The sequence below is a fragment of the Ictidomys tridecemlineatus genome, chromosome 5 (genome assembly GCF_052094955.1).
Source record: "Ictidomys tridecemlineatus isolate mIctTri1 chromosome 5, mIctTri1.hap1, whole genome shotgun sequence".
In the NCBI taxonomy this organism is placed as follows: domain Eukaryota; kingdom Metazoa; phylum Chordata; class Mammalia; order Rodentia; family Sciuridae; genus Ictidomys; species Ictidomys tridecemlineatus.
Window position 1 is genome coordinate 37,612,789 of NC_135481.1, and position 558,485 is coordinate 38,171,273.

A 558,485-nucleotide genomic window follows, 5' to 3' on the forward strand; every position below is an offset into this window, starting at 1 on the left:
AAAAAAAAAAAAAAAAACTGCAGAAGAATGAGGTTATCAGAATGAGTAAGACATTGTTAGTGGACAACTGACCTTAGGGAAATAAGCAGCCAGGGAAGTATTTAGAGGGCAGATTAAAGTTTGATCTTGGATGGGATTTATTCTTAAGAACCAAAAATATGAGATCTTAGAACAAAACAGCTGAAGTGATTAGGCAATAGAGATATAAATAAGAGATAGCAAAGAATAAAATAAAAGGATCTTTGTTTCCAGGGAGCTCATTTTGAAAGTCTGACAGTCCCATTCTCTTTCAGTGGGGAGTTATTGAAAAAGAAAACAGATCACATCACAGAAATGACCAAAGTGGGCATGGTTCTAAAGCCTGGGGTCCAGATAATCCTCACAATTGCCACTCAATGTCCTCAGCTCTTAGGAGTGCTGGCTTCCACTTGCAAGCTGATTATGGTAGTACTCACATGGTTGAGTACTACCATAATGCACTGTCTCTCTCCACTCCTCAAAGTTCACAAAGGGAAGAACACTTCCATTACCTGCTAGTCTGATAAATAGTGGAAAGGATGGAGGAAATTAACTCTAGGAATGAGTAAGGCAGGGGAAGGAAATTTTCCATATCTGACCAATTGTGACTCAAAGTTTAGTCAGATCTGTGAAAGAAAACCTGTAACAAGACTCAGGGTTGTGAATGATTCCCTTCTGGGATCTGAAGGCTATTACTTGGGTCTCAGTATGGCAAAAGTAAATCTTGCATTATCAGGTACGTTCTAAAATCCCTAATAATGTCTCTTGATAAAATGATATCAGTTGAGAGGCTTGGGACAAAGTCTGACAGGTATGGTGGTGCACACTTGTAATCCCAGAGGCTTGGGAGGCGGAGCAGGAGGATCATGAGTTCAAAGCCAGCCTCAGCAAAAAACGAGGCGCTAAGCAACTCACTGAGACCCTGTCTTTAAATAAATAAAATACAAAATAGGGCTGGGGATATGACTCAGTGGTAGAGTGCCCCTGAGTTCAATCCCTAGTACCCACCACCCCACCCCACCCGCCAAAAACAACTCTGATGGTCAGATGAGTTAAATAGACATACAGATTGCCCTGGCATGATTTAAGGTAGTCACAGCCTCCATAACATCCTCAGTGTTTATTTTCAAAGCAGTTACCAGTTCCCAAAATAGCTGCATCAAATGTATACATATATACATATGCATACACATACATACACACACATACACACACATTTTTTTTTCCTGCCAGTACTTGGGATTGAAAGCAGGGCCTTACACATGCCAGGCAAGTGCTCCACCATGTAGCTACATCCCAGTGCTTTTTATTTATTTTTTAAGTTTTGAGACTGAGTCTTCCTAAGTTGCCCAGGCTAGCCTAGAACTTGCACTTCTCCTGTTTCAGCCTCCTGAGTAGCTAGGTTTACAAGCATGCACCACCATGCCCACCTCTATTAGCTATGTGATAGAACTTAGGCTGTAGTAGCCCACATCCCTTGGCTTTTTTCTTACAATTTTCCTTATATGATCCTCTCTCCCCCTTCTACATACATTCACGTATACATTTTCACCCCAGAAGCCCCTGTAATAATTTTAAGACCTCAGTGGAAAGAAAATGGAAAATAATGTCAGGTTTACCTTTAAATTCCTGATCTTTGCCACTTTGTCATCAACTTCCACAATGATTCTTCCCCCTTCTTTGGTCTCCCTGAAAACAAGAACCAAAACCATATGAGAATAAACATTACTTTAAAAAAAATAATAGAGAAGCTCAGATCAGCACTAGGGGGACAAAATGTTTCCCTATTGCTATAGCCTTAAGTCAAGTATCTGTCTCCATAAAAAAGCTATAAGCATCGTATCAAGCATCACAGCATGCTTCTCTAGATCATTACAGTTTAATTCTGGAACAGCTAATAGTCACAACTTATTGCACATACCTATATGTGCAAGGTACTATATTAGGTGCACGATTTATTGTACTTCATTTATTTATCCTCATATTCTTCTGATAAAACTTCTTAACATATTTTCACCTTTACAGATGAAACACTAAAACAGAGAAAATTACATTACTTGTCCAAGGTCACACAACCAGCAAGGGTAGAACTAGGATTTAAATCCAAATTTGTCTGAACACAAAGCCTGAGCTTTTAACTATAGCTTGGAAATCAGGCTTGGAAATCTTAGAAAGTATTCTTAGCCCAGCACATAACATGGTATAATCTTTTATCTTCTCTGGGATTTGAGCAGGGGTATGAAAAAGGTCTTGGAGTCTTCTCTGGTGAGATACTGAGACATTTTTCCCAAATCCTTTCCTTAAATCTTCTTACAGCAGAATGAGAGCCAAAATCCTTAAAAATCTTTCTATGTTGCAGTTACGTGGTAACACTGCTAACACTAACTCTTGTTCATTCCTTATGGTTAAAGGTTGTGAACAGGAATAAGCCATAGGCTGCCTACATCAAATTATGGGGGGGGGGGGGCTGGGGATGTGGCTCAAGCGGTAGCGCGCTTGCCTGGCATGCGTGCGGCCCGGGTTCGATCCTCAGCACCACATACCAACAAAGATGTTGTGTCCGCCGAGAACTAAAAAATAAATATTAAAAATTCATTCTCTCTCTCTCTCTCTCTCTCTCTCTCTCTCTCTCTCTCTCTCCCTCCTCTCTCACTCTCTCTTTAAAAAAAAAATTATGGGGGATTAAGAGAAGGTGGAGTTAATTCAAATTTGTGATTGGGGGGCAGGAATAACAAATTACATTATAACAAGATTGCCAGGTGGCTTTTACATACACTATAATTTGGTAACTACTGCCCTAAAAAGGAACAGAACAAAATTGTTGTCACTTGATATTTATTCCTTTGAAAAACTTAAAAAAAAAAAAACAGCTAAGTACAGGTTACAGATGAATAAAAATAGTCACTAAAACTCATAGAGCTAACGCTTTATTAGACACTTAAAATGAGCCAGGTTCTAAACATTTTTTAATGTATTCTTTTAATTTTCATAAAAAATATGAAATAGTTCTCCCTATTTTATAGTTTAAAAGAAAAAAAACAGAAAAGCTATTCACTGTATGAGAAGTAATTTTTCATAGGTCAGGATGGACTGCTGCGGAGTCTACAGAATTGGCAGAACCATTCAATACTGAATGGTTTTAGATTGAAAAATGAAAGTAACTCACAATGACAAAGAGAATTTCTGATTATGGGAAACAACTGTGTGGTAAAGGGGATGACATCAAAATCATTTCCTATGTTATTTTATTTAGGGTTCGTTATCTGGTCCTGCTAAAGAGCACTTGAGAAAGAGGTATAACTTCCCTGTAATCTCAGGAAGCAGCATTTAGTGAATCAAATCTTCGCTGTTTGCTTTTAGACCTTAAACAAGATTATTTCCTTATCTAGAAAAACAAAAAATGTAAACTTGGGTCAGATGATCTCCAGAATTTCTTCCCAAGTACAACATAAGATCCAATGACTTTGTTAACTGAATCTGTGCCAATGACTTATTTGAAGGGTGAAACAAACCATACAATCAGCATATTCCCCACATGGAGAACAGCCTTGATGAAGACAGTGGAAGTTAACACCTTGGGGCACATCTATGATCTCTGTAGGATTCTGTGGGAAGAGGAGAGTCATTTAGATTCTTAGTTGGGATTGAATTGGATTTTTCTATATCTGTGCCTGAATCTGTGGTCCTGAAACTCCAGCCTGCTACAATCTACGAACACCTCAAGGTCAACAGTCTTGGCATTCTACCACTTACTCTCAAAGCACTTCACTTGAGCTAAAAGTAAGTAAGTTTTTGTCCTCTTCTTTCCACTTTTGTTGGATGAGATAAAGTTATTCTCTATCATGGCTGTAAATAATAGCAACCCAATTTCAACATCATTTTCTTAATCTAATCCATGGTATTTAAAATTCCTAATTCCTAAAGAACTAAGAAGTTACTACTAAGAGTGGTCAATGTTGTTACCCTGAGAATCCTAAAAGAACAGTTTTGAAAAAAGAGGATTTTTACCAGAGGCTATCTCCAGGACAGCAGCTACACCTATGAATTCCTAATTTTAAATCACATCCAGTTATGCAGAAGGCAGATGTCATAAGCCATTTACCAATCAAAACACAGCAGTTTAGGTACCTGCTGCGTTTCTTTCTTCATAGTACCTCTTTTGCCTTCTTCCTATTCTCTTTTCTCTCTCTTTCCTGCTTCTCATTGCTCTTATAATTATTCTGTCAATTACAAGACTTCAAAGTCAATTACCTTTATATGAAACCAATGTAATTAACCAATTGCACCAAATTTTGTTTTGGGAGACAATGTCTTTCTTTTTGTTTTGCAGGGCTGGAGATTGAATCCAGTACCTTGTACATGCTAGCCAACCACTCTACCATTAAGCTATATGCCCAGCCTAAGACAATGCCTTTTTTGACTTTTCTATGCAATTATCAAGTCATCTTATATCCTTGAAAATTTTAAATTTCTCAAATAATTCCAATATGTGCCTCTGGTTCCCAACCACTCTCTGCCAATTTTATTGCCTATCACTTACCTCCCTCCACACCAACCCTCTCTCAACCAAAACTAATCTGTTTCCAATAGCCTAAATATTTTTCTTTTGGTGTTCTTACTCCTTCAGGGGGCCCTCTGCACTTTCTCTACCTGTCAGCAAACTAAAAGATCTTTAAAAAACAGTTTGAGGGGCTGGGATTGTGACTCAGTGGTAGAGCGCTTGCCTAGCACATGTGAGGCACTGGGTTCGATTCTCAGTACCACATAAAAATAAAATAAAGGTATTGTGTTCACCTACAACTAATTAAAATAAATAGATAAAACACAATAAAAAAAAGCAGTTCGAACACCAACTCTTCTTCAAAGTCTTACCTTACTCTCCAAATATATGAGTAAAAAAAAAAATAGTGGAAAAAAGAAGAAAATATGTGGATGGATTCAGGAAGCCTCAAGGGCTTAAAGTTGCAAGATCAGATTCATCCCTGAGGAGCTAGGGATGTGGAAGAAAGAGATTAGAGTAACTTCCTTTACTTCAGTTCTGTCTTTGATCAGGTCAGCTGTTGAGCGCAAACTAAAACCACCATCTCTCTGGGCCTCAATTTTCCTCTCAAGTCCTCGCAGAGGAAAACCATGTACCCCCTTTTGTCTCAGTCCTCTAGGGTTACATCAAGAATAGTGACAGACTGCCCAACTCTCCAAATCCTTCACAACCTGTAGAATGAGAAAGGCCCAATCCCGTGCATCAAGACTTGAGTCATGGTCCCTAGAAACTCCAAGCTGGCAGGACGCCAGGACACTGCGCACACAACGCGCCGCTCTCCTGAGGCCGCCGGGGAACTGCTATCCTCCAGGTCACAACAAGAAATTTCGACTCCAGGCCTGTTTCGCCAAGCCTTTACGGCTTCCGGACCCTGGGTCCCTGGGTCACTTTGTGTTTTATTTCCCCGCGCCAGAAAAGTGGGGCCCTTGCGCTCCTCTGAGTTCTCTTGACGCCTCAGGCACCCCCTCCTGCCCAGACTCACCGCTTGTTGAGAGGCCGGACCCTCACGGCCACCTGCACATTCGCCATCCTTCGGTTACAACTCAATCCCCGGCGGTCAGTCCAGTCTAGGCATCCCTAGCCCTGCCTAGCCAGGGCCAAGCCCAGCCCCACCCCCAGCCGACCCCGCCCGCCCCACGCGCCTCTCGGGACACCCACGCCCAAATCCGCGCCACTGCCCAAGAGAGGCGGTGCCCCTGAGCCTTAGCCAATCCGGAGCCAGGTAGGCACGCTCGGCCCCGCCCCTCCTCGTCTACCCCCTCCCTCCTCCCCCGCGCCGCGGAAGCCGGCTGGAGGTGTCCGCAAAGTTCAGGCCTGACCGTGCGGCGCGGAGGCTTTGTTCTCGGACTTGGAGATCGTGCTACACTCAAGTAAATCCATTAAATTTTGATTAATGTTCAAACGTTTATAATTATCCAAGCATTTTTATTCGTTGTGCTGGCCTGATATGTCAATGCTGCGGCAAAAAAGAAACGGGCAGAAACTGCTTTCCAGCAGAGTATTCGGAGTATGAAGAGGAATTTGAGTGCTGAGGAGCTCCATTGTACCAGAACCTCAAGGCCACCGTGGCAGTGTTTGTAGTAGTAGAGGAAATGCCGTCTTATCAGAATTAGTTTACTAATTTACTCAAGAAATACTACTGCATAGCTACAAAGTGTCGAGCACTGATTTAAAGCCCACAGTGACGAACAAAACAATGTACCTGTATTCTTGGAAATTACAATCTGCAGGGAAGAAAAAGGGGACAAACACCTAAAATATAACATAAAAATATAAATGGGGGGGTGGGGATGTGGCTCAAGCGCCCTCGCCTGGCATGCGTGCGGCTGGGTTCGATCCTCAGCACCACATACCAACAAAGATGTTGTGTACGCCAATAACTAAAAAATATTAAAAAATTCTCTTTAAAAAAAAAAATATATATATATATATAAATGGTTCTGCTTAGTGCAGTGAAAAAAAAAAAAAAAAGGCGGGCGGGGAGGGAAACCAGGCACGATGACCCATGCCAGTAATCCCAGGCACTCTGAGGGATGACACAAGAGGATCAACAGGCCAGCCTTGTACATCAACTTAGGAAAAAAAAAAATTTTTTTTTTTTTAATTTTTAAAAAGGCAGGATTGGGGGGGCTGCGCACGTATCTCCGTGGTATAGCGCCCCCACCGGGTTCAATCTCCAGTATGCAAAAATAAACAAGAAAAAGAAAACATAGTAAATAGCCTTCGTGTATATGAAGGGTGAAAAGTGCTGTTTTGCACAGCATCTCCCAGAAAGCCTTCACTGACAAGAGGACATTTGAATAAATCTGAAGAAAACAAGAAAGGAAGTCATGCAGATACTCAATTGTTTAACAAATATATCCTAAGTAAGCTCCTATCAGAGTAGGCTTGGGACAAAGAAGTGAAGAAAATAGGCAAAACTTCTAGGCTCATTGGAGCTGGGATAGAGAGACTGATGATAAGCAATTTAACTAAAATGTATATCAGATTAGCTAATAATAAAAAATAAATCAGGACAGGGAGTAGAAAAGGGCCATGAAACTTCAGATAATATGACCCGGAAAGACTTCAGTGACACCTAAGAAAAATATGAAGTATATAAAGAAGAGTTGGGCTATAGTCTGGAAGAAGGGCAGACACAGGCCTGAGCTTAGAGACAGACTAAAACGTTAAAACCAATAGGAAGTAAGCCAGGGCAGATAGAATAGAGTGAGAGGAGGAAAATCATGGAAGTATCATGAAGGCATGGTAGTCTGGATTTTTTTTCTTAATGAGCTGGGAAACCATAAGAAAGTTTTGAGGAAAAGAGCAAAACGATTTGGTTTATATATTTAAAGAATTACTCTGACTGCTGTTTTGAGACTAGCCTGAGAAGTAAGGGTAGAAGCCCAGAGAGACCAGTTAGGTGGCTATTTTAGTACTCTAGTAGTAGAAAACGAGTCAGGTAAGCCCCCCTTTTCTCATCTATCTAGAATAAGGTACTGGGATAACTGGTTTATAATTCAAGCTCACTTGGAACCCTGGTATCCTAGATGGCTTTTCTACTCACTGTGCTTTGCAATAAAAAGAACTGACACATTAATATTTCTATTTTCAGACTGGAGAACTTGATTTCAACAGTAGTCTGTATTTTAAAACATTATTTTACTCATAAATATGTACCTTCAATATAACCACAATACCATTATCATACCCAAGTACATCAGTTCCTTAATGCCATCAAATATTCCATTTAAGTTTATCTTGTAAATCTCTCTTTTGTAATAATATTTATTTTTTAGTAGTTGAAAACAATACCTTTATCTTATTTATTTATTTTTATGTGGTGCTGAGGATCAAACACAGGCTCAGCGGTAGAGCTGAGCCACAACCCCAGCCCCTAAATCTGTCTTTTTAAAACAGTCTCTTGTTTGAATAAGTTTCCAAATAAAACTTGGTTTTTGAGTCTTTTAATCAGAAAGAAGTCAGGTCCTAATGAACTTGAAATTTTGGTACTCCAATATACTGCGGGCAGTTTCAGTAGTGCTAGCAGCAAAGCCTTAAAATACTCAAGTCACAATCAACTAGAAATGGACTGTATATGACTATACATAATTAGGGAAAATAAAATTGATGATCACTTGATATTAGTTGTTTGGGCATGACCTTTAGAAGTAAAAGGTAAAGGAGAAATTATAATATCATATTTTTGAAGGTAACTTTCTTCAGCTAATATTTTGGGGATACAAGAAGAAATCTCCTTTTGTTGTTCTCGCCACTTAAGTATATTCTCTGCCAGTTCTTCTGTCTCAGTCACCAAAACATCCATCTTGGTTAAAGCCTTGCTCTGTAATATTTAAACGAAAGGGAAAATAGAAATTATGTCTGTCATTATTTCATTATCATTAGATCACAAACAGTTACACCAAAAGTTAACATCTGACCTTTTTCTAGCCCCTTACTGCAAAAGCTCCTTAAAACTATGCTCTCCTCATCTTATAATACCCACCTTCTCTTTGGGAGTTCACCTCTTCTTTGTCCTCAATAATCAACTCAACAACAATGATCCTCAATCTCTAAATAGTTAAAATCTAACCTCCTTGCTAAAATGCAGACCCATGTTTAAGGCCATTGGCAATCTTCATCTGGATTTACAATTTCTCAAACTCAATTTAACTGCAGTTCAACAATGACTGAACATTTACTACATGTGCCAAAAAAAGCCACCCTCATTAACTTCTTTAATCCATACTTGACCCTACTCAAATCAGATAGGTTTACAACTTCATTACCTTGGATGTGTCCCTTTGCAAATGTAGCAAAGATCTAGAAATGTGACCACAAAAAAAACTAAAACAAAACAAAAACTCTATACAATCCTTTGTATTCCTGTGCTTTAAATCCTTTATAAAAATACTATATTTAGTCTCCAAGTTTCTCTTGACTTTTCCTCTAATTCAGAGCAGATCAGATCTTAATATACACAGGAATCCCCTGAGGAACTTATTAAAATGCAGATTCTGACTCTGAAAGTGTAGGGTGAATGACTATCTCCGCTTCCCTTTCTCTTTCTTTCTTTCATGCTAGAGATAGAACCTAGGCTTCATACATGCTAGGCAAATACTCTACCACTGATCTAACCTCCAAACCTGTAATTCTGGAAAATTATGATGCTGTCCATAATGTGAGTAGCAAGGCTGTCTACCCTATTCAATATTTTCTATGTGAATGTGATTAAGGTACCGTTCTCTAACCAAGTGACTCTTCTGTATCCTTCACTAAAAAAACAAAACAATTCATTCAATGGTTATCAGCCCTGATACCTTAGGCATCAGTCAAAGTAAAGTGTCATTTTCTCCCCCCAACTACTTGTGCTCTCTTTCATGTGAGACATTGTTGCTTTGGTCCAACTGTTCTTCCTGAGGAGTGTCTAAATTTCATAGATTCTTTAAGATTCAGCTCTCTACTAATTCCTATATAAAACTTTTTAAAGTCTTCCTATATCCTATTCTGCTCTCAATTCCCCTACCCTGGAAGTAATCACTCCTTTTTCTGTGTACAATAGACAGTATCTCTTTATAATGTTATGCTGAACTTATGCAAACATACTCCTATAAAACAGTGTGAATCTTACTAGCTGTCTCACCAAACTGAGAATTTGAGAGCAGAGATCAGTCTAACCTATTTTTCTTGATACATGCATGTAGCATAGCCCTTGCATGATGAAGATAATATATACTCAATTAAATGTTGGAATAGCTTCTAAAGAAAAATGATGCCAAGCTTTTTGACTTTAAAAATAATTAGTTTAGGGCAGTGTAAGCCATTGTGGGTGGTGAGGTGGCCACCATGGTGGAGAAGCTGGTTTCCAGGGTGCAGCAGGTAGCCAACTTCACCAAGTTCTGCTCCTGCTCAGAGAACAAGAAGAAATGGAAGGCCTACATGGAATTCATCCTGCACTACCAGCCGAATTACCATGACCCACCTAACACTGGTGGCTGCCTAGGCTAGCTGTTGTCCCTCTCCATGGTCTGGGTCAACCATCTTTTCCTGAGTTGCAGTTAATAAATAATAAAGACCTTCTAGCCAAGGTTATGGAAATGGCTGGTAGCACTGATGTGGAAGACCTGCCACCATTCACTCCTGGAAGTGAATCAATGAAAAAGCAAGGCTAAAGCAGAAGATGTATCACATTTAAGTCATGGGTCACAGGCTTAGGAAGGAGGCTGTAATGAATGTGACAGTGCACAGCAGCTCTTAAGACTCCTGGGAGGGCTAGGGATGTGGCTCAAGTGGTAGCACGCTCGTCTGGCATGCGTGCGGCCCGGGTTCGATCCTCAGCACCACATACAAACAAAGATGTTGTGTCCACTGAAAACTGAAAAATAAATATTGAAATTTTCTTTCTCTTTAAAAAAAAAGACTCCTGGGAGAAGCAGCTGGAATAAAAAGGTATCTGTCTAGATTGGTTTTTAGAAGTCATCATTCCTTCTAGTAGCTACCATGTAAAAATACGCATGGAAATTTATGTATTTACAATACATGCACTCTAAGATGATTTCATGAACATACAAGCCTTTGTTTAAAATGTCCTTTTTTAAAGGTGGTGATGTAATAGTGGCAGGTCATGAGTTTTATAGTTTGGATTTATTTATATTTTTGGTACCAGGGATTGAACCCAGGGGCAATCAACCAGCAAAAGCAAGGTGCTAAGTAACTCAGTGAGATACTATCTCTAAATAAAATACAAAATGGGCAGGGAATGTAGCTCAGTGGTCGAGTGCTACTGATTTTAATCCCTGACACCCCTCAAAATAAAGAAAGAAAGAAAAGAAGGGAGGGAGGATAGGTTGGGGATGTAGTTCAGTGGTAGAGTACTTACCTAGCATGCACAAGTCTGGGTTCAATCCATAGTACCATGGGGTCCGGGGGCCGGGGGAGTTAAACAAGGAGATCACACATTTGATATTCAAGTATAAAAGAACTAAAGAAAGCTATATTAATACTCACCATTTTCTTTAGATTTGCATCTAAATGAGGGATATTTCTAATTGTTTCAAGATGGGTTTCCAATCTCTCAATGAAACACACAGCCAACTCTAGCAAATGTACCATATATCTGAAGGAGTGAGAAAAAAATCCAACTATTTTTAAAATTTAATGATTTTGTGTCTCCCTTCTTTTCCTTTAATTAGGACTTTAGTTTAAAATAAAGAATTACAATCAACTTAATGTGTCAATAACAAACTTTCTGAATTCCTAGAAGTATCAGTGATAAAGAAAGGTCCGTCTCTTTCACTTGAAGAAACATATAACTTGTTATCCAAATAGAAAAACAGAAAAATATGACATTAATATCATCATATCTGGAACCCAACCTAATGGTAGATAATGATAGTAATGTTCACACAGAAGGAATTTCCCTAGATAAAATCTCATTCCATTTCAATCTACTCATTTTCAGTGAAGAGAAGACAATAAGGAAAACTATATTACATTGAAGTAGTCTTCACATTAAGGTAATAAATGCTTAAAATCATTAAATGCCTAAAATCATTAGCTCTTCTTTAATGTAGTATAACATACACATTAATGGCTAGATACTGAATACAAGAATGGGGTTTTGTATGTCTGTTATTTTACTAAAAATAAAAAAATTCTGCCACTTAAGAGAAGATAATCTTCAAGGTGCAGTGGTGCATGCCTATAATCCCAGCAGCTCAGAAGGCTGAGGCAGGAGGATCTTGAGTTCAAAGCCAGCCTCAGCAACTTAGCAAGGCACTTATCAACTCAGAGAGACCCTGTATCTACATAAAAGATATAAAAAGACTGGGGATGTGGCTCAGTGGCTGAGCACCCCTGGGTTCAATCCTAAGTACAAAAAAAAAAAAGATAATCCCAGCTACTTAGGAAGTTGAGGCAAGAGGATAGCAAGTTGAAGGCCGGCATGGGCAACATGACAAGATCCCATCTTAAAGGGAGAGGTAGAGGGGTAGAGAGGAGATAATGATTTGCTCAGGGTCAGCTAGTGAGGCAATGATAGAGAAAGAAATCAGATTCCCAGATGCTTGCTTTACTATTGTATTATTATTTTAATCATAACCTAGATCTTCAAGTTTATACTTATAGTATTTCTATGAGAAAGACAGCAACAGAAATAATCCCTATTCTGCAGACTGGAAAACTGAAGCAAAACTGTTATCATTTTGCTCAGTTGAGATGAGACCAGAATCTGGTTTTTTCTTTTTTTTTAAATATTTCTAGTTGTAGATGGATAACTTTTATTTTTTTATGTGGTGTTGGGGATCAAACACAGTGTCTCACATGTGCTAAGCAAGTGCTCTACCCCTGAGCCATAACCTAAGACCCAGTTTTCCCTTTCCTTTCTTTTTTAAGGTACCAGGGATTGAACTCAGGGTCACTCAAGTACTGAGTCACATCTGCAGCCAATTTTGTATTTTATTTAGAACCAGGGTCTCACTGAGTTGCTTAGCCCCTCGCCTTTGCTGAGGCTGGCTTTGAACTCATGATCCTCATGCCTTGATGACAGGCGTGCTCCATGGCACCCAACTTGTTTTTCCTTTCTTTCTTTTCTTTTTTTGTAGTTGTAGATGGACAGCATGCCTTTATTTTATTTGTTTATTTTTATGTGGTGCTGAGGATCAAATCCAGTGCCTCGCACATGCAAGGCAAGTGCTCTGCCACTGAGCTACGGCCCCAGCCCCGTTTTTCCTTTATTAATTGACATTTTTTTCTTCTGTCCATGTTATGTACAGAATTTTTATGTATAGGTAACATTAATTCAACAATACATTTATTTCACAGAAAATAGTCTATATGTAATAAAACCAATTTTTACCCACCTTGCCAAGTGTTAAGGATCTACTTTTTCACTAAAATCATAATTTATAATTCCCAAAACACAATGGGCAAATGGAAGTTCTTTCTTTTCACCATAGTGATACTTCTTTTAAAGCAAAGATTTTTCTTTCTGGTTTAATGTATCAATATTAATAATGTTAACCAACACATCAATAACACATTGTTTAGTGAATTATGCTTTAAGGTTCACCCTCAGAAAACATGTACAAGTATTCATTTCTTCTTCTCAGTCTAACCTGTGATAAAAAGCCTCCAAAGGTAAGTTTTCCTGGCACATGGGTTTCAACAGTCTTTGCCTGAGGGACCTCTTTTCTTTCAGCACAGCTTCCAGGTGATTATTCATACTTTGTAGATCATGACACTTTTGAGCTACAAAAATCAGAAAGTTATTTACAGTTAGCAATAGGACAAGTAAGTTTTTTGAAATCACAACGACTTCTACTTTTGCTAATACCAAAAATTAATCTGAGGCTAGGTGCAGTGTTGCATACCTATAATCTCAGAACTCAGGAAGCTGGAACAGGAGGCTCACTTGAGATCAAGAGTTGAAGACAAGCCTGGGCAACATAGAGAGACCCATTCTCTAATAAAGAAAAAAAGGGGGGCTGGGGATGTGGCTCAAGCGGTAGTGCGTTCGCCTGGCATGCGTGCGGCCCAGGTTTGATCCTCAGCACCACATATAAACAAAGATGTTGTGTCCGCCAAAAAACTAAAAAATAAATATTAAAATTCTCTCTCTCTCTCTTAAAAAAAAAAAAGAAAGAAAAAAGAAAAAAAGGAAGAGGTAGACTGGATGTGGTAGTACTTGTCTCTGATTCCAGTGACTCTTGGGAGGAAGATCACAAGTTCAAGGCCAGCCTTCACAACTTAGTGAAATCCTGTCTCAAATTTTAAAAAATAAATAAAAAGGACTGGGGACGTATCTCAGTGGCAAAGTGCCCCTGGGTTCAATGTTAGTTCAGGGGGTAAGGGGGTGTCACCTTGCAAACTACTACTAATTAGCTCGGAATTTTTTCCCCTCAGAATTCAGTTAATGGCTGCCAACTGTCCCTTTTATAAAGTTTTAATTTGAAAAAATTCAGACTTACAGAAAACTTTTTTAAAAGTTCAGTAAACTCTAATGCTGGTGGGACTGCAAATTGGTGAGGCCAATTTGGAAAGCAGTATGGAGATTCCTAGGAAAGCTGGGAATGGATCCACCATTTGACCCAGCTATCACCCTTCTCGGACTATTCCCTGAGGATCTTAAAAGAGCGTACTATAGGGATACTGCCACATCAATGATCATAGCGGCACAATTCACAATAGCTAGACTGTGGAACCAACCTAGATGCCCTTCAATAGATGAATGGATAATAAAAAAAATGTGGCATCTATACACAGTGGAGTATTACGCAGCACTAAAAAATGACAAAATCATAGAATTTGCAGGGAAATGGATGGCATTAGAACAGATTATGGTAAGCGAAGCTAGCCAATCCTTAAAAAACAAATGCCAAATGTCTTCTTTGATATAAAGAAAGCAACTAAGAACAGAATAGGGAGGAAGAACATGAGGAAAAGATTAACACTAAACAGAGACTAGTGGGGGGAGAGAAAGGGAGAGAGAAGGGAAAGCATATGGAAATGGTAGGAGACCCTCAATTTTACACAAAATTACATATAAGAGGTTGTGAGGGGAAAGGGGGGGGGAAACAAGGGAGAGAATTGAACAACAGCAGATGAGGTAGAGAGGGAAGATGGGAGGGGAGGGGAGGGGGAATAGTAGGGGATAGGAAAGGTAGCAGAATACAACAGTCACTAATATGCCATTATGTAAAAACGTGAGTGTGTAACCGATATGATACTGCAATTTGTATTTGGGGTAAAAATGGGAGTTCATAACCTAATTGAGTCAAATGTAATGTTTTGAACAACCAATAAAAAAAAAAGTTCAGTAAACTCCTATATACATATCACCTAGACACTATATTTAGTTATATTTTCTTTTTTATCCTTTTTCTATCTCCACACACTCACCTCTATCTTTTGTTCTCAAAAGGCCTCAATTGAGAATAAATTGCAGACTGCATGATCTTTTACCCTTAAAAAGATGTTTCCCATGCACAATATACACCTAACTTATAGTACATTAATAAATTAAGAGATTTTTTTGAGAAGTTAACATTGATACAATGTTACCAATATTTAATACAGTCCATATTTAAACTTTACCAAGTGTTCTGATAATGTCCTTTATATCAAAAAAATTTTTCTGATCAAATATTCAATCCATTCATTCAGTGCTTCAGTTATCATGTCACTTTAAGTAATTACTGGTGGTTCCCTTGGAAGTATTAGAGCAAGACTGACCTCTGAATCACTCTCTGGCTTCCTATCTCACCATGTGATCTCTCCCTCTTGCCAAGTACTCTGCCATTGTGATGCTATTCACCATGAGGTCCTAACCAGATGCCAATGCCACCCTTGAGCCTCTGCACTATGAACTAAATAAATCTCTTTTCTTTATACATTACTCTCAGCCTCATTAACAAATTATACTAACAAAAAAACGAATAAAGCAGCCAACCTAGTTCCTTCCAATGTTATTTGCACTAGTCAAGTCTACAGGACTTGTAATTAAGCACAAAAATAGAAGACTTCGTTAGCAGTGGGGCTGGAAAAACTGGCACATCACAATTTTGCTGCCTGGTGTTTATTTACTATAATCCAAGAAAAAGTTTAAATTCCAATGATTACCCACTTAAACAAACCACTTACACAAATAGAAAGGATGAACAACATCTGCTGCATCTTTTTCTAGTTTCAGAAGTTCAATTTCCAGGCTTTTCTACATTAGGAATAAAAGTAACATTAGCTTACTCAGAAAGTATCCTGAAGTTGAGGAATCAAAAATAGCTAAGAATGAACAATCTTTAGCTCAGAAACATGCTACAAGATGTATATTCCTTAAATGAGATGGGAGGATGATGTATGTATATAAAAGTGCAGGTAATTTACTAAAGCTTTTCATTTTGGTGTTCTTGCCCTCCTGCTGTTATATTTACTTTAACTGTTACTACTACTACTTTTTTTTTACTATTGCTATAAACCTTTACCCAACTATGTGCTAGATACTTGTTCTAAGTGCAAGAGAATTGCTATTTGAATCAATTAAGGTTGTAAGGTTGTGGGTTTTTTTGTTTTTTTTTTTTTTTGGTTGGGGGGTGTGTGCTAGGGATTGAACCTAGGAACTCACACATGCTAAGCACTTGCATTATCACTGAACTACAACCCTATCTGGGATTTTTCTTTTTTTCTGAATAAGTAGAAAAGTAATAATTAAAAAAAGAAAAATAATAATTTACCTGATAGATTTCAGCTTGAATATTTGTGATCTGTTGTAGTCTGGAGAATTTCTCAAAGCAAGGAGCTGTTCTCTTAGATATATTTAACATCTCCTATTGGTAATTAAACAGGAAAACAGTAGTATGTCACAAAAAGTTTCTGTATACATGGAAGAGCATGCCCATGGGACTGAAAATTCATATTGTGTCCAACCCAGTCCCTAAACAAAAGGTAGAGAAAAAAGAGTAGTAATGTATATTTCCTGTTTTTAGAAACTTTATTGTTATAAATCTCTTGCACAAATATTTAAAAAATGAAATAGTACAATCACTTTGTATTGTACTATTTCCTAAGGTACCATATACAATAGATTTACATTACTAATAACTTATTAGAAGATAAGCTGAGGTTTTTGGAAACTCACCTCTGCCCATCCAAATGAACCAAGCCTAGTCTCTCTGACCTTCTGGATTGAAAATCAAAAACCCTGCCACATGGAATAATTTATGATTCATCTAATGACATCAACTGTATACCCGTCATGCATGTTATCTCTGTTCACATGTATTCTCTTACATAAAGGAATATTTATGTCCCAGTATAATGATTTTTCTATAAGGACTACTCTTTTTTAATCTTTTCATTCTGTAATTCCATTACACTGTCCTCTTAAGTGCAGGTTACCTCAGAGTATAGATGTTATTTTTTTCACCCCCCAACTTCCTCAATAATTTTCTATATTTTCTTCTTTTGTAGACTGTTAGCACAGAGGCAAGGCACAATGGTACATGCCTATAATTCCAGCTACTAAAGAGACTTAAACAGGAGGATCACAAGTTTGAGACCTAGCCTGGGCAACATGATAAGACTACATATCCAAAAAGAAAAAAAAAAAATGGTGGGGAAGAAGAAACAGAGGAAAGAATTTTAGAAGTTATAAATGGCCAGGGACTAGGAAACTAAATGCAATACCATTGCCTATTTTTTTTTACAGCTCTTGAACTAAGAATGGTTTTTATATTTTCAAATTGCAGAGGGTGGGCAGCAGAGAAAAAAATGATATTCTATAAACAAGAAAATTATATGACATGTAAATTTAAGGGTTTAGAAATAAAATTTTATTGGAACACAAATTCTCTCATTCACATATATATTACCTCTGGCTATTTTTATACTAAAACTGCCTAGTGAATAGCTGTAACCATATGGCCTATAAAGCCTCAAATACTCTTTGGCCCTTTATAGGAAAAATTGGATAATCAATTTAAGAAACACTTATTAAGGTACACAATGGATGATACAAAGATGAATCAAACAAGCTGTTTGCCTTCAAGAGGGTCATAATGCCAGGCTCAATGGCATATCTCTTTAATCCCAGTGACTCAGAAAGCTGAAGCAGGAAGATCCCAAGTTTGAGGACAGCTCAGCAATATAATACAACTTAGCAAGACCCTGTCTCACAATAAAAAAATAAAATAAAAAATAAAAATGACTGAGGATATAGCTCAGTGATGAAGCATCCCTGGGTTCAATCCCAGTACCACCCTCCCCCTAAAAAAGGCTCATGATGGAGGTGGAAAAAAAGGTATTTTAGATACAAAGAATGAAACATAAATGCTCAACAACTGTCATTTGGTATTAATATACATGTAAGGCAAGAATGAAACTAGAAACATAGTTTCCTTATGATCATAGAAAACATTGAGGATTATGCCAAATGATCATAATGCAGATAATGGGAACAACTGAACATTTTCTGGTGAAGCAGTAACATGGTCTTATATGAAATATATATTTTAGAAATTTAATGGTGGGTACTATGAAAAAGAAAACTAAAAGCCAAAGGTCAGAGGAAGGAAAGAATGGAAAGTAACTGTTCAATGAATATAGTTTCCCATCGAGAGTAATAAATGTTTTGAAAATAATTGCACAACATTGTGAAAGTACTTAATGCCACTGGATTATACATTTTAAGATGGTTAAAATAGTCAGGCATGGTGTCACCTACCTATAATCCCAGCTACTCAAGAGATCAAGGCAGGAGGATCAAAAATTCAAGGCCAGTCTGGGCAGTTTTTTTAAATAAAAAAAGGCTTCAGATGTATGCCCCTGGGTTCAATCCCCAGACTACACACACACACACACACACACACACACACACACACACACAAAAAAAAAAAAAAAAAAAAGGTTCAAAGGGCTGGGGGCGTAGCTCAGTGGTAGAATGCTTGGCTTGTTTAGCATGTGCGAGGATCTGGGTTCAATACCCAGTAATACCCATATGTAGAAGAATGAAACTAGATCCTGCATAAGAGTCAAATGAAAGTGGATCAGACTTAGGAATCAGATCAGAAATTTTGCAACTACTAGAAGAAAATAAAAGGTCAAAAATCCAACATAGTGGCACAGGCACCAACTTCCTTAACAAGAACCCTAAAACTCAAGAAATATAACCAAGAATCAATAAGTGGGATGGCACAAATTAAAATGCCTCTGCATAGCAAAGGAAACCATGAAAAGCATCAGATCTCATGAAAATAAAAGGAAGATCAGTGGAATAGAGGAAGGAGATTGAGGAGAGAGAGGAGGGATGGTAAAAGGGAGGAAATAAAGAATGAATTTGACTTTGTACACATACAAATATATCACAGTGAATTCTACCTTTATGTATACGTATAAAGCATCAATTAAAAAAATAAATAGAAGGAAGACCAGTCAAGTAGAGAAAGGGAAATAAAGGGAGGAAGAGAGGAGAGAAAGAAGAAGGACTGGAGACTGAAACAGAGCAAATTAAATTCCATTCATGTAAAATTATGTCAAAAGTTATATGTACACTATTATGCATAACTATAAGGAACTAATAAAAATATTTAAGAAAAAAGTTAAATTAATAAAAGTTATGTATATTTTACACAGAAAGAGAGGGAAAAAGGAAATCCCTACAGTTGGCCATCAATATAAAACAAAAATACAAGTAGAGAGATGGGCATAAGGTTGAATATTTAAACAGGTAGCTGCTATAGTATTCCAGGTAAGATCATTAGAATGTGAGCTAGGTCTGTAGCTGTTTAAAAGGAAAGGAAAGACAGAGATAAGAGTACCTGTCAAAATGAAACTGACAAGTCCTAGTTGATATGGTAAATGAGAATTAAAGTCAATGATTAAAGAGTTAATCAGTACCACATAAAAATAATGAATAAAATAAAGGTACTGTGTCCATATCCAACTAAAAAAATATTTTAAAAAATTCTCTCAATAGCAACTTACTCTCTCGGTATAGACAGTCATATCTCCTATCCCACATTTTCTAGAAGGATATTAAGTTTCAAATGTCTTATGAGTTTACCAAAGTATTTTGTGACAGAAGAACTGGACAAATCAAGTGAGAGTAGTAGGCAAATTTGGTAGGAAGAAAAGATGGAGAGAAGCAAGAAAGGGTTAAAACTGTGGAGTCCTGTGTTGGTCCCTGCAACAGCTGGTGTACTCACACTACCTAAAACCCTCAAACACAACACTGGGTCTTAACATAAGTTTTAAAATCTTTCAAGAAGCTGGGTGCAGTGGCATACACCTATAATCCCTGACACTCGGGAGGATGAGAGAAAAATATTGTAAATTGGAGGCCAGCATAGACAACTTAGCGTGATTATGTCTCAAAAGAAAAAATTTAAAAGGCTGAGGATAAAACACAGTGGTACAGCACCCCTGGGTTCAATCCCTGTACAGAAGGGGGAAAAAATTTATTCAAGAAGTATCACAATATTTTATCACAGTTTATCTTAAGAAATGATATAATGTGTCAGAAAAGGGAGAGCTCTGGGATCTAATTCTGCCTTCTTGGTTGAATGACCTCAGACAAATTTCTTGGTCTTTTAGAATTTAGTTTCTTAATTTAAAAGAATTAGATCCTGGGGATGTAGTTCAGTTATAGAATGCTTACTAGCAACAAAAAGGCCCTGTGTTTGATTCCCAGCACTTCAAAAACAACCAACCAAACAAATCACCTTAAGGTATCAGAAACCTCTAACAAATCTTTTAAATACAAAAAGTTGTATATTTTAACTGGGCATGGTGTCACAGACTGCAATCTCAGCTTCTCAGAAAGCTAAGGCAGGAGAGTAGTCAATTTGAAGCCAGTCAGGGAAACTTGATCCTGACTCAAAATAAAATTTTGAAAAAGGACTGGTGATGTAGCTGAAAGGTAGATTGCTCCTGGGTTCAAGACCCAAGTCTCTAATCAAGACCCAGTATGGAATTTAAAAAGAGAGAGATTTTCCATATATCTTCCATCATGTTTGTATTTATTGCTATTTTTCTGCAGATGTATTTATCTTTTTAGCTTTTCTCTCCCCCCACCTCTTTTGTATCAGGGATTAAATTCAGGGGCACTCGACCACTGAGCCACACCTCCAGCCCTAGTTTGTATTTTATTTGGAGACAGAGAGTCATTGAGTTGCTTAACACTTCATTTTTGCCGAGGTTCAAAGCTTCAGCCTTCCAAACCAAAAGGATTACAGGAGTGCGCCACCGCTCCTGGCTCAAAGTTCTTTTTAGTGAAATTCCTTTTCATATCAAAGTTTCCTTCCCTCAATTTCAATTCACTTGTTCCCACTTGTCTCATTCTCCTGTCACCTGTATTCTATTATTCCCTCACATGTTCAATTTCTTCCTCTACTGGCTCCTTCTCCTGGGGCTGTGAACATGCTCTTCTTGCCCAACCTAAAATCATCATTCCTTGGGCTAATCTCCCTTCTTTCCTCAAAATTAATCCCTTCCTCCACTCATGTTTCAAAATCCTTTATGTCTTTTCCACCAAATGCTTTTTTTTTTTTTTCCTTAAAAGATACCCCAAATGAACTTCCCTTGGGGCTCCTCTGTACTCAACCTCTCCTGCCCCAAATTTGCTTCAATACTTCCTGTAAATATACATATTGGGAATGTTTACTTTTAACTATCTACCATTATTTCTCAACCCCACCGCATACTACACTCTAGAGGCGGTATCACTGGATGAAAATAAACAGGACAACACTGTTATATCCGCCGTAATCTGGCTTGACATAATTTGCCGGCAAACAGTCTACTCGAAACACCACCTACTCAGATCCCTGTTTACCAAGAATCCACAGCACTAAAGCCACGGCTGCAAACTAGAAGAGGCTCTATCAATCAGCCTTTATCCTGGTATACACCCCAATCAGCACCCTCAACACTCCCGCAATAAGTACCATCAACCACCTCACAGCCAAATTCTGTCGCCACCATGGCCACCCCTGCTTTGATGACGCCATTGTTGCCCCACTCACCTGAGTGACCAACCCTGAAGCCACGAAGTGGCCCAACAGTAGCCCTGCGGAGTTCGGCGCGGAAGCCGGGTCCCAAGCGTTGGCAGCAGCCATGATTCTAACACACCTCCCCGCTTGGCGCCAGGAGTGAGCCGAAAGCGCGACGAACGCTCGGCGCGGGTCGATGACATCACAGGGCGTTCCCGCCCGGGCGGAAGCCCTGGGAACGCATCCCAGGCTAGCGTGGGTCTCTGGTCTCCACCAGCCGGGACTTCTTCCTACTGAGCTGTAGGAAGCGAGTCCCGGGGTCCCTAGTTCTCCAGAGGCTCTCAGGAGCGCCTGGCCTTAGCACAGTTGCAAAAGCAGCAGAACTTGGTGGTCTGTTTTTCTTTCTTCCTTGCCACTCGGGCTGGCTCCCAGAATCCTGGGATCGGCTGGAGGTGACAGCTGGGGCCCGAGACCCAAAAGGAGGTTAACGGGGTGACTGTGTGCCTAGGTTGGTCGCTGATAGCTGCGCTTCCTTCCCGCAGGGACCAGAGTCTTGGTGATAGGATGGGAAATAGTGCCCTCCGCGCTCACGTAGAAACGGCGCAGAAAACTGGTGTCTTTCAGCTTAAGGACCGTGGACTGACCGAGGTGAGATTGGGAGAGATAAAACCAGGCAGAGGGACGGCGGGGGCGGAGAAGCTAATCCGTGAGGGCTTCTTAACGCTATGAACCCTTTCTCCAGTTCCCCTCAGATTTGCAGAAACTGACAAGCAACCTTAGGACCATAGACTTGTCCAACAACAAGATAGAGAGCCTACCGCCTCTGCTGATAGGGAAGTTCACTTTGCTGAAGAGCCTCTCCCTGAACAACAACAAACTGAGTATGGCTTTTTACTCCTGGGAAGTTTTTATTAGTGATCAGAAGTTAAAAAGGGTGGATTTCTCTTACAAGATTATTTTTTGTCGTCATTATGAACTGTTCAGAGGGCTCACGATGCAGAATGACAAGAGTCCTTGAAACTTTCTACCTCCACTGCAAGGTTTCTTGGGTTATATGATGATTGATCTTTGGGATGTGATGTAAGCAAAATAGCTCATTTAAAAGGGAAAATGGAATGGGAAAGGGAGGCTGTTCCAAAAACTCACAAAATTGTTGTCGAATTGTGCCTCATCCCCCTTGTAAAAGGTGCCCATTGTATTCAGGAATGCTCCTGCATATTGATGGCACACTCATCTTCTGAAGACCATGTTGGTAAAATTTAATACCTAAAAGTGGTGCATGTGGGAATTCTGTGTTTTAACAAGAAGTGAAGCAGACTGATACAGAGTCTTTGTAATCTTTATCAAACGTGTTTTTTCAGTTCTATCAGATTCAGGTTTTTAATTTTTTTCTTTGCTAGATATTCTACCTGATGAATTATGCAATCTGAAAAAACTAGACACTCTAAGCCTAAACAACAATAACCTGAGAGAGCTGCCATCTACCTTTGGGCAGCTTTCTGCCCTCAAGACCTTGAGCCTTTCTGGGAACCAGCTGGGAGCACTACCACCCCAACTTTGTAGCCTACGGCACCTAGATGTGGTAGATCTCTCTAAGAACCAGATTCGGAGTATACCTGACATCGTGGGGGAGCTGCAGGTCATCGAACTCAATCTCAACCAGAACCAGGTCTAGAACTTTAGGGTTTTTTTTCTAGCATATGTTTGGATTTATGGTCTCCTAATAAATTGTTGTTCACAAAACTGTGATCATGGAGTTGACTATCAAAGGCTAGATGAGAGAGATATACTATAAACCGAACCAGTTTCAAAGCCCAAAGTGCCATGGAGTTAGTGGGGACTAACACTGGGTGTGTTTGCTGTCTAGGCTTTTTGGGGAGTGCATAGCAGGTAACAGGGTAAGGGTAATTTCAAAAGTCAAACTACTAGCCAGATGTGGTGGCATATGCCTGTAATCCCAGCAACTCAGGAGCCTGAGGCAGGAGGATCATAAGTTTGTGACCATTTTGGCAAGTTAGCAAGACCTTATCTCAAAAAAAATAAAATTTTTTTTTTTTTTTAAAGAGGGATGGTACCAGGCTCGGTGGCACACACCTGTAATCCCAGAGGCTCTGAAGGGTGAGGCAGGAGGATCTTGAGTTCAAAGCCAGCCTCAGCAAAAGTGAGGGGCTAAGCAACTCATGAATTAAGTTCTTTGAGGAGATTATCTCACCTTTTCCTTGAGATTATGGGGAAAATATCAGTTAAACTATAGGTATTAGTTGAGGACTTGCTACACATTGACCTCTGCTGATGCCTTAGACCCACTGATTTTAGTATATATAGAATAACCTGGGGAGCTTGTTTAACGATATCTCTGGGCCTTTATCCTTAGTGTTTCTGATTTATGAAGGATGGGATGAGATCTAAGGAGGTTGTTTCCTCAATGATCCAGGTGATGGCCTGAAATACCAAGTAGTCAGTAGAATTTGGTGACTTGGGCTAGATGTAGCTCAGTGGTAGAGCACTTGCCTAGAATGTGCCAGCCCTATGAAATTTGATGAATTTGAGTATTTGATGAGCTAAACAGTGAATGAGTCAAAGACAATTGTTTGGTATTGAGTTTGAGGGCCTAAAGGAATAGTGATACAATTGAATGGACATGCTGGGTTGATTATGGTGAATCATTTAACAAGAAATGCTTTCCTGAAAGTGGGAAACAAAAGTAGAATAGAGATGAGTAAATATGTATGTAGAAAAAAAATTTAGATTATTAAGTGAGGGTAATTCAAAAATGAACTTCCTGGGATGGTGACATAGCTCAGTTGGTAGAGTGCCTGCCTCACATGCACAAGTTCCTGGGTTCAATCCCCAGCAAAACACACACACACACACACACACAATGAACTTCATAGGAAAAAGTTGAAAGAGAATATGAAATATAAAGTATTAGGGACTGCTGCTTGAAAATGTCCATAAGGAAAAAGGGAAACGAATAATCAGGAATAATTCAAAAGATAGGAAGAAAAACCAAGTACTTATCTACAAGAAGTGGAACAGTCAAATGCAATAGTAAATGATGGATTCTTGGCTTTGGCAATAAAGTAGTTGGTATATTTTTACACATAAAAGGTTGGCAGATTACAGGTAACTTTTTTGTTTAAATTTGTGTTAATTCTCAAAAAGCCACTGGTAACTTCAAAAAAGCATTTTATTTTTAAAGTGGAGGACTAGTAACAGAAGGTCTGTAACTGAGGCTTCTGTAGTGAGTAGGTAGTGAGAAAATGGAGGTGGTAAAAGAACTGGGACAAATATCAAGGTTTTTGTTTTTGTAATGTAGTAAAAAGTAACCATTAGAGGGCTTGTGCTTTTTCCTATTATTGTTTTGTTATTCAATAGATATCTCAGATCTCAGTAAAGATATCTTGCTGTCCTCGCCTTAAAGTTCTTCGCCTGGAAGAGAACTGTCTTGAGCTCAGCATGCTTCCACAGAGCATCCTCAGTGATTCCCAGATCTGTCTGCTTGCTGTGGAAGGCAATCTTTTTGAAATAAAGAAACTTCGAGAACTAGAAGGCTATGATAAGGTATTTATTTGTGTGGTAGCATACTTCTGCATTTATAGTTACTAACCCAGAGAATGCTGAGGTAACCCACATGAATATTTTGTTCTTCCCAATTTTGAGGGTGGTTCTAAGAATTGGCAAAATGATATTGTGCCAAAATGGCTTTCTTTATAGACAGCTTATTGCAAATCATCTTCTGATATGTTTCATATTAGAATACAAAAAAAATTAGAACTTAAACCATGTGCTTTAAATTATTAGGTAGGTTTAATAGGAAATGGACCAAATCCAATAAAATACAAAATTGCAGGGTGGGAGGAGCATGTAGAAACCTAAGTAACAGATAAACTTATATTTACTCATGCCAAAATACCATATATATATATAATATAATTATTTCATGATTTTTAGTACATGGAGAGGTTCACAGCCACCAAGAAGAAGTTTGCATGATGTTCTCCAGGACCATGGGACCCTTACAGGACAATGATATGGAAACTCTGTTGGAATCTGGCTGAAGCTAAGACTCTTGTTGTTGTCAAGGATATCTGCAGTAAGGAGATGACACTCCAGGAGATTGTTTCGCTCAATGATCTCTTTTCCTTTTCAGGGCTATCTCAAACAAGCTAAAAAAAAAAAAGGAGTCAGGAGACAGGAAGAGTCCTCCATTTTGACTCATGGATAGGGCAATGGACAATGCTTATCTTCAAAACCATCATTAGTTTGGCTTTAAGAAACCAGTAGCTAGTTGCTATTTATATGGTGAGGAGGTGCTGCCTGGTAACAGAATAGCTCCACACCACAGCTTGAGATTATGTTTAGTTTCAAAGTGTGAACTTCCATAAAAGTCAGTTGTCATTCCACCTAGGTGTTAACACTTTATATTTTTATCAAATTCATATTTGTGAGTTGCTATGGTTACTCTAAGGATTTATTGTTTTATTTTAGTCCATCAGTTTAGTTGTCTATACTTAGAATTTAGGATGCACATAAATATGATTGTTTGTCTTGGTTCAAGTGTGCTTTGTCAGAGAAGCACCTACACAACACTAAGAGAGGTTCCCCAAGGCTGCAGTAGCAAATCCTTTACTATTGCATGTGCCTTACTGGTCGAGGGCTCTGAAGAGCTAAAAATGTATATGCAACACTTATATGATTTAAAAATGATTTCAATAATCAAGATTTTCCTGAAGCTTTGTTAAAAATTATGTCTTATTTCTGTAATCTTTCCCCTTTTTGTATTTATAACTCTACTAATCAAATTACCTTTAAGAAACCATTGCTACAATATTTTAAAACAAGTTATGTTTATCAAGTTTATTCTCTGAGACAATATACTAAATAAAGAATTTTTAATGATCTTTGACTGGAAGCAAGTTTAATTCTTTAAAGGAAGAAGACAACTTTAAAATGTAAAGGGTCATTTGTTCTCTGAAAGTAAATTAGGGAGAAATGTTTCATGTTCTTGTTCAGGTTTCTGAAGTAATGAAATGCCTTTATATGACTGATAATTAACATTTTGGGGTACTAGAACCATGCTTATTAACAGAACCTGAAAGTATAAAAGTAGCAGATTTCAGATTGTCAACGACATGAACATTTGAACAACTACTATTTTGGTCATTTTCTCAAGTTTTATCTTAGCCATGGATATATTGGCAGTTCTCAGTAATGTTAAACCTTGCTTAAAAGCAAGAAATCATAAGAGCTTACTATTTATGGGGCAATGTCTCTGACTTTAAATTTTGTCTGGGTATTCTCTATTTCCCATGTTATTTTCTCCTTCTCAGATAGGGGTTGCCAATTTATCAGTATCAATTGAGGAGCTGTTCCCCACCAACAAACCCCTAAACCTTAATGTTTATTATTCTTACCTGATCCATTGAATGATTAACTTTTCTCTAAATACTTTAAATTTTTAACAAGTTAAATGTATCCATTTAATGATTAGCATTCTCCACCCCTGTAAGAATCAGTGACTGCCACCCTTCACAATTTGGATACTTTATTTTCAGATACCCTCTCTTTACTCTCATTTGCCTATCCAATCATATCAGATCATTCTGCTCCTTAAACCCATGCTGCATTCTCTCCTCTGCCTTTATGTTGTTTGCTCTGTCAGGAATGCCCCTATTATGCTCCTTCTTCCCTATGTCTAAGCTTCTTCTCTAAATCTAATTAACTGTTCCTCCCATCTGCTACTATAGCACTTCTCATATTCTATATTTATCTTTCTTGCTAGACTAAACCACCTGAGGTCAGAGAATTTATAAAGTAATATACCCAGAGTTAATAGTGAGCAAGACTTAGACTAAAATATGAACTAAGAGTAGTCTGATTTATAGTCAGAGATCCTGATTCTATCTTGGCTACCAGCCCTAAGTCACTTATATTTTTTAGAGCTTGGCTTGGAAGTCAGTGGTTATTGAATAAGATCATGGGCCTTGGAGTCAGAATGATTTAGGTTTGAATCCATAAAAGGCTGCCATTTATTAGCTTTTTGAGCAATTTGCTCTCATCTGTAAATATGAGAGTAAATATAACATTCTCAAGTATAAGATACATAAAAGCACTTGGTATAGTCCCTATGACAAAGTAAGTAATCAATAAATCATACCATTTATCTCATCTATAAGGCATAAAACTAAAATTTAAGTTGTTTAGGAATGGGCTTAAAGCTGCCATTAAAAAGATAAAAAATAACTACGGGATAAGGCATTAGAGATTATCAGATATATGTAATATATATGCATATATCTCAAGATATATATGATATGTATGCATATCATATATATATGTGTGTATGTGTGTGTGTGTGTGTGTATCTGATATGAACTGGGATAATCTAGAATTTTAGTAAGAGTAACCTAAAGCAAACAGCTTTTTAAAAAATTTTTGTTTGTTTTTTAAAGCACTGAGGATTGAACCCAGAGATACTCTACCACTGAGTTATATCAACAGTCCTATTTTTTTTTTTTTTGAGATGGAATCTTCCTAAGTTGCTGAGGGTCTCACTAAATTGCTAAAGATGGCCCTGAACTTATAATCTTCCTGTAAGCCTTCCAAGTAGCTGGATTACAGGCATGTGCCACTGAGCCCTATGGGAAAACAGCCGTTTAAAAAGTTAAGTCTAAGTACACATCAGTATAACATGTCTGAGATACAGAGTTTAACAGGAGACTCATAATCCATATGTGACATAGAAAGAAAATATAGAGTTGAAGTATGGAAACAAAGGATAAATTAAAACTAAATAAAGAAAAAAAAATAGGCCCAGTGGTAAAGGATAAAAATCTCTGTCACTACAAGACTGGAAACTTGAAGGAGATTACTGTTAAAAAAAAAATTAAATTCAGTAGGAGATACTGTTTTTTTCTTTTTCCTATATAGTTATAAATTAATATCATGTTTAGGGTTACATAACTAGTAAATGATTTAATCAAAATTTGGACCCAGGTGATCACACTCGAGAGCTTGTGTTAACCTTTCAAAAGTAATGGAAAAGGGCTGGGGTTCTGGCTCAGTGTGTTGCCTAGCATGTGTTAGGCACTGGGTTCAAATCTCAGCACTACATATAAATAAATATATAAAATAAAGATCCATCAACAACAAATAAAAATATTTTAAAAAGTAATGGATGGGGCTGCGATTGTGGCTCAGTGGTAGAGTGCTTGCCTCGCTCGGACGGGACCCGGGTTCGATCCTCAGCACCACATAAAAATAAAGGCATTGTGTTGTGTCCATCTACACCTAAAAAATATTTTTTTAAAAAAAGTAATGGAAAAAATGTTCACAGATGGTGTTATTGGAGAAAACCAAAAAAGCCTTTAAGTTAATAGCTTCCATTTCTAGTTCATTATGGGCCTAATTTCTAGGACTCTTACTTCTCCTTTCTCAGTAGCAGAAGCTGTAGAAAAGTTTGTAACCTGGGATCTATGAGTAGGTTTTCAAGATATGCATGATTCACATTCATGTGTTTAGTTCTCTGGGGAAAGGGGTGTGTTGTCTGTCATCAAATTCACAAATGGACCCTTGACCAAAAAAGAGCTCTATTCTAGAGAAAATAGCAGCTATCATTCATTAAATTCCTACATTTACTAAGCACTATTATAAGGGCTTTAAAGGCATTAAACTCTATGCTTTGCAATTTTATGAGGTAGGAATCATTAATCCTCATAGTCAGAAAAGAAACTAAGGAACAGGCTAGAGTCACCACAGCCAGCAAGAGCTAAAGTATAAATCCAGACAATTGGTGCCTTAACATGCACTTCAAACCAATTATACTGTGGGAGCAGTACAGTGGTATCCTCCAAATTATTTCCTTCAGCCAAAACAGTGTTTAAAAAAAAAAATTAGTGCTTTTAAGAAGGACCCTTAGTATAGTACAATCTCCACTGTTTTACACCTTACTTTACACATTCACTTTCACCTGGCAAACTACTCTTTCTGACATGGAGCACTTTTATGAGGGAGGACCTAATTGAGTCTTGCTTTATTTAAATATCTCCCTCTTCACCCTTTGAAAATTCCTGTTAGTTGTATCTTTTCCAGTATTGGGTTTTTCTTTCCCAGAAACATCTGTTTAGTCACTGATAAAAGTGAGTGCAAATGAATGAGACTAATAATGATTACATTAAATGCATCACAGAAAGGAAAGTTCTGTTAATATTTCTAATAGAAATTGGAAAAGAGGGACTGGGGTTATAGTACAGTGGTAGATCTAGCACTCGCCTTGTATGTGTGGGGCCCTGGGTTCGATCCTCAGCACCACATAAAAAAATAAATAAAATAAAGGCATTGTGTCCAACTACAACTAAAAAATAAAAAATAAAAGAAATTGGAAAAGAGCTAACAGCAGCTTTCCATTGGTGTGCTTCTTGACTTATGGACCTTTGCTTTATTCAATTTGTTAAACAGCAGCTGATGAAATTACTGTCCACAAAATAACAGTCACAGAAACATGTTACCTATCTTAAAGAACAATACCATTAATTAATTACAAAGTTTAATTATGAGAATTAAGCAGTGGCTATTGGTCAAACCAATCCATATCCCTAGGTTCAAAGTGTGCAGAGGCTAGTTTTTAAATAAAGGTGACAAATCCAATTAGATTCTCACAAAACTGTTCAGGATTTACATCAACTTGATTCTAGACATAGTTCAATACACAAAGCTAAAAGAATGACAGTGTAATCATCAATAATTAAACCAAATGTAATTTTCCAAACCACTTTTAGTAGGGAAGAATAAATTCTAACTTTTAATAACTGTATAAAGCTACATAACTACATAACTATTTTTCTACCTGAGATCAAAATAAAATTCATTTTTCCTATCTAAACATAATTCTTAGCATTGAGGTAAATCTGAATTCACATGATATATTTTATCAAACTTCCACAAAAATTTTAAGCCCTGCTTTTGAGAGAAAGTCTCATATTACTTATATGTATTTACATATTCTTTTCTTCAAAGACTAATGACAAATTTATGAGATTAATAGGCCTGTAATGGGACCATGATATTATTAATAATATGAAAATAAAAAGCCACTCATTTATACAAAGTTTTCCTGAATGTGCAATATGAAATAACAAAATCTCTGTATATAAATGAATCACTAAGAGTTCAGAAACTGAGCTCACTTTAACGAAAACTAATTATACTCTTTGGAGCAGAGGTTGCAAAAAATAGTGATGTATGACAAAAATATTGTATATAAAAGCTCCAAAATTAAGCATTAGCCTTAATTGGCAAAAATTGCAACTTAAAAACTAAATCCAACTAGGTCTTTACTGTGGTTATCCAACTTGTTTGTGGCTTTTACTGAAATGATGACCTCTCATCTCTCATTCTTCACCCACCACAAAACCAAAACCAAACCAAAAAAACACCTCTATAGCTCCCTTCTTCATGGCTGTCTTTGGCAATGCTTCAGAATCTTGAAAACAAAAGAAATTGCTCAAGTAAATGAGAAGGAAGAAAACAATATGTGTGATGTATGAAAACCAATCTAAGAATATGAACTGAGAAATAAAATACTAGAAGGAAGGATGAGCAACAGTCTACCCTCAAACAGGAATTTAAAAAAAAAAATCAAAAAATCAAGCAAGCTGTCTCTGGCCCTTTTTCCACATTATCTCCAGATTAGAAGAGTATGGAACCAAAATATCAAACTCTGAAAAGGTAATGATTTAGGAGGAGGAACTGAAGTAAATAAATGATAGAGAAGTACAGCAGTAGCTTTAGCTGTCAATGAGTTTCTTTGCTCTGACATTGGCATTGTCAATACGATCTTTGTTGGTGTCAGCCTGAAAAAAAGAAAAAGATATGAGCATTACTTCACAAGGTAAGACATTCTAATAAAAGTGAAATTTAGGCTAGGTATGTTGCTTAGGAGTAGACACATGCTTTGTAAGTACAAGCCCCAAGGTTCAAACCTCTGGACCCAAAGAAAAGTTTAATCAACATACTGATGAAACTCAAGAAACACTTTAAGTCACATTACAAAACTCATTTTAAGTAAGAAGTGACAGAATATAAAATTGATTTGGAAAAATCCTAATGCACAGAACTTGCCAGTATTTCATCAATTCTATTACATATTTTTTTCATAGTTCAACCCATCTGAAACTAGGATGCATCTTACAATCAATGGCAGTTTCTTCTTTTTTTAAGACAGGGTCTCACTATGTTACCCAGGTTGGCCTTGAACTCCCAGGCTCAAGTGATCCTCCTTGCCTCAGTCTCCAGAGTAGCTGGGACTACAGGCAAACACCATTATGCCCAGATCTTCAATAGCATTTTTCCCCCAATAAGATGTAAATAAATTTTAGTAAATCATGTAGCTAGAAAGTGGAGACAGTAGATTTGAACCCAAGCATATAAATTCAATAGAAAGCATCACCAACAGGGCTGAGGATGTGGCTCAAGTGGTAGCGCACTTGCCTAGCGTGCGTGAGGCACTGGTTTCAATTCTAGGCACCATATACAAATAAAAATAAAGATATTGTGTTCATCTAAAACTGAAAAATATTTAAAAAAAAAAAAAAGAAAGCATCACCAACAGACTAGACCACTTGGAAGTCAGAACCTTAGACAATGAAGATAAAATATGTAATCTTGAAAGTAGAGTTGACCATGCATAGAAGATGGTAAGAAACCATGAATAGAACATCCAAGAATTATGAGATAACATGAAAAGACCAAATTTAAGAGTTATCGGAATAGATGAAGGAGCAGAGATACAAATAAAAGAATGCACAATCTTTTCAATGATATAATAGCAGAAAATTTCCCCAACCTAAAGAATGGAATGGAAAATCAAATACAAGACTTACAGGACCAAAATGTACAAAATTACAGCAGACTCACGCCAAGACACATCATAATGAGAATGACTAACACAGAGAATAAAGATAAAATCTTAAAGGCTGTGAGAGAAAAAAAAAATCAAATTACATATAGGGGGAAACCAATTTGGATTTCAACTTATTTCTCATCTCAGACCCTCAAAACTAGGAGGTCCTGGAATAATTTTATTTCAGGCTCTAAAAGAAAATGGATGGCAATCAAGAATTTTATATCCAGCAAAATTAAAGTTTCAGAATTGAAAATGAAATTAAAACATTCCATGATAAACAAAAATTAAAAGAATTCACAACTAGAAAGCCTACACTTCAGAGCATTCTCAAGAAAATATTCCATGAGGATGAAGTGGAAAAAAAAGTAAAAACCAGCAAAGGGAGGGTCTACACTAAACAGACATTCAACCAAACCTAAGAGAAATCAAAACCTAGAAATAAATCAAAATGACAGGGAATACAAATCATATCTCAATATTAACCTTGAATGTTAATGTCCTAAACTCATCAATCAAAAGACATAGACTGGCAGATTGGATTAAAAAGCAAGACCCAACACTATACTGTCTTCAAATGACTCACCTCATAGCAAAGACATCCACAGGCTGAAGGTAAAAGGATGGGAAAAAACCTTATCACTCATATGGATTGCATAAACCAGCAGGGTTTTCCATTTTCATTTCAGAAAAATTAGACTTCAAACCAATGTAATCAGAAGAGAGAAAGAAGGACATTTCATACTTCTTAAAGGAAGTTTATATAAGCAGGACATAACAATTATAAATATTTATGCCCCCCAAAATGGAGCACCTATGTACATCAAACAAATCCTTCTCATTTTCAAGAGTCAAATAGACCACAATACAATATTACTGGGTGACTTTAACATACCTATGTCACTACTGGACAGATCTTTTCAAACAAAAACTAAATGAGGAAACTATAGAACTAAATAATACAATCAATAATTTAGACTTAATAGACATATATAGAATATTTCATCCATCAATGAGCAAATATATTTTCTTCTCAGAGCACATGGCTCCTTCTAAACAGACCATAAGCAACTCTTAGTAAATACAAAAAAAACAAGAGATAATAAATACCCTGCATTCTATCAGACCATAATGGAATGAAATTAGAAATCAATGATAAAATAAAAAGTAGAAGTTACTGTAACAAATGGAGACTAAATAATACACAATTGAATGAATGAATGAATAGTAGAAGAAATTAAGGATGAAATAAAAAAAATTCTTAGAGGTAAATGAGAACACTGATGTAACATATCAAAATCTTTGGGACACTATGAAGTCAGTACCAAGTGGAAAGTTTATTGCATTGAGAAAAAAAAGTCAATAAATAAATGACCTAATGCTAAATCTCAAAGCCCTAGAAAAAGAAGAACAAATCAACACCAAAAGCAGTAGAAGACAGGAAATAATTAAAATTAGAGCTGAAATTAATGAAATTGAAACAAAAGAAACAATTGAAAAAATTGACAAAACAAAAAGTTGGTTCTTTGAAAAAAATAAATAAAATAGATAGATAAACCCCTGGCCATACTAATGAAAAGAAAAAGAAAGAAAACTCAAATTACTAAAATATAAGATGAAGAAGGAAATATCACAACAGACATATCTGAAATACAAAAGGTAATTAGAAACTATTTTGAAAATTTACACTCTTAATAAAATAGAAAATATGGAAGACATTGACAAATTTCTAGAGACATATGACCTACCCAAACTGAATGAAGAGGTCATACATGATTTAAACAGATCAATTTCAAGTAATGAAATAGAAAATGCCATCAAAAGCCTACAACCAAGAAAAGCCCAGGACCAGATGGATTCTCAGCCAGGTTCTACAAGACTTTCAAAGAAGAACTGATACCAAGACTCCTCAAAGTATTCCATGAAATAGAAAAGGAAGGAACTCTTCCAAACTCATTCTATAAGTCTAATATCACCCTGATACCAAAACCAGACAAAGATATATCAAGGAAAGAAAACTTCAGACCAATATTCCTGATGAACATAGATGCAAAAATTCTCAACAAAATTCTGGCAAATTGGGGGCTGGGGTTGTGGCTCAGCGGTAGAGCGCTCACCTAGTATGTGCAAGACGCTGGATTTGATCCTCAGCGCCACATAAAAATAAATAAATAAAATAAAAATATTTTTAAACAGGTAGTATCTTAAAAAAAAAATCTGGCAATGGCATACAAAAACATAGTGTGCCACAATCAAGTGGGATTAATCCCAGGGATGCAGGGTTGGTTCAACATATGAAATCAATAAACATAATTCATCATATTAACAGACTTAAAAACAAGAATCATACATCTCAATAGATGCAGAAAAAGCATTTGACAAAATACAGCACACCTTCATGTTCAAAACACTAGAAAAACTAGGGATAGTAGGAACATACCTCAACATTGTAAAAGCTATATATGCTAAACCCAAGGCCAGCATTATTCTAAGTGGTAAAAAAAAAATTGATAACATTTCTGATGAAATGAAATATGATAACAATGCTCTCTGAACCACAGAATTCCAATGGAGTTACTCTAGGTCTAAACCACAGAGAGTGAAAAAGATCTTTGGAACAGATGTATTACCACCTACACTGATATCTAAATTAAAATCATGGGTAATACATAGCCTAAAACCAAACCATAGCCTTAAAGGCATCTTATGAACCATTATTTGCTTCAAAAGAAATCCACTGGGCTGGGAATGTGGCTCAGTGTTACAGCAGTTGCCTACTATGGTGCAAGGCCCTACCTAGGTTTGATCCTCAGCACCAAAAAAGAAAAAGAAATCCAGTATAAGTGATTCAACAGAGAGCCAAGCTTTAAAAGTGACCATCTTCTAAAGTACACTGGGATTTTCATCAACTGTGGCTTTTAGATTTGACTTCCAAATTCTGAAAAACATTTTCCTTTCAGTATCTTTTATATAGCATGTAATGCAAAAAAAAAAAAAAAAAAAAAGAATCACAATTTTCGTTTGCTCACATGACTATATGCTACTAGTTAATAAAATAAAAGCAATATTTATGGGGGAAGGGAAGCATACTCAAAGGTTAGAGTAGATTCTAAGCTTTATGTGTTAAGGTTTAAGTAAAACAACTTTATCCCAAGGCTGTGGTTACAAAATAAACTAAATGCTATGAGCAACATAGGAGGATTCTACCTTTGTTTTTAATGTGTTAGAACTGCCACCTCATCAAAACTGTAAAATCCTATAAGGACAGGATCTTATTCTATTGTTTCCCCCCAAAGTGTCCATACTAGATGTCCATTACTAAACAATTATCAGATTGGATGTTTCATTTTATTACAGCCATAAAAGGCTTTTACCTTTTCTGTGATTCGGTCTATTTGTCGATTCTGAGCTTCAATTTCATTACCCATGTCCAGGGCCATGTTCTTTAGATTTCCTAGGATACTGCCCACTTGAGTCAGGTTCTCTTCCATCTCATCCTCTCTGGCATCATTAGTTATACTGTCACAAAAGGAGAGTTAATTTTAGTATTTTTTGTTGAGTTACAATAAACTAAATCTGGATTTAATTTTCATAAAAATGAGTCATTAAAAAATAATTAAAAAAATGACAAGTAATCAATATTATGCTCAGCAAGTATTAGAACCAAAGTGTGATTCCCAGAATTACCTGGATTCCTGTTAAACACAAGAATATATTAACTCTCACACCCTTGCAGAAGTACTGAATAAGAAACTCTATTTGGATCCCAGCAATATGTACTTTTGTTTTGTTTTGTTTTTCTCCCACTAGACAGGATTTTGCTATGTTCCCCAAGCTTGGCCTTGAGCTGCTAGGCTCCCTCTTGCCTTAGCCTCCTGAGTAGCTGGGACTACAGACATGCATTTACCATATCTGCATCAATCTATATTTTAACAAACTCTCAGGTGATTCTAATGTACACCTATTAAGAACCAATTTTCCGAAACTGGTTGGAAATTGTAGATAAAGAGCTAAACATGTCCTGGTACCTTATTTTTGTAAGTAAAGTTTTATTTAAACACAGCTATGCTCATTTATTGACAAATTTTCTCTGGCTACTTTCTCTGCTTTAGATGTTACATTTTGTGACATATATATCCTATTTGTAGAAGTAAATATGCCTACTTCAGTAATTTGGAAAGTCTTAAAAAATATAGAGAAATCAATCTCATTATCCATGAACAATAACCATGGTCAACATTTGTTAGAAGACAGATTTTTTTTTCTTTCTTTTTATTTGCTCTAATTAGTTATATACAACAGTAGAATGCATTTTGACATATTGTACACAAACAGAGCACAATTTCTCATTCCTCTGGCGGCTGTACCTGGTGCAGAGTCATACCAATAGTGTATATGTATGTACATAAGGTAATAATGTCTGTTTTGTTCTACTGTCCTTCCCATCCCCAGAGCGCCACCCCTCCCCTCATTCCCCTCTAAGCAATCCAAAGTTCCTTCATCCTTCCCTATTCCCCCAGAAGACAGATTTTTTAATGCATTTTTTTTTCTTCTGGGTATTAGGGATTGAACTCAGGGACACTTGACCAATGAGCCACATCCCCAGCCCTATTTTGTATTTTATTTAGAAACAGGGTCTCACTGAGTTGCTTAGCACCTCGCTTTTGCTGAAGCTGGCTTTGAACTTGTGATTTTCCTGCTTCAGCCTCCCCAGCCACTGGGATTACAGGTTAAATGCATTTTTAAAGCAGAATAAATTTTATTTCTGTTTGGAGCATTAGGCTTCATGTACAACTACACCCAACCTCTTAAGTGAGCCATTCATTAGGAAAGATGAAGAAATATTGGGAGAAGCTGGCATACCGTTTAATGTATCCACCACTGGCTGCTCCTGTAGTTGGTTGCTGAGGTTGACCATTTGTTACTCGGCCCGGTTGCTTAGATACTACATTGCTAGGTGAATTATCTCCGCCATCTCCCCATGTTGCCTTATACGCCTTTCCAGACTCAAAATTCTTCGTCCTATATAAGAATCAGGAGTACAGAAACATACCAAAAGCAGTAGAGTCGTGATTATTAGTGCTAGTTAATTTAAGGATGACACTAATACCTTTAGCAGAAAAGCTGCAAACAGCTAAATCTAGATTATCTATACTAAGCTCCATGGTAATAGAAGATATGAAAAAGATTAGTGATGTAAACCCACTACCATTAAATCATTTTTAAACAGCCCAAATGCTACTACTATTAAATCTGCACTAAGCTGTTAGCAAATAGCAAAATGCAATTATTTGATTTTTTCAGTCTCTTCAGCCTGTAGATTTTCCAGAAAAGAGATTAATGGATGCTAGGGAAAAGAAAATAAGGCATCTCTCAGGTTGAAAAGGGATGATAGAGTAAGAAGACCGAGTAGGTAATAATTTGATCCTGTTCTTTGCTCCGTCTTATTAGAACTGAAGTAGTTTTGGCAGATCAGTTTTGTGTTAGTTTTGCATGAAAATTTCAAAAAGAATTTTTTTAAAAAACAAACAAGGGGCTGGGGTTGTGGCTCAGTGGTAGAGTGCTCGCCTAGCACGTGTGAGGCACCACATAAAAATAAATAAATAAAATAAAGCTATTGTGTCCATCTACAACTAAAATAAAAATATTTAAAAAATAAAAATAATAAACAAGCAAAATGCATAAAGGAAAAACACAAGTTATTTCCAAATTGAATAATCAATTGATAAATAACCACCTTGCCACACTGGTGCCAGTTACAAATTCTCTGTTGAGGGCTTTTTTATTTAGGAGTTTACCTTTTCTTCCTCTTCTTCTTCTTCTTCTTTTTGGGGGTACTAGGGATTGAACTCAGGGGCAGTCAACCACTGAGCCACATCCTCAACCCTATTTGTATTTTATTTAGAGACAGTGTCTCACTGAGTTTGCTTATTAGCACCTTGCTTTTGCTGAATCTGGCTTTGAACTCAGGATCCTCCTGTCTTAGCCTCCCGAACTGCTGGGATTACAGGCATGCACCCGACTTTTATCTTTTGTGTACTAAAATATTCAGCCCCCTTCTGTGAAGAAATTAGCCTTCAGGATGATAAAATGCTTAAGCAACTCTGTGATTAACTCTTTGTGCATGTGGTACTGGGGACTGAATCCATGGGTACTCTACTACTGGGCCACATCCCCAGCTGTTTTTATTTTTAATTTTTTAAAAAATATATTCATATATTTATTTTTAAGTGGTGCTGAAAATCAAACCCAGTGCCTCATACATGCAAGGCAAGTGCTGTACAAAGAGCTACAGCCCCAACCCCCTTATTTTTAATTTTGAAAGAGTACTTTGCTAAATTACCCAGGCTAGTCTCACACTTGTGATCTTTCTGCCTCAGCTTCCTAAATTGATGGGATTACAGGTCTGTGCCACTCTGCCCAGCTATGTAATAAATTTTAATGAGATTGAGAATTCTGTTTGGAGCCAGGTGCCTTGGCACATACCTGTAATCACAGTACCTCAGAAAGCTGAGGCAGGAGGATTGAAAGTTCAAAGCCAGCCTCAGCAATTTAGTGAGGCCCTAAGCACATTCATCAAGACCCTGTCTCTAAATAAAATATTTTTAAAAGGCTGGGGATGTGGCTCTATGGTAAAGCTCCCTTGGGCTTAATCCCTGGTATAAAAACAAAACAAACAAAACTCTGTTTCCTTAGATTAAGATGAATATATTAATTTACATTAGATTTATACTTGATTGTCAGTTCTTTAACTATCACATTTCTTCCATTTAAATGTCTCATTTTAGAATAGCAACTTTGAAAAAAAGAATTTGAAATATCCCTTAATTCAGAAAGCTTCTATAAAAGAAAAACATACAGTAATTATCAAGATTATCAAGATATGAGCACAAAAACAACTTCTTTTTCTAGTTCTGGTTTCCATCAACATTTGCATGAGCTGAACAAAAATAGGAAAAAAAAAAGGCCAAATATATTACCTATTTTTTTCATATTGAAGAGAAAAGGATCAAATATTACCAAATGTAATATGAGTGAGTAAGTGTGAGTGTTTTGGATGATCAGACAGGAAAAAAGAAAAGGGCAAACAAAGGATAGGAATCAGATGCTTTTTTTTAAGCATTTAATCACTGTCTTCATAATTTTTATAAACATCCAGAATTAAGGAGGATTTAAGACATTAAAATGTAAATAAAACATTTGGTAAACTGACTAAAGGATTAACGCCCATGAAAAATTAAGCTCTGTATTAATTCAATATAAAATGATTGTAAGCTAATATAAGACATAATAGGAATTATGGGACAAATAATAACATGTTAAAGAAAAGTACATATGGAACATTTAAAATTTATATTCCATCTTATTCCAAATAAGATTTAAGATGACTATATTAGTGATTAATTTCTGAGAATTCCATCCAAGAATTAACTAATTCCTTGATTTGGTAGTGGCCTAAATCAGGGGGAATCCAAATTATTAGAAGCACAACTTGAATCAGGAAATCCTGATTCAGGAATACAAAGGAGTAAAGAAATTTAGTGAGACAGAATCCTGAAATCAAAGTCTTATCAAATAAGAGATGCATTTAATCTCAATTCCCTTACCTTTGATTAAGAACTAGACTACCACAGCTCTCTACAAAGATCAAGCTACTTCAAACTTAGAAAATTTCAGGAGTATTTTTATTTTGGATATATTACAGTTAGTTAGCAAAAACTTAATTTTTGGAGCCATTAATCAAAGGGAGTTATCATAAATTAAGATCTTTTTGTCAAGTCCATCTTTTATCAGATAGCACCCATCAAGAACAAATTCACTTTGCATTACACACCACAGCACGGTTTTTAAGACAGTTTCCATCATTCACAAAACCATGCACATGCACAGAAAAGCCATTTGAAGCATCACCTTTAAGTAGCAGGTTAGCAGCCCAAACTGCGCCATAAGACTGCATCTTAAAGTTCCCTTTGATCAGTTACTGAGCCCGGCTTCTGATGTTAAATCTTCATTTTTAGTAAGCAGATTAGAAAGGAAAAGATTAGGTGAGAGAATGAAATGCAGAAAATAGTAATTGCCAGTCAAACAGAACAGAAACAGGTTTAGAGATTTAAAAACATAATGCATTCAAATTCCTGCCTGGTTTCATAGAAACAACCAACATCTGAGAATCTAGATAAAAAGAAAAGAGAACTATTTAAAACATAGCACATTTCATTTTTCCTCAGAATGTTATTAGGACGGTGATATTTTTTCCTAAAATTATAAAAATTATTATGAGAGAAAGCAAACATTAAAGGGTGATATTGTGAAACTTCCTTACTCTTTCTTTAGAGATATAAATGTCTTTTAATTATTTCTATTATATATTTTATTTGCAATATAATTTTTTTAAAAATCTTTTTATGTCAAACTCTCCCATCAGCCAACAAGTTTCTCAAGGCCATTCAATACATAAGTTTTTACTGAGTATCTACAGATATCATGTAAGGCATAGCATTAAAAAAAATAGTAATGATATATACAACAGGCAGGACCATAGGTATGTCTTATTGATATTTGTTATCTCCAGTGAGTAGGACAGAGGAATCACTCAGTTGTTGAATGAAATTTAATTCTTTAATTATTTTAATCACTCCAAGCTGAATTTTTAACCTCAATATGACTTAAGATTAGAACAGAAAACCTGTTGTGCCAATTTTGAACTTCTCTAGCAATTCATTCAGAAATACCAATTTGTCTTCAAAGTAGGTGCTATTATGTTAGACTTATTTTTAAGTACCTTGTAAAATAAGCAAGAACGAAAAATACCTTGCCTAAGAATCATTAAACAGCTTACTACTCTGTGACTTCCCAGGTGTGCCTCTTTTTAAACTCTTATTAATTAAAATTATAATTTATCAGTTAGTATAAAAAATATAGGATTATTTGGGAGGCTAAGGCAGGAGGATCCAAGTTTGAGGCCAGCATCAAAACCTTAGCAGGACCCTGTCTCAAAATAAAAAAAAAAAAAAAGGGCTGAGGATATATTTCAGTGGTAGAGTGCTTCTAAGGTTCAATCCCTAGTATGAGGGGTGGAGGGGAATGTAAATATACGTATTAGGGAATGAATACAGGATTAGGAGAGAAAACAAAAAACAAAAAAAGAAAGAATAGATATAGAAAAAGAACAAAAATAAAAATATGGGTTTTTAAAAAGACTATATACTACTTTGTTTTTAGAATTCAAATGTTCATTAATGTCATTTATCTGAAATTTTTAAGTCTAATCTTCATAGTCTCTTATTAAATTCTAATAGTTCCTTAGAAAAAATCATCTGTAGTTACAATTTCCTCCTAGGGATGGGGATGTAGCTTCAGTGTTAAAGCACCTGTCAAGCCTACATGAGGCCCTGAGTTCAATCCCCAGCACTGGAAAAAAAACAAAAACAATGACAACAAAAAATTTTGCTTCTGATTCCAAGTTCTTCTAAGTAAAGCTATTTTTCCATATCTTATATAAAAGATTTGCTGACCTAGCTTCAATTATCCTTTCGAACAAAAACATCTGAAAGAACAAATCTACTCAAGACAGTTTCTATTCAGCAATACACCAGCAAACATCAATAATAAAAAGGTTCATTCTTTTCTTCTCAAAGTCAAGCAATGTAGCATAGAGTTCAATGACAGTATATCATTGTTTACTTAACTTCTGTATTTACATTTTTTTAACTGTAAAAGCTTGCAATGTTTATTAGAAATTTGATTTATTTGTTGTAATTGTTTTCATAGTAAAGAATTTTCAAAGATAATTCCACTTCCAACTTTGGTTCCAATATCCATACATTCTAACATTTAAAAGACAGAGATACATATATTCTAACTATGGGAAGACTAAAACAGACACACTTCTCTTTATGTATTTGTCCCATTGTGTAGAATAAAAATCAAATCTTTAAAAAGATATATGTACTAGCTACCAATGTAAGTGAGTCTATAAAGGTCACTGTATTATATCATCAAGTTGACTGGATTATATGGTATATAGTAACTTTGTGGATGAAGCTTATTTAGTACCCTTTCTTTGACATTAAGAATTTAGGTAAGTAAATGCAGTGTTCCAAATAGAGGAGTCAAACCTATCACAGAATATTTATCTACCCATGTGACAGCTAACCATTATTCCTTGAGGATGGAAGCCATCCAGCATCATCAAATAGCCACCTTTAGCTGTCTATACTTCATGAGAAGCAATGCCATATTTAAAAACAGCATTGGCTCTACTTTTTGATAACTTCCACACATCAGTCTAAGCAGCAGATCAGCCTTACTGAGTTAAAGAACATATTGTTGAGCTCTGTACCTTCTCCAAAATCTACAGAATCTCACTAAGGATTTTCCTAATACATTGGCCAACAAAGTATAATAGACAGGATAATTCAACAAGTCCTAAATCATGGGCTTGTTTTACCCACTGTCTCTAAATAAAATACAAATTAGGGCTGAGGATGTGGCTCATTGGTCAAGAGGCCCTGAGTTCAATCCCCAGTACCCACCCTCCCCCCCCCCAAAAAAAAAGAAGTGCCTTCTTCTCTGAATCCACTGAGAAAGGGTTCTGCTAAGGTTAGAGGCTGAAGATTGCTAGAGAACCGTACACACCTATGTTCAAGAAAAGCTTGCCTATGCTTGGCTGTGATACAAAAGAGAAATAAAATGAATACTTATATAACTCCATTTCCCACTTTCTATGAACTTTAGCCATTTTAGGATTCAGTGCCCTTTCTATTATCAACCCATGACTTAAAGCTGTTCTTGCTCTAGACTCTAGAGAGGACTTCTTCCTCTCTGTTCTTCTAACATCTAATCTGAAGGAAATTAATCTTACTCCCTCTTCACTCTTCCAAGAGGGTATAAGGAACACAGGAGAAAGACAGAAATATGCAAAACATAGTTCAGAGTTTGAGTCGCATAATCTGTGCACTTATAATTTGTTTGCTTAAAGTAATCAGCTAAACCTTGAATGATAAATCATAGTTACTAAAATATGAACTTTCAGAGAGTCAACCAAGGTTGAAACGGGTCAACAGACTTGTGTTAAAATAGGAAGCCAATGGACAAGGCTAGGAATTGAAATCTTAAATTCTCATGACCAAAACAAAAACTAAAACAGTCCAGCAAGCAATTATGAAAGATTAACATAAGGTCCTCCATTTCCAACTCTTGAGGAGTAAAAACACTGAAGTATTTTGTAAACCTTTGTATGCCATTCTTGGTTTATCATACCAATTGAGACAACGAGATGGAACTACTAATGTTTATGAAACTCCTTAAAAATAAATATTTGCAGCAATTAATCATTCAACCTGCAGACATTGCTATTTCAACTAGAGGATAGTTCAAAATTGTTTTTGTTAATTGCTTTTTTAAAAAAACAATTATTTGGGGCTGGGGCTGTAGCTCAGTGGTAAAGGGCTTGCCTCGCATGTGTCAGGCACTGGGTTTGATCCTCAGCACCACATAAAAATAAAGACACTGTGTTCATCTACAACTAAAAATTTTTTTTAAAAAACCATTTATTTATTTTTTTAAGTTGTTGTTGGACATAATACCTTTATTTATTTATTTATATGTAGTGCTGAGGATAGAACCCAGGGCCTCATACATGGTAGACAAAGGCTCTATGGCTGAGCCACTACCCCCAGCCCTTGTTAATTGCTTTTTAAGAACAAAGATGAGCTCCTTCTAACAGAAGTCCAAACTTCTTCTTAGTCTGAATACATACAATATTCATCAACAACATGAAGTATGGTTTTTCCAGGGCTAAGTAGACAATGTAACATTCACAGTAGTAACCAAAAAGAATGAATTCCTTGTATCAAGCATAATCTCATATATTGTACATAAATGAGTTGAAGACTTTCCATCTCCTGGTTTACTAGAGACTCCAAATCTTTAGTGTCTTTTTTGATTCTTCCCTCTTCATAAGTAATAGTCAATTTAAAATAAATGTGAATTTAAAATAAATTGTGAATCTTTGATTCACAATTTTTTCTCTAATTTTATGGTTAAAGTCTTACTTTACAGGCCACACTAATAAAAGGTTTTTAACTAGTCTCCTAGTGTGTTTTCATAAATGTCAATCTACCAAGTTCTTAGTTTGCAATCTACCAAGTTTTTAGTTTGGTATAAAAGTTCATCTGCTATCTACTTAAATCTTATTTCTACTTTTCATCTCTTCCTTACTGTTGTTTACTTTGTACTTTCCACAGGAAATGCCCTCCTTCTCACTTCATGTTTTGTTTGGTTTGGTGCTGGGAATTGAACCTAGGAACTCCCACTGAGCTATATTCCCAGCACCCACTATGTTCATCCAAATCCTTCTAATCACTCAAAACCCAACTCATGTCCTATCTCTTCTATAAGATGTTCCCTAACCTAACCTTTATTAGTTCTATATTCCTAGCCTTAGTAGATACCATATGATCTAACACAAGATTTATATATTTTCTGCTATGCTTTCTCATATATCCAGCCACATGATAAGTCTTTTGAAAACAGGGTCCAAATCCTTTACTCCCTTAGCCATTTCTCATGTGCCTACTATAGAATTTGTATTTTGTTAACCCTTCTTGTTTGAAAGGAAAAGGCAATAATTTCACCCTGTTCTTACCATCTGGGTATACATATTTCTCCAATCTTTTCATATACAAATTGAAACTGGACATCAGAATAAGTCAAAGTTTCCAAGAACATGCCTATTTACATGAAAAGTTTGATCTGATTGAAAGAGAAATATCTTAAGTTTGTCTATAACAAAGTTCCTCATTTAGGCCCTATTACAGTTTGAATATTAAGTGTTTCACAAAAGCTCCTGTGTAAATACAGGAAGTTCAAAGGTAAAAATGACTGGATTATGAGAGCTATGACCTAATTAGTCCATCCCAGTTTGAATGGACTAACTAGATGGTAACTGTAGGTAGGTGGGATATGACTGGAGAAAATAGGTCACTGGGGGCTAGCCCTGAAAGGGTTCATCTTCCCTGATATCCTTCCCCACTCTCTGCTTCCCAGCCACCATGAGGTGAATAGTATTCCTGCAAGAGTTGACAAAGAGCAAGAAAGAATCATTTAGAAACCCACATTCTTAAAGAGGATGAGACCTACAGACAGAACTAGCGATCTTAAACCAACACACTTAACATATTAACCCCCAAAATAATTAGGTCACAAACTCATGGTGAATTCATCTTCCCTGTCATATTCCAACATGATATTCTGCCTCACCTTGGGCCCAGAGCAATAGAAGCAGCATGATATGAACTAAACCTCTGAAACCATGAGCCAAATGTAACTTTTCCTCCTCCAAATTGTTGTGGTCAGATATTTTGGTCACAGTGACACAAAGCTGACCAACACAGATCCTGTCATACTTCTGACTTAATCTGAGGAGTGGAGGGCAGGTACACTGTCATTTATACATTTTCAAAAGGTCTTGATTTATCAACTCACCTATTACATGGGCAGACACAAAGGCCACAGCACTTGTTGAGCTCTGTTAAAGTCTTCTCTGCTTCTCTCATGTCTTTATTTATTTGGTCCATGCCTTCTTCTATTCGGTTTAGTTGTTCTAAGAATGAGTTGTGGAGATTAAGTTTTGTGTTGCATTCAGTGTTAATCAGAATTATAGAGCAGCAAATTCAACCTCAAATCTACCAATAACTCACCACAGTGAACATATTAGAGTCAGAAGTCATATTAGTATTAGAAATTATTAACATGAAAATAATCTTTTACATACTGATCCTAAGGTACTTGGCATCTCAATGTGGAAAAAATTGTACTAAAGAAAACTGTTCAAAGAAAAACTCTTAAAACCAACTTTTCTTTGCCCAGACCAGATTCCCTTCACTTAATAGGCTCAAAACCTGAGGGCTGTTATAAGACTAATAAAAATTAGACCAGATTACCTAAGGCCAGCTCAAATTAAATATTTCTAAGCTCATCAGAATTTAGGCCTGTTATAGGACTTGATTTCTGAAGATGATGCAAGAGTATCATAATATCTAAGGTATATATAACCAATGCACACAATAAGACACAGTGGCCTAACACATACTTGGTATACAGTTAGGCACTGCTGTCTCTCATTCCAAACCAGCTATGAACATGATATAATTCAAATTATAAAACAATTAAGAAAAATATCACTCTTATTTTACAAAAAGAAGGCATTTCCAAAAGCTGAAATTTATAAGTAGGTAATTTGACAGGGTTTTTTTAGCACAGTAAGTCAAAATAAAGAGTTTCTGCTAATAACTTCAACTCACCCCCTTGCTCATCCAGCATAGTGATGGTCTTGATTCCTGCATCCTGAGACTAAAAGAAGGGGGGAAGCTGATAGTAAAACAAAACAAACTCAAAATAACAGAAACAAACCCTATAAGAGTTGACAAAGAGCAAGAAAGAATCATTTAGAAACCCACGTTCTCAGAGAATTAGAGCTACAGATAGAACTAGTGATCTTAAACCAACACACTTTAACATATTAACCCCCAAAATAATTAGGTCACAAACTCATGGTGAATTCATCTTCCCTGTCATATTTCAATACTGTCAAAGGGGAAAACAGAAAAGACCCGTTTGTGCATAGTTTGACAATTTTAGGAATTGCTGGTTTAAAATAATAAAGTGTATTGACATGATACCCTTCAACACCAATTCCAGCTAGTGCTGCTAGAATCCCTCCTATAAATTTCTATACTTAATGATTAAACACTTCTTACCTCAATGGCTAAACCCAGGATTCTTCTTGTACTTTCCAGAGACTACGAAAAAATACAGATTTTTAGTATTTCAAATTATGCAAAATGAATAGAAAAAAATCTGACTGCAGGTCTATTCATGATGCTACTCTATTTTTAAAAACTGCCAGCCCAGGGCTGGGGATGTGGCTCAAGCGGTAGCACGCTCGCCTGGCATGCGTGCGGCCCAGGTTCGATTCTCAGCACCACAAACAAAGATGTTGAGTCTGCCGATAAATAATAAATATTAAAAAAAAAAAATTCTCTCTCTCTCTCCCTCTCTTACTCTCTTTAAAAAAAAAACAAAAATCAAAAAAACCCAAAAAACTGCCAGCCCATCCCTTCATAACAAAATAAAGAACTCTGGCCACCACTCTTTTAGTAATTTTCTTCCTACCAGGTACTTCTTAAGAGAAATGCGACATTGACAGGGTTCATAAAAATTTAATGTAGGGGGCTGGGGATGTGGCTCAAGCGGTAGCCTGGCATGCGTGCAGCCCAGGTTCGATCCTCAGCACCACATACCAACAAAGATGTTGTGTCTGCCGAAAACTAAAAAATAAATATTAAAAAGTTCTCTCTCTCTCTCTCTCTCTCTCTCCCTCTCTCTCTTTAAAAAAAAATTAATGTAAGTAGAAATCGAAGTATATTACATAGATACCAGGAAACTGTTAAACAAAAACCAAAGTCCCACCAGGCATGGTGGCACACATGTTTGTAATCCCAGCAGCTCAAGAGGCAGGAGGATCGCAGGTTCAAAGCCAGCCTCAGTAATTTAGGGAGACTGTAAGCAACCTAGTGAGACCTTGTCTCAAAAAAAAAAAAAAAAAAATGTTAAAAAAAAAGGGAAGAAAAAAAAAAGCTGAGGATGTGGCTCAGGGTTAAGCACATTGAGTTCAATCCTTGGTACCAAAAAAAAAAGTGTCCAGAATTCCTTCCAGAATGCAAGTAGGTAATGATTTACCTTTAAAAAAAAAAAAATTCTTTAAATTGTTTTTACCTATATAGTTTTTTGGTGAGTTGGAGGAAAAAGGAGCTAGTAATGGCACTATGGGGCAAAGGAATTCTTTGATGTAAGCAACATAGAAGAATCCAAAATGATCACTAAGAAGATCCTCTCACCCCCGCCACTGTGAAACTGAAGTGGAATCAATTACTTATTCTAAGTAAAAACATTTACCTCATCAGTAACCTGGTGAGCCCTCAGTTGAATCTCTTCGGATGACATATTATCCATGATGAATCGAAATTCTATCAGGCACAGAAATGTAAATGTAGATAATCTATAAGAATAAGGATACATGAACATTTGTTTGAGCAAAGAGCATGGATTTACAAAATTTAGGTTCATAGGCAGACAGGATAAATATCTGATCTCTTTATCTACCTGTCTATCTAAATCATAGAAATTAAGGCTAAGAGAGGAAAAGCGGATGTTTAATGGTAGTTAGCACCAAGGGTGAACCTGAAAAAAAGGTGAAGTACTCTTTCTCTCTACTTTGAAAAACAAGGCATCCGATTGGAAGGAAAGCTTCAAGAGACTATTAAAATTAATTCTTAAGTATGGTGGCACATGCCTATAATTCCAGCGATTCTAGAGGCTGAGACAGGAGAATCAATTTTAAGGCCAATCTGGGCAAATTCAAAATCTTGTCTCAAAAAGAAAAAAAAAGGCAGGAGGTAAGGGGAAGTGCAGGGGGTGTCATTCAGTGGTAGAGCACCCCTGGGTTAAATCTCTAGTACCACACACAAAATAAAGAGAGGAAGAAAAGAAGAGAGAAAGAGAGAAGGAGGAGGAGGAGGAGGAGTATTATTCTTGATTGTACAATGTTCTTCATATGTTGTCTGAATAAAGTCTAAGTAAGGAAAATAACATATTTCAAAGTGTTGTGAATGAAGAACACAGGATTCATTTCTAAAATATGCCACTTGTCCAAGATAGTCATAAGAGAAAATGAAATATTTTTCATTCTTTTTTTTTAAAGTATTTATTTTTTAGTTGTAATTGGACACAATATCTTTATTTAATTTTATGCGGTGCTGAGGACTGAATCCAGGGTGCGTACATGCTAGGCGAGTGCTCTACTGCTGAGCAGCAACCCGGCCCCACATTCTTTTTTTTAATTTGTTCTACTTAGTTGTACATGACAGCAGAATGCATTTTAATTCATCAAACACAAATGGAGTGCAACATTTCAATTTTCTGGCTGTACGTGATGTAGAGACACACCATTCATGCAATCATACATGCACCTAGTAATGAGGTCCAACTCATTCTATCATCTTTCCTACCCTCAAAACCCCTCCCAACCCTCCCCTTATTTTTCATTCTTAACAAAGAAAGGGTATAAAGCACTCAGAAAAGAGCTAAGGTTTTTATTATGAGAGATTCCTGCCACCCAATTATTTGTATTATTTGTTGTTTTATTGAAGTTTCTAAGAAAACAAACGATATTTCTCTAATACATAGTAACTCAGAAACAACAACAAAAAAAAAACTGTAGACATTCAACTTTAAAAATAAAACATTTGGTTAGGTATTATTCAGTTCCACTATTACAAGAAGTCACATAAGTAATAAGCACTGTGGGATGGCTCTAGGTTCTTTTTATCTTTACATTTACTAGCTTTATATTAAATTTTTGAAAACTAATTTATCAAAGCTCTGTCAATGACCAAGAAAAAGTCTGGTTCACATTTTAGAATCAGTCTTGGTCACAACTTGAGGGGTGGGGATGTTACTGGCTTCTATCTAATGGACAGAGGAAAGGGAAGCTACTAAACACCCTTTAACACTTTTGGTGAAAGTTCTTTAACAAAGAATGATCCCAGCCAAAATGCTAAAGGGCTGAGGTGAGAAACCCTGCTATGCACTAATCACTGATAAACAGAAAACCTAATAACCCAGGTAAGGCACAACTCTCGGAGAGTAATTGTTGTATCTTTGTATCTCTAACACCTAACAAGATCTAACAGTATCGCTACTCTGAAAATGTGCTAAATGATCAAATAAATAGAGAAACAGGGTGTACTTTCAAAGTAAAGTGACTCTTAGGAACAAAGATACATTTAACTGCAGTACAAAGACTGCAAACCACCACTAGAATCAGGAACCAAAAACTATTTTTACATGAACATCTTGCTGGTCAGATATAAACCTTTTCAGTAGAGGATGGTAGTATAGCTCAGTGACAGAGCACTTGCCTAGCATGCTCAAGGTCCTGGGTTCAACCTCCAACACAGCAAAACAAAAACAAACAAAAGTACCCAAACCTTTTCAATCACTTTTAGTAAGGAATATTACTAATCCTAGTGGTACTAGTACTAGATTTACTACCAACTTCTACTTTTAATAGAATCATCTTTGATGACCAAATACATGTCAAATGGAAGAAGGCAACACAATTTTCATAATTCTACTGTTCCAAATAAATGTTTTAAGGTACTAGGGATTGAACCAGAGGCAATTTACCACTGAGTTATATCCCCAACTCTTTTAATTTTGAGACAAGATCTTGATAACTTGCTAAGGGTCTCACTAAATTGCTGAGGCTGGTATTAAACTTGCAATCTGTCTGCCTCAGCACCTTCTCCCTACATGCCCCCCACTTTCTGGGATTACAGGTGTGTGCCACTGTGCCTGGCCATTAAGTGTGCTAAACACAGTGGCACAAGCCTGTAATCCAATGACTTGGAAGGATTAGCCAAGAGCATCACAAGTTTGAGGCCAAACTGGACAGTTTAGTGAGATTCTGTCTCAAAATAAAATTTAAAAAGGGCTGGGAATGATGCTCAGTGGTAGAATGTCCCAGTACAACAAAGGCCTGATTCCAAGAGTCAGGCCTTCTTTTTTTATTCTTTTAAATCATTATTTATTTGACAGATAACTTCTGAATTAATATAAAGAAATGACAATAACTTATATATACATTCATTCAAAACATTTTCATTAAGCACCAAGTCGAACAGTTTCTGATCATTTTACCAAAAAACACTTTTATCATTGAAAGACTGCCTCAAACTTAGTTTTGCTGGGGTGGGGGGGATGTGGGGGGAGATACCAACGATTCAACTCAGGGGCATTCAACTACTGAGCCACATCCCCAGCCCTATTTTATATTTTATTTAGAGACGCAGTCTCACTGAGTTGCTCAGCACCTGGCTTTTGCTGAGGCTGGCTTTGAACCCACAATCCTCCTGCCTCAGCCTCCGGAGCCACTGGGATTACAGGTGTGTGCCATCACGCTGGGCATTTATTTAGGCTTTTAATCAGGAAACTTAAAGCTGCCAATCAGAGCTTCTAACTAGCATGAGATGACCAGGTTAAAAACCTAAGAGTAAAAAATAACTTTTAAGTTTTGACCTATACACTCCAACCAAGGGGAGATACACTGGCCTCAGGCTAGTCATCACAGGTCATAGATCCACAAACCAACTATCATCCTCACAGCTCACAAACAAAATGAATAATGTATATACAAAGTGAGTACAAAACACATGTTTCTGTATATTCCAGGGGAGTGATGCTTATTGCCATGAGCATACAATGCAGCAAGGGGCACAAAAAAATTCACTAACCCACAAGACAGTGGAAGGAATAAAAGTCCTGTGCCCTGGAATGGAGTAAAGGCTTTGAGGACCAGGTAGCATCCAGGCCACACTAGGAACATGAGTGCATATCGAGGCACATGGGGAGGGATCTTCAGGGTTGGAAAGGACAAAATGAACCAAGACACAGCCACAGACCTACTGACTATTCAGAAGACAGAGGAGTGTTTGTACTGGCTGAGGGATATAATCTAAAAGTTGCGTAAAATGGAGAAAAGAAAACCTCTTCTGACAAGACGGCAAAATATCTTCCCCACAGAGGACTCACATGCTCTCTGTGGAGGTGAGGAGCTGGGGTTCATTCACTCTGCAGGTCACCCTCCATCCCAAAGCCCTAGGCTCTTAGAATCAAATCCACTGAGCAAGAACTGTCCTTCATGTAAACTGCCTTTTCTCCAAAAAGTAAAACAAAATCACAAGCAAACAAAACAAAACTCAAAAGAAAAAGAATCAGACCAAGCTTTGACCCCTTGTCCATCACTTGTGTGCCAGCTGTCACGCTAGGGAGACTGGGTCTGCTATGTTACTCACACTGGTTCATTACTACGAGGCCTCCAGCATGTCGTGCTCCTAATACAGCTCCCTCAAGACAGCAAACACCACACAACACATAAACTCACACAACACATAAACTCAGCCAAACAAAAGGCAGCATCAACTTAAGGATCTACTATAATATTACTATGCTAACCTAGCATAGTTTAACCTTTATTTCTGTCATATTTACAAAATGTCTGCATTCTGTACTGGTATGGAAGTATTACAAATGCTGCATTAGATTCTTCTTGAGGTAGTTCAAAGTCTTGAGACAGCAAATTTAGATATTTTTCTCTACTACCATGGATGTGTAGTAACCGTAAAAGGCCTAAAACCAAATTCTTTCTCCCCAGATTCTAGGACTACTTTAATTTTTCCCCTCAGATTATAACAAACTAACAACCGGAGGGGGGGGAGGAAACTATATATAAACTACATAAAATTTTTAAAAGGAGCAAAAGGCCAAGGGAAAAAAAAACAAACCCTGTGGCAAACTAATAGTCTAAACTTTGCTATAGACAAAGCAAACAAAATGAAACCTCACTTTGTCTACCAAGCATTTTATAAAGTACTCAAGTAATTAACAGCTCATAAAAATTGGGGAAATTTTTAGGTGGAAATAAAATTAACACCAAGTCATTCTCTGGCAAATAGTTGTTCTAAAATGCCATGTCCACACAGAGAGGTCTAGAGGAACTGTCTGCAACAGGCTACCCTGTAGGCCAGACCTCTCTCAGGTCTGCTTCAAAGGTGCAGGAATATTGGCAGATGCCTGCTCCAGGTAGGCCAAGGGGGCCGAGGGACTTCGGCCGGCTTTTTGTATTGCACACTGATATCCTCCAGCACCTGCTGTCAATGCCTCAGCTTTGTCAAGTGCTTTTGCACCAGCACAACTTTCCACTGCAACTCATTCCTTAGTTCTGAGATGTCCTCTTTGATAACTTGCTCTGGTTTCTGGACAAACAACTGCAATCTTTTTTTGTAGAAAAAAGCATTCTGTCTGTCTTGTGATATCCAGAAACTTCTGATCAACACCAGTTCGAATTTCTTCCTGATTGGTGCCATTGACATAATCCTGACAAAGAAGCAAAGCAAGCCTCGAATGACGAATCCAACTCATCCAACAAAGTGCTTCTTGAAATTTTCGGTGTGCCAGGCGCTGCCTGAAGAAGCGAAGCCTGGCCTGGGAGTCCCCGTGGAGGTTGCAGGGGATGGGGCATAGCATCCAGTGGAGGCTTCAAACTTGTGATCCTCATGCCTCAGCCTTTGAGTCCTTGGGACTCAACGGCAATGGCACGTCTGGCGTGGCAGGACATGGCCCACTCAAGAGTCAGGCCTTTTAAGTACCCAAAAAAATGCAGATGAAATTGGGAGGTAGATGTGAAGAATTACTCTTGATAAGATAGTGAGGTCAGTGAACTCAAAGTTCTGCTTAAACTACTTCTTCTTCTTCTTCTTCTTTTAATTCCCTAAAGAGATGACATACAAAGCAAAGATCCAGAATCTCTAAAGTTCTCATGTATTTCACATGCCAACATTAGGACACAGCTGCTGAAGATTTTTCTTTGGATACCTGAGAGTATTAAATACATGATTATGGTATATAAAATTAAGAAGAGGGCTGGAGTTATAGCTCAGTTGGTAGAGTGCTTGCCTTGCATGCATAAGGCTCTGGGTTATCCCCAGCACCACAAATAAATAAAATTAAGAAGAGACAAAGCAAAATTTTAAGAAGGATGAAGACTGACAAGGAAAAATACTCCCCAGATTCACTGGTCTTTGCAAATCTGCTAGAGTGCAACAAAACTAGCTAGACTTACAAGATGAGTCCCAATTCAACTTTCTTAACTTCTTTTTTAAAACTGGGTGAAGGAAAACAGCTATGAATGATGGCACATGCCTATAATCCCAGGGACTCAAAGGTTGAGGCATGAGGATCACAAATTTGAAGTCCAGTTTGGGCAACCTCTGTCTCAAAATAAAAAATAAAAAGGGCTAGGGATGTAGCTCAGTGGGTTCAATCCTAGGTTCAATCTTCAGTACTGGGAGAAAAAAAAATAGATGATCTATGCAAAGGGCTTAGCAAGTCACCCGGCATATGTTTGGTGTTCCATAAGCATTAGAATATTACTACTGAAGCAGAAACAATAGGCAAAATAAAAGTTAAGCAACAATGTTAAATTGTTGACATTATTAAAAGTACTGAGTGACACTTATGATGAAAGTAACTGAGAATAACAGTTACTAACTTATTCATTGTTCCATCTGTCCAGCTAAATTTGAATATTAAAGCTGATGATATTGTATAGACTACACATCTCTTTTCATGGCAGTCATGAGACTGTACACATCAAGACAAATATCACACAGGTTAACATTAAACCAAGTTTCCTGTTAGACACCTCTGAACAAAAAAAAAAGTGCATCTCTCTCTATATATATGTATATATGTGTATATATGTGTGTATACATGCTTATATACATATATTGCATATTGTATGTATATAGATATAGATACCTATATCTGTATATTTATATATACATAGCTTTGTATGTCTAAAAAATAAAATAAAATATGCCTTAAATGTTGTTTTTCTGGCTAAGACTGGGCAAACAAGGAACAAAATGACACAAACCACAAAAAGGACTAAAGTTATGATGACTAGAATATAAGGTAAACAAAGATGGACTAAAAAAAATAATGTACTAAAATTACAATGGAAATAAAATCTAAGTAGAAAAAAGTTTAGCAGGGAAGTAATCAAAATACTGTCAATGGCTGTGGAGGTATTCACAGAACTAGGAATGGCTTTTCTTCTTTTTCCAATTTTCCAAGTAGTTTACCATGAAGTCATATTTTAAATTTCATACATTTGTTTTTATCATAAAATTCGATAGCTAAGACAACAAAGAAAGTAGATTTATAAGACCAAAGAAAACAAAGACAAGCAATAAATTCTAGATCCTAGTTCATATAAGAGAAGGCTTCCAGTTGGCAAACACAGTAAATATAATTTGTGGGACTATGGATAATCAACAATTTCAATCCATAAAAGTCTAAAAATAATAATAGCAGAACATATTTGGTGGCAGGAATGGGTTCTAGTGGGGTCTGAACAAGTTCTTAATATTTTTATGATAAGAGTTCTAAGAAGCAGACAAGGGCTGAGGTTGTAGCTCAGTGGTACAGTGCTTGCCTCGAGGGTTTAATCCTCAGTACCACATAAAAATAAATTTAAAAAAATAGGGCTGGGGATGTGACTCAAGCGGTAGCGCACTCCCCTGGCATGCGTGCGGCCCGGGTTCGATCCTCAGCACACATACAAACAAAGATGTTGTGTCTGCCGAAAACTAAAAAATAAATATTAAAAAAATTCTCTCTCTCTCTCCCTTTCTCTCTCTCTTTAAAAAAAAAATAAGTAAATAAAGTAAAATAAAGGTATTGTGTTCCATCTACAACTAAAAATACTTAAAAACAAAAGATCAAAATAGGATCCTATGAAGAGAACAGAGAACTTAGCTTGGAATAGAGAATTTATAACAATCTTTTGTCATTACCCCTCACCACCAGTGCATCTTCTTTCTCTAACTTTCCTATCAACAATTAGCATCCTCAGATATTAAAAATAAAAGAATGAAATGAAATTACAAGCCAGGCATGGTGGCACACACCTATAATCCTAGCGGCTCAGGAGGCTGAGGCAGAAAGACCCAAGTTCAAAGCCAGCCTCAGCAACTTAGCAAGGCCCTAAGCAATTTAGTGAGACCCTGTCTTAAAATGAAAAATAAAAAGGGCTAAAGATGTGGTTCAGTAGTTAAGCGCTCCTGGGTTCAATTCCTGGTACCAAAAAAATAAGATAAAAATACCTGAAAGATCCAAGTGCAGTCTGTATTTAAAGCAATGTACAGGAATTGTGAAAACATGTCTTTCTCTATTTTTAAAGATAAAAAGAAAGCCCAAGTTTTCTATCTCGTAACAACATTAAATTATTTTAAACTGACTTTCTGGCTATTATTAACAATTGGTACAAGAGAGTAAAATCTCATTAAGATGACATTAACATCATCATCATCATCATCATCATCATCATCATCATCATCATTATTGGTGCTGGGGACGAGTTCTTTGTTTTGTTTTTTGTGTTGCTGGGAATCAAACCAAAGGCCTCATGTATGCTAAGCATACAATCTACCACTGAGCTACTCTCCCAGCTCCTAAAAGTTGTGAATTTTATGTTAGTATATCTGCAAACACTAATCTGTTTTTAGACATTTAAAATCATCATAAAAGATTAAATACTTGGGGCTGGGATTGTAGTTCAGTGGTAGAGCACTTGCTAGCATGTATGAAGCACTGGGTTTGATTCTTAGCACCACATAAAAATAAAGAAAGAAAATAAAGGTATTATGTCCATCCACAGCTAAAAAAAAATAAAATAAAAAGGATTAAATACTTATTGAAGATATACTATAAACTAAAAGAATAAATTTCAAAGTCAAGAAAATTCCACATATGGGCTGGGTATGTAGCTCAGTGGTTGACGGCTTGCCTAGTATGTGTGAGGTCATAGGTTCAATCCCCAGTGCTACAAGAAAACTTAAAAATAAGGAAAAGAAAAGAAATAAGAGTTACTTGGGTTGTATATGATTTTATTTATTATTAAATCTTCTGTTACTAAGCTTGTTATTTCTAGAGAAGATGAATAATTAAATAAACTGTGTTGAATGAGCATTATATAGTAGTTTGTAACAGATCCTGAATTCTTCCTTATTCTGATACCTAGTGTCTTAGTTCATTTTCTATTGATAACAAAATACCTGAGTCTGGGTACTTGTCATGGTTTGGATGTGATTTGCCCCCGAAAAGCTCATGTGTGAGACAATGCAAGAAGGTTCAGAAGAGAAATGATTCGGTTATAAGAGTCTTAATCCAATCAGTGATTTAATTAACTGAGTGGTAACTAGAGTGGTAGGATGTGGCTGGAGGAGGTGAGAATTGGGGCATGGCTTTGGGTATACATTTGTTTCTAGCCAGTGGACTCTCTCTGCTTTCTGATCAAGATGTGAACTGCTTCCCTCTGCCATACTCTTCCACCGTGATGTTCTGTCTCACCTTGAGCCCCGAGAAATTAAGCCGGCCTTCAATGGACTGACCTCTGAAACTGTGAGCCCTCAAATAAACTCTTCCTCTTCTGAGATCCTTTAGTCACAGCAGAGAAAATGCTGAATAAAACAAAACTTTATAAAGAGGTTTATTTAGCTCACAGTTTTGAAAGATGAAAGTCCAAGATCACATGGCCCCCAGGTGTTTGGCTTCTTGTGAGAGACCCCTGGAAAGGGAACCAGTGTTGTACAGAAGCCAAGCATGGGGGGTGCACTCTTTTCATAACAAACCCATTCTGAGAGTACTCTATGAGACCAGCAGTGCCCTCTAATGACCTAATTACCTTGCACTATACCCCACCTCTTAAAGGTTCCACTACCTTACATCCAGCACAGCAGATACCTTTTGTTCTGAATTTTTTGTTCTGAAAATTTTTTTTAGAGAAAGAGAGAGAGAATGAATCTTTTTTGTAGATGGACACATCAAAATGCCTTTATTTTTATGTGATGCTTAGAATCAAACCAGGGTCTCACCTAGGCGAGCACTCTACCACTGAGCCACAATCCCAGCCCTGTCCTGAATTTTTGAGGCCTAAATGAAAGGTTCACTTGAGCCCAAGAGTTAAAAATCATCCTGGGAACATAGCAAGACCCTGTCTCAACAAAACAAACAAGGATGCATTACCTCTATACTATACTAAACTAAAGAAGAAACATTCAGCACTTGAACTTTGCGGTCAGGGGTGGCACATCCAAACTACAGCAGCCAAGCAAGATACTTAACCTATTTAAGTCACAGTTTCCTCATTCATTGAGATAACAGATCTACTTACCAGGGTTATTTCAGAAATAAAATTAGTTAATGTACCTAAATTGATTAGTACAGTGACTGGCACAAAGTAAAGGTTTATAAAATGACAGTTATTAATGAACTGAGTGTTTATACTCATGTTATCAGTTATGTTCTCTGTCTATGGTACTAATCTGGCATCAGAGTGGGATCTAATTAGAAAGTTTCTAGCTGAACTTGGAATCAGAGCCAAAATACTTGAATGGTTTGGGTTTACATTTTATTTAGGCAAGGTGAAGTCTTGCCAATCATCTTCAACCCACATCTGATATCTCATGTCATAAATGCCTTCATTCTAAGCCCTAATGAAGTCCAAGTAAGTGTATATATAACATACTTACACATTTCCTATTTTAAGATTTAAAGATGAATAATAGAAAATAGATGCAAGGAATAGAAGAAAGGATTACAGAAAATAAATCAGAAGGCAGGTGCGGTGGCTCATGCCTGTAATCCCAGTGGCTCAGGAGGCTGAGGCAGGAGAAATGCAAGTTCAAAGCCAGCCTCAGCAACTTAGAGAGGCCCTGAGCAACTCAGCGAGACCCTTTGTCTAATAAAATATATAAAAGGGCTGGGGAGGGGGCTGGGGATGTAGCTCAAGCGGTAGAACGCTCGCCTGGTGTGCGGCCCGGGTTCGATCCTCAGCACCACATACAAACAAAGATGTTGTGTCTGCCAAGAACTAAAAAATAAATATTAAAAAATATTCTCTCTCTCTCTCTCTCTCTCTCAAAAAAAAAAAAAGGGGGGGGGGCTAGGGCTCAGTAGTTAAGCACCTGGGCTCAATGTCTGGTATCAAGAAAAAGAAAAGAGTAGAAGAAAATAAATCAGAAATTCAGAAACAGATAATCGTTTACTGGGTAAAACAATTTAATTTCTCTTTAAGACTATAATTTTTGCTCCTAGATACTATTTCTAATATGAAAAGCTAAAAAGGTTCACCCTACTTCCTCAAAAACTATAAGTACAAGGGAACTAAATCATACAAACTATGGGTTTTGATTATTCCAAAATATTCTACATATCCTGGCCCCCCAAAAGAAACTATGTTCCAATTAGGAAACACAATTCTTCCTGAAGGCATTTAGATAAGCTCATAGTTTCATTTAAATTAAAATAGTTTCCTCCTTTTACTTCCTCTCAAGTTTCCTTCTACCTTCCTCTGTATGAACAACTTTAACCGTTTTTACACAGAGGCCCCAAAACTATGCAAATACGATAGGCAGACCACAGAAGCATATCAAATATAAACATCTTGGTTTCAAAGTACACTAAAGCATATGATTCAAGACAGAAATCATATCAGGTCAGAGAGAACTACTACATATCAAGAACCAAAAAAAAAAAACCGCCAAAACTATACTTCAGTTTTATACAAGTGCCTAGTAATTTAATTGCTCTGTGTCTAACACCTGGTCTTTTTTTAATTTTGGGGGGTACTGCGAACTGAACTTAGGGGCACTCAACCACTGAGCCACACTCCAAGCCCTATTTTGTATTTTATTTAGAGTCAGGGTTTCACTCAGTGGCTTAGTGTCTTACTTTTGGCTGAGGCTGGCTTTGAACTTGGGATCCTCCTGCCTTAGCCTCCAGAGCTGGGATTACAGGTGTATGCTATGCACCCAGCAACACCTGATCTTCATGTCCCTGCCAACCTTGGTACTTTCACAATTCTGGGAAGTCAGATGAAGATGTGATTGTAATCAATTATATTAACCCTCAGCCAGTGAGGTGCACATGCCTGTAATTGTAGTGACTCAAGAGGCTGAAGCAGAAGGATCAAAAGTTTGAGGTCGGTCTGGGCAATTTAGCAGGACCCTGTATCAAAATAAAAAGGCTGGAACTGTGGCCCAGTGGTAGAGGACCCTTGGGTTCAATCTGGTACCACAAATAAATAAATAAATAAATAAAATGAAAAAAAAAAAGAAAAATCAGAACAAAAAAATCAATTATTGGGCTGGGGCTAGGGCTCAGAGGTAGGGCACTCGACTAGCATGTGTGAGGCACTGGGTTCGATTCTCAACACCACATAAAAATAAAGGTCTATCAACAATTAAATTTTTTTAATTAATTAAATATGTGAAAGATAACAAAGTGGCTAAAGAGTCAGAAGCTTGAGCCGGGGTTGTAGTTCAGTGGTAGTGTGCTTGCCTAGCATGCGTGAGGCACTGAGTTTGATCCCGGGCACCACATAAAAATAAAAATAAAAAAGGACCAGAATCGAACAATCTATCTAAGGAAGACAATCTGACAGTTATAAGTAGTTATCTGCTAGGAAATACCAAGGGTGGGGTGAAGATGAAATAGTAAGTCTTTACTCTGTCTAAACATTCTCCCCATCCATCTTAGTATGTTGGCTCTGATTCCAATTTTACTTAGATGGTCTTGTTAGCTTCTCAAATGTTCTGATGCAAGGAATCAGATGTCACATATAGCATAAATTACTCAGGCTGCTGGAAAATAATATTCCACAGAACATTAAAAGGTATTCCTATTTGGAGGCATTATGGTTTCAAATCCTGACAACTGCTTATTTGACTTCTTATGCTTCAGTTTCCTCATTAAATAATGATATGATGATGATGATAATGCTTACTTCAAGTATTATTATATGGATTGAGTTAATTTATGCAAAGCATTTAGAACAATGGCTAGCATTGGGGGGTATAGCTCAGTGGCAGAACATATGCTTAGCATGCAGGAGCCCTGGGTTCAATTCCGAGTACCAAAACCAAACAAAACAATGCCTAGCACAAAGTGCTTAATAAAGCTACTATAATCTTTCAATATAATTAGTAAACATCTCAGGGACTGTGGGTATAACTCAATGGTAGAGCAAATACTTAGTATATACAAGGTCTCTAAATTCAATCCTCAGCACTGAAAAAAATTATTTAATATCTCCCAATTTTGATTTGTGTGAATCAAAATCCAAGTATGATCAACTCTAAAAATATTGTGAGTTTGGATTATCAAATGCCACAGGGGTCTGGGGATATAGCTCAGTTGGTAGAGTGTTTGCCTCACAGCACAAGGCCCTGGGTTCAATCCCCAGCACCATAAAAAAAAAAAAAAAAAAAGAAAAAGAAATGCCACAGTGCAAGACAGGGGTGTGTGTGTGTGTGTGTGTGTGTGTGTGTGTGTGTGTGTGTGTGCGTGTGTGAGGGTGCTTGCTCCCTCACATACATGTAGCTGGCAGGATGGATTAAAAAGGAGATAGACTGTGAAGGATTTGTGTATTGTACCAATAAGTTTCTATTTTATTTTATAAGAACAAGAGATCATCTAAAGTCATCTCACTTATCAACATATTGTTAAAATAAAACTTATAAACCTAAGTTTTAGAACTCACAAATACCAACAAGATGAAGGAATTCCAGAGAAATATAGTGACCAGTGATTTCAATATTTTAATAGCAATACAACCTAAACTGAAACCAAAATGTCAGTGAATTTAAATGAGTGCAAACAGAGGCCACTTCCATTCTGACTCCTAAAAATGCATAGATAGGACTGCAGCTCTATGGCAGAGCATTTGCTAGCATAGAGGAGGGCCTGAGTTCAACCCCCAACATTGCTAAATAAATAAATAAAGGCACAGTGCATGCTATTTCCTGGCTCCATAATCCACTTCCTCCAATTGTTGAAGGCACAGGATCTATCAGTTTCAGACATCCCTCCAACATAACAAAATCCTGTCTCGGTCATTTGCCCCTCTAAATATGGTACTAGAATAAGAAGTTCAGCACCATTGGATGCAAAGAACATATTATAAATGCTAACATTAGCATATGCAGACCTTGCCAAAAAGTAGGTGTACAGAATGTGATATAAAAACAAAACAAAAGGCCTTAATTTGGGGGGAGAAGGCAGCTGATTTCACAAAAACATCCAAGGGTAAACATGTTCTTCTTCCCCTCTGCCATTCCAATTTGCTTTCATCTGATGAAACCAGATAAATGTGCTAGAATTGGGTAAGTATAATAAATATTATCATCACAGGGCTCACAGATTTTTCAAGTCCATTGACCTTAGTCCAATCTTAATGTTACTTTAAAAGTTGGTAGCTTATACACCGACTAGTTATATATTTATTATAATGTGTATTAGAAAAAAGTATAAAATACATCAAAACCATGATTTCAAGAGATTCAATTTAGAAGAGGAAAATTTTTTAAAAAATTTTTATTTGTTTTTTATTTTTTTGTACTGAGGATTGAATTCAGAGGCGTTTCATCACTGAGTTAAGTCCTCAGCCCTTTTAATTTTTTTTTTTTTCCTGACAAGGTCTGACTAAGTTGCTTAGCGCCTTGCTAAGTTGCTGAGGCTTGCCTAGACCTTGCAATCCTCCTGCCTCAGCCTCCCAAGTGATGTGCCACTGACCAGGGAGGGTAATGTTTTTTAAAAAGTCCATTTAGGGGCTGGGGATGTGGCTCAAGTGGTAGCGCGCTCGCCTGGCATGCGTGCGGCCCGGGTTCGATCCTCAGCACCACATACCAACAAAGATGTTGTGTCCGCCGAAAACTAAAAAATAAATATTAAAAAAAGTTAAAAAAAAAAAAAAAAAAAAGATTTTAAATAAAAAGTCCATTTAAAGTATTAAGTAAAATTTGGGGTGGGGGTGTGGCTCAGTATTAGAGTGCACACTTGTCATGGATTCAATCCCCAACACCAAACAATGATGACAAAATATAAATAAATAATAATAAATAAAATGGCAAAAATTATAAAGGTAATAATTTATTAGTGAAGACCCAAAAGTTGTGCCATAAACACGGGGCACAGGGTCTGTTTTTGTTTCTATGCTTTCTTCCTGGTTCTAGGGTGTGTTCCGAATGATGAGAAAAGATATGACCTTTAGTTAAGTAAACTTGTATACTATACTTTCATTCAGTTAAAGAAACAAATACCAAAATGCCTATAGAGATTCTACTGTTTTTAGGAAAGAGTGTAATACTGTTAGGAAAATAATGGCTCAATGAACCATTCCTATTCAGAAACAATGATTTTCTATGATTTTCAAAGGCATATCCACACACTTCAAAGCACCTGAAGGAAAAAAAAAAAAACCCTAGCAAAACTGGTAACTGTTTAAGCTGCAAGTTGTTATATGATCATTTAACTTATTTCCACATGATCTGTCACAAGAGCATGATAACATGAAAAGGTTTTTTTCCCATCTGTTAATATCTGCTAATAAGAATGTGTTTTCAATATCTCTGGCCAAAAGAACAAATGACAAAGTAATCATCAGATGCCTTAGGCATCAACTTAGCTGTTGGCAGAAATATTACTTTTTTATTTTATTATAAAATACATTCAGATTAGACCTCAAAGTAATTATGTCTCATGAGTTTCAAGTGTGGTATTTCCCAGGACAGGCAAGAACGGAGGGAAAAAAGAAAGTGGGAAAACCCATTTTTTATCTGGCCATTTTTTATCTGCACTTTTAGTATTTTATACCTAAGAAACAGTCTTAAAGGCAGTTGAACAGGTGGAGTAAGATCTCTCAATTCTTAAAATATTTGCTATTAAGAAGCTATGCTATTCACAAAACTGAGGGAACGCTGTTAGAAAGCTGCCAGTATCCAAACTCCCCTCTCCAGCCACGGTTTCCCATCTTGGCAGATGAAAAACAGCAAAAGGTAAAATGACACTCCTTTCTCGTCCACTTTTCCCAACTTTGATATCTTTCGGTTTCCTCAATCATCAGCTGTCTTTCCTCATATTGTAATGACTAATGATTAAAGAGGAAACAAAGGACGGGGTGAAACTGCATTTTACAGTAGTTTCTAACCCCCTACTACCTTCTTTCACTGATCCTTTTGTTTGTGTCTCTGCGGAAAAACCGCAAGATAAGGACGAACTCTACTCGACAGGCAAGGGCTATCCAAAGCCATGAACCTCGGAGTCCTTCAAACAGTTATCTTACAACTACTTGACTACAGTGGTCACCACGCAGTCTATTAATCCCGACCACATCAACACGGTGAGGGACTGAGAGTTGATCTGTGTGGTTTCGAAGACGAATACAAGGATCAGGTCATCCTTCTTCCGCCGGCCCCTCGAACTTCTTCTTGTGCCTCGCCTCGTTCCGGGCCCAATCGGCCAAGCCTGGGCCGGAGGGCCCCCTCCTCCCCTTAAGTCCGACCCCACTAACTTTCCAACCGTCACGATATTCTCTTTATCTTCAAGATATGATCCCAACCTTCCTCCCGGCTAGCTACCTCAGCTCCATTCCTGGAGACTCACCAAGCAGTTCCGGGCCACTCCTCTCCGGCCGCGGCAGCTCGGACACCACCAGACCGGACCAGGAGCAGCGCCCTTGTCGCGCCTGCGTGCCCCCAAGCCACGCGCCTGCGCACTTCTCGGGCTCCCTGACCGCAGACACACCCTACAGCTAGAGCCAATCACTGTGCGGTAGGTTTAAATCTCCGTGCCACGCAGGCTGAGAGCTGGGGAAATTCACCCGTTAACCGGATAGATTCCCGTCTCGCCCGCAGGTGGGAGGCGTTCGTGCAACATTTGCCAAAAGCATCCGTGTGCCAGAGACTGCGGGATGAACACTGAGGGGGAAAAAAAGTGACTAGAATTCCTTTGATCTGTCGAGACTGGGAGATACATAGGTTAACAAATTATAGTGGCTACAGTACGATGCATGGCATATATAAAATCTGAGGCGCCTTTGACTTACAATAAACAAAACATTTTATTCTTAGGGGGTGTCTAAAAGGGTTACCGAAGGAAGTGACCTTGCGAGTCTTAAAAGATAAATGGGAGTTCCCCCGGAAGTCCAGGAGGGAAGGAGCTAGTTTTCCAAGCTATGGAAACAGGGTATGCCAAGAACAACATAGCGCCTTCAGGAAATGCCTTGTATTTCATCCTTGTTAGAGGCTTAGAGCTCATCCTGTATCCCTGAGTGTAGGGAAAAATAAGCTACAAAAGGCTGGCAACAAGCAGGGCATGGTGGCTCAGCAACTTGGGCAGCTGAGACTGGAGGATGGCTTAAGCATAGAAGTTCCAGGTCAGCCCGGGTAACAAAGGGAGACCCTGCCTCAAAAGCAAAAACAAAGTAGAAGAAGGAAAAAGAAAAGTGGGAGCTGGAGGTGGGATGATGATGGGGTTATAACAGTCGTAAAGCGCTTGTTTAGCTTATGTGAGGCCCTGGATTCAATCCCCAGAAGGAGGGGGCAGACACAACTAACCTCCCTTCCCAAACCTGACATGGCCAGACCTTGGAAGGTCTTAGAATTTTGGACTACTGAGCCTAGCCTTCGTTTTGCGGTTACTGATAGCTATTAATGGATTTTAAGCAAGTAGATGACTGTTTTATAACCACCGCTCCAGGAACTCTTCCACACAACTCTAAGAAAAAGACAAAATGCTGGAAAAAAAGAGGGGAAAGTTTTTCAAAGAAGTAGTACTCTATTCCTAAGAGATTAAAGAAGATGAAGCCTGAAAAAAAATGTTTCTTTTCTTTTCTTTTTTTTTTTTTTGTGGAGCCAGGGATTTAACCCAGTGCCTTGTGCATGCAAGGTAAGCCACTCTACCAATTGAGCTATATCTCCAGCCCTGAAGAAATGTCTTGAATTTAGTAACAGAGATCATTGGCAATCTTAGTGACACTGTTTAGGGGAATGATGGGGCTGAAATATAGATTGCAGTAGTTCAGAGAAATGCAGAAATGAGGACAAGTTGTACAATGCTTTTGGAAACTTTCGCCTTGCCAAGAGGAGGGAGAGAGGATAATAAAGGGTCAAGGTTTTCATTTGTTTTTGCTGTTGGGTTTTATGTTAAAATTAATACAAGAGAAACTTGAGCTTGATAGAGAAGATCCATCTGAGAAAAAGTTGATTGAAAGAAAGAAAGAAGCTAAGGATTTTGAGAGGTAAGGGTAGAGGCAGTTTGCTAAGCATTGGTGGCATACATCTGTAATACCTGCTACTCTGGAGGCTGAGGCAGGAAGATCACAAGTTTGAGGCCAGACTCAGTGGCTTAACAAAAGATTCTGTCTCAAAAAAAAAAACTAACAACCAAACATGAGGGCTCATCTTATACTCCCAGTGACTTCAGAGGCTGAGGCAGGAGGATCACAAGTTTGAGATCAGTCTCAGCAATTTAGCCAGACCCTAAACAACTTAGTAAGACCCTGTCTCAAATTAAAAATAAAAAGGGCTGGGGATATGGCTCAGTGGTAAAATAACCCTGGGTTCAATCCTCAGTACCAAAAATTAAAAATAAAAGGGCTGGAGATGTAACTCAGTGGTACAGCACCACCACCATCACTACCAACAACAACAACAAAAAGAGAGAGAGGGGCCGGGGGAGGGAGGCAATTCAAAGCACTGGTGGGAGGAATAGTCTTAGAAAGGGAGAGAGAAAGGAAATAACCTCAATTATAATGAAAGGAAGTGTTTGTATTTTTAATAACAGTAATTAAATAAGTTTTCATTTGAGGACTTATTTTCTTTGTAAAGTAGGAGACAAAGTCATCTGACAAAAAGGGAAGTAGTATTGGGAGTTTCAAGGAAGTTGAGAAGCTTTGGAAAAGTAGTAAGGATTAATAAGCAGTGTAGAGGGACTTTTTGAGATGGTTAGAAATGAACTCACCAGTTTCTGTTCTCTGTAGCTTTCCAAAACAGTAATCACTTTGAGGGCAGAGGTGAAGGAAGTATATGACTGAGTTCACTGAGGATTGAGAGGGTCATGGGTATAATATCATGATTCTCAGTCAGGGACAGTTTTGTCTTCCAGTGGACATTTGTCAAAGTCTGGAGATGTTTTTTTAATTATTTTGACGATGAAGAATGGTAGAGTATTACTAGCATGTAGTGTCCAAGATGCTAAACATCTTATAATGCATATGATAGCCCTTAACAATAAAGAATTATCTGCTCCAAAATGTTAAAATTCTTTTTTTTCCTTCTTTTCTTTCTGTATATATATATATATATAAAGAAATATATATATATTTATATATATATAAAGAAATATATATATATAAAGAAATATATATATATAAAGAAATATATATATTTATATATATGTATATATTATATAATATATACATATATATTTGCAGTACTGGGATTGAAACCAGAAGCACTCTACCACTGAGCTACATTGTCAGCATTATTATTATTATTATTACTACTGTTACTATTTTGGTATTGGGAATTGAACCAAGGGGAGCTTAATCACTAGCCATATTCCCCAGACTTTTTTTATTTTTTGAGAACAGCATCTCAATAAATTGTCCAGATTGGCCTCAAACTTGTGATCCTCCTGCCCCAGTCTCACAAGTCTCTGGAATTACAAATATGCATCACCCTGACTGGCTCTAAAGTATCAATATTCTAAAGGTTGAGAAATCCTGATCTAGAATTACCTTGATGTTCACCAATATCTGACCATATTCGACTTTGACTATGGTCCTGAGCTTATAGGGTAAAGAGGTTCTTCCTTGGCATGACTTTAAAGGAGTAGAATGAGCAGCATACTACAGATCTTCAATATCTCAAAGTTTTGTGATGTCACAAATACAGAATTGGGAGTTTCCTGAACCTCTAGAAGCAAATCTGGATTTATACATAGATTAAGGTAGCTGCTTATATTGATTTGGGGCATTAAAGGTCTACTTAAGTGGAGATGTTCTTTTTTTTTTTTTTTTTGAGATGTTCTTTTAATTTCAATCATACAGGAGTAGCAACATTTCACATTATTATCAACCTTAATGTAACTTTTTTTTCTGACTAGTCTTGGCCACTAATACAGAATTCCCAGGGAATGAGTATGGGCTAAGTTTAATAATAAAAAATACTTTAGGCACAAATAAGGAGGGAATGTATGCTGATTATTTTTTTTTTTATTTTTTTTTTAGAGAGTGAGATAGAGAGAGAGAATTTTAACATTTATTTATTTTTTCTTAGTTCTCGGCGGACATAACATCTTTGTTGGTATGCGGTGCTGCTTGAACCCGGGCCGCACGCATGCTAGGCGAGCGCGCTACCGCTTGAGCCACATCCCCAGCCCCTATGTATGCTGATTAATAGGTAACGGTCATAGATAAGTACTTGACCTCTGCTATTTCATTTCATTTTAGCAACACCCTGTGAGATATTAAACCTAATTTTAACTTAGAAAATTGAAGTTCCAAGAAAATTTGCAATTTGACCAACGTCACAAATAAGCTGAGATTTGAACTTGGGTCTGTCTGTACTAAGGCTCTAGTACCTTCCTTTGAACTTCAATACGTTTTACAAATAATGAGTGATTTGGAAATTGAGCCCAAACAGTTGTCACTACCTATGGTGGGGGGACTTGGAAAGAAACTAGAGACCCAGAAAGAGCAAGGAGAATGAGAAAGGTTCAGAAAGGTTGGTGCAGCGGACTGCCTTTGTTCTTCCATTCTTTTTGAGTAAAGCCTCTTCCCCTGTGTCCGTTGTTCACTCTCTTGTGTACAAATAAAGCTCGATTGTTGAGAAAGGCGATGGGGGATGGGGGACAGGGGGAAGAGCGCGACGACTGCGAGGTGCGCCTGCGCGCTGGTGGCGGCGGCGGCGGCGGAGGCGGAGGCAGTGGCAGAGCCCGGCAGGGAGCGGGTCCGGAGCGGGCCACCGGACCCGAAGCCGAGGGGGGCGTCAGGGAGCTCCCTTGCCGGGCCTTTGGCGGCCTGATGGAGTAAGAGGGGTTGGCTGTGAATGTGAGTATCCAGGGGCCGACCTGCGTTGAGGATTTCGGAGCCCGAGGGTCGTAGTGGTCTGTCTCTTAGGGAGGTGGTGGGGCTGCATGACGCGCCAGGGTCTCTGCTCCTGCAGGTTGTGGCTCAAGGCAACCTGGCCACCCACTTTCCCGGATCCTGCGCGGGTTTACGGGCAGGCGGTGATTCTGACTTCAGGATATGTATTCTCGCGGGGGCGTTCCGACTCTGTTCTCAGCCGCAAAGGAAACGTGGCTCCAAAACCTTGACCTTTTATGGAGGCCGCCAATCTCTTTTGGTCTCTGGGGAGGGTGCCCTAGACCCTGGTGCTCAAAGATTTGCGGGTCTCAGGCCAGGGACTCCTGTGGCCTCTTGTAACTCGCTTCTTTTTCCTCCTTTGGTCGTCTCCTTGTGGGATGTGTCTTAATAATAGCAGCTAACTATGGAGCGCTTAGTATGTGTCTGTTTAATATTTAGTACGATCTCGGTGCATAATTATGGAAAGGAAATGCTTTGCACCTCCCTCCTCAATTTGTTCGATTTAGTCATCTCTGAGAGTAAGATTAAGCCATTTTGTTGGGAAGTTTACTTCCGTGGCTTCAATCAACTTGGGACTGCCATCATAAATAAGGAAGCTTTACTCTTACCCTCCTACCTTAGTCTTCCAAGTAGAGTAGCTGGAAATAAAAATTGCACCCCCACGACAGGCCACAAATAATTTTTTAGTATTAAAAGCTTAATACCATTCTAAATCCCAGGAAATCTTTTATTATTATTGTTGTTGTTGTCAATGGATCTTTATTTTATTTATTTATATGTGGTGCTGAGAATCGAACCAGTGCCTCACACATGCTAGGCAAGTTCTCTACCACTGAGCCACAACCTCAGCCCAGTCCCTGGGAAATCTTAAAATTTGTTTTAAGTTCTCTTCACAAGTTTGGCTGAGAATGAAACAGTGGAAGATAATATTCAGAATTCGACTAGGATTTAATTAGTACTTACTACAAATATGCCAAATACACTCGGGTGTGTCACAAAAAAAAATGCAATGTTGTGATGGCAGGTGTTTTATGCAGCACCTTTTGGATGTGATTCTATACATTTCTGATGGTAATTTGCTTAAACTAGCCTTTTTAGTGTAATTAGCATCACTTAATATGATGCTAAAACATCTTACTGTTACACCAAATTGGATATTCTAAGCATTTCTGCTGAGAAAGCAAACTGCTTTACAGTTTCTAGAGTTAAGTTGAATCTAGAAAATTTAGAGTATGTTTACTGGATGGTTTTTGAAGAGAACTTCAAAATGGCCTGGAAGGAGGGAAAGGTTATATAGAAATCTGACCAGGTTAGTCAGAAACAATTGCTTGTATTAAAAGGAAAATATTTTAAAAGGAGGGCTGGGGTTGTATCTCAGTGGTAGAGTGCTTGGCTAGCACTTGTGAGGCACTAGGTTCCATCCTCAGCACGACATAAAAGTAAATAAAAATGAAAAACTATGGTGATTATTGTACATCTAGATTGGAGCCTATGTAGTCTAAAAGCTACTCTATAAGAAAAGCAGGTCCTACACAATGGTAAATGCCAGATGACTTGGTTCAGGAACCAGGTATGACTGGGTGAGAAGTATACATATTGGATGTCTTGGAATCACATGTTGGGAAGTTTAGTATTATACCCAATGAATGAGTACCTAGGCAGACAGGTTACACCTGAGTACTCTAACTGCATGCCTAACATGCAGAATTGCTAATTGAAAGTTTTTAGTCCCCTGGGGATGTGGCTCAGTGGCAGAGCACTTGCCTAGCATGGCCTTGGGGTCAATCCCCAGAACTAGAAGAAAGGGAAAGGGTAGGGGGAGCAAGTTTATAGTCAGTTGAGTGTTTTGTTTTTTTAACTGAAAGAGACTATCAAATATGAGTTCCAGCTGGGCCTGGTGGTGCATGTCTATAATTCCAACTACTCAGGAGTCTGAGGCAGGAGATTCCAAGTTTGAGGCCAGACTGGGCAATTTATCAATATCCTGACTCAAAATAAAAAATTTAAAGTGCTAGGAATAAAACTCAGTGGTAGAACGCACTTGAGTTCAATTCCCAAAAAGAAAAATGGAAAGAAAAGAAATATGAGTTCCCAGGTTTTCATCAAAAGAGGATGGTTAAACAGATTTATGTATTTATGTAAATGAGCCAATATTGAAAGATTTCCAATATATAGTGAAAAAGAAAAGATGCCAAAAAGCGTGTGCATTTTGCAACCATTGTGGTTCTCTCTCTCTCTCTCTCTCTCTCTCTCTCTCTCTCTCTCTCTCTCACACACACACACACACACACACACACACACACACACACACACCATAAATGGGCATGGGCATGGAATATCTGTGGATGGTAATTAGAATCACAGAGACAGAAAGTAGAAAACTGGTTGCCAGAGGCTGGGGAGAGGGAAATGGGAATTATTGTTAGTGGGTCCAGAGTTTCACTTTCACAATGTCACTCTAAGGGGCTTTGAGGAATTTTCTCCAGGGAGAACTCTTCTCAGACCTTCCAGGCTCTTTTTCCTCCCCTTTGGTACTGAAGCTTGACTCCAGGTTCTATTACTGAGCTGTATCCCTATCCCTTTATATTTTGAGATAGAGTCTTGGTAAGTTTTTTAGGCTGGCCTCGAACTTGTGATCCTCCTGCCACAACCTCCTGACTCTCTGGGATTACAGCTGTATGTATATCCCAACAGTGTGCTGCTTTGCCAACCTCCTTTCAGGCTCTTGACATATCCCTGAAAAGAATTTAAGTATGAATTAGATTTTAGCAAAGAGGAGGAGCTTTATTAGAAAGTGAAAGGTGACAATACCATACTTAGAGGAGAATGCAGGCTACCTTGAGAGTGAGAAACACTTATGAGGTCTAAAACTTTAATGGGAATGTATGTGAGGATGGCATCATCCTAGATCCCATCATTGGTCTGGCATTCTCAGGATCTTTAGGTTGATATTGTCTTTTATGTCTGATCAACAGATGATATTTAGAATATTACCTTGTATTATACGTTTCTTAAAATACATCTTTCTTTGCTTTAATCTGAAAGTACATTGTGTAGGCTAGTTGCACTTAAGCTTTAATCAAAAAGAGGCAGTTTTTTTTTTTTTTTACAATTACTCTAATATTTGTAGATTTCTCAGAAATTTGGGAGTGACGGGCCCAGAGAAAAAAACAGGTTTTGGGAGTTAGTCCTATCAAACTTATGATTTTCCTTCCTCAGTTTCTGAAGTAGCCGGGATTATAGGCTTGTGCCACAGTGCCTGGCTCCTTATAAACATTATTATTATTATTATTATTATTATTATTATTATTATTATTTTGTACCAGAGATTGAACTCAGAGGCACTCTATCCCCAGCCCTGTTTTGTATTTTATTTAGAGACAGGGTCTCACTGACTTGCTTACCACTTCACTTTTTGCTGAATCTTTGCTTTGAACTCATGATCCTCCTGTCTCAGCCTCCCAGGCCACTATAAACCTTTTTTATTTGAAAAATTAAAAACAACCAGAAAAGTAGAGAAAGAAATACATTGAACCCATGTAAATCTATCACTCAAATTTTTTAATCTGCTAATATTTTGCTGTACTATATTTGCTTTTATTTCTTTTTTTTTTTTAAAGAGAGAGAGAGAGAAAGAGAATTTTTTAAATATTTATTTTTTAGTTTTTGGCGGACACAACATCTTTTTTTGTATGTGGTGCTGAGGAACGAACCCAGGCCACACGCATACCAGACGAGCACGCTACCACTTGAGCCACATCCCAGCCCTGCTTTTATTCCTGATATTTGATTTCTAAGTATTTTAATAGGTCTCTAATGAAAAGGAACATTTTCCTGCATAACCCAGATATGTGGGAATAATTTTTCTATATTATCCAATATCCATCCAGGGGTTAAATTTTTTCCAAATTGTCCCTCTTTTTAAACCTTGTTTTGAGAGGGTGCTTGCTCTATTGCCCAACCTAGTCTTGATCTCCTAGGCTCAAGTGATCCTTCTACCTCAGTCTTTCTAGTAGCTGGGACTACAGGTGCTTGCTCATGTTCCTGTCTAAACCAATTTTTATTCATTTTCCAATAAAGGCTACACTGTTGCACTTGGTTATAATGTGTAGCTTTAAAATTTTAAAATGACTCATTATATATTCAAAATATAAATGATTATCATTTAAAAAGATGAAAAGCTCACTATAAGAAATTGTTTTTTTAACTGAATCCATGATAACTGTTCCATTTTTTATAAAGGAGGAGTGTGAAGTTTGGGAGATTAAAATTTACTCAGGGTTGTAGACCTATGAAATATTTTTTTTCTAAATCCAAGGTCCATGCTTTTTCTATCATACTTTGTAAACTATAAACTGGTATATAAATGCAAAGTTATTATTACTTTAGTACTTCTGCTACTTGTGTACTTTATTTGTATTTTTTGGATGGGTAATCAATATCTAATAAGATTATAATGTTTGGAGTATCAGTAAATCAGGAGAGATCTAAGTAATATGATATCTGTATAGCCATTCTGAAAGTTCAAAATATATACAAGTCAAACATCTTGATTTCTGGAGTTCCAAAAAAATTCCATTTCTAGAATTTTTACAGTCTTATAGTTTTGTTCTTAGATCTAAGGTCTTCTAAGTGTTAAAAAAACAAAACAAAACAAAACTGATTTTAAAAGGTGGGTGTGGCTTTGTTTTGGTTTTAGTTTTAAAAACAATCCTATGTATTGCTCAAGTGTGTGCACGGGCATGTGTGTGCACACGTATGTGCGCATGTATGTACATGTAGTGCTGGCAGTTGAACCTAGAGACATTTTACCACTGAGCTCCATTCCCAGCCTTTTTTTGTGTGTGTGTGTGTGGTATTGAGGATTGAACCCAGTGGCACTAAACCACTGAGCCACATCCCCAGCGCCACCCCTCCTTTAAAAAAATATTTTTTAGTTGTTGATGGACCTTTATTTTACTCATTCATTTATATGTGGTGCTGAGAATTGAATCCAGTGCCTCACACAGCGCTCTACCACTGAGCCACAACCCCAGCCCCTTTTAAATTTAGGGTTATGCTAAGTTGCTTAGGGCCTCACTAAATTGCTGAGGCTGGCTTTGAACTCATAATCCTACTGCTTCAGCCTCCCAAGCCGAAGGGATTACAGGGAAGCACCACTGTGCCCATCCCATTTCCAATCCTTTTTATTTAATTTAAAGACACAGTCTTGCTAAGTTGCCAAGGCTACCCTTGAATTCACCATCCTCCTGCCTCTGCCTATAGTTGGGATTACAGGCATGTGCCACCACACCCTGCTACTTAAATCTTTAGAAAGTTCGAAAGAATCTCCAGTGTAAAGTAAACTCATATCCCCAGGCCCTCAGTTCTTTTCCCACAATGACTGTTATGGGTTTCTTGGGAATCCTTTTAGAGATATTCTGCATGTATGTATATTTTAAGGGTAAATTCCAACAGTAAACTATATAAGCATCTTAGCTATATAACTTAAAATAATGCTATTCAAGGATATATTCCTATTTTTATTGTTTGTTTCTATTCCAAACATCTTTGTTAATTTTTATTTATTTATTCAACATATATTAATTACCTGGTGTATACCAAACATGTCAGGTAGTAGGAACAAAATGATGAGCAAAAGGTATTCTGCAATTAATATTTAATTAATTAAGTATAATTAAAGAGAATATCAAATGCAGAAGAAACAGTTGGATAAATGGCATTCCAGTCAGACATGGTGGTGCACAGCTGAAATCGTAGTGGCTGAGATACCTGAGGCAGGAGAATCTCGAGTTCAAAGCCAGACTCAGCAACTTAGCAAGGCCCTAAGCAACTTAGTGAGTCCCTATCTCTAAATAAAATATAAAAAGAGCTGGGGATGTGGCTCAGTGGTTAAGCACCGCTGAGTTCAATCCTTGGTACCAAAAAAAAAAAAAAAAAAAAAAGGCAGTCCAATAAGAAAAGAATAATATTCCATCTTTAGGATTGATTGTTGTCACCATGTTTGGACCTCTTTTAGGTTTCTGACCTTGATTGCCTGGAAACTGGCGTGGCTTTTTAGACTCCTAACTCTTGTCATTTAATAATTGTTTCTGTCTTCAGTACCTTTTTTGTTATTCTTTCAGAAATAATTGCATTTCAAAAAATACACGAAAGTGAAGAGAAGGGACTGGGGCTGTAGCTCAGTTGCAGAGTGCTTGCCTAGCACATATGAGACTCTGGGTTTGATCCTTAGTACCGCGTTAAGGAAAAAATAAATAAATAAAAGCATGCTGTCCATTACAACTATAAATAAATAAATAAATAAATGTGAAGGGGAGAATATTTAATCACTGGACAGAAGTAATACTACTGTTCATATTTTGATTATAACCTCTCAAGTTTATGTATGTTTTTATTTTTTATTTATTATTTTTTAAAGAATTTAACCTTTATTTTTTATTTGTTTTTTATGTGGTGCTAAGGATCAAACCCAGTACCTTACCCATGCTAGGCAACTGCCCTACCACTGAGCTACAACCCCAGCCCTATTTTTAAATTTTTTAATCAAAAGTGAAGTCATTGTCTACCTACTAGCTGTAATCAGTTTGTTTCATGACATGTTATTTTTCTGTGTCATTAAATAATTACCAAACTTTTTAAAAAGCATTCTGCTGGCCATCTTAGAGCTTATAGTTTACTGGGAGAGGTATTCAGCAAATGATTATACTAATAACTAAATATAGCAAAAGATTTAGTTTAGGACCTGCTTTGTGTAAAATATTTCATATCAATGTACTAATTCCTCAACAGTCATATGACATTGATAGTAAAGGGAAGCAGACACTGAAAGATTATATTACTTAATTACCATAATATCAGCTAGTGAGTTTTAGGTTTTGAACACAAGCATTCTAAAGATCTTGCTTTTAGTCATTAGCCTAATCTGGTGACTTTCAGTGAGTTTAGGATCACCCCAAGGGAAATGTAGAAATTTTGGGGAGTACTTTTTTCTTTTCTCTGTCTCTGTCTCTCTTTCTGTCTCTCTCTCTCTCTTTTTTTTTTCTCCCAGCACTGGGGATGGAACCCAGGGTCTCACGCCTCATATGTGTTAGACAAGCTCTCTACCTTTTATCTGCATTCCCAGTTATTGAAGGATGTTCTTTTCAAAATAATTGGGAGAGTACACTGATATTTAATGGATTAAATATCTGGGATGTTAGACATCTTACAATGTAAGGGACATTTCTGTATGGTTTAAAAAATTGTTTTCAAAAATTGTGTTACTTCTGTTTAAAAAAAAAAAAATCTTTTTTTGTTTGTTTGTTTGTTTGTTTTGTTTTGAATCAGTCACAGCAGCACACACCTGTAATCCCAGCAGCTCGGGAGGCTGAGGCAGGAGGATGTTAAGTTCAAAGCCAGCCTCAGTAGCTGAGTGAAACACTGATTCAAAATAAAAAAATAAAAATAAAAGGGGATGGAGATTTAACTCAATGGTAAAGCACTCCTGGGTTCAATCCCGAGTAGCCCCCCAAAAGTTAATTTTTAAATTGGCAAAATTATGTATATTTATTGTGTATAAAATGATTTGAAATATATATATGTGGGGCTAGGGTTGTGGCTCAGAGGTAGTGCTCGCCTAGCACATGTGAGGCCCTGGGTTCAATCCTCAGCACCACATAAAAATAAATAAATAAAGGTATGTGTTCAACTACAACTAAAAAATATTAAAGAAAAAGAAAGAAATATATGTATGTGCCAGGCTGGTGGTACACACCTGTAATCCCAATAGCTCAGGAGACAGAGGCAGGAGGATCATGAGTTCAAAGCCAGCCTCGGCAAAAGTAAGGCCCTAAGCAACTCAGAGACACTGTCTCTAAATAAAATACAAATAGGGCTGGGGATATGGCTCAATGGTTGTGTTGCGTTCAATCCCCAGTACACAAAAGAAAAAGAAGGGCTGGGGATGTGGCTCAAGCGGTAGCACGCTTTCCTGGCATGCATGTGGCCCGGGTTCGATCCTCAGCACCACATACCAATAAAGATGTTGTGTCCGCCAACTAAAAAAAAATAAATATTTTAAAAAAAAATTCTTTCTCTCTCCTTTCTCACTCTCTCTTTAAAAAAAAAAAGAAATATATGTGTTATGGAATTAGCTCCAGCTAAATCAGCATTTGCATTGCCTTTTTTTGTGTGTGGTTGTGGTAAAAATACTTAACTCTTGTATTACTTTCTTTTTTAAAAAAATATTTTTTAAGAGAGAGAATTTTTTTAATATTTATTTTTTTAGTTCTCAGTAGACACAACATCTTTGTTGGTATGTGGTGCAGAGGATCGAACCTGGGCCGCACACATGCCAGGCGAGCGCACTACCGCTTGAGCCACATCCCCAGCCCCTCTTATATTACTAGAGAATATTCACATAGATGAATCTTTTTATAATTTTCTAAACCTAGAACCAAGTTTGTTTTCCTTATAAGCAGTATTTTTGCATGAAGCATAGTTACATAAATCAAGGAATTGTTTCTCTTTAGTTCAGAAAGATAATCAAGAGATGGTCACTAAAATCAGTCCCCTGGTGGAGTGGTTTATGCCTGTAATTTCAGTGACTCATGACACTGAGGCAGGAGAATTGCAGATTTCAGGCCAGTCTTGGCAATTTAGCAAGACCATATCTCAAAAGAGAGCTGGAGATATAGCTCAGAGGTGAAGTGCCCCTAGATTCCATCCCCAGTAACCACCCTTCACAGATTTGGTCTAGAGTGCTGGATGCAGTGGCACATATCCATAATCCCAGCAACTCAGGAAGCTAAAGCAGGAGAATTGCAAATTTGAGGCCAGCCTCAGCAATTTAGCAAGGCCCTGCAATTTAGTGAGACCCTGTTTCAAAATAAAATAGGGTTGGGGATGTAGCTCAGTGGTAAAGAGACCCTGTTTCAATCCCCAGTACCAAAAAACAAAACAAAACATAAAAAAGATCTGGTCTTTAGTATTTTGAAAAAATCGTATCACTGATAGCAATGGCATTCATGATTTATTTTTATTTTTATTTTTTTTTAGTTATTGACCTTTATGTATTTTACTTATTTGTATGTGGTGCTGAGAATCGAACCCAGTGCCTCACACATGTGCCATTGAGCCACAGCCTCTCATGATGTTTTTTTTTTTTTTTTTTTTTTTAAGAGAGAGTGAGAAGAGAGAGGGGGACAGAGAGAGAGAGAGAATTTTAACATTTATTTATTTTTTCTTAGTTCTCGGCGGACACATCTTCATTTGTATGTGGTGCTTAGGATCGAACCCGGGCCGCACGCACGCCAGGCGAGCGCGCTACCGCTTGAGCCACATTCCCAGCCCATGTATTTTTTTTTTAAATATTTTAAAGTTGTTGATGGACCTTTATTTTATTTATTTGTATATGGTGCTGAGAATCGAACCCAGTGCCTCATGCATACCAGGCAAGTGCGCTACCACTGAGCCATAACCCCAGCCCCTCATGATGTATTTTTATCAGCACTATAATATACCTGTTATTTTAGTCTGTTTTTATAGTTGTCATGTTCATAGTTTTATTTCTTAAAATACTGTCATGCTAGAGCATTTATATACTGAAATGTTTGTTTATTGTTTTATGATAAATTATGTTTTTGGTTTTTGTTTATGGTACCAGGGATTGAAACCAGGGGTGCTTAACCACTGAGCCACACCCCCATCCCTTTTTTATATTTTATTTAGTGACATATCTCACTAAGTTGCTTAAGGACCTCACCAAGTTGCTGAGTCTGCTTTGAACTTGCGATCCTCCTATCTCAGACACCCAAGCTGCTGGGATTACAGGCATGCAATGTCACACCCAGCAATATGATTCTTTCTTTAATTTTTCCCACAAAGACTTGAGCTACCCTCCCCTGTACTCCAGGCAAAATGGTATTTTTAGTACTGATCTACCATGTTCCTCCCTGAGACATTAGGGCTTCTTTATATACTTGCTCCTCTTCCTGGAATGCTGTTTGCCATTTTGATCCAGTTAACCACTCATCTTTCATATATCTCAGTCCAAATGTCAGTTGCGTGGGGAAGTACTCCCTAATTTCCCAGACTAGGTCAGAGTTCCTTGCTGTACAATGCTATCCTAAAATCCTGTCCCTTTTTTATAGCACTGTGACTATTTCTGAGGTAGGAAGGAGAGTAGCAATTCTCAACCATACAAAACTTAGCACCTTCCTTTTTTCCCTAAAACATTTTGGAAATTTTCATTCATACATACATATATATATATATATATATATATATATATATATATATATATGATTATTTAACAATCTTTAGTGTACCCATTAGCCAGCTTCCCCAATTGTTACCACACATTTTTTTTCTTTTCTTTTTTTTTTTGTAAAGAGAGAGTGAGAGAATTTTTTTTTTTTAAAGAGAGTGAGAGAGGAGAGAGAGAGAGAATTTTTAATATTTATTTTCTAGTTCTTGGCGGGCACAACATCTTTGTTGGTATGTGGTGCTGAGGATCGAACCCGGGCCACACGCATGCCAGGCGAGCGCTCTATTGCTTGAGCCACATCCCCAGCCCGAGAGAATTTTTTTAATATTTATTTTTTAGTTTTCGGCAGACACCACATCTTTGTTTGTATGTGGTGCTGAGTATCAAACCCGGGCTGCATGCATGCCAGGCGAGCACGCTACTGCTTGAGCCACATCCCCAGCCCACAATTTTTTTTCTTTGAAGATACTGATGCCAAAGAAGACAGAAAAAGTATAAACCAAAAATAGAGGAAGTAAAAAATAGTAAAATGGTAGATCTAATCCAAAAATATTAATAATTCTCTTAATTTAACAGAACATCCTGATTTAATGCATAGTGACAGATTGGCTAAAAGTAATGCATGGGAAATTATATGCCACATAAACAGTTAAGCCGAAGAGAATAGCACATAAAAATTTGTGGGATAACTCAGCCAAGAGGAGCCAGAGGAGACATAATAATTAAATGTACTATGATATTCTGAATGACAACTGGAAAAGAAAAAAAAAAAGATTAGGTAAAAAATGAAGGCATCTAGGGGCTGGGGTTGTGGCTCAGTGGTTTAGTGCTTGCCTAGCATGTGTGAGGCACTGGGTTCGATTCTCAGCACCACATATCAACGAATAAGTGAATAAAGATCCATCAATAACTAATAAAAAAAAATTTAAAAATGAAGGCATCTGGATAAAGTATGGCCTTAAGTTAATATATTAATATTGCTTTATTAATAATGACATATGTATCAGCAATATATGTAAGATGTTGATACAGGGAACTGGGTGTGAGGTATATATAATATACTACTGCCTTTGCAACTTGTCTATAACTCTGAAACTATTCTAAACCTAAAATGTTAATTAAAAACCACCCAAGAAAGATTGTAGGATACAACTTAAGTAGTACTTACCAGGGAAGTTTATAGCTTTAGTCACATTTTTTAGAGAAAAAAAAAAAGATCTAAAGATAATGACCTAAAGTTCAACATTGAGAAGCTAGTAAATGAACAGAATAAACCCAAAGTAGTTAGAAAGATGTAATAAAGCCCAAAGAAGAAGAAATCAGTAGACAAAGACAAACAGTAGACAAAAATCATAAACTTGAGGGTTTTTTTTTAAGATCAACAGTATTATTATTATTATTAGTAGTAGTAGTAGTATTTGGGACTGGTGATTGAACCCAGGGGCATTCTGAGCCACATCCCCAGCCCTTTTTGTATTTTATTTAGAGGAAGGGTCTCACTGAGTTACTTAGGGCCTTGCTAAGTTACTCAGGGCCTTGAACTTGCTATCCTCCTGCCTCAGCCTCAGGAGCTGCAGGGATTACAGGCATGTGCCACCATCCCCGGCCAAGAGTAATATTATTGATAAACCCATAAAATAAAAAAAAAAAACATAAAGACTAGTATTAGGAGTAAAAGGATTTTTTCATACCGATTCTAAAAGGCACATTAAGGCCTTACAGAATAACTGTGTCAGATTTGACTTTTTTTTTTAATGTTGTCATATTAAAACTATCACAAATTCAAACAAAGTCTGGATAAATTTATATTTATTAAAAGGTAAGGTGTTTTAGTCAGCTTTTTTGCTGCTGTGACTAAAGGATCTGACCAGAACAGTTGTAGAGGAGGAAAAGTTTATTTGAGGACTCAAGGTTTCAGAGGTCTCAGTCCATAGAAGTCTGGCTCCATTCCTCAGGGCTGATCATCATGGGGCAGAGTGTGTCAGAGGGAAACAGCTCACATCATGGTGATCCAGAAGCAGAGAGACTCCACTTTCCAGGAGTCATGTCATATATACACCAAAGTCATGTCCTGATTCCCACCTTCTTCAGCCACACCCTAACACTTCAATTATCATTCAGTTAATCCCTATCAAGGGATTAATTCACTGATTGGGTTAAGACTCTTATAACCCAATCATTTCTCCTTTGAGCCTTCTTGCATTGTCTCACACATGAACTTTTGGGTTGGGGGACACCTCATATCCAAACCATAACATAAGGTATTATTGTTTTTTAAGTTGTACACATTGATGGGATTTATTGTTAGATATTTGTAAATATACACAATATAGCAATATAATTTGACCAATATCACTCTCCAGGTGTTAATGGTTTTAAAAACCTCAATAGCTGGATGTGAGGGCACATCTGTAGTCCCAGCTACTTAGGAAACCAAAGTAGAAGGATCTCTTGAGCCCAGAGTTCAAGGCCAGCCTGGGTAACATATGCAACATTCTATCTCAAAAACAACAAACAAAGCCATGAAAAAAATTTAGGGCCACAGTAGTTTTGCTATTGAATTTTATCAAGTATTTAAAGAAGAAATGCATCAACTTAATATAAATTTGAGAAAATAGATAAAGAAGGAACATCTCTGCTCATTTCATAATGTCAGCACAAACCTAATAACTAAAAGCCTATAATGATACAAAATAAAAAGGAAATTAAAAATCTGCATACTTTATGAACACAAGCACAAAAAAATATATATGTAAAACGTTAACATATCCAACAAAATATACAAGAGCACATCATGATTAAGTGACTAAGAATATATGGATAAGTATAAAATGTAAATTATATAATCTAGGTAGTGGATATAGGGATGAGCATTATGAAATTCAATAATTCTATGATTGGAATTTTCCAAAATACCTTATAAGGAGAAAAAATTGAGGGAATGTTATGATCAGAATTGCATTTTAAAGAGACTACTTCTGTTGTAGTGTAAGGAATTTAGAAAATATGATTGTGTAAGGGTATTTTGACAGAAGGTTTATCTCTAGCCCCCTTGACAGAAAGTTTATCGATAAGACCACTTTCAATAATAGAGTTATTCTTTTTAGGATGGTGATATGAAAGTAGATTTGAGCCCTGGGAAAATTTATAAACTTCTGGACTGCTGAACTTTTGAACGAATTTTGTCTGATTATTTTGTTTGTGTGTGTGTGTGCACAGATGCACTTACAGTGCTGGAGATCAAACCTAGAGTTTTGTGCATACTGTTCAAGTGTAAGTGTTCTACACCTGATTTGCACCCAAAGCCCATGAGAATATTTTTTATTGCATGCCTGCTGATGTGTTAGGATCTATCACTGCCACAAGTACAGTATACACATAAGCTTTTAGTAAATGTTAGACTCAGTATTTATAAAGGTATTTTGGAGATTTCCAAATTTGCAAATCCCCAAATTTGCAAATACCACTATAGCAGCATATACTTTCCTTTCTAAATTTCAATAAAATACATGATGAGCTTTTTAGAGACTTAATGATTTTTTTCTTTTTAGTTGAGATGGATGCAATATATTTATTTTCAGTGCCTCACATGTGAGAGAGGCAAGCGCTTTACCACTGAGCTATATAGCCCCAGCCCCAGACTTAATGATTTTTTAAAAAATACAGAACAAAAGCATTTAGAAATCTACATGTCAATTTTTTTGAGAGTGAGAGAGGAGAGAGAGAGAGATAGAAAGAATTTTTAATATTTATTTTTTAATTCTCGGTGGACACAACATCTTTGTTGGTATGTGGTGCTAAGGATCGAACCCGGGCCGCACGCATGCCAGGCGAGCGCGCTACTACTTGAGCCACATCCCCAGCCCTACATTTATGTCAATTTAAATTATACCAATACAATGATATAGTAACCATGAACTTAAAAGATTTTTATAAAAATAGAAATAATGAAAACACCAGCTATTTTGGTTTTACATGTACAAAATGGATGAGATTATTAAATATACTTTTAGCAATGAGAGGAGAACAACAGAGCTTTTTGAGAATATTTGTAGTCATCTAGGCTTATTCATTAGCTTGCAGTGATTATGGAATTGTGAATTATGGTGTAGACTTCTGGGAGTGCTTGGGGAAATCATATATATATATATATATATATATATATATATATATATGATTCTGTTAAAGATAGGAATTGTAAACTTTCAGCTGTTAAATAAATGCAATAAGCTATCCATTTATACATTTTAAAAAGTGTATATAGATGCTATCTTGGAGTTTATGGGTTATTCTGTTTTCTGATGATAACTTGTACTAGCATTTTTATTCCATTGTTAGGGTCAGTTTTATCCCACCTTCTTTCTTTCTTTTTTCCCTGAGGGGCATAATGTTTGCCAAGTTCCAGAATTAAGTAAGAAAATAGAACCTGACGTTAGTTCTAATTCTGAGTTAAAGAATCAGACTTTTGATTTTGCCTTGACAATTTCCTTGTTTGATGGTGGCATTACAAACAGCATTATTTGCTGGAAGCTGAACTTCTACCTACTTTTTAATTTTTTTTTAATATTTTATTTTTTAGTTGTAGTTGGACACAATACCTTTATTTTATTTATTTATTTTTATGTGGTGCTGAGGACCAAACCCAGGGTCTCACACATGCTAGCCAAGCGCTCTACCACTGAGCCACAATCCTAGCCCCTGAACTTCTACCTATTAATGCCTTTTCCTAAGTCACAGCATTAAATTCCTGTCCTGTTTTACTCCTTTGCTTACTGATAAAAGAGTGGTCAATACATACACTCCTGCTAAGTGTTAGGGAGAATTGTAAAATACCTGTTAATGTTCAACCGAAGATTGATACAGGAAAACAACAATCACTTTCCTTCTGAAGGGGTGTCAGCAGGCTTAGAACTAGCAAATAGGATAGCTACCAAGAGTAAGAATTGAAATTCTGGTTTTTAGTTCATGTGCCCCAAACTACTTCTGACCCCTTAATTTTCAGCTTTCTACATTTTTAGTGAGACCCACTCAGTAAAGTGAGTATCTCCCATAAATGTCAGTCATATCTTTGTTCCATAATCTCTAGAAAATACAGGGATGGTGGCAAAAAGTTTCCCTGATGCCCTGTTTTGCTCACCAGAAATCCATTAGTTTTCTGACAGAGTTAAATGGAGGTATAGAAAGTTGCCTATAGACTTTTGAAAATGATATTCAGTGTACTACTCCTCACCCTGCCACCCTCCCCGCAAAGAAACCAAAACAATAAACTTTTTTTCTTTTTTTAGTGTTTTACTATCATGTAGATTCCAAGTTGAGTATAATTGTCAAAATTTAAATTTCTTAAGCACTACTGGGTTTAATGTATGAATGTTATACAGATATAAAAAGTTATGTCTGTTCCTCATAGTAGGTTAGCAAGATCAAACAAACCTACCATCTAATAGCCTGTTTTTAACTTATTTCTCAGGTTGTTTTAACAATAAAACCAAATGATGATGTTTTGAATGAAGTTCTTCTACACCAAAAGGTGTTTTTTGAGCCCTGAGTTATATAATAAATATTAGAAGGTATTGATGTTTGAAGTAGACTACAGTTTTATTAAATAATGGCTACTTAAAAGACTATCTTCCTGGTCAACGTAAATCATACCCTGTCCCCATACATGCCTCCAGTACTGGAGATTGAACTCAGGGTTCTTTACCACTGAGCCATGTTTCTACCCCCTTTTAAAATTTTGAGACTGGGTCTCATAAGTATGGGAGTTTGAAAGAAAAGAATCTGACATGATATACAATTTTGCCTAGGCGAATGGTAATGGTACTAATAATAGTAATTAGAACATGGAGAAACAGTGATTATAAGGTTTTTAGGGTATTGGATCCGAGAAATGTCATATATTTCTCATTTGGAGAAACAAAAGATTTCATGAGGTAAATTTAATTGATATGGGCAGGAGATATAAGGTGGTTAAAGTGAGGATGGCAGTAATTGGATTGCTTATATACTTAGTTGACTTGCATTATGGAACCTCTCAATCACCTTGGTTGAGATCACCAGGCAGGATGATTGCTTCTTTGGCTTCTAATCTTTGTTAAAGCCTTTAAAGAATAATGGTTCATATCTAGAAGGTTGTGAGCTAATATAATTATTTCAGAAAACTTAATGGAATTATGTTTAACCTAGTTTAAGGACCTACAAATTGAAGTTCCTGTCAGATCAACCCAATATATATATACTATATTTTCCTTATTAATCAAATTGCTAGCATACTTTTTCACTTTCTGAGAAAGTAAAAATGAATATAAGAAATTGATCTACAGAGTATTTTTATTATATAGCTTTTATTTATTTATTTGGTGCTACAGATTGAACCCAGGTCCTCACACATGCTAAGCATACACTTTACCATCAAGCTACATTCCCAGCCCATATATATAGCTTTGTTTTTGTTTTATTTTTTTTCTAGTTGTATATGGACTCAATGCTTTTGTTGTTTTTTAGTTTTTGCATTTTTTAATATTTATTTTTTAGTTGTAGTTGGACACAATACCTTTATTTCACTTATTTATTTTTATGTGGTGATGAGGATTGAACCCAGAGTGTCGCATGTGCGAGGCAAGGCCTCTACCTCTGAGTCACAACCCTGACCCCATTTATTTGTTTTTATGTGGTGCTAAGATTGAACCCAGTGTCTCACACTTGTGAAGCAAGTGCTCTACCACTGAGCCACAACTCCAGCCCACATAGATTTATTTCTTCATTTATTAGAGGTTGACATCGTCAGCTTTTTAAAAAGCAGTAGGTTTTCTTTTTTTTTTTTTTTTTGATTGGGAGAAGGGTACTGGGGATTGAACCCAGGAGGGCTTTACCACTGGGCTACATCCCCAGCCTTTTTTATTTTTTGAGACAAGCTTCCTCTAAGTTACTTGGGGCCTTAATAAGTTGCTGAAGTTGGCCTCAAACTTGTGATCTTCTTGTCTCAGCCTCTCAAGTCACTGGGATTATAGGTATATACCACCACTCCTAGCCACAGTCTGAATTTAGTGAAAAATATAAAAAAATTAACAGTACTGTTGCTTGTGTCAGAAAGTCAGACTTTGGAGGCTGGGTATGTAGTTCAGTGGTAGTGTACTTTCCTGGCATGCATAAGGCCCTAGGTTCAGTCATCAGCACCACCATCAAAAAAAAAAAAAAAAGTTCACGCCTCTTTGTTGACTTTATTGCTTCTGAGGTTTTTTTGTTTGTTTCTATTTTGCTTTGATGGTTAGTTTCTTGAGGCAGAATTTAAAATATTTCTGGACCTGGCTGGGGATGTGTCTCCAGCGGTAGTGCGCATGCATGCGGCCCGGGTTCGATCCTCAGCACCACATACAAACAAAGATGTTGTGTCCGCCGAAAACTAAAAAATAAATATTAAAAAAATTCTCCCCCCCCCAAATAAATAAAAATATTTCTGGGCCTATCTCTTCATCAGTTTACTGAACTCCTAGATTAGTCCTGGGTGTTCAATAAATGTTTATTGGATGAAATAATAAAATATTTCATACAAGTAGTAAACTTTAAGTAAATGTTAAGACAAGAAATTTAGAAGAATAAACATGTTACAACAATACTAGAGTGAGTTACGTTAATTTTAAGGTTTAGGAGATTTTTAGTAATCCTGAAAGTATAAATAATATTATACCTATTCATTAAGGAGTATATCTTTGTTTTGGTAGCTAATTGATATTCATCTTTCTCAAATGTCCAGATTCGTACCCTGTAATCTTGTTTTTTGATGGGAGGGCACTAGGGATGGAACTCAAGGACACTCTACCACTGAACTATATCCCCAGCCTTTTTTATTTTTTATTTTGAGACAGTGTCTCACTGAGTTGCCCAGGCTAGCCTCAAACTGGTGATCCTCCTGCCTTAGCTTCTTAAATTGGTTGGGATTACAGGAGCCATTATGCCTAGCTACTCCATAATCTTATTCAAGTGTTGAACCTTATTATTTAAAATTAAATTAGTATAGGAAAGATGGTAGGATGAATTGGGCATAACTTTCCTATGTTCATATATGAACACATGACCAGTGTAACTCCACATCATGTTCAACCCCAAGAATTGCATCCTAATTAGAATAAGTTATATTTCATGTATGTATAATATGTCAGAATTCTACTGTCACGTATTCTGAAAATAACAATAAAAAAGAAAGAACAGTGCTTTTAAATAAAAAATAATATTAGATGCTCAATGTTGAAGTAGGTTGCAACTGCAAGAAAAACGTTAAATCACCAGAGACATGGAAAACCTTAGGCATCTTTTATTGGTCTTTCTGCTATTGTCTAGCAGTTAGGTTGACATATAACCTTCTTTTGTCATGGTTTTAAGATTTTCTAAAGAATGAACTGCATGTAAGGAATGAACTGCAAGTAGATATGTCTGTTAGAGCTTGGTGTTGTTGTGTAGAGGAAAAAAAAGAATGCTTCTTGTAGAGTGGACTTAAAATCTTAGGTGGAGTGTTGAACTCAAAAGCTGAGTATGTTAGTGCTAGAGGATTGTGCAGTTGAAAACCTTTGGGTCTTACTCTAAACCCAGCTCTCTTCATCTTGTGTTTAGTAACCTAAGATAGTTCCATTTGGAACAATTCAACAAATAGTTAAACAGATTGCCTTCAGCGTGCCAGTTTCTGTCCCAAGCGTTGTAACTATACTTAGTGTTCAAAATATGTGAAGTTCAGGCTGGGCTGTAGCTCAATGGTAAAGCACCTGCCTCATATCCTCAGCACCAACATGCAAATAAATAAAGATACTGTGTTTATCTACAACTAAAAAAAAAAAAATTTAAAAATATATGAAGTTCTTATTCTCGTGGAACTTAAGTTGTAATTGGGAAAATAAGTAACAAAAGGTCCTTGTTTCAGATATTTCTTGCTGCATAATAAATTTACTGGTTTTAAACAACTTTTTCATTGTTTCTTATAATTCTGTGGGTTGAAAAGCATTCAACTATTGGTCTTCCTGATCTTGCTTGGAGTTTGACTTTGGTGGCTGTACTTGGGAACCCCAAAACAGCTTACTTATAACTGTCACTTGGTCTTGACTGTTGTTGTACTCTGTTGCATTTCGGTTCTTTTCCACGTGGCCTCTCCCTGTGGCTTGGCTTTTTAAAAGCATTGTAGGTATGTTCCAAGAGGGAGTATTTCAAGTGGACAAAGGCAGAAGCTGCAGATTTTGGAAAGCCCAACCTTAGAAGTTATATAGTATCACCTTTACTACATTTTATTAGTCATACTAGTTCACAGTGAGGAGGGAAATACTCTACTTTTTGGATGGGTGGTGACAAAATCACATTGCAAAAGAACACATTGTAAGAGATATTGTTTTGAGCATCTGTGGAAACATGGTCAACTAAGTGTTCACCGTTTCCACAGATGGTCAAAATGTGGTCAGTTAAGCAGGTTAATAGAGAAATAGGGGAGGAGGGACAGCATATGCAATATCATATAGGAGTTCAAGGAAGGCCTCCCCAATGAGGCAGCATTTTAATATCTGATGGAAATGATAGAGTAGACCCATAAGAAACATAGGTCATTTTAAGGAAGAATATTCCCAGTAAAGAGAAAAAGAAATGTAGAAGCCTTAAGTGGGGAGAATCCCTTGTATGATCAAGGAATAGCAAGGAGGGCATTGTGACTGAAATGGAATGATAAAGGAAGAGTGGTAGGGCATTTAAGCTTGAGAAGAAGTGAGAAACAGATTGGTAGCCACAGCAAAGACTTATAATTTATAATTTTCTGTAAACCATTGGAAAATTCTGAGTAGAAGAATGACATGACCTTATTTAAGTTTTAAAAAATCCTGTTCCAAGAATCTTTGTTTATGTATATGAAAATAGACTCTAAGAGGTCAGAGTGGAAGTAGGGAGTCAAGTCAGTAGGACCATCATGTGGCAAATGATAAATGTCCTAGGTAGTAAGAACTGGTAGAAATTAGGGTATATTTCAAGGTAGGGTTGACAGGATTTTCTGATAAGGGTAGATATGGGATGAGAAAGAGCAATCCAGGGTGACTCACAAAGTTGTGGCCATTGGCATCTGGAAAATTGGAATTTCTGTCTGTTGAGACAGGAAGACTGGGAGAAAAGCAAGGCGGAGGTGAGGAAGATATGACTTGTAATTTTGACTATGTTAAGATCAATTCAAGAAGGTATCTGGGGGAAAGGTTACTAAATGTTAACTTCTTTGTTGCAGGTTTGATGTTGAGTGCTTCAGATCTGGTCACTATGGTACGAGAACGAAAATGCATATTGTGCCACATTGCATACAGCTCAAAAAAGGTAATCAGAGGGAGAATTGAGGCTATATGGATAATCATTTTTTCAGAGATGTCTTATTAATAGATGGATAAAAGCTTTTAATAATGTCTTATTTAGTTTCTTTCTTAAGCCATAGTCTTAGGCCACTGGTTTCTTTCTCAGTACTACCTCATTAAGTCAGTACCTGTATTATTAAACTTCTACCAGAATTTGAATGTACTCACAGGTGAATAATATAGAGAAATTTAGTTAGGAACCACTTACAGAGAAATTCAGGTTATTTGAGGTTGTTATTTTCTGAGATCTTAAAATTGTATACTTTTAAATGCACAAATGCTTAGCAAATATGGCATTTTTCATATGTACCTGGTTTCTGTATATGCCCAGTCTTATGAAAAGTGCAATATAGCAGAAATGGTACTAACAATATCCTAGACATCCACAAGATGGGGATGTTGCACAAAGAAATATAGACCTTATCTGCCCCCTCATTCCCCACCTCAGTACTAGGGATTATACCCAGGGTCACTTTACCACTACATTCCCAGCCCTTTTTATTTTTAATTTTGGTAAGGATTTTGCAAAGTTGCTGAGGCTTGAACTTGTGGTCCTCCTGCCTCCTTGTTCTAGAAAATCTTCCGAGTTGCTGGGATTACAGGTATGTTCTTGATTGTTATTGGAAATTCAGAAAACTGTGAAGATCATGGGCTAGGTTAGCCAAGAAAGTCTGATTGCAGGTAATGCACCTTGAAAGAAATCTAAGAGTAAAGCAATTTAAGTGAAATGGAAAAAGAGATAGGTTAAGTGAAAAACAACATGAACAAAGGACACCCAGGTAGAATGGAGTTGGCAGTTCTAGGTGTCAGTAAGAAAGCTTATTTGATTGAAACAGTTTTGTTTTGGGATTAGTGGGATTGTAATTTAAGTGAAGATAATTGGAAAACAGTATCAAATGTGCTATAATGAAGGTTTTTTACCCCTGTTGAAGATTTCAGTTACTGATGGAAAAAACTAATTGATTTAAAATTATATTTAATAATATATCTGCTACCTTTTAAAAAGTAAAATAATTGGGGCTGGGGCTTAGCTCAGTTGTAGAGAGCCAGCCTTGCATGTGTGAGGCCCTGGGTTCTATCCTTAGCACCACATAAAAACAAACGAAATAGGGGTATTTTGTCCAACTACAACCAAAAAACAACAAATATTTTTTTAAAAAGTAATTGTTTTTTTAGATTTAAAACTTGATCTGGACTTATGAATAACTTCCAAGTTCCTTATGTCTACTTTCAGATTGGTGGAAGATGGGACTAGAGAGGCCAGTGTTCCAAGGTGTGGTATTAGATTTTCTTGGAGTAGCAGCCCTATCTTGTCACTTCACACTTGCCATGATCATAGTGAAGTAAAAATCAAGGACTATAGTTACTCCTCTTGTCTTAGGAAAAGCCAGTTTTATGTTGTTAGACAAGGGAATGGTATGGTTTTAGTGAGTAATATAGTGTAAAATAACTATGGATTAGTTGGAAGGGATGACTCTAATTATTATTTTTAGATAGATTAAGAACAGTTTGTGTTGAAACAGTGCTTTCCTCCAGATTCCCAAACAAATGTAATCCTGGTTTCTCCACATATACTTTAGAGGAGAAAGGGTGACTTGAGCAAGGAAAAGCTGTATAATATAATCCCTGAGCATCCTCATGCCCATTAACTTATATAAAAAACCAAGAAGCTATTAAGTTAAAAATATGTATCTATTCATTTATTTTTTGTTATTATTTATTTAATTTTTTTTGGCACTATAGATGGAATCCAGGGGCATTTTACCACTGAGCTGCATTCCAGCCAGCACCCCTTCCCCCCACCTCTCCCCTTCTTCTTCTTCTTTTTTTTTTTTTTTTAATTTTGAGATAGGGTTGTTGAGTTGCTTAGGGCCTGGCTAAGTTGCTGAGACTGGCCTGGAACTTGGGCTCCTCCTGCATCAGTCTTTCAAGTCACTGGGATTACAGGTGTGCACCACCACACCCAGCTGTATTTAGTTTTTTATTTCAGTATTTCTTGAATTTATTCAACCATGATACCCAGTCCTTTACAAAGAACACTGATTAATGTGCAAGGAACTAAACAGAAGCCTGGTATACAAAAATGTATATATTTGGAGCTCTTACCTTAAGTCTAGCCTGTGGGTCTTGTCCAGGTATTTTGAATACTCAGTTGTTTCACTATTTGTATTCATTTTTTGGAACAGAATGGGTGAGGATTTTGCATATAAATTTGGGAAAAATTAGTGAAGTGTTCTAGAAAATCAAAAGTCACATTGCAACTAGTTTTTAATTATAACACTTTTGTAATAAATACAGAATCAGTTTTTATATCAGAGAGAATAACTCATTTCAATTAATATTGTCTTGGTCAGGAATGGCTTGGTTGCTAGAAAAACCACTTAAATTTAACTGAAGGAATTTATAATACAGATAAGAATCTAAAGAAAAACAGCAAGCATAGGGACTTGAAGATTTTGTGAATTCTTGGAGTTTTTCATTCCAACACAATGTTTGGAACATTGAAATGTTGTCTTGGTGTCAGATCAGCCTGGGAGTTCCAGTTTAACTACTTGGTTATCTATAACTCTGAGAGGCCATCTTTTCATATTTATCCCTTCAATCCCTCACTCTCCACTTGGTACATAATAAGCACTTGATAAAAATCTGGTAAATGAAGAAGTTAACTTCTCTGCATCCTGTGTCCTTGGAAAGTTTGTAACTCTGCAATATTTTGCTGTTCAAATGAGAAAATGTTTAGAGCACTTATCACAGAATATAGTAAACAGTAATATTCAGAAATTTTAGTAGCCTTTTATTATTTGTATATATAAATAGCTATTCTCTAATTATGACATGCTGGCTATATAAACTTTCAAGTGACAAAAGGATAGACATTTACAGCTCTTTGTGTTTTGTGTGTGGTGTGCATGTTTTTAAATGACAACTTTTTCACAGATTTTATTTTCTTCCCTCTAAGAATGAGATAAGGGAAGTGGGAGGGGACATAGTAAATGTTCAAACTTTTCATTAGACCCCACCAAATCAGTTGGGGAAGTGGAGGAGTGTGCAGTGAAGTAAAGCAGTAACTGAATTATTGTATTCAAAGTATTTTTTTAAAAACTTCCCGATCTGCTATAGAGAAGAGACTGTTATATTTGTAATTCCCATCTATAATTGATGTAGCCATTTATATTCATTCAACAAATGTTTATCATATTCCAGGTCTGACAAACTATGTGTAAACCTGTTACTTTCTTTTTTTAATACTTATTTTCTAGTTGTAGTTGGACACAACACCTTTATTTTCTTTTTATGTGGTACTGAGAATTGAACCCAGGCCTTCGCATGTGCTAGGCAAGCACTTTGCTGCTGAGCCACAGCCCCAGTCCCATAAACCTGTTAACCTTTTACGTACTTTTTTTTTTTTTTTGAAAGGTACCTAGGATTGAACCTGGTCTCACTTAACCATGGAGCCATATCCCCAACCCTTTTTATTATTATTTTTTCCTATTTTGAGACAGGGTCTTGCTAAGCTACTTAGGGAAAGTAAGTAGCTTAAGCTACTGAGGCTGACTCTGAACTTGGGAGCCTGGCTGTAGCTTACTCTTTCGGGAATACTAGGGATTTAACCCAGGGGTACTTTATCACTGAGTTACATCCCCTAGCCCTTGTGATTTTGTATTTTGAGACAGAGTTTTGCTAAGTTGTTTAGTTGCCTCACTGAGTTGCTGAGGCTGGCCTTGAACTTGTGATGTTCCTGCTTCAGCCTCCAGAGTCACTGGGATTACAGGCATGCACCACCATATCAGGCTGTAGCTTACTCTTGAAATATTCAGTAGAGAAAGAGAGTGTGGACAAAAGTAGTTGGAATACTAAATGATTTAAGAATTAAAACAAAAATTAAAACTTTAGTAAATTCTTTGTAGCGGGATAGAATTAACCTACATATTTTATTCTTAAAAGTCTTTTGCCTCCTGGGCTGGGGTTGTGGCTCAGTAGCAGAGCGCTCTACTCGCACATGCGAGACCGTGGGTTCGATCCTCAGCACCACATAAAAAATAAATAAATGAAATAAAGGTATTGTGTCCAACTACAACTAAAAAATAAATATTAAAAAAAGTCTTGTTTTGAACGACCAACAATAAAAAAAAAATAAAAAATAATTTAAAAAAAGTCTTTTTGCCTCCTGAAGGCAATACTTTCTAATCATTTTAAAAAGCCATCTAAATATGTTTTTCTAATAATTTCTTTTACTTAAAATATATTGCTGGACACAGTGACATACACTTACAATCCCAACAAATTGGCAAGCTGAAGTAGGAGGATTCAAGTTTGAGGCCAGCCTTAGCAACTTAATGAGACTTTGTCTCTAAATGCCAAAGTAAAAGGTGCTGAGGGTGTAGCTCAATGGCAGAATGCCTTTGGGTTCAGTAATCCCCAGTGCCAAAAAAAGGAAAATATTTCAAAAAGCACAGCTGAAGAACTGTGATCTGAGAATAGTCACACACAAAAGAAACATTGACATAGGAAGCTGAATCCCCAATTGTTGATTACATAGGACATAGAATTTTGTCTTTTTTCCTCCCTCCCCCAAAACAATCCCCCTTAGTTTAATCTGCTTTTTTTGATTTTGAAGGAGATGGACGAACACATGCGGAGCATGTTGCATCACAGGGAACTTGAAAACCTGAAGGGCAGGTATGGGAATGGCTCTCTTCCATAAATTTTGCATATGGGGGAGGGGGGCTGAGTACCAATGGTGCCTGTCCATTTATTTATTTGTTTGTTTGTTTGTTTATGTTTATTTATTTTTCAGTTGTGTATGGAATGGACTCAATGCCTTTATTTGTTTTTATGTGGTACTAGGATCGAACCTAGTGCCTCACACTTTCAAGGCAAGTGCTCTACCACTGAGCCACAACTCCAGCACCCCCTGTCAGTTTATTTGATAGTAATCTTTTGTTAATGAATGCTGTCTTATGGCATAGAACAATCTGTTTGCGTTAGTAACAAGTACAGTAGATTTTTAGCATTCTAAAAGGATAAACCCTGCAGTTCTACTTCTTAGGAGCTAAGACAAGAGGATTGTAAGTTTGAGGCCAGCTTGGGTAATTTAGTGAGACCCAGTCTTGAAAATAAAATAAAAAAGAACTGAGGATGTAGCTCAGTGATTGCCTAGTATGTGTGAGTCCCTGGGTTCAATCTCTAGTACCCCACCTCCATAAACAACTGCAAAAGGATAAACTGATATCTTTGTGCATCTCAAATGTGTAAAATTCACAGCAGCTCTGGTAGAATATAACAAAGATGAGTTAGGATGAACTAGTTCTCTCTTTAATAAGCTATATCATTCCTACAAAGCAGCCTTACAGCTGGGACATTTCATATTTAGCAATGTTATAAATTATTGCATACTATAAGCCTCTAGTATTCCTAGAATAGTCTTTGAGAAATTCAAAGTCTACTAAATTGCACTGAATCTCATTAGTATAAACAAAATCAAATTACAGGCCTTAAGTGTTTTTGAGAACGCTCTTTTGTGATTTAAAACTTGAGATGTTTAAGGGAAGAAAATATAATAAGCTGCTTTTTTAAAAAAGTATGTATATATGCCTGTCCTTTTTCCATTTATGGTTTCTTTTTTATTGTTTTTGACTTCAATGTTTTGCATTTGAAGTTTGGAGACTGGATAAACAGCATCATTGGGAAACTAAGAAATATGAAATGTATTTTATTCCCTGAATAATAGTTAAGTTTTGATCAGAATACCATCCTAGCAGCCATGGTGGCACACACCTGGAGTTTCAGTGGCTTGGGAGGCTGAGGCAGAAGATTATAAATTCAAAGCCGGCCTCAGCAAAATCGAGGCACTAAACTCAGTGAGACCCTGTCTCTAAATACAAAACAAAATAGGGCTGGGGATGTGGCTCAGGTTGAGTGCCCCTGAGTTCAGTTGCTAGTACCTCACTCACCAGCCTCCCAAAAAAGAATGTCATCCTATATCATTTGACATTATTGTATTAACTTTTTTGTTAAGTCATATTGTTTTAGATTATGTGGGCAAGTTAATGTGTTATGAAACTTTCAGCATCTCTTTAGCATATTAATGGAATTTTTACATGTCCCTAGTCTCATACTATGCAAAGGTTAGGTTTAGCAGCAATATAAAGAGGATTTTACTCAAGAGTTAGTGTGTGGTGAGCCGTTGTCATAACTTGAATATATGTGATTTCTAACTTACTAGCATTCAAAATCTATGAAAAACAGTTAAATTTTTATTCTATGTGGATTATTTTAATTATTTTTGAACCCATTTCCAGTGGACTTCCTTTTAGAGCTTACCTTATTCTAGACTACTTATCTGCCACCTGCTCCACATGTACATATTATAAAATTAAATAAAACAAATAAGGTCAGTAAATCTAGTTAATAGGAAAGAAACCCATTGCATTCCAAGATTAATGTCATATTTAATTCAGAGGTCACTAATCAGCCATTTAAGACTTTTAAAAGACAGTTGATTTATTTATTTGTTCATTCATTCATTTATTTTGTGGTACTGGGGATTGAACCAGGACCTCACAAATGCTAGGCAAGCTTTCTACCTGCCTTTTTTATTTTATCTCGAGACAGGATCTCAATAAGTTGCCCAGGCTGATCTCAAACTTGGGATCCCCCTGCCTCTTTCTCCAGAATAGCTGGGATTCTAAAGGCATATCACCACATCTGGCAAAAATTTAAAACAAGTTTTGGTTATATAAGATTCATGTTCACAATGAATACAGAATCACGAAAAGCAAAACTCTTCCTGACCCATTCCCCTTTAAATTCCACTCCTGTTTTAGAGGATAGTCAAGGGTTTGGAGTATTTCCTATCCAGACCTCTTTCTATGTATTTACGTAGATTTATATTTATATACACACATTTTGTTTTGTAGCCGGACCACATTCCATCTGTGTGTTATTCTGTAACTTATTTATTTTTTCCTCCCCTCCATTCCCCTCCAAGCAGATTCACTGTGTAATGGAGATTTTATCTACCATTTTCAGTTACTCGGAACATAATTAGAATACTGAAGCATCTGAACCACCAAATAGAAATGTCATTGTTACCACCCTAATTCATTTTAATGTAGAGAAGAGCACTTTAGTACTAATTTACTCGTATGTTAGATACAATGCTCACATGTTTTAATGGTTTCCCGGCCTTTAATAAATTATAAGGAAGAAGGCAACAGGTAACAAGAAAAAAAAAGGAAAGAAAGAAAACATCTGTTAAGACTATCAAAAAAGACAAAATCTCTCCAGGCATGGTGAAGCACACCTGTAATCCCAGTGACTCAGGCAACTGAGGCAGGAGGATTACATGTTTGTGAGCACTCTCAACAACTTAGTAAGACCTTGTCTTAAAATTTTTTTAAAAAGGCATACTATCTCAAAAAGCATTTACTGACTTGGAACATTTTCTGAAAGAAAAGTTATCACTAGTCTATATGGTAAGTACAGATAATCATCCAGCATTATTCCTTTTTCCTGTTACCCTCAGTTTGTGATTATTGCCTCTGAATTTTGTGGTTTATTACTGGCTTTCTGGTATTTAGACTTTCTATTTATAATTGTATCTATAATTTCAGGGTTTGATCTGGTTAAGAATTGTGAAATATATATTTTTAAAGTTTTTAATGTAAGCTTGAATGAGAAGTAAGTAACTGATCCTCTGGTTCACAATTAGGGATCTGGAGTATTTCCCTATTTTCCCCCTCTGTTTGTTCAGATGTGTGGTCTATAAGTAACTTGTCCAGATAGATGCTGTTAAAAAGGCTCAAACCTTTATTTATCAAACAGCTGTTGTGGTGTAGTTAGAGCAAGCTTAATAAAGAAAAGCTTATGCAGAGACCATCTTAAGGCAGCCTTTCACACATGAAAGGAAATTGTGGTAACAGGATGAAGGTAATTTGAGATCTTTAAACACCCTAAGGAAAATTACTCCTTTTATTAATTAAGAAGGGAAAGTAGTTCATTTTTCCCATAATTATTTTATGTACTTATGTAAAGTATTTAAACTGATTGTTAATTAAAGAATTGAAAAATAGCATCAATAACATATAATTTAATTTGCTAGTAACTTTTTTTTTGCCTTTCACATTTTTTTTCTTTTATTGGTTGTTCACAACATTACAAAGCTCTTGACATATCATATTTCATACATTAGATTGAAGTGGGTTATGAACTCCCAATTTTACCCCAAATGCAGATTGCAAAATCACATCAGTTACACATCCACAATTTTACATAATGCCCTATTAGTAATTGTTGTATTCTGCTACCTTTCCTATCCCCTACTATCCCCCCTCCCCTTCCCTCACATTTTCTCTCTCTACCCCATCTACTGTAATTCATTTCTCTCCTTGTTTATTTTCCCATTCCCCTCACAACCTCTTATATGTAATTTTGTATAGCAATGAGGGTCTCCCTTCATTTCCATGCAATTTTCCTTTTCTCTCCCTTTCCCTCCCATCTCATGTCTCTGTTTAATGTTAATCTTTTCTTCCTGCTCTTCATCCCTGCTTTGTTCATAGTTGCTCTCATTATATCAAAGAAGACATTTGGTATTTGTTTTTTAGGGATTGGCTAGCTTCACTAAGCATAATCTGCTCTAGTGCCATCCATTTCCCTGCAAATTCCATGATTTTGTCATTTTTTTAATGCTGCGTAATATTCCATGGTGTATAAATGCCACATTTTTTTTATCCATTCATCTATTGAAGGGCATCTGGGTTGGTTCCACAGTCTAGCTATTGTGAATTGTGCTGCTATGAACATCGATGTGGCAGTATCCCTGTAGCATGCTCTTTTAAGCTCTTCAGGGAATAGTCCGAGAAGGGCAATAGCAGGGTCAAATGGTGGTTCCATTCCCAGCTTTCCCAGGAATCTCCATACTGCTTTCCAAATTGGCCGCACCAATTTGCAGTCCCAAAATTTGCAGTTTTTGGTGTACACACATCTTTATTTTATTTGCATGTGGTGCTAAGGATCAAACCCAGCGCCTCCTGCACTCAGGGCAAGCACGCCACCGCTTGGGCCACATCCTCAGCCCTAGTAACTTTTAAAATGTAGTTTCCTGGGCTGGGTTTGTAACTCAGTGGTAGAGTGCTTGCCTAGCATGGGTGAGGCACTGGGTTTGATCCTCAGTACTATATTAAAAAAAAAAAAAATCAAATAACTTAAAAATAAAGGTAAATTCTTTAAAAACAAAATCATTTGGTTTCCCAAACATGGTGTGTGGAAGCATGAATACCTGTTGAGTGTAGAACAGAGGTTATAAGGTTGCCTCTGAATATATTGGCTTTTTAGAAGATGTAGTTGTCATACCCTGTTCCTTCTCTGTATAAATTAGAATTATCTTCTTGAAGTATCTTATAAAGTTTATCTCTCTTTTTTAAGCTAGATTTTATTTATTAGAAAAAAAGATGTCTATTTTTGATAAATTATTTAGTGCTTACTTTTATGTCACACTTATTGCCTACACTGTTCTAGGTTATTGATGTATTTTTGCCTGTACTGTTCTAGGTTACTGATGTATTTTGTCTATCAAATAACTTTAGAACTGTGGTTATGTTCTTGTTCAACAAGGAAAGCAACATGTTTTCAAAAATCTGTGTTTGAATATCAAGTATCCAACATGTGCTTTGGGGTTGCACAGTGTGTGGGTTTATGATCATGTATACTTATTTTTAATGAGGTTAAATTCTGCCACTTTATAGTTCATTTCCTAATATTTTATTTTATTATTATTATTTTTTAGAGAGAGAGAATTTTAATATTTATTTTTTAGTTTTTCGGCAGACACAACATCTTTATTTGCATGTGGTGCTGAGGATCCAACCTGGGCCGCACACATGCCGGGCGAGCGCCCTATGGCTTGAGTTACATCCCCAGCCCTCCTAATATTTTAAAAACATCATTGTGGCTCTCCAGTTGTCTTTTTTTTTTTTTTAAACATTTTTTTAGTTGTAGATGGGCACAATATCTTTTTTTTTTTTTTTGGTTAAACACAATACCTTTATCTTGTTTATTTATTTTTTTAAATGTGGTGCTGAGGATCGAACCCAGGGCCTTCCTCATGCTAGGCGAGCGCTCTACTGCTGAGCCACAACCCCAGCCCAATATCTTTGTTTTATTTGTTTATTTTTTTATGTGGTTCTGAGGATCGAACCCAGTGACTCACGCATGTGAGGCAAGCGCTCAACCACTGAGCTACAATCCCAGCCCTCCAGTTATCTTTTTAAAAATCTCTCTCTCTCTCTCTCTCTCTCTCTTTTATTCCCCCAGTACTGGGGAGGTACCCACAGCCTCATACACACTAAGCAAGTACTCTACCACTGAGCTCACCCCAGCCTTGTTGTATCTTTAAAGAGGGATTTTGATGGTTCAGACATGAGAAAAATTATCTGCATCTTAGAAATAAAAGTAAAACCTGCAATTTCATTTAAATATCTTTTAAGGATTATACTAAAAGTCAAAGTATAAGCAATAGGGTGATGTTGTTGTTACTACAATATACAGTTTAGTATTCTGTAAGTTCTTTGGTAGAAAAGGGGACTAATACATTTTCCACAGTTTTAGAGAATTTAAAGGCAAAAAGCTTTTCTAGTGTAAAATTAAGTTGATTTGAATTTCTATTATAATATAAATTAAATATGCTAATTTTGTTATGGTGTTCAGATTCTTCTGATACTGTTCATTCTGATAAGATTTTTAACTCATTTTTGTTTTGCTGTGCAGAACAGCTTGTTTTGTATTACAAGTTAGTGTTCACTTAGAATGAACCTTATCAATGTAGTTTCTACAGAGAAAAGTATGCTATTCCTGGTAAGCTGGGGAAAGTTGGCGATTGCTATTCTTTAAATGTAGTAAGTACAGTTGAAGACTTTTGGTGAAAATAATGTACAAGTACCTGTGGGATTAGAAGGAATTAGAACATTGATAGAATAATTTAGAATTAGTATTTTTAGAGAGAACCTGGTCAGAGTTCATTAAAATGAATCTGTAAAACATGAGCATTTTGAGTTACGAAGTCCAAAAAAAGGTGAGAACTTGTAGATTTTCTCTCTCCCATGATGTTTAGAAAATTAGAAACAGTGTTGTGCGTTAATTTTTTTGGGGTATGTGTGCATGTGCGTGTGTGCGTCGCTGCTGGGGATCAAACCCAGGACTTCCTTGCATGCTATACAAATTGTCTAACAATGAGCTAAATCCCCACCTGCATTGCACAGTATTTTCTTTTTAAGTTTACTGGGTATTTTTTATGGGCTTATACTTTGTCACAGTTGGCAACATTGACTATAAAAAATTAGTTGTTCAATAAGTTGGTTTTTAGTTTTTTGTTCTTTAGTGAACATTCAGGTGATCTCCAACAGAAACTGTCTTTAGTAAAGATGGTTTTGAGCATCTTTTCTGGCTAATTGACATAAATTATGCCTATGTCTTGTTAAGTATATGTAAGAAAAAATGGAGCAGAGGCACACCTATGTGTGTTTCTGCCTGGCCAAAGACATTGTGTCTTTTTGTGTTGATGTATTTTTTTAATAGATTGGCATAGGAAGTGCAGAAATGCCACTAGTATAAACCCAAGTCACATGATACAGGATTATGCCAGTTCGAATTATTGAATGGATACTGCTGCCCAGTGGCTTTGGTGTTCAGAAGGTCCTTAAAAATTATTGCAGAGACAGCTGATCCAATCAAGGAATTTTGAGAAGCTAAAAAGCAGTTAAATTTTAATATTTATTTATTTTTTTTAGTTTACAGCTCTGGAAAAGATTGAAGACTTTAGCTTCTTACAACTGGCCAAGTATGAAATTTACCCTTAAGTAAAAGAAAAGAATAAATTCTGTCTGTCCTGTTAAAACTAATTTTCTCATTTTCTTCTCTAAACAGTAGCATTTTGTGTAACTTGAGAATAAAACAGCTGTTAACTGCCTACAACTGAAATTCTTTTCATTCCCTTTACAACAAAGCCCTCCTGAAGCAGAATGTAGATCACATGTATCATCAGACCAAAAAAAGTTCACTGGGACTACTCCTATCATTTTTCTCAGGGTCCGGAATCTTCACATTCCAGGCAGAGCTCCAGCTGTTCAGATTTAGTTACACAGTTGGGATTGGCTGTACCATCTACTCTTTTCTCCACCCCTTAATTTTCACTGGAAGAAGACTCTAAAGCAGGAGATTAAATGGAAGTGCTGTCACCAGCTTTCTGAGTGCAGCTGGCACCATGGGTGTGCTTCAGAGCAACTTATGTTTGCTCTGCGCCCCCTGCCCTGCCTCCCCTTTCACCATGTTTCCTCTGGCCAAGATTTTAAGTACAGCAATTCAAGAAGATTTCTCCTCCTAAAGCTCATTAATCTGAAGTGTATTGCCTCTTGATTGCTGGAAAAGAATTTAAAATTCATCTCAAAAGTAACTTATGAACAAATTTATTAAAGTGATGAAAGGAGCATTGAAATTGATTAGCACTGATTTTTTACTGTACCAAATTGTGCAGTCTCTTTCAGAGGAAACTTTAACAGGTCTGGTGAGTGTGCCATGCCAGTGGGGAGAATTGAATGTCCCTCGTCTCCCTCTTTCCCTAGGGACAGTAGTCATGAGTGCCGAGTATGCGGGGTCACAGAAGTGGGTCTTTCTGCATATGCAAAGCACATTTCTGGCCAGTTGCACAAAGATAATGTGGATGCCCAGGACAGAGAAGATGATGGGAAGGGAGAGGAAGAGGAGGAAGATTATTTTGACAAGGAACTCGTTCAGTTAATAAAACAAAGGAAAGAACAAAGTCGGTAAGTGATGATTTTTATTTTTTTTTAAAAAGCTTATCTGTAATAGAACATAGTAGAGAATATATTTTACATACTTTTTAGCCTATAGCATTTAAACTTAGTTATAAAATGTAACTTGAGGTTACTGTCTTTTGAATAAAGGAAAATGAAATGCTTTCTTGAACTACTGTGCTATCTGCTCTAAAAAATTCAAAACTCAGTTTTGTATGCTAGCTCTAGCTACATTCTGAGGTTTTTACTACATTGATAACTATGTTTAGAACTGTTTTAATGGTGTCCAAATTTTGTAGTGGAAAACTTAATTGAGTGTGAGCTTCTTTGAATATATAGCATTTTTAATTGGCAAAATAACATCTAGGAAAAATTTTTTACCTGATATGATTTAACATGGTGCTTCTGCCAAATTTGATTTCTGTCTTTGAATCCCTATTGGCTACCAAAGTGTTTGGTTTTTTTTTAATATTTATTTTTTAGTTATAGGTGGACATAACACTTTCATTTTATTTTTATGTGGTGCTTAGGATCGAACCCAATGCCCCACACGTGCCCACAACCCCAAGCCTACCAAAGTGGTTTTACAAATATTTATCAAGTTAATTTATATTTTAAATTTGAGAGTGTCAGTATCATTTGAGTATCATTTGATAAATATTTATAAAACCACTTTGGTAGTTTGTATGGTATTTTATGCTTGTATGTATGTATTGAGGTGTTAGGAGTTTGTGATTTTGCCTTATTGATTTTATTTTCTGAAGAGTTTAATTAACAGCACAGAAATTTTCAGATATGAAAGAACACCATTTATAAAGTGGAATAATTTTTCAAGTCCAAAGACATGATTAAAAACATTTGAAATTCTACAATAAAATTTTGATCTTGAATCTTGAATACTAGTCATTCACCTCCTTTTTGGTTAGATATTTGGATATAAAAAAGGAGTATGTCATTTAACTCTGTGTATAATCAGGAATTTTTTGAACCAGTCCTTAAAATAAGACTTCCTTAACCTTAAAATGTCAATAGCAACATGGTTCTTTGAGTCATTCAGTTGCTTAGTCCTTCAAATGACATTCTCATTATTATTAGTACAGTTGTAGTTTACTCTTTCTGCTGTTTAAGGGAATTGGAGCCTCTAGGAGACTAACTTCTGTTTTATTCTTATACACCAGTGCCATTGTTAGCATATCTGTATAAATGATTGTTAAGTCAAAGGGTAAGAAGTATTTCAGTAGATTAGACATTGATAACACAATTCTTCAAATTTTCTTATATGCCTTTGTGGTAACCTATTTATAAAATCATCTGTTTCTTCATGAGGCCCCCCTCCCCCCACATGAGATATTTAACTCTGTTCTTTTGGGGCTGTGGATTTAGCTGAACACTATTATTCCCTCAGTCTAGCCAGGTCATGATGATCCAGGAATTCTTCATATATGATTTATTCCCCAATTCTCCCCCCATTTCTGATCTCATTTGTATAACTGAGTCTGTGGTTCCATTGGATGTTATAAGTTGCCTACTGCCTAGAAAGATAAAAACAAATTAGTTAATAACACACACAAAAAAATCCTGCTAGTGTATTTAATATCACTTGTTACTTGGAGACTTCAGGTCTTCTGGTTAGCCATGTTGTAATTTATAATGTAAATGGTATTTGCATTTTTTTAGATATATTAACTTTCAATTCCTTGTGGGAAAAAAAAGGGATTACAATTGTGTTTAAAATGTTATAGACATTGAAAGCTCTTCAGACCAATTAAACTAAGTATTGAATTTAAGATTTAAGTCAAGTTTAGAGAAAGAAACCTAACCACAGAAACTTTGCTTTGGGATTTTCAGTCTATCAAGGCCTAGTGACTTAGGAGTGTAAACTTGGATTCAGACTGCCAAGGTTCAAATCTTTACTCTGCCACTTTTTGGCAAAACACTTAACCTGTCTCCTCCTCAGGTTGCTCATCTAAAAAATAGGAATAATAAGAATACTTGCCTTAGGATTGTGAAAATTGAATAGGTAATCTATTAAAAGAATTGAATTAAATGCCTGATACTTAGTAGATACTCAGTAAATTTTGGCTAATATTACTCAATATCTCGAGTCCTTAGCACTCCTTAGCTTGTGCTAGATGCACCATAGGCAGTTTATAGAAGAAAATGGTTTTGTAATTATTGCTATGATGTTTACTTAAACTTATTCACATTTCTGTGGCCTCCTTATTTAACATGAATAGTTCAAATAGTTGTAACTTCTTTATAAAATCCTCTACCTCATGGAGCTCCTTATAGCACCTATTGTGGTTACTGCTTATTTGTATGTGCTATTTTACTCCTGTTGTACTTTAATTCCTTGGCTAGGTTCTGAGCCCATCATAAACAGAAGCTGCATATTAAAGTTTTCTTATATCATTTCACAGTCATTGTATAAGTGCTTGATAAACTGTTTATTAATGAAGATAACCATGCAAAATATGATCGTAAAAATAGGTTAAGAAGGGGCTAGAGTTGTGGCTTAGTGGTAGAGTACTTGTGTAGCATGTGTGAAGCACTAGGTTTGATCCTCAGCACTGCATATAAATAAAGGAATAAAATAAAGGTCCATCAATAACTAAGAAAAAATATATTAAAAATGAAATTAAAACAAAACAAAAATAGGTTAAGAAAAAAATAGGTTAAGAAACTGGAATTTTTAGAAGGAACCTGTAATTGGAGAAATCATGTATTAAGGACAGATAAATTAACATAAAATTGTATCAACAATAGAATAAAAGGAACAGAGTCCTAGAATATGCCAATAAATATAGAACCAAGGAAGGATAGTGTAAATATGTCAGATTTGTAATATTTCTGGGATGATGGGGGAAATAATATATTATGTAATATTAATTAACTGAAGACTATTGAGTTTAACCATACCATTTAAAGATGCGAAAGCAAACACTATTAGAAATAAAATGGGGGCTGGGAATGTGGCTTAGTGGTAGAAAGCTGGTCGGGCACGTGTGAGAAACACTGGGTTTGATCCTCAGCACCATATAAAAATAAAATAAAGGTATTGCGTCCACCTAAAACTAAAAAAAAAAAAATTAAAAAAAAGAGGCTCTACTACTTAATCTAAATAATAGGGGAAAAGAGGCAGAAGGGAAGTTTGGTGGGTTTTGCCTATAAAGAATGCATTAAAATTCCTTTAAATTCTTAACAAAAAAACTATTTTTCTTCCAGACAAGATGAGCCTTCCAATAGCAGCCAAGATATAAACTCTGATGACAGGCAACCTCAATGGAGACGAGAAGACCGAATCCCTTACCAAGACAGAGAGAGTTACAGCCAGCCAGTGAGGCATCATCGTGGACCTCCACAGAGAGATTGGAAATGGGAGAAAGATGGCTTTAATAACAGTAGAAAAAATAGCTTTTCACATTGTTTGAGAAATAGTGGTGGACCAAGAGGATGTTCTGGGTGGCATAAAGGTGTTGCAAGAAGTTCCTCAACCTGGTTTCACAACCATAGTAATTCTGGAGGTGGTTGGCATTCAAATAGTGGGATGGTAGATTGGAATTATAACAGTACAGGAAGGAATTCCAGTTGGCATTCTGAAGGAACAGGTGGCTTTTCCAGTTGGCATATGAACAACAGTAACGGAAACTGGAAATCCAATGTACGTAGTACAAATAGTTGGAATTACAATGGCCCTGGAGACAAATTTCAACCAGGCAGAAACAGAAATTCTAACTATCAAATGGAGGACATGACTATGCTTTGGAATAAGAAATCTAATAAGTCAAGCAAATATAATCCAGAGAGATATAAATGGCAGTGGCAAGATAATGACAAAATTGGTACAGTTGCCACATATAGAAGTCCTTCTGAAGAAGGATTTACAAGTGATAAATTTCCTTCAGAAGGCTTACTTGACTTCAATTTTGAGCAGCCAGAAAGCCAAACCACTAGGCAGGCAGACAGTGCAGCTTCCAAAAGTAGTGGAAAGAATGGCAGTGTAGCAAGGGAAAAGCCTCGTCGCTGGACTCCATATCCTTCCCAGAAGACTCTGGATTTACAGTCAGGATTGAAAGAAGTCACCAGTAACAAGTCAGAAATGATAGATAAACCTCTCTTTGATTTTAGCTTGATTACCATAGGAATACAAGAACCTCAAACTGATAAAACAAATATCTCCCCAATACTAAAAACACAAAAAGAAATACATACTGGATCTCTTAATCACAAAACCACTTCTGACTGCACTGTTTCCTATGAGGTGGTAAGAGATTGCCCCATTGCAGAAAAACCTGAACAAAAGCATGATTCAAATAGGATTCCTTCATTGAAATCCCCACTCCTTCCACTTCCAGCCACTAAATCAGTTTCTCAAAAGCAAGATTCAAAGAATCCTTCAAACACCAAAGCAAATTCTTTTTCCCCTGGAGAACACTCAGATCCCTTGAACAAACCCACTTTAGAAGATAGACAAGGTTCTCCTTACATATCCAAATTGCGAAGTTCATGTCCTCATGTTTTAAAAGGGAATACAACTACATCTGGCACTCAAAAAAAACCTGATGATAATTTAAATGAAACATTACAAAAAGCCAAAGAAGTGCCAGAGTGTCATGAGACATTGCAAAATCCACTTCTTAGCACTTCTAAGAGGACCAGTAACTTTGCAAAGGCAAGTAGGAATGTAGAAGAGTCTGAAAAGGGATCTTTGAAGATTGAGTTTCAAGTGCATGCATTAGAAGATGAAAGTGATGGAGAGACATCTGATGTAGAAAAGCATGGAACAAAAATTGGAACTCTGGGTTGTGCAACTACAGAAGTTTTATCCTGCAGCACTCACACTGTTGAAGAGAAAGAACAGGATGAACAGATTTTGAAAACACCTCGGAAATTTTCCACCTCCCCTTGTAATTCCACAGTTCACCAGAATGAGTCTGAATTACAAGTGGCATCTGCAGCTAGTCCACACTCTGGCTTATTGCTAGACTTGAAAACCTCTCTAGAAGATGGACAGGATGACAACCCTATTAAATCTCATATATCTTTTGAAACAGAAGGCTTTGAGAGTACTAGTTTAGATGCTGAGCTTCAAAAAAGTGATATTAGTCAGCCCTCTGGTCCTCTCTTGCCTGAACTAAGCAAGCTTGGCTTTCCTGCCTCACTTCAGAGAGATCTAACCCGGCACATTAGTTTGAAGAGCAAAACTGGAGCACACCTTCCTGAGCCAAACCTCAATAGTGCTCGCCGTATTCGCAATATTAGTGGTCATCGAAAGAGTGAAACAGAGAAGGAGTCTGGACTCAAACCAACCCTACGACAGATTCTAAATGCATCTCGGAGAAATGTCAACTGGGAACAGGTCATTCAGCAAGTAACCAAGAAAAAACAAGAGCTAGGCAAAGGCTTACCCAGGTGTGTGCCTCTTTTCAGTATCTGTGTTCTTTCTTGCTTTCTTTTAAAGGTATCCTTTGACCTGGGTCAAGAGAATTCTGCTTGTTCCTTTTAATTAAATGTTTGCCAAAAATACTCATTGTAGATGTCTGATTCAATTTACTATCAAAGACTAAGTGGTACTCTATGACTAATGGAATACAGTTTTTCTTAGTGGAGAATGGAGGTTAAAATGGAGGCATACCTCCTTCTGAGAAAGGAGATAGGGGCATAGGAAAAAATCATCAGCCATCCATTATTTCAGTTTGTATATCCATAAATCTGTATCTATCTTTAGAATTTAATTTCTCTAGATCTAGATCTTGAATGAATGACACAACTTTTAAATATAACTGTCCTCATTGCCTCTTACTTAGAACCTGTGGATAGTTACCTTTCTGTATTTACTCTGGACATCATACTTCAGAACACAAAATGTTTATCTCGAACACTTCTGTAATATTGTGGCTGTTCATCTTATGTTGAGGTACTATTCTGAATGATAAAGTGTTCAAACAGATTTACTACCTGAAAATCATAATTCTGTAGCATTTTAACATACCCTTCAGGTTTAGGGTAGTTTCTATCCTTGTTCAAATAATAAATTTATTTTTCCCCCTTTTCCTTTACCAGATCTGGTGAGTAGTATATGAAATTATGAGTAAAAAACTCATTGTAGTGCCTGACACTTGTAAGTGATCAGCGAAAGTTTATTGTTTGTTTTGGTTTATTTACTTTTAAAAATTAGGTGTTTTTGTTGTAGATTTAGAGCTGTATTTGAAATAAAATTCTCAATTTTTACTCTCATATGTATTCTTATGCTATATGTCTATAATTTATTACTGTGACATAGCAAAATTATTTATTTTCTGTCTCAATTCCTTATCAAACTGTGAGCTCCTTGAGAACAGGAACCATCTTATATGTTTTTGTAACCTGTGCTTGACAGAGTCTGACACATTAAAAAGAGCTCTTCCCTATAACCATGTCGTTTTATGTTTTTTGTTTTTTTCTTTTTTAAGGTTTGGCATAGAAATGGTACCTCTGGTTCAAAATGAGCAAGAGGTCTTGGATTTAGATGGTGATCCTGATCTGTCTAATTTAGAAGGATTCCAGTGGGAAGGTGTTTCCATTTCCTCATCTCCTGGGTTGGCCAGAAAGCGAAGCCTTTCTGAGAGCAGCGTGATCATGGATAGGGCTCCTTCTGTGTACAATTTCTTCAGTGAGGAAGGTACTGGCAAAGAAAATGAGCCCCAGCAGATTGTTTCACCTAGTAACTCATTGAATGCTGCACAGAGTCAGAAAGCAACGATGTGCCTTAAACAGGAGTTGACACCTCTGACTGCCTCCCTCAGAACAGGTGAAAAGTCTGAAAATGTTGCTACCCGAAGGCGTCATAGTGCACAATTACCCTGTGATCATATAATACCTTTGATGCATTCAGCAAAAGACCTAAACAACCAGGAGAGGTCTACACCACCATCAGAGAATCAGAATGCCCAGGAGAATAATGGAGAAAGAAACTCTCTCTCATCAAATGCATCCTCACTCCTTGCAGCCTCCAGTTTAGCAGATGCAGCCACTGATAGCAGCTGTACCTCTGGTGCTGAACAAAATGACAGCCAGAGTATTAGAAAGAAACGAAGAGCCACCGGAGTGAGTATGATTCCCTGTGCTTTTTATAGAACATCTCATGTAGCAACTTAGTTGTTTATAAAGAAGGTTTAACTGTTTGATTTTGGAGGGATTTGGGGTTGTAGTTCTCTACACTCTGGAATAGAACTATGAGGCTCTTATTTCATCCTACTGGTTTCTTTCACCGAGTAGTTCTACAAAATTAGATGTAATGTAATATGAATGTACAGTACCAGGAAAATATGAAGTCATCGCTAAAACTAGTCTTCAACCCAGTGAGTCTTTGTATCACCTGACCAATAATAAGTCATATCTTCAGCTGTAATGCAGTCTATTTTCATAGATGTACTCTGTACTGCTTCTGAAGAGTTTTCTGTTATGTTTGTAATGCATGTATGTATGACTGTTGGATTCAGAACTTCTAGGATTAACACTAAAGTAGCTTGTTACTGTTAGAGTGCATATATAAGAACATAGCATAGAAGTATTTTGTTTTATTTTTGTGGTATTGAAAATTGAACCCAGAGGCTCTCTACCACTGAGCCATACCCCCAGCCCTTTTTATTTTATTTTGAAACAGGGTCTCACTAGATTGCCCAGGCAGACCTTGTACTTATGATCAACTTGCCTCAGCCTTCCGAGTTTCTGGGATTATAGGCTTGTGTCACCAGGCCCAGCTTTTTAGTACTTGTAACTATCTTTTGTCCTTTAGCTACCCAGCCTGGCTTCTTAAGAGTCTTGTCCTTCACCAGTACCACTTCAGCTCTTCTGGCATTCCTACTTGATATTGCTTAATCTTCTCAGAATTCCTTTCTGGAAAGAAAGAGTTGCTGGTAGTGATAGAATCTGGAATCTGGCACTGTAAGAAAATCGTCTCTTTCCTTTAAAACTAAGGCAATAAATAAAGTAGTTAGGGTCATGGGTTTAGACCTGTTTCAAATTCCTATTCTGTTCCTTGGAACTAGACTGTACATAGGGGATATTAGATGATTTGACATACAAAAGTAAAAAATTATCCTTTGGCAAAGCTAATTTTTTTTTCATCCTCTAATCCCCATTTTTTTCCTAAATATTGGCTAACAACACAATTATTGTCTTAAAGGAGTTCATGATCAAGTAGAAGAATTTCTATTTTTATTACAAAAAAGTGGTCAGAACTGAGTATGGACTCAGCTTCTTCCTCTTTTGCCCATGACAGCATTTAATTGTCCCTAGCTCTTTTTTCCATTGAGTTTAAAACAATCATAGAGTCCACGTCCACAATGACAAAGCTAGTATCTTGAGATTTGTCTTATAGGCAGTTTAGCTTCTTATTGCAAAGATTTTCTTGATGAAGTTTGAAATAGAAACTGTGCCAAAATAAAATTAGAGTTTGTGTTATTGGCTTTGTTCATATGTGTGAATTACTTCACCAAGGTGGAATGCTTTACCTAAGCCTGTGGGTTTTACCACCTTTAAGATGCTGGGAAGGCATCTGATCTTGTACTGTCCCCCTCACCCTTTTTTTTCTTTTTTAGCAGATACATTGATTCAACTAATATTTGACTTGTGTGTGAGCAATAGTGAAGGATAATGTACGACTATCTTAGAACTTTCATTCTTTATTCTTTTTCTCTTGGATAATGACCTTTACATATTGAATTATTCAGTTTTGTTTTGCTCCACAGGATGGATCTTCTCCTGAACTCCCAAGTCTTGAGAGAAAAAATAAAAGAAGGAAAATTAAAGGGAAAAAAGGTATGGTGCAGAATATTGTGGCAAAAAGAAGTTGTTCTTACAGCATTTCGGTCTTCATACAACTTGACACAGCAAACTTGTGTTCATCAAACACTGATACCCATTTTTTTTTTTTTTTTTGCATTGTCTTCTTTCTTAAGAGCAAATTGGATTTCCTACAACACTCAGTACAACTAGAGGAAGAGTATATGATGCCACATAGACCTGTAGGCTGAGGTTATATATCTCTTGTACAATATAAGCCAGAAAATCTTATTGGGCCTTTTCAGTAGGATAAAAAAGAGCATGTCATTTAGTAAAAACATTGTTGTTCTTAATCATTTATAGGCATTTCTCTCAATTTCTCATTTTTGAAGCATTTTGGTTGCTTTTCTAATAGTGAATTAAGGAAAGAGGTTATTAGCATTGTTCCTCCTCTGATAGGTTTCTGTGACTTTTGCTTTCCTTATAGGGAGTGATTTGATGAGTGGATGGGATAAATAAGGGAAGAGTCAAGGGCAACCCTGTTTTCTGGTTGGGGAAATTAGGCAGATGATGGTATTATTTATAGAGATAGACGACTCCATGGCAGGAACAGATTGAGGCTAAAGAAAGATGAGTTTCCTTTTAGATCCTTTGATTTAAGGGACCTTTGAGACACTTAGAAAGGGATATAATAATTGGATATGTGGATCTGATATTTAGAGGAGAGGTTTTAGCATATTAAATTAGAAAAAGACAAATGATGACACATACATTATTTAGAACATTTTATTTAAATTAAATACACTCCTCTCGGGGTGGGATTTTGGCTCAGCGGTAGAGCACTCGCCTAGCACGTGCAAGGCCCTGGGTTCAATCCTCAGCACCACATAAAAATAAATAAATAAGGTTATTGTGTCCAACTATAACTAAAAAATAAATATTTAAAAAAGTAAAATAAATAAACAAATAAATACACTCCTTTCTGATATTGTGAAATATATTTTTGGTCTTTGTTTGCTGGCATACAACCTAAATCCTTGGAATCTCTTAAGTGATAGAATCTTTTTTTGTGTGCTAATGGTTGACTTATGGCTGGCAGGTAGCTTCAGGATGAGGGGTTGTTCACCTGAAAGATCAAGGCAGGATTGAAGGGTTGGGACTCTTCAGCTGTAAACCCCACCCCAGCCCCTGCGCACGCATGCAGCCTTTTGTGGGGGAGGAGGAAGCCCTGAAGGTTAAATCAGTCTTTAGTGGCCCCAAATTTAATCAATTATGCCTGTGTAGTAAAGCCTCCATAAGAACCTAAAAGGAAGCTGGGGCCGAGGCTCAGTGGTAGCCCTCTTGCCTGGCATGTGTGAGGCACTGGGTTTGGTTCTCAGCACTGCATATAAATAAATAGATTAAAGGTCTGTCAACATCTAAAAAAAAAAAAAAAAGTACGTGTGTGTGTGTGTGTATAAACAACAACTACGACAAAATAACCTAAAAGGACAGGGTTCAGAGATCTTCCTGGTAGCTGAACACATGGAGGTTCTTGGAGAGTGGCTCACCCACACAGCATCACACTTCTTTCTTCCATACATCCATACATTACCCTATGCATCTCTCTATCTGTATCCTTTGCAATATCCTTTGTAATAAATGAGCAAATATAAGTATTCCCTTGAGTTCTATAAGCTGCTTAAACAAATTAATTGAACCTGAGGAAGGGGTTATAGGAACCCTAAATTATGGCCTGTTGGTAGTCTTGGAGACTAAATGCTCAGTCTCTAGGATATTATGTTATCCCCAGGTAAATAGTGTTGGAATTGAATTGGAGAATACCTGTCTGATGATGTTCCCTGCAGAATCAATTTTTGCTGTGTATGGGGAAAGCCCCACACATCTGGCATCAAAGTGATCTGTGTTGTTGAATGTGTGTAAGAGAAATAGTCTGAGTTTGACTCCTTATGTTTCTACTGACACAATGTATTTTTTTCACAAGGCATTTTCTAATAAGGAGAGCTATTCTAACTATGAAAATATCAGAAGAAAATGAGAAATGTGTCAGGGCATTAGAATGAGCAAGGATTTTTTGGATAAGACCCCCAAAACACAGTGAGCAAAAGCAAAGATGACAAATTAGTTAAAATAGCACCCAGATCAAATTCCCTGTAGCCTTACTTGAGAACAAAGGAACAGTAGATCTCATACATCTGCTAATACCACACTGCTGCCTAATCCTTTCTTCCCAGTTTTTCTGGAGCCGCCTCACCTCCTTCCTATGTATCCCCATCATCAGCAAACTAAAAAATATTCTGCACATCAAAGGAAATAACAGTAAAGAAACAATCTCAAGAATGGGAGAAAATATATGTTTTTAGTGCTATAAATATTCTGGATATTAAACCCTTGTTAAATATATATAACTATCTTAGTGGTAAATAATAATAATAATAATATGACTGAAGAGAACCATTTGACATTAACAGACTAGAAAAATATAAGATTTGGGAGGAAAGTTCCAAGCAGGCTAGGTCTGAGGCCCAGTCTAAGCAAAAGCCCTAAATGAAGTGGATGGTAGCTAAAAAATGGAAAATAAAACCTCGATCCATGAATGTGCTTCAACAGAGATTTCACCTGGGAAGTTAGTGGAGAAAGAAAGTGATTAGTTAGGATAGTACAATGTGGTATACTTGAACTATGAGACAACTCTTTCGATTCTTACTTCATTTCTATCTTTGATATCAGACTTGGCCACATATTTTCTAAGACTTGTCGAGTCTCCTAACCTCTGGAGGAGAAAACAAAAGTTTTTTCCTAAATCATGGGCATAGTTGAGTCTTTTGAGAAACTGTTACTGAAGAGGAGTCTCCAGTATTAAGCTGGGCCTTATGATTTCTTTCAGCAGAACGTTCTCAGGTTGACCAGCTACTGAATATTTCCTTAAGAGAGGAAGAACTAAGCAAATCACTGCAGTGCATGGATAATAACCTTCTGCAGGCCCGGGCAGCTCTGCAGACAGCATATGTTGAAGTTCAGAGGTTGCTCATGCTCAAGCAGCAGGTAACAACGTATGTATGGTCTAATGAAAACAGATCATCTCAGAAGTAGATTTTGAAATGCTTAACAAGATACTTTATTTTCAGATAACTATGGAAATGAGTGCACTGAGGACTCATAGAATACAGATTCTACAGGGATTACAAGGTATTCATAGGGTGTCCATAGCTTATTACTTTTTGTTCTATATAGAAGGGAGGGAAAAGTAGTTATGGAAAGATCATATGGTTTCTCCCATGTTTTTTTGGTTTCATCATTCTGTAAAAAGCCTGAAACCAGCTAGGCACCATGGTGCTCACCTGTAATTCCAGCTACTCGGGAGGTCAAGTCAGGAGGATTGCAAGTTTGAGGCCAGCCTCAGCAATTTAGTGAGACCTTCTCAAAATAAAAAATAAAAAGGGCAGGGGAAAAAGCTCACTGATAGAACGACCCTATGTTCAATCCCTAGTGCTGCAAAAAAACAAAAAGGGAAAAAAAAAACCCTTAAACTGTATATCCCAGAAATGTTTAGCAATGGATATAGTAACTCTGGATTAAGAATAAAAAGACCAGTGTTCAAATCTGGCACTTCCACTGGTGTTTATATAATTTTAGATAAGTCATTTAAAGTTTAGAAAATTGATATGTTGATGCCAATTTTATACCTGTATCTTTAGTAGTTATATAGATTAGATGATATTCTATTTTGAAGAATTATGAGGGAGTATACTAATATATTTATTTAAAATTCCTTTCTAATGTTTATAAATACAAATTGTTTTAGAAACAAGTGACTCTTCAGATAACATTTTTGTATTTGTATATGTGTTTCCTGTTCTAGAAACATATGAACCTTCTGAGCACCCAGATCAGCTTCCCTGTAGCCTCACTCGAGAACAAAGGAACAGTAGATCTCAGACATCTGCTGATACCACGCTGCTGCCTAATCCTTTTTTCCCAGTTTTTCTGGAGCCGCCTCCTTCCCATGTATCCCCATCATCCTCTGGAGCCCTTCTCAAAGTAACTACATCTCCTGCTTTCCAAGCCCCTGGGAGTGTCCCTGCTCCAGACTCATCAGTTCAGATTAAACAAGAGCCCATGTCTCCTGAACAAGATGAGAATGTGAATGCTGTATCACAAGTCTCTGCTTGCAGTGTATCCAAGGAATTACCCCAAGTTAATAGTAAGTAAGCTTTTCTCTGGCTTAAAGGGCATCCCTGCAGTGGGACTAGGGCAGTTATACAACAGTGTGTAAAACCATACTTGTCCATTAAACTAAAGTTATTACAATTAAATTTTTATTTAAATGCCCTTCCTAGAGGAGAGTTTTTTTAAATGTTTTAGAGAATGTAATTTAAATATCAGTAACTTAATTTTCTCTAATTTAAGGTTACTGAGTTGACTTTGTATTAATACTTAAAAGTTTCTATTTATTAGGTTAGGTGCAGAATTTATTTGGTGTTTTTGATAAATGGGTTAAAGTTGTTCATCCAGTTTTTTAGATAAGGTATATGCTCTGAGTTTTTTATCATCAAATGTCCTTATCTCAAATACAAGTCAGAACTTTTATAAGCCCGAGAGGCTGGTAGCCAAGATAAGATGACGTGGGGTTCTGGGGTTTGTAATCCTCTAATGGGAACTTGGACTTACGTGGTTTTGAGAAGTAGCCAGGATTTTTACTCTTTTCATAAAATAACATCTAGTTAACATTTGAGAATAACTTGTTAGTATTTAAAATCTGTTAGAAGTTTTTATGAACACAGTGTTGCCATATTGAAAATTAGGACCAACAAAGAAACAAACTGGCATTGTGTGATTTCTTGAGCAAAAACAGTCTGAAAAATTACCCTAGCTTTTAGTACCAGTATAAATAATATTGATATCAAATGGAAATTGTCCTTCATGTTGAATTTTAAGTTGCTTTTTTTGTGGATAGTATTTAAAATTTTAAAAAAATAGTAATAAAGATTCTTTTATAGATTTCTTTTTCTGATTACAAAAATAATTCACTTTCATTATTAAAAAGTTGGGAGATTACAAAAATGTAGATGTTATTTTGTTATATTATTTCAGTGTTTACTCTTTATTTTTGGTACTGGGAATTAAACCCAAGGTGCTTTACCATGAACTATTTACTTCCTACCTCTTTTTATTTTTTATTTTGAGAAAGGGTCTCGCTAAGTTGCCGAGGCTAGCCTTGAATTTGCAGTCCTCCTGCTTCAGCCTTGTGAATTGCCTGGGTAACAAGTATGCACCACCATTCCTGGCTATATTTCAAGCCATTTTTTTTTTTCCTTTTTTACTTTTTTCTTTTTGTGACACTGGTAATTGAACCTGCCAGGGCCTCAAACATGCTAGGCAAGCACTTTACCATTGAGCCTTATCTAGCCCTTAGTCTTTCTTACATCACAGGTGTTCGTGTATTTATATGTAGACTTTGATTTTTTTTTTTTTGAATAAAAGAGAGGGATAGTGATTTTTTTTTAAAGGGGGGGCGGGGAGAGAATTTTAACATTTTATTTTTTAGTTATTGGCGGACACAAAATCTTTGTTTGTATGTGGTGCTGAGGATCGAACCTGGGCCGAACGCATGCCAGGCGAGCGCGCTACCGCTTGAGCCACATCCCCAGCCCTATATGTAGACTTTGTACAAAGGAGAAATCATAGCCTATTACAACCTGACCTTTTGCATTTAATATTTCATTTTCCTTTGTCTTGAAAATAATTCATCTAGAGCTGGGTCTGGTAGCACAGGCCTGTAATCCCAGCTACTCAGGAGGCTAAGGCAGCCAAGTTCAAGGCCATCAGGGCAATTTAGCAAGATCCTATTTCCAAAAAAATAGATTTTTTTATCTAAAATATTTTAAACATTTTACTAGTTGTGTAATATTTGAAAAGTTGCACAATCAAGATATACAATAATTTATGTAATAAATCTCTTTTGAATATTTAATTTTTTCTCATCAGTTTAAAAATTCCTAAAACAGGAAATAATTAAGTTAATGAAAATAAGCATTCTTAAGTCAATTGAATTTTTTAATCACCCGTGTATAGTGAAATAGGATGGTGTATGGGTAAAAGGAAAACATCTAAGAAATAAAACTGGAAATACTTTAGCTAAATAGATATTTAAATATCTAGAAAGAATAAAACACCATATTAAATATGTGGACTTTTAAAATAAGATTAAGAGTAATATAAGCAATCCCTGCCCCACATGGAGTTTTTTTGTTTTTTGGCAGAGCTGGGGCTCAAACCCAAGGCCTCACAAATACTAGTCAAACACTATTATTGAGCTATTCCCAGAGCCACATAAGGAGCTTTTGAAAGGACTAAGACATGCCTATTATTTTTTATATTGACGTAAGGCAAAGGATAAGAGCCATAATAGGGATGAGTGTAGGTTATGGGTAACTTCATAGAGGATGAGTTAACAGCTGTAACAATCATGGTTTTATGAACATATCACTGATACATTACTTGGTAGAGATTCAATTAGTGATAAATAATTTGCAGTTTGCAAACACACAAAAAAAGATGTAAAAGTCTTTTCCTTCTCAACTTAGGAGAAATCAGTTGTCCAGTTTATCCAGTCATCACTGCAGCATTGTCCTTATCAGAGGTAACAGAAAATTGCCATGAACCTATCCAAGATCTGAAGTTTCCTGTGGAGCAAGCAAATACAAGAAACAGGGAAAACTCTCCCTCTTCCCAATCAACAGATCTTCTTAGCATAAATAAAGACAGTGAAGAGCCAACCAAAGGCAACAGTGGGTCTGAAGCATGTAGCAGTTCGTTTCTAAGATTATCTTTTGCTTCAGAAACCCCTTTGGAGAAAGAGGCTCATTCTCCAGCTGACCAGCCTGAGCAACAGGCAGAATCCACTTTGACATCAGCTGAAACTAGGGGAAACAAGAAAAAGAAGAAACTTCGGAAGAAGAAAACTCTACGAGCTGCCCATGTTCCTGAGAATAGTGACACTGAACAGGATGTATTTACTGCTAAACCTGTAAGGAAAATAAAAACTGGAAAATTAACTAAAGGGAGTAAAGTAACCACCTCTACCTGGGAAGATAGAACTGGTCAGGAGCAAGAGAGTGTCAGAGAGGAGGCAGACAGTGACTCATCCCTAGAAGTTCTAGAAATCCCTAATCCTCAGTTAGAAGTAGTAGCTATTGATTCTTCTGAATCTGGAGAAGAGAAACCTGATAGCCCATCTAAAAAAGATATTTGGAACTCTGCAGAACAAAACCCACTAGAAGCTTCTCGTTCTGGTTGTGATGAAGTTAGCTCTACCAGTGAGCTTGGTACCCGCTACAAGGATGGCATCCCTGTGAGGTAAGGATGTTATTGGTCCAATCAAAACAGCTTTCATCAGTCTTTTTTTTTTTTTTAATGTTTATTTTTTATTTTCAGGGGTACCAAGGATTGAACTCAGGGGCACTTAATCACTGAACCACATCTCCAGCCCTATTTTGTATTTTTATTTAGAGACAGGGTTGCATTGAGTTGCTTTGTGCCTCACTGTTGCTGAGGCTGGCTTTGAACTTGTGATCCTTCTGCTTCAGCCTCCCAAGCCACTAGGATTACAGGCATGCATCACCACAACCAACCACTGGTCATTTTTTTTTTTTTTTTAAAGAACTTTTCATGGTGCTAGGGTTATAGCTCAGTGGTAAAGTGCCCCTGAGTTCAATCCCCAGTACAAAAATAAATAAAACTTTTAGTTACGAATCAGAATTTGTTTAAAAATCAAAATTTGTTTGAGAATAGTAGGTTATGGAAATGGAGGAATTAGATTTTAATAGTGGAGATTTTTCTGCTTTCTCTTTTGATTAGGTTGTAAATATTCATTCTGTTTTTATTTTTCTTCATATAGAAATTTGATATAGAAAAATTGATCTCTTATTATATCATTTACTACTTTGCCTATTGTTTAGAGAAATTCCCTAAGTTGGGAAATTTTTAGATTTTCTATCTGTCCTATTCTCACAGATGCTAAGAAGGCTTGCTTTTATTTTGCAGTGTGGCAGAAACTCAAACTGTGATCTCCTCCTTAAAAGGATCAAAAAACTCTTCAGGTATTTGTCATTTTATTTTATGTAAATCAACCACAGGAAAAAGATTTGTAAATTTAGATCCAAGGTTTATATTTACAGAATGGCGGGCAGGAACATCAACAGAATTTTCTTGATCAGCGCTAAATCTTCAAATCCTGGCTTTTTCAAGTCTTTCACTTCCATCTCTCTTATCTGAGTCCCTTATCTACTAATTAGTATTAAGATTTCATTGGCTCCAGAGATTTTTGCTTTGAGAAGGAACTGCTTAAAGAATAATCCCTTACTTAAAGAAATAACTGTTCAGAAGCAAGAGATGCAGCAAGAAGAGAGACTGGGTACCTTTCAAATATCACTGAGAAGTTCAATCTGTAAGGATTTTCTTCCTAAATTAAAGGTCCCCCACCTTCTCTTATTTTATAAGCTTCATAATAAAGATTTTCAGTGAGAATTGTTATATTCTGCTAGAGAAAATAGACTTTTTAGGAAATCATCTTTAGGTTTAATTCAGGGACAACTATATGGTATAATGTTTTTGAGTTTTGAGTATCTTTCTAGACTGTAGCAGACATGTCTCTGAAACCTATTCTTGTTTTCTAGAAATATCTTCAGAGCCAGGAGATGATGATGAGCCCACAGAAGGAAGCTTTGAGGGGCACCAAGCTGCAGTGAATGCTATTCAGATATTTGGAAACTTACTGTATACCTGTTCAGCAGATAAAACTGTCCGAGTTTATAATCTGGTGGTAAGTGAATGTGACATTTTGAATGTTTTTGGTTATATAGGTTTTGGAAAATCTTGTTCATACATGTTCTCTTCAACATGGAGGGGAATTTATTGAGGGGTTTTACTGACTTTAGTTGTAGTTGATCCACATCTCAGTGGGGTCACTGGGGACTTTATTATTTCTCTCTTATCTTTGTCTTCTCTGATATCATCTTTTCCTAAAAGGTGCCTTGTAAAGTGCCTCTGGAGTTTGTTTTTCTTTTCACCACCAGAAAGGGGGGTGGAATTATATAAACAAGCTTAGGCCAGTCAGGTACTACACTGGAGTTGATGATGGCGTCAGTTGCATAGCTGCTGTATTAGTGATAATATGAATATTAGGGAGTATTAGAGGAAACATTTTTCCCTAATAATTAATTAATTACAGAATCCAAGTTATTGAGGAGAGCAGCAATTTTTCACTCTCTTATACTTTTATGATTTAAGTTTTGGATTTCAGGTATGTCAAAACTAATTCTGTTTATCAATAGTGATAGCCAGGAAACTTTAGGGACAGTATGTTATCTTCACAAACACTGTGAAAAAGTATGTAAAGTTACTAAATTCAGTAAAAACTAAAAAGTTAGCTGATGAACCAGAAAGATTTGTTTACTATAGGCAGTAGGTATATAGGTTCCTTTAATCTAGTGATATGAGTAGCAGCAGCAATGACTGAAGAAAGGAGACGGTGGTACAAGAAGTATGAGTGTAAGATCCAGGGGGATCAAGTCCATCTCTAAATTACAAGGGGTATGTGTGTGTGTGTGTGTGTGTGTGTGTGTGTGTGTGTATGTGTATACGTACATATAGCTTGTACACACATACACTTTTTTAATATTTATTTTTTACTTGTACTTGGACACAATACCTTTATTTTACTTATTTATTTATTTTTATGTGGTGCTGAGGATCAAACCCAGGGCCTTGCACATGCTAGGCGAGCACTCTGCCATTGAACCACAAACCCAGTCCCTACACACACATATATTCTAAATAGATTTTGGTGTATACATAGAAATGACATTTAGAAATTCCCTTAGGAAATCATACCTAGACCCTGAAGACTTGTAGTAGCACCTGACACATTTTTTTTTAGTATTGTGGAGTATTCTCAAGCTGATGGTCAAACATGCAACTTTATGGGTAATTAGCTTCATTTTGAATTTGCTAGGTGCTTGGTCTATGTGTTAGAGAACCTTGCCCTAGGCATGAAAATTTGGACCTTTTTTTGTTTCTAGTGCTATGGATTGAACCTAGGTCCTTGCACATACTATGTATATGCTGTTCACTGAGCTACCCTCCCAGTACTGGCCTTCATTATAGTGAATTACCTTAAGTATTTTTTTGTATGTCTCAGTTAACATAATTCTATGTAGCTCAGTATATGTGACTGTTTTGATAGGCATTCAGTGAACAAATATTTATTGAATATCTTTTGTGTACCAGGCATTATTCCAGGCATTGAGTGAATTGAAAGTTTTAGCATTTTTGTTGTTGATGATGAAATGTATTGTTTAATCCTACATCCTAAAAGTAATCATTTAATCTTTGCTTGATTTTAGAGTCGGAAATGTATTGGTGTGTTTGAGGGCCATACTTCCAAAGTTAACTGCCTTCTGGTTACTCAGACTTCTGGAAAGAATGCTGCCCTTTACACAGGTTCCAGTGACCACACCATTCACTGCTATAATGTTAAGGTAAGTGGGTCTAGAGAAATCAAAAGTATTGTAATTTTGCCAGGCACCATGTTGCATGCCTGTAATCCCAGCATTTTGGGAGGCTGAAGCAGGAGGCTTGAAAAGTTAAAAGCCAGCCTCAGCAAGTTAGCAAGGCACTAAGCACCTTAGGGAGAGCTCATCTCAAAATAAAAAGATCTGGGGATGTGACTCAGTGGTTAAGTGTCCCTGGGTTCAATCCTTGGTCATCCTGATACCCCGCCTCCGCTCCCCAAAAAAGTGATAATTGTGAGCCTTTGACTATTTACTGTATTGAATGGAGATACTGTGGCAGATACTTCATTCCACCCATTTGACTTTCTTTGTGTCTGAACCTGTTTTAGCATACTGAATTACCTTGGGTAGACATGAGATTTAGATATAAACCACATTTTGTGTCTCTTTCCAGTATTATTTATATCCTACTATTAATAATATATATCCCCCTTGGTCTTTCTTTCAAATATTCTTAATTTTTGCTTTTACATCCTATGCCAAAATTTTGCCTAGATAGAATTAATTACAAAATGTTTAAAATTTTTAAACCTAAATACTTTGAACTAAGTGAGAAAATCTCATTAAAATTACAAATAATATATGGTTTCATAATTATGTACATGTATAGCTCAGTGGGAGTCATGAGGCCCTGGGTTTAAGCTGTAGCACTGCTCCTACACCAAAATCTTACATAATATGTTCTTAATTTCTTTAAAAGACAAAACTATATGATACAAAATTTATGACTCTATATCGTTAGGTTTATCACATTTATAGATGGAATATGTATGATAATAGGAAAAAGGAAGGGAGGGAATATAGTCAGTGCTAGTTCAAGGTTCTTGTATTTTACTGGGAAGAAGTCAGTATTTAATTGAATTGTTAATAATTAAGATTTGATTTCTGTGGCACTGTTCACAACTTTAGTGTGCATCAGATTCATCTGGAGAGCTTAAAACACTGGATATGTTTTAAAATCTATACTTTGGCCTTTAATCACTTGGGTACCATTTAGTAATTATTTTCTTTTTTTTTTAAATTCTTGTCTGCTACTATCAAATCCAGGGCCTTGCATGTCAGGCAAGCACCCTACCACTGAGCCACACCTCCAACCCTCAACAATAGTTCTTGCATATATACTATATATGGCCCTATACTTGGTTCTAGGTAATTAGATTTTCTAGAATAATCCAGTCCTGGGAAATACATGGAAATAATTTCTTTTTTTTCTTTATTTTTAATATATATATTTATTTATTTATTTATTTAGTTTTAGGTAGACACAACATCTTTATTTTTTTATTACTATTATTTTTTTTTAATATGGTGCTGAGAATTGAACCCAGTGCCTCATGCTTGCTATGCGAGCGCGATACCTCTTGAGCCATATCCCCAGTCCCTCATGGAAAAAATTCTTGAAAGTTATATCAAGTAGATACTTCTTAAACTTGTATGTGCATTTGAATTACTAAGGAAATTGTTTGTTTGTAGTGCTGAGGATCAAATCCAGGGCCTTGCTTATGCTAGACAAGTACCCTGCCACTGAGCTAACTACATATCCAGCCCCTTAAGGAAAATTTTTAGAAGTACAGGTTCCTAAGCCTACTGAATTACAATCTCAGGAACTTGCGGTTCTGTATTTTTAAAAAGCTTCCTGCGTAGTAATGGCTAGTTAAACCAGTACCATATTGAAGAAGGCATTTGAAAGTTATTGAAATAGAGAACCAATTATAGGAATACACATTTGATTAATGCATTTATTGAATATACAACATTTTCCTTTTTTAATATTTATTTTTTAGCTGTAGATGGACACAATACCTTTATTTTACTTATTTATTTTTATCTTTGTCCATTTTATTTCAGAGACTTAAGACTCATAGTGTCCTTTGAAGATTTTCTACATTTGTAATTAGAAACATAGATACCATTATTAGAATGTATATATTTTTTCCATTTTTACCTATAGCCTGGAGATCTTTGGCCTCGTATTTCAAAGAGGAAAAAGATCTTTAAAAAATCCTGTACAAAATAGAAAATGCCATGATTTTCTTCCTCATTAGAGTCATTTGAAACTCTACTTTCAGGAGGAATTGTTTTCATATCTTATTTGCTGATTAGATAATTGTGTACTTTTGTCAGACCCGAGAGTGTGTGGAGCAGTTACATCTGGAAGACCGGGTTCTCTGCCTCCATAGTAGATGGCGAATTCTTTATGCTGGACTAGCAAATGGTACTGTGGTGACCTTCAACATAAAGGTTAGTAGTTGGGGGAAGAAAATGGTGTTTTCTCTTGCCATTTGAAAATAGAATGAGTGTGTACAGGAAGAAGTAATGGGCAGGCATTTCCATTTTCTGTTGGGGAAATAGCAGAACTAGCCATTACTTAAAAACTGTTGTCTTCTGATGTAAATGAAATAAGATCCTCTCTTCTGTCTGTTTAGACTCAAAGGTGCCAGGACCAAAATATAACTGCTAAGTTAAACCATGTCTGAAGATTTGGGGCCAAATAATGAGTCACAGGTTAAACCAGTCTATTTCATTTTAAGAATGATACCATAAGAAATGAATCTGAACTCCTTCACATATGACATTGGTGTGATTTGGAACTGATGTAGGGTTTCATGAGGATGACCTTTTCATTAAAGTGAACTCATCAGAGTTTTGCCTTAATGCCCATGCGGCCTTATTATTTACTAACCCAGAGATAAACTCATTTGTTGAGCAAGCCTTTATTGAATATCTGGTATTTGCTAGGCTCTCAGTAAGGTTTATGGAATTCTTAAGGGCATCTGTGTTTTGCTAAGGTTGTTGGACTTCATTTTGTTGGCTTTAAAATGTGAGAAACAAGATCCAATTTATATTTAAAAAAGTCACTGGGGAGTTGATGAGATTGGGAAGGACTGGTATTAGTAGAAGCAAGGAGATCATTTAGGAGACTTTATAATGGAAGTTGACTTGAAAGGTTAGACTAAGGGTTAAGAGAAGGAAGTGGATGAAAGATGTAGTCTATAAGATGGAATTTGTTAGTCTTACAACTAAGGTTGCTTTTATTTTATATAATGGTGACTTATTTTTCAGAATAATAAACAGCTTGAAATCTTTGAATGCCATGGCCCTCGGGCAGTCAGCTGTCTTGCCACAGCTCAAGAAGGCGCCCGAAAGTTGCTGGTTGTGGGATCTTATGACTGTACAATCAGTGTACGTGATGCACGGAATGGACTGCTCCTCAGAACTCTGGAGGGCCATAGCAAGACCATTCTTTGCATGAAGGCAAGTATAGTATAAAAGACAAGATTTGTCTGGCACAAATAGTTTCAAATTTTCTCTGTTATCTAATACATTTAGAATACAGCTACTTTGAAAAGAGCAAGGAAGTAACCCTTTTCTTTATGCCTGGTTCACCAAATGAAATGCTCATTTTTAATATATTAACTGAGAGACAATAAGAGTATTTGGGCTGGGGTTATAGCTCAGTGGCAGAGCACTTGCCTTGCACATAGAGGCACTGGGTTCAATCTTCAACACTAAGAAAAATAAGTAAACAAAATAAAGATATTGTGTCCATGTATAACTAAAAACTATTTAAAAAGAAATTAAGAGTATTTTGCCAGGCACAGTGGTGCATGCCTGTAATTCCAGCAGCTCGGGAGGCTGAGACAGGAGGATTGCAGGTTCAAAGCCAACCTCAGCAACTTAGCAATTCAGTGAGACCCTGTCCCTAAATAAAATACAAAATAGAACTGGGGATGTGGCTCAGTGGTTCAGTGCCCCTGAGTTCAATCCCGAGTACTGTCCCCCACAAAAAAATAAAAGTATTTTATTGTAGAAGGTGGCTATACTATAAGAGCTTCTTAATCAGTCCAGAGAGCTAATAAACTTGGCAGTTCTTGTCAGTTCGTCAGTTCATAGTGATTTATAGTGATGGAGCAAAAGTTTCAGTTGAGAAAATTTGTCTTGGAATCATTATTTTTTATTTTTTTATTCTTAAGCTTTAGGTGGACACAGTATCTTTATTTTACATTTATGTGGCACTGAGGATCGAATCTAGTGTCTTGTGCATGCTAGGCGAGCACTCTACTACTGAGCCACAACCCCAATCATTGGAATCATTATTTTATACCTGGTTCGTGCTCAGCTCAAAGTAGAATAGAAATTAGATCTACCAGTGTAATAAATTAACAGAGGAAACTGAGAACTTTGTACAGAATCTAACTCATTGAGGTTTTTTCTCTTTAAGGTGGTGAATGATCTTGTGTTCAGTGGCTCCAGTGATCAGTCAGTTCATGCTCACAACATTCATGTAAGCCAAGTTGATGTAGTCTAAGGAAATCTTTCATAAAATGGTGGTTAAAGCTTGAAGTTTCCTCAGCCCTCTTGCAATTTAAATTAAGTCCTTTATTCAGTGAAAAAATTAATAGTAATTCTTATGTATATGCTCTTGGATAATATTGAGCAATCCAGAAATCCTGACTTTGTCAAAATTTTTAGTAGGAGACAGACTCAAGGTTTTGTTTGAATGCCTCATTTAAGCAAATTAAATGGAGCACCTGAGGCTCTTAGAAAGTGGATGTGTTATATAGTTTAAAATAGAACAAATTAAAACCGCTGAAAGACTGTACTTACGGCGTAAAGGCAGCTCTGAAGCTGCCTTTAATTTTTAAAAAATTGATTTTACTATTTCTTATTATCAATTCCTCTTTTGAGGAGTGGGACTTAATAAGAAGACTGTCATGAGGTTGTGTTAGAATACTACTGGTTCTTCTAGTTAGTACTTTAGATGCAATTTTAAGCCTCCCAAAGGCCTACAGGGACTGTTTATTAAGCACAAGGTAAGTTCTTGGTCTATAAACTGGGGCATAATCCTACTTGATGGATTTGTCCAGATTCAGTGAAATTATGAAAGTAAAAGTACAGGCAGAATATCCCTTATCTGAAATGCTTGGGTCCAGAAGTATTGCAAATTTTTTTTCAGATTTTGGAATATTTCCATAAGATATTTTGGGACTGGACCCAAGTCTATACATGGAATTTATTTATATTTCATATGTGAATAGCCTGAAGGTAATTTTATTGTTTTGTTTTTGACTGATCTGTCACAGGAGGTCAGATATGGAATTTTTCACTTGCAGTGTCATGTCTGCACTCAGAAATTTTGGGATTTCATATTTTTGGATTAGAGATGTTCAACTTGTACTTCAAAAGCTGTAGATAGAATTGTGGCCCTTCCCTTTCTATAACATTAGGTTCTATCAGGATACATTGCATGTATTTTATATAGGTAACAAATGCCTGTGGAAGCACTTCAGCTTTTAAAATTAGAACAGATGCATGGGTTTACAGATAACCTCAGAATTATGCCTCTTAGAATTATAGAATCATTAATCTCAAAAGTAGAAAGGAATCTTAAAAATCAGTCTAGTGACTGTTATTTTTCTTCTGATGTAGACTGGTGAACTTGTACGGATCTATAAAGGTCACAATCATGCAGTGACTGTGGTGAATATCCTAGGAAAAGTGATGGTGACTGCTTGCTTGGATAAATTTGTTCGTGTCTATGAATTACAGGTAAAATTTAGATTCAGTATTTTGGCTTGAATGGTTTGGGGAGGTTGTCTTTTGGGATTAGTGTTGATTTTTGATACTGCATTTTTTTTCTTTTACAAACACTCTAAATAATTATGAAACTGGACCACACTCTGACAGACACTACTCTGAGATACTTGGTGAGAGGTGCATGGGTGTCAAAATGTAAATGGTTTCTAGAGGGCAACCTCAGTCTCTTTTTTAAGAGTTCTCTTTTAATAGTTCTCCTTGTGTGCAATTATGAGACTTTGATTTTAAAGAAATTGGTTTTACTACTTATCATCAACTCCTCTTATTAAGTAGGACTTAATAAGGAGACTGCCATTAGGTTCTGTTAGAATACTACTGGTTCTTCTAGTTAGTGCCTGAGATACAATTTTAAGCCTCCCAAGGCCTGCAGGGACTGTTTATTAAGCACAAGGTAAAAATAACCTTATTACCATGTTTTTCTTTCTAAGTCCCATGATCGACTGCAAGTTTATGGAGGACACAAAGACATGATTATGTGTATGACCATCCATAAAAGCATGGTGAGTATTATTTGCCTCATTAGAGGTTTGCCTTTGAATGTGTTTATGTGACATTCTACATACTGATAATATGTTACTACTTGTCACTTCCCAAAGTGACATCTGTTTCTGTATGCCTCATTATTGAATGTATGTTTATCTCTTGGCATAATAATAGTGAGAAATAACACAGCAACATTGTTGAATATTCATTTTTGTTTATAGTGAAAATAATTACAGTAAAAATCTAAGACCATCCTTCACTAGAAGATATATTTAAGATGCTTTTAAAAATTGAGTGGTGCTTTTTCCAAAGACATTATGATCTGAACAGAACTCTGAAGTGGAGTCAGGAGATTTGGCCAGTGTGACATAGTTATAGCAGACCTAAAAGTAGAAGCTAATAGGGCTGGGGTTGTGGCTTAGCGGTAGAATGCTCACCTAGCACGTGCGAGGCCCTGGGTTCTAGCCTCAGCACCACACAAAAATAAATAAATAGAATAAAGATATTATATCCAACCACAAATATATATATATATATATATATTTTTTTTTTTTTTTTAAGTGGAAGCTAATTCTCTTAACCCTGCTAAACCTTCATATATTTTATTTTGGTCTAAATTGTGGGGTTGAGCCAGTATGGATATTTTTCAAACTCAAAGAGTTTTGAAAGAGTATTGAACCCTTTCCTGCAATGAATTGAAAGAGTATTTTTCAAAGAGTATTGAACCCTTTCCTGCAATGAAATGCAGATGCCTAATAAGCAACACCAGTTAGAAACCAGAGATACCTGGGTTGAAGAATAAGTAGGTGTTGCCAGGTGTGGTACTGCATGCCTGTAATCCCAGCAGCTCAGAAGGCTAAGGCAGGAGGATTGTGAGTTCACAGCCAGCCTCAGCAATTTAGTGAACCCTAAGCAACTCAGCAAGACCCTGTCTCTAAATAAAATATTAAAAAGGACTGGGAATGTGGCTCAGTGGTTAACCACCCCTGGGTTCAAAAAAAAAAAGGTAAATGCCCCCTGAGTCTTGCCAGGCTTGCTCTCAGCCACAGTCCCAAGAGTGGCTCCCATTCTAGTACTCTGGAACTTATTTTGCTTTAGGTTTGTATTTTCTTTTAACTCTTTTTTTTTTTTTTTTTAAGAGAGAGAGAAAGAAATTTTTTTAATATTTATTTTTTAGTTTTCGGTGGACACAACATCTTTGTATGTGGTGCTGAGGATTGAACCCGGGCTGCACGCATGCCAGGCGAGCGCGCTACCACTTGAGCCACATCCCTAGCCCCAATTTTTTTTTTTTTTTTAATTAGGTGTAGATGGACACAACACAATGTCTTTATTTTTATGTGGTGCTGAGGATCAAACCCAGGTCCTGCCCATGCTAGGCGAGCACTCTACCGCTGAGCCACAATCCCAACCCCATCTTTTAAACTCTTATTTTAAAGGTGTTTTGTAGTTGTTTCTTTGTGTATATTTTCATCCAGTGTTATAAATCTCTTTCTCTAGATTTATACTGGCTGTTATGATGGCAGTATTCAGGCTGTGAGACTAAATCTGATGCAGAATTACCGCTGTTGGGTAAGCATTGAAATTGTTCCTGTCGGGGCTGGGGATGTGGCTCAAGCGGTAGCGCGCTCGCCTGGCATGCGTGCGGCCCGGGTTCGATCCTCAGCACCACATACCAACAAAGATGTTGTGTCCGCCGAGAACTAAAAAATAAATATAAAAAATTCTCTCTCTCTCCTCTCTCGCTCTTTCTTAAAAAATAAATAAATATTTAAAAAAAAAAAAAAGAAATTGTTCCTGTCACCGGACCTAGGAATTGCTTAACCCTAGGCTAGTTTATAGATTTTTATTATCATTAGTATAGCATTTTTGTATTTGAGCATCTACTTTTTGCCTTTTACTGTAGGACAAGGAAGCTCTTTTAAGAATCATACATAAAATGCTTATACTTCTTTAATGAAAAGTCTTTCAAGATTAGATAATATCAACTATATCAAAAGTATATGAAGTAAAAGCAGAAGTGGTTTTTTGTGGGGTTTTTTTTTTTTTTTTTCCTTTTTGTGACCTGTCCCTCTACTACACATACTTCTTAGGGATTTTAAATGTTTAATGGCTTGGTTTATATCCTCATTGGTTTCTGAGGAATAAGTAAAAATTTGTAGTCTTAAAGTTATAAACCTCAGTTCACCAACCTAAATTTTATTTTGGTAAAGGGGCCAATCGATTAGCCCTTAAAACTTATTTTACATTTGACTTTAGACTTATCCATAGCCTAATTATTTTTCAGCTTTTTTCTGTATTGCTGTCTTTTTCTATTTTGCCAGTGAAGGTAAGCAAAATCTAGTACAATAAGATCCAGAGGTGGTGGTGCACACATGTAATTCCAGCAGATCGGGTGGCTAAGGCAGAAGGACACAAGTTAAATGCCGGCTTTAGCAACTTAGTTAATCTCAGAATAAAAAATAAATAAGACCTGGGGATGTACTTCAGTGGTTAAGCATCCTAGGTTTAATTCCTTGTATAAAAAAATATATTTAGGGGCTGGGATTGTAGCTCAGTGGTAGAGTGCTCGCCTAGCACATGTGAGGCCCTGGGTTTGATCCTCAGCACCACATAAAAATAAATAAATAAAATAAAGGCATTGTGTCCAACTACACCTAAAAAATAAATACTTTAAAAAACATATATATGTGTGTGTGTCTATGTATATATATGTGTGTGTCTATGTATATATATATATGTATATGTACGTGTGTGTGTGTGTGTGTATGTGTATATATATATATATATATATGGTGGGATGGAATAGTCTAACAATGGGAAATCTAAAAATTTGCATTACTTTTTAGAAATAAATTGTTAGATTAGAGCTATAAGGTTTATTACAAGCAAATTACAGGGAAAATGCTAAGCCAGTTTTTATGCTTTTCTGACTAATAATGAAAATGAGCCACATTTACAAGTAAAGTTACACTTTTTAAAAAAAAAAGTAGGTAATAAGGGGCTGGGGATGTGGCTCAGTGGTAGAGTGCTCACCTAGCATGCATGAGGCACTGGGTTTGATCCTTGGCACCATATAAAAACAAAACGTGTTCACCTAAAACTAAAAATACATAAATAATTTTTTAAGTAGGTAAAGATTATGATTCAAATGATAAAACGTTGTGAGAAAAGTCAGGCTTCCATGACAACAAATATTTCCACAAATGTAGTTTTCTTTATAAGACATTTTTATTTCCAAGTTTACAAGTCATCAGTTCTTAGGATTATTAAACATATCCCTTTTAGTATTACAGGAAAATTATTTACCTTTTGTAATAAATAGTCTAAGATCGAAATTCTGTTTTATGATGGCAAGGTCAAGACTATGATTTGAACTGAATTTATGCTTGTTCATTTATATATATTTGCTAATTTTTCCCCTAACAAGATGTAATGGCTACCTTAGTGTTTTATCTTCTCAAAATACCAAAGTATCAAAAGATTTCTCAGTCCTTCGGGGTCCTCATTATATTGATAATTTGGTTGCCTCTGGCCCTGCTATGTTTATAGCCAAAAATAAAAAAATAAGGGGTGTACTTTTTGCTTCCGTAGTATTTATGGAATAAAACAAGGGATGTTGTGATCATATGTTTACTGTGTTCTTTCTGTTTTTTGTTGTTTTGGGGTGTTTTGTTTTGTTTTTTACTGTGCTTTTCTTTACCTAGTCTCCTCATTCTCTTCCTTTGCAGTGGCATGGTTGCTCTCTGATATTTGGTGTTATAGATCACTTAAAACAACATTTGCTGACTGATCACACTAATCCAAACTTTCAGACTCTGAAATGTCGCTGGAAGAACTGTGATGCTTTTTTCACTGCTAGGAAAGGATCCAAGCAGGTACATGAGTGGGATTCAAGGTTAACTGGGGTTTAGACTGCTCAGAGCAGAGGCTGGCAAATCTTTACTTTATTGAAATTATGGACACTCTTAATAAATAGGAGGAGGGCTGAGGAATTTCTTTTTATTCAGAGACTTGGGGAATAATTCAATGAGATTTTCAAAGTAATTATGTAGGTTTTGAGAAAGAGCTTAGGGGAATGTTTTCAGATGTTTCAAATCAATAACAGAACTTCCTGTGTTAGGACAAGAACTCCTTTTTTTTTTTTTTTTTTTTTAAGAGAGAGAATTTTTTAATATTTATTTTTAGTTTTTGGTGGACACAGCATCTTTATTTTTATGTGGTGCTGAGGATCGAACCCATTGCCCCATGCATGCCAGGCAAGCACATTACCGCTTGAGCCACATCCCCAGCCCCCAGGACAAGAACTCTTTAACACAAGAGTTTTTTTAAGTCCATAAGTGCATACTTTCATATAAATTAGCAAAGTGCCAGCTCCTAACTGTCTTCAGGTATGAATCCCATATAAAACTTATTTTATATAATGGCTTAACTTGGCTTTGGCTTTCTTCTGTTCTATCACCAACTTGTCTCTCATAGCCCTTCTCCCTTTTCCTCAGGATGCTGCAGGACACATTGAACGACATGCTGAAGATGACAGCAAAATTGATTCATGAAGTTTTTTGCCTCCCATGTTGGGAAGTCATTACATTAGTAGTTGAACTGTTTTCACATAGGCCCCTCACACTAGCCACTGTCTTCCTTTCTCCGGTGAAATGGGGAAGGAGAAAGGGGGTTAGCAGTCAGGCTAACAACTAGCATAAGTCTGGGCAGCTCTGTGGGTTGATAGAGTACACTTCAAGTTCATGCTGGAGGGTTTAAACAGTCAAACAGATTTTAAGGAACCATCCTCTGTGACTGCATGACATTTAGTGATTTATGCTGCTACCATTCTTCAGATGTTCATTAAATATCCAGATCTTAGTTGGTTACCTAGTTTGATCCTAATCATACAAACATATTTTGTTGATTTCAGTTTGTGATTTCAAGTGTATGTTCTTATGATGGTTTAGACCTGTAGTCAGGCTTTTAAATACATTTTGTTCAAATGGTAGGTTTTCAGGATTAGTTTTAATTTCTCCAGTTAAAACAACTGGATATTTAAATTGTAAGCAAATCATTTCCTTTCTTAAAAATTATGTGCAGTGTGTTTCACTAATCACCTGCTTTGTAGATGGACAGAACTGACTTTAAATGCTAACGGACACACAGATTTTTTATAAATAGCTAGAATAGCTGCTCTGTTCACTATTTTAGAAATTCAAATGTTTAAGTCCCATTATGTAACTCCTTTCAAGTTGCTTTCCCTAGTGAACTTCAGTGCAAATTTTGATAAAGTGCTCAGTGTGAAGAAACGTGCCAACCTAATGTCTGTCTACTTTTCTGTTTTGCTGTTAGACCTGGGTGCTGCTCACTGCTACAGATATTTTCAGGCTGTTTGAACTGGAAATGTATATTTGTCTCCCCAAATTTCTGACTCTCCAAACTTCTTGTGGGTTTGAAACCTTTTGGTTTACTTTATTGCCTACCCCCATCTCTTACTGTTGAACCCATACTGATGGCAAATCAAGTATTCCTTTGGACTCACAGAGTGATTTCAACCCAACTGCAGCACCCAAGAAGGGAGAGTTAGAATAAAGCATCTGGATATAATTTTTAGGGCCTCAGGCAGGCTTATTAGAGACTTATTTCTGAAGCCAGTGTCTTTACTTTCACTTCCCTGCTAGCTGGGAGAGGAGAGGATTATGGTGAAAGGAAAGGCTGTGTCCATTGGAAACATCCAAATCACCAAAGACTTAGTGGAACTGCTTTGTTTCTAGATTTTCTCTAGACTCTTACCAGTAAAGCTATACATATATTACTTTCTAACCTTTTGTTTCTGAATTCTCAAAACTCAGATTCTTCAAAGAGGCCAAGAAAAGGAGAGGGAGGAGCCCTGTTCACTTACTGAGCTACAGGGTGTGTGACACCTACAGTTTCTTAGGATTGCCAGCATCCAAGTTTATCCCCTGTTAGTGCACATGTCTTTGAGTATCCTTCCCTCAAGTTCCAGAGCAGGGGCTTCCCCAGGGGCTCATAGACAGGTGCAAGAGGGACTGAAACTCCCCTGAAATTGTATACAAGACTAAGAATGTGGTTTTTTTTCCAGGAAAGGTTCTAGTGGTTGTTACTGGATCTAGAAAATGTTAAGAACTAATGTAGGAGCTACTACCAGATAATGGATGGCTCCACAAGCTATTTCTGTGCTTGTGAGTGGAAAACTCTTGTTAACCACATATTTAGGTTTGCATGATGCTGTATAGAGAACAGAGAAGATCCTCTTGATAAAGTATATTTGCACTGTTTCTGTGTGGGATTAAAAGCTTTTCCTGCCTCTCACCTCCATTTCCTGTAAGGGTAACAAGAGAAACCACACTGTTCAGAGCTTGGAAATAGTAATTTCCAGGAAAGTCATTTTGGATTTGTTGCTAAACCTGGTCTTTTTCTGAACTGCAGTGACTGCATTTCCACATTGGCAGGGCAGTGTGCTAAGAAAGCCTGGTGCATAGGTGCTCTGTTCTGCCCAAGGATGTGTCTGAAACAACCATGGTGGAACTTTTGTATAGCAGGAAAGGGGAATGTAAAGTGTTGGGCAGTCAAGGGGAACCTTTGAGGGTATTGCAGACTGGTAGGATAGGTAAGAAGTGTGATTTGGATTTAACTTGGTAGACTCATGTGCATGTATCTACCTCTGGATATGTATGTGTGAAAGTTCCTTTGTATGCATATATATGGGTGGGCACCTGTGCTTGTGGTATTTTTTATTTCACAAAAGATTTCTTTGAAAAAGTGGTAGTAATGTGTTCATTTTAAGAACATGTGATATTCTAACATCAGGTTCAAGTGTTATCTAGAATGAACTGTCTAGCCCTCTGTTGAGAAATAAAGGGACCATAAGCATTTCAGTTGTTTATGGTTGTGTTATCACCTTTAAGCGCCTTAAGTTATGCAAAACTTTCGCTGTTTTTTAGGTTCTCCACGATATTGTTACAGCTGTCGCTTCTTTCCCCTTACAGAAGAGCTGTGGCTCAGGGTCTGTGCTGATTCTGCTGTTTAGAGGCTTCAAGAGGAAGGACATAGTTTAACAACCTGACAGAACAGGCACGTTTCTTATAAGTAATTGGAGGCCATTTGTAGAATGTGATTTTTAATTGTTTGTGCCTATTCTAACAGCTCAGAGCCAAGAAAACCATAAATTATTTTAGAAAGGCTGTTGAAGATCTTTCTTCTATTAAAGATGTATATGCCCTTGAGCTGCTCCAGCACCATTGGTTTCAGACTTTTTAAATATTGACTATGGATAAGAATGAAACACTTGACTGCTAAAATGTGTACTAGCATATGCTAATGTTTTAATGGCAGTTCTGATAAAATATCAGTCACTTCAAATTTTATGCAAAAATTTAATTAAATTCAAAAAATATTTTGGCATATTCCTCAGTTACAAAACAAACAGTGGAAACAAAAAGAGCGAAGAGTTATCTTGACCTGATGTTATTCAAATTTGAGAGCAAGTCATTACTTTTACACTCCTTCTTTGGTGGGGAAAAAATTCTAAGAATTAGAAGTTGAGTGTTTAGCTCATTACCTACATACAGTTTATAGACAAAACTGTTTCTGTGATTATTTGCTTAATAAAAGTTTCATTTTGTTCTTTTTTCTGAACAACTTTAGTGACTTAGGCATGTGGCCAGTTTGGTGGGAGTAGAGGAATGGCATGGAATTTTCATTGGAAAAGACTGAAGTATATTGTAAAGTGGGATTTGGACAGCCTGTACACTCTGGTTTGCTCAAATAATTGCAGTTTACGTAGGCTTTCTTCTAAATTTTGATTCTGTTACCTAAAGGAGAGCTCCTAGCATTATTATGAAGGCCGCACCTGCCACTTTTATAAAACAGTGGTTTTATCCCTGCCACAAGTCAGTAGGACCCTCAGGGTTTAAGAGAAGAGATCTTATGGATAGGAAAGAGGCTGTGATGGAGGCAATTTGGGCTGTGAGTTCCATACAAGTGGATGAGGAATCCTCATTTAAATCAGACTTACTGTTATAGACACCAGCTTCTAACTTCACCTTCAACCCAACTATGACCTGCTGGGTCATATAGTGACTGAAGTTTCCCAGAGTTACTCTAAATTTAACTTCAGTCATATAGTGACTGAAGTTTCCCAGAGTTACTCTAAATTTAAGATAGTACACCAGTGAATTGGGTACAGAGGGGGTCAAGAAAGGCTGTTGAAGATCTTTCTCCTGTTAAAGATAAATATATGCCCTAGAGCTGCTCCAGCACCCTTGATTTCAGATTTTTAAAATATTGAATATGGATAAGAATGAAATACTTGACCGCAGAAATGTTTATAAGCAAATAGCCTAGTCTTCTTACGTTTTGGTATAAAGCTGTGAACTTCATAACTTTGTAAAGCAAGATATAAAGCAAATACGAGAGGAAAATAAAGTAATTTTTACTAATCAGCTGTTTACTTTTGTTACCTTGTCTGCATATTCATAGTCAACCCTTTCCTGTTGGCTAGAGAAAAGGGAAATTAGGTGGAAAACCACAAGATGCTTATATCATACTACCACTAATATATATCCCCCCTTGGTCTTTCCCACAAATATTATTTTTAATTTTTACTTTTACATCTTATGTCAAAATTTATCCTAGATAGAATTATAAAATGCTTAAAATTTTTACACCTAAATACATTGAAATAAGTGAGGAAAAAAATCACATTAAAATTATATTTAATATATGGTTTCATAATTATGTACAACATACAGTTCAGTGGTAGGGCATGAGGCCCTGAGTTCAAGCTGTAGCACTGTTCCCACCCCAAAATTTTACATAATATGTTCTTAATTTTTTATGTCCAATACTCCAGCAGTTATTCCCCTTCTTCATTATATGTATTAGAACTATCTGAGTGATTCCTATGCTCAAGAAATTTTAATAGCCAGGCATAAGGGCTCATGCCTGTAATCCTAGTGGCTTGGGAGGCTGAGGCAGGAAGATCAAGAGTTCAAAGCCAGTCTCAGCATCTTAGTGAGGCACTAAGCAACTCAGTGAGATCCTGTCTCTAAAATATTTTTTTTTTAAAGGCCAGGGATGTAGCTCAGTGGTAAAGTGCCCCTAAGTTCAAATCCTAGTAACAAAACAAAAAAAGCAATATATGTGACTTTTTTTTCCCCCGCTGGGGATGAAAAAAAGTGCAAGGGGCACTTTACTACTAGGCTTTTTATTTTTTGAGATAGGGCCTAAGTTGCTGAGGCTGGCTTTGAACTTTCAGTCTTGCCTCAGCCTCCCAAATCACTGGGATTACATTGTGCCTAGCAATGACTTAAGTAGGGCTTGAGGTTTTGTGTTTCTGTTTTCCATTTTCTATTCTGAGACTAGGGCTTTCTGTAGGTGATTGAGGGCATAATTAGAATGCATTCAGCCCTGCTGATCTACACACAACAAAACAAAACAGTGGAACCAGCTGTACACGTGCCTTTATTTAGATCAGTTGTTTTTTTTTTTTCCCCAGAATGCAGCCAAACATGTGTCTGAAAACCCAAAGTATCCAACCCTATTCCACTGGATCAGTTTACCCCAGAGAGGCCCATTCTAAACAGGCAGACCCAAGTGCAAGTTTGGTTACTGTCCCATGCATGGGAGAGTATAAGGTGAGAGGGCTCCAGCACGACTGAGTGACAAGTGCAATTGGCAGATGCTTCTGAAAAAGCCTTAGTGCAAGCTAAGGGGGTAGCATTTGCCTCAGAGCTGAGACAGCTCAGAATCAGCCAACCTTGGATAGGTAGGCTACACAGCTGAGGCAGACACTTGCCTTCATGTGGCAAAGGAACAAAGTTGTTTTCCCAAGGGTCAGGCTAGACATGACAGATCAAGACAGTATAGAGCAAAGTGGAGGCAGAACACGATCAAAGAGGTGCCTGGAAGCATGCTGATGCAGCTACTGGATCCTTTGAGGTAAATGACTCTAGCTATATTGGGTGAAATTGAAATCCTGAGTGATCTTGCATGGCCTTGGATGAGGCCAGCCTGGTTCAAGCATACATAGTGAGCTGTAGCCACTGAAAGAAGAAGTTCCAAGATCAGAATGTAGACAAGAAAAGGAAACCCCAGCCCTAGGAATCTTATGGGATGGGGGAAAAGGAACAGACCAGAGAGGTAACATGTTTTCCAACATAAAATTATTTGGGAAGCTGAGGTCCCTTGTGAGCCTCTGCTAAGTATATGTGTCCTGTGGACTACCTTTCCCACCAGGCTTCCTTCCTGTCCCATCCCTCCACTACCATTTGGAAGTGAGGAGCAGAGTGGGTCCATTTCTGCCTCATTTACTGCCCACCTTGAATTTTTTTAAACATTTAAAGAATATTTTTAGTTGTAGATGGACACAATACCTTTATTTTTATGGGGTGCTGGGGATTAAACCCAGGGCCTCACAAGTGCTAAGCAGGCACTCTACCACTGAGCTACCACCCCAGTCCCATCCAATTGAATTTTATGGTGCAGGGTCAGTGTGCTGCATCTGTTATGCTTTACCTCTAGAACATTGAGTTTGATGATACCGTCTCCATCCTTGTCAAATGCATTAAAAGCTCCTGTGTAAAAGAAAACACAGGCCAGAGGCCTGTTACAGGCTCACTCCAACTTCACTACTCAATTTTCTTAAGAGGACCACATGTTTTTAAGAGGATTATCTGCAGGCAGAGCATCACCAGTAACCCTTCCTTTGCCATCCTTTTCTAGGTCTAAAGAGGCTTTGGCCTTTGTTCAGCCTGGACAGAGTAGACTGGAAGATTATCTGGCTTCCTATTGCCAGAGCTATCCCATGGGAGGGGGCTGGAAGTACTCTAGAGAGCAGAAGGGCAGTCCCCACTTACTGAACATGCCCTCCAGCCTGACGAAGCAGCATATGAAACTGTCAAAGTCAATGTTCATGTGTTTGTCTGCGTACCGCATGGTAATGATGTCATAGAGCTGGCTGTTGAGGTGGAATCCTGTGAAGGGGCAGGATAGAGGACAAAAGTGAAACTGGAATTCTTAGACCCCATTCTATTTCCTCTAACCCTTTAGGCATACTGTCCTCAAAAATGGAAATGAGAAACTTTCCTTTCTTTAGTAGGGTCCTAGTAGCTTAGTCCCCTCTCCCATTCTCACACCCACCAGTTATAGTCCACATGCCTGCCACCCCCTTTCTTCCCAGCACCTGCATCATTGACAGCATTTCTCATCTCATAGCTATTGATGGTGCCAGACTGGTCTGTGTCATAGTGTTTGAAGATTTTCTGGTAATAGAAAATTTGAGGAAGGTCACATTCACAATCCCTAAATCAACCCTCTTTTTCATTCCCACACTTTACGCTCTCATCACACCTGCCAGGTCTTGATCTTCTTCCATAGATGATGGAACTCTTGCAGGTTCAACCTCCCAGATCCATCTGTCTGGAGGAGGAAGGTCAGGGCTACTGGCACATAGCAAAATCCCCCTGGACTGGGAGGGTGTGGCTAGGGGACTCTGCAGGGAAGGTAGCCCCATAGGAAGCCTCTACCTGAACTCCCCTACCCCCTGCCCTATCCTGCTATTAAACACCCTACCACCACCACCAATAAAGTTCCTGCAGGCTTCATAACAAGCCTGCCCTCTAAGGATCCTTCATGTTTAGATAGAATTTCAAGCAGGATCTCAGGCTTGAATTAAGAGCTGGGGATGTGGCCAGCCACAACCCAGTGTTCATCCTTCTGATTCTTTTTAAACCAGTATATAGGATGTCTGAGTCCCAAAAAAACCAAAACAACACTTTCAGATGTTGAGTCAGGATCTCCTTCCCTGGGCCCAAATTTGGGCCCTCTGCCTGACTAGGCATCCCTGGTTTTCCTGGCTCCTGTGGGCAGACACCAAAGGGTTGGGAAGGGTTGACAGGAAGGATACATCCATGAGAGCAATCATGCTACGGCAAGACTCCAGCGTGAACCCTTGTGTCTTCAGATCCTTGTCTGGGGGCATGGAGAAGAATGAGGAACCACTTTCAGACAACTGGACCCCAGCCCCTCCCCCACACCTAGTTTGAGTAGCTCACGCTTGTTCACAACTGTGTTAAGGACATTCTTGAGTTCATCTGCACAGATCTCCATGTCCTGAGGAGAAAAGGAGAAGAGTCCTGGTTCAAGAGTAAAGCAGCTGATAGAGCAGAGACTTTGCAAAATAAATCCCAGCTATTCGCTTTTGTGAAATCCCTGTTTTGATTCTGTTAGGGGAAGCTAAGGCTCTTCTGAGGAAGATGGGGACAGACAATGCACCTTTAGCTGTATAGACAGTGGGCAGCTAACACATAGGACAAAGGCCTCTGAGCTCCCCAGTGGATGTGTCAGTCCAAAACTCAAGGACTTGTAGGTTTCTGTCTGCATACATTCATGCCCAAAATCCAAAATGATGTCTGTTTAACAATAATGAAAGAATGGTAATTTGAACAGTTAATCAAGTAGAAAAGCAAGCTCCTGTGGGAGTCTTAGGGTTGGAAGTACTTACATCACCTGCTATCTGCTTGAAAATGCTACGAAATTGCTGCTGTTCCTCACTTTCATAGTCTGTATTGCCAGGCCATGGCTGTAGAAAACAAAGGAAAACTGGTTCACAGGAATCAGGGATGGATGGATGAATTTTGAGGAAAGCTGCTTTTGGGCCAAAGGAGCTGGAGTGCCCAAAACAGCCATAGGTGGCAGCTGGAGCTGGGCACAGGGCTAATGCTCTTCTTAGTTGAACATAGTAAGCTGGAGTGAGAATTATCTAGGCCTTAGCGGCTCTTCACTCCATACCTTGCTAGCCCTGACACCTCCAGCCAAAAGACACACTAGTAATGCTGACATGTAGACAGCCCCACTGATCTCACCTGACCCCCAAGCTAAAGCCTTCTCTACTGTTTTGAGCCCGTATATTTCAATCAAATAGGCCCCAAGCAGGTCAAAATTCTTCCAGCTGCCTCAGTCTCAAAGGATCCCCTCCTCCCCATTCCACTGTGTTGCTGCTCCAGGATAAGAGAACTCGGCTGTGGATTTTTCTGGGGACTTCTGCCCTTTAGCCTCACCTCCACTAAGGCTTATATGGCCACCTCTCCCTACTCCAGTAGAACCCTCCCCTGAGTTGTAGAGGACTCCATTTCTGATATCAGTTCCCCTACCTTTCTACTACTATATCCCCCTCTTGTCAGGAGTTCAAGGACTAAAGACAGAAGTTGTTCGGTCTCAACTCTCAATCTGATTCTGTCTTATTTGGTCTTTTCCTCTACCGTCTGTCATTGTCCTGGCTGGATAATCTCCAGTGGGGAGGCTCAGACTGTAATTCCAGTCCTAGGACTAGTTTCATGTGGCAATAAACCCCAAGACATTCACCCAAATATCATCCCAAATTTTAGGGGAACTTGCTGAGAGAAAAGGTCAGTGGGACAAATCCAAACATTAGATGTTAAAAAGACACCCCCCTGGAAACCCTTCCAGCCCCCATGTCCCCCCAAAGCATAGGAGGACCCCTGTTGTGTTCTGGCGACCCCATTCATGCCACATGCTCAGAAACCTGTGGGGATTTCTCTTGCTTATCAGGGCTTGTTTTGTCTTTGCCCTCCTCTGACTCCTGGTCCACACCCAGCTCCTTGTTGCTGTTTGCTCTGTCTGAAACGAAGATGATGGGCTGGAGAGAGGAGGGAAGTGGGGAGGGGCAGGAAGGAAGCAAGGATTACAGGCTGAGCAGGCACATTTAGGCAACCTCCCCCCGGAGTAGCTTTGTTCAGTGAGAAGAAAAGATCAGGGTCAGGAGCTCCTGAACCTCAGTTCAAGCTCCATCTCTGCCGCCAATAAGCTGTGCGACTAGGGAAAAGTTGCCAGGCCTCTGTGGACCTCAGATCTTCATTTTTTAATACCCACCCCATCTCTCATGGTAGTACAAAGGTGCAACAAGGTAAGTACATGTGAAAATGCTACCAATGTTATAACAGCATGATCTAGAGGAGTGATTTTCAAATATTTTAGACTTTTTTCCCCAAATGGAAATAACTTCAAATTCAATTTCCCCCAGAAGTCCTGTATAAATAAAGTCTTAATAAAAGAATGGAGTTCCAGCTGGCCACAGTAGTGCATGCCTATAATCCCAGCTACTGGAGAGGCTGAGGCAGAAGGATGGTAAGTTTGAAGCCAGCCTCAACAACTTAAAGAAACCCTGTCTCAAAAAGAGCAGGGGGTGTAGCTCAGTGGTACAGCACCCTGAGTTCAATCCCCAGTAAAACACACACACACACACACACACACACACACACACACACACACACACAGAGCTTCTCTGGTTAACGAGGACAGCTCCTTTTCCTCCGTACCCACATCACCATGGTGGCTACTGAGGAACCTCCCATCAACCTCTGGGACTTTGTAGAGTGTAGACTGAAAGAATGATTAACGGTGTGGTCAAGTCATGATCAAAACGCCAACTAGCCCTGTCCCTCACATAAGAAATACTTTCACTGGCCTGTTTACTCATCTATTAATGGGGATAGTAAAACCTGGGCTTTTCTCCTGACAGGGCTTTTGTGGAGATCAAAAGAGAATGTAAGTTATACTGCATGTAAAATTATACTGCAAAAATATTAAAAATGCTACAAATGGGGCTGGGGATGTGGCTCAAGCCACATGGCATGTGCGCGGTGCTGGGTTTGATCCTCAGCACCACATACAAATAAAAAATAAAGATGTTGTGTCCACTGAAAACTAAAAAATAAATATTAAAAAATTCTCTCTCTCTCTCTCTCTCTCTCTCTCTCTCTCTCTCTCTCTCTAAAACGCTACAAAAATATAAGGGATATTTTTAAGATATGCTCATGCAAAAGAATATGCGAAGGGTTGGAGAGCAGCTGCCATGTCATGCCAACATAGGTGGAAGATATTGCACCCATAGGCAAAGTCTGGGAAAGACTTAACTATAGGGTTTGGGGGCTGAGTGCAGAAAACAATAAAGTAAGCAGATTCTCAGAGCAGAAAAGCAACCTGACCCACCTCTGCCCCATTGTCTTTTCATGCTGCTTGTCAAGTGGGCAGGCCTACGACTACAGTTCCCCCAGCTTCAGCACCCAGCAGGCTCTGAAGGCCCTGGCTTGTTCTTTTAAGAAAGGGGCCTTGTCCAAGCAATTGAAGTTTGCAGGGATCCAAAGACAAGTGGAAGTTACAATCTGAAAAGGGATAAACGCCAGGAGACATAGTGCAGCCATGGAATATCCCTGCCAGAAACATGAATCCAGGCCCAAATAATTTGTGTTTAGACAACACAGACGTTGAGTATAAGAGGCTGGCACCACAGAAGCGAGGGCAAGAAACAGGCCTTAGATGTAGTTTCCAGTTCTAGTTCCCCCACTTATTATGTGTTTATTTGGGGACAAGTCACCTTGTCTGAACCTGTACCCTCACCTGTAAAAGGGGAATAAAAACAGCACCCACTATTTAAATACTGTTATAAATAAAAAATCAAAAACCTAATTTTAGGGGCTGGGGCTGTAGCTCAGTGGTAGAGCGCTTGCCTTGCATGCATGAGGCCCTGGGTTCGATCCCCAGCACCACATAAAAATGAATAAATAAATAAAAATAAAGATATAAAAGAAACTAATTTTACCACCAGCACAGTGCTTGGTAACTGTTGGTTCTAGTCTGGGCCAGTCACTATATTTGGAGAAACCCTGTGATGGACCCACTAGCATCCCCATAAATACCAGCACCAAACCTTGTCTGATGGCCTGTGGTGGGTGGTTCAGAGCACAGGTGGAGCCAAACCACTGGACTCCAAAGCTAGCTCTGCCTCTTCTTGGCTGTGTGACCCTGGGCAAATTAGTTTGTCTGTACTTTTTCTTCCCCTCTAAAAATTGGGATAATAATGGTGCCAATCTCATAGGGTGGTTGTAAGGATTGAGTTAATCCATGGAATGCACCCAGCACAGTGTCTCCTCAGCAAGTATCAGCTGTCACTATTACACACTCAAGATCCCAGTAGGGGCACAGGGAAGGAGGGAGAAGAAGAAGCTAGTCTGGCGCATGCATCATAAGAGCATGCACACACATGCACATACACAACTCTCTACCCACTCACCCCGTTACACCCACCTTGGTTTTTTTCTTTTTCTGCATAAGAAAAGGAAACAGTAAATGCAGAATAAGTGAAAAGCAAGTTGCCAGAATGGCTGGTGGCATTGGGCTTCCCTGCATCCTGATCCATACTTGGGGTAAGGCTCTGGGGTCCAGATATCTGGATTACTTTGTATCAAAAAGGAAAAATAGGTGAAGGGAGGAGAGAATTCTTTTTCCACATCTATGTCTAGAGATGTGGCTGCTCTAGCTTTGTTTTAATAATCCACTGTTGTTGAATATGGTCAGGGGAAGGGACCTTCTGGCTTTTTTTTTTTTAGTGAATTTGGTAGCTGATCATGGTAGCACACACCTATAATCCCAGTGACTCAGGAGGCTGAGGCAGGAGGATTCTGAGTTCAAGGTCAGCCTGTGCAATTTAGTGAAACCCTTTTTCAAAATAAAAAATAAAAAGGACTGGGGATGCAGCTCAGTGATGGAGTGCCCCTGGGTTCAATCTTGGGGTCAGGGGATAAGATTGGTTACTAAAACACTAAAAATGTGACTCACTCAAACTGACTTGGAAATAATTTGAATGACAGAAAAAAATCTTTTTAACTTTGGAGAAAACATTTAATGTAGGGAGATTTGAAATCCAAGTTTGGGGCTTCTTTTGTAAAATTAGAAGGTCTAGTGGGCTATACTGGGCCTGGAATTCCCTGTGGTAATAATTAGCTGAGTTAAGAGTGGCTGTTTTCTGCAGCCTCCAGATTGCCATAGTTGCTGCCACTCCAGTTGTCCCTCCAAAACTGAAGCCAAGTGATATGTGAGAACTGCAGACAAATATGCCAGTATTAGAGACAACCAAACCCCTACACCTGCTTGTTCTATTTCAGTTAGGTGACATGCCAACTCCCATAAGAATTTGAATGTACAACTTCTAATAAATCCTGTACATTGATTATCAGTGTCTGAAGAATAATAATAGTACCAAATGCATATTTATTCTAAAACCAAATATCTGTGATGATTCTGAAAATCTGAGCACTAGCATAGAGTCAGAATCCTGACCCTGTATGTCCCAACCAGGAAGACAGTTCAGTGGTCATTTGTCCTCCTATTGGCTCATGTCACACCCACTGAGCACAAGACGACTTTCTAACCAGAGCCCAAAGCCCCAAGGCAGCCAGGATTTTCCTCAGTATGGAGATTCTAAGGCACAACAACTCTGTGCTTCTGGTGTAGGGTTCTCAGCCCTGGGGGCCTGCTTCAGCAAGGAGGTGGGGGGACCTAAATCTGGAGTCAGATTCTGGATTTGAGTTCTAGTCCTGCCTGTCAATTATGAGCTCCATGAATGCAAGGAAGTCATTTAACCCTACTGAGCTTCTGCTTCCTTGATTCAAAGGCAGAGATAAGAACCTCATCTACTTCTCAGAAAATTTGCAAGGATTAAGTGAGATACCATATAGAAAAGTACCTTACAAGTCATAAAACGTGAATAATAACCTCCATTTGAGTGTCCATGTTGTACCAGACATTTCACACATGATCTTATTGATTTAAACCCCACAAAAGCATTGCCAGGCAATCATTATCATTATCCCCAATTTTCAGAGTAGGAAACTGAGTCATAGGGGTTCTATAATTGTCCAGGTCAGGTCACCCAGGCAATAGATCTGAAAGATCCAGGTTTTGAAACTGGGTCCAGAGGTGGTGCATTTCCTTTTCTCTATGCGAGAAATCCATTGTTTTCCAACTTCATAATCCAACATTGGCTGCAGTTCATGTTGTCATCCTTTCCTATGGCCTTTTTTCCTTCCTCTTTTGTTCAAACTACTCCCGTTTTCCACATTTCCCAGTCCCTGAACTAACTAAATGGCCTTAGGACTATGAGACCCATTACTTCTGGCCATGCCTACTAGAAGTTGCTGTAACAATCCCCTCTGCCAATACCCACTCACCCTTCTATCCCAACCTGTTCCCTGCCTGAACTGGGGAAGCTGACCTTCTGACCCTTGTCACACATGAGAGCTAATCCACTCACCACTGGCCGATCCACGGAGATTGTATTTTCAACTTCCCTGTAAGAAACACAAACATGGTTTTCAGTGTCACCAGGAGCAAGCAGGAAGCAGATGGAGGATTTGCTCAGTTCATAAGGCTTCTTGGTGCCAAACTGGGACTAAACTTAAGAGAACTCCTGGAGCTAAACCTCTACCCCAGGAACCAGCCCCATGTAGGCACCATCCCCAATAGCCAAGCCCAACCACATGGCTTCTTGTTGGTATTGTCCAGAGCTCCCTAAAGGCATGACACAGCTACCTCCCCATGGACCTTGCACTTCCAGGGATATAGATCAGAGTATGGCAGGGACTATCAACATATCTGTGGTGGGCAAGGATAGGATTGGCCTTACTAGCTTCCCTTGCCACACTAACCTAAAATTTCAATCATCTCCAACATTTCCTATACCTTTTCTTTATTTTGTTTTTATTCCTTTATCAACTCCCAAATCTAGCATACTACAGTGTGTGTATATTTTATATATATTAAAATATATATATATACATTTGTTATTGTTGTTATTGTTATTTCCTATCTATTGTTTTTTCACACCAGCTGTTAAATTTCATGAAAGTGGGGATTTCTTTCTGTTTGATTCACTTCTCTATCTCTAATGCCTAGAAGACCAGAGACACAGTAGGTACTCAGTAAATATCTGCAAGATGAATGAACCAACAAATGAGGGAGAAGTGACATAGGAGTGGGAAAGAGATGCAGACTGGCCAATATGTCCCAGGGAACCTTGAATAAAACAATTCAATTGCTTCCTGCCTCCATTATGTGGAATGAGCCATGTAAGCTTTTAGGGATAGGAGGGGAAAGTCAGGTTGTTACTCACTCAGATAGATTCCGCTTTTCAGAGAAGACCCGGAGGATGAATTCCCCCTCCTGATGGGGCTCATAGGTGGAGGGCACAATGACATACTCGCTGGGAGGCAGGCGGAAGCGCTGGGACACCTCCCGCATGTTAATGTAGGTTTTGCTCCTGGCCTTGGAGGCGTTATAGAGGAAGAAGTCCTTCTGCAGGTGCTGCTTGTTCCCATGCATCTGGGGGACAGAAGAGCCTGTGGAACCTGAGCCTCTTGGGAGGGCAGTCTTATCTGGTTCACAGTTCACTCCAGAGGTCCCTTCCCAACTCTGTGGTCACCCATTCACAGTCTCCCACTACCTACTTCCAATTCCCAAGGCCTCAAATAGCTCAACATCACTGGAGCTCCCTACCTCACTTCCTCTTCCTTTTTTGTGGCGATTCAGAAGTGAAGGTCAAGTCTATTGTTCCCACACACAGGGACACTTACCAGAACTGCTGCTTGTCTGCTCCGAATCCCCTCAGGCTGGGAAGGACCCCAAAGAAGCAGAGGGGCCTTGGCTGGGTTCTGAGGGAGGTGATTCCTCCATCCAACCCCTCAGAACATGTCTGTGTGACTCTGCTTGTGGGTGTGTAGTTGCGTGGGTATGAGTATGTGAAGGTGTATGGTAAGAGGGAGAAAGTGCACATCTTGGGGGTGCAGTATCCTGAAGCACTTTCTCTGCAGATGAAATAATGTAGGCAGGGCCCTCTCCTATCATAGTTCTGCCCACAAACCCCACCAGGAAGCGTCTCGGTGAGCCACAGACAGACTCAGGACCCCCAGGGAATGCTGCACACAACTGCTGGCGCTGCCACTGCTATACCTCTTTGGGAACCTTGAGGAGAAACAGGAAAAAAAGACATATCAGATCTGAATGAGAATAAATAGTTGGCAGAAGGGAAGGCAGGCAATGACAGAAATGCAGAATATGACTCCTCGTGAAGCAGGCCAGCCTGTCAGACCCAGCTCCTCTCTACGGCACCCCCTGGAATTTCCTGCTCATTAACAAACACAAGTGAGCTTGATAACAGGAGTTCTGGGGTTCACTCCGTATTAAGGAAGCTAGAGGACCCTTTTGTCCCCCAAATTCTTCTTGTTACAAAGGTGTTTCCTGGACTGGAGCTGGTCAGGGATTGCATACCTCGTAGATGGCGAAGCCAATGGTGAAGAGATTGGCCCCCAGTTTCCGGTCCTTCCGCCTGTTCTTCTGCATCAGGGCCACCAGGAAGCTGCAGATCACTTCAGAGTCATCAGGGTCATCGTCCTCCTCCAGGAGCTTCAGGCGGTACTGTGGGTTGGTCCAGAAAGTGTCTATGTCCCCCAGAAAAGAAATGTATATTCAGATCTGCCTCTTAGAGAAAGGGCAGGAGGAAAAATGAGACAGACACCTTATTCATCTGTATCCACCATGTGATGATAAATTTAAGGTGCCAACTGGATTAAAGAACATCTAGAGAATTGGTAAAACATTATTTCTGAGTGTGAATGTGAGTGTTAACAGAAGGAATTGGCTGTGTGTTGGTAGACTAAGTGGGGGTGGGCACCCTCTGATCAGCTGGGGGCCCAGATAGGTCAAGAATATGGCAAGAAAAGAATTCTCTCTCCCTCTCTCTAGTTAGGATACTCTCCTGTCCTTAGATATCATAATTCTAGGCTCTCTGACCTTTGGGCTCCAAGACTTATATACCAGTATCATCACCACTCCCCCTGCCAGTTCCCTTCTTTGACCTTGGACAGAAAATTATACCACCAACTTCCCTGCTTCTCGGGCCTTCCAACTTGGACTGGACCACACTTACTGGCATCCAAGGGTCTCCAGCTTGCATATGGCATGTTGTGGGACTTCTCAGCTTTTATTATCATGTAAGCCAATTCCCCTAATAAATCCTCTGTCTATCCATCCATCCATCTGTCTATCACCTATTCTATTGGTTCTTTTTCTCCAGAGGACCCTAATATGCCCTGCATCTAGGTGCTTAATAAATATTTGTTGAAAACATGATTTAAGTATTTGTCTAAATATTTGATGGGTGGAATCTCTACTTTTATCAGATGGAACTACACTGATTGGATGTGTAGTTTATCTTTTTCTCTGAACTCTGATTTTCAGCCTTTGATGATGGCTTTGCTTTCCTTACCTGCACCACTAATGTTGTTGAGCCCTGGGATCTAGTTCTAGACCTCTCCTCTCATCTCCTGTCTCCCTAGGCAATCTCCCCCAGTTCCACTTTTTAATTGTTTCCTCTATACTGATGGCCCCTGAGCCAGTCTCTCTTCTGACTCTCTTCTTTCCTTCTTTTTCTCTCTCCCTTCCTTCCTTAAACATTTAAGAGTTCTTATCATATAATTCTCTAATAAAATTTAATTAATTATTTATTTTTGTGGCACTGGGGATTGAACCCAGGCAGGGCCTTGGGCATGTAAGGCAAGCACTCTACCAACTGAACTATGTCCCTAGCCCAATAGAAATCTTCATCTGAATATTGGATAGGGACCTCAAACTTGCCATGTCCCAAACTAAAGTCCTCTTCTCATAACCTCACAACCAATCCATCTAAAACAAACAACATGCTGATATTTTTCCCCCTCAGTGTGTCTTCTATTGTCTTATGTTGCAATGTTGACGTCATCTGCTCAGGTCCCTACACTGGGAATCAACCAACCAATCTACCTTCCTTTCTTTCTCTTTCTTTTTCCCCCCTTTTTACTGGGGATTGAACTTGGGGTCTCTTAACCACTGAGCCACATCCCCAACCTCTTTTCTATATTTTATTTAGAGACAGGGTCTCACTGAATTGCTTAGGGCTTCACTAAGTTATCAAGGCTGGCTTTGAATTTGTGATCCTTCTGCCTCAGCCTCTTGAGTTTCTGGGATTACAGGTGAGTGCACCATGCCCAGCACCCTTTTTCTTTACAGTACTGGGGAATCAAACCCAGGGCCTCACATGCTAGGTAAGGGCTCTATCACTGAGCTATACTCCCAAACCTGCTCTGAACATCTTGACATCATTTTTCATTCTTCCCTCCCTAAATTACCTAATATACATTCCCCTAAATCTGCCTTCTCCCCTCCATCTCTGCAGCTACTGACTTGGTTCCAGGCCTTAAGTTAGTAGCTACTGTGGTTGTTCTGACTTTGAACAACCACAGAAGCTACTAACTTTGTTCTCCACTAGTATCCTCAACATGACCAACACAGTATTGTTCTGACAGTTTCCTGCTTAAATGTTATTACCAGCTCCCTTGCAAACTCCACAGCATGGCAGTTTCCTTCTCAGTAATATAAACAGGATTTCATAAGATAATAGACGTCTGGAGCTTTGCAGAGACTCAGAAAATAATCACTGATATGATTCTACCTGGAACTTGTTCTGCTTGGACCCTTCCCCCATCAAGAGTATCTCCCACCTGGAAAGTTGCGGCAGCCTCCAGCAGAGCAGCCCCTCACCCAACGGCCCTCATTCACGGACACTGTCCAGGTCTGAAGCTTGTCAGACTCCAGGGCATCAGCTGTGAGGTTGCAAATCTCCAGCTTTGTAAAATGGTAGATGAAATCCTCATATGACATCCTGATGGGTTGAAAGAAGAGATATCCATATAAGAATAGGTCAGAAGAGGCTGGGAATGGGAAGACTCCAGGATGACACAGGACAATAAATTAGTTCAGAGGAACTTGATCAATGTCCCAGAGAAGCCTGCCTTTTCTTTTTAGGGTACAATGTCAGTTTTAATGCGTCTACCCCAAACTATCATCAAGTCTTCTAGTAATGACTCAAACTCATGTATGCTTGATGGAGGAGTTAGATGAAATATTAGTTATCTAAAAGCTTGTCATGTCCCATGTGTCCCTCTACAGCATACCAGGCAGAGTACCAGGCCCAGGGGAAAGAGAACCTTTGGAAAAGGATGAAAAATTAAGCAAACAATTTTAAGAGTGACAAGCCTTACAAATAAATGAATATCAATCCTGGAGGAACTAAGAGAACACTGAAGAAAGTTCCCTTTACGCTGAGACATGAAGGATGAGTAGAGATGATCTGCGTGAGGGTGAGGGTAGCATTAGGGATCAGGGCAAGTAGAGCTTCCCAGGCTCAGAGGAGAGTGATGTTAAAGCCAAGGAACAAGTGTGGCTGGAACAAGATCTGCATTATGCTGCCCTGGTCCTGGACTCAGTCATCACTGTGACCTGACTATGGTTACTGTGACCAGAACCTCATTGTTGCTGGCCCTCTAGCTGAAGGAAGAGAACAGAGCCCCAATCACCCAAGAACTGAAATCCGACAGCATCCGACTGCCTAGGGACTGAGGTCTGATATTTGACCTTCCTTCCCTGTCCCTTACCCCTTCTGGGTCCTCTGGGTCCTGGACTCACCAGAACTCTCCATCCTCAGTGACCTGGTGCTGCAGACGGGCCTTCTCATCTTTGTCCACAAAGCTCCAATCCTTCCAACTGGTGGAGAAATGGAGGGATTGTGGAAGGAGAAAGAAGGGAAAGGCCTGAGGTGTGTTGGGATAGGAGATATCAGAGAAATAGAAAGTTGAAGTAGCGCCTATCTCCAAATTGTAGCCAATGTGAGCCATGAAAATGCTGGTCTGACCTGTCACCCCCAGTGAAAAACTATAATTTCTTCCTGCTATCTTCAAGATGAAGACCAAACTCTTTAAAGAGTATATGAACTGTAGCCTTCTCTAGCGGAATATTTTTTCACACTTTAAAGATAAGAGCTAAACTCTTGGGGGGTGGGGGGCTAGGGCTATAGCTCAGTGGAAAAGCACTTGCCTAGCATATGTGAAACAGTGGATTTGATCCTTAGTATCACATAAAAATAAAATAATTAATCTGTCAAAAAAAAAAAAGAGCCAGACTCTGCAAATAGACAAACTGAGATTCTCCTTTTTTTTTTAATTTTAATATTTATTCTTTAGTTTTATTTGGCGGACACAACATCTTTGTTTGTATGTGGTGCTGACGATCGAACCCAGGCCGCATGCATGCCAAGCAAGTGCGCTACCACTTGAGCCACATCCCCAGTCCTGAGATTCTCCTTTAATAACAGACCTAGCTGTGTAACCTTGGGCAAGTCATTTAACTCTCATCAGGTTCTGTTTCCTCAACTGCCAAAGGGAAATGATTACATTATCATCTCACAGGCTGAGTAGATGAAATCATGCAATGCTATATAAGAAACCGAGCTACTAAGACAAAGACCAAGCATGGAAATATCTTTTTTTTTTTTCCCCTCTCCTGTCAGGAAAACATCCTAGTATCGTGTTTCTGAGGCTGGGAAGTTTTTTACAGACTCTCACTGCAAGTGGGAGGAAAAAAATAAAAAAGCACATTTGTGTTTTAGGCTTACTGAGAAGAATTAAGCTAAATTGGGTTCTGGAAATGCTTAGAGTCCAAAATTACTGAAGGAGAAATGGAGATTCCTGAGGCCAGAAGAAGGGACATGGGCTGGAGGAGTCTCCTTGAGTGACCAAGGGCTGGGCCCCACTTGCCAGCAATGGAGAGATCAGCAGGAAGTGGATGAAGTCTGGACATCAAACTGAGGCTGAAAAGCACAGGCCAGTGGAGTAGACAATGATGGGGTATCAAGGGCCTTTCCAGAGTAGAGAGCCCCATTCATAATCACTCTCTCCAAGCATGTCTACATTTCCCATCCAACCCAAACTAGCCAAGGGCTCCCTCTTTGTGATCCTTACCATAGCAATGGTCTCAATTTATTAGTGCATGTCTGTTTGTTTTTTGGATGGGCAAGGCCTGTGTCTCTGTGTTCATTTCTACATCCTCAGACAGTATCACGGCGCCTGGCAGATATTACCAAGGAGTGAGGATTTGTCACATGGACAAATAAAGCAATGCATGTGAATGTGTATAGGAGAAAGGAAGAACATCAAGTCAACAACTTATTACAGACTATCAAGAGAGGCTGCCTGCTCACAGAATATCTCCAGTGCCTACATCTGTGCCTCCTATTTATAGTTGGTGTTCAACAAACATTTGCTAAAGGAATGAATAACTGAAATAAACAGTTAATTGCAGTGCAATGGGATAAAAGGTGTTAGGTACATAAGCACAGGGCCCCACAGGACCTGGGTTTGGTTGTTAGCTACTGAGTCCTGCTATCACCTCCTAGGAATAAAAAGAGAACTCAAGAGGCCACCTGCCATTCAGCAGAGACAACCCTGAACCAGTGATTGAGTGGGACTGTAGAGGTGTTGTAAATGTTCTGTATCCTTCACATAATAACTTTTCAATATTTTCTATTTTTGATGCCCCTAGTTTATTCCTTTAAGAGATAAAAAGTAAAATTCTTTCAGAGGGGATTGTGCACCTTTGTATGGTGACAAAAAGGGAGGGGGAAAAAAAGTTTCAGCACTAGGTAAGCATGTTCCAGAAACTGTCACATTTACTTCTTATAACTTTATATCCACAAGTGTTTATTGTTTCCATTTTACAGATAGGACAAAGAGACAAAAAGGGAAATCACTTATCCAGTCCATATCCCTGACTTAAGACTCCGTTCCTGCCTGAGCCTGGCCCAAGCTTTCTGGAAGCCTTCCTTTCCAGTCTACTGACCATCAGCAACTTCTCTGTGTCCCTGGCATCCCTGCTTTACTCCCAGTCCTTCCCTGAAGCCCACATCTGCACCTTCTTCTCTGAATGATGGTCATTGGTTTTGAGGGTGATATTACACCCAGCAATCATAGTACTCTCATGGCTCAGTTCCCAGTCCAGCTTTTCCCAGACCCTGTTGCCGTCTTCCATGGGTCCCCTCACTTACCCATCACTCCAAGAGCCATTCCACTCTACCTGGCCCCAGGGGTTCCGCAGCCGCACCAGCTTCACTTTCTCACCTTTGAACAGGGCCTTGAGCAAAGTGAAAAAGTTCTCATGCTGTGGAGCCTATCTAGAAAGGGGAGCATCTGTCCTTCCCTGAGGGCTGGGATAGGGATGGAGAGATAATCTGTTCTGGGACTGTCCTGCCTGTGAAATGTTAGGGTGAGGGGTCAAAACCTTAGGACTGAGTGAGAAGGAGTTAGGGCCTGACTGTTGTCTAACCATCTTCTAAGAAGTGACTTTCCTAGAGAACATCCTAGGCCATTATGAGCTTCAGAGGAGGAACAAACATTAGGGTTCTACACTAGCTTATACACATTAGGTATCTGTGTGACTTTTAAAAAAGCCACCTACTGCCTGAGGAACTACAGACAAATGCCCCCTCCAGTTGGACCATTTAGAAAAAGGTGCCTGTCCTCCAGTGGCTCCCATGGGCTGAAACAAACAAGAGCCCCTCTCTATCCATCCCTCTGTCTGAGCACAATCTGTCCATCTGCGTGCAATGGGCCTGACAAGGTTTCTATCTGTGACATACCAGGAAAATCCAGAATTCCCAGAAGGAACAAAACATTCTAACTGTTTGAACATTAGAGAACAAAAAACACAACAGGAGACTACCTTTGTAGAACCAAAGCATTAGTTCTATTTGTTCCTTGGAAATTTTGGGAAAATTATCATCTTTAACATTAAAAGAAAAGATAAACTGAGCACCATCTGAGGCAAGGTCCCCCTCTACCAGTTCTCAAAACCCTCCCCACTCCCAGGTGCTTTGCTTGTACCTTGAGTGGAATTCCCTGATTTGGGGCAAGCTCTGTGGATAGGGAAGAGACATATAAAGCTAAATTCCAACTTTAGGAGGTCAATTCAAGTAGGTCCCCATACCCCACCGAGCCCCAGCTGTCTCACCTCCTCCAGCCCAGTGACGGAATAGGCATGACCCTTGACCAGCCCGCAGGCCATTCTTGTCTCATACTGAACAGGAACAATTGTCTGTGGAGCAATAACCAGGCAGCCTGTTAGGAGTTAGGGGAGCAGAAGTTCTGCTGCCTGGAGAGTAAGTTCATATAAGTCCATTTTCTGGTTTCTGTGAGGACAAGAACTACTTTGCTCCCTGAAAGTATCCCTCATGACCAGGAGCAGGGGCCCCACTTGCCCTTTAAGAGCATCAAGAAGGCAGCCCCAGAGCAGCTGGTCACTCTGAGAAGGTTCTGCCTGGACTATCAAATAACAAGGTAGACATTGGGATGCAAGGTGGATGACAGCATTTCTGTTCCTCCTTTATGGCCCCCTTAGGATTCTTCAAAGGAAGAAGGTGGAAATCTGGGGTTGTCCTGGATTTGGGGTTCCTCCTTCCCCTGAGCCCATCCAGGATTGACTATTCCTAGAAAAGGGGCTCAATGAAACATATGGGTCTAAGCTTTTCTCTTTACATCCCCTCATCTCCTTCACACCCACCTAGAAGATGATATTCAAGAAATCAAAAGTCACGGCATCCAGGGATAGATTTCTTAGGAGATCCCTGTTCAGAAATGAATGTGCTTAAGAGTGCAGGGATAGCTGTTCCATGTGCAGAAATATTTGAGTTGTAGCCACAAAGAACCTTGGCAGAAAGGTCGGACTGCCAAGGCCCAATAAATGCTAGATAGACTGCCTAGGTGTCAGCAGGCTTGGAAGCACAGCAGATTCAAGGGGAGATTCCTGGACCCATATTGGGCTTAGTAAATATAATAGCTGCATATTGGGATATTGTGCTTGAGTAAAAAAGTTATAGGAGAATACTTATTGGCATATTAAGAATATAAAAACTAATGAAAAAGCAGGCTACAAAGAAGTATAAAGATATGACAAGATTTTTAAAACAAAAATGTAGATTATATGCATAGAAGAATTCCAGAAGGACATTTATCAAATGTTAAGAATGATTATTTTTAAATGGGGAAAATATAGGTTGAATTTTCCTCTATACTTTTCTGTATGACTCAGTCTTCTTTCATGAACATGTAGACCTTCTGAAAGTATTAGAATGTAAGGCCTATGAGGAGGGAGACTTTGATTTCTTCACTAGATTATTAAACAAAGGGGAGATAATTTGCTTCATTTGCAGTGGTTGCGAAGGAGAGTCTGACAGCAGCAGGGGAGGGTCATGCAGCTTGCGGGTTGGTCTATTTTGACAGTGGGAGTCATACACACCCGTGTAGGTCTGTCATCTGAGCCTCTGGGGTCGAGGTCTGAGTCCCTGAGCAGCGAATTATCCATATTCCTCACCATCCGTGCAATCAACTCCCCCATGTTCAGACCAGAAGGAGAGGTTCCATAGGTCATGTTTGTGCCATCCTGAGGCCCGCCAAGAGTGTGGGGGACAACCCAGGAGAGGGGAGAGAACAAACAAAGGAGGGTGGAAAGGGAAGGATATAGAAATAAGGGAGGGGACAGACAAAGGAAAAGAGGAGAGATCAACAGAGCATGAATAGAGAAAAGATGGAGAAAAGTGATACAGAAAGCAAATGTTCATCTAATTTAGCCAACTTGCCTTCTAAGCCTTTCTATCTATTGGGAATGTTAGGCAAGAAGGGAGCAGGAATTAATTTGGGCCCCTTCCTCTGAAATGGAAACTACCAAGACTACATTGAATAGCCCTCAGGGAAGGTGTCTCTCCTGAAACTCAGGAGCCCTGGGCATGATCTGCCATCTCCTTACCGTTGGTTCCTATATCTATCCATTCATACCACCTTCTTGCACTGAGAGGCCGATCTTGCAGATGAAAACACAAAGCCCATGTTGCAAGCAGGCATTGTGGTCAAGGCCAAATGACTAGGAGGCTTTCTTAAGGAAATGACTGGTGGGCCCAGGCCCATAGTCAAGGATGAGGCCAACTTATGGGGCAAGCTTGCACTGAGCAAATCAGACAAGAGAGGCCTCCATGACATAGGCCTCTAGACCTATTTCCACCTAAATTTCAGGGTTTAAAATGTTCTTGCCCAATTTCTTTATTGAAAATTTTCAGGAATAACACTCTTTAAAAATTCCTCACTTTCAAAGTCAACAATCTGCTTCTGATTCTAAAAACTTTCATTATGTCTCAGCTGGAAGCTTGATATTGCCATTAACTGAGTGAAAAGCTTCCCTGCCCTGCAACCCACACCACAGACTTACATCAATGGAGCAGCCCATGAGGGAACCTCTCTCAATGGCTTTCCTCATAATCTTGTACATGTCTCTGGGAGCATCCTTGATCTCAAAAAACTCTGTCACCCCTCCTGTGAAGTCCTCCATGGCTTCTGTGGTGTTCCCACCTTTCAGGGCTTCATAGGAACCATGCAGCCTTGAAGAAAGGACAAAGACCAACCTGGAGTCACAGAGTTCCAAGAAATATGACCAGGTCCCCTTGCCCCCAGAACTTTACTCTTAAAATCCTGTAATATTCTCTCATTTCCCAATAGTTCTATGAACTAATGAAACAATATGACTGTCTTTCTTCACAACAAAGCTGAACTCAAGAGGACACAAAGAGCTAGAAGCACTGGCAGTGGAACCAGCTATTCTATATGCTGAACCTTGAGGTAGGGCTGGGTTAAAGCCAATAGCAGTGGGAGTGGAGCTTCTAAGTTGAGAGACAGTATGGTGTAATTATGAATATGCTACAAGCCCATCTATGAGTTCATAAGATGGAGAGAAGTAAAATTGTAGGGTCTGAGCTCTAGAGATACAATGCTCTGACCAATGACTTTCAACACCATCAGGAAAGTAGAATTAAAAGAGTTCACTATGGAAAGCTAAAGCTAAAGGTTTCTTACACAAATCTTCATTTCACCCTTTTTTTTTTCTTGGTGATGCTGGGGATCAAACCCAGGGCCTTGTGCATATGAGGCAAGCACTCTACCAACTAGGCATATCCCTAGCCCACTCATCTCTTCTCTTAAACTTAGTATTCTTGGAGATGTCACAGCTGAATTCCCACAATACATATGAACATAAACACATGCATCCTGCTGTGACACTTGGGCTCCCTCGCCTCTCATCTGTCTTACATTCTATAGTATTGCCTTACTTAGCATATGCCTTCTCCAGCAGAGCACTCCAGAACTCATTGCGGTGGTTGGATTTGGTGAAAACCAGTTGATTGTTGTACGTTGGGAGACAGTCATCAACAACCACATCCACCCAGTCTCCATAGCGCCAGAACTGCACAGAAGCATGAAGCACAGGGTCATATATCAGATTACCATTAGGACATATGGTTGTTCATCCCATTTTGAGTTTGTGATGTGTATATCTATTTCTAGTTGTACTGTGACCTTCTTGAGGGCAGGAAGTGAGTTATAGACCACTTAATCTCTTCCACAGAGTACAGCCCAATACTGGGTAGAGTAGGTACTCAATGTCATGTTAGGATTTGAGATTTTCATTCCCCAGCCTAAGAGGTCTGGATCTGCAGCTGAATATGCATATTTTTAGGTGTCCCAGATGATTCTCAATATGTAGCTAAGATTGAGAACTCCTGTGATCAGGGAAGGCGTACTGATACTGATTTATGCATTCCTGGCACACACCCCACCATGCTTTTGGTGGTATTGAGGATTGAATCCAGTGTCATTAAGCTATGTCCCCAGCCCTTTTTATTTTTTGTCTTGAGTTTGAGACAGTTCTAGCTAAATTGACTGAGTTGATCTCAAATTTGCAATCTTCCTGCCTTAGCTTCTGGAGTTGCTGAGATAACAGGAGTACACCACCATGCCTGGCTGATTTATGTATTTCTTGATAACAAACTGAAGAAGAATCAAAATGGAAAAGGAAAGTGACTGAAAATAGACTCTGGCTATAGTAGAAATATTATTCGATCATTTTATTTCTGGATATCCTTTTTTGAATAAATGAATTTAAACTGAAAAAGGCCAAATGTGTAGTTTAATTTCCCTTCCAATGGTACTTTCTTCCTCATTGAAAAGAAGACAAAAATCTGTCTGGTCTTTGTGTTTATGGCCCTTTAGATATGAGATCCTTTAAATGTCAGAGGGAAACTGGTAGTTTGATGGCACAGGGAAGACATAATTCAGGGCCTGGTTTCCATTCCCATTCAGAAGCCAGCAGGATGCAGAACCTGAAGACAGACCCTATCTGAGGCCTTCAGTGCTGAGGTACAAGACAGCAGGCATATCAACTGATATCAGGATACTGAGGAGCCATCAGAACTGGAGACAGACTCCTCAGAACTCCAGAAAGTACCAGATCCCCACATGCAGAATTCACTTCAGTTCTGGTTCAACACCAGGATTTGGCTCTTGTTACTAAGATGATTTGGACTCAGAATATTTCCAATGGCTGAATGGTTCTAGAATTAAGAGACTTAGTTCTGGACCAAACCAGAATCATGACCCCCAGATTAACTACAAGTTTCTTCCAGGCTCTGGAAGGGGCAAGTGAAACATTTAAAGGGCAGAAAGTAAAAAGAGCTGTAGTTCATGAACCAGGAATTCTGACAGAGCCCAAAGGGGCCTATGGCTTCCCAGAGCTAATATCTCACGGGCCTACTTGAGAAGGCCTGCTGGCAATAACACGGTAGCCAGCCAGCTGAAGGGCAAAAATAGACCCGTTAACAGCAATGTCTTCCTGGCATTCTGGGGTGCAGTGGAAGGTATGTGGGGCCCAGGAGTCAGAGATAAACACCTGCTTTCTCACAGGCTTGAAGCATTTAGGGGTTGCTGCCCACTGCTATGGCTGGGTGGGTGGAAAGAACCTTTTATGAACTGGAAATGGTGGGGGCTACAGCTGGCCCTCTTACCATATTCTCATAACCTCACCTGGAAGTGGAAGATTCCCGCATAGTTTTCCGTGAAACTTTGATCGTGGGGTATAACTCGGAAAAGAAGCCGCTCATTTAGGGTCAGGCAGGCAATGGCTGCAAGAAACCAGCAGTCCCCTGCAGGCAAAAACATGACATAGGTTTCATGTGGGACCTATCTGTCCCTCCATGGAAAAGAAGACCCCATCCCAGCCAGATGCTCTGTTTTGCTGAAGAATGGAGAGTCACATGGTGCCTCCTTTCCTGCTTCCAGATTAGACCTTATGGAAGTGTCAAATTAGGCAAGGAGCATTTGACAAGAACTCCTTGACAATATGATCAACAGAGCAACTTACTCTGGGTGTTTTTCTAAAGGCTGTAAGCAATTCCTCCTTTTGAAAAACAAACTGACTTCTATTTTGGACCTCAATAGAGGCAGAGCAATAGATGATCATAACTAGATTGGTTTTGTTTGGGTTTTTTTTTTTTTTTTTGTACCAGGGATTGAACCCAGGGGCACTCTTAACAACTGAGCCAAATCCCCAGCCCTTTTTATGTTTTATTTTGAGACAGGGTCTTGTAAGTTGCATAGGGCCTCACAAAGTTGCTGAGGCTGGCTTTGAACTTGTGAGCCTCCTGTCTCAGCCTCCTGGCTGTTGGGATTATAGATGTGCACCACTGCACCTGGCTGGGTTGTTTTTCTTAGTAGGAAATTTTCCCTGCTTTGTACCTTTACATCAGAGCCCATTTTCCTTTTCTGACCTCAGTGAAGTCTAAGTGCCAGTATGTTGAGAGCCACAGACAAGTCAAGATGGCGCCTGGCACTTTGCCAAGAGGAGTGGTTTGAGAAGTAACACCAGCGAGCCATTAAGATGATAGAGATTCCTTAATGACTGACTGCTGTGTCTAGATTATGTCAATGAAGTTAAGCTATGTGTAATCATTAAGATGATGAGGATTCCTTATTGGTTGACTGCTGTATCTAGTTTATGTTAATTAAGTTAAACTTTGTGTAATTAGTTGGGTATATATACTTCTCTGTAATAAAGTGGCTCCCGCTGTATCAACCTTCACAAGTTGCTTGTTACCTCCCTCCCCCTTACTTTGCCCAGCCAGACTGCGGCACCAGTAAACCATCAGCTAAGCAGATTTGTATCATAAGAAAGGCCAGCTAGGCAGCTGGCCTGGAGTCAGTATACAGGCACACTAAGACATTGCTGGCAGTGAAATGAGTTGGTGACATTTTCTTATTCTCCAAATCTCCTTTCTGGAAAGGTACTATACGTAGTGAGATGACCCTGTGTGTGTGTGTATGTGTGTGTGTGTGTGTATGTGTGTGTGCGCGCGCGCACACGCCCACAAGGACACCCGGGTGACACACCTGTTGTTCTGACAGTCCTAAAACTGCCTTCTAAGGAGGACAGGCTAAGTTAACTGCAACACTGAGAGTATAGGGGAGGCTGAGAGTTGCCCACAGCCAGTTTTATTCTCCCTTCCCCCTGGAGCAGCCACTCTGTCCTTTGAAACAGGGCATAGGTGTCTTGAAGGGCTGAGATTGTTGGCCTGCTGGGTGCTCTGCAGGCAGCAAATCAGGTGCAGGAGAGCGGACATCTCATTCCTCCTCAGCTTCTCCCTCAGGAGCCAAATAAGCCAAATTATTTTCATTTGGTCTCGGATGCCCTTTTCTCTCAAGTTTTAAATTGTACCTGTTGATGTCCTCTCTAATCTTACTTAACAGAGCTTGTCTGTAGTACACGTCAAAGGTAATACTTCCTGAACAAAAGGCTGAGAGAGGAGGGTCTGATGGAATAGCCAAGCTAGCAAAGAGAAAACTAAATATTCCTTCATATTACAAATGTCATTTTTGTTAAAAGATTCCTTTAATATGGATCTGTTCTGGGGCAACTTAAAACAAGAGTTCCAGTTACAAGCACTATTTTTGGTAATATAGTTTTTGGGGTGTGTGTGTAAGAATTCTTCATGCTCCAGAGGCATGCTTGGTACACAGATAGCCACAGAGTTATTTTCTAAAGAAGGGGGTGCAGCTAGAAGCAGAGCTCTGGTTCTTGCTGAGTGGGGTGTGTTGATGTCTTTGCGACTCTAAAAAGGGAAGCTGTAGCATGCAGCACACCTCCTGTGACACAAGGCAAAGCACTAATGAGAAATGGGGCAGGATACACAATAATCACCATGAGTCAATGAGCAAAAATTAATTGCTATAAAATTCTTCCAAAAATGCATTAAAAGCAAAAACACATTTTTGTCCCTTTACCTCCCAGAAAGGGACCACACCTTTTAGTAACCTCTGGATCATCTGGCAAGATATGGCTGGAGGGCCTACCTAGATCTCCTTGACAGATATCGGTCCTATTGGCTCCACCAATGATAAATCTGGGATTCTCACAAATTTCCTGTGAAACAAAAGAGAAACGACCAGGTAAAACTAATAGTAGTAGCTATTATTTGTTGAGTCCTGGCATTTAGTGTTGATTGGCACCCTGTATCAGGAGCTTTATACCCATCTCTCATTTAAGTCTCCAAAAAAGAGTCTTGTGAATTGGATACCATCTTGTTATTTTTCAGATAAGAAAACCGAGGCTCTGAGAGGTTAAGAAACTTGTCCAAGGATACACAGATAGTAAGTGCTAAAAGCCAGCTGCATGCCTCCTTTTCATTATCCTATAGTGCTCCTCAAACTGTCATACTATTTGAGTAAGGATGCACCTTGAGAAGGCTGTGTCATTTCTGCTTTAACAAAGTGACAACAGAAAGCACAGTTCTTGCTCTTCCTAAACAAGAAGGAATGCCAGAAGGAAAATAAACTTCTTTCTCTCAAAGATAATGGTAACATAGATATTTAAAGTTAGTGTATGTCCCTACTTCCATGGACTCGAATGCTGGGGAAGCAGAGAGTAGACTTGGTATAAGCCTCACCAGCCTCCCGGTCTGTTGGAGGGGGCAAGTCTTTATTTAAAGTCCATCCAATAAAGCACCAGTGGCTCCAGCAGTTTTAAGTTCAGGTAATAGGTTAGTGTTTAGCCCAACAGAGGTCAACAGAGGGCGCTCTTGGTTTGTATGAAGACTTCAAGTTTGTTTTTTTGTTTTTTGTTTTTTGCCAGTGGGTGAGAATTTTGTTTACTTTAAAAAATAATTATAGATACAGTGTTTTGGTTTTAACACTTTTCTTCACAGCTTTGAGAATCCTTGCTATTCCTGTGACACCCTCTCTGCCTCCTCTCTTTTCCCAACAACCCAATATATCCCAAGTGAGCTAAAGCTCCTGGCACTCAGGGATGGAAAGTCTTGCTTACAGCACATTACAGCCCTCTTCCTATCGCATTTAAACTCTGAATGCAGTGGAAGGATAAACCACTACCAATAATTTTTTAAACAATTACCTATATTTGGAGAGAGGGAATAGGTGCAAGGAATTGGGACAAATAAAACTTTAAACATAACCATTTGAAAATAGGTTTGAGAGCTGGGGTTGAGGCTCAGAGGTAGGGTGCTCGCCTAGCATGTGTGAGGCACTGGGTTCGATCCTCAGCACCACATAGAAATAAAGATATTGTATCCACCTATAATTAAAAAATAAATACTAAAAAGAAAATAATTTTGACAAAAAGCATGTAAGGTTTTATATAATTAAAAGCTAAAATTAAAGAGAAATCATATAAAGCAATCTGTAAAAGCTGAAAGCAAACTGAAGCAAAGCAAGCTAACTGTACATCAAGTCAGGGACATAAAATGAGTTATTTCAAGTGACTTAAAATATAGCTTTTTTACTATCTATCCCTTTGGGAATATTGCCTAAGAACAAACCCAAAACCATAAGAAATAAGAACAAATAATAATATCCTTATTTTAAAACTGATATGTGACATGTATACAATAAGATAAAGCAGATAAGAACTTATGCTAATGTAATTAGCATAAAAAATGTAAAATTATAAAATAACTAAAAAAACTGCAGTGTTCAAATTGAGTTGCATATTTAACTCATGAATTACAAAGAAGGAAAGCAAAGCAAAGGTGAATACTGAAACTATAATTCAAAAATCTTCCTCTAAATAAAAGAATATATTTGATACTGCATATTTGAAATAACAAATGGAATACTAAGAATATCAACACAGAATGACATGAAGGTATATTCTAACACATTACTGGACTTCAAAGAAAAGGAGGGGAAATACTTTGGGCATGTAGGAAAAAATAAGTGACTTATAAGGGGAAAATCTTCTATTATCAGACTTTTCAGTAACAATTTTTTTTTTTTTTTTGTGGTGCTGGGGATTAAACCCAGGGCCTTGAAGCACTCTACCAACTGAGCTATAGCCCCAGCCCTCAGTAATAATTCTTTCTGTCAGAAAAAAGTGAAGCAATATATTTAGGATCATCAAAGAAGGGAAATGTGAACCAAGAATTTATTTATAGTATAACTTTGTTTCAAGTGTAAAGGGTATGGACAAACAATCCCAATATGTACGAATTCAGGGAATATTGTTCTCATTAGTTCTTCCTAAGGAATATACTAGAGAGAAGCCACAGACAATAAGAAGAACTTGAAAAACATCAACATGGGTAGGGTGAGCACTTAATATAATACAGCTATTTACAGAATTAAAACTAAATGATGCTTAGCCAGGTATTGTGATTGCTTGGAGGCCGAAGCAAGAGGATTGTAAATTTGGCTTTAACACTTGTTAAAGACCCAGTCTCAAAAATATAATTTTAAAGAAAGAGCTGAGGAGAACGGGCTTCCACAATCACTCCTTCTCTCCCGAACTGCCATTTCTGACATTCAGCTCTGGACTTTGCTCTCAATTTGCTCTGGAGTCCCAGGTTGCTCTGCAGTAAGGGGCTGAAGATCCCTAGTAAGGTAGACTGGCTCCTGAGCACCAGGAAATGAACACTACTCCCTCACCTTGGCATTGCATCACCTCAATTTTAAGTCATGATATTTCACTTGACTGGCCAGGAGTTGAAGAAGGACAGAGAACTCAAGAGACTTAATGTGGAAATATATGCAGAATCTGAAATGTTACTTAGAACTTTGAGAACCAGAGTGGCGCCAATCAGATGAACCAGCAGCTCAAGATTCCATGTCCAGAGCCAGGAGGTCACAAGAAAAAACTCAGCCCAGGAAACACTGGGTTCAACATATATATGCTATAATCCTGATTCATCACCTCCAAAATGCAACTTTATTAAGCCCCACTACATGATGCTTTGCCATACAGGATCACATAGTCATAAACAATTTTTTAAATGACTCCAAGGAAAATTAATCCAATGTTGGAATTCCTTTTCTCTCTAAATATTAACGAAGATAAAATTGTAAACAGATATAAATCTTAAAAAACAACAACAACAAAAACTAAAAGAATCAATGAACACAACTTTCTTTTTCCTTTCCAATGTGAAAAGGAGTCTCCAGGTTTTTTTTTTTTTTTTTTTTTTTTATCTTTCAACTGGCTCCTTCCCAGCCTTTTCTGAACACTTGGTCATTGACCTTACCTCCATCAGCAATGGCTGCTGGCAATTGTGAAAGTCTGCGCTGCTCTAGGAAGATTGGAGAACTGACTTCATGCTTTGTGCTCCTCCCTTTTGGGATCCCTGGGACAAGTTCTCTGTCACTCAACCACCTTACCCTTCCCATCCTGACTCTTTGAAATCTTAATGGGAAAAGTCTGGTAAATAAAATTCTTTATCTTGATATAGTTGAAAGAAAGCAAGCAAGAAAGCAAGCAAGAAAGAAAGAGCTGAGGTGGAGTTCAATGATACAGCACTTGCCTAGAATGTGCAAGGGCCTGGGTTCCATTCCCAATGCCAGGGTGCAGGTAGCGGGTTGGGACCTAAGTGGTGGTTAAAAGAGAAAATATATAGTATGTAATGTATTACCTGTAATGTTCAGGCAATGCACAAGTACTTAAAACTATTTCACATAGGAGAAGAAAGAATGAAAAAAATCTGTTTTCAGGAAATCATTTGTGGGGATATTATTAAATATTGTTATTTAGACAAACAAAAGTTGAGGGAATTCATTGCCAGCAGACTTGCCTTGCAAGAAACAATAAAAGAAATTCATCAAGGAAACAAAAAAGTGATATAAAAAACTTGAACCCAATAAAAGAAGAAAGCATGTAGGAGAAGGTATAAAAATAAACCTTTCATTTTTCTTATTGTATGTTAATTTCAGTCAAAGCAGAATCCAAAATGGAAAATTATCAGAGAGAAAGAGGGCCTTATGTAATGATAAAAACATTGTGGTGGAGGGGGTGGCACATGCCTATAATTCCAGAGACTCAGGAGGCTGAGGCAGAGGCCAGTCTTAGCAACTTAGTGCAATCTTGACTTGAAATAAAAAATTTTAAAAAGGCTGGGGATATAGTTCAGTGGTTGAGCTCTAATAATATAGACAGACAGACAGACAGACAGACAGACACACACACACACACACACACACACAATTTTCCAAAAAGACATAATTCTATTTGTGTGTGCACCCAACAACAGGGTATCAAAGTACATGAGATAAAAAGTGACAGAACTAAAGGAGAAATAGATAAATCCAATATTATAGTTGGAGAGTTCACCATCTCTTTTTTAATAATTAAAGGCCAAGTGGGCAGAAAATCAGTAAGGATACAGTTGGCCTGAACAACATGATCAATCAACTTGATTGAATTGACTTTAATAGAATATTCTACCCCCAAATGGAGGAATAAGCAGTCTTCTCAAATTTCTCTGTCACAAGTCATTTAGGCAGATCACACTGTGGGTCATCAAATATACCTTAACAGATGTAAAAGAACAGAAATCATACAAACTATGTTCTCAGACCATAGTGGAATGAAACAAAATAAATAACAAAAAGACAGCTGAAATTATTTGGAAATGAAACAAACATTTCTAAATAACACATAGGTCAAAGAAGAAATTTCAAAGGAAGATTTTTAGAACTAAATGACAATGACAATTAGGGGCTGGGGTTGTGGCTCATTGGTAGAGTGCTTGACTGGCACATGTGAGGTACTGGGTTCGATCCTAAGTATCACATAGAAATAAATAAGTAAATGTACTGTGTCCATCTACAACTAAAAACACCTATTTTTTAATTAAAAAAAGAACTATATGACAACTAAATATAGCATCATAATTTGTGGGATGAAGCAAAAGCAATGCTTGAAGGGAACTTTATGGCATTTAATGCATATATAAGAAAGTAGGATATAAAATCAATAACATTCAACCCAAGAAAAGGAGAAATTTAAGCCTAAAGTGAGAAGAAGAAAATAAATTAAAAACTAGAGCAGAAATCAGTGAAATAAAAAAAGTTAATGAAAACAACTATTTTTTTTGGAAGGAGCAAGAAAACTGATGAAACTCTACCATATTTAACAAGAAAAAAGAGAAAACATAAATTACTAATAGAAAAAATGGAGACATCACAACTGATTCTATGGACATTATAGGACTCCTTCAGGCATTTGATAATTTAGATGATATGGATACATGTTTTGAAAGATACAAACTACCAAAACTCACATAAGGAGAAATAGATCATATGAATAGAGGTATACCTCTCAAAGAGTCAATAACTAGTAACTCCCCCAAATGAAAAGACCTAGATGACTTCACTGGTGAATTCTACTAAATATTTAAGGAAGAAATGGTACCAATTCTCCACAAATTTTCCATAAAATAGAAGCAGAAGGATCACTTTTTATGACTCATTTGATGAAGCCAGCATTATCCCAACATGAAACCATAAAAAGATATTATGAAAAAAGAAAAACTACAGACCAATATGTGGTATGAACATAAAAAATACCCTGATCAAAATAATAGCATCTTGGGGTTGGGTTTGTGGCTCAACAGCAGAGTGCTTGCCTACCATGTGTGAGACACTGAGTTCAATTCTCAGTACCACATATAAATGAATAAAAAAAAGGGTCCATCAACAACTAAAAAAATTTAAAAGAAATAAAAAATATTAGCATCTCAAATATAATAATGTATAAATAGAGTTAGATACCTTAAGTAGGATTTATTCTAGTTATGCATGGCTGATTTAATATTCAAGACTCAATGTAATATACCACATCAACAGGCTAAGAAGAAAAAGTCCTATGATCATATTGATTGTTGCAGAAAAAATATTTGACAAACCTCAACACTTGTTTAAACCAAAACCCCACAACTCTTACCCAAGTAGGAATAGAGGAGAACTTCCGTGATTTGTCAAAGAACATCCACTTTGCAAAGAACAACTAAAACTTCATACCTAAAAGTGAGACACTGGATGTTTTTTCCCCAAGATCAGGAACAAAGCAAGATGTTCCCTAAAACTCCTATTCAACATCATACTGGATGTTCTAAGTAGAATAAGGAAATGAAAGATGCAAAGATTAAAATAAAAAAAATAAACAAACTGCCTTTATTCAGATTACATTGTCTATATAAAAAATCCCAAATGAGTGACAAAAACAACAACAACAAAAGAAAACCCACTGAGAACTAATAAGCAAAGTGTAGCAATTCCATTTACATGACCACACATTAGGTGTAAGTCGATATGAACTCATGTTTAGCTTTATATAGGCACAGGTGGTTATACAGAAAAATATTTATGGATAAGTGTATATGCATGCATTAGTACACACACACTTATCTTTATCAGCTGAGAGTCAGACAGTAGCAATGAACAAAACTAGCAATCAGATTCTGGTTTCTAATACCATTTACAATAAAAGAAACCAGTGCTCAAGAATAAAACCTCACAACAAAAGGGTATATGAAATAGACACAGGGGCCAACTGACAACTCCCAGTGATCACAGCTGAACAATGAGCAACAAAATAAGGCAGTATTAGATCATAACCCAAAAAGAATAAAATGAGTCTAAACTGATATAAATAAGTGATTGAACAAGTTAATGAAGAGAAAAGACAAAGCTCTCAGGCAGAATTATTTCCAATTATTTACATAGGGTCCTCTGCACTCAAGCAGGCAGAGCATAACTCCCATTTGTTATGGATTTATGCTTTGGTCTTGCTTCTGAAGAGTATGATAAGGAAAGGGAGAGGGGAATAGGAGCTTTGCAGTAGAGAAAGCTGACAAACTTTACTTCAGTCATGTTAAAGCTCAACATCAACAATGATGAAGTGTGTTTACAGTCTTGCCCTTGATAGATACCTAATGAAATGAGGTATCTCTTTACTTCTGCGTGCCTCCTCCCCCAAACCCATAAATCCAATCAGGAGAAAAACAGCAGAGAAATGCCATTTGACGGGTATTTTACACAATACCTGACCAGTACTCTTTAAAACTGTAAAGATACAGAAACAAAGAAAGCTTGAGAGATTGAGATAAACAATAGGAGCTAAGGAGACAGCACAACCAAGTATAAAGTGTCTTGGACAGAATTTCCAAATAGAAAAAGATAAAAAAAAAAAAAGATAGCATGTAAAAACGAAGGAAATCTGAACAAAGCATGGCCTTCAGTTCTAAAAATAGGTACATTCATTACAATTAATAGACCAATAATGACCTTACTACTCTAAGATGTTAATAGAGAAAACTGGGTGCAAGGTACAGTGGCCCCTGCTTATCCACAGGAAATATTTTCTAAGACCCCTAGTATATGCCCAAAACTTTGGATAGTACCAAACCCTAAATATACTGTTTTTCCCTATACATACACACCTATGATAAACTTTAATTTATAAAGTAGGCAATTAAGAGAATAATAGTAACTAACAATAAAACAGAATAATTATAATAATATACTGAAATGAAAGTTATTTAACTTAAGAATTGTTTATTTCTGGAATTTTCCATTTAATAATTTCAGACCACAGTTGACTACAGGTAACTGAAATCTTAGAAAGCAAAATTGACGATAAGGGGAAATACCGTATATGGAAACTGTACTTTCTCCACAATTTTTCTGCAAGTCTAAAATTGTTCTAAATTTAAAGTTTATTTTAATAAGACATTAAAACACATCAAATATTTTTTCATACATTCAAATGAATTCATTTGCTGGGTTGCACACATACACTGCCTCAGAGCCCCCTGCTTTAGAGTTTTTTGTCTGCTCTAAATGCAGGGAACCCTTCTGGGGTTTTAGGCACCTCTTTTCAGGCAGAACAGCTTTGCCCAATATGCCCCTAAAGCACTTTGATCTACTCCCACTGACACAAATGGTCTCTTCAGTTGCCCCACAATTGGGTAGTCAGGAGCAAACTGCTTCACCCTGGAAGGAGTCTGGCTGGTCAACATGGATCTTGCCATTTAAAGAGAAGTGACACCTCACTAACAAGCCAGGCTTAGATGAAAAGTTAAAGGCGGCCAGTCTCTAGCCTCCAGTTTTTTTTTTTTTTACTGTTCAAAACCTTGCATAGAATTCTCCCTGAAACTGTGAGCCTCAAACTCTTAACCAGTCCACTCTCCCAGCCCTGAATTCCTGCTCTCCAGAAGAGCCAGGATGGTCAATTATAGCTTAAAATCTTACTGTGAGTTTAAGACAATGTATTAGGTATTAGCTCTCTTAAAAAAATTGTAATCTCAAAAGAAAGAAAAAAAATTTTTAATTAAAAAATATACAGTCTCAGGAACCTATAAAGTATTATAATACTCTCTAGTTCTAGAATAGAAAAATAACACCTCCAGGTTTAGGAGAAAGCAGGACGGTATTTGGGGACACACAGGTAAAGAAAGCCTTCATAAGCCACTTGCTCAGAGGGGCTTTGGGGTCCATGGCCCTGGGTTCTGGACCACTTGACCTCCTGTTCCCTAAGAGTTATCTCCTGAACCCATGTTCCTTTCATCCCTACCTTTGGTCTTTTCCACATGATGGCCTTCATCTTGGTTTTCTGGCTCAGCTCATGAGAGCCCAGAGCCTGTACACCTGCTGGGAAGACACGATCTTCAAAGAGGCACTTCTGAGCCAGACACCGTTGTTTGAGAACGACAAAATCCTGCCCCTCAAATTTGAGGGGCTGTGCTACAGTGCCCTCACCATTTCTCCTGTCCCTTTCTCGGATCACACGATCACAGAAGAATCCTGGCAGCAGGTAAGGCATGGTGACCACTCAGGGAGTGGAACTGGGCCTTAACTGCGGCCTCTCTCCCACTGCGCCCTCAGCCCAGGCCTAATCCTCTCCTGAATAGCCCAGAGCCTATATAGCTCCTCCACCCTCAGCAGCGCGATGCAAATGAACACAGCCCAGAGAAAGGCTGTGATCAGAGTCAGCAGCTTTGGCTGGAGGCCCCTGAGCCCACGGTCTAGGGGCAACACCATGCGAGTCACAGAGGGAGCCAGGGATGGGAAACAGCTAGCCAGAGATGGCCCCAGGACAGACCACAGTGGCTTGTAGATCTTATGGGTATCACCAACAGCCTTGCTGAGACTCTTTCTTTAAAAAAAGAAAATATAGTTACAAAGAGGCTCACCCTACCTCAGCAAAAGGCATTCATGCCTTTGACGCTGGCGGTCAATGGGATATAGCATGGGGCCTTCTAAACATGCTGTATACACTAATCCTATACAGGCTGCTGAATGCATAGGAGGAATCTGCTTCAAGCCATTGTCTGAGGGTAATGAAGCCTCCATTCTCCTGATGTCCCTGCCCCACCCCACTCCCAAAGAACTTGACTAGCCATGTAGGGACTCTAATCTGTGAGAAGGATCCAGAGAGGAGGTAAATGGACCTCAGATGAAAGTCTGTTAGAGAACAGACATCCACTGATGCAAATTCAAATTCAGGACCCATGGGGCAAGAACATGGTGGATGGGGAAGGCAAATAAACATGTGTTGGAATTATATTCCTAAGAAAGCTTGGCTTTTTCTAAGTATCCCCATGCTTAAATGGACAATGCTAATGTGAGCACAGGAAGTTGAAGTAGGCGGAAACTGAGGTCTGGCAGGATGCCCACTTGGGTGCCCAGTCTGCTTGTCTGCTCATTAATCCCCATTGGTCTTCTTCTGCTCTGTGCTTCTCAATGGTAGTCTTTGAACAACCAGCATCAGAATTACCTGTGATACCAATTTGAGATGCAGATTCTCAGGGCTCATCTTCAGAATTTGAATCCCTCAGGTAATCAGATAGGGGTCTGAGACTTTGCATTTTAAATAGGCTCATTAGGAGATTCTATGTCCACTAAAGTTTGAAACCATGATTTTAGCATTACAGGGTACTAGAATAGCTCAAAATAATTTGTGAGGTCAGTTCTTTTAAGAAACAATTTAATTTTTAGGGCTGGGGATATTAGCTCAGCAGTAGGGAGCTTACCTGACATGCACAAAGACCTAGATTTGATCCCAAGTGCTGCAAAAACAAAACTAAATAAAAAATAATTTTTATTCAATTCATACATGAACAGAGACTTAAATTACCAAGTAATAAAAAAGAACACAGAACTAGCAGTCTTTTGCCCTTCTTTTTCCATTGCTAAATCCTTCTCCACAAAGGAAATCATATTTAATTCTAATTTTAGATTTCAGCTATTGCAATTTCTAAGCTCAATAGTTAACATTTTGCCACCTTGGTTTACCTACCTGTGTATTTGTATTTATTGATTTTGTTTCTTTTGCCGAACCATATGAAAGAATAATTGCAGTTATCATGACACTTTTCATCTATGAATATTTAGGATTATACTTAGAATATAGCAGGCATCTTCTAAGGACAAGAACATCCTCCTACTAACCACAATACCATTACCATGAAATTCAAAATTATTCTGTGATATTTTCCAAGATAAATCCAAATCCATTTGTTAATTTTTTCAGTTGTTCCTGCAATGCCTTTTATTGCTCCCCGCCCCACCTACTGAGGGATGAACCCCCAGGGCCACTCTACCACTGAGCTACACCCCTAGTCCTTTTTATTTTTTGAGACAGGTTCTCTTTAAGTTGCTGAGGCTGGCTTGAAACTTGTGATACTCCTGTCTTAGTCTCCTAAATCACTGGGATTATATGTATGTGCCACTGTGACCAGTTTGTCCAGTTTTAAAATTGCTTTTTTAGGAATTATTTTTGTGTGTGTTATTGGGGATTGAACCCATTGTCTCTTTATCATTGAGCTAAAAAATTATTTTTGAGACAGGGTCTCACTAAATTGCTTAGGTTGGCCTTGAATTTGCAGTCTTCCAGTTTTAGCTTCTTGAGTCTCTGGGATTATAGGTGTGTGCTACTATGCCTGGCCTGCTTTTGTTTTTTTTGTTTGTTTGTTTTTTGTTTTTTGTTTGGTATCAGGGATTGAACCCAGGAGCACTTACCCATGAGCCACATCCCCAGCTCATTTTATTTTTTATTTTGAGACAGGGCCTTGCTAAATTGCTTAGTGCCTTGCTAAATTGCTGAGGCTGGCTTTGAACCTGCAGTCCTCCCATCTCAGCCTCCCGAGTCTCTGGGATTACAGAGGGCATGGCCAGCATTTTTTGGGGGGTGGGTACCAGGGATTGAACTCAGAGGTTCTTGAACAGTAAGCCACATCCCCAGCCCTACTTTGTATTTTATTTAGAGACAGGTCTCACTGAGATGCTTAGTGCCTCAATGTTGCTGAAGTTGGCTTTGAACTTGCTATCCTCCTGCCTCAGCCTTCGAAGTCCTATGCCACCACACCCAGCTCTGGCCAGCTTTTGTATTTTGAACCAGAATCTAAATAAGGCTCAGATGTTAAACTTTAATAATTGAATAGTTGGATCAGGTGCTGTTGAAGTAAGAATTAATGAACCAGAAGATAAGTCAAAAGGAATCACCTAGAATACCACATAAAGAATGGAAGAAATAGGAAACTGAAAAAAAGGAGAAGGAAGAGAACATGATGTCATTAAGATATCTGCAGGATAGAGCAAGGCAAATTCAGCTTTGCATCTAATTTGAGTTCCAGAAAAAGATAATAGGAAGTATGCAGAGGATAACATTCTAGGAGCTTTTTACAATTGGTCAATAATTCCAATCTTCAGATTCAGGTATTATAATGAATCTTAAGTAAGAAAGATATAAAGAAATGCCACAACATAGTGGCATTGTAGTATACTATAGAAAGAAGATCTTGGCCTCATGTGTGGAATCTAGGAAGGCATGAAAGCAAACAGGGAGGCTACTAGAGAAGAGGAAGGGGATCAAAAGGAAGGGAGAGGGAAGGGCAAAGGAAGACAATGGGGCTGGATATGATCAAAGCATGTTATTTGCATGTAAAATATACCACAATGAAACTCATTCTGTGTAATTAAAATGCACTAATTTAAAAAAGGAACTTGTAAACAATACACTCCAGGAAAAAGGAAAATTATTTTGGAAAGAAAATTTTAAGACATAAGAAAGAATGGTAAGCAAAGAAATTGGCAAACATTAAACCTAAGCAAATTTGACTGGATTAAAATTTATAATTTCTCATGTTTGGCATGTTGCTCAGGAAAATAGCAATTAAAGTGCTCTGTGGTCATCATTGGTTTCAGACTTTGTTAAAGTATGCATGTTAACATTTTTAGGGACACCATTGTTTTGGAGGATTCCTGGTGCACAGACTAGGTTTGGTTTCTCTGAAGTTCAGCTCCCTCTCTCTCATCATTCATTGGCATGGAATAATTGTTATTTAGTGCCAATGTAGGATTTTTTCTTTTCAGCGTTGAGTATCCCAGGCCGAGTCACCCCTCTGACTGGGAATCTACACAGGATGTGTTCATTTTAGAGGCAATGGGACACAGCAGAGAGCTCACAACAGCAGTAGACCTTCCCATGTTGGCAGAAAGCTTCCATCTTAACCGTGCTGATGTGATGCCAAGTGTGACTAGTTTTCCATAATTCTGAGCAAGACCACAGATTATCATAAAAGTACCTTCAGTACCGATTTGGGGGTTACAAATGAATTTTATTGAGCATGCAAATTGTAAATACGGAATCGGCAAATAATGAGCATTAACTGTATGGATCATATCAATAATATCCCCAGTGCATGCCTCTGGGAAAAAGTTAGAGGAATTTTGTGACTATTTGATCTGAAGCAACTAAAGGAGGGATGACATAATTACAAACAGGGAGGACTGCTGTATAGAGGAATCAGCTGATTCTTTTTTCACTGTCTTCTGGGTCTGAGCCAGATGTGCTACATTTGCCATCTGAAGAGTTCTGGCTAGAAATAAAGATGACCTTTCCCTAAGAGTTCAAGTTATTTTAAGAAGAGGGGGGCATCCTTTTGCTTTCAAACCCTTCACATCATGAAAGAAAGCCATTTTTTCTAAAATTGTGGAAGGGTGTAGCTCCTAGACAGTTTGTCCTTATGATATAAAAAATAATAGCAGTTTTTATACTATATGGTTGATGCTGTGGAGTATAGAATACCCTGATAAACATTATGAAAGTGTTTATTTAAACTTGAAGGTCAGATGAAAACAGTAAAACAAGTGTCAGCTTCCTTAAACAGAATCCTTCCCATGTGTTAGGAGGGGCCTTGGGCTTCCTTGGGAATTTAAACATGCCCTGAACCCCTACTTCATAAGTGTCCAAGAGAGCACAGCTTCCTCCCTTCTTCCCTCCATATTTCAGGGAGCTCCTGGAAGTGTCCTTTTTGCTTCTTTCTCTTTCCACACTCCTGAGCTTTCTACACCCCGACTTCCAGGCTCCTTCACTCGGTCCTGCCTGTGTAAATCAAGATACAGAATAGATCTCTGCTCTTCAACGAAAAGTTACCTGCCTCAGGCACTTCACATTAGTCAGTGAGATTTTGTGAAGGGCAGGCAGGAGAGGGCCGGCACCGGGTGAGTGGCCGTCAGCCCTTTTGCTTTCCCCACCCCACTTCCATTTCAGTTCTAGCTCTCCTCCTTGTAAGTAAAGCAGCGAATTTTCTTTTCTTTCCCTAGAAAACATTCATGTCTCTCTTCACATCCTGGGAGAAAGTACTCTTTATATAATTTATATAATTATAAAAATCCTTCTAATTTTCCCTTTTGCTATTTTTATTTTTTGGTGTGTTTAGTCAGGTTTTTTTTTTTTTTTTTTTTTTTTTTTTTGCCACTATGACTAAAAGATCTCACCAGAACAATTGTAGAGGAGGAAAAGTTTGTTTTGGAGGCTTACGGTTTCAGAAGTCTCAGTCCACAGACAGCCAGGTCTGTTCCTCAGGGCTCAAGGTGAGGCGGAATATCATGGTAGAAGATGCAGCTCACATCGTAATCAGAAAGCAGAGAGAGAGAAAGACTCCACTCTCCAGATACAAAATATATACCCCAGAGCCATGCTCCCCAATGAACCACTCCCTCCAGCCACACCTTACCTGCCCCCAGTTACCACTCAGTTAAATTCATTAGAGTATAACCCATTCATTTCTCCTCCAAACCTTCTTGCATTGCCTCACGCATGAGCTTTTGGGGGACATGTCATTTCCAAACTATTACACCGGGAGGTTGAATCCATGGGTGCTTAACCACTGAGCCACATCCACAGCCACCTCCCTTTTGCTCTTGAAGAAAGAAATTGAATGTTTCTGCCATGTTAAGAACCTAAAGAGTAGGGCTGGAATTGTGGCTCAGCAGTAGAGTGCTTGCCTAGCTCATGTGAGGCCCTGGGTTCATCCTCAGCACCACATAAAAGATAAATAAATAAAATAAAGGTATTCTGTCCAACTAAGACTAAAAAATAAGTATTTTTTTAAAAGAATTTGGAGAGTAGGTAAATTTGACTAGAACATGTCTAAAGAATCAAAGGAAATTCTGTAGGAGTAAGGAAACAGTTACAAGGCCTGACATCAAAAGTATAATATATCAACTCCTCTCTGTCCCCAGGGTAACAGCCTGGAAGAGAAGTTGGATCTGCCTGAAGATGGGAGGGGGCAGCACCTGGTCATATAGAAGGCAGCAAAAGCCAGCAGGTATGGATGGGTCCATGCTGATAGGCAGCATGGAAGAATAAATTGAATGGGAAAAGTAAGATGAGGAGGGAAGAACTGTGAGAAAAGGGGTCTTCTTTGTCTTAGTTTTTCCATTCTGGGTGTTATTTCCCCTCACATTTCACATTTTTCCTCACATCTCTGAAATCATGAAGCATCTTATATTAGAAAGCCTCCTTCCATTGCATTCAGCTGTGACTCTGTGGACATTCTTAGAAACTATATTTTTTAGAGAGAGAGAGAATTTTAATATTTATTTTTTAGTTTTCGGCGGACACAACATCTTTGTTTGTATGTGGTGTTGAGGATCAAACCTGGGCCGCACGAGTGCCAGGCGAGCGCGCTACCGCTTGAGCCACATCCTCAGCCCTCTGTGGACATTCTAAGATCAAGAAAGTGTAAGTGCTAGCATTGAATCTGGGCATAGTGGCACATGCCTATAATCCCAGTGACTCAGGAGGCTGTGGCAGAAGAATTGCAAGTTTGAGGCCAGCCTCAGCAACTTAGCAAGACCCTCAGCAACTTAGTGAAACTCTGTCTCAAAAATAAAAAATAAAATGAACTGGGGATGTAGCTCAGCAGTAAAACATCCCTGGGTTCAATATTCAGTAAAACACACACACACACACACACACACACACACACACACACACACACACAGGTGTTTAGCATGAAAGGCTTCACAATCGGGCGAAATGTGGCTTATGGTGAGTTGCAGCTTAGGAAACTTACCTAAATTCTATCCTTAAAGGAGCCTAATTTAAGAGATCTGGGGGATGGAAAAAGCAATAAGGTCAGCTGTTGGAGTACTATGGAGCTACTGATTGGCAAAGAGTTTTCTTCAGGTTCAGGTGTTGGCAGAGGGAACTAGCTGGCTGAAGGAGTGAGGAAGAACAGGTGTAAGAATGAGGTTTGGATATGGGGTTATAGTTTAGTGGCAGGTAGAAGGGAAGGAAAACACCAGAGAGCTGTGGGTAATGTTGAGGTCTTAATTCACTTTCCTGGTGCTTTTCCCCCATAGGACACAGTCTCCTTTTCAGACTGCTCATGTCTGACAGAGGTCACTACATCCAAAAAAGTATGTGGAACACTGGTTTCCAAAAAGAGAATTGCATTTCAGAAAGTTCTGGGTCATTTCAGTTTTTCAATTTCAATTTCAACCCATATTGAAAATTTTCATTTCTATTTGAATTCAATGACTGTAAATAATTCATTTGCCCCTTTCTGGACCTTTTTTTTTTAAAAAACACAATGCCTTTATTTTATTTATTTATGTGGTGCTGATGATCGAATCCAGTGCCTCACATATGTAGGCAAGCTCTCTACCACTTAGCTACAGCCCCAGGCCTCCTTTCTGGACCTTAATCATTTTACCCATAAAGTGAACAAGGACTACACCTGGACAACATCTCTAAGATCCATTTCAACTGATTGTCTCTAATGCAATTTTCTAATTTATGCTAATGAACCCAAGATGATGTTCCCATGATCTTCTTTTTTGTTGTTGTTCTCTGATCTTAACCCCAGGAGGACATGTGGGCATTTTAATCAACACTAGTCTTTGCTATCTGGTCCTGTAGCAACACAAACAGTAGAAAATTCAGGATCTTGTTGATGATGGTGATAGTTGGGAGCACACCCTGAAACAGCCAGGTCTCTTAGTGCACATCATTTCACACACTGACCCCAACAGGGGAAGTTTCAGGACCAATGTAGTGCCTAGAATATAAGAGACCCTTTAAACATTTTTATTAATTTGCGATTCTTTTAAGGCTCAAGTCTACCAGGGACCAGTAAAAATCTATTTGTAGGTTTTGGTCCCCTGTCTTTTGCAATGGTATCAGAAAAGGCTTTTAGGAGCTCCAGGCCTTGGAAATCAGGGCTGTCCTATGTCTTGGTAACCTATACCTTCAGTTGTGGGTTTTCATTCACCAGTTTCAGCTGTGTACCGCTGTGGGCCTGGGCTGTGCTGATTAAGGGGTCTAAAGATGAACAGGAAAGGCTTCTGCTCTTAGCAAGAAGGGAAGAAAGGAGAAAGTTCACCCCTGAAGTTTTGGAGAGAAAGGGAGGAGAAACTATCCAGATAAAGACAAGAATGGAATTCTAGGCAGAGAACAGCATGAATGAAGGCCTCTTGGGTGAGAAGACCTGAGGCAATGGAGCAGCAGGACATTTAGCTCTGCTGGTGTGTCAGGGTCCTGGGGGCGAAAAGTGTGGCAGTGGGCAGGGCCATCTTGAGAAGGGCTGACATCTCAGTTAAGAAGTTTGGACTTATCCTGAAGGCAGTGGGGGGCATGTCAGTGAAGATATTTCAGCAGGGATGTGACATGATCAAGCACTGGCAGCAGGGACGGGTGTGTGTGTGTGGGGGGGATGAAGATCTTTTCTAAAGCAAGGGCCCTCAGGACAGTCAAGGGCCTTAGGGAAGGACTGTTAGGAGAGGAAAGGAGCCCTGTGGCATACACAGGGTTGTTGGGTAATTCAGCTCAGGTTCATAAAGAAAACCATGGTAAAAGAATGGCATTGGGGTTCAGCCAATGGCATTGGTGTTACCATTTCCTCATGGAGGGTTTCTCTTCCTAGACTGAGTTAGCTCCTTGCTACCTGATCCCTTACTACCCTGAACACTGATTCCTGACAGTCAATGAGACAGTCACTATCATTCAATGTCCATCTTCCCCTGAGGACTTTAGGCTCTAGAAAAGAATAAATTTTTGTCTTTCTTATTCACTGATGTCTCCCTAGTTTGCCCAGTGGCCAGCACTAGTAGATGCTCAATAAATATTTCTCCTTTTTGTTGGCGGGGATTACTTCTTGATCAAGATGTTTCTTGAATTAAGAACAAGAGTCACGGGCTGGGGATGTGGCTCAAGCGGTAGCGCGCTAGCCTGGCATGCGTGCGGCCTGGGTTCGATCCTCAGCACCACATACCAACAAGGATGTTGTGTCCGCCGAGAACTAAAAAATAAATATTAAAAATTCTCTCTCTTTCTCTCCTCTCTCACTCTCTCTTTAAAAAAAAAAAAAAAGAACAAGAGTCACACTGAGGAATGATCAGAGAAGGGAGCCAGGGGAACATAATTTTCCTCCTGGTAGATCACTGTAAATGAAACCCAGAGGCTGGAAGCATGCCCTAAGGGAATAGGTGTTTTTATCCAGGTTCTGTCATGTGCTCATTGGGTAGACTTCCCTCTGTATGCCTTGATATCCTCATTTGTGAGGTGAAATATAACGACAAAAATGATGGCTAGAATCTTCTAATGCTAACATTTCATACTTGAAAAGTTGTCTGCCACTCTCCTCTTTTTAAGGCTTCTGTGTTTCAGAAGTTCATGGCTACTGGCAAAAATGAAGAACAACAATATCATGATTTTTAGCCCAAGAAGAGGAAGGAATCTTACAAAGTTATTTAAACAGAGAAAGTAGATCTGGGTTGTGTGGAATTTATCCTGGATAAGGGAGATTTATTTATTTATTTTTATTTTTATTTTTTTTTTATTCAGTACTTTTTAACGTCATGCAATGAAACATGCACATTCCTCATACTTGTACGCATATACAACTATCTCTTCTAATAGCCCCTGAATTTCTTTTTTTTTCTTTTTTTTATTGGCTGTTCAAAACATTACAAAGCTCATGACATATCATCTTCCATACATTTGATTCAAGTGGGTTATGAACTCCCATTTTTATAGGATGAATTAAACCGAGTTCCAATCACTTTCATAAAAAGCAAGATTTTTTTTTCAGAGTGAGAGAAAATGAGAGAGAGAGAGAGAGAGAGAGAGAGAGAGAGAGAACAAGCAGCAGCTCTGCCTCCCACTCTCAGTTTGGCAAATTATCTAAGACTTGTCCCTCTCCTCCCTGCTTCACACATGAGGGCAGAGCCCAGCAGAGCTGCTGCCAGGATCCTTCCCCCAGTGCCCATGTGCATAGCTGAGCTGCAGGAGGTGCAGAGTGGGAGGACTTCACTGAGGGAAAAACCCAGACAAGCAACCAGTTAGCTACTCACCGGAGGTCTCTTCCAGACGAACTGGATGGGGAACTTCTGGCTATAAAAGAGAGAGGTCTCATCTGGTGGGAACTCAGGATCCAGAAAAAGAACTTTCTTCTCTAGACATTTCTTGTGAAGCTGCTCAAATGTCTTCTCTTTCACTCCAATAATAGGAAAATTGCGGCTGATGATAGCTGAATAGATACCACTTGGGTGTCCACCACCGGCCTCTGTGGTCTTGCCCTGGGCCGGGTGGGGAACAGGCCCTGGGGACCTGGGCTCGGCCCCTGTTCGTTGGGCTACAGTTGGATTAATGACAGTCGGCATGGCAGGCAACTTTGAAAGGTAGAGCTTTTTAAAGAAAACAAGAGATAGCTACCTTCAGAGAAAGGAAGCAACCGAAAAGGGGAAGATGGAGTGATCCTGTCATCTGAGAGAAAAATGTCCACATCCAATTTGAAGTTTAAGATCCATCAGAAGTTCACCTGGCTTAGGTCCAGCTTAAAAAAAAAACTGAGCTGTGATCCTGAAACCATAAATTTTCCTGAGGAAGAAATATTAAAGGAGTTCTGAGCAATTTTTACCTGGGGGCTCCTACCAGCAGCATGCATGCCAGAGGGAGAGAAAGAGAATGAGGGTTGTATTTCAGTGGCCTGAAGAAGCTTGAGCCAGGAAAACTAAAAATAGATGTGAAGAAAGATGGTGAGTATGAAACAGGCTAGTGCTGGACTGCATTGTAAAGGGAGAAGATCCTGGTTAGAGAGATTTTGAGTTGCATTAAGTGCTGGTGTTGTCAGGAAATGAAAGGAGAATATCTGAGTGAGATGAACATTGAAAATCAGCAAAGAGCTGCTTATGCATTGTTATTGAACAGTTATCAGACTATCAAACAATTGGCCACAAATCAATGGAAAACAGTAAAAAAACTAGCTATAATGTGAGATACTGAATTCTAGGGGAATATTCTGTGCACGTTAGAGAACATGATTTTTAGTTCCTAAAACTCTAGGATATCAGAACATTATTCAGTATTGGATTTGGCATCTCTTCTAGAATGTTCTGGTGTCAGCGCTGAGTGGAACTGTCTAGATAGAAAATGCCACTCAGCAGAGTCCTCAGTTGAGGAAATCCCTGTCTCTTCTTGCCCACTTTACTCAGGCGTCTCTTGTCTACCCATCCCCAAAGTAAACAGTGGGATCAAATCTGCTACAAAAAAGTGCTTCTGAGTAGATTATAGTGACTATTCAGCCATGCCACATTAGGCTTTTCAGACAAAAATAGATACTAAGCCAGGTTGGCCATCAAGTCCTGGGATGTCATATCCAAGGAGCTGGTTTCAGGGCTCCTAGATGAGAGTGTAAGTGCACGAGAAGGGAATTGCCTGCCTTGTCTTTACTCTGTCTTCTACCCATGATAGTTGCTCTCTAGGCTGAAAGGAGATGGCTACATCCCAAGTCTGGCCCAGTGGGGACTTGTCCCAGACTGCAGCTATGCCTGTTCCTCTGTGACCAGTCTCAATATTGCAAAAGTAGAAGCTTTGGAAGGTGGGAAGTGAAAGTTGGCTCATTATCCCTGAGCCTGGGTTATAACTTTGAGAAGCCCTGTGTCAAGCACTATAGGGGCTATTAGCCTACCCTTCTGTCCCTCCATAAAATGCCCATGGATCTTTACTACTCTTTGAGAGGCAGAATAGAATTAGAACAGTCTCTGGAGGCTGACTGTCCAGATTCAAAGTCCGAGTTGGCCACTTAGTGGCTGTGCCTGTATAACTTTGAGTTACCCCTTCCTTTATCTTACATGTCAATCTTCTCACCTAAAAAATGGGTATGATAGAAGTGGGGTTGTAGTTCAGCGGTAAAGCACTTGCCTAGCACATTGAGGCACTAAGTTTGATCCTCAGTACCACATAAAAATAAATAAAGGTACTGTGTTCATCTAACTAAAAAATATTATAAAAAATGGGTATGATAGTCATTCCTTTAAGTATTAAACAGGTTAATTCATGTCATGCATTTAAAATAATATCAAGGGGCTGGGGTATGGCTCAGCAGTAGAGCACTCGCCTCACACATGCAAGACCCTGGGTTTGATCCTCAGCTCCACATAAAAATAAATAAATAAAATAAAGTTTAAAAAAATGAAAAAATAATACCAGGATTGTTTTAAGCACTCAATAATCAGTTGTTGTGACACCTTCACTCATTGTATTAGTCAGTTTTCTGTCACTATAATAAAATACGTGAGATAATTAAGAGAAAAAGTTTATTTTGGTTCACAGTTTTGGAGATTCCAGCTCATGATCAATTGGTCCCATTTTGGGGGGCCTGTGGCGAGGCAGCACATCCTAGCAGGAATCTGTGGCAGAGCAAAATTGCTCACCTCCTGGCTAGGAGGCAAAAGAGGAAAAGGAATGGGCCAATGTCCCACAATCCCCTTCAAGGATTCATACCCAATAACCTAAGGACCTCCCACTAGGCCCTACCTCCTAAAGATTCTACCACCTCTCAGTAGGGCCACCCTGGGGAACAAGATTTTAATACACGGACCTTTGGTGAACATGTATTTGAACCATATCTTTTATTGATGCAAATCCGCATTCACTCCATGAGCATTTACTTACTGAACATCTTTCCTGTACACAGCACAGGAATCTAGGTGCAATCTGCCCAGGTTTGTGTGGTGGTGTCTCCAATCAGAGGCTTGCCTATCCACATGTGCTAAAACTACCCCTAAAAATATTGATGTTCACCCTCAAATTTACCAAGGCCCAGAAAGCAAGGGTGGAGTTTCCTTTCCCCACCATCGTTACTTTAGCCCCACCCCAGTGCTGAAATTCACAGCACTGACCCACGTTTTATTGTTTTAGCTATTTAACTTCCTGCTTGCCCACAAGACTATGAAGATGGGACTAGGTTCCCATTCCACCCTCAGGATTAAATATACAGAAGGCCCTTAATAAATGTATGTTATATATCTGCTGCATGAATTTCTCTGTGAGTGCAGAAATTTCTTGTACATAAGGTCTGCCAATGCAATCACAGTCTCTTGGCTGATTTGAGAGGAGCTTTTCTGGGCCACACACTTGCTGAACTTTCTTTCCTCAGCTGTTTAAGCCAGCTGCATCTGTTAGTAACAAGAATGAGTATGTGACAGGGTAAGCCTTTTGTCAGAGCAGGGTGGGAATATCCAGCACATAGAGGGCAAGGTGCTATTCATTTTTATCAGTTGTTGTGGGTAAAATGTTCTTTCAGATGTGTAGGCCAAACTTTATTCAGCTGCACAACTGTGGAAACTCATGCTATTATGGAAGAATCCAATCTGAGCCCAGGAACAAAAGGCAGATAATGAGCATATAAACAGCTGTATATTTCAACTCCCAGAAACCTCTTTAAGGATAAAAAACTATTTCCCTCTTTTTGCACTGGGGATTGAACACAGGAGTACTTTGCCATTAAGCTACATCGCAAGTATTTTTATTATTTTGAAACAAGGTCTAAGTTGCTTAGAGCCTTGCTAACTTGATGAGGCTGAACTCAAAACTTGTGATCTTTCTGCTTCAGCCCTCCAAATCACTGGGATTACAGGTATGTGCCCCCTTGCCTGGCAATGAACTAGTTTTAATAATGTATCTCATTCAAGGTTTCATGATAACTGTGGCAGGAATGATTTCCCCTGCACAATAGTGATGGCTAATGGCTCCTATCCCTGTCTTTTCTGCCAAAAAACCGCCCAAGCATTTCTTTGATTCAACACTATTATAAGCAACATATTTGTTTATAATACTTATCATTCATATATATATATCTTACATAAGGGTTGCAAAGATAGAACTCCTTAGTGATCACCAATCTGACAATTGGAGTTTTGGTCTCTCATGACCTTGATACATTTGAACAGTATTTGTCAGGTATTTTGTAAAATGTCCTCAACTTGGGTTTGTATGATGTTTTTCACATGATTTAGATTGAGGTTGTGGATTTGAAGAAAGACTATCACAAATGTGACGTACACTTCTCAAATCATATTTTAGTGTACTTGATATTGTTTTATTAGAGGTGATTCAAACTTTGATCACTTGGCTAAGTGGGGGCTACCAGGTTTCTCCACCTTTCCTTTTTTATATCCATGGAGTATTTTTATTTTATTTATTTTCTATTTTTAAAATATTTTTTAGATGTTGATGAACCTTTATTTTATTCATTTATTTATATGTGGTGCTGAGAATTGAACCCAGTGCTTTACACATGCTAGGCAAGCACTCCGCCACTGAGCCACAGCTACAGCCCCATAGAGTATTTTTAACCTGTAGAATAACTCTATAGGTTTGATTAACCCCACTTAAGACAAATTTGTTGTATTTTTAGTTAAATCACTGAAAACTCACAGAATGTAAATAGATTATCTATTTTATTTAACAAATAAGGAAATCAAAGCCCAGAGAGGCTTGATGGCATGGTCAGGATCAGTGAAACCCCACCACTAAATAAAATATAAAATAGTGCTGGGGATGTGACTCAGTGATTGAGTGCCCCTGCTTATTGTAGAACCAAGCCCCAGGTCCCCTGACTTACAATGAAGAAGCAAATGCATGACGGAGACTTCATTAATGGAATTAGGTATAAGATCTCCAGATCCTCACTTAGTCATGGCTTCCTTCCTTAATTAGGGAGGAATCAATACCATCAGCACTGCTAGAAACAACTGTCAAGAAACAATTGCCCAACTCTGTGTGACTTGCCACAGCACTGCAACCTTTAGCAAGGAAGGTTATAAAACGAGCAGATCAGATATCAGGTGCCAATGTCTCCTTATCTGTATTTCTCCTAGAACGCTGCTGTATTCCATTGTTTGTGGCTAATTTGGCAGTTTGTTTCCAGTGTTGCTACTGATAGCTTCCTACCCCACATCCACCAGGCTGAGAAGTTATTTTAGTTAAAGTGCCTTCTGGAATTTTGCTAACCATTTGAAGGTTTTAGTAAGTGAAAATCTAAAAATCAGAGTGGAATGCTTGATATTGTCATAGGAATCTCATTACCCATAAAGTTTTTACGTGTGGTTAACTATGAACTAAAAACCATATAGCTCTAGCTGGGCATAGTGGTGTGTGCCTGTAATCCCAGTGGCTTAGGAGGCTGAGGCAGGAGGATCACAAGTTCAAAGCCAGCCTCAGCAACTGTGAGGTGCTAAGCAACTCAGTGAGACCCCATCTCTAGATAAAATATAAAATAGGGCTGGGGATGTGGCTCAGTGATTGAGTGCCCCTGAGTTTGATCTCGGTACAATGTACCCCTCCCTCCCCCCCAAAAACAAAAAACCATATAGCTCTAGGGGAAGGGATGTAGCTCAGTTGCTTAGCATGTGTAAGGCCCTGGTTTTGATCCCCAGAACCATATAAATAAAATAAATAAATACCCTCCAGATATTTGTGTTTTGATTGCTTCTGCTGCCTATCATTATGATTTACTGATATTTAAGGAGATGTGAAAGTGAAAGTGAAGGAATCCTGCAGACTGAATTCTGTTGTTTTCCCTAAACCCAAGGGAATTCTTCTATGTAATCATAGCACAACCAGGACAATTACCATGCAATCAAAAGATTCCATTCAAAATGTTGCCAAACTGTCCCAATAATGTTCTTTATAGGTCCAGAATCCAATCCAGGATCACAACTAGGGTCATGTCTCTTTAGTCTCCTTCAATCTGGAACCATTCCCACCTGTGTTTTTGTGTGGCCTTCATGTTTTGGAGAGTATATGTTCTTTGAATTTGAGTTTGTTTTGTTATAACTTTTCTTAGATGAAATTACTCAGTAAATATTTTATCAAAACATTTCCGTTGATACATGTAGATTAATCTTTAATGGTTGCATAATATTCCACTACATGGAGGTACGATATTTGGCAAATCATCTATTAAAGGAGGGATGTTACATTTATTTCCAATTTTCTATAGTATAGACCATATTACAGTTAGTAGCTCTGACCATTTATCTGAAATGGAACTTCTAGGCTATAGTATGCAAATTTACAATTTTGATACTGCTGCAATCCTGAAAGATGATACTTATTTATAATTTTGTCAATGATGCACAAGAGTGCCTATTTCCCACACTCCCATTAGAACTGGACATTTTCATTCTTTTTTTGGTACTGGGGATTGAACCCAGGGGCACTTAACCATTGAGCCACATCTACAGGCCTTTTTATTTTGCGACAGGATCTCAGTAGGTTGCTTCCGGCCTTGCTAAATTGCTGAGACTAGCTTTGAGCTTGAGATTTTCCTGACTTAACCTCTCAAGCCACTGGGATTACAGGTGGGTGCCACGGCACCCAGCTTTCATTCTTTTTAATCTTGGCCAATCAGGCAAAAAATAATTTATTTGATTATTAATAAGGCTGAGCATCTTACATATGCTTATTTTGTCTGTTTAGTTTCTTTTGTGTTTATCTTTGCCTACTTTCCTGTTGGATACTTTCTGTTTTTAAGTGAATTTGTCAATTTATTGCTTGGCTTTTAAGTCTTGAAGGACAGATAAATTATGGATTCATTTGAGCTTTGCTACAATATTTGTTGAAACAATTTAACTTTCTCACATAAAATCCTGTTTCCTGTGAAAACATATCAAGAATTAGCCACAAGATAACTGAATATTGGTAGGTCAACTCAGCTGCACATGGATCTCTGGTATATAGCTTTCCACATAGAAGGCAGGTAAAGTATGAGAAGCAATAAGAGCAGAAAACAAAAACACCAGACAATGTTTCTCTGTTGTAAAGTGTTTCAGTATAGATTTGGGTCAAGGCAGAGCATTTCCTCACTAACTTTAATAGTTCCTGTTTTCTTTCTTCTTCCAAAGATATTTTAATGGAATAACAGACATGAAATAAATATTTGTCTAAAGATAGGTCTTAATTATTAAACTTTAATTGCTATTAAAAACCATTATTTAGGCCTGGGGATATAGCTTGATAATAAAACACTTGCCAAGTATGTTTAAGAATATGGGTTCAATATCTAGCACTACAAATAGCAACAACAAAACCCCCATCATTAATAAAAACAACAATAACAACAATAAAACCCCATATATTTATATTAGGAAAGAGCATTGGTTTTCAGGCTATGTTTTATTTTAGGTTGGCAAGGGAAAACTGAAGCTAGTATTCATGACTTCAGTTAATTTAGGAGTCTTCTTTTTTCCTTAATTGCAAAACATACACAAATAGGAGCAAAGGATACACATGTAGCTATGTCAGCTTTCATTTGGTGCAAAATTCAAACCTCAACTAATACAGTTAAATGTGACCATCAGAAATGTACAATGTTTACTGCATTTGGGCAGATTCCTATGTCAGAAAATAAAATTAGAAATAAATACATGCTATCCTCACTTAAAAAATGTTTTTAGTTCTAGATGGATACAATATCTTTATTTTTATTTGTTTATTTTTTATGTGGTGCTGAGGATTGAACCCAGGGCCTCATGTGTATGAGGCAAGCACTCTACCACTGAGCTACAACCCCAGTCTCCTATATTCACTTTTTAATCAATATAATCTATCAGTTAACCAATCACAGCCAACAGTTACTGAAAGTCAAGTGTAAAGGTGCTCTAGCAGATATAAGAGAAATATAACATGCTTTTAAGGAACAGAGAATCTATCAAGAAAAGACAGACATACTTGAGACATTATGGTACAATCCCTGAGAATGCATAATACACCACAATTATATGTGGGACAGCATTTCAGAGAATGGCAAAATCACTATTAATGGGCACTGAAGAGTTGGGGTGCTAGGGTGGTTACAGTGTGTGGAAAAGTGAGATGTGAATTGGGTCTGAAAGGGTGGTAAGATTTGTCTGGGTGGCGGGAGGATGCTGCAGCTCAGGGAGGGGAAGGCACAGAGGTGACATTTTAAGTAACTAAGTGGAGGAAGACTGATAAGAAAGTGTGCATGCTGAAAGTACTGAGGAGTTGAGGCTGTTCCAACAGATGCTGTGGTAGGCAACGGAAAATTATTGGGGTCTCCAGAACAGAGATCATTGTGATCCAACTGGTATGTTGTAATGTTCTACTCCATGCCAAGCTATATTGGAGCCTGAAGCAAAAGGAAAACTCAATAATCCTGAGGCTATCTTTATAAAAGATTTTGATGTTTTGTTCAGCATGACTTTTACAATAATTACAATTTTTAAAAATAGTACATTAAAATACTTCTTATCATGCCTGAAGCAAGTGCCTTACTTGCCTTCTCCTATTCCCAGCCTTGTTCTCTATTTTTGAAGTTCAGTGGTGAGGACATGGGTATTTATTGCATTATTATTAATTAGAGCTTACTCATTTTTTTTTAGAGCTTACTCATATTATCAATATCCTTAGGCAATGGGGCTGGGGATGTGGCTCAGGTGGTGGTGCGCTCGCCTGGCATGCGTGCGGCCTGGGTTCGATCCTCAGCACCACATACCAACAAGGATGTTGTGTCTGCCGAGAACTAAAAAATAAATATTAAAAATTCTCTCTCTCTCTCTCTTTCTCTCTCTCCTCTCTCACTCTCTCTTTAAAAAAAATATCCTTAGGCAAGTAGACAGTATTTAATAAAAACAATCAAATAATTTAAATTTTAAGAAGATTAATTTAGAACTTTTGAGCCTGAGAAGCAGGAAAGGGAAAATAATCCTTTGTGCTCCTGAGTAAATCTCTAGGGCAGAACAGGTCCCCACTGTTGTAGGGTATGCAGTACACACAGACAGGGTTATCTTAACCATGTCAATGTAGGCAAACGATAAATGTGGCACCAGACACTATTGTCCATTTGGAGACTGGGCAACTTCCCTGCTGTAGCCAGAGTGAATCTGCCACATTGGCCTGAGGCAAGCCCAATAAATGGGCCACTTGGGTAGGCTTGGAACACCTAAAAATCCATCCAGTCCTGCTCAAAAAGAGGCCACTCACTGGCCCACAGAGCTTACCACAGGGCCATAGTCCAAGAGGCAAGGAAAATTCACCAACTCTATTAATGTCTCAGGGCTTTGTGGGTACGTAGGAAGAGTTGTATTTGTAAAAAGAGTCTCAATCATTAATCATCTTAAAATATGAAATCTATTGTCCATTAGTATATAAGATTATTGACTAATGCAAGATTATTTTTAGCTAAGGAAACCAATTAGATTGCAGCACAAATCTTAAAAGAGGCCAAGGGAAGAACTGAAAAGATGCAGGCAGCTCCTTCTGAGCAACAACAGGGGAGCTTCTTTGTCATTTGATGTGGACCTCCCAGTCACAGCCAATATTCAGTGAAAGCTTCTCCAGGTTCAGGGTGGACGTTTTGTCACAATACATAAAAGCCACAGGCTGATCTTTACCATCTACATAGCAAGACAAAAAAAAAAAAAAAAAAAAAAAAAGAGGAAAAGTTTGACATATACTTAGGAGGGAAAAATATATTCTTCAAATCTGACATATTTTCTGACTCTATCATAAAAACTTACTTAGAAGAATCTAATTTTGGGGCTGGGGATGTGGCTTAAGCGGTAGCCTGGCATGCGTGCGGCCGGGGTTCGATCCTCAGCACCACATACAAACAAAGATGTTGTGTCCGCCAATAACTAATAAATAAATAAATATTTTTTTTTTAAAAAAAAGAATCTAATTTTTGTGTGTGCGTATGTGTGGTGCTGGGGACAGTACCTAGGGCCTTGCAGGCAACCTTGCCAGGCAAGCTCTCTACCCTGAGTTACATATCTCGCCTGAGAATCTAATTTAATAGCACTTAATTTTTTTTTAGTTATAAGTAGATATAATACCTTTATTTAATTTATTTATATGTGGTGCTGAGGATCGAACCCCATGCCTCACATGTGCTAGGTGAGCACTCTACCACTGAGCCACAACCCCAGCCCTAATAGCACTTTTTTTTTTAAGAGAGAGAGAGAAGAGAGAGAGAGAGAAAGAGAATTTTTTAAATACTTATTTTTCAGTTTTCAGTGGACATAACATCTTTATTTTATTTTTATGTGGTGCTGAGGATTGAGCCCAGCGCCCCACGCATGCCAGGCGAGTGCGTTACCGCTTGAGCCACATCCCCAGGCCCCTAATAGCACTTTTACTCATGAATTTCTATGATTTTTTTAAACCATGAAAAACCTTCATTGTTTTGAATACAGCCCTGGTTGAAAAGACAGTTTGACAAAGTGATGTGCCCAAGAAATTCAGTAGGTAAGGAAGGATATAATTCCCATCCTATGCCCCTCCATAAACTCCATCAACATGGGCAGAATTCACCAAGGCTTCAGATATCTAGATTTTTTAAAATTTGTTTTTTAGTTGTAGATGAACCATAATATCTTTATTTTATTTATTTTTATGTGGTGCTGTAGATCAAACCCAGTGCCTCACATTTGCTAGGCAAGTGCTCTACCACTGTGCTCCAGCTCCAGCACCCAGATATCTACAGATTAAAAAAGCATTCAGAAATACCTAAACTACTAAGCCAAGCCCCAAACAATTTCCCTTAGAAAAAATAAGGCAGGAAGCAAGAAGAAAGACCAGAATGGTCTTACTCACTATAGAGATTAGAATACTTGACCTCCACCAGTAAGTGCAGAGTCCATTTGAGCTAGACTCATGTTAGTTTAGAAACTAAGCATTTCCTCATGGCAGATACTTTCATGTTTACAAAAACAAATGCTGAGGTAAGAACGAACTGTTTCCTCACCAGATGAGTGGGTAGTCACAGAAGATGGCTTCTTCTTGAGGCCTAAGAACAAGATCTGCTCCACCACACATTTGCTGAGATAACGACCCCTCTCATCTGCACAACTGGAATAGATATAAATGGATTTAGGAGAAGAAGGATGGGGATTTGAATTAGTCACAGGTCAAAATCTCTTATGAGTTCCCTTCCATCTGTCCCTATGGAGTCATGATTCTTTCAGGGTCATATTGACTATGATGAAGAGATGAAAAAAGATGACTCTATGCCAAGGACTAACAAATCAATCTCCCTTTAACACCATTTGAGAAAATCACAGAAGTACACAAAAATCACAAATGTAACTGGGATATTGTAACAAATTATAAGAAATCAGGCACTTAATGAGTTGGTGGAAGGAATTATAAAAGCCCAAATTGCACTTTTTTTTTAGTTTTTAGGTAGTGGGGAATGAAATGAACATTAAAAAAGGAACACTCATGGAAGAGTAACTGAAAAATGTCCCAATTCATTTCTTTATTTTTTTTATTTTTTTTCCAATTCATTTCTTTAAATAATAACCAAAAACAGCAATGCATTTATTTGAGGATGCCTAAATATAGTATAAGTTATTTAAAAAACACACACAGCATCTTTAGCTGCTATTACCTGTTGATCAAAACACTGGAACAGAATGAAAATTTTCTGTGCAAGAATTGGTTCTGGTGGAGATACTGAAATGAATGGCCATCGTCGAGATATAACTCCCCCACTGCAGAACCCTGTTAAGTGAATCAGGGAACATGTTTTATGTAATAGAAAAAGAATGTCATCTCCCAAAGGGACATAATTTTGAAAATGTGAAAACTTATGTCTGTCAAACAAAAACTTAGATTTGCTACAGTTATGGAATGTCCCCAAAGTCCCATGTGTTGGTCCTCAGCCCATGGTGTTATTGAAAGGCACAGGGATATAGTGGTGGTCTTCAGGTCATTGGGATTGTGCCTTTTGAAGGAGACTGTGGGGACCCCTGGGTGGCTCTGCTCTGCCATGTACTCCCTATCATGATATGCTACCTCACCTAGGCCCAAAAGCAATGAGGCCAACTGAAATATTTTCCAAAAGTGAGCTAAAATAACCCTTTTATTTTTATAAGTTAATTATCTCAGGTATTTGTTTTAGCGTAGAAAGTTAACTAGCAATATTTAAGCTGCACAAAGTAGTCATACAAATATCTAATATATTCAATACCCAATCACTCTCAAATAGATAATGAAACAATATGAATAGAGAAGTCACATAAGAGGTGCACGAAGAATTAAACCTTGTTGGAAGAAATTTAAACTATGAATGAAGTATGGTCAGGGGCATCCCTGAAAACACTATCCCAGAATGTGACAACAAGGTCAAGAAGGTTCACAGAATGAAACTGATGTTAAAAAAAAAATCAGAATATAATGGATGAGGATCAACTATCTCTAGATCTTCCATTTCGAGAAAGGTATCTGGTGCCTACTCTTTTCGGCAGAAGGGCCCCTTTGCATATCATACAATGTCATAGCACTCCATATGGCAGATTAAGATTATTGGCAATACTTGATGTGCAATGGATTTCTAGTATTTTGCATTTATTCTGGGATTTCACATGGGTCCCAAATCCCTAGTTTGGCCCACAAAGACATGCCTAAATGAAACAGAAAAGAAAGCTATAACTTAATTGTTTTACAATGCTAATATAAATAAGGATAAGTATTATTATAATACGAGTAAAAATTTATATTTGGCCCTATATTTTGGCACATGGCCAGGAGAGAAGTCTGATACAGGTTTCATATGGCTTAAAAGATCTTCTTAAAAGGACAAATCAGATCTCGATCCTACCAGGCTTTACTTGGGGAGATTTCAGTTGTTTGAGTTACCTGATGAGAAGTCATTTAGTGGGGTTGGGGTCCCTGAAGTGGTCCATAGTCACAGGTACCCTTCTGTGAGAGAATGAGTTTCAGAGCTAATACACAGCCTATGATCTAATGAGCTTTTAGCCCAGCAGTAATCACTGCTCAGCTAAAAAGAACCAACAGTCAACTGTTCAAGAAAGACTCTTTCCCCAAGTTCTTTTAAGACAATTCCAAGAAGGGCAGACTAGCTAGGCAATAATTCAGAAATTATTTAAAACTTTGATTTCTAGATAAACACTAGAAGTACCTATCTCCATAGGTGGGGCTCACCACTTTTATATGCTATCAGACTTTTTGAAAGACTATAAAGAGACACAGAAGTAATAAAAAGTATAACCTATTTTCCCAAATACCTCAGTGCTGACAGCAACCCGGAGTCCAAATGAGGAATTAGTCATCCAGCCTGTGGATTTTCCTATAGTTGTCTTTATTGGTACCACACTTCCACCGCGTTGAAATACTGGTATCTACAGCAGAGCAACAATATCAGGAAAGGTATTTGTATAAGGAAATTTCAAAGTAGAATTTAAAAATATTTCATTATATAAGATTCCACTCTTTATAAGTACAGACTCTAGGGCAAGATAAATTTGTGGGCATAGAGGTAGTATATGTGGGGATCCTGGCATTAAAAAGAAAGAGCACAGCAACAAAAAAATGGTTCATTTTCCAATTACTAGGGAAGCTGACTACCCTTCACTAATTTATCACATATACTTGTTTTTGCTGCTTTTTCTTTTTCTTTTCTTGTTTTCTTTGCAGACTGGGAACTGAATCCACGGTCCTGCACATGAAGGCAAGTGCTCTACCACTGAGCTTCATCCTTAGCCCTTTGTGGGACGGAGTCTTGCTAAGTTGTCCAGGCTGGCCTGGAACCTGTGATTCAGCCTCCTATGTAGCTGGGATTACAGGTGTGCACTAACATGTCCAGCTACTGTTTTTTCTTTTAAATGATTAATTTTATTTTGCACACTCTATAACTGGCCTTTCCTATGTTGTAGTTTAACATTCTCATAAATTATAATAAACATGTTTACTTCTAGAGCCTTGCTAAAGACTTAATTTTTCTAAGTGGTATATGTATGTATATGTAAAGTATTTCTTGGTTTGGGGAGATGTCTTTTGTTCTTTATCACTGTACCAGAATACTTTTTGCTCTCTGTTTCTCTGGATCACCAGAATGACTGACTCAATTCTGAGGGTGGATTTGTGAAACTGCTTCTGTTATAGCTGGGCATGGTGATGCATACCTGTAATCCCAGAGGCCCAGGAGGCTGAGGCAGGAGGATTACAAGCCCAAGGCCTGTCTCAGCATCTGAGCAAGGCTCTCACCAATTTAGGGAGACCCTATTCAAAAAAATAAAAAGGGCTGAACATGTGGCTCAGTGATAAAGCACCTCTGGGTTCAATCCCCAGTACCCCCCACCCCCAAAAAAGAAAAGAAACCTCAACCACCACCAAAAAAGCAAACACCCCTCCACAAACTGCTTTTCTTATTCATATCATCAAGGGTAATTTAAGTGACTCTAACAACATCATGTGGGCATGGCCCTCATCTCTCAATCTTCCGGAATGCCACTTGGCAGGGAAAGCCTGGTAAGAATCACATGAGGACTTGTACTTTGCTGTGGTAAAGTGTTAGCAATGAGAAGAGTAGAAGAACATATATGAAGTTGATAGTGAGGATGAAGTAGTTAAAATGTCCCCCATACCTAATTCGCAGTAGGCAACAAGAAGTAAAGAACATCTTATTCCTCCCCACATATCCCTCTCTAATTGGCCAATTTCTCTGTTCTGTTTTTCTTCTTTTTTTTTTTTTTTGGCTTGTTTGTTTGTTTTTAAGAGCACAGTGTTAAGTTAAAATGGAATGGGCTCTAGATGAGGAATCAACAGACTTGGGAGCTTGTCTCATTTCTCCCAAGATTTTTCCTACAATCCAGCTGTCATCCTGGACAGATAAGTTACCTGTAAGTGTAAGGTATTTAAGTAGATGATTATTAAGGTTTTTCTCTAGATCTGAAAGTTAATATCCAAAATAACTTTCTTTGTTTTTAATATCTTTATTTTATTTATTTATTTTTATATGGTGCTGAGGATCAAACCCAGTGCTTCACATGTACAAGGCAAGTATTCCATCACTAAGCCACCACTCAGCCCCTGAAATTATTTTCTTTATAAAAAAATCACTGTTGATAATTAAAAAAAAATCACATCACTGTCTATTTATTAATCTTCACTATACTCAGGGACTATGACAGTGCTGTGATTTAGCTATAGGAAAGAACTTCCCTTTGGAAACTCAAAACAGCCTGGATAGGCAGGCCCCTTTGATGCTAACATCATACTGATATTACTCCCTTGGGCTGAGAGGCCCAGGATCATGCCTGAAAATTCATGTTTTTAACTTAGTCTTGTAGAAGGACATTCTATATGGCATGTGTTATAATCACTGCATTTTCTGTTTTTAGTATTACTTTTCTTAGACACACAAATGTAAACATATGGGTAAGAGTTGTTTTTATCCCTGATATTTCATACCATGAAATCTGAGTATATATATTTTAAGACATTTTTCTTCACATTTTAACAGCATTATTGATATAATCATATATATTTCACATTTAGAGTATACAGTTAAACAGGCTTCAGTATATTGGTCTTGCAACCCTCACCACTATTGATTTTAGAATATTCTGATACCCAAAAAAGAAATCTGTACCAAGTAGCAGTCACTCTTCATCATACCCCAATTCCTTGCCCTGCCCCAGCCCTAAGCAATACTTACTAATCTACTTTCTGTTTCTATATGTATATGTTATTATGCAGAACACTAACATTCTTGGTTTTATGATACAGGCACACAATATAGACTGAAGGTCAGTATCCCCCTAAAATTCATTTGTTGAAGTCCAGTCCACAAGGTGATTATATTTGGAGATAGGACCTCTTTGGAGATGATTATGTAAAATGAGATCACAGTGGTGAGGCCCTGATATGATAGGAATAGTGTCTTTATAAGAAGAGACAGGAAAGGGTTAGGGCTGGGCCTCAGTGGTAGAGTACTTGCCTAGCACATGTGAAGCACTGGCTCGGATCCTCAGTACCACACAAAAATAAAGGTATTGGGTCCATCTATAACTAGAAATATATTTTTTAAAAAAAGGAGAGACAGAAAGAAGTGCCTCATTAGGAACTGCATCAACTGGCATTCTCATCTGATCTGGAAATAGAAATTTCACAATTGTGAGGAAATTAATTTCTGCTGTTTAAACCACCAAGTTGGTGGTATTTTGTCACAGCAATCAGAGCAGACAAATACAACACAGGTAGAAATAATATTCTGAAAATAACTTACAGTATCCAAGGCAACTGGAATTTTCATGGTACATCCTCCTTTCCAATGAGCAAATGTCTTAGAGTGATACCAGATCTAAAACAGACCCCAGTGAGAAAGAGTTTATGAGTAACTCTACTCACAACTTACTCATTAAAATATTCACTTAACTGCATTTCAAATAACCAGAAACTAAAATAAAAGGAGATAAGTGGGGTTTTTTGTTTGTTTTTGTTTCATTGTGGTATGGGGAAGTATTTTTTTAAATTATTTATTTATTTGGGAGGGAACTGGGGATTGAACCCAGAAGCGCTTTACCCCTGAGCTACATCTCCAGCCCCCCCCCCCTTTTTTTTTAAATCTTGGGTAGAAGTTAGGAAGAATATGTATTTTTAAGAAGATCTGAAAGAGTGGGACTTGATGGCTCATGGTTATGATCATAGCTATTCAGGCAGCTGAGGCAGAACAAGTTCAAGTTTGAGGCCAAGCCGAGCTACTCAGTATAACTCTGACTCAAAATAAAAAGGACTGAGGATATAGCTCAGAGGCAGATGCTTGCCAAGCACATCCATGGACCTGGATTTGATCTCTAACATGAAAGGGAGGGAGGGAGGGAGGGAATGAAGGAAGGAAAGAAGGAAGGAAGGAGCAAATCTCAAGGGACTATGACTAATTAATTTAATAAAGGTCATTTGTTTGCCCATCTGTACATTCAAAAGTAATTACACCTGTAATTCCAGCAGCTCAGGAGGCTGAGACACAAGGATCATAGTTCAAAGCCAGCCTCAGCAACAGCGAGGTACTAAGTAACTCAGTGAGACCCTGTCTCTAAGTAAAATTCAAAATAGGGCTGGGGATGAGGCTCAGTGGTTGAGTTTCCCTGAGTTCAATCTCTGGAACCAAAAGAAAAGTTATTTGCTAAACAACATAACCACTATGCCAGGTGCTCCACATACATGATAATTAAGATGTCTAATGAGTGAAAAGGCAGTCCTTGACCTCCTGGGTTTTATAGCTCACTTGGCTTATAAAAACTTAGTGCTTCTAGCAGTAAATGAGATGACAAAATAGAAAAAATAACCAAAATAAAGAAAAGCACGTTGCAGGTAAAGAGATTGCAAATGAGGCAGCAGAAAAGGAAAATACCAGAGAAAGAATAGATCTGGGACAAAAACAAATTGAAACATGGATTACTAATATGGTATCACTTTTTTACACAGTATAATTCAGAGCTAAGGTTCTAATTCTTATGTGAGATCTCTATCAAGAGGGAGCCAGTTGCTGAAGTATCAAAAAGAGCCTATAAAGTAATTTGATGGAATAAATCCTTAAGATATCATTAGAAGGAGAATGAAAACAAAAACCTTATTTTCTCTCTTTTAGCCAGTATACTTTCTGGCAGCCAGTGTTGCAAGTTCACCTTGTGGGATTACCACATCCTTTATATAGCAGAGTTGTTTAGTCTGTTACCATCCTGTTGTGAAGGTGACAGAACTGTGATTTGACCATCATTAGCCATAGTGAACGCTTTTATTTTGGGGGGTTGGGGGGATTACTGGGGACTAAATCCAGGGATGCTTAACCACAGAGTCACATCCCCAGTCCCTTTTATTTTTTTTTAAATTTTGACACAGGATCTTAATAAGTTGCTTAGGATCTCGCTAAGTTGCTGAGGCTAGCTTTGAACTTGCAGTCCTCCTACCTCAGCTCCTGAGCTGCTGAAATTATAGGCATGTGCCACTGTGCCCAGCTGCCACAGTGAACTCTTAATTCAATAGGGTCAAACCTACTGCAGTCATGATATATTATTCTTGATTGGATTCAATTTATTAATATTTTGTCAAGGATTTTTGAGTCTGTGTTTGTAAGAACATTAGCTTGTTTTCTTTATGTTTCTTTTATATGTCATTCTCTGGCTTTCTCTCTCTCCTCTCTAGCTAATCTCAGTAGCTTCAGATAAAGCATTGGTGGGGATAAAAGGTAAACTGATTCAAACAAGATTTGAGCATTGTCTTGTCTACCACCATAACTGATTAAAATGAGAGATACAAGGTTTGTGCTTTGGTGCCATATCCAAAGATCTCCAATTTAGGAAGGGTATAACTAGTATAAAATTCCACAAAGGACCAAACCCAGAACTCAGTCCCAGGTTCCTAAGCAAGTTCTTGCTGAGTGCCAACTATATACCAGGTATCCACTTAGTTCACTAGTGAACCTAACAGATGAAAATCACTGCCTTCGAGGAGCTCACATTCCAATAGGAGAGGTACATAATAAGAAAATAAGTAAATATACAGAATGTTAGATGGTGGCAAGTCCTGTGAAGAAAGAGAAAGGCTGGAGAGGCCTAGGGAGCACCAGGAGCAAAGAGAGAAGTCTATAAACTTAAACAGGTGGTCAGAGACAGCTTTGCTGATGAGATATTTGAGCCCAGACTTGGAGGAGAGGAGATGGGCCCCATATAAATATGGGTAAGAGTGACAGTGTGAATTTCAGACATCCAGCTCATTTAGTGTGAAGTATACTGGCCAGCTAGTCAAGATAAAGAAGCAGGTATGGCAAGAATTTTTTTTGGCTTTTTTACCCAAAATTTGTGAAGATGTTGCAAGAGAAACAATCACAGAACACTCTGATAAAAAATGAAGGAATATAGTTCAAAGTCACAACAATGTGTTTGCAATGATGAATCATTAGTAAAAATTCTTGGCTAAGTTAGAAAGGGAGCCAGTTTCTCTTAATAGATACCTACTGCTTTGTTAGAATAAACTTGAAAAATTCTCATCAGACATGCTCAGAAGGACCATTTATTTAGCTGTTGCTGTATTTAATGTTTTCCTCAGGTTTCTACTTGGCAAGGGAATCTTTGTAAAGATCCCTCAACTTCAGAACTTCAAATTACTGGAGAAACCAAGAGGAAAGACTATAGTTCATAAACACTCTGGAGAAAAACCTGGTTAGTCATATCAATAATAAAAAGTGTAGGTAGCTGAATGGTGGCCACTGAAAAAGAGTTTCTTGACATGGTAGTCTCAGTCCAGCCCAGCACCCTGCATGGCTCTTTCCTTTGTGTGCTGAAGCCTGGGGTGAAGCTCTAGTTCCTGAGGACTCTCCCTAGTCTGTCTCCTTTCTGCTCTTCATTCCACACCCTCTTTCCCTAGTCTGGGGCACCAAGTCTCCGTGGTCTCTGCTCTGCAGAAAAAGGGTTGTCCCTGCCTCACCTTTGTGCTCTGCCTAAGTTCACTGCCCTGGGCTCTGGTAGGCCGGGACAGTTCATATAGTAATAATAATAAATGACAATAACTAATAAGATAGCTAAGGAAGGTAGAGATGATAGAGGGAAGTCATTGTTGATCTTGATCAATTTGGTGAGTACTGGAGACAATTTTTGGTACCAAAATTTAGGATTCAAAGGGAGCCAGAATCAAAGAGCAAAGTTTCTTTTCTTTTTTTTCTTTTTTGGTACTGGGGATTGAACTCAGGGGCACTCGACCACTGAGCCATATTCCAAGTTCTATTTTGTATTTTATTTAGAGACAGGGTTTCACTGAGTTGCTTAGCACCTCGCCATTGCTGAGGCTCGCTTTGAACTTGCAATCCTCCTGTCTCAGCCTCCCGAGCCACTGGGATTACAGGCGTGCGCCACCGTGACTGGCATAAAGAGCAAAGTTTCTTTACTTAAGTTTCCCACCAGAGTCTGATACCTCATAGTAGACAAAAGATTTTTTTCTTACCCTACCCTCAGTGTGTTTAAGAACTCACTTAAGCAAGTCAGGGTGAAGATGAATTCTGATCCTTCTTGGGGCCATCACCTATTCATTTTTCTATCACCTGGCCTCCATTAATTTCTTAGCCTAAGTGGACAGTGTCATGATTTTTAAAAATCATCAGTTATGGCTGGGGTTGTGGCTCAGTGGTAGTGTGCTCGCCTAGCATGTGTGAGGCACTGGGTTCGATTCTCAGCACCACATAAAAATAAAGACAATAAAGTCCATCAACAACTAAAAAAAAAAAATCTAAAAAAAATTATCAGTTATTACAGTCATTTGGTGTGTGTTCACCAAAGCATTATGGAGAAATTTAGTTGCTTAAAGAAACAAAGGGATGAGAGAGATGAGACTTGAGATATGTGACTAATTGTTATTAGTCTTACCTCATTTGATCTTGGCAGAAATACATCAACCATGGTGGTTTTTGGTTCTGTGACTGGATGAACCAATAAAGCACTTCCTTAAGAATGGAGAAGAAATAAAAGTTAGTGTCATTACGAGAATTCTTTTCCTTTAATTGAACAGTATTGTGGTTTTTATTTTGTTTTGTTTTGGTATGGGGCTTGAAAACAGGGGTTCTTCACCACTGACCTACATCTCCAGCCCTTTTCATTTTTTTTTTTCCTTTTGAGACAGGTCTTGCAAAATTGCTTAGGGCTTGGCTAAATTTCTGAGGCTGGCCTACAACTTGCAAATCTCCTGTCTCAGCCTCCTGAGTAGCTGGGATTACAGGTTATGGGCCAAAATGCCTGGCAAAAAACTACTAGACTGTAAACTTCTGTAAGGCAGACTGTGGTGAGTTAAACCAATGATTCATCAGAGAGATGCATTGTTGGAAAGAGGACAGGGGCTCAAATAGGTGACTGTTATTACCCATCATTAATCCATATATGGAATATCAGGATTATAGGAAGGAACCCTGACACAATTTACTACAGTATCATTTTGTGCTTAACTTCTGGTGCACCAATAATCTGAAAGCACCACTGTATCTCTCCATGGCTTTACTGTTTTCTTTGAGTGATGCTGATGATAGTGAGTCCACAACTGTTATCCAGAATTGTGTCACTGTGGCTACTCAGGTTCTTTTGCTTGGGCAGTTATCATTGGGAAGGCTGTAGATGCAAGTATTATTAAATTTTCTTTGATCTTGCCACCATGCGGGTAAAAATTCATCATTTGTAAATCCTTTTATTCAATAAATACTGATTGCCAGGCATGTTGATAGGCTCTGGAGATAGAGTGGCAGATAAAACAAGCATGATCCCTGCTTTCATGGAGCTTATAGTAAATGAAGACAGATATTAAAAAGTAATTGAAAGATAGAGTTAAGACAAATACCAAAAAAAGCAAAAGTACAAAGCAGAAGTTTTTTTTAATTCGACAGACTGACTTTGATGGAGGAGAACAGTCTAAGGTATAAGAAGGCAAGGAGTGGTCAGGGAGGTTTCTCCAAGGCAGTGATTATTGAGACCTAATGTGTAAGGGATTGAATCTAGGAATTTGAACATGCCATCTGAGTGCTCTGCCACTGAGCTACATTCCCAGACCAAGGACTCTATTTTTTTAAATATTTTTTTTAGTTATTAATGGACCTTTATTTTGTTTATATGTGGTGCTGAGAATCGAACCCAGTGCCTCACACATGCCAGGTAAGCCCTCTACCATTGAGCCCCAGCCCCAGCCCAATGACTCTATTATTTAACACTGGAGGTTTCCATTGTTTGGCATGTGGTTACCTTTTGGGCAACTCAATGTTTAGTCTGGCTTTTTGAGCTTTGTCTCTAAGATAATAAACTTCCATTGTTGAGAGCCACAGCCAAAGGGGCCCCAGCAAACTTCCAGCTGCCGGCTGATGATTGGCTCACAGCGGCCCCAGCAACATCTAGCTGATTGGCTCCTCTGCGGTGATGCTCATTGGGCTGTTTCCCTGCCCTTTCAGACCACGGAGCTGCTCATTGGGGGACTTCTTTGGCTCCACCCACGCGACTCAGCCAATCGGCCTCAAGAGCAGGAGGATTGTGGGAGGTGGAGAGGCTGGTGTTGGGGTGAGAGGCTTGTGGGAAGCTGGTGGTGGCAGTTGGGCTCTGAGGGTTTTTCTTGAGGAGCTGTTTTGTTTGGCGTGTGTGGTTCTAAAAATAAAGTTAGTTTCTTTTGACAAGTGGCTCCTGAATTGTACCCAACCATATTTGGCATTCCATGTTCTGTAATTGATGGTTAATCCTTGTTAAAGAGGCCTAATACTGTATATGAAATAAACTCTTCTGGTTCTTTACTGTATCTATATGATTTACTTTTTGCCTACTTCCTTCCTTGTAGTGGTCTCAATAGGCTTAGAAGAGTGAACACAAAACAAAAGTTTAAACTATACCTACAAATAGAATAGATTTATTTGATGTTGGTAAGAATAATACTGTGAGTGCTATAATTACAACAGAATAGATCTGCAATCCTACTAATGCATTACAAATCTTGATGAAGGAATTTATTTTAATTTTTTTAGTTTCATTGGGATTAGGATTTTAAAAAGTGCTCTCATAGTAGAAAATTTAATAGAAACATAATTATAGTGTTTGTAATTAATAAATGCTCACCCAGCATGTATTCATCTTCCACACCAAAAGTCTCTAATTCATCTGGGAATTCTATCCACAGAGGCCTGGGAAAGTGAAAAGAACGTTTGTTACATTTTAATGTAATTATATGTTTTTTAAGATTTTTTATATTTTTAGTTTAAAAACTATACAAAGGAGGACTGGGATGTGGCTCAAGCAGTAGCGCGCTTGCCTGGCATGCGTGCGGCCCGGGTTCGATCCTTAGCACCACATACAAAGATGTTGTGTCCCCCGATAACCAAAAAATCAATATTAAAATTCTTTCTCTCTCTCTCTCCCTCTCTCGTGCTCTCTCTTTAAAAAAAAATGTTCTAAAGAAATATTAAGAATTCTAGTACCTGCCACTTTTCCTTCTGATTGTTGAGCACTAAACATTACTCTAATGTGCAGAGTCAGAGCTTTATGCAAGTCCAAAAGTCTAACATCTTTGGATATGATTTTATAATGATGATAATTCTGTGCTTTTAAAAAAACATTTTTTTTAGTTGCAGATGAACACAATACATTTGTTTATTTATTTTATTTGGTGCTGACGATGGAACTCAGTGCCTCACACATGCAAGACAAGTGCTTTACCGCTGAGCTACAACCCAGCCCCTCTGTGCTGTTTTATTTTTGTGTTTGCTGCTTTCATGCATCACTTAATCACTATATCTTTGAGAAGAACTGATGTTTCTTGTTTTCAAGCTGGCATTATTTTTGGGGGTGTGGGGTTAATAAATTTTGAGTATTCTTTTTTGATTGTTATTGTTTTGTGTAATTAGGATGTATTTGGGTTCATAAACAATAAAACTGTCAGTATATATCTACCTGGATATCAACTTAATGGTTCTAGTCATTTTTCAATTACATGAGGAAAGAATATCTTCTAATAAGCAAAATTTATTTTTAGTTTATTCACCAGCCTTTATAATAACATATTTCTTTCCTACAGAACAAAACAACAGTATACCTGGGTGATGTCTAGAACCTAAAAGGGAAACTTCAAACAAATATAGATTCTTGAAACCTACCCAAAGAGATTCCTAGAAAGTTTTGGAGGTATAGCTTTTAAAATCTATAGTGGAAAGCTCCCCAGGTGATACTGATTTCATCTAAATTTAGGAACTTCTGATCCTGAAGTCTTGGTGAATTGTGTATGCTGGTATGTATCATTCCCTAATCTAGAAAGTTTTTTTTTTTATATTTTGCCTTCAAAATAGAGTTAAAATTTATAAACAAATGCTCACCTCAAGCTTGGAACAGTTTAGTCCTAAGAGTAAGATAAAGAAAAGCCTAAGACTGGCAGGTAAGTTATTCTTTCTGAAAAGATGCTACTGTCAAATAATGGATTCCTTCAGTCACTTCTTTATTCTTTGAGATAGCTCTATTTTTGCCTTTCACCTAGCATGTACATTTAATCACAGTAGTAGGGGGTCTAGTTTTTTTTAATCTGTCTTCGACAGCCAGAATCACGTGCATAATTGGTAGTCAAGAAGCTCACTGGAACTTGATTAAACGTGAGGCTTTTCTTCAGTTTTTCTTTTAAAATCACTGCACAATTAGTCTAGTCCATAATCACTGTGAGAGAATTAGGCTGCTGCAGTCCCTGAATGGATGATGCATTTTTACCTCATGACTGGTTCAGAAGCCACATGTGCATGGTAGAACAGAGAATACAAATAGGGTAGGAGGGTGTAGCGTTCTCTGATGGCTTCTCGGATAAGTTTGGTGTATTCCTCCCCAAAAAGCCAGGGTTCCCGCCGCTTGGTGTTCATGTTAGCATGGCCACGGAAGAAGGGTTGGTAGGCTCCTGCCTGGTACCAACGCACCAGCAGTTCTGCATCTGGATTCCCAATGAAGCCACCCACATCAGCTGGTTAGGAAAGAAAGGCCAAGTAAGGCAACCAGACTTCAAATAAATGATGTACAGGGTAAGATAAGGTCTTGATGACTGTCCAGAAAAAGGAAACATAAGTGCATTCAAAACTATGACCTCAAAAAGGGGAGCACATTATATAAAACGGCCTCTCTGGAGATCTGACAAAACACTTTTGAACACTGTCTTCTTGTTAAAAGACCAGAAGATTATTCCAAAATCAATACTCGTATATATTCCTGAACTCATATTACCTAAAAATCATAAAATGTTGACTTGATTTATTGTTATGTGTGTGTATTGAAAGGAAGGAGCTGGTAACCAACTTCCTTTGGAAGCAACAGGAAAACCAAGATAAAAAATAAAAAACTAAAAAGAAGTAAATAATCAGAATTAGAAGTTTAAAGCTGGGTGTGATGGCATACGCCTGAAATCCCAGTGGCTTAGGAGGCTGAGGCAGGAGGACTGCGAGTTCAAAGCCAGCCTCAGCAAAAGCTAGGCGCTGAGCAACTCAGTGAGACCCTGCCTCTAAATAAAATACAAAATAGAGCTGGGGATGTGGCTCAGTGGTTGAGTACCCCCGAGTTCAATCCCCAGTATTAAAAAAAAAAGTTTAGGTAGAATTTCATGCTGAGTCCTAGAGTAGGATATGTATTTCTTGTACTATATGTGGACCAATACCAAAAACAATCAATATAAAAATATAATATTAACTTGTTTCTATTTCTGCAGAAAACAAGGAAAAAAACTGGAACTGCAGTCACATTGAGCAACTTTTAACCTTTATCCACAGAGAATTCTCAGGATGCAAGGAAGGTACACTATCAGACACACTTATTTTAATTAAATTTATCTTTCTCAAGAGCATATCTTTTTTAAAAACACAGTTAAAATATGTCACGGAATTTACAATCTGCTAAGAATTTATTTCTGTTTCCTCCTTCTTATTATTGTTATTTTTTAGCAGTACTAAAAAATTGTACCTAGAGTCTTGCACATGTTAGGTGAGAGCTGTACCACTGATATATCTCTGCCCCACACTAATTTTTTTAAAAAATATTTTTAGTTGTAGATGGACACAATACCTTTATTTTGTTTATTTAGTTTTTTTTTTTTTTATGTGGTGCTGGGGATTGAACCCAGTGCCTCACATGTGCTAGGCAAGTGCTCTACCACTGAGCTATAACCCCAGCCCCCACACTAACTTCTGATTCACTAAATTCTTTGTAATTCTCTCTATTTTTTTCACTTAATTTTTTTTTTGGTAATTGTAGATGGGCAAAATACCTTTATTTTATTTATTTTTATGTGATGCTAAGGATCGAACCCAGTGCCTCACACATGCTAGGCAAGAATTCTGCTACTGAGCTATGGCCCCACCCCATACTTTTTTCACATGCTGCATCTAAAAAGGAAGTGATGAAAGAATGAGGAAAAGAAGTACTCTTTGGTGCTTCCCTTTTCTCCTTCTGAGAAATTGATTCTCTGTCTTAAATTTGGGCAATATACAAGAAGTTCTGAAGCATCCTGCTTTCACTTTTCTCTCTAATCTGCTCCCCTTCACTTTCTCCTGTTTTCTCTTTCCCATATTTATCCCAGCTCAAAATAGCTAAGGAGAAGAGTTTTATGACCAGCTTTTAAGAAACATTTCATTTTTCATTATCTCTCACTTTAAGCTCCAAGACAGAACTCATCTTACCTCCACAAAAAGAGATCCCAGTAATGCTGAGAGTTAGTAACATGGGGATAGAAATTTTCAGGTAACTCCATTCTGCTGTGTTGTCACCAGTCCACACTGCACCTTTGATCACCAGTAAGAAAGTATTAAAAAAAATCACAAGTTAGTTCATGTTCTTAATTTCATATTTAGAGTCCTGATTATTTACTTATGTATTTATTTGGTACCAGGGATTGAACCCATATGTTAATGCTTAATCACTGAGTCACATCCCCAGCCCTTTTTAGTTTTATTTTGAGACAGGGTTTCACTAAATTGCTTTAGCCTCACTAAATTGTTGAGGCTAACCTTGAACTTGTGACCCTCCTGCCTTAGCTTCCCAAGTCTCGGGAATAATAGGTGTGTGACACCATACCTGGCCTAGAGCCTTGATTTTTAAGACAAGCTACTAAAAAGGAAAATAGATTTCTTACCTAAAAGTAAATAATTGATTTATACAGGAAAATGTATTAATTTTCTAATATAAAAATTTATTAAAATCCACAAATCATTCTATGAAAATATTCTGAAATTATGCATAGTTTTGATTTTTTTTTTTTTTTTGTGGTACTGGGAATTAGAACCCAGGGCTTTGTGCATGCAAGGCAAGCACTCTACCAACTGAGCTATATCCCCAGTCTTTTTTTTTTTTTTTTTTAAAGAGCGAGTGAGAGGAGGGAGGGAGGGAGGGAGGGAGGGAGGGGGAGAGAGAGAGAGAGAGAGAGAGAGAGAGAGAGAGAGAGAGAGAGAATTTTTAATATTTATTTATTTCTCTATTTTTTTAGTTCTCGGTGGACACAACATCTTTGTTGGTATGTGGTGCTGAGGATCGAACCTGGGCCGCACACATGCCAGATGAGCGCGCTACCACTTGAGCCACATCCCCAGCCCTATATCCCCAGTCTTATAATTCTTTTTATGAGAGCATTACAGTTATACATAATAGTTGGTTCATTTTGACAAAATCATACATGCATAGATTTTGATTTACTCTAAGTCCTGGAAGCTCCCCTTTCTCAAACTCCCTCCCCCAGATTCCTTCCTCTACTCTACTGATTTCCCTTTTGCTTATTTGTTTATTTTTCATTGGTGCTTTATACATAGTATATAAAGAAAGATAGAATGCACTGTGGTATATTTACACATGCACATAGTGTGATTTTGTTAAAATTCATTCCTATTTCCTTCCCTTTCTCATCCTTCACCCCCCACCTCCTTTTATTCCATTGATCTTTCCTTTATCTTTATGATATCCAATCCCCCTTTCCCCATATTTTGCACTAGTTCCCGTGAAGTATAATTCAAATATGATTATAGGAGGAATATTTTAAAAAATAAATTTTATTGAGATGTCATTTACATACAATAAATGTATCTGTTTTAAGTGAAGAGTTTAATGCTTGTAACCACCACCATAAGCAAGGCATAGAACATTTCCATAATTAGTGAAGTTCCCATGGGTTTCTTAGCAGTCAACAAATGCCCACTTTAGGCAACTTACTCATGTGATTTCTATGGTTATAGATTAGTCTTTTCTGGAATTTTCATACAATGGAAACATAATATAAACCATATTATATTTTAACATTTTTTTACTCAGCATAACGTAGTTTACTATTTTTTTATTTTCTGGGTAGCATTCCATGATATGGAACATATGACAAGTTATTTATCTATTTATCTATTGATGAATATATAGATTATTTCCAGATTTGAGCTATTATAAATAAAGATACCATAAATATCTTTGTGTAAATCTCTGTGTGATATGTTTTTATTTATCTCTGGATAAATACCTGGGGATAAAATTGTTGGGTCTTATGTTCAGCATATGTTAAACACTTCAAGATAATTCCAAACCTTTTAGGAAGGGTTGTACCACTTTAGATTCTCATAGCAATATATGAGAGTACCAGTATTTTTAATTCTAGGCACTCTAAGGAACATATAGTGGTATCTTTCTTTTGTTCTATTTTATTTAATTTTTTTTTATATTTTCCATTTTTATTGGCACATTATAGTTGTACATAATTATGGGATGTTGTTATATATTCTTACATGCACACAGTAAAAAAATATAATTGGCTAATCATTCCCCAGTATTTCTCTATTTCTCCTTTCTCTCACCTACCCATTCTCTGGTCCATTTCCTCTACTTTACTAATCTCCCTCTTTTGTTTTAATTTATATGTCCCTAATAACTGATTATTTCTTCATAATCATGATCATTACTGATCATTCTATGTCTTCTTTTGTGAAGTATCTATTCCCCACATCTTTTGTTCTACTGTTTTGTTTTTGTCATTGAGATGGGGTCTTACTATATTGCCCAGGCTGGCCTTGAACTCCTGAGCTCGAGAGATCCTCCTGTCCCAGGCTCCCAAATAGCTGATACAACAGGTGTGCATGAGTGTACCTGGTTTCGTTCCTAATTTTAAAATATGTTGTCGTCTTATTATTGAGTTGTAAAAATTATTTACAACTGTAAGAGTTGTGGTTACAGTTGTAACCCATATATATCTAGTTGTTTTAGAAACATTAATTGAAAAATACGGCAACTTTATACTTTGCATGGATTATCATCCCACTTAATCATTCCCAAAACCATATCAGGGAAATAATATTATTAATTCCATTTTACAAATGAAGGTACTATGACAAACAGTGGATTCCTAATCTACCCATATCACATAGTCATTAATTAGATTAAAGGCAGGATTTGAGTCCAGGCAGTCCAATTTCAAAGCCAGTGTTCTTTATCATTGCACAGTTGTAAGAGTTTCTGAAGACAGATTTCATACTACTAAAGAGATTCATAAAAGAAAGAAAATCTTATTTTACTACATCTACATTACTACTGAAGCATTTTTGTCTATCTTCTACCAAAAATAGTTCAAACAGATATTTTTGATTTTATTTCTCATACAAATTTTGAATTTTCCTTTGATCAACAATGAAAACTATTTTCAAGGGATTGCCCTTTGTAAATAGTATTTAATAAGTTTTCCTTAATTTCAAGTAAAATATGTATACATTTACATAATGATTTTGAAATTTTGTCAAAAAAGCTCATCATAATAAACATACAAATATTCTCATGGCTCATATGGTTGTTTAGACAGAAGTTCTTTCTGGCTATTGATTTCAGCATTTGACTGAACAAAATATATTTCCTGTAAAGCCCTGCTACATACTGGGGCAAAGTTGATTAAGTTGGGGTCTTGCTATGTTGCCCAGGCTGGTCTTGAACTCCGGGCTCAAGAGATCCTCCTGCCTCAGACTAGAAAAGTGGGTCAACATTTACAAGATCAAAGAAAATTTAGGGGCTGGGATTGTGGCTCAGTGGTAGAATGCTCGCCTACCATGTTTGAGTTACTGGGTTCGATCCTTAGCACCACATAAAATGTAAAATAAAGATATATGTCCACCTAAAACTAAAAAATAAATATTTAAAAAAAGAAAATTTAGTATTTATGTTTCCTCTTATTTTTTTAAACTGGTGTTTATAAATTTTTTCATTAAATACACATTTTTAGTGATGAAAAGTGATACTTGTAGAGAATTTGGAAAATAAGGATAAAGAAGAAAATTAAAATCACTCCAATCACCCAAGGTACTAAATTTTCTTGTATCTTATCTGACTATCTACCATCTTATAGATTAAATTACTATCTTATATTTTATAAAATTGGGATAATATGGAAATATTTAGGCATTCTTTTCTATTTTTCCTTTAACTTGATGTCACAAACATTTTCTCATGCAGTTAAAGCTACCATTTTAAATAGCCTCATGAAAGTCTGCCACATGGACACAACTTACTTTTATAACTATTCTTGAAACAAACAAAAAAATCTATGTAACAATAGAGAATAGTGCTATGGTGATCATCTCTATACGTGAATCTCTGCCTGAGATGATAATATCTTGGTCTTTGGTTGAGTACCACTGAGGTTGGTTTTCAGGGGTTTAGTGGGAGAACTAATAGTGTATGCAATACAGTAAGAGTTGGGTTTTTGAAATTAGGACCTAAGTTTTCAGTTGTTTATGCAAGAAAAAGGGTCTTAAAATAGCCTTCCTATGCCAGGGTGGTTAAGTTAAATTAGATCTGCATTAACTAGTAAACCAGATCCAGTTATAGATGACCTTGACCACAAGCAACAGCCAGGTCTATTTTAAGTCATATTGCTAAATGGAACAGAACAGGTGATTGAATGAATATGTTAGAAGCATATTTCCTGGTTTCAATAAATCAAAGAGGATTGAGGATCACCATGTCAACAAACTAAATATGGTAAAGTCAGTCTCCTATCAATAAGTGGCCATTTTTTTCAGTTGGAAACAAGTGTTAAACTTGATTAAAATTGGCTTACTCTATTTTATAGTATAAAATGCATACTTCAGAGTAGATCACTCTGTACAATCAAAGGTCTGAGCAACAGCTATTGAAAAGGAACACAGAGGCAGCAGATGCCAGAAACAGTCAAAAAGGTCAGGTGGTTAATTTGTATTTTTCAGTCTAACACAAGCCATTCCTTACCATACTTTTGTGACCCAGCGAAGAAAGAACGTGAAAGAACAAAGGGTCTCTCCTTCCCTTTAGATCGCTGTATCAGTCCCTCTGCAGTAGCCATTTGCTATCAAAGTCAACAGAAAAATTTCAGAGAAGATAGGATTAGGGCATTGTGTTAATTTCCTTAATAAACTAATGTGAAAAAGGTAAATAGTAAGTGGAAATGTGAAATGTTAAATATTAAAATAAATCCAACCAAATTGTTTTCGTGATATATCTTCCTTTATTCAAAGAATGGAAAACTTGGGGCTGGGATTGTGGCTCAGCGTAGAGCTCGTCTAGCACATGTGAGGCCTTGGGTTCGATCCTCAGCACCACATAAAAATAAATAAACAAAATAAAGGTGTTGTGTCCAACTACTTCTAAAAAATAAATATTAAAAAAAGAACTTTCTTCGAATAATAATAATAACAATGAATAAATAACATTTATTTGATGCTTACTATTAATTGGTATTTTGTAATATTTTCTCACATAATCTACCAAACAATTTCTGAGATAGTTTCTAGTGGTGGGGGAAAAAAAAAAACAGATTCAGCAAAGTTAAGTGACTGGTCCTGGCCTACATAAGAAAATTCTCTAAGGTAGTTGGCAGTAATAGCAACAGGCTGTTAGAGAAGTAAACAGATACTACCTGAAATCTGTGCTATTTCTAGCCAGCAGCTCCCATTGGAAAATACCAATAGGCAATGGGAACATAGTCACATTCTGAAAATAACAAAGAACCACAGATATAAATTAGAGCACATGATTGTCAAGCCTTTGGATGTGACTGGCAAATAAAAGACAATTTTACCTTTTTAAAATTTTTTTTTTTTTGTCCCAGGGATTGAATTCAGGGGTGTTTAACCAACAAGCCATATCCCCAGCCCTTTTTATTTTTTATTTTGAGATAGGGTCTTACTAAGCTGCTTAGGGCCTAAGTTACTGAGACTGGCTTTGAACTTTAGATCCTTCTACCTTAGGCTATCTAGCTGCTAGGAATACGAGCATGTGCCACAATACCTGGCCAATTTTACCACCTGGAATGAGAAGGCACTGGGTTTGAGTCTCAGCACCACATATAAACAAATAAATAAAGGTCCATCAATAACTAATAAAAAAATTTTTAAAAATACTTAAGGAAAGGCTTCTAAATTTAAAAAAAAGCATACTTATTGAAATTATGTGTCTGTGTCTAAATTATGCTCCCCTGATATTCAATGTCAGGGTTGCTGTATTTAGATATTTGTGAGATTTTCAAAATTTAAAAAAATTTAAAAAAATTTTAATTAGTTATATTTGACAATTAAAACTTTAATTTTAATTTTAACTTTAGCCTTTGTTAAGAGATTTATACGATGCTTGTATCAATAAAAGTGCTATATACTAATGGCTCATTTCAAAGCAGATGTTTCCATCTTATCATAATATTTTAAAATTCATTAAGTTGATTTGGAAGGAAAAGAAGCTAAAGGAGAAATAATAAAAAGTCCTGTATTGGCTGTAACCTAAGACTCACTGCACTTGTCAGAAAAGACACACTAAGAGATACGAACAGCATAGTATGGCTATTAAAAAACAAATGAATTTCAGGTAGGGCACATAAATCTAGTTGACTTAATTTTGGATATCTTTCTTACCTGATAAAAACCATAGATGTTGTGAAGTTCTCTGTGCTCCCAGTTGCCATGATGAATGGCATTCTTTTGCAGTGTTAGCTCAGGCCCTCTAAAGACTGAGGGTTCATTCATGTCATTCCATATGAAAAGGATATCTGTAGATCCCTAGGAAGCAAATCCTGGTCATAAAACACTACCACAGTGATGATGTTACTATAATAGCGTCCCTATTTTTCTTTTCTACCCCCATTTAACTTACTTATTTATTATGTTTTTTGGAAAGGGAATTGTGTCTATTTTGTTCATTGATAAATCTCAAACTCCAAAAATAGTACCTGGCCTACAGAAAGTTCTCAATAAATATTGATTAACAAATAAATGTTGTCCTGTGTTGTCTACAAAATATACATTGCCCAGCAAGTTCACTCCAAGATCTCCCTAGAGACCCCTACTGGAAAGGTTATGAATTTTCACAATTAGGCTCTACAGCATCCACCATAGGCTACAACTCTTAACTAAAGGCAATTATAGCTATATATAGAAGATTCTATCTTCTCTCTAAAACTCTGAAAGATTTGGCAGCTCAGATATCTGTGTTTGTTACCATGATCTACATTTAGTGTTGTATGTAGAATTGTTCAGAGTAGGAAGGGACAGGTGATTCATCTAGTTAACATCTTGTTGTAATTCGTTTTATAGAAATCTCTGGTCTCTCAGCATTTGGCTAAATAGCTACAATTATAAGAACTCCCTTGGGCAGCTCATTCCATTATTTTCCAAATGTCTTGTTCCTTGCAATATCACCTCACAAGACCTAGCTTCCCTTCTCAGACACCATAATATCTCTTCAATTACTCAACTCTGCCATACTAGTGTGAAAACAGCCTTAGAAAACAGTGAAGTGAATGAGCATAGCCATATTTGGTCCAAGGGTGGTTGTCTATCCCTACTTTAAGTTATTTACTAGTATCCTAATATATGATGCTCAGAAACTAATGTCTGATGGTTAAGAGCTGGGCTTGGCAGACAAACAGTCCTGAGTTCAAATTCTGGGTCTATCACTTGCTAGATGGGTGACATTGGCAGGCTTACAAACTCTCCATTACTTAATTTTCTTATCTGTGGAATTATATTTAGTTAGAGCTCCAATTTCAGAAAATTACTGTGAAGAAGAAATGGTATAATGCATATAAAGTGCTTGACATATATTCATTTTGGTTTAGGTTATCACCATCAGCATCACCACCACCACCATTATCAGTATCAAAGTAAATGGTTGAGAACAGTTCTTCAGATGTGGCTGCTCCAGTTTTCTCTGTGGTTCTTATAATATTTTAAAATAATTATTATTCTTTGCTTTTAATGATACACTACATTTCACATTTACCATATCTTTAAATATATTTATAGATTGCTTATTTTATATAAAATGTATATGGTAATTTTGAAACATAATAAATACCTGTTATAATGTACATTGATATATCACAGAGTATGTTATAATAGTGGTTAAAAATCACAGCCTTTGTGCCTTTAGTAATGCACATGGCACCTCTCCCAGCACCACCAAAGTCTGTAATGTATTGATCATCCTTGCCTTTTCACACAAGCATTATATAACAAGAGCTATTCAAAGAAGCAAAACAGTTCTATTCACTTTCTTTCTTTCATCCTTTAAAATCAACTAGAAAAGAACAAAAGAATAAAGACCTACCTGATAAACTGGGAAAGCAAAAAGACCCGAATACCATTCTCTGACCTTGGAATTGGTGAAATCCAGGTAAGAAGAGAGACCTGGAGAGACATAATAGTAGATAGTCTGTTAGGAATAGGGGTCATCACAGTAAAATGTGTCATAAAGAAGGTATCAGATGTGAGAACCAGATAATCAATGGGCACTTTACAACATTCCTAAAAGATAGGTGAGAGAGGCATGGTCTCCAAGAAGTGAATGAAGGTTCTACTGCACTCCAGTGAAAATCACTAGACCTTTCAGCACCAGAGGCCCTGGGAAATGCCAGTGGACAAGATCAAGACACAGCATGTCCCTCTCTGATGGCCTAAGATAGCCCAGGTATTCTTCTCCTCCTCCTCCCCCTCCCCCTCCCCTCCCCCGCCTCCTCCTCCTCCCCCTCCCCCTCCCCTCCCCCGCCTCCTCCTCCTTCTTCTTCTTTTTTAAGACTGAGGATTAAACCCAGGGGTGCTTAACTACCAAGCCACATCCCTAGCTGGGTTAGAAGAGCAAAGAACAATCACAGGATAGAACCTGCAGGATGCTTTTTTTCTTTTCCTCTTCCCTTCCCTTTTCTCATTCATTCTCTCTTTCTCTTTCCCTCCCTCCCTCTCTCCCTCTTTTTTGTTACTGGGGATTGAATCCAAAACCTCACACATGCTAGGCAACACTCTACCATGGAGCTATACTCCCAGTCCTTTAAAACATTTATTTTGATTCAGGGTCTTGCTAAGTTGCTGAGATTGGCCTCAAACTTGCAATCCTCCTGCCTCAATCTCCCAAGTTGGATTATAGGCATGTGCTATGATTCCTCTACTTCTTATCTCTATTTGTTTAAAGAAATATGCATGCCACTGAGGTTTGCTTATTTGTTTATGTTACATTCATTCAATTACTGATTAATAAATATATCTGAACATATTTTTCCAACGGTACCAGGTTGTTATAGTTTAGATCTTATATGTCACCAAAAGCTCATGTGTTGAAGGCTTAGTCCCCAGCTAAGAGATGGTTGAAACTTTAGGAGGTAGGACCTGGTTGGAGGAATTAGGTCATTGGAGCTGTGTCCTAGAAAAGTATAATGGGACTCTGTCTTCTTTTTCTCTCTTGCTTTCTGGTCTCTGTGAAGTGTGCAGCTCTCCTCTGCCATATGCTTCCATTATGATATACCATTATGATATACTGCCTTGGCACAGGCCCAAAAGCCATGGGGCCAAATGATTCTGGACAAAACATCTGAAACTGTGAGCTAATATAAATATTTTTTCCCTTCAAATTAATTTCTTCAGGTATTTTGTCACATAGGGAGAAAGCTGACTAACACACAGATGTTATGAAAGATACAAAGAAGGCAATACTTTCTTTCCTTGAAGGTGCCTAAGATGTAAGTAGAAGAGTAGATACTTACTAGAAATGAGAACAACAGCCATGTAACCTTCATTAATTGGTACTAAATAATTGGAAATAGTAAGTATATAAAGCAATATCATACCAGGCCAGCATACTCCTTCAAAGTCACTCCCTTCACGATTTCTCACAAAAAAGCCCTGTTCTTTGGCCTTAGCGTAAACTGAGTAGTCAGGATCAATCTTGATGTGGGGGTCACTGATGACCACAAGCTGTCAGGACATAAAGGTTTGAAGATATCATCAAGTTTTATGGTTAGACTTAATATTCATTTATATGTCTTCACCATAGTTTTAGAGTAAAATTTTATTTTGAAACAATTACAACTCATCCTGAAATATTTCATACATCAGTAAAACTCTATAGTCTTCTGTGTACTCAGAAAAATTAAAACTGATATCAAAACCAGGCCAATCAAAACCAATACCAATGCTGCTATGAATATAGGTGTACAAATATCTGTTTGAGTTACTGCTTTAAGTAAGTTCTTTTGGGCATATATCCAGAAATGGGGATTGCTGGATTATATGTTGATTCTATTTTTAATTTTTTTTAAGAACTGCCATATTGTTTTCCAAAGCAAATGTACCATTTTACATTCCTGTCAACAGTACACAAGTGTTGCAATTTCTCTACATCTTCACCAATACTTACTTACTATTTCTTAAATAGTACCCCTCCTAATGATGTTAAATGGTATTTCACAAATAAATGTTTTGATTTGCACTTTCTAATGATTAGTGATGTCGAGCATCTTTTTGTATGCTTGTTGGCAATTTGTCTGTTTTCTTTGGAGAAACGTATGAAGTTTACCCATTTAAAAATTTTTGCTGTTGTTGTTAAGATGTAGGAGTTTCTTATAAATTCTGGCTATTAACCCCCTTTTAAGAAGCTTTTAATATCTCCAAATGTATCCAAAGAAGCCTATAATAAGGCCCAATCTTTCTGGATAGATTCCCTACTATTCAAAGCTTCACATGCTTTGCTCTTTCAAAACAGCCTCTGTTTAGCTTTCAAACATCCATCAATGCTCCATCCTCTGATTACACTGCCTTCTTCCTTCCCTCTTTTCCACTAATTAGAGACTCATCCTTCAGGGGTACCCTACAATATACCTGTGACACAAACTCCTGACTTGAGTTCTCCAGTAGGCTAAAATCTTCCCTTTCTTGGCCCATTCCCACTCCAAACTTTCTTTGGCTCTCATGTTACTGCCCTGTATTGTGGTTACTGCATACTTGCCTTTCTCCCACTTGCTGGAAGACCCTGAGGAGCTCATCTCTGCATTCCCTTCAGTACTAGCATAACCTCTTGAATGTTCAGAAGCCTCAAAAAACAACCACAGAAATTTCCACAAGGACAGAAATTTCTAGAGCCAAGCAGACCAGTGTTGATTCTTGCTATGCTACTTATTCACCATGTGAAAATTACCAAATCACTCTAAGTCTCAGCTTCTTTATCCAAATAATGTGGTAATAAGACTATTATAATATATTTTATTACACCATCTACCTTATAGTAACTACTTAACAAATGATAGCTGTTTTAGAGTTAACAAGATTGATTCTAGAGACCAGTTTGAAGTTTGAAGATCCAAGGAATGGGTTGAAAGGCAACTTTAATACTAAGGAAACCGCCCACACAAGCCCTTGTAGGACCTACACTCTCAGTAGGCCCGGTTTATACTCCCTGGTGGGGCAGACATCTGCCAATGCATTCTGCTGTCATATATAAATAAAAAAATTAACCAAGTAAACATAGATGTTATACTACATGTTATACTACTACATGTGCACATATTGATGGAAATAAAATTATTTTTATGAAAAAAAACAAGGAGAGGGATTGTATCTATTTATATAATGTATATGGGGTTCACCCCCTTCTCTCTCCATTTTCTTTTCTCCCTCACTCTCTTTATTAGAATAATCACTGCCACGTCCATACAGGAAAGAAGCACTCTACACTTTCTGATGATTCCTCCTCTTCTCCATTTTCTATCATTTCTTTTCTTGGCCAGACTTACTAAAGAGTCCACCAGGGAAGCCTGAGAAAAAAAGAATAATAAAGAATCTGACTCCACTTTTTATATTTGGCTGTTCAGGATTTTCAAGCCCCACCATTCCCTCTTACCTTTCTGCCCACATCTGGGTAAGCTGACAGGAAGTCCTGGTGCTCCCTCATTTGGTGCCAATAGAAGGTTCAAAACATGCAATGCAAGCCCTAGCCCATAGGTAACAATCCTTACCCTGGAGAGTGAGTGCACTCTAGCGCCACCCTCTAGCCACCTAAGAGTCAGTCTCCTTTCTCAGCAATCTATGGTCATTTTCAAATCATCTTGGGAGCTGACCCTATTCTCCCCAGAAGGCCTCATTTTGTGATGAACTTTCTCATACATTCTTGGTGCATGTGTACAGTATTATCAAATTTCATACTAGAACAAAAGTTTGGTATGGTTGGGAATCCATCATGTTACTATAGGGTAGCCAAAAAAAGAAAACTGAAAATGCTAGGCCCCTTCATCATTCTGTAGACATAAACAACTAAGGAAGGGATGAATGGAGTTAATACCTTTTCACCATTCGATTTCTGTTATCACAATTATAATTACATTTGAAAGTACCATTTTCATGGACTATTTTTTTTTATTAAATGGTCTTCTTCCACTAATGTACCAACACAAACTTCAAATAATTTTAAAAGCTTTGTAATGCAAAGTTTAAAAATGTTGGCTTCTTCTACCTTACGTTTTTTGCTCCTGAGCAGCTCTTGCATCCTTTTGGGGTTTGCAAATCTTTTTTTATCCCAGGTGAAGTACCTCTTGCCCTCAGTGTGCTCTATGTCCAGCCATATGACATCATAAGGAATATCATGTTCATCAAATCCTGCATCCACTGCCTTTACATCTTGCTCATCTTCATAGTTCCAGCGGCACTGGTGATACCCCAAGGAGAACAGAGGGGGCATGGCTTGTGTGCCTAAAGACAAAAATGAGAACTGAGTCAACTACCATAACAATGATCATCATTTGGTGAGCATTTTCCCAATGGGTACTAGTAAGCACTGAGCTTGTACATACATAGAATATCAAGGAGAAGAAAGCATAGCTCTTGCTTTCAAGGAAGTAACAATTAGGGTGATAAGCAAGCATATAAATAAACTGCTTTGAATTGAGGTATAACTGCTATGTTAAAGGTATCAGCCTAGTGCTTTGGGACCAATTATTGGGAAACCAATGAATTTCTTCCTTGAGTTAAGTGTGGGATCTTGAGAGGCTTCAGAGAACAGGTAATACTGGTTTGGATTCTTATGAATAAACATAAGTATACCCTATAGGGAAAAACAGAGCATATGGGCATAGGGAACAGAAGAAACTCAGAGGCAGATATGCACATGACAGGCTTAGGAAAAAAATAAATATTTCAGAGTGTTACAGTGTGAGGGAGATAAGTAAAGGATGAAACTGGAGAGGATCAGTTTGTATAGGGTCCCTTTAGTTCAGGTTAGCAATTCTGAATCTTCTTTTATAGGAGTCATAAAAATTTGGCAAAATGTAACCTTCCTGATCTTTATTTTAAAAACTGATGTCAGGGAGCACTGTTGAATCTGACTTAAAGGGAAACAGAAGTAAGGAAGAACTGTCAAGACATTATTGTCAAAACATTTACTTATAGTATGGAGGACATTTGGTCAACCACTTGGATATACCTTGTTCCTCTCCCAAAGTCTTACTAAAATCAAGGTAAAGAAAATAAAAAATGAATAAAGCCATAAAAACAGAATGGTGAAAGAGTAACTTCAACAAAACAAAACAAAACAAAACAAAACGGAAAGAAGAGGGCAGGAGAAGGATGGTAACTGCTGAGCACAGCCAGGGAAGCTCTCACCTGAGTGCTTGAGGGAAGCATACTGATGAAGAAGAAAGCTCGACCCTGTCCCTAGTATACAAGAAGACAGAAGAATATTCCAACTCCCACCCCTATACTGGACTATAAGATCATTCAGGCACACAGAACTTCTAGGCTGAACCACATTTAAAAAAAAAATTTTATGCCTTTATTTGTTCATTTATTTTTATGTGGTGCTGAGGATCGAACCCAGGGCCTTGCATGTGCTAGGCAAGCACTCTACCACTGAGCTACAATCCCAGCCCCAGGCTGAACCACATTTGAGGAAAATCTCTAAAATTAGATTCAGAGGCCCAAGTAAAGAAATAGAATAAAAGTACCTCTGAGAAAACAGTAACAGTGTAAGCAACCAAAGTAACAATCATCAAAACATTATCATTAGTATTTCTGGAGATGAAAAAGAATTTGCACCCATAATACACAAATATAATAGCATAAACCAAGCATGAGGTGTTATTAACAAGTAAAAAATTAGAGAATAAGAAAGTACTCTTTGACATTAGAAATAGGAAAGAATAAATGGAAGGTCTGAAAGACAAAATTGTGAAAATTGCTCAGAAATAGGCAAAAAAAGGGAAAGGAGATCAAAAAAATCTGTAAAGGAGAAAGGGAAAAAGGAGAGGAAGAAATTATGAAAGGAATAACCTAGGTTGTATTCCTGAACTAAACAACAAAATTCTCAAGATTGAAAAGGTCCACATCTAAAACCCAGCATAATAATAACAATAATTATTATTATTTTCCAGTACTGGGATTGAACCCAGGGTTGCTCTACCAGTGAACAATATACTCAGCGCAGCTTATTTTCTTTTGATACAGGGTCTCACTAAATTGTTCAGGTTTATCTTGAACTTATGATTTTCTTGCCTCAGCTTCCCAAAGAGGAGTAGTAAAAGTGGGAAGCCTATCTTGTTTCTGATATCAGAGGAAGCTGATAGGTTTTCCTTTCTTTTTGTGGTACTGGGGAATGAACTCAGGGTGTTGTGCATGCTGTATCACTAAATTATATTCCCAGCCCAAGTTTGTAGTCTTTTAAAGATAAAATGCTTTATTGCTAAAACTAGTGGGTGTTTTTTTTTTTTTTTTTTTGGCACTGGGAATCAAATCCAGGGGAGCTTTACTACTGAGCAACATTCTGGCCATTTTCATTTTTCTTTTGAGTTGCTTAAGGCCTTGCTGAATTGCTGAGATTGACCTTGAACTTTCTTTTTTGTACCAGTGAGTGATTCCAGGAGTGCCTAACCACTAGTGCTACATCCCCAGGCCTTTTTTGTATTTTATTTTGAGACAGAGTCTCACTTTGTTTTGAACTCCTGATCCTCCTGCTTCAGCCTCCTGCACTTGGGATTACCAAGTGTGAGCCACCATGCCTGGTTTGACCTTGAACTTTCAATCCTGCCTCAGGCCTATTAAGTTTCTGTGATTATAAGTGTTAGCAACCATGCCCAGCATTTTAGTGGTATATTTAAATGGAAAAAAAAAAGCATGGAAAAGTTCAGGTTGGAATATTGGTTATGTAAATTATATAAATTAGATAATACCCAGGGACTAAATGTGCCAAGGAAAGTAGATGGTGAGTATTAGGGATTAGAGTGTACAGTTCTAGATTCAGTATAATTTTTAACTGTGCTAAGTGGTATGAGGGTGGGAAGGGGAATACTTGCTACTTAAATTGCTTAGGTAAGTTGTTTATAAGTCCTACATAATGTACAATAAATATTAACCTTCAGTGATGATACATGAGATAGAGGAAACATAATGGAACTATAAAATGGCACCTCTACATGCAAACCTGTAAGGTAGGAGTACTGCTTGAAGACATCAGAAGGTGTAGGTCCTGTCAGCAGAAAAACATCAATGATTCCACTCTCTGATATCCAGCACACATCAGTTTGAGATATGACCTTTTGTTTAGCAGCAGCTGGGCCCACCTGTGTCCATGTGTACTGGAAAAGGAATGGAATAAAAGTTTGAGAAATTTCCTCTAAACTATGATACCAATTGTATGTAAATCCACTCCTTTAGATAGTACTGACCTTCACTGATTACACTCAAAGCTTTTGGTGGCAAAAAACTGCCACCAAAAAGAAAAAAAGAAAAGCTAGCAGTGGTTTTATTTTTTCTCTAAGTATGACATACAATCATGATCCACAGCTTACCTCTACTGAAGGTTGTGTATTGATCTCCACTAGTGTTTCTGAGGCATTCAGCCAGAAAATGCCTATAGTCCTGCCCAGTTTATGGGCCAAGAGATAAGGCACTGAGCCATAAATGCCCATTTTGTCATGTATTTTATATCCATAGACATCCAGGTTATAAAGACGGTAGGCATCTCCATCCCTAAAACATAAATGAGGATTATCATCAAATACCATTACAAATGTGTAAATAACGAATAGGACAGCTCCACTCTCCACTCTCCTAAGTGCAAACACTTAGGTCCTATGCCTCTTCTAAGACTTAACACTACTTCCCTAAAATGTTTCCTGACACAACCTGGACAAATGTTGTCTCCCTCCTTTGATTCCTTTGGCACCCCCTACCGTGACAACTGGCATAACTAAGCCCATATTTCTGATCTCTTTTCTAAATATCTCTTGTGAAAGAAGGATAATCACTTGTGAATCTTCCATAATAGGAAGCACACAATACACATCCACTCACAGATTTTGTGAGTTAAGTTTCTATAGCTAAAACAAAAGGATAGTGTTCTTAATAGACTTCCACAGAGCTGGTAGGGAAAGATCAAGAGATGACAGGGGTGAGGGCACAGAATTAGGTTAGTATGAGAGTAGCACAATTTTTTTATGTTATTTGTTCTTTTTAATTACACATGATAGCAGAGTTTTATTCTGACATGTTTATTCACACCTGGAGTATGTCTTATTCTAATTAGGATCTCAGTCTTGTGGATGACATGATGTTGAGATGTGATGTATTCATATTTGTATATAGGAAGGTCATGTTAGATTCATTCCATTGTCATTCCTATTCCTATTCCCCCTCTCTTCCTTTCCTTCCCCTTTGTATAATCCTCTGAACTTCTATTCCACCCCCTCCTGCCCATTGTATATTAGCATCCACATATCAGAGAGAACATGCACCCTTTGATTTTTTAAGACTGGCTTATTTCACCAAGTCCATCCATTCACTAGCAAATGTCATAAAGCCATTCTTTTTATGGCCAAGTAATATTCCATTGTGTATTTATACCACATTTTCTTTACCCATTCATCTATTGAAAGGCACCTACGTTGACTTCATAGCTTAGCTATTGCAAATTAAGTTGCTGTAAGCATTGATATGGTTCTGTCACTGTAGTACCCTGATTTTAACTCCTTTGGATATATATCTAAGAATGGCATAACCAGGTCAAATGGTGGTTCCATTTCTAGTTTTTTGAGGAATCTCCATACTGCTTTCCAGAGTGGTTGCACCAATTTGCAGTCCCATCAGCAATGTATGAATGTACCTTTTCCCCCCCACATCCTCAAACATTTGTTGTTGCTTGTATTCTTGCTAATTGCCATTCTGACTGGAGTGAGATAGAATATCAGTGTAGTTTTAATTTTCATTTTTCTAATTGCTAGAGATGTTGAACATATTTTTTGACCATTTGTATTTCTTCTATGAAGTGTCTGCTCAGTTCCTTTGCCCATTTTTGATTGGGTTATTTGCTTTTTGAATTATTTACATATCCTGGAGATTAAGAGAGCAGCACAGGTTCTAATGGACTCAATGTGCCTGTTAAATAAACAAAATCTGATCCTTGAAATCTGGATTAGACTCTGTTTCTCTTTGGTTTTGTCCTAGTCTGATGCCTCTGGTTATTGTCTATTAGTGTTAACCTGAAATGACCTTCCCCAGGGAATCAGAGGTTATTTGAAATGCCATTTTCTGTCTCACTATCCCCTTCAGAAGTAAGTGTGTTTTATAGATCAGTGATTTTTCACAGTATATTCTCTCAGGGCTTTACAAAAAGGCCTTGTGAGGTAAACATAAAGCCTAGGGATAAAAATCTCTCCCCAACTTAGACTGCAGCAGTTTCTAATTTTTACTTCTTCTATATTGTTAGGTTCAATGTTATAGTTTGTATACTTATCTGATGCCAAGAATTGAACCCAGTGCCTCACACATACTAGGCAAGTGCTCTACCACTGAGCCACACAACCCTAGCCCTCAAAGAAGGTTCTTAAAACTCTACAAATAATATTAAATCAGAAACTCCTGTAAGGATTCTTATTTTCACATACCCAGTATTTTTAAGTTGGTGTGATTCTGCATGTTGTGGGATTCCATAGAGATGTTCAAATCCATGTAAGGAGAAATCCAAACCAATGGAGGTAGGACCTGTAGAGCCCAGGATACCAACTGAGTTTTGCTTCTCAAGAGGACAATCAATTAAGGAGATTCAGTTAACAACAGTGTAGCAAGACAACTAGACCAGGTGTAGAAAGACCTGAACTTGCTCTGATAAATCAGTAAATGCTCTGTAAGGACTCTCTGTAAGATGTTATATTCAGGTATTTTTGGGATACAAAAAATGTATATATAAGACAAAGCTCTGGTCTCTTATTATATTGCCTTAGCTGTGTGCTAAAGCTCTCTGTGTCTTCATTTATAAACAAATTCCTTTATTACCTGTAAAAAACAAGGTTATAAAGTTTTAGATTTTTCTTAAAATTTTGCTAAAATATATTGCATATAAATTTATATACCTATAATATATAAATTTCCTTTAACCAAACACTCCTTTATTTAACAATTAATTTAACTCCTTTATCTAACAATTAATTTAGAGATAAAAGTGTAAATTAAATTAGTAGGAGACAAAATATTTACTTAAATTCATACCTAAGTTAAAACTATTTTACATATCACTTATAGGATTTTTTTGGGGGAAAAGAATGCTAAAGAGAAAGTAAAAAAGATTATGATGTCACAGAAAGGAGAGACAGAACTGTATCCTTCATATAAATTTTGAGCATTCTGTTAGCCCTGATCATTATACCATGCTGTAAATATGTAGAGCTAGAACAAGGATTCTCAGAGAATTAGGGAAGGTCTGTATTCTACAGGCAGGGAGAAGGGAGAAAAATGAGTATTTTTCTAACCACATATGCCCATATGAAAGGGAACTCCTGAGAGATAGACTCTATGTCCTCCTCTAACCCCATCACTAAGCCTGGTGATAAATGTCACAGATGGGCACATGACACCTATGTGAATGATGGGGAGACCTTGAAAAGGTTAAAAACTGCCTTGGAATGTTGATGCTGATACATTCTATAATTTGGTTTCTCATTACTTGAATCTCATAAAAATAGAATGCAATTGGACAGTACAGCAGCATGATAAGCTAGACCCCTCTGCAGGGCCTGTACTTTTCTTACACCCCCCACACTAAAAGCATATAATTACCATTTCTTTGTTGCAATGCAATACTGAAGGATAGAGGGCACAAATTTGAGATTTCTGTTCACTTTCAGAAATCACTTGTTTAGGTGCCAAAACTCACGGAACTTTTAGGTAGATACTTAGCCATTTTGAAGTTAGGCCAGTTTCAATTTACCATTAGCTTTGACATCCACAAAACTTCCAAATTTCTCTTCCCAAAGGCCTAGATCCTCTTGATTTTCCTGTTAATAAAAAAGGGGAACTAATTGAACTTATAAATTGTAACAAATGTGGTCGCCACTCTTATAGGCTTATGCCCCTAATTATCAGGAAGTAGTTAATGATTTGAGTTCATTGCCCCTAATCCCCTATATGTCTTAAGTTCCCCAATCTTTGAGAGGAAAATGTTAGGTAGCAGCTAGTAATGAGTAGTGAAATATAAACCAATAGCATAGCAGGATTGGAAATTGCCTTTAATGAACAATTAAGTATCTTATAGAAGAACAACAGGTGTACTAACCCAGAGAATAAGCAGGTAGAAACAAAGGGAGTCAATTAAGAAATATATCAAGAATGAAAGATCAGTGGGGATAACTCCAGGCAGGTATATTGAGGTCATTGTGAAATTAGGTTTTATGGACATATGTTTCTCAATCTATTTCAGAAGGGAAATTTCATTAATAGCATGGTGCACTAAAATGAAGTCTGCTTGATTATTGACCCCCAGAACCCACATTAACAGAGAACTGACTGGTATTGAATAGGATGGTCACTAGGACAGATCTGGAAAGAACAATCCAGGGTCAAAAACTCCCCAGCCTGAGGTGAAGGAGGAGATAAAACATCTGATTGGTAAAGACTGCAGAAGGTGGTATCCAGTTCTTCTGACAAACATCAAACAGTAATAAACTTGGAACCTACATTGTTTCCTTTATTATTCACTTCCTTTTTTTTTTTTTGGTGTACATAGACACAATATCTTTATTTTTATGTGGTGCTGAGGATTGAACCCAGTGCCTCACACTTTTGAGGCAAGCTCTCTACCACTGAGCTATAACTCCAGCCCTTTATTGTTCTCTCTTTGGAGATGAACTCCCACTCCTCCACCCCTATCCCCAGCTGTGCACACTGCTTGAGCCTTATTATACTTTCACTCATAGTAGAATAATAAAATTCTATTGGTTGGCTCTTCAAGTCTGACTTTACATTTTCTTTTGTAAGGACACAAGAACTTAAGTTTGGAGCTTCATCTCCCAATTCTCCTGTGATGCAACATCTGCACATTTTATTTGGATTATTAAGAAATAATAATAAAAGGAATTCATCTTTTAGAATGAATTTGTGATGTCAGTATATTTAATAAATCAAACCTGTATTTTATATGTCATTAATCATCCTTCTTTTTTCTTGTGGTAAAATAACCTAAAATTTACCATTTTCACCATTTTCTTTTTTTTTTTTAGAGTGAGAGAAGGAGAGAGAATTTTTTTTTAATATTTCATTTTTTAGTTATTGGTGGACACAACATCTTTGTTTGTATGTGGTGCTGAGAATCAAACCTGGGCCGCACGCATGCCAGGCAAGCGCGCTACCGCTTGAGACACATCCCCAGCCCATTTTCACCATTTTCAAGTATGCAGTTCACAGCATTAAGTAAATTAACTCTGTTGTGTGATGATGTTCATTATCATCATCTCTCTCTAGAATGTTTTTCATCTTCCCAAACTGAACTTCTCTATCCATTAAATAATAACTCCCCATTTCCTCCCTCTCCACCCATGGTAACTCCTTTCTCTTTCTGTCTCTAAGAATTTGACTGCAGTAGGTACCTCATAAAGTGGAATTATATATAGCATTTGTTCTTTTGTGATTGGCTTATTTCACTTAGTATAATGTTTTCAAGTTACATTCATTTTGCAGCATTACTCAGAATTTCCTTTCTTTTAAAGGCTGAATAATATTCCATTGTAAGTATAATAGTACACTTTGTTTATGTACTCATCACCATCAAGAGACTTGAGTTGCTTCCTCCTTTTGTCTACTTTGAATAAGCTGCTGTAACTTCACTTTTGAGTATAAACCCAGAAGAACTATTGGATCGTACTATAATTCCATTTTTAATTTTTTGAGGAATAGTTATACCTTATGACATGAATATTTGCATATGAACTAAAGTGATATGAACACTTTGAAAAATGGTAGTGTTTATATATGCAAAAATTTTTAAAAATTGGGCTGGGCATGTAGTTTAGAGGCAGAGTATTGGCTTAGCAAATATTGAGGCCCTGAGTTCCATCTCCAGCACTGGGGTGAGGGGGAGAAAAACATTTTTCATGTAAACATATGAGGTAAAACATTGAGCTCAAATAATTCCAGTCTGTTTTGAGAGACCCTAAATAGAGATTTGTTTTTGCTGAGATGGGCACTTTTCCCTTTGTCTTCCAATTAGCTAAACTACAGCTATATCTTTTTTTTTTTTTAACACAATGCCTTATTTATTTATTTATTTTTTATGTAGTGCTGAGGATGGAACCTAGGTCCCGCCTGTGCTAGGTGAGTGCTCTACTGCTGAGCCACAATCCCAGCCCTACAACTATATTCTTATGTTGACTGGGATGGCAATGACTACTTGGGTCCACAATCTTTTTAATCTTTTAAAATTTTTTTAGTTGTTGATGGACCTTTATTTTTTATTTATTCATTTATATGCAGTGTTGAGAATTGAATTCAGTGCCTTACACATGCTAGACAAATGCTTTACCTACACAGCTACAACCCCAGCCCTAAGGTCCATAATCTTTTGATTTAGAGCTATGAACTTTGCCAGATTTTCCTTTTCCTTAGGAGAATGAAAATGTTTTTTAAAAAATTGCATGTATATGAAATGCATATTTCTTTAAAAGGAACTCTTTGTCCATTTCTGGGTTATTTGTTCATAATTAAAAGTTCTGTAAGGTAGACCTCTACATTTTTTTAAAACAAGAGCTCTGGTCTTTTTATATCTATATTTTATTTTATTTATTTTTACGTGGTACTGAGGATTGAATCCAGTGCCTTGCACATGCCAGGCGAGTGCTCTACCACTGAGCCCCAGCACCAGCCCCATGATCTGTGTATTTTTAAAAGGCATGCCTGAATCCTTAATGAAGGCAATAGTATCCATATGGATGGGGTTTAGAGTCCATGAATTCTATCAAAAAATACGAAATTCAAAAACTTTTCTATAGGGTTGGTTCAGTTTTTGTCAAATTCTTGCAAAGGGTCTGTGACTCAGGCTTTAACATTATGTTCTTCAAAAGGTCTTTTGCAGATTCCTTGGACAGATTCCTTCTTGTATTCTCCCAATCATTTAGTCAATGCCTGCCTTTCCCAAAAGATTCTAAGTTCCTAACACATGTTTGGGATTTTTTTTTTTTTATTCAAGGTTTATTCTTTTTATCCAACATAATGCCTGGAAAACAAGCAGGTACTTAAGATGTATCTGTTTTTACAAATAAATGAATATATGAATGAATAAATGAAGGAAAGAATAAGATGATAAGGCAAGCAAAGAGATGTAATGTCATTTATATGTAGTAGAGTATTAACAAGTACTCTTCTGGATAAGGGAGGAACAGAATTCATTATGTGCCACAAAATCATGATTGTGGTGAAGAACATAAAAAAGATAAATTGTTCCATCTAAATTACCTGAGAGGTATTGATTGATGCACTCTCCTCATTTTCTTTGGTAGTTCTGTTTTAACATAAAGAAAATTATTTCACTCAATGATGGAAAGAGGGAATTTTGTTCAATAATAAAGATTTTCATTTTCAACTTTTAAGATGCCATAAATTATATCCTTTAACTTACTAAATATAACACCATTATAAACTCAAGCTTAGAAAATTGAATATTAATGAACAAACCAATAGCTTGATTGTTTACACAAATGTACATGTACTTGAAAATTTGTTAACACTTTAAAATAACTTTATTTTTATTATAAGTGTAATATATACTCATAATATTTCAACAAAAAATATGTAAACAAGGTAGAATATAGCTTTCCCCACTCATTGTACTCTGGTACACAGCAACACAATGTAGTCTCTCAGAATAATTGTGACAATTTATTCTAAAATTTTCTTTTACCCAAAGTTGTATTTGAGTGTTTATCGCCCAACATTTTTTTGTTTTGGTATTATACCACTGAGCTATATCACCATCCCTTTTTATTTTTATTTTTTATTTTGAGGCAGGGTCTCACTAAATTGCCCAGGCTTGCCTCAAACTTGAAATTCTCCTGCCTTAGATTTCCAAGTTGCTGGTTTTACAGGTATGCTCCACTGTGTATGGCTCTCCTCACATTCTTTTTGTGCGTATGTGTGTGGTATTAGGGATTGGACCCAAGGTTGCTTAACCACTGAGCCACATTCCCAGCCCTTAAAAAATTTTTATTTTGAGATAGGGTCTCACTAAGTTGCTCAGCCTCGCTTTGAACTTACAATCCTCCTGCCTTAGCCTCTTGAGCAGCTGTGATTACAGGCATGCACCACAGCTCTCCTCACATTCTTAACAATAAGGGCTTTACCAATCTTTTGGGTCTTTGCCATTGTAAAATTTTAGAAAAGATAAAGCATTTCAGTTTGTATCTCTATGGTCATTAATAATGTAAATTGCTTTTTTATACATTTTATGGTACTTCTATTTCTTCCTCTATGAATTATTTATTCACATTAATTTGTGTCTTTAATGTAAAACACAGAACAGAGACAAAAGAACATAGAGTTTAAAGGATAATACTAAGTGAATAGCTATAAATATACCACTGTGCTTAAGCAACTGAAATAACTTGTTCCTTTGGAGTATCTATACACCTCTTTTCAAATCTATCTGCTTTCATCTCATACCTTCAGAGAAAGCACTATGAAAGTTTGTGTTAATCATTCTCTTGGTGTTTTAAAAAGTATTCTCTCTCTCTCACAGACAGACAGACAGACAGACACACACACACACATAAATCCCCAAAAATACATTATTAGGTTTTATACATTATTAGGTTTTACCTTTTAAAATTTATATTTTATATACACACACAGTTTATATTCTTTTGTGATATGCTTTTTTTCACTCAAAATTAATTTTTTGACATTCATTATGTTAACACAACTTGCTATAGTTTATATCCCCCATTTTTAAATTTGTTTATTGTTATTTTGCTTATGGATTTAGATGATCTTTCCTATATTGTACATATATATATATATATTTTGGTATTAGGGATACTTAACCACTAAGCTACATCCCCAACCTGGAAAAAAAATCTATTTATTGATTTATTTTTCTTATTTTATTATTTTTTTTACTTTTAAGGTACAATATAGAATCCAAGTGTACAGTAACAATAATCACAGGTCTGCATGGGTGAACAAAAATCAAAGGATAGCTTTAAATATCTTATACATTTAGGAAACAGTGCTAATAATCAGAAATAGACTTAGTCAAAGCATACATATATACGACAGGTCTTCAAATGATAGTGTGGCCTTTCTGTGTCGGATACAATGTATAAATGAGAACACTTATTGGTTGTCTTGTCAGTAAAATTATATAAACTTTCATTTTATAAGCTTTTACATAAGACTTAGACAAAGCTTAGATAGATAGTTCTCAGATGCATACATATACCTAGTTACATATATTTTGGATATCAACAATATTGTTATGATCTAAATAACAGTTGTTTGTTTAACCAATTACAAAATAATCATTTGACTTTAAAACAGCTACAAACCTAATTCCTTTAAGACTTAGTTTCCCCAAGTAATAAAACCTAACAAAAAAACAAGAAAATCATTGATAGATAAGAGCAGATTAACAATTCTGACTTTTCTTCATATCAGTACATTAAAGTTTAAATAACTTTGTGCTAATTATAGCCAATTTAATCATAAACACAAACTTTTTGAAATTTACCTTCCACAAACCTTCTGTGACTTACTTTGACATGTACAAATTTACATCCTTAGTTTTAGTCCCCTTTCATCTTGAACTTTAGTCCAAGAATATTACTTCGCCAGCAAAATACTTTCTCATCAAGATACATTTCTTTCACCTCCTAACTTTCCATATTAAAATATTTCCATACCTATAACTTTCTTTTATCATTTTAGTTTCAGACCCTTTTTAAATTTTTTTTAGTTTAAATATCCATATATATTTTCACATATTCATGTTTATATATATTCATGTATATATATATGAATATACCATAACAGCAACCAAATTCCTGCTCATACATTTTCATATATATATTCAGTTACATAATTATAAACTATAACTAAAACAAAACATTAACCTCAAAAGAAAAATAACTATATACAAATTTACATCCATTTAAGTATTTTCATGTATATTTTTACATATATATTCATTTTTGTATTCCTACATTTGAATAAAAATTTCAATCCCTAAACTAACCCTATTTATTTTTCTATATTAGTCCTATACCCACCATATACCTTGGAGAACCTCTATACATATAAACTATAACATTTTACATGATTGTACCTGTGTATTTGGGGATATAAATTCATAAATTCACAAATTCACATAAAAACCCATGGATATTTTATATGTATATGCTCATTTCCATAGGTATAACCTAGATTTCACACATAACAATATTGCTTACCTTAAAAATATCCATAGATAAAAGTATATATATATAAATTTTGATATGTGATATTACCTCTATATTCATATTTATATTCATATATATTGACATATATGTTCCAAAGGTAACCCATCCCCTAAACCAAAGCCATAATTCAGAACTAAATCTAGTCTTACCCATAATCATGAGCCTTTTTAACAAAAATTATAAATATTACTTTGAATATCCATATATATTTTCACATATATATTCTGTATATATTTATATACATTCATATACATATATATATACCCTAATGGCAACCAAAATCCTACCTGTAGGTTTTTATATATATTCTGTTACATAATCATATCTAGAATCTTAAGAAAATTATAAACATTCATCTCAAAAGAAAAATAATTATATACAAATCCATACCCATTTAAATATTTTCATGTATATTTTTACATATATATTCATATTTGTTTTTATATATGGAAAAAAGTGTTCAAACCCAATATTACTGTGTTGTGGTTTATTTGATTCTTGAAGTTGAGAAGGGTTTGCTTGATGTACATAGATGCTCTGTTGTTTGGGTCATAAGTATGATTGTTGTCTTGTTGATATATAATTCCCTTAAGCAATATGAAATATCCTTCTTTGTTCCTTGTGATTAACTTTGGCTTGAAGTCCACGTTATCTGATATGAGAACAGAAACCTCTGCTGTTTATGTCATCCATATGAGTGGTATGTTTTTTCCTATCCTTTCACCATCAGTTTGTGGATGTCTTTGCCTATGAAGTGAGTTTCTTGGAGATAGCACATTGTTGGGTCTTGTTTTTAATCCAATCTGCCAGTCTATGTCTTTTTTAAGAATTTTTTTTAGTTATACATGGACAAAAGATCTTTATTTTGTTTATTTATTTTCATGTGATGCTGAGGATTGAAACCAGTGCCTCACACGTGCAAGGCAAGCGTTCTGCCACTGAGCCACAACCCCAGCCCCAGTCTATGTCTTTTGATTAATGAATTTAGGCCATTAATGTTCAAGATTATTATTGAAATATGATTTGTGCTCCCAGTTATTTTGGTTTATTTCTACTTTGTAATTTGAATTAGTTTATCCTTTGATTAACTATTCCTTTAATATAGTTCTTCCCTTTGCTGGTTTTCACTTTTTTTTTTCATTTCTTCTTCATGGAATATTTTGTTGAGAATATTCTGAAGTGTAGGCTTTCTGGTTTCGAATACTTTTAATTTTTGTTTATCATGGAAGGTTCTTATTTCATCTTCAAATATGAAGTTTAATTTTGCTGAATATAGGATTCTTTGTTAGAGCTCAGTATATGTTATTCCAGCACCTCCTAGCTTTGAGGATCTGGGTTAGGAAATCAGCTACGATCTGTGTTGGTTACCCCCTCCATGTAATCTGATATTTTTCTCCTATAGCCTTTAAAATTCTATCCTTATTCTGTATGCTAGGCATTTTCATTATAATGTGACATGATGTGGGCCTGTTGTAATTTGTACACTGAGATCCTGTAAACCTCTTATATTTGACTTTCCATTTCATTCTTTAGATTTGGAAAATTTTCTGATATTATTTCATTGAAAAGATTGTGCATTCCTTTAGCTTATATCTTCATGCCTTCATTTATCCTGATAAATCTTAAATTTGTGTTTTTCATGTTATTCCATAATTCTTGGAAGTTCTGTTCATGGTTTCTTAACATTTTCTCTCTGGGTCAACTCTATTTTCAAGAGTATATATTCATTGTCTGAGGTTCTGTCTTCCAAATGGTCTAGTCTGTTGGTGATGCTTTCTATTGAATTTTAAATTTGGTTTGTTGTTTCCTTAATTTCAAGGATTTCTTTTTTTTTTATTTTTTATTGGTTGTTCACAACATTACAAAGCTCTTGACATATCATATTTCATACATTAGATTGAAGTGGGTTATGAACTCCCAATTTTACCCCAAATGCAGTTTGCAGAATCACGTCGGTTACACATCCACAATTTTACATAATGCCCAATTAGTAATTGTTGTATTCTGCTACCTTTCCTATCCCCTACTATCCCCCCTCCCCTCCCCTCCCATCTTCTCTCTCTACCCCATCTACTGTAATTCATTTCTCTCCTTGTTTATTTTCCCATTCCCCTCACAACCTCTTATATGTAATTTTGTATAGCAATGAGGGTCTCCCATCATTTCCATGCAATTTCCCTTTACTCTTCCTTTCCCTCCCATCTCATGACTCTGTTTAATGTTAGTCTTTTCTTCCTGCTCTTCCTCCTTGCTCTGTTCATAGTTGCTCTCATTATATCAAAGAAGACATTTGGTATTTGTTTTTTAGGGATTGACTAGCTTCACTAAGCATAATCTGCTCTAGTGCCATCCATTTCCCTGCAAATTCTATGATTTTGTCATTTTTTATTGCTGCATAGTACTCCATTGTGTATAGATGCCACATTTTTTTTATCCATTCATCTATTGAAGGGCATCTGGGTTGGTTCCACAGTCTAGCTATTGTGAATTGTGCTGCTATGAACATTGATGTGGCAGCATCCCTGTAGCATGCTCTTTTAAGGTCTTCAGGGAATAGCCCGAGAAGGGCAATAGCAGGGTCAAATGGTGGTTCCATTCCCAGCTTTCCCAGGAATCTCCAAACTGCTTTCCAAATTGGCTGCACCAATTTGCAGTCCCACCAGCAATGTACAAGTGTACCCTTTTCTCCACATCCTCGCCAGCACTTGTTGTTGTTTGACTTCATAGTGGCTGCCAATCTTACTGGAGTGAGATGGTATCTTAGGGTGGTTTTGATTTGCATTTCTCTGACTGCTAGAGATAGTGAGCATTTTTTCATGTACTTGTTGATTGATTGTATGTCCTCCTCTGAGAAGTGTCTGTTCAGATCCTTGGCCCACTTGTTGATTGGGTTATTTGTTATCTTATTGTCTAATTTTTTGAGTTCTTTGTATACTCTGGATATTAGGGCTCTGTCTGAAGTGTGAGGAGTAAAAATTTGTTCCCAGGATGTAGGCTCCCTATTTACCTCTCTTATTGTTTCTCTTGCTGAGAAAAAACTTTTTAGTTTAAGTAAGTCCCATTTGTTGATTCTTGTTATTAACTCTTGTGCTATGGGTGTCCTATTAAGGAATTTGGAGCCCGATCCCACAATATGTAGATCAGAGCCAACTTTTTCTTCTATCAGACGCAGAGTCTCTGATTTGATATCAAGCTCCTTGATCCATTTAGAGTTAACTTTTGTGCATGGCGAGAGGAAGGGATTCAGTTTCATTTTTTTGCATATGGATTTCCAGTTTTCCCAACACCATTTGTTGAAGATGCTATCTTTCCTCCATTGCATGCTTTTAGCCCCTTTATCAAATATAAGATAGTTGTAACTTTGTGGATTAGTCTCTGTGTCCTCTATTCTATACCATTTGTCCACTCGCCTGTTTTGGTACCAGTACCATGCTGTTTTTGTCACTATTGCTCTGTAATATAGTTTGAAATCTGGTATCGCTATACCGCCTGATTCACACTTCCTGCTTAAAATTGCTTTTGCTATTCTGGGTCTTTTATTTTTCCATATGAATTTCATGATTGCTTTCTCTATTTCTACAAGAAATGCCATTGGGATTTTGATTGGCATTGCATTAAACCTATAGAGAACTTTTGGTAATATCGCCATTTTGATAATGTTAGTTCTGCCTATCCATGAACAGGGTATATTTTTCCATCTTCTAAGATCTTCTTCTACTTCTCTTTTTAGGGTTCTGTAGTTTTCATTGTATAAATCTTTCACCTCTTTTGTTAGGTTGATTCCCAAGTATTTTATTTTTTTGGAGGATATTGTGAATGGAGTGTTTTTCCTCATTTCCGTTTCAGAAGTTTTGTCGCTGATATACAGAAATGCCTTTGATTTATGCGTGTTGATTTTATATCCTGCCACTTTGCTGAATTCATTAATTAGTTCTAGTAGTTTCTTTGTAGACCCTTTTGGGTCTTCTAAGTATAGAATCATGTCATCTGCAAATAGTGATAATTTAAGTTCTTCTTTTCCTATTTTTATGCCTTTAATTTCTTTCGTCTGTCTAATTGCTTTGGCCAGTGTTTCGAGAACTATATTGAATAGAAGTGGTGATAGAGGGCATCCCTGTCTTGTTCCAGATTTTAGAGGGAATGCCATCAACTTTTGTCCATTCAGAATGATGCTAGCCTGAGGCTTAGCATAGATAGCTTTTACAATGTCAAGGTACGTTCCTGTTATCCCTAGTTTTTCAAGTGTTTTGAACATAAAGGGATGCTGTACTTTGTCGAATGCTTTCTCTGCGTCTATTGAGATGATCATATGGTTCTTATCTTTAAGTCTATTGATGTGGTGAATAACATTTATTGATTTCCGTATATTGAACCAGCCTTGCATACCAGGGATGAATCCTACTTGATCATGGTGCACAATTTTTTTGATGTGTTTTTGTATTCGATTCGCCAGAATTTTATTGAGGATTTTTGCATCCAGGTTCATTAGAGATATTGGTCTGTAGTTTTCTTTCTTTGAGGTGTCTTTGTCTGGTTTCGGAATCAGGGTGATGTTGGCCTCATAGAATGAATTTGGAAGAGCTCCCTCTTTTTCTATTTCCTCAAATAACTTGAAAAGTATTGGTATTAATTCTTCTTTAAAGGTTTTGTAAAACTCCGCTGTATACCCATCCGGTCCTGGGCTTTTCTTGGTTGGTAGTCTTTTGATGGCTTCTTCAATTTCATCCATTGATATTGGTCTGTTCAAATTGTGTGTATCCTCCTGACTCAGTCTGGGCAAATCATATGACTTAAGAAATTTATCGATGTCTTCACTATCTTCTATTTTATTGGAATATAGGTTTTCAAAATAATTTCTAATTGTCTTCTGTATTTCTGTAGCATCTGTTGTGATGTTGCCTTTTTCATCCCGTATGTTAGTAATTTGAGTTCTCTCTCTTCTTCTCTTTGTTAGCATGGCTAAAGGTCTGTCGATCTTATTTATTTTTTCAAAGAACCAACTTTTAGTTTTGTTAATTTTTTCAATAGTTTCTTTTGTTTCAATTTCATTAATTTCCGCTCTGATTTTAATTATTTCTTGCCTTCTGCTACATTTGCTGTTGTTTTGCTCTTCCTTTTCTAGGGCTTTGAGATGAAGTGTGAGCTCATTTATTTGTTGGTTTTTTCTTTTTTTGAGGAATGACCACCAGGCGATGAATTTTCCTCTTAAAACTGCTTTCATTGTGTCCCATAGATTCCGATATGTTGTGTCTGTATTCTCATTTATCTCTAAGAATTTTTTGATTTCCTCCTTTATGTCTTCTGTAACCCATTGATCATTCAGTAACATATTGTTCATTTTCCATGTGATGTAGGATTTTTCCTTCCTTCTTTTATCATTGATTTCCAGTTTCATTCCATTATGATCAGATAAAATGCATGGTATTATCTCCACCCCTTTATATTTACTGAGGGTTGCCCTGTGGCATAATATATGGTCTATTTTTGAGAAGGATCCATGTGCTGCTGAGAAAAAAGTATATCCATTTGATGATGGTTGATATATTCTATATATGTCAGTTAAGTCTAGGTTATTGATTGTGGTATTGAGTTCTATAGTTTCCTTATTCAACTTTTGTTTGGAGGATCTGTCCAATGGTGAGAGAGGTGTGTTGAAGTCACCCATAATTATTGTGTTGTGGTCTATTTGATTCTTGAACTTGAGGAGAATTTGTTTTATGAATGTCGCAGCGCCATTATTTGGTGCATAAATATTGATAATTGTTATGTCTTGTTGGTGAATGGTTCCTTTCAACAGTATATAATGTCCTTCTTTATCCCTTTTGATTAACTTAGTCTTGAAGTCGATTTTATTCGATATGAGGATGGCCACCCCTGCTTGCTTACGAGGACCGTGTGCGTGGTATATTTTTTCCCATCCTTTCACCTTCAGCCTGTGTATGTCTTTTCCAATCAGATGTGTCTCCTGGATGCAGCATATTGTTGGATTTGTTTTTTTAATCCATGATATCAGCCTATGTCGCTTTATTGGAGAGTTTAAGCCATTAACATTCAGAGTTACTATTGATATATGGTTTGTACTTCCATCCATGTTTGATTATTTATCCTTTTTTTAAAAAAAAAATTTAGTTTGTTTCTCCATGATTATTTTTCCCCTCGCCCTCTGTCTTTACCGAGGCACTTCCCTCTGATGGTTTTGGTTACTGTTTTTCATTTCTTCCTCGTGTAGTGTTTTGCTCAAAATGCTTTGCAATGCTGGTTTCCTGGCTGCAAATTCTTTTAACTTTTGTTTATCATGAAAGATTTTTATTTCGTTGTCATACCTGAAGCTTAATTTTGCTGGATACAGAATTCTTGGTTGGCATCCATTGTCTTTCAGTGTTTGAAATACATTGTTCCATGACCTTCTTGCTTTCAGTGTCTGTGATGAAAAATCCGTTGTTAACCTTATTGGTTTACCCCTGAATGTAATCTGTCTCCTTTCTCTTGTAGCTTTTAATATTTTCTCTTTGTTCTGTATATTGGATATCTTCATAACAATGTGTCTTGGCGTTGGTCTACTGTGATTTTGTGTGCTCGGTGTCCTGTATGCATCTTCAATTTGTATATCTGTTTCCTTTTTTATTTCTGGAAAGTTTTCTGTAATTATTTCATTCAGCAGGTTACTCATTCCCTTGGTTTGAATCTCTGTACCTTCTTCTATCCCGATGACTCGTAAGTTTGGTTTTTTTATGTTATCCCATAACTCTTGGATGTTTTTCTCATGATTTTTTACCAGCCTTTCTGAGTTGGCTAGACTCTTTTCAAGATGAAATATTTTGTCTTCATTATCTGACGTTCTGGCTTCTACTTGCTCCACTCTGTTAGTGATACTCTCAATTGAGTTTTTAATTTGGTTTATAGTTTCCTTCATTTCTAAGACTATGGTTTGATTCTTTTTTATAATCTCTATCTCCTGATAAAGGTGCTTAACTTCTTCTTTTATCTGTTTGTGTAATACATTCTCAATGTGTTCTTTCGCTGCTTGAATTTGCTGTCTCGTATCCTCTTTAAGGTTCCATTCCATCTGTCTAAGGTGTTCCTTGAGTTCTTTATATGACCATTTTTCTGATGACTCTAGGTCCTCCTGAATATTTAGGCTGTCCTGCATTGTTTGTACTCCTTTTCTTCCTTGCTTTTTGAAGCTGCTCATGTTACTTCTTCTTCTGTTTGACTGCTGAGTTACTGTTTACTCCTATAAATTTATTTGATGCTTGGGAGGAAAGGTATTAGAAGGGAAGGGAAAAAGTCACTAAAGAGAATGAGAGTAAGCAGGTAGAATTCAAGGAAGGGGGGGTAAGATAATTGAAAAGAAATGAAAAGACAAAAGAAGAAAAAAATAGGAAATAAAAAAAAATTTTAAATAATAAGAAAAAAATTAAAATTAACATTGGAAGAAAAAAATGTAAAAAAAATTAATAAAACAAGAAAGAAAAATGAAAATGAAAAAAAAACCCGAAATCAAAATTAAAAAAAAAAAAAGGAAAAAAGAAAAAAAAAAAAACTAATAAATGCAGTCTTAGAGTTTGATTAACTTCTCTTCCAGTAGGTGGCGCTGTGACCACCAGGCCAAGTTTCTCCTATCAATACGCGGAAACCAATCACTGTGCAGCAGCTCCTTCTCCCAGACTGGGCGAGTCTCCAATCCTGGGTGCCTAGGGCGTCCTCTTGTGTCTAGTCACTTCCCCACTTTTCCTCTAGCCAGGCCCCTCTCACGGGTGCCGCTCACCACAATACTGGGTACACGCCAGGTCTGTTGCTCCTGGGAGCCCTGTTGTCATGAATGACTGGGCACACTCTTCCAGTTTGCCAATCCCTCAGACCCTAAGTTTGTAGAGCTTGGGGCTGAGAATCCTCAGCGAATTTTACTGCCCCTCCGGTAGCCACACCCCCGGTAGCTGGTGCAAGAGACCTCAGCTGTCAGCACTGGTTGGAGTGGTAGTCCCGCGCTGTGGTCCCGCGCCACCTCTAATTCCCTCGGTCAGGCTACCGTGCTCACGGGAGAGCTGGGAGGGGCCCTTACAGGAGAGCTGAGATTGGCCCTTAAGGTTTCCCCGATGTGTGGAGAGGGAAGGCTAGGGGATTACACACCTGTAGCCGCAGGTTTCAATGAAGTAATCTCCTCCGCCGCAGTCTGATGACGTCAGTTCTCTGCCATGGTGGTATCTCTTGCAAATGGCGACAGTTCGTTTCCCTTTGCCGGGTGACCAGTGCAACGGGTGGGTCCTTACTGTCTCTCCCAAGCCCCGTTTCAAACCTGTGGCCACTACCTATGAAGGCTCGGTTGGCATTTACCTCCGTAGGATCAGAAGGGCTGACCAGTTGTTTCAGCCGGATGGATTAGTGCTGAGTCACAGCTGTTTGTCTGCGGGAAGCAGGCGAACGGGAGCTTGAATTCAGCCGATCCGGGTTCAGTGTGTGTTCTGAGAGGCCCAGACTGCTCGTCCCAGATCCACGTCAGCTCAGCATTGCCTAGTGATCCTGAGCAAACAGAATTAGGCTGTTTACGACTCCCTATGCCTGCACAGCTGAAGAGGTCAGAGACTTGATCTCTCCGCGCCCGCCGCCATGTTGGAATCTTCCTCAAGGATTTCTGTTAGTGTTTTTTTTTCAGAATCTCTCTTTATTAAAGTGATCTTTTGCTACCTCTATTTGCACTCTTACATCATCTTTTACTTTGCAGATTAATTTAACCATGTACATTCTAAACTCCTTCTCTGACATTTCTTCCACTGTGTTGTTAATGTTTTTTGTTATTGGAGTATCTTGGTTTGCTTGGGGTGATTTGTTCTGTTGCCTTTTCATGTTGTTTGTGTGTCTCCCCATTTAACAGTATGGCTCCGAGGCAGTAAAATTTCTGCCCTGTGAACTTAAAGTGTCCCTGAAGGTTTCCATTACCTCACTGTTTAGATGGAAACAAATAACAACAATCACCAATGCAAACAATATATAGCATTAATCCAAATAGTTCCTACTATGATATCTATAATGTTAATTATCACAGTAAACAGAAATGATATGATCAGTTATTGCCTAACATAAAAATAGCAAGTTTATAAAAGGGTTTACATTTTCAGATGATGGACAGGAAGAGAACAAAAGTGATATAGGATGTGATAATTATAAGGAGGAGAGAAGACAGAAGAAAAAGATTAAAAGAAGAGCAAAAGAGAGAAAAATAGAAATTGGCTGTTAGCAGAAGAAAAGAGAGAATCAAAGGAAACAGGATAAAAATATAAAGCAAAAATTTTTAAATAAAAATAAAAGAATACAAAGCAGAACTGAACTATACTAGTCAAACATCATACTTCATAAGAAACTAATCCATGTTAAATAACTGTATTCAGAAATGCCAGAGGAAAAAAAAATAAAGGAAACTGTATAAATGTCCATTAAAGTCACAATGAAACAGTGAAAAAGAATTTATAAAAACAAAGAAAGGAAAAAAAAGTCTTCATGAAAATTTAAAGAATTCTTTCCATTGGAATTCAAAATAGTCTCAACTTCTCAGCATTTTTTGGTGGGGTCTTCTGGAGTGTGATGTTACACCCTCTAGATTGCTGGAGTGAGAGAGGTAGAGTCCCACAGGTGGAGTTCCTGGAGGCAGGGTTTTAGGCTTAGGCAGGCTCCAGGCTCTTTGATGAATGCTAATTGGTCTAAAGATTTAAATCAGCACACCTCCAATGCCCAGTTTTGCTCCACACTGGAACACTATACCCCAGGGATCTCACCTGGGTTCCACTTGTGTGGTGGGGGAGCCAATTTTTAGTCCCCTATGTCACCTACAGACCCCAAATTTCCTGGTCTTGGGTTAACTTCAAAAATTTCTCATGCCCCCTACCCTTCTGAATTCCTGGCCAAATGTGACTCTCCCAGCTGGATTGGAGGGTGAGGGGAAAAGCTGGGTGGGTTTCCTCCATCAGTTGTCCCCTGTATAAACCTTTCTCCATGTTTGATTTTCTTCTGGTTACTTAAGCACACTCTATGTCACACATAGTGTGTATTACTGAGCCTGTATTTTGGGCCAAACTTGGGTTTGCTAGGAATTGGCTTCCTCAGTTGCTAGACCTCTTGAAGAAGCTGCAAAATGGTTCTTTCCTTTGTCCTCTGAATGCTACCTGGAGAGATGGCAGCTTCTTTCCCCACACAAATATCTTGCAGAGAGTTCTTCGGGTTTGTTGAGCAATCTCTTTGGTCTCTAAATGTTCCAAACCCAGACATACCTCAGGCCTCCCCAAAATGCCAGTTTCTTTACTTCCATTTTCTCTCTACTATGCTCATGGATGGACCTCTCTATCTGGAGCTTCTGACTGGGCTGTGGCAGCACCTATGCCAGTGGGGATTTTTTTCCTTATTTTATTATATCCAACATCCCGTGTCCCATGTCTGCTTTGAATATTCAGTTTTAGATTTGAATAAAGTCCCTCCCTTCCTTTTTTTTTTTTTTTTTGTTCACCCACCTTGCTTTCTTGGTTTCATGCCACAGAACAGCCAGGAACACGACCTCCTCTATTCTGCCATCTTGGAACTCTTCCCAACCCCCTTTTTTTAAAATGTTTTATTTTCTCTTGCTAAGTCTTTAGGGCCTCATTAAATTGCTGACATTGCAATTGAATTTGCAATCCTCCTGCCTCAGTCTCCTGAACTGCTGGGATTACAGGCATGAGCTATTGTGCCCAATTTGTACATATTAATGCTTTAAATTTTTTTTTAAATTTTTTAGTTGTAGTTGGATGCAATACCTTTACTTTATTTATTTATTTATTTTTATGTGGTGCTGAGGATCAAACCCAGGGCCTTGCATGTGCTAGGTGAGCATTCTACCGCTGAGCCACAACCCCAACCCTGTACATATTAATTTTTTAATTCTTATAGATGTTAAAAAATTTCCCTGGTATTTTACTATTTATTTATTTTTGTGGTAGTAGGGATGGAACCTAGGATGTTATACATGCTAGGCAAGTGCTCTACTGCTGAGCTGAGCTGAGCTATATCCATAGTTCTTTTTCTTCTTCTTCTTCTTTTTTTTTGAGAGTCTTGCTAAATTTCTAGATTTGTCTTGAGCTTGTAATCCTCCTGCCTCAGCCTCCTGAGTAGCAGGGATTACAATGCATGCCTACCTTTTAATTTTAAAATATTAATAAACTTTATTTTTTAAAGCAATTGAGGCATAGATAAATGTATGACATGAATCCTCCATTGTAGTATCACATAGAGTAGTTCTGCTACTATAAAGTCCTCTGTGCTCTGTTCCTACAACCTCTGGCCACTACTAATCTTTTTACTATCTCCACAGTTTTATCTTTTCTAGAATGTCCTATAGTTGGAATTACACAGTATGTAATCAGATGCCCAGATTTACGATTAGCTTCTGTCATTTAGTAATAGGCATATGAATTTCTTCCATGATATTTGTTTTTAAACATTTAAAAAATGTTCATAATTATTATACTTGAGTGGGATTCAGCATGCCATGTTCACATATGCACATAATTTGATCAATTTTATTCCCTGGTCCTCCATGATATTTTCATGGCTTGACAGCTCATTTCTTCTTAGTGCTGAATAGTATATTCCATTATCTGGGTGTTCCACAGTTAGTCAATTAACCTACCTAATAGATATTTTGGTTGCTTCCATGTTTTTCTTTGTGGACATAAGTGTTCAATACATTTGAGAAAATACCAAGGAATGTGATTGCTAGATAATATGGGAAGAATAAGTTCAGTTCTGAAAGAAATAGCCTAATTTCTTCCAAAAGTGGCTGTAACATTTTTTTTTAAGAAAATCCTTTTTTTTAAAGAGAGAGAGAAAGAGAGAGAGAGAGAGAGAAAGAGAGAGAGAGAGAGGAGAGAAAGAATTTTAATATTTATTTTTTAGTTTTCGGTGGACACAACATCTCTATTTGTATGTGGTGCTGAGGATTGAACCCGGGCCGCACGCATGCCAGGCGAACGCACTACCGCTTGAGCCACATCCCCAGCTCCTGGCTGTAACATTTTGCATTCCTACTAGCAATGAATTAATTTCTGTTGTTCCACATCCTCTACAATAGTTGATGTTATCAGGGTTTTAGATTTTGGTCATTCTAATAGATATGTGTTAGAATCTCCTTATTTCAACTTGCAATTCCCTAATGAAGTTTACATGCCCACTTGTCATTTGTGTATCTTCTTTTGTGAGTTGTTAATAATTTTTTTGCCTACTATTTAACTGGGATTTGTTTTCTTACTATCAAGTTTAGCTCTTTATATACTTTGGATAATAATCTTTTATCAGATGGGTCTTTTGCAAATATTTTCTCCTAGTCTACAGCTTGTTTTTATGTTCTCTTGACATTATCTTTCATAGGGCAGAGTTTTTAATTTTTTTTTAGTTGTAGTTGGACACAATACCTTTATTTTATTTATTATTTTTATGTGCATAGAACCCAGCACCTCACACATGCTAGGCAAGCGCTCTACTGCTGAGCCACAACCCCAGCTGTGTTACACACCTGTAATCCCTGCTACTCAGGAGGCTGAGGCAGGAGGATCAGAAGCTTAAGACAAACCTAGAAATTTAGCAAGACTCTCAAAAAAAAAAGAAGTTTTTAATTTTAATGAAGTTAAGTTTTGTCAATTGTTTCTTTGATATTATATCTAAAGAAGATATTATCATATTCAAGGTCATTTAGGTATTATTCTTTGTTATCTTCTAGGAGTTTAACATTTTTGTTGTTTACATTCAGGTATCCTTCTTTCTTTCTTTCTTTTTTTTAGTTGTGGATGGACACTATGCCTTTATTTTTTAAATTTTTTAATATTTTTAGTTGTAGATGGACACAATACCTTTATTTTATTTAGTTTTTTTATTTGGTGCTGGGAATCAAACTAAGTGCCTCACACATGAGGGCAAGTACTCCACCACTAAGCTACAACCCCAGCCTCTACATTTAGGTTTCGGATCCACCTTGAGATCATGTTTTGTGAAGTCAATAGGGTCTGTGCCTAGATTTACTCTTTGCATGTAGGCATCTAATGGTTCCAGTATCATTTGTTGAAGACTATTGGCTCTGTACTACATTTGCTCTTTGCTAAAGATCATTTGACCACTGTGTGAGTCTATTTCTGGGCTTTCTATTCTGTTCCACTGATTTATATGTCTGCCCTTTCACTAATACCACACTATCTCTATTACTGTAGCCTTGTAGTAAGTCTTGAGTTAGGCTATCAGTTCTCCAACTTTGTTAGTCTCCTCAGTGATGAGTTGGCTATTCTGGATCTTTTGCCTTTCCATACAACTTTGGTTTGTCAATATTCACAAAATAACTTGCTGGGATTTTAATTTAGATTGCTTTGACTATACAGATAAGGTTGGGAGAACTGGCATCTTGACAATATCAAGGTGTTCTATCCATGAAAACAAAACAACTTACTATTTATACGGTTCTTTGAAATATTTCATCAGAGTATTGTAGTCTTCCTCACATAGATCTTTCACTTATTTTTAAATTTAAAGATAAGTATTTTGTTTTGAGGGTGCTAATATAAGTGGTAAATGTGTTTTTTATTTCAAATTGCACTTTTCATTGCTGGTATACAGGAAAGTAACTGACTCTTGCATATTTAATCTTGTATCCTGCATCCTAACTCACTCATTCTCTAGGAGGATTTTATTTTATTTATTTATTTTTATTTGTGACACTGGTGGTTTAACTCAGGGCTTCACATACACTAGGCAAGTATTGTACCACAGAGCTATAGCTCCAGGCCCAAGATATTTTTAATATTTAAAATTTATAATTTAAGATAGAAATAAAATGAAACCCAGGAAAAAACCTCTCACTATTTGGGAATAATGACTGCTAAATGCTCTCTGAAGACCATGTAATATGTTTACTATTATGATAAAAATGCAAAGAACTACTGACTGGAAGACTTAAAATAATTTTTTTTAAAGGAAGAATCTCTTCCTTATCATTACTTCTTAATTATGTGACTGGGAACAAGTAGCTTTGATGGAGTGGATAGTCCAAGAACATTCCTGTAGAACTATTCATACTTACAGTTACTCAAGTTATTCTAGGGGAGAAAGTGACATTTTGAAGACATAATAGTTTACATTAATACTTTTTTAGAAGGCTATGGAGGGAGAGAATGCCATCAGTCACACCCAGGGTGTAGTAAGAATGTGACATTCTCAAAAGTTTGGGAATCATTTTTGTCACAAAGCATGTATTTACCTGCACATATGGAAACATGAAATTTCTCAGAATATCACAGCAAAAACGTTAAACCAATTTTCTGTGATGAATTTATTATCCTGATAAGCAGCTGATACTCATAACCAGGTTTTTGTTAGGTCTTTATGCATTAAGTAATATGTAAAAATACCTTTGTTTGGGAGGAATCTGTAGGTGCTCAAAGAATAATTTGCCCTGGGAATTTATGCTCATCACAACCTCTTTTTCAGATACCAAATCTATCTTGAATGGGTTTTCTGTGATATGACACTTCAGATCTCCTTTTCCATCTTCCAATATCAGACTGCCTTTATCCCCTGAGCATGAAATCAGCCTAGAAAACAGAGCAGGAAAGGAAAATAAATTGCTATAGGTCTACGTGGTTCTATGTGACTTGTAATTCAAAGTAATTAATTAGTAAATCAATCTTAATGAATATAGCATAGATAGGACAGTGGAAAACCATTGTTGAGAGCATGGGCTTTGGTGTCAAGAGAGCTTATATCGAACATAACTTTACCATATTACTTTATAACATTAGATAATGAAGTTATTCAACATTTCTATATCTCAGTTTTCTTATCTGTAAAGTACAGATAGAAGTTGTAACCAAAATAGTTTTTTGGACAGAATTAAGTAAGACCATGCATAGTACCTGACACAGAAACATTCAAGTGTTAACTGTCATCATCAGTATTACTTTTGTGTGTAAAGTCTAGTAACACTTCAGAATTTAAACATTATTTTCCTTTCTCATTTCCACCATATATTCAGAAATTAAGGAGTCTACAGGAAATGGACCAGGTCAATTTTTATTTATCTACTTATTACTACTTATTACTTTTATTTATTTACTTATTATTATACCTCATCAGCCTCCAATTCGATAGGCAGACTCTTAAGATGTTTTGGAGCCTAAGGATGTAAGCTCAGAGCCAGCACTTAAAATCCCTCTCAGTCCTAGATTTCTCCATTTTTGTAGTGCACATTCACTCTGGTAAACAATCATAGGATCTTTTAGGGATGATGATATGGGACAGTTTATGTTCTTACTATGTCCTTTCAGTCATTTTCCATGGATTCTAGGACTCCCTTTCACGTAGATGCTTGGGACCTGGAAACCAATTGTCTGGAGTGGTTGAGAGGCTGTCTCACTGCTCATTAAGCAGGACTCTAGTCCATCTGTCTTAGACTAATGGACCCCAGGATAAATTGTTAACTACCCTGAGGGTTAAAATGTTTTGTGTACTATGTGAGCCTTACTGCATATTATGAAATTATGTCCACTTTGTCTCTCACAATTAAATGCTGCTACCTCTATCACCTTGAATCTTTTATCATTGTCACTGCAGAGAGGCCATTTTAATGGCATCAATTCCCACCATTATCTCCAGTCTGCAAAAGAAAAAAATTCATTGCAATGCTTTCCAACTGTTCCTTTGCTAATGTATTTCTCAATGAAGGGGTATCTTCTGGATTCTCTTGCAGAAAGAATGAGGGGCTAGGTGAGCTGGTTTTATGTGACAAATCCACTTGAACATCTTTATTTCCCTAAGTCTATGAATCATTTCTTCTTTGATGTGCTTTGGAATTTTTGGATCTCAGTTTAATCAGCAGAATCCATAGTTCAAAGTTAATCAACCAAGCAAACTACCTGAACCACTCTCAGCTGTCCCATTTAGATATCAAATCTATATTCTCTGGTACATGTACCTGTGTCAATAAATTTAACCTGATCTAAAATAAGTTTCTTTCTTCTTGTCTAAAAATCCCCCAGAAATAATTTCCACACATTTCCCAGGTTTTTGTCATCATAAATTCTTATAATTCTGTAAGCATGCAAGCCTTCTCCTCCTAAGGTTGAATGTAATATGCTCAAATAAATTGGGATCTGGCTGTGACAATGAGTCTGGAGGGAATCAAGGATGGTAAGGGTAAAACAAAGAACATTGAAATCCCTTTTCAAGGTTTCTCTTAGATGAGGTCAGGGTCAAGCAAGTCAGGATCAATCTTATTGGATATAGCAAGAAGAGCCATTTCTTCAAGAATGGGAAGCTCAGTGGAGTTCTGAAGTTCAGGTATTTAGGTTTATGAAACTCTTGCAAATGTTGCCATTAAATTTTAACAGGTCCTTCCTCTTCCCAGTTAACTCCCTAAGTTCACAGATGTGAGGAAGTTGTGAATTCAACTTCGGTTCTCATTCAATAGCTTTAGTATCAAACTCTGTATGTGATTTTCAGCTACAAGGACCCTGCAGCTACAAGAGATGATAGAATTTCAGGATAGTTCTCTGAAAAAATCATGAGTTAAGAATTTAAAGTCCTAAGACTGTTTTCTTTCATTAAGCTCTTCAGGGAAGCTAATAGCAGCTAGGCTACCACAGAGTTTAGTGCTATGGTTCTACCACCTGGTCTGCTTTCAATAGGTGTTTTATTTCAGTTGACCACCAGTAGTAATTTAAGTAACTTTGACACAGAATACCATGGTTTATTACTACTTATATTAGTTTGCTATGCATCCAAAACAAAATATCACAGGGTGGGTACATGCTTAAACAATAGAAATTTATTTTCTCATAGTTCTGGAAGCTGGAATTCCAAGACCAAGGTGTTGGAAGGTTTGGTTTCTATACCCCCTACCACTGTGTACTGGGAATTAAATCTAGGGAAACTCTACCCCTGAACTAGATTTATAGCCCTTTTTATTTTGAGATAGGGTCTCACTAAGTTGTCCAGGCTGGCATTAAACTTCTTATCTTTCTGACTCAGCCTTCCGAGTCATTGGGATTACAGGTATGTGCTATTGCACTTGGCCAGGTGTGGTTTCTTGTAAGGCCTATTCCCTAAGCTTGCCGAACCTTATTTCTGAGTCCTCATATGAGTGTTCCTGTGTGTGTGTGTGTGTGTGTGTGTGTGCCCTAATCTCCTTTTCTTATAAGGACACCAGTCATAATTGGTGAGGCCCAACCTAATGTCCTCATTTTAACTTAATCACCTCTTTAAAGGCCCATCGCAAATACAGTTACATTTTGAGGTATTAGGAGTTAGGGGTTCAAAAAATCAATTTTTGGGGAAGACACAATTCAGTTCATATTAGTATTCCATCACATAATGGTAACCAGGTCCTCATTGCCTTCAAATCTAACTAGATCAAAAGCCAATCGCATATTCCCATTCTTGAGGTTCTGTTGCCTATACCCACTTCGGATAGCAACTACTTTATTAACAAGGGATCAACTGGTAATAATAGGAAGAACTCTGGCAGAAAATAAATGACTTAATAGTGGAAACTCTTTGCTTACATCATGGGAAGGTTTCAGACTATACATCTAGTAATGACCCCTAGAAACAATACTGTATTACTGTATGGCCAATGGAACTTATATCTCAGTTTCATATTTTGAAGCCCTAACTCCTAGTACTTCAGTGTGTGACTGTATTTAGAGATAGGACCTTTAAAGAAGTAATTAAGTGAAAATCAAAATCCTATCGCATGAAGTCATTATAAAGTCTATTATGACTAGTGTCCTTATGAGAAGAGATTAGAGGACACAGAAGCATGCATGCATGTGCACGCAGAGATACGCGCAGACACACACAGACACATAAACACACACACACGGACAGTTATGTGAGGACACAGCAAGAAAGTAGACACGCTTCTTGTAAGGCCTAGGAGATAGGCCTTTTAAGAAACCAAGCCTGCTAACACCTTGATCTTGGCTTTCTAAACATCAGAACTATGATAAAATAAATGGAACTTCTATCTTAGGAAGTTGGATAATCAGAAATCACTGTGGCAATTGTTGGGTTCTAGGATCATGCCATATTAGCGCTACTATGGAGATTAGGAACCTGTGATCCTAACTAATGGCCTTAGAGCCAGTCTACAGCTGCCAGATCTACACAAACAAAATGGAGAATTTAGTACTAAAATCAACATTTATGCACATGCATATGATTGGTAGAAACTAAATTATATCAGAAACTCTAGGTACAAGGGAATCTGAGAAATGCAGTTTTTAGGTTTTTAGTTGCAATAGTGACAGGCCCTCTAGAAAGAGGTGGGAACAGAAGCAGAACTAATAGTCATATTTACCGCTCAAAATTAATATCATCCAGAATCTAAAACATGGCAAAGATAGTAGAGAAAAACTATTATATTAATTTTACTTGTGAATGCAGAATTCAAAATGTTAAAGGATCTCTAAGCAAAGTGAAACCTCCATCATTAAAAAATAACTTACTGTGACCAATTGGTTATATATATGCATAAACTCAATTGTCAAACTGTAAAGGCTTGAAAACAGTCTCCTTTAATCCTGTTTTCTTGGCATACAATAGCAGTTCAGTGAATAGATGACTTTAATTTATCATAATAAAATTGGTTTTTCCATATTTCTACTGACCTTTAAAAAATATTTTTTATAAATTTTTTTAGTTGTAGATAGGTACAACACCTTCATTTTATCTATCTATCTATTTATTTATTTAATGTGCTGAGGATTGAACCCAGTGCCTCACACATGCTAGGCAAACACTCTACCACTGAGCTACAACCACAGTCCTCTACTGACCTTTAATAATATTTTTGTGGAAAAAATAATCTACCTAAAACCATGGGAGTGATAGCGAAAATTAAAATATCTGGCATAGTTTTATTTTTCCTTAGTGAAAAAATATGAAAAAACAAAAACCAGAAATCAACTGGGAGAAACAGACTTGAAATCTCACTGTGGGGAAAACTGATTAAGATTTTGCACACATTCGAAAAATGCTTTAGTCCCTAAAGATTTTTTCACCTAGGTACCAATAATTAATTTCTCTCTAAGTAAAATTACATTTTAGACTTCTAAGAATACCCTTAATTAAGAGTGAGTTAGTCTAAATTATAAATTACTATTGGTATGGGAATTTGGCTGGTAAATTAGGTCTCTAGAGCCTTGCTGTTAATCTGAATAAATAGTTTTCTTTCTACTTGCTCCCAAAGTCTAGCTAATAAACTGTTTTGTTGTGAGAAGGAAAGTGGGGATCAAAGTTCTGTTCCCCTATTAATAGGTGCTGGTAAGTAAAGTGGTAAAGAATAAATAGAATGGATAACATAGAAAACTGATAAACTTATCCCCGAATAATTGAATACTAACCCTAAAAATGATTATAGTTTTGAAAAGACAAAATAGGAGGCATATAAAAAAACTCAGGTATTCAAGGTATGGTAAAAGAACATGTAGAGGGTGTATCTAAGATATCTTGTTCCTTGGCTTACCTTACAGTCTTTGGCTTGCTGATGAGGACGTCAGGCACTTCATACCTGGGTTTCAGTGGAGTTTCTTCATTGATTTTAAGTCTGAAAATGTTTCTCTCTATACCATTAATTTCAGCCAAAAGAGGAACCTGGGAACAAATATATGAGATTAGCTTCAACAGGTTTCCCAATGATATTCTAACAAATTACAATAATTAGAAAGAAAATAATTTGTTTAAATTATTAAAGGGCATATATAGCTATAAAAATTAGGCTATGAAAATTAGAGAAAAATGAAAATAATAGAAAGAACAAGCTCCCAATTTATGTACTTGCTTGGTTACACCTGTGGTAGCACAAGAAGTACCCCTATATGGTTAGGTAAACATGTAATTGTCCAAACCAGGACCTTTAGAATAAAGAGTGACTATTAATAATTACATGGATAACAGGGATAAACTAAAAACAGCCTTGGGAAATTGAGATACATAGCCACTATTATCTATGATAAATTACAGATGTGCTAAGAATAACAGTTTGTTAAAAGCATAATAATTTGATTCCAACTGAATGAAAGATGAAGGCTAGCAGGCCACAGAATAGAATATAGAGTAAAATGATGATCTCTGTGGTTCTCTAGTATTAGATGAAATGAGGCTTGCTATACTAAAATCAAGTCAGCTCTATGAGACAGAAATGGCCAGATTTAGGTTACAAAATGAGGCATCTAGATCAGAGGACTATTTTAAGACGGTGGCTTTCAATGGGTGTGTCATGCCACACTCGTCTATGGCAAATTCTTCATGAAGTATGATGCTAAGTTTTGGTTACAAATGGATACTTATATTATTATTATTACATCTAAAAAGAGTAACCTGGGTTGGCTGTGTGATGTAGTGTGGAAGAGATGATATATGGTGATATAAGCATGGAAAATATCAAGTAGCACCAAAAAAATATGCTTTTCAAGGATCATTGCCTCTTGAGAATGAATATAGAAGACTAGATAAGGACTGTAAGCAGTGACATGATACTGAAGAGCGACAAACTGGTGCTACGGCTATGGATGATTTCATAGAGAATTTAAGACAGAACTATGTTGAGTACATTTCCATTGCTCTCTTAAATTCAACTAACATTTATTTAACATTGTGATGATTAAAGTCTTAGGGAGACGGTAATTTAAAAGGGATGAAACAGGTACAAAGTTCACATAAGGCATTTTATAAGCGCAGATAGAAAGACAAGTATAGTGCTAGGGGAAATAAGGAAGGGAACTATTTTTTATTTTATTTTTGGTGCTGAACTCAGGGTCATTTTACCATTGGACCACATCCCCAGCACTTTTTATTTTTTATTTTGAGACAGGGTCTCACTAAGTTGTTTAGAGATTGGCTAATTTGCTAAGACTGGTTTTGAAGTTCAAGTCCTCCAGTAAGGGGTCTATCAATTATGAATGTGAGGTGAGAGGTTCTGGGATTGCTGGAAGAGGAGGTATTTCGGCAGGGTTTTTGGAGATTACTACAATTTCAAATAGGCAAAAATGGGCAAAACATGTTACCAAGGGCATATATAGGTTGTCTGCCTATATATGATTAACAAATTGTATCTAGTTGTGTACTCAGAATCCTATTTTTAGTAAAATATATTTCTTAAAAAAAATAACTAACCAAATAAGCAATTTTTAAATCAGCGTTAAAGCTCCATTTTAAAATTTTAAAAACTTAACTGAGCAATATTCCCCAATAGGGTGGCTCTCTTCAAAGTCAATATTCAGATCCATTCTTTTTATTTTGTTTTTGGTATTGGGGATTGATTGGATGCTAAGCAGGTGTTCTACCACTGAGTTATCCCCCTAGCTCCAAGATTCATTATATCTCTTTCACCAATACAGGTTTCATGTTCTAGCACATTATATTCTTAGATGTTAGTATGTACTTAACTGCTATGATCTGGTTAATGCTCTATTACCTGTTGGTTTAGTTTTTTGTTTCCCTAATATCAGTATACTCCAAGAAATCAAATAAATAAAGCTACTTGGGTTAAAGACAGTGGAAGTAGTCCAGAATTCCTAGCTTAGAGCCCTCTCTCCTTTCTGCGTTGAGCTCTTAGATACTTCCAGGGAAACCCCAGGACTCTTTAGATGACAGTTTTAAAGCCACAGCCTTCTTAACTGCACTACTGCTCAATCTTTTCCTCAAAACTTTGCTCTTTCAAAAAGTCTAGATGTGAATGTTACATTATTTAATTTGTTTTAAGAATTTCTAGATATTCCTGTTCTTACTTGTTAGGGACCTATTTAGATATTTATGAACAATATATATATATATATATAAATGAATTACAAATACTTACTTCCTAGTAGTGATGGTTGGGAATATCAATGAAAATTATATTAAAATAAGTTCTAGAAGTTGGGTTGCTTAAATTGAGAAGTTAATATTAATCCTAAGATAATAAAAGCAGTTACTCTCAAATTGCATGCAGATAAAACCTAAAAATTTTAATGGGGTTTTGCTTCCTTAAAAATATTTAAGATGTATAACATCCACATATGCAGAGAAGCTGAGATAAACCCTCAGAGAAGGACATTTTTTGGAGGCTCTTTCTGATATTACAAGTCTCTGGTTGGTTTTTCATATACCCTTACTCAGAGGCCCATTTTTCAGTCAGGGTAAAAGAGTACACATGGCTTATCTTATTTCTCCTACACTAAATAAAACAAAACCTATTAGCCTATCATCCATAAGTCTAATTGTTTTTAATGTCCACACGAGCAAAAAATATGAGACATTTTATAAAAAACATAGTGGTAGAAATAGCTTTGTCTATGTATTCATGCAGAGAATTGACCATAGTTATACTAGAACAACTTTTTTTCACCCATGACTGGGAATCACAACTATTAGAAACTATCATGAAGTTAACAATCCTTGAATACACATTTAAATGGGGAAATTTAATAATTTAAATTTAATTTGTAGTAATCTCCAAATCTAAGATTTTCCTTCATAATATCCACTATCAACACCTCCTTGATGGACTGATCTTACTTTTCCTCTGACACCAGGTCTCTATGATATGAAGAACAGATACCCTGGAAGTCTCAAGATGGCGGGCCAGAGGGAGGCAGCATTCTGTGTTGCTCTGTGATCCAGATCTCACCTAGTCAGAATATTTCATCTCTAAGAGTGTTAGAGGACCCCTATACAGCTGCTTTCCGCAGAAATCACCAGTGACTCCGTGCAGGGCTTGGGACCTCAGCATTCGAGTAGGACGCTGAATATTCGTCCAAAGTTCTAGCCCAAGCAAGGCTCAGCAAGCGCCTTAGCAGAACCACCTATCAACACATCTGTAGATTGCCAAGACTTCACTCTGCTCCCATGCAGGTCACTCAGCTGCTACCTACCCATAGCACACTGCCATCACCCGGCTTCCCCCACCTCTCCAGGCTCCTCCTACCTCACTAGACACTCAGGTGCTGAAAGCAGAACACTGCCATCTTGGCTCAACATTCTTGCCATATCCATATTAGCTGGGGGCAGTTCCCAGATCTCCAGCAGCCAGGTACCAGGTTTCCAACCTTCCCTGCTTCCCTGCGGTAGTAAACCAACACAGTAGATGCCCAACACAGGAGTGCAGTGTGACCAGGGAGCCGCCCAAGGGAGAGTTTCCTCAATTGGGAACATCTAGAGAAGAGGGAGACGGGGCTAAAGTTTGGAGCCTAACAGACCAGGAACTGGGAAATCTCTAGGCAAGAGAAGAAGATAGTTCTGGGAGCTCAAGTCACACGAGCGGTCCCAAAAAGAGACCCGTGAGGTGCAGTCTCCCTGCAGGGACTGGCGGGTGGCACTCCCTGTATCCAGGCACCCTTTTCCAGGACTAGTCTTCCTATCCTGGTTACCTTCACCATCTGGAGGGCAGAGACACCAGCTTACAACTGACGACCCCACCTATTGGATGAGAAGAGAAGCAGGAAAGATACGGATCTCTAAAGCTAGCTACAACCCTGATTTCTTCCTTTGAGTTTTTTTTTTTTCCCCTACCCCTCTATCCTCTGGCCCTCACATCCCCAACATATGTGAAACCAAGAACTCTGCATGAAATAGAACTTTGAGGACTGATTCATCTGAACAACATCATATAGAGGAGAGGTCTTGGAATCCCTACAAGAGTACTACAAACCTATAGGGTAAAAACAATAACAATATAGACCCACAGAGCTAGAAAGGAAAACACACAAGCAACATGAAGAAAGTGCCCCAAACAGATGAAGACACCACATCATTAGAATCATTGGCAGCCATAGCAGAAGAAATGTCAGAGGAGGAGTTTAGGATGTACATGGTTAAAATGTTCTGTGAACTCAAGGAAAGTATCAGAGAACAAATATAGGCAGTGAAAGATCAATTTGACAAGAAGCTACATAAACAAATACAGGAAGCAAAAGTTCACCTCAACAGGGAGATAGAAGTTCTAAAAACAACAACAACAAAAACAAAAACAAAAAACAGAAATCTCTGAAATGAAAGAAACAATTAACCAAATTAAAATTTCAAATGAAAGCATCACCAACAGAGTAGACCACTTGGAACATAGGAAATCAGACAATGAAGATAAAATATATAATCTTGAAAAGGAGATAGACCATACATTGTTAAAGGTAAAAAACCATGAGCAGAACATTCAAGAAATATGGGATAGCATAAAAAGTCCAAATTTAAGAGTTATGGGGATAAAGGAAGGCATAGAAGTCCAAACCAAAGAAATGAACAATCTATTCAATGAAACAATATCAGAAAACTTTCCAAACATGAAGAATGAATTGGAAATCCAAATTCAAGAGGCCTCTAGGATGCCAAATGTAGAAAATCACAACAGATCCACACCAAGCCATATTATAATGAAAATGCAGATATAAGATATATATACATATATATAGAATAAGGAGAGAATTTTAAAAGCCATAAGAGAAAGGAATAAAATTACATATGGGGAAAACCAATTAGGATAACGGCAGATTTTTCAACACAGACCCTGAAAAGCTAGAAGATCCTGGAACAACATATATCAAGCTCTGAAAGAAAATGGGTGCCAACCAAGAATCTTATATCCAGCAAAATTAAGCTATAGATCTGAAGATGAAACATAAACTTTCCATGATAAACAAAAGTTAAAAGAATTTATGACTAGAAAACCAACACTACAAAACATCCTTGGAAATATATTCCATGAAGAGGAAACAAAAAACAACAGTGAAAATCAGCAGAGGGAGGTAATACCCTAAAATAAAAACTAGTCAAAGAAGAAAATTAAGTCAAGTTAAATAACAAAAATAAACAAATATGACAAACCATGTCTCAATACTAACCTTTAATATTAATGGCTTAAACTCACCAATCAAAAGACATAGGCTAGCAGATTGGATTAGAAAAAAAAAAGACCCAACAATATGGTGCCTCCTATCAGACTCATCTGATAGAAAAAGACATACACAGACTGAAGGTGAAAAGTTGGGACAAATCATACAACTCACATGGACTGCAGAAGCAAGCACAGGTTTCCATCCTCCTATCAAATAAAGTAGACTTCAAGCCAAAGTTAATCAAAAGGGATAAAGATGGACATTATATACTCCTCAAGGGAATCATACACCAACAAGACATAACAATCATAAATATATATGCCCTAAACAGTGGTGCAGCTGTGTTCATCAGACAAATTCTTCTTAAGTTCAAGAGTCAAACTAATCACAACACAATAATTTTGGGTGACTTTAACATATCTCTCTCACAACTGGATAGATCTTTGAAACAAAAGTTGAATAAACAAACTATAGACATAAATAGACTCAAGGATAAGAATCATATGATCTCTCAATAGATGCAGAAAAAGCATTTAAAAAATACAGCATCCCTTTATGTTCAAAACACTAGAAAAACCAGGGATAACAGGTACATATCTCAACATCGTAAAGGCTATCTACAGTAAGTCCCAGGCCAACATCATTATAAATGGAGAAAAATTGAAGGTATTCCCTCTAAAAACTGGAACAAGACAGTGATTCCCTCTTTAAACACTTCTATTTAACATAATTCTTGAAACACTGGCCAGGACAATTAGACAGTCGAAAGAAATTAAGGGACATGTATAGGAAAAGAAGAATGTAAATTAGCACTATTTACTGACAATATGATTCTACAGCTACAAGACCCAAAAAGCTCCCCCACAAAACTTCTAGAACCAGTAAATGAATTCAGCAAAGTAGCAGGTTATAAAATCAACACCCATATATCAAAAGCATTTTTGAATATCAGTGACAAATCCTCAGAAAGGGAAACAAAGAAGACTACCCCATTTTCAACAGCCTCAAAAAAAGAGGTTAAATATCTATACAATGAAAACTACAGAACCCTAAAGAAAGAAATCAAAGAAGACATTAGAACACGGAAAGATCTACCTTGCTCTTGGATAGGCAGAATTAATATTATCAAAATGACCATACTTCCAAAAGCACTATACAGATTTAATGCAATTCTTTTAACAACTCACACATCAAAATCCCAATGGCATTCTACATAGAAATAGAAAAAGCAATCATGAAATTCATCTGGAAAAATAAGAGACTCAGAATAGCTAAAGCAATCCTTAGCAAGAAGAGTAAAGCAAATGGCATCACTATACCAGACCTTAAACTATACTACAGAGGAATAGTAACAAAAACAGCATGGTATTGGCACCAAAAACAGACTGTTAAATCAACGGTACAGAATAGAGGACACAGAGAATAAGCCACAAAATTACCATTATCTTATATTAGACAAAGGTGCCAAAAACATGCATTGGAGAAAAGATAGCCTCTTCAGCAAATGGTACTGGAAAAACTGAAAATACATATGCAAAAAAATGAAATTAAACCCCTATCTCTCACCATTCACAAAACTCAAAGTGGATCAAGGACCTAAGAATTAAACCAGAGGCTCTCTGCCTAATAGAAGAAAAAGTAGGCCCTAATCTTCATCATGTGGGATTAGGCCCCAACTTCCTTAATAAGATACTTAGAGCACAAGAATTAAAACCAAGAATCAACAAATGGGATGAACTCAAACTAAAAAGTTTCTTCTCAGCAAAAGAAACAATCTGTGAGGTGAATAGAGAGCCTACATCTTGGGAGCAAATCTTTAACAACTCACACATCAGATAGAGCACTAATCTCTAAGGTATTTAAAGGATTTAAAAAGGTAAACACCAAGAAAACAAATAACCCAGTCAATAAATGGGCCAAGGACACGAACAGACACTTCTCAGAAGAGGATAATCAATCAACAAATATATGAAAAAATGTTCATAATCTCTAGCAATTAGAAAAATGCAAATCAAAACTACTCTAAGATAGCATTTCACTCCAGTGGATGGCAGCTATTATGAAGACAAACAATAATAAGCATTGGCGAGGATGTGGGGAAAAAGGCACACGCATACATTGCTGGTGGAACTGCAAATTGGTGCAGCCAATATGGAAAGCAGTATGGAGATTCCTGGGAAAACATGGAATGGAACCACCATTTGACCCAGCTATCCTTCTCCTCAGTCTATACCCAAAGGACTTAAAAGTAGCATACTACAGGGACACAGCCACATCAATGTTTACAGCAGCACAATTCACAATAGCTAAACTGTGGAGCCAACCTAGATGCCCTTCAGTAGATGAATGGGTTAAAAAAATGTGGCATATATATACACAATGGAATATTACTCAGCAATAAAAGATAATAAAATCATGGCATTTGCAGGTAAATGGATGCAGTTGGAGAAGATAATTCTAAGTGAAGTTAGCCAATCCCCCCCAAAACAAATGACGAATGTTTTCTCTGATATAAAGTGACTGACTCATAGTAGGGTAGGGAGCGGGGGAGCATGGGAAGAATAGACAAACTCTAGATAGGGCAAAGGGGTGGGAGGGGAAGGGAGGGGCCAGGGGGTTAGCAAAGTTGGTGGAATATGATGGACATTATTATCCAAAGTACATGTATGAAGACATGAATTGGTGTGAACATACTTTATATACAGAGATATGAAAAATTGTGTTCTATATGTGTAATAAGAATTGTGATGCATTCCATTGTCATGTTTAAAAAATAAAAGCAATAAAAAAAGAACAACAGTTATCCTAAAAGGCCTGTAAGAGTGAATGACCTCTCCCAGCTGTTAAAGACCTTCCAGGATTCAGAGAATGGTCAAGACCTCATTAAATCATTAAATGGGCACTAACTTCCCCATCCAGTTTCAGTTGTTTTACTGTAAGCTGTTTTACTGATTCTCTAGGGAAAACACTAGAAACTTCACACTGGGCATCAGCCTGTTCCTCAAGGACAATTAGCCTGTCCAGGTGTACTTCTGATTGTCCAGTTACCAAATTTGCTGCCTATTCCTGGCCATTTCAACAGAAACAGCACTTGCTAAAAAGTGATAACCATGCTTCATCTGTTGTGGATATGACTAGTTAGGCTAATTCTCATTTTTGTTCTGCTTAGAAGAAGTAAGGAATAACTTCATGGAGGTGCTCAGAAATATCATGGCATCCTTAGAGAAAGAGAAGTGCTCTCTCGTGAAATCTTGCAAAAAGGTTGCAAAAGTAAATTATGTTGTCAAATGATCACCCATATTAAAAGAAAACATTAAAATTAGCAATATAAAGTAGGCTAAAGACAAAGATCTGCTCCTGACAGCCTTGCTAGTTGTACTCACAATACAAGTACATTTTTCCTTGTATCAATGTCACAAGATTAGAACTCTGCTTCTCAATCTAGGACACTGAAGGTACAAAATTCACTGAAGGTAAAAGAAAAAAAATGATAATAGTAGGGGGGAAAACAGCAGTCAACACTTTTTTTTTTTTTTTTTTTTTTTTTTTTGTGGTGCTGGGGATTGAACCCAGGGCCTTGTGCATGCAAGGCGCATACTCTACCAACTGAGCTATATCCCCAGCCCAGCAGTCAACACTTTTATGATCATTATCCTTCCAGACTTTCTTCTGGATGTTTCTTTATCAAATAGGTACTTGATTATTCTGTCTTTAGGAATAAGAACAATACTATATTGGGACCCTATGTGAGGAAAATTCAGTATCTGATCTTGCTACCAGCTTCTCTTCAAAGTCTGGATGTCCTGACCTGATGATAATATATAGATCAACACTTCAGTTTGTTTTGTAACATTACTGTATCCTAGGAACATCATATATGCTATGAACTGAACTGTGAACACCCAAATTTGCATGCAAAAGTTCTAACACTCAATGTTATGTTATTTGGAGACAGAGCCTTTGGGAGGGATTAGGCTTAGATGAGGTCATGAGAGTGGAGTTCTTAAAATGGGATTAGTGTCTTTATAAAACCAGAATTTATTCTGTCTTTATCCACCATGTGAGGAAGAAGCAGCCTTCTACAAGCCAGGAATAGGGCCATCACAGTGAATGTTGTCTTGTCTTGGAATTTCCAGCCTTCAAAACTGTGAGAAAGAAATGTCTGTTTAAGTCACCTAGTCTGTGATATTTTGTTATGATGGCCCAAGCAATAAAAAAAGACAGTGTTGAATGAAGCTTGATTCTGTTTCTTAATTGTTTATTAAGGGACAGATTGGGGAAAGAGAGTTGGGAAGAAGGAATAAACAAAAACAAATCCTGACGAATCTGAAGTTACTGCTTTAAGGGTTTTAAAGGAGAGAGGGCAATCCGGCACTGAGAGTGCTGTGTTTTTCAGAATCTGCCTCATCAGTACAATTTGAGAACTGTAGCTGTGAGCTGAATATGATCCTCTTAGACTTTGGGATCTGTCTTTCTGAATCTGAATTTTTTTAAAAAACTAATATTCTTATTAAGTGAATGTGCATTCAAACATCCAGACAACATTGGTTCCATATCTTGATATGCAATCCCCTTACAACAATCATCTCATCCCAGAAACAACCTTTGATGGAGATTCTATTTCTATGCAATGAGATGAACACAAGGAGCTGATAACTTTTAAAGATTATTGTCTGGATCTACTGCTGAGGGCCATTACCAAGTAGGAATGACGCATCGAAATTTCCTTGCCAAGCGTACCCCATGCTGCTTAGAGGACATTTGATGGGACATTGCATGCATGCTTTAATGAGGTGACCTTGCTCAAGGACCTAGGCAGATCCGGGTTTAGAGCTGATCAGGTTTGAGGAAGTAACCGGCTCCTTGAGTTTAAGGCGTTGCCAGTTTAAGATAATGGGTTTTAGGGAAGTTGGCGGTTGAAGATTATTGCTGGGATTAGGGTGTTCCTGCTGCTTGTTCCCCCTGCTGCTTGTTCCCGTTGAGTTCTCGTGAGATTAAAATGGGATTTGGAGATAGCCTCGTGGAGTAGGTGGTTTGTGCGGGAGACAGCAGAACGCGTTTGCCCCTGGACCTGTGTGGAGGTGGTGTGAGAGCTGGAATAAAGAATTGCTGTTTGAACCTACAAAGCTGTGTGGTGGCTCGTGATTCTGGTGCCAAGCCGAGACATTGACTTTGGCATTTTGGTGGCCCGTACGCGGAACGTCTGAAATTTGGAGGTGAGTAAAATCGCTCCCCCCTGAGGGAAGGCGAGAGAATGGGTGACCATTTCAAAAAACAATGTGTTCTTGTTTTGATTTATTTTGTCTTTATTTCAAGTTGCCTGTTCCTAGAACTTTCTCAGGCAAACTGGGGAAAATGGTTGACTCAAGGTTTGAATTTGTTCGCCTCTGAGGAAGAGAAATTGTTAGAGGAAGGAGGCACCCCAGTGAGACCAAGAACAGCTAGGGCATATGTTGATACAATACAAAAATGTAGCCCATGGCTTTTTAAAGACGGGTTATTAAGTATATCAATGGGACCATCATGGTATCCTGTAGAAGGATTTATCTTCAACAAGAAAGAGATGGCTAGTTCTGTTTACTATACTTGTCTAAGATCTTGGTTTTTAGAGACATCTGATTAATTTGAAAAGCTACAGTGTTAAAATATCAACCACTAAATATGAAATCAAGTACTCTTTACTTATTAAGTTCCATAAGGTAATATATTTAAACATTATGTGTGTTTTCATAAATTGGTGAATGGAAAAAGGTTTAATATTGCTTTGGTCTGTGTCTTTGCTGAAACAAGGTTACTAAGTGTTAAGATTCTATCATGTGTAATTTATATACAAAGAGTATAAGAAGTTTCAGTTGGGTTTCAATTACAGTATAATAGTACCTTAGAAAACATAAAAGTATTTCATCTTATTAAAGTGGAGTAATTTTATAAGGGTTGTTTCAGAATGTGATTTTATAAAAAGCGTTAACGGTTAAAAAAGGGATATAAAAAGGTTCAAGATGTGGAAATATATTTTAATATAAAAGGTTAAAGGTTAAATAAATGTTTCTAGATGAGATAATCTCTGTATGGTAAAGTAAAAAGTTGTAAATGCCATTTAAAAAGATTTTGAGGAAACTAGACTTACTTTATAAGCTTGAGAAAGGAAGAAAGAAGAAAAAGGTATTTGTACATGGCAGATTGAGACAAAGCTTCTCAATGGAGTAAAAAAGAGCCTTTGGTTGAAGGGCAGCCATGTAAACTAACATTAAAGCAATTTATACAGAATCTAAGCCTCGTTTAAAAGAGTAAAGCGGTAGGTGGTGAAAAAGTACATTTAAAAGTACAGTATAGATGATAATTAATAGGCTTTAAAAGGTTAAATTGAAGGGGGTTGAGATACCTTCATGGCGCAAAAAAGATTGCTTTACTCATCAAACTATTTTAAACCAAAAAGAGGGAGATGAGATAATCTTTGTGTGGTAAAGTAAAAAGTTGTAAAATGTCTAAATAAGTTGCAAAAGGGTTTAAAAGGTCAAATTGAAGGTGGTTAAGATGCCTTCATGACGGAGAAAAAAAAAATATAACCCATGAAAATGGGAAGATAATAAGATAAAAGATTTAGATAAAGAAGATTAAAAATTTGAAGTGGAAAACTTCAAAAACAGAAGTACAGGAAGGTAAAAAAAGAGAGAAGATGTAGAAAGATAAAAAAGATATAGGAAGATAAAAAAGATGTAGAAAGACAAGAATTTTAAACCCACAAAATAGGAAACAAAAGAAAACTAGGAGACAAGAAAGCAACTAAGGGTAAATATAAAAACCTTAGAAGAAAAGTAGAAGATAGAAATAAGATAGAAAATGGTTAAAAATGTCAAGTAAAGGTATTTCAGATAGAAAATACAAAAGGCTAAGACAACTATGGTTTAAAACCACATCTAAAAATTAAAAGGACTAAAGTAATTTTAAAAACTAAGGAAAAATGCTTTTGAAAGACTTAAATTTAAAAGGATCTTAAAGGGGTATATATCCCCCAAAGATAAACTTAAAATAACCCTTTTTTTACTCTAAACTTTCTAAATTTGGATTCATCATGACTTAGTGCTGCGGAAAGACATATGTATCCGAAAAATGTACATAAGCCTAAGGTACTTTAGAAAGATATTCTAACAGGACAATGGAAAGCTCCTGACCCAGTGTTTGTCTGGAGTCGGGGTTCTGTTTTTGTGTTCCCACAGGGAGAACAGCAGCCGATTTGGATTCCAGAGAGGTTAACCAAAACAATTTCTACAGAAAAAAAAGATGATTTGACTGAAATCCATAACAGCTGAAATCCAGAGCTCCAGTTTGGCTATTCTTACATCTGTGACAGTGATTTACCACGGTGCTTTTTTCAATATCTATTTTATTATTGCATTTTTCCCACATCATAAAGTTCTATTTTATTTTTGAGCTCATACAAACCTAGGTTAATATTTTTCTGATCAGTTTTGTTTTTTGACTGTGGAGTTTTTAAACATTGCAATGGAGATTTTACCTAGGTAAAGCTACAAGGCCGTTATTATTGTCTTATATGTTGTATGTTATGTGTGCCCTGTTTTGTGTTGCATGTCAGTATGTGTGTATGTCCATATTTTTATATGAGGAGCGCTCATGAAAAAATGGATCCGAATTTTTTTTTATTCACGTGATTTAAGTGGTTTAATCTAATTAGGTAAACAGCTGTTAATGATTGTTTTCAAGGGTGGTTAATAGATCTGTTTGCTTACTATTGTTTTTAAAGGTGATTAACAGATCTGTTTGTTTACTTTCACTTTTCCTTTTCATCATATTTAATAATTCTGTTCAGGATAATGTCTCTTTAACATCATTGCCAGAATTCCCATCTCCATCCCAGTGCCGGTGAAGACAAAGAAAACCAAACTACAGCTTCTATGATAGCTACCACAGTAAACTGTATAAACTGATGCATCAATGAATATAACTCAACAAGTAATGCTCAATCAAAGACTTGATTTACTTTGGGAGGAAATGGACATATTGATAGACTCCTCCGATTTGAACCGCCTGCAGAACTTGCCTGGACTATATATCAGTTGCATACATTTTTAACTATCGTCTGGTGCAGCGAATTGTGGTACTGCTGGCATATTTTTGCTGATGGTGTCACCAGTGATGCAATTTCCTTGCCAGCGCACCCCATGTTAATTGTGGTAATGCTGGCGGCATCTTTGCTGATGGTGTCACCAGTGATGCAATTTTTCCAAAGGAGCCGTCAATTGGCTTGGTGTCGTGGCATTTCTGTATCTTCCTCCCTTCTACTAGTGATGGTCTAAAATTTGGGGGCCAACAGAGGTGAGGCAAGAACCTCACCCCCCCACTGGCACCAAGGTTAAATTTGGGGGCCAACAGAGGTGAGGCAAGAACCTCACCCCCCCACTGGTGCTTAGGCCTATCCACAAGCATGGCTGAATGCTGGACCGGTAGTCAGCGACGGGTTGATCTGATTGCAGTGGATTCAACCTAAGACAGGGGACTGACGCCTAGAGGTCAGTTCATCCGATGACGGGTAAGAACCATATGTTGAATTGGACAACCTACCAGGCACGGTCCTAAGCCGCATTGCTTGTTGTTTAATTAATCAGAAGGGGGGAGATGCTGAGGGCCATTACCAAGTAGGAATGACGCATCGAAATTTCCTTGCCAAGCGTACCCCATGCTGCTTAGAGGACATTTGATGGGACATTGCATGCATGCTTTAATGAGGTGACCTTGCTCAAGGACCTAGGCAGATCCGGGTTTAGAGCTGATCAGGTTTGAGGAAGTAACCGGCTCCTTGAGTTTAAGGCGTTGCCAGTTTAAGATAATGGGTTTTAGGGAAGTTGGCGGTTGAAGATTATTGCTGGGATTAGGGTGTTCCTGCTGCTTGTTCCCCCTGCTGCTTGTTCCCGTTGAGTTCTCGTGAGATTAAAATGGGATTTGGAGATAGCCTCGTGGAGTAGGTGGTTTGTGCGGGAGACAGCAGAACGCGTTTGCCCCTGGACCTGTGTGGAGGTGGTGTGAGAGCTGGAATAAAGAATTGCTGTTTGAACCTACAAAGCTGTGTGGTGGCTCGTGATTCTGGTGCCAAGCCGAGACATTGACTTTGGCAATCTACATCATTCCTATGAGACAAACATAAGGCATAAAACTTTTAAGTTTCTATTAGTGTTCTCAACTTTACAGGATAAGGAGGACATAATAAGAATTCAGCCCATATTTCAGAGTGACTTCTCAGAATATAAATTTGATTGAACTCAGAATGCTCAGATTCCTTATGCAGTTCTGATATTTCCAAACACCTGAACATAGAGTCTGTTCCAAGGGGTCCACTAATCTGTCCTTGCTTTCAGGCTCCTCAGCTCCATTGTGAGCCAAATGCTGTCTGTGTTGAGATCCGGAGGGTCCTCCTGTACTATAAATTCTTTTCCTCTAAAGGCATCTAGATCTGTTGCACTTTGGTGCTGGCAACTGACTTGAACAGCAGTCTCTCACATGTTCAGGATCCAAAGACAGAAAATGATCTACAGTAATATACAGGGCATATGTAGGGGGTCTATCACTAACTACTGGTTTCTAGATGTGTTGAGAATTTTCATTTTGGTAGCTGGGCATGGTGGTTCATGCCTGTGATTCCAGCAACTTAGGAAGCTGAGACAGAAGGATTGAAAGTTTGAGGCCAGCCTCAGCAACTTGGGGTTGGGAGGCAAGACCTTCAGCAACTTAGTGAGACCCTGTCTCAAAATAAAAAAAATAAAAGTAAAAAAGGTCTGGGGATGAAGCTCTGTAGTAAAGTGCTCTAGGTTCAACCCCCAGATATCAGAAAAAAAGAATTTTCATTTTGGTTCACCAATGATACTCTGAGTAATTTTGCATTATTGATTTTGCTTCAATGTGTGTCTTCATGATAGTGGATTGTTCAGTACTCTCAATATAGTAAGCCTACCCAAGGATGATAAAGATTCTTGTCCTGATCATGGACACTATAACTCTTTGAGGTTGATGACAGGAAGGAAAATGAGAAAATGATCAGAAAAAAAGAGACAGGAGAGTTCCTGATATCTGGTGACAGACTTTAAGACTCCTGGAAAGTCTGCGATAGGCTTCGCATTTTCTGTAGCCACGAGCTTCTACTGATCCCAACAAAAGTTTCTAAATTAAAGGTCTTATGTTACGAATGTTATAGAGACCTCTGATGTGGGTAGTTTTTGTTCTGCCTCCTCTGATTTTCTTCAGTAGAGATTTTAGTAGAGATTTTCTGAGTTTCTTTAGTAGAGTTCTATTGGGCAGGAACTATTGTAGTTATAAGGAGATCTTACACAGCTTTCAGGTAAAAGTCAGTGTCCTAGAATTTGTAGTGAGTTGATGGAGTCACTGTTCAAGCTGTTTAGGGAACCCAGGCCATATAGTCTTAACTGTATGTTTCAGTTATAGAATTACCATTTAGTTCATACTGATCTAGAGGACTTGGAAACTTAGGATGCTTTTATAAGATGGAGAAGAATGTGGAAGTAGGGGTCAGGTTGAGAGCATCAGATAATTGTGCATGGTCACAATTCCTAGCACAGATCATGGTACTTCTTCTATGACTAGCCCATCTTTTTTTTTTTTTTATGTGTGTGTGTAAAAAAAATTTTTTATCATGTTTCACTGCAGTTATTGACAGATTTGAGGTAAAACTATTGAGTCTCTTAACAGTCTTGCTTTCATATGGACCTAGCACAATATGAAAAATGGTATGATTTCAAGAGATAGATATTAGTTGCAGAGATATAAAGATTCTTATGTACACTACTTTCTTTTTTTGGGGGTTAATTGCTTTTATTTTTAAATACATAACAGCAGAATGCATCACAATTCTTATTGCATATATAAAACACAATTTTTCATATCTCTGTTTGTATATAAAGTATGTTCACACCAATTCATGTCTTCATACATGTACTTTGGATAATGATGTCCATCATATTCCACTATCTGCTGAGGCTGGCCTTTCAATCCTCCTGTCTCACCATCTTTGCTAACCCCCCCCCCCGCCCCCTCCCTTCCCCTCCCACCCCTCTGCCCTATCTAGAGTTTGTCTATTCCTCCCATGCTCCCTCTCCCTACCCAACTATGAGTCAGTCACTTTATATCAGAGAAAACATTCGCCATTTGTTTTGGGGGGATTGGCTAACTTCACTTAGAATTATCTTAACTGCATCCATTTACTTGCAAATGCCATGATTTTATTATCTTTTATTGCTGAGTAATATTCCATTGTGTATATATATGCCACATTTTTTTAACCCATTCATCTACTGAAGGACATCTAGGTTGGCTCCACAGTTTAGCTATTGTGAATTGTGCTGCTATAAACACTGATGTGGCTGTGTCCCTGTAGTATGCTACTTTTAAGTCCTTTGGGTATAGACTGAGGAGAGGGATAGCTGGGTCAAATGGTGGTTCCATTCCATGTTTTCCCAGGAATCTCCATACTGCTTTCCATATTGGCTGCACCAATTTGCAGTATGACTGGCCCATCTTTGTGGCACGTGGGAAGTAGTACGATGACCTGACAGGTAAGAAAAACTACTTATTTTAAGACATTCTTTTATATGTAGTGAACATAGTGATCTGTTAGTGAAGCAGCTCAGGAGATGGGATACTTGTGACTTAGATTTTCTACTGAATGGTCCTTTTACTATTCCCTGGTCATCTGCATTTTCAAGTCTGAAAATTCACTAAATCTTCTCAGGCTACAGGAACAACTGTATGTTTTATAACTTTGGGCAAGTGACTTTCTAGATCCAATTTTTATTATCTGATAACTGGGAATAATAAAATGTACCTCTTAGGTGCATTAAGAAGACTAATTAAAAAGAAACTATATTTGTAAACACCTATAAAACATATGATACATAGATAATCTATGTTGACATTCATATTACTATTTTAAATTTCTTTTTTTAGTTGTGGATGGACAGAATACCTTTATTTATTTATTTTTATGTGGTGCTGAGGATTGAACCCAGTGCCTCATACATGCAAGGCAAGTGCTCTGCCACTGACCCACAATCCCAGCCCTCATACTACTATTAAAATATTATTAGTATAGCCAGGCGTGGTGGCACAAGCCTGTAATCCTAGTGGCTTGAGAGGTTGAGGCAGGAGGATTTTATGTTTAAAGCCAGTTTCAGCAATGGCGAGGCACTAAGCAACTCAGTGAGACCCTGTCTCTAAATAAAATACAAAATAGGGCTGGGGAGGTGGCTCAGTGGTTGATTGTCACTGAGTTCAATCCCTAGTACCCTCCAATATTATCAGTATAGACACAAAAAGACACATTGTTTCTCTAATGAAATATATTATGGAGACATACAATTTTAATTAGCTATTGTGGAAATTTAAATTATTCAACCCAAATGAACACAGAAACAAAATTATTCTCTGTAGAAGATACTTTTAACTCACCTTAGTTGCTTCATTGATGATTTGGAACCTGGTGCTGTCTTTTACTGTTGTGACTGAGTCTAATAATGCCCGATAGGTAGAATTCTTGGAGAGCTGTTTTTGACGCCTATCAATATGAAATATAAAGTTGTGTGAGGACTATTTGTGATTGGCAGCATCCAATAGAGTATATTAACATGTAAAAGTCATTAAAATGCATTATGAAGCTGAGAGTAGTAGCAGACACCTGTAGTCCCAGCAACTCAGGAGGTGGAAGGATCATGAATTCAAGGTCAGCCTGGGCAATTTAGTGAGATTCTCGGCAGATTAGTGAAACCCTGCCTCAAAAGGAAAAACAGAAAGAACTTGGGATGTAGTGCAATGGGGTAAAGCGACCATGGGTTCAATCCTTAGTACAAAAAAAAAAAAATTCACTGTGTTATTAAGTGAACAGGGCATAGGTAGTACTAGTACTCTCATAAAGTATTAAAGGTACTACATATTATTTGAGTACTAATAAAATTATTACTAATAAGAATATTAATGTAATTTTTCAATATAACATCCTTAATTTGCTTAAGGATTGCAATTTGTCTCCTTTATTGAGCAAGTGGGGTAATTTTCAAAGATGTCATTTATGAGTTTGTTCATGTCCTACTCTCTTTTCATGAAATAAATCCTTTAGTAGCAACTGAATAGATTCTAGTAGAAATTCATATAATGGTTTAACAAGATGACCAGGCATATCCTATGAATTACTGTGAAGTGGATTTTTGCACACGTAGAATCTAGAGTGTATCCTGAGACTAGAGAGTATCAGTAGACAAACCTTCCTATAATTGAATTCCTATAATTGTCAACACTGCTCATGCGAAGAATACATAGTGGAAGTAAGCTACAATGTAATATGAATCCTATAAAACAACACCTAGTGATGAGCTGGCTACAACAATTCCTATAAGATGTTCAATGGTAAAAAGGAAAATAAATACAAGGGTTTATAGTATTATAGGATATCATTTAATGTTTCTGTTGTGTGTGTTGCTAGTCAGCTAAAGACTTTAACCCCTGTTGGAATGGAGATAATTACAGAAGCTGATGTAAAATATGCTCAGGTATCAATATGTATTCCTATGGTAATTATGTGGTAGGTTCAGAAAATAAATCCTAAGTAATCAATAGATATATAACTCACACAATTCGTATATAACCAAAGGCTTCTTTTTTTCCCCCTGAATAATAAGTAATAATATGTGAAATAATTCCAAATCCAGGTAAAAAAGAGTATATACTTCTGGGTGTCCAAAGAATTGGAATAAATGTTCATAGAGGATTGGGTCTCCTCCTCCAGCTGGGTCAGAGAAAGTCATATTGAGGTTTTAGTTAGTGAGAAGCTCAGGAATTTCTGCTTCTAGTACTGGGAGGGAACTAAATAATAGTACTGCTGTAATTAGCAGTAATCCGACAAATAATGGTGTTTGCTATCAATGTAGACTTCCCTCTAAGATACCTGTTCTGAATTAAAATTGTATACTTAGCAGCATAATTCACAATAGCTAAATTATGGAATTAACCTAGATGATCTTCAGTAGATGAATGGATAGGGAAACTTTGGTATATATACACAATGGAACATTACTCAGCTTTAAAGAAGAGTGAAATTATGGCATTTGAAATATGACAACTCCAACTCCAACCATTTGCCAGTAAATGGTTGGAGTTGGAGTTGTCATGCTAAGCAAAATAAGCCAATCCCACAAAACCAAAGGCTGAATGTTTTCTTTGATATGAGGATGCAGATACATAATGGCAATTAGGGGCATGGGAGCATGGGAGGAATGGAGGAACTTTAGATGGGGCAAAGGGGAGGGAGGGGAAGAAAGGGTGCAAAGGGGTAAAAATGTAAGACACGAATGGTATGAAAATACTTTGTGTAAAACCAGTGTAAATTGAAAAATTGTGCTCTATATTTATAATATGAAATAAATTGCATTCTGCCATCATGTATAACAAATCAAATAAATTTTTTAAAAAAATGGTATACTTTTCTGGGTTGGGAATGTAGCTCAGACCTTGCCATTAAAAGTCCTTGTGTAGCATGCATGAGGCCCTATATTTATCCCTATAAAGACAGACAGACAGACAGACAGACACACACACACACACAAATTTTCCTTTCTCTATAGAGTGAATAAATTAGAAAGTTAAATTATATAAAACACTTTTTTATTACTTGTTTCAGGATCACATAAAAGTAGATAGCAAAAAACAAAGATTTTAAAGACATCTTTTTGAGGCTCTGGGGAAACAAATGATCTCATATAGAATAGTGATTGGAGTATAAAATAGTACAATCTTGGTAGAGAAAATCTGGTAGTAGTTACCACATTTCAAATGCATTTACACTTTAAACCAATAATCCCATTCCTAAAAATCCATCTTTCAGATATCTAAAGGATGGATTTTCGGATATCTATTATAGCAAAACACTGAAAACACCCAAGGATCTAGCAAGAGGAGATAAATGAAATAGTGCATCTAACCATGGAATACTATGCAACTACAAAAATGGAGGAGATTCTCCAAGTACTCAAGTCAAGGTTCTTTAGAATAAACTATAAAGCAGAAAAAAAAAGATATATAGAACAGTATATGCAGAGATTAATTTGGTATAAGAAAATGGGTGAGGGGCTGGAGTGATGGCTTAGTGGTAGAGCGCTTGCCTAGCATGTATGAGGCACTGGGTTTGATTCTCAGCACTGCATATAAGTAAATAAAAATAAAGGATCATTGACAACTAGAAAAAAAAGAGGGTGATGTAAGAATATGTACCTTTACAAAAAGAACTACTGGAATAAATAAGAAATTAATAAAACTAGTCACGGACAGAGACAAGGTGAGGCATAGGGTGGAAGTGGATAGCAGTGGGAATAGCACTTTTCAATGTGTATCTTTTTATATAACTTTTGAACTACATGAAAGTGTTATCTATTCAGGCATGAAATTTTAAAATTAGTTTAAAAATTTAAATAGTGGTAAGTATATAGAGGTAAAAGTCTGAAGAATTATTTTTTTAAATTTATTTTCTAGTTGTAGTTGGACACAATACCCTCATTTTACTTTTATTTATTTATTTATATGTGGTGCTGAGGATCAAACCCAGGGCCTTGCACATGCTAGGCAAGTGCTCTACCGCTGAGCCACAACCCCAGCCCTTGAAGAATTCTTTAATCATTACATTTCCTAATTGATCCTTTCCTTAGAAAGCCTATCGATTCTCAAAAGTTAATAGCATTAATTTTAAAATATTGTCAGAATTTTTAATTAAAAATTTTTTTTGTGGTACTGGGGATAGAACCCAGGCCCCTCTGCATATTATGCAAGTATTTTACCACTGAGCTGCACCTCCAGTCCTTTAATTAATTAATTAATTAATTATTTTGAGACAGGGTCTCACAAAGTTGCCCAGGCTGGCCTAGAACCTCTTGCTTCAGCCTCCCAGGTAGCTAGGATTATAGGTGTGTGCCTCTGCATCTGGCCAGAAATGTTTTGATCAAGGTAATATATTTACTTTCCTTACCTGTAGAAAGCAATCTTGCTGTAGTCTCTGAAAACATTTTTATCCACAGCTTCTTCTTCAACACTAAATGAAAAGACATTTTAAGAAATGTATTTTACATAGTGTTTGTGAATCCAATTTTTGTACCTTCTCTAACTATAGTATGAAGATGCAAAATAAACCTTTGGAGTCTATTGTGCAATGCAAAATTGTTTCACAACTACTTCATGTAATACAATTGCATAAGTGTTGCAGAACTAATATCCTTCTGTAAAATATCCAAATTGAACAACAAAATATCAAGTTCTGGGATTATTCTGAAAGCAAAGGAAAAATGGCACTGTCATTTATGAGGAAGGGTTCTTTTAAAATTATGACTACAACAGTAAAATCTGAGAGAGCAAAGAACAAAACAAAACCCTCCAAGACAAATGAAAATTAAACAAAACAAAACAAAAACAAAAAGAACCCAAAAACACACAAAAATAAATCGGCCGGGCACAGTGGTGCATGCCTATAATCTCAGAGGCTGGGGAGGCTAAGGCAGGAGGATCATGAGCTCAAAGCCAGCCTCAGCAATTTAGTGAGGTGCTAAGCAATTCAGTGAAACCTTCTCTCTAATAAAATACAAAATAGGGCTAGGGATGTGGCTCCACTTAACCACTGTTAAGTGGCCTGGAGTTCAATCCCTGGTACCCAAAAACAAAAATTAAAAAAAAAAAATCAACAACAACAACAAAAACACCTACTCACCTATTTAATCAACAAAATATTTTCAGAATATATTTAAATTTTTTTTGTTTTAGTTGTTGATAGACCTTTATTTATTTATATGTGGTGCTGAGAATCGAACCCAGTGCCTCACAAATGCCAGGCAAGTGTGCTACTGCTGAGCCCCAGCCCCAGTCCACCAAAATATATTCTTACTGGGTGTTGGGCTCTGGACAAGATAGGAAGGACAATGTCCATACTTTCTGTAAAAGCCTGACTGGGAATCACAATATAACCTGACAAATGCTCTGAGAGGTATTGCAAAGTGCTAGAATTAGAAACAATCACAGAAAGAAAATCTTTTGCTTTTTAAGATGATGATGATGATGACAATCCAGAAGTAAATGTTCTTTTTCTAAAATATCTTTATTTGTTTATTTTTTTATATGATGCTGAGGATGGCATCAAGTGCCTCATGTATGTGAGGCAGCGCTCAACCACTGTTACAACCCCAGCCCCAGAAGTAAATGTTCTTTAAAACTAAATTTCCAGAAGAGACGTTTCTGGAATAAAACATGAACAAGATGTACACTGCTATTTGGTTATGGGTATTTAATTTAGCCTTCATCTGATTAAAACAACTATAAAAACAAAACATTAGTTTTCATGCAGAGTGTGGCTGTATACTCTGTAGTCAGTTTGTCCATGATTTTTTTTGGACACCAACTTCAAAAAATGAAAACATATATTCCCTTAGTCCTTAAATATACACTTAGTTCTACTAAAAAATTCTCTTTATCACGAAGTAATGAAATCTTTCATTAAACTCAGCTTTTGTCACTGCTTCACATTTGAAGTAACAGCTCTGGAATGACATAGAAGGAGGGTATAAACTTAACTTGAAAAGCATCATGCTTAAAATTTATATGTTAAGAGTTATGTTGGCAACTTTTCCAGTATTAACCATCCTGTATTCAACCATCCTGAAAATATATTGAGGCTATTTACATTAGCCAATTCCCTCAAAATTGAGTAAAAATGATAAAGCACACAACCTAATATTCAAATAAGAAATGCATATATATATATATATATATATATATATTTTTTTTTTTTTTTCCAGTAAAAACTTCAAAACCAGAAGGCTGTTTTCAAGGTACTTTCAGTCCTCTCTGGGGTCAGTGCCTGCAAGAGCACTTGGTCTTTACCTGATTTCCTCTTCCCCAGCTGCTTCCATAACTTCTCTGTCAATCCAACTGGCTCTCAGCTCTCAGGCCACGGCCTAGGGCGATCTTTATAAAAAGCCAAGGAGTCGTCTTTCTAAAATTATGACCAGCACTTCACCATCGTCAAGTTTCTGGTAAATGGAGTCTCCCCCAGATTCTCAAGGAATGACAAATATTGGCTCTTGCTCCTTGGATTTTTCAAACGCAACTAGCGTTTCTACAGGTATTATCGTGGCAAAATTTTCCTGATTATGGGTGAATGATGAGGACCGTGCTTTCATTAGAAACCGAAACTGTTTGCAGTGGAGAAGGCGTGTATACAATGACTCCTAGAGGGTAAAAAACAAGATCATGAGAACCAGGAAGCACCGAGACGGCCTCCAGATTGGAGCAAAGCTGTGCAGTTTTCTCTCAGTGGCAGTCATGCTAAAATACTGAAAACTGATGCACTCTTTTCCCGATTTTCGTTTGAAAGAGAAGTACCGGCGAGGTCTTTATTGGAAGCTGATTGTCCGGCCAAACTCCTGTAGCTGAAAAAGGCTCTTTTAAAGATTTTTTTATTATACCATCCAGCTAGGAATCGCTTCTACTACACGAGTGCCAAATTCCAGCCTTTGCTTAAACAGGTCCCAAACGGGACAACAAACGGGACAACTCGCTAAAGGACGCCCATCAGGCAACCAGAATTACCGCTTCTCCAGACTTCGGACCCCGTTCGACTTAGAAAGAAAGAGGGGTTAGGGCAAGAGGGAGGAGGGGAGAGCCGAACGCTGCAGAGCAGAAACCGGACGCCTTAGTGGCTTTGGGAGATCTTAATCAAACCGACCAGGTTGCCCCAGGACGACGCCTGCGCAATAGGTCCAAAGTCCCACACTAGCTCTAGTACGACTGTCAGAGCAGTGGCCGCTAGGTTGCAAAACAAACAAGCCCCACGAGGTTTCGAGGACCCGGATGATCCCGCCCTCAGAGCAGAGCCGGAAGAGGGCGGGACAAACCGGAAGGAGGTGAAATGCTTTCAGTAGACACTCCATGGCTGAGAAGATGGCGGCAGCTGCGTGGCTTCAGGTGTTACCTGTCATTCTTTTTCTTCTGGGGCCTCAATTGTACCCATTGTCGCTTTTCGGCGTAGGGCTGGCACCCGTTTCTGCTGCCGACCGATCCAAGTGGCACGTTCCGATACCGTCGGTGAGTGTTAAAGAGTAGCGAGCGACTGAGCCTGGAGGAGCAAGAGGTGGGGCTACGGCGGCCCAAGGGGTTCATGAAGGTTCGGAAGAAGATTGCTTCCGAAGGGGTGGGATTCTGGGAGAGTCTGTGTAGCCGGCCCCCTGGGACCCACCTCCCTGGAGCGGAAAGCTGTTCATAGTGGAATGGCTAGGTAGAAAGTCAGGGATACTTAAGCTGCGCAAAGGAGTAGTAGAACGGGTTCTCATTAGAAAGTAACAACTTTCAGTGCCTGACTTGAGAGAGATTTAAACTTGATATCAGATAGTGGTTTATTTTTCAGCTGAAGTTTTACAGAGTACAGTGAGCCCAAGTTAGGAGGGATGTGTAAAAAGACGTCTTCGTTTCTTTTTTCCTCTGCACTCTTTTTTTTTTTTTTTTTCTGGGTAATTCTGCTTTCAAAATGGTTCGATTTTATTTTCACTTTAAATTGGTTAATCTAAGTTTTTCTAAGGTTAAGAATCCTTGGTATTTAAAAATCTATTTTCAACACCGGAATGACTAAAAAATGAAAGAAAGAATTCTAAAATTTAATTTGGTAAGGCTAATTTTTAAAATTTGGTCAATTAACTAGATAAATGGACTTTATCTGTTCCACCCACTTTTTAAAACTTCATTTTGTCCTTCATAGGACATAAACTAGATGCAGGCACGAAGTGCTAAAAAAAAAAAAAAAAAGCATTAACTGTGTGAAAACCACGTTGGCTTTTTTGTTTCATTTTGCTCCGCTCGCCCACTGTAAATTTATACAGCATACATTATAGTTTATATTCATTTGGTGAAGAACTTGTTCTCAATTTTAGGGTTTTCCTGGATCTTTAATGATGAATAGTTGAGTGATTATTTGAGGCGGGACAATGACACCTAACCTCTATTGGTTCTTCTCTGCATTGATCAGTGAGTGAAGGAAATGAGTTGATTATTGAGGGCTAAGACAAATGAAGATTTAGGTTGAGCTTCCTAGTAGCCTCCCTTCTAAATTCCTTGCTTTGTGGCCTGTGGGGAAAAATTGTGCACTTTGTGATCAAATTTCACTAAAAGGAGAGACACGTTACTATTTTTTAGTTAAGAAAACTAACTTGGGGGGAAAAGCTAATTTTAATAGTTTATACTTTTAAGTAGCTATATTCTGTTGTGGGAATTGAAGTGATCTGATGCTAAATTTTCTTTTTTTTTAAACTTTGCAGGGGAAAAATTATTTTAGTTTTGGAAAGATCCTTTTCAGAAATACCACTATCTTCCTAAAATGTGAGTTTTTGAATTTCATGAATTTTCATGAGTTTTTGAAGTTATAAGTGAAATTTCTAAGTTACCTATTTTCCACTTCTGATCATCTATTTGCAATATATTTTTAAGTTCAAAACTTTGGTAGTCCAACACTATATAGGTATAAACATTTGGTATAACTAAGGTCCTTTCATTAAATACTATTCAGAATACTTTTGTGAACTTTATTTTCTTCCCCTTTTTTTCAGTTTATTATACATGAATATACACTCTATGTTATGTACAGTAATACTTATTATATGTCATATACTCATTTATACTACATTAAATTTGTGTTGAATAAATAGTCTGCATATGTATAAATAGTTATGCATTACATATATAACAGTCATCTCAGTTGAATAATATGTAATTATGTCGGTTGATTGCATAGGTTTTTAATCTGTTCTGAGTCATAGAGATATCAGTAATTTTACACTTGTATGCTGGTTAGATGTTTACTGAAAACATGACCTAGGTTGGTCAGACCATTGCTCAGAACAAATGTGTTCAATAGATCTTTTATTTACCAAAGGAGTATTTTACCACCTTGAGGAAGATGAAGTTTAGATATATTACCAGGAAATAGGGATTATGTAGAACAAAACCAGTTTGTCTAGTGGGACAACTACTGTATCTGAATCTAAACTATTCCATTGTGTATTAAAGAAAAGCTTCCTTTTAGTTCTGAAACGGGCTTTATTTAAGAGAGTAAATGGACATGGGAAGCTCAGTTTCAAGATGAGGGATGAAATCCAGATGATTGCTGTACAATTCTTCTTTCTTTTTTTTAAACTGGGAATTAAACCCAGGAGTGCTTTAGCACTGAACTACAATCCCAGGCATTTTTATTTTTTAATATTGATTCAGGGGCTCACTATGTGGCTGAGGTTCGCCTCAAACTTGAAATCCTGTCTCAGCCTCCTGAGTTGCTGGGATTACTGGTTAATAGGTTCACTACATATTTTTAACAGACTAATGTGTACTTCTAAACATACCTTCCTCTAGAAAGTGCAAAGTTTTAAGGTGTAATTAGATGATTTTATTCTTTTAATTGTTTAGTAAATAGTTGTTAAATACTTATTATGTACTGGGTACTCTTTTTATTTTTTTGTGGTAATATGGATTGAACCTAAGGGCGCTCTATTACTGAGTTTCACCTGTAGTCCTGTTTATTTATTTCGGTACTGGGGATTAAACTCAGGGGCACTCAACCACTGAGCCACATCCCCAGTCCTATTTTGTATTTTATTTAGACACAGGGTCTCGCTGAGTTACTTAGCACCTTGCTATTGCTAAGACTGACTGCGAACTTGCAATCCTTCTGCCTCAGCCTCCTGAGCTATTGGGATTACAGGAGTATGCCACCACGTATTTTTTGAGATAGGGTCTTATTTGGTTGCCGAAGCTGGCCTCGAACTTGCAGTCCACCTGAGTAGCTGGAATTATAGCTGCCCACTCTCCTGGATACTCTTTTAAACAGTAGTATTTTTCTCACCTGCATTTTGATCTGTATTTTAAAGTTTTTTGGAGGATTTGAGGCTCCTTAAAAATTTTCTGTTACTTCTGTGTACCAATTGGCTGTGATTTTATATTTTTGTGCATATGGTTTATGGTCTTTTTTTTTCTTTTTGTTGTAGATGGACACAATACTTTTATTTTTTTTAAATTTGTTTTTATGTCGTACTGAGGATCAAACCAATGCCTCATATGTGCGAGGCAAGCGCTCTAACACTGAGCCACAACCCCAGCCTGGTGTATGGTCTTTGATGGCATAGATGCAACCATTTTCATCATCTCTATTCAGGTCTTCCATTCAGAGTTTTAAACTTTGTCTTATTTATTTATTTTTTTTTAACATAAACAGCAATATTTTTGCAGCTCAGTTCCCTTGCATTCTTTTTTAGGGGATGTTTTCTTACTGACTTAATTTATTAATCCTAGCTCTAGAGGTGTTCTTCTGAATAGTTCATAGCTAGATTATAGTGTCCTTTATATCATTTCCATAAATTATACTGAACAAATTGAAGTTTTACATATTCTAGCACTGCCCTATGAAAATGTGTGGTTGTTTAAAAATTAGTCTGAGAAAACAATTTAAAATAAACAAACAAAAAGAAGGAGCTTATAATTAGGTTGCTTCTTTTGTTATGAACCAGAGGTAGATTCCTGAATGCAGTCATGATTGTCACCTTTGTATAAAGCAGGGAATCTTTAGTGTATTGTCCTTTTCCAGTGCTTTTCCAGATAAAGGGGAATGCTGACTTCTCCCAGGTGAGACAGCTAATCAGTCATATAGTTAGATTTACATTCCCAAATTTTCAGAATAGTGCCTTGATCTGTTAAAATAGTGTGTTCCAAACTTCGAATTATATGAAGTTTCCATGATTTCATGAGGCCTAGGGTGAGCTTTGAAAAAAAAATTTAATACTGTCTTTTCAACCTTTCCCAGCCATGCTTGCTTTTTGTTTATTGCTCTTTGTGTCCATTATTGATGTTTTTCAAGGTCCAAGCTAGGAATTTTTCCTTCAGTGGAACTATTATTTAAACCACAATTAACAATTGTGAATGTGACATTTTTCATGTTATTCTGTATCTCTTCAACTAGAGTATAGCCTCTTTAAGTATCTTTAGTAATTCTTTCCTGTCTGTTTTTTTCTTTGACCTAATGCTGTGCTATGCTGTGCTGTTGTACCTTTGTAAACTCTGTTCAATAAATATTTGATTACTAGAAGACTGGTTTTAACTTGGAACTGTTTTTATCACTCCCAAATTTTCCCAGTAGAGACCTAGAAATTGAGGTTTTTAAGGTGTAGAAATAGATCCACAGTCAAAAGAATAAAAAATTACTTAATTATTATCCCTTTCTGAAAATAACTATATTTTATCTAAAGAATATTCAGTTCTTTTTGCATATGTTAACCCATTTCCTTATGTTAGGAGAAGGGATGATCTCTGAGTATTTAAGTAGAGGGTAGATAATAATTAGAATATGATAAGGAAATGCTTTTTGGAAAAATGCTTCACTTGAGAATCATCTTTTGTTTATAATTATTTCTTTATAGTTGATGGAGAACCTTGTGATTTGTCTTTGAACATTACCTGGTTTCTGAAAAGTGCTGATTGTTACAATGAAATTTACAATTTCAAGGTAAGGAACATAAAATTATAGATTTTTCTTGGACTCTAGAAGGGTCATCTGGTCCCAAACTCTTAATTTTATAGAGGAGAGAATATCATGTAGTTGTGGAGGAGTAGAGCTGTAACTAAAATCCATTGTTCTCAATTTACAGATCTGCTATATTAGCAGTTCTCAGACTTTTTTTTTTTTTTTTTTTTTTTGTGGTGCTGGGGATTAAAATCCAGGGCCTTGTGCATGTAAGACAAGTACTCTGCCAACTGAGTTATATCCCCAGCCTTAAGTTCTCAGACTTTTTGATCTTAGAGCTCTTTTTATTTTTTTCTTTAAATATTTTTTTAGTTGTTGATGGACTTTATTGTTTTTATTTTTATGTGGTGCTGAGGATTTAACCCAGTGCCTCACACATGCTAGGCGAGCACGCTACCACTGAGCCACAACCTCAGCTCCTTGATCTTGGAACTCTTAACATTCTTTTGTCACTTTTTTTTTTTTTAATTTTTTGGTAGTGGGAATTGAATTCAGGGACACTTTACCACTGAGCTACATTCTTAGTCCTTTTTTATGTTTTTAATTTTTGAGATAGAATCTTGCTAAGTTGCTGAGACTGACCTTCAATTTGTGGTCCTCCTGTCTCAGCCTCCTTAAGTCTCTGGGATTACAGGCCTGTGCCACCATGCCTGACAGAACTCTTAGCATTCTTAAAATTGTGGATACCAAAAGCCTTTGTTCACATTGATTTCTCTTTTGGAAATTAAAACGGAGGAAATATATTTAGTAAGTTATTATTAAACATGTAACTTTTTACGTGTTAGTATAAATAACATTTTTAATGAAAACAACTATTTTTCAAAAAGCATAGAAGGTTAACATTATTTTGCGTTCTTATAGATCTCTTTCTGCCCATTCTCCATCTTTTCCCCCACCCCACTACGGATTGAACCCTCACCCTACCACTGAGCTACATCCCCAGCTACATCCTTTTAATTTTGAGACAGTGTTATGATAAGTTGCTAAGGCTAGCTTCAAACTTATGATTCTCTTGGGTCAGTCTCCCGTACTGCTGGTACATGTGTGTCACCATGTCTGACTTGTAGATCTTTTTAATTAAAATCTGTCAGAACAGAAGACTGCTATATTCCTAAATCTCATTTTTTAACCTATTTGATATATTATTTTAGGTTGAAGTATATGTTGAAAATCTAACCTCATACATATACATAGTTGGAAAAAGAACTGGTATATGAGTAATCTTTTAAATAATTAGGAATATTTCTGTTTCTGTACCAAAACTATAAAAGGGTTTAAGATTTTTATTTATTTTTTATCAGTGGAGTTTTTTAAAGATCGGTTGAAATGTGGAATTTGAAATCATATTAGTGAATTTTTTTGTGTCCTGTAGTATGAAATGCTTGAATGTATCTTTTTTTCTTTTTACTATTTATTTTTTTAGGTATAGATGAACACAACACAGTGGCTTTATTTTTATGTGGTGCTGAGGATCGAACCCAAGTCCCACCTGTGCTTGGCAAGCGCTCTGCCGCTGAGCCAGAATCCCAATTGAATGGATCTTTTACCTATGCATGATTTTAATATCATTCATTGATCATTTAGAAAATATTGTTGATGGAATTATATAAATCTTTAAAATATTAACTCATTGTATATTTAACTCTAAATTTCACTGTTAATAACTCTCATTTCTATTTTCATACCCATTTTAATCAGTAGTTCTATAATATTATCAATTTCTTCCTTGAAGTTATAGTCCTTAGCATTCTTAAAATTATTGTGGATACCGAAAGCCTTTGTGCACACTGGTTTCTCTTTTAGAAATTAAAACTGAGGAAGTAAATGTAGTAAGTTATTTTAAAGTGGCACCTTGTAACATGTTACTATAAATAATATTTTTAATGAAAATAACTATTTTTCAAGAAGCATAGAGGGTTAACTTTATTTTGCATTCTTGTAGATCTCTCTTTTCTTTCCGTCCATTCTCTGTCCGTTCCCCTACCCCACTAGGGATTGTACCCTTACCCTACCACTGAGGTACATCCCTAGTCCTTTTAATTTTTGATTTTTTATCTTAAGACAGGTTTGAGACAGATATCTAGGAGAATATTTCCCAAATCACCAAGTGTGAATAACCATAGTTTGTCAGTCATTTTTTCAAGTTAAAAAAAAGTTATGTTTTGCTCACATGACAAAACAATTACACAATGCTTTTTTCAAGATATTCATTTATCATATTTTGCATACTTTCCATTTTGTTACTTAGGTGATTAAAAAAGGCATGTACTCACAGACCCAGACTTGTTTTTATTAATAATCCTTTGTTGTGATGGTAGTGGTAGTGGGGATTGAACCTAGGGCCTCAGGCATGCTCAGCAAATGCTCTGCAACTGTGCTACATCCCTAGCCTTTTAAAATTTTATTTTGACATAGGGTCTTGCTAAGTTGTTCAGGCTGGCCTCCCAACAGATGTGCCCTATCATGTCTAGCATAAAATTAATAATTTTAAAAGTTTTACTGTGTGTCAAGGACATTCTTACATCTTAGATTTTTTTTTTTTTTTTCTAACTTGAGTTTGTGACTGTGAAAAATGGAACTGCTAGTACAGTTTCATGCCACTGTTTTGGTTCTTGATAAGTGGCAACAATTTATTCACCATTATTTTTGTACCAGGAGTGCATAGCAAAAAGAATTTGATTTCTTAGACCTTCTGAAAGGGGTTATAGACCATTCTTTTTAGAATTGCCATGGTACTGCCCTGCCAGTGGAGGGGCAGGGCCCTGGGCCGAATGTTTTCTCTGATATAAGAAGGCTGATTCATAGTGGGGTAGGGAGGGGAAGCATGGGGGAATACATGAACTCTAGATAGGGGTGGGAAGGGAAGGGAGGGGGCATGGGGTTAGAATTGGTGGTAAAATGTGGTGGTGGAATGTGATGGATATTATTATCCAAAGTACATTTATGAAGACACGAATTGGTGTGAATATACTTTGTATACAACCAGAGATATGAAAAATGGTGCTCTGTATTTGTAATAAGAATTGTAATGCATTCTGCTGCATATATAAATTTAAAAAATTAATTAAAAAATAAAATTTATGTTATAAAAAAGAATTGCCAGGGTACATGATATTTGAGCATTAAAGACACCTTTCTCTAAGATGGATTTTTCAGGCCTTTTCCATTCTGTTTCTAGCCCACGATTTGCAATTTGCATCTTATTTCTTTTTTTCCCCCCCTAAAATTTTCCTATTCTTGAAGTTTCTTTACAAAGATAACATGGTCTTTAAAAAGTGCCCACCATCCAGGTAGTTTTTCAAAACATAAGCATTTTAAATCTCTGCTTGATATTGAAGTTTTATATGATCTTTTATGCAGCAGTGGTACTTGTGTTTTGTTTTTGTTATATAACATTGGGTGAGATTGACTATGACAGAAAGGAATGAAAGGTGTGAAGAATTTAAGAGAGAATTTGTAACATTTCAGAATATAGTTTGAATTATCAGTGATACTTTTCTCTTGCTTGATTACTAATTGAATTTTCAGTAAAAGGCTCAGACATTTGAAACTTGTATAAAGTGGTTAAGAGCTTAGTGGATTGTCTTCATAGGAAATGCAAGTATCAAGTATTTTGGATTGCTATAAGATGAAAATATGAAGATGATAAAACAAAAAAAGGTTGGAGATTTGGTATTGGAGCTTTTTCTAATGAAGGCAACATCAGAGATGTGGATATTGGAGAAAAATCACAGAACTAATAGGTCACAAAGATAGAAGTTGGAGAGTATCAGCAATAGCTGTGAGGAAGTGTATATCTTTTTATTAATGTTAAGTTGGTCAGTGACTCTTTCAAATGTATTTTCATGTGACAGAAACTCTGAACTCTGACAGTTTCCCTCAAATTTCCTAGAGAACTATCTTTTGTGAGCCAAAGACAAGAATTCAGCCCTTCAGAATTTCTTAACATTAGATTCCTGGATACTGTTTTATGGTTTTTGCTTGATGCTATTAATTTTTAAAATAGCAAACTAAAAACTTGTACCACAAATTTGATCTATTTGTTATCCTCTGAATATCTTATATGTGACAGGTAAATTAAATACTTTGTATCAAATTCTTTTTGCTGTGCACTCCTGGTACAAAAACAATGGTGAATAAATTGTTGCCACTTATCAAGAACCAAAACAGTGGCATGAAACTGTATCTTTGTATTTATTTGTGTAAATACTTTGTATCTCCCCTTTTCCAGGCAGAAGAAGTAGAAACATATTTGGAAAAACTTAAGGAAAAAAGAGGCTTGTCTGGGAAATACCAGACATCATCAAAATTATTCCAGAACTGCAGTGAACTCTTTAAAACACAGGTAATCTTAAAAAGGGATATAGAAGAGGTGGATAATGTAATTCTATATGTATTTAACATAATCAGTTCCCCCTACAGTTATTTCTTTTTTTTTTTAATTTTTTTTTAGTTGTAGATGGACACAATATCTTTATCTTTATTTGCTTATTTTTATATGGTGCTAGGGATAGAACCCAGGGCCTCATGCATGCAAGGTAAGAGCTCTACCACTGAGCTACAACCCCAGCCCTACAGTTATTTCTTGTAGGTGAAATAATTTGGAAGCTTGTTTTGATAGGTGCATAGTCAACCACTTATATATTCATCTCATTAAAGAGAGGATATACTTTGTATGTAAAAAGCAGACTTTTTTTTTTATTGTGGAAGATATATATTGTCATTTTAACCTTGTAAGTACAATTCAGTGACTTTATCACCACTGTCTATCTCCAGAACTTTCATCATCCCAAATGAAACTCATACCCATTAAACAGTCACTGCCATCCACTCCTAGTCCCTAGTAACTTTCTGTCTCTATGATTTGACTCTAGATGCCTCTTAAGTAATATCATATACTTTTTGTTCTGGATTCTTTTATTTCACATGTTTCCAAGGTTCATCTGTGTTGTATCATGTATCAGAATTTTATTCCCTTTTAAGACTGATTTATATTCCCTTGTTAGTATATTTCACATTTGTTCATTCATCTGTTGATGGGCATTTAATGCCTCAAAAAGAAATTATTATTATTTTTACAATCCTTCTGATCAAACCTAGCATCTTGTGCATGCTAGACAAGCATTCTACCACTGAGCTACATCTTCAACCCTTAACACCTCAAATTTTTAATTCTCTTGCCTCATTTAATTACTAGGTTCCCAGAAAAATCAGTTTTTTTTTTTTTATGTTTTACTACTATAGATCTGAAGTCAAAAGGATGTCACTGCCTTAAAGTGGAGTTTTATACCTTATTTTAGAGAAAGAAGAGATGATTAGTATATATAAGTTTTGATGCTATAAATATTTATATTATATAAGTGTGGTTTCTAAAATGAAATTCTATTTACTTAGAAATAGAATCATAGATATTGAAAATATTTATTTTGATAGTCTTTGCTTTACTGATTTAAAAATTGCTTTGGAGGGGTTGAGGATGTATCTCAGTGGTAGATCACTTGCCTATCATGTGTAAGGACTTTGATTCAATCCCCACCAAACCCCTGAAAAAATATTGAAAAAGTTGTTTGGGAATATTTTCCAAATTGCCATGAAATGGCAGGGAGTTCCCTGAAAGTTAGGTATTCTATCCAGTCTCTAGAGGTAAAGTTTATTTATAATATTTGTTTTTGTTTGGTAGTGGGGATTGAACCCAGGGGCTCTCTGCCACTGAGCTATACTCCCAGACCTTCTTATGTTTTATTTGGAGATAGAGTCTTATTAAATTGTCAAGGCTGACCTCAAATATGCAGTCATCCCACCTTAGCCTTTGTATCTGGGATTACAGGTGTGAGTCACTACACTGGCCTATTTATAAGATTTTAATTAAGAATTGCTAATTGATAAGCAAATGAAGTAATTGATTATTGAATTATTAGAGTTCAGTTCTTGTCATAGTTTAGATTTTTGGCAGGGGGGTGTATTGGGGATTGAACTTGAGCTCTGAGCCACATCCCCAGCCCAGTTTTGTATTTTATTTAGAAACAGGGTATCACTGAGTTGCTTAGATCCTTGCCTTGCTGAGGCTGGCTTTGAACTCGCTATCCTCTTGTCTCAGCCTTCCCAGCTGCTCGGATTACAGGCGTGTGCCACTGCGCCCAGCCATAGTTTAGATTTTATGGACTTGAAAGGAAAAGGAAATAGCTTTTAAATGGAAGAGAAATGGTTAAAAAAAAAAGAAGCCAGAAATGATGTTGAGTCATTTGTGACCAAATTTAATCTCCAAATTTATCTCCAAGCTAAGAGGATTGGTTGGTCTTTCTTAGATTTGATTATGGAAAGCTATGAGTTGAGTCCTAGTGCTTGAGGTTCCCTACTTTTAAATCTGATATACTCTTTCCAGATTCATGTACACATTTTGGTAAGATTTTCTCTTCTCCAGTCTAATGTAAGAATTGAATTACATAATCTTAACTACTCAGGAAGGAAAATGCCTCATCTACCAATAACTGGTAAGATGGGCAATTAGTGTAGTCTTTTGTACAACCATTGAGTGTTCTGTGGTAGAAGAAATAGTGGACTTGAGAGTCAGGAATTTAGGTTGAAATCCTATTTATTTATAGATTTTATACTTATTAAATCTTATTTTCCTCATCTGTACAACAAGAGAGAATTTTGTGAGATCTGCCATCCTCTGCAGATACCCTGTTTCTTAAGGTTTTGTCATTCTTAAACATTTGTTATCCTTACAGAGAAATTGACAGTTTGGTTTGTTATTATTTTTCAGTTTTCGGCAGGGTTTTTTTTAAGAAATTTTTGACTGTGGATGCTCTATTATAGTTTTTATTATGTTTCCTTTAACTGTTTCTGAGTATTTTAAAGTACACTTTCCTTTTACTATTTATATATCTTTAATTTGTGTTTCTTTTGATAGAGTTTTTCTGGGGAGTTTTTGCATCGGCTACCTCTTTTAGGAGAAAAACAGGAGGTAATTGTTTTCCTTATGTATTTTTATTTCTTTATGTCTTTTATATATCTGAGAGTAAAGTAAAAATTCTGAATTAATTTTCTTTTCTTTTTTGTGATATTTATAGGCTAAGGATAATGGAACAAATCTTACCTTTACTGGAGACAGAACTGTAAGTCTATTTGGGTATTTGGGGCATTTGACCATATTTTAATTTATGTTCATACATATTTTAATTGTTCTCTCAGTATGCTAACATTTAAAAGAAACTTAATACTGGAAGCTAAACACCAGTAATGGTTGCCTCTGGGTAATATTACCAGCTTTTTATTTTATCTTTTGCGTTTTCTGTATTTTCCATATAGATCTGTACTGCTTTCTTAATTATTCCTCCCTTCAATAAGTATTTGTTAACAGGAAACAACTTTTTCAAAAGGACTTTAAATTCCATCTAAAATTATCAATGCTAGAATATAATTGGAATAATTATAAGTTTGGAAAATTAAAAGGCTAAAAGTTATATATGTGCTTTAAATTTTCATAAATACACCTTGTATTGAGGCTTATTTTGCTTTCTAATTTATAATAACTAATTCTTCACAAAATTTTCAGTTAAAAATATAGAGGAAGTAAAATAGTTATCCATGTTTGATCATGCTTTTTTTTTACAAAGCTGATTAATTTTATAACAACTTAAGATACAATAGCACAAAACTTTTAAAGTTTTTAATGGTTTTTAGTATATTCACAAGTTGTATAACTACCAACCACTAATTTTAAAATTCTTTATCATGCTGAAAAATAACCTGGTAGCCATTATCAGTTATTTTCCATTTTTCATTCTCCAGTCTCTTGCAATCACTAATCCACATTCTGTCTCTGTAGGTTTGTCTCTTCTTGATATTTTATATAATGGAATCATACAATACATGACCTGTGTCTGGCTTCCTTTACAGTTTACAACTCTGTCTTAACCTTTACTTGATTCCTGTGCAGACCTGTATGATCTGCCAGAGATGAATGATTAGAACCTTCTCAGGTTTCCCCTGACCTGTGCATAGCTATGGGCATGTATGCACTGCCCTACATATTTGCTGGAATTTTTCAAAGTTCCTATGGGGCATCTCATTCTTGACTTTTTCCTCTTCAGTTTTTGTTCTGCTTCTTGATAGCTCCATCTCCTAATGTTGCATAGGCAGCTATGATCTTTAATTATTGTTGCTAAGTGTTTTTGACAAATGCTCTGAGTATGGGATTTTCTTTTTTTTTCTTTGTCTTTTTTTTTTATTGTTGGTTGTTCAAAACATTACATAGTTCTTGATATATCATATTTCACACTTTGATTCAAGTGGGTTATGAACTCCCATTTTTACCCCGTATACAGATATTGCCATACTAGTGTCTGTTGTATTCTGCTGCCTTTCCTATCCTCTACTATTCCCCCTCCCCTCCTCTCCCCTCCCCTCTTCTCTCTCTACCCCCTCTACTGTAATTCATTTCTCCCCCTTGTATTATTTTTCCCTTTCCCCTCATTTTCTCTTGTATGTAATTTTGTATAACCCTGAGGGTCTCCTTCCATTTCCATGCAATTTCCCTTCTCTCTCCCTTTCCCTCCCACCTCTCATCCCTGTTTAATGTTAATCTTCTTCTCATGCTCTTCGTCCCTACTCTGTTCTTAGTTACTCTCCTTATATCAAAGAAGACATTTGGCATTTGTTTTTTAGGGATTGGCTGGCTTCACTTAGCATAATCTGCTCTAATGCCATCCATTTCCCTCCAAATTCTATGGTTTTGTCATTTTTTAATGCAGAGTAATGCTGCATTGTGTATAAATGCCACATTTTTTTTTATCCATTCGTCTATTGAAAGGCATCTAGGTTGGTTCCACAGTCTTGCTATTGTGAATTGTGCTGCTATGAACATCGATGTAGCAGTGTCCCTGTAGCATGCTCTTTTTAGGTCTTTAGGGAATAGACCCAGAAGGGGAATAGCTGGGTCAAATGGTGGTTCCATTCCCAGCTTTCCAAGAAATCTCCATACTGCTTTCCAAATTGGCTGCACCAATTTGCAGTCCCACCAACAATGAACAAGTGTACCCTTTTCCCCATATCCTCACCAGCACTTATTGTTGTTTGACTTCATGATGGCTGCCAATCTTACTAGAGTGAGATGGTATTTTAGGGTGGTTTTGATTTGCATTTCTCTGACTGCTAGTGATGGTGAGCATTTTTTCATGTACTTGTTGATTGATTGTATGTCCTCCTCTGAGAAGTGTCTGTTCAGGTCCTTGGCCCATTTGTTGATTGGGTTATTTGTTATCTTGTTGTCTAATTTTTTGAGTTCTTTGTTTGTTCCCAGGAGGTAGGCTCCCTATTTACCTCTCTTATTGTTTCTTTTGCTGAGAAAAAACTTTTTAGTTGAATAAGTCCCATTTGTTGATTCTAGTTATTAACTCTTGTGCTATGGGTGTCCTATTGAGAAATTTGGAGCCCAACCCCACAGTATGTAGATCATAGCCAACTTTTTCTTCTGTCAAACGCTGTGTCTCTGATTTGATATCAAGCTCCTTGATCCATTTTGAGTTAACTTTTATGCATGGCGAGAGAAAGGGATTCAGTTTCATTTTGATGCATATGGATTTCCAGTTTTCCCAACACCATTTGTTGACGATGCTATCCTTCCTCCATTGCATGCTTTTAGCCCCTTTATCAAATATAAGATAGTTGTAGTTTTGTGGATTGGTTTCTGTGTCCTCTATTCTGTACCATTGGTCCACCCGCCTGTTTTGGTACCAGTACCATTCTGTTTTTGTTACTATTGCTCTGTAGTATAGTTTGAAGTCTGGTATTGCTATACCGCCTGATTCACACTTCCTGCTTAGCATTGTTTTTGCTATTCTGGGTCTTTTATTTTTCCATATGAATTTCATGATTGCTTTCTCTATTTCTACAAGAAATGCCAATCAAAATCCCAATGCCATTGGGATTTTGATTGGCATTGCATTAAACCTATAGAGAAGTTTTGGTAATATTGCCATTTTGATTATGTTAGTTCTGCCTATCCATGAATAGGGTATATTTTTCCATCTTCTAAGATCTTCTATTTTTCTCTTTAGGGTTCTGTAGTTTTCATTGTATAAGTCTTTCACCTCTTTTGTTAGGTTGATTCCCAAGTATTTTATTTTTTTTGAGGATATTGTGAATGGAGTGGTTGTCCTCATTTCCATTTCAGAGGATTTGTCGCTGATATACATGAATGCCTTTGATTTATGCGTGTTGATCTTATATCCTGTCACTTTGCTGAATTCATTTATTAGCTCTAATAGTTTCTTTGTAGACCCTTTTGGGTCTTCTAGGTATAGAATCATGTCATCCGCAAATAGTGATAATTTAAGTTCTTCTTTTCCTATTTTTATGCCTTTAATTTCTTTTGTCTGTCTAATTGCTCTGGCCAGTGTTTCGAGAACTATGTTGAACAGAAGTCGTGAGAGAGGGCATCCCTGTCTTGTTCCAGATTTTAGAGGGAATGCCTTCAATTTTTCTCCATTCAGAATGATGCTAGCCTGAGGCTTAGCATAGATTGCTTTTACAATGTTGAGGTATGTTCCAGTTATCCCTAGTTTTTCTAGAGTTTTGAACATAAAGGGATGCTGTACTTTGTCGAATGCTTTTTCTGCATCTATCGAGATGATCATATGGTTCTTATTTTTAAGTCTATTGATGTGGTGAATAACATTTATTGATTTCCGTATATTGAACCAGCCTTGCATCCCAGGGATGAATCCTACTTGATCATGGTACACAATTTTTTTGATATGTTTTTGAATCCGATTCGCCAGAATTTTATTGAGGATTTTTGCATCTAGGTTCATTAGTGATATTGGTCTGTAGTTTTCTTTCTTTGAAGTGTCTTTGTCTGGTTTAGGAATCAGGGTGATGTTGGCCTCGTAGAATGAATCTGGAAGTTCTCCCTCTTTTTCTATTTCCTGAAATAGCTTGAAAAGTATTGGTGTCAGTTCCTCTTTAAAGGTTTTGTAAAACTCTGCTGTATACCCATCCGGTACTGGGCTTTTCTTAGTTGGTAGTCTTTTGATGGTTTCTTCTATTTCCTCAATTGATATTGGTCTGTTTAGGTTGTCTATATCCTCCTGACTCAATCTGGGCAGATCACATGACTTAAGAAATTTATCGATGCCTTCACTATCTTCTATTTTATTGGAGTATAAGGATTCAAAATAATTTCTGATTATCTTCTGTATTTCTGAAGTGTCTGTTGTGATATTGCCTTTTTCATCCCGTATGCTAGTAATTTGAGTTCTCTCTCTTCTCTTCGTTACCATGGCTAAGGTTCTGTCGATTTTATTTATTTTTTCAAAGAACCAACTTTTAGTTTTGTCAATTTTTTCAGTTGTTTCTTTTGTTTCAATTTCATTAATTTCAGCTCTGATTTATACCTCAATATATGAGTAAGGGATTTTCATGTTGAGTAATCCCTGAGGTCAAATATAAAGAAGCCCTAAGATTGGAGGTTTTCAGCAACCTGCTAGTCAGCTCAGGTGATTGGTCTTTAGGGATCTCCAAATCTGTTTTCCTTTTTCCTGTGGCATCAAACTGCTGTTTTTCAAAAACCATCACCAGTTTCAAGGACATTGGTTTCTCGAGCTTGGAAGAAAAGAATGAAATTAGGGTAAACAAAAACTTTATGAGCTTGTTTATCTTACTGAGGTTTCAGCTATTTTTCTTGAAACAGTTCTTGAATTATTGTGAGTCTTTAATTTCTGAAGTTCCAAAAAAGTTAATTTTGATAGTTTTTGTCAGTGTTATCATTACTTTTGTGGATGACTGTATTTTCAGAAGTTCTTATTTGGCCATTCTGCAAGTGTCCTTGCAACCTCCATTCCAATTTTATTGTATAAAAGTTTAAAGTGAAAATGGGGTAGCCATGACAGTGTTCATTACTTTTTTTTAATATTTATTTTTTAGAAGTAGTTGGACACATACCTTTGTTTTATTTAATTTTTTTTATGTGGTGCTGAGGATGGAACCCAGGGCCTTGTACATGCTAGATGAGCACTCTACCACTGAGCCACAACCCTAGCCCTCATTAATTTTTTTAAACAGAAGTTGACTATTGTCTTTTTTTATTATTATTACTAATATGGATGAATTCACTGTCCAATTTTAGAAAATGTACATAAGCAAAAAGAAGAAAATAATCACCTGTAATGTTACCACACAGATATATATATATAAATATATTTATCTTCTATGTGCATTTTTTATTTATTTTAGAAAGGGAATCTTACAGTGTGTGTTATGGCAACTTTTTTTAAAAAAGATTAATTTTTACATTTTTAAAGATTTTATGTATTTATTTTTATGTGGTGCTGAGAATTGAACCAAGTGCCTCACACATGCTAGGCAAGTACTCTGCCACTGAGCCATAATCCCAGCCCGGCAACCTGTTTTTTAACTTAGCATACTTAACTTTAACGTGTATAATGTGGACATCTTTCCAGTTCAATAAATATTGTATTGTGTCATTACTTAAATGCCTGCATAGTATCTTACTTATATCTTACTGTACCCATTTGTTTTTATTATTTTGTAGTTTTAAATAGTGTTGTGAATTTTGTCACAACATTTGTCTCTAGATCTCTATTTTCTGACTTCAGAGGAATTCTATATTAATTAAAGATTTTGATTTGATTTAAAAGATAAAATTCATTATTATGAATACAAACAATAATAATGTTGGTGAGGATGTGGGGAAAAAGGTACACTCATACACTGCTGGTGAGACTGCAAATTGGTGCAGCCAATATGGAAAGCAGTATGGAGATTTCTTGGAAAATTGGGAATGGAACCACCATTTGACCCAGCTATTCCTCTCCTCTGTTTACCTATACCCAAAGGACTTAAAAACAGCATACTGTAGGGACATAGGCACATCGATGTTTATAGCAGCACAATTCACATAGCTAAACTGTGAAACCAACCTAGATGCCCTTCAATAGATGAATGGATAAAGAAAATGTGGCATATATACACAATGGAATATTACTCAGGAATAAAAGAGAATAAAATCATGGATGAAATTAGAGAAGACAATGCTAAATGAAGTTAGCCAATCCCAAAAAACCAAGTGCCGAATGTTTTCTCTGGTGTAAGGAGGCTGATTCATAGTGGAGTAGGGAGCGACAGCATAGGAGAAATAGAGGAATTCTAAATATTTATTTTTATGTGGTGCAGAGGTGTGTGAAGGAAGGGAGGGGGTGTGAGATTAGAAATGATGGTGGAATGTGATGGACATTATTATCCAAAATACATGTATGAAGACTGAATTGGTATGAGTATACTTTGTATACAACCAGAGATGAAAAATTGTGCTCTATAAGTGTAATAAGAATTCTAATACATTCCGTTGTCATATATAAATAAAAAAGTTAATTAAAAAATTAAAATTAAACTAAAAATTTAAAAAAAGTTAAAATTCTTTCAAAAAGAATGTCTTTACCTAGCAGCTAATTTTATTTTCTAGCAGTTTTAGCCATTTGGTGTGATTGCACAGAGTACATGTATATTAACCAAAATAAGATCATTTTACATATACCTTGTTTTTTTTCTTTTTTGCAAAAAGGAGGTTGAACCCAGGGCAAGTGCTCTACCACTGAGCTATTTCCCCAGCCCCATAGATGCTCCTGTTTAATGTTTTTTTTTTTTCCCCTCACTGCTAAATTGGTACATTTAATACTGTCTCACCTTTTCATGACTGCATAGTATTCCATTCACCACAGTTTTAACAGTTAACTTAATCCATATATATTGGGTTGTTTTCCAGATTTTTACTGTTTTAATAGGGTCGTATCCATAATGTCTAGGTATGTCTTTGTGCATATTTGTATTACTTTCTTTCATCTTAATTCCTAGAAGTGGAATTGCTGAGTCTAAGAATTCTTTTTCTATGCTTTTTCAAAGTACTCTGTAGAGAAATTTTAGCAGTTTATCATCCTAAGAATGTAATTTTGTTTTCCCTGCTTGTTCACAAGCAATGGCTGTTATTATTCAACACAGATTTTAGGTAGTTTGTGTAGATACAGTGACAATTATTTACTATAAATTGTTTTTTAAAAATATTTTTAGTTGTAGGTGGACACAATACCCTTTGTTTACTTAGTTTTTTTAAGTGATGCTGGGGATCGAACCCATTGTCTAACATGTTCTAGACAAGCATTCTACCATTGAGCCACAACCCCAGCCCTATTACTATAAATTGTATTGAAAAAAATTATTCTTGAAGATGAACACTTATGTGCATGTTGGCTGTTTGTAATTGTGTTTTATTTAGTTTCTTCTGTGAGTATCACACTTTGAATTCTCTTCAAGGCTTGAACCCTGTTCCTAGTGAAAAAAAACCTGGCTGAAAGATGACCCTATTGAATATTACAAGTAATCTTATGAAATACTTAGATTATAATTAAAAGAAGTAAAAAAAAAATCTGTGCTTTTATCTTCCTGAAAATTTGGATCTAAAGTGAATACTTTTAATCCTATTTAAAGGGTACTCAGAAATTCAGTACCTCCACTCTGTTTTATTAAAGTTCTCATGAAGCATGCATGTTTGTAGAGGAAATGTCCTTTCCATGTCTCTTCTGTTAAGAAAGGATTGATAAAAGGAATGTTTTCAATATTTTGATTGGTTTTTAAATTTAAGCAATAATGTGATGTTTGTTATTGTGATTTTTAACAAATTAATAGACTTTATTAGTTTTAGGTTTACTAAAATATCCAGCAAAAGATACAAGTAGTTTCCATGCCCCACTCTGTGCCTGCATATTCAGCCTCCTTCACCATCAATGTACTGTAGCATTGTAGTACAGTTGGTATAATTGATAATCCAGCATCCACACATCAGCAGCCAGTGTCCATAGTTTTCATTATGGTTCACTCTTAGTGTTTTATATTTTGGGTTCTGACAAATGTATAATGACATTTCCACCATAATACTATCATACAGAATAGCTTCAGCCTTCTGAAAAGCCTCTGTCCTCCTCCTATTCATCTCTCCCTCTTTCCTAACTCATGGCAATTACTGATCTATTTCCCTAGTTTAACCTTTTCCAGAACATCATATGGTTGGAATCATACAAATATGTAGCCTTTTCAGATTTGCTTCTTGCTTTTAGTAATATTTATCTAAGATTCCCCTGGATGGTCTGTTTAGTCCTAAATAGTATTCTGTTGTCTGGATGTATCACAGGTTTCTTCATTTGGCTGTTGAAGGACATCTGATTGCTTCCAAATTTTAGCAGTTATGAATAAGCTTCTGTAAATGCTTGTGTACATGTTTTTGTATGGACATAAAGTTTTAATTGTATTTAGGTGAATGCCAATGGGTGCACTTGCTAATTTTATGATAAAACTATATTTTGTTTGAAATCATTATAATTCCACCAGTGCTTTATTAAAAACAGAATGTATTGGAAATAAAACCACCCTTGTAGTGTGCCTTTCTCCCAGCAATGATAACTGGAATCCCACATGCAGCTTTAATTATCTTACCTTACTGATGGTTGTAGAAAAGTTCTGCTGAAGCCAGATGCAGTGGTGCAAACCTGTAATCCCAGCAATTTATTTGGTAGAAGGAGGCTAATAGATTACAAGTTTGAAGTCAGCCTCAGCAATTTAACAAGACTCTGCTTCAGAATTAAAAGTAAAAAGGACTGGGGATGTAGCTCAGCAGCACTCTTGGGTTCAATCCCCAGTACCAGAAAAAGAAAAAGAACCTATTGTTGAAAGGTTGGTATAGTGTTGAGGCACTATCATGAAGGCACTGTTTTTTAAGACCGATCTTTTAAGGTGGAGGAGATAATTGTTAATTGAGTTGGTATGATAAAAGACAAACTCTGGGGTCAGATGTCCTGGATTTCAAAATTCTCCTTCATGATTAATACTTTGACTTAGGATGGATAGTTATTCTCTTGTGTGCCTCTGTTTTGTGCACAGTAAAATGGAGCTCATAAGAATGATGTCATTGAGGTTACCAAGTAGGGGTGTTTAGGTTTCCACTCTTCCACCAAAACAACTATTACGCTGGTGAAAAATTTCATACACCAACTTTCACAGAACTTTTTTTAAGTTCAAAATTAAAAATAACTAAGAGAAGCTTAATAGGGGAAAGAAGCTGCCACTTTGTCCAGTAGACAAAAGACTTTAAATGAACTGTCTCACATATTTTCAGACAACAAAGAAACCAGGAGGACATAGAGATAAAACAAAAAATATATTAAAAAATAAGAAATGTAAAGTTGAAAAGTACATTAAAGGAAATGAAAAATTGTCTAGAGGGGTATTTTTGAGCAGGCAGAAGAGAGAATGAACTTGAAGATAGGACAATTGAAATTGTCCATCAGAGGATCAGGAAGAAAAGAATGAAAACAAGTGAACAGAGCTTAGAAGACCTGTGGAACACCATCAAGTATACCAACATACACATAATGAGAGTATGAGAAGGAGAAAAGAGAAAGATATGAGAAGACTAGTTGAAGAAATAATAGCCAAATTTGATGAAGGCTTGAATTTCAAAAAGATTGAGAACCATCTCAAACTTGAACTCCAAGCAGGAATGAAAAACAATTTTTTATGTCCATGAAATATCATTCATCCATAAAAATGAATGAAATACTTAAATATGTTTCAACAGAGATGGACCTTAAACAAGTGTGTTAAATGAAAGAAGTCAGCTCAAAAGGACAAATAATGTGATTCATTCCATATATGAAATGTCCATAACAGAGGAATCTGTAGAGACGGGAAATAGACCAGTAGTGGTAGGGAGAAGAAGAGATGGAGTGTTATTGATTAATGAATAAAGATTTCCTCTTGGGATGTTGAATATGTTGTAGAACTCGGTGGGGGTGATGTTTGTGCAATATCATGCATGTACCACATTACATGTGAATTATACATAATAAAATTGTTAAAATCATGACGTGGAATTTACCTCAATTAAAAAATGTAAAAAGAAGATAATAGTACCTATCTGATAGGATTATTTTGGGGATTTAGTTTGTAGTAAGGTTTACATGCCTAACAGTGCTTGGCATATAAATGTTTTTTAAAACAATTTTTTGTTGTTGTTTTTTTGGTGGTGGTGGTGGTGGTGGTGCTAGGGATGGAACCCAGGACCTTGTGTAATTGAGGCAAGCATTCTACCAACTGAGCTATATCCCAGCCATAAATTTTATTTTTACAAGGTCAAAATATGTACATTCCAGAGTTAAATGCATACTTTTGTTAAATCCTGGACTCTGAGATAATTAATCAGTACCTTTTGAAATTTGTAAGAGTAGTTTTAAAATATATAAAATTAAGAACAAAGCAGTTTATTACACAAAATAAATTTTATTGGCTAATAAACAAGTTCAGGAAAGGGTCAGTAATTCTGGGTAATAGAACATACTCTAACCATGGTGTTGAAGCTGTGAATTTTCCTCACAAACTCTGCAAAATCTTGTCAGAGGACTTGAAGGCTATTAACTTCTCTTACTTCAGCAGGCAATGATTCTTGCCTCCCATATAGACTAGCCCAAAATAAAATTTTTTACTGAAGTATAAGACTATGTCAGAAATTCTGGTAGTTTTGGAAAAGTCTTTGAGCAAAGGCAATTAGATTCAGGAATTGATGTATATTATTCATGTTCATTGACATCAAATTCCTTAATTTTGTGATAACTGTGTAAAACTTAACTTAGTATCCTAGCATGCTATGCTTAATGGTTAAGTGATTTTTAGTTGAGATTTTCTATGGTAAAAAGTAAATATATTAAATGTGACTTTTGTGTATAATAAGATACAAGGTGTCCTGTCTTTTAGTAATTTATAATCCAGCAACTTTATTGTTTGTACTGTAGACTTATTTTATTTGTTGTACCTACTGTTTTAATGAATGAAAATTAAGAACTCTGCCATGTTTCTGAGGTATATTCTGTAGCAAAAACCTCATATTATATTGCTAACTTGTGCTCTTAATTCTTAAGGCCTAAATTTGATGCCTTTTTCCCTCTCTAGGTAATGCACGAACCATTGCAAACCTGGCAAGATGCACCTTACATTTTTATTGTACATATTGGCATTTCATCCTCAAAGGAATTATCGAAAGAAAATTCACTAAGTAATCTTTTCACCAGTAAGTTCAATTCATTTCTGTTTTAAAAGTTTGTGTTAATTTTTACTTGTGTCATTTATGGCAGTAGGGTAACATTGTTTAAGCAAGGGAATAATTTAGTAAGAAAGTTCTTGTGAAGTGAAAAAAGTGGAAGAGAAAAATTAACATGTTTTTGCACTCAGTATTACCATTCAATCACAGGCACTTAACATATCCTTTCTTCTTAGATATTATAGATACTGGATTTCATTTTCCTTGGATTCTCTTTTAATTTTTTTTTTTTTTGTAATTGTAGGTGGACAACATGTCTTTATTTTGTTTGTTTACTTTTATGTGGTGCTGAGGATAGAACCCAGTGCCTCACATGTGTAAGGCAGGTGCTCTGCCACTGAGCTACAACTAATTTTTAATTAGTATCAATGTTCTCAGGGTTCTGAACCAGAATTGTCAAAACTTGGTTACCAAGTCAAAATTTAAAATTTTAATTAACCTTGGTTATTTTTCAGTGCCTGAAGAATTATTTTTTAAATATTCTTTCATACATGTACTTAAAAATTTTTTTTTTAGTTGTAGTTGGATACAATATCTTTATTTTATTTATTTATTTATTTATTTTTATGTGGTGCTGAGAGTCGAACCCAGCAACTTGTATGTGCTAGGTGACCACACTACCACTGAACCACAACCCCAGCTCCACCTCAAGAATTTTTCTTAAGTGTTCTTTTTGTTGTTTTTTTGTCAGTACAGTTGTTGCTTCTTGCCCGGAGTTTGTCAATACCTTCCTAACTGATTGTACTTTCTTGGTGTCTGTTTTATACTTTCTTTTATTTTGTAGTTTTCTTTCTTAGCTTGATTTTTTTTGTTTTGTAGTTGGACACAATCTTTATTTATTTATTTATTTATTTTAATGTGGTGCTGAGGATCGAACCCAGGTCCTTGCACATGCTAAGCAAGCGCTGAGCCACAATCCCAGCCCTTACCTTGCGTTTTTAAAAATTTGTTTTAATTAGTTGTACATGACAGTAGAATGCTTTTTTGCACTTTAATATATCATACATAGATGGGATATAATTTCTCATTTTTGAAGTGTACATGTTGCAGAATCATGTTGGTCATGTAGTCATATATATATATTTGTAATGATGTCTGTTTTAGTCTGTCTTTCCTATCCCCACATCTCCTCCTCTTCCCTCTTATCACTTCCCTCTACCTAATCTAAAGTAATGCTGTTCTTACCTATTGCCACCCCCCCCTCTTATTGTGAATTAGCAGCTGCATATTAGAGAAAACCTTCAGCCTTTGGTTTTATGAGATTGACTTATTTTGCTTAGCATGATATTATCCAACTCCAACCATTTATTAGCATATGCCATAATTTCACTCTTCTCTAAAGCTGAATAATACTCCATTGAGTATATATACCAATTTTATTTTTCCATTCATCTATTGAGGGAAACCTAGGTTGGTTCCATAGTCTAGTTATTGTGGATTGAGCTCTATAAACTTTGTATGGCGCTTCACTTTAGTATGCTGATTTTAAGTCCTTTGGGTGTAAACCAAGGAGTGAGATAGCTGGGTCAAATGGTGGTTCCATTCCCAGTTTTCTGAGGAATCTCCATACTGCTTTGCATAGTGATTGCACCAATTTGCAGTCCCCCCAGCAATGTTTAAGTGTACCTTTTTCACCATATCCTCGCCAACATTTATTGTTGCCTGTACTCTTTTTTTTTTTTTTTAAGGAGAGAGAGAGAGAGAGAGAGAGAATTTTTAATATTTATTTTTAGTTCTCGGCGGACACAACATCTTTGTTGGTATGTGGTGCTGAGGATCGAACCCAGGCCGCACGCATGCCAGGCGAGTGCGCTACCGCTTGAGCCACATCCCCAGCCCCTTGCCTGTACTCTTGATAATTGCCATTCTGACAGGAGTGAGATGAAATCTTAGAGTAATTTTGATTTTCATTTATCTAATTGCTAGAGATGTTGAACACTTATATTCTTCTGTGAAGTGTCTCCTTAGTTCCTTTGCCCATTTATTGATTGGGTTTTTGTGTGTGTGTGTGTGTGTGTTAAGTTTTTTTGAGTTCTTTATGTATCCTAGAGATTAATGCTTTATTGAAGGGGCATGTGGTAAAGATTTTTCTCCCAATCTGTAGACTCTCTCCTCATGTTATTGTTTCCTTTGCTAAAAGGAAGTTTTTTAATTTGAATCCATCCCATTTATTGATTCTTGATCTTTTTGCGCTTTAGGAGTCTTATTAAGGAAGTCAGATCCTAGGCTGACATGATGAAGATTTGGGCCTGCTTTTTCTAATTCTATGAAGAATGTCATTGGGATTTTAATAGGATTTGCATTAAATCTGTATAACGCTTTTGGTAGTATGGCCATTTTGACTGTATTATTTCTGCCTATTCAGGAACATGAGACATCTTTCCATCTTCTGAGGTTTTCTTCAGTTTCTTTCTCTAATGTTCTATAGTTTTCATTGTAGAGGTCTTTCACCTCTTTTGTTACATTGATTCCCATTATTTTATTTATTTATTTATTTACTTGAGGCTATTGTGATTGTGAATGGAGTAGTTTTCCTAATTTCTCTCCAGTGGATTCATCACTGATGTATAGGAATGCATTTGCTTTACGGGTGTTGATTTTATATCCTGCTACTTTGCTGAATTCATTTATTAGTTCTAGAAGTTTTCTAGTGGAATTTTTGGATCTTCTAAATATAGAATCATATCATCAGCAAATAGTGATAGTTTGACTTCTTCTTTACTTATTTGTATCCCTTTAATTTCTTTCTTTTGTGTAATTGCTCTGGTTAGAGTTTCAAGGATAATGTTGAATAGAAGTGGTGAAAGAGGACATTCTTATCTTGTTCCAGTTTTTAGCAGGAATGCTTTCAATTTTTCTCCATTTAGAATGGCCTTGGGTTTAGCATATAAATAGACCACAATACAATAATACTGGATTGCTTTAACACACCTCTCTCACTACTGGACAGATCTTCCAAACAAAAACTAAATAAGGAAACTGTAGAACTAAATAATACAATCAATAATTCAGATTTAACAGACATATATAGAATATTTCATCCATCAATGAACATATTATGCTTTGTGGCATAAGATATGGTCTATTTTTGAGAAGGCGCCATGTGCTTCTGAGAAGAAAGGATATTTGTTCATTGATGTAACATCAAAATCTCTGGAACACTATGAAGGCAGTACTAAGTGGAAAGTTTATTGCATTGAGTACATTCATTAAAAGAATAAAAAGTCAACAAATAAATGACCTAACACTACATCTCAAAGCCTTAGAAAAAGAACAACAAATCAACACCAAAAGCAGAAGACAGAAAATAATTAAAATGAGAGCTGAAATGAATGAAATTGAAACAAGAGAAACAATTGAAAAAATTGACAAAACAAAAAAGTTGGTTCTTTGAAAAAATAAATAAAATAGATAAACCCCTGGCCATGCTAATGAAGAGAAAATCAGAGATAATTTAAATTACTGAAATACAAGATGAAGAAGGAAATATCACAACATACACTTCTGAAATACAGAAGATAATTAGAAACTACTTTGAAAATTTATACTCTAATAAAATAGAAAATATCAAAGACATTGACAAATTTCTAGAGACATATGACCTACCCAAACTGAATGAGGAGGTCATACATGATTTAAACAGATCAATTTCAAGTAACGAAACAGAAAACAACATCAAACCCCTACAAACCAAGAAAAGTCCAGGATCAGATGTATTCTCAGCCGAGTTCTACAAGACTTTCAAAGAAAAATTAACACCAATACCCCTCAAAGTATTCCATGAAATAGAAAAGGAGAGAACACATCTAAACTCATTCTATGAGGCTAATATCACCCTGATACCAAAACCAGACAAAGAAATATCAAGGAAAGAAAACTTCAGACCAATATCCCTGATGAACATAAATGAAAAATCCTCAATAAAATTCTGGCAAGTGTCATACAAAAACATTAAAAAGATAGTGTACCACAATCAGGTGGGATTCATCCCAGGAATGCAGGGTTGGTTCAACATACGGAAATCAGTAAACATAATTTATCATATTAATAGACTTAGAAACAAGAATCATATGATCATCTCAATAGATGCAAAAAAGGCATCTGACAAAATACAGCACATTTTCATGTTCAAAACACTAGAAAAACTAGAGATAGTAGGAACTTACCTTGCTTTCTTAAGTAGAATATGGAATAGAATCAGTAATGGCAGTCTTCTTTATCTTGCTTCTAACTTTACTGGCAATATTGGCAGATTTCACCCTTAAGTACAATGCTGACTATAGATTTTTCAAAATACTCTTTTATTTGGTTAAGGATTTTTTTCCCCCCAAGTTTAGTAAGTATTTTTCTCTCTCCTCTTTTTTTTTTTTCTTTCAGTGCTGGGGATTGAACCCAGGGCCTTGCACATGCTCGACAAGTACTCTACCACTGAATGAAATTCCAAGACCTACTAAGAAGGAATACTCAATTTTATCAAATAGTATGATGATATAAATAGGCTTTCTCTTTAATATTTTAGTTTAGTTTTTGATACCAGTATGATTGAACTCAAGGGTATTCGACCACTGAGCCACATTCTCATCCTATTTGTATTTTGTTTAGAGACAGAGTCTCACTGAGTTTTGCTCAGTGTCTTACTATTGCTGAGGCTGACTTTGAACTCAAGATCCTCCTGCCTCAGCCTCCTGAGCTGCTGGGATTATAAGCATGTGCAACCACCCTGGCTTTCATTTAATATTTTAATGTGATATATTAACTGGTTTCTAATTTTAGATCATTTTAAAATTTCTGGGATGCCACTCCTTGGTCTTGGTACACATGCCTTTGTGCCCTCTCATACACATACAAAAACATTATTTGGTTCTGTTTGCTAGTATTTTTATTAAGTTTGTTGTTTGTGTTCAAAGTAAGATTGGCCTATACTTTAAAGTACTCATAAATTTTCTATAATAATAATAATAAATGTTTTACTTTATTTTTTCTATTTTTCTTTGAACTTTTTTTTGAGGAATTGTACTTCATGGTATTTACAAAAATCTATATTTAGCTTTAAAAAAATCCTTAATATTGCTTTTGTTTTCTTGTTTTGTTTTTATCATAAATCAGCTTTTGATTTTGTCAATTTTTCCAACCATTTTTTTGTTTATTTAATTAACTGCTTTTATCTTTTATTTACTTTTAAGCTTTTATGATTTTTGTGTTTAATGCTTAATTCCCAATTCAGAAATGAGTGATAATGTGCCTTATAGTGATAAGGGATTTAGCAAATTTAGGCAAACCAGCAGGTGGTGGGGTATGATTTCTGGACCTAAAATTTTGTGTGTATCCTTCAGGCTTCCTAGGCCCATGACTTTCTAATGGATAATAGTCTCAAGGAGAAGTTGCTGGCATTTATTTTCAACCTTCTTTCTTTGAAAAGGATGGAAAAGAGGCCCTCTTTCATTCCCACTTGAGTTGCCTTCATGCATCAAACCTGACTCTCGTTTCTCTTCTTTTTCTTTGAATCCTACTAGTTTCAGTGATTTATAGGAAATGCTGCCATAGCTTGGTTTTGGGCCCAGGATCCCACATGGTCGGGGATTCAGCCTTCTGCACTGTTCTGTGTTTCTGTTCAGTTTTCATTCTTGGAAATGTTTATTTTATTTTAAGCAAACTTTTAAAAAAATACATATGTATATATTTTAATTGTCAGTGGACCTTTATTTTACTTATTTATATGTGGTGCTGAGAATCGAATCCAGGGCCTCACATATGCTAAGCAAGCACTCTACCACCCAGCCACAACCCAGTCCCTGTTTATTTTTGAACTTGTGCCCTTTTTTAAAAAAATACTTTTTTAATTATAGTTGACACAATACCTTTATTTCATTTATTCATTTCTATGTGGTTCTGAAGATCGAACCCAGCGCCCTGCACGTACTAGGTGAGCGTCCCCCGCTGAGCCACAACCCCAGTCCCTGAACTTATACCCTTTTTGTTTTCTCCTTTATGTTTTATCCATTGGTTGTTAGGAGCTCAGAAGGTAAATGAATACAGGACTTACCATCTGAAAGTCCTAGAATTCTCTCTCTAAAACAGTTTCATTATCTCTTCTTTCTTTTAAAACTTTTGATGGGGCTGAGGGTTTTAGCTTGGTGGTAGATAACTTGACTAATGTGTTTGAGGTACTGGGTTCGATCGTTACTACCACATAAGAATAAATAAATAAGTAAAATAAAGGTATTGTGTTCACCCACAGCTAAAAAATATATATTTAAAAGAAGTTAAAAACCACCTTTGATTACTCCCCATTGCTTGTAAAGTGTCCACATTTTCCAGTAACGTTTGAAAAATTATAATTTCCCCAAGTTTACTTTTTGTTAATTTATATTAATGCTATTGTATTGTACTATGTATATTTAAGGCTGTATGCCCTTTAAATATACAGCCCACATTTTCACAACAGTTTTTCTGTTTCTCTCTCTCTCTCTTTTTTTTTTTTGTGGAAGTGAGTATTGGGGATTAAGGCCAGGAGTGCTTAACCACTGAGCAACATCATCAGTCCTTTTTATTTGGAGACAGGATCACACTGAGTTGCTGAGGGTCTTGCTAAGTTGCTGAGGCTGACTTCGAACTAGTGATCTTCCTACTTTAGCCTCCCAAGTCATTGTGATTGCAGGCTTGTGCTACTGTGCATGGCTTATTTCCTCTATCTGGAAGGCTTTTTACTTTATCATGGAAAATACTCATCCTTCTGGGTCTGGCTCAGAGGTATGGTTCTCTGTGTTGCTTTCTAAATCTCTTTTCCTTGCTAGATGATAATCCATTAGATGACAGAAAATATCTTATCTTTGTATCTGCTATTTCTCATAAGCCTATAGCACATAGTTAGTAGTCCATAAGCATATATTTTAACATAGACCAGTGGTTAGCAATATTTTCTGTTCTTTTTATTTTGTTTTCTTTATTTTACCTAAGTTTTTCTTAAAGGGTCAGATAATAAGTGTTTTCTCTGTTGCAACTATGCCAGCTGTGGTGGTGCAGAGGCAGCTGTAGATGATACATAAATGAGTGGATGTGACTATGTTACAATTAAATTGTATTTACAGAAGAAGTAGATGGCTAAAATTGATCTCTGTGCTGTATTTTGTTGACCTCTGGCATAGAATAAACAAAGAATATGACACAAATATTCACTAATTATTTTGTTTGTTCTTTTATTAAATTAGGAAAAGGTATAGAGTTAATAACAATTCTGGTTTGAAAGTTTTATAATTGATCTTATGGTATACCCCCACCCCCCAAGTATTGGATCTGGTTTACTTTCAATAATGGTATATCCTTTTAGTCTGATAAAAGCTAATAGGAAATTTTGATCAGATGGGCAGGTATTGCTTGTCTAGAGGTAATAATATTTTAGAAAAATCAGATTTTTATTTATCAGTCATACCTAGATTTTACCCTTTTTAAAATCAATTATAGTTAATCTTAAAAAAATAGTACATCTTAAAAAATTAGTTTTATCAGTTATAGGCAGGCAGTCTTATAATACTCAGTAAGTTTGCTTCAGTAAGACTGTCTTTCAGATTCATGTTGTTGCACTTTAATTATTGGCAAAAGTTTTTAAAAATGTTAACTACCAAGTTTTAAGAAAGTCCAATTCTTTTTTTTTTTTTTTTTGGTGTCAGGATTCTAGATACATGATTAGGAAACGGGATTGTTTTCACTTTATTTTGTCAGCAGGTACATTATTTGTAAGAGTTAATTTGAATTTGTAGGTTTTAAAAAATACTTTCATTCTCTAAACAATACACTAAAACAACAAGATTATATAAAATTGAAGTCAGTTAAAAAAAGTAGTAGGAAAGTATAAATAAGCAGATATAGAAGATAAAGGTGATAGAATAAAAAAAGGAAGCCTTGTGAAAAATTTTAGTGATATATTGTGAGAAATATACATATGAAGTGTATCTGGAATTTAGAGGAGATGAGGAATAGTTCTAGATAGCCCACTCGAAGAAGACTTTCTGGAGGAAATATAATTCAGTCTAGTCTTTATGGGATATGAGTCCATTCTCATCCCACATCAGACTGGAGCATGGATTTTGGAAACCTGTGTAGAATATAGGATGAATGATGAGAATATTTAATGAATTTCAAAATGCTGTACAAATGTAATGCAATATTTGTAAGAATTGAAGTGGTTAAAAGTAAATGACCTGGTAAAATTGTCATTCATTTTGTCTAATATTAGTCAATATTAGACAAAAGTCTAATTTCTGAATCCATTAAATTAATTTTGAGGACTGTGTTTTGGCAGTGACTGTTGAAGTGAAGGGTCCCTATGAATATCTCACGCTTGAAGATTATCCATTGATGATTGTAAGTGAATTTATATTTTTAAGTTCAGTATTAGATGAGTTTAGCTTGAAAAATTGTCCACATTTTGTGGTAGTATTTTTTTTTTTTTTAATTTTTCCTGTGCAGCTTAGAAAATGTTTTTTGATGTTCTGTACTTAACTGTACTTGACTGTTACTTTGGGAGAGTTATTATACCCTGAGGGCCTCATTTTTTTAACCTGTAAAATGAAGAGGTTAATGACTTTCAGATTTGAGACTTAAAAAGTATTTCATAGATTGTGTTACACTTCATAGTCTTTCTAGGATCTAAAGTAGGGCAACAACCCTACAACCCTATAGTTGACAATGATACAACCCTATAGTTTCTGAGTCCACTCAAAATAACTAAGTAATGAAGGTTTCTCCTATTCATTTTGTATGTGTTTATAGGAACATGGCTATCTGATTACTCTCTTCTTCTTTCCCTTTAATAGTTTTCCCATTTTGTGTTTTGTGATCTCTTCAGTGTTCTTCTCATTTATATAAATTTGGATTGTGAGCTAAAAGAGAGCAGTCACCCTTAAGGATGAGTCCTTGTATACTCTGTCTCTGATCAAGAGGAGATAATTCTTCAACTTTTTTAGTATTACACTCCAAAAAAAAAAAATCATTTTCTTTCAAATGGAATGTAGGATATGTATATTTTTGTAGTTCGTTAAGACTTATAAAATGCGTAGCTCTTAGCCCTAATTCTCTTTTTCATCTCTTACCCAATTGGATGACAGTTCTTCATGGTGATGTGTATTGTCTATGTCCTGTTTGGTGTTCTGTGGCTGGCATGGTCTGCCTGCTACTGGAGAGATCTCCTGAGAATTCAGTTTTGGATTGGTGCTGTCATCTTTTTGGGAATGCTTGAGAAAGCTGTCTTCTATGCAGAATTTCAGAATATTCGATACAAAGGAGAGTCTGGTAAGTAATAAAAAAATTTACCAGTTTGAGTGATTGGTGAAATGTATAAAAATTTTCCTAAGGTCAGGAATAATTAAATAGGTTTACTTTTAAAATTAGCTAATTATTAGAATAATTTAAGCAGAATCACTATGATTGTGACTTTTCTTTTTGATCTTGTAATTTAAGGGATTAGTGATATAAGGATACCTTTACTGAAATATATTCACAAAATAGTTGCCATTTTTGGGAATGATTATTAACACCATTAAGTCTTAATTGCAATTGATATATAAGGCACCATTGTTGTTCTTTGTGATGCTGGTGATCAAACCTGGGGCCTCATACACACTAGCAAGTGCCCTACCACTGAGCTATATCCCAACCCTAAGGCACCATTATTATATACATCAAGAAAGAAAGTAGGGCTGGGGTTGTAGCTCAGTGGGAGAGCACTTGTCTAGCATGTGTAGGCACTGGATCTGATTCTCAGCACCACATAAAAATAAAACAAAAAATAAACAAAATAAAGATATTGTTCATTTACAACTAAAAAAAATTAAAAAGAAAGAAACAGTACCAATTTAAGAATGCCAGTAAGCTGCCATTGATAGTAGGGTACATTTGATTTCAAATATCTTAAAAAATATGGAGGAAAATTGCATCCAAGAATTGATAAAATGTAGGGATACCAAGAAAATAGGAAGTTGCTTTTATTTTATTAAGGTGAACTGGTTATATCAAGAGATTGCTTCTGTAGCTTTCAGTTCTTCCATCAGGACATTTGATTGTTAATAATTATTATTGCAAGATATTCTAATTAGATCTTTGAAAGGGCTTAAAGTAGTGGGTACAAAGTTGAAAATCAGACAGATGCATGTGTGTGCGTGTATGTTTTGTACTTTTCTATGTATAGCTATATTTTACTATTTTAAAAAATGGAGAAGAACTATCCTTGATACTACAAACATGTACAAATTGCCCATGTAGGGTGAGCTATTCTGTTAAGATTTTAGTGAAGTTGGGTAGGAGATGAGTTGAGCACATGTGAGTAAGATTTAAGAGATACAGCTTGTATGCTTTTAAAAATTGTGGAAGAGGTTTTCTTTTTTATTAGGACTTTATATCAGTGCTTATTCTGAAGAGCGTTAGTGATTTATATTCTGATATTGGAATTATGTCTTTTGTATAGTGCCATTTCTTGCTTTCTTTTTTATCGTAGTCCAAGGTGCCTTGATCCTTGCAGAGTTGCTCTCAGCAGTGAAACGCTCCCTGGCTCGAACCCTTGTCATCATAGTTAGTCTGGGATATGGCATAGTCAAGTAAGTAGTAATTTCCTGTATGAAAGAGCAAATTAAAATGATGACTAAAATAGTGTTGCAGGTTCCCCATATAGTAGTTCTGAAAGAAATGATTCTGAAATAAGAAAAGATATCTGGAATTTTGGAACATTGTAATTATTGGGAAAATATTACTATTTCATTTCACTGCTTCAAGTGCACCTGCAGAAAAAACCTGCTTTGTAACAAATAATTCTGAAATACCAAACTTGGAAAAAACTTAACAGTGACTTTACTCTTCCAAAAATTTTTTGCAAGTCAGACTTTTTGTTGTTGTTGAGAAGAACATTCTTACTGTAACTGTCTAAAATTTACTTTTATTTAAAAAATTTTTTATCGAGCACCTTCTATATTACTAGGCATTGTTCTAGGTCCTGAAAACAGAAGATTTGTTGAGAAAGGAGGCACATACAAAATTGAAATAAATGAGTTAAATAATTTTAGTCAGTGAAAAGTGCTATGGAGCAGAGAAAGGGGACAGGACATGCTAGGCAGGAGTTCAAGCTTAGGGTTGTAAATAGAATTCAAGGAATGCTTCACCTCCTGACATGTAAGCAGAGATATCTAGGAGGTAAGGGAGCTAGATGTGGACCCAAGGGAAGAGATGCTGAGATGGGATTAGATTGTGTATATTTTGAAGGTAGAGCCAATGGAATTTCCTAGTGAATCAGATTTGTTGTGATGTAAAAGAGAAGAGGAACCAAGGATGATGCCAACTGTTTTGGTCCAGTCAAGTGGCAGGAAGGAATTGACATTGGGAAGCAAACTGAAGACTGTTCTGAGGAGGGTTATTAATTGTATCAAATGCCCTCAGGTCAAGTAAGAGGATTGAGAATTAAACTTTGTCTTTAATTCCATGGAAGTGCTAATGACCTTGACAAGAACAGTGTTGGTGAAGTAGTAGGGACAAAAGCCCAATTGGAGGGAGTTCTAGAAAGAACTGGAGTTAGCTACATGTAGTAATTATTTGAAAGAGTTCAGCCTTAAGCAGGATTAGAGGAATGGGGATTTAATAACTTCTGCTATATGCCAGGAAATATTCAAGGTTTCTGAGATATACCAGTAGGAAAATTTCCCTCCCCTTAATGTTTTTCTAGTGTGTAACAAAAAATATACAAGGCTTTGACAGATGTGATTTAAGCAAGTGTGTTTAAGCAAGTGCATCTTAAACATTAGTGATTACCTGGTAATCTTGTTAAAATGCTAGATTCTGATTCAGTAGGATTTTTATTAAGTATTTAAGGCTTTCTATTTTTATACAGAATTTGTTCAAAAGACTTTTTGTATTTTGTTGGGAGTTTTTTTGTTTTGCTGTGCTAGGCATCTCATCCAGGGCCTGAAGCATGCTGAGGCAAGTGCTGTATCCTCCAGCTTTTGTTGGATTTTGAGCTTGCAAATACATTATTTGTTTAATTAAAGGTAGATAATAGGGTATTTGATGATACTAAGAAATTGTTGAAAAACATTTTTAGATTTGCTAATAGTACTGTAGTTATGTTTTTTAAAAAATGTTAACATACTGAAATGCACAAAAAGATATGGTATCCAGGATTTGCTTCAAGATAATAGGAAGAATGGGAAATGAGATGCTAGGTAAGTGCTCTACTACTGAGCTGCAACCACAGTTCTATAGGGATTTATTTTACTGCTTTTGAATATTTTTCAAAATTCTCTATAATAAAATTTTTTCTCAAATATAGTAACTAGAGACAGGATCTTAAGTTCTACTTTTCCCTATCTTGCTTTAAGGTCAGTTTGTTCTTATGAATTTTTCTCTCAGGTGAATCAGATGTGTGTTGCTCATCACTAGATTGTTAGCCTGTGCTAATTAACATAAGTTCCTCTGACTTTGCTTGTGTTAAGGTGTGTCCTGTGTGTACTCAACTTTTCCTTTGCTTCCTTTGTAGGCCTCGCCTTGGAGTCACTCTTCACAAGGTTGTGGTAGCAGGAGCCCTCTATCTTTTGTTTTCTGGCATGGAAGGGGTCCTCAGAGTTACAGGGGTCAGTATTGCTTACTCTGAATTTTTGTGGTCAGTTCACTTACGTCATTTTGGTCTTGAGAGGGGGAATTGGAAGTGTCTGTGGGTTTCTTTGCTTCTCTTACTTATGGGCTCTGATTTTTAAAATGTATGTATTTCTGATTTTCAAAATGTATATAGGTTTAATATCTTCTATCTGAAATATTTGAGACCAGAAGTTTTTGGACTTTAGAGTTCTTCGTATTTTAGAATATTTGCCTAAACTTTACTGGTTGAGCAACTCTCAAAATATTGCAAAAATCAGAATTCCAAAATATTCTAAAATCTGAAACTTTTTGAGGGTTACAGGTTTGGGAATTTTGGATGAGTGATGCTCAACCTGTATTTTTTTAAAAATCTATCTATTAGAGCTTTATAAATTTAATGTATGACCCAGAATGAATGCTTTCCCCCTGTCCCCACATTGGCAATTCTTCATTTCCTTTTCCTGGACATTCGTCTCCCATTCTTGAATAAGTAGCAACCATTGGAATCATGTACTTACTGGTTTAAATAGCAGTACTCTTTGCTTACCCAGCAATTTTAAAGATTTCCTTAAAATGGAACTAATTAAGTTTCACACCATCTTTATGAATTATTAAGTATTCCTTTTGCCAAGAAAGAAAACCAAAGCTCTGAGATCTGAGTGATAAAGAAATTTGTTACAAATTAAAAAAGAAAAGAAAAATAAATTTGTGTTAGAGGATTGAGGATGTAGTTCAGTGTTAGAACACTTGTTTGCATGTACGAAGTGCCCTGTATTCAATCCCCAGTGGCAAAAATAAAGAAAGTTATATTAGAGATGGAGCAATGTGGAAAAAAAAATTTGCCTCCCAGTGATTTTCCAATTATCTTCTTTTTTTTAATATTTATTTTTTAGTTGTAGTTGGACACAAAACCTTCATTTTTATTTATTTATTTTCATGTGGTATTGAGGATCGAATCCAGGGCCTCTCACATGCTAAGCGAGCACTCTACTGCTGAGCTGCAACCCCAGCCCTAATTATCTTCTTACTTGTTTAAAAATCAGATTCTATAAAAACTTACGAAATTTAAGGTGGTAAATTCTATAAACTTGGCTTTGTCCTCAATAAAACTGGGCTCATTAGGTTTTGCAATAAGTTTCTCCTTAAACATAACACTTTGTGATTGCAAATTTGTTTTTCAAACCTCACTGTCCTCTACACAATTTCCTTAGACTTTTAGCAACTTTAACCCTCTGTCAATTTCGTTTTCTTTCTTCTGCTGCTGCTATAGTATTTTTCTTATTCCTTGGCTCTGATAGTAAGCCTGGCCCTCTCAGCAATTGATGCCTGTATTATTTTATGGATATCCTTTCAATAATGTCCTGGTGACTGGGTTGTTAGGATTATATAAAAAGGATTTTGGATATCAACTGGTGAAAACTAGTAGCATCCTTTTGGGGACAGATAATTTGTTTGTAACACTTCATTAAAACAATTTTGGAAATCAATAATTTTTTTTGTATATTTCACACTAATTTGAAATATGAGAAGGCTTTTTAAGATGTTAGTAGAAATCACAATTATAGGAAATCAGATGTGATGGAGGTTATAAGTACTAGAAGTTTTTTGGTGTTGACACCTCTTACATGGATATTAATGTGTTGGGAACTCTGTGGTAGTTCCTTCTATGGTAGTTAGCAACAATTTCATTGTATTGAAATTGTAATTGACAGTTTGTGTGAAACACAGATATGGTTGTATGTTCTATGTGAAGGTTTGAAAGAAGGAAAGAATGGTTAGATGCCATGTGTTAGTCCTTTTTACTTTCTTTTAGCTGAAAAGCAAAGTCATTCCAGATTATATTAATGCAGAATCATATGCTGGTTTCTTCTCTGTGCCTCTTTAGCCATCTGTTTTTCACTACCTCTTGTTCTTTGTCTGCAGGCCCAGACTGATCTTGCTTCCTTGGCCTTTATCCCCTTGGCTTTCCTAGACACTGCCCTGTGCTGGTGGATATCCTTCTCATTGGCTTGTTTGATGGAGGTCCATTTTCTCCCTTTGGAGATGGGTTTCTGTTAATCTTTCTGCAAAGAGTTTACCAGTTTTATTAATTTCTCCTTAACCTGGGATATAGTGTATTTTAAGTCCTAACAACCTGAAGGTTCAGGTAAGCAGTTTGTTTGTTTGTTTAATTTTTTAAAATCATAAAAGTGGGCAACTGTGGACTGCACACAAAATAATAGCTTCTGGCTTTTCTTTTTTAAACAAGCATTTCACCTTGATTTTGGATTTGTTATTTGCTCACCTCACTTTGGTGTTAGAATCATGGCTACTCTGGTGCTGTTCCTTCTTTTAACCTCTACCAATTATTAAATGCTTTGAAACAAAAAGAGTTTGATCCATAAAATGTGGTTTCAGGAACTAATCAGGTGGTTTCATTCTTCTGAAACTTAAAGCAGGTTTAGCAAGTTTCTATTTGTACAGGATGACTGTTTTTTTCCTCATTCAAAAGTTGACTTGGGATTGTCTGAAGACTTTCACCCTTCAGAATAAATATTGATATTATTTACATGTAAAGTCAGCAGCAGTAAACAAGTTTCTGTTTTAATTTTTTTTTTTCCTGCTCCTTAAAGTTAAATATTTGTTCATTAGGGTATTGGCCTTCAATAGAGTTAAGGACTCAGGTTTTTGGACTTTTCTGGATTATTTTGAATTTATTTGGCTTCTATAGATTTGGACCTATGTGTGATTGCCAATATCATTGTCTTGATTGTGACTATTATGCAAAGTAGAATGTGAACAAAATTGTAATTTTGTGAATTTGAGTGGATTTTGATACAGCAAAATGTTTGCAATTGAAGTGTTCTGGGTGCAGATGACCAAAACTTTTCTAGATCAGTATCTTTCCTTTTGTGATTTGTGAACCCCTGTGAGTATTGAGAGGAGTAGAGAGGTAGGTGGGATTGGACCATGCAATAAGATAACACAGTGGCTAATTAACAGCCTTGGCTCTGATAAAGGGTAGAGCAAACTCCAGCTCCCTTATTTTTAGATCTGCTTCTCATTCTGAAAGTTGACATGGGAGTGGATATCCATCATCCATAGTTGTCATATCTCCTGTCTTTCTCTAGCAGTTCCACTTGGGAATGAAGATTGATCATTTTGGGAGCCTAATTGCCTGGGATTCTCAGACAGTTGTGGGGTCCTCTTAATTTATGGTAGCGTTGGCAAATGATTGCAGGTTCCAGTAGATGGCAGAAAGGGACCAAGTGTAGAACTATGGAAGGTTGTAGGCAGGAGTGTAAATTATGATCCTAGAGTGGGTTAGTCAGGCCAGTTGAGAATGGTTTCCAGTCTTAAAGAGTGAAGATGGTGTTAACTCCTTGTCCCTTGCTTCTTTCTCTTATCACTCTTTGTTTATTTCTTTTTTCATCTTTTAAAATTTGTTTTCCTAAAAAACTTGTTCCCATCTCTTTTTCTTTCTTTTTTAAATATATTTTCTCTTTTTCTTTATATTTTGCATTCTTATTTTATCTTGATTCTTATTTTATCTTTTCTTCTATGAAAATGATGACTTATTATCTTGGTAAGGTTTAGTATGCTTGTGAGATTAAGTGAAAATAAGACAGTTTAGGCTTCTGAGACTCATAACTATTGCTATAACCCCAGATTGTCCAAGAAACCTAAGGGTTATTTTGCAAGATTACTGTTTTTTTTTTTTTTTTCCTGAATGTTTTAATTCCTTGACCTGCAAACACATATTTATTAGCCTGACTCAAACAATGAAGTTATTAAAACTTCGGAGGAATATTGTAAAGCTCTCTCTGTATCGACATTTCACCAACACGCTTATCTTGGCAGTGGCAGGTAAGTCTGGGACTTTCTTCCTGTTGGTTAAATGTGATCTTGTGATCCTTTCACAGCAGAGATTCTTAATCTGAGAGGTCATAGGTAGGCATAGAAGTTTTGTGCATTTAATTTGAGGAAAAAGTTCTTGGCCCTTGTCAAATTCTCAAAAGCATCTATTGGTTTAAAAAAACAAACAAGATTACTAGCTGAAAATCAACTTAATATAATTTTACTTCTTACCATGTCCCTTTCCTACTTCCATTCTCTCTCTCTCAGGCATTTTTTTCCTTGAAAAAAGTTAACGTCAAACAGCATTTGGATTGTTTTTAAAAGATATTACCATCTGTTTATTTGATTTTAGTAAATGGTATAGAATTTTAGATTAGGGTACATTGCTCTTTTGGTACTTTACATATTTTGCTAAGTGTACATAAAATGCAGACATTAGGTAGACTGTAAACAAACTAGGCTAATTTGCAGACTTACTTTTTAGCCCTTTTACCAGGAATAGTGTGAGGTTTGTCCTTGATTGGAACTAATTCTTCTGTTTGTATTGCAGCCATTTTATCAACTGTTTTTTACTCATGTAACCAGCCTATGAAAAGTTAGCTCATTTTACTAAAAGTGAAAAAAAGAAAATAAAATATTGATATGGAAAAAGCCATATTTCCAATGCTTTTGTGCTAATTCTGAGAGTTACTGAAGTAGTCAGATAGTAAACAAAATTATCACAAAACTTTCTTTAAATGCAGAAAGTGTTGACAAGAGTATGTATCATGGACCTTGCTTATGGCAGATGTTCAGTAAATTAATATTGAATATATTTATGAAAATAACTGATAGAAAGTGATTGCATTGTATTGGAGATTAGTGGATGTGTGGAATTTTAATTGGGGGTGAAAATCATCATTGACCTGCTCTTATCAGGTTTTTTTATTTTATGTTAGCATCTATTGTGTTTATCATCTGGACAACCATGAAGTTCAGGATAGTGACTTGTCAATCGGTAAGTACACATTTGTAAATAGGGTACTGTTTTACGCATGATGATGATGTTGATGACCATGACAAAGTTCTTGTAAGGTAAGCACCATATAAGAAATTAGGGTGAGGTCTTCACTTTTCTCTTCCCAAAATTCTGTGCTCTCATGGTGCCATTGTATGATAGTTGTTTTTATTTGGTTTATTTGACTATCCCTGTGGTGGGAGAGAATGTTTTAAGTGATCACCACAGCCTGTCATAATCCAGGCTTACTTTAATTAAAAATTTCAAACCAGAGGTCCAATGTGCTGAATTTTAAGTATGTGTGAATAGTACTGATTTGAGTAGAAGCCCTGTCTTTAAGATCTGAGCACAAAGTCTGTAGCCAATAGGATTTTTTCCCCACATTTTTGAAATTGGTGAATTATAGTTGGCCAATAGGATTTATTTGGAGGCAGCTAAGACTCTGTTTTGGCAAAAAATGAAAATGAATATTATAAAGTATAAAACCTTATATTACTTTTTCTTACCCGAAATAAAACCCTTCTCCAAAGATTCTAAGAGCTGGTGAATTTGATGTTTCTGTTCAGATGGTGCCTTTTCTTTAAGCACAGTAAGCACTGCAAAGGAAGAAACTACATTTATTCACTTTGTATTCCTAGCACTTAGCGCATATCAAGCTCTTAGTAAATATAACATAAGTGATAAATAAGTTATCCTTGTTCTATGCCAAGGGCTTTGTGAACAAAGTATAAAGATAATAAATATAGACATTGTACTTTTCTCTACCTTCACTGTAGGACTGGCGGGAACTGTGGGTGGACGATGCCATCTGGCGGTTGCTGTTCTCCATGATCCTCTTCGTCATCATGGTTCTCTGGCGGCCATCAGCAAATAATCAGAGGTTCTTGGACTCTCTTACTTATTCTGCTAATGGTTAAATAGCTATTTCATGAAATAGGAGTGGTGCTTTAGAGTAGTTTGTCAGGGCTGTGTCATATAGTGGAAGAAATGTAGGGACTGGTATCAATTGAATTGGGTTCCTCTCTTGGCTTTCCTTAATTTGCTTTGTGATTTTGGCATACTGTCTCTTTTCATTTCTCTGGGTCTCAGTTTCCTTTTCATATAATGATGACGAATTATATCAAATGATATGAGGTCCCTTTCAAATCTGACATCTTCTGATAATTATATAGGTAAATGACAGTCTCTTCTGTCAGCTGTCCAGAAGAAAAGACAAATTTCTGTAGGCCCTACCCAACTCACTTTATAACAGTAGGGTAAAATGAAGACTTAAGCGATTGACTTAGGAATTAAAAATCCACATGTGAATTCACTTTGTTCAACTACATACAAATCTCTGTTATTAAAGATTTGCCTGTTATTATTTTGTGAATATCCATGCCTTTGTTTCTCTTTTGTTTGTTTTTTTAAAAACCCTTCTGTCCTCTTTTTTAGTTAGACAGTTAAGAGCTTATATTAAACAGTCACACCAAAGAAGGAAAGGTAAATAACTGAACAGCTCTTTTTTATGAAATGGGGTCTTGTGGTATTGCTCATTCTGTCCTCAAACTCAAAATCCTCCTGCTTCACACTCCTGAGTAGCTGGAATTATGGGGGACACCTCTGTGTCCAGTTTGAACAACGAATTTTTTAAAAAAAATACTTTTTAGTTGTAGATGGACACAATACTTTTATTTTATTTGTTTATTTTTATGTTGTGCTGGGGATTGAACCCAGTGCTTCATGCATGCTAGGCTCTACCATTGAGCCACAACCCGGTCCCTTTTAACAGCTAATTTTATAATTAAATATTGCAATGAAAGAAAGTCAAGGGGCTGGGGTTATGGCTCAGCAGTAGAGCACTTGCCTCGCACATGCAAGGCCCTGGGTTTGATCCTCAGCACCACATATAAACAAATAAAATAAAGTATAAAAAAAGTTAAAAAAAAAAAAAGAAAGTCAAGTAACAGAAAAGCCATGCAAGAAAATAGAGGAGATCTGAAATCTCACTATTCAAAAAGAATATATAGATGTTTTGGGGACTCTCCTTTTAAATCTGTCTATTTTTAGATAATACTGGTGACTTGCTAGCAATGTCTGTATTTAAAATGCTTTGCTTCCTTGTTCTTTTAAAAAAGTTTTGTATTATCTCCCCTTTCCCTTTTCTTTTAAACATTGCCTCCATTCCCCATGACTTCAGTGTTATTTGTAGCTTAATGTGGTATATCCTTTCCCATTTTATTCCCTATTCAAGTTAGAATCTTCTTTTACTCACCTTTCTCCTTTCTTTTCCTTCTCTTTCTCCGTTTCCCCCTTTCCTCCTTTCTTTTTCCTCTCTTCCTCCCTTTCTGCCTGTTTTTCCTTCCTGGATTTTTCTTTTTGTCTTTTTTCCTTCTCTCCTTTTCTCCTGCTTTTCTTCCTTTTCTGGTTGTCAGTCTTACTATATTGCTAGGCAAACCTAGAACTCGTGGGCTCAAGCAGTCCTCCTGCTTCCATCCCTGGAATAGCTGGGACTACAGGCCCCACTACCATACCTGGATCATCCCATTTTCTAATAACTATTTAAAGACTTCCACTCTGCTAGAGCAAGTCCCCTAACTCTCCCCTCTTGATTTCCCCCTTCTTTTATCCATTCTCTTTTTACAAATCATTCTAATCTTTGCTCTTTATGGTTTCAGTATAGTTTTTCCCTTTTGAAGTGATTTAGAGGTGGCTGTAACTACTCAGCAAGAGCCCAAACTTGACACAGTGTCAGATAGGCCTACATCCAAGTTGGCCCATCATAAGGATCTACTCCAACATTCTTCCTTATTTTCATTTTAGTTATTACAAAAACAATAACTAAGGTGTTATACATTTTTCTTCTTTCTTGTTACTTTTCATTTTTTTATACATCCATCAAGCCAACTCCCCAGGAGTTGAGCCATTCTTTCTAAATTTTGTTGGTAATTTTTAATTCCAATAATGATAATAGCACAGCTGCAATTCCATATCATGGCTGACCCTATGCCAGTATGGGATTCAAAGGTTCACTATCTCCCAACCTCCTATTCCTTATTTTATTTTAATTTTTTTAATGTTTTTTTCCTAGTTGTCAATGGACCTTTATTTTATTTATTTATATGGGGTGCTGAGAATCGAACCCAGTAACTCACACATGCTAGGCAAGTGTTCTACCACTGAGCTACAGCCCTAGCACTTATCCTTTATTTTATTAAACAGCATGTTTCGGTGAGTCAGGATCTGACTTCTGACTCCAACTATCCATAGTTAGCTGAACTACAAAGTCCATTGGGACAGTCCCCATAAGACAGCTTTCCCTTCTGACCTCAATTGCAAGCCTGGAGGTTCCCAAAACCGGTTTTAGCTTTGATCATTTGCTAGGACTCACAAAACTTAGTGAAAGCTGGTAATGCTCATAGCTACCTATGATTTATTACACAGGAAAGGTACAAATACAAGAGAAGAAACACATGGGGCAGAGTTCAGGAAGAGCCTAAACAGAAACTTGTCATAATTGTGTCCTCATAGAGTGATGGATGATATTACTTATTCCCAGCTGTAGTATGTAACAGTACATATAGAGTATTGCCATCCAGGGTACTCACCTGAACCTTTGGTGTCCAGAGTTTTTAGTGAGATTTATTCAGGTAGTGTCCTCCTGAAAGCTGGGCTAATACCTTTAGTCTCCAGTTCTACAGAGGTTGGAACAGATGTGGTGGAGCCAAAGCCTCTATCATAAATCACACTATTGAACTGTCTTTATCCAGATCTCCCAGGCAAACAAAAACATTCCCATCAGGCCTGATATTTCAGTGCTACAGAGATTACTTCATAGTAGTCAAGGGGAATGGTCAGACCACTGTTGGTTATATAAGGTTAATTTTTCATGATACACTGGCACATAATTCAATATTTAATTAGTGTGCTTCAAATCACTGAGTTAAAGGGTATGTATATTTTTAACTTTGAAAGTATTTTTTGGATTGCATTCTCATAAAGAACCTGAAACAAATTGTGTATATAATAGTAATAGGAGAGAAGCTTTTCTCTCTGCCCTTCTACATCTCCCTATTACATTAATTTTTGAACGTATAGTGGATAAGAGTTAATATTTAGTGTGATTTTTATTTGCACTTATATTTGAGCTTTTGAAAATATTTTATATATTAACAGTCATTTAGTTTTGTGAATTAGCCTGTTATTGCTGGCTTATTTTTTATTGGCTTACTGATCATTGTTTTGGTCCATTTTAATAAAATGCCACCGACTGGGTAATTTATAATGAAGAGAAATTCCTTGACTCACTGATCAGGAGGCTGAGAAGTCCCAAGATCAAGGTTGCCAGCATCTGGTGAGGGCCTTCTTACTGTGTCATCACGTGGTGAAGACATAAAGGAAGAGGGAGAGCCCACTTGCAAAAGCATTTCTTATAACAGGATCAGTCCATTAACCAGGGTATAACCCTCACAATCTAAACATCTCCCATTAAACCCCATCTCAAATACTGTTGCTCTGAGAATGAAATGAAATTCTCACAAGTTTTAGAGGGGACAGACATTTCAAATCATAGCAGTCATTTATGTATTGATTTGTAGTAATTCCTAATATGTTTTAAGAGCCAATATTTTCTTTGTTGTACTGAAGATATTCATTACCTTTTAATTTTTCTGTGCTGTTTTTGTCATATAAAAATGCAGAAATAGGAAGTCACATTTGTCATTTTTTCCTTTATGGATTTTACATTTTGTATCTTGTTTTAAAAAAATTCTTTCCTAACCTAAGGTGAGGTCAGAAGGTTATTTTAAATTCACCATCAAAGTTTTCATTCACCAAGAATTGTTTGTGTTCTCTTTTTTTTTTTTTATAATATTTATTTTTTAGTTTTCGGCGGACACAACATCTTTATTTGTATGTGGTGCTGAGGATCAAACCCAGGCCGTGCGCATGCCAGGCGAGCACGCTACCGCTTGAGCCACATCCCCAGCCCATGTTTGTGTTCTCTTTTTCCATTATTTTGCTTCTTCAGCAGTATCCTGGTTTAATTACATAACTTCCTGACAACTCTTGGTATCTGGAGTACCTAAACCTCTATCCCTAATCTTTTTTAAAAATGTTAATTTTAAAAATTAATATGCTTGTTTAATTCAAGGAAAACTTTAAAAAGATTTTGATTAGAATTTAGTTGAATTATTGAATTAATGAGGGGATATTATATCCTTTTTTATAATTCCATCTTTGGATATGTTATTTCCATTCTTTTAGTGCTTCATTTATGTTTTTTAATTTTTTATATGAATGAAAGCTTCAAAAATATTACATATGGTTTTTCCAAATATGTAGGAATGCTGTTGACTTCCCCCTCCCCCCATCCCAACTCCACTTGCTCCCTGTACGGGGGATTGAAAACAGGGGTGCTCTATCATTAAGCTACATCCTCAGCCTTTTTAAATTTTGAGACAGGATCTCGTTAAACTACCAAGCTTGGCCTTGACTTGGAATCCCCTTGCCTCATCCTCCTGAGTAGCTGGGATTTCAGGCAGGTGCCACTGCACCCAGCTAAATGCTGTTGATACGTTATCTTGTTACTTCTGACAATTTCTAAATTTTACCTCAGATGGGTTTTTGTCTAAAGTAATCATAATGTTTATTCCTTAACAAATCATCTTCCTACCTTTTTCTGATTCTTATTATATTGGTTAGGTCTTCCTATGTAACATTGAATAGAGGTGGTGAGATGAGTCTCCTTATTCTGATTTTAGATGCAGTCAGGTATTATCATTAACTATGATATTTACCATGACATTTGTTAACCTTTAACAAGTGACAGGCATTCTGAATTTCTAGCTTATTAAAGAGTTTTCATGATGAAAGGAAGATTTAAAGACAAAGCAGAATGAAAATATTAGGGTAACAAAATTGAACGTACATAATGAGGTCAAAGCTAAAGCTGAGGCAGCTACTTTACTGAGTCACTTAAAGAGGTGTGAGGGAGCGGCATCAGAGGTGTACCAAACCAGACCTTCATCTTATGAGCTTCCCACTTGGAAACAAGTTTTATATTACCTGCAAAACACAAGATTAGGCTTTCCTTAATTCTCAGTTTGAAGGCTGAGATTGTAAATTAAATGAAAATTTACTTTGTATGATATGTAGCCTTACAGAGTGCTTTGCTAAAAGTTTCAGGTATTAGGCTGGTGTCCTGGCTCAGTGGTAGAGCACTTCCCTGCATGTGTGAAGCACTGGTTTGATTCTCAGCACCACATATAAATAAATGAATTAAACAAAGGTCTATCAACAACTAAAAATACATATAAAAATAAGAGTTAAAAAAGAAGTTTCATGTATTGTTTTAAGCACAAAAACCTCTGTGAGTGTTTTAAGGAATACTCTATTATCCCCACGTACAAATGAGGAAACCTAGGAGTACAAAGAGATTAAGTAACTTGTCTGAAGGTTCCTGGTAGCCTGCACTCATAAGTATGGTACTCTTCTGCTTCTCTTTTGCTAATATAGATATTTAAGAGCTTTCTGAAGGGAAAAATTAGTATTCCCTAAACTGATTTTTGTGAATTTTACTGCAATTGCAATTATTTAAGTCCTGTAAAATTCAGATAATAGCTGGGAATGCTGGCACAATCCCACCTACTAGGGAGACTGAGGTAGGAAGAGCACAAGTTCAAGACTAACCTCGGCAACTTAGTGAGGTCCTGTCTCCGAATAAAAAGCTAAAAAGGACTAGGGATGTAGCTCAGTGGTAAAGTGCCCCTGGGTTTAATTGCCAGTACTGGGGGGTGGGGGTAATCCAGATAGTAGAACAGTTTTTGTAGTTTTCTAATTTTTCTTTCTATTCTGACATTGTTCCATCAGGTTTGCCTTCTCACCATTGTCTGAAGAAGAGGAGGAAGATGAACAAAAAGAACCTATGCTGAAAGAAAGCTTTGGTAGTGATAAAATTTACCTTTTGTGTTTTAAATATTTTTTCATATAGTCTATTATTATTTTATAACAGTTTTGTTCCTGAATTTGGTATGTGGTAAAGTTAGGTAAAGAGCAAATAAGAGTATAAGTTTTAAGGGTTTTTGTGTGTGTGTGTGTGTGTGTGTGTGTGTGTGTGTGTGTGTGTGTGTGGTGTATGGTCGTGCTGGGGATTGAGCCCAGGACCTTATGCATATTAGGCAAGTGCTCTACCACCTAGCTATTCCCCAGTCAGTATATAAGTTTTAAGATGAAGCCATGATAAATTGATTAAATATTTCCACATTAAATGTCCAGTTTACTTTCTAGAAACAAGCTAGAAATTTAGCTTTGAACTCCTCAGTATAAATGTAAAGATGGAGAGATATCTGTTATATAATTCACAGAGATAGCTTAAAATAAAGCTCTGAATTCAATTTTATATTCATTGCTGGTCTATTGACAAAGTTGACATATCTTTGGTTGTTTTTTTTTTTCTCTTTCTCTTTCTTTTCTTGTACAGAGGGGATGAAAATGAGAGGTACCAAACAAGAACCTAATGGAAATAGTAAGGTAAATAAAGCAGTAAGTATCACTTTTTTCCCCCCCTTTCCTCTTTGATTTTTGCATGGCCTTTTAGCCTTGGGTAAAGCCCAGCAGTTATGGTTACATCTTAATGATTTTTGTATCTATCCTATAATTAGGCTTACTTTACAATCTTATTTATCACATTTACATTTCTAAAAACAGGCAGCAAGAGAGACTAGGGTCTAGGTATCTTTAACTAGATGATATGCTACTATATTTTGAAAAAATACTAGACCAATCTGATTGTTCTGTTTAGTGGTTTTCATCAGTGAAGTGATAGTTCCTTTAATAACCTGATGTCTTTTTTTGTGGTAAAGACCTAATGTTTTGTTCTAAAAATTGAGTATTCATTTTTTATAGGAGGGCTTTAGAATTTAGTCCAACCTTAAGGGGCAAAGCCTGCATGAAACAAACTATTAGGCTGAGCTAGAGTTGTAGTTCAGTGCTAGAGCACTTGCCTAGCACATGTGAGGCAATGGGTTCCATCTTCAGCACTACATTAATAAATAAATGAATAAATAAATAAAATAGTGTGTCTATCCATCTGCAACTAAAAATATTATTTTAAAAAACACTATTAGGCCACTGAGAAGAGAACATTTAAGGCTGTAGACATTATTTTATATTTCTGTTACATGATTTTTAAAGACAAAATTATTTTATTCTACCCAGAGTAAGTAGGCAAGAAAAAGAAGAAAAAGGTATCTAAGTTGGAAAGGAAGTTAATTTGTTTCTGTTCACAGGTGACATTATCTTACGTATAGAAACTGTTAAAGACTCCACCAAAAAACTATTAAAACTAACAAATTTCAGTAAAGTTTCAGGATTCAAAATCAGCATACCAAAATCAGTTTCATTTCTGTATACTGGCATTGAACTATGTGAGAGATAAATCAAGAAAGAAATACTTTTTACAATAGCTGCAGAAAAATAAATTACTCAAAAATAAGCTTAACCAAGGAAGTAAAAAAACTGCATACTGAACACCATAAACTATTGATGAAAGAAATTTCAGAAGACACAAATAAATGGAAAGATAATTTGTATTCATTGAATTAGAAGACTTAATATTGTTACAATGCTCATACCACCCAAAGCAGTCAGTGCAGTCCATATCAAAATTCCAATGACATTTTTTATAGAAATAGAAAAAATAATCCTAGAATTTATAAAAGAACCACAAAAGATCCCTAATAACTAGAGTACACTTGAGCAAAAAGAACAAAGCTGGAGACATTATACAGTCTGACTTTAAAATGTACTATACAGATCTGGGAATGTAACTCAGTAGACCTTATGTTTAGCATATATAGGCCCTGGATTTGAGCCCCAGCTTACCACCCTGCTGCCTGGCTGGGAAGAGGGGGAAAAAAAAAAACAAAAACCTGCTGTGCGGTAATATCAAAACAGCATGGGGGCTGGGTTGTGGCTCAGTGGTAGAATGCTTGTCTGGCATGTGCAAGGCACTGGGTTCAATTCTCCACACCACATATAAATAAGTAAATAAAATAAAGGTCCATGAAAAACTAATAAAAAATAAAATAAAAAAACAGCATGGTACTGGCATAAAAATAGACACATAGACCAGTGGAACATAATTGAAAGCCTAGAAGTAAATTCATGCCTTATGGTCACTTGGTTCTCTACAAAGATACCACGGACCCCAGATAGGGAAAGGATAGTTTTTTAAAATAAATGGTGTTGGGAAAACTGGAAAGACATATGCAGAAGAATGAAATTTGACCCTTGTGTCATACCATATATATAAGTCTTCAGAATGGATTAAGGACTTAAACACACACCTGAAACTGTAAAACTACTGGGAGAGAAGTACTCTATAATATTAATCTGGGTAATGATTTTTTTTTAATATGACTTGAAAAGTGCAGGTCACAAAAGCAAAAATAAAGAAAGGGAATTATCTTAAACTAAAAATAGTTTCTAAGGTAAATAGCAGGTGAAAAGACACCTTATAGGCTGAGAGTAAATATTTGTGAACCATACATCTGAGGGGGTTAATATGCAGTTTATAGGGTGGGATTATGGCTCAGTGGTAGAGCGCTTGACTAGCATGTGTGAGGCCCTGGGTTCGATTCTCAGCACCACATATGAATAAATAAAATAAACGTCCATTGCCAACTAAGCAAAGTATTTTTTTAAAAATATGCAATTTATATAAGGATCTCAGACAACTCAATAGCAAGAAAACAACCCCATAAAAAAACAAGATTAGACATTTCTCAAAATAATTCAAATACAAATAAGTATGTGAAAAAAAATGCTCATCATCATAATCAAGAATTGAGAATTAAAACCATAATGAAATATCTCCTCACACCCTTTAGAGTGGCTATTGTCAAAAGGACAAAAGATGGGTTGGGGATGGTGGTTGGGAATTTGGCTCAGTGGTCGAATGCCCGTGAGTTCAATCCCCAGTACCAATTTAAAAAAAAAAAAAAAAAGGACAAAAGATGAGCATGTGGCTTGTGGAGTAAAGGGAATCCTTGCACACTGTTGGTAAGAATGTAAGTTAGTATCACCGTTATGAAAACCAATAGAGAAGTTTCTCAAAAATTGAACTATATGATCCAGCTTGGTATGATCCTACTAGGTATATTTTCAAAGGAAATCACTATCGAATTCCCATGTTCATTGCAGCATTCATAATAGCAATTATATAGAATCAACCAAAGTGTTACTGGACGAGTGGATTATGAAAATGTGTATATATGCAGTTTAATACTGATCAGTCTTAAAATAAGAAACTTTGTCATTCTCAATAACATTGATGAACCTGGAAGACAATTTGTTAAGTGAAATAAGCCAGGCACAGGAAAACAATACTTCATGATCTCTCTTCTATAAGGAATCCAAAAATGTTGAATTCATAGAAGTAAGGGTAGAGCAATGGTTACCAGGAAAAACAATGGGTAGTGGGGACATTTGGGAGAAATTAGTTGAAGATAATTAAAAATTTTTTTTAATAATTTGACTTTCCTATTAGAAGTCTCATTTGTTATATGAATGTACTACTTAGAATTAAAAAAGATTAAAGATCTTAAAACATATTTTTACTTGATGTATTACGCAGTGTGTTTTAATAACAATTGGTGTTATATTCCCAGCAGGAAGATGATTTGAAGTGGGTAGAAGAGAATGTTCCTTCTTCTGTGACAGATGTGTAAGTGTTTGAATCATTACTATTACTGTAAGGATCCTATTTCAAAGTTAGTACTACTTATTTGTTTTAAATGAAAGAGCTGAGGAGTATAATAATGAGAATTTAAAATGTTGAAGAATGATTTTAGTAGATAAGAAATAATGTACAAAAGAAATAATTGGGATTAATCATTCAGATGACATTTCAGCTTAGAAAGATTTAGCTATAGATCTTCCCAAAATCAATGAGTTAGTACTTTTGAAATTTTTGAGTTTCTTTCCAGAGCTGTAATATTAATGAAATATTGATTCTATCATATTGTAGAACATGTTTATTGTTTTCTATACAATTCTAGTAAACTCTGATTCTTGTTTATTTTATTTGCTTTTTTTCTCCCCTTAGAGGGTGTGTTAATAAGATACAAATCTTAGTTAAATCACAAGAAAGCTTAAGTTAGGTATATTTTCAAAGGAAATCACTATGTTGAAGAGATACCCGCATTCCCATGTTCATACTGGGCATGGTATGGCCTGTAATCCAAGCAGCTTGGGAGGCAGGAGGATTGCAAGTTCAAAGTCAGCATTAGCAATTTAGCAAGGCCCAAAGCAACTTAGTGAGACCCTGTCTCAAAATAAAATATAAAAAGGGTTGGGGATGTGCCCCAAGGTTTAATACCTGTTAACAACAACAACAACAAAAAAAAATCATTATTCCACTTTTTTGAACCATTTACGGCTTTATTTTACATTGTTCAATTTAGTGTTTTTCTCTCTGCAGAGCACTTCCGGCCCTTCTGGATTCAGATGAGGTTAGTAATCATATGTGTATTAAGTCTTTGGATCTTGTGATTTACTAGCAAGTCATGAATCCTTTGTTTAGGGAGATTCTATTTATTTTTACTCAGTGTGGACTAAAGAACTATAATTGGTAGAGACGAAAGGAATAAGAATGGAAATACAAGGTTTCATTTTTTATTTTCACCTTTGTTTATTTTTACGTGGTGCTGAGGATCGAACCTAGTGCTTCATACATGTGAGGTGAACACTCTACCATTGAGCCACAGCCCCATCCCCAAGAAGGTTTCATTTCTTTATGTCTGTCTAGCATGTCCCCTTTTTTTCTTTTCCAGAATAATATGTTCAGACTTGAAGATGTTTTTGCTTAAATTGAGTAAAAAATACTGTCTCTAGGAAATAAAAATTTTATCTGAATGTAGCTAAATTTGGCAAAATAATAAAAAGTTTGAGAAAGGAATACAGTAGACAAAATGTAAATTATTTTGTTATCTCTTATATTTCATGTTCCTATGTCACTACCATTTTAGACGATGAAGATCATAATTAGTACTGCTAATGTTCATGTTGATTTTTAAGATTTAATATGACTCCATATAGTTCAATTAAGAGGCTTCACATGAAGTCTTATTTAAGAATTGTGGCCTGGGTTCATAGGAATTAGTTTTAAAACCTATTTTGAATGTTAGATTACTCTACAATGTCTTGATTTCAGAAAGCCTTCTAGAAATATCTTTTCTGATTCTGACTCATTTTATTGAACTGGATACTAAAAATGATTTGTTCATTTTCCACTGACCTGCTGTGTAACACTGCATACAGTGTCAAATTCTTTAGCTATTCTATTAGTTGAAATAATTGAGACTGTTAACATTGAGATTTGAACCTATCCACATAGCACTTTGCTTTCTGTGGTGTATTTTGCAGTTCTGAGGTCTCTATCATGGGGTCTTTCTCTTCTAATTATTTTCTATCAGCGTTTTCCTTTGGTTTTAATTCTCTAGCCATGCTGTATTCCAACCAGAGGTCTGACTGCATGAAACCTGATTGTGCCATTCATGGAAATAAAGGGTTTACCACTATATTTTTGGTGGCCTGATAACAATCATCTGTTAATGTTTTTTTTTTAATATTTATTTTTTAGTTGTACACAATACCTTTATTTTGTTTATTTTTATGTGGTGCTGAGGATCTAACCCAGGACCCATGTACTCTACCGCTGAGCCACAACCCCAGCCCATGTTTTTTTTAATTTAAATTTTTTCATTTGTTGTTTTTAGATACACATGACAGTAGGGCATGTTTTGACATGTTGTACATACATGGGGTGCAGCCCATTACAATTTTGATCCCATTCTTGTGGTTGAACATGATGTGGAGTTAACTGGTCATGTATTCATATGTGAGCATAGAAAAGTTATGTGTGAATCATTCTGCTATCTTTCTCATTCCCATTCCCCTCCCTTCCCTCCCTTGTTATGGATGAGCATCCACATATCAGAGAGAACATTTGGTCTTTGGTTTTTTGGGGATTGGCTTATCTTACTTAGAATGATAGTCTCAAGTTTCGTCCACTTACTGGCAAATGCCATTTCTTCTTTATGGGTGAGTAATATTCCATTGTGTATACATACCACATTTCCTTTATTCATTCATCTATTGAAGGGCACCTAGGTTGGTTCCATAGCTTAGCTATTGTGAATTGAGCTGCTATAAATATTGATGTGACTGCATCACTGTAGTGTGCTGATTTTAAATCCTTTGGGTATAAACTGGGGAGTGGGATAGCTAGGTTCCATTCCAAGTTTTCTGAGGAATCTCCATACTCCTTTCCAGAATGGTTGCACCAATTTGCAGTCCCACCAGCATTCTAGAACTTAGTCCCAAACTTTAATGTTTATTCAGAACCTTTTAAAAAGTGAGATTTTTGTGTGTATGTGTGTATCTGTATTTCTGACTAAAACAATGGAAGGCTAAACCAAAAATTACTAAACAATATCTACAGCAGAGGGAGAAGAGAAGGTGGAATGTAGCGAAGCTAGATTTTTTTATAATTTTAGCTTTGGAGCTACATAACTGTTTTGTGTAATTAAAAAACAAAATTAAGGGTTGGGGTGTGAGTCAGTGGTAGAGCACTTTCCTGGCCTATGTGAGGCCCTGCATTTGATTCCTAGCACTGAAAAGAAAAATCATATTTAAAACTACAGATTTCAGGGTACCACCCCAGAATCACCGAATCAGAATCTCTGCATGGGAACCTTTTTCCTCATGTTTTTGTCAACATTTACTGTCACTTGTATTCTTGATAATTGCTTTTCTGGCTGGAGTGAGATGGAATCTCGGTTTAGTTTTAATTTGCATTTCTCTAATTGCTAGAGATGTTGAACATTTTTTCGTATATATTTTTGACCATTTGTATTTCTTCTTTTGTGAAGTGCCTTTTCAGTTCCTTTGCTCATTTATTGACTGGGTTATTTGTGGTTTTTTGGTGTTAAGTGTTTTGAGTTCTTTTTATATTCTGGAGATGAATGCTGTATCTGAGGTATAGGTGTTCATGTTTTCTTTCTTTTTTTAATATTTATTTTTTAGTTGTAGTTGGACACAATACCTTTATTTGTTTTTATGTGGTGCTGAGGATCAAACCCAGGGCCTCGAGTTTGCTAAGCAAGTGCGCTACCACTGAGCCACAACGCCAGCCCTCATGTTTTCTTTTATGAATAAATTATGTGGGACTTTGCAAGTGTATGTGACAGTGAGGCTTTGTGTGTGGAGGGGGGTAAGAAAATATAACAATAAGATCTACCCTCCTTAAAACATTTTTTAGTCTACATTACAGTATTGCTAAGTATAAGCACATTGTTACGCATTAAATTTATAGAAATTCTTGTTTAACTGAAATTTACACCTGTTAAATAGCAGCCTCTCCTTTCGCCTCCTCTAGCTCATGGCATCTGTCATTCTACTTTTCATGCATTTGACTATTTTAGATACCTCATACTAAGTGGATTCATGAAGTACTTGTCTTCTATGATGTGCTTATTTCACTTAACATAAGCTCCTGAAAGTTCACCCATGGCAGGATTTCTTTCTCTTTTTAAAACTGAATTAATTGTATTCTATGGGGTGTGTGTGTGTGTACACACACGCGCTATATCTGACATTTTTCTTATTAATTCCATTGTGAATAGTGCTGCAGTGAACACAGATATACAGATATCTCTTTGAGATGCTGCTTTTAGTTCTTTTCAGAAGTGGGATTCTGGATCATAAAAGTAGTTCTGTTTTTAATTTTATGAGGAACCTGCTATTTTCTGTAGTTACAATACCATTTTACATTCTTACCAACAGAACTCAAGGATCCATTTTCTCCACAGTCTTGCCACTACATGTTATTTTTTGCTTTTTGATAATGGCTACCTTAATAGTTATAAGGTGATAGCTCATTGTGGTTTTGATTTGCATTTCCCTGATGATTTGTGATGCTGATCATTTCACACACACACACACACACACACACACACACACACACACACACACACGCCTCTATCTGTTGGTCATTTTTCCATTTTTAAACTTAATTGATTTTTTTGCTGTTGAGTTTTAAGAATTTCTGGTATTAACCCCATATCAGATGCATAATTTGCAACTATATTCCCCTATCCCGTATATTGCTTCTCATGCTCTCATTTCCTGTGCAGTGCAGAGGCTTTTCAGTTTGAGTTCTTTGGGTCTATTTTTATTCTTCTTGCCTGCGCTTTTGGTGTATATCCAAGAAATTGTTGCCAATATTAGTGTCAAGAATCTTATTTTTTTTTTCTCCTAGGAGTTTTATAGTTTCAGATATTAGTTTTAAGTCTTTAATCTGTTTTGTACATAAGATTATGTACATAAGATTCAAGCTTATTAAAATCAAAGAGATTTTGCATGTGGATATCAAGTTTTTCCAGTACCATTTATTGAAGAACCTATCCTTTCCTCATTGTATAGACTTTATAGCCTTTTCAGAGATCATATACTGTGTGTGTGCAGGTTTTATTTCTGGTCATTCTATTTTGTTTCATTGGTCTGTGTCAGTCTTGATGCCAGTACCATATTGTTTTAATTAAGTATTTTTTTTATTACTATTGTAAATGAGTTTGTGTTCTTAATATCTTTTTTGGATAGTTCTTTGTTAGTAAGTGATTGGGTTGGGTAGTTGGATAGCTCAGTGATAGAGTGCTTGCCTAGCATATATGCAAGGCAATCCTCAGCACTGTTAAAAAATAAAAAAACAAAGGAGAATGAAAGAAGAGGGGCTGAGGTTGTGGTTCAGTGGGAGAGTGCTTGCCTAGCTTGTGTGAGGCACTGGGTTCAATCCTCAGTACCACATGTAAATAAATTAATAAATGTCCATTGACAACTAAAAAGTGAGATTAATTGTCATATTTTGGTTTTGTATCATGCAATATTAATGAACTCATTTATTCTAACAGGTTTGTTTTACTTTTTTTTTTGGTTTAATTATTCTCGATAGGACTTCTGTACTGTGTTGATTGACTAGAAATGGTGAGATTGGCATTCTTGAATTCTTTATGATCATAACAAAGCCTTTAGTTTTTCATTGTTGTATATGAAGTTAGTTTTATTCACTTATGTGCTTTATTATGTTGAGGCAATTTCTTAGTATTCCTAGTTTGTTGAATTTATGTCATGAAAGGGTGGTCAATTTTGTCAAATGTTTTTCTGTATCACAGTTGATCTGATCATGTGGTTTTTGTTCTTCATTATGTTAATATATTGTATCACCATTGATTTTTGTATGTTGAACCTTTCTTGCATCTCAGGAATAAATCTCTCTTGATCATGGTGTGTGATCCTTTTAATGTACTTTCAAATTCATTTTTTGTTATGTTGAAGATTTTTGCATGGGTATTCATCAGTTTTATTAGTTTTCTTGAAGTGTCTTTGGCTTTGGATATCAGGGTAATGTTGACCTCATAGAGTCCATGTGGAAGTTCCTTTGAAATGAGCTTGTCTTCACTTTTTGGGAAGAGTTTATATTTGTCTTTAACTATGTTTAGTTGAATTCACTAATAAAGCCATCTGTTCCTGGGCGCTTTTTTTTTTTTTTTTTTTTTTTTGAGGTTTTGAGTTAAATCTAGTTGTAAGTCTTATTTTCTATTTCTTCATCATTCAGTCTTGGCGGGTTGTGTGTTTCTAGGGGTTTATTCACTTCTTCTAGGTTACAGTTTGTTGGCATATTTTAAAATTTTCTATCTTGTTGAAATTCTTACTTTATTCATGCATTATTATCTTGATCTAGTTATTTAGAATTCTCTTAGGTAATTCATGAACCTCTGTTTAATTGTTAGGGTCAGTATCTGCAGATTTTTCTCGCTCCTTTGTTTGGTCCCTGTTTCCTTGTTTCTCCATTTTGCTTAATTTTCTGTATTGGTGTCTGTTCCTTAAAAAAGAAAGAAAGTAAATCATCACTTTCAGTGTGACATGCCTTGTACAGAAGATTCTCATAAGTCAGATTGGCCAGAGACTTTGGAAAATTCCATCCTACTCTGCATATGTATCTTCTCTGTACATATGAATTCACAGTCAGAGGGATCTGCTGTCTTTCCCCAAGAATTTATAATCTCTTGTTCCCCTGTTGTCTGCTGCACTGTGGGTCTTGGAGCAGCAGTGAGCCTCAAGCTCTTTATTTTTTTGTTCACACTGGGCTCCAGGCACCTAAAGTATAGGAGTTCCACTTTTGTTCTCAAACTGAAGCCAGTCCTTCAGGCAACTTCCTGAAGCTTTGGAATGTTAATCACAGTCCAAGTCTTTCTTCCCCAGGGAGAGGCTGGGATTTAGGGGTTTTTGACTCACTCTACACTGAACTTGAGAGGTTCTGGCAGTTGTGCTGGCAAGAGTGTTATTGCTAATCCAAACCAAACCTTGGTTATCCATGACTTTTAACCTGGGATCCCTTTGTTTTTTAAGACAAAAGTCAAGACAAAAACCAGCTTTGTTCTGGCAGCTTCTAGAAAGGTGAAGATGTTGGATATAGGTTCTAATCCTTCCCTTCCCTTCCTTCCCCAGGGAGAAGCTAGGAGATAAAGGTTTCCTACAGTTCATGTGGCATTGTGCAGGGTTTAAGGAGTACATTATGGCAAAAGGGGGACCTCAGATTTTCTTCTTGGCTTTGATACAGTTGATTTAGTTTTACTCCGTGGTACAAGAGCCCCTAGACTGTTTCCTGAATTTTTCACCAGGAATTGTTCTGTGTATTGTTGAATCAGGGCATTTGTGGAGGTAAGAGTATCCAGCACTTTTTGTTTTGCCAGTATGTTGATGTCACTTTCCCCAAGGCCTTTCTTTTTATAAAACTTGAAAGAATTTAAATGAATTACAGAAGAAACAAATTACATAACAATAACTTCCAATAAAAGCTAGAAGATGTTAGAACAATGCCTTTGAATTCTGAAAAAAATTGTGGTTTTTAAAATTTTTTTTTTCAGTTATAGATGGACACAATACCTTTATTTTACTTATTTATTTTTATGTGGTACTGAGGATTGAACCAAGTGCCTCATGTGTTCTGTGCTTTACCACTGAGCTACAACACCAGCCCAAGAAAAATAGTTTTTAACCTATAATTCTATACCTAAATAAACCATCAATATTAGATTAAAGTAAAGAAATTTCAAGTCACATAAGAATTAATTTCCTATGTGTGCTTCTTAGGAACGTACTGGAAAATGTTCTCCATGAAAATAAGAAAACTAACAGAAAGATTTGGGATCCAGGAAATAAAGGATCCAACACAAGAGAGGCAAGGCAAATTCTTAGGATGACAATGTGAAATTTTTTTTTTTTTAAAGAGAGAGAGGAGAGAGAGAGAGAATTTTTTTTTTTAATATTTATTTTTTAGTTCTTGGCGGACACAACATCTTTGTTGGTATGTGGTGCTGAGGATCGAACCCGGGCCGCACGCATGCCAGACGGGCGCGCTACCGCTTGAGCCACATCCCCAGCCCCGAGAGAGAATTTTTAATATTTATTTTTTAGTTCTCGGAGGACACAACATCTTTGTTGGTATGTGGTGCTGGGGATCAAACCCGGGCTGCACGCATGCCAGGCCAGCGTGCTCACACTGCTTGAGCCACATCCCCAGCCCCCATGTGAAATATTCTTACAGAGACAACTGGGCAGCAGACTTGGAGAGCTGCTAGAATGAAAAAGAAAAACAGAATTTTTAGGAAAAGTATTTCTAATAAAAACAGAAGAATAGATTATCTCATTTGATTAATTGTATTCAAAAAGGATTTACAATCCTGTCAGTTTGGGAAATGTTTGTGATGGGTACTTAACAATTGAAGCAAAGAAAAAATGAAAAAAAACATAAAAATTTGTATGACAAATGGAAATTTAATGGTAATTTTTTTACTTGAAATATGATAGTATAATTACTATTTTATATAAACAACATAAGATCTACTCTCTTAGCTATTCTTAAGTAGGGGGTTAAATATATGCACATGGTTGTGCAGCAGGTTTCTAGAGCTTTCTCATCCAGTGTAATTTTAAAAAGTCTGTAATATTTTTTTGTAAAGATAGTTTTTTCAACATAAATGTTAATTTTTGGACTCTTGGTTCTTTCTAATATTTTGTTGTAATGCTGAGTATTGTACTAAATTTTTGTCCACATCTAGATTGGTTCTTCAAGTTAAATTCCTGAATTAATTGAGATACAAATTCTTATTAATCCTTAATAATATTTGTTCAGTCATTTAATTGACCCTGAATACACATTGTGGTTTGTTGTCCCAAAACTAGCCATTTTGATTCAGTTGATTGTGGGTGGGGCCTGGACATTTGTATGTTTCAGAATCTTCACAGATATTTAGGAACCTTTGCTCTAAGTAATTAAGATAAGTATTGTGGAAAATGTATATTTGGATAGTTTACATAAGATATTTAGAATGTATACCATTTTGAATTAATATACTTAAAATAAACCTTTTTTTTTTAACTCCCTAGGAACGAATGATTACACACTTTGAAAGGTCCAAAATGGAGTAAAGGATGGGAAGATCTGAAGTTGAAGATGGCTAGTATCAGGGAAGAGATCAGCTTCTTTGTCAGTCTTCTCCATTGTTCCATGGGATTAAAGGAGGCAGTGACATCCTGATCTGTTCCTTGGTCTGTGTGCATTGGAGCTGGCAAGAGGTGTCAGAACAAGGAGAATATCTTATTGAAAACACGTTCATAGGATGAGAAAAATCTACAAGCTTATTTACAACATTGATGCCCTTTCCCTCCCAAATCCTGACGTGGATGTTTATGCAACTTATGTGTTGTTCCTGAACTTTATATGTTTCAGTTGTTTAATATGTCAAACTAAAAGGTTTAATGTCTTCTAAAGGACTTTGCCATCAACACCATAATATGTAATCTCCAGGAGCAACTGCCTGTAAATTTTATTTATTTAGGGAGTTGCATAGGTCATAGGGGAGATTGTTAATTGTCTTTCAGTTTTCTGGGAAGTTTAGGTCACATCTTGCAGAGGTAGTTTTGAATAAAAAGAGCCCTTCTGAGTAAAGGAGCTATGGTTCTATCAAAGATCAAAAGGGGAAAAAAGGAGAAAAAGAGAGAAACAGTTACAGTGAGATTCAGATCATTTACAAAAAAGGAAAATCAAGTGCAATTTTGTTTACAAATGGTGTATATTAAAGATTTTTCTATTTCAGATGTACTTTAAAGAGAAATATTAGCATAACTCTTTTGACATCTGCTATTGTGACACATCCCATTGCTGGCAATGTGGTGCACACTCTAAGACTTTTAACTACTGTTTTGTAAGCCTCCAAGGGCAGCATTGTGGAGTCTAGGCAATGCTTTGTTTGCCTTCATGCCATTCTTTGGGGTTGCACTAGATGCCCAGAGGCACTGCATCTAAATGCTATGATTGAACACCCTGCTAGAGGGACTATAATGCCTCAGGGGAGCTTATAGAAAGGAAACAGATACTGCTGGCTTAAACAGTTATTCTTGCATGAAATAGTGGGGAGGCCCTGGACTGCTGCTTGCTCTTAGGATTGACTGTTCTAGTGTCTGGTGTTAATTTGAAGACTGTTTATAAGGGATATCACAAGGTGATGGGATTCACTTGAAGCACTATATTTCTGTTTTAATGGTTTTTTCCAATTTTGCCTTCCCAAGATTTTTGTTCTACATAAGAAGTCATGCCACTTTTTAATATAAAAAATTTTAACAAAATTAATGTATTTTTTCTCATTTATTTCAGTTTTTCTCTGAACACCCTTCTTCTAAACTTCCTCTTGTGGAAATTTTCTTTTCATTGCTTTTACTCTAGATTGTTTTATTTTTTTTATAAAAACCACTGACTACATGACCACAGTTTTCACTAACTCATACTATATAGTCAGAGTGTTTATGTTTATGTAGTATTTCTCTCGCTTTTTAACAATTTTTTATTTACTTAACAATGTAGGAACTTTGCAGCCATCAGTAGTTCTGGTGCAATTGGAAATTTGGGAAACTTGGTGGAGCTGTTAATGCAGTGAATCTTGTAGGTAAAATATATGCATACTTTTTTTTCTTAATATTTTTTAGTTGAAGATGGACACAGTACCTTTATTTTATTTATGTGTTTTTTAACGTGGTGCTGAGAATTGAACTCGGTGCTTCACATGTGCCAGGCAAGCACTCTACCACTGAGCCACAACCCCAGCCCATGTGCATACTTTTGATAGCACATATGCCTCCATATGTGCTATCAAAAGGCATATGTGCTCTTAAAAGTTGACTTTATTGGTTTTATTTTCAGCAAACTGATGTTAGGCCATTCAACATGAATTTTATTGTCCTGATATTAGTTCATGTTCTCTTTTTATAACAAATTAATGATCAACAGAAGATACCAATTTAATATAAAAAGTATCAGGGCCTTCACAGCCACCATAGGCTTTCTACTTTCCATTATGTTATATTCTTGCAAAAGTCTGCTTTGGTTCCACAGGAGCTTTAGTTTCCTGGTGAGATAGTGATACAGAATGTGTCATCCATTCTGTCTGGATGAGGCTTATGTAGCATTTCTCTACAACTCTTTGCTGTAGTAATTTTTTAAAAAGCAACCTACACAAAATCTCTTAAAAAGAGTGACAGTATGGGGCTGGGGATGTGGCTCAAGCAGTAGCGCGCTCGCCTGGCATGTGTGCGGCCCAGGTTCCATCCAACACCACATACAAACAAAGATGTTGTGTCCGCCGAAAACTAAAAAAATAAATATTAAAATTCTCTCTCTTTAAAAAAAAAAAAAAAAAAAGAGTGACAGTATGGAGAACTGAGATGTACTCTTGTTTATCCATTAGCAAAAGGTTGGTGGTATTGTGCTGCATTTGCACACTATGATGGAATAATAGTTATGATGCAACAAAACAGTTGGTCATATTTTTTCAGGCTGGTTTGATGTTGACTTGAAACTACAAAAAATACCCTATTGGGTTATCCTGTTTTGTGTTTTGCAAATTTTATGTCTTAGGATCTCATAATTCTATTTATGGCTTCTTATGGTATTGGAATTGGATATATTTTATCATTTCTTAGGATAGGCTCAGAAGGAATTTATAGTTTAATATTTCCCTAGTGTAACCTTAGAGTTATATTTATTTTTGTCTTGATCCTTTAGCCTACTAGACCTTTTTCCAAGGTGATGTTCAGCTTTTACAGTGAAACTTGACCATAACACAAGATTTTTAAAGCAACTGTGTTTTAGCTACTTGCAAATATACTTAATTTTATTATCAAACAACATTTGATAAAGATGGGATATGTATCCATAAATTACATATTAAGAAATGAATACTATGAAAGTAAAATGACCAGGACCTTTTTTTTTTTAAATTTCATATCATAAGCTCATCCTTTTTAGATTTTTGCTTTAAACCCAAATGCCTGTTTATGACATAGCTCATGATTTTTAGTGGGAATTGCCAGATATAGATAATTCTTGCAATTCAAATTCAGCCTTTTTATTTTTTTAAGTCTCTACAAGGGGAATGCTAACAGTAATCCAAGCCAGTAAGGACCCATGGATGAAAAGAGCCACTTCACTTGCTTTTATTTTTATTTTTTTTTTCTTCTTTTTTTTTTTCCTTTTCTTTTTTTTTGTTTTTTCCTTTTTTCACTTGCTTTTAAAAGGAGTGTTAGGCTCAGCATGGTGGTGCACACCTGTAATCCCTGCTACTGGGGAGGCTGAGTCAGGAGGATCATGAGTTCAAAGCCAGCCTTAGCAATTTAGCAAGGCCCTGTCTCTAATAAAATACAAAAAGGGCTAGGGATGTGACTCAGTTGTTAAATGCCCCTGAGTTCAATCCCCTAGTAACACCCTTGCCCCCCCCCCAAAAAAAAGGAGTATTAGGATATGAGACACAGCTTGTTTCTAAACACCTGCTCATAAATGTTCAATTGAGGACCCCAACTCACATTCTATTAAATCACAATAACATTTTATCAGTGTATCCATTTGATTTGTATGCACATTAAATTTGAAAATTATTCTCCTAGAACCAGGGATATTACCAACCAATGATATCTGGCAAGTGCCGGGGTCCTGCCCTAGTGGTGTCCAGGGAGTCCTGAAGGATGAGTGGTGGCTGCAAAAAGATAAGACAGTCGTGTTGGAGCAATCTCCAGAGAGCGAGCTCTAATGGAGCTTTCTCTGGATCATCTTTTATTACAATTTTTCTCATCATTATAGATTCAAAATACATCATTGATTATACAATTTCAAAACTTTGCCAAGACATAACGTTTTCTTAACCATAATTAGAGTATAGAAAAATGTAATATCAATTTACATTTTTCCAGGATGTGACTTTTAGTTATCAATCATTAATAAGATAAGTCACTAATTTACATTTTTTCAGATTTTCCTAAGATGTACTATTTTCTTATTAACTAATGCCAAACTACGTAACCAAACTCTAAGTCTCCTAACCTATCATTAACCTGTAAGTTTTAAAGTACACCTGCACTTTTATTTCTAATCTAAGATTCCCATCTAAAAAAGTCCCCTTAAGGGGCTGGGGATGTGGCCCAAGCGGAAGCATGCTCGTCTGGCATGCTTGCGGTCCAGGTTCGATCCTCAGCACCACATACAAACAAAAATGTTGTGTCCGCCGAAAACTAAATAAATAAAAAGTCCCCTTAAATCTTAAAGTATCCTAAAGTTTATTAACCATTCTTAAAACATATTAGAAACCCATACAATAAAAACTTAAGAATTCTAAACCCAAGAATCTAAATAGAATAATACTTCTAACATTATTCTAAAAAATATATCTTTTAAAGCTACTTTAATTTATTCCTAAATTTATTCTCATAAAACTGATTGAGCTGCTTTCTCAAAGTGTTTCTTTGTTTCTCAGTCAAGGTGCACTGGTTCTTATATCTTTATAATCTTTCTCAATAAAAAGTAAGTTCTAAACATCAGTCTACTTTCCACCAATATTAAGTATGCTCATCATAAATCCCTATGTGAAGTAAAAGAGGGTTTATAGAAATGAAAAGAATGTATCCTTATATGTCTTAACTTTCTTAAGTGTATAACATAACTTTCCTTAATCAAAAATTAAACTACGTATGGTGGGTTTTGTACAATGAGCATAATGAATTTTTCTAAAAGGCTGGAAATACGGGCTTGGGTTCTAGTTGATATGATCAATGTGGTGCCTAAATTTCTCGTGACCTTTCAGAGAATGATTGTTGTCCATTATCAGTTTTGTCTTCAATGTGCTGAGATAGTAGAGCAGCTTTCTACTTTGTCCTTGATATGCTAAGGGGTAGTAGAACAGCCTTCAAGGTAAGAACTACCTGTTATATTCTAGCCATCTGAAATTTAATTTGGTTTGGCATTTAACATACTCATGCCTCCTGTCAGGAACATGAAAATGAAAAGTCCCAATTACATATAAAAGGTCTGATGGTTTTGGTTTCTCACCAACCCAGCATTCATCCTCACTGTGACCTTGACAAGACAGTGGGAAAGTGGCTTTGCCAGCACTTATTTTCACTGTGACCTTGTCAAGACAGTGAGAGATGGATCCCCTTCACCAGGCAAGGAGAATTTTTTGGTTCTTCAATCTCTGGGAGGGTGCTCCTGGCATCTATATCTGATGGATAGAGGATAGGGATGCTGCCAAACATCCCTCAGTACACAGAAAAGAGCCCCCACCCCAAGAATTATCTTGCTATAAATGGCAATAGTGCTGCAGTTGAGAAAACCTACCCTAAAACAGTGGTTCTCAAGCTTTTAAGTGCATGGACTCAGGACTCACCCTGGAAATTCATTAAAACAGACTGCTGTTCCCCTCCAGAGTTTGGTTCAGTAGAGTTAGAGTGAGGCCTAAGACTGCATTTCTAACAAGTACACAGGAGATGCTGATGCTGCTGGTCTTTTGAACACAGTAACCACTGATCTACAATTTTAAAAAGATAAGGTTAAAGTACTTGAATGAGTTGGTATATAATGGTAATATTGAAGCTGTTATTGTTTTCAGTATTACCATTAAGAATATGCCAGAGGATGGGGCTGTATCTTGGTGGCAGAGTGCTCGCCTAACGTGTGAGGCACTAGGTTCGATCCTCAGCATATAAAAAGAAACAAATGTATGCTGTCCATCTACAGCTACTAAAAAAAAAAAAAAAAGAATGTCAGGTGGTGCTAAACGCTCACGAGAGTAGTTTATAGGTATTTAGACTAAAACCATTTCGCGGATCAGGAAAGTTAAGGCCTAGAAATAGTTTCCTAAATACTGCTAATTTCCTAAATGGCAAACCTCCATTCCAACGAAGCACTAGTTCTTAACCACCATAAGCCATTGCCCACGACGTGTTTGATATTTGAGACATTTCCCTCTCCATTCAGGCCTGTGTCTACTCCCTATTAAAGAGATCTCACTATGCAAGAGAAGATGAGAAAACAGACAACAGACGTACTTGGCATTTTGAGAGCAAAGACGGAAGAGGAGGGGCTTCTGTGGCGGAAGGGGCGGGACTACCTTGGCAGGAAGTCCGGTGTTGACCATGGCTGTGTTACGGAGGGGTCTATAACCGGGGTCCTTGCCGAATCTCGATCTGCTTTTTCGCCCCCCCTGGTTCTGTTCAAAGCACAGATCCGCATACTTGGGGCGAGGCAAGGGTGGTGACTCTCTCCCTGCCGCCATGCACGACGCTTTCGAGCCGGTACCGATCCTAGAAAAGCTGCCTCTGCAGATCGACTGCCTGGCTGCCTGGGGTGAGCCGAGAGGCCGCGGGGCCGAGACTGGGTCAGCGCGGGAGCGGTCCCGAATTTTCGCTAGGCAGCAGAAGTGGAAAGGCGTCTGACTGTATGTGGACTGCGGTCGGATGCTGTCCGAGAGCGGTCTAGGATGAGGGAGAGCAGAGAGATGACCACCCGCTGTAGACAGCGATGTTGGTGGGGGCTGACTGGCGATCCCTTAAGAATCAGTCTTTAGCACCCATTCTTGTGTTCTGTGCAATTAGAGGGTCAGCTTTCTTTATTGTGCTGAGCGTTGGCTCATTTCTATCCCCAAGAAATCCTCAGGGTAGAGGGTCAAAGTAGTGGAAAGTTCTGTCTCCCAGATGCTTGAACTTGTCCAGATGATTGTGTTGTTTTCTAGATGAAAGATGATAGTTTATTAAGTATTGTGAACAAGTTAAAATCATGTGCCTTTTCCCCTTAGTGTTTACCCATAGTTCACTTTTCCTTGCTGTAGGCAGTACTTGTTATTGTAACACTTCATCTAGCTAAGTGGTTGATTGCATTGTGTTCCAAGTGCCCACATTACATTTCTAGGTGAAAGAGCATCATACCCAACTGTCATGAAACCTAACCCATGTAACCTCGTATAATCCTTTGGGATTGACTAGTGCGGAAAGTTGGCTCAGGCATCTCTTATGTGTCCTGTCATATCACAAAAGAATGAAGACTTCAACAGTCTAAACATTGTCTTTCAAATGCCAACATGTGTGCTTATCCATGAGTGGTTGTGTCTGATAAGTGTCCCCAAAGACCAAGCAGAAATAATTTCAATCTTTGTTGTTAATGTTTAGGTCCTAGAAATTAACAAAATAAAAAATCTGAGACAGTGCACAGAGGAATTCATTCCTTTATTGGTTTATCAGATTCACATTATGGGCCATTTTCTCTGCCAGTGAAGGGAATACAGGATGAATAAGAAACAGTGCCTAGACTCCTAGAATACAGTGGGGAACAAAGATAAATAAACAGATTATGATACAAGGTAGATGATATTATAAATATATGGTGCCTATTATTGCAACATGCAGGAAGGATACCCAACTCAGCCTAAGGTATGCTTCTGATTAGAATGGATGCAGCTGCTTACTATACTTAACTTAGCTTGTCAGTGATCCCCTATGAAAACATTACTACATATATCTCTTAGACTCTCATAATCCACTTTGTCACAGGAGGCCACAAGAGGACATTTTACTTCCTTCTGCCTCAAAACTACTTTATTTTCCGACTTAAGCAGCAGTGATTATTGCTATTTCTAGTTATTATCTCTTTTATCTATGTTGTGCCCCTAGATGGAAAGTTCAATCAAGAACCTCCAGGAGTCAGATCATGTGGGACCAGATATATGATGAGGTCATAACCCATCTCCTAGGAAATGGAAATACGGATGACACTGATGGTTTCTCCCTAAACTGAAGCTTTATAATCCAGCTGCTTTTTCAGTATTTTCCTTTGGATGTCTAGTAGTATAGCCAAACCTACTCTTGATTCTTCTCCAAAAATGCCTGTCCTCCTATATCCCACATCTCAGCAAATGACATTTCTACTTATCTCTTTGGCTAAGGCCAAAAACCTTGGAATCATTCTTGACTTTGCTCATTCTTTTTTATATTGCATCCAGTCCATCAGCGAATCTTGTTTGCTCTACTTCTAGAACAAATCTAGAATCTAGGCATTTCTCTCCATTTCCACTGTACTTTTCTTCATGAAGACACCATCATCTCTCATCTGAATTACTGTAGTAGTCTTGAATATTGCCATGTGTTTGCCTGTGTCATTTTCAGTTTTTACCTACATAGTAAAGAGTGAACCTTTGAAAACTTAAATGTGATCACATCTTTTCTCTGCTCAAAATCCTCCAGGGACATCATAACACAACTAAAATTTCAAAGTCCTCACAATGGCTGGTAACACCTGATGTAATCTGGCCATGTTTACTTTCCTGGCTTATCTCCTGTGTACTTCCCCTTTCCCCCTTACTCCTTTCTAGTACCAGTCACATAGCCTTCCTTGTTCCATGAACTCATAAGGCACATTCCTACTTCAGGGACCTTGCACTTACTGGTTCCTCTGTCAGGCACTCTTGTTGCCCTAGATTTTATATGATTTATTCTTCATTTCACTCAGATCTCTACTGACCTGTCACTTAAATAAGCAAGACTTATCCTAAGTATCCTATAAATGAGAGTGCCATATCCAACAAGATGCTGTTCTCTTACTCAACCTTATCTTTCTATATATCATGGATCACCACCCTATTTTGTTTTATACATTTAGTTTTTGTCTCTTTCTCTCCACACTAGAAAATAAGTTCCTTCAGAGCAGAAACTTGGATTTGCACTTTGTTGTATCTTCAGTGCGTAGAACAGTTCCTGATTCAACGGATATTCATTAAATATTTAATTAATGAGCAATGATAATAGTAGTGATAACTTCCATTTCTACTGAGTACTAATCTATGTTGGGCTTTTATGAAATAATCCATTTTATAGAGGAAGTACTTGAGACTTAGAGAATTTAAAGAATTTTTCCAAGGTCTCATATCCTGCAGGACTCAGGAATTTGCATTTTTATTAAGTCTGGATGATTCTAATGCAGCTAACCAGGAGCTTATGCTTTGTGAGACCCTATTCTTTGTTAATGACTCAAAAAAGGAAGGCAGTCACTACCTTTTCTATATCTATGGAAGCCATCTTTGGTCCAGGAATGGAATTGTTTATTGCAGAGGTTGGACTCCATTGCATTGTTGTATGGAGCTTCATTAGGGTAATTATGAGTAAGAGGGCCCAGTCTAACTTCTCAGGACAGATTAAGTCCGACCTTGATACACAGGAATAGGTCTTCAGGAGCTTTCTAGGCTGTATTTTACCTGTTTGTTATGTGTATGATAACTATTTGTATATTATGTTCTACTTTCTGATGTGCAATATTGAGTTTCAGAAGACTCCATATTCAGCTTAACAAGCTCTTGTTAAGCTGAATGTTTGGTAACAAGGCTTGTTCTCTGCATTGTGTGTGCATAGCTGTGTTATATGGTGACATGTCCTAGAGAGTGGAGGACTCAACATGATTCAGGTCCTCTACCTGAGTTCCATAGCCACATCAGATCCCTTCAAGGTTTCTTATCATTAGCATATCTGGAAGACACATCATTTGTCCTTATGAGTTTGAGGTCTAGAAATAGTGTTTCCTCAGCACTTCCAAATGAAAGCTTGCAAAGGGACAAATAACAATTCAATTTTTTAAAAATCTCAGTGAATTTATTCTGATTCCCTTTTATGGCCAGTTGAGTAGCCATTTGATAGGAAGTATCTTGGCAAATAAGCATTTCAATAAGAATGGGAAATAACTTGAATGTCATGCCTAGGAGTTTGATTTCATATTTTGGTTGTGCATTTTCATGAGATTTTTAACCTCAGTGTGAAAGCATTGTGGATCAACTCTAAGAGAGCTGGCAGCAAATGTGAAAGAATGTGCAGAATGAGACCAGTGAGGCTGGAAACTAGACAAGGCTATTTTCAGGGATCCCTTGGGAGAGGGAGTACCTTGTGGAATTTAAAATGAAGGACCTTGGCTGACCTGGGGAAAAGACCATTGATAGAAAGAAAGGAAAACAGGATTTGATAGGGGTCTTGGGGACAGAGTATAGTGATAAGGATGGGGAAGATGGTGAGCCATGTTTGTCCTTTGTTTTGACTATAGAATTTTATGTGATATAAGTGAACTAAAGGTTTTTTCTATTCCATTTTATTTATATTTGAAGTATCAGTGGGTGTCCCCAAAATTGACTTTATTATTGCTAAATTGCTTGATACAATGCTACATAAATGAATTCTAAACATAGTATCGTTTACAAAGTAGACACTGTGAACTCAATTGCTTTTTCACCATGTTCACTCTAGCATAAATTTCCAGCATTTCATCATGGTTAGTACTATTTCTGGGTTTCTGTATATGTCACTTAAAGCAACAGTGTCTTACTTTCTGTGTCCTTCCTATTCTTTAAAACATAATATAAATGAACAGAAAATCACTATCTTTTTCTGGACAACTAAGGACATCAGGCTGGAGAAATATTCCTAATATGGAACCTGGTCTGATTTTATAAATATATAACTACTGCCTTTCAGACAGCCTCTGGCCAACAACACCCATCCTTTGACATGGGATGCTTTAGTAAGTGCTTCACAGGATGTGGTTAGGACAGACAGGTTGGGGTTGGAATCCTGACTCTTTGTCACCTATTATGTATGACTAGGCAAGTGCTATATCCCCTAAGCCTCAGCTTCTTCATCTATAAAATGGAGACTTTTTTTTTTTTTAATAAAGGGACCTACTTTAAAGAATATTTGTGAGGATTAGTGGAAAATGAGATATGTGTTTAGCATTTCCTCAAACACAACATATGCACAATAAAGGTTATCTATGCTATTATCCAATATAGCCATATACATCCCACATAACAATGTTTTGGTTAATGAGAAATGATCTATACAGTATTGTATACCATGTAGATTGTGTGTAGTAGGCTATGTCATTTAAGTTTGCATAAGTACACCTGTGTTGTTTGCACAACAGTGAAATCATCTGATGACATGTTTCTGTTGTTAAACACTCATGACAGTATTTTATTTTGTAGATCAAGAGAGTTTATGAAAGGAATGAGTGATCTTAATGTTACAACTTCAAAAAGCTGAGGAGGGCCTGGTGTGGTAATGCATGCCTATAATCCTAGTGACTCTGGAGACTGAGGCAAGAGGTTTGCAACTTTGAGGCCTCAGCAACTTAGTGAGACCTTGTCTCAAAAAATAAAAAGGGCTGGAGATTTAGCTCAGTGCCCCTGTGTTTAATCCCCAGTGCCACACACACACACACACACACAAAAAAAAAAAAAAAAAAAAAAAGCTAAGGAGGTATCTTTACATTATTAACTTCCTTACATGATGTAATATGGATCTTCCTGAAATGCCTCCCAGAATGTGGTCCTTGAACCAGCAGCATCAGCATTACCTGGGAACTTGTAGGAAATGAAAATTCCTGAGCTTGCTTCTTAATCTACTGAATCAGAAACTTAACAAGGCCTGAAAATCTGTTTTAACATAACCTCAAATAATTATGATATAACTTAAGGTTTAGAAACCCCACTCAGTGTCCAAGGCCTTTTTTTATATATATAATAAGAGCTTTATTAAGATGTAATTCACATACCATACAGTTTATCCATTTGAAGTATACAGTTCACTGGTTTTCGGAACATTTGCCGAGTTGTGGAACTGTGATCACAATAATTTTAGAACATTTTATCACTCCCAAAAGAAACCCAAAATCCACTAAAATTCATTCCTCCTTGCTCCCTGAGCCCACCAGCCCTTAACAACCTCTAATTTTTCTGTCTCTGTGGATTTACCTATTCTGGGCATTTCATATAAATGGAATCATCGCCTTTTGTGTGTGGATTCTTCCACTTAGCATAATGATTCCAGGTTCATTCATTTTGTAGCATGCATCAGTACTCTCTTCCTTTAATTGTTGGCTAATATTCCACTGTTTGGATATACCACATTTTGTTTCACCAGTTGGTGGACATTTTGGTTATTTCCATTTTTGGGCTATTACAAATAATGCTGCTCTGAACTTTTGTGTCCAGTTTTTATGTAGATGTATGTTTTCAGTTCTCTTGGGTATAAACCTTGGAATGGAATTGCTGAGTCACAGAGTTACTCTATATTAAATCTCTTGTAGAATTGCCAGACTGTTTTCCAAAGTGGATATACCATTTTACATTCCTGCTAGCAATGTGTAAGGGTTCTAACTTCTTCACATTCTTTATTATCTGTGGACCATCTTTTGAGATAACAAATTCTATAAGTTTATTACACTAAAACATTTATTTTTCCTAAAATAAAATCATTAAACCTCCATAGGATGCCTCTTAGCTGTTATTTCTGAGGTTAGATACCCTAGTTTCATGTTTCTGCTTTCCATTTTATTATGTTATAAACTTCCATACTTTCATCATATTCTTTTCTTTTGATACTGCAAATTGAACCCAGGAGCACTTAACTATGGAACCACATCCCCAGTTCTTTTTCATATATATATAATTTTTTTTTTTAAGAGACAGGATCTCACTGAGTTGCTTAGGGCTTCACTAAATTGCTGAGGCTGGCTATGAACTCACAATCATCCTCTCTCAGCCTCCCAAGCCATTGGGATTACAGGATGTGCCACTGTGCCTGGTCCATCATATTCTTTTTATTTGAACTAAAAGTTATATATCTCAGAAAAAATATGTATCTTAATAAGAAATTAAATAATAAAAATGAAAATCTTCATCTGTTTATATTAATAAAAGTGAAAAAAACATCTTTTTGGTCTGTTTCATTTTGAAACAGTGAAGTCAGGGACTTTTTTATCCATAGACTAATAAAATAATATCTTGAGCCTAGTAATTGTTAAATAAATTTTTTTCATTAGTTTATTCTCAAACCTTTCTTTTATTTTTCCAGTATTAGCGCTCAAACCCAGAACTTTCTACATTTAGGCAGGCCCTCCACTACTAAGCTACGCCCTCAACCTTTTCAGATAATTCTTGAATATGAATATTCATTACCAGAACACCTGCTATCAAAACTCATTTTCTTGACCCTTTTGATGGTTTTATTGTAAGTCCAGCTAAAGAAATAGCATCACACCACAATGAATTGACATTTCTCGTGGCCTTTATCTTTTCTAGAGGAATGGCTTCTTGTTGGAACCAAGCAAGGACATCTTCTTCTCTATAGGATTCGGAAAGATGTTGGTAAGTGACAAACTTTTCAGAACAAAGAAAGAAATGACTTATGCATTTTTAAAAAATTGGTAATTGACTAGTATACAACTGTGAAATCATTGATTCCTGGACCATTAAAAGAACGATGATAGGGGGTTGGAATGAGCACAGTGGAAAAATGGGGAGAGACATGAAAACTGAAAATCTCCAGGATTTTTTCTATACCCCCATCTTGGAGATGGGGGCTGAATATTGCTCCCCTCTTCACTCACTGTCAGTAATAGGAATATTACTTTGGGAATAAGATTTCTGTATAAATGATGTGTAGTGGTAGGGGGAAAATTAGGTTCCACTGATGTAGAAGATCTTATTAACTTTTGAAGGGTAGACTAGAAAGAGAAGATGGGTTTGTGTTCAGTTTTACTTCTCCTTCCCTGGCCACATGACTGTAAGAAGCCCTTGGTAATGCCAGTTTCTCTCTGTAAACTGTTTCACAAAGTTGTTGGGGGCAGATAAAATAATAGGCTTAAAAGGACTGTGAAAATTACAGCTCTGGTTAAATTAAAACTCTAGTTAAATGTGACTTTTTCTTTAGTAATGTAGAATGATAGCTAAAGAATCTGAAATTTATTCTGTTAAAGAGTGTCCTTTCCTAATCCTTTTTCTTAATCTTATTTCTTTGCTCTCTTTATGGAAAATTGTTTTTTAACTATTAAGTCCTGAAACCATAATCTTAGAGGCCTGCTGTTAATATCAGAGTAGGTTGAACTGAATTGTCATTATCAATATATTTGCCCTACAAAATCAGTGATTTCCTAGTTTTCAATCTAGTATATGTTTCCATAGTAAATAGCTAAAGATAAGAGTAGGTGTAGAGGCCTGAAGCAAGACTTATATAACTATGGGAAAAAGGAGCATTTAACCTAGGCAGTATGGAATGAGGAAGGCACACTGGTCAAGCCATGTGTGGAGTAAAAAGAGGAACCAGGGGAAAAAATACAGAGTTTATTTCATTTCTAAGTTTGTCAATTTTCCTTTGAATTAGTGGTAAGTAAACTCATACCTAAAAGGTCCAAGTAGTAAATATTTTAGGCTTTGCATAAGATCTATCAAGACTATTCTGCTCTACCATTGTAACATGAAAGTAACCATAGGTGATGTGTAAATGAGTGTGTGTGGCCATGTTCCTGTAAAACTTTATTTACAAAAACACATAGATTTTTGTAAATTTGACCCACAGACAGTACTTTGCTGGTCCTTGCTTTGAATTTTTAGTTTTCAGAGCCAGAATATTTGTATTCTGTGACATGTCAATAATTGACATGTAATAATTAATTGACATGTAATAATTTAAAAACTAAGCTTGTCTTGGATATTATTCAGCATTTAATAGCTATTTTTTTCTTATATACTGTGGGCTCCGATATAAGTGATAAGGCGCTGAGAACTAAATTAAAATTTCTTCTTGATTTTTTTTTGCTAAGATCAAGTAGGAAACTAGAGTATAAAAATGAATCTTCCAACATAGCATAGACTCAAACTGGTAATGTTAGTGTTACCCTTACTTGGAACCCTGGTCCAAAGGAAGGACTGTTTCTTGTCCTGTGATCATGTGGCCTTTGACAAGTTAGTTAAATTCTTGGGCCTCAATTTCCCCATAAGTGTCTTAAAAGTGGTATTAACCTACTTAAATAATTAGGAAATCAAACTCTAATTTGAAACTTTACTTCAGTAAGCTTCCCTTCTCCCTGTATACACAGAGAATAGTTTAGTTCTGGCCTGATAAGGGATAGAAATAGACTTGGGCCTCTTTGAATCAGTCTAGTTTCTAGGTTTGAGATATTCAAATCAAGGCTGGCTTTCCAAGGAATGGGAAGGGATATTAAAGTGTTGGGGAAAGCTTGGATTCTGATCTAATTTACACCATCTCCCTGGAGATAAAAAATGTCTCCAGGTTTCATTCTACTCTTATCTTTAATCCAGGGATTAGATTAGTTCACATCTAAGACTTTCAACTCTAGGTTTGTTTCAGTGGTACTGTTGCCTTAGAGCATTGGTTTTCTGAGTGTAATCTATAGACCCCAATGTCCTGAAAATCTTTCAGAGGGCCCACAAAGTTAAAACTAAGTTCACAGCAGCACTAAAATATTAGTGTTTTGTTGTTGTTGTTGTTGTTGTTTTTACTGTATTGAGATCTTCAGTAATGGTGAAAAAAGTAATGATGATAATTAAAATTGGCCCCTAAGCTGAACTCGGGACAGTGGTTCCAAACTGTATTCATGGTCATTGTGTTATTTTCTACCAGGTACTCAAAATGAGTTTCTGGAGTTTTGTTTTTTGTTTATTTTGGTACTGGAGATTAAACCCAGGGGTGCTTTACTACTGAGCTACATTCCTAGCCCTTTTTATTTTTTATTTTTGAGACAGGGTCTCACTAAGTTACTTAGGGCCTTGCTAAGTTGTTGAGGCTGGCCTCAAACTTGCATTTCCTTCAGCCTCCAGAGTCACTGGTGTTACAGACATACTCCCAGTGAGTTTTGTTTTTAAGCTAGTTTCACTTAAGAATGTTCTTGTTGAAACTGAAAAAATAATTAAATTTATTAGATTTTGATCTTTTTTTTTTTTTAGTTGTTGATGGACCTTTATTTATTTATTAACTTATATGTGGTGCTGAGAATCGAACCCAGTGCCTCACACATGCGAGGCAAGCGCTTTACTACTGAGCCACAACCCAGCCCAGATTTTGATCTTTGATAACACATTTTAAAAATTGTGATATAATGGGAAATGTACAACTTCATATGGGTGCCAAGGTGCACAGCTGATAGCTTTTTTTGATAAAAAGTAATTATTATGTGGTTGAGTTGCAAGCTAAATTGGCCCCCTTTTTAATGGAGTGAAAAGAATGACTGACAGACTGGTTTTTGAGACATTTGGGTATTTGGTTGGTGTATTTTCAAAATGAAGTGTTGTTATCTCAAAGAAAACAACTGGCAGGCTTATTGGAAATGACAGAGCTTTCAAGAGAAAGTTAGGATTGTGGAAAACTTATATCTACCTTTAAGAGTTTCTCCTTGATAGCTTCCCAGTGAAATTGGGGATGATAATTATGAGTGTGATTTAAAAAACAAATCTTATGGGGCTGGGGATGTGGTTCAAGCGGTAACGCGCTCGCCTCGCATGCACGCGGCCCGGGTTCGATCCTCAGCACCACATACCAACAAAGATGTTGTGTCCGCCCGAGAACTAAAAAATAAATATTAAAATTCTCTCTCTCTCTCTCTCTCTCTCTCTCTCTCTCTCTCTCTCTCTCTCTCTCTCACTCTCTCTTTAAAAAAAAAAAAAAAAAAAAAAAAAAAAAAAACAAATCTTATAATGAAATGTGCTAGCGTTTGGAAAATCTGCCTGACTTAATGAACCAGTATTTTCCAGGTAATCAATGCATGAAGTTTCTAAATCATGCATGTGTAAAAGATTCAATGAAAGTGTAAGATAGACTTATGGATTTTAATGTATCCAAGTGTGAAAAGTTCATTGATAGGCTTGAGATTGATTCCACATTGCAAGAAATTCCATTTATCAAGTTTCATATAGTATTTTAAAAGATCCATAATTCTCTGAAAAAGCTATCAAAACAGATTAAATATAAGGCTGTGATGTAGCTCAGTTGTAGAGCACTTGTCTACCATGCAGGAGGCCCTGAATTTGATCCCTAGCACTGCAAAAACAAAAACAAAAATAATAGTTAAATGCAGAAGCAAATGTGAGAAACCAGCTGTTTTCTATTAAGGTGGACATTAAAGAGGTTTACAAGAGGGCAGGGGTGTGCTCAGTGGTAGAGTACTTGCAAAGTATGCACAAGGCCCTGGGTTTGATCCCTAGTGCCGAGGGGGAAAAAGGTTTATAAAAATGTTGTGGCTCAGCGGTAGAGCGCTCACCTAGCGCAGGAGAGGCCCTGGGTTCAATCCTCAGCACCACATAAAAAATAATTAATTAATGATATTGTATCCAACTATAACTAAAAAGTAAATATCTTTAAAAAAAATGTAAAACAATGCTTTTTTGTTTTAGAAAAAAATAGTTGTCTGTCATTAAAATTGTTTTACATTTTGAGTTAAATATAAGAATGAGTAAATAGGTACATATTTTAAATATTTCTCAATTTTAATTTCTAACATAATGAGCATTCATAAGGTATAACCTACATAAAAGTTCTTTGTGGTGCTCTTTAAGATTATACGAAGAAGGCTGGGGATGTGGCTCAAGCGGTAGTGTGCTCACCTGGCATGTGTGCGGCTGGGTTCGATCCTCAGCCCCACCTACAAACAAAGATATTGTGTCCGCTGAAAACTAAAAAATAAATATTAAAAATTCTCTCTCTCTCTCTAAAAAAAAAAAGATTATTATGAAGAGGTCATGAGACCAAGAAGTTTGTTAGTTGGGGCTGGGGATATGGCTCAAGTAGTAGCGCGCTCACCTGGCATGCGTGAGGCACTGGGTTCGATCCTCAGCACCAAATAAAAATAAAATAAAGATATTGTGTCCACCTAAAGCTAAAAAAAAATAATATTTTAAAAAAGAAGAAGTTATTTGGGAGTCTCTGCCCTAGAGAATTCTGCTTATAAAGAGAATTTTTGAATATAATAATAAGGCCCTTTTCAAATATATAATTTTTTTATCAAGTAAGAAGTGACTGAATTGTTTGTTTCTTTTGAAATGTGATGGCAGAATACCATGTTCCAGAAACTGTCTTCAAGTTTAGGACCCCATCTTTATCTCTTCTGCTGAGGTGCACAAAGGGAAGAAGACTTGTTCTGTTGACATGAGTCCCTGTGGCTGTTTCAAAGAGTCTCCACCAACTTCCCAGGGTTAAAGACACAGCAAGCTGTGGGAAAGAGCTCAGATCAGCAGTGTGAGCATTCCTTCCATGATGTAAAAGGCAGGAAACAGGATGTGGCTTCAAGCTCAGGCTCAGAGCGATCCCTGAATTTTTTCTAAGTTCTGTCCATGACTGGCTGCTCCCTAACTGCTTGACCCATCAGACTTTTGAAATATGAATTTGAAATACCTACTTCTTGGGGTTGGTTGTCAAATTACAGAAAATATATATAAAACTTTTAACCCAGAATCTGGTACCTGTTTATTACTGAAAGATAGCTGCTGTTATTGTTATGGTAATTATTCTCTATTTGGTGACTTCTGAGGCTGAATATTTTTGTCATCCCCAACAAGGCTGAGTTCATATGTTTTTATAGTATATAACTTTCTTCCCCTTTTTTGTAACAGTGCCAGCAGATATAGCATCGCCTGAAAGTGGCAGTAAGTGTAGATATTAAATTTCTCTGGCTCTGGAGATGGTGTTTGTGTTTGCTCTGTCCTCATGATATAGGACATAGGGAGCTACTGGGAATTAGTTGTTCTAGAGGTAAGAATGCTTTGGGCTGGGTTTCATTGCTTGGGCTCTTATATTTGACTATTACTTTTTAAAAACTGTTCCTTGTGAAACACTTTGCTAAGGTACTTATTTTGTAGGGTAAGATCTTCAGACCCATAGGTACCTTGCAGCTTTAGTAAACTTTGTATGATCCTTTCTGCTGATGCCAAAAGTGCATAAAACCCCTTGTTCTAAAATTGGAGTTTAAAGCAATTCACTATGCTTAGTTAATACTGCTGGCTATTTTAAATCTCTGACTTATGAATTTTTGAAGATTTATAGGAGATTAGTATGAGTGGCATTTTGTTGTTGTAGTTGTTTTTGTGTGTATCCCTGTTTTGGAGCTACAAATGTTTTTCTTTTTCATAGGTTGCAACAGGTTTGAAGTGACACTAGAGAAATCCAATAAGAATTTCTCCAAAAAGATTCAGCAGGTAGGTAATGATGATGGTCACTAACTTATATAAGGCCCTGCTGCATTAGTCTATGTTTCTTTAATGAAATACCTGAAGCAGGCTGTTTTGTAAAGAAGAGATTCATGTAGTTCACAATGCTGGAGGTTCAAGGACATGATGCCAGCGACAGCACAGCTCTGGTGAAGGCCTCTTGGCAGGACTACATGTGAGAAGGAGAGATTGTATTGACAAATAGGAAGAAGCCAGAGAGTGATTCAGGAAGGAACTTAATTCTTTTATAAGAACCATCTACTGATCACTAATGCAAGAATTGCATGAGAACTACCTTAAGCACTTCTAATGGCACATCCCTAATGACTTAAGGACCTCCCACCAGGCCTCTTCTCTTAATATCATCACACTGGGGACCAGGCTTCTAATACATGAACCCTTGAGGGACACCATCAAACCATATCCAAAGCATAGCACTCACCAAAGTTAAAACTTTGATAATGTTACTTATTAACTCTGAATCCTCTTCTCTCTCCTCTCCATTTTTACAGGGATCTTTGCCCGTGTATTATGTGCTTGAGAGTCCCTTTCATAAGCAGAAATTGTGGTTGCACATAAAAATGAGTCAGATCCTTATAGGATGTAGACAGGCTCTTTAGTTCCTTTTTAATATTGTTGTTAATGAACATTTGTTAAATGTTGTCAGAAATGTTCAATTGAGTCTAATGATTTGCTATTTTCTAGATCCATGTTGTTTCCCAGTTTAAGATTCTGGTCAGTCTTTTAGGTAAGAAAAGTTTGCATTTGTATTTCATATGTTAAAAAACTAAAGCTATGACCTAACTAACACTTTCATGGTTGTTTTGATAATAGTTATATAACAATAAATTGCCATGTTCTGTGCCACATATAGTACTAGGGCCTATGGGTAACAAAGGCAGCATCACTTCATTTATTTAATTATCAATCAAGTTTTTATTGAGCCCTACTCTGCAAAGCTTGAACTAGATATTGGGAATACCAAGTTCAGTAAGACATTGTTTCTATCCTTCATCTTTATATTCTAATCGTGTAGGCTGAGTAATAGAAAAATCATGATATAAGTGACAGTGAAAATTTATAAAAAATGTTGTGGGATCATAGTAATGGGAGGGATTATGCTATGTAGTTGGATGATTAGAATTTCCACAGGAACAAAGAGGTGGCCCCATGACTTGATAGTACATAGCAAGTAGTTCATTATGGCCAGACTTGAGATATGTGGTGGAGAGTGGCAAGCTATTGGTTGAGAGACAGATGGAGGCCAGACTGTTAGGGCCTTGTTTGAAAAACTGTGGTTTCATGGAAGGTAGCCAGCTAGACCCTTTTTAGGACTAGAAATTTGCCTAACCCTCTTTAGCCCAGGGCCCAAATAGCAGAATTATTGTAATCTTAAGTTCCTAGGTCCACTGATGAACATTTAAGGCAATTAAATCTTCATGACAACAACTATATATGAGGCCAGGATCAAATTACATTTGTCCCTCTTATATATATTTTCACTTTCTGTAGTTTAGTTACTGCTGGGTTTCTGTTCTCATGACTAAAAGGCTCAGGGTTTACTCCAGTTGAACTGGGCTGACTGGGCTGCGCAAAATAACCACACAAGAGATACAAATACCTTTTTCTTTGGGTTCAGAGTGATAGTTCCTCTGACCTTAAGGGTCCGCAGAAAGAGAGAGAGTGAGAGCACGCACTGACCCCTTTTATTGTGGAGAAGCTATTCAAATGAGGCAAGGGGTCAGGTTTCATCTTCATGATGTCCACTGTCAGCAGGTTGACTGACACCTGGGTAGGCCACACCCAAGGACACAGTAAGAGAAGGGGACCCACAGACAAGGCACTTCATGGAAGATTCTATCCTAAACAGGGCAAGGGGTTATATTACTAAGGAACAGGTGTGCATAGCTTCAGCCATAGGGCTGTAGCAAGACACACCCATGCATGAGACATCGACCCAGGAACCCAAGAAGGGTGGGGAAAACTCTGCCACATTTCTGTGACTGAGCGCCTCAGCACACAGCCAGGGAGTGTGACTCAGTCACATGTAAGGTTGGTCTCCTACAAGTTACCTGTAGTCAGCTGTGGGTTTGAAAGAACAGTAGTGGATACGTGGGTACAGTATAATAAGTTTTTTATTTTTGAGAGAGACCATATTTATATAATTTTTTGTTAACAGTATATTATTATAATTGTTCTTTTATTTAAAAAAATTTTTTTACTGTGCCTAATTTATAAATTAAATTTTATCATGAGTATGTTTGTATAGGAAAAACATAGTAAATATTCGGTTTGGTACTATATTGATTCAGACATTCACTAAGGATCGTGGAACTAGGTAGCCTAACAGAGACTATTGAATTATTTTGCTACCTTTGCTGCATTAGAAATCCTTTCCATGGGTTTGTACAAAATCCACTGAGGATTTCTTTTTTTCTCATTAGAGCCTCCTATATTATAGCTTTGAAAGACATTTCTTGTACAAATACTATATCACAAATTTCCAGACTTGAGGACAGGTTATAAGGGTGCTATGGAGTGAAAGAGCTTTTGCTCATATCAGTCCAAATTTTTAAGGAATGAAATATCCAAGTTCAAAAGACCAGGTGACTACTTACATATTTTGTACTGGTGATAGCCCAGAAGGAAAACAAATAAAACTGAAGGTACATCCTAGCAACATCTTCTGCATGTCAGACAGTTACATTTTTGTCCTAGAGAATGGTGATCATTGACAGTGACATTTTACCTCTTCCTAAACAGAAAACAACATTTATGTCCATGACCTATTGACATTTCAACAAATCACTACAGTTTCAAAGGCAAAAGGAGCATCGCTATTCACATGTGACCTTCAGGTAAGTGTATGCAGGATGTACTTTGACTTTGTGCTTTAATCCGTATAGTCTTTCCGACATTCCTACCATTTCATGGTAAGAATGATATTGACAGTCTCAATCCAACAGCTGTCAAAGAGACTTTGATTTATTTACTTTGGATTATAGTATATGGTGCCAGGTTGAAATATTTGCATTCTCTGTGTGTGTAATTAGAATACCAGACATCTGTGCTGGAGTTCTTAGCTGGCAGGCCTTGAGGACGAAGTGTTCCTTAGCCAGTTGTTTCTAAATACATCTTAGAGAACTTTTCTGGTTGCAAGACTTTATATTACAAGGGATTTTCAGATCAATAGATATTTCAAGGTAGAAAATGCATATTTTCGTTGTCAGTTATAGAGTCACTATATATGCATCCTCATTTGCCATGTCTCTTCATAGCACACAGATACTGGTGAGGAGGTATTGCGGATGTGTGTGGCAGTGAAAAAGAAACTACAGCTTTACTTCTGGAAAGACAGGGAATTTCATGAATTGCAGGTATAGTCCATTGGTGCCTTGTTTTATGGGTTGGGTAGAAACTGCTGCCAAAGTTGGCCTATAGCTTGAGAGACTTTCTGTGGATTCTAATGAAGTTTAGCATCCCCAGCTTGTAGTTCCTCTCAACCCAATACTCTAGTATGAAGAACCTGAAAGCTTATCCATGCCCACTTGTGATATAATTCTATAGCGTTTCTGCAGATTGGTTTTTTTCAGAATGTGTTTTCTTTCACCTTTTTTCAACTGGATAAGATGCGCTTTGTCCTGTTCCTGGGTGACTTCTATTTTTATTAAGAGTAGTTTCCTGGCCTTGTGCTTAGAGAATTGTGCTAAGATGAGGGTGAGGGTTATTTTACAGAAATGAAGCATACTAACAGAAAGGTCATGGTTTTGTTTGTTTTTGAACTTTTACTCTCTCTCTTCAGGGGGACTTCAGTGTACCAGATGTGCCCAAGTCCATGGCATGGTGTGAAAATTCTATCTGTGTGGGTTTCAAGAGAGACTACTATCTGATAAGGGTAAAAATCTTATGATTTTACAAATGTCATCAGTGTGTCTTGGGAAAGATGATTATGAGTTTACCTTGGAAAGATGATTGCATGCTTCTGAACTATAGGTCAGAAGACCACCTTAAGTTGGGCTTTTGGGTTTGTGTTTGTTTCTCTATTTGTTTGTTGTTTATACTCAGCATTCTCCACAAATAAGATGTTTGTGTAGGTTAGATCAAGCAGAGTTGACTCTTAGTTCTCTACATAATGATTATCCACAGCATGTATCTAATTATTAGGACAGAGAGTTAGAGCTGCTTGGGTAGGTCCAACAGCATTATCATGGACTGCTATCCTAAGGCTTCAGTGCTCAAGAATTATATGTCAGTTTTAGTGTTAACTAAAGTATTTTTGAGACTTTGGTCTCCTGCCCCCTTAAATTTCTTAGTATATTTGTTTTCAGGTTTTTGTTGTTGTTTATTTCTAAAGCTACATGTGTGTATTATAGAAAATAAGAAAACAGAGATAAGGGAATAAAGTAAATGCAAATCATTCAGAATCCTCCTGGCCATTCAGAAATAATTCATGGAGGTAAGAGGTATAGCTCAGCATAGAGCACTTGCCTGGAATGCACAACGCTCTGGATTCAATCCCTAGTATTGCACAAAGAAAAGAAAGAATCACTGTTAACCATTTGGTGTATGGGTTTCTGCCTTGTTTACAAAAATATCATGTTTTACACATTGTTTCAATCTGCTTTTTCTCTTAAGTAGTAAATAAATACAACATTGCTTTTTTTTTTTCTTCTAATATATATACTCTAGAAAAGATTGATATACCATTCCTATCATAAAGCAATCTAAATTCCTTAGCTTTACACAACTTTAATAATCCTTGGCAATTCTAGGAGGCTTTCTCCCTACTTCCCACTGTGTATCTTTTTGATATATTTGTTCTGTATGTTTATTTTTGGAATATTTTGATTTTACCAGCATTGGGTTTGCAAACTCCTGAAGGAATCACTGTTGTGCAGCTGACTAAGTAACAACTGAGCATATAGGTACTGAGAGAAGTCTACAAGGAGTGGAGGACTAAGCCAAAAGTGGGATTAGGGATCTCAATCCTCTGAATTCTGTGGATTCTTCCATCACCTCCACTATGGTAGGCAAATTTTCTACCACTGAGCTAGACCCTGTCTCCTTTACCTTCTTGGGGATAGTTTTCTTCTTACATTTTTTATTACATATGTATTTTTCATTGGCATATTATCATTATTATATATAGTAGTGGAATTCATTTTTAAGTACTTGTACATGCACACAACATAACAATATAATTTGGGCAATTTTGTTCCCAAGAAATGAAGTTTTCTTTCTTTTTTTGGTGGTACATGGAATTCAATCCAGGGCCATTCCACCACTGAGCTACATCCTCAGCCTGGTTTTCTTTCTTTCTTTCTTTTTTTATTTTTTGGTAATTTTTTTAGTTGTGGATGGACACAATCAGTCAATCTCAATCTCTCTCTCTCTCTTTCTCTCTCCTCTCTCCTCTCCTCTCCTCTCCTCTCCTCTCCTCTCCTCTCCTCTCCTCTTCTCTCTCTCTCTCTCTCTCTCTCTCTCTCTCTCCCCCCCCCTTTCTCTCTCACTTGACCCAGTGCCTCACATGTACAAGCAAGATTTCTACCACTGAGCTAAAGCCCCGTTCCTATCCCAAACCCCTTTATATTTTTTATTTTGAGATAGGATCTTATCAAGTTGCCCTAGTCTTCAACTTGCGATCCTTCTGCCTCATCCTCTTGATTGGGATTATGGGCATGTGCCACTGCAATTGGCAGGGATACAGTTTGCTGAAGGTAGGAAATCTTGCTTTGGACCCCAAGCTATTTAGAAGTTATTTATTTATTGACATACAACAAACTTCATTCCTTTTGTTATGCAATTGTGGTTTTTGAAAAATGCCCAGAGTTATGTAACTAATGTCATAGTCAAAATTCAGAGCAATTCTGGCCCTTGCTTCTCCTCTCTCGGCAAGGCCTGGGGGATCAGAGCAAGAAATGGGGACCATGTTCTACTCAAGCTGACGACTCTCAACTACCACAATCTTTCTAGCTTCAACTGTAAAGATGAAACAGAATTTAGAAATCTTATTGTTTGTCTTGAAGACCAGAAAATCAGAACTACAAGATTGAAGACAGGTAATTTAAGAAACATCCACAGCAGTGACTGGCCCAAGTTCTTTGAAAAGTATCTCAGAGATGTTAACTGTCCTTTCAAGATTCAGGATGGACAAGAAGCAGTTGACTGGCTTCTTGGCTTAGCTGTTAGACTTGAGTATGGAGATAACGCTGAAAAATACAAAGACTTGGTACCTGATAATGCAAAAAATACTGACAGTGCAACTAAAAATGCAGAGCCCTTGATCAGTTTGGATGTAAATAATCCTAACTATAAAGCTGGTGTGATGGCTTTGGCTCACCTTCTTCAGATTTGGCCCATGGTGATTACTTGGTAATGTTTAAGGCAATTCACATTTTGGTTCAAGAGTGCTAAAACAAATTTAAAAAAAGAGGGCTTGCCTGTTGCTTTAGACAAACATATTCTTGGCTTTGACACAGGAGATGCAGTTTTTAATGAAGCTGCCCATATTCTGCAATTGCTGCATATAGAAGAACTCAGAGAACTACAGACAAAAATTAATGAAACCATAGTAGCTGTTCAGATAATTCAGCTATTTGAATTATTGCTGATCCAAAGACAGACCACCGACCAGGGAAACTTGGAAGATGAATACTTCAAGATTTTAGCTTCTTATCTACTTAGTACAATTGGGAACCAGTATGCTTCTGGCATGTGTTTGGAAATCAAATGTCATATTTTCAAGGGATCCTCCCAGAAAATTGACTATGTTCTAGAGATTTACCACCATTGCTTTTTTCCTTAATAAAGTTTGGGAAAGTGAAGGGGAAAAAAAATTCAGAGCAGTTTTATCACCCTAAAAATTCCCTCAAAGTGCCCCTTTGAAATTAGCCCCTCACCTAACTCCCAAATCTCTGGTAACCACAAATCAGTTGTCTCTTTAACATTTATCTTTTTCAGAATTTTATGTAGTACAGTCATACAATAGGTAGCCTTTTGAATCTGGCTTCTTTCACTGAACATAATATATTTGAAATGGATACATTTATGTTGTTTGTGACCATGGTTTATTTTTTTCATAACTGAGTAACGTTCTCTGGTGTAGATGTATTATGGTTTATCCATTCAACAGTTGAAGGATAGTTATTCTCAGTTTTTAGCAAATATGAATAAAACTGCTATAAATATATGCATTCAGATTTTGCATAAACATAACTTTTCATTTCCCTTGGGCAAATGTCTTGGAATGGGGTTGATGGGTCATATGGTAAGTTTATATTTAACTTGTAAGAAACTGGCAAACAAAATGACTGTAGCATTTTGATTCCCACCAGCAGTATGTGAGAGCTGCAGTGGCTCTGCAACTTGGAGCACCTGACATCTTTAGTTACTTTCTGTATATTAAAGAACTGGTTTTATACTGTGATAAAAGTTGTTATAAGGAACACTATGATACTTAATGTCAAACAAGGAATATCATGGGCTTTTCTTTTCAGGCTTTTTTCATGCCTCTGGCTAGGGAATCTTGATTGATTCACTTTGTCTTTTTCTAGGTGGATGGAAAAGGGTCCATCAAAGAACTCTTTCCAACAGGAAAACAGCTGGAGCCCTTAGTCGCACCTCTGGCAGATGGAAAAGTGGCTGTGGGTCAGGATGATCTTACTGTGGTCCTCAATGAGGAGGGAATCTGCACACAGAAATGTGCCCTGAATTGGACAGACATACCTGTGGCCATGGGTGAGACCAGCAATAGCTATTGTTTGCCATTTGTGCTGGTGTTGCATGTCATTCCTGTAGCATGGAGTCCCACTCATACATAGCTTTAGTAGACTGCTTCACATTCCACTCAGTTCCCTTCTCTTAAGTAGACAGTGTTTTTAGAGTCCTTAAAAATGTGATAACCTAGTTTTTATAAGAAGCTGAGTTTTGCTCCTCAGTGGGAGGAAATGTAAACAGAAATGTACATTTTAGAAAGAGATTGTCTACTGCTAGTTTTACTTCTTGGTTTATTTTCTTCCACCTTCTTAATGTTTTTGTACATGCGTCTTCTTCCTAATAGACTACATTTGGAAGTTTGTGGAAATTCCTTATTTATTACTTTAATATGTATAACTTCATATGAAGAACTTTTGATGGTTGCCATTATTTTTGTAGGTTAGAGGCACAGATTGCATTTAGGTGTCAGCTTCTGTCCTACATATTAGATGTTTCTGTTGCTATGTCTGCCTCAAGTTCCCAATTCTCTGCAGTAGCATTGCTTGGAAGCATGATGCCACTTTTGCAATAATTTCTTTGTGGTTAGAAGCATGAACATTTTTATATAGTCACTACTGTGGAGTGGGGCACAGACATGCTTTCTGTCTCTAAGGACTATAGCTCGAGAGACAAGCACTACATCTTGGATAAAGACAAAAAAACAAGTCACCACTTAAGGTGTTAATTGAAGTGCATTAAAATCCAGCAGTTCGCAGAGAGGGAAATTCATTGTTTAGTCTGGAAGACATTTCACTGTATAGGTAAGTTTGGACCAGACCAGTTAGGGAGTTTGGGATCTTGCTAAGAAAAATTTCCTTTCATTCTAGGCAGAAAGAGTAATGTGGAAATACAAAGACATGCTGATATGTGGGAGGTCATTACAGATACTGACCTAGCTGAAATAGGTGATCCGAATTATGTAGGAATAAAATAGGCCAGTTGTTCCAGGTCAATGAAAAAATCTAAGAGGCCAGCAGAATCCTCAGTGGTAGAATGTCTTAATAAAAGCATCACTTTCTGGTGGTATTTAGAGGAAGGTAAATAAAAAGGAAGGGAAATCAAAGGACAGTGTTTTAAAAGACCCAAGATTATGTATGTTGATAAGTTTGGGAGTCCTAAGAGCTTCATAGGCTGCTTCCTGATGTTCTAAAGAACCTTATTTTCCTTTTTGGAGAGAAAAAAAAGTGGCAGTTGAGCTCAAGATACACATAATTTGTTTGAAGGGTATTTCTGATTCCCTGGCGTGATAGTTCCTGTTTTAAAACCCTTGCTTGTTCCCAGTACCTTCCATGGTGCTTCTCAAAAACATTTCTGTGCCTTAACCTACTGAGCCACATTTTGAGGCACTTCCTCTGTGAAGCCTTCTTTGGACCAAAGATAGGATTAGTCACTCTTTCCAGCCTTCCACAACCCTCTGAGATATTGCTGTCATGGTACCGTATCACTCAGAATACAGTGAGTGATCTATGTCCTTTGCTCATATAGGAGCTCTATAAGGTCTGGGCTTATGTCTTGATCCTCTTTAAATCCTTACTATGTAGTACAGTGCCTGAAACATCAGATCCTTTTAGAAAATACTTATTGAATAAATAAGTCATTATCTTTATCAGCCATCTGTTCATTGTATGTCTGCTATATGCTAGCCACCCTGACAAGTTTTAAAGTCATAATGAGATCCAGAAAGTCTCTATTATCAAAGAGTTGGGGAGACTGAATGAATAAGATGATAAGCAAATGAGTTTCTATTACAGATTACCTTTTTAAAAAAAAATAAAATTAAATTAAACCTTATACAAACGGGCCAGATTTTGAAAGGAGAAAGAAATTTTTACATATTTATACTGTTAGCACTAAAGAAAATTGTACTAACTTTTCAAAATGAGGCCAGCATAAAAAGAAAAAAAATTCAATACAAAACAACATACTTTTGATTTTATTATTATTTTTGATAAAATGAAAAATATTAGAACTGCCTGGCATGGTGGCACATGCTTTTGATCCCAGCAACTTGAGAGGCTAACTAGGAGATTACAAAATTAAGGCCAGCCTCAGCAACTTAGCAAGGCCCTTAGCAACTTAGTGAGACCCTGTTTCAAAATAAAAAATAAAAAGCGCTGTAGATGTAACTCAGTGATAAAAGCACCTCTAGATTCAATCCCAAGACCCCCCCACCCCACAAAATCAGCATAATAATTGCAATAGCATTCAAACTGCGGTAAATTTGACTTGAAACTTCAAGTTATTTATTTTTTAGTTGCCTTCTAATCATGAGATCTTATGATAGTGTTCAGAGTGTAAATTCAAATATAATAGAAAAAGTTTTTTTAATCAGAAAATGGCTAATTAAGAACATAAATTCAGCTGGGTGGGGTGGCACACACCTGTAATCCCAGAAGCTATGGAGGCTTAGGCAGGAGGATTGTGAGTTCAAAGCAGCAACAATGAGGCACTAAGCAACTCAGTGAGACCCCGTCTCTAAATACAGTACAAAATAGGTCTGGGGATGTGGCTTAGTGGTCAAGTGCCCATGAGCTCAATCCCTAGTACTTCCCCTAAAAAAGAGAATATAAATTCATAGCAAGTTAACCATACCAAGAAACTATTCTTAGGAATATATTCGTTGAGGTTAAATTTCTGTGTAATTATGCCAAATAGTGGTTTGCTTTTTTACTAACTCTTTTGTTACATTTAAAAATTTTTTATTTTTAAGCATGGCAAAAAACACAACAGCAGTTTCCAACATGTGAGTGTTAAGAGGGGACAAGCCACACAAGGTGGCACACACCTATAATCCCAGAGACTTTGGAGGCTGAGAGAGGAGTATTTGAAGTTTGAGGCCAGCTTTAGCAATTTAACGAGTTTCTCAGCAACTTAATGAGACCCTGTCTCAAAAAAATAAAAAGAACTGGTGGTAAAACATGCCTGGTTTTTTTGGAGGGGGGGCGGGGGGAGTCTGGAGGTGGTGGGAGGGTGTTGGCTGCACTGGGGATTGAAACCCCAGCCTCACACATGCTAAATAAGAGTTCTACCACTGATTTACACCCTCAGTCCCTATTGCGATTATATTTAATGTAGTATCCAAGTAACAAATTTATTTCATAGTTCATTATAAACTAAAGCAGATTTTTATTCAGTCTTATTCAGAATTTTTGTATTTTTTTTCCTTTTTTTTCTTTAAATTTTTTTATTTATTCTTTTTTTTTAATTTGTTGTTCAAAACATTACAAAGCTCATGACATATCATCTTTCATACTTTTGACTCAAGTGGGTTATGAACTCCCATTTTTACCCCAAATACAAATTGCAGAATCACATCAGTTACACATTCACATTTTTCCATAATGACATGTTAGTGACTGTTGTATTCTGCTACCTTTCCTATCCCCTACTATCCCCCCTCCCCTCCCCTCCCATCTTCCCTCTCTACCTCATCTGCTGTTGTTCAGTTCTCTCCCTTGTTTCCCCCCCCTCTTTCCCCTTACAACCTCTTCTATGTAATTTTGTGTAACATTGAGGGTCTTCTACCATTTCCATCTGCTTTCCCTTCTCTCTCCCTTTCTCTCCCCTCACTCGTCTCTGTTTAATGTTAATCTTTTCCTCATGCTTTTCCTTCCTGTTCTGTTCTTAGATGCTCTCTTTATATCAAGGAAGACATTTGGCATTTGTTTTTTAAGGATTGGCTAGCTTCGCTTAGCATAATCTGCTCTAATGCCATCCATTTCCCTGCAAATTCCATGATTTTGTCATTTTTTAGTGCTGCGTAATACTCCGTTGTGTATAAATGCCACATTTTTTTTATTCATTCATCTATTGAAGGGCATCTAGGTTGGTTCCACAGTCTTGCTATTGTGAAATGTGCTGCTATGATCATTGATGTGGCAGTATCCCTATAGTACGCTCTTTTAAGATCCTCAGGGAATAGTCCCAGAAGGGCGATAGCTGGGTCAAATGGTGGATCCATTCCCAGCTTTCCCAGGAATCTCCATACTGCTTTTCAAATTGGCTGCACCAATTTGCAGTCCCACCAGTAATGTACAAGTGTACCCTTTTCCCCACATCCTCGCCAGCACTTTATTGTTGTTTGACTTCATAATGGCTGCCAATCTTACTGGAGTAAGATGATTTCTTAGGGTGACCTTGATTTGCATTTCTCTGACTGCTAGAGATGGTGAGCATTTTTTCATGTACTTGTTGATTGATTGTATGTCCTCCTTTGAGAAGTTTCTGTTCAGGTCCTTGGCCCATTTGTTGATTGGGTTATTTGTTATCTTATTGTTTAATTTTTTGAGTTCTTTGTATATTCTGGATATTAGGGTTCTATCTGAAGTGTGAGGGGTAAAGATTTGTTCCTAGGATGTAGGCTCTCTATTTACCTCTCTTATTGTTTCTCTTGCTGAGAAAAAACTTTTTAGTTTAAGTAAGTCCCATTTGTTTATTCTTGTTATTAACTCTTGGGCTATGGGTGTCCTATTAAGAAATTTGGAGCCCGACCCTACAATATGTAGATCGGAGCCAACTTTTTCTTCTATCAGATGCAGTGTCTCTGATTTGATATCTAGCTCCTTGATCCATTTTGAGTTAACTTTTGTGCATGGTGAGAGAAAGGGATTCAGTTTCATTTTGTTGCATATGGATTTCCAGTTTTCCCAGCACCATTTATTGAAGATGCTATCCTTCCTCCATTGCATGCTTTTAGCCCCTTTATCAAATATAAGATAGTTGTAACTTTGTGGATTAGTCTCTGTGTCCTCTATTCTGTACCATTGGTCCACCTGCCTGTTTTGGTACCAGCACCATGCTGTTTTTGTTACTATTGCTCTGTAGTACAGTTTGAACTCTGGTATCGCTATACCTCCAGATTCATGCTTCCTACTTAGAATTGCTTTTGCTATTCTGGGTCTTTTGTTTTTCCATATGAATTTCATGATTGCTTTATATATCTACAAGAAATGCCATTGGGATTTTGATTGGCATCACATTAAACCTATAGAGAACTTTGGGTAATATCGCCATTTTGATGATGTTAGTTCTGCCTATCCATGAACAGGGTACATTTTTCCATCTTCTAAGATCTTCTTCTATCTCCCTCTTTATGGTTCTGTAGTTTTCATTGTATAAATCTTTCACCTCGTTTGTTAGGTTGATTCCCAGGTATCTTATTTTCTTTGAGGATGTTGTGAATGGAGTGGTTTTCCTCATTTCCATTTCAGAAGTTTTGTTGCTGATATACAGGAATGCCTTTGATTTATGCGTGTTGATTTTATATCCTGCCACTTTGCTGAATTCATTTATTAACTCTAGCAGTTTCTTTGTAGACCCTTTTGGGTCTGTTAAATATATTATCATGTCATCCGCAAATAGTGATAATTTAAGTTCTTCTTTTCCTATTTTTATGCCTTTAATTTCTTTTGTCTAATTACTCTGGCTAGTATTTCAAGAATTAAATTGAATAGAAGTGGTGAGAGAGGGCATCCCTGTCTTGTTCCAGATTTTAGAGGGAATGCCTTCAGTTTTTCTCCATTTAGGATGATGCTAGCCTGAGGTTTAGCATAGATAGCTTTTACAATGTTGAGGTAAGTTCCTGTTATCCCTAGTTTTTCTAGTGTTTTGAACATAAAGGGATGCTGTACTTTGTCGAATGCTTTTTCTGCATCTATCGAGATGATCATATGGTTCTTATCTTTAAGTCTATTGATGTGGTGAATAGCATCCATTGATTTCCGTATATTGAACCAGCTTTGCATCCCAGGGATGAATCCTACTTGATCATGGTGTACAATTTTTTTGATATGCTTTTGTATTCGATTTGCCAGGATTTTATTGAATTTTTTGCATCCAAGTTCATTAGAGATATTGGTCTGTAGTTTTCTTTCTCTGAAATGTCTTTGTCTGATTTCGGGATCAGGGTGATGTTGGCCTCATAGAATGAATTTGGAAGAGCTCCTTCTTTTTCTATTTCTTGAAATAGCTTGAAAAGTATTGGTATTAATTCTTCTTTGAAGGTTTTGTAAAACTCCACTGTATATCCATCCGGTCCAGGGCTTTTTTTGGTTGGTAGTCTTTTGATGGCTTCTTCTATTTCTTCCTTTGTTATTGGTCTATTTAAATTGTGTGTGTCTTCCTGACTCAATCTGAGCAGATCGTATGACTTAAGAAATTTATTGATATCTTCACTATCTTCTATTTTATTGGAATATAGGGTTTCAAAATACTTTCTAATTATCTTCTCTATTTCTGTAGTGTCTGTTGTGATGTTGCCTTTTTCATCCAGTATGTTAGTAATTTGAGTTCTTTCTCTTCTTCTCTTCATTAGCATGGCTAAGGGCCTGCGATCTTATTCATCTTTTCAAAGAACCAACTTTTAGTTTTATCAATTTTTTCAATGGTTTTTTTTTTTGTTTCAATTTCGTTGATTTCTGCTCTGATTTTAATTATTTCTTGTCTTCTACTACATTTGCTGTTGTTATGCTCTTCCTTTTCTAGGGTTTTGAGGTGTAGTGTGAGTTCATTTATTTGTTAGTTTTTTCTTTTTTTGAGGAAAGAACTCCAGGAAATGAATTTCCCTCTTAAAACTGCTTTCATTGTGTCCCATAGATTCCGGTATGTTGTGTCTGTATTGTCATTTATATCTAAGAATTTTTTTATCTCCTCCTTTATGTCTTCTGTAACCCATTGATCATTCAGTAACATATTGTTCATTTTCCATGTGATGTAGGATTTTTCCTTCCTTCTTTTATCATTGATTTCCAGTTTCATTCCATTATGATAGGATATGGTGCATGGTATTATATCCACACCTTTATATTTACTAAGAGTTGCCCTATGGCATAGTATATGGTCTATCTTTGAGTAGGATCCATGTGCTGCTGAGAAGAAGTGTATCCACTTGATGATGGTTGATATATTCTATATATGTCGGTTAAGTCTAGGTTATTGATTGTGCTATTGAGTTCTATAGTTTCTTTATTCAGCTTTTGTCTAGAGGATCTGTCTAATGGCAAGAGCGGTGTGTTGAAGTCACCCATAATTATTGTGTTGTGGTCTATTTGACTCTTGAACTTGAGGAGAATTTGTTTTATGAACATTGTAGCACCATTGTTTGGTGCATACAGATTGATAATTGTTATGTCTTGTTGGTGGATGGTTCCTTTTAACAGTATATAGTGTCCTTCTTTATCCCTTTTGATTAACTTAGGTTTGAAGTTGATTTTATTCAATATGAGTATGGCCACTCTTGCTTGCTTTCAAGTGCCATGTGAGTGGTATGATTTTTCCCAACCTTTCACCTTCAGCCTATGTATGTCTTTTCCTATCATATGAGTCTTCTGGATTTGTTTTTTTGATCCAGATTACTAGCCTATGTCTCTTGATATTAGGCCATTAACATTTAAGGTTACAATTGAAAAATGGTTTGTATTTCCAGTCTTGTTTATTTATTTATTTATTTTAGTTTGGCTAATTTTTACTCTTTGGTTATTTTCCTCCCCCTTTACTGAGATACCTCCCGCTGTTAGTTTTGGGCGCTGTTTTTTATTCCTCTTCTTGTAGTATTTTGCTCAAAATGCATTGCAATGCTGGTTTTCTGGCTGCGAATTCTTTTAATTTTTGTTTATTGTGAAGTATTTTAATTTCATTGTCAAATCTGAAGCTTAATTTTGCTGGATACAGTATTCTTGGTTGGAATCCATTATTTTTCAGCGTTTGAAATACATTGTTCCAGGATCTTCTCGCTTTCAAAGTCTGTGATGAAAAATCAGTCGTTAACCTAATTGGTTCACCCCTGAATATAATCTGCCTCCTTTCTATCATAGCTTTTAATATTCTCTCCTTGTTCTGTATGTTGGCTATCTTCATAATTATATGTCTTGGAGTTGGTCTATTACGGTTTTGAATGTTTGGGGTCCTGTAGGCTTCCAGGATTTGGCAATCCATTCCATCTTTTATCTCTGGGAAGTTTTCTAGAATTATTTCATTTAATAGGTTGTCCATTCCTTTAGTTTGAACCTCTATGTCTTCTTCTATCCCGATGACTCTCAAATTTGGTTTTTTTATGACATCCCATATCTCTTGAATTGATTGCTCGTGGGATTTAAGCATCTTTTCTGTGTTGACTCTATTCTTTTCAAGTTGATAAACTTTGTCTTCATTATCTGATGTTCTGACTTCTATTTGATCTAGTCTATTTGTAATATTCTCGTTTGAGTTTTTTATTTGGTTTATAGTTTCCTGCATTTCTAGGATTACTGTTTGATTTTTTAAGATCTCTATCTCCTGGTAAAGCTGGTTCTTTGCCATTTGAATTTGTTTGTTTAATTCATTTTCAAAATATACTTTCATTGCTTGGACTTGCTCTCTGGTGTCTTCTCTAATATTCCGTTCCATCTGAGTTAGGTATGCCTTGAGTTCTTTCCCTATCCATGTTTCTGATGCTTCTAGGTCCTCCTGTAGATTTAAGTTGTCCAGCATTGTTTGTAATCCTTTTTTCCCTTGTTTTTTCATGTTGTTCATGTTACTTTCCAGCTCTGTTTGATTGCTGTGTTTCTGTTCTCTCCTATAAATTTGTTTTGGTTTTGTATATCTCTGTTGTCTTTCCTTTGTGGTGGTAGACTATGCCTGCTAAAGTGGATTCCGCTGGTTAGGAGTTCCGACGGCCGAACTCCGGTGATGTCACCTCTCTGCTATGGCGGGCCCGGGCTCCTTGCTGGGGTGTCTGAAGGGAGGGGTGGGACTGGTCTGTCTCTGGTTGGTTTCAGCTCCCGGTTAGCTACTTCATGAAGGCCTGGCTATAGACGTCTTCCTAGAGTCACTGAGCCGTACCTCGGGGTCTAGCCACGCGGTTGCCGGCGTGCGGGCGGTCTCCAGCCGCCCAGTCATGGGGGCCGCGGGCGGTCTCTAACCGCCCAGTCATGCGGGTAGGGGACGGGCAGTCGCTGGCAGGCGGTCTCTAGCCGCCCAGTTGCGGGGGCAGCGGGCGTGTGGTCGCCGGTGGGCGGGCGATCTCCAGCCACCCAGTCCTGCGGGCGGTCGCCAGCTGGCGGGTAGTCTCCAGCTGCCCAGTTGCGCGGGCAGCGGGCTGGTGGTTGCTGGCCGGCGGGCGGTCTCCAGCTGCCCAGTCGCGCGGGCAGCGGGCATGCTGTCGCAGGCGGGCGGGCGATCTCTAGCCGCCCAGTCGCGAGGGCCTGACCTCATCCCCTGGCTTCTCCTGCTAACCCTGGTTTCTCCTGCTAGCCCGGCCTTCCCCTGTGTGATGCCTCTCAGCAGTTCAAAGTGTCCTCTGGGCCTGCAGTTTGCTGGGTGTGGAGGGTGGCTATTGGGAACCACAGCACCCTATTGTTTTGATTTTTTCCGCTTGCCCCTCCCCCAGCACTGGCTAGACAGGTTTTGTTTTCGCCGCTGATGGGAGGGGGAGTTGAAGGTCAGGTGTCTCTACCTTTCCCCATGTCTCTATGCAGACTCGTTCTGATAATCCCTCCCCCGGAAAGCCTGGGAGAGATTTTATGTGAATTCCCCACTGTATGGGAGGTGGGCTGAGTAACACACACCTGTTTTATTGTTGCAATCTGTCGGAGAGTGGTGGTGATGACGTCAGCTCTCCAAGATGGTGGCCGCTGGCTTCCTTGGTGGACTTTCCATTGTGGGAGATAGAACTGGACCGCTTCCTTCCCTGTCTCAAATCCTGAACTCAGCCCGAAGCTCAGTGAGGGCACAGCCGGCAGGATTCCACAGGATCCATAGCAGTGTTTCTCTCTGCTTGCTGGTCGATTCTTGGGGGCGCCCCGCCATCTGTAGCCACGGGGTGGGCCGCGCGACAGGCGTCAGATCAGTCAGCCTGGAACTCCAGTCGCACAGTTGGCTCACGTTAGAGATTCAATAACCAGTCCTCGGTGCTGGAAATCCTTCCTCTAGGTTTCGGTGGACCCCTATTTTGCTGTAAATTCCTAACAAGATAGCTTTTTGTTGCTCTAACTCGTTATTCACCTGCACAGTGACGCGGTACACGGGGTGTGATGTACTCTATTCACGGCCATCTTAGAGTCTTGAATTTTTGTATTTTAAAAGATGAGTTCTGTGTTGCTTATTTACTAAATCCCTCCATTTATGTTCAATCTCTGTTACCATGTAATCTGTTAAAGAAAGGGAGATTTTATACTTTTTTACATACTGATTCTTTTTTAGCACTTTTGAGGGATTATTCTGCTTCATTTGGCACTTTAAGGTTCGGATGTGGTAACTGGTATTCTTAAAAAATTAGGAAGAATGGAGAAAAAGAGTGTAATCCAAGAATTTACATGAATCAACAAGGGTAAATTTTGGGTCATGGATAGTAAAATGAAAGTGTTTTGGGCACATGCCTATATTCACAGCTATTCTTGAGGTGAGTCAGGAGAATCACAAGCATAAGGTCAGCCTTGTCTAACAGGCAACCTAGAGAGGCTCCCCCTCCCTTTTCTTTATTTTTATTTGGTACTGGGGATTGAATCCAGGGCCACTTAAAACTGAACCACATCCCCAGCCTTTTTTATATTTTTATTTTTTATTTTGAGACAGTGTCTCACTAAGTTGCCTAAGGCCTCACCAAGTTGCTGAGCCTGGCTTTGAACTTGAGATTCTTCTGCCTCAGCATCCCAAATTGCTGGGATTATAGGCATGTGCCACCATGCCCAGCGAGATCTTGTCTTTAAAAAACAAAAAAGTGGTTTTTTTGGATAATACACTCATAAGTCACAGCAAATATTAAATAAAAAATAACCACACTTTGGGATCAGCCAACTATATATAACCATAAATATATACTAAAAAAAAGAAAGTAAATAACCATACTGAGAATTATGTCCAGCTCTTTCTCTGTCTACCCAGTTAGACATTGTCTAAGTCCATTTGTGATGATATAACAGAATACCACAGACTGGGGAATTTTTAAAGAACAGAAATTTATTTCCTCATAGTTTTGAAGGCTTGGAAGTCCCAGATCAAGGGACCAATGACTGGTATCTGGTGAGGGTCTTCTTGCTTCATGGAAGGAAGGTAAAAGACAAGAGAGGGATGAACTCTGTGTCTGCACATGACAGAAGAGCAGAGAGAACCTATTCCCATGAGGCCTTTTTATAGCTGCATTAATCTATTTATGAGAGCTGAGCCCTCATGACCTAAACACCTCTCATTAGACTGTACCTCCCAATGCTATTGGCATCAGGGATTAAGTTTCCAACACACGTAGTGTTAGAGGGGACAAAAGCATTCAAACTGTAATTGCAAAAGTGGATTTTTGCATCAGATCCCTGTGAAAATTTTGTGGAAAAAACAACATTGACTAGAAATATAGACAGAGCAAAAAAGAAATTGCCTTCCTCTTGTCCTTTTCAAGACAGTGTACAACTTGTTTTTAATCACCAGATTCTCCCACTGATGCACTGTTAGGAGCAGCTGCATCCCACTTTTGTCAGTCTGACTCTGATTGATGAGAAAGATGCCAGTGATGCATCTTTAGGGGAAACAGTGTGAGTGGAATCTGGTCACTGTCAGCGAAGGTGGATGCATTTTTTTGTGAAAATTTCTCTTGACATCACTTAGGCAAAGCAATATTTTTTTCCTTCCTATATTACAGTGTAGGATCCTGGCTTGGTATTTGACTAATGGACTCTTTCAAAGATAATTTAAATGCAGCTTAGAGGGCTAGGGATGTAGCGCAATCAATAGAGTGCTTGCCTGGCCCTGTGTTTGTTTCCCACTATTACAAAATGAATGAATGAAGCTTGCTATGGACAATTGAAACACTCCATAAGCTTAAAGCCTTTGACCAGTACATGTTCTTTCTTGCGCAGAGCACCAGCCTCCTTATATCATCGCAGTGTTGCCTCGATATGTGGAGATCCGAACTTTTGAACCAAGGCTTCTCGTCCAGAGCATTGAATTGCAGAGGCCCCGTTTCATTACCTCAGGAGGGTAAGGAATTTCTTTACTGTTGTTGCCATATTATGCCAAAGCTTTAAAGTCACCTGTGTCATCATAAAGCCTATGCTCTGTTACCATATTCTTAAACTCCTGCTTCCAGATCAAACATTATCTATGTGGCCAGCAATCATTTTGTTTGGAGACTCATTCCTGTCCCTATGGCAACTCAAATCCAACAGCTTCTCCAGGACAAGCAGTTTGAATTGGCTCTGCAGCTCGCAGTAAGTCTTGCTCTTAATATTGGGGTATGAGTCTGCCTTCCTCGTTGTTCTTAAAATTAGGTGAATTTGATGTTCATATTTAGTTTGGACTACTACAATAAGTACAGAGGTGAAAGTCAGAGACCTTCAATCCAGGGTTTGACTTGTGCTTAAAATAACTATGTAATTCTTAAGTGATTTTACTTTTTCAATAATAATAATAGGATCAATGTGAATAATAATAATAGTATCTTATAGAATTAAAGACCGCTGAGGTGCACAAAAAATGCATCCACCTTTGCTGACAGTGGTAGAGTGATTGCCTGGCAAATGCAAGGCCCTGGTTTAGATTCTCAACACTGAGGGGGGAAAAAAAGGAAGAAAGGAAGCATGGAAAGAAAAATTTTTAAAAATACAAACATTGCAGTGTAGTAACAGTCGTTAATTTGATATGACAGTCTCAATGAATACAGCAACTAAAGTTGCTGAGGCTGGCTTCGAACTTGAGATTCTCCCCTCACCTCAAAATTCCTTTCAACAGTGAACTCCTGTGTTTATATAAGTAGGCCTTCTTTAAGTATTCTGAAACTACTTCAAGTTATTGTCAACCAGGCTATATCTTTTATTTACAATTATTACTTGATTAATATCATTACGGTAATATAATCATTATCACTGTAGCAAAATAATAAACATAGGATACTTATGAAGAAAAAAAGTTTATTTAACTCACAGTCTGGGAAATTCAAAGTCTAAATGGCATAGTGAAGGTTCTAGTGAGTGTTTTCCATTGATTGTACCTCCTTCTGGTGTGGATAACGATGAAAGGAGTCCATGCAAGAGCAAGCAATTATACCTCAAGCCAAGAGGGTCCAGGCTTGCTCCTTTTATAACAACCCTGTCTTAAGAGCTACCAAGAGATTGCATGAGAAATATCTCATACCCCTAGTGACCCACAGAACCTCCTAGCAGTCCCCACCTCTTAAAGGGACACACCATTTCCCAGTGCTACTATCCTAGGGACCAGGTTTCCAAAATTCAAACTTCTGATGAGATACATAATTCAAACCAAAGCAGCTACTCTCCTGTATGTTGTGAGAGGTTGTTGACAGCAAGGCAGTGACCGTACCAGTGATACTTCTATTGCCAAAAACCATTTTGGAAATAATTTCAGAGTCTGTATCTTATTCTTTTAAACATCCTCATAATTGTCTTATGTAGATAATGGTGATTGTCATCTATAGCGGGTAGACTTGATTTCAAGAAACAACTAAAAGTCATTCTGAGCCAAATCTAGTTATTAAATTGGACAGTACTAATTTAAAGAAATTTTGATGAAAATATAGTAATAGAATGTAATCTCTAGAATATCTTATAAACTGTTGCTAAATGGAAAGCAGTGGCCACTTTTTAAAAATTAGATTTTTTTAAACTTTATTTTCATGTTTTTAGTTGTAGTTGGACACAATATCTTTATTTTATTTATTAATTTTTTATGTGGTGCTGAGGATCGAACCCAGCGCCTCACATATGTTAGGTGAGCATTCTACCACTGAGCCACAACCCCAGCCCCCCAAAATTACATATGTTTTAATCACTTATGGTGGCTACTTTTTTTTAATATTTATTTTTTAGTTGTAGGTGGACACACAATATTTTTAATTTATTTTTATGTGGTGCTGAGGCACTTTCTAGGCAAGCACTCTACCACTGAGCCACAATCCTAGCCCAATGGTGGCTACTTTTAAAGAGCAACAGTTATTTTGTATGTGTAAATTCTGGATTTAAAATAGAAACTCAGTCTTAAGACTGGTACAGGCATGTACCACCCTGTCTGGTTGCCAGACAGGATGGTACATGCCTGTAATCTTAGCAACTCAGGAAGCTAAGGCAGAAGGATCACAAATTCAGAGCCCACTTCAATGATTTAGAGACACTTTCAGCGACTTAGCAAGACCCTATCTCAAAATTAAAAATTTCAAAATGTCTGGGGATTTAGCATTTAGCTCAGTGCTAAAGCATCTCTTGGATTTTTTTTTTTTAAATGACTGAAGATTCTTTTTTTTTTTTTTTAAGAGAGAGTGAGAGAGGAGAGAGAGAGAGAGAGAATTTTTAATATTTATTTTTTAATTCTCGGCGGACACAACGTCTTTGTTGGTATGTGGTGCTGAGGATCAAACCCGGCCGCACGCATGCCTGGCGAGCGCGCTACCGCTTGAGCCACTCCCCAGCCCGCATCTCTTGGATTTAATCCCTAATACCAAACCTTAAAACTTTGTTGAATCTTTTACTTGTGATTCAACATAAATGAATAACATACTTAGACTATAAACTTTACAAAAGGATATGCAGTACATAACTCTTTTTAGTGTCTTTTTTTTTTTTTTTTTGACAGAAAGAGCTTAGAATTTTTCAGTATTCTGCCTTATGCCTTGTGCAGTAGACAATCTAGAAGTTGGAGCTGGGGGTATAGTTCAGTAGTAGAGCACTTACCCAGCATGGACAGGGCCCTGGGTTAGAGTCCTAGCACTATAAAAAGTAAAATGAAGTTGGACACAAGAAGATGAAAGTAGGTTCCCATGTTTCTCCTCTTTTCTAGCCTCAAATTACTATGTACTGCTTGTATGACAAAAGAAGATTGGTTGGCATCATTTTAGTCTTGAGAGAACCTATCTTTATATAAATAGAGAATATGCATGAAACTCCCAGAGGGCAATTTTATACTAAACTTTGGTATTGACAAAATGAAGTGAAATTTTAGGGGTAGTTCACTGTGGGCTGGGAAAGGCATCTGAAGACAGATGCTTGAGTTGGTCTTTTAAGTATAGGTAAGATTAGGATCAGAAGCAGGAAACAGCATTGAAAATCAGAGAAAGTTTAAAAAAGTGAAAGCAAGTTTCATGCATTTCTAGAACATTCATAGTCTGTATTAAATGGAGCAGATGATTGAAAATAAGCTCAATAAAGGGGCCAGTGCCAGGTTTTGGAAGTCTTTGAAGCACGAAGCAGGAGAACTTGAACCAGGTTCAGCAACATGCTGACAGTGGTTGAACTGAGATGGTGCTGCAGTCTGGCTGGGCACAATTCAGGAGCCACTTGTCAAAAGAAACTAACTTTATTTTTAAAACTACAAACGCCAAACAATACAGCTCCTCAGGGAAAAAACCCTCAGAGCCCAACTGCCACCACCGGCTTCCACAAGCCTCTCACCCCCACACCAGCCTCTCAACCTCCCACAATCCTCCTGCTCTTGAGGCCAATTGGCTGGGTTGCGTGGGCAGAGCCAAAGAAGTCCCCCAATGAGCAGCTCCGTGGAGGAGCCAATCAGCTAGATGTTGCTGGGGCCGCTGTGAGCCAATCATCAGCTGGCAGTCTGAAGGGCAGGGAAACAGCCCAGTGAACATCACCGCAGAGGAGCCAATCAGCTAGATGTTGCTGGGGCCACTGTGAGCCAATCATCAGCTGGCAGTCTGAAGGGCAGGGAAACAGCCCAATGAACATCACTGCAGAGGAGCCAATCAGCTAGATGTTGCTGGGGCCGCTGTGAGCCAATCATCAGCCGGCAGCTGGAAGTTTGCTGGCAGCTGGAAGTTTGCTGGGGCCCCTTTGGCTGTGGCTCTCAACAGGTGGCAATAGGGAGGGAATGAAAAGGGGAGGGGAAAAGAAGAGGCAGAGAAGGGAAGGAGGAAATTGAGAGACATTTTTAAGAAAAAAAATTAATTTAGTAAGATTGGTTTAAAAATAAGATCGACAGACCTTTAGCCATGCTAACGAAGAGAAGAAGAGAGAGAACTCAAATTACTAACATACGGGATGAAAAAGACAATATCACAACAGATGCTACAGAAATACAGAAGACAATTAGAAATTATTTTGAAAACCTATATTCCAATAAAATAGAAGATAGTGAAGACATCCACAAATTTCTTAAGTCATATGATTTGCCCAGACTGAGTCAGGAGGATACACACAATTTGAACAGACCAATATCAATGGATGAAATTGAAGAAGCCATCAAAAGACTACCAACCAAGAAAAGCCCAGGACCGGATGGGTATACAGCGGAGTTTTACAAAACCTTTAAAGAAGAATTAATACCAATACTTTTCAAATTATTTCAGGAAATAGAAAAAGAGGGAGCTCTTCCAAATTCATTCTATGAGGCCAACATCACCCTGATTCCGAAACCAGACAAAGACACCTCAAAGAAAGAAAACTACAGACCAATATCTCTAATGAACCTGGATGCAAAAATCCTCAATAAAATTCTGGCGAATCAAATACAAAAACACATCAAAAAACTTGTGCACCATGATCAAGTAGGATTCATCCCTGGGATGCAAGGATGGTTCAATATACGGAAATCAATAAATGTTATTCACCACATCAATAGACTTAAAGATAAGAACCATATGATCATCTCGATAGACGCCGAAAAAGCATTCGACAAAGTACAGCATCCCTTTATTTTCAAAACATTAGAAAAACTAGGGATAACAGGAACTTAACCTTGACATTGTAAAAGCTATCTATGCTAAGCCTTAGGCTAGCATCATTCTGAATGGACAAAAGTTGAAGGCATTCCCTCTAAAATCTGGAACAAGACAGGGATGCCCTCTCTCACCACTTCTATTTAATTTAGTCCTTGAAATACTAGCCAGAGCAATTAGACAGACAAAAGAAATTAAAGGCATAAAAATAGGAAAAGAAGAATTTAAATTATCACTATTTGCGGATGACATGATTCTATACCTAGAAGACCCAAAAGGGTCTACAAAGAAACTACTAGAACTAATAAATGAATTCAGCAAAGTGGCAGGATATAAAATCAACACGCATAAATCAAAGGCATTTCTGTATATCAGCGACAAAACTTCTGAAACGGAAATGAGGAAAATCACTCCATTCACAATATCCTCCAAAAAAATAAAATACTTGGGAATCAGCCTAACAAAAGAGGTGAAAGATTTATACAATGAAAACTACAGAACCCTAAAGAGAGAAGTAGAAGAATATCTTAGAAGATGGAAAAATATACCCTGTTCATGAATAGGCAGAACTAACATTATCAAAATGGCAATATTACCAAAAGTTCTCTATAGGTTTAATGCAATGCCAATCAAAATCCCAATGGCATTTCTTGTAGAAATAGATAAAGCAATCATGAAATTCATATGGAAAAATAAAAGACCCAGAATAGCAAAAGCAATTCTAAGCAGGAAGTGTGAATCAGGCGGTATAGCGATACCAGATTTTAAATTATATTACAGAGCAATAGTGACAAAAACAGCATGGTACTGGTACCCAAACAGGCAGGTAGACCAATGGTATAGAATAGAGGACACAGAGACTAATCCACAAAGTTACAACTATCTTATATTTGATAAAGGGGCTAAAAGCATGCAATGGAGGAAGGATAGCATCTTCAATAAATGGTGCTGGGAAAACTGGAAATCCATATGCAACAAAATGAAACTGAATCCCTTTCTCTCGCCATGCACAAAAGTTAACTCAAAATGGATCAAGGAGCTTGATATCAAATCAGAGACTCTGTGTCTGATAGAAGAAAAAGTTGGCTCCGATCTACATATTGTAGGGTCGGGCTCCAAATTTCTTAATAGGACACCCATAGCCCAAGAGTTAATAACAAGAATCAACAAATGGGACTTACTTAAACTAAAAAGTTTTTTCTCAGCAAGAGAAACAATAAGAGAGGTAAATGTGGAGCCTACATCCTGGGAACAAATTTTTACTCCTCACACTTCAGATAGAACCCTAATATCCAGAGTATACAAAGAACTCAAAAAATTAGACAATAAGATAACAAATAACCCAATCAACAAATGGGCCAAGGACCTGAACAGAAACTTCTCAAAGGAGGACATACAATCAATCAACAAGTACATGAAAAAATGCTCACCATCTCTAGCAGTCAGAGAGATGCAAATCAAAACCCTAAGATACCATCTCACTCCAGTAAGATTGGCAGCCACTATGAAGTCAAACAACAACAAGTGCTGGCGAGGATGTGGAGAAAAGGGTACACTTGTACATTGCTGGTGGGACTGCAAATTGGTGCGGTCAATTTGGAAAGCAGATGGAGATTCCTGGGAAAGCTGGGAATGGAACCACCATTTGACCCTGCTATTGCCCTTCTCGGACTATTCCCTGAAGACCTTAAAAGAGCATGCTACAGAGATACTGCCACATCGATGTTCATAGCAGCACAATTCACAATAGCTAGACTGTGGAACCAACCCAGATGCCCTTCAATAGATGAATGGATAAAAAAAATGTGGCATTTACACACCATGGAATATTACGCAGCACTAAAAAATGACAAAATCATGGAATTTGCAGGGAAATGGATGGCACTAGAGCAGATGATGCTTAGTGAAGCTAGCCAATCCCTAAAAAACAAATACCAAATGTCTTCTTTGATATAATGAGAGCAACTATGAACAGAGCATGGAGGAAGAGCAGGAAGAAAAGATTAACATTAAACAGAGATATGTGATGGGAGGGAAAGGGAGAGAAAAGGGAAATTGCATGGAAATGAAGGGAGACCCTCATTGCTATACAAAATTACATATAAGAGGTTGTGAGGGGAATGGAAAAATAAACAAGGAGAGAAATGAATTACAGTAGATGGGGTAGAGAGAGAAGATGTGAGGGCAAGGGAGGGGGGATAGTAGGGGATAGGAAAGGTAGCAGAGTACAACAGTTACTAATAGGGCATTATGTAAAATTGTAGATGTGTAACCAACGTGATTCTGCAATCTGCATTTGGGGTAAAATTGGGAGTTCATAACCCACTTCAATCTAATGTATGAAATATGGCATGTCAAGAGCTTTGTAATGTTGTGAACAACCAATAAAAATAAATAAATAAATAAAACAAAAACAAAAAAAAGATTGGTTTAAAAAGATATAAGGAGGGAAAGGTTATCAGGAGAAAACAAAGTTGATAATAGCCCTATTAAGATTTTGCTGTGATTAGGACCTTTGCCAAATGCATTGGCCATGCCAGATGTCTCTCATTTCTTGAGCACCCTGTGCTCTTACTGTCACTTTAAGCCCTTGCACAGTGCTCTCTGTTATTTTAGGGCCTCATGCATGCTACTTTGCCAGGAGCACACATTTGTCTTTCATTTCCTTGTATCACCTTCCCAGCTGCACTTGGCTAACTAACTACAACTCATCCTTCATATCTCAGTTACAAATCAGACTTCATTAGGTACCTCTCCCACATGTTTCTGTCATCATTCTTACCCTATTTTTTTGTTTTTAAATTAAACACTAGAATTTATTCAGATTTGACTAGTTTTTTTTTAATTTAATGTTCTCTTTTCTGTTCCAGAATCAAATCTGTAAATCACTTTGCATTTAATTTTCCCTAGTGTCCTCTGGCCTTTGACAGTTTCTTCAACTTTCCTTGTCTCTCATGACCTTGACAGTTTTCAGAAATAATGATTTGGCATTTTGTAGAAACCCTGATGTGTTTTATTTGCATAGGTACTTATAGTTTGACTATCAGGGCAGTCAGGAAGGGCAGATGCCAGGTTTTTTTCTTGTACACTTTGGCATTTGTGGTTTCTATGATATTGTCTCACTTAGATTGTACTGAAAAATATTTGTTAAGGGGCTGGGGTTGTGGCTCAGTGGTAGAGCACTCACCTAGCATGTATAAGGCCCTGGATTCAATCCTCAGCACCACGTAAAAATAAATAAATAAAAGGTATTGTGTCCAACTACAACTAAAAAATAAATATTTAAAAAAAATACTTGTTGAATAAGTTAGCTCTCACCTTTTCTATGCTTTTATTAGGAAATGAAAGATGATTCTGACAGTGAAAAGCAGCAACAAATCCATCACATCAAGAACTTGTATGCCTTCAACCTCTTCTGCCAGAAACGCTTTGATGAGTCCATGCAGGTCTTTGCTAAACTTGGCACAGGTAACAAGTGGGTGTGGCATTGAGATAGGAACTACAGAGAGAATGGAAACTGGAAAGAATAGGGGTACCAGACTTTTGATCTGCATGTATAACAAGATCCTGTGGGTGGCGTGTCGGTTACATTTTCACAGTCCTAATCTTATGAAAATGGTCTCATCCATAAATACAGACTTCTAATGTTCCAGAATGATTTGCCCTCACCTTTATAGAAAGGTAAGAGAGTCATTCAATTCATCAAATGTGTATGTGATCATCTGGTGTTTATTGAATGTTCTTCTAGACAAAAGTCCCTGGGTTAAATAGTAGTTCATTTTTAAGAGCCAACATAGGAAGGTGCTGTGAAGTCCTCCCTTTTCTTAGTGTCCTAAGATCTCTCCAAGAGCTTAGGCAGAACTACTGGACCTTTCTGTGCTTTAATTTCTCCTCTACAAAAGGTGTATAATGGCCTGGCCATGGTGGCACACACCTATAATCCCAGCAACTGGCAGTGGTGATGCTAAGGCAGGAGTACAAGTTCAAGGCCAGCCTCAGCAACTTGGTGAGACCCTGCCTTAAAATTAAAAAACAAAACAAAACAAAAAAGCCCTGGAGAAGTAGCTCAGTAGTAAAGCACCCCTAGGATTCAATTACCAGTATCCCTCCCCACCTCAAAAAAAAAAACAACCCAAATCTTTTCATTTCTGTATGTTCCATTTTTGCTTAATTTGGATCAATTCATATATAATCCATATATACTTAGTTTTCTTCTCTATCGTATTATTATCTTCTCCTTCCTCATCTTTGCTTTGACTTTTCTTCACTATCTTCCAAGACTGGTTAATAATGCCCTGTGATAACTCCTTGTATGAGTTCAGGTTCTTGGTTGTAATTAATAATGACTCAAGTCTGAATAATGTTAGCATAATCTGACAAAGTAAGAGGGTTTATTGGAATATTAGGGGGGGTGACAATTAGAGGGAACCATAAAGGTGATAGGACACAAGGCTTAAGAATAGGTAGGTCCCAGTGCCTTGGGGGACTGAGACAGGAGGATCGAAAGTTCAAAGCCAGCCTCAGCAATGGTGAGGCACTAAGCAACTCAATGAGACCCTGTCTCTAAAGGAAATACAAAATAGGGCTGGGGTTGTGGCTCAGTGGCCAAGTGCCCTTGAGTTCAATCCTTTGTACCCTACTCAAAAAAAAAAAAAAAATAGGCAGGGCTAGGTGCATAGGTGCAGTGGTAAACTCCTATAATCCCAGTGACTTGGTAGGCTAAGATAAGAGAATCACAGGTTCAAGCCAGCTGCAGCAACTTAACAAGTTTTTATTTCTCAAAATAAAAAAGGACTGGGAATGGGTCTCAATGGTTAAACACTCCAGGGTTAAATCCCTGGTACCAAAAAAAAAAAAAAAAAAGGATGGCATTGAAATAGGAAGCAGAAACAGAACAGTAATCACTTTGTAGCCAGAACAGGTTAGGCAGTCTTGCTCTGGCATAGCCACTTCCTATACTATTATTATTACTACATCCTCCTTTGTGTTATCCTCAATGAAAATTGCCCCCTACCAGTGCATCAGCTATCTAATGTTGTACAAGTCACCTTAAAACTTAATAGCTCAAAACAACAAACATCTGTTCTCTCTCTTTCTCCCCCAACAGCCCCTCTCTCGCTCTCTATCTCTCCTCCTCTATCTCCACCCCACTTCCCCGCCCCTCTCTCTCTCTATCTCTTGGTCAGGAATTTGGGAAGGGTTCAGCCAAATAGTTCTTGCTGCAGGTCTCTTGTGGTTACAGTTGGATGTTGGCTGGGCTTCTATCATCTGACTGGTCTAAGCTGGCTCACTCTCATGGCTAACAAGTTGGTACTGGCTGGGGCTTGGGCCTCAGTTCTTGTTCACATGGTTCTTTCCACAGAGCTGCCTGAATATCTTCATGCATAGCAGCTGGCTTTTCCCACAGGGAGTGGTTTCAGAGACCCAGGCAAAAGCTTCAGTGCCATTTATGACTGTTGCTTCTGCTATCTTTTGATTTACACGGGTCCATCCAGTTTCAAGGTGACACAGACACCACCTTTGATGGAGGAGTATCTTGTTGCACAAGAGGAGCATGTGGGATGGGATATGTGTTGGTGTGTGCCATATTGCTTGTCATTTTGCTTTTCTTTCTCAAAATTGGGGATCTCATTGGCTAGGAATAGGTCCTGGTCCCACTTCCAGGATGTACTAGGGCTGTCGATGGTGTTTTGGCCCTTCTCTTTTGAAGGCTAAGACTCCTCTCCAACTGAGATGAAACACAGTGTGGAAGAGGGAGCGCTCCAAAAGGATATAAAGTGCTGTTAAGAAAGGTGTTGGGCAAACTGAAATTGATGTCTGTCATCCTTCCTTCAAATGAGCCAATGGGGAGTGATTGTTTATTGGGTACAGAGTTTAAGTTTGTGATGATGGAAAAGTTCTGGAAGTGGATAGCAGTGAAGGTTGCCCAAAATATGAATATATTTAGTATCATTGAACTGTATAATTATAAATGATTAAAATAATAAAAATTATATATATTTCAATACACACATACACAGATTGTTGGATGAATCCAAAAAAAAGCAAAGAACCAGTATGCACTACTGGACATTAATTTCCTGGGCACATCCCGTAATCCAGAGCTCAACCAGTTGCTGCTGCTTCCACTGCTGAAGCCACACAACGGCTTCTGTTACCACACAGCAAACTAAAGACAGCTGCATCTGGGCAGGTGCCTCTAGATGATGACACAGTTCATGACAGTGAACTGTGCTGAGTCTGGCTGCCAAACACTAATGAACCAGCAGCTTGATCCAAAGAAGGACTTCATCTCACTTCCAGTTGCAACACTCACACATAATGCATCTCATTGGTAGAACCAGATTTTCATTCATTACACCGACTGCAAGGGAGCTTTAGGAAAGTCATTTTCAGCTTTATAGCATTCATTGGCAGGAAGGAACATAGAAAAGGAAAAATAGATGCTAAGTGCCAATTATCCATAAACAACATAGTGTTCCACAGTATTAATTACTTTATGTTTGCATTATTATGCAGTGTCATTACTATATGCAAGTACTATAAATTATTATGCAGTGTTATTACTATATACAAGTACTGTAAATCACCCAGTAGTAGATGAGGGGATATGTGGCTGCTTGCAGCATTTTGCTGTTATAGATACCCATAAAGCATTTGTGAGATTACAATAAATTGTAAGGAGCAAAAAAGAGAAAGTCACCTCTTTAATAATTAGATTCTTGGGCTGGGAATGTGGCTCAAGCAGTAGCTCGCTCACCTGGCATGCGTGTAGCCCGGGTTCGATCCTCAGCACCACATACAAACAAAGATGTTGTGTCCGCCGAAAACTAAAAAATAAATATTAAAAAATCCTTTCTCTCTCTCTCTCTCTCTCTCTCTCTAAAAATAAAGTAAAATAATTAGATTCTTAATGTAGCAGAACGTTTCCCCACTTATTTTTCCCTTCTCAGTTCTTTGGCCCATTTATCAAATGAAACCTTGCATTTTTATTACCAAATTATGCAAATTTGTTTATATAATAAACATACTAACCTCTTGCCATATATAACACAAATATATTTCCTGACCTTTTATCTGGGTATTTCTTTTTTTATACATAAATATACTTTTTAGTTGTAGGTAGACACAGTATCTTTATTTTCTTTTTATGTGGTGCTGAGGATTGAATCCAGTGTGTCACACATGCTAGGCAAGCACTTTACCACTGAGTTACCACCCTATCTGGGTATTTTTTTTTTAACTAATATTCATTTTTTTGACATATAAAATTTTTATTATTAAGTCTTGATCTTTTTAAAATATCACTGGTTTTTCCTTGGAAGCTTTTTATCCTCTACTTTTAAGGAATTGATAAATATTTATTTCTAATTCTGTATACATATCTGATATTTAAAAGATAGAGTCATGCCATTTTTGTAGCATTTAGTGAAATACACATAAAGTCCACAGATCATAAATTCATTGAGTTTTTCTGAACTTAGAGTCATTCTCCATTTAAAAATCAGTATGGAAGCCGGGTGCGGTGGCGCACACCTGTAATCCCAGTGGCTCAGTAGGCTGAGACAAGAGGATCACCAGTTCAAAGCCAGCCTCAGCAATGGCTAGGTGCTAAGCAACTCAGGGAGAACCTGTCTCTAAATTAAAAATACAAAATAGGGTTGGAGATATGGCTCAGTGGTTGAGTGTTCCTGAGTTCAATCCCCAGTACCACCCCCCCAAAAAAAAAATCAGTCTGCAATTTATTTTGTTATAGTAATGGTTTTGTTTTATCCTTAAATTGTTGGTCTCCTTCCCAAAAGAATCACATTTACCTTCCTTGTAGATCCCACCCACGTCATGGGCCTGTACCCGGATCTGCTGCCCACAGACTACAGGAAGCAATTGCAGTATCCTAACCCATTGCCTGTGTTGTCTGGCGCTGAATTAGAGAAAGCTCACTTAGCCCTGATCGACTACCTGACACAGGTAAGTATAACACAGAGGTATATGGAAGCATTCACCTGGAATTTTTAATTCCTATTTCTCAATGATGGGGATTTGAGAGTCTTTGATAATGCTACAGGTGTTCTGTAAATGGGTGCTTTTGAGGTCTATGTGAGGCACTGTTTCTTCTGCTATTTCTCCCAACTTAATAGTACCATTGGGCTCTTTTTTGCCAAGTCATGATACCAGGGAATACACACAATTTCTAGTGAATTCAAACTAAACCATTATAGGGACTAAAAAGGATAAATTTTAATTGTTGGAAGAAAATTAAGTTTTTAAAATGAACTTTGATACCATACATAATTATGGGTAAAATGCTTTCTCTGTGCAGAAAACTTAAGAACACACACAGAAAAGTACAAAACAGAAATACAAATCACCTATATCTCCACTCCCTGAGATAAGTAACTAACATTTTAATGTTGCCCTTTGGGTTTTATACATATATATGAATTAGCTTTTGCTTATTTATTACAAATGGATATCAAACTATATATTCTGTTTTGTAGCTTACTTTTTTAAATTTAGCCATATATTGGGGTAGTCCTTTCTTATTAATAAATAGTCTTCTGTAACATGTGTTTTGGGAGATGTTTAGATTAATTTTTATTTCAGTTTACTATTACAGACAGGTAAGTGAAATTTTGAAGTCGATACTAAAATGAACATCTCCCTTAAAGCCTCCTAACCCACAATTTGTCACAAAAAGTTATTATTTATTTCCTGTGCATCCATTCAGTGTTGAAGACCTTATATTTTTTCCTGTTAAATGTCCTGCACACCTTTGTAAGGGGTCTTCCAGTGTACATGGAGAAGAGTTAGAAAAATTGCAGTGTTGCCTTCTATTCTCTGCTTCTTGATCAATGAGTATCTTCAGGTCTAATTAGGCATGCTTAAGCCTTTGCACTTCCTTGACACTGGGCTCTCAGGGAACCCAGCTATGACTGCAAGCCTATAGGGAGCACACCAACTTGCCTCAGTGTGCATATTATACCACTCTGTGCCAAGTGGAAAAGAGTTCCTGGGACATAGTGTTTCCCAAAGTCTAAGGTGCTACAGAAGGCCCTCTACTGCCAATGATTTAGCTTTAGAAATCTGAGCACACATTCTTTCCTGGCCTTTTTCACTGACATTGGAAATACATGAAGTAAACTGACACCAGTAATATGCCAGAGAGATACCAAAGCATACAAGACCATCAGCTTAGCCAGATACAAAAGAATGCAAGCTGGATGATTCCACTTATAGAAGTTTTATACTAGGCAAACACTAATAGATAATTGTTGCTATTGTTATTATAACTGTGGGGATTTGGCAATCATCATATGACCCTTGATAATTGAGATCAGAGTCATAATGTAAGATCAGGGTTAATAGACATGAGCTGATTTGGAGATATTCAGAGTTATTTAATAACTTAGGTTTTGAAGCAAAGTATAAAGCTGGCCTTGACCCCACATTTTTGACCTTTGTAGAAACGAAGTCAGTTGGTAAAGAAGCTGAATGACTCTGATCATCAGTCTAGCACCTCCCCACTCATGGAAGGCACTCCCACCATCAAATCCAAGAAGAAGCTGCTGCAAATCATTGACACCACCCTGCTCAAGTGCTACCTCCACGTGAGTTGCCCAAACACTTGGGTACCCTTGCTCTGAAATTTGGGTTGTGGAAAGGAGCTCTATACCTTAGGTGACTTACCACTAATAAGAACAAAGTCTTTGATGATGCTTATGAGTGTCCTGGAATTAAGAGGATAAGGCAAGATTTTGTTTCAGAATCTTAAAATGGCCTTTTTTTTTCCCCCCTAGTAAGATTGAGATTATGACTACAGTAATTCCTCAATAGTGACCTCTTTTGGGCTGGGGTTGCAGCTTAGTGGTAAAGTGCTTGCCTAGCACACCTAAGGCACTGGGTTCAGTCCTCAGAACCACATAAAGATAAATAGATAAAACAAAGGTATATTTTTAAAAAGTGTCCTTTTTTCCCAAACCCAGAATATTGTGGTGTTGTGCAGAAGGACATAAATGTTCTAAAAGCTACTATCTGTCATCCTATAAAAGGATTGTTTGCTTTCTTGTGCTCGTGTTACATCCCTGGCCTTTCAGCCTGAAATAGACCTCGGCTAGGGAAGGGCCTTCCTGAAGGCTCTCCAGGAAGCAGTTTCCACTGAAGTCCTGCTCCCCCTACAGACAAACGTGGCCCTGGTGGCCCCCTTGCTACGCCTGGAGAACAATCACTGCCACATTGAGGAGAGTGAGCATGTGCTGAAGAAGGCTCACAAGTACAGTGAACTGATAATCCTGTATGAGAAGAAGGGGCTCCATGAGAAAGGTGATGGGAGGACTGGCTTCTTCCCTGCTGGAGGGTGTCTTGTATGCTGGTGGGAAACCTGAGGTATGATGAATCTCCCCTGGGGAAGAAGCTTATGATCTTGTTTTTGGGCTTTGTGACTAGCTCTGCAGGTGCTGGTGGACCAGTCCAAGAAAGCAAACTCCCCTCTAAAAGGCCATGAGAGGACAGTGCAGTATCTGCAGCACCTGGGTGAGTAGACCTTTTGAAGATAGTGGGAAATGGCTCTTGTTTACGGGGCCTGGTCTCCCTCCATTTCTGAATCTGGCTGGTTGGTCTCTTCCCTCCCTTATGTTCACTCAGCTTCATTCCTCCACTTGGCATAAATCCCTCTGTGGTCCAATTGTGACAGCCCCCTTGGCGTTTGGCTAGCATAGGATGTCCAAACAGCCTTGAGTGGTATTTGAAAAGAATTATCTTTGTAAGATAAATTTTGGGCTACCTGCACACCTGCCTCCCATTCCCATTGGATGAATCAGTCTTACTGTTGTCAACTACTAATAAATCTTACTTTGCCCTCCAGGCACAGAAAACCTGCATTTGATTTTTTCCTACTCAGTGTGGGTGCTGAGAGACTTCCCGGAAGATGGCCTGAAGGTAGGTCACAGAGCCCCTGGAATTTATCTGATGCCATGTTTGATCCTGATTATTCCTGGGACAGCAGTGGATGCAATGGGGAGGATGGGTTCATGCCATTTCTTTGGGGCTTGACAGTGCAGGTTGGGATGCAGGAGACCACAGTGCACAGTAATAGAAGGAGCTTTGTCTCCAAATCAGGAAACCTACAACCTAGTCTTGCCACACAATAACCAGCTACAGGTGTCTTCTTGTACACCCTTCCCCTCCAAAAGTCTTTTTCATTTCTATACTTGTACACAGTTTGGTGGAACTGCAGTGAAATGATTCTGCTGCTACAACTCAGGTTTATTCTGACAGATTTTTACTGAAGATCTCCCAGAGGTGGAGTCTCTGCCACGAGATCGAGTGCTTGGCTTCTTAATAGAGAATTTTAAGGGTCTGGCTATTCCATATCTGGTAAGATACTTTTCAGTCTACACTAAAGAGTTTTTAAGCCTAGGATCCAAGATTACATGCGTCATTTACCAGGCAGTTCAGATTTGGGTTTTTTGTCACTTGGGGCTTGGTGGAAATGTAAGGAAATGGGTTATGTTAATTTCCTTTGAAGAGACATCTCATGAGACCAAGCTGAAAATGCTACTTAGGGTGGTACCTTCTAAATCAAAGTAAAGTACAGAGTGGTGAAAGATTGATGTTTTAGAAAAACAGCTAAAATCACATTTATACAACCAAACACAGCTGTGGCCATAAGACAGTCAAGTACTGAAATGCAAATATTTAGCTTTAATTATGTAGGCTGATACAAGATTTTGAAGGATTGTGGGGCAAAACTAATTAAAGTAGTTTAAATTGGAAATTGAAAAACAACAATTCCTGGGTTTATTTTGCTGGATTGCATTGTGAGGGTTCCTGGTGGTTTTAGAAGAGCTATCACTTGGTAATCTTGGCAGTTTAATTAAGGGATAATATGCACCTGTTGACCTTCAAAAGTGAGAGGGAGCCTGGGAGAACAATTGCAGTATAGAGAGTACCAACCAAACAGACCTATCTCTCGTCTCAGGAACACATCATCCATGTTTGGGAGGAGACAGGCTCTCGATTCCACAACTGCCTAATCCAGCTGTACTGTGAGAAGGTGCAAGGTCTGATGAAGGAGTACCTCCTGTCCTTCCCTGAAGGTATCAGTAACTTTTGAAAGCTGGTTGGTCCCAGGCCTTTAAGCAAAAACAGACCTGGGCACCATGTGTGGTGAGGGGAAGCAGATTTCACTTCACTGTTCTCTGCCCAATCTGCAGGAAGTCCCTTAGAGGAGCCATGGGTGCTAAGTGACCCAGACCCAGCACGTGAGACCTCAAACCCTTGTCTGGGTCTGGGCATCTCTGGGAGTCATACGTGGGGGAGGGCAGAAGGAACAGATCTGTCTGCAAGATGACAGCTATGCTGAGAAGAAACAGGTTGGCCTACCCATGTTTCTCTCCTCAGCCTGCTTTTTTTTTTTTTTTTTTTTTTTTTTTTTAATAACCTAAAACCAATGTTTTGGGATACCAGAGACCATAAAGTAAAAGAACTCCACACGGAAATTACCAGAGTCCTTTCTGATCATGTGGTGGCGTCATTGAGCCCCATCCCCCTCATTTTTCTTGATGATCCTACATTGGTACCTGACAGCAATACCCTTTCACATTGAACCTGGTTTCCTTTAAAGGCAAAACCCCAGTCCCTGCTGGAGAGGAACTGGGTGAGCTGGGAGAATACCGGCAAAAGCTGCTCATGTTCTTAGAGATTTCCAGCTACTATGATCCAGGCCGGCTCATCTGTGATTTTCCTTTTGATGGTGAGTGTCTGCTGAAGGTAATAAAAAAGCCATCCTTTTCCGTTTTATTGTTCTCCTGTCCTTTCTTGGGGAAAATAGGGTGTTTGGGGCCAGTGCTCCTGCTTTGTCCTCTCAGAAGACTGACTTTTGTACTGTGACTGAGAGAAGTCTCTTTTCTGGGTGTGAACCACATTTTAATTAATACCCAAGTTATAACCTGTTTAGTGTTCCAGAATATGTTCTTGGCCAAATTCCTTGTTTAGCAGCTTTTGTAATCTGGCATAATTCAAAAAGATTTTTGTCTGATGTATAAACTCTGTGAGCACTGAGAACAAATGTTTGCTTTTCTTCCCTGAGTGCCTAGCTTGTTGAAGGTATTATTATATACTTGGCTATTAAGTGGGTCTTCTTAACATTTATAAGTGATCATAAGGAAGGTCGGATGGGCTGGGGATGTGGCTCAATGTTATAGTGCTTGCCTAGATGTACAATTTTCTGGGTTTAATCCCTAGTACTTAAAAAGTGTATGTGTGGGTTGGGGGCATACAGTACCTCCTAAAATAGCTCCTTCACCCTTTAAAAAATTTAGTAATTTTCTCTTTAGGTGGGGAGAACCCCCAAGTAACAAAAATAATATTTTCTTCTAATTTATTATTTTGGTAATGAGGATTGAACCCAGGGTTCTGCACTTGCTAATCATGTGCTATACCATTAAGCTAGATGTTTTTTCTACTTTACATTGCCCCGGTATTCGTTCCCCTGATAACTTAGTCCCCAACCTTGGGCTTATATAATGATGGTGATGGTGACTTCTTTTTTGCAGAGGTGGTGCTTTTCTACACATATTGATAAACCAATGTGTATTCTAGACATAGGATTGGACCCACCAGATGTTCATTCTCAATAGGCTGATCTTTTGCAGAGGGGGATTGAACTCAAGGCTTTGGGCATGCTAGGCAAGTGCTGTACCACTGAGCTACCAGCCCAGTGGCAGTTACTTACTTTTATTCCTTTTTCCTCTTAGGCCTCTTAGAAGAACGAGCCCTCTTGTTGGGGCGCATGGGAAAACATGAGCAAGCACTCTTCATTTATGTCCACGTCTTGAAGGATACAAGGATGGCTGAGGAGTAAGTCAGCCCAGTTATCCCACCTCTCAAGGAATTAATAAGCAGGCCCCAGATAGATGAGTGGTACAAGAGACTAACAAAACCATCTCCCTACATTGCACTTCAGGAGCACAAGTCACCTGCCATAGTCACCCTTGGTTTTGGCTACTGTTAGGCTGCAGAGCAGGCCACGTGGATAGCCTTTCATCTAGATGTATTTCCCTCTCACCTTCCCTTACCACTTTTTACCTTCCAGGTACTGCCACACACACTACGACCAAAACAAAGATGGCAACAAAGATGTAAGTAATAGCCCTGATACAGGAGAGCATGTATGCATCTCCTCCCCTTTAGTAGAACTCCCCTCATCTGGTGTGACCACAGATGGCACTAGTATGAATTTCTAAATGAGATAAGACATGAGTCTGCATGGAATGATATTTGCATATGTATTGAAGGAGATGCAAGGTGATTGTATGTCCTGGTTTGCTTGGGATAGTTCTGGCTTACGTCTGCTGTCATCCATGTGATTATTAGTAGCATCCCTGTCCCTTTACTCTCAAGAGTCCTGATTAGTTAATTAATTATGTGGTCAGCCTATTGAGAATGAACATCTGGTGGGTCCAATCCTATGTCTAGAATACACATTGGTTTATCAATATGTGTAGATATGTGTAATTGTCATCACTAGAGATTGGAGTGCTGCTAGAATCTAGGAGTTAGAAGCCAGATATCCTGCTAAGCAAAACACAGGATAGTCCCAACCACAAGAAATTATCTGGCCCCAAATGTTGAGAGTGCTGAGGTATATAAATCCTGTGGCTCCTCTTCAGGCAAAAAACAGTCTTTAATTAACTTCCTCATTGTTGGTTTGACTTTTCTGACATTTAAAAGGTGAAAATGACATCTGTAATCCTAGCAATTCAGGAGGCTGAGACAGGAGGATTGCTTCAGCAACTTAGCAAGGCACTAAGCAACTTAGTGAAGCCCTGTCTCAAATTAAAAAGGGCTGGGGATATGGCTCAGTGGTTAAGTGCCTCTGTGTTCCATCCCCAGTACCAAAAAAAAGAATAGGAAAGGAAAGGTGAAAATGGTATATTTTAAATGTTCCTCATCAGCTGTTACTATAGACCAACCCTTCTAATCTTTAGGCCTACTATCCCAGGGGGTTGGAATTAGGGGAGTTCTGAGAGTGTTACTGCCAGCCTGATGTGTGCAACTTGTCTATTTGAGACAGGTGTATCTGTCCCTGCTTCGGATGTACCTGTCACCCCCCAGCATTCACTGCCTAGGGCCTATAAAGCTGGAGCTGCTGGAGCCACAAGCCAACCTCCAGGCTGCCCTGCAGGTCCTTGAGCTACACCATAGCAAACTGGATACCACCAAGGTACAAGATTCTTCTCCAAGAGATGGAGCACCAAATGACAAAGAGGTTGGGGAAAGAGACTAGGGTCTGAGAGCTCTTAGCTTCATGTTCTCTCTATTTCACCCACGTTCCCATCTCTGTTCCTGTTCTAGGCTCTCAACCTTCTGCCAGCAAACACTCAGATCAATGACATACGTATATTTCTGGAAAAGGTCTTAGAAGAAAATGCACAAAAGAAACGGTTCAATCAAGTACTCAAGAACCTTCTCCATGCTGAGTTCCTGAGGGTATGGGCCTTCCAAACTCTAGTGGGCTTTTATATTTTAGTATGAGACAGTTTCCACTCTCTTTCCTCAGTTCCACCAAGGCAGAGTCTCATATATGAAAATAGTGTAGCTCAAGCTGTTCCAAGCTTTATAATTAGTTGCAAGTGTTCCATCAGGGAGAATCTGTGAACATTGAAGGATGAATCCGTGGCAACCTCTACTTTCTGTTTCTATGTGCTTGATGCAGAACTTCTCTTGCAGGTCCAGGAAGAACGGATTTTACATCAGCAGGTGAAGTGCATCATCACAGAGGAGAAAGTGTGCATGGTATGTAAGAAGAAGATTGGGAACAGGTGAGTGCCACCCTACCAGCATCTGAACTCAGATGGGAGCTACCCAGAGGTGGAAAATGCACATGATGGATTTCTGACCTTATCCAGGGAGGAAAGCACAACTACTGGCAGTCCTATCTGTGTTTAGTTCTTGTATTTTGAAAGAGCTATCTCTGTTCTCTATTGGAGGTGGACTTTGATAATTTAAAGACCTGAAATGTATGGCATGGAACTGTTGAATTCTTGCTTAAAAACTTCTTTTCCTCTGGCAACTAGAAGTAATGATGTAGCCAGTGTGTGAGAGAGATGGGCAGAAAGTCCTTATATCTTAAGGAAAAAAAAAATTTCAACCTGCTACCCTCCGAAAAGCAAATCCTCTAAGCCCATGTTCTGTAGTCAGTCTTTTTTCCTTCAAGGGAGAGTGATTTGTTCTTTCTCTTAAATGGCTGGAAGAATTCTTTGCTTTAGAAAGACTTAAATCACTGTTCTTTTTTAGAGTAGCCTGAAACTTGTTCTGATGAGCATCGTCAGCCTTCAATAAGCCAGTACTGAGCTATGACCATGTGTTTTACATTGTTTTTTTGTTTTAGTTTTGTGGGGCCAGTGATGGAACCCAGGCCCCTGTGCATGTTAGGCAAAGTGCTCTACCACTGAGATATACTCTCAGCCATGGACTGATTATTTAATAAGAAATGTCCCCATGTACTTGAACTTTATGCAGTTCATTCTCTGTTCAGTTATTACACAAAGATAGTGGCTACAGAAATCCAGAGGCCCTCAGTACAGGCTGTTCTTTGGGATTTGGGTGTGCATATACCAGGGTGACTCCCAGGTATATGGTACCTCTTTGCAAGTACTAGAGAAATAGTCTATTGGAGAACATCCTGACTTCTGAGCCATTTTCCTTCCCTGCAGTGCATTTGCAAGATACCCCAATGGAGTGGTTGTGCACTACTTCTGTTCCAAAGAAGTAAACCCAGCTGACACCTGAGCCCAGCATCCCAGGGATTCAGCATGGACAGCTCAGCTATCTCAGAGAGGTGAAGGAGCAGCTGGCCTTAGGAATCGGGGGCTGCCACCATTCAGTGTCTCCCCATTTGGACACTACTGGTTACCTTGCACCCTGGAACATCTTTGAATTAGCTAGACTTCTGGTCTGGCATTACCAGCTTTTTTATAGAAAAGAGATTAGTTACACTTGATACCATTATGTTGCGGGCAATTCCAGAGAATTAACACCTGCATGGACAGGAAGAGATGCACCATCTTGCCTTGGCATATCAATCACCTGAATAAGGAGACTTATTCCAAATGTTTATTGTACCCATGGGGTTATTTATTGAGAGTTTTTCTATTAAGATAAGTGCACGGCTTCACAAGCACCCCTCAACAAGGCTCCCTGGAGAGTCCTGTGGAAGAATGAATACAAGAGCCCCTCCAGCCACAGAGACCAAGCAATTCATCTGTGTAATGCCAGCAATTTCACCACAGAAGCTGAGCTCTGTATCCCCTCAGCAGTCTCCTTGCTTGTCTCTTTAATATTCAGTTTTCTTTTATTTTTGCACTATTTATTTTCTCCCTTTATCTCTTCCCTTACTGTGTCACCCAGGCTGGTTCCCACTCTGTGGACACTAGGAATAGCTAATATTTAAATGTGGTAAAATGAGAAGCAAGAAGAAGTCTCAGTTTCTAGGAACACACTGATAATCAATTGTCAGTACATTGTAAATAGGCCCTCTTTGGCCATACTATTAGGCAAACGTTCCCATAGAGGCTCCTGCCTCACTTACCTCCTGCCTGCACAGGTTGGTTTAGCCTTTGAGAACAGAGATCTTTATGCTTTGGACACCTTTCTCCTTTCCAACCAGTTTCTGTCCTCTTACCTTCCACATGGGCCTGGCCATTGTTCCTTGGCTTTGTTTTGCAGGGGTTGGAGGATTGTGTTCTGATGGAAAGTTGGATCTCTCCCACACACTAGAATTAGTCATATCAGGAACTGACACTGCTTTGGTGCTGAGTGTTAGTGAGGATTCAGGAACAGCAGAATGATACAGGAGGGTAGGGGCAGGAGCATATGGTTTTGTAAGATAACACCACCAGTTCTATTGAGTGCTGTGGGGGATCCTGCCAGAGAGGCCCAAGATGGAGTTTCTCACATTGTAGGCTGTGTGGGGCAAGTGGTCTTGCATCCTATCCTCACTAGGGTTTTTGTAGATTTGTAATCTTGTTGCCCTTGTGTCTTCAAGGATAGTGAGGATGGCTGATGGTACCCAATGCTGACACTTTCAGTGGCTCATCCTTGACATATATTGGTCCTTTGCAAACTACAGTACTGTTCTGGGTTGGTCTCTGTGCTATAGGCCAACTTGTTGAAGATAAGTAAGCAGACTGGGTTCCTCCCAGATACTTTCTATGTGTAGGTGGGAAGGTCTAAGGATACTGAGCAAGTCCACCCGCACCATTCACAGACATGGGGGGCTCTGTTCAGATCTGAGAACCTGGGCAATGTTTCAGAAGAGCCTTCTGGAGCAGCATGTGGAGAAAGAAAAGTCCCTGGCCATTGCCACTCATAAGAACCAGTGCTGTGCATGACCCTGTCTGCACTTCTGGCTGTCCTTCCTCCAGAAGCAGCAGAAAAGAGCAGGCCAGCCTCCACTGCATGGCAGGAACTTTCCCTGCCAGGCAAACCCTGCCTTCTTGGCCTGCTGTGCTTGTACCTTCCATTCTCATGAACTGTGTTGGAAGCAATAGAATAAAGAGTGTGCATTTTCTTCCCATCTGGTATCCCTATATGACCCCATTTTCCCAAACTCCAGTCTTCCTTCACTGGACTCTCTCTGCCCTCTGCATAGGTATGGAGAAGGCTGGAGATGAAGGTCCTGTAGTGAAGACTGATGGACATCTCATAACTTCTAATAAACATAATCAAGCAAGAAGCCAAGCTTGTCTGAATCTTTTATACCCTTTCATGTGGACTTTGGTTAAAAAGAAAGACAGTGAAAGGAATCTAATTTAGCTAAAAATGGAGAATAAGCCAGTAGTTGTTGCAGTAATTCACTTGCAGGTCAGCATGGGAAAAGAAAGAAGAAGCAGAGCAAGCGAAGCAGCAGCAGAAAAAAAAGTCCTTTATTGTATACAAGCAATCTTTTTATAGTATTGTGTACAAAGAAGGCAGCCTTCCAACATCAATAAATCAAGTCTTTCAGGTAATTAAACATAGCATACAGAAGTTTTACTTTCTAATCAGAAGTGACCCGCTTCTCATGGATAATCTATTCTCGGCCCGGAGTATGTTGAGCTCTGCTCTTTGTTAAGAACAGATAATAAAATTTTTCTCAGCGCCCTCTTAGCCCACTTGGCAGAACATCCCGTTTGCAGGCAAGTCCTCCCAAGGACAGCAGACACCTCGTTTTCAAGCATGTCTGCTGTTACCTTATCTAAACCTTGAAGGTGCCTCTCGTTTGCAAGTAGGCCCTCCCAAGGACAGCAGACACCTCATTTTCAAGCATGTCCGCTGTTACCTATCTATACCTTGACAGAATATCCCATTTGCAGGCAGACTCCATCAAGGACAGTAGTAGTAACGCAGTCACATCTGATTCTCTACAAGTAGTGACTATGAAAAAATTAGAATTAACACTTCTCTTGTGAATATGTCTGTGCTGTCTAGTACAGCGAGTGTGACTGTAGGCTGATAGGTTGACAGCACATACAGAACATTTTCCTCATCTCAGTGTCCTATAGACTCACAGGCACTCTAGATAATCCACATTATCTTTCCCTTCACTTCACATTGCAGGGTTTCTTGCCTCTTCCTACAGGTCATGGTAAATGGAAAGGTGATGCAAGGAAGGATTTGGGATGGGTAGGAGTGAGAACCTAAGGATGTTTGAGAAATGGCCCACTTTGGCCCACTCCAAAAATACAATTTGGTCCTTCTATATAATCCTCTTGAGCTGTCTGTGACCATCCTGAGTTTCCTTTGGTAATATCTGAAACTATTGAGTCATCATTTTGAGGCATAAGGCAGATGACTTCAGAAAAAGTGGTACATCCCAGAAAGTATGCAAGTCAGACAGGACCATAGCCTTTCTCTGCCACCAGCTGCCTTGTGCCCTTCCCACTTTGGCCTCTGGCTCCTCTGGTTCCAGGAGTGAGAGTGCCTTACATGTTCACAGAGATCACCAAGGAGGCTGGACTGAGTCATTTCTGAGAGCCCTGTTCCCCCACCCCACCCCCACAGAGCTTAGCTTCATAGTCCAAATCAAGCAGAGACAGGCTCTCCCTTGAATATTGACTTCCTCTGGCAGTCCCACACCCTTTGGTTCTGGGAGTTTCTGGTCTGAACTATTCTAATTGGTTCATTTTGGAATTGAATCCCCTTTTTTGTGAGGGGGTTTGTCTTAGGATTGAACCCAGGGCCTGCGACTGAGCTATATTCCCAGCCCTTTTTAGTTCGTGAGATAGGGTCTCACTAAGTTCCCAGGCTGGTCTCAAACTTGCCATCCTCCGGGTGTGTGCTACCAAGTCCAACTTGAATCGCCGTTTTTGGATGTTGTTTGAGCCTCTAACTCTAGGTCTTAGGGAAGAGTGGAGATGACTGGATCTTGATTGAAGAAAAGAAATGCATCTTCCAGTAGTTCACTGCCCCAGAAGTCCTTTCTTTTCCTCTCAGCCACCTAGAAGATTGTGTTCACAGAGGAGACATATATCTGCAGCCTGAGTCTACATGGCTGGGAGGACTCTAAAGCCTTTATCCCTAGCACCTGAAGGACAGAAATGTCACAGAGTGTGTGAGAACTACAGACCACCATGCTTATTGAGCTATAATAAGGGGAAAAGTCCTTTAATGAGCATGCCAGGCAAGTGACTGAGAGTAGGCCAGCACCCCAAAGAACCCCTACTACTTCCATTTTGGAATTATAGAGTTTATAAAGGCAAAAACCTCAAGAATGTAGGTAAGAAAAGATCTTATTGAGACAGATATTTTGATTACATGAGATTACATTGTTTTGATTACACATTTCAGACTCATTTTTGTTATATATCTGGGCTGCCAGAAGGTCCTTCAGTACTGTCAACATCAATATAGCTGTCTGGAGGCTGGAAAGAAGACATTTTAGCAAGCATAAAATGGAGTCAGGTCAAAACAAAATGGTGTTACCTTCATTCGTTTATATTTCAGAAAGACCTTCTTTATACCTGTCCATATTTATACCACTTGACCATATACCTACCTCTGAGCCATATGGGTATTCCCATTGTCCCGGGAAGGGGACCTGGGCAAAAGCCACAGAGAGTCATAAGGCCTGCAGGTTTCTACAGGATATGGATGAACCTCCTACCTGTGTAACATGCAGCAGGCTCTTTAGTGTTTGGAGAATAAATAAGGGAGGCCAAGAGAGATGGGAAACATCTTTGAGTCCAGATGAAAACACTGATGAGGAGATTGCCATGTTTCTGCTTCAGAACCCTGAGGAAGGTAGAACTTTTTTTTAAGTTTTACCAGCAGCTGGAAGAGGCTAGTTGCTGATACTTCATTTCCCTGCTGTTAATGGGAGGGCCATGTTGGCTGTCTAGAGGGCTGGTCAGAAATAGGAATACCTGGGCTCACCCCCACTCATTAAGTGGGACATCAAGAGTGAGTCTTGGGTATCTATTTTTCACAACCAGCCTAATGATAACAAGAGGAACTGAGTTGGTGAACCAGAATGCTAACCAGAGACTCCCAAGACTCTCTTGGATGAAACTGCCTCCTGCCTGAGGTAATCAGGCTCTAGTCACTTCCTGGAGCATGACAAACTCCACCTCTACCAGGAGAGGGCCACTCAGTCCTGAGTCCTCAGCACAGCGGCTGCTCCGCCCTCCCCACTCCAGGTATACCTGTCAGACTTGAGAACAGAGTGTAGCCAGGACAGGGAGAGAACAGGTGGGGCTTTCGGCTGGGAACTGGGTTGCCCAGCCATGCTGTGGGCCCTCTGGCCAAGGTGGCTGGCAGGCAAGGGGCTGCCCCTCCTGGAAGCTGTGCTGCTGCGGAAGAAAGAAAAGGGACCTCAGTGGAGGAACTTGCAGGTACGTACTTATCTCACCTGGAAGTTATGGACTGGAAAGTCCTGGAGCTACTGTGTCCTCTGTGAGGACAGAGGCCAGCCCCACACTTGGTTTTGACTTAGGATAGGACCTACCACCAAACAACCTGGCAAACCTTAAGCAAGAGAAATTGGCTAAGTGTTTGGCTCTCAAAAATAATCCCCTCCAAGTAGGAAATGGAGGGCTTTGATTGACTTTCACTTGTCTTTGATTGACTTTGCCAAGAATACTCTTGTCTGGCTGTAGAATTCACTGCTGTAGAAGGAATAAGGAATTGAAGGGATTAGAAAGGGACAGTCTCACTGCCTAGAAACTGCAATCTGATGTTCTCTCTCCTGGGCCCAAGCTACAATCTCCTTAATGACTTGTCAGACCAGTACAAGCCAGTGACTCTTAACTTCCCTTTACCTGCCTGCTGCCTACTAGGGTGTCTTCCAACCTGTGTCAGGGAGTTAATGGGTGCAGTGAATCAAGATTTCTCTTAATATTCAATCTCCTTAAACACATTACTCCATCCTCAGTCTACAGAAGAAGCACCATAGTCCAAGGGTGCTGTAGGCTTGTGGTCATGACAACCATAATTGGTTCAGCTAGTTCATCTCATGATGGAGCTGAGATTTGAAACTAGGACTGAAGGATGCCAGGATTCAGGTTCATTACCAATGCTGAATTCTCAACACCTAGGCCCTGTAAAGTCCTCCCAGGTATAGACCTCCTGGCATAGTGACATCAGCAACCCTGGACCAGACTGTTGCTTCTTGATGAGACAAAGGGAAACCTGAGCTAAGGATCACTGGAGGGAGACCAAATCCCCACCCTGAGAATCCTATAGCTGAGTCCTTGGAGTTCTATTGTTTCAGCGGGAAACCCACCCATACTATGACCTCCAGGTGAAGGTGCTAAGGGCCAGAAATATCCAGAATGCAGACCCATGTGAGTGACCCCATCTCTACCTTCTCTCCTTCCTTTCCTTAAGGCCTCCCCAAGTTCATCTTAAGTTGTGTGTGTATGTGTGTTCATGAGTATATGTGCACTTACTTGGAGTGGGGTGGAAGGCTGATGCTAACCATCAAACAAGGTTGCCTAGATGAGGGGCATACAGGAAGGGGCCACTGGAGAGGAGAGTTCTACAGACTCCAGACCCCTCCCTGAATCTAGAAGATGCCAGCCTATAAGGGTGGCTGTCACCACAAGTCAATACCTGCTTTCCATGCTGGTGCTCACATGGTTGTGGGGGTGGGAGGGTTATTACCTGAACCAGACAGTTTCTGGGCATTACTCAATGGTCTTCATGTGATCTCTTCAATAGGTCACTGTAGGCTTTATGTTCAGTTGAATAGGAGATGCAACCAGTCAAGTTGGAGTCAATGATACCAAAGCTCCCTGCCCCCAACTTCTATCTCACCACACTACATGGGCACTACATCTCCATCCTGCTTCTTTCCTCTGGCCCAGCCACCTCCAGGAAACTTTTTTAGCAATAGGAGTTTGAGGCTGAGGACCTTTTTCTGCAGTGTCCAAAGCTGACTGCTATGTGCAACTGCGGCTGCCCACAGCATCCCCTATCCCTGCGCAGACAAAGATGGTGGCTAACTGCAGTGACCCTGAGTGGAATGAGACTTTTCACTACCAGATCCATGGTGCTGTGAAGGTGAGAACCAGCAAGAGGCCAATCTACAGAATGAAAAGAGCTCCTCCAAGCTCCTTACCTTCTGCCTGCTCCCTTTCCAGAATATCCTAGAGCTCATTCTCTATGACAAGGATGTCCTGGGCAGCGACCAGCTCTCCCTGCTCCTGTTTGACCTGAGGCATCTCAAGCCTGGCCAACCCCACAGACACATCTTTCCACTCAACCAGCAGGTGAGCCCCACCTAGGATAGCAGCAAGCCAAGCTGGAAGAGATGATACCAGTCTAGGGCCACCAATGGGAGAGGGGGCTCCTGTCATCACAGACCAAGTCTCCAAGATAGATCCTTCTCTATTCTGCAACATCAACCCTATAAGTTTTCTCACATATACTGATTCCTGTGTGAAAACAAATGTGGGCTCCTAGAGGACAGTGTGCTTAGTCTGTGTCTCTGTTAAATCCTCAGTGTCTAGAACAGCATCTGGCACAAACTTCTGAAAGAACAAAGTTCTCATAGAGATGCCATTACTTTCCTGTGCCCATGAGAGACCATGACAGTTCTCTTCTAGTCCTTGGAACCAAGCAGGGCTAAGGGTCAGGGATGTCCCTGAGGCTTTCAGAGCCTTTTAAAAACAGGTTCCCCTTGTTCCCTCCATATAGGATACACAAGAGCTGCAGGTGGAATTTTTTCTGGAGAAAAGGTGAGTCCAGGCAGAGTCAATACCTTCACATTTAGTCTCGGACTTACAGAGACATTTAAGTTGTATTATCTCCTAGCTGCTGGTTACCATGTCCTATGCTGGTCTTGCAGACCTGGCCTCAGAAGGGAAAGCTTGCTTTGGATACCCATTTACTTGTTGTCAGATAGGTCCCCACCCCCAACTCTAATGCTCCCCAGGCTCTTCCAACTGCTTTGGTAAGATTATTGTTGTAATAGCCATAGCAATGGGGCAAAATGGCTCATAAGCTCCTCCTCCTTTGCAGCCAAGTGCCTGCATCTGAAGTCATCACCAATGGAGTCCTGGTGGTGAGTAGGGAAGATAGGCTTGGGGCTGTCTGGGTCCAGGGAGCAGGGAGAAATCCATGACTGAGTCCATGATGCTCACTTGTCTCTGAAGGATACTCAGCCCCTCCTTAGAGTGGAGATGTGCTAGGAAGATGAAGAATAAGAAGCTGTCCTGACCCTGGGGTATAGCCCAGGACCCAGGCTTCCTACCTTGTGCACAGCCATTACTCTCCTGAGACCTTGACTGTTGAGACTACCAAAGGAGCCACTATCAGGATCCTATACTTTCCTTGTCCACCAGGGCCAACTTCCTTTGTGTCCTGGGAGGGGAACATAATAGGGCCTGCTATAGAAGATCCCTGCCCATAAGTCATTGGTCCTGGGAGAGCTGTTTCTTGGACCTTGCCCTGGATACTCTTCCCTTGCTCCAACGTGGTCCAGACCTGTGGAGAGCCCTATGGGCTCTGGCTCCCAAGGCTTCTGCTTTTCTCAGGCTCATCCCTGTTTGAGAATCCAGGGCACCCTCAAGGGAGATGGGACAGCCCCATATCCAGAGTATGGTAAGTCTGGTCAGGGCCTTGGGTCTTGCTTTTACTGCTTGAGGGAGGGTGGATGTGATGTTGAGGGATGCTAATATCAAGAAGAAGGGTCTAGAGCAGGAAATTACTAATTTTTTTACTGCTTAAAAGTGACCAAGGATGGAATGGGTGGTCCCGGAAGTAATGAATTTATTGTCCCTGGAAGTGTTCAAGCATAGAGGTTATATTGATCCAGTTATTGCTCTAAAAAAAAAAAACACCCACAAAATCTCAGTAGCATTCAATAAGAAGCACTTATTTAGCTCACACATCTGGCAGTCAGCTGGGGCTTGGTTGATCAAGATTGGGCTTGGTAGGGATAGCTCCATGAGCCTGGGCTATAGGTTTGGCACTATTCCATGTGTCTGTTCTCTACCTCTGTGTCCAGCAGACTAGCCTGGGAATGTTCTTAGTGGACTGGGGCCATCAATACAGTCTGCCACAGACTAGAAGGAGGAATCCAGATGTGGGAGTAAAGTTGAGGCAGTGTGACAGCTAAGGGCCCTTCCCATATGGAGAGTCAAGAGCCTTTGGGATGAATGCTGCTCAGGTAGCATGGGGCACTTACTAATCAGACACTGTGCTAAGCACTTCACATTTGTTTGATCTTGTAATCCTCGAAGCAGCCCTGTGAGGCAGGAATAATCACTAACTTCTTTTAATTCATGAGACCAAAGTCTATTATTTCTGTCTATGACTAGCATATCCACATCTCAGTCCATAAACTTTTGTGTGAATGAAATAGCAAATTCCCAGTTTTCTCTAATTCTCTCCCTCCCTGACCAAGTCTCTAGTCTTATCTAATGCAAGGAGGTACTATAAGGGGTATGACCCCCATCTTATGGGTCCACCCTTAGGTATTTGTTGTTTTCATGTTGTGTTTGGGATCTGGGACTCTTCTTTGAGGCTGTCTGCAGGCCCCTCTGCCTGGATGTCATATGCAGAATGTCATATGTTATATGCATCTTCATCTGGCCTGCATACCACCCCTGCTGGGAAGCAGGGAAGGAAGCCGCCTCACTGCTCCTTTCCCACAGGTCTGTCTCTGCTTCTTCACAGCCTGAGCTTCACCTTCTATCCTGTACTGCCCCTCCCCTGCTTCTCCAAAGCATATTCTCTCTGCAGTCATGAATCACATTCTTCCTTTGTAACGTCCTCTGCCTACTCCCTACATTCTCCACTTTAGAAACGAAGGCCAGAGCAACTTGTAACCTATTTCCATTTTATCTCTGTTCATAAATCTCCCCCAAGGCAATGAGCTCAGAGCTTGAATTGGAGAGGGAAAGAGATGGGGGAAACTACCAGTTGAAAACTGGTTATTAATGTAATAAATAATCAATTTTATATAATTACATATTGTTATGGTGAGATTGCAATAAATCACTGAGTCAATTTTAAAGCAGAAGACGGAACACTTATTCACCAGCTGGTGGTCCAGGTTCACCAGATGGCTGGCCAAAGGCAGGCTGCAAGTCTATATTCTTTGACCTCCCTCCAGGGGTTAGAGCACACCTTTTAAAACATGTTAGTACATTAATCATAGTGTTTGTTGCTTTGATTCAAAACTACAAGCAAACATCATGAAATCTAAAATCATAAGCAGAAGGGGAAATGAGTAAAAACAATCCTAGTTGAGTACAAGTTAAAGAATGATCACTAATGTCTAGACAATCATTCTCTGACAGGAAACATTGTCCAAGAAAAATAGGAACCAAAAAGAGAAAAATTTTTTCGTTGTATAAGAACAACAGAAACATTTGCATTTTTAAGCAGGGTGTGCTAAGCAGGATCAGAATGGCAGAGGCAGAGTTTTCTCATGGGAGAAACATTTCTTACATGATATGGAATTTCAGGGTAAAATGGAGTCTGTCTGGCCATTGCCCATATAGCCTGGCCCAAAACAATATCATATAATTAATGTAATAATTTCAAAATCACCAGGTCCACAGGCTATGGCCAGGGGCCCTCTGCCTCCCCACTTCCCTAGGCATTTGTGTGTTCCCTCACTCCCCAGGGTCCCCAGTTATAAATAAGGCAAATTTTAAGACCCCAAGAGCTTTTCCAATGGTCAGGTGCTTGAGAGCCAAAAGGGTGAGGGGTAGGGGGAAGTTCCTAGGGAAGAGGAGAAAAGAGTTACAGCTGTTCAGGGTGCTGCTATCAGGAGGCACACTTACTTTCATCCACTTTCACCCCTCACCTGGATTCTCTGCCCTCAGCCTCTAGGCAAATCAAGCTGGCAGTGCCTGGGGCCTATGAGAAGCCACAGCTCTTGCCCCTACAGCTTCCCATGGAACCAGGCCTCCCACCCACTTTTATCTTCCACATAAATCCAGTGCTGAGCTCCAGGCTGAATGTGGAGCTAGAGGAGAAGCTCACAGTTGCACAGGTGAGTGAGCTCAGTGAAGGGTAGGATAATGGACTCATCCAGACTGAAAGAGGCTCCAGAGCCACTTTTTCCTTCACTCTAGATTGATCATTGTGAGTCTTCTCCACAGAGTGGGCCAATTGCTGAGCTGGAGGTACAAACCATACAACAGGACAAGGGGGGCATCCTGCTCTCCACTCTGCCCCTAGGCCAGGAGGAACAGCGCCTTGTGGTCCTGGAGGAGGTCAGGTTCTGTCTGGGTGCCAGGACCCCTGATTGCTATGTGACCATCAAGAGAAGTCTGGGGATGGGGGAAAGATAAGTCTATCCCTGAGCTCAGCCATACTGTCCACATCTGACCAGAGTTAACAGAGAAACGGGGGCCACAGGTGGGAGGTAATTTCCCTGGGAGAATCCTGCTCCGCATGCTCAGGGATAAGGCTGCTGTCTTTTTCAGGGCCAGGAGATGACTCTGAGTGTGAAGGCAGAAATGAGGTGAGGTGGGACTTCCAGCAGAAGACCTTTTGGGGCTGGGCTAAAAGTGTGGGGAATTACCCTAATGTGTTGTGCTCTCTGGCCCACAAAGCTCAGTTCATGAAAACCACTTTCCCTCCCCCAGTTTTGGTTCTGGTGGGAAGTGTCTGGGAATTTTTTTTCAGGGGTGCTACTAGGAATCGGACTCAGGGCCTCTTGCATGCTAAGTACACACTCTACCACTGAGGTACATCTTCAGAACCCCACACATACGTGTCAAGATCTTTCTGAGGGGTTCCACAGAGTATGGGTTGCTCCTGAGAAAAATAGGCTGAGCTTGAGGTTCTCCTCCACTGAACAACCACCCAGTACCCTTCCCCATTCCCTCTGAGGCAGCTCTGGGGACTTGGACCTGCGCCTTGGCTTTGACCTCTGTGATGGGGAGCAGGAGTTTCTGGACAAGAGGAAGCAGGTTGTATCCCAGGCCCTACAGCAAGTGCTGGGACTGAGCCAGGCTCCACCTTGTGACCAGGTATGGAATTGAGGTAGAGCTGGATCACAGGGTTGCTGGACCAAATCTAGCCTCTTTCTTTAAGGGAACTTTGTGGCTAAGAGGTAACAGAAAGCCTAGAGGAAGCATGGGGTTTATAAAGGCCTATTTGCCTGAGCTGGTGGGCACAATCAAGAGAGTCAGGACACCCTATGTTGAGCAAGAGCTAAACAATCTTGGCCAAGGGTAGATCTCATAGTCAGTTTGGGCTCCTGTAACAAAATACCACACAGTAGGTGGCTTAAACAACAGAAATCTATTTTTTCACAGTTCTAGAGGTTGAAGTACAAAAATCAAAGTGCCATCACCCAGGCCTGACCCTGCTTAGCTTCCAAAAGCAGAAAAGATCCAGGATGTTCAGGGGTCAGTGTTGGGTTCTGATGAGGTCTTCCTTCCTGGCTTGTTGATGTTCTTCTTGCTATGATCTCAAATGCCTTTCCTCTCTGTGTGTGTGCGTGAGTGTGTGTGTGCGTGAGTGTGTGTGTGTGTGTGTGTGTGTGTGTGTGTGTGTGTGTGTGTGAGAGAGAGAGAGAGAGAGAGAGAGAGAGAGAGAGAGAGAAGGGGAGTTCTCTGGTGTCTTTTTTTATTTTTGAGATAGAGTCTCACTAAGTTACGCAGGCTGAACTCAAACTTGCACTCCTCCTACTCCTACCTCAAACTCCTAAACTAGGATTTCAGGCATGCGCTACTGTGCCCAGCTTTCTTCTTCTTCTTATAAGAACATCAGTCCTATCAGATTGAGGCCCTACCCTATAACTCCACTTTATTATTATCTCCTTATAGGCTGTATCTCTAAAAATATTTACATTGGATTTGGGGTCTTTAGCAAGTTTTGAAAGGACACAATTAAGTCCATAATTGTAGTCGAAGAGATTTGGAAGTAGAAGGTCTCTGGGATCCCTGTGGCTGGGAAGGAGGAGAGGGGTTCTGAGAGGCAGGCCTGTGGTACACCAGGAAGAGGCTGATGGCCTCCTCCTAGCTACCTGTTTGCTCAGGAGATGGAGCCTATGCCCAGCACCAACAAGCTGAAAAGCCTGGTTTGCTCATTTGGGTTACATCTGTGCCCATTCAGTGCCAGATACATGCTTTGTCTCATCCATCATTCTGAACAACAGGGCCCTTCATGAGCAGAGACCAGGGAATATTTTTTCAAGATGGGAGAAGAGGACAGGGAAAGGAATCACAAGACTGGGCAAAGGCCAGGCGTAGTGTTATATGCCTATAATCCTAGCAGTTCAGGAGTCTGAGTCAAGAGGATCACAAGTTCAAAGCCAGCCTCAGCAACTTAGTAGACCCTCAGCAACTTAGCAAGACCCTGTCTCAAAATAAAAAGGGCTGGGGATGTGGTTCAGTGGTTAAGCACCCCTGGGTTCAACTCCAGATACCAGGGGTGGTGGGTGGGGAGGGAGTCTGGGCAGAATGAACCAACCCTTTGTGTGAAAGTTAAGCAGCCAAAACATTTTGAATTTTATCTTATCATGCACCTGAGGCAGACCTCAGCATTTGGTACCATTCACATCTGAGGGCAGGTATAGGCTGCTTGCTGATCTTTGTTACTTTTAGCTCAGTGTTCCCAATTGAGGGCAATCTTGTCCTCCATTCTCCAGAGAACATTTTTTCGATGTCTAGAGGTATGTTTTATTGTCACAACTAGGGTGGGGGAGGTAGAGGGTTGCTACTGGAATCTATTGAGTAAAGGCCAGGAGTGCTGCTAACCATCCCCCACACATGGGGCAGCACCTCACAACAAAGAATTATCTAGCACGAAGTATCTGCATTGCCAAGATTGAGAAACCCTGATTTAACTTTTTGGTGAGTCAAATTAACTTCCAACTAATCTACCTTCCTGGAATACTGGTCAAGCATCATCTCTAGAGTATCATCAGTATCATCATACTGCAGTATCATCATACTGCTTGGGTTTGATAGCTCATTACTTACTAAATGTATGATCTTGGACACATTGTTTGACCTTCCTGCACTCCAGTTTCCTCATTTGCAAAATAGAGGTTTCACTGGGCTGCTGTGAGGATTCAATGAGATAAAACTTATAAAGCTCTTATAATATCTGACATGGATAAGCAATAATGTTTAAAGCACAGTGGTAGTCATGGTTGTTGTTACTATCATCATTATTATTGTGCCCAGGTGCCTGTGGTAGCTGTATTGGGTTCTGGGGGTGGAACCCGAGCCATGACTTCCCTATATGGCAGCCTGGCGGGGCTGCAGGAGCTCGGTCTCCTGGATGCTGTGACCTACCTGTGTGGGGTATCTGGGTCCACCTGGTAAGTGAGGCAGGGCAGGGTATAGGATAAAAATGAGCTCTGAAAGGGGAGGGATGTGGCCTGGTGATCTGATAGTCATCAGAAGGAGCTGGGAGCTTGTCTTCAAGGGGGTTAGGAAGGGCAAGAAGAGGTTGAATTTCAAGGGCTTCTCTGAATGAGGGGCATCAGGTGCACATGATGGGAGGAAGGTCACTCATAGACTCCTCTATCTCCCTTCCCCTCATTGTCCTTCCTTATCCCTAACTCAATACGTACCCTCTCTCTATCCCCAGGTGCATCTCCACACTCTACAAGGACCCAGACTGGTCCCATGTGGCCTTGCAGGACTGCCTTGAGCATGTCCAAGCACGGGTCTGCAGCAGTAAAATAGGGGCGATATCCACAGAGCAGCTACAGTACTACACTCAGGAAGTGGAGGTCCGGGAGAGCCTCGGCCATAGTATGTCGCTTGTTGACCTCTGGGGCCTCCTCATTGAATATTTTCTGAACCAGGAGGTAAGAGAAGAGCAAGAAGTAAATACACTCTCTCCATAAACTTCCTGACCCCTGCTCTTATCCCCCAGTCTAAGATATGAGACTTGCAAAACTGTCCCTGAGAGCTGAGCTCCCCTTAGAGGAAGGAATGAGAGAGCAGGTGGCTGACACTATTTCACTTTTCTACCTCCTAACCCCGCTGGGGAGGGAGAGCCAGCATGCTGTTCTCAACTCTTTCTGCATATTGGAATCTCCTGCAGTTTTTCAGAATAACCATGCCTGGGCCCCACTTTCAGAGAGACTGATTTTAGTTGGTCTAGGGTAAGGCCCTAGCACAGGTATGTTTTGAAATTGGCTCTGCCTTTCATTGAGTCACAATGCTCCATCCTGACTCAAACTCATTGGTCAATGCAACCCTGACTCAAACCACCTATGGCTACTCCCAGAATTGCAGGCCCAGCCTGTCCAGGGCAATGAGGTTCAGAGGTACTGACTCACTGTGTGTGGATCTCAGTTGAGTTTGTTTGTCACCAATGATTTCTCATTTCTAAGCCAAGAAGCAACATTTTCTAATAATTTTATTTTAATTAAATTATACTACTTTCAGTGTTAAACCCCCTTGTGTTCTAATATGCTTCCTTGAATGGGAAAGAAGAGGGAAAGATATTCCTATAGTCCCTGGAATTGTACAAAACCCATTGTGGCCTGACCTCTGCTGCAGCTTACACTTTTCCCTTAGAGAGTTGTCTCTATAGCCCTGGAATTAGCAACTCAGTCTCTCTTGGGGGCACACCACATTCCATGGAAGGCTGATCTCAGGCCATAGGGGGTGAAGCTCTCAAATGACCAAGCTGTCTCCCTTCTATTCTGCCCAGAAAAACCCTGCCAAGCTGTCTGACCAGCAAGAGGCCATCAACCAGGGTCAGAACCCTTACCCCATTTATGCCAGTATCAATGTTCACACCAACATCAGTGGAGAAGACTTTGCAGGTACCTGGGAGTGGAGACCAAGGAAGGAGACAGAGGAGATGGTTGGTAGAAGGGCCAGTGATTCAGGGCTATCAGGTACAAGTGGGAGGTGGCTACAAACTAGGTCCTTAGAGCACAGTAGGTTTGCTGCTTCCTGTTCTTGGCAAGTCAAGATTCCTCCTCAGGTTTGAGGGCCCTGATGGAAAGCCCCGGTGACTTTCCCTTCCCTTGGGTCCCCAGAGTGGTGTGAGTTCACCCCCCATGAGGTTGGCTTCCCCAAATATGGGGCTTATATTCCTACTGAGCTCTTTGGCTCGGAATTCTTCATGGGACGATTGCTGCACCTCCTGCCTGAGCCACGCATCTGCTACCTGCAGGGTGAGTCTAGGATGGAGGGCTTGGGACAGGCAGGTGCCTGGACCAGGCCCTGATGAGGGAGCCCTGCCTGTCTCCTTAGGTATGTGGGGCAGTGCCTTTGCAGCCAGCCTGGATGAGATCTTCCTGAAGATTGCAGGCTTGGGCCTGGGATTCCTGGACTGGCACAGAGACCGTGTAAACATCACAGGTGAGGGCAGAGACTCTCAAACCCCCACTACCCTTGCCAGCAATGGGTCCTTGGCAGAAGGATGAAGAATGAAGGAAGGGATAGAGTAGAAGTTGGTTGTCCCATTGGATTCAGGGAAGTCCTGAGGAAATTACCCTCTAGCTTAGGGTCTTTGGATTCCTGGGGTGTGATAGGGCCACACCTTTGAGTTCTCTGCTTTGGACTCCAATTAGGTCAACTTGGCCCAAGATCATCAGGTATTTTTCCACACTCCATTCATGTCTCCTCTTTGACCTGTCCTTAGAGGGCCTAGGAGAATCCTGTGATACAGTATCTTTTCCACCTTTCTTTCCTGTATAACTTTTGCTCAGCTCTTAAAGTTCAGCTCAGGTGTCACTTTCTCAGAAGTCTTCTCTTTTCCACTCTAACCCTCTAGGCTGATTGAGGGTCTTACCCCCCTGATCTCTTAGGGTTGTATGCACAACTAGGGAAGTATTATGTTTCATTATCTCTTTATATGACCACACTCCCCCTACCAGAGTAGGCCTGAGACCTGCAGGGTCAGAGACAGGTTCTATTCACCTTTTTATCCTTCATACCTAGCAGAAGTACAACACTCAGTGTTTAAAGGATGGAATTCCAATTAGAAATTATATATACAGCTATTTCAAAAGGGTAGGAGGTCAATTATTTAATAAAGGCACAGTCCTTGGTAACTTTCAAAACATGAGATTACAAAAGAAAAAGTCTTTAAAAAGGATTCTGGTTACTGGGTGTGGTGGCACACCTATAATTCCCAGCTACTTGGGAAACTAAAGCAGAAGGATGGCAAGTTTGAGGCCAACCTGGGCAACTTAGCAAGATCCTGTCTCAAAGGAAGAAAAGTGGAGCAGGGATGGGGGTGGGGGACTGGAAGTGCTTGCTAGTAGTATGAATGAAGCCCTGGGTTAAACCCCCAGTACCCCAAAAGGGTTCTGTGAATCAGTAGTCAGAGGCCCGTGGGGGCCTGGAAGAAGAGGAGGGGGTGTGAAGGAGGGGGTCTTCTCTGAGCTGTAAGGGTCACTGGACAAAGAAGATGCCACTTCTCACTGTATTTCACACACACCTAGATGACTGTCAGGAGTTCCAGCTGCATGACCCTATGTGTCTACGTACCAGGCTCTTCACCCCACAGGGACCCCTTTCCCAGGCCCTGCTGGACATATTCACTTCCCGCTTTACTTCTGCCCAGAACTTTAACTTCACCCGGGGCCTCTGCATGCACAAGGACTATGTGGCCTGCAGAGAGTTCATGGCTTGGAAAGGTGGGTTCTGCCCTGGGCAGGGAGGGGGTAGCCCACTTTGTGCTCATGCCTGTGACTCACTGGGGCCAGCACTGGCTTTTGTCATGGGATATGTGAGGGAGTATTGAATTGTGGTCTCCTGCTGCCTGGTGGCTGAAGAAGGGCTATCTGACAACTGTGTCAAGAGGTCGAAACACGGTCGGAGGGCTGGGATGGGAGAGCCTCTGGCTGTCAGAGGAGAAGAGAGAACTCTGCAGAGAGGTTGAGACTACAAGTGCAAAGAGGGTCACTAACAAGAGCAACTGTGCTTGTTCCTATGTACTTTGCAGACACACACCGGGATGCTTTCCCCAACCAACTTACACCCATGCAAGACTGCCTATCCCTGGTGGATGGAGGTTTTGCTATCAACTCTCCATTCCCACTGATTCTGCAGCCCCAGCGGGCAGTGGACCTCATTCTGTCCTTTGACTACTCCTTGGAGGCCCCTTTTGAGGTAAAGCAGGGAGGCAGCAGGGGCTTGAGGTGAATGGGGAGGAGGGAGGGCAAAGAGGGCTCTGCTGAGGGGCAGGCTACATGTTTAGAGCTCATTCTGCATGGCCAGGCTGGCTTCTGATCTATGGCAAGAGCCTTTAGATCACTGTTGGCAGTCCAAATCCATCTGGGAGAGGAGAATGGCTGGGATTGTGGGAGGAATTGGGAAGAGGAAGTTGAAGATGGTTCTTCAGGCATCAGCTAGACTCTGCTCTACACCTTGTCCATTCATGATAGGATTTCCCACTCCAGTCTGGGCCAGGGCCTGGGCCTGCTGTCCCTTGCTACTGTGGTAACAATAGGGCCTTTGGGGTGACTTTAGCAGTGATTCCTTCAAACTCTGCAGAGTAGTGGACAGGTACTATCTCCAAAGGTGGGTTCTGGTCATGCCACAGGACCAGTCCTTCACTCCTTGTTCTTTTCTTTGTCCTCCTGGGTCCAAAGAGAACCTAGATTTGATAATCCATATAACCTTACCCAGCACTGATCCTGGGATCATTGTGTCAACCTTGTGAAATTGAAATTAGCCCCAAACAGGGAGCAGAGAGGGGCCAGAGAAGGGAGGCCATGTCATGGGGAGGAATGATGGTGAGAATGATGATGGGGGCCCTAGATCATTGATTATTGATTATTATTGGTTATTGCTAGTCTCTTACATTCACACTGGATAGTTATTTGACAAGTGAAAAGTGTAGCTCAGAAAGGTGATATTATCTTAAGAAGGACACTCAGCTGTTCAAAAGCAGAGCTGGCCTGAAGCCTGGGTCTATTTGAGTCCCAAGTGGAGGGAGGGCAGGGTGGAAGACAGGTAGGGCCAGGAACTCACCCTCTTCCTAGGTCTTACAGATGACAGAGAAATACTGCCTGGACCGAGGGATTCCTTTCCCCAGGATTGAGGTGGGCCCTGAGGACTTGGAAAGGCCCCGTGAGTGCTATCTGTTTGCCAAGGCCAAGGACCCGAGTTCACCCATCGTGCTACATTTCCCCCTGGTCAACCATACTTTTCGTACACATCTGGCCCCAGGTAAGAGACAGAAACCCAGACCTGCATCTGATCTACAGAGCTCTGGGGAAGTGATGCTATTCCAATAGTGGACCTTCTGGACTGCCATTGCATATCTCCTCGAAGGCCTGAGCTGGCCACTGCTGCCCTCTGCTTACTGGTTCTCAGCATTTACACTGGAATATCCCCTCCTGATGGGCCTGAGAGCTGAGATGGGGGCCCAGGCAGTTCCCACAGGGAACCAGCCAGGTGTCTTAGGGCAAGGAAGGTGTTTGGGATATCAGCTCCCAGGTAGTCCCAGAGTGTTCCAGTCTGGCCTCACCTCTACTTTTCTACCCACAGGTGTTGAGCAGCAAACCTCTGGGGAGAAAGCCTTTGGGGACTTTGACATCAATGGGCCAGATACCCCCTATGGCATGATGAACTTCACCTATGAACCCAGGGAATTTGATCGCCTGGTGGCCCTGAGTCGATACAATGTTTTGAACAATGTGGACATTGTGAAGCATGCTCTCAAGCTGGCCCTGGATCGGTGGCAGGCTGGGGAGAGGGGTGGGGGCTGACCAGGCTAGAGTCAGAAGATTACAGCACAGAGGAGAGATGTGGGACTCTAGTCCAGGGCTTGATGAGGAGTCGAGGCTTTAGAGGGTTCTGCTTCCAACTTCTGTAAGACCTGCCCTGAGATCCCTCAGGCCTGAAAAGTCTTGCAGACTCACAGCTTGGACTTAGATGGGGTACATCCTTCCAGGGAATCAAGGGATATAGAGCAGAAGAAAGCAGTGCTTGTTTCTCAGAATGGCGTGGAAAGAACCAGGCCAGTCTTGCCACAAGGCCTACCCACACCCAGGACTCAAGAGGGTCCAGGCACTCACTTCTACTTTCTAGGGTGGGAGTTGTGAGCACTTATGTGCAGGCTCTGCTTCTTACACTGGGACTTAAAGCAGAGATAAAGCCACCCACACTTCCTGCAAAGTGGCTCTGGTCCCCAACCTACTCCAAGCTTCTGGATACAGTGCTGTCAAGAATAAAGAGGAGCCCATGAGTCACCAGCTTGTGTCACTGACTCCAAGTCCACCTGCTAACTCTCCTTTGCCTCTTGGCCTCCCTTGTACCTCCTCACAGATCACCATCTTTCTCTGTTCAGACTGCTGAAGCTGTGGTATGATGGCCCAAACTGGCCAGGCTCCAGCAGGTTGGTGTGTACAATGTTCCACTTTTCAACTTGGGCCACATTTCCTGGTCATGTGTACAGCTGCCACCTCAAGCAAACACAGTCTACCCTTCCTTTCCTAGGAACTAAATGGGTGAATCTAGAGGGGGCATCTGTTTACCAAAGGTGGGGTAAATATGTGCCTGCATGTGTTGCAGGGTGTGTGCTTACTCCTGGTATAGGTGGGGCAAGTGAGCACCTGTCCTTTGGCAAGGGTTGAGTGGAAGGAGCCCTTCCTGCCTCTCTTATAGATTCATCTGATGACCTGGACAAATCTGTTTCTCTTTCTCCCTCTTTCTCATTTCCTCCAAATTTGAAAGCCTCTCTGGTGTATGCAAATTTCAGACCCTGAAGGTCCTGACCAGGGCTTGGCAGCCTTATCTTCTCACCCTGCCCTGCCCAGGTGCTGAACCACTTGGGCCCCTGAAGTGGGCCCCTTTATACTCACTTGAATACTTCCTCCTTCTGTCCCCTGCATATGCACACACACAAATATGCTCTCTGAGACCTGAGATGTCCTCTTTGAATAAGGACATCTATGCTGGGCAGGCTCACCTGTCCTAAGTTTGGGACGAATACCCTAGTTCTGGCTTCCAGCTGGGAGGAGAGTGATTAGAGACCTGACTGTGTCCCTTGCCTTGACTGGCCTGGGACCAAGAGACCTCCAGCTGATGTGAATGGTAAGGGGAAGCTATATAAAGCTAGACTTTCTTTTTTCTTTTTCTTTTTCTTTTTTTTTTTTTTTGCGATAGGGTCTCTCATTAAATTGCTGAGGGTCTCAAACTTAGATCCTTCTGCCTCAGCCTCCTATGTCACTAGAATAATAGGCATGTACCATTGTACCTGGCCCAACACATGAAGTTTTAGGGATACCCTCAAACTATATCCAAACTGTAGCACTGCTTCAGTTGTCTTTTTCCCACTATCTTCCCTTGAAGGTTATATGTTCTATTTCTAATTCTGATGATTTCTCTTGTCAGTTTCATTGACACATAATTTATATAGAATAGCCTACATCTTTTCTAAGTTAGTAGTTAGTGAATTTTGACAAATTTATATAGACATGTACCTACCTGCTACAGTCAAGATATGGAACATTTCCATTGTCCCAGAAGTATCTTGTGTTATGTTGTAGTCAATCTCCAATCCCTGGTCTCAGGTGACCAAAATTCTTAGATTATATATATATATATATATATATCAGGGATTGAACCCAGAGGCACTAACTACTGAGCTGCATCCCCAGCCCTTTTTATTTAATATTTTATTTTGAGACAGGGTTTCACTAAGTTGTTTAGGCCCTCACTAAATTGCTGAGGCTGGCTTTGAACTCACGATCGTCCTGCCTCAGCCTCCCATATCGCTGGGATTTGGGGCATGCACCACAGCACCTGGCCCTCAGCCATAACTCTTGATATACATGCAGGGACCCACACCAGTGAGGCTATGGTCTTCACGTGAACTCCCGCCTTCCCTCACCCCACTGGCTAGAGGTTCCTCTGATGCTTCTGCAGGGTTTTATGTTCAGTAGGAGTAGAAGCCCTGTGCACCAGGCTGGGATTGTAGCTCAGTGGTAGAGTGCTTGCTTAGCACGTGTGAAGTTCAAGTCTCAGCACCATAAAATAAAGGAATGCTGTCCATCTATAAGTACAAAAAAAAAAAAAAGAAGCCCTGTGCACCCAGGCCTAGATACCTACTTCCACCACCCCTCTCTGGATCTGTTTTCCTTTGAGCAAGAACTGCTGTAGGCATGTTGCCTAAAATTCTCAAAGAGTTCATTTTTGTTCAGACAGGTAAAAGGCTGTCAGGGTAAGAGTAAGGTAGGTAAAATGTACAGGCCTTGAAGGCGCATGAGGAGGAGGTTGTCCATGGTTGTGGAAGTGGCAGGATGCTCTTGGCTGTGCCTAGCACATTAGACAATGGAAACACTGCGTCTGGTGGGAGAGTTTGGGCTCAATATGATGGGCAGGTTGGAACTCGTGTGTATTCTTTATTGTGAGTGTGCATGTGTTAGAAGAAGATGGGTAATAAAGGAGGAGCTGGAGTTGTGAATGAAGACACAGAAAGCCCCTGGAGAGGAAATCCTAGAGAGGGATCAGGAGAGACAGCAAAGTGGGAATGGAGAAGAGAATGCAAATAGAAACATTAATCTGTGATATATCAGATGGGAAAACCAAAAGCTAGCCTAAGGCTAAGTGCGTGATAGTGGCAAGGATAGGGCTGTGGTTCCAGAAATTTCGAATGCTCTCAAATCTCAGTGTGTTGCCTCTTGGCTCCAGATGCTCCTTCTTACAGGTGCCTTGTGAACAGTGGGTTGCTCCAAGTAACCCTCCTTTACGTTGAGGGTGGTGGAGATTGCTGCTAGAGGGAGAGACTCTCCTGCCATTTGAGAGGGCTGGGAACTAGGTTCAGGGAGAGAACATCTAGGGGAAGCCATCCAGATTGCAAGCCCATGTGTGGTCTTTGCAGCCTAAGCCTGGTAATCATTTTTCTACAAGCCTCTTCAGGGGTATATCAGAGTCCTCACCCGGCACTCTATGGGCCTGCCCCACTAGAGCTCAGATTTCCACTGCACATGCATGCCACCTGTGCCACTAGCTTCTGATCACCTGCTCCCTTGTCTAAGCTCCAGAGCACGGCCTATTGCTTTCCCAGAAACTCCAGATCAGCTGTGGCCTGAACAGTGGGTTAAACCTACTTGCTCCATCTGAATCCTATCCAATAGTCTTTCCTTGAGTATAATTTCACAGCCCAGGTTTCCATATGAAGTTTCTTTTTTTAAATTTTTTTTTTAAAAAAATAAATGACAGTAGAATGCATTACAATTCTTATTGCACATATACAGCACATTTTTTCAAATCTCTGGTTGTATATAAAGTATGTTGACACCAATTTGTGTCTTCATACATGTACTTTGGATATGATGTCTCACACATTCCACCATCCTTGCTAATCCCCTGCCCCTACCTTTTCCCTTCCACCCCTCTGCCCTATCTAGAATTCATCTATTCCTTCCATGCTCCCCCTCCCTAACCAACTATGAATCAGCCTCCTTATATCAGAGAAAACATTCGGCATTTGTTTTTTTGGGACTGGCTAGATTCACACAGCATTATCTTCTACAACGCCATCCATTTACCTGCAAATGCCATGATTTTATTTCCATATGAAGTTTCTTTTTTTAATTGTTTATCTTTATATCTTATGGTTATTCTTATGATACAGTCCATAATTCTTTACATTGAATTTCCCTTATATATTAAATTCCCTCTGGGATTGGAGCCAGACTGGCTTCTATTATTGTGTTTGAGAAGCCTGCTCCTGCCTAATTACTAATCTGTTGTAGGCAACTTATCTCTCCTTCCTGAGGGCTTTTAATATTTTTCTTTATTTTCTGTGTTCTGCAGTTACACTGCAATTTTTACAGCATGAATTGGTTTTGTCCTCCAGATTTGTTGCAATTCCTGAATAATAGCTTATAATAATGATAGCTAAGACTTTTGGGTATTAGCTTCAGATCAGGCACTGCCACAGTCTGGCTGGGCACAATTCAGAAGCCACTTGTCAAAAGAAACAAACTTTATTTTTAGAACCACACAGGCCAAACAAAACAGCTCCTCAGGAAAAACCCTCAGAGCTCAACTGCCACCACCGACTTCCCACAAGCCTCTCACACAAACACAAGCCTCACTACCTCCCACAATCCTCCTGCTCTTGAGCCCGATTGGCTGGGTCGTGTGGGTGGAGCCAAAGAAGTCCCCCAATGAGTATCACCGCAGAGGAGCCAATCAGCTAGATGTTGCTGGGGCCGCTGTGAGCCAATCATCAGCTGGCAATCTGAAAGTTTGCTGGCAGCTGGAAGTTTGCTAGGGCCCCTTCAGCTGTGGCTCTCAACAAGGCACTATTATAAATACTTGACAATGTTAATTCATTTCATATTCACAATACTATCATCATCTTCATTCTTTTTTAAAAAATTTTTATAGCTGTGGATGGAGAGAATTCCTTTATTTTATTTGTTTATTTTTATGTGGTGCTGAGGATTGAACCCAGTGCCTCACACATGCTAGGAAAGCAGTCTGCCACTGAGCTACAGCCCCAGTTCTCATTATCTTCATTCTTTAGGCAATTTAAGTGACTCATTCATGCCACACAATGGTACATGTTGAAGGCAGGATTTGAACCTAGGCTTTCCCCAGGCTGTGTTAGTCAACTTTATATCACTGTGACAAAATATCTGAGATAGCCAGGCACAGTGGTGTACTCCTGTAATCCAGAGGCTTGGGAGGCTGAGTTCAAAGCCAGCCTCAGAAAAAGTGAGGCACTAAGCAATTCAGTGAGACCCTGAATAAAATACAAAATAAGGCTGGGGATGGGGCTCAGTGATCAAATGCCCTGGAGTTCAGTCCCTGGTACCTACCCCACCCCATACCACCCTCCAAAACTCTGAGATAAACAACTTAAAAGGAGGAAAGATTTATTTTGGCTTACAGTTTCAGAGCTTCCCGTTCATGATCACTTGGTTCTATTGTTTGGGCCTGTGAGGCAGAACATTGTAGCAAAAGACATGATGCAAGAAAGCTGCTTACCCTGTGGTGGCCAGGAAGAAGTGGGGGGGCAGGGCACTTTTATATAAAGTCCCTCTCCCAAACCCATTATGATGTGAATCCATCAATGAATCAATCCATTGATGAGGTCAGAGCCCTTGTGATCTAATTGCCCCAAAGCCTTACTATGAACACTGCTACACTGGGAACCAAGACTTTTGGGAGGACATTTAAGCTTCAAACCACACCTGGCTCCCCATGTATTTCTTTTCTGCTTAAGCCAGTTTGAGTTTGGTTTTTGCTACTTGCAAAAGTCCTGACTAATCCATTGGGTAATGGGATAAATATTGCTGCTACTTATGAAATAAATCTAGGAAGGACAAAGTATGAGAAATAATAGGCACAACATGGTATTACCTCATTCAGGAACCTGCTGAATGTCTTGATTGATGTCAGGAAGTTTCAAAACCATCTCTAGCACTTGTTATTAGTGTATTCCAAATATTTCCTGTTCCTGTGGCCTCTCCTGGAACTGAATGTCTTCCGGAAATGAACTGCCTCTGAGCTGTGTTTTGTAGCAGTGGGTCCTGAAACTCTAGGGTGGCAATGAGTTGTGATGTGTGTTATGATTTATTATTAATGACAAAAGCATCCATATTTTCAAATAATGTTCTTTGAAATTTTAATTTTATTCTGATCAAGGCACCTTTTCTGTGTCTATATATGATACCAGGGATTGAATCCATTAGTGCTCTACCACTGAGCAATATCTCCAGCCTTTTTTGTTTTTAATTTTGAGACAAGGTCTCACTGAGTTGCCCATACTGTCCTCAAACTTGCGATCCTCCTGCCTCAGCCTCCAGAGTCTCTAGGATTACAGGCATGTGCCAAAATGTCCAGCTGTTCTTATTTTTGAAAAAATCAAATAGTTTTATAATTCTTAAAATGATAAAACATTTGTTCCCTACCCACACCTATTCACTTAGCAGTAATTGCATTGAACTCTTTTAGTTATTTCTTTAGGTATTTATTTCCATATTTATAAATAACATGCTTATAGTATTATTTCTTAATTATTTCAAAGTTCTTGTACCCTATCCTTTCTCTACTACCCAATATTGTTATAATTTTGGTCAATATTTGTTGTTTGTTATTGTGATTATGTAATTGTATTTAATTTATCTATCTATCTATGTATCTATCTATCTATTTTTGTGGTTCTTGGAATTGAACCCAGAGCATCATGCTTCCTAGGCAAAAGGTCTACCACAGATTTATATCCCCAGCCCTTTTATTCTTTATTTTATTTATTCAGTAGTTTTTAGTTATATATGACAGCAGAATGTATTTTCACATATCATACATACATGGAGTATAACTTCCCATTTTTGTGATTGTACATGATATGGAGTTACACTGGTTGTATAGTCATATATGAAAATTATGTCTGATTCATTCTACTGTCTTTCCCATTCTCGTCCCCCTTTCCCCCACTCCCTTCCACCCCCTCCCATCTGTATCAGAGAGAACATTTGGCCTTTGTTTTTTGAGGATTGTATTATTTCACTTAGCATGATTGTTTTCGGTTCCATCCATTTACCTGCAATTGCCATAATGTCATGCTTCTTTATGGCTGAGTAATATTCCATAGTATATGTATACCATATTGTCTTTATCCATTCATCTGTTGAAGGTACCGGTACCTAGGTTGGCTGCATAGCTTAGCTGTTGTGAATTGGTTGATGAGGCTGCATCAATGTAGTATGCTGATTATAAGTCCTCTGTGTATACACTGAAAAGTGGGATAGCTGGGTCAAACGGTGGTTCCATTCCAAATTTTCTGAGGAATTTCTATACTGCTTTCCAGAGTCATTGCACCAATTTGCAGTTCCACCAGCAATGTACAAGTGTACCTTTTCCTCCATATCCTCACAACATTATTGTTACTTGTATTCTTGATAACTGTCATTCTGACTGGAGTGAGATGAAATCTCAGTGTAGTTTCAATTTGTATTTTTCTAATTGCTAGTGATGTTGAACATTTTTTCATTTATTTGTTGACCAATCGTATTTCTTCTTCTTGGAAGTGTCTGTTCAGTTCCTTTGCCCATTTTATTTTAGTTGTTGATTGACTTTTATTTTATTTATTTATATGCAGTGCTGAGAATTGAACCCAGTGCCTCATACTTGCCAGGCAAGTATGCTACCACTGAGCCCCAGCCCCAGCCCCATCCTTTCCCATTTATTGATTGGGTTATTTGCTTTTTCGCTGTTAAGTTTTTTGAGTTCTTTATATACCCTGGGGATCCTTTTACTCTTTAGATTTCCTTGAGCTTAATGGTTACTCACTTTCATTTGCTTAGTTTTCTATGTTACTATCACTAATTTGCCCTCAAACTCTCCACCAGCAGTGTAAATTTTCTCTTGACATATCAGGTAATCAGCTTAATTCGTTTTTTCTTCTTCTTTTAAAATTTTTTTTTAGTTGTAGATGGACACAATATCTTTATTTTGTTTATTTATGTTTTTATGTGGTGCTGAGGACAGAACCCACTGCCTCACACATGTTAGACGAGCACTCTACCACTGAGCCACAACCACAGCCCCAGTTTTTTCTTCTTCAACTTCCTTCTCTTTGTTTTTTTTGAACCCAGGGTCGCTTTACCACTTAGCTACATCCACAGCCCTTTTTACTTTTTATTTTGAGACAGAATCTCACTAAGTTGCTTAGGGCCTTACTAAGTTGCTGAAGCTAGCCTCAAACTTGGAATCCTCCTGCCTCCACTTCCCAAGTTGCTGGAATTACAGACCTGTGCCACTGTGCCCTGCCTTCCTTCTTCTTTTGGTATTCCTTTATGTCCCATGTTAGATTGCTTTCCATTTAGGTAGTATCCTAGAATTTCCTTCATCATCATCCCGGCTATTGCCTTCACCTTGCTTTCATGTTGCATCCTGTTTCCCACATCCTATTCCTTCCTCTTCCTTGGCTCATTGTCTTGTTTTGGGGGAATACGTCCTTTAATACTTCACTTTTAAAAATGTACTCTAGGGAGCAGCAACAATGACATCACCTGAGAGCTTGTCAGAAATGCCACTCCGGACCCACTGAATCACAATTAACAAGTTCCCTGGGTGATTATAGCACTTTAAAGTTTAGATATAATGCTCTGGTAACATTTCTGCAATATGCATTCTACTCTCTTTTTTTTGGTGGTTCTGGGTATTGAACCTACGGGTGTTCTACTTTTGAGCTACATCCCTAGTCCTTTTTATTATTTTGCAATTCTCCTGCCTCAGCCTCCTGAGTTGCTAGGATTATAGGGTGTGCCACCATGCCTGGCTCTACTCTCATTTTTTTTTTTTTTTTGTACCAGGGATTGAAACCAGAGGCACTTAACCACTGAGCCACATCCCCAGCCCTTTTAAATATTTTATTTAGAGACAGGGTTTCAGTGAGTTGCTTAAGACTTCACTAAGTTGCTGAGGCTGGCTTTGAACTCGAGATCCTGCTGCCTCAGCCTCTTGAGCCACTGGGATTATGGGCATGCGCCACCATGCCCAGCCTCTATTCTCATTTTTGACTGGGAATAAAACTGGAAATAATTTTCCATCAGAACATTTCTATGTGGTCTTCTAAGCTCCATTATTGCTGCCTATAAGTTCAGTCTCATTATGATATTCTAGCCCTTTTTATGTAACCTTTGTCTTTCTGTTATTTTTATTTCCTGGTCTCTGAAATTTCATAATGTGCTTTGGTTTGGGTCTTTTTTTGTTTGTTTGTTTAGTGTTCTGTGTACTCAGCAAACCCTTTTAACCTGGAGGTTCTTGTGGCTCTGCAATATTTTCTTATATTATTTCTTCAATTATTTTCTCTAATTGTTTCCTCTATTATCCAGCCCTGTTTTTCCTAACAGAAATTCATTGGACTTCCTGACGTGCTCCTCTGAGACTTCTTATCTTAAACCTCCCATTTCCATGGGACGTTTTCATTTTGCTTTTCTGGGGATATTTTATCACCTTTATCCCCTAATTCTTCTATCAATTTTATTTTCTTCTGCCATCATATCTTTACTATACAAGGACTCTTTATATTCTTAGAACATTCCATTTCATAGCATTTCCCCTTTTTTGCATAAATACATCATCTTTTTACCCCTGTAAAGACATCAATTATACAGTTTTTTTTTTTTAAAGTTTTCTCCTGGCTTCTGCACCTTTCAAGGTGCCAGAGTTTTTCTCAGGTTTGGACCACGGCTTGGATTGCTTTTTAGCTCTCTGCCTCCACCCTGCCCTTGACTGCAGTTTTAACTTTTTTCTATTGAGCATAAATATTAGATAAAATACAAGATCATATATGTATGACTGGATGACTGTTTACATATATTTTTATCTGAGTAACCACCATCCCTAATCAAGATTTAGAACATTTTCATCATGAATGAAGTTTCTCTTGTGCCTCCTTCCAGAAAATACCCCCACCCAAAGGTAGCCACAATTTTAACTTTTATTACCATAGATTGATATAGTCCATTCTACTACTTACAAACATGGAAACAGGCAGTATGTGCTCTTCTGAGTCTGGCCTCTTTCACACTGCATTCCATCTGTAAGGTATGTTTCTCTGACCAGTTTCCTGATGGCCATATGGTGATGGACCCATCCTGGCTCAGCTCCAGCTGGTGATTCTGTGTAGGTTCCTCCCTAATAATTTACAGTCATCTCTTTGAACTGCCACCCTATGCAAATATGGCTCATTGCTCCTGGCAGCTAACTGGTGTATGAGTGAATGTGAGTGAGTGTGTGGGGTGTGTGTGTGTGTGTGTGTGTGTGTGTGTGTGTGTGTGTGTATGGGTGTGTAAGCCTGGTCTGAATTCTTGGCTCTTTCACAGATGCATCTTTTCACTTGAGCAAGTCTCTTTTGCTAATCCCACTGTTTCTCATTCCCCAGTCCCTTGGATCCACCAATCATTTTGAGCCTCTCCAAGGTCAGCAGATTTTATATTGGTGAAGAGAAAGCTCATTCTGCTCATTCATTATATTGCTCATTCTGACAAAGGGGGGTTGTCTCACTCCTCTACCCCACTTTATGAAGACCAGGAGAAGCTGGGGTATAGGCCATACAGCACCCTAACTGCAGGTGCCTCACCACTGACAGGTGTCAAGGTGAATGCTATGAGACTGCTGGGTTCAATTGATATTAATTAATATTCAGAAAAGTATCATCTTAAGACATCAAGTGTTTCAAAGATATTACTTTGAAGCCAAGAGACAATAATTCCAGCTAGAAAAGATACCTCTGAATCTATTTGAGCAAGGAAAATGGTAAAGGGCTAGTTGAAGCTGACTTAAAATTTTCAAACTTCAAACTTTCAAGCTTCTAACTTTTCTCTGGGTCCTTCATATCCTAATAATAGTACTCCTTATTTAATTATTGATGGCATCTTTTTTTTAAAGGTGATAGCATGCTGTACTTTAATGTATAATACTCAAGGTACAGGACATTGCATCTAACATTGTTATAAATAAAAGGGAGATCAGATCAGTCATCAAGGGCCCCAGAGTGAAAAGCATCTTCAAAATCTCCTTGTTTATCATCTTTACTTTCTGGGTGTAATTTAATAAGGTCATCAATCCAAAGAATGGTAATTGTAGCTTCTGTTGCAAATTTCAAGCTCTTCACCTTAACTATGGTTGGGTCAATCATTCCAGCTTGCTTGTTGTCTTGAGGTTTACCATTGATCAAATCAAGACCAATCCATTTTAGATTTTTATGTTCTGGATTAACTTGAGCCTCATTATGAAAAACTCTTAACTTTGCAACCAGATCTGTGTAGTCTTGGGTAGCATTAACTGCCAGTGTATTAGGAATAACAAGAAGAGATCTTGCAAACTCTTCAATAGCAAGCTGTTCCCAAGAGCCCATGCTGGTCGCATAGTTTTCAAGGTATATGGAAAGGGCTGCTTCTACAGAACTCCTACTAGAACCACAGATTTCAACTCCAAAACTCCTGTCTTGTGATCCATGTCTAATGTTGATGGCATCTTCATAAAATGTATTTAATATATTTTTGTAGTGGTTGTAATCTTTTAAGATCTAGCTAGGGTTTTACTTTTTTTGTTTTTAAAGAAAACATATACTGTCTTGATCTTTAGATTCATCATATACAGAGAACATATTCTCTTCAGGCAACATATTCAAAACTGCCATGTTTATAGTTCAGGTTTTCAGAAAGTATTTAACTAGAGTCTACATGATTATTATAATAGAAGAGGATCTTTACATCTTGATAGTGGCCTCAAGATATAAAGATTGTGGGGCTGGGGTTGTAGCTCAGCAGTACAGCACGTGTGAGGCCCTGGGTTTGATTCTCAGCAACACATACAAATGAAATAAATAAACAAAGATATTGTGTCCATCTACAAGTAAGAAAAAAATTTTAAAAAGACGTGAAGATTCTTATTCCATATATATATATTTTATTGTGATACTGGAGATTGAACTCAGGGCCTTGCACATGCTAGTCAGGCTTGCTACCACTGAGCTACATTCCCAATCTTGATTTCATATTTTAAATGCTAAAAGAAAGGTTTCTAGGGCCTTATGTTGCAGCAGGATGGCTGTAACACCTCTGATTTCAGTGCCTTCTTCTCCTAGTGTCCTCTGAAGGGCACCCTCTGGTGGAGCTGGTCCCCTCCATGCTATTCAAAGCTTCCAGGAGTGGGCCTTTGTGGTCTATTCATCTATGTTGCTCCTCTGTGCTGTAGTGGGCTTCTGAGAGGTGCCCAACTTTTCCCATGCTTTGTGGGAGCCTCTACCTGCCTTGGAGGGCTATGGGGCTCAACTTTTTGTGAGTATTAGCTGGCAGTAGGATATGGGAGGAGATAGGGGAGTTGTGTCAGCAAACCAGGCCTGTTATACCTGCTCTATCACAGTAAGCTCATCACTGAATCAACACATTTTTCAGAAAAGAATTTATGCCCAGGGTGCCAAACTCAAGGAGATAGGAATCTACCTCTCAGAAGGACAGGGTTGAATAAATAAGCAGGGTGGTCTGAGGCTGGGGAAAGGTGATTGGAGGTAAGGGAGTGAAATAGTTGGTGGTCCATGCATGGGTAATCGAACTTGATTGCTCTTCATAGGACACATGTTCAGAAAATGAACATGTTAGAATTTTGGCCCTCCAAGGTCAAAGGTCACCATCAGACACTTGGGCAGGCCCAGATAAAAGATTGTTAATTTCAACTGGCTTACAATAGACAAAAGTGGCTTCAAATTCTGAAAAAAACAACTTAGTCAACTGTTACCATCATAACCTACATGTCAGAGGTACTGTCTATAGCAAAACTAATGGGAGTATGCCGCTTAGCCATAAGACCTCAAAAACTGGAGTGACAGAAAGCAACTGAAGCTAGAAGGTTCACTCAGGTTTTCCCCTTGGTTTCAGTTGTAGGAGCTGAGAGATGAAGAGAGTATTGGACAGATGGTGGTGAGAGATCTGGGGAGGGGGAAGGAAGGCAAATGGGAAGAGGTTAAAGACAGCTCAAAAGGCAGAATGCAGCTGCCAGATGACCTCTGGAGTAGCATTTTACAACAGTACAAATGATGGTACTCTACCTTTAAACAGCTCAGAATACTGCAAAATGGTGTTAGTGATAATCAGTAAAACACCAACGCATCTTCCAAGTCTAAAAGAATGCTTCCTCTGTGAATTTTTTTCTGGATATCTCATTTAGATTCTCTTCTCTTTCTCCCACCCTTCCTTCCTCTGTCTTCTTTTTAATAACTTGTGGTAATTGTGTAAGGAGATTCTAATAGGCTCAGAAAATGAAAATTTGCTACCTCACCCAAACAAATTTCAGTTTTGGCTTTGGGTAAACTCAGCTTCTTTTAGGAAATACTTATTTCAGAGTTCTTCCCACCCACATCCTTGTAGCCAAAATGGCAGCTAAGCATAGGGCAGAGCCCCAGTGGCCTTGGATGTGTCAAGGAAAAAACTCAAGAGGAGTAGCATTGGTTCAGGGCACTTAAAATGGAGTCAAGAGGCCATTGTTAATCAGATCTCAGGCAGGTCCACAGATGAGCCTTTGCACTGAGCTGTGGACATTCCCTACCCTGTCCTTTCCTGTGAGATGACTTTTGGAATGAGTTTCCTGAAACACTGTTAACCTCTACTGACCTTAGGTTCAACAGACAGAGACTGAGACTATACCCAACTCCTTTCTTATAAAACAGCTTAACTTTTGCCAATACTGTTAAGGTCGGGCAAACGTCAGAGGAAGAGACCACCAAGAGACATGTCTCATGCAAAAGCAAAGGGTTTATTGGGGGTGAGGGGGCGGAAACCAGCATGCTGGGGCCCAGAGTTCTCCTGAGAGAAACTGGAGCCCTGAGTACAGCTTAAGCAGAGTTTTTATACAGTGTTTAAACAGGGAAGTTCAAATGGCAGTTAGGGTGCGAGAGTGGAATTGTTACAAAACAACCATTACAGAATAATCATGTGTTTTGTCAGGGGGTGTTGGATCAGGGTACATTTTAACATAAGTAACCATTTTTAACATAAGTTTCGCGTTCCAGGAAAACAGAACTTAAACTTACAGAAAAGCAAAACTTAAACTTAACAGGAGAGAAAAACTTAAATTTAACCTTTACAATACTAATTGTAATTCCTGACTAATAAGTGATGTAATTTCCAACCCCCTTGTAGTCAAAAGCTATAAATTCATTTTGTAAAACCTTAAAGTACTTTTTGTTTGTTTGTTTTTCTTCTTGTGTTTTGTGGTACTGTGGATTGAACCTAGGGATAATTTACCACTGAGCCACATCCCTGGTCCTTTCAATTTTTTTTTTTTTTAAATTTTAAGACAGAATTGCTAAATTACCCAGGCTGGGCTTGAACTTGCAAACCTCCTGCCTCAGTCTCTTGAGTCCCTGGAATTATAGGTGTGTAGTGTGTACCACAGTGCCCAGCTTAGAGATTTTTTTTGGAAGTGGGGATTGAACCCAGGGGCACTTAACCACTGAGCCACATCCCCCAGCCCTTTTAAAATATTTTATTTAGCAACAGGTTCTCCCTGAGTTGCATAGGGCCTTACTAAGTTGCTGAAGCTGGCTTTGAACTCGTGGTCCTCCTGCCTCAGCCTCTGGAGCTGCTGAGATTTTGCTACTGCACCATGCTTGGAGCACATTTTTTGTTTGTTTTTTGCTCTAGTTCTTACTGGAGTAAGTAAACTTGCTCCCTTCCTATACCAAGAAGGCAGGACCCAATGCCTGACCAGTGCTGAAGAGACTTTCCTCTTTCTGGGCACTATAAGCAAGTTTTTTTTTTTTTAACACTTTTATTTGTTTTAACTAGTATACATGACAGTAGAATGCACATGGAGCACATTTTTAAGATTGTCTGTTTTCCCAGATTGAAATTCTAATTAGCCCTAAGTAAATGTCATTTTCTTTGTTCTGAATTATTTTGATTTTATTTTCAGTCAACAAGTGATTGAGTGGGATTGTAGTTAACATCTACTTGGATTTTTTGGGGGTTTCCTTGGCCTGACCTTTGGGCTCCTGTTTATACCAAAGCTGAAGCCACAGCTGGTGGGATCATTGTTCAACACCCATGCTGTCCAGGTCAGGGCAGGACCCTGACTCAGGCTGACCACCTCATCCCTCTCCATGGCAGCCCCAGGCAGAACCCAGTGTCTCAGCTCAGCTATTTCTATACTACCAGAAGGAATTTAGACTCTGTTTCTTCCATACCCTGAGGAAGATTAGGGAGCCAGACCACTGCCCCTGCCCCTACCTAAGTCTTAACAACCGCTGGAGACACTGACACTGGAACATGGTGCTTCTCTCCCTGAGGACATGACTTTTCCCAGGATGTATGCGTGAAGAGAGGGCCAAGCCTACGTTTTTGGGATTTTACCCAAATTATTAATTTATGCATAATACCCCTTCAGGGTTTGGGGTCGAGGCAGGAAGCTAAAACACTTGGATTTTTGACCAGTTGCCTTCTTCCTGCTCTTGTCTGGCAGTGTGGGGGCTTTATTTTGGGTGGGCACCTTCCCTAAGGACTCTCTCTTCACAGGGCTCACAATTCAAAGCATTTCTTATAATAAGTAAAAGGAACATTTTGGAATTTAGAAAACCCTTCCTTCTCTTCACAACATTCAACCTTCAAGTCTGCTTCTGGAGAGCTGGCTCTGAGACTTGACGCAGAAGGAAAGCACCTTTCTCTCATCTTCAGGTCTAACAATGGGCGTCACTGGCCAAAGAGGGAAGATGTGCATAGGAGAAAGGGCCAGAACATTGGAAGCACGTTTCTATATGTATTTGAAATCCTGTTACAGGAGAAAAGATAGCAAACACAGCTATTGAGGAGGAGTGTGACAAAGAAGGGAAGGCTGGGCTCCTCCATCCCCCCTCCTCTGCACTCTCATTGCCACCCTGTGTAGTGCCCAGAAAGAGGGAAGTCTCCTCAGCCCTGGTCAGGCCTTGGGTCCTGCCTTCTTGGTATAGGAAGGGAGCAAGCTGGCTGGGGCTAAGTCTTGCAGGTGGCACAGTTGTTATCCCTACCTAAACTCCTAATCTCAAGCAGGTTATTGCCTTTGGGGGCTGTTGATGTTGGGTGTTTACAGAAAAGCAATTACATTTCAAATGACTCAATGCTGGATGGGGAAAGGAGGGCAAATTTTCATGTGAACTCCGGGCAACAAAGCAGTTAGTCTGAAACTCTAGAAAGGGGTGGGTAGGCTGAAGTGGGGTTTCTCTTGCCAAATCCATGGTTGGGGGAGTTCACCACTGGAGTTTAGGGAAAGACTTTTTCTAATGAGATTAACTACCTTCCAGAAATAAAAATCATTAGAGCATTTTATTTATACTTTAAAAGTTTAGTTTGAATGCATGTTTTGAAAGTATAAAAGGCTCAATATTTTTAATTAAATTAAATTAAATTATTTATTTAATTACTGGGAATTGAACCCAGAGGTGCTTTACCACTGAGCTACATTCCCAGCTCTTTAAAAAATTTTTTAAATTTTTTTTTTTTTAATTTTGAGACAGATTCTTGGTAAGTTGCTTAGGGCCTCACTAAATTGCTGAGGCTGGCTTTAAACTTTTAATTCTCCTGTCTTGGCCTCCCAAGTCTTTGGAATTATAGGCATGCGCCACTGTACCTGGCTCAATCTATTTTTTAAAATTATGAGCTAGAATAGGTAAGTTACAAATGCAATAAATTTGAATCACACACACAAATTTCCAATGTATGGAAGGTTTATAAAAAGAAAAATCAGAGAAGAAAAAAGAGGGCAAAGTGGGGGGTGAGGAAAGACCCCTGAGATGGGGAAGGCCAGGTGGGGAGAGGCAAAGGAATTCTGAGGGAGGTTAGTTCAGGGACATCAAGAACTCTTGAGACATGCTCTAGCTTCATAACTTAACCTAAAGTACACATACCTGCCACACTGCCTCCAAACAAAGGTAATTAACTGAGTAATGTTTGTTTACAGCTCTTCCATGTCTCTTTTCCTTGAAATTCCAGAAGTTTGTTCTGGAGGAAATTTTTGTTCCGGCACTCCTGCTGTGTACCACTACATGTTCTAAAGCACCAAGAAGCTCTACTGGCTGAGAAACCTGGGGTGGAAGGTGAATTATGGGTGGAAGCTTCTTAAAGTGGGGATCAGGCCTGTTTTAACCTCCTAGCTCTCTTTCTGGGACATGATAGATAATGAATAAATATTTGTCAAGTGAATGGATGGTTTGATGATTGGGTGGTATCCTGTCCCTTGTTGAGAGAGAGGATCATTTCCAACAGCCCTAGAATGAGGGAAGGAGCCATGTGATCTTTCCTGTAAGGTCTTGGTCAGTCCTGGACAGGAAATGGTCCTTTCTCACTTGTCAACAGAGTGAATAACCATGTCCTCATGAGGCAAGCACACAGATGTTCTTGTGCCTTGATCTTGACATGATAAATTAGGGCTGAACCCTGAAGTGCATGTCATTCCGGCCTCACATCATATATCTTGTTACCTGTTCCACTTTCTGATTCAGGACTTTTGCCTGGAATGGAGACTCAGCAGGGCATGTTGCTCTGTCTCTGCCATCTTCGTACTTTCCGACTGCCAGCCAGTGCTATTCTGGGAGAAAAGTACAGGGAGGGGAGTGACTGAGCCTTTCTTTCCTAGAGTTTAAGTAGGAAGGGCCTGACATCCAAACGAAAGACTCAGAATTAGATTTCCTCCTTTAGGTGAGACTTGATCCAAGGACTCTCTGGTGCTCCCTTTTGCCTGTTCTGCTTCTGGAGAGAGTTCATATTGCAGGTGAGGTAAGAACACTGCCTCTGAGATAGATTTTTCAGGTGACATGGGGGCAGTTCTTCAACCAATTCCTGCTTCAGTTTTCTAATTTGCAAAATGAGAATAATAGAGGTAACAGCCTCCTAGAGCTTGGAGGATAAATAAAGATGTTCTATTTATAAAGTGCTTTGATTAGTGTACCACAGGGTTATGTTTTATGGAGCTTCAAGTTTATGCAAGTTGATTTAAAATAAGGCACTTAAGTTAATATTTATTTAGAACAATAAAAGGAATCACACAAAAATACAACTTGTAAAAAGCAAAAAAAATCACACAAAAAGTTGAATACCATAGTATTTGTATTAATCAACTTCCAGGTATACTCTAAATCTCTCCCTTCATTTTGTGGTTAAATGGCATACTCTTTGACTATCTCTCTCTCTCTTCTTTTTTTTTTGGTACCAGGGATTGAACACAGGGTGCTTTACCACTGAGCCATATCCCCAGCCCTTTTTTTATTTTTAGAGCGGCTCTCACTAAGTTGCTTAGGGCCTAAGTTGCTTAGGCTGGCTTTGAACCTGTGACCCTCTTGCCTCAGCTTCCTGAGTTTCTGGGATTATGGCCTAACTACCTCTTTTTATTTCAACACCAATTTTTAAATATTTTCTTGAGTGCAAATAGATGGCAATCTTTAGTCGTTTGAAATTTTTAAAAAATTATGGATAGTTAATAAAAGTTATTGAGAACTTGTTTTCACTTCAAAAATCTTCATTGATGATATATGCAATTTAAAAATCATTAGCAAATTTGGAAAAACTTCTGATTTACTTATTATGGCTATGTAACAAATCACCTCAAACCTAAATGGCCTAAAACAGTAATCACTCTAATAGGCTCACAGATTCTGTGGGTCACAAATTCAAAATGGGCACAGGTTAGAAGTGAACATTGCTGGGGCTGGATTCATCGTTCATCTGTGTCTGAAACTTCTAGGACAGCTGACTCCAGAGCTGACTCTATGGCCTGGCTTCCTCACCCTGTCTTCAGTAACCAGGGTCCCTTTCATGTCATGGATCCACTTCATGCTTTGAATATAAACCTTGCTGCTTGACCACTGGCAGCTTATTTTAAATCTGAAATGTTTTCTTTTTTCTTCCTCTTTTCTCTCTTCCCCTCCCCATTTGTGGGGGAAACAAATTTTCTTCCTGTCCTAAGACAAGTTATCTCCCCTTCCACTCACTGTCCACAAGAATAGAGAAACTCTGGACCTGGAAACTGGAAACACAGTTCTTTCAAGGATATAAGTTAAATATTAACTGGATTCACTATAATGATACTTGGAAAACAGTTCTGGTATCCCCCCTTTTAAGGCCCTCTGTTTCTCCTGGCAGTTGGAACAACAGCCTCAGTGACATGAGTCTGTTGCCTTTTTCCTTTTTTAGCAAAGCAATAAAACTTTATTTCTCTTTTTTCTCAAAACTTTGTTCTTGTTGTTGGATTGGCACTGGGGATAAGAACCAAGCTTTTAATTTCACTATAGAAATCTTAGAGTTGGAGGCTCAGAGCTCCAAGTGGGAGTGCTCTAGGTACAGAGGAGAAAGCTGCATCTCCTTATGACCTGACTTCAGGATCTAACAGTATCACTTTCCTCTCATCCTGTAAGTTATGAGACAATCACAAGCCCACCAAATTCAAGAAAATTGGCTTCTATCTCTTGACTGGGGAGTGGTTCTAGAAGAGCACAAAAAGTCATTGCTGCAATTGTATTTTTTTAAAAAACTGCCATAACCTCTACGAAGTTTCTCTCATCCATGAACTACTGTAGTGTTGTTATTGGAGTCTTAGGCCAGAGGACTGACTCTGGAGATCCAACAAACCAGTAACGGCCACTTGCCTCAAAAACCAAACAGAAAAGGTAATGGTGAGAAGCATGAAAGGAACATTCATCAGTGTAGCTACAGTGAGAAGACATGTCCTTAGCCCAGTCTTTGAGGGGCTGATAAGTTTCAGTTTTTCTTTTTGGCACTGGGAATTGAACCCAGGGGTGCTCTATCACTGAGTTACATCCTTACCCTTTTTGTTTTTATTTTGAGACAGGGTCTCTCTTAAGTTGCTCAGGCTGTCCTTGCATTTGCAATCCTTCTGCCTCAGCCTCCCAAATATCTGGAATTACAGATGTGTGCCACTGCACAGCAACTTTTGAGGTTTTATAGAATGGCAAATGAGGGCAAGGGCTGGGGGTTTGTATAGCTGGAGGCTTTGCACAGCTGTCAAAGCAGGTGATCTTGATCAGGTGAGGCCTGGTCCATTATTATCCCTGAATTGGTCAGGCTGGTCTTGACAGTGATAAGAGTTGTTGCCTGGAGGAAGGCTTTGATTTATCACAAGATCTTTATCTATCAGAGCTTGTTCCTAGAATCCAAGAGATGCCAAGTTTTTAAGTCACCCATTGAACATTTGCATGCAAAAGTGAAGAGTCTTATTACAGTGTGTTAGCTACTTGCTAACACAGGAATTACGATACATTCTATTTCTTAAAAATTCTCATCAAATAAAGGGAAAGAGTGCAATCGAGGTATGATTGAAAATATTCTTTTCAGTAGAGAATGTCTCTGTGTGTTTTTGTTTGTTTTAGGGAACTAAAAATTGAACGCAGGACCTTGGGTGTGTTAGATAAGCACTCTACTACTGAACTACACCCCTACGACTCCAATAACAATACTACAGTAGTTCATGGATGAGAGAAACTTAATAGAGGTTATGGCAGTTTTTTGAAAAAATACAGTTGCAGCAATGACTTTTCATGCTCTTCTAGAACCTTCTAGAACCACTCCCCCATCAAGAGGTAGAAGCCAATTTTCTTGAATCTGGTGGGCTTGTGATTGTCTCATAACTTACAGGATGAGAGGAAAGGGTTTTTTTGAGAACTTCTGTTTTGATCAGGTGTCAATAAAAGCTAAATAGTCCAATCATAATTTTTTTTTTGTACTGGGTATTGAATTCAGGGGCACTCATCCACTGAGCCACATCCCCAGTATTTTATTTAGAGATAGGGTTTCACTGAGTTGCTTAGCACCTTGATTTTGCTGAGGCTGGCTTTTAACTCATGATCCTACTGTTTCAATCTCCCGAGCCACTGGGATTACAGGCCTGCGCCACCACGCCCAGCTCCAATCATAATTTTGTGTCTGATTGAATCAATTACCTACAGACTGGTTTCTACCTCTGTATATTTCAGACTTTGTTTCTCTTTCTCTACACAATTCTTCTGGCACCAAAAGACATGTCCTCACTAAAGCAGAATCGACTAGGGACTCTGGTCCCCGGCCCCACCTCACCTCAGTCAGCAGATCTGATATGAGTTTAAGAGCCTCCTTTCATCCTGCCCCATTGCTGTTTTCAGAGGAGCTAATTTCCCCTAAGTGTAAACAAGATTCTGTTTTCCAAAAGATTATTTCTCCATCCAAGGATGTGCAGAGACCTTCAGAGTAACCTAAGGAGGGAAAAACCCCTTGTTTAAGACCCCATCCATATTACTTGTTTCTCATGCACCTGATTTAAAACCTGGGAAGGAGCATTTGATGCACACATAATAACTGTCCCAAATCAGTTAAACACCAGAAAAAGGGTAAGGCACAGGAATCTGCCAATCACTCCTCATTGAGTATAAATCATTCCTAGCATGAAGCCTTCCAAAAATGAAAAAAGAACTCAGAAGTGCATATAAGCCCAGACTCCATCTGAGTTCAAGGCTCACATCTTTGTAGTGAAAGCTCCCGCAGCACCTTTGCAGTGTATCTCCTCCCAATAAACTCTTTTTTTTCCCCCCAGGGAAAAAAGAAATTTCTTTCTTTAAAGCTGGATTGTTTTTCTTTTTTTCTGTGAAACTACAAGTTTACAAGTGAGTGCCAAGGGCAATGTCTCGGCTTGGCACCAGAATCACGAGGCACTCACAGCTTTGTAGGTTCAAACAGCAATTCTTTATTCCAGCTCTCACACCGCCTCCACACAGGTCCAGGGGCAAAACGCGTTCTGCCGTCTGCCCGCACAATTCACCTACTCCAGGAGGCTATCTCCAAATCCCATTTCAATCTCACGAGAACACAATGGGAACAAGCAGCAGGAACACCCTAATCCCAGCAATAATCTTCAATCTCTAATTTCCCTAAAACCCATTATCTTAAACTGGCAACGCCTTAAACTCAAGGAGCCGGTTACTTCCTCAAACCTGATCAGCTCTAAACCCGGATCCGCCTTGGTCCTTGAGCAAGGTCACCTTATTAAAGCATGCATGCAATGTCCCATCGAATGTCCTCTAAGCAGCATGGGGTACGCTTGGCAAGGAAATTTCGATGCGTCATTCCTACTTGGTAATGGCCCTCAGCAAGTGAGGAGAGAACTGCCTCTGGCCCGGTGCCTCCCACCCCCCACCCATCACACTCCCAACCTGTTCCCCAATCCTGCCAGGATCTTTAATGGGAGGGGTTTTCCACTCTTGACAGTCTTGTAAAATCCTGAGGATGTTTGAGGGGATTAGATAGTAGGGTTCAGGGCCAAGGATGGGACAGTGTTTTTTCTTCCCCCATACCTGGATTTTTGCAACCTCCCACCTCTCCCCACCCCCTTGATTTTGGTGAGGAAAAAAAGACCTATTTTTTGGGGAAACTGAGGGAAATACATATATAAGCACCCAACCCATATTTAACATATTTGGCAAGAATCCCCTCTCTGTTCTTTATCCTCCAATCTGCAAACACAATTAAAGAAAAAAAAGATTTAATTAAAAGATGTGTCACATGGGGAAGGTGGCAACTTCAATTTCTTCAATTGTTGAGTTTAGCCCTGCCCAAGGGTTGTGGGAAGGGGGTTGGATATAGGGGGGCATCCAGGCAAACCCCTTACTGCCTCTGCTCCAAATACAACAGAAACTGCCTGCATAAGCAAAGAACACCTAAGTAAACTCTTAACTGTGCTTCTCGTTGTCTTGGTGAATTCTTCTCACCACCCATGCACTGGAAATCATCCAGGTCCCACAGCATTTTGGTGTCCCATTAAGGGAACTTTCACGCTCTGGTCTTTCTATTGCTCTTCTTCCTCCCTCTACCTTTTTATTTTTGGGGTTTCAGTTCCCAGAAGACCTCCCCCAGTCCCTGCCCTACTTTTCTCAGGTACAAAGACCATATGAGAACACTGAAAATCCAGGATCCCTGACACCATCTCTGAACTCCAGGTCCAACCAGCCTGTGAGGGATTCTTGCTCCATTGGGCAAGTACATTGTGACTCCTGGCTGATGGGTTCAGGGGTGAGGTTTCTCCCTCTACAAGACACTGAAGGTAGTAGATATCTCCTTCCTTGTTTGATCCCTCTGAACATGGGGACATTCTAGAGACAAAGGTACATCAGAATGTTCTCTCTTGGTGAGAAGTTATTCAGTCTATCCTAAAATTCTAAAAGTGGTTCAAAATTTTGGGTGGTATGGTCAGTTGGTACCAGCTGACTCTCCTCTAGGATGTATTCTTAAACATTGGTTTGATCTCCAGAATTTCAAACAAAAACACTTAGTCTTCCTGTTAATACCTGTCAGGCCACAATATCAACTTGCTGATCAAGAAAGATGGCTCATAAATGATATCCTTAATTATAATACTATCTTCCAAATAGATCTTTTCTCAAATCTCAAATCTCTTATTAATTTCAAAGGTAAAATTTTACCTTCTATTTCTTTGGGTCAGTTTGCCCTATTTAATGCCCTTTGCTTCTCATTCTTAAAATGGCAGCTTTCCTTGCTCCTTAACTGCCTATCTGATATCTGTCCCTCTGAGGCTTGTATCTGGCATGTAAGCTGTGTAAGCAACTGCCCCCAAACCGTTAAAGACTAGAAAAAGAGGGGCTGGGGTTGTGGCTCTGTGGTAGAGTGTTTGCCTAGCACATGTGAAACACTGGGTTTGATCCTCAAAATAAATAAGTAAAATTTTGAAAAAAGACCAGAAAAAATATCACTTATAAATCAAAGTCACTGTGGGACATAATGGCTATTTTCTCTTTTCTTTGGACTCTAGGATTCAGCTCTAAGTTCCTCCCTAAATGCTCACAGGGAAGGAAAATGGAAAGATCTGATATATATACAGGATTTCTGTTCTTGAGAATCCTTTCCTGAGATCCACCTCTCCCTGGACCTCATGGGCTCCCACATTCTTTAAAATATCTGGACTGACTCTAATCTCATCCAAAAGTTCACTCTGGTCTGATGTAGACATTCCATGTGCTTCTTTACTAGAATAATTATGGCTGTGTCTTTTTTTTTTTTTTAACCTCTGTCTTTTTTGAGCTCATGAGTTTTCTGATAAGTTTACCTTTGTTCCTGTGCACCTAAATTACTAAATTATTGTATTTTTGTTCTGGTTTGTTTTGTTTTGTCTAACTGAAGAGGTTTTTTTTTTTTTTTTTTTTTTTGTTTGTTTTTTGTGTTTGTGTGTGTATCCTTTGTTTTTATTGCCTGCTGTCTTTATTTAGAGACCAATTATTAAAAGGTTAATTCTCATATATACTGGAATTTGAAAGCAGTCATCTCTTCTAGAAGGTCCTAAAAAAGAAAATAAGCAGTGGTGATGGTTGAGATAGATCTACCTCATGAATGGACAATTGGCCACCTGAAACAGTGTCCAGACATGATAGATAGACTTGTTATGCTCAAATTCGGGACCCCCAAAAGACCACCAGAGATCAAGATCGATGTAAGCAACAAAGAGGTGTTTATTGCGAGCTACCTCGGTCCTCCATGCACACACAGCAACAGGTGACGCTAAGAGGCCCCGAGCCCAGAATTTTCAGTAGTTTTATAATTCTTTGGAGAAGGCAGGGACCCCCACATACATCATAACATCTCTTAGCAAATCATCACACACCTCGGGAAAATCAAATAACAACTCTAAAACATGATTAGTGTATCAAGTGGCGGGAAAGAATCTGGAAAGAATTATTGGTTAGTTCAAGGGATTGACGCACTTAAAATTTATTGGTTTAAATCCTGAGGATGTCGCAAGGGGGGGTACGTGCCAAACTGCAGGGCTTCTAGTTTAGATACTGGTCACCACACCTAAGTGGGGGCCATCTGGAATTTCAGATATGTGGATATCTTGGCCTATCTTAGGTGATCACCATCTGCGGCTTTTCCACAGAGCTTTTCTGTAGTATTTTCCTGACTTTAGGACTACAGTAGGTCAGAGGTTAAGTTTCAGAGCAAAATGAGGTCCCAAGTAGAATGAGATTGCTTAGGTCTTTCAGACTCTTTCCCAGCCATCCCTAACTCTACAGGCTTCCTCTGGATCTGTGTCTTCTGTTCTATAATCTTTTGCTCACTGTCCCACAAAGGACATCTGAGACAGGCTCTGTTTTTAACTCCTTAAGGGTTAAATCTGGGGACTGGGGATGTGGCTCAAGCGGTAGCGTCCTCGCCTGGCATGCGTGTGGCCCGGGTTCGATCCTCAGCACCACATACCAACAAAGATGTTGTGTCCACCGAGAACTAAAAAATAAGTATTAAAAAAAAATTTAAAAAAAGGGTTAAATCTGATAGTCTGTATAATAAGCATCTGTAGCTATTTTGTCTCCCATCTGGGGGATATAATAGTTGGTGAGAAGTTATAAAATCTTTGTTTCCTGTCTGTTTTTATGTGTATGTGTGCTCACCTGTGTATTCTATGTTGTGTCTATATACATGCTTGTGTCCATATATAATGTGTATGGCAAAAAAATGGCTTATAGATAAATGAGCACTTATAAATACTTATAAATAAATTTAAAAAAGAAATGGATCTAAATGTCTTTTATTTCATGTGACTCAAACTGTTTTTTTTAAAAAAATGAAGATGTCTTTAAAATTATCAACCCACATGTTTTTCTAGGTGGTCAATCACTCAAGAGAGCACTGCACCTTGAGCTTCTCTCTCTCTTGGTCTGCTCACTTCACTCTACCTATCAGAATGCTGCCTCCATCTTCACCTTCAATAAATCTGCACTTTGCCTGTTTAAAAACAAAAACAAAAACAGAGAGAGAGAGAGAGAGAGAGAGAGAGAGAGAGAGAGAGAGAGAGAGAGAGAGAGAGAACGCACTGGTTTCTATGAAATGTTTAAAGTGTAATATACATTGCTTTTAGGATTTTTCTTCAGCAGGAAAATGATGACTTAAAACATTAATTAGGTTTGTCTAATATCTTGGTTTTCATAGCTAACCTAAAGTTGACAGTTAAAATGGGTAAATAAGATTTAACATAAATGGGATTAATCTTCATAAATGTTTATTAGAAGACACATCTGATTAATTTGCAATTAAAATACTAAATATCAACTGCTAAGTAAATTCAAGAAATCTTGACTTCTTAAATTCTATAACATATGTTTATAAAGTCTTTTAAATGATTGCTTTATAACTGTTTTTATTTATATAATTTAACATTCTGTAACTGGATAAGGGTAACTTGTCACCCATAAGTAATATAAAAATTTTATGTGACTTTTTATGTTGGGATGAGAATTTATATGTATTTTTGGAAAGGTAATAAGGAGAACCTGACTTGTTTAAATGTTTCCTAATCTGCTCCTGGGATGGGGACAAAGGGTATTTTCGTGAATTTTCCCTTTCCTTCTCCCTTGCTCTTCATATTCCTCCTACTACTATGTTTTAGCCCTTGCTTTCTTAAAACCTGCTTGTTCATTTTGTTTCTTCCTTCCTGCAGACTCCCTGCCTCCAGAGGATGACTCGACAGTGATTTACTCCCATTCCCACTGTTGACTGTACACTGCTAGACCGGTCGGGCAGCCACTTTTGGGGCTTGGGACAACCCCAAACATAGGGAAGAGACAAGGCCCCAAGTTAGGCAGGGACAACACCCAAATCCAGCAGGAAATAGATTCAGAAGATGAGGCTTCCTCCCTCATCATCCTCTCAAGAAATTTTGGGGCAATGCCTCTTAGGGGGAAATGAGGCAAGACAGATTGGGGACCCTTGTCCCAGGGCCCACTTCACCTCAATCAGCAGAGTTGATATGATCTTTAGGACCTCCTTTCATCCTGCTCCATTGCTGTTATCAGAGGAGCTAACTTTCCCTAAGTGTAAACAGCAAGATCCTGTTTTCCAAAACTATCCCCAGGAGCATATGCCAACTCCCAAGTTTGACGGAGAGTAACCTAAGGAAAGGAAACCCCTGTTTAAGACCCCATGCATGTTACGTGCATCTCATGTACCTGATTTAAGACTTGAGAAGGAGCATTTGGTGATACACAATAAGCATTATGTGCAGGGTCCAGGAATCTGTCAATCACCCTTATTTAGCATAAATCACTCCTAGCAAAAAAACTTGCCAAAGGTGAACAAAGAACTCAGAAGTGGATAAAAGCCCAGATGCCCTCTGAATCTGTGGGCAGACACCTTTGTCTTATCTATGCTGCATCTTTGCATCACAGGTCCCTCCAATAAACTTAATTACTTTGCTTTGTCTTGGTGAATTCTTCTCACTGCCTGTGCATCAGCCATTATCCAGGTCCCATGACCCATGCCACTATACAATCTCTGGCCTCGTCCCTTTGCTAGCTGAATTGGCACAGTGGGTGGTAGAATATTTCTGGAAACTATTCTGAAAACATGTACAGTAATGACTTTATTGTACATGAAACTGACTGTAAACCACATATATATATTCCACCAAACTCAAATTAAATGTATTTCTAAGTCTACTTTTTCCTTAACCAGATCCTAAAAGTATCTACAGCCTCATCAACAGTAACAGAGATGGAGGAGTGGGAAGATAGTGGTCTTAACCAGTCCTGGATAAAATAATTTATTTTTGCAAATTTTATTAAAACATATAATCAAAAGAGCCGATTGTTAGGTTCCTCTCAGAGCCTGGGGAGGAATGTGCATGAGGCTGACCCAGCTGAAGCTTCATCAGCTTCACAATAAACCCACCTCCACCTGGCACACAGTCAGCATTATAGAAATGTTAACTATTATCATTGGCTCCATTTTCTGACAAGTTTTCCTCCTGTGGTTGCTCCCACATTCAGAAGCTCCAGCTTTATCTCCTTCCAGGTTCTGGTTCAGCAGGAAGGACAAAGTGTCTCTTCTAGAACTTCATGTACCAGAATTTACTTTGATTGCACCAGTCTGGGTCATGAGTCCCACGAACCAAACACTATGGTCATAGTAATTCCTTGAGTTCATTAACTAGCTTTGGGGCACGTGCTATATTCTTTCAGCTGGAAGTGAGTCAACACCACCAAACCATGGAGACAGGGAGTGGGGGAAGGATTGTTTCCCTATAAGAAATCTGGGGAAATTAAAAGAGCCATGAATGTTGAATAAAAAAAAAATAGATGTTCATTTACTGTGAATGTAGAGTTCAAGAAGAAAGAGTGAAGAAAAGAAGTTCAGCTAGGGCAAAGACAAGACAGAATGGAAAAGGTTGCCACAACCTCTAGCTTGACACCTTGGGTCAGGTCCACTCAGATGGGCTCTAGAGGCATGGCCCTCCCTTGAGGATCTCATTGGCCTAGGTGAGCAACATGTGACCTTAGCCCAGCTCAGCCATGCCTGCCAGTTCTGATCTAGAATGACCACCTCCAGATCTCTTCTGCCTGTCATATGTGTTTTTTATTCCTCCCCAGTACTGTGAATCGTTGCTTACCTGAGCCACATCCCCAGCCCTTTATTCATTTATTTAAAGTAGGGTCTTGCTAAATTGCCCATGCTGACCTTGAACTTGTGATTCTCTTGCTTTCGCCTCCTGAGTCACTGTCATTTGCCTTCTTGTCCTGATCTGGTCCTTCTGGACATAGGACCTATTTGCAAACCCCTATTCATAGCCCTTGGATGGCCTCTGTGGACAGATCTTAAGGATTTAAGCCCAAGGTCAACAACTTGAGTCTCAACCAAGTCAACTCCTAAGACTTAGCATATAATTAATAGGAAATTGCTATCGGCAGATCCTAAATATTTCCTCTCATCCATCAGAATCCTGTGACTCTTTTGGGAGTAGCCAAGGTTGATTCATTGGGTGGTGGTTTTCAATATTCTTGTAGTCATAAAACTTTTTTTGAGAGTCTGACAAAAGCTACAGACTAATCTCTGGTCAGGTGGCCACATGTGCCTACTGAACACTTTTTAAAAAAATTTTTTTTGTAGTTGTAGATGGACACAATACCTTTATTTTATTTTGTTTTATTTTTATGTGGTTCCCGGGATCAAACCCAGTGTCTCACACATGCTAGGCAAGCGCTCTACCCCTGAGCCACAACTCTGGCCCTACTGAACACTTTTTGTTTTCTTCTACAGTACTGGAGATTGAATCCAGGAGTGCTCTACCACTGAGCTACATCCTTAGCCCTTTTAAAAATATTTTTATTTGAGACAGCGTCTCTCTAAATTGCTGAGGCTGGCACAGAACTTGCAACCCTCCTGCCTCTGCCTCCTGAATTGCTGGGATTACAGGCATGTGCCACCATGCCTGGTTCTACTGGACACTTGGAGAGAAGCCAGGAACCCCCATGGAATAAGCTATTTTTTGTGGTTTTCTCCATTTTACATTTTATGTTTTCATTCAATTTTATATCTGGTTTATGTGAATAGAAATATTTCCCATTTTTTTAGTTTTCACTTGTTCATAACCATTATCAATTTCCTGTTTTGACTGAGTTTGTAAGAATACATTTTAGGTTCATTTGTAATAATTCAGCATTATTTCAGTTTTGTTTGCCTTGAAAATGATTATTGTTCAATTCTATGATGAATTGGCAATAAAATAACTGAACTTCTGTCATTTCACAAAAACATTTAGTGCAATATACATACTAAATAAACAGCTAAGAGGCGGGTGTGGTAGTGTACCCCTATAATCCCAGTGGCTTGGGAGGGGGAGGCAGGAGAATCACAGGTCAAAGCCAGCCTCAGCAATTTAGCAAGGGTTTAAGTAATCTAGTGAGATCTTGTCTCTAGATAAAACATAAAAAAGGCTGGGGATGTGGCTTAGTGGTTTAGCACCCTTGGATTCAATCCCTGGTACCAAATAAATAAATTGCTAAGTGACTTCAGACAGTTTTCCTGTACAATATTCATAACATGACAGTTTTCTGATTGGTCCCTTTTATTTTTCTTTATTATAAAGTCTGCTGCTGAATTCTAGTAGAAATCCCCTAACCTCCTAGAATGTGCTGAATTGGAAGGCAGAGGATAGAGTATGGGATGAAGGGCCTGTGATCAGAGGTGTCCAGATCCCTCTGCCACTCTCTGGAGTCTACTCATGGGCAGGTGAAGAGTACATCCTCACACAGGGCTGACCACTGCGACTGGTCTCATTATTGCAGCTTGGACTCCTGACTTCACAGAGCTGCCAATGGGTTCTGTCCTCTTATCTGGTTTCAGACACTCACCCCATCACCCCTGGTGGCTTGTCTGACTCAGATGGGAGGACAGTTTCCTTGGCTTTTCCCCCTGCCCCATCCTCTGCCCTTGGCCTCAGGGGAACCAATCTCCCATCACTTCTCCTGGGACTTGTCTGCCTGCCCCTGGCTGCATCTGTTACACCTATAGGTCCTGGTGCCCTGCCAGAGGTTTCTGGAGATGCTGGTTGGCCCAGCCTCTTGGGGAAGAAAAGAAGGGCTGACAGAGTGACCTAGGGTGGAGTCCCATCCTGTTTATAGAATTGTGACACTCCTGGGGTTGGCAGATTCACAGTTGGAACTATTTTACTGGGACAGTTCCTGGCACTCAGCTAAGGAGCCCGCATCTTGGCAGGGGCTAGGCCTGGAGTGGAGTTGAAAGGATTGGCATGGAGAGTCTGTCACCTGAGGGACGACCTGACCATCCTCACCAGGTAGTGGTATTTGCTGAGCCCATGGGCACCAGTCAGAATAGGGCCAGGGGCCATTGTGCATTCTGAAAGCAGGGTGGCTCTGGCTTCTGTGTAGACTGAGATAGAAGGTGCGAGTGTCTGTGCTTGGGGATGTGGAGTGTGTGAGTTGGTGAGCAGCACCATAGAAGCAGAGGCTTGGCCAGCAGAACCTCCCTTCTCTACCATGAGTGACCAGGCAGGCAGTAGCACCATTGGTCCCTTCTCTTTCTCCTCCCAGATGCATATGCTCCACATCAGAGAACAGTGGCTACATGTTACAAGGGTGAGCTACCAGGCTCAGAGTCTACTGTCTTAGGCCAATGGACTTCCCAGAACTGGCTGATGCCCTTGGATCACCCTGTGTGTCTTAGATTTTCAGAGAGCCCAAATCCCCATCCACTGCTGATTATTTATTGGGTCCAAGAACTGGGAGGTGGCAGGAGGCCAAAGTGGCCTAGAGACTGCTTGCTCGGCCCCACCATGTGCTTCCCCTCAGTCTAGATCACTCATCTTTTTCCAGGGACCAAGGCCAATAGGATTGGTTCCTCAGGTTTCCCCTTGTAACAGTGATTATAAGGCAGGCTAAATGTGCCAAGGTCATTGTCCAAAATCCTTTGCCTAATTCCCAGACCTTGATGGGCTGCTTCTCACTTTGGTCCTGAGACCCAGGACTGAGTTGTATCTAGACAAATAGCTCCTGACTGGGGCTCCTGGGAAAGACTTGGTCAGGGCAGCCTGGACCCATGGAATCTTGAGTGAGATAGTGAGAGTACCCTATCACTGAACAACAATATCCATTGCTCCATCCTGAGGTCTGGAGGATCTTTCCCCAAGACATGTATCAGTGGAAACATTCTTATGGGGCCTCGGGAACCAAAGTCTTCAGGGTGGAGGTGGGCCCAGTAAGCCCCAACTCCATCACTATTTCCCATCAGGATCCCCATGTCTCAGAACAGCCAGCTATGGAAGTTTCTGAAATGCCATCCTTCCAGCTCATCTCCCCACCCCCCCACCTCATCCCCCCTCCCCACTCACCACCCCATCCCCCAACCTGCTCTGGGTCTAGCCCTAGAGATAAAAGCAAAAGCCCCAGACTAGAGAATCTGGGAGTCTGCCTTATTCCTGGGAAGCACCTTACTTCTTGTTGGTGTTCTTAGGACTGGGTCCGTAAGACCAGGTCCTCAACACACAGGTTGTAAACCCCCTTGGCAAGTGAGACCCAGGCATAGTTTCACTGACCTTTTTCCTGGAATGGGGGGCCTGGAGCCCACACTGGTGGCAGCAGTTTGGCTGGCAGAGAAGGCTGGGAACCAGGAACTTGTTCTGGGACATGCCTCTGTGTGGTCTGGGAGAGTCAACTCAGCATGACTCCGAAAGATATAGGGCCCAGGGCTCTGCCCACAGTGTCCATCATCTGCTCTCCAGCCTCCTTCATATTTCCCCCAGTCACTGAGGTCCAGCAGTTGAAAAGGACAGGACTGCTCATTCTCTATTCTTGCCAAACACTTAGGATTATGGTCACAGATACTAGGCACCCTATTCTGCAAGGGCTCAACCCATTCAAGCTCCCTTGAGCCACACCATCACCATGGGCAGGGGTCAGTGCTGAGCCTCTCACAAAACTTCCTGGCAAACATGGCTCCTGGGCCTTTCTAGGGAGGACCAGTCATTGTAATTATTGTCACAATCTTAGCAATGGTCACAGAGGTGAAGAAAGTTGGGGCTTCACCCAAGGAGAATAACCCCCTGGGGTGTGGGGCTTTCTGAGGTTAAGAAACTTAGTGATTGGAGGAAGAAATGGACAATAATACTAAAATTGGGGATGGTGACTTATTGGCTGGAAATCAAGCAAAGAGGACACTTCTCAGTAGCTCCAAATAGCTTTAGAGCAGCCCACAGGCTGTGGACTTGTGGAGTCTTGGCCTCGCGGAAGGAGCTGGGAAGTGAGGTCTGGCTACCTGTGTCCTTCCTCTGTGTTGGAGTTTCAGCAGGGCCCTAGGATCATCTCAGTCATGACCTTCTCTGTGGCAGGCAAATGGGGAATGGAACCGAGTGTCTAAAATGTCATAAATCCCTTCCAGTTACACCTCTGCCTTAAAGCCCATGGGGTTGAAATGTTGCTGGTGTCACTGGAGTTAAACCCCAAGAAGAGAGAAATGAGTCTACCTTGCTGGGGGATCACATGTGCTCTGCTGAAATGACAGGGACATTCAGCATGGAGTGGGAGAGGGAAGATTCGAGGGCAGGGCCAGAGTCAGGAGATGCTCTGCTGCAGCCCATTGTCCTTTATGGTTCTCTGTGGGAAACAGAGAGTGGGGTCCTCATGGCACAGAGCTAATTCCTAGATGGCAGCATCCATGCAAGGATTAGTTCCTGTGGGCATGGAGACCAGCTTTAGGCAGGAAGTGGGGCCAGTTGTGGAACACAGTCAGGATCCAGCTTTGGTTTCTCCATACCACTGTTTCCCTGCCACCCAATGCCACCTGTTCACATAGAGGTACCATGCTGCATCTGCCTCCCTTGGGTAGGAATAGAAGGGGTGGGAGTGAGGAGATAAGGGTCCTCCTTACTTAGTATAGGTCTACCCTGGTGGCAGAGCCCACTGAGTGGCAGGAGTCTCAGCCTGGGATTTTCTTGACATAGGGAACTTCAGTGGGTTCTCTTTCAGGGCTACCACATTGTACATCTCCAGGGCTTACCATTTCATATGCCTCCATGCGAGTGGTACCCATTGAGGTCCTATCACCTGTGGCCCTGCAGAGTCCCTTCCTGGCTGGGGGCAGACCTGTAGATTCCCCTGGGCAGGTGATGCCCATTCTAAGGGCCTTTCCTGGGTAGACTCTTCCTGCTGAGGTCAAACAGTGAAGAGTTGATCCTCTTGGTCAGACTCCTTATTAGGATGATGCAAGGCCAATGACCTTCCTTGGGGTCAGCCCACAGTCCTGCCAGGCCTGTTTGAATTACCTCAACTTGTGAGGCCTAACAATCAGAGGTCAGTGCAGGGTGCCCAGACATAGGCCGCTGAACACCAGGATAAAGAAACTCGAGATCCCCTAAACCTAGCAGTGCCAGCCTCAGCCGTGCCCTTCTGCCCTCTGCTTTTCTTCTTGCCACCCATTTGCTGCTCATCTTTTTTGCCCCTCCATGTTCTGCCCACTCATTTTCTTTTCCCTCATCACTTGGGCATTTCTTAGGCCCTATGTGGCCTCCTGAGCATCTTCATACACAATGACCCTTCACCCACAACACCTACTTCTCACTGTGCCTGATGCTCTTGGAGTTGCCTAATTCACACCCAAGAAAGCACAGATAGGCTGAGCTCCCTGTTAGTCCCAGTAGATATCACAAGCCACTGGGCTCCAGGTCTCAGCCTCCTTTGAGACACTGGCCTAATTCCTGTCCAGAGGGCTGAGGGCAGGATGCTGGGAGGCAGGTCATGTTCTTCACCAAAGGGCTGTCTTCCCTGGGAGCTCTGGGTGTGGCTAACCCCAAACTGATCAGTGAGGTGGCTGCTCCTTGGCCCTTGCTTTGTCCTCTACACTTGAAATCCTATTCCTAAAGGGAAGAAACGATCCCACAAACTGCCACCAAGGTGGTCTGCTGTTCCCTGTAAGCTGCAATCCAGAACCATTAGCTCCAGGACAATGGTAGACAAAGGTTATCTGGTCCCAAGAGGATGTTTCCAGAAGGTCTGGCAGTCTGGCAGCATCACCAAGTATGGGAAGATTGGTGGGAATGTGTCTGAAGCCAGGGACTTGGGCAGCACAGCAGCTCCTGATTTGAGTAACAGAATGAGCAGGAGAGACTCAGTAGTTTGATATTTCTCTCCAGGGGGAGGCCTCAGCCTGCTGGCAGCTCACTGTGACTGTCCTGGAGGCTCGGCGGCTGCGTGGACATGACCTGTGTGAGTCTCTCCTGGGCTCCCAAGGGTGCAGGGAGGATGGGTCGCCTTGAGAAAGGACCAGACAAGTACCTAAGGGTTGGGCTGAGCAGCCCACAGCAGCCACTGGGGTCTTAGTAGGAATCTGGCAAGGCCCCCTGGAAAAGGATGTGAGGACTTCTCTCTCTTCTGATGGTTCTCTTGACATTGGCAGTGAGTGAGGCAGACCCATATGTGATCCTGCAGCTGCCAACCGTTCCTGGAACAAAGTTCAAGACCAAAACAGTCACCAACTCCAGTCATCCTGTATGGAATGAGACCTTCAGTTTCCTTATCCAGAGTCAGGTCAAGGTAAAGGCGATGGTACTCTTTTTGCCAGTCACTTGCAGACAGGCTAGACCCCTCCTTCTGCAGGGAGGGTTCTTGGGGTAAAGCATATCTCCTCCAGAGCTCATGCAGGGAAACTCTGGGAAGGATAGTGTCTTTGTGCCCCCGTCTGTTTGTGCTGTAGGTGAGAGAATGTATGAAAAAATGAACAGTCCTTCTACCCCCGGCTACAGGATAAACCAGCAAACTGCTGATCCTCTCTAAGCCCATCTATGTTGTGAGACAGTCAGTGCCCCTCCTAAAGGGGTTGCTGTTGGGTTAAAGGAGGCACTGCATTGTGGACTATAGGCACATTGCCTGCAGGAACTTGCCTTAGGTACACAGGGAACCAGAGTGGGGAGAGAGTTTCTTGATAGAATTTGATTTTTTAAAATAAAAATAAAGATTAAGAGGGGGAAATCAGGAACTTTGCTTGAATTCCTTATACTTCTTTTAAGTTTTACAGCTCTATGTGAGCTCTTGGTGCTATGAGTAGATAATACGCTAAGTTGTTCTTTTGGGCCCCTAGAATGTTCTAGAGCTGAGTATCTGTGATGAAGACTTAATCACGAAGGATGACGTCTGCTTTAAGGTTTTCTATGATGTCTCAGAAGTCCTCCCTGGCAAGCTGCTCAGGAAAACCTTCTCCCTGGATCCCCAGGTGGGTGGGGAGTTCAGGATGAGATCCACTTCTTCTAGCTCCAAACTGAGGAAGTTGTTCAATTCCTCCCACCTAAGGAATGTTGCTAGGTTGAACTCATCTATAAAAAAATGTAAACAATCTCCCAGAAATATTTGCATTTTAGTAGAAAAGGAACCACTTTAGCTGTGCAGTTGCAGATTGAATTACCCAATTCAGGAGCTTTAGTCATCTGGGAGGAAGGTTTGGGAGGTGAATTTGCTACATCTCTCAAAACACAGCTCAGTGCAACCACCTCAGGGCACTTCCATCACTCCTGCTCATGGAGCCCAGGGCCTGCTCTGTGAAGGTCTTGAGGCTCTTCCTGCAGCAGGCTTGGGATAGGGAAGTGCAAAGTTCCGGGGTCTCCTCAAGAGGAAGAAGAATTAGGCCTGGACATCTTCAATCCTCCTTTGGCCATGTTCCTTGTCTTCCTCTTCAGCCTGGCCTAAAGCTTGGGGACCCAGAAGAGAGGGAGACCTGTTCTACAGACTTACTATTGTAGATTACGTGAGCAAGGAGCCCTTCTTGCCCTATCCTCAGTTTCCTCCCTTGTAAGTTGGAAATAATTGTAAAAGCATGCTCCCCTTAGAGGCTGCTCGAGATGGTTGTCAACTATAATATGTTCCTGACTTGCTCATCCTCTTTGATTTCAGAGACAGGAAGAGTTGGATGTGGAGTTCCTGATAGAAAAAATGTGAGCAATATTTCCAGAGAGTGGCTGAGGACCCCTCTATTCAGGGAAATGGCCCTGACTCAGACCCTCTTGATCTGTCCAGCCCAGTCGCCCCTCATCTCCTCATCCCTTCCAAAGTGGTCCTAGAGAATTGAGGACAGAAAGCCCAAATTTCCCTTGGCCTGCTCTTTCCTCTCACCTTCCATTCTGCAGAGGGCTCTCTCCATCACCCTAAATCTTAGCCAGGATTTAAGAGCCTGCAGCATCACCCTGGGAGAACTCACATGGGGAGGGGGGATTCTCGGCAACCAGGGAGAACCAACTCAGGATGCTTTTGCCTTTGCGAGGCCAGACTCTAAATGGTTTGACTTTTCTAGGTCCAGCTATCCAGAAAACCTCATCACCAACAATGTCCTTGTGGTAACCACCTTCCCCGGGCTTAGGAAAGGGGCCCGATAGCAGGGGGCAGGGTGTGGCTGAGAAGGAACAAGGCAGGGGCAGGGCTTGTAGTAGACCATCCCCAGCCTCTCAGCTAGATGGTCACCTGGGGCCATGTGGCTTGGAGACAGTGGTCACCTGGAGCTAAAGGTCACATGGAGAGCGGGGAGGTGGGCTCTGCTGAGAGGAGGTTTTGGTCCAAGATTTAATGGTTGAGGGATTGTAGGGGAAATTTTAGGTACTTTCTGAAGGCGTTTAGTCATGTAATGAACTCCAAGTTCTTAAGACAGAGTCAGAGTTCTTCCCTGGAAGTCCTGGTGAAATCCTGCAAGCCAGGCCCACCTTCAGGTTGTCAATTTTGAGGTCACTGAGATTCAGAGGGAGTTTCCAGTATAGTGTGCTTCCAACCTAGGCAATCAGGTCAGTCAACTCCTTCTGGAGACCTGGGAGGGTCCTGGTTCCCTCTTTCCCAGCAGCAAGCTCACCAGAGTGCAGTGGACAGGAAGGACCACAAGGTGGCGAGTTCCTCATGAGAAGTTCTCTACTCTGTGACCTCAGCCTGGCAGCCCTGGAAAGGAACTGGAAGCTAGAGTCCTAGGATCAGAGATGGTGCCTTGGCACAAAATCTAAGGAGGCTCTCACCCTCAAATGTGTGCAAGTGTCAGTTTGATGAACTAGATGACTTTTTTAAAGAGTACACACTAACATGAAGTCATACCTATGGTAACTTCCCATTCTCTGGGTGCCAGAACCCAACAGTGGGTTGGTAAATTCAGCAATTCTAGGGAGAGGGCCAATCACAAGGATGGGCAGGGCCATTGCCAGGGTGCTTAACGACAAAATGCCAGGGCAAGTCCCTTCAGTGATGACAGGAGGCATTCTAGTCACTCCTGGGTTCAGTGTTTCTTCATCACCCCACTGGTCATCCCGTGGCCTGTGTCTACATGCGCTACTTGGGAGTTGTTGTAGTGGAAGACAGCCGCCAGGTCAAGGCTGCAGAGAAACAGAGAAGAAGGACCTGTGCCTGGGAGCTGGGGGCTTTCAGGGGTTCCATAATTTCCATAAAGTCAGGAGAGCTGAGGTGGGGTGGAGGTCTCCTGGCTGCTGTGGAACTTCAGGCTGAGCAGTTGCAACAGATCTGAGAGGGAGTGAAAGGCTCCTGTTTCCAGGCTCATGCCAACCCCTCTTCTTGTTAGTGTGTATTGGATTTAAGACAGTGGGGCTTAGAGGGTTGAGGTTGAGGAGGCCTCAGTTTACCCTGCAGAGCTCCTGCCCATGATGTGGTCTGCCCCAGGCCCGAGAGCTGTCATGCTTGAATATCTGCCTGGACAGAGCGGGGAGTACAGCACTGACTGCAGGTAAGATCTGCTTGGAACCAGGTCTGGACTCTGCCGGGAACATGGTACCGAGGAGGGCTGGAGAGGGAGTGTCAGAGAGACAGACACACAGGGAGAACTGCAGAGGGCAGGATTGAGCAAGAATAGAGCGTGCCTCTGCCTTCTTGACCACAGGAGGGCAGCGTGTCTCCTCTGGGGGGGAGATGAGCCACTGAACTGAATGAGAACATGTCACAGGATGTGGGAATCCCATGGGGGTTGTGAGGTCCAGCAGGCCCAAGAGGACCCTTTTCAGAATCCTGCTTACCACGTTCCAGCCTCCTGGACTCTGCCATACCCAACCAGTGTTGCTGGTTTCCCAGGTCCTAGCTGGTTCCAGGCTCTTGTTCCCCATATGCTAACCGCTCACTCTCTCCCTAGGACAGGACAAACTGGAATTGGAGCTGGTGCTGAAGGGGTCATATGAGGACACACAGACATCCACCCTGGGCACAGCCCCTGCCTTCCGCTTCCACTACCTGGCAGCCCAAGATGCAGAGCTGAGTGGGCACCTGAGGGTGGGTCTCCACTCTCCAATTCTCCTGACAACTCCAGCCTTTAGCCAGCTCCAGTTATTCCTGGCCTTCCTCCTGCCAAAGCCAGGCCCCCTGTGACCTTGTCGGCCTTTCCCAGTTAGGCACCCGATCCTTGGAAGACAGTGAGGATTCGCAGGGACTGGAGACTACTACAGCATGTCAGTCTTTGAACCCTCCGGTGACTTTTCTATTTTCTTAGAATAAAATTTGATGTGTAGGTCCACAAGGCCCTGCGCAGCCTGGCCCCTGCCCACCTCTGCTGTCTTATTTTGTTCCATGTTCCCTTTGTTCATGATCCTCCAGCCATACTTGTTTCCTCTTCCTTTCCCAACATGCCACATGCTTTCCCTGTCTTCCTCTGGTTCCATCCAAGGGGGTGGCCTCCACCCTCTCCTCCTCCTTCATATCTCAGTTCAAATTGCACCTCTTCAGAGGATCCCTCCTTGACTCCCCACCTCAAACAGACCCCACGTTTGGTTACATCATATCACACTGCTTATGTCCTTCACAACACTCATTAACATTAGTTCATTGCCTGTTTCTTTATAAAATTCTAAATGTGATTCAGTGAGACCAATGCCTTTGCACTAAATATTATCTATGATGACAATGATGATGATAATGATGATGATTTGGTACCAGGGATTGATTCCAGAGTGCTTAACCAATGAGCCACATCCATAGGCCTTTTTATTGTTTATTTTGAGTCAGGGTCTTGCTAAGTTGCCGAGACTGATCTCAAACTTGTGATCCTCCTTCCTCGGTCTCCCAAGTCACTGGGATTACAGGCATGCACCACCAAACCCAACTAGCCATGATTATTTTATAAATATTAGTAATTATAATTGTTACTAGTTTTATATTATCAGAGAGGGGCTTAGGCTATCTTGTTTGCAGTTAGATACTCAGAATTATCAAATGAGTGAATGAATGAATGAACAAATGAATGAATGTTTCCCTCCAGAGTTCCAGAAGTAGTGGATCGAATTCGGACAACTCATCTGGGCACCTCACTGTGCCCTTGAAGTCCTTGGCCATAGGGAAAGAGGTGACCATCAATGTTCCTACAACAAATGTAAGTTGCCTCAACTGGATTGGAAGTGCCAGTTGAATGAAGTTGAAAGAGCCCAAGACCCCAGGGGATACCATGTCTGGCTCAAGATCTGGGATATTCTAAGCAGGGTCTCTTGCTTTGATTTCAGGCTCCAGGAGTGAGGTTGCAGCTCAAGGCAGACAGCTGGTGAGGGGCATTCAAATCTGTGGGGGCAGTGAGGGAAGGGGAATGCTGTGGATCTTGGGGTTGGAGCAGAGAGATTATTTGGCAGCTCATTGTGGAGATAGTCAAGCAGTAATTGAGCCATGGATGGTTCCTCTGACCCCCGGATCCTGCACTGCTCTAGCCCTAAGGAACTGCCTGTTCGCCTGGGCTTCGATCTGTGTGCTGAGGAAGAGGCCTTCCTGAGCAGGAGGAAGCAAGTGGTGGCCAAGGCCCTGAAGCAGGCCCTGCAGTTGGACAGAGACCTGCAGGAGGATGAGGTTTGGGGGTATAGGAGAGATGTGGATGCACATACTCTGGACTGGCCTTAAAGTAGTACCTGATTCCTATGCCCCCTACAGATAATCCAGTACTAGAGAATGGATAGTGCGGGTGTGGGGGGAGATGTGGGCCATGCCTAAGTGCCAGGGTTCTTGCTCCATAGGACTCTGACCTGGGCTGAAAGCTGTCCCTTCTTGGGTAAGGGTTTGCCCTAGCTCTAACCCTGACTCCAGTGGTCCATGAACACAAGGCCCCCTCCCTGAAGACAGGGAGCAGGGTGGATTCCTGGGTAAGGAAGGAGGCACATCATCCTTGTTGTTGTTAAACTAATCTATATCTCTGTTCCAGGTCCCTGTTGTGGGCATCATGGCTGAAGGAGGAGGGACCCGTGCCATGACCTCCCTCTACGGCCACCTATTGGCTCTGCAGAAGCTGGGTCTCCTGGACTGTGTGACCTACCTCAGTGGCATATCAGGTGCTACATGGTAAGGGCAATGGGGGCTGGAACAGCAGAGGTGGCCAGGTCCCAGAGGGAGGCTGAGTGGATGCTAGAGGAGTCTTTTTGTTGTTGTTGTTGTTTTGTAGTTGTAGATGGATACAATACCTTTATTTTATTTATTTATTTTTATGTGGTGCTGAGGATCCAACCCAGTGCCTTACACGTGCCGGGAAAATGCCCTGCTACTGAGCTACTATCCCAGCCCCCAGAAGTAGCCTATATATGGGAATGCCAAGTGGGTATGAGTAGTATGATCATCAGTAGTAAGATGTGACAGGGATCCCTCAGCTTTTTTAAAAGGTAGAGACAGATGTATATGGAAGTGCTGTCATGTAGCGGAGGGAGATGCAGGAGGCCCCTCCTAGATGCTACCAAGGCACTGGAAGGTTGCTGATCCAGTAGGAGCTGGGTTTGATCTTGGCAATCCCACATACAGGCTTGGGCACTCTTGAACAACTTCTTTCTTCTTATTCTTAGTTGGCTTAGTCCAAAATGGGTGTGCATATGCCATAGAATTGGAATAGACAGCCATGTAAAACATTTAACCTAATGCTTGACACATGCCAGGAGCTCCAAGTTGGTGGATCTTTTTTAGGTTTCATAGTTATTACCTGGGTTAGTACACATAACACTTTTTGAGGTAGTTTCTCTTCTTGCTCATATGTGATAGAGATGAGAAAACTGAGGTTAAGAGATGCTGTTTGACCTGAAGATAGCATTGTCTCCCTGACCCCTCATCCTTCCTATGATGTTAGAAGTTCACCTCCTTGAGTCTCATTAAAATATGACTTTGAGGGCCTGGGGTTGTGGCTCTGAGGTAGAGCACTTGCCTAGCATGCATGAGGCACTGGGTTCGATCCTCAGCACCACTTAAAAATAAAATAAAGGTATTGTGTCCATCTACAACTAAAAAAGAAAAAGAAATGTGACTTTGAGGAGGAAAATAGGAATAAACTTCCGGGGAGTTTAGATGACAGCTGTTGACAAGCAAATTCTCAAAGGGCTTGAGGATAGGTCTGAAGATGGGAGGGGTGTCTAGTGCTGACCAACATGGTAGTCACTAGCCATATATGGTTATTGACTTCTTGAAATAAGGCTGGTTCAAATTAGGATGGGGCTGTGGATGTAGCTCAGTAGTAGAAACCTTGCCTCACATGTGAGTAGGCCCCTGGTTCAATCCCTAGTTCCACAGAAACAGAAAACATTTCATATTTGTAACACATCCAAAATTTGGATGTTACAAATACAAAATATATACTGCATTTGAAGATTTGTCTTGAAAAAACATAAATTATATAAATAACTTATCCATAATCAACTTACACTTTGAAATAATACTTTTTGCATATATTGAATTATTAAAATTAATTTTTACTGGTTTATTTATACTTTTTTAAGAAATTTAAAACTACCTATGGGGTTGGGGTGTGGCTCAGTGGTAAAGTGCTTACTTAGCATGTGCGAAACTCTGGGTTCCATCATCAGCCAGCACTATACAAGAAAAAAGATAAAGAAAGAAAGAAGAAATGTTAATTAATTACATATGTATCGTTCACGTCATATTAATATTCATCATCATTGATCTAGAAGAAGAGAAATCCCTGATAAAACATTTCCAAATTTGCAGATCCTTGGCAGTAGGAGCAAGGTGCTGGGAGTATATAGAGGGTGGGAAGGAAGAGCTGTAGTGCCCCATTCTGGGTCCCAGCATTGTCTTGCCCCTTGTTCTCCTAGGGCAATGGCCCACCTGTACTGGGATCCTGAGTGGTCGCAAAAGGACCTTGAGGGACCCATCAGCCATGTCCGGGAACATCTGACCAAGAGCAAGCTGTCAGCCTTCTCCCCAGAGCGCCTGGAGATCTATCGCAGAGAGCTGCAGCTGCGGGCTGAGCAGGGCCACTCCACCACAATTGTGGACCTGTGGGCCCTGGTGCTGGAGTCCATGCTGCATGGCCAGGTAGATCACATGCCCAGATGGGCAGAGTGGGTGCAGGCATTTCTTTTTTTTTTTTAATATTTATTTTTTAGTTGTGGTTAGACACAATACCTTTATTTTATTTATTTATTTTTATGTGGTGCTGAGGATCGAACCCAGGGCCTTGCATATGCTAGGCGAGTACTGTACCACTGAGTCACAACCCCAACCCGGGATGTGGGCATTTCTTAAAGAATCTGGGAATCACATCCTGTGTCAGTATCTTTTCAACTTTGGAATGCTACCTTTCTGAGTTAGACTTTTCTTCAATTAACTGCCATGTAGCAGAAATTTCTGGACCTCCTAAGGTCTGGGGATAAGTCAGGGTCAGTTAAGCAAACAAAACTTTTGCATTGTTTTGAGACAATAAGATTTCTAGAACCACTTTTTAAAAATTTATACTGCAATATGAAATGTTATCATTTTTCCTTATCTTCAGATAGAGTTAAAAGCACAGACTTTTGAACCAGATTCCCTGGGTTCTAATTTAAGTGTATTTTACTTTCTGTGTATCATTAGGCAAATCACTTAACCTCTGTCTGTTTTCTCTGTACAGTGGAAATGAGAACAGTATTTTTTCTCTTGGGTGTGTTGTGAGCACTCAATGGCATCTTGGCATAAAGTAAGCACTAAAGGGTTAGCTCTTATATGTCTTTACTAGTATCCTAACAACATCAAGACAAAACTGAACATATAAATTTTGGACCACAATGTTTCTTCCAGAAGAATTTAATAAGTTAACTGCTGGATCTCCCATTAACTGATACAATTATTAAAATTTAATTATTCTTTTACATTTCTGTTTTATCACATATAATTATCTGAAAAAAGTTTCAAATGGACTAGAAACAACTAAAAGACAAAAGTGTCTTTTAATATGCAAAACAAAAAGTAAACTGACTGGGGACAGGCGCCTGTAGAGCCTGGGCTTAGCATGCACAAGGCCCTCGGGATCAATTGCCAGCACCACAGAAGAAAAGGGAACTGTCAAGGATATTAATAGCAGAAAGAAGGAAATGAAGTCACTTCAATTTTTTTCTTTAAATTTTATTCTCAGCGGCAAGCACAATGTTGCTTAGAAACTACAAACCATTCTTTTGTTATTTTAAAAAATATTTAGTATGCAAATATCAATATTTATATAAATATTTATTATTTAAGTCTTCACACCTAAGAAAATGAAGGAAGCACAGAACAATATAATGAATATGCAGGATCTCACCAACCAACCTAAGAAATGAAATGTTACAGATAGAGTTGAAACCCCATGTCCCCTCCCCCATCCCATTTCCCTCCCACACCATCACGTCATCACATGCATATCTATAGTTCATATACTTTAGTCTATTATATAATCACATATATTTAATATACTTTTATTATACATTCTTTTATTACATATGACTTTAATACATGTACCCTTAAGAAAGCACAATATTATTTGAGTGAACAACTGTGTACAAGAATCCTTATACAGATATGTTAGAGATTCTCTAAGACTCTAAGATATATATCCAGCAGTTGAACTATAGAAACATTGAGTCTGTATACCTTCATCTCTCCTAGCTGTGCTAGATTGTTCTACAAAAGAGTGGTTTTAATTCATAGCCCCACTATCTGTGTATATTAGTTCCGTTTTCTCTACCTCTTCTTCAGACTTAGATTTTTTTTTTTTCATCTATGGGTGTAAAAGCAAACTTCAGTGTACTTTTGCATTTGCTTGACTTTTAGTGACACATCATATTTTCAAGTCTATTTATCATTTGGGTTCCTCTTCCATAAATTGTCTCCTAAAATCCTTTTCCAATTTTCTATTTTTAATATCATCTTTAGAATTTTTTCAGTATTCTGGATATTCATATTCTTCCATATTTTTTGGGGGGTACTGGATTTGAACCCAGGAGACTTTACTACTGAGCCACATCCCTAACCCTTTTAATTTTATTTGGAGACAGGGTCTCACTAAGTTGTCCAGGGTTGACCTAAACTTATGATCCTCCTGCCTCAGGCTCCCAAGTGGCTAGGATTACAGGCATGTGCTGCCACACCTGGCCTAATATAAGTTTTGAAGATCTGTTTCTTACAAATAGGACTTGAATTCAACCAAAATTTAAGTGTTATAGGGACAGGGCCCACTTTATTTCAGATGGATCCAAACACCCCCAGTTTTGTGTACTGATTTTTCCCCTCCCATCATTGGCATTAAGACTTCTGTCACATCGGGTTCCTATAATCATAGGACTCGTCCTGAGCTCTCTATTCCATTCTCATAGGACTTATTATCTATCCCTATGCCAATAGCACCCTGACTCAACTATTGTAACTTTCTGATAAATCTTGGTATTTACTAGGGAAAATTTACCCCTGGCACCTTGGTTTTTCTTTAGAATTATCTTGGCTACCCTTGGCCCTTTGCTCTTATTACTACATAAAATAAATAGTTAATCAAGTTTCATGATAAATGTTGCTGGGATTTTGGTTGACACAGCATTGGATTTATAACACCAAAATAATTACTTGAAATATTTTTTATTTTATTAATATTCTATGTCTTCTTTGGATCTATTGTTTAAGATTCATATTCAGATTTTTGTTTTGTTTTGTTTTTATTGTGTGTGCTGGGGATTAAGCCCAAGGCCTCATGTATGCCAGGCAAGCATTCTACCACTGAGCCAAATCCCCAGCCCTTATTTATTTATTTTAAATTTTGAGATAGGGTATCGTTGAGTTGCTTAGGGTCTCGCTAAGTTGCTGAGGCTGGATTTGAACTTGTGATCCCCCTGCCTCAGTCTCCCCAGCTGCTGGGATTATAGGAGTGTACCAATGCACTCAGCTTCCCAGTTCTATTTATTTATTAATTAATTTATTTTGGGATGGAGTCTCGTTAAGTTGCCCAGGCTGGCCTTAAACTTGTGATCCTCCTACCTTAACTTCCCAAGTAGCTGAGATTTCAGGTGTGCACCCCTGCTCCCGCTCATATTCAGCTTTGAAGGTTTTTTTTTGTTTTGTTTTAACTTTTTTTTTTTAGTTGTAGGTGGACATAATACCTTATTTTATTTATTTGTACATGGTGCTGAGGATCGAATCCAGTGCCTCACACATGTTAAGCAACTGCTCTACCACTGAGCTATAACCCAGCCCTGAAGGTGTTTTATTGACTGAATTTTCTGCCTGCCGGCAACAACTAATTACTATAATGAGGAGAAGCTTGTTTTAACAGCTCACTTCACAAGGGGCTAGGAAATTTAGTATGATCCCAGGCTATAAAGAGGATTTCTACTTAATCACCACTTGATCCTCTAGCAATGTCTTAATGTGTGGTTTTATGTAAAAGGTTTATAGTCATTTTCAAAAAGACAAAATTTATTTCATTCTTTATTGTTCACAAGAATAAAAACCCCTGTGACATTATTGACCATGTATGTATTTTTTGAAATGAGCACCTATGCTGCTTAAAATTTTGTCCCCATATAAAAGTTTTTCAATTTATTGTTTCCTTTATTTTCTTAGCTATCATGTTTTACCTCTTAATGATAATTTATTATAATATATTCTTGTTTGTTTGTTTTGGTACTGGGGATTGAACCCAGGGGTGTTTTACCACTGAGTCACATCCCAGCCCTTTTTACTTTTTATTTTCAGACAGAGTTTCACTAAGTTGCTTAGGGCCTCACTAAATTACTGAGGCTAGCCTCAAATTTGTGATCCCCCTGCCTCAGATTCCTGAGTTGCTGGGATTATAGATATGTACCACCATGTCCAGCCATTTATGATTCTTAAAATAATGTTTTATTCAGACAATTTTAGCATTGATTTCTAATTTTTATAAGTCTTTAGAGAAAGGCAGTTATTTATTACCTCTATAATATACTAATCTAAGTATGAGAAGTCATTGTGAAATATCAGAAAAACTTCTTTCAAGACAAATCCCAATTTCATTAATATCAAGTATTATTAGGGAAGTATCATATCTTGAAACATTACTCAGAATGAACTTGTCATTCTACTTATGTCTAAAATATTGGTTCAGTTCTTATAACAATCTACTACAAAAATGTACCAGTTATGCTGGGGGTGTAGCTCAGAGGTAGAGTGCTCGCCTAGTATGTGCAAAGCCAGACTTTGATACCTAGTCCACCCCCGACACACACATACCAGTTATAATCAGTGCATTTCAAACTAGTTATATGTGTGTGTGTAGGGGGGTACTGGGGATTGAATCCAGGGGTTCTATACCACTAAGCTGCATCCCCAGCCCCTTTTATCTTTTATTTTAAGACAGGATTTTGCTAAGTTACTTAGGACCTTGCCAAATTGCTGAGGTTTTCCTTGGACTTGCAATCCTCCTGTCTCAGCCTCCCGAGTTGCCGGATTACAGGTGTGTGCCCTCATTCAAACTACCTCTTTAGATTTTTTTCCTTTATTTTTTGCTGGCAAGTCTTGAACTGCTTAGAAGCTTCTTACCATTCTAAAGGAGAAACTCCTAGTTTTTCTCCTATCTTCTCCTGAGTGAAGAGGTTTTTACATATTTTTCTGCAATCCTCAACAAAAAATTTTACACACCCTTTAGTTTACTATGTACACTGCCTAAACCAGATCAACATATTACCAAGCACCACCATTTCCAGTGGGTACCTTGAGTTGTCAGAATGATGTTCTGCAGCATTGGGGATACTTACTTGGAAACTATGGGGCTAGAGACCAAAAATCCTATGCAGCTTAGTTGTAACTATCACAGGGTATCCTTGGTGCTGTTTTAGTAGGTGTAAGGGTTGCTTACCCTTTCCCAAAACTTTCTCTAGGGCAGAAATTGTGAAACTGTAGTAAAAAGCCATTTCCCCCCTCATTATACATATAAAAAGAGCAATAAACAGTATTGCTAAATAAAAAGACATTAAGCTGGCAAGAATGTGCATGCCTGAAATCTCAGCCTCAGGAGGCTAAGGTAGGAGTATCTAAAGTTTAAGCCTCAGCAACTTAGAAAGACCCTTCCTCAAAATAAAAAATAGAAAGAGTTGGGGATATAGTTTAGTAGTAAAGCACCTCTGGGTTCAAAACTCAATACCATAAATAAATAGATAGACATTGAAGCTGATGCTGCTACACAGCTAGACCCCAGCTACTCAGGAGGCTAAGGCAAGAGGATTGAAATTTGGAGGTCATCCTGGGAAACTTGGTAAGACCCTGTCTCAAAATCAAATTTGAAAAAAGATTGGGGATGTAGCTCAGTGGTGGTAGTAGAACACTTGCCTTGCATGTACAAGGCCTTGAGTTCAATTCCCAGTATTGCAAAACAAAAAAGACATTGAGAAGGGAAATTGCTGATGTTAGTCAACTCTTACCCTCCCAATCACCTGGACACATTCACTCTGCAGCACTGACTTATTGATGTTGTTGAGATAGCATCACCTACAGCAGGAGCTCAGGCCCTGTTTGGGGATTGTTCTGTGGATTCCCTCTATAACTCAAGTTATATTGGGTACCACTGAAGAACTGGGGGAAAGATGCATGAGTTGACACATGAGTGCTTTTGTCAAGTGACAGAGGACTATCAGGAAGGAGGAAAGACACTACTTGTGCTAGATTTTTGCCACACTTATGGGAAGGAGACTTCTTATTGGGTAGGCTGGGCTAGACTCTTGGGACTCAATCTCACTGATCATCAGAATCCCTTGGGGAGGTTTTTTAAAAAGATAAATTCTGAAGTGACTTCTGATAGACTGATTCTCATACAGGCCCGTCAAGCTATGTGTTTAACCTGCTTTATAAGTAAATTTGGATATAAGGGCTGGTATGGTAGGTTGGGAGCTTCTTAGGTCTCAACACCCTTCTACACTAAAAAGCCTAAGGCAGGGATGACATGTGCCATCCTGTCCAAAACAGCCCAGGGCCAACAGCCCCGGCCTCATCTGTGGCAGTACCATTCTTGTCAAGGCAGGGTTCTGGGCAGCTGCCACCATTCACCTTTCACCTTGAGGGAGTTTGAGAGGAGCCCCATGTACATCTCTGAATAGAATGTGAACTTTCTGTATCCCTAGAACTCAAGGAGGCTCTGTGGGGGCTCCCCCCAAAAGCAAGCCATGGTCTTTGCCATCAGTGACAGAGCTTGGCATTTTATTAAAGAGAGGGTTAGAAACAGAAGGCAGGAATAAACCACAGGGTACAACCTCATGCTGTGCAAACAAAGCAGGAGAGGAGGAGGAGGAGGAAGAGGAGGAGGAGGAGGAGGCAGGAATGCCAGGAAAATATCTGGGAAGGGCTGAAACTTGAACCCTAAAAGGGCAGCAAGTCCCCTGGCATAGCTCAGTGTGTACTAAAAGGGGATTGTGGTGTGCTTTCTGGAAAGCAATGTGTGCATGCATACATGTGTGTGTCTTTGTGTCAGTATTCACTTCTGCTCCATTCATAAATCCATAAAGACCAGGAGGCACAGGGTGTGGGGAGAAGGACGGTTGTCATTATAGTCTTCCGGGAACGGCCCTCCTGGGAGATAGGCAGTACACAACCTGCAGAGCCCTACATGGCCACCTTGCATATGGGCCTGATGAGGACATGGGGACAGGAATGGGAACTGGGTGCACATACCCACCATTCCTCCCAAATCCCAGTGAAGCAGCCACCTCCTCACCCCCAGCCTGTGTTCCTGTCCTGCCCTTGTCCTGGTAGAGTTGCTGCTTTCAGGGTGCTCCCACCCTCACTTGGGTCCTCATGTCCTCCAATCCCAGGTTGTGGATCAGAAGCTGTCAGGACAGAGAACAGCACTGGAGCGGGGTCAGAACCCTCTACCTCTTTACTTGAGCCTCAATGTCAAAGAGAACAATCTGGATACCTTCGAATTCAAGGGTACAGTCCTATTCACTCCATCCTCCAACACTCACACTCCCCAAATCCTCTGCACCCTGAGAATCCCCAGAGAATTCAATCTAGAAACTTCTGTGCAGATTGTACCAGCCTCTGGAAGGGTGGTGGTGCTAGTAGGCCCAAGAGTCTGCCTGGGGTGCTCCCTGGCCTTGGGTGGGTCTGGTGTTTGAACATGCAGATGGGGTAGGATGGGGCCGGTTAACCTAGGAGTCTGCATTCCTCATGTTTCCTGAGTTGGTGCCAGTCAGGAGGAAGGCTGAGGCATGCCAAGGGGCAATATCTTTGACCCCTGCCAGAACTCGGCCTCCCTCAACCCACACAACTCATATTTCTGCCTCTCCTTCCTGCCACATTAGAGTGGGTTGAGTTCTCCCCCTATGAGGTCGGATTCCTGAAGTATGGAGGTTTTATCCCTCCTGAGCTCTTTGGTTCCAAGTTCTTCATGGGGCAACTGATGAAGAGGCTCCCTGAGTCCCAGATCTGCTTTCTAGAAGGTAAGGAATGGTCACTCTGCAGGTTTCTTCCTGGACATAAATCCTGCAGCTCAGGTCTGGGCAGAGCCCCAGGGTGAGGGGCAGGGGTTGGGCAGTGGGGAAGAAAAGCCATTGGAAGAAAAGCCTTTTTCCAGATCCCATTTTCCATCTACACTCAAGAGTGCGGACCGCTGGCTTCCAGGTGGAAAAGACAGGGAGCAGGTGCCTAAAAGCTAACCTCTCTGTGGGTTTGGTCTTCAGGTATCTGGAGCAATATTTTTTCCCTAAACTTGCTGGACACCTGGTATGGCCTCACCTGCTCTGAGGGGGACTGGAAGCAGCACATTAAGGACAAGATCCAGAACGTAGGTAGGAGAGGGGACACTGAGGGAAGCCCAGGATGAGGCTGCTTCCCTTTAGATATGGTTGAGGGGATGGAGTGCCTTGGGGGAAGAAGAGCTGGACATTTCCAGGCCTCTCAGCGGAGTAATGTTTGTTCCTCTGGCTGCAGAGAAGGCACCTGTAGCCTCCTCTGCAACCTCCTCATGGATGGAGTCCTCCTGGCTGAAGTCTGGATCAGCACTGGCCCAGGCATTTAAGGGCTTCCTGACTAACAGGCCACTCCACCAGTGTGAGGCCAACTTCCTCCATGGCCTCCAGCTGCACCGGGACTACTGCAACCAGAAAGGCTTCTCCACCTGGTCAGGTAAGGAACATAACAAAGTTGGACTCCTGGGTGAGGATGGGCCATGGTTGTTGACTGAAAGATGCTTGGGGGTCACAGCATCCACTTCTGGTCTGTAGTCTGGAGAAGATCCCATTGAGAGGTCTTGGGAAAGGCTGGGGTGGCATGTGCATTCAGGGAGTGACACCAGATATAAGGAAGGGACATGGAGGTGAATGTTGTTGGTGGGCTACTGTAGCAGGGTGGCTGCCTCTGACTGTCACTGCCTTTCTCACCAGACTTCCAGCTAGACCCCATCCCCAGTCGACTGACCCCCCAGGAACCCCAGCTCTGCCTGGTGGACCCGGCCTACTTCATCAACACCAGCTTTCCTTCCTTACTCCGGCCCGGTCGCAAGATGAACCTCATACTCTCCTTCAACTGCTCCCTAAACTCACCCTTCGAGGTGCTTCTGGTTGCCCCCTGGGGACCCAAGACCCTTTGTCCAACCAAGCCAAGATCCAGGGGCAAGCAGCAAGGCCATTGAGCTACTGCCCTACACCAAGGAAGGGAGAGGTAGCAAGCTGTAACCCACAAGTCCTTCCAGGGTCCTGAGTGGGGAAGGACTGCAGTGGTGATGGGGTCCTGGGCTCCCAGGACGCCTGCATGGGTCAAATATCACCACACCAAAGAAAAATAACTGGACAGAGCTAGGAGGAGAAACTGGGCATCTCCACATGCAACCCCACCTCCCCTGGGGACTTGGTAATGCTGGTATGCATATGTAGGTCACCTACTGAAGTCCTCTAGGCTCTGGGACTTGAATAATCCAACAGTAGCAATCCAAATGGAGGTAGAAGATGCTGGGTCTACATCCCACCCAAAGATTTGAACCCCTAGAATCCTCAGACTCTCTCTGAGGCACATGCAGCTTAGCTGGGCCATGAGCAGGACAGAACCAGCTGGATGACTGGTGATGTGGGTTGATGGGTTCTCTGAGCTGCCCTCTGTTCCTCCAGGCGCTGCAGCAGTCGGAGCTGTACTGCAAGGCCCGGGGGCTGCCCTTCCCCCATGTGGAGCTCAGCCCTGAGGACCAACTCCAACCCAAAGAGTGTTACCTCTTCTCAGACCCCACCTGCCCCGAGGCCCCTGTCTTGCTGCATTTCCCACTGGTCAATGTTTCCTTCAAGGACTACTCAGCTCCTGGTGAGATGGCCTTTCCTCTACCAGCCAAGCAGCCTGGCCCCTTGAGGCCCTGCCCCAGTCACCAGGGGAGAGGGAAGAAAGTCTGCCCTGAAAAGGCTCAAGGCCTTGGATAGATACCTCTGGCCTTGGTGGCTGACACTCACATCCCCGCAGCATCCTCATGTCACTGTGCAGATTTCCTTAGAGTCATGACCCCAGGCTCCTTTAGCCTCCTCTTCCCCCAGTACCTATAGATACCCCTGAACTCCTCTAGTCCTGCTCCGGGCAGTAGCTGGGAGCATAGGTCACTTGTCCTCTTTTTTATGCTGGGCAGCCCAGGCTGAGGCCCTTTCTCAGGAAACTGGGCTTCTTCTCCTCAATGGCCTCCAAATCTAAACACTTATCACACTTTTATTTCCTCCTCCCATCAACTTGTCAGAGTTTATTTCCTTTGGGTGGGAAAATCAAATTTCTGTCTCAGTGGGTTATACCCAAATTTTTAGTTCCCACCATAATTCTAAATCTCCCAGCTTTATTCTTAACATGTTCAGCCCACATCTTGGAATTCTAGAGAAATTTTCTCTCTCAACAAAGGCTGGTTCTTACAAAGCCAAAGCTCTATTAGTTTCCACCATTTTTTAACCTAATTGACTTTCTCGTTCTGGCTGTTTCCACCTTACCCAGAAGCAACACAGAGCTGTACTGTGGAGCTGCCTGAATAGTGGAAGAAGTGTCATGCTACAGAGAATTTGGGAGCAGGAAACTCCTCATACTTAAAAATAGCATTCTACCATTTACATTGATATTTTTGGGCAAAAGGCACAGAGAACTGGGGAAAAAGCAGCCCTCCACTATATCCTATTCAAGGCTTAGTTCTGGCCAGCTGTAAAGGCCTCTGGTCCTTCTCCTGATGCCCCTTCTACCCCTGGGCAGGTGTCAAGCGCAGCCCTGCAGAGATCCCTGCTGGCCAAGTGGATGTCACCAAGGACACCTCCCCCTATGCCCTGTGCAACATGACCTACAAGAAGGAAGACTTCGATGGTCTGCTGAGGCTCAGTGACTACAATGTGCAGAACAGCCAGGCTGCCATCCTGCAGGCCTTGAGGACTGTTCTGAAGCGCAGGGCCCCTGAGGCCAGGCCTTCAAACGCACAGATGTAAGACTGCTCAGGAACTCCAAGACTCCGAGGGCTACATTCTGACCCTCTGAAGGCTGGGAGCTTAACCCAGTCTGCAAGCTGGCCGTAGCCACAGCTCTCTGGCTGAAGTTCTCAGCTCTCCTAGGCCGGGGCTACCTCACTCAGGTCCTGTTCAGGGCAGGCTGCATCCCACCCACCATTCTCCCTCATGTTCACAGCTAGCTCAAGAGGAAGTAGAAAGAAACTCTACTAGGCCAGTGTGTAGAGGAGCTGGTCATACCAGACAAGCTTTCACAAGTAGTTACTTTAATTCCTGAGCAGGATGGATTTGGGATGGCTTTAGGCACTAGGAATCAATCTCTCTCTCTCTCCCTCCCTCCCCACCCGCCCCTCTCTCTCACACACACACACACACACCTGCCCCCTCCCATTCAGTATAAAGTCTTGCACTCATTCAAGTTTATTCTTAAGTATTTTATTATTGATGGATTACAAATAGAACTGTCTACTTCATTTCTTTTTCAGATTGTTCATTGCTATGCTCTAGAAGCACATTTCATTTTTGTATATTGATTTTGTATTTTGTAATCCTGCTGAACTTGCTTCCTAGCTCTCATACTTTCTTATATTCCTTAGAACTTTCCATGTCATCTGCAAATGGAGAAGGTTTCACTTCTTCTTTTTTTCTGATCTGAATGCCTTTTATTATTATTTTTCTTTCCTAAATGACTGGAACCTCCAGCAGTATTGAATGAATGTGGCAGGAACAGACATTCTTGTTTTGTTCCTGATATGGGATGAAGGCATTAAGTCTTTCACCATTTAGCTGTGGGTTTTTCTTACAAGTTCTTTATCAGATGGAGAATTTTCCCTTATATTTCTAATTTGTTGAGTGAGGTTTTTTTTTAATCATGAAAGGTATGAAATTTTGTCAAGTGATTTTTTTGTGTGTCTATTGAGATAACCATGTGAGTTTTGTCTTATATTCTATTCTTTTTCCACTCTTTTTTTTTTTTTTTTTGTGGTGCAGGGGATTGAACCCAGGGCCTTGTGCATGTGAGGCAAGCACTCTACCAACTGAGCTATATCCCCAATCCTCACAAATTCATTTTTAACAACACTGATAGAATTTATTGGCATTTGTGTTTTATTTTATGCAAGACATTTTATGTTATTTCTCTTCATTCTTCCAGCTGCCTAATATGTTAGGCAGTGTTATTATCTCCATGTTATCAGTGATGAAATTCAGGAGTGAAAAAGGAAGAGAAGCTTCTTCTTACTTGGTCTGCTGGGAGCTGAACTGGCCCTGGCTGCTGGCCATGGTACCCTCCTGATGAACAAAAGTACTTTCTAAGAGCACCAATGTCTTACAGGGTCACCATACAATAATGACAGAGCAAGAAAGAGGCAAGATCACTCCATAAATATGTCTGAACATGGACAAAACCAAGCTCACCATGAAACCATAAAAATGGCTCAACATTTCTGAGCATTTGCATTTTTCCCATTTAATTTTCACAACAGCCCAGTGAAGCTAAGTACTCTTCCGAGGAATTAGGTTCTGAGGTTGGAGGTGGCAAAATCACTTGCTCAAGGGCACAAAGCCAGCAGGAGTGGAGCCAGGATCCAAACCCAGGCCACCTGCCTGCAGAAGTCACAAGCTAGGCTCCACATGTGCTAACAAAGCCCACTTTTATAGGTAGGACAAGTCCTTGATAAACCTCAACGCCAATGCAGAGCGCTGGTAGTCACTGGACGGGCCAATGTGTCATAAGTCAGGAGGCCTAAAGAATTTCTTGTCTTCTTATGGAATCTAGGACAACTGGATCTATGGTGAATTGGGTCCAACTTACTAAATTTTAGAGTAAAAATCAACTTACTTTGGACTGAGGTGATACTTAAGATGGGGAAATTTCAATATAAAAATGGAGAAGGTCCTGGGCACACTGGGACAAGTTAGTCATCTCACTTAACATCTGGCATTGAGCAGGGAAGCAGAGACAGAGAACTGTCTGTCCTGACTCTGCCCAGGCAGAGGAAGATGGAGAAAACACCAGATGGCTCTTGGCCTTAGGTGTGTTATCCCACCCACCAGGACTATTGACCCAGTCAAGGTTTTGTGTTTCTACTAGTCAGAAAAACAACTTATCCCCTTGCATGGGGGAAAGGGGGTCATAAGTATTTGCATTCCAGCAAAGAGCCCCAGGTGAGAGTGTGAGCTTTCCCCTGACTACAGCCTTCCTTGGGGAGGGGGCTGGTCTGTGGGGGATGAACTGGAGGGAGCACTGAACAGCTAGGAATAACCACTCAGAAAAGACAGAAGACATCATTGTGGGAGAAGGCTGGAGTTCAACCTGGCTCTGTCTGTGATCATTGAACTTCTTTTACCCTCTTTCCCATCTGTAAAAGGAGATGCTGAGATGGCTCTGTGCCCTTGAGCAAGTGATTTTGCCATCTCCAACCTCAGAACCTTTTAGAGATGCTGGAAGGATTACACAGGCTACTAATGGTGAAGAATTTGACATAATACCCTGTACATAGTAGGTGCTGATAAATGGTAGTTGTTATTTTAAAATTTATATAATTATTTTAGAAATGAGCCTGTATCCTGATTGGATACATCCCCATGGAGATGGAGCACTTCTTTTTAAATATATATTTTTATTTGTCCTAATTAGCTATACATGACACTAGAATGAATTTTGACACATCATGGATAAATGGAGTATAACTTCTCGTTCATCTGGCTGTACATGATGTAGTTACACAGATAATCTAATCATATATGCACATAGACTAATAATGTCTGATTCATTCTACCCCCGTACCCCCTCTTCTCCCTTCACTCTCCTCTGTCTAGTCCAAAATACTTCTATTCTTGATATGTAACATTTTATGCACATAAAAAATCCCAGTTTAAACTGCCCCTGGGAAGGGAGGGGGTATAGGAATAGGAAAGACAGCAGAATGAATTTAACTTGCCTTTCCTATGTACATATATGAATACACCACAGTGAATCTCCATATCATGTACATTCCCAAGACTGGTATCAAAATTAGAGTAAGACATAATTAATTTTTGTAAAAATATGTCAAAATATACTCTACTGTCATGTATCACTGATAACAAGTTAAAAAGGGGGAATAAAAAAAACCCCTGCAATTAATTAAATTAAAGTGCAAGTCAGATGTCTACCACCAGGGGGCATGTTATAATGCCACGGCTGCCAAGACAGTTTGCCTGGCTGGGCCACAGTGGCCCAGTGGGGTACAATGGGCCCTACCAGCACAAAGCATGTTTGTTATTCTGTAAACCTTTTCATAAAATATGCTTTGAAACTCATGTGGTGATCTTATACATTAATTAGCAACTAGCATTTATAGGTATATTCAATGAAGGACATAATTTAGAGCAAAATTCAAAGTCCTAAGCACCTAAGTGAAGTCTCTCTCAGCACTTTCACACTCCAGTGGCACTTGGGATTTCCCTCTCCATGGCTAGGATGTCCATCAACAGCAAAATGGATAAATAAATTTTGGTGTATTCATGTAATGGAATACTAAGTAGATATGGAAACAAACACTGCATCACACACAACAGATTTTGTAAACATAAAACTGACTGTATGGAGGCCAGATATAAAAGAATAATACTGAGCCAGTGCAGTGACACAGGCCTGTAATCCCAGTGACTTGGGAAGCTGAGGCAAGAGGATTACAAACAAATTAGAGACCAGCCTTGGCAACTTAGTGAGACTCTGTCTCAAGGTAAAAAATAAAAAGAGATGGGAACATAGCTCAGTGGTAGAATGCCACTGGGTTCAATTCCCCGTACTGAAAAAAGAAGGAGGAGGACTGATAATACCAAATGACTGCATTTACATAAAGTTCCAAAACTGACCAGAATAATTATGTTAGAAATCAGGATGGTGTTTGCCCTGAGGAGAGCCATGATTGGAGGAAAGTACAGAAGGGTTCTCAGGTACTGGAATGTTCTATTTCATGATCAGGGTGTTGGTTACACAGGTGTGTGTAACAGTGTCTTGGTCTGTTTCCTATTGCTCCAATGGAATACGTGATACTGAATAATTTATAAAGAAACAAACATTTCTTTTCATTCTGGGAACTGGGAAATCCAAGGTTGAGGTATTGCATCTAGGGAGACCTTCATGTTGGTGGGGACTCTGGAGAGAGAACCAAGGCGGTGTGGGGACTCACACGATGAGGGGGCCCCATACAAGAAAGGCTCAAACCAGCCAAACTTTATAATAGACCCACTGTAGAGACAACTCATTAACCCATTTACACATTAATCTAAGAACGGATTAATGTATTCACAAGGGCAAAACTCGTATTACCTAATCACCTCCCAAGATTCCACGCCTTTAAGTATTATTAACCTATGACTTTGGGGATTAAGTTTCCAGCACATGACAAACATTCAAACCACAGCAAATAATGAAAAGTCACCTAGCCTCAGGCTGAGGACTCATGCACTTTTCTTCATATATGTCAAGTTTGAATTAAACATTTACTAAAATAAATCTGGGGGTACCAGCATGTGCATAATGGACAAAAGGAACCTTGGATTTGTGGCTACCAAGTAAGTGACACTTCCTTCCCAGTGGCATCACAAAGGGTGTGATCACGACTTAGTATGTCATCTCCTAGGCACTGGGGATTAGCCCAGGAGCAGACACCTAACTCAAGTGAGCTGATCAGAGCCCTTCCCTAAAGTAAGGATGCCTGTTGAACAAACTTCCCCCTGATGCTGGGGTTGCAAATGACAGCAGGAGAGTCCCAGATGCTTCTAATCCCAGTTTCGGTCCTTCCTCAATTTGCCAGAATCTTCATTCTTTTTATTCTGTGAGTCAATCCTATATCCCTCCCAATTAGGTGAAACAATGAATTGCTTTTTATGCTTAAGTTTGTTTAGTTTAGTTCCTGACACTTAAAACCAAAGAGTCTTGACTAATCCATTGAGCAACTGGGTGGATGGCAGGGCCACTGTATTAGGCACACAGGAGGAAGAGTAAGAGCAAGCGGCCTGAGACCATCTCATCTGGGAAGGGGCAGATCTCTTCCTACTCAGGAGCTTTTCACAGCCTGACAATGGTGTTCTGTGTCATCGGTTTCTATGCCTGTGGTCTCGACTAGCCCCCAAGGTAACCACACTAATGTGTAATCACTTCCTAACTTGGAGTTCAAATTAAGTTTATATTTGCTTAAACTATCAAACTCATTGACTTTGAGACTCCAACCAGCCTAGCTTAGAAATATTTCTTTCCTCCTGGGTTTCTCCCGTCATTAAGAACCATGAAGCCCACAGGGGTGCTTACCTGGTTCAAGGGCCTGAGTTCTGGCCATGAAAGTCCTCAGGAGAGGCTGACTCCTCTGTTTTTGCTCTCAGTACCACATGGTGTCACTGTTGAAATAGACAGTTGTATCCCTCTGTCATTGTCCTGCCCTTGTCTCCTAGCACTGGTGAAATACATCTGCTCCAGCTGTTCCCATTGTCCTTCACCCACTGCTGGACAGTCTAGGTGGTTCCCCTCTACCTGATTCCCCTCTACCCCCTCTCCTGGAGTGAGGCTTAGAGGGCATCACAGGGCATACCACAGGCTCCACACCCCTGGGGACAGGGAGTTTGGCTGACCCCCATTTTCCCAGCTTAGACCCACCTCTAGTTCCTCAGCTCAGGACATGGACACCAGTGTCATAGACATTTCCCCATGGCCTGCTCTACCAGGGTAACAGGCTCTATAAGGGTCTCTACCTGCAACTTCAGCTGCTCCGTGCCCTGGGCTACCTACCCCCCCCACACCCCCTGACTTCTTCATTCTTCCCCTAGAATGAGGGAAATCCTAACTAAGGCCCCTGTCTCCATTTCCTACTTCATGATGAATTCCTAAGAGTTGTGGATGCAGAGGGCACCAAGTGACACACTCTCCTGTGTGGGAGACAAAGACAATATATCTTATTTTTAAAAAATAATAGTTGTTACCTTGAGACCATTTTAGGAATTGCACCATATGTATAATAGTCATAGGAATCAAGCCTGGTATTTTGCTGGATTATTGAAACTATGCTTTCTTTTTTTCATTGATATATATATATATATATATATAGTTATATAGTTATATAGTTATATATAGTTATAATTTGCATTCCAGTTATTTAAACAAATATTCCTGAGCAGGTTGGACAGACTATGAGTGGATCTCTTTCCCCAAGAAATGAGGTAGAGGGTTTTTGGAGAATGTCCTTGCTGAATCGGTAGCTAAGCTTTCTCTGGAATTTGGTGGTTTCCCCAATCCTATATTTCCTCAGGGCTCTTGTTATTTTCTGATAAGTCATGCTCTTCCAATTGCTTTTTCTTTCCCCACAAAGTTCAGCAAGATTCCTCTGACCACCACCACTACTTTTTTTTTTTTTAATACAAACTGAAAGATGCCTTTGATTTTACTAACACACTGGATACAAGATGCCATCTGGGGATTGCACAGGGACTCCCAAAGGGGTTTCAGCTGCCCGAGCTTCCTCCTCCATTTTCCTCCCCTTTGCTGGAAAACAGCAGTTTACACAACTGATTTTCGGTTATGTTCTGCAGAGGTTAAGGAATATTTCCTTCAAAATAGAAGCCCACACTTATTATGGTTCTCCAGTTCTAGACAGTGTCCTCTGTAGGCAACCCTCCATAGCAGCTGGAATTTCCTCCAATGTGAGGATAATGGTTAATGAAAGCCAGATAATTTTTGTAATCTGGGGAGTACTGAAGATTCTCAGATGAATGTTGCATCAGTACCTCAAAAGCATCTTCAAATGCTTAACCCAGCTTATCTTGTTCAACAGAATTCTTGCTTCAGTGAAAAAATTGAGGATTCTGTTCATAGAGTCCAATGTGGCATTCACTTGTATGAGATGGGAATAGCCTTCCCCTCTTCTAAAACACACCCTTCCTCCTCACGTAACTTGCAACCTACCATTGAAATAGCTGTGACATTCAGGGGAATGTCACATGTGGGGGAAACCACCAAAGAATTTTTGGTAAACCTTGTGGGTCTGAAACTGCACTTTCTATAATAGGGGTTGGGCAGAAAAGAAACTAATAGGATTGTAGTCTATGACTGGCCAGTGTTAGTTCTCACACTTCTAAGTTATTCCTGCTTTCTGAATGAAGAAACCAAGCTCAGGAAAGTTGAGAAACTTGGCTAATAATATTCCCAAGAGCTGGGGTGGGGGTGACACCCATCATCTCCTGCATGGGTGGGCACATCCTCTGTGGAATCAGGGGCCAACTGAGAAAGCTGAGGCTAGCCTTTCTGTCTCCTGATACCACCTAGGATGCTTTCCATGGAACTCTGAGGAGAAATTACAATTAATTATTATCTTCTTGAATGCATGACTGCAGAATGTTTGCTCCTTTTGATAAAGTCCCATGCCCCCATTTTGGAGCAAAAATAAATGGGCTTTTGTTCCCCCAAATTTTTAGAGCACCTGAGGCAGAGCCTGCTTGGACCCAATAATAATAGTAGCATCTGTTGTTCAAACCTGTTTATCAGACAGAATCTCAATTCATTCTTGGGAAAACATAAAACAATTTAATTTTTTTTCAAGTAACGGTTGCCAACTGTGTCGATTTCCCCCTTCCTGCTACATATAAATATTTGAGACATGAGAGTCCTCCTATATGGGACCCTAGCCATTGTTTATATAAATGATATATAATATTATTATGTGTGTTTTTAAAAACATTTCTGATTTTTTTTCTTATTCATGTCCCCAAAATTGAAGGGGTACAGATGAAAGGAATACTCGTGAAGTCTTCAGCCTCCAAACCCTGAAGATAGACTATTACCCTATACAATTAAGTAGTTAAATGTGCCCAGAGCTATTCCAGAAATTTTTACTTAAGCACTGCTATAATTTGGATTTGAATGTCCTGCAAAGGCCCAGTGTGCTAAAGGCTTGGTCACCAGGCTATGGCAGTATTGGTAGGTGATGGAACCTTTAGGATGTGAAGCCTAGTGGGAGGAAGCTAGGAATTGTGGGTGTGCCCTTGAAGAGATTGGGACCTTCCCCTCTCTGTTTGCTTCCTGACCATCATGAGGTAATCGGGCCTCTTCCAGAATGCTCTCCCCCATGATATACTGTATCCCTACAGGCCCAAGGCAACAGGGCCAAACCACCATGGATAGTAACAGTGAAACTTCTGAAACTCTGAGTCAAAATAAACCTTTCCTCCCAATAAATTTATCATTTGTTTTGTCACAGTGTAGGAAAGGTAGCTAACACAAGCATTTATGAAGAATTGTTCAGAACTGCATGATACTGTTAGTCTGTGTGGCAAACCCTTTCTCTCTCTCTCTCTGTCTCTCTCTCAATATCTGGGATTGAACCCACAGGCACTTAACCACTGAGCCACATCCCCAGCCCTTTTCTTATTTTGAGACAGGGCTTCGCTAAATTGCTGAGGCTGGCTTTGAACTCTGGTCCTCCTACCTCAGCCTCCCAAGCCACTGGAATCACAGGTGTGTGCCACTGCACCTGGCTGCAACCCCTCCCTTTTTAAAATTTCTTTTTATTCTAATTTATTAATATATAACAGCAGAATGCCTTACAATTTATATTCCACATATAGAGCACAATTTTTCCTATCTCTGATTGTATATAAAGTATATTCACACCATTCATGTCTGCATATATGTACTTAGGGTAATGATATCCATCTCATTCCACCACCTTTTTTACCCCCACACCCCCTCTCTTCCCCTCCCACTCCCTTGCCCTATCTAGAGTTCATCTAATCCCCCCATGCTCCCCCTTCCATCCCCACTATGAATCAGCCTCCTAAATCAGAGAAAACATTCGGCATTTGGTTTTTTGGGATCAGCGTACTTCACTTAGCATTATATTCTCTAACTCCATCTATCTACCTGCAGATGCCATGATTTTATTCTCTTTTGTTGCTGAGTAATATTTCATTGTGCATATATACCACATTTTCTTTATCCATTCATCTACTGAAGGACATCTAGGTTGGTGCAACCCCTTTCTCTACATGATCTTCTTTCTCTGTTTCTCACTAAAAGGCTTTCTTATTAAACAACAGTCTTCCTTTCCAGAGCCTGCTCCAATAAACTGAGGGCACCTTTTATTCTATCTGTAGGATTTTACACATCATAAATAATTATTTTATTTTATGTATTTATTTATTAACTTTTAAATTTTATTTTTTCTAATTAGTTATACATGACAGAAGAATGTATCTCATTTCATTGTACATAAATGGAGCACAACTTTTCTTTTCTCTGGTTGTATGTGATGTAGAGTTGCACCATTTGTGCAATTATACATGTACCTAGGGTAATGATGTTCGTCTCATTCCACCATCTTACCTCTTCCCATGCCCCTCGCCTTTGCCCAATCCAAAGTTCCTTCATTCTTCCCATGGATCAGCATCTACTTATCAGAGAGAACTTCCAGCCTTTGGTTTCTTGGGATTGGCTTATTTCACTTAGCAGGATATTCTCCAATTCCATCCTTTTACCTGCAAATGCCATAATTTTATGCTTTTAATGTTGAGTAATACTTTATTGTGTGTGTGCATGTGTGTGTGTGTGTGTGTGTGTGTGTGTGTGTGTATATCTCACAGTTTCTTATTCCATTTATCTATTGAAGGGCATTTAAGTTGGTTCTACAGCTAAACAATCATTTTAATGTAACAAAGCATCCTGTCATTTTAAGCAGGCCTTGAAAATTTTGGTTTTTTTTTATCAATGCATTTTTTAAAATTTATTTTTTAGTTGTAGTTGGACACAATACCTTTATTTTATTTACTTATTTTTATGTGGTGCTGAGGATCAAACCCATGGTCTCGCATGTGCAAGGCAAGAGCTCTACACTAAGCCACAACTCCAGCTCTATCAATGCTTTTTTGCAACTAAAAAATAGGTGAACTACCAGTTCTTTATCCAATTTGCAGTGAGATTTACTTTTAGGAATAACCAATGCAAAATAAGACCAATAAGAGCAAAAATTCCACATACAAAACTTTCTGAGAATTACATCTGGGGGAAAAAATGAGTTGGAAAAAGTTAGAATTGTTAAGAAATATGGCTATGAAAGAAAATTTATCAAGGTAAGTCTATAATAGGAAAATGTCATGTGGAAAGGTCTTGATCTCAACAAAAATAAGTGAAAACATTGAAAATAGCTAAATATTCTGTTGAAAACTGAACAAGAAATTAAATTGGCTTAATTATATTTGCTCTGGAAAATGCTTTTTCCCTCTTTCATTTATTTAGAATTATGTAAACTGGGCTGGGGATGTGGCTCAAGCGGTAGCGCGCTGGCCTGGCATGCGTGCGGCCCGGGTTCGATCCTCAGCACCACATACTAACAAAGATGTTGTGTCCACCGAGAACTGAAAAATAAATGTTAAAAATTCTCTCTCTCTCTCTCACTCTCTCCTCTCTCACTCTCTCTTAAAAAAAATAGAATTATGTAAACTTAAAATACTTTTCTGTTATAAACAATCGGAATATAACAGGAATATACTGCCCCCTTCCACCCTCTCCCCCTACCATTGTCAATTTAGGTATTTTTCATAAAATGTCATACATAGAAACCATTAGATTATTATACTTCTCCTGAAAATGTTTGTTTACAGAGTAAATTTAAAACTTCCCCCATGGTTGTAAAAAAAAGAAAGAATTTTTTTAATTGGTTGTTCAAAACATTACAAAGCTCTTGACATATCATATTTCATACATTTGGTTCAAGTGGGTTATGAACTCCCATTTTTACCCCGTATACAGATTGCATAATCACATCGGTTACACATCCACGTTTTTACATATTGTCATACTAGTGTCTGTTGTATTCTGCTATCTTTCCTATCCTCTACTATCCCCCCTCCCCTCCCCTCCCATCTTCTCTCTCTACCCTATCTACTGTAATTCATTTCTCTCCCTTGATTTTTTTTCCCTTTCCCCTCACATCCTCTTATATGTAATTTTGTATAACAATGAGGGTCTCCTTCCATTTCCATGCAATTTCCCTTCTTCCTTTCCCTTCCACCTCTCGTCCCTGTTTAATGTTAATCTTTTTCTCATGCTCTTCCTCCCTGCTCTGTTTTTAGTTGCTCTCCTTATATCAAAGAAGACATTTGGCATTTGTTTTTTAGGGATTGGCTAGCTTCACTTAGCATAATCTGCTCTAATGCCATCCATTTCCCTGCAAATTCCATGATTTTGTCATTTTTTAGTGCTGAGTAATACTCCATTGTGTATAAATGCCACATTTTTTAATCCATTCATCTATTGAAGGGCATCTAAGTTGGTTCCACAGTCTAGCTATTGTGAATTATGCTGCTTTGAACATCGATGTAGCAGTATCCCTATAGTAAGCTCAAAAAAGAAAGAATTTAAAATATTAACTTCAAAGTCACAGATCAGGACCAAATGCACTATCCTTCAATGTGACCATCTCACTTTTTTCTCTGTGGCTTGTTACCATGAAGTGCTGCTGTATCTTCTCCTCTTTACTCCTCCTCCTTTTCCTCTTCCTCTTCCTTTTCTTCCTATAGATTTTTAATGTTTTTTAAAAATTATTTTTAAAATTTTATTTAGTTTTTTTTCCACATTTAACGTAATGATGGGATGGATTTGTTGTTACATATTCATACATGCACACAATATTAAAATATAATTTGGCCAATATCACTCTATAGCATTTCCCCCCTCCCCTCCATCTCCCACCCTTTTGTCCTCTCCTCATGTCATTCATCCCCATCTTTCTTTCCCTTTTTCCTCTTTAGCTTCTGCTTGTGAGAGAAAACATAAAATCCTTGGCCTTCTGAGTTGGACTTATTTTGCTTAACATAATCATCTTTAGTTTCATTCATTTTCCTGCAAATCACATTCTTTTATTCTTCTTTATGCTGAATAAAACTCCACTGTGTATATAGACCACATTTTCTGTATCTATTCATTCATTGATGGACACCTAGGCTGGTTCCATAGTTTGGCTACTGTGAATTCTGCACTATAAACATGGGTATGCATACACACTTTTGTAAGATGAATTAATTCTTTAGGATAAATACCAAGAAATGGTACAGCTGGATATGGTGGTTCCATGCCTAGTCTTTTGAGGAACCTCCATACTGATTTCCACAGTGGCTGTACTAATGTACAGTCCCACCAACAGTGTTAAAGTCTTCCTTTTTCTTCACATCCTCTCCTGCTGCTGTCACTTCTGCCAGTCACCTCGTGACTTGCCTTGCTTTTCTCTTTCCCGTCCTTTTTCTTCCCTTCCTCATTTTCTCCCGTCCATTTCTCCTTTTCCCAATCCCTTATCACGTATCAGGCACTTAGCTCAAACATAGTGTGTGCACTTAAGTGCACAACACACTTTCCATTAGTAACAATGTTGATTCAACCCATCTGGGGCCAGTATTACCAAGAATCCCAGGAGTGACAACTGTGCTGCCTCCCAGTTCCTGGTTGTACCCAGGCAGGCTGGAATGGAGACCAGGGACCAGGTGCCCTGAGAGAGATGGGAATGGTTCTGGTCATGTGATGCTCAGTGCCAGAATATTCATTGGTGTTGTTCATTCATTGGTGAAATTCTTTTGATTAGTTTTATTTTTATTATGTAGGAGGTGAGTTTTACAGGGGAGTGAGCTAGATGAAGCCTGGAGATGCCCCTTATTGACATTCTTAAAGGATAATCACATTCAAAGTCTCTGGGACTCCATCTGGAAATGGCACGAGGGCTCACCTCCACTTCCCCGTGGGAGTCCCTAACTCTAAGCCCCTGAGGGTATGCAGGAGGGAGTGTTAGTAGCTAGTCAGCCATGAATGGGTGTGCAGGGGAAGGACCTTGAAGGTCCACTAAAGCCACAGGAAGCCTTATCTGATAGACAAGCACCTGGAAGATGGGGGCGTGGATTATTAAAACCTCCCCCAGCCATTGTTACATCCCCTTAGAAAAAACTAGTGTTTCAAAATCATGCCACACCCTACCAGGTGGCCTAGACTTTCCTTGGTCACCCAAACTATCACATCCCCCAATCTCTCAGGCAACCAAAACATCAAGACCCCCACAAAGAAAGCTTGTGGAGGCCTATTCACAGAGTAAAGGGGAAGGAAACTGAGGCAAAAATAGGAGGATTCAGTTTCCTTAAAAAATCCAACACTCTGTGAGCACCACACTGTCCTTTCTTCAAGGTTGTCTGTGCATTTCCTATGCTGTCAGTCAAAAGGTGGGCTTGGGCAGGACTCTCTGGAAACGTCCCTGGGACCCCCTGTTGTGGCACATCTGAAATAAATCACTGGGTCTGTTCTTGGAGCAAGACTCGGACGCCTTAATTTGTCGGTGGGATGGAAGGGCAGCAGGCAAGTCACCTCTGCATCCTTTGACAACTTGCAGAAGGTAGGGTACACTCTTCATAGCCCCAAACCACAAGCTACCAGTAAGTCAAAACCGTAGCAATGTCGGGAGTGGGTCAGAATGACCCAGTACAGTCAGACAGTCAGGGTATGTTCCCCAAGAAAAACGGGAACCAAAAAGAGAACACAATAATATATTGTATAAGAATAACAGAAACATTTTCCAACTGTCATGCCTTTCTAAGCAGGGTGTGCTAAGCAGGATGGATATCATAGGCAGAGTTTTCTCACAGAAGTATTTCTGATTCGAAATGGAGTCTCAGCATAAAATGGAGTTTGTCTGGTCAAGGCACATATAGTTTGTCCCATAACACCTCAAGAAAGCTAGAGGGCAGGAGGGGCCCCCTGTCCTCTCCTCTCTGAGAAGACCTGCACTCTCTCCCTCAAGAGTGTCCTCCTTTCCCTTTTCCTATTCCTTACAGTAAACTCATGCTTGCTGCTCTGAGCTACACACCTGAAATCTTTCTGGGGTAACTACATGGATGGTGGAGAGGGGGCCTCCATGGCTGCCTCAGCTTTGTGGCAGACTTGTGTTCTGTTTCAGGAAGGGGTTCTTCTCTTACCTCCTTCTGTCTCCTCACTGCAGTTCTTGCCTTGCAGCAGCCCCAGGGTATGGACCACAGTGAGGAGATGTGGAGGGCAGGAAGGAAGGAGTCCCAGGATGGGACAGGGGAAGGATGTCTTGGCCCCTCCCTTCCTGGCCCCACATCCAGGCACAGTTGGCTTCTCTCTGTAATTCCCTGCCCCCTACCCTTACCCCTGCTTCTACTCTTCATCCTGGGCCCTCAGCTATACCCACTACCCACTGGCAACAGGTGAACTGCCCAGAACCAGTGCCATTCTGGGTCTCTCCTGCACGGGTGGGGTGGGCAGAACCAGGAGGAACAGAGCCCTGCTTCCAGATACCCTGCAGGATGCTCTGAGTAGCTATAGAGCTCTGGATGGTGGTGTCTGGGTTTCCTTTTGCCTTAAACCTTCAAAATATGTACCAAAAGAAGTCTTGGGCTGGGGTTGTGGCTCAGTGTTAGAGCGCTTGATTGCATGTTCGAGGTCCTGGGTTCGATCCTCAGCACCACATAAAAATAAAAGTATTGTGTACAACTATTTTAAAAAAAAAGAAGTTTTAACTTGCCCCCATTCTAATCTCTATATTTATTTTATTTATTTATTTTTATCATTTTATTAATTAATTAATCTTGTGTGGTACTACAGATCGAACCCAAGGGTGCTCAACCACTGAGCTGCATCCCCAGCCTTTTTAGTTTTTATTTTGAGACAGTCTTGCTAAGTTGCTGAGGCTGACCTTAAACTTTTGAATCCTCCTGCTTCAGCCTCCAGAGTAGCTAGGATCACAGGCATGCACACCACATCTGGCTCTGTGTTTATTTTTAAATTATAATCAGGATAGTATTTACAGACATGAGAACACCTGGGTTCAATTAGGTATTTAAGTCATTCATCTTGAGCTCATGCCTATCTATACTTAGTCTCATCCAGGTCTCTCCTTAGCAGTCCCAAAGAATTAGGTTTTCTGGATCTTACATATGTCTTTCTCTTTGACTTCAAGGAAGCCTGATTTCAAATGCCCTGTAGATTAGAGACCTTCATCCACAGAGCTTTGGTTTTTTTTTTTTTCTTCCAATTTCAATTGTTTTCTCTCCCTTGTGTCAAAATAAAAAGCAAAGTATTATAGCCACATCTGGCATTTGCACACTGACTCCCTGAGCAGTTTCCTTACTGGCCCACACTGGCTTCTAATGAAGATGTCCAGAAATGAGGCCCTAAGAAATAGAAAACATACATGAGCATGTTTTGTGAATTGCTAAAGCCATACTGGTAAGAGACCTGGCAACTATTCAGGTCACTGCTTTTGATTTGTAAGGAGACCAAGTATGTGCTTTAAAAAGCATCTACTCCATTTATCATTATTAGTGCTGTCATTCAAGCTACTTCCCATCAAAAATAAAATGCAAACCACAAACAAACAAACAAACAAACAAAAAACACTTTACACACATCTCCTATCCAAACACATAACTCTGGTCAGTCAGGCCATTTTCGCTTGGTTTCTGATAGGCTGTTTAAGCCAGGGACAGTCCACTGGGCAGCTACAGCCTCAGAAAAGAGAGACTTTGGGCTGGAATTATGGCTCAGCGGTAGAGCACTCGCCTAGCATAGGCGGGACTCAGGTTCGATCCTTAGCACCATATATATAAATAAAAATAAAGGCATTGTGTTGTGTCCATCTACACCCCCCCCCTTGCAAAAAAAAAAAAAAAGAGAGAGAGAGAGAGAGAGAGGCTTGGAACAGGGCATCCAGGATGAAGGAGAGGTTCCCAGCCAGAGAAGATGCCAGATAACTCAGAGTCAGAAAAGCGCTCATTTTGAATGTAGTTTTAAAAACAGTTTCAAATAGAACACAAAGAGAGGTCTCTTTTTTTTGGAGGTGGGGTTGTTTGTTTGTTTTTATATTTAACATAGTGTATGATGTTCTCTTTAAGATGCCAAACACGGCATCTGTCTAACCAAAGAAAGGCCTAAAATGAGAGGCTGAGTAAATTATCAAAATCTAATCTGGCCTGGGGCCTCCATCATTAGCTCTGAACACAGGCCAGGTATTCAGGGCTCAACATAGAGGTCTGAGGTGTCCAGCAAGAGACAAGCGAGGGATCTCACTTCCCAGGAAAGTGAGTCTCCTTCAGGGGACAGTCTGCAGGCCTCTGCCCCTCGCCTCCGGCTCTCTCTTCCTTCCCTCCCCACTGACACATTGAGTTTCACACATTTAAAAATAGCCCATGAGCAGTCAGCACCTGTGACTGAGCCTGGATCCCAGCCCTAAAATGTGTGCCTCCCTTGACCCCGAGCTGCCTCTGTGAGCCCAATTCTGTCTCCCCATTACCTTCCGTGCAGTATGAGAATTTTTTCTCTACCTAAGTAGGCCCATGTCACTTGGAAATGTTCCCAGAGATGTGGGACTCCTTATCCAAGTCTGGCTTTCTTCACCTCCTTAATAATTCATCTGGCTTGTCTTCAGGAGGCTCCTGTTGGCATCGCTTTCGCTTTCTTACAAAACTCCCCTCAAATTCCCGGTGAATGCCCCCAACACGAGGACACGTTGCTGTTAAGGAGCAGTCCCTGCTCTACACAGCCCGTCCAAGCCCCAGAGAGGTGCACATGGCTGGGACGACTCTCCAGGCCCTGGCAGACCATCCTGGCCTGGGAACCGATGCGTTTGTCCCACAGAGCCCCCAAGGAGACGAAGAAGACAGCAGGTCTGGAGGATGTTTCCGTGAGGGTGAAGATCCACGGCACCTGAGAACTCCCCACCTCCCACCGTTACTGCCTGTGTCCCCTGGCTGCTCCCAGGTAAGCCTGTGTTCCTAAGGGAGGGTTCCTGGCCCCTTAAATTTGACCCCCACTTTCCTGACTCTAAATATTTTGCATTGCTGCAGTTAAGAGGTTGTGTGTTTTGAACATTCTTTCCTTTTCCAGAGGAGTCCCTTCACCTCCTCCCCATCACCTACCTGTCTGTACCTCCCTCTGTGCTCGGAAGAGCTTCACAACAGTGGTGACTTTTTATTGAATGCATCTGTAAGTGCCTGATACTCTGCTAGGTAGAGATTAATATCTGTATTTGGTAAAGAAACTGAAGCTCAGAGAGGTTAAGGAACTTTCCCAAGCTCACACAGTCTTTTTTTGTTTAATATTTATTTTTTAGTTTTAGTTAGACACAATATGTTTATTTTTTTTTTTTATGTGGTGCTGAGGATCGAACCCAGGGCCTCACACGTGCTAGGCGAGCACTCTACTGCTGAGCCACAACCCCAGCCCCACACACAGTCTTAATGAGCAATCTGAGATGGCAGATTTTTCTCTTACTATGATACAGAGAAGAGTGAAAAATACCATGCATATGAAGAATCCGGCACAGTGCCTGGCACATAACAGGTGTGCAGTAAGGTCATACATGTAGTCACATGCAACTCAGAGGAGTAACACACTGATTTGGCTTTCCTCACAAACCCCACCTACTGGGTAGTGAAGAGAACACCTTTAAGAAGTCCCATCTGATAAATTTAGTAGGCTACAAAACCCAAAGAGAGTCTTTAGATAACCATCAGTTGCCCCAGATCTGCCTCTCCCAGCTCCTCCTCCTGTAGGCTCCCAGAGATCTGGGGAGGGGCCAGCATTCCTGTGTCTCTCTGACTGAGCTCTGCAGGGATGAGCCTCACTTCCTTCTGCAGGGCTAGGCCTCACTCACAGGGAAAAATGACCACGGCCCCCTCACCTCCTAGGGCCCCTCTGGCGTGTGCCTCTCTCTATTTGGCCTGGATTGGCAGATCCATCCTGAGCTTTGGCCATGGGGTTCTATTTCCGGGCCCCAGAAGGTCCAAATCACACCTGCATCCCAGCACCCACCATGCTACCTCACAGAGGGTCACATGGGGGATGACTGGCCCTCCTGGGAACACCAGTCCACCCCTTAACCAGCTGACTGCTCCATGGAGGAGTGGGACCTCTTCCAGTGACCCTTCTCAGAGACAATTAAGTAGTCTAGGGCCCCCAGTGTTTCCCTCAATTTCTCAGGCCCACCATTCCCAAAGAACACATCTCCCTGCAAAGCCCCAGACATTAGGCAGGCCTTTCTTCTTCCCCATGCTCCCTTCTTCCCAGAAGACTCTGAGTCAGCTAGACCTGCTCCTGATATGCTGAAAGGGGAGGTGGGAATTGGGACAGCCTCCCTCCCTGTCGCCTTGCTAAAGAGGTCAAGGTTCTGTCCTCGCCTGCACAGGCCTCCAAGCTTCCTGACACACACTTAAAGGTGGCAGCTGAGAGCTTACAGCAGCAATTGGAATGCAATGGTTTAATATTTGAAAAAGTGGTATCCTCGTTAGAATAGGTTAAGAGCGTGGGGCTTTGGAAACAGAGAGGTTGGGTCTGTCTGTCAGCCCTGTTTCCTCAGACCACTTCCTTAAGCCTCTTCAATCGTCAGTTTCTTCATCTATGGGGAAACAATGATGTGAGGCGATGATAACATGCTTTACATAGTACTGGAGCACACGAAGTTGGAGCAGTATGGACCATTGTCATTAATGTTTTCCTTCTACCCTGTCATCTCCCTGCCTATTGGGGTGTAGGAATGAGGTGGTGCCGGGGGGCCCTCTTGTCTTTTTCAGCAACTAGAGAGCAGAAAGGCCTCAGAGCTGGAATGCAGGCAACCACAGAAAGACTTATAATGTTTCATATTTGATTTTGACATTTAATTGTAGGAACACTAATTATCTAATATTAATGAAATAAAATTATATTTAACATTAATTTAACTTTCTATTCAAGTTTAATTTTAAGTTTCTTTTTAAAACTACATTTTCATTTTTAGTTAACATGTGATAGTTGTATGTACTTATGGGGTACAGTATGACATTTCAAAACATGTTAATTAGTATATCTGTCATCACAGACATTTGTCATTTGTTCATGTGAACAAAATCCTCTACTAGGCATTTTTGAAATAGTCCATTTTTGAAATAGTCCAATATTATGTAGCACTAAGATAACTATGGTGTTGTCAACCATAGTTATCTTAGTGCTACATAATATTAGAAGTTATTTTATTCTTCTTGTCGGACTGTACCCTGGTACCCATTAACCATCCTCTCTCCATCTCCTCTCTCTCACACCCTTCCAATGTTCTGGTCTCTAATAGTTTCGTTTTATTATCTATAAAAGTAATTTATAAAAATTTTTTTAAAAAGAGCAAATCCACCTTAATCCTGTTATCCCAATATAACTACTCCCTTTCAACCTTTTTCTCCTTAGACAGTATCTATATAGCTCTCCGTATAATATTTATACATATCTATGCCATGGAGGTTTTTTAGCAAAAAATTTTCTAGTTTGCAGCCTAAACATCATAACTGTCATTTCAGTGACTGGATAATATTCCAGACAGTGCGTGTATGTGTCATAATTTATTAGGCATTCTGGTGAGTTGTCAAGTTTTTATAGGTGCTTTATTTTTGTAAATTTCCATGGAATTTCTCAGAGACTGGTCAGTTGTTATTTCTTAAGACCATTGTAAAATGTCTAAGTAAAGTTACAAGAGTCACAGCTCCGTGGGAAGGAGTGTATTCGTGTATGGGTGGCATGGAGGACAGGGGTGTGTGTGACCTTCAGTGACAGTGGTGTCCTCTATTACTTACATGGCAGCTTTTGAGGGAAGAATCCCCTGATTTTCAAATAGTTTCTCCTCAGCCCTTCGTTTTGGCCCTTGAAGTTTCCCTCCAGGATCATCTGTGGATCTGGCCTTTCTATTTCGGGGATCATTACTCCATTACTGGGCAGCCATCTGGTAGCCCTGCAGCAAGCAGCTCCTCAGATATGCTGGCCTCACTCCTCAGAGTTACCACTTCCTGCCCTGTACTCTTAGGTAGCTCTTCCTGCATGTTGCCACACTCTCTGGAGAAGACCAGGAAGCACATCTGAAGCATTTTTTCATTCATTGAACAAATATTTATTGAGCTCCCACTATGCACCTAGTATTATTCTGAGTGTGTGATAGCACTGAGCAGGTCAGACTAGATCCCACCTCATGCAACCTACGTGCTAATGGGGGAGGCAGACAATAAGTAAATAATAGGACTCTTTCTGATATCAAAAACAAAATATGTGATAGTGAGTGGCTGACACAGGGAGGAAACATCAGACAGGTGGTAACTTTGAACTCAGATTTAAGGATGAGAAGATTGATGGAAAATTGCTGAGAGAGAGTAAATTCCAAATGCAAAGTCTCTAAGGTGGGTGCAAGGTCGATTGATTCTAGAAATAGAGAAAACCAGGTGTCTGGTGAGCAGAGGGCAGGGTAAGAGAGGAAGAAGTCAATAGTCAAATATGAGGTCCAGGCCTTACACTGGGCCAGATGCCACAGAAAGAAGGTTTTTTGTTTGTTTGTTTTGGTGCTGGGGATTGAACCGAGGGACTTGTGCATGCAAGACAAGCACTCTATCAACTGAGCTATATCCCCAGCCCCAGAAAGCACATAGGAGCCAGTAGAGGGTTTCAATCTGAGGAGCCACTTCATCTATTTGTGTTCTACATAGATCACTGGCCTGTCTGTGGAGAATGGAGCCTGGGGAAACAGAGGGGAAACCGCAGACACTGAGGAAATTTTTTGTTGTAGCCCAAGAGAAATGGTGGTGGTTTGACCAGGGGTAGTAGCAATGGATGTTAGAAATAGTCTGGATTTTTGTGGAAGAATTTATGGGACTTGTAAACAGATTAAAAATGGAATGAGAAATCACAGATGACTCCTAGGTTTCTGCCTTCATAAGTGAGAGGTACCCCCTGACTCCAGCGGGGAATAGTAGGGTAGAAATGGGTTATGGTGAAAGGGGCTGGAGAGTTTGGGATATTTTATTTTAATCATTTATTTCTGTGGTACTGGGGATCAAACTCAGGGTCTCACATGTGCTAGGCAAGGAAGTGCTCTACCACTATCTTCCCTATCTTAGACACTTTAAATATCCAAGTGGAGATGTCAAGTGGGCAGTTATTCAAGTCTGAAAATGAAGAGACAGTTGGTGAAATAACCTCTGTGAATACCTAAGGCAGAACACAGAGGGCTTTTAAAGCCATGGAGCTGGATGAGGTCTCCAGAGGACAGGGTAAATGGACGAGAAGAAGGTTCAGAGGTCTGTGCTCTCCAAAGAAGGGGCATCAGAGGGGACCAGGAAGGAAGAGCCAATGAGGTTGGAAGCAAATAATGAGAAAGGGATGACCTGTCAGCCAAGATACTCCTTCTATCCACATTCCACACTATTATCTGTCTGAGATCAGTGTAGGTGGTCAGGAAATATTTTCAGGAAGCACAGGCTCTGGGGCTGCTTGCTTGTGACTTTCTATCCCCTGACGTAGACCTGGTTGCATGATGGGTGGACCCTTGACTGGCTGACTGCTGGCCTAAGAAGCTAACAGCTCCCCACTATCTCTGACATCAAGGTTGACACCTCCAACTGGCTCCAGAGGCCTCACCCCAGCCCCCACCCTCCGGTTCACACCCTGTGGCCCACTGTGCACACCCTTCCCTCCTGGCAGGGCTTGCCCTACTCTGTGCCGCCTACGTGGCATGAGGCAAGCCTATTCCTGCCTCCTCTGGATTCTGCTGCTTCCCCTCCTGGAGTGCTCTTCCTTCTGTCCCTCTGCTGTCTCTCAGAACCTCATCCCCATTTCAAGGCTCAGTTCAGGGCTCAGCTCTCCCATTGCTCCATCTGCCTCCATTTTGGTACCTGATGGACGAGCCCTCAGGACCACCCTTCTGTGTTATCCTCTGTGTTTCTGCTCTTTTCACCCAGGCCATCACTGAACCATGGAGGGGTTTTCCTGGAAACACCTCTCCCATCGATGGCTTCTCTCACCCTGGCCAAAGTGACCATTTATTTCCCACCCCAGCCACTACCTCTCCTCTTCCACCTCTGGTCCTGCACAGTCCTGTCCCTCCCAGCTGCCACAGTGATCTTATCCACATCATTTCTCTGCTTAATATCTTTATCATGGTTTTCAAGGCCACCTGTGACCCACCTTCCCAGACAATTTTCACCTGGCCACTTCTTACTGACTGCGTCTCAGTTGCTAAACCTGGTAGCTGAAGCAACTCATCTCTGTTATTGCTACTCTGCTGTTCTTCCTTGGTAGGATTGTACAGCTGAGAATGATACACTGTTTGTATTTATTTGTTCATCATCTATCAAATCTACTTTAATAAACCAGGTGCAGTGACACATAGACTGTAATCCCAGCAACTTGGAAGGCTGAGAGAGGATTGTAGGTTCAAGCCAGCTTCAGCGATTTAGCAAGGCCCTAAGCAGTTTAGCAAGAATCTGTCTCAAAATAAAAAGTAAATAAAAAAAGGCTGGGGCTGCGTGGTGTAGTACCTCTGCGTTCAATCCCCAGTACAGAGGAGGAGGAGGAGGAGGAAGAGGAGGAGGAGGAGGAGGAGCAGGAGGAGGAGGAGGAGGAGGAGGAGGAGATTACTGGGAGTTATACATGAGCAGGTAGCATGTTGATTTTGATACTCAGAACCGATAGCATAGTTTCTAGCATTTAGGAGGCATTCAAATGTCTTCATAATCAATGAACAGAGCTTTCCTTGACCTCCCCAGCCCACACTGACCTTTAGGTTCTTTGGCTCCTATATTCACCTACAGTTAGTTTTTCCCATTTATCCTATAGCAAAACAAAACAAAACGGAATAGCTACAATTTATTAAGGGTTATTATAAGGCCAAACTCTGCAAGCCAGTCATATAATTAAATGTATGTGTGTGTGTGTGTGTGTATCTTTACAAAAATCATTTGAAATAGATACCTTTAATCTCATTTTGCAGATGGGAAAATTAAGTCTCAGAGAAATAAAATAATTGTTTGATGCTACCCAGCTAGAAAATACCAGAGCCAAGAAACAAATTGAAGTCTCTTTGTCTTCAAATCTGTTCTTTCCTCTGCCTTCATTGGCGTGGGTTTTGTCTCTTCGAGTTTGTGAATTTTGTTGTAAGTTTTTTCAGTGTCCACTTTGATTTGTATTTATTAGAGTCCTCCACCTCCACACTGCAGATGCTCCGTAATATCACTTGTGTCATTCGGGAGGGTGTGTCAGCCACCTGGTGAGAGTCCTGCGGGTCAAAGGGTTTCATGTTTCCATCAAAGTTGCCCCAAGAAATGAGTGTCATGGCTGATTCTAAGAAAGGCAGAGGACTAGCCACCTACTGATCTTGACTTTTTGGGGCCCAAAGACCTGTTTTCTCCTCCAGGGAAGACTGGCCCTCTCCTGTCCTCTGTTTACTGCCCAGTGATATCTCTGTCATGTTACGCAACAAGCCAGGTTGACCTGGCTTCCAGAAGGCCTCTCACAGGTGCTTCAGGCATCTGAAGGGATTAGCAAGTTGTGCCCTAGATTCAGGGCATGGCAAGATAGAAACAGAATCTAAAAGCTGAATCAGATTATCTGGATTCTAGGGCAACTCCTTGCTCAGCATAGGATTCTCTTCTCTATCCCTCAGACTGGTATCCTTACATAATCCTAAGAACGGAAGCTTATTGCTTCCCAAGTGACTAAAGTCTTTCTTACAGTGAAGTCAATCTACCCACCCACAAAGGCCCTATTTCCACTACATCGGTCCAATCCCTTTCTGGGCTTGACGGCCCTTTTCATACCCAAAGTTGGCTTCCATATTAGATAGTTTCAAGACCCCACTTTCCTGGGCTCGATCACTGGCTTTGCCTGTGCCTCTTCCACTAGGTAAATATTTTTAGTTGGGGAAAGAGCAGGACAAAGATGGAGGACAGTGGGCCAGCTGCTTGGTAGGAGAAGAGCATTTGAGGGAGAATTCCTTCCCTGGGAGGACCTGCCTGTCCCCATCCTAGGAATAATGGCTCCTGCTACTCTCAGAGAATGGGCATGAGGGAATATGACTATGTAGGTGTGTGTGTCTATTCATGTGTGTGTGTGTGTGTGTGTGTATGTGTGTGTATGTGTGTGTGTGTTATTGAGGATGGAACTCAGGACCTCACACATGCTAGACAAGCTCTAAGCTATATCTCCAGTCCCTTATATTTTTGTTTTGAGATAGGGTCTCCCTAAATTGCCAAGGTTGGCCTCAAACAGGCATTCCTGTCTCAGCTGCCCAAGTATCTGAGATTACAGAACTTCACCACCACACTCAGCTGCTTATGTACTTTTTATAGTTAACATATATAAATAGTAACAATGAAAAAAAATGTAAGTTTATTTTTTGTTTTATTTACTTAACATTAAATAATTTTTCTTTTTTTAAATTTTTGTTTTATTGTTTGTAAATAATATGCAATATATTTTCAGAGTAGACATCAGAAAAAATATAAGTTTAATAAAGAAAACAAACATTCCCAGCCTAGTGTGATGGTGCACACTTGTAATCCCAGTGGCTCAGGAGGCTGAGGCAGGAGGATTGAGAGTTCAAAGTCAGCCTCAGTAAAAAGTAAGGCAACTCAGTGAGACCCTGTCTCTAAATAAAAAATGCAAAATAGGGCTGAGGATGTGGCTCACCCAGTAATCTCATCATTTAGAGACAACCACTTGAACCCTTGATTTTATTTCCTTTTAGTCTTTTTTCTAGGCATATATATTCATAGAAATCAATTTTGGTTTTACTATATATATATTTTTATATGTGCAAAATTAAGTTTGTAAAATATTCTTTCTATTAACAGTAAATAGCTACTGTTTTCCTCTACCATTAAAAATTTTTTAAAAAAATAAATGGCTACATACTATATCATATTATCACATAGACTTTCAAATTCTGATACTATGAATATTATTCAAAAGCCCAGAAAACATGTCAATAATCTCCACATTTCAGACATTTCTCTTTTCTCCTGGTCAAGTGGGCAGACAGTTCAAAATTTCCCTCCAAATAGCACAGAGAACTCCCAGGGCTATTGTCCCTGTCTGTGAGACAGACCCCTATCCTTGTCTGCAGATTCTAAACTTTTCCAATGAAGCATCTCTGCTGATTTGTCCAGCCTAAGGAATGCATTTGCCCTGAGACCTCAGTGAGGACTCAAGCCAAGTGACTTGCTTACCACATGCTGTGATTTGTGTATGCTTTCTCTCCACCAAAACTCATGTTAAGATTTGATCATTCATGTGATGATGTTGAGAAGTATTGGGGCCTTTAGGAGGTGATTAGGTCATTGGGAGCTCTATTATTGCAGTTTTCCAGGGAGGTGGGTGGTTTTCACTCTGCTAGAATTGGACTGGTCACCAAGAGGCCTCACCAAGTTGCAACTGTGGGATCTTAAATTTCACAGCCTTTAGAACTGTGAGCCAATATAAACATCTTTTCTTTACAAATCACCTAGTCTCAGTTGTTAACAGAAAATAGACTAAGGCGCCAAGAAACTTGATAATGATGCAGCTTTCTCAATCCATACATGCAGGGTCCCAGTTCTCCCTGAATAGATAGTCAGTAGCAAGATGAATAAGTATAAAGGAGTTTTGACATTAACCTTGTGCTGTAGCTTCATAAACTAAGCCCTAATATTAAGTCCAGAATACTGGTCCAACTTTCCCTCACCCTTATGGCACTTTTCTTTCTGGGACTCCCATTGTCCTTGTCATCTGACCTCAATGAGTCTGTTGGGGGGAGAGTCTCTTTAGTTTATCATATACATTGTAATAGCTCGAATCCCCAAAGGGCAGGGGTTGAGTCTCAAAACTTTTTTCCCCAGAAGGCCTCTCTGCTCCTTTGTAACTTAATGGATGCCATTAGATTCCTAAGGGAGAGTGCTGTCCTGCTTTCTTCAGAGATGCCTAAGACCAATGGATATATTAGGGAGTGGGGATGATTACCACCTCCTTTGATCAGCAACTTCTAAATCATAGCTAAGCCAAATTGACAAACAAAAATAAACATCAAAAGTTACAAGAATAGGGGCTGGGGTTGTGGCTGAGAATGCTTGCTTAGCAGGTGTAAGGCATGTGTAAAGTACCACATAAAAATAAATAAATAAAGTAAATTCATTGTGCCCATCTACAACCATATATATATATATATGTGTGTGTGTGTGTGTGTGTGTGTGTGTGTGTGTGTGTGTGTGTATTATGTTACAAGAATACAGGGATGGGGGTATAGCTCAATGGTAGAGAGCATGCCTAGCATGTATGAAGCCCTAGGTTTGAATCCCAGTACCATGCAAAACCAAAAAAAAAAAAAAATTACAAGAAGGAGGAAGGATAGCATCTTCAACAAATGGTGCTGGAAAAATTGGAAATCCATATGCAACAAAATGAAATTGAATCCCTTTCTCTCGCCAGCCACAAAAGTTAACTCAAAATGGATCAAGGAGCTAGATATCAAAGCAGAGACACTGCGTCTGATAGAAGAAAAAGTTGGCTACGATCTACATATTGTGGGGTCGGGCTCCAAATTCCTTAATAGGACGCCCATAGCCCAAGAGTTAATAACAAGAATCAACAAATGGGACTTACTTAAACTAAAAAGTTTTTTCTCAGCAAGAGAAACAATAAAAGAGGTAAATAGAGAGCCTACATCCTGGGAACAAATTTTTACCCCTCACACTTCAGATAGAGCCCTAATATCCAGAATGTACAAAGAACTCAAAAAATTAAACAATAAGATAACAAATAATCCAATCAACAAATGGGCCAAGGACCTGAACAGACACTTCTCAGAGGAGAACATACAATCAATCAACAAGTACATGAAAAAATGCTCACCATCTCTAGCAGTCAGAGAAATGCAAATCAAAACCACCCTAAGATACCATCTCACTCCAGAAAGATTGGCAGCCATTATGAAGTCAAACAACAATAAGTGTTGTCGAGGATGTGGGGAAAAGGGTACACTTGTACACTACTGGTGGGACTGCAAAATGATGAGGCCAATTTGGAAAGCAGTATGGAGATTCCTGGGAAAGCTGGGAATGGATCCACCATTTGACCCAGCTATCGCCCTTCTCGGACTATTCCCTGAGGACCTTCAAAGAGCACACTATAGGGATACGGCCACATCAATGATTATAGCAGCACAATTCACAATAGCTAGACTGTGGAACCAACCTAGATGCCCTTCAATAGATGAATGGATAAAAAAAATGTGGCATCTATATACAATGGAGTATTATGCAGCACTAAGAAATGACAAAATCATAGAATTTGCAGGGAAATGGATGGCATTAGAGCAGATTATGCTAAGTGAAGCTAGCCAAGCCCTAAAAAACAAATGCCAAATGTCTTCTTTGATATAAAGAGAGCAACTAAGAACAGAACAGGAAGGAAGAGCATGAGGAAAAGACTAACAGTAAACAAAGACGAATGGGGGGAGAGAAAAGGAGAGAGAAGGGAAAGGATATGGAAATGGTAGGAGACCTTCATGATACACAAAAGTATAAGAGGTTATGATGGGCAAAGGAGAGGGGGAAAAAAAGGGAGAGAATTGAACAACAGCAGAGGAGGCAGAGAGGGAAGATGGGAGGGGAGGGGAGGGGGGAGAGAAGGGGATAGGAAAGGTAGCAGAATACAACAGTCACTAATATGCCATTATGTAAAAATGTGAGTATGTAACAGATGTAATTCTGCAATCTGTATTTGGGGTAAAAATGGGAGTTCAAAACCCAATTGAGTCAAATGTATGAAAGATGATTTATCAAGAGCTGGTCATGTTTTGAACAATCAATAAAAAAAAAAGAATAATGCTAAATTGAACGTCTTGGAAGATTTGTGCTAAAGTTTATGTATAATTGATTCCTGGAAATATAATTCCTAGAAATAGGAAGACAATGTAAGTTTTATATATTAATAAGATTGCCAAATTGTCCTCCCCAAAATTTTGCTTCATTTATATCCTAGCACTGTTCTGCTGACTCTTTCTCACACCCTCCTCATCACTGAGTCTTACCAACCTTTTATCTTTGCCAATCTGATAATTTTTTAAAATGATATCTTTTTAAACTCAGGGGAACTTTACCACTGAGATAAATCCCTAGTCATTTTTAGTTTTTATTTTCAGACTTGGTCTTGATAAGTTGTTGAGGGATTCACAATGTTGCTTAGAACCTTGCTAAAATTGCTGAGGCTGGCTTTGAACTTGTGATTCTTTTGCCTCAGCCTCCCAAGTGTCTGGAATAATAGGTATGTGTCACCATTCTTGGTGGAAAATGACATCTTTGATATTTTTATTTAGACTCTTTTAATTATTTGTAATAATTGCATTTATTCCTAAACTTAGTTGAACATCAGGATCATCAGCAGAGCTTTTAAAAAATCCCAATGTCTCAAAAGATAGCCTCTTCAACAGATGGTTCTGGGAAAACTGGAAATCAATATGCAACAAAATGAAATTAAACACCTATCTCTCACCATGCACAAAACTCAACTCAAAGTGGATCAAGGACTTAGGAATTAAACCAGAGACACTGCGCCTATTAGAAGAAAAAGTAGGCCCAAACCTCCATCATGTCGGATTAGGCCCCAATTTCCTTAATAAGACTCTTATAGCACAAGAATTAAAATCAAGGATCAATAAATGGGATGGATTCAAACTAAAAAGCTTCTTCTCAGCAAAAGAAACAATCAGTGAGGTAAATAGAGAGCCTACATCTTGGGAGCAAATTTTCACCCCTCACACATAAGATAGAGCACTAATTTCTAATGTATATAAAGAACTCAAAAAGCTAAACACCAAAAAAAACAAATAACCCAATCAACAAATGGACCAAGGAACTGAACAGACACCTCTCAGAAGATGGTATACAATCAATCAACAAATATATGAAAAAATGTTCAACATCTCTAGCAATTAGAAAAATGAAATCAGAACTACTCTAAGATTTCATCTTACTCTAGTCAGAATGGCAGCTATTAAGAACCCAAACAGGGGCTGGGGTTGTGGCTCAGCAGTAAAGTGCTTGTCTGGCATGTGTGGGGCCCTGGGTTCAATCCTCAGCACCACATATAAATCAATAAACTAAAGGTGTCATGTCCAACTACAACTAAAAAAAACAAAAAAACAAAAAAACCCAAACAACAATAAGTGTTGGCGAAGATGTGGGGGAAAAGGTACACTCATACATTGCTGGTGGGACTGCACATTGGTGCAGCCATTATGGAAAGCAGTATGGAGATTCCTTGGAAAGCTGGAAATGGAACCACCATTTGATGCAGCTGTCCCACTCCTCGATCTGTACCCAAAGGACTTAAAAACAGCATACTACACGGACACAGCCACATCGGTGTTTATAGCAGCACAATGCATATTAACTAAACTGTAGAACAAAACTAGATGCCTCAGTAGATGAATGGATAAAGAAAATGTGGTATATATACACAATGGAATATTACTAAGCAATAAAAGAGAATAAAATCATGACATTTGTAGGTGAATGGATGGAGTTGGAAAAGATAATGCTAAGTGAAGTTAGTCAATCCCCCAAAACCAAATGCCAAATGTTTTCTCTGATATAAGAAGGCTTATTCATAGTAGGGTTGGGAGGGCGAGCATGGGAGGATTAGACGAGCTCTAGATAGGGCAAAGGGGTGGGGAAGGGAAGGGAAGGGGCATGGTGGAATGAGATGGATATCCTTACCCTAAGTACATGTATGAAGACATGAATGGTATGAATATATGTTATACATAACCAGAGTGCTCTATACGTCTAATATAAATTGTAATGCATTCTGCTGTCTTATATAACAAATTAGAATAAAAAAAATTTTAAATCCCAATGTCTCAGACATACTTTCTACCAGTTACATCAGAGTTTCTGGGAGCCAGGCATCAATACGTTTTTAAAGATTTCCAGGTGATTCCAATTGTAAGCAAAGTTTGAGAACTGCTGACAGAATACAAGTACTATTAATGAACTCCATCTTTGTTCAGTTGTTTGCTTTTTGGTATTTTATTTTGATTTTTATTTATTTATTTTTAGTATTTATTTGATTCGTTTTGATTTTTGAGACAGGATCTCTCTAAGTTGCTTAGGGCCTCACTAAGTTGCTGAGGTTTTGGCCCTGAACTTAGGATCCTCCTGTCTTGGCATCCTCTCAAATTATTGGGAATACAGGTGTGAGCCATCTGTGCCCAGCATTAGTATTTATTTGAAAGAGATTTTTATTCATTGGGAAAATTAACCCTTCATCAAAGTAAGTTTGACATGTACTTTTGTAAAAAATTGCTTTCTAATAGTCCCCCTTTTTTTTTTTTACTGTGCATGTTGTTGTCTTTTGGTATGAGGGATTGAACAACTCAGGAGCACTTAACCACTGAGCCACATCCCCATCCCTTTTCATTTTTTATTTAGAGACAGGATCTCACTAAGTTTCTTAGGACCTTACTAAATTGCTGAGGCTGGCTTTGAACTTGTGGTCCTCTTGCTTCAGCCTCCTGAGCTGCTGGGATTACAGGTGTGTGTGCCACCACAACTTGCCCTTGCATGTTGCTTTGACGCTGAAACCTAACATACATGTAGTTGGAATTACTCATTTATTTATTTTATTGCATTTCATTTTTGTATCTTCTTCACTGATAAAGATAAAACAATAACCAGTTAGATTATATTTACATCTGGAATTTATTTTAATATAAGTAATGAGATATGGATCCAACTTATTTTTTCCCCAAATGACAAAATGGTTATTTTTTTTCATAAAGTGGTTATGGTTATTTTTCTAGCACAATTTATATAATACATTTTTATTTATTTGAAATTCCATCATTTTTATGTGTAAATTTCCTGTACGCACATGGATTTCTTTCTGGACTCTCCGGGCTTCACATGTTATATCTTTAAAATACATTTACTAGACAGAATTAGTTTTTTCTCCTTAATTGTATCCATTTTACAAATTCACTGAATGTTTCATTTTCATTTTTCTGCATAAATTTTAGAAACTTTTGATTAAGTTTTCCAAAAACTTCTAGTTGGAAATTTGATGGGTTTTTGTATTGAATTCATGGTTTAATTTAGAAAGACTTGATAGTTTTATTTTCCCATTCAAGTATAAGATATATCTCTCCATTTGTCAAGTTGTTTTATATCTCCTAGAAGTTTTATAACTTTCTACATAATCTCTGTAAGTTTCCTTATTTTTCCTCAGGTTTACTTATATTATTTTTAATTGCTATTGTGTATGGGATCTTGTTTTCTCTTGTGATTCTGAGCTTTGTAATAAAATTAATGATTTTTGTTTACTTTATAATCAGCATCTTCATTATATTCTAAATTCTAGTGTGTATGTATATCACATATATATTACCATATATATTTGGTTCTGTTTAGAGATATTCATTCTATTCCATGACCAGTCTGCTAATTTTTACACCAGTATCACACAGCAAATAAAAGTATTTTTCTTTTTTATTTTTATTTTTATTGGTTGTTCAAAACATTACAGAGCTCTTGACATATCATATTTCATACATTAGAATCAAATTGGTTATAAACTCCCAATTTTACCCCAAATACAGAATGCAGAATCAGTATTTTTCTGAACTGGGCATGGTAAAGCATTCCTGTAATCCCAGTGGCTCAGGAGATTGAGGTAGAAAAATTGCAAGTTCGAGGTCAGACTTGCAATTTAGCAAGACTCTGTCTCAAAATAAAAAATAAAAAAGGCTGGGAATGTAGCTTAATAGTAGAGTACCCCTAGGTTCAGTACCACAAAGAACAAAAAAAGTATGTTTCTGTATTGATACATTTTCTTTATAGTCCTCTTCAACACTGCATAGAATTTAATCACAGCAATGTCATAATTTGTTAATATTTCTATACCAATATTTAGCATTTAGGTGATTTCCGGTTCTTCACTATGAAAAATTGAGATACAATTAACATTTTAACCATGTAGCATTTTTTTCCTGGATGCGATTCCAAAAAATGGAATAACTTGGGCATAAATAATTGTGTAGCTATTGATGACCATTGCTGTTTATTTATAAATATTGAGAATCATTAGATTTGATTATGGTAAAGGAAGATAAGAGACTTGGAGCGGGGTGGGGGGGGGGTCAAAGAAGAGTTCCACAAATACAGGTTAGAGAAAGTAAAAGCTCTTGAAGACAAGTCCAAGATCATTAATAATTAGGAAAATATATGTTAAAGGTATCATGAAATACCACCTGAAACTCACTGAATTGGCAAAAGTCATATGATACCCTTGGAATACCCCAAGGGAACCCTCTTACATAGTGGTGGGAGTGAAATCGGGAAAAACTACTTTGGGCAATAGTTTGACAGTATGTAGTAAAATTGGTGATAACATGTCTCATAACCCATTCCGAGAGTATACACACTAAATAAACATACATGTATAAGAAAGTTCCCAGTAGCATTGTTTGTACCGTTTGTCATTTAATCTAAGGGACATCACTGACTAAAGGAAAACACTAACAATTAAAATATACATCATTATTTTTTAAAGTATTTTTTATTTCAGAGATTTTAAAATAGGAAAAAAATATGTCTTTGAATTGATGAAATATAGTAATAACAAAAATTTAGAAATTAGTTAATTGTCCATCACAGAAAACTAGATAAATACTTGTGATATAGTTCACTGCTATGAAAATGAATAAACTAGATTTATATTTATCAACATAGGTGAATCTTACAAATATACTGTTGAATGGAGAAAAACATATTCATAGCTGAGTAGTTTTAAAAGATGCACAATAATACCAAATATAGCTTAGGAACACATACATATGTAGAGAAACAATAAAGAAAATCACAGGTAGGCTAGGGAGGCAACTCAGTGGTAGAGCACTTACTTTGCATGAGTAAACCTTCAAGTTCAATCCCAGCACTGCAAAAATAAATAAATAAAACAAAAAATAAATAAACCAAACAAACAAAAAAGTGGTACAAAATACATGCAATGATAGATAAGAATCCAGGTTAGGGCCTAGCCCTAGGAAAAGATGAAGGAGTGATTGAGAGAGAGTCACTCTCACACAGGGCTTTGACTGTTATCAATATGTTTAAAGCTGGGTAATGAATTCATGGTGTTTGCTTGATTATTCTGATTGCCTTTTGTATATCATAAATACTGATTAATATTTTTTTAAAAGTAGGAATTCAGATTAGAAGATAAGCAGGGAAGATATGTTTTTCTAGGAAGATATATATATATATATATATATATATATATATATATATATATATATATATAACTTGGGCATAAATAATTGTGCAGCTATTGATGACCACAGAGGGGAGATATATATATATATATATATATATATATATATATATATATATATATATATATATATATCCTCTGCCCTCAGTACTGAGAATCGAACCCAGGGCCTCATGCATGTTAGGTAAGTATTCTACCACTGATCTACATCCCCAAGCCTTTTTTATTTTATTTTGATACAGAGTCTTTTTAGATTTCCCAGGCTAGCCTTAAACTTTAGTCTCCCAAGTAGGTGAAATTACAGGAATGTGCCACCACACCTGGCTTTGTTTTATATTTTATGAATATATTTTTTAAATTGACACATGGTGCTTGTACGTATTTATGAGGTCTTTGTGAATTCTTGTCCCAACTCACACAGGTTGTGACTTGCCTCTCCTGTGACTGGTCTGATACCTGCCTCTTCCTAAGCTTTATCCCCTAGGTCTGCCTCATCCTGTCTGCTTTTCCTTCCCTCAACTCAGCCTTTGTCATTAGGAGAGGATGGCTGCCTGTCCCACCCCCCACCCCACACCCCAACTCTGGACTGGGAGAGCAGGCAACGCTCCTTCTCTATCCCAGTTAACCAGATGTTGTAATGGATGATTCAGTTGCAGATTGGTCCTTCCACAACTGGGAGAGGTTTTCCCTATGTTGGGGATGTCACAAACAGTCAGGTATGAGTGGTGGGTGGACTAGGAGTGTATTGACTCCCAGAGTGAGGGGTAAGTGAGAGACTGGAGCAGATTCTTGAAATGGGGAGGGGGAGAAGTGGGGCAGATGAGAGAAGAGACTTGGGAGAATTCTTGCCCATTATTTCCAAAGAGAACTCTTAAAGGTGAAAGCACAGCCAGGTGTCCCCACCCAGAGGAGAGTATTCCCTAATCTAAAAAATATGAGGGACTCAGTTCAGGGCACAAGAGAGGGCACCACTCCTGCCATCCTTCCCGGCTCTGCTCCCCACCACAAAACCTGCAGTGAAGACCTGCCACACATGTGGTTGTCAGGTTTCTCTGTGAGAACAAGTAGTGGAGTAAAACAAGCCAAATTTAAATAAACTGAAGTAAATCAAATGTGCCCTTATTATCTCATGTATCCGGGAAGTCCAAGAGTTGGGTAGGCTTCAGGCAAAGTTTCTCAGAACTTTCTCTTTTTCTCTCCATCTCTCAACTTCTTAATCCTGAGATGATGACTTGATGACAGAGATGACCACCAGAAACTCAAAGCTTACCTCTTCCTTAGAGTTCATCATCTAGAGAAAAGGAAGTGATCTTTCTCTCTGAACTCTCATATAATCCTTAAGAGAAGAAGAAGGAGGAGAAAGAGAAAGAAGTGGAGAAGGAGGAGGAGAGTTAGTTGTCTGGAACCCATCCCTGATCCTAAAGGTGTGGAAATTCTGACTATGAGGGGCCCTAAGATTCCCTATGATGGACAACTTCTTTCCCCAGAGAAAAGGGTATCCTCTTATCAGAGAAAGGGAAACAGATACTGGAGGTTATATTTCCCTATACTTGGATCCAACACATGGAGTCAATCACCCTTTAATCTCAGATTTGACCTACATATTGGTCCCATTTTTCAAAATAAAATAAGGAAAATAATTGTATTGTTTTCCTTCAAATAATCAGGAGTATCCCAAATATGGCACACCAGGAATGTCTCTGCTTAAAAAATGTACTTCCATGAAAAGTTAGAACTAGGATATCCAATCTTCCCTGTTTGCCTGGGACTCTGGTTTTAGCACCCAAAGTCCACAGTCCTGGGGAACCCTTCAGTCCCAGGCAAATTGGACTGTTAGTCACTCTCCAGAGTTTGGTTATTGTTTGCCCAAACAATTGCCAAGGGTATAACAAGGGATCTGGTCTGCCCTCTCGGAGCCCAGAGCCCTTCCCTCCAAATTTTAACATCAGCAGAAGAGGACTCCAACTCCCCTCTCCCACCTCATCCCTACAAACAGATTGCACAGAGGCATGAAGTGTCCCTCGTCCTTTGTCAGGGTATTCTTGCAGTGCTGCCAGTTCCCCTGCATGAGAAGTGAGGGGAACTGCTAGCAGCAAGAGGTTGCTATACAGACTGCCTGGAGGCAAGAGGAAGCCTCCAGGTGATGGCTCTTCTTCCTGTCCTGCTCCTCGAAGACCAGAGGCTCTCCTAGTACCCCCACCTCATCTTTGGCCCCACCTAGGATTACAGCAATCTGGATCACAGTTAGCTGGAAGGACCAGCCCCAACCACCCACCCACCTCCTCCAAGATGCCCTTTGTCCCACTGCCTTTTGCCACCAGTGCATCTTGGCATCTCTGCCTTTCAAGCTCAGTCACTTAGCTCACTGCACCCAGGCCCTGAAGTCAGCAGCCAGATGGATAAGAGGCTGGGCAGGGCAGGATGGAGGCTGGCAGCCAGGTGGGATGAGTCCCTTTTTGAAGGACTTTATGTGTCATAAGAGCCAACTCAGCCACTCCTACAGTTCCTCAGTAGAAATTAACTGGAAAATTAAAATCAACTACATATCACTAAAAATTCCTCAGGGTTTTTGCCTGGACCAGTTGTAAGAATTACACTCATTCCTTTCATCCTGAGACTTGCAGGGCAAGCTGGACTGAGGCTTGTGGAGACAGAAATGGGCCTACAAGGCCACATTCCTAGTTCCACAAGCTGACGGCTGTGACTTTTTGGTGGAACAGGAGTTTATTCCTCAGTGATAGCACAGGTGCTTATTTCTCCCAGAGGTCTCACCTCAGGAAAGAACACAAGGACCCTTTTCCAGTTAAACACACACTCACACAATATATTCACACGACAAACATAACACACTGACATGACTCCCCAACTGCTCAGCTGCACACCTAGCCCACTAATCCCCACTGAGAAGCAGCAGTGGAGTAGAAGAATGGCAGCCCAGGTGGACTGGGGCATTGTCAGCAAATGTGCCAGCCCACCATGCCCGTGAGGGCCTGTGGCATGGGGGACCAGGGCCAAGGCAAGCCAGGGTTTGTCAACCTGACCCACCAACAGCAGCCTGGCCCTGGCCTGGTGCAGAAGCCTTCTCCACATAGCACCAAGGCTAAGAACCCTGAGTATCCACAATCCAATGACCTCACCACTCCGCTTGTGATGAGCCTGCAGGAAAACAGAAGTGGGGCAGACCTCAATAGGATGGCAGGGCTAACCGATACCCATAGTACTTTTCCAAATGCTGAGTAGCATAAATAGGGACCAATAGCATTAACCCAAGTGCTGGATAAACCCTTGGACTAGCACACTCAAGAAGCTGCCCCTGTTGGGTTCCTTCTCCATCTGCCCCCCGCCCCGACTTTCTATTTTTTTTTTTTAGAACTTTGTAGTTATACATAGTAAGTGGCTTCATCCTGACAAATTCATACATAGAATTTGATTTCAGTTCATGTTCCCTCCATTTGCCTCATGTCCTCCCTCCTCTCACTCGTTCTCCTTCTTCTATTCTACTAGACTTCCTTTCACTCATCTATTTACTTATATTTGATTGGTTCTTTTTACTTATACATAAAGGTGAAATTCCCTGTGGTATTTTTATATATGCACATAACACGATTTTTAAAAATTTTTTAGTATCTTTATTTTATTTATTTATTTTTATGTGGTGCTGAGGATTAAACCCAGGGCCTCCAACGTGCTAGGCAGGCGCTCTGCCGCTGAGTCACAACCCCAGCCCATAACATGATTTTTTAAATAACTCATTTTTTAAAGAACTCTCCATTTCCATCCACTTACTGGCAAATACCATAATTTCATTCTTCTTTATGTCTGAGTAGAACTCCATTGTGTGTGTGTATATATATATATATATATATCACAATTTCTTAATACATTCATCTACTGACAAGCACCTGGTTGGTCTCATAATTTAGCTATCATGAATTGTGCTGCTATCAACATTGAGGTGACCGTATTGCTGTAGTATGCCAGTTTTAGACATTTGGGGGAAATACCAATGAGTGGGATAGCTGGGTCATATAGTGGTTCCATCCCTAATTGTTTGAGGAATCTTGATACTGCTTTCCAGAGTGGTTGTACTAGTCTGCAGTCCCACCAACAATGTACAAGTGTACCTTCACACACCCGCAAACCCGTCAGCATTTATTGTTGTTTGTATTCTTGATCGTTGCCATTCTGAATGGAGTAAGATAAAATCTTAGTGTAGTTTTGATTTGCATTTCCCTCATGGCTAGAGATGTTGAACATTTTTTTTTCATATATTTATTGGCCATTTTTTTGTGTTTCTTCCTTTGAAAAATTTTTGTTTAGTTCTTTCACCCATTTATTGAGTTATTTGGTATTTTGGTGTGAAGTTTTTTGAGTTCTTTGTGTGTTCTGGATATTAATCTCCTATCAGAGGAGTAGCTGGCCAAGATTTTCTCCCATTCTGTAAGTTTCTGCTTCATACTCTTAATTGTTTCCTTTGCAGTGCAGAAGCTTTTTAGTTTAATGGCATCCCACTTTTTGATTCTTGGTTTTATTTCTTGCACTTTGGAGATCTTGTTAAGTAAGTTGGTGCCAGCACCTTTATGATGGAGTGTTGACCCTATGTTTTCTTCTAGGAGTTGTAAAGTTTCTGGTCTAGTTCCAGCAGTTATCTTCATTTTAATGATGAGGAATTCAACATGTTGTTGTAAAATAACATTCCTAAAGACATTCAGTGACTCAATTGCCTTTTCAATCCAGACTGGTTGACTCAAAGGTGTAACCCAAAGCTCATACTGGCTATCACTCTTACTATAGCCAGATGAGGTAGATATTATTGCTATTTTATGGAGGAGGAGAACGAAGTTTAAAGTAACTGGGTTACAAAATCAGCTTGTATGTAAATTTGAGACTTGAGCTTAGATGTTATCTCCCTAGGGAAGTCCAGTCCACATATGGTTTCAAGTACTATTTATTTCTTCCTCCATGTACTTTTTTTAAAAATTAAAGCTTTATAGTTCTACATAGCAGTTGGGTTCATCCTGACAAATTCATACATGCATGGAAATCAATTTCAGTTCACGATCCCCTAATTTCCTCCCCCCCCATTTTTTCCCTCCCACCCTCCCTCATCTGCTTCTTATCACTGAAATTAGATGTGTATTTTAAGAAAGTCAGTGCCAGCATCAATATGATGTAGTATTGACTAGCAGTTATTTAGTTTCTGGTCTAATTCCTAATAATTGATCCATTTTAATTTGAGTTTTATGCAGGTGAGAGATAAGAATCTAGATTCACTTTTCTGCATGTTGCTATTCAATTTTCCCAGCACCATTTGTTAAAAGAACTGTCTTTTCTCTAAAATATTTTTTTGGCACCTTTGTCAAGTGCCAGATGGCTGTAGGAATGTGGATTTGTCTCTGTGTTTTTTATTCTGTTCCATTGGTCTTCATGTCTATTTTGATGTCAATATCATGCTGTTTTTGTTCTACAGCTCTGTAGTATAATTTCAGATCAGGTATTGTGATGCCTCCTGCTTTGTTTTTCTTGCTTGGTATTGCTTTAGTTATTCTTAGGTTCTTATTCTTCCAAATGAATTTAAGAATTTGTTTTTCAAATTCTATAAAGAATGTCATTGGTATTTTGATGGGGATTGCATTGAATCTGTATATTGCTTTTGGTAGTATAACAATTTTTAAAAATTTTTTATTTATTTTATTCATTTTAGTTGTTGATAGACCTTTAATTTTTATTTATATGTGGTGTTGAGAATCAAACCCAGTGCCTCACACATTCAAGGCAAGCACTCTACTACTGAGCCACAACCCCAGCCCTTGTAGTATGACCATTTGGCAAAATTAATTCTGCCTATTCAAGAACATGGAATGTCTTTCCTTCTTCTAAGGTTTTCTTCAATTTCTTTCTCCAGTATTCTCTAACTTTCATTGTAGAGCTCTTTTATCACCTTGGTTAGATTAATTCTTCAATTTTTTTGAGGTTATTGTGAATGGAATAATTTTCCTGATTTCTTTCTTGGCTGAATTACTGTTGGAGTACAGGAGAGCGGTTGATTTACAGGTGTTGATTTTGTATCCTGTTACTTTTCAGAACTCATTTAAAAGCTCTAGAAGTCATCTGGTGGAGTTTTTGGGTCTTCTAGATGTAGGATCATGTCATTGGCAAACAGATAGTTTGACTTCTTCTTTTCCTATTTCTATCCTGTTGGGTGCCTTCTTACCCTGTGAGAGCTCTCTTTTCTTCCCACATGAATAAATCCTACTCGTTTGCACTCATTCTTCTACATCTGTGAATTTTAAGAAATAAGAACCTGGAAAGAAGTTGTCGGTGAGCTTCTGGGGTCTGTCTGCTACAACACTGGAGGGCACAGCCTGCCATTAAGAGCTGCAACACGCCACTCAATGGTAGTGAAAAAGAACTGGGCTTTGCTGGCTGCGACCCTCAGTGGGCTCTCCAGCAGGCATCCTCTGCCTTGATTAGCTGCTAACAGACAACATGCTTTCTCAGCTGTAGAGGCCTGGAGCTGACACAGACCCTACCTACCAGCAGAAGAGGAGAAACTCCGATTTCAACCCAAAAACCTCCCACAATTCCCACTGCCAACATAAGACAGATCATGGTTCTTTCACTCAAGTGTCCAAGAGTCTCTTAATCTCTTTTCCAAATTTTCTTTTCTTTGTTGATGCTGCCCGGCCTGACAAAAGTGCTCTTTTCCCTTCATTTCATTCTATTCTTCCTATTCTCAAATATATACTCACGACATGCAAAGCTCACACTCATATGCAGACACAATATGTAACAATACCCACATTGTGACATACACAACAAATGTACACACACACACACACACACACACATATTGTGGGTGGGGGTTGAAGGAGTTGCTAGCCCTGGGCCCTGCTGAGGACAGATCATAGGTTTCGTTGTTGTTGTTTGTTTGTTTGTTTGTTTGGAAGGGGTACCCGGGCTAAGGACACTCAACCACTGAGCCACATCCCCAACCCTATTTTGTATTTTATTTAGACACAGGGTCTCGCTGAGTTGCTTAACTCCTCGCTGTTGCTGAGGTTGGCTTTGAACGCACGACCCTCCTGTCTCAGCCTCCGAACCCATGGGATTACAGGCAGGCTTCAGCGCACCTGGCCAGACCACAAGTTTTTTTGTTTTTCATGTGCCCATAAGATCTTAGTGCACATTATTAAATATTAGCCATTTTTAGTGACTTTAAGTTCTTTCTTGATTATATCCTTGGCTGTTCCTCCTTTCATGATTCAAACAGTTTTTATAGTTTGATGTCTTTATCAACCTTATTTAGAAGTATCCCTTCAATTCCCGTCTTACTCCCATTCTATGCTGATGCCCAAGCATGGTGAAGCTTCAATGGACAGCAAGGGACAAGTCCAGTTCTAGAAGTCATCAGCAATAAAGGGCTCTGAGGCCTTCTGGATTGAGGGTCTGGATTGAGGGTCTGAATCACGGCCATGTCTTGGTCTCACCTAAAATGATGAAAATACACAGAGGCCAGGTCCCTGGTGCTCTGGACTGACCCGGTCCAAGAAAGGCCCAAAGACAGGGAGCCATTTGTTTCATATCACAAGGCAAAGCTGCAACTGCAGACCATGATTTCTGCTCCCAGACCAGGGCTCTGCCCAGCCCACCAGATGGCCTTCCTAAACACAAGTGGACACTGGCCTCAAAACCAGCAGAGAGCATGGTTTGCCTCTGCCCTCCTCCACCTGTCAGACTCTGCACTTGATATGAAGGCACATCATGCCCCCGGGTCCTCTCAGGACTATTGCCCTGTTCCCATTGCCCTTCCATGCAAGATGGTGGGGAATGGCTCTCAGGAAGTGACCACAGAACCTTGGCTCAGGGACTTGGACCAAATGTACAAGTGGGGAATTATTTTCCTCTGCTGGAACTTGGTTAGAACCAAATTCAGTCAAAAGACAGAGCACACTGGGCTGGGGCTATAGCTCAGTGGCAGAGCACTTGCTTAGCTTGTGTGAGGCACTGGGTTCCATCCTCAACACCACATAAAAATAAACAAATAAAATAAAGGCATTCTGTCCATCTGTAACTGAAAAAAAAAATCACCAGTGAATGGGGTAGATAGCAACCATCTGACACAGTCCTTAATATAGTGGAGCCAAGACAAACCCAGCCCTGCCAAATTACCCCAGAGCAGAATTTGGTAGAAGGTCTGCCCAGCCTTCTCCCTGGGGGATCTGGGAGGAATCCTGACTGAGGAGCTGAGGTTAGGAGACTGGCTAGAGTCTTGGTGGTGGGAGGTGCTTGATGGGATCTCTTTGGGAAAAACCAGGACTTGTCAGGAGAGGTGTATGGGATAGAGAAGGAAAAGGGAATCCAACAGGAGAAAGAGGGGGATGCAGAAAAGGAAGAATGGAAAATGAGAGAACAGAGGGAGAATGGAAAGGAGAGAGGGCTAGAATTGTCAGATGAGTCCAGACAAGGCATAACTGTAAAAAATCAGTCAGACCTAGCCATTTCACTCATAGGAACTTGGTCCAAAGAACTGAAAACGTATGTTACATAAAAACCTGTATATAAATGTTTATAGTAACTTAATTCATAACTGCTAAACATTGGAAATGACTTTGCCCTCAACTAATGCACAAATTGCAAATTGTAATTTTACAATGAAATATTACATAGAAATAAATGTGAAAAAGTGAACTCTTGATACACACAACCATCTGGATGAATCTCAAAAGCCTTATGTTTAAAAAAAAAAAGCCAACCACAAGAGCAAACATTGCATGACTCTATTTATGTGAAACTAGAAGATTCACACACATCTAATCTGCAGTGATAGGTTAGATGAGTGGTTACCTGAGGCCCACAGGAGAAGGGGAAGGATTGACTCCAAGGGACTTTGCAGCAACCTAAGCACAGATGAAGCCAACTCTGTTAGGCTGGCAGGAGATGCCAGAGGCAAAGTAAGTGAATGATGCCTACAAACCCAGCCTCCCACTGTATCCCTTGGACATAGGCCCTGCTCTAGATTCCTATCCTCCACCAGGGACATGCAGATATCCTTCCTGAACCTTATCCCCTCTGGCCCAGAGACACGGCTAAGAATCCAAGGCAAAGTCTGCCCTGCTCTGGAAGCCAGCTGTATTTAGAGAGCACTAGACTCAGAGGCCTTTTTCCATAAGTAAAGAGGGAGAGGTGTTTGTCTAGGGGCCTATTGCAGGCCACAGCTTGCCCCGTGGGGCCACCCTGGCTGGTGCAGAAGGCACGCCTACCTTCCAGCTTACTCAGACCACACAGTGCTGAAGGTCACCTGTCCTCCTGGAGGAGTAGGGCTTGCTCTTTTTAAAAGGCTCAAATACCTTCCTTGAGCATTTTAGAAAGAGCAAATCCTACTCCTTTCTTGCCAACATAAGAAAGTTCATGATTCTTTCGTTCAGTGTCCAAGATTCTCTTCAGTCACCTTTCCAAACCTTCATTCCTTTGTTGATACTGCCCTGCATGACAAAAGTGCCCTTTCCTCTCCTATTCTTTAACCAGGTCCCTACTGTTCCTTCAAGGGCAAGTTCAAGGTCTTCCTCCTGCATGCACCCTCTTCCCATCTTTCCAGCTCTGAGTGGTCACACTCTTTGAGCAGCCTATTTTAATCTCTTTCCTTATATGTGACACAATTATCCTGAGAACATTTGTACAGATTTCCCATCTTATCCAGGTTGGGCTGAGATCCTTAGGGCAGGGATGATGTCTCAATTCATCACTGAGGATCAGCCACGTGCTCAGTACTTTATCTCAGTTAGTCTTCAGAATCACTTTATGAGGCAGGAAATATTTGATGGAGACACTCAGGCTTCGAGGGATAAACTTACCCAAGTTCACACAGCCAATATATAACAGAACCTAGACTCTACCACTAAACCATGCTGGGTCAATGTTGACACAAGGAATATGTTTTCCTCACTATGGAAAAAAGTAAACTTGATGTATAAAAGGCTCTTGGCAGTCTAGCTATGTGAGCAAGAGAGTCAGGAGCAGAAAAACACAGCCTATAATCTAGTTGAAATCAGAGGCCACAGGTTTTAATAACAGAGACTTCATGAGATTGAGAAATGGTAAGCTGTGGACACAGGTGCTTTGAGAATGCAGGGCACTGAGCTGGCCTTTAACACTTTGTTATAAAAATAAAGGACAACACACATTCATGAGCCAGGTGCATGGATGACATTAAGAATGTCAACCTTACCCTCAATGGGGTGAGGGTTCTTTCTTACCATATTTGTACTTATTTTGTATCTTATCAACATGAGATAGAGTCACATCTCATTTATTAGCTAGAAGTTCTGAGACAACTCAACATGTTAACATTAATGGTTAATATATTTAAATCTCCCACTACTCCAGAGGGATTATTTCAGTCGTTATATGTTTATCTTTAAAAATTAAAACATAGGAGCCTTTAAAAACCACAACACAGAATGTCAGTTGTCCAGGATAGGAGCTTTCCACAGGGTATCTGGGCATCTCCTGAGAGATGGTTAAAGCCAGAAGTTCTGGGGCCAGACTGACTTGTGTCACAGCTCTGTCATTGCCACTGTGACCTTGAGCAAATTACTTATCCTCTCTGTGTCTCAATTCTTCTTCTTTAAAGTGAGATGATAATATTACTTCACAGGTAATATAAAATCCTCAGGATGATCCCAGTCACTTTGTAAACATTGAATAAATGTGAGCCACTGTGCTCTTGTTGACATCTGGATGAAACCCCAGTGAGGGAATGTGCCACAATGAGTTTTATCACCCCTATACTCACGAGCATTAGGTGTTTCCCACTGATGAAAAAGATAAGCAATGTCCATGTCCTGGAGAGGGTTATGGTCTGGTGGAGGGAGGCAAAAAAGATAAATAAACAAGACCATTCAAGCTGTGGCACACTAAATTAAACTAATAACCAGAGTGACTTGAAAGCAAGTAGGTGAGCAGAGGTCCACATGTCATATAGTGTATGTGGCCAAGAAGGCTGCTAGAGAAAATGACATTTGAGTAGAGCCATAACGGATGAGAAAGGGCTGGCTATGCAGGGAGTTGGGGGCAAGGGCTTCCAGCCAGGGAACTGTGAGCACAGAATCCCTGACATGGAAAAGAACATGGCACAATTAGAGAGTGGAGGGTCTCTGGAGCTGGGAATCTGGGAGTAATGGAATGAATCTGAGCAGGCAGACCACACAAGACTAGGCAGGGCCATGGCAAGACATCGGAGTGTCCAGAAGCTATGGCCAGGTGTTTATCAGGGCAGGTACATAATCTGGTTTATATGTGTAGATTAGCTCTTACAAAGAGAATGGCTTATAGGAAGACAGATGGGGGGGAATCAGGCAGACTCATTAGGCTAATGGAGGAGTTGAGATGAGTGAAGATAGTGGCTTGGACCAGAGAAGTGGCAGTAACAACTGGGAAAAAATGGCAGAAGCAAAATTTCACCAGAGGTCATGGGCCTGAGTCAATCTATGCTTCAGGACATGGCTGGTTAGCAACATGAGCCCACTCTAGATTCCTTGATTGAATGCTCTTTCCCTATATCACACAGCCTTCACCATTCATTCCCTGAGGAAAGGCTACTGCTTGGGTGTATTCAATTTGTATTTTATATGGATGTGTTCTATAACCACATTTTAGTTTTTGTCATGCATTTGATTGTTTCCACAGTCTCCTTTTTCCTCTCAACACTGAGTTGTCCAGATCCATTTGTGCCACTGTTATACATCTAATTTGTTGCTTTGAACCACTGTGTCATACTCCAGCCTGTGTTCCCTTCACCTCTTCCTCTGAGGGACACACAATTTACTTTCAAATTTCTGAAATCACAGGTGATGTGGAGTAAATACTCTCATGCACACCTTTCTATGAACTTTAAGAGACTTCCCCTGGGATATATATACCTGAACCAGAATTACCGTATGAGTATTCTTACTTTAACTAAGTGATGACAAATTGACTGTGATGTCAGCTCTTCCACAGAGGAGCATGATGGTGCCTCTGTCCCCACACCCCACCAACATTTGTCATTATCCAACTTTCTCATTGTTTTCCAATTAACAGCTATAGTGAAATCTCAGTGTTTTAATGATTTTCCTTGGGTTTTGCCCGTGTTGGTCCTTTTTATAGCTTTTGAGGGGCACTATAAATGGAACCCAGGGGCACTTTTACCACTGAGCTACATCCTCAGCCCTTATTTTTCTTTTATTTTGAGATAGGGTCTTGCTAAGTTACTGAGACTGGCCTTGAACTTATGATCCTCCTGTTTCAGCTTCCCTAGTCACAGGAATTAAATGTGTGTGCCACTGCAACCTACAAACTGATCTTTTTATATATCATTAAATGAAGATACTGACTTATTTTACTCCACAGAGACCCTTTTGCCCATGCCGGCAGTTAAGCAATCTATTCTTTTCCTCTTGATTTGTAGTGCAGAGCCCCGTGATTCTGAGCATTTCCTGCAATGCCCATTAGCTTTTTAAAACTTTTTAATTGGTTTTAATTAGTTATAGATGGCAGTAGAGTATATTTATGCACTTTTATATATCATACATAGATGGGATGTAATTTCTCATTTTTTTGAGTGTACATGTTACAGAATAATATTGGTCATGTAGTCACAAATATGCATACAGTAACAATGTCTGTTTCATTCTACTATCTTTCCTATCCCCACATCTCCTCCTCTCCCCTCCTATCACTTCCCTTTACCTAATCTAAGGTAACACTATTCTTCCCTAATGCCCCCCACCTTATTGTGAATTAGCATCCACATATTAGAGAAAACATTCAGCCTTTGGTTTTGTGAGATTGCCTTATTTTGCTTAGCAAGATGTTCTCCAACTCCAACCATATACTGGCAAATGCCATAATTTTACTTTTCTTTAAAGCTGAGTAATATTCCATTGAGTATATATACCACATTTTCTTCATCCTTTCATCTATTGAGGGACACTGAGATTGGTTCCATGGTCTAGCTATTATGAATTGAGCTGCTATAAACATTGATGTGGCTGCATCACTATAATATGCTGATTTTAAGTCCTTAGGGTATAAAATAAGGAGTGGGATAGCTGGGTCAAATGGTGGTTCCATCCCCAGTTTTCCAAGGAATCTCCATACTGCTTTCCGTAGTGATTGCACCAATTTGCAATCCCATGGCAATGTATGAGTGTGCCTTTTTCACCGCATCCTCGCCAATCTTTATTGTTGCCTATATTCTTGATGATTGCCATTCTGACAGGAGTGAGATGAAATCTAGAGTAGTTTTGATTTGCATTTCTCTAATTGCTAGAGATGTTGAACACTTTTTATATATTTGTTGATCAATTGTATTTCTTCTTCTATGAAGTGTCTTAGCCTTTCAGTTTCTTAGCCCTTCCCTCCTGTAAGTGGCAGAAACAAATCTGTAGTCCATCATTTCTTGTGAATTCTCTAAGAATTCTTTGTATGCACTGGATTTTAATCCTTTCATGGTTTGCAAATGCATTGCAAATATATTCTGTCAGTTATCTATTAACTTTACAGTGTTTCAATGGACAGAAATTCTTAATTCTTATGTAATCAAATTTAGAAAATTTTTGCCTTAAAATTCATGATTTCAAAATGTTATTTAGGAAATTCTCTCAAAAAGCTGGAAATGTAGCTCAGTGGCTGAATGTGTTTAGTACACATGAGGCCCTGTGTTCAATTCCCAGCACCAAACCAAACAAAACCACATCCACCTCTATTCCCAGATCATAAACATAACCTCTTACATTATTATTATCTTCTACCAACTTTTTAGTTCTAATTTTCATGTGTAAATGCCACTGATAGGCCATCTTTTTAGATGACATTAAGTGGGGATACATCATCTGTTAAACAGTTTGTTCTTTTCCCATTGATTTGTGCCAACTTTATCACATATTAAGTTTCTTTAAATGGCAGGGTCTTTCCCAGATCCCTGAGGCCTCTTGAGGAAGAAAGGTGAGGATCATCCTCACTGGCACAGAGGGGAGTGGTGTCAGCTGTACTTTCCAGTGTGGGGTCACCAGAGGCCTAGAAGCTGCTGAAGAAAGACAACTCCCTGGTGACCCCAAGAGTGGGGGCTGGGTAACAGTCCCTGGGGACACAGTTGGAGACCATGGCCTCAGTTTAGCCCCTGCTCATGGGGAGGAGGGGTATGGGATGGAAAAGAGTTCAAACCCTTCATCTGTTTGCAGAGTGGCATCAGAATTTCCACATAGAAGTCACTCTGGGGAAGGGGCAGCTGGGGGACCTGACTTGGAACAGCCATTGCATACTCAGGGTGCTAGGTCAGCCTCCACCTTTTGCTCATCTGGAGACATGCTGGATAGGAGCAGTTGTACAGCCCTCACTGTCACTCTGTTGTGGTGACATTCCCTCTTTGCCTGGTGCTCCTTACGCACCTCCCCAAGCCACTTCTACCTTCCCCAGAGTCCTCAGCTTCCCCCTGTGCCACTGGAGTCCACGCTGGACAATCGATCATTTAATTCAGCCCCTGCCTCTCTCCTCCCTAAAGGATAACCTCCTCATGGCCTTCCAGAGCCTGCCTGAGCAGTCAGCACAGAGGTAGGCAGGCAGCGAATGCTAACTGGTAGATGGGTCCATTCAGTGAGAGGTTGCATGGGCTCCACCTCAGTTGGAGGCACCAGGAAGGGTGTGGAGGAAGAACTTTCCACCCCATCTCCCCTTAGCCTTCTATTCAATTTGATTTAATCCCCATAAAATGAGTAAATGAAACCATGCTGTTGAGATGGACAGTGAGAACATACAGGGTTGGAGACCTAGGTTTCTATGCAGTGACTAGACTGGATGGGGTGGGATTGATGGCTTTGCCTGGGCTCCTTCCACAAGAAGAGGAAAGTTTTAGAGTTTAGGGCTTGGCCTGGACCTGACTAGAGGGAAGGTTGGAGGAGTGGAGGGAATGGGGGGCCAGTGGGACCCCATCATTTGCAGGACAGTGTAGTGCTGTGGGTCAGGCGGCCAAACAATTCCAGGGTTCATCTCCTATTGTTCTGGCCTCCATCTCCCCCTTCATTTCCTAGCCTCCCACCCTATTTCCCCTACATGGTTGCCACCTCACCTCCTAACTGAGCCCCTGTCTCAACATCAGTCAGCCTTTTCTTCTTAAAATTGAGCTTTGATCATAACACTCTCCTGCTCAGAAACCATCAATGACTCTCCACGGCCTAGAGAATAGGTCCAAATTTAAAGCATGGCCTTGGAGAGGTGTGACTAGATAGATTATTCTATCTTTCCAGATTTTTTCCTTCACAAACCCTGCTTTCTCTCTGTCCAACTTCCACTACTCCATGTCTCACTCTCTACCCCACATATCTCCTCCCACACAACTCACTACTCAAACACTGGGTCATTTGCATATCCTGCTTTCTGGCCTCCTTGCCCTTGCTCATGCTATTCCTTCCTCCTGGGATGCCTTTCCCCCCTATCATTAGTTGAAATCATACCCATCCTTTAGGGCCCAGTTCAGATGTCACCTCCTCTAGGAAAGCTTCTTGGATTCACTCTTTCCCTCCCCAACTGGAATCCATTTTCTATCTTCTGTGGTCTCCAGACAGTGAGAGAATTCTGTAAACTACAAATCTTTACAGATTCTGTAAACTACAATGAAGAAATTATATTGATCCTCCTATGATACCTCCTAATTATCACAGGGAGCCCAAGACCTCAGACCCTCTGAGGGATTGGATGCATCTCACTCCCCAGCTGACTTCAGCAACTTGAAGGCTGAGTTTTCCTCTCTTAGTAGCACATATGCAGTAAGTGCTCATTATGTGCACAAATGAGAGTGAATTTGTGGAATCTGCTGAGGAATGTGGGTGCTATACTTGTGTCCCTGGCAGTGAGTAAACGGCAGGACAGGAGGGAAGCTTCCAGGTCAGCAGGCTCAAGGCCCCATCCTCTCTCTGGAGGGCCAGGCACATGAAAAGTCTTCCAGATACCACTGACTGGGTCCCATCCTGGCATTTGGACCCATTCTTCCCTGTGTTCAGATCTCACCCTGAGTTCCTTAAAATCATTCCTATCTATGGGCCAGAAAAGCCGGTTGTGGGACCTCAGGCAAGAGTTCGGACAGAAACTCCCATTTACACAGCCAGCAGTTGAGCAGGTGAAGCCGCCCTTGTCGGGCCAGAGTGAGCCAATCACCAGGCCAGAGATAAGATCATCCGGGTGGGGCAGGTGCATCCTCCAAGTTGCCTGAGACCAACAGGGGCTGGGCACACCCTTTGCACCTAACCCCCCCCAGGAGGTTGGGAAGGGGCACCACCTCTGACCCTCTATTTAACAAGTCTTCAGGCAACTATCTTCTTTCTTTACCCTCTAATCTAGGGACCCTGATCTGGTCCTTGCCTTTCATGAGGTCCCTGCCCACAGTTCCTGGGGCACCAAGCCCTGGCACTGAAGTGGAGTTAGAAGGGAGGATGCCATCCCCAAGAGGGGTATCTTTGAAACAAGACCACCATGATCTGGAGAGATAAGGATTGCCCAAGTCATGGCTGGACCAATCCTAAAGTCAAGAAGGTCCAGCCGCCTCCTTTTTGCATTGCCTTTACCTTAGACAGACTGGTCATTCTAAGTAGCTTTGGCTGCCAACAGCTGAGCCCAACATCCAAAGCCCCTGATGGTCCTTGAATTTCTAAGAACTGTGGTTTCTTTAGCACTGAGGGACCCAGGACCAGGCAGGCACCCTATCTGTCTAACACCACCCCCCCCACCCCCCCCCACCCCCGTTAACCACTCCTCAGCCAATCCCAGCCACTGCCAAGAGGCATCTGGTGGGGTGGAGCTCTGAGTCAGAATATAAGTTCCTGATCTTGCCACCCAGCTGGAGAGCCATCGAGATGCCACAGAGGCAGGTACCTGCCTGGGTCTCCCACTCTCTGCCAGACCCGTGCCAAGCAGAAGATGACAGGCACTTGGCCCCCTGTGCCTTAAAGGTGAGGGTGCAGTGCTGGGGGGGTGGGGCTGGAGGCTGAGGGCCAGGGAGGCATGGCCATGGAATGAGGGGCTGGGGCTGGGGGCTGAGAAGACAGGCCCCAGGGAGGAGTAGAGGCCATTATACTCTTTAGAGACCTTGACTTATAGCCTCTCTCTAGCCCCTGAGGGAAAAGGTTTGGCCCAGCTGGGCTTCTGGATGGATGGCCCAGGCAAGAGTATCCACAAGCCCTACAAGGCTATATGCAGTGGCTCGGGGCCATCCTCAGGGGCCAGGTCAGCACCAGGGTAGACAGTATTGCCAGGTAGAATCCACATTTGGCCTGTCCTGGTATCGAGTGGATATTAACCCAGTGGACATCCTAAACTTTGCAGTGTGAGTGTGTGGTGTGGTGTCATTGTGGTGAGAGTTTGTGCCATCACCAGTCTGTTGCCATCAGTCATAAAGTTGCCCGCCTGGTTTACAGTCAGGGCTTCTGAGTCCAGCCAAATCCACAGTCTCCCAGAAAGACCTCTGGGCAAATGGATCAGGTTGCTAGCACCTGAGACCAACTCTGTACTGGATTTCCTGTCTAGGCAACAAGGAGATGACTTCAGTTTCCAAGTTTACCACAGACACCACATGGGCAGGATTATTAGCTAACTCCTCAAAGCAGCAGCTTCTTCTTCACTCTCCCAAAGCCCCTTGCCCTGCCCACGCTGAATCATTGAATGATGCTCTGAAAGAGTTTTTGTTCCTTTCGAGTGGGGGATGGAGACTCTGTTCAGTCTCCAAGGAGCCCAAGGAGGGGAGCTCCATGCTGCATGGTGACTGGAGCTACTGCCCTGACCAGGATGGACATTCCCTCCAGGGGTGTGCCCAGAGTTCCCCAGAGGAGACATTTTCCCCAGAGGGGGAAAAACAGCCATCTGGCTTCTCTAGGGTGACCTCTAGTCTAAAATGTTGCTCAGACTGTCTACAATCTGTTCTGAGGTCCCAAAGGTACCCATCCTATTGGGGAGGGCCCATGTATCCTAGAAATTATCCCCAGGTTGGGCTGAGCTCTGGCCCAGTGTTACAGGGAAACAATGGCTACACCCAGCTCTCCAGGGAGGAGGAGGTGGCATCACCTGCCAAGCCTGCCCTGAGACGTCCTGGGGAGGGTAGCTGTCTTCCCTTCTCCAGGCACCCAGACCGTATAGGATGGTCTGTGAGGAGATGCCTTGCCTGATGGGCCTCACACCCACCACATCTGAAACCTGGTGGTCAGACCCTCCCTCATCCTCATCTCTACCTAGAAGACCATCTGTAACTAAATATTCTTTTGACTGATTTGTGGTAACAGCTGGACCCTTGGGTATAGAGAGAGCTCCAATTTAAGGCTGAGGTTTTATTCCAGCCTCTGCCAATCACTAGCCCAATATTTGACCTGGCACAGGTTCTTGGCCAGTGTTGCTCATGCATCGTGAGACCCAACCTCCAGGTAAATGGAAAGTGTACCAGAAAGGCAGATAGACGTGCACTTGGGTTCTGGGTCCTGGCTCTACCACCTGTAGACAGTGTGAGTCTGTGTGAGATATAATCTCTCTAACCTCAGGCTTTTCCTCCATGAAACAGGGATAATAACACCATCTTAGGAGGCTAGCTAGAGGGTTGGGCCTCCAGGGGAGGGTAATACATTTTGTTCTCCACCCCCACCAAAAGTCATATCTATAAAATTAGGGCAGGAAGGGGCCATGTTGGAATGTAATAACCAATCCTGAGATTCATCTCCTTTCTGTATGAGCTAGCAAGGTCCCCCGTCCTGACTAGGTCTCAAGGGGAAGTAGAGTCCTGGCAAGATCAACCCTAGAGGTCAAGACCAGGAAGAAGGCTGGGATTGGATGTATCTATAGTCTGGGAAGTGGGGTTCTCTCTCCCATGTGGCTTCCAGAAACTGAAGTCTGTCTTTCCTGGCACATTGTACCGTTTTGTTCAAGTGGCTGAAGACAACCTCTCTGCTGCTTGCTAAATAGTCCCTGCCTTGACCTCCAAGCCCCTGGTGTTCCCTGCTCCTCATCCCAGAGTCTTCCCCATGCCCTGTGTACTGAGGATTTTGTCCGTCTCTAACCCAAAGCTGCAACTCAGTAGCCTGGTGCCTGACCATGCTTATTATTAAAAAAGTTTTACTTTCACCTTGATACCCAATTCTCTTTCTGGGATGGACTTATCCAAATCCCTAAAGTTTTACTACACTACAAATAACTCCATAACCTCGTTTCCACTGGTTTCTGGTTTCCATCTGCATATTCATAGACACCAGGCTGTATGTTTTTGCGTCTTACTACTATAGATCAATTACCTCTGGGGCCATGAATTTTTGGTCACCTCAAACACCAATCCTGTTGAGTTGTTTCATCAGGAACAAACTATGTACATTCTTTTCATCCAAGGTCATTTTACATAGGCCCAGTTCCTGGAATTCACTTGGACCCAGACTCAAGTCCCATAGTCCTTGCATACTACCATGGTCCCTCTGCAGTGTCTCTCAAACTCTTTGTAGGCTCTATCTGTAGCTGGCGAAAAGTAAGGGCACTTTTTGGAGTATTTTGAAACTGGGTCTCTCCTGAAAATTCCTAAACTAGAAGGTGTGATCCGAGGGGCAAGGAGACCACTGAGGAGTCCTCTGTGCCTACTAAAAAATGGTAACTTCTCTAAGGACTCTGATAGTTGTGATGTGCTCTAGATGTTCACCAAAAGGGAATGTTCATGGAACACATCAATAGAAATGTTAGTTAAAACACAGCCAGTAGATGGACTTGCAAGTTTGGGGGTTATTTGGGGGCTTTGGGGAGGATTCATGGTAAATAGTAGTCTGTTAGAAAAACTGGTTCTGAGAGAAGAAGACCAAGGAGAGGAGATGAACACAAGCAGCATCTGCTTTGTGATCACCAAGGACCACTTTCAGTAAAGTGAGAGTATAGCAGTGGTCCTGAACACAGCCTTGAGGGTTAGAGTTGTATTCGAAGTCGAAGTTCCTCTGATTCTAGCTCTGTGTCAAAGGACTTAGACCCAGATTCTCCATCTGTAATGAGGCTAGTCAGAACTGCTCTACAGGGTGATTGTAAGGATCAGGCAAGATTATCTATACAGAATAAGTGCACAGCATGTGGCATGTGGTAGACCCTCACCAGATGGCCACTTACATCACTATTATTGTTGCAGAGTTGGAGTAGGATGAAATGGTTGACTTCATTGGCAGATAATAGGCAAGAATGTTTCCTGGAAGGCAGGAGACTTTGGGTGAGGTCCCTAGAGAAGTGGTGGATTCTCTTTCTCCCCTAGAACAGACAAGGAGCCAGGTTGGGCCACCAGCAGCCCCTCCTGGTGGCAGGAGAAGGGCTGTGATGGTTGAAAGGACGGGGGGCCTTGTGTTCAGAGACCTGCCATGTCAAGGACTGACCCTGCTGGGGTGAGACCTTTGCAGCTTCCCACCGGGACTCCAGGTGCCCTCTGAAAAAGCAGCCGATGGGACCAGACTTGCCAGGATCACACTCCTGCTGCAAGTCAACTCCTGCCTCCTCACCAAGCCAGACCAGGACCCACTCTGCCCAGGAGGGAGTGAGAAATGAGGAGCCCACAGTACTCAGAGAGCTCGTGTGTTTCCAGAACAAGAAGAGAGGCAGTGTGAGTGAGCTTTGGCTCAAGTCAGGATGCTCATAACAGAAAGCTGATAGAGCAGGTTATTCTTCATGAATAGTCAATATTTCAGAGTTAATTCACAAGAGGAATCCTTGGACTTAAGTGTGACTGTCAATTTGACTTTTTGTTTTGAAGCAGCTGTTGGGGAGAGGTGAGGAGAGGAAGAGACCCTGAAATTACATGTCTACGTCAGGATCTAAATAACTTGGCTTTCCCAGAATCATCATTCTCTTGTTGCTGGTTAGAATTAAGCACCAGAGGGCTGGGGAGGTAGCGCAGAGCAGAGCACTTGCTTAGCATGTGTAAGGCCCTGGGTTCAATCTCCAGCACTGAAACCTAAGAATTAAGCTCCAGAAAAGTTTGGAAGGACAGACAGCAAAGTAATACTGCTGATGGAAGGACAGACAGCAAAGTAATACTGCTGATTGTCTCTGAGTGGTATGAATATAGGAACTCTGCATGTGTGCGTATCGAGGAGTACTGGGGACTGAACCATGGGCACTTTACCACTGATCTACATCCCTAGCCCCTTTTATTTTTTTATTTAAGTCAGGGTCTCAGTAATTTGCCTAGGTTGGACTTGAATTTGCAATCCTCCTGCAAGTGGCCTCCTGAGTAGCTGGGATTATAGGTGTGCACTACCATACCTGGTTGGGAACACTTGTTTTCTTCGAACTTTGTTTTTCCCACAAACCACAGTACTATTTAAGGAGAGAGAATTGCATCCTCTAAAACAGGCACAATGTGGTTCCAGCTGCACAGAAGAGTATATGCTGGGCGATAAGCCATGGGTTCTAGTACAGGGCCCTCTACAAGCAGACATTGGTAGGCTGGAAGAGTCAGGTTTCAGGGGTGTTTGCTGTGGGCTCTGAAGTGGAGAGTAGGAGACACTGGTCTTAGCCTGGATAAAACTCTAGGGAAATTCAAGTCTGAGGTTCAAGCAGGAAATGCATGAACTGCAAAGATCTGGGACCTGAGGGAACAAGCAGGAAACTTCCTTGGTATGCTGGTTCAGAGCCCGGTGAGGAAGAAAACACCTCGCCTTAGCAGCCTCAGGCCTTGGGAGACCAAAAGAGTCTTCCCAAGTCCAGAAACACGATGGACTGTGGGGAGGATTCTGGAACCAAGAAGATCACAAGCCCTGGCAGCAGGAGCCTATGGCCAGCTTGACCTGCTCAAGCACTTGCTGTCCTTGCCCTTCCCTCTCAGCCTCTCAGCCTCTAACGCAGGGCCTGACCCACAGTGGGTACTCAAAAATAATACCTGGAAGTCAAGGACTGAGAAAATGATTCGTTCTTCAGAGAAACAATTGGAGGGGACACCCCAAGTGCAACAGAAGCCAGGAATTGTGTCAGTGAGAGCATGTGGCCCTGAGCTCTGGAAGCTCCCCACTACAGAAGCTTAATAAACACGGCCTTGAAACCTGGGGCAGGGAGTCACAGGCAGAGGAGGACTGAAGGGAGAGGACAACTGTGGTTTTGTAGGCAGAAAAAATTATTCAAGGACACTTTGCAGTTACAGGATAAAGAGAAACTAGTGAAGCTGGCAGAGGTGGTTTCAGGGCATCTAAGAAGCAGAAAGTAACAGAGCCTGAGGACAAAAGTGGACCAGAGGCTGTTGTGTCATTCCCAGAGGGCAAAGACAGCTGGGGATGGAGGTGGGCAGGACTAGGGAGCCTCACCCTTTGCCACCATTACTGGCTTATGGCTTGAGATGATGGCAGAACTCCCTGAAAATGATCAGGAAAAGAGGAGTGAAATAGGAGACACATCAACTCCAAATGAGCAGGGCTCAGGGTGTGTCTACACCCCCATCATTGGTCTGAAGCAGGCCCCTGGGGTTAGTGATACCTACAGAGGCATCTGGCAGACATCTGTCATCAAATCAAGGATTACTTGAACTTTTGCCACATCCAAGACAGTTTTGCCATAACAAAACACAAGTGTTAATGGTAAGACACGGCAAAGAAGAAAGAGACAGTTATTTACTGGGAGGAAGAGATACAATGACCAGAAAGATTTGTGGGAAGATGCTCTGAGTGGTGGTGGGGGGCTGAGGGGAAAGGGAGATGCAAATACTCTGGACTAGAGCGAAGCATCAGGATGGTGGTGGGCACCTAGCCTGGGGATTCCCAGGAGGTGTCTGGAATTGTCAGTCTATCATCCCTCCCAGTTACACCGTGCATCCTCCTAAGTTTTGTCCTAAGCAAGGGAAATTTTTCTCTGTGTGGGGTGGGAATAAGAAGTTATTCAATGAAGGAGCATGGAAACACATCAGGACTTCCTTGCTATACTGCTCCTTGTGTGTTTGGGGCCAGAATATTTGTTTATTCATTCACCCATCTAACAAACATTTATTGAGCACCTTCTATATATCAACATATTGCAAGTGCTAGAGCCACAAAGATGAAAACCCAGACAGGGTTCTAAGATCTAGGAGCTTTCAGAACCTGAGAAAAGACAGATACTAATTAAACAACGACAAAACAGCATGGAGGCTATTGTAATGCAAGTGGGCTGGGGGACAGGAAGGCATGGTGGGGGAAGTCACCCAGGGGCACTGGACATGGGGTGATGCTTGAATAATGAGGCCACTGTCCTCTCAATCTGTAGGATGGGCTGTCTCCATGCCACCTGTTGACAGTGAGGGTCATCCGGATGAAAAATGTCCGGCGGGCTGATTTGGGTGAGTATCCTTCTCTCCCCCACTACTTCTCTGCTTGTGGGACTGTTCTGGATATGATCTAACTTACCAGGGATGGTAGTGTTTCCTGGCATCCTGGTTCTTACTGCATCCCAGGCCATGAGCTCCCAGGGAGTCCTCTGTCTCAGGAAGATACAAAGGCATCTGAGGGGGCAGGATACTTCCTGCACCCATTTTTTTGGGGGGCTTTCCAGGAGACCAGCCCCTTCCCATGTTGCTCTCACCTTGTCTCATCCAGAGAGGAAGCTTGCCCCGCCCACCCTAGGAGAGAAAGCTCTGAGAACTGGAAGCGTCATGAAAGGGCCCAGATGTAAGCATCCAGAGATGTAGGAGCCTGGCAGGTGGAGAGGCTGCCCTGAGGGAGGGTCCTGTTTCCTGAGCATCTGCCAGGATGCCCATACACCATTTGATCCTCCCAACAACCTGAGTAGTAGTCCTGGGACGCCATTTTGCCAGTGAGAATTAATGATAGCTTAAGATAGAAATGGCATTTGATCCTAGGACTGGAGAGCTGGGGAAGAAACGAGAGGGAGGCTGGAGGCCCAGAAGCCAGGCAGAAGAAGTGATGAGGTGCCTGAGTTTTGCAGAAGAGATTGCATGACTCCCTGAGAGATCATATGCAGATGATGCTGGAGTACAGGTGGGAGAGGTTGAGAACCTGAAATGCAGGGATGTGGGTGGAGGAGGGAGGAGGGAGACAGCTGCAGCCCCAGAGATAGCAAAGAGGATTCAGACTAAGCCTCTGGAGGGTGCAGTGTCAGCAGGAGCAGTTCCAGCTAGGCTCAAGTGTAGGCCTGAGTCTGCCAAGTGGCCTGCCAGAAGGCCAGGGACCTCTCCTAGGGCTTCTTGGGGCTTTCCCAGCCCAGCAGTGGGTAATCTGAGGAGTCAGAAAGTGTCCCCTGGCCCAGGCAATGGTCACGTCTTTTCCTTTCTTGCCCATGCCATGAAAATGGATCGTTCACTTACTTTACTCCTTCTTGGGCAGAGGTCACCCTCCCTCAGGGATAGCCCCATTTCCCACATACCCACAGCAGTGACTTGCCTTCCTGTGGCTTCTCCTGAGGTGAGTCTGTCCCAGCCCCTCCAGTCACCCTGGCTGCACAGTCTCATTCTGCATGCCTGCACCTGTGTGCTAGACCTTCCCATTCCCAGGGCCCTATTTTCTGTCTTATCCCAGTGGGGCAGGCTGTGATTTGGCTCTGCCAGCCTCCCCTTCCCCTTTTTCACACACTCCTCTGGCACACAGGCTTCCTTTGGGGGTCTTCTTTGGGATCCCCTTTGTTGTTTATATTATCCTAAGGAACTGGAGGGCATATGTGGCATCTGAGAACCCAGCCTAGGCCTGTCAGGTCTGTATTCTATGGTTGTTATGACTGAACCATGTCACTACTTTGCTCTGGTTAGGTTGGAGACTATCCCAGTGACTTTCAAGTCCTAAGTCACTCTTGCTTGAAATTGTTCCCTTCTCGCTTTCATCGAAAATGAACAGCTCTCTGATCTAGGCCTCTAACCATGTTTGCCATGTTTCCCAAGATTCCAGAAAGGGTAATGGCTGGGAATACACACAGCTTCAGAGATGACCCTCTCACCAAGAACTGGGACTGGGAGACAGCCAGGCCTAGAAACTTCCCCGCCATCGGGAGTTTTTATTCCTCTTGGGAAAGCAAATTAAAACCCAAATCAGCACTCCAAGGGCCATTGGGTAGATGTCTCCAAAGGTCCTGGGAAGACAATATTCTGAACGTCTGTGAAGATAACTGAGTCATCTCTGCCACCCAAAAGCCAGGAAAGGAATCAAGTCATTCATATGACCAAGCCCTCTATCACCCCACCTGAAGCAAGAATTGGAATCTGCCTTTGCCTGGGAAGTCCCCTGAAGTCCCTGAAATTCTCAGATTGCATCACCACTGCTTTACCATTCCTCTTGGCCAACACAATTGCCACTGTCCTTAGAGTCAGCTAATGATGCCTGCCCAATTGTCACCCACGCCCAGCTGATCTTCCCCTCTATCACCTCTCTCCAGGATTACTTTATCCTCACACTGTACTCTCTTTATTTTTAACCATTGGTATATTTGACAGGAGAAAAAACTTTCTGCAAAAGAACCAAAAAACAAATTAATGTTTAAAGGGTGGGTATCTGATCAATCTATTCTCTTCAAGGAATATTTTTGTCTTAACTAGAGATTTAAGCCTTAGGCCAAAATACTGAGGTTTTATTTAATGGATTTAAGGGGATAATTTTAGGCATGGACTCAACTGTAGGCATAAGAAGGAAGCAACTGTAGAGGGAGGAAGGCCCTCAAGTCATGAATGCTCAGCAGACCTTTGTAGGTACAGCACTGATCAGTCACTGCCTGCTGGCTCCCACCATACAGGAAGCAGACCTGAAGAGAATTTCCAGGCCCAAGAGGAAGGGCCAATGTCTAGGAAAAGCCAGAGGGGCCCTGGTGAGTCTCCCTATGGGCAGAGCAATTAGACATGCTAATCTGCTTACCTGGATCTGCAGTGACTCAGCACAGAATTTCTCGGATACTGATACAACAGGAAGTTGAGCTGTTTCATTCATTCATTTATTCTAGCCTTATTCCAAAGGGTGGAGACACACAACCTCCCAGCCCTCATGGTACTCACAATGCGATGGAGACAAATGCGTGGATCTGCTGTCACAGCACCATGTCGCGATGCTCTGCCAAGAGAGGAACAGACTTGGGTGCTCAGGGAAGGTTTCCAGAGGAGGTTCCTTCTGAAACCTGAAGCAGCTAGCAAGGAGAAGGCTGGGTGAAAGTAGAAGAGAAGGGTGTTCCAGGAAGAAGCAAAGTCATTTGCAAAGGCTGGAGGATGAGACAGAACCATACATTTAGATACTTAAAAGTGATTGAGTTTGGCTGAAGCCTAGAGTATGAAAGTGCGTGTGTGCACAGACAGGTCTGGGGTGTTAGGGTGGAAACATGAGGCTGAGGCTGGGGAAATGAACAAGGAAGTGGAGCTTCTTCCTGAGGACAAATAGGAGCCATTAAAAAAACTTAACTGGGGAGTGGCTTGGTCATATTTAAAAAGCTTCTTCTGACTTCTCTTGGAAGAAAATATTAGCATAGGATATGTCTGGAAATAGGGAGCCCAGTTGGAAAGTGGCCCCAGAAACAATGGTGGCCTGCACCAAGACAGTGGCAGTGCAGATGAGGGGAAGAGTTAAATGGATTAGCATGAGAGTTGAGGAGCACACTTGGTTTCTGGCTGGGATACCTGAGTTGATGATGAGAGGAGCAGTTGGCCATGGGGTGACTGAAATGATGAGGTCACCATTTTCTTCTGATTCTGTTGGGGTTTTGGTCATTCTTTCTGCCTGAATTAAATGATTATGATGACATCTAGAGGAGAGTGTCATCTCGCCTTTATTCAATTGAAGGACGGCTGTGAATTCCTATTCACTGACCAGTGAGCTCTCAAGATGAACCAGATATCAGGAGTAAATCAGAAGCCAGGAATGCTTGTGATACAAAATGTGGCTACTGACACTGATAAAGCTTTCAAATATAGTGATAATGTGGGACCAAATCAGCCCCGAGAGACAGCACCGATCCTGCTCTCATTAGCAATTAATAACAATATCATGAACTAGTTTGGATTAGTTCTACCACATAGGACTCCCATATTAACCAACTTTACCATCCAGAGGCTCCTGACACTGGAAACTGATTGGCTTTCACCATTTTCTATGTATCTGGTGTGTTCGCTGAGACTTACTTGTCAGATGAATGATAAAAGCAATCACAACACTCTTCCTGCCTTCTCCCAGACAAAATGGAGCATGGGAAGCAGGCTGGGCTGCTATTCTTTTTTCTTTTTTTTTTTTTAAAGAGAGAGTGAGAGAGGGGAGAGAGAGAGAGAGAATTTTTAATATTTAGTTTTTAGTTCTCGGCAGACACAACATCTTTGTTGGTATGTGGTGCTGAGGATCGAACCTGGGCCGCACGCATGCCAGGCCAGCGCGCTACCGCTTGAGCCACATCCCCAGCCCTGGGCTGCTATTCTTTGATCTATCCCTTCTACTACTCCAACCAGAAGATATAGAAGGCCTTCTTCCATTTTGAAGGCCTATTGGAGCAAGTCAAAGCCTTTTTCTCTTCTCCAGGGCTATCTAGAGAATTTTAAAAAAATAGAGACTGAGAAGAAAAAAAAATTACTTGTCCACAAATAAGAAGGCTTCTTGGGTCATAAACCTTATGGTGGGAGACTAGGTTAAGTATGAAGAGCCTGACTAGGTGCAGTTGAGGTATTAAGCCATATGGTGATGGTGGTCCTGGCTCCAAAATCCTGCCGAATAGCTCATTCTGACCAAGCCCACCAGGGCCCCTATTGGCCAACTTCTCATCCTACTTTTTCTCCCCAGGTCAGAGAAAAGCTCAACTCTACTTTGGTTTTCCTTGTGCTAAGGCAAAAAGGAAACCAGACTTTGAGGGATTGATCTTCCAGATCTTTCCCTGACAGAGAGAAAATTGTGCAGCCATAACTTGTCTCAAACCAACAAACATTTGCTCAGAGACTAGGTGCTTCTGCCTCAGACCATCTGTGTCCATGTGAATGGTCAATGGGACCTGGCCTCCTCTGTAAGACCTATATCCTGCAGTCTATGACCTTCTTTGGGTTCTAGGACAACTATCTCTAGAGAGTTAGACCCTGAGTCAGGAGAGAACCTGAAGCTGAGAGGAGACCTTGCTCCAAAAGAGACTCGACTCCACACTCTCACCTCTCTGAACTGGGGATGGTTTCTCTCCCTTCTCTCCTACCCTTGTTTTTGTTGGACAGTGAGCCAGACAGACTGCTTTGTAAGCCTCTGGCTGCCTACCGCCTCTCAGGAAAAGCTGAGGACGAGGACCATATCCAACTGCCCAAACCCAGAGTGGAATGAAACCTTCAACTTCCAGATCCAGACCCAAGTGAAGGTGAGATATGGAGGACTAACTGTACCTTCTGCCCTGCCTGCATTTTTGTCCTATCTGTCCTCCTCTTTTCTTACATGTCCTTCTTAAGCATTTTTATTTCTACCTATTCTTGTCCTTCTCTATTCACCCACTAACTACTTCCTTCTGCCTACCTCACATTTCCCTCTCTCTTAGATATTTATCCTTCTACCTTTTTCTGGTCTCTCTTGTCCTTCTATCTAAATATTGCTGATGCTAAGTGTCTGTCGATCCAAAACAGATTGCCTTTCCAGGACCTTCCAGAATGTGCTTGAAGCAGGAGAATTCACAGAAGGAAAGAGCCGTTCTATTAAATAGGTCAAGGTTAATCCAGTCAAAGCATTTTTCTCTCTCTTAAATCCTTTTCTGATTGCTTTACTATTTCTATTTCCTTTGGTAGGTATTCCTTTATTTGTTGAGTTTTTGTTTCATAGTGGTGGTCTTCAGATATGTGGTAACTATAAGTCAAGATCACATCTCCTGTAGAATCCTCCCTTGAGCTCTCCAAGTTGTGACAGCCCTAACAGAGAGTTCTAAAGACAAATTTGACCTCATCATAGAGGCATCAGCCCCAGACTTGAGGTAGCTCCAGATTATTACTTGCATTTTTCAAAGATGCTTCTCCATTTCTAGTTCACAAGGAGTTCTTTTGGTTTTCAGGAAGATCTTTTTTTTAATTTTTTTTTTTTTAGTTGTAGGTGGACACAATATCTTTATTTATTTCTATGTGGTGCTGAGGATCGAACTCAGTGCCTCACACATGCGAGGCAAGTACTCTATCACTGAGCTACAACCCCAGCCCTTCAGGAAGTTCTTTATAGTTAAATATTTTTCTATCGTATATATTATTATGGTGAGGGAAGAGGATTTCCACATGGGATTAGTTTGCATCTTAAAATCAGAAGTTGGGCTTCCTTTGATTTAAGGAGTATGGGGCTGAGGTTGGTTCTGAACATGCTTATTTTTCTAATAATTGCAAGGTCAGCATATCTCATCTAGTTGAGAATCCCCAGAATCAACTTATGTCTACCAGATAGGAACATAACCTCAGTCCATATCTCACAGGATGCTTCAACAAGGTCCTAGTCACTCAGAGACTAGTTAGGTCATTCTGAGACCATTAAGTTCAGTTGCTTGACAGGGTAGCTGCTTGACTCTTAACCTGCTGCTTTGGGACCATCCATGGGCTGATGTGCCAAAGAATGGAGTTCATGAACCTCATTCCAACTCTGCCAATCATCAGAACCCCTATAATCCTTGTTCCGCCACTCCCCTAAGTGTTAAAATGTTACTTCCCTAGTATGACTTTTCTAGCACAGAAGGGGCTATCTTTGCTCCCAGGGCTCAATGCTTGGGAGCATTCTCTATCTTGGCAGAGATCTTGCTTGCTCTGTTCCTTCCATCTTCCCCAAGAGAGCTGAAAGCCCTCCACCCTTCCCAGCTTTCTGCTAAGCTTGTACAAGGGCAAAATTATCAAGGAGTCAGAGCAGAAAAGTAGCAAGGCTTCAGAGTTGGAAAGCAGTTAATAGATATTTTCCTTCCTTAATTCATTTTCTTCCAATGTCTCTCACACCTGAAAAGGGACCTGTGTGTGTCCTCCTTCCCTCAGACCTACTTCCATGCTAGGAATGAGGTCAGGCTTCTTGTCCTGGGAGTGAGTCAATGCAACCAGAGTGACCAGACTTGCACCCTCTCTTTTCTAGAATGTGCTAGAGCTGAGCGTCTGTGATGAAGATACAGTGACACCAGATGATCATCTCTTGACAGTTCTCTATGACCTTGCCAAGCTCTGCTTCCGCAAGAAAACCCATGTGAAGTTCCCACTCAACCCGGAGGTGGGTACATGGGCCCAGGCCCTCAGCTCCTGCCTGGGGAAGCCATTTATTCCCATGATGCCATTGCATTGGCTCCACAGCCAAGTCAGGAGAAGAGGGCACTTTGGTTCAAATCTCAGAACTATCACTTACTAGTCATGGGGTTGTGTGAAAATCAGTTAACTCCTCTGTGTTTCTATTTCCTCATGTATAAAATTATTGTGCAGGGTTGTTGTAAGACTTCAACAAAAAAACATAATCAAGTCATCCAGCAGTCAGTGTTTATGTTACAAAATGAAGATATAAGTGTTTGTGTCCCTCTACCTTTTTCTTGCATTAGAAACCTCTTTCTGGGATGCCAAAGGGAAAAGAGTACAGGTGAGGGAGAGTAAAGGAGGACAAATCTGCAAATCAGAGGAGGTCAGAGCTGGAGAGGACCAGGTTGTTCTAGATTCAGTTACTCAGCAAATGCCTCAGTGCCTACTGAGGGCCAAGCTCTGTGCCAGTCCCTGGGTACGCATCAGGGAGCATGCATCCATGTCCTCAGCCTGTGTGCATTCCAGTGGGGGAAACTGAGGTCCAATGAGGTCATGGCTTGCCTCAGGTTACACAAGAAGCATGAAGGAATAGGTGAGGGAAGGGCCTCCCTGTCAGAGTTGGGCTTTCCAGAGGTGCTATTTCAGGGTTCCCTCACCCCAGCCCCAAGCCTCCCTGTGAAGGCTGGAGAGCAGTGGGAGCTGGGGGTAGAGATGAAAAGGAGATATTCTGGGGCATGGGGGTCCACTCCATACCCTGAGCCTCTCATGGGTTGTCATTCAAAGACTTGGTATCAGAGAAAGTTAGAAGGGTTAACAAGAGCTAGGAACAGCTGCCCTCCCTCCATGGTGGCAGGGCAGTGTGTGGGGAGAACAGAGCAGGTCTGCAGGGGCCAGCAGAGGGTCCTGGCCAGCAGAGATGTGCAGACACAGTTCACAGCTGCCTTCCTCCCTCCCCCACCAGGGCATGGAAGAGCTGGAGGTGGAGTTCCTGTTGGCAGAGAGGTGAGTAGGCCCCTGTCCCCCATCCCAACCCACAGAATCAACCAAGGTCCTGACCTTCAAGTGTTTTTCAGAGCTGGATCTGCCTTTTTGCCTCCTTCCCCCTTCCAATCTCACTCCTGGCCCTCACCTGGGACTCCTCGGTGAGCTTCAGGTCCCTTGGTGCAGGTGCCTGGGCCCCACCCCTTCTCCAGTGTCACTGATGTCCTCATTGCTTGAAAGAGTCTCTGCCTCAATCCCCCACATTCCTGAGGGTGGCTTCTAGGAAGAATTTCTGGATTCTTCCAGGACTTCAGGGACCATATACGAGATCCTGAGAAAGGGGTCAGGACCAAGGGGTCTCCTCCTTGACCCAGACTATTAGAACAAACACCCCCAAACCCTGGCCTAAAGTTAAGGCTGTCCCCCTAGGAGCCAACCTTGGAACCAAGTCAGGCAGGAGGCTCAGGTCTGACATGTAGGATTGTGTCTAGTCATTTTCAATTAGGGAAATGACCCAGGACCCTGGAGGTATGTCCATGCTGAGGACATACAGGGCTGGAGTTTAGGAAGGAGAAGAGGACAAAGGAAAAGAGGAAGGTAGAGAGCAGGGGCCATAGTCCAGAGAGGACAAAGCCCCAACCCAGGAGAACAGTGTTCCTTGTGATGGTATACTCCTGCCCTCTCCTGACCCTGGATGCCCCGATGCTTTATTCTTGTGATCAGCCTGAGGACAAAAAGAGGATGAGAGAGATGAGATGGGACAAGAGGGCTTGTCAAGTCCCCCTCTCAAAGAATCCTCTGCCTAGGGGACCTTGGAACTGAGGGACTGTATTTCCCATCGACAGATGACTGCCAAATTAAAATTAGCTTTATTTCACACTGAAGAAAATCTAATCTTTCTCCTCCAGTTCTTGATGTGACAGGACTTTTTGGGGTAGGAATCTTTGGCTGAACTGAAAGGTGACTTTCAAAATGAAATATGTCATGACTGGTGATATGAGTTGGTCCGATGACACAGTCATCTGGTTCTGCCCACATCTTGCTTGGAGAGTGAGTGGGTAACTGTTGGAAGTGTGGGCTGGCTGCAAAATAAAAGCTAGAAAACTAATATATTAAAAAATAAAGACAGGGGCTGGGGTTGTGGCTCAGCGGTAGAGTGCTTGCCCAGCATGGGTGAGGCACTAGGTTCAGTCCCCATCACCATATAAACAAATTAGCAAAATAAAGATATTGTGTCCATCTACAACTAAAAAATTTTTTTAAAAAAATAAAGACAAAAGGCAAGAATATATATATATATATATATTTCCCCCGCCCCAAAGCAGAGGTGTAATGGATTGAGCAGACTAGATAAGTCTGACTCTAACAAAGAAAAAAATCATGCTTGCTTTATTTATAGTGGTACAGACCAAAAGGGATGAAGAGAGTTCCTTCATGGGTGACAGGATAAGAGTGGGGATAAACAGGTTGTTTGTGCTTGGCAGGTTACACCCTCTGGACAGCATGCATGATCTGGGCTTTCTCAAACCAGGGATTTCACCCAGGAGTTCCCAGAAAAGCAGCTTCTCTGCCTTAATGGCTCAAACAATTTGTTGGCTTCATATATATGGCTTCCAAAAATTGGGGGCTTAGTTTTGCCAAGGAAGGTTGTGGACTCCAATAGGCTAATTGCAGCCTTGGAGGCTTATATTATCAATTTCATAAAACAAGGACATTTTATATTCACTAAGCTTCTGGCTGGCTGGGTCAGCCCCTGTCTGTTAAATGCCTACATTAAAGCACAAAATGGAGAATAATTTTTCGTTTTTCGTGAAAAATTGTTTCCATCTGCTCTAGTTGGTAGCTGCAACCATATCTTGCAAACTATAAATCCTATAGCTCCACGCAGTCACATCTGGTTAGACATAAAGAACAGTTCTTTCTAACCTATAAATCTGTTATTTTTTCCTGGACAGTCTATGTAAAATATCTGCCAGTTTCCTCCCTGACATCCCATAGATCTAAGGTTTCTTAAATCAATATTTTGAATGAGAACAAGGAGGCTCTGCTATTGATCCTACTTATATTCTTGTCAGCTTCATGAGAAATCAGTCAGTCAGGAAGGAAATGACCAGGTGTTCTCATTTTGTTTTTCAGCCTTTCTCCACCTGAGACCCTCATCACCAATGGCGTGCTGGTGGTAATTGTCCTTCAGAGTTCCTATAGCTCTAGAGGCCATATCTGACTCCTGCTCTTGGGATAGAGGACTGAGGCCAGCTTTGGTTTTTGTCCCATCCTGAGCCCTGGAGGAGTCAGACTAAATGAGCCAGCCAAATGGGGTACAGGGAGGAGTGAGATTTGTTTGGGCTCTTGCATACAGAGAGGAGTAACTAGGGTACTGACCCTTCATCTTACATAACAAAGAGATAACCCTAATTGGGATCTCCCCCAAAAAGAGCCCAGTAAAGGCAGCCTCCTCCCAGATTCATTCCTGTCCTTTCCCCCACCATCCCCAAACCTCTGCAAGTATATTCTCAATATCAATTTTTTTTCATAATTTGGCTGCTTGTACAAATATTTTAATTAAATGTATCCAATACCCCCAGGGTTCAAGGAGACTTCTCCCTCAAAAAGGAGAGTCTTTGGGAATTTTTGATAAAAAGAACTCAACCTGTCTCTACCTCTTATAAAAGCTGATTCATTTGAAGTTCTCACTTTCAAAGCCCAGAGCTAAACGTCGCCTCCGATGAGACACTGACCTGCCCCTCAGAACATGGCCCTAGTAAACTGTGACCAAGCATCCTTGAGTTTATAGGACAACTTCATTTCAAATATCCTCAGTGAGAAGGCTGGACTTGACTGGGTTCAAAAATGTGGGTAGCCATCTAGTTGCAGTGGCACATGCCTGTGATTGTAGCAACTCAGGAGTCTGAGACAGGAGGATGGCAAGTTCCAGGCCAGCCTCAGCAACTAAGCAAGATTCTATTTCAAAATAAAAAATGAAAATTGATGGGGATATGGCTCAGGACTTCCAAAAAAAAATGTGGTCAGTACACCCAGCATTCCCAGTGTCAGCCTGAGGTCAACCAATACAACTTTTATCCTCTTGGTCTTTATCTCCTTCTTTCTACCTGAGAGAGCCAGGAGGTGGCTTATTCTCAGAGTCCCAGTGACTTTCTTTGCTTTGTTTCAGTCTCGACAAGTCTCCTGCCTGGAGGTTCATGCAGAATCTAGGAGGAGGAGGAAGAATAAGAAAAGTGAGTGCTTCAGTGCCCTTTGTGCTGGGGGGAGGAGAAGGGCAGCTTTTAAGCCTGGTCAACGACAACTGGCCTGGTCTAGGGTTCTCCTGAGTTTGAGCCAGTTTGGCCAACACTCCTCAAAATCATTGCAACCTCACCCTCAAAGCCATGAACCTCTACCTTCCGCTGCCTGCTTTTAAAGGGTACCCCCATCATCCTGGGAGTCCCAGACCTGCCAAATATCCTGGGCCTGAGTCACAGCGCTGCCCTCTGTGTCTAGGTCTGGCACAGTGACCAGCCATTGACAACTCTCAGGACTCTTCTAGCTGTACCGCCTCCTTTAGCCAATTCACAGTTCACAGCATCTTATAGCTGCAAGGGATCTGAGGGATCCATCAGTATAGTTCTCCATCCCACCCCCAACCTGCCCTTGCAAGTCTTCCATCCTGCCTCAGAAGGCAGCAGCCCACAGATGGAGAGAGAGAGAGAGAGAGAGAGAGAGAGAGAGAGAGAGAGAGAGAGATGCATGGGGTGAGTAGTGGTAGTGAGCCTCCACACCCAAACTGACAGTGTGGTAAGGGCCTGCATTCTCAGCAGTGGGCCGGTAATACTAGGAGATCTTCTGGCAAAGCAGAAACAAAGTGAACTAGTCCTGAGGATTCTCTCCGCACTTCGAAGGGTTTTCTGGAGGCCACATTAGACATCATCACTCGTGAGCCTTGTTAAAATGCAATTCCAGCTCCTGCCCCACCAACAGAATGGAGCATTCCAGATAATGCCCCACAGGCATTATAACCAGTTTCCTGGGCATCTCTATAGGCTTTTGGATGGGTCAAGAGGAGGGTGATAGGAAGCTTCCCACATAAGGGTCTCACCTCTGTCCTCTCTCCTGGTGAAAGGCCTCCTGGTGAAGGTGACGGAATCCTTCGAGAACACCCAGCGCATTTCGTCCTGCCAGGAGCCCACCTGCCCAAACTCTGCCTGCTTTCACTACCCCAAGTATTTCCAGCCCCAGCTGCACGTGGAGGTGCCCAAGAGTCACTGGAATTGTGGGGTATAAGGCAGCCCCAATGGGGGTGAGGGAGGAGCCTGGGGCAGGTGGGGGCTGACAGAGGAGCCCCTGCCCGCCTCACAGAGCCTGTCCATGCTTCCAGCTTTGCTGCTGCTGCACACACAAGAATGGTCCTGTCTGCCAGCCCCTTGATTGCTTTTCTGACGGCCAGGCGGTGACCCTGCCTTTGGTGAGGGCTTAGGTCTGGGAAGGAGCCCCTGGATGGCTCAGCCTGGAGCTCCTGGGGCAGGGAAATGGAGAGAACCTAGGGCACAGTGAGGGAAGGTGGCGTGTGGGGTCTCAGGCAGGACAGAGGGGTCTTATGGAGTGTTGATAAGCTACAGTGGAAGCCAGAGAACGTGTGAAGTTGGTGGGGAGGATCATGTCCAAAAGAGGGGAGTGGGGACAGAGCATGCACCTGTGTGTACCTGTGTGTATGTGCATTCATGTCACATGCATGAGGGCTGAGTCAAATCAAGGGATGGGCAATGTGAGGCTCCACCTCTTTGGCTGGGATCACTGGGCTCTGCATCATCATCCCTGACAAGCTTTTCATCTTTTGCTCCTCAGGGCGAGAACTGTGAATTACACATGAAGTCCACACCTTGGTAGAGTACCCTCTTTCTGTTCTTCCCTCTAACTTATTCACAATAGTAGGTATAGGATGCTATTTCATTTGCATTTCCCTGAAAGCTAATGATATTGAACATCTTTTATGGGTTTATTGTCTCTTCTTTGGAGACCCATCTATTCTAACCTTTTATCTACTTTTTAGGGGGACTATTTGTCTTGTTATTGTTAAGTTATGAAAGTTCTTTGTATATTCTGTGAGTTATCTTTTCATATTCTTTTTTCTTTTGTGGTAATGAAGATTGAACCCAGGGCTTTGTATATGTTAGGTAAGCACTCTACTACTATATCCCTATATAGTATATGAGCTACATCCCTAGCCACCACCCACCCCCGATACCTTTTAATTTTTATTTTGAGAAAGAGTCTCACTGAGTTGCCAAGGATAACCTTGAACTTGTAATCCTCCTGTCTCAGCCTCCTGAGTAGCTGGGATTACAGGCATACACCATCATGCATAACTCTTTTCACAATCTTGATGATGTCTTTGAAAAACAATGTTGTTAATTTTTTTAAGCATAGATTTTTTAAAAACCTTTATTTTATTTATTATTTTTTATGTGGTACTGAGGATCGAACCCAGTGCCTCATGCATGCTAAGCAAGCACCTCTGAGCCACAACCCCAGCCCAATGTTGTGAATTTTGATGAAGTCATTTATTTTCTCTTTTGTTTCTTGTGTCTTTGATGTCATATATAAGAATTGTTACCTAATCAAGGTCACAAGGATTTACTTCTGTTTTCTTTTAAGAATTTTAAGACTTTCATAGTTTTAGTTCTCATATCTAGGTCTATGCTCTATTTTTAGTTAATTTTTGAATATAGAGTGAGGGAATCCAATTCCATTCTTTTGTATGCAAGTATCCAGTTGTCCCAGAACCATTTGTTGAAAATATTATGTTTCCCCCACTGAATTGCCTTGTCAACCTTGTTGAAAATCAAGTGGCCAGCTGGTCACAGTAGTACATGCCTATAATCCCAGCTACTCAGGAGGCTGAAACAAAAGCGTCACAAATTCAAGGCCAGGCTAGGCAACTTAGCAAAATAAAAATAAAAGGGGGCTAGGGGTATAGCTCAGCAGTAGAGCACTTACCTAGTGTATGCAAAGCCCTGATTTTAAACCCTAGCACTGCAAGAAATAAAAATTTAAAAAGCAACTGACCGTAATTTTTATCTATAGTTTGATTAGCTATTTGTTCTTGCACAAGTTATTTGACCTCCCTAAGTTTTCTTCACCTGTAAATCTGATCACATGTGAAGTATTCTGTAATCTATCTGCTGAGTGGGATGCTAGAAAATATCAACCAATGTTATTGTTGCTATTATCATCATTAGATTATCAGTATTCCTTGTGAGCCCAGTGAAAGAGTTATTTTCTTGAAGCTGTGTCTGCAGGCTATGCTAGGAGATGTGATCAGAGAGGTCTCAAGCCCTGGCTTCAAGGAAATGTGGCTTTGTTAGAGAAAGAACTTTATTTGTTTTGGATTGTAAACTGCCAAAGTCCATTCACCTTGAGTCCCTGGGACATTAGTCCTCAGGGTGTGGAGGTGGGCAAAGGGAGGATGCTTCTGGTGAGGGTGAAGGCCTAGAAGTTAGACTGTTTGAGCCTCTGAGAGCCTGATGGGCCCTTTCCAGCAGGTAGCTTAAGTTGAGCTTGGACAGGTCAGGTTGGGTCTTGGATGCCAGAACAAGGGCCTGGACTTGTTCTGGGCAGGGATGTCACTGACACAGAGGGCAAGCGTTGAGCATGTCATGGCAGCTCCTGCCCCACCTGCCTGGGGGACCTGCAGGAAAGACCTGCTGAGGTCAGGGATGTGAAGAGTTTTTGTCAGCTACACAAAGGCACAGGAAAATTACACGTCAGTGAGCAGGAAAGGCTTAGTGAAGAATGTGAGCTCTGTAGGAAGAGGGAGCTTGTTTATGGAGCTCAGACTCCACACTAGAGAGCCTTGTCCAGGGGTATTTGCCAAAAGGATCTCAGGGCCCCCAGTCACCCATGTATGCTCTTAGACTGTAGAAGGCACCTGAAAGAAGCCTTTCTGAACTTTCCAGACCTTGCTGATGAGGCAGAGCGTTCAGAGTTCCTAATACAAGTACCAACATTTATCTTTTGCCAAGTATCAGCTCAAAGCATGCCAGCTAAGGCGTTACATTTGTTAGCTCATTAAATGCTAAAGGCAGTGCTGGGAGTTAAGCCCCCATATAGGTTGTGGGGGCAAGCACAAAGTGGTAGATGACAGGCTGGGCTTCTTCAAGCCTGTGTCCACTGACCCTAAAGTCCCTTGAAGATAAGACTACAGGCCCACTCAGCCAGGATCCTTTCTCCCTCAGCCCTGACACACTGGATGTGCGGCTGGGCTTCAGCCTGTGCCAGGAAGAGTTGGAGTTTCTGCAAAAGCGGAAGGTGGTTGTGGCCGAGGCACTGAAGCAGGTGCTGCAGCTAGAGGAGGACCTGCTGGAGGACGAGGTGGGTAAGCAGAGGCTGCTGGCCTGGGCTCAGGGCCACTCCAGGCTAAGCCGGTCCTTCCAGCCTCATATCCCACCAGCCATCCCAGCTCTTCCCTGTTCCAGGATGGCTAAGACACTGCTTTCCCTTCACCATTGTCCTCATGGCTGAGGTCTGGTGCCCAGAGAGTGCATGCTGGATGTATGTTCACTTGGGGAGGGGAGGGCAGACTAGAGAGAGAAGGAAGGGGCTCCAGCGGCTCTGCTCCTCCCACGCACTGGATCCTGAAGTGGCAGAACTAACTCAACCACAAAATGACTTCCTTGCCCCAGCCAGGAAACATTTAAAGCTCCACCACCTTATGTATGCCATATCCCCCACCCAAAAGGCCGTGGGTGCTTGTCCTTCAGTTCTCTCTCCTCTCAAATGTGCACATGTAAACACCTCCCAGAAATAATAGCTGTAGCAAGCTGGAAACAAGCAACGTTACTCCCAGGCCAGTCGCTTCCTTCCATGGAGGCGGACAGTAGTGCCTTTTTGTCAGAGTCCTCTGTCACCTCCCCTGTGTGGACTGGGGCTCACACTGTCCTGGGCAGCTGGTTAGTACTCCAAAATGCCTGACTTCTGAGTCTGACCATGATGTACATGGAGACCACATGGGGCCCAGGGAGGGCTTGTGATTGGGCTTCAGGTGACTGAAGGGTTTTTTAGTCCCCACCCAAATGAAAACAGAGATTGGGTTCAGAGCCCCTTCTTCATCCCACCCTTAGGGAAAACACACCAAAGGCATCTCAAAGCCAGGTCAAAGCACAAGTGGCCACCCTGCTGTTTCTGACATTAGAAATGTATTCCTCTTGCTCTTATAAACCATGTATAGACTGAACATGTGCCATGTACCAAGCCAGGGCCTGCTGCCCTAAGGTCATATCCAAAAGATCTCAATTTGTCACCATTAAGGAATCATACTCACTACCCTTGACCCCAGTTTTATCATCTGTTAACTGAAGGCTGGATTAAGAGTGCTAAGGCCTCTTCCAGACGCAGCTTTCTATGATTTAGGTTTCAGAGCCTGTACTGGCATCACTGAGTTTGGAACTAAGTTCTAATTCTAGACCTACTGTGTGGCCCACCTGGGAAAGGCAGTTTTCAGGCCTCTCGTGGCTATCCCAGCCCTGCTTTGGCTTTCTGCCCCCAGACCCCTCCTCCACCATTCTTTCAAGCTGCCATCTGTCATTCCAACTCCTCTCCCACCAGCTTTGTCCCTGGAGCCCTCCCCAGCTGTCTGCCTCTATGCCCACAGGTACCGGTGATAGCCATCATGGCCACTGGGGGTGGAGCCAGATCCATGACCTCCATGTATGGCCACCTGCTGGGACTGCAGAAGTTGAACCTCCTGAACTGTGCCACTTACATCACCGGCCTGTCTGGGGCCACCTGGTAAGGTGCTGGGAGCCACTGTCTAGTGGACCCCAGAGCAAGCAGCAAACAGGCTGGCCTGGGATTTCTGGTGAAGTTCTACCCGGTCCCACCCCAAGTAAAAGTGACTCAAGACACCAGGGACTCTCTGCCTCCTGCAGTTGTGTGACTTCGGGAATGCAGATTAACTCCTCAGAGGCTCAATTTCTGTATCTGTAAAGTGGGGATAACAATAGCACTGACCTCATGGCTGTGGTGAGAGGCTCTCCCAGTACTAAGTACACAGAGCCACTGTACGTGTTGGCCATTACTGGCAGTTCTGTTTTCTGGGGGCTGTGGCAGGAGCCCAGGAACATAGGAACCAAGGATGAGTGAATCCCTGGTACCACTCTTTTCCTGAAGGGAGACTGTGCCAAGTCTTCTAGGATGAGTGGAGATGGCCCCGCTGCTATGGCTTCCTACCCTCCAGGCCCTCTCAGCCCACCCCAGTCCATTCCTCTGCTCTGTTCAGAGGGCAGGGCAGGGCCCTGCCACAGACTCCCACCTCCCCATCTCTGCTGGAGAGTAAGATGACTGAGCACTGGGCTCCCCAGTAGGAGACAGATCAGGCTGACTAACTTAGATACACTGTGCCTGGGGCACACAGAACTGTCAGGAACCCACAACAATATGTTGTTATTATTATTATTTTTAATAAGAAGGAAAATATGAGCTTCTAGGTTAAATAAAATGTTTTAGTAAATAACATTAATATATTTGTCTTTAAACAACAAAGTCATAACATTTGCTTTTTAAATATTTTTTTTATAGTGGGCCCACCAAAGTCATTGTGTGGCCCTGGTTCAGGATGGCCCTGGTTCAGGGGACTGTGACTACCCAAGGCTTCTCTGCCAGGGCTGCATCTTATTTTGTGGGTGACCGGGGAACTTGGGAACCCACGAGATCCCATTCTGTGCCTTTTATCCTGGAGGAGCTCCAGGTAACTCTCATGTGAGCAAGTGGATGTGAACTGGCCCTGAAAATAATCAAGGACTCTCCTGGCATTGGATCCTCTCATCAGGGGCTCAAGGCTTCAACCCAGTTGGAATAAGAAGCATAGCTAATGGTTATAGATATTGGCTTATGTGCCAAGCACAGTGGTCCCTCAGTATCCCAGAAGGATTGGTTCCAGGACCCATCTCTCTAGAATTCCTCTACAGATTCCAGGAGGAACTGATGTTCAAGTCCCTTATATAAAATGGCATAGTATTTGCATATAAACTACACAATCCTTTCTGTATTTTAAAAATAATCTCTAGATTGTTTATAAAGTACCTAATACAGTATAAATAGTTGTTATCTTATTTAGGGAATAATGACAATGGGGGAAAGTCCATATAGGTTCAGTACAGAGGCATTTTCCCCCAAATATTTTTGATCCACAGTTTGTTAAGTCTGCAGATGAGGAACCTATGGATAAGGAGGACCAACCGTAATTTTTCCAGCATTATTTTACAGCATGAGAAACAAAGCAATTTGCCTGAGGTCACTTGGCTAATAAATTGTAGACCTAGAATTTGAACCCCATCCAGGGCCCACATTCTTAACCCCCATGTTAAACAGCTGCTCCTAGCTAGTGAGCTAAAAAGATAACTTGCTTCCAGTAGGGTTAAGGGACACCTGTATGACCCTAGACTATTGTGGGACAGGCTGGTAATGGGGAAAACCTCAGGCCCAGCCAGGGTGAGGGTGGGAGGGTGGAAGATGTCCCGATGTAGGGAAACATGAGAAATACTCTTTTAAAAATGACCATTGGCAATGGCTTTCAGAAGCTTTTTGAAAGTATAAAAGTAACAAAGCAAACTTTACAGAGAGCAGAGTGATTTTTATCATTCTGGCCAACGTGGCCAACTTTCACCCCTGAAACAAGTTCTGTGAGGGAAGAGGACACCATTCACATATCCATGCAGCTACAGACAAGGTCCACCTCAAGCAGGAAAGTTCTCAGGTGCAGAATAAGCAGGGGCCCTTTCCTGTCCTGACATAGAAACACTGGATCAAGGCCAAGAGGGGCAGACAGGGCCAGACCCAGACTACCTTAGGTTTGTTGCCCTCTAGGACCCACATATAGATTAAGAAGAAGGGGAACTACTTTAGCCAGAATCATCATTGTGGAAATGAATGCAGCAGGGCAGAAAGAACCTGGGATCTGGAATCAGCCAAACCTGCGTTCAAATGTTATTCCCAGCGCTTGCTTTGTGCCAGCCACTGTTCAAGTTTATGCTCTGTTAGCTCATACAATCTTCCCAAGAGAATTGTGGAATGGGGAGAATTCTCCCCATTCCACAGCTAGGGGAACTGAGGTGGAAAGTAGTTAAGTAGCTTGTCTGAGATCACACAGCAGAATGGCAGGGCCTGGTTTTGAACCCAGAAAGGTTTGGGTCCAAATCCTCATCTCAACCAATATGCTATACCCAGCACACAGTAGGCATGGGGAGATAGGAGTAACGGTGATTATGAGTATTGATTGTTGCCCTCCCTCCCTCGCGCCCTCCCTCCACCAGGCCCCGACTCACCCCTTTCCTCCAGGCTCCTCTCCTGGCAGGTTTGGGATTTTCAGTGGCCTGCCCATTTCCCCTCCTGCCTACATCCAGGGTTGATCAGACCAGGGCCAGCTCTCTCAGCCATTCCTGTCTCTCTCCAGGACAATGGCTACTTTGTACCGTGATCCTGAGTGGTCCTCCAAAAACCTGGAGCCTGCTGTCTTCGAAGCCCGGAGACATGCAGTCAAAGACAAGATGCCTTCCCTGTTCCCAGACCAGCTCTGCAGATTCCAGGAGGAACTCCGGCAGCGCAGCCAGGAAGGCTACAGGGTCACTTTTACAGACTTCTGGGGCCTGCTGATTGAGGCCTGTCTTGGGGACGAGGTAGGCATTCAGCTTCCACTGCGCCCCACCGTGCCCTGGCTAATGTGCAGTTCTCTTTCTTCATCAGGGGGTCTGGACTTCCACCTCTGCTCTGGTTAGGTCAGACCTGCAGGTTTGTTCCTAGAATATAAGAACCACGAAGTGCTGAAAAGCATGATGGAAGGTAGTGGGATCCTCATCTCACATCCCCTTTAGAGAATGATTGAGACCCTTGTGTTGGGAACAGGTCAGGTGCACCCTACATGGAAGCAACATGAACTTTTAAAGCCACACCAAGATACCTGAGGCAGAAAATGGGGAGGGAGCTGGGCAGGACTAGAGAGATGCCAACCATGATGGAAGTTTGACTCTAAGTGGAGGAGAGAGGGGGAAAGGTCAAATGGAAACATCCCAGACTTCCAGGTGGTCTAGAAATGTTCAACAAATCCCGTAGAAGACCTTTTAGTCAAAGTTGGCTGTGTGTGGTATCCTGTGTTTCTGAGAATGGGCCTGCCTCAATATCCCTACTGCATTTGGTCAGAGGAAGCACGGTCAGTACAGACTCTGCCTTGGATTTCCAAGCGCAGCAACTGGAGCCCTTCACCAATAACACTGTCAGCAGTTGGAAGTTTGCAGGTCTCATTTTCATGGCCACCACATAGGGAAGACCTATCCAGGTTGCTTTCTGCTCTGGGATACAATGATCTGAGCAATACATGCTCAACAATAGAACCAGCTTGGGACGCAACTGCTGCAAGAATCATGTGAGAAATGGTAGAGCAGGCAGGGGATGTTGTGATCCTGGCCTTCAGAGTGAGCTCCACTCATACTTGGACGCTTCATGCTGCACTGACCACAGGGAGGAACCACCTTTGGTCTGTTGATTGGACCTAAGGCAGAGCTTCCCACTTAATCTCTGTCCAGGACCTCAGCTCCTAATTCCACCTTAATTAAGAATTCAATTATTAATAAATCTGAATTTTCCAGAGGGAGGAGAAGCAGCAAATAATTTTCTAATAGGTCCCCTCTGCTAGAAAATCAACTGAGGATGACTTGATTTAACCAACTGAGGATGACTTGACATTCATCCTCAATATTTATTCATTCCTTCATTCATTCTTTCAACTAAATCATTACCTCTTGCATGCCAGGAACTGGGTTGGCCCCTAGGGATTCAGAAAGGAATCAGACATGGCTTTCAACTCATGGCTTTTGATGGATCCCACCCTGGCTCCTTTGAAAAAACTCCTCATTTAACCTGACCTCCTGATGGAACAGAGCAGGCAGAAACTAAGGGCATTGACTTTCAGATTCTGGCAAGTTGGGGTTGCATGTGACCCTACTCTGCACTATTCCTTACAGAGGATTACATCACTAACTGGTTAATATTTTAACACAATATTTTAAGTTAATAACCTGTGAGATGAGGAGGAGAGCACCAAAGTTTTCAAGGCCAGAAATCTAAGCATTTTGAGGGATCAGTGTAGAGAAAAGGCGTGGTCCTCTAGAAAGCAAGGCTAGAATCGCTGTTAGGGAGCCTCTGTTCTTCTACTCTGGCCATGGCAAGAGCCCCTTTCCCTCCAGCCCTTTTGACAATGAGAGTGGACTAGGATCTTCCAGGAGTCTGCAGGACAGTCAGCTCTGTGACACCCAGATCTATGTACCCAGTTGTGTCAGGTACTCAGTTTTCCTTCAAAGGAGGCCCAAGAGTCATTGGGCCTCCCATGCATTTGCTATCCTAGGGATGGTCATGAAGCAGGCTGCTGCTTGGCTTGGGGTCAGAACCTGGCCTCTAGGACCTCAGCTCTGCCTCGTCTGCATTGATTGATTCATTCTGGGAGATGGTCGATGACCAGGGCTGATCTGCAGGACTTGCCACTCTGATTAACACAGCATAACACTCTGCGGACTTTAACACGCTTTGGCCACCATGTATTGCCCAGATTTCCAAGATTTCGGTTTAGGGGCAAAAATCAAAGAAAAGAAACTTTTTTTTATCCCAAAGTTTATGAGGGAGCCCAACATGCCAAGCTGACTAAACAAAGACCCTGGAGGTTTTCATGTTCTAGGGAGGCAGAAGATAGTAGGAATGAAAAGGGACTGTGGTGGCCTCTCTCACCCTTACTTCATCATCCTCTGAGCCCTGAGACTACAGGAGGACCCTGGGGCTCTCCTAAGCTGCAGATTTGGCTCCTCCCCTGTCTGCAGTCTGGGCTGGTGGATAGCCCAAGGAGGTGAGATACGTTCCCAGGTAGATTTGAGCCAAGTTTGAGCCAGTGATGTGTTGCAGGCCTGTAATCCCAGCAATTTGGGAGGCTGAGGCAGGAGGATCACAAGTTTGAGACCAGCCTCACAACTTAGAGAGACCCTAACTCAAAATAAAAAATAAAAAGATCAAGGTGTAGCTCAGCGGTAAAGCATGCCTGAATCCAGTCCCCAGGACAAAAAAACACACAAAACAAAACAAACAGGTTTGATTGGTGTCAGTTGCAGCTTACACAGCAGCCTGATGGACTTGGGATCCAGGAAAGGACTGCTGAGTGATTTCTAATCCAGGGGCAAGTGGGGTGGGGGTTGCATGTCTGCTGCTTCTCCTTAACTATTTCATTTCCCCATAGAGAAATGAATGCAAACTGTCAGAGCAGCGTGCTGCTTTGTGCCGGGGCCAGAATCCCCTGCCTATCTACCTCACCATCAATGTCAAGGATGATGTAAGCAACCAGGATTTCAGAGGTAACACTGGTGGCTAGTGATCTAGGAGAGGGTAACTTCTTGATTGGCAAAGGCACCCAGAACCCCCAAGGTCCACCCCCTAACCCCACACATACTTTGCCAACCCACATCAAAAAATTGTGCCCACAGTTGAAGAAATCAACTTAGTTCCCCCATTCTGCCCTGCCCCTTGAGTGGGACTGGTGGGCAGAGTCCCTTAGCTTACTGGGTGCATTTGATGGGACAGAGGGAAATATAAGTAAGGAGAAGGGAAGGAGTCCTAGACATTTCTTAAGCTTCCTAGAGGGAAGGGCCATGGAGACCTACTCTGCAGTAGGGTCACTTTGGGTCCTCTTTTATCTGTCCTTGAGCAACAATAGAGAGCCAAGTGTGGTGGTATCTGCCTTTAATCCCAGCTACTCTGGAGGCTGAAGCAGGAGGATCATAAAGTAAAGTCCAGTCTGGACAACTTAATGAGACTGTCTCAAAACAAAATTTTAAAAAGGGCTAGGGATGTGGCTGAGTGGTAGAATGCTCCTGGGTTCAATCCCCATTGCGGGAGTTGGGGGTGGGGGAAGCAAAAGGACCAGGCGAGCAGTTTGCAAAGCTTTGACTAGTCTGCATAGGCCGGTCGCGGGCGCCCCCGTGTGCTCCATAGGAGAACTGCAACCTCCTAGTTGGAGGAACCTAAGGGCCCAGAAGCCAAGGCTGGTTGGCAGGTGGGAGGGCTGGGCTGAGTGGGCGTGGCTCCGTGATCTGAAACTGACTCTTTCCCATGCCGCTTCCTGTGCAGAATGGTTCGAGTTCTCCCCCTACGAGGTGGGCCTGCAGAAGTACGGGGCCTTCATCCCCACGGAGCTCTTTGGCTCAGAGTTCTTTATGGGGCGGCTGATGAAGAGGATCCCTGAGTCGCGGATGTGCTACATGCTAGGTGACTCCTGGCTGGGGGACTCCCCTGAGCATGCACTCCTAGCTGGGCAGGCCCTGGTTTTGAACAGAGGAATGACAGAAAGGATCTTGCCCCAGATCTGGCCTGGGTAGTCCTTGGTTAGCCCTTGAGCACGTGGCCTTCCTGGCATTTGCTGACATTGCCTTATCCCAGGAGGGGTTTCTGAACCTACCCCCACACCAACCTCTCAGACTGCCTGATCTGCCCGCAGCCCTTTAAGCCCAGAAAGGCTGACAGTGGTCCAACTCAAGTCCCATCTCTTTTGTGAAGCCCATCCCAAAGCCCCCAGCCCACAGTTGCCTCTTCTTCCCCTAAATATCTATGTTATTGGTTATGTGGTTCAAAAACCTGAAGTTAAAACCCTTAGAACTGAACTCTGGTTCTTCATTTATTGACTGTGTGAAGTGGGCTAAATTATCTAACCTCTCTGAACCTCAGTTTTCTTATCTGTGAATTGGTTTAAGAGTAAAACCTATCTAGCCAGGCATGGTGGCTGATGCCTAGAATCTTAGCTACTTGGGAGGCTGAGGCAGGAAGCTTTCAAGGTAGAGGCCAGTCTCGGCAGCTTTTTGAAACCCAATTTCAAAATGAAATAAAAAAGGTCAGGATATAGCTTAGTGGTAGAGTGCTTGCCTAGCATTTGCAAGGCCCTGGGTTCAATCTTCAGTACTTGAAAAATTAAAAAAAAAATCAAAGTAAAAACCTACTTTGTAGAAGATCCCAATGGATCAATACATATGAGAAATTTAAAACAAGTTTTATTAATATTACATCTGTTAAATAATAAGAAATAGCATTATATATGTCAAGTGCTCATCATATCCTAAATGCTTTAGCTGTGTGAACTGATCCAAGGGGTAGACCTGGACTTGAAGCTGCACTTGTCAGTGTCTAGCCCCTGCTGCGGGTGTGCCCTGTACACCTTCCCAGATGCTACCTATACTGAGGGGAGGGAAAAGAGCTGAGGGCTGGCACCAACAGTCACCAGGGCAGAAGGAAATCAAAGTCTGTACCACCCACTGAGCAGTCTGGCCCGAGGAGGAATCAAGGCCAAGGCAGAACCATCAGGTCTATGAGGGCTCCTGGAGAGAACTGTTCACGGCTGCTCTGCTTCCCTAGGTTTGTGGAGCAGCATCTTCTCCCTGAACCTGCTCGATGCCTGGAATCTGTCCCACACCTCGGAGGAGTTTTTCCACAGGTGGACGAGGAAGAAGGTGCATGACATTGGTGGGTGACCCACTGGCTTCCCCTCATGATTAGGTGTGTGTGGGTGGGATATGAACCATGAACGGAGGACCCTGTGCCTGCCACATGTTCCCACATTGTATCTATGGCCCAGAGAAGGTAGCTGGGTTGGAATGTCACCCTCCAGGCAGGGTGATTATAGGTGGAACCTCTACCAAGGCCCAGGAGGACACCTCCAGTGCCCAGGAGAGCTGATGAGAGCAGGGATCTGTGCACAGTTAAAGGTCGCTCTTGTGGACTCTGTCCTCTCTGGTACCTCCTTATTGAAGGCCCACCCTCCCCTCTCCACTACCTGTCCCTGTTCCATGCCACTCAGCTGGGTCCTTCTGGTTGTGGGGCCAGAGTCTTGAGAGCTGGGCAAGGAAGGTCACTTATAGTGACTCACCCCAGGCCCAGGTGGTGCTTCACCTGGGCAATCCGGGGACCCAAACTCTTGTGACCTGCCTTCCATCCCTCTCCCCTGCAGAAGATGAGCCGCTCCTGCCTGAAATCCCCAAATGTGATGCTGACATCCTGGAGACCACAGTAGCGATTCCTGGGTCTTGGCTATCCAATACTTTCCGAGACATCCTTACCCATCGGCCCTTCGTGTCTGAGTTCCACAACTTCATGTTTGGGCTGCAGCTACATACTGACTACCTCCAGAACAGTCAGTTCTCCATGTGGAAAGGTACTGCTGCCAGGGTGCTTCTCCAGGGCTGGGTTTGTTGGGAGGAGGGAGAAGAGGATATAGAGGCTGCCATGGAGAAAGAATAAGAAGACTCCTCTGGCCACCATCATCAGATAGAATCCAGGTCCACCTTTGGCAGTATCACCCAGCATGGAGTATTTGTGTGCCAGCAGGGGGTGGTGTGGTATTTAATTAATTGACTATATAACTGTACAGAATCTGCTCAACAATCCCAGCAGCAGAAACTGGACCCATTCCCCATATTGGGGAAATATGGACCCTTACTTTCTGCAGTTGTGCTCTGGGGTGAGTGGTGTCCCATTGGAGTTGGGCAAGAATGGCCCAACTCATAAACCCCAAGGGGTGAGCAAGACCTTAACCTATGCTCTGGTGCCTTTGACTCAGCACCTCCTTCCCCAAGAAGGTTCCAAGGTTGACTTTCTACTTTCTTTGGTATTTTATTTGACCAGAGTGCAATGACTGCTTGAGTCTGGCCTATTAGTCCTTGTTCTCACAGTCTAGGGCAGAAGAGACAGCAGGCCTGGGCCCAAGGTTAGCCTTAACTTATAGGATGTTCTTAAGCCCCTGCGACCCTTAAGACCCGCTGTGACTGGATCACAGTGGGTTTTCTATGCATAACCAAGATTTGCTAAACCCCTATTTTATTAGCCTAAACAGAGGAGCCATGGGACTCAATGGCAACCTGGTCAGAGGGCGAAGGCTGGAGGCCCAGGCTGAGGGGAAGGAGGCTCTAGGCAGGGTACTCTGTCCACACCAGAAGCCCCACCCTTGGCTGACACTAGGGCACTAATCATATTGGTAACCAGAAGGCTTGGCTTTCAGACACGGTGCTGGACCACTTCCCAAACCAGCTGACAGAGTTTGCAAAACACTTGTGCCTGCTAGACACCGCTTTCTTTGTCAACTCCAGCTACCCGCCTCTCCTCAGGCCAGAGAGGAAAGCCGACCTCATCATCCACCTCAACTACTGTGCAGGGTCCCAGACGAAGGCAAGTACAGCCAGCTGGGCTCCACCTGAGCCCTGGGGCCTGGGAAGCAGTGCCACACCTCAGAGGCCTCCATACTTTGTAAATAAATGACAGTGTCCTTACACAGCTCTTTGAGGTAGACAGCACAGCTGCTATTATCCCAGTGTTACAGATGAGAAAACTGAGCTGTAGGGAGGGTAAGTGACTTGCTCAATGTCACACAGAAAATGAGCTATTTAACAGGTGTGGAACTAAGTCCAGTACTCTTTCTGTTGCATCACATTTCTTTAAAAATATTTTTAGTTGTAGATGGACACAATATTTTATTGATTTATTTTCATGTGATGCTAAGGATGGAACCCCATGCCTCACACGTGCTAGGCAAGTGCTCTTCCACTGAGTTACAGCCCCAGCCCACATCACATTTTTAAAGGCACATTTCAGAGTCCAGCCCTGTGACACTTGTCAGTTCCAAAATCCATGCATATCCACAGGAGCCTGGCCTGCCACACCTGTACATGGCCAGCTCCAGTCACTGTCACACCCACAGCGTGCCCGGGTCTGTGTTGGGTGAAACATCATCAACATCCTTCCTGGGGAAGGAGCTCAAAGCTGCAGGCGTACCAACCTACTGCCTCAGGTTTTTTTGTCCTGACCTGCTTTTTTCTAAATGTATCCAAACTGGGCAATCAGTTGGGAACTGGAATTGTTAGCTAGAGAAGTCAGGAAGCTGGATCCATGGACTCTGTGTGTCTTGTCCATCCCCAGCCCTCCAATCTCAAACATGTCCTCTGGTGATATTCTAGCCCCTGAAACAAACCTGCGAATACTGCACCACGCAGAACATCCCCTTCCCCGGCTATGAGCTCCAGGATGAGGACGGCAGTCTCAAGGAGTGCTACCTGCTGGAACATCCCCAGGACCCCGATGCCCCCATTGTGGCTTTCTTCCCACTCATCAATGACACCTTCCAGAAGTACAAGGCACCAGGTGAGCCGCCTCTGTCTGACTCTGTCCCCAGCACCTGCTGGCTCTTGTCTTTAGACTGTGGAAGTGTCCTGATAGCACTAACCCGTCAGGCTGGCTGAGCCAACCTTTGGACGGTTGGAAATGTCATCTCCAACTCTTTTAGTCCTTCAACACTCATTGACATCCAACTGTGTGTCTGGCACTGTTTGGTGCCAGGAGAGTCCTAAGATGGACCCCAAGGAGCTTAGAGGGTGCGGGTAAGCATGTGAGTGTGCATGCTGTCCATGTTTTCATGCAGATATGTCTGTTAGTGCATGCAGGGTGGGCGGGGGGAAAGAGGTGGAAACAAATTCTTACAACCTGACATAGTAAGAGTCTCCAGTGAGTCCCTCTGCTGCCCCCAGGTGTGGAGAGGAGCCCTGAGGAGATGGAGCTGGGCCAGGTGGATATTTATGGCCCCCACTCCCCCTACGCCACCAAGGAACTGACCTATACGGAGGCTGCCTTTGACAAACTGGTGAAACTCTCTGAGTACAACATCCTGAATAACAAAGACAAGCTCCTTCAGTCTCTGAGGCTGGCGGTGGAAAGGAAGAAACGTTTCAAGAACCAGTGTCCTTCCTAAGCCCCTGGCAGCCCGTCCATCCTGTATCTGCTTCTCCTGTCAGTGGCCCGGACTCTGTGGCCCGTGCAGGTAGCCCAGCTCTCTAGCCAGCGGTGCAGGCAGGCTTGCCTGGGCTTCCTATAAAAAGTAACATTTTAAAAAGGGGAGAGAAACAAAGGAACATAACCAGGAGCCATATTGGGGTTTTATACTCCTAGGAATTTATTTTACCACTTTCCCGCAGGGAAGGCCACAAGCTCCCACGCATACCTCGAGTGTGAAGAGCAGAAACTGGCTGGTTTCCAAGAAATTTCAGACTCAGAACAGGAAGTGGAAGCTGTCCAACAGTCCTACCCTCTCTAACTCCTCTTCCTCCTCCCATGGCAGGCCTAGGGGAATGCACAGGAAGACTGAAAAGTACTCTGGGTTTCTCTGGAAAAATACTTTTTAAATTTTAAGATAATAATTGCATTCTTATTATTTTTATAATCAATAACATTTTGTGATTTTTTTTTTACTTTTATGAATCAAGGTATTAATAGGAAGCCTAAAGCTAGAAGCTAGGCCAGGTGTCTCTAGATGGAGAGCTAGAGACATACTGGTCTCTACCACCATAAAGCCAAAGAGGTGATCCACGTTGGTGTAACCTGTCCAGCCACCCTGGGCTGGTGATACACATGATCCACACCAGGCAAAGTATCCACCTCCATGAAATGCCAAGCAAAGCCAATTCTGCGGCTCAGGCTCACAGACAAGGATCTGGGATGCAATTCAGGGAGGTCTGGGCAGGCCACAGGTAAATCGCTCCAGGTGGGCCATGCTGGCCAGCATGGCTGATGCTCACTGTTGAACTTGCCCCAGCATCACTCAGCTCTTACCACCATATCACTCTGGCTTCCAGAAGAGATTATTTCTTTCTAAGTGTGATTCCTCTTATTTATCATGTAAACACCCCAATCAGGACATCCTATCTTTTGGCGATTGACTCAGAACCAAACTATCAAGGATGAGCTCAGAAAGGTGAGGAGAGAGAACTCATCCTGAGAGATGGCTTCTCACCAAGTTGCTGGAAAAGCCCTAGGACACAGAGAAGCTCAATCAACATAATCAACATAACCTCTGCAGGCTGGGGACTTCACTGAAGAAAGGTGCAAGCTGAGCCATGAGGATGCCTTCACCAGATAGAAGGTGAAGCCAAAAGGGCAGAAGGACATGTGGTCCAAGTGAAGCCCAGCAAGCTTGGAAGGCACCACTCTCTTTCTGGACATCCATGCTCCTTGAATAGTCCTCTGGTTGTTGGGAAAGTGGTGATAAGGTATCCAAAATTTAGAAAAAAATGGGCTCCCATTTACTTCCTCATACTCAGTGTGATGTGGTGTTGGTTAGAAATGCAGACTCACAGGTCCCACCCAACCATGAGGAATGGAAACTGCATTGCAAGGAGACTCAGCCCCATCCCCACCCTGCCCAGATGATTCTTTGTGTGTTAAAATTTGGAGCATGGATTTATGCCACTTTCTCCCATAACCTTGGAAAGCATGAATCCATTGACTCTCTTGAGCCCCTGATAAACAGGGCTTCTAGACCTGCAAAACTGGTCCCTACCCAGGTGAGGCTAACCTGAAATGTTGCCCTTTCCTCCACCAGAGCAAGCAGCTATAGGGAACAGGCTCCCCAGCAATCAGAACATACCAAGCTACGGACTTGGTTGTTGTAAGGTGAAGTTAGCCATGCATTGAATTCATCAGAACATGCAAATGAAGTTAATAAAATCGTTGTATTATTTGAACACAGAATAAATGGCCATGTCGCTAAAGGTTGTCAGTTCATCTGCGTTCATTATCTGAGGATGCAAAACAGGAGTAGCTCCTGCCCTCATCCTGGGTCTGGCTCCCATAATGTTTTTCTCCCTCCAGGACCCCTCCTCACCACTGCTGGAGGCAGGAACAGGCCGTCTCCACCCCATGCCAACTCAGATGCCTTTATTTCCTACCCCTGGGTCCCACTTCTTGTGGTGAGGTCTCCTCTGTTTACATGAAGTCAGCTGCTTCAAGCCCAGATGTTTTTCAGGAAATTGATTGAGGGGAAGAAAAGGCAGTTGGCAACAACAGAGCACCTACTCTGTGCCAGCAGCCTATAAACAATCTCTGTTCTGGAACTTGGGTTTTAGTTGGGCAGAGGGGAGACATGGAGAGATTTTAATACATGAGAAATTAAACAATGACTTAGATAATAAAATGACGCATTTGTCATCAACTCTGATAGGAGAAAGCATAATGACCTGCAGAGGTCCAGGAGGCTTTCTCTCAGGTCCCCAGCACTCTGCCTAGAAGCACGATTAACTAGAAAATATAAAAACAATCCCTCCAACTCATCCTGTTTCCCCATCTCCTTCCTGGCTGAGGCCCATTCAGTATGTTTTTTGCCTCTACATCCCCAGGAAAACACTTCTCTCCAAGGTCACCAATGTCCTCCATGGAGCAAATGCCACCGGCCCTTCAAGTTCTTATCTTACTCAATTGTTTTCAGCACTTGGCACTGCAGACCACTCCCTCCTCCCTGAGACCCTCCCTTCCCATGACTTCCTTGCCAATGGCAATGGTTGTTCCATTCCATTTAGCTTGCAGACAAGTATTGCCTGCCAGTTACTGTTGCAGGTACTGGGACAATAAAAAGGAGTTAAAAGTGACTTGAAACTTCAAGGAGTGTCCTTCTGGTCCTGTGTGGGAGGCCTGCATGTGAGTTATGTACAAAAGGGCACACAGCAGGGCTCTCACCCCAACCACCTCCACAGGGAAGGGCCAGGTTACTTGGACACCTGCCAACTTGAGTCCTGGATTTCTGCCCACTGCAAGGTAGGAGCCCTTCCTCCTGCTGCTCCTCCCCTACTTCTCTTTAACTGCTGATATTCCACAGGTTCCTTAGCTCTCCCAACTTCTCACTCTATATTCTCACTCTATATTCTCCTTCTCACACACACACATTTTAGTCTTCCTATGCATTCCCCTGTGTGTGTGTGTGTGTGTGTGTGTGTATTCTGTACCCATTAACATTAGTTTCACTATATAACCTAAAGATCTAAAATTCCAGTGGCTTAAGCAAAATAAACATTTATTTCTCTATTTCATATCAGAGACCCAGGCTTCATTAAGTTCTCTTTTGCCATCCTCAAGATTGCCAAGATTGTCAAACATCACAGCTGGAGCTCCACCCATTAGGTTTGCATTCCAGGCAACAGAGAGGATAAAGAGGTCTTGGTTTTTGCAGATATGACATCACCAAATCAGACATGCACTGCTTATTTCTGGATTTCTTTTATGTGAAAGAGAACTAAACTTTTATCTGAAGATGATTAGAATTACCAGTGGTTCCTGCTATCTATTCCTAAGCAACAAACCCCCTCAAATCAAAAGGGCATAAAATAATTGCTTTTTTATTATGCTCACAGATTTCTGTGGTTTAGGAATCTGGAAAGGTTACTTTCTGGTCTCCGCTCCATGTTTGGGGCCTCTTCTGGAATGACTCGGTGGCTGGGTGTGGAGAAACTGGGGCTAACAGATTCACTTCCAGGATGACTCCCTTGCTCGTATGCTGGGGCTTGGGCTGGGAAATTCAGGATGGATGAAGGATGGGCTCAGCTAGGACTGTCAATGAGAGCACCTTCATGTGACATCCCCAGCACGGTCAGCCTTCTCAAATGGCACTCAGGGTTAAAAAAAAAAAAAAAAAAAACACAAAATTTATGATTGCAACCATTTTTAAGCGCACAGTTCAGTAATGCAGCAGACCTCCATAACTTTTACGATTTGCAAAACTGAAACTCTATACCCATTAAATAACTCCCCATTTCTCCTTCTTCCAACCCCTAATAGCCGTTACTCTACTGTTTCTATGAATTTGACAACTTTAGAAATCTCATGTGAATGGAATCACACAATATTCATCTTTTGTATTTCTTTTCCATTTGATGCTGGGGATTACCCAGGTCTTTGAACACACTAAGTACATGCTCAGTCACTGAGCTACATTCTCAACTCCATATTTGTCTTTTAAAACCTAGTTTATTTCACTTACTGTAAGGTCCTAAATTTAAACCCATGTTGTGGCATGAGTAAAACTTTCCTCCCTTTTCAAAGCTTTTACATATATATCAGTTATTTCTACAACTGATACATATATCAGTCATATAGAGATATAGATAAACCTCAGCTGATAAATGTATACTTTTTATAAACATAACATATATGTAACATTTTGTTTAGCCATTCATCCTTTGATGGACATTTGGGTTGTTTCTGACTTTTGGCTATCGTGAATAATGCTGCTGTAAATTGGAGGGCACAAACACCTCCTTGAGACCCTGCTTTCCACTCTTTGGGATATACATCTAGAAGTGGAATTGCTTGATCATATGATAATTTTATTTGAATTTTTTGAGGCACCACCATACTGTTTTCCATTGCATTTGCATATACATTGTAATCTAGCCTTTCTTTACTTCAAAATATACTCCAAACATTTTTGCAGATCATTAGTAGTCTTCTCATATGACACAATTTTCAATGACTGAATAGGATTTCTTTATTTGCTTAACTAATCCTTCATGGAAGACAACTAGTTACAGCTTTTTGTTATTATAAATGTTATGCTGATAAACAGCCTCTTGGATGAAGCTTTTTTTCTTCTTTTTTTTTAAAGAGAGAGTGAGAGAGGAGAGAGAGAATTTTTTTTTTAATATTTATTTTTAGTTCTCGGCGGACACAACATCTTTGTTGGTATGTGGTGCTGAGGATCGAACCCGGGCCGCACGCACGCCAGGCGAGCGCGCTACCGCTTGAGCCACATCTCCAGCCCTTGGATGAAGCTTTACATTTCCTATTTCTCAAGATAAATTTCTTCAGGGTAAATTTCCAAGTCAAAATTATAAGCACTTTTAACAACTAATAAAGGTCTAATTGACATATAATCAACTTCATATACCTAAAGTATATAATCTGTGAATTTTGACATATGTATACAACTGTGAAATCATCATCATAATCAAGGTAATGAATAAAACCTTCACCAGAAAAGCTTTCTCATGTCCTTTGAGATCCTTCTTTAGCTCTGTCCTGCTGGATCAAGTGGTATGTGTGTGTTTAACTTTTTAAGAAACTGCCAAACTATTGTACCATTTCCTTCCTTTTCAAAACACACACACACACACACACACACACACACACACACACACACTTTGCATTTTCCCAATGACTAGTGATGTTAAACATTTTTTCATGAGCTTCTTTGCCCACTATATATCTTCTTTTGTGAAGTATCTCTTGATCTTTTTCCCATTTAAAAAAATGGATTGTTTGCTTTCTTATTAAATTTCAAAATGTCTTTATATATTCTGGGTACAAATCATTAATCAGATATGTGATTTATAAATATATTCTATAAGTCTTCACCTTGTCTTTCCATTCTCTTAATAGTCCTTTCAAAGGTCAGAATTAATTTTGATGAAGTACAATTTATCAAATTTTTTCTTTGTATGAATTATGCTTTCAGTGTTATCTAGAAATTTATGTGTGTGCATGCATGCATGTGTGTTGCTGGGGACTGAATCCAAGGTTTTGAGCATATGAGGCAAGTGCTGTACCAACTGAACTACATCCCCAGTCCCCTAAAAAGTCCTTCCTTAACTCAAAGTCACACAATTTTTCTCCTATGTCTTCTTCAAAAATTTTTTATGATTTTAAACTTTACATTTAAGCCTAGTGTTCATTTTGAGTTAATTTTTGCACATAGTGTGAGGTATGGATAAAAACTTGAATTTTTGTATACAGATATTCTATTGTTCTAGTGATATTTTTGTTTTGTTTTGGTGTTGGGAATGGAATACAGGCTCTTAAATGCTAAGCATATGCTCTACCACTGAGATATACCCTGAGTTCTTCAATTCAAATTAAGATGGCTATGCTGTCACTGGATGATATAATCTTATGAGAGCACTGTTGTGATATGTGGCCTGTTGTTGACCAAAACATCATTAGTGATGCATGACATATTAGATTATCTTTCTATCAGTTACTGCATTATCTTGATTTCTGTATCTTGATTAGTCTTGAAATGAGATAGTATAAGCCCTTCAATTATGTTACTTTTTTATTTTCAAAATTGTTTTGGATGTTGTAAGTCCTTAGCATCTACATATGAAATTTAAAATCATTTTGTCAATTTCTACTAAATTAAAAATTGCTAGGATTTTTATTGCACTGAATCTATACATCAATTTGGTTAAAACTAACATCTTAACAATATTGAATCTTCAATACAATGTATTTAGGCCTTTTTATTTCTCTTAGAATGTTTTGTGGCTCTCTATACATAGGTATACCTGTTTTTATTAGGCTTATTATTAAGTATTTCACAGTTTTGTTGTTTTGGCAAGTGATATTAATTTTTCATTTTAATGTCCAATTGTTTCTAATATATAGAAATATAGATGGTTTTGTACTTTTTTTTTTATACTGGGACTTGAACCCAGGGACACTTAACCACTGAGCCAGATCTTCAGCTCTTTTCTATATTTTATTTAGAGACAGGGTCGTGTTGAGTTACTTAGGGCCCTGCTAAGTTGTTGAGGCTGGCTTGGAATTCGAGATCCTCCTGCCTCAGCCTCCCAAACCATTGGGATTACAGACATGCAGCATTGCGCCCCGCTGTATGTGTATCTTGAATCCAGAAATCTTGCTAAATTTTCTTAATATCCCTAATAGTTTTCTGTCTAGATATATAACAATTTATTTATCCATACTCCTATTGAAGTATATCTTGTTGCTTCCAAATTTTGGCAAATATTAATAAAGCTATTATAAATGTTTATGTGCAGCACTGGCAAAAGCTGGGAGCTTGTTAGAGATGCAGTCTTAGGCCCTACCCCACACCTACTGAATCTGCATTTCTATCAAGTTCAAGAAGTAATGTAGGGGGCTGGGGTTATGGCTCAGAGGTAGAGTGCTCGCCTAGCATGTGTGAGGCACTGGGTTTGATCCTCAGCACCACATAAAGCAAAAAATAAAGACATTGTGTC

General features: G+C 39.3%; 13 protein-coding genes, 1 long non-coding RNA gene, 1 other non-coding gene and 5 pseudogenes across 58 annotated transcripts in view; 11 read left to right on the forward strand and 9 right to left on the reverse strand.

Moving 5' to 3' along the window:
• Stard9 (StAR related lipid transfer domain containing 9) overlaps window positions 1-5,683 on the reverse strand; it is a 156,569-nt gene extending 150,886 nt beyond the window's left edge. For 3 of the 6 annotated variants that reach the window (XM_013359357.4, XM_021726132.3, XM_040275264.2), the window contains exons 1-2: window positions 5,541-5,683; window positions 1,638-1,707 (exon numbers count right to left, since the gene is read on the reverse strand). In XM_013359357.4, coding sequence (XP_013214811.2) covers window positions 1,638-1,707; window positions 5,541-5,587 — 117 coding nt within the window. In that variant the 5' untranslated portion in view covers window positions 5,588-5,683. The other 3 variants (XM_078048922.1, XM_078048920.1, XM_078048921.1) reach the window with 2 other exon arrangements.
• A 2,308-nt stretch (window positions 5,684-7,991) lies between these two features.
• Window positions 7,992-21,709, reverse strand: Haus2 (HAUS augmin like complex subunit 2). 4 transcript variants are annotated; one of them, XM_005316468.5, is made up of 6 exons: window positions 21,553-21,709; window positions 16,267-16,359; window positions 15,680-15,749; window positions 13,156-13,288; window positions 11,048-11,156; window positions 7,992-8,384 (listed from the first exon to the last, which is right to left on the reverse strand). In XM_005316468.5, exons 1-6 carry the CDS (start codon window positions 21,643-21,645, stop codon window positions 8,175-8,177), a joined length of 708 nt encoding a protein of 235 aa, XP_005316525.1. In that variant the 5' UTR covers window positions 21,646-21,709; the 3' UTR covers window positions 7,992-8,174. The 4 variants fall into 4 exon arrangements, with proteins under 4 accessions (XP_005316525.1, XP_013214134.1, XP_013214139.1 ...); XM_013358680.4 differs by having other exon boundaries at window positions 16,267-16,466; window positions 21,553-21,707; XM_013358685.4 differs by lacking the exons at window positions 15,680-15,749; window positions 16,267-16,359 and having other exon boundaries at window positions 21,553-21,701.
• LOC101972245 (CDKN2AIP N-terminal-like protein pseudogene) lies at window positions 9,341-10,300 on the forward strand (annotated as a pseudogene).
• Lrrc57 (leucine rich repeat containing 57) lies at window positions 21,701-26,421 on the forward strand. 3 transcript variants are annotated; one of them, XM_078048941.1, is made up of 6 exons: window positions 21,701-21,819; window positions 22,062-22,167; window positions 22,262-22,400; window positions 22,920-23,188; window positions 24,898-25,083; window positions 25,474-26,421. In XM_078048941.1, exons 1-6 carry the CDS (start codon window positions 21,716-21,718, stop codon window positions 25,513-25,515), a joined length of 846 nt encoding a protein of 281 aa, XP_077905067.1. In that variant the 5' UTR covers window positions 21,701-21,715; the 3' UTR covers window positions 25,516-26,421. The 3 variants fall into 3 exon arrangements, with proteins under 3 accessions (XP_077905067.1, XP_013214695.1, XP_013214691.1); XM_013359241.4 differs by having other exon boundaries at window positions 21,772-21,909; XM_013359237.4 differs by lacking the exon at window positions 21,701-21,819 and adding an exon at window positions 21,824-21,971.
• A 3,500-nt stretch (window positions 26,422-29,921) lies between these two features.
• Window positions 29,922-64,678, reverse strand: Snap23 (synaptosome associated protein 23). 2 transcript variants are annotated; one of them, XM_078048942.1, is made up of 8 exons: window positions 64,553-64,678; window positions 48,383-48,485; window positions 47,185-47,226; window positions 46,729-46,777; window positions 45,911-46,028; window positions 37,286-37,444; window positions 35,797-35,941; window positions 29,922-31,373 (listed from the first exon to the last, which is right to left on the reverse strand). In XM_078048942.1, the coding sequence occupies exons 2-8, from the start codon at window positions 48,437-48,439 to the stop codon at window positions 31,308-31,310; spliced, it is 636 nt and encodes a 211-aa protein (XP_077905068.1). In that variant the 5' UTR covers window positions 48,440-48,485; window positions 64,553-64,678; the 3' UTR covers window positions 29,922-31,307. The 2 variants fall into 2 exon arrangements, with proteins under 2 accessions (XP_077905068.1, XP_077905069.1); XM_078048943.1 differs by lacking the exon at window positions 48,383-48,485 and having other exon boundaries at window positions 64,553-64,639.
• On the reverse strand, window positions 52,479-64,639 carry LOC110598116 (mediator of RNA polymerase II transcription subunit 28 pseudogene; annotated as a pseudogene). The gene is made up of 2 exons (XR_013438508.1): window positions 64,553-64,639; window positions 52,479-53,816 (listed from the first exon to the last, which is right to left on the reverse strand). The product of XR_013438508.1 is annotated as a mediator of RNA polymerase II transcription subunit 28 pseudogene (transcript).
• LOC144377506 (uncharacterized) lies at window positions 64,630-68,722 on the forward strand. The gene is made up of 3 exons (XR_013438512.1): window positions 64,630-64,803; window positions 65,807-65,836; window positions 68,230-68,722. It is a non-coding gene; the product is annotated as an uncharacterized LOC144377506 (long non-coding RNA).
• A 102-nt stretch (window positions 68,723-68,824) lies between these two features.
• Znf106 (zinc finger protein 106) lies at window positions 68,825-136,322 on the forward strand. Of its 5 annotated transcripts, none has more exons than XM_013359068.4 (22): window positions 68,825-69,002; window positions 89,525-89,610; window positions 94,264-94,325; window positions 102,263-102,463; window positions 105,680-107,866; window positions 108,907-109,540; window positions 111,187-111,256; window positions 114,108-114,265; window positions 114,349-114,409; window positions 115,083-115,424; window positions 117,808-118,579; window positions 119,267-119,322; window positions 119,899-120,044; window positions 121,627-121,761; window positions 123,919-124,035; window positions 124,858-125,049; window positions 126,017-126,079; window positions 127,225-127,344; window positions 127,821-127,892; window positions 129,376-129,447; window positions 131,607-131,753; window positions 132,375-136,322. In XM_013359068.4, the coding sequence occupies exons 2-22, from the start codon at window positions 89,530-89,532 to the stop codon at window positions 132,429-132,431; spliced, it is 5,745 nt and encodes a 1,914-aa protein (XP_013214522.2). In that variant the 5' UTR covers window positions 68,825-69,002; window positions 89,525-89,529; the 3' UTR covers window positions 132,432-136,322. The 5 variants fall into 5 exon arrangements, with proteins under 5 accessions (XP_013214522.2, XP_077905050.1, XP_077905051.1 ...); XM_078048924.1 differs by having other exon boundaries at window positions 114,111-114,265; XM_078048925.1 differs by lacking the exon at window positions 131,607-131,753.
• A 1,035-nt stretch (window positions 136,323-137,357) lies between these two features.
• On the reverse strand, window positions 137,358-182,227 carry Capn3 (calpain 3). Of its 5 annotated transcripts, XM_005316456.5 has the most exons (24): window positions 180,399-182,224; window positions 161,826-161,895; window positions 159,504-159,622; window positions 157,754-157,887; window positions 156,859-157,027; window positions 155,896-156,039; window positions 154,612-154,695; window positions 153,650-153,735; window positions 151,237-151,314; window positions 150,273-150,433; window positions 148,006-148,175; window positions 147,688-147,699; window positions 146,852-147,060; window positions 145,994-146,030; window positions 143,989-144,006; window positions 141,428-141,541; window positions 140,387-140,464; window positions 139,938-139,995; window positions 139,790-139,854; window positions 139,234-139,302; window positions 139,067-139,145; window positions 138,741-138,857; window positions 138,400-138,458; window positions 137,358-137,927 (listed from the first exon to the last, which is right to left on the reverse strand). In XM_005316456.5, the coding sequence occupies exons 1-24, from the start codon at window positions 180,705-180,707 to the stop codon at window positions 137,901-137,903; spliced, it is 2,466 nt and encodes an 821-aa protein (XP_005316513.2). In that variant the 5' UTR covers window positions 180,708-182,224; the 3' UTR covers window positions 137,358-137,900. The 5 variants fall into 5 exon arrangements, with proteins under 5 accessions (XP_005316513.2, XP_040130988.2, XP_077905071.1 ...); XM_040275054.2 differs by lacking the exon at window positions 143,989-144,006; XM_078048945.1 differs by lacking the exons at window positions 141,428-141,541; window positions 143,989-144,006; window positions 180,399-182,224 and adding an exon at window positions 170,329-171,984.
• Trnaa-ugc (transfer RNA alanine (anticodon UGC)) lies at window positions 143,381-143,453 on the forward strand. Its single transcript has one exon. It is a non-coding gene; the product is annotated as a tRNA-Ala (tRNA).
• Window positions 182,228-187,281: 5,054 nt separating the features above from the next.
• On the reverse strand, window positions 187,282-275,650 carry Ganc (glucosidase alpha, neutral C). Of its 10 annotated transcripts, none has more exons than XM_040274001.2 (25): window positions 275,512-275,650; window positions 274,422-274,768; window positions 272,524-272,586; window positions 268,965-269,070; window positions 251,150-251,277; window positions 246,036-246,218; window positions 228,626-228,671; window positions 225,111-225,177; window positions 223,792-223,888; window positions 221,698-221,878; window positions 221,331-221,484; window positions 218,373-218,608; window positions 215,716-215,842; window positions 214,206-214,285; window positions 212,513-212,656; window positions 210,858-210,954; window positions 206,300-206,401; window positions 204,354-204,597; window positions 202,722-202,786; window positions 200,511-200,587; window positions 196,382-196,456; window positions 193,380-193,493; window positions 191,741-191,853; window positions 191,096-191,199; window positions 187,282-189,746 (listed from the first exon to the last, which is right to left on the reverse strand). In XM_040274001.2, the coding sequence occupies exons 2-25, from the start codon at window positions 274,448-274,450 to the stop codon at window positions 189,637-189,639; spliced, it is 2,742 nt and encodes a 913-aa protein (XP_040129935.2). In that variant the 5' UTR covers window positions 274,451-274,768; window positions 275,512-275,650; the 3' UTR covers window positions 187,282-189,636. The 10 variants fall into 10 exon arrangements, 7 of the variants coding, with proteins under 7 accessions (XP_040129935.2, XP_040129934.2, XP_040129936.2 ...); XM_040274000.2 differs by having other exon boundaries at window positions 275,435-275,573; XM_040274002.2 differs by lacking the exon at window positions 275,512-275,650 and adding an exon at window positions 275,266-275,417.
• Window positions 275,469-336,431, forward strand: Tmem87a (transmembrane protein 87A). 5 transcript variants are annotated; one of them, XM_005316452.5, is made up of 20 exons: window positions 275,469-275,624; window positions 276,848-276,908; window positions 279,992-280,077; window positions 284,327-284,440; window positions 287,009-287,062; window positions 287,169-287,213; window positions 298,111-298,228; window positions 306,558-306,619; window positions 307,363-307,546; window positions 308,748-308,847; window positions 310,773-310,866; window positions 312,141-312,212; window positions 314,608-314,716; window positions 315,646-315,704; window positions 316,481-316,584; window positions 322,554-322,627; window positions 323,164-323,225; window positions 326,354-326,409; window positions 327,166-327,196; window positions 335,193-336,431. In XM_005316452.5, exons 1-20 carry the CDS (start codon window positions 275,469-275,471, stop codon window positions 335,232-335,234), a joined length of 1,683 nt encoding a protein of 560 aa, XP_005316509.1. In that variant the 3' UTR covers window positions 335,235-336,431. The 5 variants fall into 5 exon arrangements, with proteins under 5 accessions (XP_005316509.1, XP_013214489.1, XP_005316510.1 ...); XM_013359035.4 differs by having other exon boundaries at window positions 323,164-323,213; XM_005316453.4 differs by lacking the exon at window positions 312,141-312,212 and adding an exon at window positions 312,794-312,862.
• Window positions 331,672-341,401, reverse strand: LOC120886156 (uncharacterized). Of its 4 annotated transcripts, none has more exons than XR_013438511.1 (4): window positions 340,742-341,153; window positions 340,514-340,654; window positions 338,761-338,830; window positions 331,672-332,625 (listed from the first exon to the last, which is right to left on the reverse strand). XR_013438511.1 is itself a non-coding variant. In XM_078048944.1 (3 exons), exons 1-3 carry the CDS (start codon window positions 341,399-341,401, stop codon window positions 332,536-332,538), a joined length of 387 nt encoding a protein of 128 aa, XP_077905070.1. In that variant the 3' UTR covers window positions 331,672-332,535. The 4 variants fall into 4 exon arrangements, 1 of the variants encoding a protein (XP_077905070.1); XR_013438510.1 differs by lacking the exon at window positions 331,672-332,625 and adding an exon at window positions 334,195-335,371 and having other exon boundaries at window positions 340,742-341,131; XM_078048944.1 differs by lacking the exons at window positions 340,514-340,654; window positions 340,742-341,153 and adding an exon at window positions 341,175-341,401.
• Vps39 (VPS39 subunit of HOPS complex) lies at window positions 341,335-397,284 on the forward strand. Of its 5 annotated transcripts, XM_078048936.1 has the most exons (27): window positions 341,335-341,472; window positions 348,236-348,301; window positions 353,558-353,590; window positions 354,075-354,139; window positions 354,857-354,899; window positions 356,915-357,009; window positions 357,430-357,528; window positions 357,954-358,046; window positions 361,705-361,888; window positions 373,729-373,849; window positions 373,959-374,079; window positions 381,887-382,016; window positions 386,374-386,516; window positions 388,013-388,156; window positions 388,727-388,868; window positions 388,992-389,078; window positions 389,410-389,483; window positions 389,823-389,921; window positions 390,526-390,643; window positions 391,171-391,299; window positions 392,303-392,405; window positions 392,641-392,686; window positions 393,622-393,771; window positions 393,903-394,037; window positions 394,278-394,369; window positions 395,264-395,388; window positions 397,201-397,284. In XM_078048936.1, exons 1-26 carry the CDS (start codon window positions 341,400-341,402, stop codon window positions 395,337-395,339), a joined length of 2,661 nt encoding a protein of 886 aa, XP_077905062.1. In that variant the 5' UTR covers window positions 341,335-341,399; the 3' UTR covers window positions 395,340-395,388; window positions 397,201-397,284. The 5 variants fall into 5 exon arrangements, with proteins under 5 accessions (XP_077905062.1, XP_021581739.2, XP_077905063.1 ...); XM_021726064.3 differs by having other exon boundaries at window positions 395,264-397,284; XM_078048937.1 differs by lacking the exon at window positions 395,264-395,388.
• LOC101972713 (RNA transcription, translation and transport factor protein pseudogene) lies at window positions 359,184-361,749 on the forward strand (annotated as a pseudogene).
• Window positions 397,285-397,425: 141 nt separating the features above from the next.
• On the forward strand, window positions 397,426-415,179 carry Pla2g4f (phospholipase A2 group IVF). 4 transcript variants are annotated; one of them, XM_040274006.2, is made up of 20 exons: window positions 397,426-400,420; window positions 401,299-401,371; window positions 401,953-402,089; window positions 402,170-402,298; window positions 402,726-402,766; window positions 403,050-403,092; window positions 403,565-403,631; window positions 405,866-406,035; window positions 406,118-406,258; window positions 406,472-406,509; window positions 406,885-407,020; window positions 409,187-409,323; window positions 409,596-409,818; window positions 410,673-410,787; window positions 411,007-411,144; window positions 411,224-411,331; window positions 412,420-412,614; window positions 412,923-413,089; window positions 413,965-414,151; window positions 414,473-415,179. In XM_040274006.2, the coding sequence occupies exons 1-20, from the start codon at window positions 400,313-400,315 to the stop codon at window positions 414,691-414,693; spliced, it is 2,574 nt and encodes an 857-aa protein (XP_040129940.2). In that variant the 5' UTR covers window positions 397,426-400,312; the 3' UTR covers window positions 414,694-415,179. The 4 variants fall into 4 exon arrangements, with proteins under 4 accessions (XP_040129940.2, XP_013214239.2, XP_040129942.1 ...); XM_013358785.4 differs by having other exon boundaries at window positions 406,145-406,258; XM_040274008.2 differs by lacking the exon at window positions 412,420-412,614.
• A 10,247-nt stretch (window positions 415,180-425,426) lies between these two features.
• On the reverse strand, window positions 425,427-425,810 carry LOC144377623 (T-complex protein 1 subunit alpha pseudogene; annotated as a pseudogene).
• A 19,163-nt stretch (window positions 425,811-444,973) lies between these two features.
• On the forward strand, window positions 444,974-467,866 carry Pla2g4d (phospholipase A2 group IVD). The gene is made up of 20 exons (XM_005316912.3): window positions 444,974-445,036; window positions 448,886-448,958; window positions 449,149-449,285; window positions 449,830-449,961; window positions 450,636-450,676; window positions 451,033-451,075; window positions 452,388-452,451; window positions 452,851-452,987; window positions 453,970-454,080; window positions 454,208-454,245; window positions 454,406-454,541; window positions 454,891-455,027; window positions 456,776-456,998; window positions 463,742-463,859; window positions 464,234-464,371; window positions 464,612-464,719; window positions 464,862-465,056; window positions 465,314-465,480; window positions 466,034-466,220; window positions 467,133-467,866. The coding sequence occupies exons 1-20, from the start codon at window positions 444,992-444,994 to the stop codon at window positions 467,357-467,359; spliced, it is 2,457 nt and encodes an 818-aa protein (XP_005316969.2). The 5' UTR covers window positions 444,974-444,991; the 3' UTR covers window positions 467,360-467,866.
• Window positions 467,867-473,482: 5,616 nt separating this feature from the next.
• Window positions 473,483-474,340, reverse strand: LOC101956017 (transcription factor Spi-C pseudogene; annotated as a pseudogene).
• A 43,035-nt stretch (window positions 474,341-517,375) lies between these two features.
• Window positions 517,376-553,229, forward strand: Pla2g4e (phospholipase A2 group IVE). The gene is made up of 20 exons (XM_078049747.1): window positions 517,376-517,471; window positions 523,743-523,815; window positions 528,643-528,779; window positions 530,501-530,632; window positions 531,611-531,651; window positions 533,767-533,809; window positions 534,803-534,872; window positions 535,748-535,902; window positions 536,003-536,089; window positions 536,470-536,507; window positions 538,860-538,995; window positions 540,275-540,411; window positions 543,074-543,296; window positions 545,894-546,008; window positions 546,781-546,918; window positions 548,056-548,163; window positions 548,648-548,851; window positions 549,695-549,861; window positions 550,647-550,830; window positions 551,214-553,229. Exons 1-20 carry the CDS (start codon window positions 517,376-517,378, stop codon window positions 551,432-551,434), a joined length of 2,505 nt encoding a protein of 834 aa, XP_077905873.1. The 3' UTR covers window positions 551,435-553,229.
• Window positions 553,230-558,485: the final 5,256 nt, after the last annotated feature.

Bases quoted from the DNA above. Each gene is read 5' to 3' on its own strand.
- Snap23 (XM_078048942.1), bottom strand. From the start codon at position 48,439: ATGGATAATATGTCATCCGAAGAGATTCAACTGAGGGCTCACCAGGTT. The intron at 37,445-45,910 runs GTGAGTTGATAA...ATTCTTATATAG, and splicing joins TGTGTCTGCCCATGTAATAG to GACGAAGAATTTTGAGTCTG. The intron at 31,374-35,796 runs GTAAAAGCCTTT...TCTTTTTTTCAG, and splicing joins TAGACCGAATCACAGAAAAG to GCTGACACCAACAAAGATCG.
- Pla2g4f (XM_040274006.2), top strand. From the start codon at position 400,313: ATGCTGTGGGCCCTCTGGCCAAGGTGGCTGGCAGGCAAGGGGCTGCCC. The intron at 402,767-403,049 runs GTGAGTCCAGGC...CCTCCTTTGCAG, and splicing joins GAATTTTTTCTGGAGAAAAG to CCAAGTGCCTGCATCTGAAG. The intron at 413,090-413,964 runs GTAAAGCAGGGA...CCCTCTTCCTAG, and splicing joins CCTTGGAGGCCCCTTTTGAG to GTCTTACAGATGACAGAGAA.
- Vps39 (XM_021726064.3), top strand. From the start codon at position 341,400: ATGCACGACGCTTTCGAGCCGGTACCGATCCTAGAAAAGCTGCCTCTG. The intron at 354,140-354,856 runs GTAGGTAATGAT...GCTATTTTCTAG, and splicing joins TCTCCAAAAAGATTCAGCAG to ATCCATGTTGTTTCCCAGTT. The intron at 388,157-388,726 runs GTGAGTTGCCCA...CTCCCCCTACAG, and splicing joins TGCTCAAGTGCTACCTCCAC to ACAAACGTGGCCCTGGTGGC.
- Znf106 (XM_013359068.4), top strand. From the start codon at position 89,530: ATGTTGAGTGCTTCAGATCTGGTCACTATGGTACGAGAACGAAAATGC. The intron at 124,036-124,857 runs GTTAGTAGTTGG...CTTATTTTTCAG, and splicing joins TGGTGACCTTCAACATAAAG to AATAATAAACAGCTTGAAAT. The intron at 125,050-126,016 runs GCAAGTATAGTA...TTTCTCTTTAAG, and splicing joins AGACCATTCTTTGCATGAAG to GTGGTGAATGATCTTGTGTT.
- Capn3 (XM_005316456.5), bottom strand. From the start codon at position 180,707: ATGCCGACTGTCATTAATCCAACTGTAGCCCAACGAACAGGGGCCGAG. The intron at 157,888-159,503 runs GTGAGGTTATGA...GCTTCTGTGCAG, and splicing joins CGGGAATCTTCCACTTCCAG to TTCTGGCGCTATGGAGACTG. The intron at 148,176-150,272 runs GTGGGAGATACT...TGGGGGACATAG, and splicing joins AGGCTGCCGCAACTTTCCAG to ACACTTTCTGGACCAACCCA.
- LOC120886156 (XM_078048944.1), bottom strand. From the start codon at position 341,401: ATGGCGGCAGGGAGAGAGTCACCACCCTTGCCTCGCCCCAAGTATGCG. The intron at 338,831-341,174 runs GTACGTCTGTTG...ATCTTTTTGCAG, and splicing joins CTTTGCTCTCAAAATGCCAA to CCACCACTCATCCTTCAGGA. The intron at 332,626-338,760 runs GTTGGTAATATC...TTCTTTTTTAAG, and splicing joins GCACTTGCCAGATATCATTG to GAACAGACACCAATACAGAA.
- Lrrc57 (XM_078048941.1), top strand. From the start codon at position 21,716: ATGACATCACAGGGCGTTCCCGCCCGGGCGGAAGCCCTGGGAACGCAT. The intron at 23,189-24,897 runs GTCTAGAACTTT...GTTATTCAATAG, and splicing joins TCAATCTCAACCAGAACCAG to ATATCTCAGATCTCAGTAAA. The intron at 25,084-25,473 runs GTATTTATTTGT...CATGATTTTTAG, and splicing joins AACTAGAAGGCTATGATAAG to TACATGGAGAGGTTCACAGC.
- Ganc (XM_040274001.2), bottom strand. From the start codon at position 274,450: ATGGAAGCAGCTGGGGAAGAGGAAATCAG. The intron at 228,672-246,035 runs GTATTTTTACAT...ATGTTAAAACAG, and splicing joins CAGATTCCTCCCAAACAAAG to AACTACCAAAGAAAATGAGG. The intron at 204,598-206,299 runs GTAAGATGAGTT...TTTCCTAACCAG, and splicing joins TGGGATCTCTTTTTGTGGAG to CTGATGTGGGTGGCTTCATT.
- Tmem87a (XM_005316452.5), top strand. From the start codon at position 275,469: ATGGCTGAGAAGATGGCGGCAGCTGCGTGGCTTCAGGTGTTACCTGTC. The intron at 322,628-323,163 runs GTAGTGATAAAA...TTTCTTGTACAG, and splicing joins TATGCTGAAAGAAAGCTTTG to AGGGGATGAAAATGAGAGGT. The intron at 327,197-335,192 runs GTTAGTAATCAT...TTAACTCCCTAG, and splicing joins CCCTTCTGGATTCAGATGAG to GAACGAATGATTACACACTT.
- Pla2g4e (XM_078049747.1), top strand. From the start codon at position 517,376: ATGCCACAGAGGCAGGTACCTGCCTGGGTCTCCCACTCTCTGCCAGAC. The intron at 528,780-530,500 runs GTGAGATATGGA...TCTCTTTTCTAG, and splicing joins AGATCCAGACCCAAGTGAAG to AATGTGCTAGAGCTGAGCGT. The intron at 550,831-551,213 runs GTGAGCCGCCTC...TGCTGCCCCCAG, and splicing joins CCAGAAGTACAAGGCACCAG to GTGTGGAGAGGAGCCCTGAG.
- Pla2g4d (XM_005316912.3), top strand. From the start codon at position 444,992: ATGGAGAGTCTGTCACCTGAGGGACGACCTGACCATCCTCACCAG. The intron at 448,959-449,148 runs GTGAGTCTCTCC...TGACATTGGCAG, and splicing joins GCTGCGTGGACATGACCTGT to TGAGTGAGGCAGACCCATAT. The intron at 455,028-456,775 runs GTAAGGGCAATG...TTGTTCTCCTAG, and splicing joins GGCATATCAGGTGCTACATG to GGCAATGGCCCACCTGTACT.
- Haus2 (XM_005316468.5), bottom strand. From the start codon at position 21,645: ATGGCTGCTGCCAACGCTTGGGACCCGGCTTCCGCGCCGAACTCCGCA. The intron at 11,157-13,155 runs GTTAGACTGAGA...TCACTCCTTCAG, and splicing joins TTGGAGGCTTTTTATCACAG to ATATATGGTACATTTGCTAG. The intron at 8,385-11,047 runs GTGAGTATTAAT...TAAATATTACAG, and splicing joins ATGCAAATCTAAAGAAAATG to AGCAAGGCTTTAACCAAGAT.